Here is a 536,719-nt window from a genome sequence, read left to right as displayed (position 1 = left end):
TTCGGAGGATGGTGAAGTATGAGAGAAGATGATCATGATTCCATGAAAAAAAAAAACCAAAATGCCAATATCAACGCCACGCCAGAAATTCAGAAATAGGCCAGTCAGTGCAACATGACAATCATAAGTAACGTTATCCATCAGTCGTATATAGGTCTCCGCGGAGGCAGATAAGTTCCATCCTCAGCAACGCTGGTCGGTATGAAACGCTTCGCCGCAGGGTTTCGGGAAGGACTTGTCCAACGCGATGATCGGGAGTAATAGCCCGCACTACTAAAGGAACGGGGTCGTTCAGATCCACTGCCTCCACTATTAGGTCTACTCGCTCCCGCACTGCCGCCTCCGCCGCAATAACTGCCCCGGCGCCCATCCTCGGGCTCAAGATTGAAACGGTGACGGGGTACTGCGCGGGGCGGAGGTGGGGGTTGCGTATATTGCGGTGGGTCTGGTGCTGGAGCGGGCACAGGACCGTCGAAGGAAAATTCGCGGAATTTTATGTCGGGTGTTGCGGGTGTTCGAGAGTGAGAACGATCTTCTCGGCGGCGACTTCTTGCAGCTGCTTCGGAATGCGACATTGTCGGCCTTTGCGGGCGAGACTCGTAGCTTCGCCGTGGTGCTGTTGTGGGTGAGAGTTCCCGTGCTGGTTTACGCATGTAGGCGTCGTGGGAGTGGCGACGGGCTCGGGAGTTAGAAGGGGGCGACAGGTTGTGATTGTGAGATCGGTGCTTGGGCTTAGGAGTTTCGGGGTCTTCCACGTGCGTTTGGGGGTCATGGTCTATTATATCCGGGAAGACTGGCCCGTCTGCCATCCCTGGACTTAGTGGATGGCCATACCAACTTTCGCGATCTCGACCTCTTGAGCGAGGCGGACGAGTTGTTCGTGGCGATGGCGATCGGACGCGAGGAGTTGACATCCCTGATCTTCCACCGTTGGGCCGTTCTGGCCTTCGCGAGCTGGATGGAGGGTGCTCTCCGCTCGAGCGTCGGTGGTGGTGATGACGTCGTCGGCTTGGTCGATCTGAGTCGTATTGTCCACCATGGCGATGCGATGCCGCACGACGGGGTGGGTGTGTGAAATAGTCTTCATCATCGGGCAAAGACTCCTTACCGCTGAAGTGATAGTGGTATGCGCCGAAGTTGGGAGGAGATGCGCGATGGGCCTGTCTCTTCACAAAGTCGTATTCGAGTTTGCGAACACACCCCTTCATGCCACTGAAGCATTTCAGGGTCGGGTTCCGATGGGAATGCATCTCGCGGGATGTCCTTTGGGAAGATATCACCTTTCGCATCGACAATATTCCACTGGCTGACCGCGTTCTGTAGATAGCGTGCATGCTCATCCGGGTCCATTAAAAGCTGTATTGTCTGCCATCGTACAAAACCGAGTGGGAGGAGCGAAGGTACCGAAGGCGACTCATATGGGTTATTGGAGGGCTGGAGGCTGTGGAAACATCCGACGGATTGGTATATAAACGAAAGGGCTTGTGATTTGGTGTCTAGAAACAGCGAGTCGTAGTTCCCGCCAACCTTACGATAGAAAGAGGCGAGCCGTTCGGGAGTAAGATCGATGGTACCGCTGGAGTCAAAGGAAGGCTGATGAAGAGGAAGGAATTAGTACGGGGCGCATGCAAATCGAACGGGTGAACCGTGGGCCCCCGGAGAGCTTCCAAAGTTCTCGAACATGGGGCTGGGTTTCAAAGAGTGGGCGTACCATCAGTTGGGCAATCCCCAAACATAACTGTTCCAACAGCGGCGCAGGGCTCTTGTCAGGATTGATTAGGGTCCCCCCAGGAGTTCGCCGCTGGAGACATGGCAAGATGGGGACTGGCGCAGTTGGAAGAACATGTAGAGGAACTTGAAGATTCCAGGGCATCGCCGGGCGCAGAAGCAGAATAAAGGCACAGGGCAGTGCGCTCATCCCCAGGCAGCGAGGAGCGGTCAGGCACGCACATGGACCCACTGCGGGGGATTGGAGAGGCTCGAGGGGGCGTCACGATAAACAAACGCGAATTAGATGACTCCTAGCGTGAGTCACAATAGGTAGGGGGTGCGAATGGCGTAGGCAGCTGGGCAGGCAGTGCGAGGTGTCAGTGATGAGGTCTCAGGGTGAAATTGAATGGAAGAAGGACGAGGAACTCAGCTGAAGACGAAGTCAGCCGTTCCTGCCATGTGCCAAGTCACGGGATATCAGGCCATCAGTATAAATAGTACTAGTACTAATAGTACTGGTAACAGTACTAGTATTTAGTATTGGTAAACCCGATAGAGTAGACTACCTAGGTAGATATGATTATATATAGACTTATCCTATACCAGGTATCCTGCACTGGTACAATGTTGTACATGCGCAGGTCTACATATCAGGCACAGTCGGGCTGAGAATAGATGCCCAACGAAGCATGTCAGAGCTGGCTGTGCAAATAAAATGCTAGGAATACCTACACCTGCATGAAAGAAGACAGTCTAATTGAAACATTTGCATTAGTATATATTAAACTTGCATGGTTGGCAGCAACATTCAGGCAGCAAGATCGGAATTTTCGCGCATGCATCTTGTTTCCAGGGGCATCTCCACTGGTTGAACAGCTGTTGAAATTCTAGAACCTCGATCCATCCAATCTAAAGTCAAACTTGACTCTGTCTAGGCTCGTTCCAATTCTGATAATACCTAACCCAGCATGAACTGCACAAAAATCCTACGCCGTCCAAAGCGAGAAATTCGGCCACGAATACACCGCATCCGCAACATTAACAGGTAGCCCCGAAGGATCCAAAGGCCCAAAATCAACATCCGGCTGAGCCAAAAAGTCCTCCATACTTTGATCCAAAAATATCATGTCGTCTGTGAGACTCCCCGGCACCGTACCATCATGCAAAATTGGATTGTCAGACACAGAGGGATCACTGGGTCGCTGCGCCGGGTCAGGTAAAAATGAAAGCGGACCAGAATTACCTTGTCTGGGAAGGTGAGCACTTGAGGATATGTGCCGGGCTGTGGGCCCCTGAGTCTCATCCAGACACCCTCGCACGCTTTCTAGATTGTCATAGAACTCTGTCGCAGCAAGGTTTCCGTGGTCGCGCATCATGCGCAGAATCTCATAAGCAGTTTCGAACAAGGCGAAGTCGCCATCATTATCTGAGTTGATTTGGCTCGATATGACCATAATCAGTGCGCAAGAGAAAAGGTAGTGTGCGTAGAAGTAGCCGTAGATTGGAAGGGAGCCGTTTGCCCACTCCTCCACGATCAGCGAGTGTGTATGTCTTGCAGCGTGAATGCATGCGTCACCCAGTGTCTTGAGGGCTTGTTCTTTGGGGTTTGCAGATTCATTTGAATCTTGTACTGGGTCTTTTCTCGATTGGATCAGCGTGAAAAGCAAAATAGGCCGAGTCGCCAACATGATGCACTGCACACATTAGAACCCCCAAATATTTCGTTATTGAACAACGATGAGTCTTACCTGATTAAATTGAAGATGCAACGATACTACATTCTTCGCGGCATGGCTGCTTCGGTTGAGTCGAAGATGAGGAGGAAGGTTTTGCGACCATTCTTTCAATGAGATGAGCAGCTTTTGCTCTCGCTGCAAAAATGAGTCTGGCTGCTTCTTTCGGCCATAGACCTTCTCGATGACCTGGCCTGTGATACGAGCCAGTTGGATACTGGCGAGTAGAAATTTAGTATCAGAGAATTGCTCCTCGTGTGGATCACAGGCCATTTCGGACGGCATTTCGACATGGATGTCATCGTCGGCGATTTGAATCGGCCAGCCTGTTTTTGATCCATACATTCGATCAAAGACATAGATTGCCCACCAAAGACGAATTCGGTGTTGGCGCTCGACAGGATCTGGGCAGTTGCATTCGGGAATATCATGATTCAATCCTAAAGTCAAACCAAGACGCATTGCATTACCGACGAGGATGAATGCCGAGTGGCGTCGGTTGAGGAAGTAGGAGTATAAAGACTGGGGGTCAGCCATCGCGTTGAATCACGATAAAGATGTGCTTACCAAAATGAGTAAAGACTCGATGACGGTCATACTTGGCCTTTCGGGGAGTATGGGAATCAGAGTCATCGCATTGACATAATATGACACACCTGGAATTCTGCAGTCTAGCTTGGAACTTGAACGTGCGGAATAGACTTCACCCAAGGCGAATAGCGCAAAAAATTTTGTCTTCAGTATCGGATCATCGAAACTTCCTTTCCGATAGACATCTTCCAACTCCTGAATTGTCGACTTCCTCAGAAATAGGTGATACACACGACTGACCTGATTGACGACTATTTGAATTAACAAGCGTGCATTTGGTAGACTCGGCCATTCCAATGTTGGATCTCGAATTCTGTACAGCGTTGCTTCGGGGGTATATTGTGTTCTGTGCATATGAGACGCCTTGCTCTTGGTGAGGACTTGACGCAAGCGAGTTGCAAAGGCAGTGCAAGCTGCTTCTCCGATATGAACTGGTGGAGCAGACGGGTCATAAGGCTGAAACCACCCTCGTTCACCGATCATAGGGTTCTGTACGGCTGCGTCACCATCCGAAACATGGCCATCTGCCAGAAGTTAGCCTCGGATTTAGTAGAACACTCGCGGAGGGATATTCTACCTTCATGATAATGAGGAGACTGACTTAGATTTGCCGGTGACTGTGAAAGTTGCTCACGCAGACGCTCATTCTCGGCGGCTAATTGTTCAAGATAACTGCAAAAGCTTAGTATCAATAGAGTAGGTGGAGCAGCATCAAATCACACCCACCTCTCGTGGACCTTAATCTGACGATCCCGATTAACATAGGTGCATTCGGCAGCGCATCCAGCATTCCGGCACTTGGTGCACGGTTGTTCGCCGGAACATTTGATCTTGTGCATATGACATCTTCGGCAACTGGGCAAGTCAGCGGGGGCGTGACCGCAGCGAAAGCAGGACTTACGCGATGGACTTTTTCTTCTTTCCCTTGACGACCAAATGATTCGGTCTCTTGGACGAGGGGGTAGGCATTTATGCCGAGCTCGATTGTACCAGATCAATATGCGTAAGTAGGTGTGTAGTGGTATGCGTTCGGTGAAATTCTTCTGCTCGGTGGCTGTTTCGGCGGTCGGTAAGATTAACCTTTGCCGAGTGGCGATTCCGAAAGTTCCGGATTGGCACAACCCCACAAGAATTAGATGGTCGCAGAGTATAATTAATATATTCGTTACTATATATTTGAACTAGAGGTTGCGTCTGCTTTGATTAGAAGGTTGAATTGTACACAGAAATTTTGTATCGGGTTGTTTACCGCCAAATGCGATTGTTTTCGTCGTTGCTCTTTATAACGAGTATGGTGTTGCTCTTCTATCCTTATTTCTAGCTTGTTCATTTTATTCGATGCTTAGAGTCTGTTAATCAACTTCAGGTTGAAGACACCCTGTCTATGCGGTCGGTCGTACCGCCCGGCAACACTAGCCTAGTATAGGATTCAAGTTTTAAAATTATCGTTGGATCACCTGGCAGGCTTACACTTCTATTATACATATCAAAGATGATCACCATTGTGCAGTTTGACCAATCCATTGCCCAGGTTTATACATAAGACTCAACACGCGGTGATGCAGCAGAGATGATCGACCCCACGCTACCCACCTCTAGAACTTGCTTCTTTCTATGCTACAACACCTCTCATGCTACAACACCTCTCAAATATGCTCCACACATAGTTGACGCCCCATAGGACTTAGGGAGTCATAAACTGCAAGGGAATATGCACCAAATATTAATATTAAGTAGAGCTGCATAACGTAGAATGTGACTATTCACAACTAGCAAAATACCCTGCGGCGATTCGAGTCTTGTGACGAAAATTGGTTCTAACTATTGACTTATGTTCTTGGAAACACTCATTATCATTGACGATAACGAGCCTCTCTGGAAATACGCCGAAATCTAAGCAAATGACCCTCTGACATCTATGATTTGAGGACCTCGCGGCAAATAACTCTGATTCAATACCAACTCGGTAGATCGGTCAATTCAACTACTAACTACCAGAAGCATCTGCATACATGAAAATTTCCAAGCTTCAAAGTTCCAAGGTTTACATCTCTTACTAATACGTCATTAATATTTTCAAGCCACTATGCGCATGTGCTGTGACTGTGAAGAGCTACTCGTACAGTAGTACAGACCCACACTGTTTCGACCACTACCTCGACATCACCACCCGCAATCCAGGAGGCAACCATCAATATACCCTGTTCTAGATATGCATTACAGCCCCGGAGATATTAATCGAGTCTTGAACGGGGAGGGGCTATAATGGATATCAATCTTTTTAATTGAGGATCTCTGTCTCCTTGCCGCACATGATTTCACACTGCCTAAAGGATGCTGTGTCACGTTGAAGAGAGCCACAAATCATACCGACTCTCTGGGTTCAAGTGGTATTTCCTGGTCACCAGTAATTGCAAGAGGCATATAATTCGTTCTCCAAACTACTATCGCCATTCTTATCCTAGCGAGCTCAAGAAACACCCTATGCCATCGTATACTTCGCAGTAAAGCCTCAGCTCCAACTTCTTCTCGATGCCTTTGTCAGTCGTCACAACCAAGCTCACGCCTGCGGATAATTCCAATTATATCTGAGATACCTTTCATAATAAGGAGATTACTACACAGAGAACTCGAAATGCCTACTAATGTAAAGGCTATCCAGTAACCCGGTTGACCACATCGGTATCATGATAGACAAATTTCATAGCGCCCAAGACTGCGCTCATGTTTGCAATTTTCGCGAAGAGTGTACCGGCAGGATGTGGTGCCAGGATAGCAGTCAATATTGGCTCAGTTCATCTGACATCGATACCGCCCCTCTTAGCCCTAATGCAAAAATCCCAAATATGCGATTCAATACTGCTCTTTCCGACTGTTTAAAAAGTCACGCGCAGTATCGGGCTGACCTTTCCTCGGGATCTGGTAGAACAAGCCTCCCAGGAGACAATGAAGGTGGCGGCGGTGGTCCTCTACCAGACCCACGATGTGAGAAATCCAATCTCCACCTCATCTCAAGCTCTCGCTAAACCCAATTTAAATGAGGCCCTAATCATCAGAAACAGCTCGGACTAACTAACAGGTAATTGGCACGACAAAATATGATGTTTACTGCCTATCCAATAGGTTCAGCGCCTATTAACGTATTTCACCACAAAGCTAACACCCCCACCAGGCTGCCAGCCCCAAAACACGTAGTAAGATAAAATACAACTTTACAACTCAATAACTATTTCTATTTAGAAGGTCATTTAAAGGTATAGTATTCTATATAGTATGATTAATCACTAGTAGTTTTTAACTGGAGTATAGAAATATTTTCCTCATGTAGATAGGTATATTAATCTCTGAGTTGTATAAATTACCAGGTATTTTTTATAATCCTATCTAGGTACCTAGGTACCAAATAATTATCCGAAACAATTTTTTTCCAGTTACGTTATTTTTTCACTCTAATAAAGACATATTTTATGAGTTATGATAGAAAATAAAGTGCCTTTGTTGAGATATTTGATGTTGTAATTCTCATATTAACTGCATTTTATGAGGGTGGCAGCTCGGTGAAACACGTTACTCTGCGGTTAGAGTCAGATCATCCCAAATTGTAGTAGATTGGGAAGCAGCCTAGAATGCTCAGACCAGGGTCAGTGATTAGATTATAGTTCTGATCGCAGCCTCCCTGATTAGATGGGGATAGCTAAGTACTTAGTAAGCAAAAGCGGCGAATGGTGAGTAGAATAGAAGGAGAATGCTAAGCGTTGCCAGAAGTTATCTGATATGTATACGTCGTGAGCGGATGAGCCCAATATCTTTGTGTTAACTATATACCCGATTGTTTCTTTACTTTATCCAAAGCCAATAGTACTAGCTAAAAGGGGTCTTTGATATTTATGGTTCATCGAGAAGCACCGGGAAGGAGAAGAAACTAGGTTCTTTGTTGATTCCACGCACCATTGGCTCGAAATGTAGCCCTTGACGCCAACGATCCATGAAACCCGTAAATTAAACTTCTGCCACAGATCCGAAAACCATAAAGTTCGAAGAATCATTGGCCATGTTTCGATTTTATACACGGGGTAGGAAATTTTAGATCTTTTCTCGCGATCTCAGCCAATACATCCTCTGCATATCGAAAGAGATCCGCTTGATGGCACTGCACTACATCCAGCCACCAGATGTGCCGCATGTCGATAGTCGATCAACACGATATGCATTCCAAAGGGTTCATTCATGACCCTTCATTGGCTCGGTTCCACCGACCACTTCGACAATCGGCAGGCAATGAGCCCCTTCATTCCGGACTGACATACCTCATTAACGGGCGGTATTCCTCCAAGGAATAGGAGTCTCTCATTGGACCATATGGAAACCATGACAACTATCGACGTTCAAATGGCAAAAACTACCACTTATCGTAGTGTTTATGGAAGAATACTCACATATCCAAGCCGGGCCAGACGGGCCAGATATGAGCTGCCTTGTCCGCCCAGCCCCCAGACAAAGGTAGCATGACTGGCACTGGATTCCTCGGCCTGCATCTGATCGCACAGTCCTTCTCTCCATCAGTTAAGTGTGCCTAATCCCCTCTATCCCTCTATCTAATCTTCGGCACTCCCCGCTCACACTCCATTTCTACGGTCGCAATCCTCCTCACTATACGCTTTGTCCATCCGTTCAAGATCATTGACACAACATTCACACGATTCTGAAAGCTTCAAACAATTATCAGAGGTCTTTGTCAACAAGTACACTCCCCGAACCGCCGTCAAGTTTCAGCAAGGGGTGTCAACAACCCGCCTTACAGGGCAACAACCGAAGCACATACAATTACTTCATCTTCCCAACAATCTAAAATGGCACTCGTTCGAGACCCATTCTTTTGGAAGCGATTTTCCACAGCTGTCCACCGAGACGACCAAGCCAAAACACAAAGTCAACTGGATCTCGAACAAGCCATCAAGAAGTAAGTTCCTCCCACTCAGACTGATTTTTATTCGAACACCGTGACTAATAAGTTACACAGACAACCTGACTCCTGGCTTGAGCGCGAACGTCGCAAACGTAAACGCTCGCTTATCTGCGGATTCATCATCTTCTTCTGCATTATCCTGGCGGTGACTGGCGGTGTGGTTGTGTGGTGGCTAGCCAGACACAACTGGCTGCAATCGCCAGAGCCCTAGACCAGCGAGACTCGGAGCAAAAAAAAGAGAAGAACAAGAACACTATTGCATCATTACTTTCTGGGAATTTTTGTTTTCAAATTATGCATTTCTAGCGATTGCTGGCGTTGATTTTTCCAGGGAGGAATTGGAGATATACCCGCCGCAACTCCAGCGGCACTAAGATGGACTGGGGACTACTGGGGTTTATAGAGCACTAAGATAGTACCAAATGAAAATAAATATTACTAGTATACCACTTTACTTATCAAACCAGTGCATATTCATGATAATCAGCTATCAGTGGGTCCAATAGCTACCCCTAGTACAGTAGTACCCAGGTATAAAGTGAGTCCCGATTAGGTAGGTGGACGCATGCAAGCTCACCTCTGATATGTAATAGTGCTCATAGTATGGAAGTGATACTAGTAAATCATACTAGTATCAAAATAAACCAGTTAGGTTTAATTCTAGTCTCCTGCTACCTAAGTGATAGCGGCTACTCTGGGGTATCAGCGGACTAAAGCCCGCTGCGGCCAGCCTCGGGGCGGACAATCGGAAGGGACAGGCTTATCGCTCAACTCTCCCCGCCTTCCCCGCACATTCGTTGCTTCACCCCTTTGCTTTCCTTTCTTTGCTTTTCTTTTCTTTTTAACTCTCTCTTCTCCCCATACGTGGATCACATCTGTTGTATCCTACTGCAAAACCCATCATGCTGCCTCCATTTGACTATTTCACCTACCGGCGTATACGGTATGTCCTTTTTCGACCTAAAGCTCCCCCCCAACTTCCCCACACTCGCTCCATCAGCTCTAACTCCACAACAGCAATCAAAAACAAGCGGAACGCGCCGCCCGTTTCACCTCATTACCATACCCTTACCACCTTTCCATCACCGAGGCCGACAAGGAAATCATCGACCAACCAATCGAGGACTTGGTGCGTGATGTGCAAGCCGACACCACCTCCCCGCTGAACGTCCTGCGCACATACGGCAAAGTTGCGGTGAGAGCACAAAGGCGCACAAACTGCATCACGGAGCTACTCCTCCCCGAGGCAGAGTCATGGCTCAAGTCCGATATCAACCTGAGGGGACCTTTGGCGGGAATCCCCGTCTCTCTTAAGGATTCGATCCAGGTCAAGGGCTTCGACACCAGCGTTGGCTACGCGTCATTCGCCAATAACCCAGCCCAACAAGATGGTCCCATGGCGAGACTCCTCAAGGATGCCGGTGAGTGCCTTGAAAAAAGTTACTCGGAATACCAGCATCGCGTCCATACTGATCAGATCACAGGAGCCGTGCCCTATGCGAAGACCGCATTGCCTATTACGTTGCTCTCCTTTGAGTCTGCCAATGGCCTCTGGGGCACCTGCTTGAACCCTCATGTCCCAGGCTATTCCCCCGGTGGCTCGACCGGCGGAGAAGGTGCCCTTCTGGCACTGGGTGGTCGCATCGGTATTGGCTCTGATGTTGCTGGATCAGTCCGTGTCCCAGCCGCATGGAGTGGAATCTACTCGCTGCGCTGCAGTACTGGTCGCTGGCCCAAGGCTGGTGTCAGCACCAGCATGCCTGGGCAAGAGGGTATCCCCAGTGTCTTCAGCCCAATGGCTCGCACCCTGAACGACCTGACCTACTTCACCCGCGCGATCATTAACATGCAGCCTTGGAAGTATGATCACTCAGTGCACCCCATTTCATGGCGTGGAGATCTCGAAACCGAAGCCCAGAGCAAGCCTCTCCGCATTGGTCTGATGAGCAATGATGGTATGTCACAAAACTTATTCCAATTCGCCACTTCCTCGACATAGACTAACTCACTATCCAGGCGTGGTCCCCCCAACTCCCGCCATCGAACGAGCCATCGCAACAACCGTCGCCGCCCTAACCGAAGCCGGCCACACCGTCTCAGAAATCACACCTCCATCCAACGCAGACCCATTCACCGGCTTAAACCTAGCCTCCCAACTCCTCAACTCCGACGGCTGCCACCACTTTGAATCCAACCTCCACACCTTCGAGCCCTCAGACCCAGGCGCAAACCAACTCCGCCGCGTGGCCCACCTCCCCCAACCCATCCGCTACCTCTACTACCTCTACGTCCGCTACATAAAACGCGACAAAGTAACCGCAACCCTAATCCGCAACTTCGGCCCCAAAACCGCCGCACAGCTATGGCCACTAACCGCCGCCCGCGAGTCCTTCCGCGCAACCTGGCACCAATGGTGGGACGCAGAAACCCAGCAATACGATTTCATCCTCTGCCCAGTCAACGCCACACCCGCACTACCGCACAAAGCTATGCACGACGCCGTCTCCTCGTGTGGCTACACGTTTTTGTGGAACCTGCTTGATTACTCCGCCGGCGTGATACCGGTCGGCCATGTGGATGCTGTGCGTGATGCGCTTGTCGCGCCTTACAAGACTGTTCTTAAGCGGCTTGGTGCGGATAATGGTATTGCCCGTGGCGCGTGGAAGCATTATGATTCTGGAAAGATGGCGGGGTTGCCTACGGCTGTGCAGGTTGTTGGTCGAAGGTGGCAGGAGGAGCAGGTTCTGGGGTATATGGCTGCGGTGGAGAAGGCGTTGGAGGTTTATATTGATCCGGTGACTGGGGGGAGTGCGAAGTATTCTTTGTTGGAGATTGATTAGGTGAGCGATATGGTATACCATCAGCACTGAGAGTGTAGTATTTTGCAATACCTGGTTAGTTCCAGGTTAACAGCCCTGGAGTCACACGCGTGTTAGCAGTATAATCAATGAAACATTCCAAGAATTGCTTCACTGATTTCTGGTCTTAATTGCCAATATTAAATCCTAGCTTCCATACAAAACTGTGAATACTAATAGCACGGTACAATTGAAAAACACCGCTATCCTCAAACCCGTCTACGTGCAAGTAGTATTAGTAACCTTAACGTCCCCAAACTCCTCCGGCAGGCCGTACCCGCGACTACTAGTACGACCTCGTATTACAGAGGGGTAACCCGATCAACAACCAATCAGTGACAGAATGAAATGAACCCATCGTGCCTCCCGCAGGGCTAAGACGCAAATCTTAATCCAGCGCATCGAAAGGCAAACAAGAGAAGTCCGCGTCTGTGCTACCCACCATCACCACCGGAATTGCAGATCCCTACATGCACCTTGAACCCGTGACACGCCCTGTCTTGAAGGTTAAGTGGAAGATCAGTACATCCTAGAAGCAAATGTCGACAGATATTGTCAGTGAAAGGGTGGAAAGGAAACTCGGAGCTCCTGGGACGCGATTCAGCCAAGCGTGGGTAGAGAAGTAACGTGACCTTTGACCCACCTTCGGCCAATAATTATTCCGCGATTCTACCCATGGTGGAGCAAAGTCACGTTACTTTTCTACTCACGCTTGGCTGTCTGCCCCTGGTGGGATATACAAACCTCGGCTAAAATAGCGGGGGGAGCTGGATTGGACCGGAACGAAGCTCGACTTCTCCGCATCACATCGCGTCTCCACTAGTGATCTAGCCAAGGATGTGTGGGATCTGCGGTGCCAGCTGTCATTCATTTTCTGTGCGTAGGCTGGCCTGGAAGCTGGGCGTAAGCCATGGCTTGTTTTGCAGGGGAATCGATCGGATCGAGATGATGCGGATAGTTCTTTGGCCACAGAGTACCGTAGCTCTCCTCCGTAGAGCAGTGGTCGCCCTTGTCTTTAGTCTTTAATCTCATCCCGTATGCCGCCCCTCCTCTCCACTCCCCGTCAGAGCGTCCCGTGGAATGATCAATATGGTACAATGTACACATTGTGCGAGGAGACTGTGAGGCGTGTACAGGGCTGCAGATCTGGATATTTGCTCCCGATTGGAACATCCCGGTCAATAGACAATAAGACAATGCGAAGGAATCGCGGAGTTGACAGGGGCACGGTCTAATGCGGCGCTAAATAGGGAGCTCCACCAGGGAGACAGGATCCAATGGCGTGCTCATGCGAAAAGGTTCAGATCAATTCCAGTGAAGTGATTGGAATCAAACCTGCAGAAGTTGATGGAAATGGAGAATGGTGAACGGAGAAGAGTTCCTCTGAAGGGAAAGTGCGAGGTGAAGATGGAAGTCACGGGGTCAACGTAGGACCAAAGTCAACTTGCACTTTCACTTCCACTTCCCTCTTCTTCGACTTCATTCCAAGGTTGAACTAACCCTTGTCCTTATCTTCGTCCTTGTCCACTTTACCGCGGTCGCTCTCTTGTGTCTTCGACCCATTCTCTGCGAATATACCCCTCTATTCTCCACATATCTTACAAACTCCCCTGTGACCAGCAACTTGCGACCTGCGATTTGTGCCTTAGACTAGCAGGATGCAGATCCTGGACTACTGCATTTCCTGCCGTTGGTGATGGTTAGGCTTCAAGTTTAAGGGAGAATGGCATCCAAGAAAAACCAACGAGGTGGCATTCGCAAGTCGGACGGGATTCATTTTGTCAATGCCCGACCTTCGTCCGAGACTGAACGAAAAAAAGCCCAACACCTTGTGCGAGCACATGTGGGACGATGGATCTCCGACCAGAGCAGAGATAAAGATCGTGCGACGGAGGCAGCTTCGAAGTCACTGTCGTCAAGTTCCTCCTCGGCTTCAGCATCAGCATCAGCATCGACATCGGCCTCATTTTCAACCGGCATATCAATTGGCGCGTCAATAGGAGGGTCAGCTCCTCCCAATAATCCCCAGAGTGCACATGCACAAGCTGCCACCCGGCCCCCATTGCCGAACGATGACCGCGCACCAACCTCATTTATTGTCGTCTCGCGTCCCTCACCCCAGCCGACCCGCTTTGCCCCCGCCCCGCGCCGCGGTATCTCTCCCAGAGGCTTGAATCAGCGACCGACGCGTGTATGGCAGAGATCACCATTTCCCCCATCCCACGCCAGCGATAGCAGTGATAGTAGTGATGATGCGGCTTCGCCAACGGAACCAATAGCCTTTATTCCATGGCACGAGGTGACCCGCGTTGAACCCCAGATTTCCGGCCTCTTCGACCCCTTTGGCACATATCCGACGCAATTCCCGCCGGACGTCGTAAACCCATGCGAGACATACCGTTAGTATTCTTGAACTCCTGATGATTCTGACCGAAATGGATCTATTCACTAATACCTCCCCCAGTTACAACGGTATTATGGCCCGGGCTCATCCCTAGGTCGAGACACGTGAAAAAGGCTGGCGATGCTTGGTTTCCTCTTTCATTGTCTGACCCTGCCCTCTTTACGGCGTTTATATACGGATCGCTCTGTCACCAGCGAGTCCAATGGCTTAATCAGGCCACTCCGAGCTCCAGCTTCGGCCCTAGGCAAGAGCGTCTTTTACAGCAGTGCGAACTGGAAGCAATCGAGTTGATCAACGCGGCCATGAAAGACCCCTTTCGCCGAGTTAGCGACGCGGTCATCTTGAGCGTGATATGTATGGCTCACCACCAGGCGATGGACGACACTTTCAGACGAAAGCTGCCCACTCCCTTCAAAGCCCCGTTTCAACGCCTGCAATGGCTCAACGTCTATGGCTGCTTGCCTCCTAACATGATCCATATCCAAGGACTGGTTCAACTGATCATCATGCGTGGTGGACTGCAGAGTATAAAAACGGCCGGGCTGGCGGCTACTATATCTTTGTTTGTTAGCCCGAAATTTCGAACTTCCTATCCCGTGCGAAAGCTAACCAGCCCAAGTTCTGACATATTCACCGCGAGCGTACTCTGCACCAAGCCAGGCTTTGAGTTCTGGCCCGTAGATGAGTCCCGCTGCGGGATAGAACTCCAACCTCTCCTTGGATTTGATCAATCCGACATCAACCGTGGCTTCGGTCGACTCGGCAGCATTGGAATAACTCCACAAATGGCGGAGGCATTCCAAGCCGCTCGCATGTACATCAACATTGTTCGAGCTAGTCTCGAAACAAGCCACGATCCCTCACTACTAGCAGACCAAAGAAACCTAACACAATATACCATCCTATCTCTTCCACCCGCGTCGACAATATCTCACCATTTCATTCATCCTGTACATGCGATCACGTACGAGGCTTGCCGGCTAGCTAGTTGGATTTTCGCCGTCGGCGTTATTTTCCCTGTCCCGGCTCAGAGCACGCCCCTCGCCAGGCTAGCCCAGCAATTACAGGGTGTTCTCCGCGACCCGGATGCTTCTGGTTTATGGACATCACCGCAAACACGAATTCCTTTATTGTGGATCCTCGTGTTAGGCGGGATTGCCGCCACACAAATGCCAGAACGTCCATTCTTTGCTTCAGCCCTGGGACAGACCTTATGGAGGAGCAGGATCTCCTCCTGGCTAGGTGTCAAGCGTGTTCTTGAGATCATGCTTTGGTACGATATGGCTTGTGATGAATCGGCGGAGGGTCTTTTTTACGATGCAATTCACCTTGCGAACAGCGTGACCGAGGCGAGAAGTTGAATGCGATTCTCGAATGTGTACCTCTGCTCGACAGATTTCAAGCACATTCTGCACATATTCTCGGACTTTCCATGCTCCTACTTGGACATCGGCAATTTACTTGAAACCATTTACTGCCTTGTCTACTGCGTTACCGGATTTGTAGGCACAGCACACATATACTGATTCTAATGCCAGGACTGCATTTTTCTTCCCAGATGAGATATCTCGATTGCGTGATCAGTCAAGCTGCTGGCAAAGTGTAATCTCGGTCTCTGGAGAATCTATATTAATACCATACATCAAGACTAACCACTTTCCTTTGGTTTTAGCGATTTAAATAAAGAAACTGAATACTTAAAAAGACCCAAATAAACAAGTTTGCAACTTCAAGTTCCAAGATTCAATCTAGAAAAAGTCCAAGGCAATGCTACAAGACCCTGCTCAGGATCCTCCGCTGATATTAAATTGCCGATCTTGATTGCGATACGTTGAGTAGATCTGGGGATGGACAATGGTTTGGAATATAATTTCTGGTGGGCCCTTTAATTGGGTTTACTGCCCAGGTGTTTGTTGTCGGTTTAAACTGGCTTGAGGTGTTTGAGGGCTGGCTTGGTCTTCATTCCCAGGTGAGATGGACATACCCTCTGTTTCGACTCCTGACTAGTCAATTGTCTATTATTCCATGGCCCGGCTTTCGAATTTTGAATCTGCCCACCTGTCCTGTTGAAGCGAGTATTACCGCGTATTTCTTGTTCCATCACTTTACCTTCACTTTGCCAGCATCAAGATGGCGATTGATCGTCCCTGAGAATACCTCTTTGATTCTCTTCTCTAGAAGATCTACCGGTCTAGATTCAGACGAGCAACAGGCACAACACTATACGGTGGTAAGCGCAAATCCTATCCTTCTGACTGGTGTTCAACAACAAACGCACATGCACCCTCCCACATCATTACGTCCTTTGAAAGTTTATCGAGAGCCCTTGCTCTGACTCATCGCTCGATTGGTAGCTGATTTTCAGGATTCAGACGTCAATAGACTCATATCTTTCCGTTCCAACAGCCTCGGGGCTGAGTGGTGACAAATGAGGCTCAACAGATTAGCGTCGGACTAGTCGATGAGCTAGAGAAGGAAGACACATCCGACATTAGCGCCATTGCACCCTGCAAGGCGATATGCAAAGAATGGGGGCTGGAATGGAGTCCTCGATCCTTGGCAACAAAGAGATGGTGAATCCTGAGTGGCATGGCCAATCGAGTCTGGGCGCGGGTGTCATCCCCCCTAGGCCGACAAGAGTCCATGCTGGGGCCCAGATCTCGTCCCTAGCTTGTTTCGCTTTAGATTATTGCAGCTTTTGGTCGGGCCCCAGGATCATCGCTTCGGGCGCCATCCCGTGATTTTGGCATCCTGCAGATCAGCGGGTTCGGCTCACCTCGTGGTTGGTCGACGATTTCTCCCTTGAGAGGCCATGCAGCTAAGGCGAGACATGCCGGCTCGAACTGGACTCATTTGCTGCAGGCGGTATGTGATGAAGCTATTTCGTTCCTCGGGTAGCCGATATCATCTGCAAAGGCTGGCTCGACTGGTCGAACTAACCATGGTGTTGCTCGCAAGATTGCTCTGGTGATGGAGTTCTCGGGCAGCTCCGCTGCGGACGGCGCTGTCCGACATTCATGCATATGCATATGCATACAGACTTGTTTCAAACCGGCGTTGCCTAAATGTGTGATGACACCGGCGTATGTTTCAATTCCAACAACGCTTTCGACAGGGAGTAATATGTCATGCGTTTACAGCTCCATGAGGTATCATGTGTTTTGCCATGCTAATATCTCCTTGAAGAACCTTGGAATGTGATAAAGTTCCAGCTAATATATTATTTTGTTTTTCAGCTACGCGGCCCGGAACGTTCGTGGAGTTTTAAAGCTACCTACCCACGCGACAGTACATCCTCGTACTCTGTAGACATTCAAGCTACACTCGCCCCACCATACATGCATGAACTAGTCTAAGTAGATCCGTGACTCTGGATGATCTACAAGCCTTCAGCCTTGACCAGTTGGGTGGGAGCTGCTTCCCCGGTTTTACCGTATCTACCCTGGAAGGACCTTGGGCACTCCACACTCCAGCACGTCCGATTCGTTGGTTCAAGTTTCGATAGACATATTCGTTTTCTCGATGCAGTGTGAATGCCCCCTAGTCCTGGCATTCTTCTGCAAGAGGAATCGATCTGATGTGTTCTTGCAGCTTTGATTTCAACATGATTCTGAAGTAGTGGAGCTTTCTTCTGCCGATTCTCACGGCGATTATTTAAAGCTCGCTCTTTGGAAAGATTTCCGCTCCGTTCACTCTCTATTTTAGCTCTACTGCAAACCAACGGCTCTGATAATTCAAGATATTTCTCGCACACAAAATTCGTGCCACTGCTTGCATAATGGCGGCTCCCTTGCACAACGGTCGCTCCAACGGCCCAGCCCTGTCGCCAAATGATGAAACCCGGGGCCCAGGGTACCCAGAGGTTTCCTGGACTAACACAGCCTACTATCCCACTCCGGCGACATCGGTCGGACAACACTGGCTACACCATGCGCCAAATAGCAATTCAAACACGGGTATATCTCCTATCTCAGCATCTCCTTGCTCCAACCCAGCAGTCACACCACCTTCCTCTTTCCATCATCCCAATTGTATCCCCTGGCCGATCGGCAGTCCAAATGGTTACATTCTACCAGATGCGCACAACGCAGCCTGTCATCCCAGTACTCCCAAGAGTACCCCAATGGCGAGGATCTCATCCTTCAACTCCTCGCCAGAAGAACCTCTCGACATAGCGAGCTACGAAAATACATGTGCACATAGCACAGGGGTTCAACCCCGCCAAGCGGCGAGCATCGAGTATGTGTTTACGGTTATATCTCATTACTAACATGTGCTTTGCTCCAAAACTCTCTGACATTACTCAGTGTCAACCACTATGGTCGATACAAGTGCCGATGGGAGGGGTGCATGTATACCAGCACATTTTCCCGACAAACGTGTCTCTGGCGACACATCAAGTCCACTCACGTCGCTCCAGAGGAGTTCAAATGTCCTGTTCGTGAATGCAAGGAATCCTTTGGTCGCAAAGATAAACTTCAATCTCACATGCGACTTTATCATGCTACCCACAACAGGGCGGATTCATGCTCTTGCCATTCTTAATTCGGTGTTGGGATTTTCCTCTCTGTTCACTTCTTTAACTTTGTTTTTTTTTTTCTATCCATTGATTGGTTTGGCTCGTTCGGGAATTATTTTAGACACATCCCTACTCTTTTCTTTGGTCTTCAGTCTTTCGTTAGGGGTTTTCTTTAGCTTGGGCTCTCGGGGACTATGCCATGCGTTAACTAGTTTATGCAGGTTATTAACTGCGCAAGGATTCATGTTACGTTTTGATGTCGTTTATATACTGCCATGACTAGTATGATGTAGTAGTACTCAGGCAGAAACATGGTGAAACTGCAGCTTTGGAATACCGTGATCTTGCCACTTCGAGTTCGAGTCGGGATTCGTAAAAACGATAAGCACATACATATGACCTCCTGTAATGAGTCACTAACTATTTTAGGTTATAGTATTCCCTGCAGCAATCTTGAATTAACTCCACACGATGTGGGTCTTCTCCTGCCAAACAAAATTAAAAATTCTCGCCAGATTCTCCAGGCGTCCAAAGCGTGGCGCTCAGTTGTCCACGGGTCTCGGGAAGCCGAAAGTCGCCACTGCGTTCGCCTTCGAGATTTCTTTCCGGAAGCACCCCATCGTTCTGCTCACCGAACTCTTTGATGAAGTATTAGGCAATTCTTGATGAGCGGTTTTATTGTTAATTAACTTTCAAAGGAATGATCAAGACATTTTGGAGGCAGATGGCGTGCAGAAAAACGCACGCTTATTTACGTAACTCGATCTAGCCCGGTGGGTCCGAAAAAGATTTCGGCATCTGCGATTTGATTCCATGGCATCGCTATTCTCGCTTAGGCCATAACAGTGCTTGGCAATATTCCCCTGTTTGCACACAGATCATGCAGCAAGAATGGAGAAATCGATCTTCTTTATTTAGATGGAGTTCTCGAGTATAGAGTGGGTTAGACATGAACTGGGTTGTGTGTAGCTAAAATGAACTATGGGGGACCATAAACTCGGATCTGAGCCGATAATTTAAGATTTTGCTCGCGTGGTTTTAGGCTGTCAAAGAAGGAAGGTCCCGCTGTTGCAGCTGCTAATTTTTGAGCACGCAATCGCCCCTCGCGATTTTTTGCCGTGGCTGTCCCCGAATATCATTTGCATGGCTCACCCCCGGCCGTCCCCATTTAATATTTTCTCGCGGAAATCTCTCTCTTTCCTTTCTTTATATCTGATCGTCACTAAAAGTGTTGAATCTTCGCCATCAAAATGGGTTCAACTACTGCCGATGAAGAAGTGAGGGATGTCGCTGCCCAGTCTGTTGACACACAGGTCTCGCAGCAGAGTCGCTGGCGATCGGTGTACCGATCCATTCCCTTCCAGATCGCCATAGCCAGTGCTGTTTCCTTTACAGCCCCTGGAATGTGGGATGCCTTGAACAACCTGGGAGCCGGTGGAGCTGCAGAGCCATATGCAGTTTCCGGAGCAAACGCTCTGGTCTATGGTCTTTTCGCAGTCGTTTGTGTGTTGGCTGGAGCTATTAACAATCGCATTGGTCTTCGCTATGGCTTGGCCATTGGAGCGATCGGTTATCCAATCTACGGCGGTGGTTTATACGCCAACAGTTACACATCAACCACTTGGCTGATGTTCTTCGGGGCTACTCTGTGTGGTATCTCTGCTGGTTTCTTCTGGGCTGCGGAGGCAGCTATCATTATCGGATATCCTAGCCCGAAGGACCGTGCTTTCTATCTTGGTATGTCAACCGAGACTCGGAACATTCAAAATATCACCCAGTGCTCTTGCTAACATTTATTTCTAGCTATCTGGCAGACAGCAAAGGCAGCCGGTCCCATCGTCGGCGGTGCTATCAGTCTCGGCCTCAACGCCAAGAACTCCGAAAAAGGCACCGTCAGCACCGGTACTTACATCGTTTTCATCGTCATCATGTGCCTTGGTCTCCCTTTTTCGCTCTTCCTGAGCCCCGCCGATAAGGTTCAGCGCAAGGACCGCACTCTGGTTGTTGTTCACAAGAAGGACAGCTGGGCTGCCGAGTTCAAGGCCGCCCTTTCACTCTTTAAGACCCGACGCGTCCTTCTGCTCCTACCCGCCTTCTTCATCAGTTATTTCTATAACGGCTTCATGAGCACTTGGGTGACCAGCTACTTCACCGTTCGTGCGCGTGCTTTCAACTCCTTCTTCACCAACTTTGCTGGTGTCGCGTCGTCTTTCATGATCGCCGCCCTACTTGACCGCCAATCTATTTTCATCAAGACTCGCGCTCGCATCGCTTTCATCTCTATCGTCGTCATTCTTAGCGGAACTTGGATCTGGGCATCAATTCTCCAGAGCCAGTTCTACGATATGCCCGAAGCCCCTACCTTTGACTGGTTCAAGGGTGGATTCGGCAAGACCTATACCCTGGTCTTCTTCTGGCAGTTTGGAGGACAAGCTTTCCAACAATTCCTCTACTGGCTGGTTGGACAGTACAGCACCGATATTTCGTCACTCTCATACCACACCGGTATTCTTCGCGGCATGGAGGCTCTTGGCCAGACCGTTGCCTGGGCCATGCAGTCCGAGGGCAATGCCAACCACTTCGTCAGCATTGGCCTGAACTTTGGAATCACTCTTCTGTGCATCTTCCCCACTTGGCTTGTCCTATCCGATCTGGAGCACAGTCATGAGGTGGAAGTCACTGCTGAAGACCTGCAAGATGACACCACCAAGCCAGTCTAACTGTGATTCTGGCATGACACCATCAACTTTGTGTCATTGTATAAAAAGGGAATTTAACATTCCTCTACGATTTTCCGATTGTACTTATAGAGCGTCTATACATTTCAACATATACCCCAGTCGATAATTTTAATCAATATTTCTTCGCGATTTGCGAAGAATCACATGTTCGATTCAAAATTTCCATGATACCAACTATAAAAACAAGAGAGGGGAAGGCGATTCCCGACTAACTTGAAGCTTCTCTGGGTCTCTTCTCATTGTCATTGGATATGTAAAGACATAAAACGCTCCTAATCGTCTCGATCGCCTCATCATAATGGCTATCTGTGCGAAAGTTATATCCTGCCCATAACTAGCGCCTCGTGCTATGGGTGGGCTGCAAGACACGGCTATGGTCAAACGATTCATTGATTGACCGGTCGCATCTTCCATGAAAGGTATATCTGCAACTTGAATGGTGCCAAGAATACGCCGTAAGAAATAACTATTACCCGCCGAATTGATTAACTGTGGACAGGGGAGGGGCAGCCCATACAACTTGAAGTCCTCTATCGCTATTTCGTCCGGTAAGAACTTGAGGCTGAATGAATATGTGATAAGCGCTTTTCAGCAACAAGCCAAGAGCTTCAGCATGATTTGCAAGATTACGCGATACACAGGGTGTTGAATTTCGGAGTTATGCCTGAAAGCCACGTCCACCCGTCGGTCGCCACGCCGACCCCCGCGCGAAGTAGACCGAGACCCATTTTTCGGCAATCTGATATGACGGTCAACACGACCAACGCGGGATATTTGAATACACATGCCTTGTCTGGAACTAAGCACCTGGCAGACATTCAATTTCCTTGATTTTGGCAACATGGTCTCCAGTGAGTCCCGTATCATTATCATTGGCGGCGGTGCTTGGGGTCTCTCGACAGCACTTTATCTAACGGAAGCTGGCTATTCCGATGTGACAATATTGGACCGTGCTGAAGCTATACTTTCACCCTACTCAGCGGCATATGATTTGAACAAAATTGTTCGCGCAGAATATGAGGGTGGCTTTTATTCAAAGCTTGCATTGGTATGTCATCATTTCATAAATGGAATTTGAAATTGAGACTGACGACTCTCGTCGAGGTAGGAGGCAATTGAAGGCTGGAAGACCCCACTGTTTGGGCCATACCATCATCAAACCGGCCATGTGATAGTGACAACTGGCAGGGCACCCGAAAAAGCCGTCACTTATCTCGAGAGAGCGTTGGCCTCTATCGAAAAGGACCCGGCACTTGCCCAACGAATTTAACGGCTAGACGGCGCAAGCGAATTTAAAGATTACATCTGGCAGGACATAGGCCTCCTTTCTGAATTCAGAGGCTATTTTAATCGCCTTGCCAGATATGCCATCGTCAGATACTATGAAGGGAATTTGGGATCATATCTCGGCGCGAGGAGTAAAGTCTATACTGGGTGAACGCGCAGAGAAGGTAGTCAAGTTGAAATATTCAAACGGCAAGGCCACAGGTGTCACTACAGCTGTTGGACGAACCCATAATGCTGCTTTGATTATATCCGCGCTTGATGCTGCCGGTGCAGCAGTACTTCCACAGATCGGTACGTCTTCTGCTGCTCGTTCTTGGCCTGTGGCCCATATAAAGCCCACGGAAGACGAATGCAATCTCTTGCGAGGTATTCCGACGACAAATATCCGTGACCTGGGCTTTCTCTTCGAACCATATCCGAAGACAAAGCTCTTCAAGCCTTGTCCGCTTGGAATAGGGTAAACAAATACAAAAGAAGATGGAATGTCGTTGCCACCATCTGAAAGGTTTCACACTTTCCAGGATTTCATTCCGAAAGACGATGAGCAGAAGCTCAGGCAGTTATTACGGGAGACTTCTCCGTGGATGGCTGATCGGCCTTTCGTTGATAAAAAAAAGCTGTGTTGGTTCTCAGACAGCCCGGACTCCAATTGCTGCCTTGATTTCGTGCCCGATACAAAGAACTCGGCCATTTTCCTGAGCGGAGATTCGTGACATGGTTTCAAAACGAAAGTGGGTTACTGATCTCATTGCAAAAGGCAAACAGAACGAAGGTCGTTGGAAGTGGCGCAGCCCAAGTAAAAATGTATCGCAATGGGGCGACTCCGTGAGTTGGAGAGTCGGTCAGGAAGCCGAGTTGAGGGAGCTCGTTGGCCTAAATGCTAGGCTAGCCCCCGCTAATTTATAGTGGTTTTTGGTAGATTTTAGGTGTGAGCAATGAACACAGGTACCTTGTGACCTTGATTAGAGTTATATCCAAATTCTCAAAAGCCTCATGATGCTAGATTAATCACCAACTATCTTGATTTCAATTTCGTGGCATCACAGCTCCTGGTACTTGTGAAACCCTAGAATGCTGCAACCTAGATTACTGCTTACGTGTGAAGAGTCTCATGCTAAGGGTTGTGAACGTTATCAATAGAGTATAGTATCCTGTTGTGTGTTTCATAATTGACTAATAGGCGGACTTTGACAATTGACGGGGTTTGGAGATCTGAATATTTAACTCTATTACTCGAAACTTAGTATACCCAGCCTCCATCGACATTGTGTACAGCCCCAGTCACAAAGCTTGACTCATCGCTCAGTAGAAAAGCGATGACTTTAGCGACCTCATCCGGCGATCCAACTCTTTTCTGTGCATTCTCCATTATACCCGACTCCGATCGTTTTGGGTCGCCGTGGGCAGACATTGGAGTGAGTACAGTTCCTTAAATATTCTATTAGTATTTTGAAGTGAATTATGGATGAAAAGTAGAGCTATTTTGCTCGCAAATGAACTGCAAATGACGTGAACTCACCTGGGGCAACGCAGTTGATTCGAACATTCCTGTCTTCCTTTGCAGCCGACTTTGATAGGGCGATCACAGCTGCTTTGCTAGCGCAGTATGCGGAGGAATTGGGCATGGATATCTGTCCGAAAGTACTAGCTGCCGAGACCTATATTTCACATTATCTGTGTCAGCTTGATTCACTTCTTATCTCAGCCGAAGAGTGACTCACAATGCTGCCCTTCTTCATAACCTTAAGTTGGGCATGGAGACAATTGAAGACACCAGAAACATTCACTGATAGAACAAATTCAAACCTCTTCTTTGTAAGCTCGGTGACTGACGCGGAGGGTCCCAAGACTCCGGCCATATTCACGGCTCCGTCAAGTCTTCCATATCGATACATGGTCTTTTCTATCCATGCATCAACTAACCCTTCATCACGGACATCAACGCGGGTAAGGATGTGCTTCTCATGTCCGCCTGGAAGTGACTTAATTGCTACCTTCAGTGCTTCCTCGTTCAAATCGGCGAGGGATATTATAGCGCCCCGTGATGCCAGTAGCTGAGCAGTAGCTAGTCCCATGCCACTTGCTGCGCCCGTGATTGCAATCTATTCAGAACATCAGAATGAGACGGACTTAATGCGAACAGAGATGGTGGTATCCCAGGGGCTTGAAGTAACTTACCACCTGACCTTGGTGAGAAGCCATGGCTACGCTTTTAGTAGACGCGAAGTTAGAGCTGAAGGCAAGTTGAACTGAAGTTCTTTCACGGCCCTTCCCTCCGGTCGCGCTGTATGAGATTGAGAGACTGTGCTCAAGGAGAGATTAAATACCCCGCAGCTTTCGAGAACCAACATACTCCGAGACTTATCAGCGACGGGCCGATCACCGAAGATACACATAGATCCTGTCGGACTCCGAGCCGACATAGGGAAATGTGGAGAAGTGAATCTGTTATACAATGGCACTTTATTCGATCTGCTTCTATGTCTGCTGGAAGATTATCAATCGCTCAGGCCTCAATGGACCGAAAGATGTGGATCTTGTTTGGGAGCGTTTACAAGTCGATGCTCACGAGGCCACCGTTGTTGATGAGGAAACAACATTCCGGGGCGAAATTGAGCAGCTTTTCTACATAAAACGCAAATCACCCTCTCCTACTTGAGATATGTATTGAGATCATGATGCAGTACGCATCGCAATCAAATTTGGAAGTATATCCTAGTTGGTAACGAGGATCCTATATATTATTTACCACAACTTTTGATAAGTATTTCGAAGCATCATCGGCATGATGGTACGTCAGAGAGGAACCCAGCTTATCTATGTCACAATAGATACTCTTTATGGATAATTAAATTGACCTTGGTGCTGGAGCGACCTCCTGCCTCTGTGTTACCTAAATACCAAAGGAATGTCTCTAAGGACAACCGGGTTCGTTCTGATAGTAGAATTGGCTTATCAAAGAGGTGCTTTCTTGCCCAGTGGATCAAACCGTAAAACAAAAATCATCCTGCTCAAGCTGCTCCGCAAGGACAAGTATATCGTCGGGACCAGTTTCGAATGGATCCAGGATGTCATCAGAGCTGTTCCAATTTATTCTGAACAGATTTTGCTCCTGCTCATCCGGTAAATCGAAGGTTCTATTCGCACAGAATATTCGTCGCATACTTCCACCTTCACATACGCTTGTCAGCTCGGCATTTGGTTGAACTGGCATGCTTGAACCATGTGCTCGATAAGGTTCTAGGAGCGCTTCCAAATGTTCAAGCTCGGCTCTTCGTAACTTTGCCACAATATTCCCTTTCTGAATCATCTCCTGAAATATAGACGAAGCTGCAGCTTGCCATCCGGGATCTGGGACATATGACGGCAGGATAGCATCGAGGATAGAAAGGAGCACAGCCGAAGAAAAGGCATATTCTAGCGTGAATGGGAGAAACGTTTCTGAAACTCAAATGAGGAGGATTTTCTTGGTTGAAAAGGGGAATCTGTTGGACTAACCAAGCGTCTCTCGTTCTGAGAGATTTATCAAAATGAGCAGGGTAGTGGTCGCAGATTGTGATGATTTTTCAAGCAGCTTCGCGATGGGTCCGGATAATATACGTGGATCGAATCTGCAAGGTGGTAAACTCCGAATGAGAAGCCAAATCACCAATGGCCGCGTCGCAAGAACAATGCACTGGGATGCCTATCGTCAGCATTATGTCCCATGGGGTGGTGTTTGAGACGGAGAGCCACATTCGAGATACCCACATGATGATGCGATAGAGTGATATTGTAGAACATTTGAGGAAGTTCTCCTTTACTAGCTTTGAAACCAGATGTGATCTCCTCCATTTCGCGAGAAACCTCCGCCAGTTTATGCAAAACAGATGTGATGCTAGAAATGAAGTCAGATCCAAGAGTATCGTCAAAGCTGTAGATAGCTGCAAAGAAGAAGTTGAATCAGTCATAGAGTCACATTCAAGTTCAAGCCGGGGTGCTTGAACCTCCAGCCTTGGAAAACCTGGGCAGGTACTCCCTGGGACACAACCTTGGAAGAGCGAACATACTGCTATAAATGACGGAGTTGATCTGCGAAAGGCGACTCCTTAATGCTAGTGCCTTTGTCGATATCGAATCAGATTGGATATCTGGAAGAGATGTAGTGATACTGTTCAGTGGTATAGTGGGGGGACAACCTAGTCCAGCAGAGAGGGACTGGTCTAGAACATAGATTGTCCACCAAACGTTGCTAGCATGTGTCGCGATGCCAGCTTCCGTGATATCCTCCGGAAATCGGCGGTGGAGACCATCGTGGAAAGAGAGACGGAGAGCTTGGCCAATCTGTAGTCGCGGATGTCAGAAAGATGATTGTAGTGACAAACAACTCTAGGGTATACTGACATATTGATAAGCTGGGGATCGCATGTCAATCGATTGGAAATACAACGCAATCAAGGCCAAAACCTCCATCGCAAGCAAAGCGGGGCGCTCATCCTGTAGAAATGCCACGTCTGGGAGTAAAGATAAGGCTCGGACAGCAAGTTCAGAGCCTGGTGGTGCGACGGTTGTGGTATTCATATAGGATGTGAATGCTTTCCCAAACGCGAGCAGCATTAAATATTCAACAAACCAGAGCCGCTCCATCTGTGCGGTCTTCAAGGGGTTTTTGTGAAATTCATCGAATATTCGCAAAAAGTTTGGCTGATCGACAACACTGAAAATCTCGCCCAGGCGGAATTTGACTGTATTATACAAAAACAATGCCTGGTCAATTGGTGGAAGCTTGAGCAGGTCACTTGAATCAACCTCTGCCTTTGAGTGCCAGTGAAGACGGAACGCTGCACCGTCTAAATTGAGAGGTGCGCGAGGGGCGGTCGAATATAACCCAGCATCTTCCAACAGGGTGAAGACGCGTCGACAGAATGACCACGTCGAAGTATGACCAAGAAATACTGCAAGATTCCATATGTGAGTATGCGGAAGATGCCGATTCCAATGAAGGAAAACATACAAAGACGGCGATCATCAGACCCGCTTACATATGCCACATCCTTGGACACAAGGGGATTGAAGGCCTGCGGAAGATTGCATGATTCATGCTGATTCGTATCGGTCGGACCAGTAGCCAGGCTCACTGATGTAGAGCTAGCGTTATTCACTACTGGCGATGTCAGACATGGGTACAGTTTCCTAATTTCTTCCGAAGTAAGCTCATACCGTGATCATTCCGGCGGGGAATTTCAGGCGAGGTGAAGCAGTTTGGTGGGTCTATCTCGATGGTTCTCGCCGATCTCGCCGGTCTGTCCAGAGATCTCGGCGTTATCACCGATGGATCGGTATCGGAGACCGAGACCGACCCCCGCCAGGCCGGTCGCTCGGTCTGGATAGTTGAATTTTTTGTTCCGGTCGGCATTGCCTTCAGCTGAGCAATTTCCCGCTGTAAATCTTGGAGGTATCGCTCTGGAACGGAGACGTGGGCCTCGTCGGAAGCAAATGCGCATTTATCTCGGCGACGAGTGCATCGTTCGCAAGGCCGCGTTCCGGAGCATCGTACCTTCGATGCCCGACATTGCCTGCAGCTAATGGATGTTAATACATGTCACTTTTGTCAAACCCTCGGCTCTCACATAAACACTTACGCGCGAATGCGGCGAGAGTGGCGCGACTGTGCTGTAGCTTCATTTTTTTCAACTGGATCCATTGCTCAGAAAGTTGAAAGTAGTAAGCAGTCTGTGGTAAATCTAAGCTCCAGGGGCGGATGGTTATCAGGAAATCCTATTGAACCAAATAGTTATAATGTCCTGTGACACACTATTGGCCAATTTTTTTAGTTTTGCTCCACGACGCCCACCCATTTAGCAAAGTTAGCTCCGCTTCTTTCGGTCATCTGCGGGGTAGGAGATAAAGTGAATAATCTCTCCATCAATAATATTTAGTAACTATTAGTAAGGGAATACTGATCCCAAAGGACACATGCACTGAAATCCGACTTCTCCGATTCTTTCGTCCATTGGCTAGCCTAGATCAGCATAGATAGGAAGAAGAAGTCGCTTACAGGAAGCATAAAACCCATAAACATTTTGTCGACCATTTTGACCTGCTTGATAATACCACAGAAGCACCCCCTTGTTCCACTAAGATTGTTTTCATCCTATTCTCAAGCAAATCATGGCTACATCCCATGAAGAATGAGATGTCTTACTCATCGGGGGCCCGAAAGTCGAGCGATGTAACGCCAGGAGGGCGTCACGAGCTCTGGGAGAAGATATATGCGACTCGGGAATGGCCAAATAGCTAGTGCCTTCAGCGACACCTACTAGTATACGGATCGAACAGCAAACCAATTACACTCTCAATTTATGACCGACAAAATTAGAGGCCGCGTTAACGACTCGATGTTGCTGAGAGTTTGGTTCCAAAAGATCACGGGTTTGGTCTTCGGCGTGTTCCTTTGGAGAGTGGATATTTCGAGGCCTACAACCAGGCCAATGTCCACTTAATTGACCTCAAGAAAACTATCATCCACCAGATTACCCGGAACAGTATTCGGCTCCGAGATGGTACAGAGCACGAGCTAGACATATTAGTTTATGCTACCGGGTTCAACGCTATCACCGGGGCTTTTGGGAATATTGATTGGACTGGGAATAACGGCGTCCCTCTCATGGGTAACAGTGATCCGAAGAAGGGGGATGGAGAGGAAGCGGTTTGGGTTGACTATCGGCCACGAACGAACCTTGGCCTAATAGTTCCTAAGTCTCCCAACATGTTCATGATCTTGGGTCCCCACCAGCCACTGGGTAATGCACAACGCAGTACTGAACATGTATTTCAGGTTATTGTGGAATTTTCGACGACTGGTGGAAGCAAATGGCTATACATAAGTCGAGCCAAAAGAAGAAGCAGTCAATGCCTGGACTGAGCATATAGCCGACTGCAGCGAGGGTGCGTTATTGAACGAGGTTGATGGCTGGATGACCGGAGTAAACAAAAACGTCGCAGGGAAAACAGTGAGGAATGTCGCGCGGTATGCTGGGAGTGGGATTGATTTCAGGAGGAGATGCGAAGAGAGTAGAGCGGCAGGCTGGGACGGGTTGGATTTTGCTTGAGGGGAGTCCATGCCGAAGCTTTAATTGACTTAATCAAATACTTTTCATGATCATCGTCGGACTTGAAAATAATTGAAACTAGTTTCTTTGCCAATGCACACTTGGGCACCAGCAGGTTTAACCCAATGTGTACTAGTGGACTGGAGTGTGTACCAATATCATAAAATTCTATTCAAGCTCTGGGTTGACAATATGAATCTCTGAATGTACCTACTAGGCAGTGCTGGAAATTTGAAAAATTCCCCAACCTAAGGTTGACAGCACACCTGGGCAATGAATGTGGACCTTCGAGTCTGACCAGCTTGATAGTGTCTCAGCCCGGAGGCATTTACGGTAGAATTCAAGAACTTCCCAAGAGAACCACTAAAACTTCAGGTTTCGCGCAATCATCTCCGGTCGGAATGTTAGGGAAATAAAAAATGAAGATCTGAAGGCGGGCCGGCCACGGACCGGGGCAAGGAAGGCCGACTCGGGTACATGCACCCGACCAACAAAATCCGTTTGTCATTGCATGTAATGCATGCAAGATGAACACATAGTAGAGAGAAGAAACAGATATTGCCTCACAAAGAGATTTTGCAGGAGGCTTCCATAAATTTTATCGTTTCGAAAGTGAAGAACACCGATCGTTTGGGTCGCATATCAAGTGTCGTGATGCCGGCCGTGAGAACACGGCCCGTGTCGCAATAGAATCGGACCCACCATTAAACAAAAAGCAGGAGACCATCTCCCCAATTCCATTGTCGCAGTTTAATTTTCATTCCATTTCAGAAATTCTCTCATACGGCCTATTCGCTTGATTTGATGTCATATTCTGATCACCTATTGAATTATGACCACGATGGGCAATCGACTGCGACACCTTCGGAAAAGACGCAATGATACCATAGCGATCGACTTATGCGAGGACGCATTCAACACAACTCACTCTCGAACGACCGGGGAGGAGATTTGCGGCTGGGTTTGGATCCGAACGGGATCGAGACTTAGTCCAGGGATGCTTGAAATTGTATTCCGAGGTAAGGCGGCACTTCTCCAAAGATAATGTCTGATGCTAAATAAGTAAACAAGGTCGCTCCCGCGTTGAGAACAATGCGATTTTGCAACCAGTGCGCACATATCGACAAAGAAATTTTCTTGAGATGAAGCAGCCCATTGAGAAGGATGATTTCACGCCATACGACGCTCTGAAGAACGGGTTCCTCTATAGGTTCCCATTTACATTCATAGTACCTGGAAAGCTTCCGATCCATGCATGCTGCCATGATGGGAAGTTTTGGAATGCTCTAAATTCGCATTTGGTTCTCCCACCGTCCATTGAAAGATCGAGTGATAACAAAAACATGTCACGGTTCGATGATATGTGCCCTGAAAATATCAACATTGCCTATGCCGTGGAGGCGACGGTTGCAAGTGAACGGGCAGGAGACTTTCGATCGAAAGAACCGTGGAACTTCGCTTCGAAAAAGATCACCATAATTCCATTATCCAAAAGAATAGACTACTTGGATTCTTTCGACGACCTCATATCGTCTCTGCCGCCTTCGAAATTTTTCGCTGCACAGAAGAAACAAACCACGGAGCTCCATCTTGAATACGTAGCAGCGACATCAGCCACTATTTTTCTACCTCTTCAACATAATACCAAAGATTACACGACCATCATACCTGTCAAGGTAACATTTGAATCGAATCACGGTGGAGTACCGCCCAAATTGAGTCGAATCTCTCGGAAGCTGGTTGCCCATACCACGGCGAAAGCCGTACCATTCCGAGCCTCTGACTCTGGGCCTGTTCGTCAAAGCAAACATGGTGTCTATACGTGCGATGTGTCATTTTCGGATTTAGATGTTTCTTCCGTTCAATGGGAAACGTGCCCATCCGCCATTGATGAATCCGACTCTCTCACGGGCCCAGCATGCAATTCGGGTGACCTAATGCACGGAAGGGAAATATTTTCATTTGAAGCGATGCTTCAAGTACCAGTATCACTTTCACTGGGTACTAAGCTAGCGCCAAGTTTCGATTCATGTCTCATATCGAGATCGTATACACTGGAAATCAGTCTTTCATATCGCGCTGCAGGCAAAATGGGGCGGTCCTACGCCGATTTGAAAATTCCATTGAGATTAGTAGCGCAAAATTAGAGACGGACGCTTTTTCACCTGGGCAGTCTGCATTCTTTTTCTCTGGGAGGAATTCTCTACTTGGAGATTCTGTATTATATATCCGTAACAAGCGAATAGTGGAGTTTATTAAATGTGCTTTTGCTTTCTAAATGAAACCTGAAGGATTAACCCATCTACCAGTGGGCAATAGGCTGTTCTTGCAAGGTTTTTGGGGCCTCGGGGGCTTGGATTCAACTTACGGGAGAAGGAAACAAAAGAAGAAATCTCAAATCCTTGTCCATTAAAGCCTCTTGCCCCCTTTTTGGCTCCCGTGAAATATCAGGCACGAATTAAGTTTGAAACTTTGCCAATCCAACAACCTTGGAAGATCACCATACTTCAAAGTATTCATCGTCCCATAAATCCGACTTCTCACTAATACTACATAATGCGAGAGTAACAGCGAAAAGCGATTCTCGAAGTTCAAATTTCTACTTGAATGTATTCTCCGAGACAGCCCATGGACCAGGAGGTACCTCCTTTGTCCACTCCCCTCGAGGAGGACGCCATAAAAGTAGAATTCCAGGCGGCTTACATTCATGAACTAATCTAGACCACTCATCACTCGGATTCGGCTTGTCAAAATCAACATGCAAACCCATAACTCTTCTATATCCATATTCCTCGTACAGCCACCGTCCGATAGGACTACCCCTCGATGAAACTCTCGTATCCCAGCGGGTCGATCCTCTCATGACCCCACTCCATAAGAAGTCGGCCAACCCCGCGCCGCCTATAGTTCGGATGCACGCCCATGGCATTGACACCCGCATGCGGGCGCTGAAGCCATGACTGCCTTGGAAAAAAGGCCTGGGAGAGCATGCACTCGGCGTACTCGGCACGCTCCGTTCCTTCGGGATACCAGGTGCACTTGATAGGTTGGGGTCCATTCGGAAACGGATTTTCGCGGAAAATAAGCCATTCGCAGCCGCCCGCTACTTCGCCTGTACTGTTATCGATGACATAGATTAAGTGCGAGAATGGATTCTTCTCGCTTGCATTCCAGCGAATCTCGGTGTCCAGTGCTTTGTCTCGAGCGCGATCTTCGGGGGTGTGACCACTGATTGGGTGGACAGCAGTGAAAATGGGACTGGGCAAGAAGCATGCGGTTAGATTGAGGGTCAACAGAAAGACACTCGTACTAATGGGCGGGGCAGTGACTGCGCTCACTTGTACGGGTTGAAGTTGGCCGCCCACAGCACATCGACAAGCCGGGCGTACTCCTCTTTTGTCGGAATGATTTTCGCTTCAAATTGCGGTTGGCTCATATCGGAGAATTTTCCAATATGTCGAACAAAAAGAAGAGTGTTGAGAAATCGGGGATTGATAAGAATCTTAAGGGTCGATTTATAACTGGGAAATGCATAGAATGGGGCCAAAACTACCTCGCACTCTTTACTCGTTTGCGGCTGAACTCAAATTCAAAAACAGGATGATTTCGAGTTCCTAGGTTCTTAAATAAAAACATAGTAAAAAATACAAAGTAAAACTCAATTTCAACTCAGATTTAAGCAACAGAAAGTCATCCTCAACCGTCCATGCGACTTCTTCCAAACGTCCATCTAATTCAACAAAACAATTTCGACAATCCGGGCATGTCTGACTAGAGCTTCGTCTTTCTGCCGACGTCCAATAAGCTGGACATGGCATGGAGCTCCTTCGATTCGCTCGGGATTATCTGTATGGATTAGCAACTAGACTAAAATTATTAGCGATCGCTCTGGACTCACAAGGTGGATAATAATTGGCATCACGAATGAATTTCGCATCGGCAGCAGCGTCAGCCTTGCCAAACGGTATAACACAGGCAGGATACTGGCAAGATTTGTTAGCCACACATTGTATTCGGAGCAATTTAATGCTGAGTTTGGCCTCATACATCTACCAAGTTGGCAAGAACTGTATACATTGGTACTCCATATGTGTCGTGAGGGACAGCCGTGGTCTGGAAGCCAGGTGCAATTATCAAGTCAAGTTTGTTATCAAGGTATACACCTCGAATTTGGCTTGATATTTTAGCTTTTTTCGCATTGAAGTCGAAGAAATCACGCAATGTCGTTTCAGTCCCCTTTCCTTCCAAATCGTAGGTGAAACGAAGAGATGGGATGGCAGGTTCACCACTAGCGCTGAGACGCTTCAACACAGTCTGGTCGGGGTCAACCCTGAAGAAATTGAAAGCCAAATCTGAAGCCTCAGCGATAAAGGGGACTTGCCCAGAAAGATCGACAACTTGATGTCCTGCAGCTTTCAACTTTTCGATAGCAGTCGCCAAGGTGCGTTGCATGCTGGGATGCAAGGGCTGTTGTGGGTCTTCGGGCAGAATTCCAATCGTCAAAGAATCTCCTGTCCCTTTCGCGGGTTCAATCCAAGGATACGCAAGTGCGGAGTCATCCATATCTTCCATAGAAGCGTCAAATACAACTCGCAGGAGCATCTCAGCGTCTCTGACTGAGTGGCACAAAGGACCCGCAACGGCCGCGATGCCAGTCATTCCAGGCCGACCAGCACTTTTCCCGGTCGGGGGTACACGACCCACGCTGGGCTTAAATCCGACGGTGCCACAGCAGAGTGCAGGAATCCGAATAGATCCCGCGATATCGGTTCCAATCCCCAAGAGGGACCCTCGCATGGCGACGAGCGCGCCTTCACCGCCACTGCTCCCTCCTGCGGTTAGGCTTGCGCGGTAGGGGTTAAGTACGCGGCCAAACACATTGTTGTGCGAATCTGCCGTCATCATAGTCTGTGGGATATTGGTCTTGACATATAGTATAGCCCCTGCTGCGAGAAGTACATCGACCAAAGGCGAGTTCTGGCTGGCAGGCGGGTCGTCCAAAAACGAAACTATCCCCAAGCTGGAATGAACTCCTTTGAAGTTCAATGATTCCTTAATACTAATGGGTACCCCATGTAGGGGCCCAGATGGCTTCCCAGTTGCTTTGATATGCTCATCGAGTTCTTTCGCACGAGCAAGGGCTTGGGGAAACATTGTTTCTGTAAGGCAAGAGGTAAGCTGTTGAGCAATAGCGGCGCGCTTGCAAAATGCAGTCGCAACCTCGAGAGCACTCAGCTCTTGTGCGGCAAGTTTGTCTCGTAGAGTTGTTGCATCTTGAATTTCGGTGATCAAAATTTGCGACGGGGTGAGAACACCACATTTTGCAGGTATATCTAAAACGTTGGCATCGCCCTCATCGTCTTGCGTCAAAAACTCAGCCGGCAATCGCCATTCGACGGGGATCTTCGCGGCCGCTTCAGCTCGCTTAGCGGCGGCTTTCTCTTGCCAGGTAGATATAGTCATTTCGTTCAAATAGAGTAAAGTGGGGTGGAGTATAGTAAGAGTGGCAATAATAGAAATGGGATACACAGAAGGGCAAGCAAGCTCCCTCGATTTATAGTCGGGCATACTTGGTAGGTGTATGCGGGGGTGGACCCTCTAGAGTTCAATCTCCAATCAGCACTATTTGCGCGCAGCAAGCCACCTGGAGATAACTGGAGTCAACCGGTAAACCATTCGGCACTCCGCACGGCGCTGAGGCGGATAGTTCCGCTGCTGACAATGCATAAGAGCTTCGACTACCAATGATAGGAATTATAATTTCTTTCATTATCTTGTGTGAACAGTCCCCAAGAGCAAGAAAAATCCGACATGACTTCCCCCTCAAAGACCGAGGTTCAGGCCGCTATTGGCGAATACATCAAGCAGCTGGCAGAGCCACTGCGTGAGTTGAATCGGAAGGTCGGTACTAGACTATCCTCCGATTACTGCCTATTGTGTCTTTTTCTGACGACATGTGGCAGATTCACGAGAACCCAGAATTGGCATATGAAGAGCATCACTCCCACGACGTGATCTGCAAATTCCTTGAAGCCCAGAATATACCCGTGAAGCGACATGTCTACGGACTCAGAACTGCCTTTGAGGCTATTGTTGGCGAGTCGAGTGGTCGCTGTGTAAACTTCAATGCTGAATACGATGCCCTTCCTGGCATTGGGCATGCATGTGGCCATAATCTCATTGCCACCGCCAGTGTCGCCGGATTCATGGCCCTCGCATTTGCGATTCAAAAGTTTGGTCTTCCTGGACAGGCCCAGCTCCTCGGAACGCCAGCTGAAGAGGATGGTGGGGGTAAAGTTGATCTCATTCGCGCAGGTGCCTTCAAGAATGTGGACGTATCCTTGATGATGTGAGTCCGTCACATTCTCATTCGCGTTTTGTTCGTCACTAATCGCTGTACTAGGCACCCGATGGCCGAAGATGAGTTCTCCAAAGGAATTCTAGGAATCGGCGGTCGATCAACCATCGCTTGTTTTGACATTACCGCGGCGTATCACGGAGTCAGCGCCCACGCGGCTGCGAGCCCCTGGGAGGGTGTGAATGCACTCGACGCCCTAGTTTCAGCTTACAACAACATCTCCATGCTTCGCCAGCAGATCGGACCAGATGAAAGAATTCACGGTGCCATCATGCAGGCGCCGACAGTGACCAATGCAATCCCTGAGTTAACGCGAACCAAGTACACCATTCGGAGTCGCACGCAGAAGGGAGCGCGTGCTCTGGGTGAACGCGTTCGCAAGTGTCTCGACGCCGGCGCGTTGGCCACTGGCTGCAAAGTTGAATTGGAGGAAAACTCAGATGTATGCAGATTTGGTTGTCATTCCGCCCTTGTGTGAGGGTTACCAAGACGCGATTGGAGATTTGGGCGTCCACGTCGTCTCTTGTGATGATACTCTCATGCCAGGATCGACCGACCAGGGAAATGTTTCCCAGGTTGTTCCAGCTCTCCATGCTTTGGTTGGTATTCCTGTCACGGACGGAGCGCATAATCACACTCGACAATTCACTGCTGCTGCAGCTACGGATGAGGCACATGAGCGCTCGGTCACTTCAGGGAAGGCTATGGCGATGACAGGTTGGCGGCTTCTCGTTGATGATCAGTATTATAGCAAGGTTCGCCAATCGTTTGACGAGATTATGGGGTAAACTCGAATCAGTCCGAATTCAATGATAGTACATAGTAAAGTCCACGGGAGTATTTCAGCTCTCTGGCGGTTTTTCAATGCATCGACTCTATACTAAATAGACAGTATATGGCTATGTACATCTGAAAGTCTTAAACCTTAAGGCTCAATCACCAGGGCACTCAAAATTTGCCATTGCAGTCTTCGCACGGTAACCATGAAATATTTCTCCGAAAACAAATCGAAATTGATGAATCGCGTGTATTCTGAGCTATTCACTCAGCATCCTGTGTAATCGGGTACTTTGTTCGCCAATAGTATTTTTTCATTTCTTTAATCATAAAAAATCTCTCCCAGTAAATTGGATATTGCAAGAAGTCGTCGCTGCCCTCGATTCGTCGTTTTGTGTCAGCCCATGACCCTTCACCCCTCTGCCACTTATACCTTTGTGAAATACGCCCCTGTTCGGATTCAGGGGTTCGTGATGGTGCGTAGAAGTGTGGACAGCGGGCATCTTCCCAGAGACTGTCGTCGATGTTCTGAGAGGGAATTAGACTTAGAAAGTCTTCGTGCTGGTAGCCGCGAGCTGAGGCGACATCCAAAAAGATCTTTACAAGCTCACAGCGATGCTTCTTAAAAGCCAGCTCAAGAGGGTTCTGCCTAAACCCAGTCTTAAGGAATGGATTTGCACCTGCGATTAACAGCTGCTTAGCAATGTCGATTTTATTTCGTGATATCGCTTTGAGAAGTGCCGTTTCTCCTCGCGAGGTGACCGCATCGATTTCAACATCTCGTTCCAGAAGTAGACGTATTGTGGATTGAGCCCGGATACTATGTTTCGGGAAAGGGGTGTCCGATCCAACTACTCGGACAATCAGGGGTTCGGTAGACTCTCTTGATCCATCCGGGCCAGTAGTTGTAGTAATTGTAGTGGTGTTCACTGAGAGTCCTCTATCCAGAAGATCTTGAATGATCAAAGTTTGGAGACCATTTGCAGCACGGAACAAAGCCGAACGAGCTATGTCATCGTTTTCAATATCAACGCTTAATGAAACGATCTCTTTGAACACTTCAACAGGGCCATATTCAGCGGCAAATTCAAGCAAACTACCGCGCCGGCGTTTCAGGTAGAAGGAGGGCGATAAGTTGAAGTGGCGCATTATTTGAGTCATAAACTTATAATTCCCATCTTTCATTGCCGTCTGCAACGTGGCGTTTAGGGAGTCTCCTTCAACGAAAAGTTTCAGAATCCCTCTTTCCACTAGGATTGAAGATATCAATTGATTTCGGAGGAGGAATTTCTCAGCATGTAGTCTGTTTACCACCAATGAAAGAACGTCCTCTCCACCGTGGTCGAGTATCATTGCTAGAGTTGATTTCCGGTTGCTGTCGACAGCAGATGATACGGCCATCACATAAACCTCGTTCATATACCTGGGAAACTCTTCCGCCACCTTGTCAAGTAGCAGCTTCAGAATATCTGAATTTCCGCGCTTTGCAGCTTCCTGGATTGGACTCGGAGACATCTGTACGGACAGAGAGTCAATTTTGAGTAAACGTCGAGTGAGATCCTCGTCTCCAATCCCAGCGGCGAAGATGAGGATATAACCTCGGTCACGACTGTCACTCGAGGCCAATCTTGCTTCGAAATCACTCTGGGTCATGATCAATTGCGCGATATCCTCTGCTCCACAGACGACTAAATGCGCTAAAGCTCTTGTTTCGTTTGCTATCACTTTGTTTAAAGCTGCCAGCTCCTTTGCTTCCTTTGATACCTTTGGTCTTGGTTCACCCCAATACGACGAAAGCGATGGAGGTCTTCTCAATGATTCCGGTATGGGCCGACCCGAAGAAAAGCATGCGCCATGTTTCGGTTCGACCAAGCGCGCACCGTGATTCAACAGACACCGTACCACCGCCTCCGAGCTCCTTTTGGTATGTGCCGTCGCAGCATAGTAGAGAGGTGTGTTTGCGACTTGATAAGACCCCCTTGAAAATTTTTCGGGATTGGGGTCGGCTCCAGCCTCAAGCAAAAACTCCGTCATATCTAAATGAGCGCCCTTTGCTGCCATCATGAGTGGTGTCAGTCGTCTCTCACTGAAAGAATTGACGTCGAGACCTCCATCGATCATGCATTTCATTGAGGCGACACTTCCACGGGTAGCGGTATGCTCAATGTATTCCTTTAACAAGCTTTTCTTCACTTCATCGGGCACACCGCCATGAAAAAAGGGCTTCAGAACGTCAAGATCCCCCTTGTTTATCGCAATGTTCAAATCGCCAGGTCGCACGATATCAGGCCCACATACATCGCGAAAGACCTGTAAGACATCCGCGAATCCTCCCGATGCAGCCACTTCCACTGGCCATCGACGATCCGATTTTTCGCGGAGAAATCGGCCATATTCAAGATATTTCTTCAAGTCTACCCCGTTAGCCACGAGTCTGCGTAAGCTGTCTGCATTCCCATTTGCGACCAAACGATCCAAGCCATGCGGGGAACAAAGTCTGGCGTATTGAGGGTAAAGAAAAGGAGACGTGGCGATTTTGCATAGGTGACGCGATGTCTGCGCGAGTGAATTCACCTCGGATGCATATTCAAGGTGTTCAATGACCAGTTGCACGATTTCAAGAGGTAGTGAGGAAAGGTGATCCATCTTCACGTTACTCGAGAAAACGATCGATTGAGGCATCATCCCAAGGGTCTGCGTTATGAAATTGATCAGCTGTTGCGGGGTTCAGCCTCGCAAGGCTTTGTGGACGCGCGTTCACAACCAGTGCGTAGCCCCACTATTGACACTCTCGAATGGCGATATGCAGGGAGGGATGGGTTTTGCCTGGCAAATCATTGAAATTCTGTTGAAGTTTAATAATGGAGAACCCATTTTCCTCGAAGTAAAATTATTCTTGTTATGAGGCTCAATATACTCCGCAGCCAGTAATATTCAATGTCTCCATCAACCCCAGCTGGGAAGATACTCATATATTGTCATAAGAGCTTGGTAAACATTCAGAATTTACTGGCATAAGTCCCTTCTAAATTAATAGCAACAAGATAAATCAATAATTAAGCTTTCCCGTGATTCAAGTGTATTTCGTCGTCCACTTGAATGATGTCATCTCCGCTATATCTAAACGTCAGAGCTATTAATTGCCTGGGAACGAAGACAACGCAACTCCCCGGAAAGACTACAACTACTCAGGGGCCAAAACACGCATCTTGAAGTGTGTCTAGACTATATAATCTCAAATCTGAAGAGAAAATGTAAGTGATAAAGTCTGCTATATCTCATGGTCACAGATCAAGTCTCTATAGAATTTTGTTCAAGATCTTCTAACAACGAGCTAAGGACCCTGAATCGCGTTACTGCACCCGTCGTCAGTATTTTTGGAGTTATAGGAGGCACTGTTATCATATTTCGATACCTTTCCCCTAACAAAGACGGCTCTTTTGTATCCGACGAGGACCGCCAGAGAGTGCGGGGCGGGAGTAATGGACAATCGCCATTTGGAACGGTCGCTGGCAGGCCCCCACGAAGCACTGGTGGCTCAACAAACTGAGATCGGATTTCTTATTGATCAAACATTTGAAGAAATCATACCAACAGTCCTCTGTTTACTCTATGGGAGTCCATATCAACCTGGCTTGCGGTATGCGGAAGTACACTTCAATCCACGCCTCCGATATAAAAATGAAAATAATTAGATGGAAGTAAATACTGGTTATATTATTGACATTTAATTGATTTAGAGTCAGTCATAAAGGTAGAAAGTGGTGTGTGTTTGCAAGGACCGCTCCTCGCGTACGTCAACATTCTCGCTTCGCTACTAACTAGCGAATTACCTAGTAAGTAGGCACCACCAGGCATCAACACAACCTTGGCAACTTCCCTTCTACATCACCCTGCATCAACGCCAGCCAAGCAAATTGAGAGGGACGTCAGACCTCATTTCAATCTCAGCGACCCTTTCTTAACACCTCAACTACGGACCGTACCGTCGCATCACCTGCAGGGCACCTCTGTTCTTACCATGCCGGCTAGTGAGTTTCGCGCTCATCGCCAAGAAGCTTCCCAACCCGGTCGATACGCTCATCTGAGGGACGTGAAATCTGGAGATTTGGATTATTCCATTTCTTTCATACTGAAGCTACCCGAAGTCCACCAGTCCGAAATTGAATTTCTACTTGTGGTTAGCGGTGGGTCGGGTGAATGCCTGCAATCAATAAAATGCTGTGATTAACACCGACCAGATGCCCACGATTACCCCGACAATCACACTTTCCTCGTCAGTGCATCCAGTCAAGAGATCACGGATGAAGTCGCAACTATCATCGAAATATGTCAGGAGCCACAACGCTTCTCGGGCATCAGTATCGACGACTCTTTGATGGCCATCGATGGCCTATCGTTTGCCGCCTCTAAATCCCCAAGTCATGCAGAAACCTGTTCAGCATCTGGTGGAGAAATTCCTGGATTCGAAATTTCAAATGAATCCGATGACAGCGTTGATTTCGACGATGGGTACGAATGGGAACCTTATCCACAAGCCACATCGCTTCTTCGCGAGATGCGCAATCATGATCTACACACCGCCAGTACACGTGGGTTTCGAGTCGGATACCTTGAGGATACAAAGGGCGAAATGATAGTTTCAGTCTCCTGTCAAATCTCCAAGCTGGACATATCCAACGATGCGCTGCAAGCCTGGGGCGTTGAACGCTCGGAGAATCTCGTCCTATTCATCCGGTATCCCAGATCATACCAAACCCTGCAACAAATCTTCCAGACTCGTGAGATTTCTCTCTCTGGGATTGAGATGCGGGTGGGTCTCTGTGAGCACCATTTCACCTCCCCGCAAATTGCTAGAGATCTTTTCAAGGGGGGGGCAGATACCTCGAAGTGGAAATGACCTTCTCTCTTCCGACCCAGACAGGCAACCAGGACTCAGAGATTTGTTTATCTCATACTCTCTGCATCACGTTCTAAACAAGCGATTTATCTCCATTGCTAAGCTTCGAAGCGACTTCAACCTCTCATGGACAGGTGCGGAGCTTTTCTCTTACGAAATGCAAGGCAAGACAATCGATGATGCCGGGCTGGAAGAAAAGCATTGGGCTCAAGATGAATGGTCGACCCCTGTTCCTTATCTCATGGAGTGCGATCACTTTGCGGATGCCGGAGGAAAGGTGGAAGATTTGTCATTACCACTTCTTGCCATGCAATACACCCTCCGGCACTTTGTCAGATGCCCGGAATTTTGTCTAGTCTGCCACTGCAAGACTGGTGATGGGTTTGAATCACTGAAACCCTATGTCTGTTCCCGCCCACTGTGTCTTTTTCAGTATCTGGAGCTAGGGTTGGGTGCTAGCATTGAATGTGAGGTAAGGTCAAAGCCGATGGTAGTCGACCTCTTAGTATCTCTCGCATATGCGAGTGCAGCATCTGGTCAGCTTGACACATTTCCAGACGGACTGCGTCTGAAGGTCCCGCTCAAGAACAGGTATGCTTTTGATCAAACTGGGAAGATGCAAATTATCGACTTCACAAGCCGTGCACTTCTAGATCCAGTGAATATGGTTCTTTCCGGGTCGAATTTGGAAAATCTTCATTCAGAAGATTGGATCATGATATGCGACGCAGAGCCTGCCAATCCCACGGTAACTTGGCATTGTCAGGTTACGCGAGTTCCTCTCAAAAACGAGGTTGTTCTATCCTACCCGGTTAAGATTACCAATGAAGTGACTTCCCTATCTCCTACAACGACGCAGGGCTCGGTGCTTCCCCCCTCCAATACTACAAAACACCACATCAAATTCTCTCGTTACCATCACGACTTTGAAGAATTGTCGCACCAAGACAAACGAAGTTCAATCAAGCTGCTGCTTGATACTTTGCCAAGCATTGATATAATTGCAGATCTCCTCAGTGAATCCAGTACCCGAGGTCTTCGCTCATGCTTAAAGGGTAGAGTTAGCCCAGCAGCCTTCGACTTGCTCCGTTGGATCATCGCCTCAAACCGATCATACATTGTGCATGAAACCGAGAAATCGGCCCATATCCACGAGCAGATGAGTAAGCATCTCAGATTTCGGTTTATACAGGGTGCTCCTGATAGGGAACATCGCTTCCTGAAAGCTGTACAGACCCACGCAGACAACATTGAGCCTTCAACAATTTCCGCATGGCATGGAAGCCCACTTCACAACTGGCACGGCATCCTGAGAGAGGGCCTTCACTTTCGCAAGATTACACATGGTCGTTCCAGTGGGAATGGGGTTTACCTTTCGCCAAATTTCTCGGAATCATTGTCCTTCTCTCAAAGAGGTGCGGGAGGTAAGAATTGGCCGCAAAGCGTGCTGGATATCCAGTACGTTATCTCTCTCAACGAAATCATCAACTGTCCAGACAACTTTGTCTGTAGAGCGCCACACTACGTTGTGCAATTCATAGACTGGATTCAACCAAGATATCTTCTTGTTAAGATTCCTACTTCACACCCAAAATCACCCCGAAAGGGAAAGCGGCCAACCTCGAACCCACGGACCGGTATGACTGACTTGACGAAGACGGATAATAAAAATAACGAACAAATTCCAACTAAAGCCAAAATAGAAACCGCTGGAGAGGTTCTTCGGGAGATTTCCAGTAACCCTGCTGTTGCTTTATTGCCGTATTCTCTACTTCTCTCCGAAAGTAGATGCTAAACAGGCAGAGGAGGACATTGTGACAGACAGAGTGTCAAAGAAAGCGCGAAAGTACTCCGCTGGCCAGTTGGATTCGATCTGGAACTCACTGGATGCTGAAGATGGAGGCCCACTCCTTCTGTAGAGAATTAATCTTCGAAGATACTACTAGGAGATCCATCTATTGTTACAACGATGTGTCTTCACATAGAATTGAATTGAATTCCATCCCCCCCATTTGAACAAAATCACGCTTCACTAAAACGTGTAGTACCTGAAAATAACAATATCCAAATTCAAAAACGCCCTGGTCACTGGCAGATTTGGATTCAGGCCTGCTGTCCATAGTCTGGGGCTCCGTATAGTATGCAACATCCACCACCAATCGGAGATCGAATAGACCAGCCCTGCGACCATGATGTTGGGGCTATCGCGTCAAATGTTCCCTAGAGCATCCTCTATTTGTACCCAGGCCCTCGGCAGCAAAGTCCCCATAAGCCAATAATTCCCAGCAAAATCCTGACCAAGCATATTGAAGATATTGAAACCAACATACCCCGGCCCGATCGCCTCATTGTAGTAGTTGACCATCGTTCCTGGAGGGTTTGGCCGTTTCTCGCTAACATCGCCTCTTCTTACGACGGCTGGCGAAAAGTCGACAACTTTCATTAATTTTGCCTTGAGCAGGTTGTTGAAAATGATCGGGACCATATTTGATTCTCCAAATAGGAGTTTTGGCTCCCTCCCCGCATCTTTTTCGTGGAATATCTCACGGAGTAGACTCAACCCTTGATTCTCTGTTGCTTGTTCAGTGAGATGTTGTCGATGCTGCAGGGCAATGGAGCCGACAGTTTCGGAGCCTGCTTTCCCAGATAAAAATGTGTATGTGCCCAAGACCATATTCTGAATGAAGACGCCAGTTGGTTGGGCAAGGAGAGGAATTCGATATCGGGCATTCATCAAATTTAAAATAGTCACCGGTCGATTGTTAGGTTCGGATGCCGTGAATGCTTTCGCCACCCAAGCTGTGAGTACGTCGCTATCGCTAACAAATGGGGGTTTTTCCTGGTCAAAGGTCATCTCGGCGACCTCCCTATAGGCCTGCTCCTTCAATCTGGAGAAGGCATCTTTTGGCAAGAATATGACGCGTCGTTCTCGATTCGAATTCCATAATTTATCCCACACGAACCGAAGCATGAATATCATGAGGCTTGAGCCCTGTAGACGCTTTCCTTCCACCTTCAACTCTTCCAGGGAGTCGTCTGCGCCGGTGATCATCGGGTGTCGACAAATATCTTCTCGCGCTCCAAGAACGTCAGGAACTTCGTTCTCGCGACCAGCCAATACTGAAGACCATCCAGCCAGCAAGGCATGTCCACCCATTGCGTCCATCAGAAGGTGGGGCCATGTAAGCGCAACTGTTGTCGCGTCTGCGAAGTTCGTCACATGTAGCGACATAATAGGCTCATTTTGACGTATCATATTGTCGAATGTTGGGAAATTTGGCCGAGCAATGAATGGTCGTGTGTCTGTGGTGATTTTCTGTACAGAGGGACCTTCGGTCTCTTTGGGGAATTGCCTGCCGATCGGGTGATCTTCCAACCTGATATCGTGGGAATTATGCGTGAAGAAGACTGTTTTGTGTTCCAGTCCTTCAGATCTCGGGACATGAATCTCCAGTTTCCCATTATCCTGCTCGATGTCAGTTATTTAGGCCCCATCCATTACTAGAAAGGACTCTCTCAGATCGCCCTCATACCTTGAATCGTAAACGCCCACCTAGTTTCTTCCAGTCGCCCCTCCGAAGCAGCGTCGACAAAGCCTCATTCAATTTTTCAGCATCGAGAACATCATTAAACCGCATCATCCAATTGACGAAACAATGATTGACCTTGCTGTCGTCCAAGGAATGTAAGGGGTATACATCATGGGGAATTTCGTCGCCGCACGCCTCATCCATCATAACAGAAGGAAAAAATGTTCACAGTAACATCACGACTTCTCGATGTTGGGGCCAGGGGCAGTTTTGAAGCAAGCCGCCAAGGGCGAAGATCGAAGTCAGAAGAGCCATTATTGAGCCAGTTCCTGATTTCAGAGCAATGGCGGGTCTCACAGCAGGGGACCCTTGATGATCGCCCACGTCGGAAGGGGGAAGAGATCGCCGGACTAAGGAGTTTCGACAAGTCAGTCTGTGAGCCAGGGGATATTGGACCGCGGCTCGTCATTGTTCAAAAAGTTTATGAATGGCGTACCCACTCTTTTCTTTCTTTTTTGCTTCGAGACGTGGAGTCGCCATCGTCATTTTCGTCTTTGATCCCGCTAAGAAGCGATCCTCATCTCTACCTTCTGCATGTTCTAGTCTGTGATTTCTTTTTGCGAGGTCTCGAGCAGCGCCGACCGATGGAAACGGTAGTTTTTAACATGAGACAATGGGCTTTTTTAGTCACGTTTCGTATCTCGTCTCATGGACCAAGTTTCGGGTGTTGCGATCGACTCAATTTTCAGATACCTCACAGAAGCTTTTATCTATGCTTCCCAAATAATGCGCACCTCGACACCCTCAGGGATTTAATTGATTTCCCCGCAGCAAGATTTAAGCTACTACTTATCATTCCAAGGTTATTGATTTTAGCGGGGCCACATTGGGGGCTGACCGGCTTAACTAGCCCACCCAAGGGTTGCATGCTGCGGGGAATCCCTAAACATCGCATCTTCAAACCGTCCTTAGGCAACAGCAAAAACTTACAAAAAACCGAGAACCGGGATTCAAAATGGAGAATCGCCGACCACTGAACGTAGCAGTCATCGGCGTCGGCCAGATGGGCATCAGCCACGCTCTAGCCTACCACCACAATCCAGGCTTCGAGATCATCGCTCTTGTCAACCGAAGTCCCATCAAACACCTCCCGGAAGAGCTAAAGATTTACAAAATTTTCGACGATATACAAGAGGCCCTCTGCCTCACGCCAGATGTAGTATCGATTAACACACACATGGCGACACATGCCAAATACGCCGTGACCGCGATGGAAGCCGGCGCCCACGTCTTCGTGGAGAAACCGTTAGCTGCGACGGTCGCAGAAGCAGAGAATGTCGTGAACGTCGCACGCCGCACAAATCGAAAGTTAGTGATCGGGTATATCCTTCGACACCATCCCAGCTGGGTGGAATTCATTCGACAAGCCAGACAGCTCGGTCCGCCCTTCGTAATGCGAATGAATCTGAACCAGCGATCAACAGGCGAAGCATGGAATATCCATAAACGACTCCTTCAAGACGCGAAGAATCCTGTCGTTGATTGCGGTGTCCATTATTTGGACGTCATGCTTCAAATTACCGATAGCAAGCCGGTTCAGGTTCGTGGTATGGGTCTTGCTCTCAGCGATGAAATCCCGGCTGGCGATCAGGTTAATTATGGGCATTTGCAGGTTCTTTTCGCGGATGGTTCGGTCGGCTGGTATGAAGCGGGCTGGGGTCCGATGATTTCTGAGACTGCGTATTTTGTCAAAGATGTGATCGGTCCAAGGGGGTCCGTCTCGATCGTCATGGATGAGGGGAAGTGGCAGCTGCCGGTGGCTCGGCTGATGTAGATAGCCACACGAAGACTTCGAAGATACGCGTTAGTACCGTAGTCGATGGCATTCCACGGGATGGTATCATTTCGACAGAGGATGAGCCGGGTCATAATGAGCTTTGCGCCCGCGAACAGCAATTTTTGCTTGATGCGATTCTCGAAGATCGCGATTTGTCTCGGCATATGGACGACGCGGTTCAATCACTTGGTGTTGTACTTGCTGCAGATGCTTCGATGCGTTGTAATCGTGCAGTTGATCTTTCTTGATCTTATGGTCGCTTCCATAGCAATCAGAATTATTATCTGACACTCAGCTTTGCTAAACTAGATCCAAGCCTACGGTTCTGTTGCTATTTCTAAGGCTCGCAACTTAACTGAGTCGATTGGATACCAGTAGTATCTGACCCTTGATGATTATTATGGATTTGAATGACTAGTGGTAGACTATGCGAGCTGATGGGATCCTATTTCATTGATTGACGCTGAGATGTATCAATAGTTAACATTCTTCAAGTTCGAATCGCAGAGTGATAGTATCCATAACCCCAGGCCACGAAACAATCCGTGAAATCCGCCGAGTGCCCCTAGAAAACGCACCCAAAACAAGATACCCTACAACCTTTCCAATCCGCGTTCCAAGTATCGCCTGGTACTCCGTGGTCGCGTACTCCCAGATCTGCCGGTCAACATCGGGCCAGGAAAGCCCTCGCCTTTCCGCGTAGAGAAGATTCTTGATCAGATGACTAGTATCTTTATTAACCACAATGTTAAAAAAGACATGACGAAGCGTGTCGATTGAAAACTCATTTTCATAAGCAGCTTTGATAAGTTCTGAAATCCAGGGACGTGAGGCTCCGAGAACTCGCTCCATGTGTGTGATAAAAATGGCACCCTTAGCGATTATTCCATCAAAATGATGACTAGGATGATCGTGACCCTTCGTCTGGAATTTCATCCTGATTCCAATCGAGTGTCGATTTGGCTCGCCAATGGCTGGTGCGGTATATGGTACGATTCCGAGAGTGATTGCCTCGTGCAGACATCCTGTCGGGAAGGATGTAACGAGCTGCCGAATTGACCAGCGCTGCTGTAAAAGATCCGTGAAATTGAGAGATATTCGAGTGACAAAGCAACCTTGCGCACTTGAATCCTCAATCCATCGATGAATATGGGCTCCTGCTTCCATATATTCTTCCCATTTGGTATGCTCCGGGCTTTGGCGAGACCTGCCAGCGGATCTCTCGGGACTCGGAGGATTTGGAGGAGTGAATTCGTTCGGCATACTATTATCCATGAATAGTCAGTAGTTACTATCACTTCAGAATTTAAGGACTCGTGTATCTCCTCATTTATCAGAGGACTTGTCGAAATTGAATTTTAAAACCGTGGAAAGAATCGATCTCGATGTTCGACACACTCCGGCTCAAACTTTATGTCTGAGGTTATGCCGATGGTTGGGAGAGATGAGAGCTCTGGAAAGTGGTATCTCTTATATTGAAGGACTTTCACTTGAATATGGCAAGTGATAGACGTCAACAAAGAAGATGAACAATGAAAAATCATTTCTGCACAGATCGCCAGACAAGTGAATAAAGCCATTGTTTACCTACCTTGGGGTCAAAGACGCACACATGAGCAACTTGAATCAGTGATCAACTTTTCGTTATCCATGGCCGGCCTCTATTTCTATATTACTACTTCTTTCAGGTACTCTTAAATTATAATTCCCCGAAATTTGAAGTGACTTTATTGCAACGCTAATCTCCAGAAGCCCTGGAGGGTTGTAACAAATCGATAACTTGGATTAAATACGAGACTATGAATTTACTGGTAAGACGTTATGGTTCTACTATATACCTATATAGTACTAGGTAGGTACCTAGCACTAAAGCCAAGCTTCTTGAACTTGAAACTTTTCAAGATCCTCACCTAAAAATGACAAGAATCTCTGCATCCTTTCCGAATATACGTTTCACGAGTTGGATCTCCTCCATGCCGAATGATCTCCCACTCCCCAATACCATACTCAGCGCCAACTTCCTTTACACCTCTGCCACCACCCCCGATAATCATGTTTGCCGGGCGGTACTCCGTGTTCGATTGCAAGCGATGAACTGCCGATGCGTGAATATGAGCGTGGAGGGGAATATCTCTGGCCTGGCCACGATGTAGTGGCCAGGAAACCATTTTCCACGAACCATCAGGCTGCATATCTGACCGACGGATGGGAAGATATTCCATCAACCGCCACGCCAGAACGGAGAGAGGCGATACGCCCTCCCCAAACCCGATACGATCGTGCAGTAGGCCTTCCGTGCTTGACTGTCGAAGCGCTTCGCGGAAGTGAGTGCTTGCCGAAGGGTCTTCTTCCCAGTGCTCTAAGCATTTGTATTTGTACAGCTTTTCCTGGTCAAATTCAATGCCCGCGCGCTGGGCCTCCTGGACCATCCAAACAAGTGGAGCGTGGCTGAGCTGGAACTCCTCGTCTGTCTCGCGTTGAAATCCACCGCCAATGTCTGCATGTCCACCCGGGAACCAAAGTTCTTGCAAGTCCTGACTTCCATCGTCGGGTTTCTGCTTTGACCCTCGGATTGCGGAGCGCTTTTCATTAACATCGCCATCATCGCTATCGGAATCATCCACAGATTGGGGGACACCGGGTACAACTAGCGGCTCGGTTTTGACAGGATCCAGCCGCTCTTTGTATGTGGTACTTCGGCTACCTGCCGCATTGCTTTTCTTCGCGCCTGAATCCAGCAATACCGGCTGAAACTTGACTCTGCGTTCATCAATGCTAACCGCATGTCTGATCACGCGAGCGGTCGGCATCGTGTCATTGTTGATTTCGAAATCAGCAATGCTATTGACGGTATCAAAGAGACCTAGGAATTTCACCCTAGTGACTGGGCGACACAGCGTCTCTCGGCAGTTATTCAAAAAGTCTGTCGCCTGTTTCCTTTTCTCGGTTCCCTCGTATCGCGTTAATTTCCATTGGGAAAAGGCTTCCCATATGAATGGGACCATCTCCTCGTTATCCGGGCCCAGTAGCCCAGCGTAGTCGAGCATCTCTGCGAGAAATCGAGCGGTATAGGCTCCACGAGAGAAGCCGAAAATAAAAATATTTCCATCTCCCCGGTAGTGTCGCATTAAAAACCTGTAGCCACCCAGGACGTGCTGGTCAAATGACTCTCCCAAGGCCTGGCTGATTGTCTTGCTCTTTCCTAGATGGCTGCTTTTCTTCAGCGTCTTTGCTGCTAAGGAACCCGGTGTGATTTCAGTTCCGATGCCAGCTGAGTCTTGTTAGCCCGGGAAATTATACTTGTGGTGGGGTGTGAGGCTCGGATCGAGATCATACGTTGATAATAAACCACTGTTCAAGTATTTGATTAGTCTCATTCGCACGTGTAAAGGAAGACAATCCATCAAACTGACATTGTTCATCTGTTCTCTGTAACATGCGACAGATCTTCAAAATATTGGTCTCCGTGCCATCAGCACGAAAGGTATTCCCCGTCCCATCAAAACAAAGGACGATTTGAACCGGCTTGGACTGCGACATTTTTATTCACTGAACCTGCAAGACTAGAAGTTGAACTTGGAGATTTGCGACCGACGGGCGCGGCATGAGCGATCATTTTATTAGAATGCACCGACCGTCAAGGTTCGTGTCCAGCTTTGCCTATCATGACAGTTTCGGGTTAGCTCTGCTTACAATGAGGACCAAGTTCCCGGCTGGCTACCTTTCACCAAGACTCTATTCAACCTATTGCCGGCCATGATTTGGAACCAATACCTCATTGTGGGGCCACTCAATCGACGTGTGATGTCCTACTGACAGTAGTTGGTGGAGCGAAGGGCGATCATGGCTGTTGCGATTTCTTCACCCCCTTGGCACTAACTCCTTCCCGCCCCACGGTTCACGCCCAGTTTTCACCTGCAGACGATATCCGCCACCATCTCAATAGTCACCCAGCGAATATTGGTTTCTAGGTTAGAACATATCGCCAGGGGCCAAATATTATGGTTTCTGGGGTCTAGGATGTAGTTTCTTGTGACCAGTCTGCCCAGATGTCAACCTGAATGGTCCGACAGCAATTATTTCCAAGGTTCTCCCCGAGGGATTTCTAGTTGAGGATTTAAAGTTCCAGTTACAAGTTAGTACCTACCTAAGGTAATTGTTAGGAGCCCTGCTTAAGATATAGGTATAAATTAGCTCACATCTCATGCAACAATAACGACACTTTATCTCGCTGCTTCTCACCGCCAGTGCATATCACACTTTATCACACTTTCAATCTACTTGAAAGATCCCTATCACTCAATAATTATGTAGCATGTACGTATAGGAATTCAATGTGATATCGCAGCTCTGGAGTGAATCGACCACCAACCTTGCTAAATCAGTAACAGACGCGATTTCCTGCTCACCGGTATCCCTAGAAGCTACTAGGAGAGTACCGATCTGGCAATGACTCGCTCCCTTCGCCGCTTTTTTGACCGCTTGAACTATTCATCTTTTCCCACTCCGTAGTAATATTTATAATTTGATCCTAGGTCGCGGCAAGGGTAGCGACGAAAATTGATTGTGCGCGAGGTCTAGATTTATGTTGGGGTATGACTCGGATCAATGTCCGAACTCCGGGGGCGCGAAAGCAAGAATAGGTATTAGAGATTCGAGGTCGACATCTTTGGAAGGATGCGATGCACAATGCAAATTGAAAAAAGGTGACTCCATGGCGTCTACTACCTACCTAGGTACTATCGCGTACTATCAGCACTATAAGCTACGAACTTACAACCTTGCCCAGGCCCAGGTACCTACTACCTAGGTAATAAGACACCTGCCTAGGTAGGTGAGCAGTTGAATTCCTTCACGAATATATATACCACTTCTCACCTATTAACCAGTACTAGTAGTCGGTACATTTTACCCTTTGGAAACGCCCCCCGGCCACTAGACCAATTGGGGAGACTCGAACAACAAATCTTGGAAAAATGAAAAAGCAATTTAAACCGTGTTGATCCCATATTGTAAATTCACTATAGCTTGGGCCCGAGTCATAATCTGAGCCTTTTTGGTGAGCGTCTGATGATTTTAAAATGCCACGTGACATTTCCTCTGACTCGGGCACTGACCCACCCGAAGGCGATGGGATTATGATTGCCTGGAGCAATGTGTGGTGGAGTCTCGGAGTTGATTCGAGACTCCGAGCCCATCGGAAACATCCCATTAGACATCCATGTGTTGTCAACAATTCATCCCGGCATAGCCGCGCTAGATGCTGTGTAATCTACGGAGGAGGCGAGAGCATGACGGCCACGCGTGTATTTCGTCTATTCATGGTCTTCTCGATAATTTTTTTGGCCTTATAGATCCTGGATTAATACTATAGCCGGGACCCCCTTGGAGCGCTGGGGGAAAACAAACCACGGAGGACTCCGGGGTGAACCCCAGATTTCAACTGTATGCTTAATTAAATGACATCAATGTTACTATCCTTTGCAACCTCGCTTCGATTTCCATAGGGAAACACCCCCTTTGTATATGTGCATCGGAGTCAGACTTCCTTCCGCTCCATGTGTTATTCTGCAACACCCCTCAAGCACTAAGTGGGCCAAAAGTTGCCACCCTTGGCATGAGTCAAAACAACTCCAGTTCTCAGGGGACTTTAATTATGATGACGTTGCTTAGCCGGGGATTACTTAGGGAACAATTTTCTCCCCAGAGCCTATCTTTCAACACTAAAGAGTTTGAAAACTCTAGAATTTAAAAAGATAAAAATCAAACTTTGAAAAGAGGCGATGCGGCTCCAAGGAAGGAAGGTGGCTGATTTGACTGCTGACTAACGAGTGGCAAGCGCGATCTGAAAGCGCATAACCTTCCGATTACGGCACAAGTGGGTCCTACTAGTCCTAATTCGGTCAGCATCGCCTATATCGGAGGCAATTTTTTGGCAGAAGCTCCATTTTCGAAGGTTCTTCTTATGACCAAAAATTTCCTAGCTTTCTTTTTCTTTAATAGCATTGATCAGCGCTGTTTTTGACAACTTTATTTTTCTTATATTCCTCTTCGCGTCTTCATTTGTTGGCCTTCATACTCGCCCAAAATGAGGTCTCATAGCGGCAGCGATGCCAAGAAGGACTTTTCCGCAGACACCGATGGCGTCTTGCCCGACACTATGAACGACCGAGAGGCGCAAATACACGAGCACGGCATTCAGAAGTTTAGCCGCTTAGGGTGGAAGCGTCTGACAGTTGTCCTTATTACTGAAGCCATCGCGCTAGGCACGCTGTCTATTCCTTCAACATTCGCCACTTTGGGAATGGTAGCTGGTGTCATCTGCTGTATCGGCATCGGTCTCATCGCGATCTACACGAGCTATGTCGTTGGCCAGGTTAAGGTCAAATACCCTCACATCACCAACTATGCCGACGCGGGACAGGTGCTCTTCGCTAAACTTGGCTGTGGTCGATTTGGATACGAGCTCATTACTATCATGCTAAGCTTGCAGTTGCTTTTCCTAATCGGATCGCATTGTCTTACCGGCTCGATTGCACTCATTACTATTATTGACACCAATATTTGCTCCATCGTTTTCGCTGTTGTGTCAGCCGTCATTCTTCTCCTCTTGGCTATTCCGCCTAGCTTTACAGAGATGGCTATTCTGGGCTATGTTGATTTCGCCTCGATCATCATCGCAGTCGGTGTCACCATTATCGGCACCGGAGTTCAAGCTACCAACAGCACAGGATTGGCCAACGTGAATTGGTCAGCGTGGCCGAAAGAAGGCATCACTTTTGCAGAGACCTTTATCTCGGTCACAAATATCATTTTCGCCTACACCATCACCATCTGCCAGATCTCTTTTATGGATGAGATGCACACACCAACAGACTTCACAAAATCTGTTTGCACACTGGGCGCTATTGAGATGGTTGTTTACACCATGACAGGTGCTCTGATCTACGCCTTCGTTGGCCAGGACGTCCAGAGTCCTGCTCTTCTCTCCGCTGGACCTACCCTCAGCCGGGTTGTCTTCGGCATCGCCCTCCCCGTCATCTTTATCAGTGGCTCCATCAATGCTGTGGTCTTTGGCCGCATGATTCATGGGCGCATTTTCAAAAACTCCTATATTCGCTTCATCAACACATCCATGGGCTGGATTACCTGGCTTGCTATGCTTGTGGCTGCGATTATCATCTCTTTTATCATCGCCGAGGTCATTCCATTCTTCGATGACTTGCTATCCTTGATGTGTTCGCTTTTCCTGTCAGGCTTTACATTTTACTTCCCGGCCATGATGTGGTTCCTCCTTATTCGAAAGGGAAGCATGTTCACGCCGAAGAATCTTGCACTAGGTGCCCTGAATGTCTTCGTCTTCTTGATTGGCCTCGTGACTCTGGGCGCGGGTATCTACTCCTGCGTCATCGATATTGTATGTTTGCTTTCCCCAATCGCTTCTCCGTCGAAAGTAAAAGACAAGCAACTAACTAATATTTACAGAGAAACAAATATCGCGATGGCACAGTTGGAGGTGTTTTCAGTTGCTCGTCCTGATAACTTCCTGGTCAGGAGTTTTGCTCTTTGGTTCAATTTTGAAATCTTTGTATAGATAATTAGACGTTTCAAATGTAAATATAGATTTTGCCATCCTATTGTGGGTCTCATTTATGGATAATACTCATCGATATGTATCAAAAACCGGTCCTGAATGATCATTGGCAGGTGAGTCTTTGAGAGATGACTGTTAAGGTAAACTTGGAATTGGCATGAATTAAGGTCTACTAGAAGACAGGATTATCTTAGTGCGCAAAGACCTTGGAATGCCAGAGATCGCGCTCTGCCTTTTGGACATAACCATCGAAGTTGATTTCAACTCTATTCATGGCGAGCCACCCCAATAGCTTTTCGATTACCTCAAATTCCAACCTTTCGTTTTTGATACCCCAAGGACAAGTCTACTCTACTGAAAACCAATTCTTTTTAGGTATTGTTGAATCTTAAAACAAACCCTGCTTACCTTTTCAAGGTGGGGTATCAGCCGGAAGCTTGAAAGGTAGTTTAAAAGTTAGAGACTGAAATTTGGGAATGTGAAATGGATTAAAACAAAGTATCAGCCAAATTCGGAATTAGAAAGATAGATCAATGAAAGCGCATATCATTAGATAACATACAAACCTCAGTAGCATTACAATAGTGAGTATTAACACAACTACATCGCTCATTTTAAACCGTGCCATGCCTTGCGTGTCTAGATAGCTTTGGTCCCTCTCGCTAATCCTACTACGCTATTTCCTTACATACCGATACTAGTATAACTACATATGGATGTCGAGATAAATCTTTTTATTAGACATCCAGCAGATGCTTAGGTATGAGTCAAGAATTGAATTACAAACTGATTTGGCGAGAACCACCTTCAAAAGTAACAAAAAGCATTGTATAATAACTGCCCAGGTGCATCATGTCTAGGTACAAGTTGACTCTCTGGAGCTATAACTCACTCCGGGACCCTCCTTCCTCTCGGCGGCGGATATGACTGACCCATCCCAAATGCGGAATTCAATCCGATTGTTTGATGCATGGCCTCAAGTGGCGTTTTTCTAGCAGTTGGACCGAATTGATGAGGATCTCCGTCATACGGTGACCCTCTTTTCTCAACTGGAAGACTCTTTGTCAGGTTCATGGAAATTCTTGAAGTCGAAAAAGTAATGTCAGGCTTCTCGACTGGCGTCGTGGAGGTAAAGAGGAGCCAACGTAGAAAAGGTCCGTCTAATCGATCTGTCGCAGTTGTTGTTGGATGATGGCCTGGCCGCAAGTTGCAGATTAATCTAGTCCATTTCGTCATTCGCCTTCCCTTTCTATCCAAGACCGTGGCCTCGATCTCAAAATAGCTGTTTGTTGCAAGGCCATTTGCAGTGTGCACCACGCCATCTCCAAGGTTTGGAATAGGCAGAGGGTTTCCGATGTAATTAGGGCCAATCAAAACGTCCAGATCACCTTCGTAGATGCTCATATATGACGCCCCTGTATCATATACAAAAAGCATTTCAGCCCACCAGTCGTAACCAGGTAGCCTAAGAGCAACGTTGTACTATATTGCAATTCTTTAGTGATAAGATACGAGTTTGGTTCTCATATAACATAATGATTGGATGGAACAAACATTGTATACATATGAATCGCGTAGTCCCACCGTCAATGTCGGACACTGTACCATCGGAGCTGGTCCTAGAAGCTACAACCATTCAGAATCGCAAATTTTCGACAGGAGGGTTTGATTCTCTTACTAACCCCTTCTACCCAGAAACCTTTATCGCCTCCATTTGGAGCATTGATAGCCTCAAATTCATCCCAGTTGAAAGGGCGTGGCTGACACAATTGCTTTCCTTTTGCCCAGTATGTAACGAGACCTGTCACCCAGGGAAGGCTCTTTGTTCTATATGCCTCTAATATTGATTTGATATTTGCCATTTGATTATTCTTGTCGCCATCGGTCTTTCTTGCTTGGAATATATATTCCAAAGCGTCAAGTCGCTTATAGACATTTGAATCCAATCCGGCGCGCTCTTTTCTTGCAACTCCACTAGTGCCATGTTAATCAAGAGCTTATCTCTTTCAGGTCCTCGAGACCGAATACCAGAAATTGCAGAATATGGAAGCATTAACCCACTTTGCATAGTCCCTTCTTCCTTTGTATTCGGTCAATCTTGCTTCAAACAGATGAGGCATGATGCCATCTTCGATTCTCTCTTCGCATCTTACTATCTGGGCCTCGATGTCACTGAACAAGTTAGATAAATGCGTGAGGAAACTGGGGGTGCCAGCCATAATAACTTACTTTGGATCAAGATCTGGCTCACGTGCATTCCAATCATGGGGCAAGTCTTCAACCTTTGTTAATGGGGTATTTCCCTCCCTTCTCCATCTTTTCTGACGAGGCAGAGCTTTGAAATTTGACTTGGAGCTCGGCGTAGAACCCACGAATGACTTTTTAAGGTCCAGGTCCTCTACCATAAGTCTTTTTCTAATAGTCTTTACCCATGGGGAGCCTCTTACCGATGAATCATTTCTGACAACTACCTTCCTCTCCTTCCGAGGGGAATATGGACCCTTTGGTTCTCGACCCTTCCTCTTCCCTTTAAGTCTGCTCATAAATGATCTTGAGACCTGTTGAGGAGATCACGAAGATAAACTTGCGTCATCTAAGTCATCTGATAATATTTCAGCACTCATCCCGTTGATATCTCGATAAGTCACCGGAATATGTGGAGCAGCTCTTGATCTGGTGAGACTGGATTATTATCACTTATTGATTCATCCGACCGATAGATAGATTTTGTAAATGAATACCGGCCCCTCGAAGAACTCGAGCTATCAAATACCTTCTCACAAAATGCATGGACCCGGGCTTTGAATAGTACTATCTCAGCACAAAGAGCTTTGACACAAATCAGTACCGACTTAGTACAAGTATGGTTTAGTCTAAACTGGCAGGGAGAAAATGATCATGTGCGTAACCTTTGGACCAACCTGGATCTTCCTTTGAGCCTCGATTTTCTTTGTGAGCACATAGTCCGCCTTTCCCATTTCCTTTCCACGAAAAAAGTCCGAAGGCTGAGTCTTTGGGGAATTTCTGCTTGCCTCTTTATTTTGAGACTGTGATAGTTTGGAAATCCCTGATTAACTTCCCATTGCGACCTCGATCTCCCACATGTCAAGCCCTCGGGAACTTCTTTGTAGCAAATATCTAGGCATGCATCCTTGCAATAATCACAGGACTCCACCTGTCTTTGTCCTAGTCCTATAAAACATGTCCAGGTGGGGCCGGCTATCCGCATATGGATCCAGCTGCAGGGTACTCAGGTGTAGAATTCAAGCTCATTTTGTGGCATGGCAGTCAAGACAGTGACCTTTTTAACAATGCTTTGTTCTGATGTATTTGAAGTCCCTATTTATAAATTTCCAAACCGCCCAGGTTATTTGTCAATATCCAAAGGAGTAAATTAGCAGCCGGTGAAGCTAGCAGAATCAAAGAAATGTCTTCCGCTGACGTGCATCATATGATTATAACCACATAGTACCATCCAAAAATAATTGTTCCAACGTACATGGATCGGGTTATCTACTCCGTAGAGCCAGACAAAATAATGTTCCCACCGCAAATTAGATACGTTAAAAACTTGAAGATGACAGATGCCCAAAATCCCCACAATCGTTGTCCGTCGGCAAGCTCCCGCAACAAAGACCCCGCTTACCGACGCTACCCCCGGTCCCATCGAACCACCAGATAATGTCTTAGCACTGTCTTGAATCATGAGAACCCCAAAACTTGGATAAAATGAACGAGTTCGCCCATCACCCATTCGCAAGCGATCATTGGCTGAAGTAAGATTACTAATATTTGGACAGGAGGTGATGCACGTGATGAGATCAAACATACTCAGTGCAGAGTTTTAAGTCTCAAATTTCAGTCAATGTGGAGGTTTACTGGAATTTTTCTAGAACTTTTCCCATGCACGAAGAATTTTGATCCCCAAATATCTCGGTATTTTCAAGTTGCCATGCGTGGTTTTGCCAGAGATATCATGATTCTTTTTGAACCATTTGCCACCCTTCAAAAACAGCCTGGGCTTTACCAGTAATATTACCAACAATACTACCCATGGAATAATGATCAGTATTAATTCATTAAACGATAATTAATAGTATCGTTGTTACATTACTTGTATTCATGAGCGATACTTGACTCTATGTAGTGCAATCAGAAAATTCGTCCTAGGGCAGCTGGTGAGAATAGAATTGCTCGCTGAGCGATGACCGGTGCCCAGAAGCTATGCAGCTAAAGAAGCAAAATTCCCTACCAATATAGGAATGTGAGAATGTAAAACAATTGAACCATTTCTTTCTAGTCCGCACACCGTGCAAATACGTCAGTCATGCCCAAATGAATCTCAATGCAGAGGAGATTGTCGGCGGAATACCTGATGCAAAACGCGGCCTGCCTCACTTTAAAATATGCAGCCTGAAGGCCCAGTTTTGTCGGGGTGTACCGGGCACAGTAAACCGCGCATTGATCGTCATTCAACGAATTTGAGGTGGACCTTCCGAGGATCTACCGACCAGACGATCCTCGGTCAACCAAACTAGGAAACAAGACCACCGGAACAAACTTATTCTTACCTCCAACTGTTCCGCCGAAATGAAGCCTAGAAACCCCCAAAAACAACCGGAACATCCATAGAGTCCTACATTTCCAAGCCTGATACAGGAATAATTGAAAAAACCTCATCTCTAACAAAACCGACGCGCTCCGAGTCGCCATTCGGCATGCCGGTGGTTTGGCGGTGGGGCCGAGTCCCCCAGGCATGCCGAGAAGGTCGGCGAAAGCGGCATCGGGATGTCATCGGTCTTTCTTCGCAGTTATTAAGACCTTGCCGAATAATCGATTCGCGGTGGTTGTCCGAAAGTGGCCAGTTTTCAACAGGTGGCGTCCTTGTAATGAACTACAATTCGCCCAACGTTATCGTGGTCCACACGTCTCATGCGACAAAGGCAGAGCGCATGGTTCATCGTATCGGTGTGCTTCCGAATCGGGAAAAACAGCATCAATGACGACGTTCGAGACCACAGATTTTGACCCGGTGCTCCTGGAGAATCGGTAGTCAGAGCTACTGAATGCAAGAAAAAGAATCGTTCCCTCAGGGAAGTCGTAGAAAGGAGCAGTGTGTGAGCTGAGAAAGTAGAGAGCTGGGGTGCGGACGGATCAAAGTTTGAAAGCTACTGTCCGTGGCACTCCTCGGTCTACCTCCATCGGAAGAAAAAGTCAATTTGGTCAAATGAGATGGTTTGGAACACGTTGGAGCACTATGGAGTAGTAGGACCAAACTAACCCCCACGCCCCATGCTGTATCCCGGTCCCCATACTTGTAAACCCGGAGGCTTGCGGATGACGCCAGGCACTGCCCCTGGCCGGTGCGAACTTATATGTCTTCCTCTTCCTCATACCCGGATCCTTTCTTCAGAATATTTTCTCCCTTTCTTCCATGTACGTACTTGTGTTGCTCTAAGGGTCGGCACACTATACCACATTCATCATGAAGACAAAGCAACAACAACAGCCAACCTCGTCGTCTCATAAAGAGAACGTCCCCAACGGCGAGACGACAGTCGCCCACGAAGAGACATATCAAAAGAACTGGATCATCGGAGGAAAATACCGGGAACAATTATACGAAGAGCACTCACAAGAGTTTGATGGTAAACTGGTACAGGAGGTCGACTTCGACCTTCCGCTCACAGCCACCAAACCATCTCAACATAATGGCGGAAACTTCATTGTTTTGGAATTCGCGGAGGGGGATAAGGAGAATCCGTTCAATTGGAACTCTAAGTACAAGGCATTCATCAGCATCCTGCTGTGTGCCATGACACTCTTCATCGGTCTCGCCACTACTGCGTACAGCGCCGGAATTTCACGCATGACAGAGGAGTTTGGCGTGTCAACAGAAATCGGCCAGTTGGGTCTTTTCTGCTTCAACTTCACCTGTGCCCTGGCACCTCTCTTCCTGGCACCCTTCTGTGAGTTGGCCGGTCGACGCGTCGTCTACGTCGGAGCATACGTCTGCTTTGCTCTGATGTTCATTGGTCTCTCGCTCGGAAAGAACATTGCCACAATCCTTGTCTGTCGTTGTCTGCTCGGTCTTTTTGGCTGTGTCGGAACCATCCTGGTCGGCGGAACATTCGGCGATATGTATACACCCGCCCATCGCGCCATCCCAATGGCTTCCTTCTCTTTCATCGCTATCTTCGGAACTGTCGCCGCGCCCATCTACACTGGCTTCATCGATCAGGCTTTGGGCTGGCGCTGGGTTGAAGGTATCCAAGGCCTAGCCAACATTCCCCTTGGAATCTTAATCGTCATCTTCCTTAAGGAGACTCGCGGCGGTGTGACCCTCGCTAAGCGCGCCAAAATGCTCCGTCAGAACACCGGCGACGAGCGCTTCGTCACACACAACGATCTCGAGGCCCCTGGTGTCAAAGAAATGCTGCACAACTCCTCCGTTAAGGCGATTCGAATGCTCTTCACCGAGCCCGTTGTCTTCGCTTTCGGCCTGTGGATCAGCTTCGCTTGGTTCCTGGCTTTCCTCTTCCTGTCCGTGATCCCGATCACCTACCAAGAAAAGCGCGGCTGGGGCGAGGGTACGTCCGGCCTGCCATACATCGCCCTGTGTTTCGGCGCAACCCTGGCATTCGGTCTGAACTTCCTGCAGATCCGAAAATACGAGAGTATCGTGGCCGACAAGAGCCGCAAGACCCAGCCCGAGGACCGTTTGTATGGTGTCTTATTCGGCGCTGTCTGGCTTCCCGTTGGCCTGTTTATCTACAGCTTCACTCAGTATAAGCAGCTGCACTGGTTCGGCCCGATTGTCGGACTGGCATTGATCGGTGTTGGCATCTTCTTCATCTTCGAGTCCTGCTATAGTTATACATCGGACTGCTACGGCGAGAACTCCTCATCCGCAATCGCCGGTCAGGGATTCATGCGTAACACACTCGGTGCTGTGTCGCCGCTGTTCGCATCGCAGTTCTTTCACAATCTCGGTAGCCAGTGGGCGGGTCTGTTGTTGGCGCTGGTTGCCACGCTTCTAACCTTGATCCCCTTTGTCCTGTACAAGTACGGACCTGCTCTGCGGGCACGCTCCAAGCTGGCCAGCACAATTGTGAATAGCAGCACGGATTGAAAAAATGAGAGATAGTAATTGCACGTGAGCAATTGATATGATGCACGGGAGATGAGCGCAGGAAGCGCTGCATGAAATGTATATAAGCATACGAATCAGCATATGATAGACAAGCATTGGAACAAAAGAAAATCAAGACGAGGTTGACCCTCGGCGTTGACGCCTTCCCAAATTACACAAGTGCACGTGATTCCTGTAGTCCTCCATCGTGCCTGCCAAAAATAAAAATAAAAAGGGAAATTGGCAACTCCCCGCGTTCCTTCCGTAAATGGAATGTGCCTGGCCCAATTCGTATTCATCTTGAGGGCGGTCAGCACGTCACGTGATATCTACCAGCTCTGGTTAGCCCAGACAAGGCGGTGTACATGTTCTGCCGTATCAAAGATCTTCATCCGCAAAATCCGAAAATTTCACTCCACACCTCACCTTCACCCACCCACACTTTTTACGTCTACCCTACAGGCAGTGATCCTACGCGTGAGCCATTTCTCATAAGATCTGGTTTCTTGATACTATTCTCCTCCACCGAAATCAAAATGGCCGAAGACTCCTCCGCCGGTAAGTTGTTCACTACCACTCATCTCGGTGCTTCCACTAACTTTTTTCACAGCCTGGCCCATCGCCGACGAGACTCTGTCTCAGTCTCTTCTGGACCTTGTCCAGCAGGCTGGTCACATCCGCCAGCTCAAGAAGGGCGCTAACGAGACCACCAAGACCCTCAACCGGTAAAAATATCCACCTGACAAGAAATACATTATCTCGAGGCTAATTTTTCGTCATTAGTGGTACTTCCGACCTCGTCATCCTGGCCGCCGACACCACCCCTCTGCCCATCATTCTGCACCTGCCCCTCCTCTGCGAGGACAAGAACGTTCCCTACGTCTACGTTCCCTCCAAGATGGCTCTCGGCCGTGCCACTGGTGTCTCCCGCCCCGTCATCGCTTGCTCCATCACCACCAACGAGGCTAGTGACCTGAACGCTCAGATCCGCACCATCCGCAACCAGGTCGAGCGTCTGATGATCTAAGGTATCCCTGGGAAATGGATGCTGGATACAGGTTGGAGAGAGAATTTTATTAAGATGAGCAGAGGTGTGAGTCGCAACTTCAGCGAACCTTTTGTCTGATGCACGGGGGTTCGTTGATGATTGTACCGTCTCACCCCTCTTGCTCTTGCTGTCGAGTCTTTAGCTAGAATTTGCAGCTAGATATCATTCAGATCTCTTGAGAAAATTTGTTGTTTCGGTTGTAGATGTTAATATTTGCCGAGATCGTCACGTATTGGTGGACTAATTGCTAGGCTTCGGCTGGTAGGTCGCTTGTAGATCTTGGGCTCGGTTGTGGCTACCTAATAGCGTGATGCTGTATATATTGAGATGACGTTCCAAGGTTGTCTGTGCTTAAAATCTGCCGAGGATGACCCTTTTCCGGGTACTACTAGTATGGCTTCTTCAACTTGGGGTCGGCGATGTGCCCAGGTGGGCAGACCTTTAAGAATTCGAAGGAACTTGAAGTTAGGAGGATACTAGTACTAGTAGCAGTACATTTTAAACCGGATGACTTGAGTGCTGCTAAACTAGCTACATCTTGAATTAGCGTCTCAGTTATGCGTATACGCCTCAAAGATGCCTTATTATACATTAATTAGATGAACAATTTGAACCCAAATAAACTGCCCTGGCCCCTAACTGATTAAACCCACTTCTTCCAATTCGTCAGCTATCGCCCCTTTTTCCATTCTCCTGTCTCTGTTCCTTTTGAAATTTTATAACCACGTGGATCCATCTGGCAAATAGGAAAACTCATCCGAACCCTAACTAGACTCTTTCAACTTTCTCCGGCTAAAGACAACCCTTAGCGCCGAGCCCGGTGCGTCAGAACTAGCTCTAATCTGCCGATCAATCAATACCAAACGGCTCTCAGCCCCCCTGTCACCCTGACAATTTCACCTCTCCAACAAAGAGCCCCCTGGAAATGTGGGGCAATGCCAATATCTGTTACAGTTGTTCTACATCTAGCTGTTTCGTTTCCCAGTGGAGCTCCACGCGGACGGAACACCCACCCTCGAACAAGGCGGCACAGTTCGTCGACCCCAATATGTACCACTTACAATGAAGCCTCAGTGGGGCCCGGGATGGTCTGACTGGGGTGAACGGGGAGGATGTCGGCTTTGGCCAAGGCCCTGTTTGACATTTAAGCACTTGTCTTAAGCAGCCATGTCTCGCGTCTCGTGTTGATATACAGCGTCGCCCGTCCTTTGTCTGCTCTGTTCTACAGCCATCCCTTCTTTTTTTTTTACTTTCATTGTTGTATTTTGTTTCATTTCCAATTCCACCCTCTTTTCACAACTTTAATTCGACATCTGCGATGTTCATCTCTTCTCTTCTCGCAATCGGCCTGGCGCCATTGCTCGCATCCGCTGCTCCCTCTTGGTCCGTCGGTCCAACAACCTCCTACGCCACCAAAGCTAGTACCAAAACCTGCAACGTCCTCGACTACGACGGCGTTGCTGATGGAAAGACTGATATTGGCCCAGCCATCACCTCTGCCTGGGCTGCCTGTAAAGAGGGCGGCGTGGTGTACGTCCCATCCGGTGAATATGCGCTCGAATCATGGGTGACTCTGACCGGTGGAAAGAGCACCGCTATTCGTATGGATGGTACTATCTACCGCACCGGCTCGGATGGAGGCAACATGATCTTCATCGAGCATACCTCCGACTTCGAGCTCTTCAGTTCCAACTCCAAGGGCGCGGTGCAGGGATATGGTTATGAGTTCCACAAGGAGGGATCTCTGAGTGGTCCTCGTATTCTGCGCCTGTATGAGGTTACAGACTTTTCGGTTCACGATTTGATTCTGGTTGATGCGCCCGCTTTCCATTTCTCGATGGATACTTGTACTGGTGGTGAGGTTTACAATATGGCTATTCGTGGTGGTAACTCTGGTGGTCTGGATGGTATTGATGTGTGGTCGAATGATATCTGGATTCACGATGTAGGTGCACTGTTTCTCTAGATATGGGCTTTGTGTCAGGTCTGGGTGGAATTCATCGAACAGTTGCTTATGATTATTAGGTCGAGGTCACCAACAAGGACGAGTGTGTTACTGTCAAGGTATGTATTACCAACACCAACCTCTTGGTCTTTCATCACTAACACAATGCAGAGTCCTTCCAAGAGCATCCTGGTTGAGAATATCTACTGCAACTGGAGCGGTGGCTGCGCCATGGGCTCTCTCTCCACCGATGTTGCTATCAGCGATATCACCTACCGCAACATCTACACCTGGTCCTCCAACCAGATGTACATGATAAAGAGCAACGGCGGCAGCGGCTCTGTTTCCGACGTCATCCTTGAGAACTTCATCGGTATGGGCCACTCTCCCCCTTCTCTACCCAGTCCCGATGTTTCCCCATTAAAGACCCCCAACTAACATCCCCAGGCCACGGCAACGCCTACTCCCTAGACATCGACCAAGCCTGGAGCAGCATGTCAACCGTCTCCGGCTCCGGCGTCCAACTCGACAACATCACAATCAGCAACTGGAAAGGCACCGAAGCGAACGGCGCCCAGCGCGGCCCGATTAAAGTGAACTGCGCACCCGGCGCGCCCTGCACCGACGTGACTATCGAGGACTTTGCCATGTGGACCGAAGAGGGCGATTACCAGACCTACGTCTGCAACAGTGCCTACGGCTCTGGCGCATGTCTGAAGGAGGAAAGCGGCGATGTCACTTCGTACTCGACTACTGTGACAGTCAAGACCGCCCCGACTGGTTACTCTGCTGCTACCATGGCTAGTGACCTGGCTACTGCTTTTGGCACGGATTCGGAGATCCCTATTCCTACTATTCCTACTTCTTTCTATCCTGGTGCGACGCCGTTTAGTGCTTTGGCTGCTAAGGCTAGCTCTACTTAGATGGTTCCGGTGGTGAGGGAATGCTCATGATTCCTGGAAAGTTGCAGTCGATCTCGAGCGAGTGATTTGATTATCTAGGTAGTACCTAGCTAGAATCCTAGTATTGGAATCAAGCTCCATCCGTCAACTCGAATGATTCCTTCGCATAGGAAGTATACTAGTAGCACCTAGGTAAACGTGGAATATTTACTAGTACATAATTGCATTAGAGAGAGACAGTGCATCTTCAACTAATACTAGTAACTAGTTACAAGTATACCTAGGTAGTAGTAGAGATAGTAGTTCGGGCTGCCCTTTTGTCAACAGCACCACATTCCAAGCTTCCTTCCTCCACGCCAACCTCAACCTGTCACTTCCACTAAGATCTCTCGACTTCAAAGACCCTGAAAATCACGAACAAACACGAAGACGAAAACATACCCGTCGATCACGCCATGCCACGATCCAATCGAACACGAGGAGAATCAAGATCCCCACCCCGATAGAGTTTGCGGGGACAATCCAAACAGCTCTGATTCGCGCTTGTTGATGCAGATTCCAGAGGTCTCGCGCAAGGGTCGCAACGTTGCATTCAGCTGTCAGCTGTCCCCTTTCTGTGCCAGGATAGCTTAAAACTGACACCGAAGCAAGAACTTGGTACTTTATAAGAGCAAAAGACTCTCCTCTCAGTGAGAAAAAGCAATGTGTTGAGTCCGATCGGACTACCCCGATCACCATCGCCATGGCCAAGAAGACAACACATCCAAGTCACAATAATGACCAAGCAAACCCCAAATCGCCCTCTCCACAACCTCCTCCGATCGCAGATCTCTCCGAAGATGACCCCGACTCGACATACCGCGCCAAAGCAAACGTGCTCAACCGTGCGATCCAAGAAATAGGCATGGGCCGATACCAATGGCAGCTCTTCGTGGTAATCGGATTCGGCTGGGCAAGCGATAATCTCTGGCCCATAATAACATCTCTAATCCTCACGCCCCTCTCCTACGAATTCGCCGTCACAAAACCGCCACTCCTCACCCTCGCCCAAAACATCGGCCTCCTCCTCGGCGCCGTATTCTGGGGCTTCGGCTGCGACATATTTGGGCGGCGCTGGGCTTTCAATCTCACCATCGGCATTACCGCAGTATTCGGGCTCGTCGCGGCTGGATCGCCGAATTTCGGCGCGGCTTGTACATTCGCTGCGTTGTGGTCGCTTGGGGTTGGGGGCAATTTACCGGTTGATTCGGCGATTTTCTTGGAATTTTTGCCCGGGTCGCATCAGTTTTTGTTGACTGTTTTGTCGGTTGATTGGGCCTTTGCGCAGCTTTTGGCGAATTTGGTTGCTTGGCCTTTGATTGGGAAAATGACTTGTGCGGAGGTGGAGGGGTGCACCAAGAGTGAGAATATGGGGTGGAGATATTTCCTCATTGCGATGGGGGGGTTTGGCTATGATTATGTTTGTGTCGCGCTTCGCTTTCTTTACTATATACGAGTCGCCGAAGTACTTGATGGGTAAGGGGAAGAATGATCAAGCGGTGCATGTCGTGCATGAGGTCGCGCGCCGTAATGGCAAGACCTCGTCATTATCACAGGCTGAATTGGATGGTCTAGACGAAGGTGAAGCGCAGAGTCACAGCGCGACAAGAGTTGTTCGACAGAGGCTGGAAAAGCTGAAGTTCAATCATATTCGCGCGCTCTTTGACACACCCAAACGTGCGCTCTCAACCACTTTGATTGTGCTTGTCTGGGCCTTTATTGGTCTCGGATTCCCTCTGTACAATGCCTTCCTCCCATTTATCCAACAATCTCGTGGGGCAGAATTCGGCGACGGCTCCGTTTACATCACATACCGGAACTCCCTGATTGTTTCAACGATGGGTATCCCTGGCTGTCTGCTAGGAGGGCTTCTCGTGGAACTCCCCAATTTCGGAAGAAAGGGCGCACTGTCAGTTTCAACGGGTCTCACAGGCGCTTTTCTTCTCGCGTCAACAACAGCAAAAACATCGAACGCTTTGCTGGGGTGGAACTGCGCATTCACCTTCATGAGCAGTCTCATGTATGCTGTGCTGTACGCGTATACTCCAGAGATATTCCTGACAAAAGATCGCGGCACAGGAAATGCCCTGACAGCATCTGCGAATCGTATTTTCGGCATTATGGCTCCTATCATTGCCATGTTTGCTAACCTTGAGACCGCTGCTCCGGTCTATGTCAGTGGTGCGTTGTTCATAGCGGCCGGTATTCTGGTCGTGTTCATGCCTTACGAGTCACAAGGGAAAGCGAGTCTTTAACTCGGTACATAAAACAGTACTATCGAACTTGGAAGACTGTGTAAAAATTCCCGCGACAGTTACATGCATGTTAATTGTGAAGCGTGCATCTCATATACTAGTACTAGTAGACATCCTAAGTAAATAGGAACGCCGGCATACATACCATTGATTACTACTCCAAGGTAGAACCTGGAAGTACAAGAAAAAGCGCATTGACAATCCATGCTCCGCACTGCCCCCAAATTAATATAAAACACTTTGAACAACCCTGGCTGATCCACATATTTCTCCACGACAAGATACGCAGCAAATGATGTCATTCCGCAAAACAGGCACGAGGGCGCTCCGCAAGTCATACAACCACCTCCAAGACCAGGCATATCATCATTAATCTAACAGAGTTCAGTTTCAACAATCAACAACCACTAACCCACTGCTGGTAGATATTCACGATGCCAAAGCCGTGGCGCGATGAGGAATTTCAACCAATAACTCTTCGGAGAGACCAAGGCCGTCGTGACTCCATCCCTGATAATGAGATCAGGATGTGGATACCCTGTATGTCACTACGTCAGGAAAGAGATTACTGGCCCGTTGGTCTTGGTGTCAAACTGACAGGCCTAACGTGGGGATGTGATTTGTCGGCCGCGTGGCAGGGGTGTTGTATTTTCCATGACAGTGACAAATGTGGCTTGTGGGACGCATTATATCATATTTCGTAAGTGTAATCGGGGCAGTATTTAAACTATTCAAACCGCCATATGAGATATAATTATACTTACAATCAAGCAAAGATTTACACATCCCTTGCACAGGCTTAACGTTCTCCCTACATCAATCATCTCAACTCGTATCAAAATGTCCCAAGACAACAGTACGTCCTCGCCATCCTGATCCATACCACAACCCCTCATTTTGAAACAACTACTAATATCCGCAATCAGATGGCGGCCTCCTGGGCGGACTCACAGACACCCTCGGCAAAACAGTCGGCGGCGTAACAAACACAGTCGGAGGTGCAGTCGGTGGACTAGGCAACACGGTCGGCGGCGTCACAGAAGGGCTCGGACAAACGGTTTCTGGCGCGACGGAGGGACTGGGAAATACCACCAAGGGCGTTGGACAGGGTGTTCAGAGTGGTGTGTCAAGTGTTGGGGGCAAGGAGCAGACTGCCGAGAACCCGCTTGGTTTGAACCGATGATTATCTCGGCCTTCGGGGATGGCTGTATGATGGAGGGGTTATCCGGACCGGTATGGTTGGTTTAATGTTCGATTATGTGTTACTAGTTACTGGTTGAATTCAACTCGAATTTTTAAGGTTGTTAAGATCTCTACAATATTCTTTCATTGGAAATAGAGATTCAGCTTTTAGAGAATTAGTGCTGGTATTGAGATGTGATATCGGTACTTTGAACCGATACAAGGGTTCAAATACCTAGGTAAGATCACTATTTGAGGACAAGGATTCTCGATAACAGATCCATTCGTAGTATCAGCAGGACTGTGTTCTAGACGTTGCTTTTCCCGATTCCGTCTCTGTCTTGGAGTGTGGGGAGACTGGAGATCGGTCACGGTGTAGATCTTCTTTCTGATTTGGATTTTAAGTTCGTAAGATACTATGATATTAGTAGTAGCTCGTCCTCACTCAGTTAGTACCAAGCATTGTACTAGTATTTTTCTACGTGTCAAAAGGTCGCAAACTTGGAACAATAAGAATACTATTAGTTTGTCCAATTGTGGTCTCACTGGAGAGACATCTGTTGAGGGGGTGGTGAATTTTATCTAATAACATGAGCCAACATCTGTTTTGCAATTTTCAACAACTTAATGTCTCCCAATATATCTGACCTTTCAAACATGCTCCAGTGAATATCGAATTGACGGCGGCAAGTGGATAAGGCTGGGAATGTGGGGATGAACCCTGAAGCGGATGCGAATTATGTGCCGACATTCCCGAATCTCGGCCGACACCGATCGACGAGTCATACCTCGAGAGACTTCAAGGCTTCAATTTCCAACCCGATCTTGAAGTTTCTTTGTTTTTCAACTGCGTATTTACAAGCCAATTGAAATCAACTGGATTCCAACGACGCAAACCCCCTCTCCCTACAATTGAACTATGTCAGCGACACCTCCTCGCGCAAGCACGCACTCGCCACCTGATCAAAACACCTCATCTACAAACCCACCACAGACACGTACCTCAAAATACGAGCATGGGTGGAGGAGAGTAGTTCGGAATTTCACCCCGTCGTCAGTTTCACCCTTTCCTTCCCACCTTCGCATCCACCCACTAATCTCCGAAGATGGTTCTCCGTAACAATGGGCACAGGAATAGTCTCCATCCTCCTCCACAACCTCCCCTACAACGGGCCATGGCTCTACTGGATCTCAATAACAATCTTCGCCCTAAACGTCCTCCTCTTTGCACTGGGGACTATAATCAGTTTTCTCCGGTACAGTCTATACCCCGAGATATTCACCGTAATGATCACGCACCCAGTACAGTCAATGTTCATGGGGACATTTCCCATGGGCCTCGCGACGATAATTAACATGATCGTTTTCGTCTGTGTCCCCATCTGGGGAGAATGGGTACGATATTTCGCATGGGGACTGTGGATTTTCGACGCGGGTATTTCGGTCTTGACGGCTCTTTCGTTGCCGTTTATTCTGTATGATTTCCCCTTTCCGTTATACCGCGTCCTGAATCAGCAGAATGTTGTGAATTAATACCTCCTTGGTGATGAATAGAATGGCCAACGGAAGCGAAACACATCTTTCTTCCATGACGGCCGTTTGGCTTTTGCCAATCGTTAGCTGTATTGTTGCGGCTTCGTCGGGAGCGGTTGTTGCTGAGATCCTGCCCAATGAACAGTATGCTCTGTGGACGCTAATAGCAAGCTACGTGCTTTGGGGCATGGGTCTCCCACTTGCACTCATGGTAATGGTGATTTATCTAATGCGACTAACTCTCCACAAACTACCGCCGAAAGCGGTGATCGTGAGCGTCTTTCTTCCCTTGGGTCCGCTGGGACAGGGGGGGTATGGGTAAGTTTCAAAAAGTTATACTTCAAGTTCAAGGTCCATTCGTGATTACCAGTATCAGTTGAGAATCTTGCTAAATGGTTAACCTTGGTTAGTGCAATGAAATTAGGCCAATGTGCCCAGAAGATCTTCCCGCAGACGAAGACGTTAGAACAATCGTCTGGGTCAACGTTTTATACACTGGGATTTCTGGTAGCGCTGATTCTATGGGCTTTTGGCCTTGTTTGGCTGTTTTTTGCGTCTGCTTCGATTGTTCGATTGAAGAGCTTTCCGTTTAATATCGGGTGGTGGGGATTCACGTTTCCGTTGGGGGTGTTTGCGGCGAGTACGGTGCAGATGGGGAATGAACTTCCTTCGAAGATTTTCCATATTCTGGGGACGGTTAGTAGTTGAGAATTGACTGCTTTTTTGTGGAGAAATATATGTTAATTGATGGTTATTTTTGCAGATTTTGTCTGTGCTGGTGGTGATACTGTGGATGGTGGTTAGTTTGGGGACTCTGCGGGGAGTAGTGTCCGGAAAGCTCTTTCATGCGCCGTGTTTGGGGGATCTAAGAGTGGAGCAAAAGGGAAAGGGAAAAGAAGTGTGATAAAGTATACTAGTAGTCTCTTGTATGTATACACTGTGGTATACACTGTGGTATACACTGTGGTATACACTGTAGCGTACTTGCTAGTGCGGGTATACACTCACGTGATGTGGAGAAAATAAATTATTTTTTCTTCCCCCTCGAATTGTCGTTAGATCAGATCCAGCCCGTCATCCACTTTTGGTGTCCTTGTCCCTCTCCCATACAGCCTGCAAGGCTTGTTTGGTCTGCCTCCCTTTTTCTCTCTCTTTTTCCCCTGATCCCCTGCTGGACCTTGTCCTCCTACCCCCTCTCTGTGTGCGCCCGCTGCTCATTTCTCAACTTGAGCGCTGACGGCCACTCCGGGCAAAAGTAGCCCCTAATCCGTTTTGGGATTCCCGATTGGGCTGGATGCCTTGATACCTTGTTGCCTTGTTGCCTTATTGCCTTACTGCCTTACTGCCTCGTTGCCTCGTCTCTCACCTCCGGCCGGAACAACAAAACACGCGGCGCGCCCAGATCGCCCCAGTCCAGCCCAGCTGTATCTTTGGCTCTGCGGTGATTGTCGTTGCGCTCTGCGTCGAGTCTTGCTCGTGTGGTCCATTCTTGCTGTCGAAGGCGCTTGATCGTCCAGACTTCCCCCCCCCACTCCCCGTCGCATGGATCTCGCGTGACTCGACGAAAAAGCAACCGACCTGATTTCGCCGCTGACGGCAACCTTCAAAGAAAACACCCTCGAAGATGATGGGATACGGGGGCCAGCCCTTCCATCCCCAGCAGTCACAGCAACAGCAACAGCAGCAACAACAGCAATCCCAGCAAACTCATCCTTCAGCACAACCTCAGCATCCCCTCGGCTCCCAGCGCCAACACACCCCATCGCTAGGCGCAACCCCGAACCTGCCACAACATGGATCTCCATACTCGGGCAACAAACCTCTCTTCCGACCTCCTCCCCAACAAAATTATACCACCGCTCAATCTCCCGATATGCGCAAGATGGCCCCGACCGCAGGCCCACTCGCGGGGTATCCCCCAACGACTAGCTTTGCGCAATTCCCCGGACACTTTGCCCCGCAGGGCTCCCCGGACCTCATGGGTAGGAACCAAGATCCAATGGCCTTGCACAACATGCAGAACATGCAACGCGGATATACTCTCGCCCATCTGCGACAACCCCCGGGCATGAGCCCTTCCGGGGCCATTTCGCATGGACAAGGTATGGGCGTATCATCTCCGCAGCAGTCTATGAACCGCCTGCCTCACTCGGGGGTTCAACAGCGAGAAAATCACTCTTCTGCTAGTCCTTCAATGGCCAGTCCTTCTATGTTTGCCATCAACCAACAGCGACAGTCGCATTCCCAACCACAGTCGCCCCAACAAACACAACAACAAATACAGCAAAGGCAACAGCAGCAATACCAGCAGCAGAAGCAGCTCCAGCAACAGCAACAACAGATGTTGGAGCAGCAGCGCCATGAGCAACAGCAGCGCATTGAGCAACAACGGCTGGAACAGCAACGAATTGAGCAGCAGCGCTTAGAACAACAACGAGCGGAGCAGCAGCGGATAGAACAGCAGCGGGCTGAACGACGTGCCGAACAACAGCGACAGGAGCAACAAAAGCGCATTGAGAAGCAGAGACTCGAACAACAACAGCTAGAACAAGCGATACAGTTGGAACGAAAAAAGCAGGAGCAACAACAGCTGGAGAAAGAGCGTCAAGAGAAAGAGCGCGCGGCAGAACAACAGAGATTGGAACAGCAACGACTGGAGCGGCAACGTTTGGAACAACAGCGAGTCGAGCAACAAAAGGCAGAGCAGCAGAAGCAGCAACTGGAGCAACAAAGGTTACAAAAGCTTCAGCAGCAGCAACAAGCCCAACAATCCTACCAGCACCAAAACTCCTTCCAATCGCATCCGCAAACCCAATTCAATCAATACCAACCACCACAGTCAAGATATCAGTTCCAACCACAAGCTCAAGCTCAAGCTCAAGTCCAATATCCCCAATCTCCGCAGCAGTCCCGGCAATCTCAATTCACCCCCGCTCAATTCCAGCACTACCAGCCGCCATCTCAACCGGCTCAACCAGTCAGACCGTCCCAGCCACAGGTCGATCAATCAAACGGCTCCTTCATGCCTCCACCACGCCAGCCAGGCCAAGGAAATTCCATCTCTCAGCCTGAGTCACAGGTCAAATCTGAGCCGCAAAGCCCCGCTCCGAAGAAAAAGTCGAAACCTCGTCAATCTACGGTCAGCAAGTCCCAAGCCGCACATCAGCATTCGTTTCAGGCGACGCCTTCGATCCCAGCAACCGCTCCTGCTCCTGCTCCTGTCTCTTCCTCCATGACCGCTGCTATTCCCACGGCCCCTGCAATCCCCGCTTTACAACAGAATGGCCATGTCCAAGTACCTCCGGTCGCTGGCACAAACGGGGAGATACCGAAGACCCCGACACGTCGCAAGCGAGGTCGGCCCCGGAAAGAAGAAGTTGCCGCAAGACATGCCGCTGCGGTTGCCCACGCTTTAGCTACTGGCCAGCCTCTCCCAGCAACACATCCAGGACAGGCCTCATTCGGACCCAATATGGCGCCTGCAGCACTGATACCTGGGACCAGCACCCCGCAACGAACCATAATCGGCCCAGATGGAACCCCATTGCCCCTCAAACGGAAGCGTGGACGACCACGCAAGGCCGACCAAATTGCCTGGGCTCAGGCAACTGGACAACCTTTGCCGCCGCCAAAACCAAAGAAACCATATGTTCCTAAGCCCGGAACAGGCCGACCTCGTGGACGACCTCGTAAGGCCGATGTTGCTGCTGCTGCTGCTGCTGCCGCCGCCGCCGCCGGCGGTGGCACAGCAAATAGCGATCAGAAACAAGGAGAGAACCCGACCCAACCGGTGCACACTTCGGATGCAAACGCAGCCCAGAACCTAGTCGCCCAGGAGGACGCTCACAAACATCCTGGTGTGACGCCGCCTTACCCTCAGCAGGGCCAACACCATATGACCATGCCGGGCCAACCCCAGCTGCAAGGCCAGCAGCCATTGCAACAGCAACAGCACCAATCAATGTCCTCACAGAGCCAATCCCACTCGCATTCTGGTCTATCGGCACATTCGGGTCTGCCCTTCATTTCACCTCAGGCCCAAGGCATGTCTCTTCCGCACCATGCGCAGCAGCAACTGCCACAGCAGCCCAGCCAGCAACACATGGGACAAGGACAGCACATGCAGCAGCAGAACCAGCACCACCCATCAAGCCAACAGGTCCTCCCACAGCCTGGCCAACCGCTAATGCCGCACCTTCAAATGCACCAGCAGGCACCCATCAATGCTTCGCGGCCAACACCCCCTCACCAATTCATGCAAATGCCGCCTATGCACAGTCTGCAGCACCCGTCTATACAAGGCCACCAAAATGCTCAAGCCTCGGTTCAAGCACAGCCACAGGGCCGATCTCCCAATCAGCAACAACCGCACTCCCAATCGCAGTCCCCGGCCCCGCCTAGACCTGCCCCGCAGTACCAGCATCAACATACTTTCCAGGTACAGCTGCAGCCACAACCAACATAACCCCTCCCCGAAATCCCACTGTCAATATACCTCACTTCGGCGTTTACGTTCCAGCCCTACTTTACAAATAACCTCACCCCACCCCATATTTTGCATTGATTGATTTGATTGATGTCTACGACACATTCCATTCCATTCCCATATTCCCCCAGTTCAAGTGTTATCATTTTATTGGTTTTCTTTTGGCTTTTCCGCTCTATTCTGCTACTCGCTCTCGCATACGTTCTATCCTACATCGCATGTCTCATGTCCTGTCCTGTCCTGTCCTGTTCGGTTCACGTTCACGTTCACTCGACTCCGACTCCACCTCGATCAAACACGATCGAGAAATATTTCCGGCGGCGTTTTGCGTGTCTTTTCTCTTTCATGATATTCGCATGGGCATCGTCCGGATATGGCTTGTTCTGAATTTTTTTTCCCGCATTTTGTTTCCCCTTATTCATGTTCTGTCTTGCTGGTCTTGTCTTGTTGTCTTGTGTTATCTTGTTCTGCTTAGCCGGTGGTCTTCTTGTTTTATATATCTAATGCTGTAGTACATATTCCTAATTTATGGGCGAATACCTGCATTGTCTATCTCTTTCAATCGCTCCAATGGCATATTTCAAGGTTTCCACCACACTAGGTCCGCCATTTCAGCTTCAGCCCTGGTTCAAGTTGCCAACCTGAAGAATTTATCCCATCAATCCAATCCTGCTCGTCCATACACTAACTAGTACTAATGGAAGTACACTAACGCACGGCGGCTACGCTAATTCCAGGACCCTCGATCGTACTACCACAGTCTATCAACCCAGAATGGAGAAGTAGCGCACGGATGAATATTCAACTGTATCAATTTTCATACACCTTGTATATTTGTCGAGGGCTACAAAAAACCCGAATCAAATATCGTTCCATAACGAATTATCCCTCTAGAAACCGACATTCGAACACTGGTGGGGTCTCCTTCTATCTAGTACTCGGCCAGGAAATACACAATTCCCTCATCACTTAATGTGAGGCATTAAAACCCAAGATACTAATAATGACAAAGTGGACATTCTTGCGGAGTAATGGACACAATATCTCCTTTCAGATACGATTTCCATTGTCGAGAGGCCTTAGCACGGATTTTGTGGGGGGGGATGATTATCGTTAGCCGTTTTCGGACAGGTAGACCGGGTAAAGAAACCCGCCATGAGACTAAACAAAGATTGTCATTGAAAGATTATGCGCGATGGTACTCAGCAGTCATCCCGACCGTATTTAATATTTAGGGAACAATTCGTCATTGAGTTCTTTTTTGACTACGCGATGTGTTGTCCGGGGTTTTGGCTGGTTGACGGCAAGGTTGGGCGGGGCCGGGGGGGGGGGGTGAATCCTTACTCTGATACTCTCTTTAGGTGACCGAATTACGAGCTCAGGATTACGGTTTATTACTATTTGAACTCTATACTGAGGTTGATAAAATTTCTGTTTCATTTTCTTGGCTTTAACGTTGGAGATAGCGGGCGTGGAGTGTGGGGTAAAGTCAGGTATTACAAGAGATATCTTGTTGCTCCTTTCCCGACATTTCTGTCAACCACCAATCCCAAATTTGTCTGTTTCATACTTGATTATTGAATCCAAGTGACTTTCCCAGCATTCTTTAATTCATATCTGAGTATTAGTCCTTATTTCTAGTACATCCAACAGGTCTCTTATATTTCCCATATTATTCTCATGACTATTGCCTTCACTGGGAAGTCACCCGGCTATCTCACAATTTACTGAGAATTAAACATCAAAAATTACCCACAGCAACAGTATCCGCAAGCGACAATAAAGCTAACGGATCGATTCACCCAAGTGCGACCTCACAAGAAAACCCTTTATCGATAAAGGAGTCCGCCTAGCAACACCACTCCGGAAATGGATATACGTCCGGAAATGGACATCAACCTGGCATCTCAGTCACAGCCAGCTTCAATCCAGCCCGAATCACAAACCACAAAGCCAAGCGACTCACATCAAAAAGAGTCGGAATTATCTCACCCATGTGACGATGCCGCTAAGGCAGAAACAGGTTCTATAATGACTGACAACCTCGGCGACCAAGAGGTCCTGAGCAATCAGGACACCATCAATTACCGGACATGTAGCTGGCAAAAGGTAGGACGCCGAGATAAAGAATATCTCATTTTCAAACATTTGCTCAATCAATCAATCTTCGCAGACGGCCGCCTTGCTATTTTCAGAATACATCTGCATAGCCATTATGTCGTTTCCCTGGTCATATTCGGTTCTTGGGCTTATACCTGGGCTGCTGTTGACGCTGGCTATCGCGATGATAGTGCTTTATACATCGTTGACAATATGGTTCGTCTTGCTATTCCAGATGTTGATCATAGAACGAAGAGGAATTAAGCAATATGCAGGAGATTTTGCCTGCGACACCCGGAAGTTCGCGACGTTTGCGATATCAGCAAAATCTTGTTCTTCGACTCCGATATCGTCTGGTATATCGCCGCCGCGATGTTCTTGCTGAACAATACTTTCATTCAAGTACACATTTCCCATCCCAGACATGCCCTCTGAATGCCCGAAGAGACTAACAAATTTTCCAGGCACTCCATTGTCTAGTCGGAGCCGAGTATCTAAACACAGTCACAGGCCATCCATTCTGCACAGTTGCCTTGGCCCTCATCACAGCGATTGTATCATTCTTCTGCTCTCTCCCCCGAACATTCGGCACACTATCAAAAATTGGAACACTATCAGCAATAGCCACATTCATCTCCATCCTCCTGGCGATAATATTCGCCGGAATCCAAGACCACCCCTACGGCTGGACCGAAGCATCCGGCGACCCCGTCATCCGCAACTTCCCAGCACCAGGCACGACATTCGTGCAAGGAATGAGCGCCTTCCTAAACATAAGCTTCACATTCATCGGCCAAATCACCATCCCCAGCTTCATCGCCGAAATGAAGGAGCCAGAAGACTTCTGGAAATCCGTCGCAGCCGTCACAATCGCGGAAATAATTCTCTTCACCGTCGTCGGCGCTCTGATCTACGTCTTCGTCGGCAATCAATACATGACATCGCCAGCCTTCGCCTCATTAGGAAACGACATCTACATGAAAATATCCTTCTCGTTCATGGTCCCCACGCTCATATTTCTGGGCGTGCTGTACGCATCTGTCTCGGCTAGATTCATCTTCTTTCGAATGTTTGACGGAACGCGTCATAAAGCTAATCACACATTTATCGGCTGGGCTAGTTGGGCAGCTATCCTCCTATTTCTCTGGACAGTGGCGTGGATTATTTCAGAAGTTATTCCGTTCTTCACGAATCTGCTATCGATTATGAGCGCGATCTTCGGCTCATATTTTGGATTTATTCTTTGGGGGTTTGCTTGGATTCGGATGCGGAGGGCTGATCAGAGTTATCTTTTGAAGAGGCAGAGTTTTCGGCATTGGGTTGAGTTGGTTTTTAACGTGGGTATTATTTGCATTGGGCTTTTGTTTTTGGGCCCTGGCACTTATGTGAGTTTTTTTTCCCCTTTTCCATTTGCTTTTATATTTTTGGTCCGGGGGGCTGATTGGCTTCGTGCTTTCTAGGCATCGGTGCAATCTGTTGTTGATAGTTATAGATCTGGTGGATTTGGTCAGGCTTTCTCTTGTGCTAGTAATGCATTGCACTGATGCCGCTGCCTTGGTGGTAGTCTAGATCTCGTTCGCTCTATGGATCGGAGATTTTCCAGCTTTTTCCAACCTTGGGAAGTTCAAGTTCTAGGGTTTTTCTTTCCAACCGAGGTTCCTGTCCCTGTTTCTGAAATAAATACTAGTTATATCTCCCGAGGTCTGTACTAGTATGCACCGTTTATTTTTTTTTATCCATGGATGTCCTACAACTTGAAGCAGTAGTCGACTTTTAGAATTCCCTTCTGAGGTTCAAAACTCGAGTACGATGGCCCGAGTCCGGATGTCCCAGATCGAAACGGATATTTGCTTTATGTACGTTCTTCCACGCATGGCCCCCACATGAAATTCCGGGCGGCGATCCATCCATTTGAAATGATGCTTGCCTAGAATAACGAGCTAGAGCAGGTTGGTGGCGGTGGCTGTGTGGGAGTCCTAGCCATCGTCTCAATTAGTTCAGACTCTGCGATTTCGATAAAATAGGGGTGTGTACTCCTTATGTTCACAATATTCTGGGAGCTTATTTTATTAACCAGCTTCTTGCTAAACGAAGCACAATGTCGCTAATCACACTCCCCAACGAATTGATACAGCAAATCGTCGCTGAACTGGACTCACAAAAGTATTTTAATAACATCGTCCGCACATGCCGATTCTTCCACGAGTCTTTTAACGACCTATTGTACGAACATGAAATACGCCGTGATGGCGGCCATGCAGTGATGCTCTACGCCGCGCAGATGGGACAGACTCGTACCATACACGAGCTTTTACGGATCTCCGCCAACAGCACTCAAGGTCTGCGACTCAGTCCAAATCCGCCGCTTCCCAAGAGTTGGAGTCCACTCCTTTGGTCGGCCATCCGCGGGGACGAGGACATGGCCAAGCTGCTTCTGAGTATGGAAGACATCGATGTCGACATCAGATATCCAAAAAAGCGGACCCCGCTCTCAATTGCTGCCGAACTAGGATTTGTTGGTGTTGTCCGGTTGCTTTTGGCCGCGGGGGCCGATCCAAACACCAAAGACGACCTCATGCGAACACCACTACACTGGGCAGGGTCCCCTCAACTTGCGGGTGAGAGTTGTGCTTCGCATCAACAAAATTGGTTCAGGAAAGATGCACAAAATCCTAAACGCAATCTCCACTGTCCGTTAGCCGTTTATTTCGAGCAAGATATCATCGGCTCCGAACTTTGGAATAAAGAAGAAGGAAAGAGAATGGAGCACAGCGCGTTTCCCGATGACACACACTGGAAACCTTTAATCCAACCCAATTTAACATCCGCATTGTGGTCGGCAGGTTCAAGTTATAAGGAAATATTGAATCTCCATCTCCAATATGGCGCCCAACTCGGATTAACGGACGATGAAGGTCGAACGCCGTTATTGTGGGCAGCAGCTTGTGGATACCGGCCTTTAGTAGAGCTCCTTCTCGACAGCAGTATCGCTCTTCAGTCCTTGGAACCAGTTAAGAAACTTTCGAAGACTGTCCAGGAAGGAATAAATTGCAAAAAGGTAACCAAGAGCCCGGTAAATCGAAATACCTTTCCTGAAACTGAAACTGATGATGACTCTCAGTCGGCCCTATCTTATGCCGCACAGAATGGCCACCTCGACACTGTACAGTTCCTTGTTGAAAGATCTACACAACGGGACTCGCTCTGCAATGACCCAGACTGGGCTCCCCTGGTGTCGGCAGCAAGGGAAGGCCATGTGGATATAGTGAAATTCTTGCTATCGGTGCATAGCCAAAGATGGCCCGAGCAGTCCCTTGGTTCTGCAGCTATGATAGAGGCTGCGCGCAGGGGGAAGACGGAAATAATACCGTTGCTGATCGAAGCCGGGGCAAAGTTCAAAGGGTCTGGAAACCCTGATTTGATGAACCCGCTCCATTTTGCGGCAATGAACATGCACGTCGATACCGTTAGATTTCTCCTTGATATACCGAATGTCGATGTGAATACCCCCGATAAGCATGGCTGGACTGCACTCGACTGGACTGCAAGAGGCCAAATCGGGGTTCGGAAATACATGAAGGACGACACAATCAAAAACATGCTACTTGATCGCGGAGCTTCCCCGTCATCACTGACGAGGGAAATGCTTGATAGGCCACCACACTATTTCCTCTGGAGAGGTAGTTCAGGCTGTACTTTTGGACCATGTTACGGTTCTTCCTATAACCCAGTTTCTTTCAGATGTGATTGGGACTCTCTTGCTCAAGGCAAAAAGATGCGAGACTTACCGTATAGCGATGAAATTGCCGATCCCCATTGGACACCTCCTATGTCAGAAGAAATGAGAAAGGCATTTGAAGGATGGAGTTATAACAGACCTCTAGATCTGGCGACTTTTGGTGCACCAGTTGAGTAAGCCTCCAGGGCTTCAACTTGGGGGTGATCATACACACTTTGTAAATACCATCCTTACTGTAGTAGCTTCATGTCTAGCTACTACCGCAGTGATAACAATCTTGACCATCAATTGTTCTTTTCTACCACGCAAAATACCTTGCCCCTGTCTAAGTACCTGTGTAGTTAAGGGGACACGGACTTGAAAGACAGGTGATGGAAGTGCCTGGCCTAAAGTGCAATTAGGTAGAATCGGGCTAGAAACACCATCGGACGGAAAATAAAAATTCGTTAATCGCGTGGATAGTCATAATTTTATAATTCAGCCTTAAGTACATCCTGCTCACAGCAGCTAGGTAGTATCAGGACCCGCTCCATAATTCATAGACCAAAATTAGAATCCTCCACTGGCAGAGCTTCCTATCAGCCCGACCACCCAGTGGGCATTAATCAAAATAGCCCTCGACAGCCCCGCCCTCAAAATCCACCAATTCATCCAACCTCGACATTCTCTCATCCATATAACTACCGCCATCAGCGAGTATATCTGCACTAGGCCAATCCGACAAATCGAGGCCCAAGCCCGGTGCAATTTTCTGCACCAAACCATCGCATAGCTTAAACGCGCGAGAGGCCGCAGGGTCCATTGCAGCCATCGTGTGGATCCACTCGAACGCCTTCTTCGTCGCGACGAGCACGATGTTAAGATCCGCCTCCAAGAGTGGACGAGGCGGGGTCCAAGATGGGGTAGTGTTGGAGGACTGCGATGCCGACTGTTCCGAGGTTGCGACACTGACGTTCATCGGCGGAGATGAGAAGGAGCAGTATGATAGGCCGAGGATGAGGGCGGTTGTGGATTGCATGAGGAAATGCAGGACGCTCCACCAGGGCGTTGTGCGGGCTATCCAGGAGAGCTCGGGGGTTACTGGCAGGATTGAGATGAGAGAGCATGCGGCTTGCAGGCAGTTTGTGGCCATTTCTGCCCGGAGTTTGGTGCGTGTGGATGGTCGTGAGGTTCCGGGCTTCGGGCTTGAGTTCGGTGGTGTGGATGATGATTGGGTTAGACACGGTCTGCAGAGGGTAATTCGTGCAGAGTAATAGTTCATCGCTAGGCAAACTCTTTCCCGGGTGTATGGGAGTGAATCGTCGTCCAGATTGGGATTGACTTTCCAATATCCGGTGTCTGGGAGACTGAACTGGTAGCTCGGGTTGAGTTTGGATGCCCAGCGGCTCATACTCCGGCCATAACTTTGAATTCGATGTTCCGTCTGGCTTGTACCTTCGCGGATTCCCTCGATGCTGTATACCTTGTTAAGAACAGCCTGTGAGATGAGAGTCAGATCGACAAGGTGGTGGAAGAACAATGACGGCGATGGATCGCGGGACGCAATCCAGGTAGTCGGCGTGTTGCGCTGTATCTGTGTTTCCAAGATTATGGGTCTGAGGTGCTCCTCGCGGCGCTTGATATTCTGCATGAGGAGTTGGATTTCAGAGTCATCAAAAGATTCTTCCTCGGCTGGTATCGGAAGCGGCACAGAACAAAGACCGTCCCCGACACACGAGGCTCGGCCATTCATCGAGGTGAGCAGGTGTTCCAGCGAATAAATAGACCACCATAATCTACAACGAGCCTCCTTGGCTCCATCGTGAATGCGACCGTCTGTATTGCGGAGATTGATGCCAAGTGACAGCGCAGAGTGTAGCGCCATGTTGGAAAACTTGGATGCCCTGATTTCTTTTGGTTAGAGAATCTCAACATCAGTTGTGTGACGTATTGCGATCGCATACCGGTTGATTTGTCCAAGGCAAAGAAGATACAACGCCACGAGAAGCTCAAGCTGAATTTGCTGTAAGTCCGGATGGTCAAACAGAATATTCTCGTCGAAAACCAATCTCCGAGCCCGTGCTAGGTAAACTGAAGCATCGTCCAGGCGATCAGCGTGGGGTTCAGCGAGCTGAGAATAGTGGCATCCAATAGCGAAAATCATATTGAGAATACCGAGCCATTTTCGAGGTGGAATGGTTCGGGCGTCGTAGAATTTCCGGTATTGGGCAACAAAGGTCGTTCTCCGAATCGCTGGGAACATCGGGTGAACAAAAGTCAGGTAAGTATTGAAGTATTCGTCGGCGGCAGCACGGGACGGTACGGTAAAGGGATCAGAATCGTCAAGTGGGGGGAGGGTAAGGTCGTCCAGATGATAGTTCATAATGTGAAGGGAAACATCGCGAGTCGGCTTTCGGTGGGAGAAAGATTGATTGTCACTCGAATAGAACGGCGTAATCGGAGAAAGCGACGAAGTAGCCTCACGTTCAACACTATGTTCCAAACGTTGCATCCACGAGACCTCGGAATTCTTGCCAAAGAAGCCAGCAGCTCGGGTACTTTCATCACGATTCAAATCCTCGTCCACTTCATCAATATCCTCGAGAGATCCGAGTGAAGAATCCGAGTCTTCGCCATCTTTGCAGGCGTCGACCTTGTTGGTGCCTTTGGACTGTATGGAAGACGAATTCGTCAATCCCTGAAACCGTCGAAATATGGCTGGTTATGTCGGTATGATGTGTTGTCGATGCTTACCTTCAGCGATTTCCGAATTTTGCGCGCTGTGTGCGGTTCCACTTCCGCCTCCAAGCTACGCAGTAGTTGCTCATAATGCTCCACGCGATGTCCGAGAAGCTGCAGTTCCTTCTGCTCCCTCACGCGCTTGACATCTTCGTAGGAACATTGATTGTTGTGGTAGTTGCATTGCCCGCATGTTGGCTTTACGCCGTCACACTTGATTTTTCGTTGTCGGCACGCTTCACAGGCTCGAGCTGAACGTCGCCGTCCACGGTTAACATTCGGACCGGTGATGCGGGGTATAGCGACTTTGTTGCCACGCATATTGTTATGCTCTATAGGACTCCGATCGGGAAGGGTAGGTAGGTATGGCTGTAGCATGTTTAGTTCCATGGGCCGCGTGGGCGCTATCGACAATCCATCAATAGGCATTGAAGATCTAGGACTGATGACCAAAGGAGGCGCCCAGTTCTGATGATTCGTGTTATTGTCGACAGGGATGTCGTACCCCTGGCTACTCCGACGAGACATGGCAGGGGTGGTGGTGTATAGTTAAGAATGACATGCGTTCAAGTTGATTAGGGCGATCAAGTAGACGGATGAGTGTACGGGATTCGACAGCCGACCGATAGATGTAAGAGCGAGGATGAAATGAGGTATGAGTTCATTAATAAGACAAGTCAAACCGGTCCACTCACCCCCACTCCGCCATTCCCTCGGCCAGGGACAATACTTAATCTGATTTGGCGAAGCCGGTGGCCGACACTTCTCGCGGGGAAGCAGGCATAGCTCCCGACTGTGTGGAGTGGGTTAAAACCAGGCATTGTGAGAGGCCAGTGCGCGAGAGAGAGAGCAAACATGAGGGCGCAAATTGCAAGGCGGACAAATTGAACAAAGAATGACCATCCAATGCAGATTTTGCTGGTTAATTGTCCACCACTTCCTGGTTGAAGACGAGATTTTCGGAAATATGACTGGAGCAGAGCGGTAATATCCGGTTTTGTGTAGATGCAGCGGATGATCAAATGATATCATAACCGAAATGTCCAACAAATCAAGGGTCTGGTCGTACCAAGGTTAATGTAGCTGGGTCTAACTACTCCGCACGGGAGATGGGACACGCACGCCACCCGCGATCGACATGTACTAGTTGCTATCAGCATGGCGCTGTATGCTGTCGTGCAGGTAAAAGGCTGTCTTTTCCCAGGCTGAGGCTCTCATATCGATCCAACATGTCGGAAAGACCTAAGCCGGGATAATCCTGGAGGCTCTGGCCGTCACCAATGCCATGGTACTTTTCATCACGGTTAAGTTTCTCCAGCCCCTCTGCGTAATCATCAAATCGGGAGTGGCCCCGGTTGGTTGGCTCCTCGTCAAAAAGATCCTTCAATTCATCGGGCACGGAGCTAGCCTCGCGAATACGATCGCCTTGCGCCTTAGCGCGTACTGATTGTCGGAAGATATGGAAGAGATTGCGACCCAAGGCGGAGCGACTAGCCACAATCGAAAATGCGCTAGCAAGGGATAGGAAGTCCTGGTCGAGAACATCGAAAGATTGGTTCTCCATCATCGTGAAAAGCGCCAGAGTGATCGCGTAGAGAGCGAACGGGTGGGCTCGACTCAATCCGTACTGGCGACGATGGAGACGAGTCAGTGCTGCGATCCCATGGGCGGCCGTCTGTGTTATGTGCCACGGGCTGTATTTGGGCTCTGCCAGTGGTGAGTATCCTGGACTTTCGGGTGTTTTTGATACATCAGAAGAGCGGGCGGCGTCGGGAGTCGGGCAGCTGAATAGATTGATAGCGAGAGTATGGAAACGCATACTAGAACGTGTCAAATAAGCTAAACACAGAGAATGCGTTTCGGATAGGCCGGAAAATAGGACCATACTCACAGTAACAATATCAGATGGGGTGGCATCCCATCTTCAAATTCATTTGGCAACGACTCCTTCCACCGCATCAACCGCTCATACAAATCCTCGCGACTCAATTGTTGAGATCTTTCTCCGCCAAACATACTCCTCGAAATGTCGCGCGCAATAGACGACAAATTACACGCCTCGTCGAAGTATAAACTGATCTCAGACGGTCGCGACTGGCGATGGGTCGGATACGGTCTCCAAGTAAGCTGATCTTGGCCAACATCTCGGCCAACTCGGGGCATATTGACATGCTCAATGAGACAAGGGCGAAGAAAGCCCGTATGAACCATCCTGAAACTCGTTAGCCTCCCAATTCGGACCGAGTGTGCCTTTTTCACCCACGTGTCAATATTGAACAGCCCCCACGCCGTCCGCCGACATGAAGCATCCATGTCTCTGGACAACTGCTCGCTAGTAATGTGCGAGCCAGAAACACCCACCAGTCCGAGAGACTCGCCCATACTAATAGCCTCGTGAAGCATGATGTATCCTAAATCATCGTCGCGGGACATCGCATACCGCTCATACATCAGAAGCGTACCCTGCAGCGTAGCCAGACTAGGTCTGGAGGGGGCATCTGCTTTGAGTCGTTCTGCTTCAGCGAGAAAGTCACATCCCTTCGAGGAAATATCGCCAGGAACGACATATGCTTCAGAGAATTCGGAGAAATACTGATAGCATCGCACCGAATCAGCATCAGCTTCAGCATCATCCAAGCATTGGTATGTGAACAACTCCCAAAGCAAAACATCCGACAAAAAGCCAGAACAAAATCACAAAATAAAAAGTGACGGAAAAAAAAGAAACAAACTCACACAGGCATTACTCAAAAGTGCATTCACCATAAATGCACTACAAAACTCCCCCCTCCCTCGACGCCCCCGGAGCACCCATATGCTTCAAAAACACATCCTGATCCACAAACGCATGCACAGGATAATCCCAAGTAAAGTAAAGCGAGACAAGATGCGAAACAAGATCATCATCATCCGTGACCCCGGTCCACGGTTTCGCAGGGACTTTGATCGGCGCCTCATCGCAGAGATAATGCAAATCCATAACCTTACTGCGAAACGAAGGCTCAGTCCCCTCAACATTAAAGACATCCTTCACATCTTCCAATTTGGAAATCGTAGACTGAATCTTCTCTCTATCCGGCCTGATCGCGTCACTGGCTGCTAGACTAGCGCTAGATCCCGAGCCCGAAGCACGGGATGCCGATATCGACGTCTCTGTTGATTCCGAAATCGAACCCGTTTTCATCCCGGAGAGTAAATCAGAACCATCTCCTCCCCGGAGTCCCTCAATCGTCATCCTCCCACTCAACCCAGAAAGCGTCTCACTAATAAACTCCCTAACATCCTCCGGCCCCGCACATTCTCGAATAAGCTCCAAAAGCCTCTGCCCAGCCCCCGAATCCGCCTCCCTCACCAGCGTAAACAGATCATTCAGTAAATCGCGATGATACGACAACTCATCAGCAGTGCGCTTGGCCGCGACGCGGCGGCGCTGATCAAGCGATTCGTCGAAGATACACGCTCGGTGGAAAGTGAGACAATTCGAGCACGGCGGCGTGCCGGAGCATTTCCTTTTGGACTTTTTGCACGCGAGACAGGCTGTTGAGACACGCTTTTTCCATGGAATGTTGCCGTTGCCGTTTTCTACGGCGGAGATTGATGATGGGCTGGTGCTGGGTGCGGCGGTTGAGCTCGATGCTTGGGTTGATGTGGGATTTTTGAATGGGGGACTGCTTAGGTTTGAGGTTGGCGAGGGACCTGTTGTGATGTGGCGTTGGTCGGTGGTCATGTCGATTGAGTGAGAATATCTAGATATGCACTGGCAGCAGGTGAATACCGAAAATGCAGTGTTGTGTTGTGGTACTAGTGTGATGGTCTCAAGTTTCGAGTCGTCGTTTGAAAGATCGTCGGGTGGCTGTAGTATACGCCGCAGTACGCTTTATTGTAACGCCAATCTCCAGTCGCCATGTCGAATTCTTGCCTTTGCTGCGGAAATGACGACGGGGGCGAGGAGAAGAGAGGCGATTGAAAGGGAATTATAACCCAGTGAGGCGAAGGGGGACTAGAATGGGATGCGGCCTGAGTTGGCTTCTCGGATTCAAAAGACACATGGCGAAGGAGATCTACCTTGCGCGGAAGAAAGCCGTAACAGAAACAAAGGGGGGAAATTGGTGAAACCTGTAGAGACAATTCAAACCTTGCCAGGATGTCCAAGATCAAGTTATTTCAGAATGGTCAGGTCAGAAAAGAAGAGTTTACTATAGCCGCCTAGACTGCATCGATAACCGACGGTCTTATTCCGTCCACATAAACAGCAGAATCAAGGAGCCGGCTGTTAAATCCTTGTCTACTTCCAGCCAAACAGGGCAAAGTACTTTGGGGAAGCTGGAGATGTTAACCTGGCCAATGTCAAAATGACGTTTACAAGCGCCGTCAGGGATTACGACCCGCCAATCAATCTGAATGACGGAAAAGAGAGCAGCAACAACAAGATGGAGTATGCAAAACAGCGACAGCGATGTAGTACAATCTTGGAATGGCCCCATAAAGACGGTACCCGCTAATTACTAGCTCCTACGAAACTTGAATAGCGATTGTAGTAACTGCCAAGGCATTCGTATACTTCTACCTACTAGGAACACTACATCGATAAGACTGCTTAGCCGTGTCTGTCGATACGCAGGGACTACAACTAATCAATGAAATAATAATGAGGAGGTAGATGCAACTGCCGTACTTAAGAAAAGACGAGGCTGCAAAGGGCAGCCCGAAAACAAGACGCTGGATTATTGTAATGTAGTACAAGGCACATCTTTAGCATACTCCATGATTCCATCGAATGCACCTCCCAAAACCAAATTAAAAGTCGAATCGACGACAGCAAGAAAACTGAGACCGAGACCGAGACCAGACCGGGACTCGATTATTAAATCTAGTGCTCCAGAATACGGAGGGAGCCCTGCACAACGCAGTTCTCGAGAACGGATCCAGGGGGGGATATCGATAGTGCTGCCCTCGGTGGCGACGATGATAACTGTGCCCTTGAGAGTGACGTTGCGACCCAGGTTGACGGCACCAGTGATGGTCAAGTGATCCAGCTCGACGATGCGGGGAATGCTGCCGATGCGCTTCTGGAAGTCGGAGACCTTCTTGAAGTCAGAGCCCAGCTTAATGACGGGGACACCACCGAAACGGTTGGGGTCCATGACGAGCTGGCCGTGCTCAAGGCGGTACAGATCGGACTTGACGACCATCAGGTCAGAGCAGGTCTTGACGGGCAAGAAGCGGCGACGGGGCACGTTGACACCGTGGGCGTTCTTGAAGTGGCGGATGGCGGCACCGACGGCGGTCTCCAGCTGGTAGATGGCCTGGTCGGCCTCACCCTTCTTATCGGCGGGAATGGACTTCTCGTTGGCGATGATCTCCATCTCCAGCTCGTTCTCCTCGACAACACGCTTGATGGCCTGGACGTTCATCCAGATGTTGTTGGTGTTGAAGTACTTGAACTTCTTAATGGACTTGAACTCGTTGACGTGCTCCTTGGGGACCTGGGCGATCTCGAGCAGGCGGACCTTGCCGTCCTGGTCAATGATGGTACCACCCTTGACATCGGCCTTGGTCTTGTCGGTCAACTCCATGATGTACTCGGCCTTGGAGTCAACCATGTGCTGCAGGATGCGGAGATCGACGACGGCGCCGAGGTTGTCAGCGTTGGACAGGAAGATGTATTCGATGCCGCGCTCAATCAGCTTGTCGAGGGTGCCGGAGTTGTACAGGGACTCGTAGACATCACCGTGTCCGGGAGGGTACCAGTCTTGGAGGGGAGCGTCGAAGCTCTTGGGGGCGGGGAGGAGGGAGTCCTTGATGATACGGGGGTAGCGGGACTGGTTGAAGGTGATGATGTCGACGTTGTGACCCTCGTACTTCTTAATGATGGACTGGGTGTCCTGGTCGGTGTTGAAGGAGTTCATGAGGACGAAGGGGACGTTGACGTTGAAGGTGCGGTTGAGGTGCTCAATCTGGCGGACAGACAGGTCGAGGAAGGACATGCCCTCACGGACCTCGATGACGGACTTGGGGCCAACGCAACCCATGGAGGTACCGAGACCACCGTTCAGCTTGACGACAGCCAGCTTGTTCAAGAACTCAACAGAGGCCTCAGCACCGAGCTCATCGTAGCCGACGACCTGCGAGGGCTGGGGAGGAGCGATGCGGTCCCAGTTGACGGCGTTACCCTTGGCCTTGTCGTTGAGGAAACGGCGGAAGAGGGCGAAGAAGTTGTCCATCTCGGTCTCGAAACGCTTCTTGTCGGCGGGCTCAGTGACGGAGTCAGAGAGGGCGTTCAGGGCATTGCGCATCTGCGAGGCAGCCACGCTGGTGGAGGCATTCTCGAAAGCCTGGGGCGAGGAAGGTATCATTAGCATTATGAGGTACACAGAGGAGCGAAAAGCGTGGCGAGACTATGGAGGGGAGAAGTGTGAAGCAAGCCGATCGAGGAAAGAAGAGAAGAACAGAAGGTGGCGAGGAGGTCAAGGCAGGAGTAAACACTCAGTCAAGTAAACAGAGAGCGAAGACATTGCGATCCACGGAATGGATAGACATGCGATGGTCCTGGCAAGAACGATCCAGCAACTGCGTGCCTCTGCGAAGCCGAGTACAATTGCCACTCCAACACTCTTCTTCTTCTGTCGTCGACTCGGCACTCAGGGAGGCATGAGGAGGGCACTTACCATGTGGGACTGGGACTTGCCATGATGCTTGCCGGAGAAAGAGCCGGACGAAGCATCGGTCGCAGGGGCGCGAAGGTGGGTAGGCAGAGCCTTAGCAGCCATTGTGGAAGATTGTGGGGGGGGTTTTTTGGGTGGCTGCGACTGTTGGGGATATCAGTTAGCAAAGATCCAGAAAACCCAGAGAAATGGACAGCGGGCGGATAGCGGACAACAATAAGATAAGAGATGGTGGGGCGGAGGAAAGAAGAGAAGGGATTAAATAGAATTGGGAATTGGTAAGAAGAGGGGAGGAGATTTCAAGTCAAGAACAGAAAACGTCCAAGCCAACACAGAGGAGGGGTTAGTCGCCACGCATGTCGATCATTATGTCGACAGCTTGCAGGGAGGAGAGGGAGAGCAGTACCGACAACAGTGGCCAGATAAGACGAATTGGGGAATACAAAGTACAGAGTACCGGGTATGATGGACGGAGGAATACCAAAGAAATCAAGGAATACTCACAAATCAATGGATAGAAGAAGATGAATCTCAGGGAGAGAAGGGGAGGAGGAGAGGAGAAGCTTGGAAGCAGAGCAAAGTAGAAGAGGTGGGGGAGTAACGTGATATTTATTGACTACTCCTCCCCTTCTCCCTTTACCTTCATACTCTCTCACTTCACTCCCTCACATCTATACTTATGCCTGAGCTATTTATGGCTCTATTGCCATTGCCATTGCCATTGCCATTGCCACTGTCTCGGTCGTCTTTGCTATTGCCAATAGCTTCATAGCTTCACTACTCCACAGCTTCACCACATAAACATCAACATCAACATCACCAAGATGCTTCACCACCCTCCAACGGCTGAACAATCTCCCGACCCTTTCCATACTAATTCCAGAAGGATATCCAAATTCTCGGATTCCAGATTCAGCAGACTTTGGATTCCAGAATCCAGACCAGAGCCCCTTTTCCCTGTTCTTCTCTGCTCCACCCCGCCCGGGCCCACGCGTCCTGGCCGATCGTGAGCCCTCGTGCTGAAAGCAGCAGATGCCTCTCTGTTGAGGTGTCCACCCTGGAATGTACCACCTACAAAATCCCTTGTACCTTGTACCGCCAGGATTGCGATGCCAATTGTTATCATGATTGCAATTGCCATTGCAATTGCCACTGCCACTCACACTGCCACTCACACTGACACTGATATCTCAATGCAAAACCATGTCCCACTCAAGACAATCTAATCCCAATGGCTCTTGTTGTCTCTCTTTTGTCTCGGTGCTAGCTCTGCAACTGGCTCTCCCTGTCCCTGTCTCTCCCCCCGGAGTACATCCCTCCTGGGTCTTCCAAGGCCAGCCCGGCCCAAGTGGAGCAGCCGCAAATTAGCCTCCACCGAACCCAACCGGCCGCCAGAATTAGCGCCTACGTAATGCCAAATATCTGTCCAGGGGTGGGTGGGCCTTGACAGGGCTGCAAAAGCCACTGCGGAAGCTGTCTGGGATATATTTTCCATTGCTTTATGAGAAGCGCAGGGCGCAGGGTACACTGCACTGCGCCGTACAGGGTGCACGGTGTGCTCGGACGACGGGTACATTTCTGACAGGTAGCTGTACACCCCCTGGCTATCTTCGCCTCAAGTACGGAGCCTGGGCGTGCAGACTGTTTCTGCGCCACCGACCGTTGAGACTGGCTGCCATCCCAATCGCAATCGGTTATCGTAGACTACGCCGGTGAAGCCCAACAATGCTTGGCTACATTCCACAACGTACCCAAGCCACCTCGGATCATGTTCCTCTACGGAGTACATACAGAGTACTACTATCTTACCTCGTATTAGGCAGAGTATAGTCAATGCACGCCGTACTTGCTTATTGCGCAATCGCAGCCACCACACGGCTCTGCTTCGCGCAAACTCTGCAATTCTTCTATTGCGCGGACCATCCTCAACCAACACACCTGGGCATATTTCGCTTGCTCTGCAACCATCCGCTTGTAAATACAGCTTATCCAACTGAACTGCATCTTACCCCTCCCCCAACTGCAGCTCTTGAAACTTCCAGCAACATACTCACCAGCAGTGCGATATCCATTGACAACAAACCCGCCTCTACTCATAGATTCCACCAGTCTCCCCTAGATCAGTCAAAATACTACATATAATCTAGTCAACCCTATTCAACTCGCTTGACGATACCCATGACGGAGTCCCGAATAGCTTATCCTCACATCTATTCCGTAGTACTAGTAGCAACCCCCACTCTCCTCGTCGCATCCCGAACGTAATCCCACAAAGACCCGATATCTCGAGAAACCCCGCGCAAGTTCGAGCAGAAAATTTAGCCCATACCTTGGTACATTGTAAATTAGCAAATAATAACTCAAACACTTACTCCATCCCACCCCCATCTCAATCAAATACCGACCCGATGCCCCCAATCCAAAACCCACACGCCGCCACAGCCGACGGGGCCTAGCGCGCGCAAATCAAGCTTCGTCGCCGATCATCGAGGCAGTGCAGGTAACAGAGTTTCGGGAAGCCCCTGCTCAGATCAACTCAGACCCAGTCCGATGCATCTTTGCAGGCATGTGGGAAATTGGGGAAGACCAATGGAGTTGGGGTTGGCACCTGTGTCTGCGGACTAATTAACTATGGAGTATGGAGTATGGAGTACGGAGTCCAACACGATGAAGTCTAGGCCTGTCCTGTCCTGGCGGACCCTGAACTGAAAGGGGGAAGTCAAGTCAGCAGGACTGAGATATCAAAGTTTCAGACCCAGATTCGGATATTGGTTTCGATTCAATCCAATCCAATACCCCTGATTAAGGAGCACTTTGTCAATCGGATACACATGCATTAATTAATTCGCTAGTTTGGCTTGTTCGCATCTAAATAAAGATCCACTCTTTCTCACCCCTCTCCCTTCCCCTTAAACGTCTCCGTAAGGACTGGAGGGGGTATCCACATCCGCATTCGTGTCTGCGTCCACGTCCACGTCCACCAAAAGGAGCTCGACATGCCATTATTAATATCGCTTATTCGCGACATATACCTAGGTATTTTCAATTTAAACTAAACTACGTACTTACCCTCATTGTCATTAAATTCTGGCCATTTTACCGTGTCCTTGATGGATTACTCGACAGGCTAGAATGTCTGCCCCGTCACGTCCCGAGTCCAGGTGGTACCTTAAAAGTTCGTAACCTCAAAAAAAATACAATTTAGTACTAGTTCCTATACTGCATGAACAATTGTATAATTCGTGATCGAAATGGCTAGCTGTTTTGAACTTGAACTCGGGACTGTTCAAACCAAGTTGAAGAAAACTTTATTTTAAGTTACTACTAGTAGTACCTCCACCGAGCCATTAAGTTGCTGTAATAGTACCTAGGTAGTAGGCCCCGATATATATTACCTGCCCAGGTTGGAGATAGCTAGTAGTAATTACTAGTAGACACGTTTTTTAGCCACCCCTTCAAATTGAGGGGGCTGAAAAACCTTCCAAGATTGGAAGTATTGTCAATCCTGTCGAACTGAATAACCGTACTTAGTAGTAGAATATACTTCCGTTTGTAAATAAATCCAAATGCTGCCAAACATGGATTTTTCTGCCCTTTTTCTTAGAACTCTTTGAGAATTCGACAACCAGTGGCTGAATACTGCCACGTTCAGTCTTGAAAAAAAAAAAAATAGTCTCGATCCATGGTTACCTAGGTATCTTGAAACCAAAAAAAGACACAAAGCGTTTTTGTTTTTTCGGTCGCCTCTGGAATATTCTTGCCTCTGGAGCTGAATTCATTTATACGGTCTGCTTTGAAAAAGCCGCCACCCTTTCGCCCTTTGATTATTTCTGGCACTCGATTCGTCAAGTACACACACTAGTGTATATGACAACCGAATCTGAAGTACTCATAGCTTTGTACCTTTCAAAGCTCAAACACTGTGCATGATATCATCAGCTGATAATAAATTCGTATTGGTGACGTATGAGTTAGTATCCGCAGCACTGGATCTTTCATACAAGCCGGGCCAATCGGATACCATCCACCAGGTCATTCTGCATAGATACATTCCCCAGCAAACGATACCAGCTCTCATCAAATCACCCTCAAGATTCAAGACGCAAAACTTACTGGAGGCACAGGATGGAGGATACTCGCAGAGAGACTGAAAATGGTCGTGGCATGAAGAAGCTATGGAACAAGCTACACTCAGCAGCCATGGGGCTCATGCCTCAGCAAAACTTAGCACGCAAAATGCAAATTCCCGAACAGATATGCGATAAGATACTAAGCTTTACGCTCAATTTATGGTTGAGATTCCTAATCAACGGCTAATCTTTCTCGCACATATTGTCCGTCATAGTTGGAATGGACGCATTGAGAATTCAAAACGTGAAGACAATGTGTTGCATTACGCAATTCCCACGAGAAACCTTCGAAAGGACCTAGCCGCACTACGTTCTATCAACAAGCCCTGGTTTCTGCCGCAGCGCATCACCTTGGCTATTCCGCCACATCGATGCAAGATGCGGTTCCTTTGAGATCACTGCGAATATATAACGGCTTAAAGCCCTATCAGAAAGCCCATATGCTATACATGTCCACCAAACTGATTTCGGCATGGATGACTTATCATCAGGGTCCGCCGGTAAGCTGTATATCGACGACCTTACTGTGAACAATTCATCCGTTCTAGCAAAGTTCACTAACCTTCGATCCCTTGACTTCAACGATCCACCACACTGGTTCCAGCAGGATCTGCGCGAAGCGTACATGGAAATGATAGTTGCCATACTGCATTACGTCCCGCTTTCGAATCTCGAAGAGCTTGAACTTCGAGTCGGTGATGCAACGGACCTTGAGCCCTTTGCGCCTGGAAGTTGTCTGTATGAAGAAATTGCAGGTGTGATACAGCGTCTTCGGCATCTCAGGTTGACGATCGATACGAGGAAGAAGGATGCAGAATCCCGTGTAACGCTGCTTGGGGCAGTTGAGTTCTACCATCGCAATTCGTTCCATGTATGCAAGATACTCGAAAGTGCAAGGGATCTCAGAACTCTCCGAATCATGGTGAGAAGTACGAAGGTCTTGGATATCAACAATGTCAAGTCTGCAAAACCTCTCCGCCTGCGCTCCCTTTCACTGGAGGGTGTTTCTGTTACAGTAAAGAATCTGTGGATGCTCGTGGATAGAGTAATCGGGTCCATCGTGCATATTTATCTTCATAATGTGCAATTGAACGATGGAACCTGGGACTGTGTGATATGGCCAATGTGATTCGTGACACGGCGCTCCGGCCCGAGGCTTCTTGATTTGGATATTCAGTCTTGCGGATACTCAGCCAGGGGAATGAGCAACAAGTTCCACACGATCGCTGAGCTTGGTTGCTTTGAGAATGAGCTCCATATTGTGACGAAGCATGATCGCGATTTGGTAGCACTTGGTCAGTTGCAGCGGGCAATCAACGAAAGTAGTATTTCTGCTAAATTATAACTTTTATCTATTGAGGAGTATCAATTTCTTGATATGGAACTTAACCCCTCGGAGAACGAAGGTCTGACGATTACAACTACCTATAGAGGAGGCATTCCTTTCAACTCAGTGAACAGACCATGAAATTGAATTTAATAGACGCATTGTCTTCTCGGTAAATAGAGTAGGGTAATTTGAAAACATCAACATAAAAATAGTAACACGAGAACTTGAATATCACGAGCTCCTACATATACTGCATCTCCCATCCCAACTCGGCAATCTCAATCAACTGTTCCCTGTCAATGACCACGTCCTTTTCTTGCGGAGTCTGGGGATCTCGTAGAAACAAATGACGGAAAAGAATGATCAGGGGACCTCCAATCAGTTTGAATTCATCTGTCTCGTCTTTTGAAACCTCGATATGTTGGGATTGAATCGGTCTCCCGGTGGCAGGGTCCAACATCCATCTATCAATACTGATAATTGCTCTCTTGCGATTCAGTTTGACTGCAAAAGCGACCTTGGCATTCCCCTGATTGGGATCGAGCCAAAGATTGATATCTCGGCGTAATTTGCCTTGGGTCTCAGAGACCCCAATTTCAACGACCACCGAGGGTCGTTTTTTGGGACAGCCTGGAGGAGGCCTCCTCGGACCCCAGCCCACATCTGCCTGTTTTTTTCTCCCATTTACATCAATATCCACGGCGTCATAAGAGAAAATTGCATTTCTGAGCCCCATAGATACAATAGCCTCGTGCACCGCGTCGTGGATGGCGACACCGATCTGGCCGTGTTCTGGGGTGATCATCTTAACGATGAGAAATTGTGTTTCGGGGTTGAATGATAGTCGTATTGAAAACCCAAGGATCGGATCGTGGTCCAGGAAATCCCGTTGGAAAGTAACCTCGTCCATCGAAAAGATGAGAAATTCTGTGACCTCAGGGGTGATCGGATCAGCGCTGGAGGTTTCGTCGCATGCTGTATTGAGTTTGTTGTGTTCACGACATTCTAGAATCGAGTTGAGTAGGCGCTTTCGTTCAACCGTTATGATCTGAGAGAAGCGATCTAGTCCTTCGTAGACGTACCGTCTTACAGATGGAGGTAGACCTTCTAAGTCGTGATCGGGCTCATTTTGATTTAGATTGGACATTTTGCTTGACTTCTTGATGGCTACCTGCCACACATAACACAATTTCTTTTTGACGCCGAGACCACTGGTGCCTACAAAGGACTTGAGGCAGCGCTCCAGCGACCTCACAATGACAGCTTGGAGGCCTAAGGGATCAGGCTCCTATGGCTGCCGAATCATGCCGTGCCCACTGTAGGTCATTTCTTCCATCGTCATTGTTATTCATCTATTGATCTGTCATTCCGTCATTCATCCCTCCTGGCCTTCAATGAAAATTCCTTGAGTGCCGCTTATCTGTCACTCACGCTTGCTAGTGTTAGTAGGTAACCTACTATTCAAAGTCCCGATGATCATGACCGAATCCACTAGGTTCGGCGGCGACCTGAAGGACCGGACGAGCCGGAATCCAGGTCCGTGGCTTATGATGATGGGTATATGAGGTAGGTTCTGACTCTGTGACTAAACCGTTGTAGGAAATCGGTTGCAGTTCAGGAATCAAAGACATTTGAATCGGTTCAGCTTCAGGTTGGCATGTGGAGTACGGTTGCAGGTAGATATTTGACGAAAGATCAAGGACTGAAGGATCCCCCGCCATTGGATTCGACAATTGCAGGTTTTGAAATGAAAAATAGGCCGGATGGCTAAGGTCTACCATCTGCAGAATCTGGGTGAGGTGACGACTCATGATAGTCTCAAGTTCTTCTTGATGTGGTGGTAATGGGGTCAACGGGGTTCCATCAGGGATAGAGGTCGAAGGAAAAAGGCCGGGTGAGTTTTGTAGACTGTGGCCATGGCTTTCTATATCGTCTGGCGATATTCGGACAGGGAAGCATAGTGGTTGGAGACGGTCAAGCTGTGGAGCAGACCGGTAAGCTATTTATAGTTCGTAATTCAGTAAGGGAAATTACATACCAGTTCTTTACACGAGGACCAATAAGATTGGAGGTGTTGCAGCACAAGGAGGCTGGACAAGGCTCGTTTTCTTAACAGATCCAACGCATATGGGCTAGCATAGGCAATATTTCCGGTGGATCCCTGAAACAGCTTCAAAGAAGCCAGCTGAATCGACGCTGTTAGAAAAGCACAGTATGCAATGAAAGGTGGATTTGCCGAGGCGTTCGACGGAGCTAGAGACATAAAGCTAGTGGCGACATCTGCAAAGTAATTTAAGTGAGACATAGAGACCCGAGCACATAGATTAACGTAGTCGGAGGGTGCTGAAGTATTTTTTCGTAGGAACATAAACATGGCGAGATGTAGCAGGGCGCGACATTGGTGGTATACCGCGTGAAGCGAAAGCAATAGTTCTGGGGCCTCTCCCGATTCACAAAGACTGCTCCCATAGAAGTTTCGTAGCGTAGCGGGGAAAGATGAATAACAGCAAATGATTTTACTATCCAGCGCGAAAAGAGCTGCCCACCTCCCTGTCAGAGCCGCATCGGGTGCGAGATTGTAGATGAATCTGAGATTCCGAATGAACGATCTAGCCTCACGCCTAATGAAGTTGTTGAGTATGGTTCGAAAGCTTCAAATAGCACTCAGAAATGACATACCAGAGACCCAATGCTTTGAATAGCGCTTCCTGCCCAGGAGTTGGCTGTGTTTCCAATGATACAGGCATGAGGCTGTTATAGGGCTGGGTAATATCCGATATATCGATATCCTGATTCGAGTGGGCAAAACTATCATCAAGCACGAAGCATCGACATATTGCGTCTGCCCAGAAACAAGACCATCGCAGATCACGAGATTGTGTTTTTGGCAGATGTAAGCTTTGCAATTGCAAGTCTCGTGCTGCCTGTATAACTAAATCTATATGCGCTTAAGCTTGAGCCTAGTATAAAAATCACCCGAAGACGGGATAAACTTACTCGCACCTGCCTGTGATCTTTCTCTCTGGCCAATGCCAAACCAATATGTAGTGAGATTGGAGAGTGTTCGAACAGTGTCGACAGAGGGCATATGTAATTGGAGGGACGCAATGTGACCAGCATTATTAGCCCAGTCCTGGCCATGATGAGGAGCGATTTGGGAGACATCTGCCGAGTCATCGAGTCGACGCCACTTGCTGGGCGCTTGCGTGCGGCCCAGGAACAAAGAAGCCAAGGCGAACATGCCCTGCAACACACCGGTACATAATTCGCCATTTAAAAAGAGGCGTTTAGTGCGCCCTTGTTGTGAAAGAATACTGGAAGGAATAAACTGTGCGAAGTAGACGTCTAACAGGGTGAGCCCATTTGTTTGCGAGGCTAGTTGAGTGTCTGTCGCGAGTGCCATTGTAAGATTTGATTGGCTCCTAACGGGCCCGGTTTGATATTCACTCGTGAGTGGAATTTCATTGTCGCCTTTGGGCGAGGCCGCGACACGGGCTTCACGTTTTTTTCTTTGAGGGTAAGCACACTCGACTCCTAGATGGCGACATCGATCACAAGTTGGCAATTCGCGGGAGCATTTACGCTGGATTTGTTACTGAGTGACTCATTCAATGCAAGATATATGGGAATTACCTTGAACTTTCGACACCGCCGACAAGAAAGACTTCCGGTATCCATATTTCGTCGCGAGAATGGAATTTGAAAGTGGCATGAAAGACTGCGGGCAATTCAGGGAATGTAACTACAGCTGCGCTAGCCTTGTTTGGAAAAGGCGGAATAAGCATGCTGATCTCCCGGTTTATTTTTAAAGAAAACCCCTCATAAAAAGAAGAACAAAATATTATTTCAATCGGAAAATGGAAATATAATCAACTACTAACTTGAATGCAAAGAATTTGTTGGAAGCCTTGGAGTGGGAGATAAGACTCCCCATGTTCATACCCTGCTCGGCGAATCCCAATTATTTCGCAACCACATCGTGAAACCAATCCAGCAGTCGTTGATTCATAATTGCAGCGGCTCCAACGTGGCAATGATGACCTGCTCCATCCGCAGCGGTCAGGGTATCAAGTGTCGCATTTTCTCCGATATTTTCTTTCACTAAGCCCGGCTGCCCCTGAAAAAAATGATCATCGGCGGCATCACCAACATAAACCGGACATTTAATTTGGCCCTCGAGCCCCTGCAGTGTCATTTTCTTGATCCCATCAAGCAACCCACTCACATCATTGACATTGAAAGACCACAATCCTTGATCAATGATCCAACGTAGTGTGGTAGGAGTATCAGTCTTAGAGCGGAACTCATTGATCTGAGTATTCAAGCTCAGTACATCTCCGGCGTCAAATGATGCTATCCACTCGGTCGGCAAGAGGTTTTCTGCGAAGGATTTATAAATGTCCCAAAGCCCGTCCACGGCGATGACAGCTGCCAGGCGGTGCTCAAATGCCGCAGCTCGAACAGAAAGGTATCCACCGAGAGAGTATCCCAAGAGGCCGATACGCGCTGTGTCAACTTCAGGTTGCTGGAACAGGTAGTCAACAACGGGGGTGACAGCTTTCTCCCAATCATGGATGAACCCTGCATTCTGCCCTCGGCGCACCGTTGGCTGTCCAGGTCCCTCATAGACAATGACATTATAACCTCTCTCTAGCGCAGCGAAACCAGAAACATGAAGCATCTCCTCTTGTGCCCCGTCATATCCATTTCCAAGAATCAGAGTCGGTCGCGGCTTAGGAAAGCTGTCATCGGCGCGGAAGAAAATGCCATGGACGTTGAAACCGCTGGCTGGGAGGATAACTCGCTCTCCTGGAAAGGGTAAGAGTTCGATCGCCTTGTCGAATGCGAGTGTCTGCTGGGCCCAGAGACTGTTTATTCGGGGGTCGCTTGGATTGCCGTGAATGAAGAAGTCTGCTGCGCGGAAATAGGATGAAGCTCGAAAATAAGCATCTCGTGCCGAAACAGGATGAGCTTTAGCGTTGATTCCATCGGCCTGGGCTAGGACGCGTGTAGCGAGCTTGTCAAAGGCGTCGTGGAAGCTTTCGAGGTTTCCTGGCTCGATATGCTCAGCTGCTTCCAGGACTTCGCCAACATCTGCACCGCGGTAGCGGGAAAGAGCTAGGGTGCGAAGTATCTCGAAACCAAATGCACCATCTGTGCTCAGGGGAAGCATGATGATGAAGAAATGTACTTTGGTTTGTATGCAGCAATATTGTGTATATGCCCAAGTGTGTATACCGATGCCCTCCGTCCGAGTCGGTAGTGGAACGTTCCAAGCCCTAGAGGTTCAAGTTGTTGTGAGTAGTAAGACCTGGATCGAGCCTGAGAGTTCCAAGTTTGCAAGATGCGGGGAAAGGACCGGGATATATAGTACGTTTTCCCGCTGCATGAGGTCAGGCAAATTACGTATGCAGCTCTGTTACGAAGTCGCTTTTTTGAGGCCGATGTGACCGAAGCTGCACGTCGAAAGTCCGCACCTCAAAATTGCGGTCAATCGCATCGTGAATCAATGATTTTGGGCCCCGTGTGACCAAAATTAGAGTTATTACTTCTTTCATCGGCTTTGGCTAATAGAGCTCTTCTCTCAGAAGCGGAGTATAATGCGGACTAATTGGAAGGTCTTAAATTGTCTCTGCGCAGCTATCCGATCTATGGGATATTCTGAGTTTTCGTCATCATTATAATTCACTCGACTTCAATTCACTGTATTTATCAAGGTAGTTCAATTATTCAAGTTCGAGTTTTTAGTTGTATCCTGACATAGATACTAGTACTAACGTGTACTAGCGAGCCACCAGCACTAAACATCATAGCTAAAGCATAAAGTCAACTTCAGAACAACAATTTTATTCTATTTCAATTTTTGCGTAGAGTTCATTGTCAATCAACGGAATAGGATAAATTTACAAGGCTGTCTGGAATGTCTCACAGAGCTTCAAATCGTTCAAATTTACTACTAGTAGTAAATGGTAGGTAGTACTAGGTTACGTGTTTCGCTACCGAGTTGGCCGCCCCAAACCCTGAAACACATAAGTAAATATGATAAAATACACCTTCGTAAGTCAACAACAACTTCTTTTTAAGAGTTCATTTGAATTTCTAGTATTTAAACTGGCATTCTTAACGAAATCCAAGATTTTTAGATTATAAGTGATGATAAAATATACTATTAGTAGTTCAAGTTGTTCAAGTTGAGATATTTGAAGTTGTAATTTGTTACATTGACTACGTTTCATGAGCAGCCAGCTCGGTAGTGAAACACGTTACCTACCTAGGTATGTAGTTAATTACTAGGTGGTACCTACTAGTTAGTACTCATACTAGTAGGCAGTATTGCAAACCTTGGAACTTGAAAGACCGCAGCGGATTTTCAAGTTACTAGTACGTAAGGCTCCACAATTTGAAATATATCCATCAAACCTACTACTCACCTGGCAGGCTGGTAGTTAGTAGTACCTAGGTAGTAGAGGCAGCAACTTGAAAATTCAAAAATTTGAAGTTCAAACTCTCCACAGACTTAGGAATAACTTGCTGTCTAAGGATTAGGTATAAGAAACATGAATAGTACTAGCTCATAGTAAGAACTTTTTTTTGGAAGGTTTTTGTTGACTGTCCACGGATGCAACCGCGAGTTTGGAACAATTTCGATCACCGCGAGAATTAAAAAGAACCTACCAAATCTATATGTCTAAAGTACATTGAAATGCTTTTTTACAAAACAGCCCACTTGAATCCGCCTTTCACAACACGAGTGAAGACGACTAGCACAGCACCGCCACACATTGTGGCTCCTGCAAAAATCTCCAGATATCCATAATTACCATTGTCGACAGAAACTAGCGCTCCGGCAATTGGACTTCCCGTAAGCACAGCAATTGACACGAAAAAGTATAGCGCTCCTGTACGAATGCCGATCTCCTCGATAGGAGACAACTGGGCAATAAGCGCTGGTGTTAAGGAGACATAAGCGCCAGAAAAGAAACCGAAGAATGCGGCATATAGGATAATTGCGACGTTCGAGCGGCCGGGGAGCCACAGTGCGAAGGTTAGGATACCCGAAACTAGGGTTGCCACAGACATGACATTGAAGCGACCCACCCGGTCGGCGATCAGACCGGGAATGATACGACCGAAAACACTAAAGTAATTAGCATATGATTTTTGCCTCGAAAGGTTTCGTTACATGACTCACCTGGTTGCATTGAGAATTGCGACAAGATAATTTGCCAATGCCGGGGACATGCCGAGCGTCTGTGCTTGAGCAGTAATAAAGTTGAATGGTAGGAATAGTCCAAACGAAAAAAGCGATAACGAGATGACCAGAAGTAGAAACGGGATCTCGGTGAAAGGCTTGATATACTGTCGAATATGAATAGGCTTTGGTTCGTGAGCCAGCCGCGATTTCACAGTAAGATTGACTATGACAAGACCACCGAGAATGAGGAAGGCGACCGCGCGCATAGTCCAGCCGAAGCCAACTTGGTCGATGAGACGGTCGACCATCACAGGGAAAACAACACCACCAATGGAGGCACCAGAGGCAGCAATTCCAAAAGCTGTTGCGCGTTTCGCCCGAAACCAACTGGCAAGTGAGCCCAGACAGGCATAGTAGATGGCGCTAGCACCTATAGCACTGCAAACAGCTTGCGACAGGAATATCTGATAATACTCCTTGGAGATAGAGGTCATCATCAGGCCGAACACATGGGCAAACCCGCCGACAACCAGTAGCCATCGAGGTCCGTAGTGATCGAACACCTTGCCCAAGACAATGCCGCCACCATACATCATGAAGATCTGAGTGGATGCGATCCAAGCGATTGTGGATGCAGAGTAAGCGCTCAGTAGTTCTTTCTCGTAATAATTCTGAAACACACCAAGAGAGTTCGTCCAGCCGAAGGCTATGAAGAGGGCCCACCAGCTGCCAAAGGTGACCAACCAAGCATCACGGCCTCCATCGGGAGGTTCATTGGTGACAGCCTTTGTTGCCGATGGTGGTGATGTGTGATCGACCTTCTCAATATCCTGAGCTGGACGAGCTTCAGACAAAGTCGACTCGCTGGTCGAATTTGTTTGAGGCGCTGGCATCGCACGTAAGAAATCGTTGAGATTGATCTATGGGCGAAAGAAAATCAACAAGAAACAGGTTGATCAAGGGGGGGTGTAGGAGTTGGCAACAACAAACGCAATTATACGAGAAGCTAACTCGTGAGATGATAGACATGGCGTTTCCACAGGCTTTTTAAGGAGATGCCGAGCTCGGTAGCTTGTAATGGCGAGGACCGAGTGCAAAGCTTGGTGGAATATGCAGGTGCGGACTTTCGCTTCGTACTTTGGCGCTGCAAATACCCGCTCGACGCTGATTGGTGCATATAGAGTAGCAACATGCCAAGTGTGCGCACTACGGAGTATACGGAGTCGACAAGGATGTGATAAAACTCTGCGTTGTGCATTCTATTCCCAGCTCACTCCAGCTCGCTGGAATCAATTCTGAGGTAAGATTCAGAAGAGTAATATGTCTAGAACGAATAATGCTTTCTCTCAAGGTGTCGTGCACGGTGGGAGCGATCTTGCCAAGCACCTGTGGATCGCCGCTTGGCCGCCACAGCCAAGACGCCTGACGAATGTTAGGCATCCTACCGCTTTCTCCACCGTTTGACCCATATCAACCACTTTCTTCAAACTTTCGCCCGAGCTTCGGCAATCCTTCACATAAGGCGTGCTTGTATGATGTCCCGAACAGTTCTTACCGGGAGGCAATGAGAAGAAATGTACGAAAGCGCAAACGGAAAGACAAAAGGGACACGCTGGAAACAATAAAGTTGACAAGAGGCCCACTTAGTAAATAGAGTCCTACAGATCGTAAATTAGAAAAGTTCTACGTGGTGCAAGTGCAACCACGGAATTCAAATCCGGAGCCTCCCTCCACCACGGGCCGGCGGGAATCGGAAAAGCCCGAAGCCCCGTCTTTAGGCAGTCTACATACGAGAGGATTGACTCTACCCACTGAGTTGACAGCAAGAGCCAAATAACAACCAATTAGCCGAGGTATAGTATTTTCTGCACATTATTGCAGCATTATAAGTGGAGACTGTCAGATCTTGGCACTGAAACCTTCAGCCTCGCCAAAGTACGACACGAGAATATACTTACCTGATGCGTCTTCGGTTTTCTGTGATCGGGGCATGAACCTCAATGAGGAATCCAGTGGCCAAAACCTGCAGGGATTTCAACCGCTCGTGGCGCAAACTTACTTCCGTTACTGACATATTGACGCCACGGAGTACTCGGTGATTCAATGCATGCCCATTTTCCTTCTTAAAGGATCATGATGCCATCTTCAACAAGACCACGTGTTGTGTTGCGACAATTATCAGGGTTACCTATTCTTCATCTAAATTAAACTACGCCATGCTACTTTTGCATCCCTTGCACCAAAGATCTTCGAGGTGCCAGATGATCCTCTACCAAATAAAGAGTCCCACTCATATGAATCATAGTTATGGGTCAAACCCGTATAGTAGTAGGCTGTGGGATAAATCGGGAATGAAGACTCGACAACTAAGCAAATGCTTCATCGTAAGCTTGGACCTTGTTAGAGTGGATTTTGCCATTGCGCGATGTACCGTTAACACGGGGTTAGTCTACGAGTCTTGGGATTGAAGTTGGATTGTGGCTTGACTAAAAGTCGCCATTCGTCGGGAATAGTACAATGCTGACAGGCCCCACTACCTGGCCCCTTCATAGTTCCATCCATTTCGTATTCAGGATTTCACTGCAACAATCCTCCAAGTATCTACGGCCGCCTAAGGCCGACGGAGCTCTAGAATGAATATTCATGGTGGGGGGACTCTGATGCAGATGAGATTTTAGTTCAATTTATAGATAGAGAGCGATATAATCACGCAAGATGGAGGAATCCCGGGGCTATATAAGAACGGCAGGACGTCAGTAATTTTGAAAAGATATAGAGGAATTCACCAAAAATATAGACCGGACTTTATAAAATCATGGCTCCTATTATTGCCACCTACTCTAGTCCATCATCTGGCACAGAGTCGGATGACCTAGAGACTTCATCTAGGTATAGCTCGACTGTCATCTCGGAAGTCAGTGATGACGACCTTCGGCCCGGGATTCGGACGAATCATTCCGCCATCACGGGTATGGCGTGTCGGGTTGCCGGTGCTACCAATGCGCGGGAGCTCTGGGACGTGCTAGAAAAGCGAAAAGATCTCCAGCGTAAGATGCCAGAGGATCGTTACAATGTAGACGCATTTTTTCACCCGCAAGGAACAAACAAAGGAACGGTGAGTTACCCATTCCTGTCTGAAAGGCCCCAGTCTGGTACTGATGAACATATCAACCGGCAGACAAATGCACGATATGGTTATTTCTTGGACCAAGGACTCGACAAATTTGATGCTCAGTTCTTCAATATTTCTGGAAAGGAAGCACAGGCGATGGACCCGCAGCAGAGGTTGCTATTAGAAGTCGTATACGAAGCTGTCGAAGATGGTAAGTTGAGAAAAACATGCCTTGTGCGTAAGAAAGGTGAACTGACAGGGCATAGCTGGGATCACTCTTGACGAACTCAGTGGCTCTCGGACCGGTGTTTTTGTCGGTTCATTCACAAATGATTATTCGGTCCAGGCCCAGAGAAACCTCGAGAACTATCCCAAATATAGTATCACGGGTCTGACGAACTCTATTCTCGCCAATCGCATTTCATTCTTTTTCAATCTTCATGGACCTAGCTACCAGCTAGACACGGCCTGCTCATCATCCTTGACATGTCTTCATCTGGCCAACCAGAGTCTGCAAAGTGGAGAGAGTGATGTTGCTATTGTATGCGGGTCTGCAATTCATTTCGACCCGTACATGTATATCACGATGACCGATTTTGGAATGTTGTCAACTGATGGCCGCTGTCGTGCATTCGACGTTGATGGCTCTGGTTATGTTCGTGGCGAAGGTGTCTGTGTCGTTGTTCTCAAGCGCGTCCGGGATGCGGAGACTGGAGGCGATACAATCAAGGCAATTATTCGCGGAAGCGGTATCAACCATGACGGACTCAAGGAGGGGTTGACCATGCCCAACCCTAAGTCGCAGGCCGCCTTGATCCGGGAGACATACAAGGCTGCCGGTCTGTCCACCGCCGACACTCAGTACTTCGAAGCACACGGAACCGGTACTGCAGCTGGTGACCCTCGCGAGTCAAACGCTATTGGGTCCGTGTTTGGCCCAGAACGTTCCAAGCCCTTGTATATCGGCTCTCTCAAGACCAACCTGGGTCATTTGGAGGGAGCATCTGGAATTGCCAGCATAATCAAGACATCATTGATGCTGCAAAAGGCAAAGATTGCACCAAACTTGTTGTTCAAGAACCCCAACCCGCAGATTGATTTTGAGCGCGGGAAGCTCAAGGTTGTGACTGAGATGATTGACTGGCCTGCAACCAATGGCCCTCGACGGGCCAGTATTAACTCCTTCGGGTTTGGTGGCAGTAATGCTCATATCATTCTTGACGCTTATGAGCCATTGAGGCAACCGGGCATCATCTCCACTGTTCCCGATGAAGAATTGAAGAACCGCCCATTCCTGCTTCCATTGTCCTCACACTCGGAGAATGCTGGCCGCCGCCATATCGTCAACGTGATTTCCTATGTGGAGGAGCGGCCAGAGACTGCAGTGGCTGATCTGGCGTATAGCCACAGTGTTCGCCGGACCTTGCATCCCTACCGCTCCTTTGCTATCGGACAGACCCTGTCAGGTCTGGTGAGCGACCTTGCTTCTCCCAAGCCAGTGGCCGCGTGGACGCGTAAAGCTTCTTCGCCTCCACGTGTTGGCTTTGTCTTCACCGGACAGGGAGCGCAGTGGTATGCCATGGGTCGACAGCTGATCAATCAGTGCCCGCTCTTCCGCCAAACACTGGAGAAATGTGATCGAGTGTTGCAGCGTCTCCCGGATGCTCCTCGTTGGTCCTGTGTTGATGAGCTTCTCAAGCCAGCCGAGGAGTCCCGTATCATGGAGAGCCAGTTTTCTCAGCCCCTGTGTACCGCACTCCAGCTCGCACTTGTTGATCTGCTCCGTTCTTGGGGAATCAAAGCAGCGGCTGTCATTGGCCACTCTTCCGGAGAAGTCGGCGCTTCCTATGCAGCTGGTATCCTCTCATTCCAGAATGCCATCACATGCGCATTTTACCGCGGCCTTTACATGTCAAAGGGAGTCGGGTCCGCTGCAGGAGCAATGATGGCAGTGACAATGACGGAATCGGAGGCTAAGACTGCATTGGAGCCTTACGCTGGTCGTATCGCATTGGCAGCCATCAACAGCTCGTCCAGTCTCACTCTTTCTGGAGATGAGAGTGCTATTCTCGAACTGAAAGCCACTCTTGACAAAGAGAACATTTTTGCCAGGAGACTGCAAGTTGAACAAGCTTTTCACTCCCATCACATGTTCCCTCTAGCACCAGGCTTCCGACAGGCTCTATCTGCGTTGCCCACCTTCCAGCCTCGCGTAGGCAAGGTCCCAATGTTCTCCAGCGTCACAGGTAGACCATCAGGAGCGCGCACTATGGACGGTGAGTATTGGGCTGCCAACATGACCGGAGTCGTGCGGTTTTCCGATGCGCTAGCAGGTGTGTTGATCGGCGAAGACGAAGAGCCCGCTCTTGACGTGCTGGTCGAGATTGGTCCCCATCCTGCGCTGAGAGGACCATCTAAGCAGGTCATGAAGGGACTGGGGATTGATCTCCCATATATCGGCTCGCTGGACCGCAAGGTGGACGCGTATGAGAGCCTGCTTGCCACAGCCGGGCAGCTGTTTGCCCTGGGCTATGACGTTGATCTTGCCGCAGTGAATGCCGGACATGTTGTGGATCCCTTCGGAAAGCCACAGCAATACCAGATTGGAAAAGCTTTGGATGATTTGCCTAGTTATGCATGGGATCACCAGAGTTACTGGTCCGAGACCAGAGTTGCCCAGGAGTATCGTCAGCGAAAGACTCGTCACGGGGTTTTGGGAGCCCTAGTTCCTGGCACACCTGCGACCCATCGCCGTTGGCAGAGATACCTCCGACCGAGCGAGCTGCCATGGCTCACAGAGCACGCAATTGATGGCAAGATTATCTTTCCCGGTGCAGGATACTTGTCCATGGCCCTTGAGGCTATCACCTCTGATCTGGAGTCCAACGCGGTGGAGGAGATCATCATTCGGGATGTCACTATCAAGGCGGCGCTGTCTATTACCGAGTCGGAGGCCGGAACAGAGACAATGCTTGACCTTGTTGATCTCAGTGGAGAACAGCAGACCCAGTCCACCCACTCTTGGAGCCGATTCACAATCTACTCATTCGAAGATGGCAAGACCACGGAGCATTGCACAGGACTAGTCTCCGCAATTGTCCGAGATCCCGCGCTTGGTCCGAAGACCGAGAGTGAAGGCTGGCAATCCGAATCTTCCTTTGCTGATCTTCAGGCACATACCACACGCTCGCAACTTCCCTCAAAGTTCTACGACCGACTTTATAATGTGGGCCTGCAGTATGGGGACAACTTCCGTCTCATGCGTGGTCCGATCGAGAGCGGTCCCGGTTTTGCCATTGCGCCAATGGTATACCGTCCTAAGAATGTGACGACGATACCGGATGACGACTGTATTTTGCATCCCAGTTTCTTCGACTGCACCCTCCATACGCTCTTTGCGGCGCTTGAGACTCATCTCCAGAGACCCTTGGACGATTCCTATATCCCAACTTCCATTCACACGGTCCGTGTGTCGGGTGCTCTTGTTCGTCGAAAGCACAACACGGAAGACCAGGAGTTTTGGGTCCGGGCAGATAATGAACGTCTCAGTCCCCGTGTCAGCAGAAGTGACATATTCATTCACGACAGAGACTCCAACAATCAGCTGGTCACGCTGAAGGGGTTGGAAGTTACTGGATTGGGAATTGGAGACAAAAGCCTGGATGAGGACAGGAATTTGTTTTTTCGAATTCATTGGCAAGAGGCGTTCAGTCTTCAAGGTCTTGTCGACAATAAGTCGTCTTTCTCTGATATCGGTGATCTGCTTGAGGTTTACGCTCATCAATTTCCGGCGGCAAAGCTTCTCCACGTCACCCCGGGCTTGTTGCAGACTCAAAAGGTGCTCGCCAAAATTGCAACTCCTGAGAATCGCCAGATCCAAAGCATTTCACTTCTTGCTGCGGATGAGGTACTGCCTGCACTGAACGAGCAGCTAGATGATCTTTTCCCAGGTTTGCGACAGGATGTGGACTTCACCAACGGACAATTCGATTTTGCGGTCCTGGAAGAGCGCAGAAAAGACGATACGCTATCTCTCGTGAAAGACGGTGGTTTCCTGGTGACCTTGACAGATCTCGCAGAAAAGGGGTTGCAAAAGCTTTTCTCTGCTGGTCAATGGACAGTGTGGCAGAAGGTTGCAGCGGAACGAGAACAGCCCATCAAGGAAAATCTGCATCTGATTATTTCCTCTAAGCCATCCACAGAGACACTGGCTATTGCCGCTGCCATCAAAGCTCGGAGCCCCGGCACTCAGACAACTACCTTGGAAGCAATCCCCAAGGAAGCTACCCGCATCATCTCACTCGTCAATCTGGATGAAGATGTATTGTACGATGCTTCTTCCGAGCGCCCGGCCCAGTTTGACGCCGTTCGAGCTCTGTTTGTATCGGAATCTCTCAAGATCGTCTGGCTTTTGAGCGGTGCCACCCAAGAGCCCGTCCGCCCTGCACAGGCCTTGTTTACGGGTCTTGCTCGTGCGGCGCGCAGTGAGAACGAAGACCTGCATCTCGTTACGCTGGATGTGTCGGATTCTTCTGACGCGAAGGCAATTGGCGATTTTGCGGTGCATGTTCTAGATCCTTCTGTGGGAGAAGATGAGCTGCGCGTCAGCAACAACAGGCTGTTCATCCCTCGTGTGCTCACTGACGACCAGCTCAACCGCAAGCTGCCGAATGGACCTGGTCGCCAGCCTACTCAACAAGCGTTTACCCAAGATAAAGTGCTAGCTCTGGACATTCTCCGCACCCCAGGACAAGCAGACTCTATCGTGTATACGGATGGCCATGGTTCAATCACCGATGAAGTCGATGACCAGGAGGTTGAACTTCGAGTGTCTGCATCAGCCATCAGCGATCGGGATGAAGCAATTGTCGCTGGAACTCTGCATGACAGCCATTTGGGAGAAACTGCTGTTGGTTTCGTTACTCGTATCGGTGCTCAGGTGGATGGTTCCAAGATCCGTGTTGGTGATCGCATTTTTCGTGTACTCGCCTCAAGGGGGCGCCCACCGGTCGCTTCTCCGTTTGCCAGAGAAACTCGCGTTTGCCATCCCGGGTGAGATCAGTGACACCGATGCTGTTGCCCTTGGGCACAACCTCCTCATTGCGCACTACGCGTTGCTCGATATCGCTCACCTGAGAGCAGACGAGCAATGTCTTGTCCTCGGTGGTGCTTCTGGCCTTGCCCAAGTCGCGGTGCAATTGGTAGAGGCGGTGGGTGCACGCGCGTTGACTGCTGTCCCCACTTCTAAGGCGTCAAAGATCAATGTCATTCTTCGTACGGATGCTTCTACTCCTTTCACTCACGAATTCTGGGACGTGTTAGCTATTGGTGGCCGCATAATCGACCTTGCTGCCACCTCCGCCCCTTGGAATGCTGGCGCTCTGCTTCCTGGATTCTCTTATACTGCAGTCGATCTGGCAGCGGCCAGTCGCCAAGATGATACCCTAGGTCCTCGATTGGTCGAGAGTGTCTTTGAACTGTTCCAGAAGCAGACATTTTCTACACCCAGTCCAGTGACGACGTTTGGATATGGAGAGGTCAGCCAAGCTCTCCGACACTCACGTTCAAATGCCGGCGATGGCCAGGTAGTGCTCTTCGAACGCCCGGGCGAGCAAGTAGCAGTTGCACCGCCCACCTACAGTAACAGCCAAGCCCTATTCCAATCCAACAAGACTTACCTGATCGTGGGTGGACTCGGTGGTATTGGTCGTGCCCTGTCTCAGTGGATGTTCCGCCGTGGAGCTCGCCAATTTGCCTTCCTTTCTCGCTCGGGTGCTCGCAAGGCCGAGGCCAAAGAGACGGTAAACTGGCTCGAGCATCGCAAAGCAACTGTTAATGTTTACTCCGGGGATGTCACCTCCGAGAAGGATGTTCGTGACTGTGTTCACCTCATCGGAGATAGTCTCCGCGGTGTTATTCAGGCTGCCATGGTTCTAGAGAGCGGCCCTCTTTCCGAGATGACAGCTGGACAATGGGCGTCAGTTATTCGACCCAAGGTTTATGGCGCTGAGAACCTTCACCACGCGACAAAGGAGCTCCCGCTTGACTTCTTTATCTGCTTCTCGTCCATCTCCGCCATCATCGGGTTCATGGCAGAAGCCAACTACTCCGCGTCAAATGCTTATCTCGATGCTTTTGTCCGGTGGCGCCTTGCACAAGGCTTGCCAGGCTTTGCAATGAATGTCGGAGTAGTTGCCGATGCTGGTGCCATCGCGGAGGATGCGCATCTGCGGGCTATCATTGATCGCATTGGCATGGATGTCCTCACGGAGGAGGAACTTTTCTTTCAAATTGAAGAAGCAATCAATGGCCAGCTGCCATTCTCTCAGGGGCCCCTGAATGGATGGACTGGAGATCGCCATCAACTTCTCAGCGGTATCAACACTCGTCGGACCGATCTCTTCTGGTCCAAGAAACCGCTATTCCGCAACCTGTATGCTGGACGCAGCCAGAAGTCGACAGTCTCTGGCAACTCGGAGGAACAACAGTTGTCTGAGCTACTGCAACAGGCCGGGGGGTCTGATAAAATGTTCCCTGTACTGCTAGATGCCTTTTCTGATCGCATCGCTAGCTCCCTGGCCGTTCCCCGCTCAATTGTTCAGGCTGGCGTGCCACTGGCTGCATACGGAATGGACTCTCTCGTGGCCGTTGAGTTCCGCAAGTGGTTCTCGAAAGAGGTCGGGGTCAACCTTGCTCTGTTTGATATCCTGGGTTCCAAGTCGACTGGTGATCTTGTGGCCAAAGTATGCGATCTAATCGAGGCGAATGATTCTCTGAAGGGATCCGGTGCCAACGACACCCAAGCTGCCTCGTCTGAAAACACCCAAGCCTCGACCGTGGCTAAAACTTCGCATGTGATCCCCATAGCCGATCCACGCCCGGATCAGATCCCCATGTCGACCTTCCAGCGCCGTCTCTGGTTCATGCACAACCTAACCGCAGACAGTGCCTCGCTGAATGTTTCAGTCTCATTGATCATTGATGGGTCACCAAAACTGTCGATCTTGGAAAGGGTTTGGCAAGAACTTGGCCGTCGCAATGAAAGTTTGCGAACAGCTTTCTTCGAAGGTGATGATTTCGCAGAGCAAGAGATTGTTGAGGATGGCCTGATTCCAATTGAACAAGCCGATGTCAGCAACACATCAGACCCAGCGGAGTCTCTTCGCTCTTTTGCAGCTGCTCTTCGCCAGAAGCCTCTTGACATTGAGATTGGACAGCTCATCCGTTCCGCCTTGGTCAAGTTTGAAGAATCCCGGTATGCTTGGGTTCTTAGCATCCACCATATGGCCATTGATGGCGGTAGCAAGGCCTCCCTGATGGGTAAGTATATTTCGCTTTCCCTCTTTCCTCCTTCGCTCATTCACAGGAATCTAATTGCATTACAGAACAAATCAGCACCTTGTACAACGCCATTGCCAGTGGTGCCAACCTCAACACAGTGACCCAACCCAAGGTGTCGTATGTTGATTTTACTCTATGGCACGATGAGAGGCTGCAATTACCTCAGATTCAAGACGAACTGAAGTGGTGGCGCAAAACACTTGCGGGTGCTCCTGCCGCTAGCAAACTGTTGCCGTTTGCTCAGAACGATCGACCTGCTAGCTCCAGTCGAGAGCGTGCGATTGTGCGAGAAGAGCTCAGTAAGCAGCTCTTCAAGCGCATGAAGCGCATCTGCAGCCGTCTCGAGGTCACTTCATTCCACTTTGTGACGGCAGCACTACGGGCCTTCCTGCAACGATACACTGGTGACAATGACCTGACGCTATTGGTGGTGACTGGTGAAAGACCTCATCCTGAGCTCGATCCTGTCCTTGGATTCTTCGTCAATATGGTCCCACTTCGTTCCGAGATGTCAGGTGACGAGACCTTCGATGAGCTAGTCACGCAAATCAAGACGCAGGCGGTTGACGCGCTGGGCCGATCGCAAGCTCCATTTGATGCCATTGTCGAGGCTATGAACATTGGATGGAGCCCCAGTCATTTCCCCCTTGGTCAAATCGCTGTCAACTACCAAATCTACGCCAAAGCACCGACCTATCCTACAGTCGACTTCGATATTCCCGAAGTCCGCGTTGAGGATATGCCCACAGCATTTGAGCTGCAGCTCGAGATCACAGAAGATGAGCAGGGTGGATTGAAACTTCGCCTCGAGTTTGACTCCTTCCTGTACAAACAGCCGGACATGGAGCGAATGTTCCAAAATTTCAATACCTTCCTCACGAGCGTGGTTCAGGATTATCGTCAGCCCATTGAGGAGATCGAGATGGTTGGAAATCTGGAGCTGACTCGACTCCGTGCACTCTTCTGGACTGAAGAAATCAGTGCTGGTGTGGATGATGGCCGGTCTCTCTGGGGATCTTTCGCGGAAAGTGCCCGGGCTCACCCTGGCTCAACTGCAATCACCACCTCTGGTGGAGAATCAATCACATATAAAGACCTCCTCACTTTGGCCGAGAAGCTTGCAGCCACTCTTCACAACTCAGGCATTACCCCAGGTGATCGGGTCGGCATCATGTCTTGTGCTTCCATCCATACCATAGCAGCTATGCTCGCCGTGTCACGTCTGAGCGGTACGTATGTGGCCTTGGACCCCGATTTCGCTGAGTCAAGACTTGTCCACATGATCCAGGACTCGTCTAGCGTGATTGTTCTCGTTGATCAGCCTTATGAGTCCTTGGTGGGTGGAATCAAAGAACAGACGACAGCGCGTTTTATTTCCCTTCAGTCATCTGATCTGGCCGACGAGAATCTGCCCCCGACGGAGCAAAATCCAGACCCCTATGCTGCATATGTGACTTATACATCGGTAAGTGGTCTTTGTTGTTGATGCTCCAAGTCAAATATGATTACTGACACTTTCTAGGGCAGTACCGGAGCGCCTAAGGGCGTCGTGATCACCCACGAGAACACAAGAGTGATGCTCGACAACTATACGAGATCTCATCGCCTCGTCAACCAAGATGTTGTTCTCAGTGCGACATCCATTTGCTTCGATATCTCCGTCACTCAAATATGGGCACCCCTGACTACAGGAGCAACTCTCGCGTTGGCGCTTCACGCAGTCCGAAAAGACCCCGGCGAACTAACCCAGTTCATGCGCAACGCTGGTGTAACAATGGGTTCATTCACGCCAACTCAATTTGCACTCCTGATCGAGCATGGTGATTCTTATCTTCGACAATGCACTGCGCTCCGAGCGGTCAATTTGGCAGGAGAAGCCCTTCCAGCCCGTCTAGCCAAGGCGACCTATGACCTGGGTTTGTCAACCACAGTTTATAACGAGTATGGACCTTCCGAGGCGACCTCGCAGGTGACTTCTTATCCCGTTCCTCGATCGCTGAAGACAGAATCATCCGTACCAATTGGCCGTGCATTGCCAGACTCAACCTTTTATATTGTCAACTCGCGCCTGCGCCCGGTTCCTGTCGGGGTTCGCGGTGAACTCTGCATTGGCGGTGGGCAATTGAGTCCTGGGTATCTTGGTCACCCGAATAAGACGCAGCAAGCGTTTGTGAAAAATCCCTTTTTGCAAGGTCAGTTCCGAGCCCGCAGATGGACTCAGTTGTACCGAACTGGCGATCAAGCACGCTATCTTGAGGATGGCACGGTCGACTATCTTGGAAGAATTGCAGGTGACAAGCAAATCAAATTACGAGGATACCGGATTGACCTCGGCGAGATCGAAAATCAACTGAACAATCACTTCAGCAAGGAAGACAGGGTCTTCCTTGCCCGAGCTGCCGTCTTGGCACGCGAAGTTGAGTCACCAAACGGCCTGACCGATGATCGCCAGCTAGTCGCATTCTTGATTCCCAGAGTGTCTGGACAAGAGCAACAACTTTATCAGGAGTCCATCAATTCTGCTCATAAATCCATAGCCCAGTCACTGAACAGCTACATGCTGCCAAGCTCCTATCAAATTTTGGATACTTTCCCAAGTCTGATCAGTGGGAAGGTCGATCGGGCTGCGCTGGGTCGTATTAATGTCAAGGCGCTGTTTCCTGGCGCCACAAACGCGAAACCCGAAGTTACCAGTGCCAACCTTGTTTCTAGCCAGACTCTGGATACAATCATCGCGGTCTTCCGATCAGTTCTGAAATTGGGATCCGACCGGGAAATCAAGAGTACAGACACTTTCTTCGAGCTCGGAGGCCAAAGTGTCCTCGCTCTGCGGCTCCAGGGCATTTTGAAGCGCAAGCTGAAACAAGAGATTACACTTCTGCAATTATTCGAAAACCCCAGTCCTGCGCAGCTTTCGGTATTGCTCGACTCCAGGGCAGACCCGACGCAAACTAATGTTACGAAATCAACCGGAGATCTCAATGCCATTGATTGGGACCGTGAAATTCACCTACCAGACGATTACCAACATCGTCCTGCATCTCGGGCAGTTGCAAATGTGAATCAGAAACCCAGTGGTATCTTGGTTCTAGGTGCCGACTCTTTCATTGGCATTTTCCTGGTGAAGGCATTGCTTACAGCAAATCCCGACGCTACGATCTATGTACTCGGTATTGGACGCTCCTTGGACTCGGGAGGAATTTTGCAACTGTTCCAGGAGAACCAGCTCCTAGACACCACCGTGACGCCAGAGTGGCTATCGAGTCACGTTCACCCTGTTCCTGGGCTCATGGTTCAACCAGACTTTGGCTTAGAGCAAGGCGCGTTCCGCACGCTTGCTGGACAGGTCCAACAGATCTTCCATACCGGTGGCCATGTATCCCTACTGCAGACATACTCCGATCTCCGCCAATGCAACGTTGAAAGTGTGTCTTCTATGATCCGACTTGCCGCTTTGGGTTCCAGCACCTCCCTTCACTACATCTCGACCTGGAGTGCAATTCACATGCAGAGCTGGAAGACTTCGACACACAAGACAGGAATTGTTTCAAACGATGAGGTCAGTCTGGGCTCGTTCACGCCGCCTACTTCCAACGCTTCGGGCTATTTCAAGACTCGCTGGGTAGGTGAACAACTTCTTGAGACCGCATCTCAGCGCGGGTTCCCGACCACAATCTACCGTTGCTCTGGTCACACCGCGCCTGTGAATTCGTCCATCCCCACTCCTCGGGAGAACTTCACGCTCAACCTCTTTCTCGGCATGATCCGGGCAGGTGTTGTGCCAGACATTGCCTCTGCCGGTCCTGGACTCGATGCAACGGTCAATCTGCTGCCAATTGATAATCAGATGGACACCATTGCTCAACTAGCCACTTACCAAGCCACCAGTCAAGAGATCCAGCGCTTCCACATCAACAACCCTGTCCCATTATCATGGGCGCAGCTCCCATCGGTGATGTCTCAAGTCCGCGAGGATGGTCAAGCAGGAACCCTCGTCGACATTGACACTTGGACTGAGCGTATGCTTGAGCATGCAATCACGGAACAGGAACGCTTAGAATGGTCAACTTTCAAGGAGTATTTGAGTCTTGGCCATGTGATGTTCGCGCTCGATGAAACCAACACTCGCGCCGCACTCGAAAGTCAGGGCGCCAGCAGATTGGAGTGCCCCCCCTGTTGACGCAAAGTACCTGCAGCATCTGAAACTCAAGCAAGCTCAATTTAGCTAGTTCTGATGTGGTCTTCAGGCGTCTCTGGCAAGCTTGAGCTCCCGCCCCCATTCTGTTTTAATATATATGAACTAGAATTAGAATAGAACTGTTTGCTAGAAATACACTGCGATTTTTGATATTACAAAATTGGAATTTACCAGTAGCCCTCGGCAATATCGAACACTTGATTAATATACTGACTCGTACTTGAGAAGAGAATAATTGATCTTACAGATTGATCCTGACTACTACGCAAAGATTGGAATTGAAAGAAGTTCTTCAAATTGTTGAGATATTTTGTTTGAATTCCATACCTAACTATCATGCCCAGCTACTACCCATGGATGGTCCTTGCCTCGGCCGCCTCGCCCCCTTCGTTTGCGACCCACCGTCACCCCTCAGCCCCATGCCTTTCAGTTAATCCAACCCTGGAGTTGATTAGAACTTTGGAATGGTGCCATAAAGTATAGCTACTATCAGACGTACTCCCCCGCCGCTCCATCTGATATCCTGCTCTCGCCGCGCGAAGACGGTTCCGGCCTCCAGGAAGCTTTCACTCGATTGCTCCAATACGAGCGGTTCAAGAGCTCTCCAGTTATTTTCGTGTGCGCACTTGAGTCGAGCGAAAAATGACTCACGCTACCAGTTATTGTGGCTTTGGGGTGGGAGCTTGATGGGAGAATTCCATATTTCTCTAGCCGAAGAAAAGCGAAGGTTCGTTGCTGCTCGATCAACCGACCCATTCGCGCCAAGTAACAAGTTATTCAAATCCCAAACCTAAACTCAAACCTGAATCTCCCAGAGCAAATGCGCCGTTATACGGGGGAGCAGGAGCACTGTGAGATTCGCCCCGTCCAGTTCGACCCTTCAATCAACATCTCTACTTGCAGCCCAGGGGCTTGGTACTCTGTCAACATGCTCAGCATCTCCCAACCCAGCAAGATCATATGTGTGAGGCTTCCAAGGAGATAGGGCGTGTGAGACGCAAAAAAAGTTGTATTTTCTGGGGAATCCGTATCAACACACCCATCGAGCAAACTCTGACTAATTCCGAGCCCCGTGGATTTGATGGTGGGTTGGCTTCCATGTGAAAATCCGCTTCAATCCTACAGCCAAGACTTCTGCAAGATGCGATCCCCGACGGCAGATATTCGGTCTCCGAGCTGGGGTGCTGCCACATTTCCAGCGTTGCAGGCACGTTCTCGCTAGTTGCTTGGCTGCAGGTCTTATTCGCCGGTTCGAGTATGCCGTCGCGAGTGCTCCTCTTGGGGCCTTCATCATTCACCACTTAGATCTCAGTGGCTCTATTATTATTTTCCTCACTCGACAATCCCTTCCTTTTGATCGACATGCCCGAGCCTATTACAGGTCTCAGCTTGTCAACTCATACCCGCTTTCAAGAGCTCTACCTGCCGCTGGATCAGATGAACCTGTCACTTCTCCCTATTATGCAGGAACATTCTATAGCCAAGCGAACTGTAGCATCGCTTAGCTATCTTGGTTAATATCGGGCTTGGGCTCTCCCGAACTGCGAAGGGGGATATAAGCTACGGCATGCCCAGCCAAAGCTCTTTGTCCGAGTCCAGTGGGTTTTCGGCTTGAGCGTCGCCAGTTTCTATTTAGGAGATCTCTTCACCCGATCAACTCGGTCAAGCGGAGACGTGCCACTTCTCTAGCAAGAATGAAGTTGTCTGTTTTGCTGGTCGCTCTCGCGCCAGTAGCGACTATAGCTGCCCCGCAGAAGTCTGCCGATGACTGGATCACCACCATATGGGATGACTTCAAGAATGCGGTAGACTGCTTCAGCTGTCAGGTAGAGTGACCAATGATACGACTCGACAACTATTCTGCTGAACTAACGATGATCTGCTCATATAGGCTCTCCTCGGTGGTCTCAAGCTTGTCTCCGGCCTTGGGGAATCCTTCATGGAGGATGTTATTACCGGTGTCTGCTCCGTCAGTGGTGTAAGTTTTATCTTCTGTTTATCTACTGGATCAGTAAATTGATACAAGATAGGCCGAAGACAGCGATGTGTGCGCTGGCGTCATTGCGAATGAAGGCCCCTCTGTATATTACTCGTTGAAGAACCTTAAACTGGGCTCCCATACGGCCAAAACATTCTGCGCCACCTTGGTCGGTCTATGCGAGTTTCCCAAAGTCCGTCCGTACGATATCTCCTTTCCTTCGCCAAAGCCACCAACCACCCGGCCCCCACCAAGTGGTAAAGCTCCGATAAAGGTTGTGCACTTTAGTGATACTCACGTCGACCTCTCCTACGAAGAGGGATCCAACTATGAGTGCTCAAAACCAATCTGCTGCCGTGCATATACCGAGAAGGACGCCCCGGGAAACACCACTTCGCCATGCGGACCCTGGGGAAACTCCAAGTGTGACCCACCGCATCGCCTACAAGAGAGCATGATGGGCGCCATTGCAGGTATTGATCCAGCCTTCTCGATATACACTGGAGATGTAGTGGCCCACGACGTCTGGCTCGTCAATAAAACGGAAGTACTGCAAGACTTGAACGCGACCTACGGCTCCATGGAGAACAATCTAGGGCTGGTATATGCCGCTCTGGGTAACCATGACGCTGCCCCTCTGAACCTATTCCCATCCGACAAGGTTCCAAGCCAGTATAATCCGCAATGGGCCTACGATGCTCTCGCAGAAGATTGGCTCACCTTAACTGGCATTCCTTCCGTTGAAAAGGCCAGGGAATATGGCTCTTACTCTGCCGTGCACCCCGGAAGCAAACTGCGAATTATCTCCTACAACAGCATCTTCTACTACAAGTACAATTTCTTCTCTTATACCGAGCCAATGGAGTTCGACCCAAACAACCAGCTGGACTGGCTGATTGCACAACTGCAAGAAGCCGAAGACGCGAAGCAGCGCGTTTGGCTTATCTCGCACATTCCAACTGGCAACTCGGACCATTTCCGCGACCACTCTCATTACTTCGACCAGATTATTCAACGGTACGATGCGACTATTGCCGCGCTCTTCTTTGGTCACACCCACACAGATGAGTTTCAGATCTCGTACTCGAATTACAAGAATCGAAATTGGGACACGGCGACCGCAATGGGCTACGTCGCGCCTTCAATGACACCTACCTCTGGCCCTCCTTCATTCCGGGTCTACGAGATCGACCCTGTTACCTTCGGCGTTATGGATTTTACGCAGTATATTGCCAACATCACTGATCCCTCCCTCCAGACGGAACCCGAGTGGAAGCCCTACTACTCTGCCAAGGCAGACTACGGATCAAAGCTCTCCCCAGCCGTCAAAGACCCCCAAGTCGAGCTCACGCCGGGGTTTTGGCATAATGTCACCGTGGCTATGGAGAAGGATACTACCGTTTTCCAAGACTTTTGGAGTAGACGGACTCGCGGGTTTAATGTGCCGGATTGTACTGGTGATTGCATCAGTAACGAGATTTGTGCCCTTCGCGGTGCCGATGCTCAGTACTCGTGTTATAAACAAGCCCCTGGCTTCAGCTTTGAGAAACGAGATGGGTCGGGTGTGTCGTATCTTTCGGAGGATAGTTTCCAACAGCCGGAGTGTAACCATGCGGGGATGGCGCCTCTTTTCGCGAAGATTTCGCATCGGGCAAAGCTTGCGAGGGAGAGAGGGGAGTAAAGCTTGTGTTATTGGGGTGTCAATCTAATGGTCGCTCTTCCATACTCAGGAGAGAGTTATGTTTTGTTTGATTCAAGTTTCGACCGCCTAATCTAGTTCAGATTACCTCAAGCATCAACATTGGATCGCAGTCCATGGGTCAGAATAAATCATATAACCTTGCAAGTAAAAAAATCGATCAAGTCCGCTGAGGGTCAAGCACCCAGATAGCTATACTTACTGACCACCGTGGGGCACTGTCTTCAAAGGCATGGATTTGATCATCTAACAAATCACACTATCTACCTCTACGTGGATCAGATGGTCCATGAACCGAAATGAGACTCTGGTCTATTTTGATTCACTTCGATCCTGGCCCTACCGTGGCATTTCAACGACTCCTCCCTGAAGGAACCCTAGAAGAATTGACTGGTGAGATCGGGTCTAATATTTGGCCATGGAGGAAGTGGATTTTCGATCCAAAAGTTCACTCGAGGGTAGTCCTGCCGAGAACCTTGAAACCCGAATTTACTCGACTAGAAATAGAGAGAAATTTTCTTGTGAACTCAGTCAAGAAAGAATTTCTTGTTTCATTCTTCGAAGGCGGTTTTAAATCCACAACCTTGGAAGCCGTCGATTTATGACCTCTTGTCTATCTTGCTCATTCTAGCCTATCCCTTTTTATCCTAGTGTCAGACGATCCCAGCTCAAGGAAAATCTCACTCTCTTTTTCAAAATAACACAGCCATGTTTCTTTATCCAGACTTGGCTCAGATACCCGAGGTATCCATTCAACATCATTCTTCAAAGGATACTCGCACGTAATTGAAATTTGGAAGCTCTCTGCTGCCATGACGATAATCTCCTTTCTTTGTTCGAATAATTTATAAAAAGACTCAACATCCTGCCCCAAATCCAATTTCTAATCGCGAAGTCTCACTCATCTCCAAGAATCCACTATCTGGAATTTCCCAAGCTAGGGCCTTTGGCCGCTACTTTCTCTCTTAGCCGCCGATATAGTCAACGCTGGCCTGGAAGTATATTTCAATATATAAATCACGTCTTTCTCTATACTTCACTCGCTAAATGGCGCTAGAGACAATGCGGCTGCACAGCAATAGCGTGGCTACCATGTCCTACACGTATTATTAATTCGGAATTTTAAGATAGAATAGGCCCGAAAGCAAGGGCATTCTGAAATATGTGAAACTAGAATCGATATTACGCAGCCTAATTATGAAAAAAAAAAACATTTTCTCTTCGAACCCGAACATTGAGCGGGACACGCTCGAATATTACCCGAAACGGCCAAGCGTAAACTCAACCCACAAAAGCCCCATCTCAGAGAAGCCGTTCGGCATCCCTACTCCGTACTTGTGCCTGCAATTAGTTCTTACGAGTAAATTTTATTTGCAGATGCCAGAGGGAGCAGAGCTAGATTTCCATGAAGCTCGGGTACTTTGTTAGATCACCCGTGAACGCAAAAGATGCAAGAATAATTTTTCTTATGGCATCCTTGGCCACGGGTAACAATGATTGTTGATGCAGTTATGAGGTCAATGAACCAGAATTGCAACTTATATTTCCGGTCTCGCTGTGGCCCAATCAAGCAATAAAATAGCGAAACCACCTAGGCATGGCCTTAAATCAATTATATCGGATCAACAATCTTATAGCTTCGTTCGCAACCACTACTCCGCTTTGCTGCCTAGCCTTGGTGTCCAGAACCGGTAGCTATTGAGCGTTGCAAGCTCGGTCTGAAGACTCGATCGGCCTTGCAGAAGCTCCTGTCTCCTTCACAAGAAACTATAAATTCCCAGCGTCATAGCCATCTTGAACCATCAATCCCAGTAAGACATTTTCTTCCTAAACTATCTACGTTTATCATCTATCACTCCCACGCCCATCATGCGTCTCCTTTGTCTAACTTACGCCCTATTTGCCGCTTGCATATTGGAAGTAGAAGCTTCAAATTGCTCTCCGTTTCCTTCCTCGGTGATCGAATTCTCTTCCGGGTTCAAACAGCCAGATCCACCCTTGATCAAAGCGGAATATGGGACAAGCTTTATCCAACACAAATGGTAAGTCGCAAGAAGTGATATTCGCTCTATCTTGCTAATGGAACCCCAGGAATCAGAATATGTCGCACATTACGACTGGCTTCATCGAAAATTCTCCATCGCAGCTTATTGTCCGTGTTGATGAAGCTTTCAATGGCACCTTGGCATCGTCCGTCTTTAACTACGCCAATTCTACGAAAGAAGGTCTCGTGGACAACACGCTTACCAGTTACGATAAGCTCGGAAAGTCAACCGTGTGGAGGGAATTCGTGAACTCGAATTTTCCTCTATTTCCTGAAAGTCTTCTCATCGAAAATGACGCTGTTTTTGGCGGGCTGGTTGATCGGCAACTCAATGATGGACCCGTGGCAACGGTGAGTAATTCAAAACCCGGAATTCGTTTATTAAAAACCAATATATATATGAAGCTGATATTTTACGCCATTAGTGGAACATTATGTACCAGGGGGCAATCCCTGTCACAGTCTATGTGAACAGCTGCAACATCATGGTTGGGTACGACTATTTTTCTCCAGGACTCCGTACTAGGGTCATTACAGAATACTTCAACATTCAGGTCTAGCCCCGGAGGTATCCCGGGGAACTTGAATGTTCCTTAAATCTGATCGCACCATTGGGTCAAATCTTGTGTGGTAGTAGTAAAGTTCTTTGCTGAAAGCTTGAAGTGATCCGAACCACCACCTCCGGGCGTTGTCAGGAATTTACTTCATGCCATAAAATCAAATAGAAGACTCTGAGTACAACTTCAAACACTCTCAATAAATGCTTGATAAAAATGAAAGGTCGATTCGAACTTGAAATTGAACTCGAAGCTCCAAGGTTTTGACAGAAAACTTCCACTATTTTCACCTATTTCCAAGGTTCTTATTCCCCTCAAATTAAATACCCTTAATGCATAATATTTCTGCATTTACATCAAGCCATGTTTTCTTTAAGCTCCACAGTATACTCACCAGGTGGATCCACAATTCCAAGTGGCTGTGCTGGCCAATGTTGGAGCCCGGCCAAGGAATAGTGTCACATGATTAGAAACCGTCCCAACCCTGAGATTTGTCTTCATCCTTTTGCATATTTCTAGAAATCCAATGATGACAGAACCTCCGTACGTGGCGCCGACCAAAGCGAAGAATCGTGCCATCGGGCCTCTCGACAAACGTAGAAGCACAAGGCGCTGTCGGTCGTGTGCTAAGCTTCGGGTAAAGGTTCAAACATTTCTCATTCCGCTTAAAGAACCAGCTTGCTTATTCATGAGTAGTGCGAGGGGGGGCCGTCATGTCAAAGATGCATTAGGACACAAACTTCCTGCGAGCCGCAAAAAGTCCAGCAGGCGTCGATTCGATTTATCCATGCCCCTACGCACGGTTTACTTTCTGCGCCTCCTATGCAAGTACGAAGACGTGATGACGACATATACATGGACCATTTCGCATATTTCCTTCAGCAATGTGATTTTGGCAAAGAATTTTCTGCCAGTACAGATGACATGATGGCAATGATCAGTCGCTATTCACTACTTTCGAATATCGCAGTCGCAATCGGCGCTTTGGATTCCAGTAGAAAGGGGTCTATCAAATCATTCAGTGGGACCGAATCGCCTCGACATATTGCATTTAAAAGGTGTGGCATGTCATTAAAAAGTCTTGATGCGGAAATTTCAACGACGAACTCAGTCTTCAGAGAAGATTTATTTTGGAGTACATTTCTCCATGGACTTTTCGAAGTATGTGAATAGTAGTACTAGTAGTATTCATTCATGCTCACTATATCGACCACCTATGCTAAGAATTTCCATAGCTGATCGCTGAAAATTCCGGTGATTCATTCGCAACACATATGACCTATGGCCTATCGAGAATGATTCTTCTAATACAACCAAAGGATCTGCTTTCAACGCCCACAAAGGCCCTGGTTAATGTTTTCTGGCTTCTTGAAGCCAACAGATTAATCATTTACGGAGATAATACCCTGGTTTCTCCGGGAGAATACCTATCACGGGATGAATCGCCAACTGCGATGAAATATATGATTATACTAATGGTACAAGCTGCCACATTTGCTCGAAGGTGAGCCAACTCTAACCAGATTTTAGACACCACTAACATCTCCAGGCTCTTCACAAAACTCGAGGACACCCCCGAATATTTTAGATGCCTTGACCCTGGCTTGGACTGTCTCGCACAAGAAGGAGTCGACATAAGAGAAGCTATACTCAACTGCGAAGTGATCAACAGCTCAGAGGAAACACCGACAGACCCTTATACACGCTTGGCAGTCATCATCCGTGGCGCGTTGCTTCTATACCATTGTCGGAATTTCACTTTCTATTCGTGCTGGGAAATGCGCAGGATTCCTCAAATTGATCAATGCGAGATTGATGAGCAGGTGGCCATGATTCTGTCGCAGGCACAAATACTTTTGACGAAAACACAAATCCCCGGCGTTTTGTTGTTGTTCCCATTGCGGATGGCCGGAACACACGTTATATCCAGTACCCTGCAGGGGAAAATACTAGATATCCTTTATCAAATCCGTCGCAAAGGATTTGTTATCTCAGATAGAATCCAGGGCGATTTGCAAGAGTTTTGGCATCATGAATGGTCCACAGTGCAGTCAGGTTTAAGGGAAACTTGAATCTAGTGTGGACCTCGGGATGTGGATTCTCGCACTGGCAGCCCTGGAGACTTCGGAGAGATACCTACTAGGTACCAAAACCGCCCGGGCGTTAACTACTTAGGTACCTAGTATCTACTACTAGTACTACTGTTTCAAGGTCCACGGTTTCAATTTGAAGTTGTAGCTTTAAATTTCACCCTGCCCAGGTGATACCGTGACCTGGGTATATTCATGGACGTTCTCTCGGGCGCTAATCAGTAGTAGACTCTACCTACCAACTACTAGCTAAGCTTTAAACACTTGAATCATTGAGAATTTTCGAGTCCGAGATCCGGGCGATTTTGTCTTTTCGGCTTTTATTCCACCCTTTTAATGAAAGTTAAGGCTACCCGTATGCGATAAGAGAATGCATCTTAACATCCACAACGTACTACTAGTAGTAGATTCTATCTAACTCCAATCTTGGAAGGTTTATCTGCCTAGCCCCCCGGAGCTGCCTAGCAAATTTCACGAATATTAGTAAATTCGGGGTATCCACCAACCCTCATACAGTTAGTATGCATTCAGATGTGGGGGCCAGATCGTAGCCGATTCTTTAGGCCCATTTCTCAACCAATTTATAACGATGACTCCATCCCCGGGCCGCAACTCACAAAAAAGTACCTGAAATCATAATGGCGAAATCACCGCTCTCCAGTTTTCCCAATGAACTCCTTCATCTTGTCATAAAGCATATTGATTTTCCTTCGCGTTCCGCACTCGCACGGACATGCCGTTCGCTGCACACCATAACAACCCCATACCTCTACGGCTCCGCATATCTCCAAAAAGGCCAGGTCGACGAGTTTGTGCGCACGATTTCCGAGAATGAGCGATATGCGAACTTCGTCCATGATGTCAAAGTGGTGACTAATAATACGCATGGACCGACGCTGCGAGGAACACAAACCAGCATTTCCCCATGTCGTATTGTTCCGTGTCTCGATAGACTCCCAAACCTCCAGAGCCTCGCATTGACCGGGGGCTACTGGATGTGGGACACTGATGATAATGGCTCCAAACCAAATGGAGAAAAATGGGACACTCTTGAAAAGGCTCTGTGGAATTATCTCCAAAGGGCATCATTGGAAGAACCCATCGGTAGCAGGGTGTCCCTGAACCTGCGGTCACGTACGTCTGCCTGATACTATTGAAAGGAATCTACGGAAATCCCCAAACAAAGAAAGCTAATAACGATTGGCCCAAATATAGTCACAATGGATCGGATAGAAATGAATGGCCAGGGAGCGGCTCTTAATTACTCCTATGCTTTCGTCATCCCGCAACTCCATCATCTGACGTTACGAGGTTTCCAGCTATTTCATGAGGATATCGAAGTCGATGCTGAATTCGAAAGGACAACAGAGCTCAAGTCTCTGCGAATCGAAAGATCCTTTGTCAGCTTCGGCGCTTTGGCATCGGCGTTGCGTGCTCCGCGCGCATTGCAGTATCTTGGTATCTCGCATGCGGAGGATTACCAATACCACGAGATGCATTTGGTAGATGCCAATAATAAAACCATGCAAGAATTTATGGACACACTGCTGCTGCATCGCGAGTCGTTGGAGGGGATCAAACTTGTACATGAAGAAATTTTTCGAAATCGGAATGGTGTTAACAACCGTCCCCCCCAAGGTCAACGATGTGTGGTTCTTGCCCTATGCTAAGCAGTTGCCAAAGCTGGAGCGCTGGGAAGGATGCGATGCCAGTTCAATGCGTTTATTCCTTGGACTGTGACCTTTATTCGGAAGAGGAGGGGGCAGCGCCCGAAGAGGTTGCTATAGGTTCATGAATATAGAAATCAATTCTATGCGTTCAAGAGTTGATTAAAGTTCGAAGAAGGATGGGCACCTACCACTCTAGGTAGGTATAGAAAATATTAAACCTGGAGATTGGATGTAGTATGTCTACTAGAGGCTCCTCGGTAACTTCACTTAAATCGCGCCCAATGGAATAACCAAAAGAATAACGAAAGGAAAGACGACCACCGCCTTAGTCCACTCGCACGAACTGCCGCAGTACTGTTTCAAGCTATCCACATAGTACCGATCAGGATCATGCCAGTGCTTTACTAAAGGCCAGAATAGGGTCAATTGTACCTTTGGTCATTGAAATTCTAACAAGTATTTTCATCGCCGAATGTGGGGATTGAAGTGAAGGAAACCTGACCATTCCTGCCACCAATGGCCAGTAGATTTCCCTTCAATGCCAACCACGGGTCCCGGGACTTGGACAGAATCTGAGATAATCTGGTAGTTGTAAAAGTTAAGCCTTCTACTATAAGTCATGTCTACTAGTAAGTGATATAGTACCTATGTCACAAATCAAAACAAAAGACACAAGAGGTATAAAGTCTACGAGATATGCCCAAAAGCAATGCAATAAAAAGGAAATCCATTAACAACGCTAACCGGAAGACAGAAAACAAAGCAACTCAAAGCCTTTACACAAGAGAAAAGCAAATGAAAAATAAGGATATCACAATACTCGTCCAACCCATCCAACCCATCCAACCCATCCAACCCATCCAACCAGCCAATTCAATCCAAGGAAATTACCCAAGTGTCATGTATGAAGGTAATTTCCCCGCCAAACCCATCTCCAACCACCACACATATCATCAAATCACATCTTCTCACCTCACTGCCCACCAGTACTAGGCTGACGTTTACTCAAAAAGCTCCTCCGGGGCAACTTCCTCGAATCGGGACTCTCAGACCCATCCTCCAACCCAGCCCCAGTAGTCGAATGACTAGTCGTAGGCCTCAAACTCGCCGCGCCAGCCTCAGCAGAGACAAAATTCGACCGAAGCGTAACAGTCCCCTCACCAACTGGGAATGCCTTCTCAACATTCTCCTCAGAGCCCTGATTAGCCACGAAATAAGGCGCGTCGCCAAGGACAGTGTCCGAGCCGAAAGTCGCGTGGTCCACGACCCGAATTTGGTACTGCGTGTCGGCGGTTGTGTGGGTGATTTTGAAGGTCTCCTGGTACTGGATGATACCGGAGGACGTCTTCACGGCCTTGGTCTTGAATTCCTTGCTGCCTTTGCCGATTTGCGCTTTGATAATTACGCGGACGTGGGCGTTGCCCGGGAAGCCTGTTGCGTTGGCGACTGTGATGTTTGCAGTGCCTGTGTCGGCGCCAGCACCACTGGCGCCGATGATGCTGAGACGGTCGCCGAAGGCGGATGCTGTGCTGCGGTTGCGGCTGTGTTCTTTTTGGGGCGTTGAGGGGGTCGGCGAGTGGGTGCCGTTGGCTTGATTGTCTGTGAGGGCGGCGGCGGGGCTGAGGCCGCGCTCGGTGGGGGTTTCGTCTTCGTCGATGTTGCTGTTTATGATTGAGGCGTCGTCGTCACCTTTGTCTTTGTGGCTGATTCGGGACATGAGGCCGTGTTTCAGGAAAGATGCACCACGGACAACGTTGCCGCCGACGAAGCCTACGCCCTTGACGGGGGCGCCGACGATCTTGCCGGGACAGCGAAGGTACCGGAGAAGGTGGAGGAGCCTTGGCGGGAGCGCACGACGTAGCTTGGCTTGAAGAGAAGGTTAAGGTGGATGGCGCCGGATTTGCCGTTCAGGGGAAGGTGCACGTCAGCTGGCTCGAAGGGGGTCAGGCTTTCGAGATCAATGGGTGCAGCACCGAGGAAATCAGCCTTGTCACCAAAGTCCCAGTCGTACACGTCCACGTGGAAGTCGGCGCCGATGCGGCTCTTGATTGGGGTCTCGAAGTATTCGTTCCAGGCGGGGTGGAGGGTCTTCTTCTGGACCTTGGTCTTGTAAACAACCTCGCCGTCATCGCCAATACGGAACTTGCAGTACGGATCACTGAAGCCGTTGCGGTCGGCTGAGGGAAGGTCCGCGGCATCCATAACCTTGACGCGAAGGGTTCCCATGTTGTTGATACTCTCCTTGGGGTCAAGCTTCATCTGAACAGGGATATACCGGGCGCTAACAGTGATCTTGCTGGACTCGCCATTTGTAGCGGGAAGAACAAGCTCGGTGGGGTTGTACTGGTGGAAATTAGCATGAGGATCGGCAGATGGCGATACAAGTGTTGTTGAATGGAGAAACTTACCAGGATGCGCTGAAGGGTGGGAAGAGTATCACCGGTCAACTTAGCAACAGTGTGCTCCTCGCTTGAATCCTTCGGGTCGTCCTTGTTGACTAGGCGCAGGGTAATCTTCGAGAACTCGAGCTCACGAACGAAAGCCTCGCCGATGTCCGAGGAAGTGAGGGTATTGGAGTGGATCTTAGGAGAGACATAGGCAGGGAACATATAGTCATCCATAACAACTTCCAGCTGCACATTGGAATGCGCAAGCTTGCCCTCGTGGAACTTGAAGACAATAAAACCGGACTCGTAGGTGGCAAGATCTTCCGCGGCAATATAAGTCTTGGGGATGGTCTTGATCGAACGGACGGACGCGGTCTCCGATGTAGTTGTGGCGGGTCGAGAGTTGTTTGTCTCAATACTGGGACGGCCGTTGGCAGTCGCTTCACCATTGGTTGCGGCACCGTTGGTTGCAGCCCCGTTGGACTTGGAAGCCTTGGAGTCCACGCTTGCAGACTTCGAGTGCATGCTTTTGCGGATCGGCGTACCGGGGGTATCGAGGTTAGCAACGTCCTCACCCTCTGCGGCTTCCTCCTCAACCTCATCTTCGGGGTTGACGACGGGCACGGCAGGGAAGAAAGAGACAGTGTAGTTGATGTGGCCCTTCACAGCACCCTTGCCAATACGCAGGCCGCTGTTGATGAGCTGCTTCTCGTCGTCAATCTCATACTCGCCCGCAGTCTCAGTCTCGCGAACAAAGTCGGAGGCCTTGAGCTCTGCCCAGCCAAGACTGCGGTCCTTGTTGATGGTCTCCTCGTCCATGACCTCAATCGAGAGCTTCTCGCGAGGACTGCGGATGGGAACGTACACAACCTCGTCCCAGTTGGGGTTCAGGTTGTTGCGGAAGGTCACAGTGCGACCACGGGTGATACCCGAAAGCAAAATACGAGCGTAGGGATCCGACTTGCCCATGGCCTCCAGATTGCGAAGATCGGTGGCATTCTTGAAGTGGAAACGCATAACACCAATGGGATCGACGTATCCAGCACCTCCCGCAACGGCGCCGAGGGCAACGGGCTTCCACTGCAGTTGCAGCTTGACACGTCCGCCATTAGCACCGTGCAGGTGGAACCAATCCTTGCCCTGCTCCATCATCTTGATCATGTCGTTCATCTTGATCTGGTAGCGGCCAATGATAGGGTCTGCCATGAGATCGCGGTCATCCTTGATGATAAGACCCAGGCGAGCGGTCTTGCGATCAGTAACGAGGAACTCCTTCGCAGCGTCCTGGAAGATAGGGTTGTTGGTTCGCTTCAGCTTCTTGGTGATGTGAATTTCCTTTCCGTTCAGAAGCAGCACACCGTAGGGGTTCAGCTTGCCGACTAGACTCTTGCTACCATCAAGATCCTTGGCCTGCTCAACGGTAAACTGAGCAATACCAGTGTTCACCTCTGGGGGAGGCTCCGTCTCTCCGGACTCGAGCTTGCGACCCTCCAAAACGGGGAAAAATCGGATATCAGCCTGAACAGCACCCCGGTGGCGACCGCTGGCCGTAACCTCCAGGTAGATACCTTCGTGCATGGGCTCTTGCTCAAGCTTATCCAATCCAAAGGAGGCAGTACCAAGTTCCTTGTCCTTGCGAAACTCGTTCCAATCGTAGGGAGTAATGGTGAGGGCATCAGTGAAAGAAGTGATAATGACGTAGATAGTCTCGTTCCAGCGCGGACTGTCGGTATCGCGGACGGTCTTGGTGCGACCCAATTCCTTGCGGTTGTTCAACGAGACGACGGCATATGGGTCGGGGGTACCGGAGAAGGCGTCGGGGTTCTTCAGTTGCTGAGCACCGTGCAGCGTAACCGCAACAACACCAATGGCCTGGTCGACGGGGTTTCCTGCCAGCATCTTGGCGATTTCGATGGGGAAAACGTTGGGGTCGTACATCATGGGCTGGAGGTTGTTGTGGATTTGCTCCTTAATGAAGTTTTCGAGGCCAGGAATGAAGTTGATATCGAATCCAAGGTGGTCACCACCGAGGGGCTTGCAAACATAGTCGAGTTCGGGCTTGCTCAAGAAGCAGACATCAACACGTTGGATGTGGGGGAAGGGAATCTGCAGCTTGACCTTGACGCGCATCAAACCGGAGCAAGCCATGTCCTCAACAATAACGTCCAGACCTTTGCTGACAAGACCCTTTCCGAGACGGACTTCGAGGACAATCTTAGGGTTGATCTTGTCCTTCAATTGGCGAGCAGTCAAATCCATCACATCGTTGGGAGTGAAGCTGAACTTCCAGTCCATAATGACGGTATCAGGCTCAGTCTTGGGGTAAGTCTTGACGTGCTCCAAACGCGGGGGCTTCGTACCCAAAACAAATGTCTTCAGGCGCAAGCTGTCGAGGAAAGCGGGGGTCGAGGTGCTCAGAACCTGATCAACCGAGTTGATGATGGTATCGCAGAGAACAGGAGCATAGATGGGCCAGAATTTCACCAGGAAGCTGTTGATCCACTCGAGACTCTCATTATCGGTCTCGAGACGAGCCTTAGACATCTCGCGACTGATATCGTCGCGGAAATTGCGGCGCACTCGACGAATCGAGGTACGGTAGTAGGTGCTGCAAGCAGCCATCACCATCAGCACCCAGCCAATACCGCCGCCCAAGGCCGCGATCAACCAGGAGCTCAGACAGGCGAAGACGATGATTCCGGCATTGTGATACCAATCGCCGAAGAACTTTTCGGGGAGTCGGCCCTCAAGAAAAGTCTGGTGGTCGAGTAGTGTGCCCTCGGCCTCTTCCTCCTCTGTTCGCTCCTGGTGGAACTTGGGTTCCCAGCCGGTGCGATCGCGCGCCCAACGCATGTCCTCGTCGGCGCCGGGTTTGCCGTCGGTGGCATTGGCGTCTTCGGCGATCAGTGCGGTCGCGGATTTTGGGGGTGGAAGGTCATAATCTGCTTTCCCGACATCCTAGGAGAGGTGAGTAAGCCGAACGTGGGGGAGTGGCCTAGTGCAGGATGATGGTGTGGGTAACTCACTCTGTCTGTAATTACTGAGATTCCCTTGGGCTTTTTATCGTGATGGAATCCGGGTGGTACTCGCTGTGTGTGTGTTAGCGTGTGCGCGCACGCGATAGGAGCAACTGGGGGCGAGCTGGAAGGGAGCTTGCGAAGCTCCCCAGGTTGAACGTACAGCTTCGGCGGCGGCAGCCTTGTCTTCTGGAGAGGCGTCCGGGTCGAATTGATATGCAGCGGAGCCAGCTTTGCGCGACTCTTCGACTAGCGTCTGCTCGACAGTGTCGGGGTTGACCTTGGACTCGGGGTCTTGTTGCAGCTCGGTTGCGGCCTGGATAACCCCCTCCTCCCTCAGCTCGGTCTTCTCCGCCTCCAGAGACGCCATGGCGCCGGTCGGATCAAATTTGTTAGTACAGGCGAGAGGGCGAGATGGTGATGAGGTCGTAGCCTGGAGAGAATGTGGTGGTTAGGGGACTATGTAGGCTTCGAGGTTCCCATGGGCTGATGGTGGGACGAAAGGCAATCGGACCAATCCGATGGAAGAATGCGATACCAAATCCGGGGATTGGAATGTGAGGGTAGAGAGAGGCAGAGAAATAGAGATTGGCGCTTACAATGGCGGGCTCGGGAGAAGCCCTAGGGTGGATGACGGGGAAAGTGGTCGTGAAATGGCGAGAGGAGAAGAGAGAAGGTTGGTAGTGCCTGGGGGAAGAAAGAGGGGGGGAAGCCAATTGGAAATCCCCAGCCGCTTGCGTCAAGTTGTACTGAGTTGGGGTGGCTGTATTACTGATACGAGAATAGTACTACAGCGTATCAGCCGAGTACCTATTAATTGAGTAGTACTAGTATAGATAGAATAAATTAATTTAATCAGAAAACTAGTATTACCTGCCCTGTACGGAGTAAGCGAACTTGAATGTAATTGGTAATTAATGCGATCGACTGGGGCGATCGGAGATGAAGATCAGTGACGTATGAGCTGTAAGCAGGTACATACACAGTATACACACAATACTATATACACTGCCTAAGTGTACACGAGAGTGTACTACCTAGGTATGCTATCTAGGTACCTCTAGAGTTCACAAATATAGAATACACCCCTATCCAACAATATACTCCTAATACTCCTTTCAATACCCAGATCTGAGCTCCGAACTATTGGCGCACCGCCACAAGTCATTGCGTCGACCACACTTATCCTTCCCTTTTGAGCAGACCCACCAGTGCCAGCAGCCAATGAGATGATGCCCGAGGATATGTCCCCCACTCACTGTGGGTCTCTGTGGCTGGGGACAGCCCTACCTTTCCCTGGGCATAGGCAACCAAATATCCCCTTTCCCCTTTCCCTTATCCAGGAGTATCTTATGTATACGAAGTACGGGGTATAGAGAGCACTTTCTACCTACATCCTCCTTGCATATACTACCAGCTGTCCCAAATACCCTACTAGTAACTGTACTCCGTACACGTGGCAGATCCCATCCCAGCTGTCCAACCCACACCAACTCGATAGCTGCCCGCAAGGTTTTCTAGCGCCAAGTCCGATCCCCATAACCACTTGCAGAGAACCGGGGCAAGCGCCCGATATCCACCAATCTCTACGTCCAACCATGCAGCCCACGCAATCCGATCCGACTCGGAGTCAATTCCAATCGATACATCACTTTGCCTGAGGGGGGCTGGGTCTAGGAACGTGCCAGTGTCTGTACATATACGGAGTATCACTTTTATTTTCCTTCTTCAGCTGAGTACTGTGCCTAGAATACGCACTGAGAGTACTCTCTTCCAAGGTAGTACATAGCCCTACCCAACCCTACTTATCCTGCTCTGCTCTACCCTACCCTACCCTACCCTATGTAGCAGTCCCTGAATCCACCACAGCGGCCTTGGTGGAGTTCGATCAGCCAAGTTCACCGAGGTTAACATGTGTGCTGCCCGTGTGGGTATGTAGATGTGGCACAGCTGAAATCTCTGCTGGACTCGGACTGGTGTTTACAGCTCCGTATTCCGAGTTCGCACTGCCTAATCGGCGCCGAGTCTGTGTGTTTTTTTTTTCCTTTTTTCTTCTCGTGATGCCCGTATCTGGTTTTGACTTTCGCTCGTCTCCACTGTGATCTGTGGTTCGTGTTCCGAGATCTGCATCGGTAGTATGGAATAAATACTAACTAGTACTAGTACGAGCTGGCAATGGAAAATACTGAAACTAGTAGTTACTGTGTTATCTGAGACATTCGTGCTGCCATGTGTCTGTGTCTGTGTCTGTGTCTGTGCCTGTGCCTGTAGCCGAGTCTTTATCTGTGGCTGATGCATCGGTCGTCTTGTCTCGGATAGTAGCCTGAGAGTCTAGACAACACCTGACCACCAGGCACGGTCACTACGTTAAGCTTATTTCATCGACTCTGCGGGGAATACTACAACTGCTCCGAAGCCACTACAACTGCATATATGCTAGTAGTAATAGCATACACCAGCTCCCTCAACATAAATATCAATCATCAATCAATACATGAAGCTAGGCTATAGGTAATAGATGAACTAATAGTAGTAAAGCAAGGTGAACAAAGAATGATATCTGCAAACAGCTCGTCACATCTTGAATTCGTCGCGAGAAAGGCTTCCCCTTTACCGCCCCATGCGGATGACACCCGCCGCCATGAGCTTCTGCACGCTGATTCGCACCTGCGGGTTCTTCATGTGCTCCTGCAGAGCAGCCGGGTCGCTCTTTGCCTGCTGCAGAATGCTCTGCATGACGGGGTCCTGGAGGATGGACATGATCTGGCATCAAGTTAGTATAAATCCGAGTACGGAATGAGAGTGGATGGGATCATACCTCAGGATCATTCTGGATACGCTCGGAAGTCTGCTCCTCGGTCTCACCAGCGCGAGCACTGAACTGCGCATCCAGACACTTCTGCTGCTGCTGCTCGATTTCGCGAGCATGGCTACCATCATCCTTCTCCGCGGCCTCGGTGAAAGTATCCAGGGCACGGTTAAATTCCTTCATCGCGACTAGAGCCTGGCCCTTGCGCATATAAGCACGGAAGAACTTGGGGTCGCGCTTGATAGCCTCGTCGCAGTCGGTCACAGCCTGGGGGAAGGCCATCAGCTTGACCAGTGCCGCGGCACGGTTTGAGTATCCGCGGGGATCGGCGGGGGCGCGCTTGGTCATCTCGGTGAAAGCGTCGACAGCACCGGGCCAGTCGGCCTCCTGGAACTTCTTCTGGCCGAGCTCGCGGGCCTCTTCAGCCTTGGCGGGGTCAATGTATGAGTCCTTCTCGTACTTATCGCGGGCCTTCTCAGCGGCGCGCAACTTGGTCAGAGCTTCGGGGGTGCGGAACTCCATCAGAGACTTGTTGTAGGACTCGATGGCCTGGGTGAGGTCACCGAGCTTCTCGTAGGCGGAACCAATGCGGGTGAAGGACCTGCGGAGGTTAGCTTCTGGCTATATATTCCAACATGGGCAACACTTACTTGGCGACAACCTTGAAGTCAGCGCGTAGGTCACGGGCCTCCTCGACAGCCTTCTTGCACACATCAATGGTGCCTTGGTAGTCACCCTTCTCGAACTTAGCGGCACCGATGTTGTTCAGGTAAGTGATGTCCTTGTTCAGCTCCCAAGCCTTCTCGTAGTGCTCAATGGCCTTGTCGTGCTCCTTCTTCTTATAGAACTCGTTACCGATCTTCTTCTCAGCATCACCAGCCTCCTGGGCCTTGCGCTTGGCGATAGTCTCCTCATCCTCGGGGGTAGGTTCGGGGGTAGGCTCCTTGGCGGGAGGAGCGGGCTGAGACTGGGGTGCAGGAGGCGCGTCGGAAGGACCACCCTCGCCACCGAAGTTCATGTCGATACCGAGCAGAACGCTCATAACCTGCAGGAAGCGGGGGTCACGCATCTCCTCACCAATGGCGTTAGGGTTGGTCTTGAGGCGCTCCAGCTTGGCCATGAACTCGCTATCAGCCAGCAGGGCAGAGGTCTTGGGGTTGCTGGCCAGCTTCTGGATCATCTGGGGGTCGTTAAACATGCCGCCCAGACCACCGAGAGGGTCTCCCTGGACACCATCGGCGGTGGCCTCGGCCTGAATAGCACGTTTGACTGCATCGAGACCGGACTTGGCCTGGGTGTTACCGGGCTCCAGGTTCAGAGCCTCCTCGTATGAGTCGTGAGCGGCCACTGTGAAAGTCAGCCATAGTCACACACAGCAAGTAAGCTGCTATAATAACAACATCCAGTCAAACTTACAGAGGTCTCCAAGACCACGGTAGGCGGCACCCTTGCGAAGGTGGCCCTTTGACCAATCACCCTTAATGCCAATCGCCTTCTCGGCATCGTCGAGAGCTTTTTGGTATTCGCTCTGAGCGTTGTAAACGGCGGAACGGTTGGAGTAAAGGATGTGGTTCTCGGGCTCGATCTCAATGGCCTGGGTGAACTTCTCACTGTCGATTCATAGCAGACTCGTTAGCGCCCCAGATTTTCACTATACGCGGGGTAGTGTGAAGCATGTCTTGGAGACTTACATGGCCGTGGGGTAGTCCTTGGCCGAGAAGGCCTTGTTGCCTTCGGATTTCAATGCGTCAGCCATAGTGGGAATAAAAGTGAAGCTATGCAGATGATTGAGGGTGGCCACTTGAGTTAAAGGCTGGGCGTGGTATAGCTCGGAGCTTCAACCATGAAGGTTCTCGAAATTTCTGTGATGCCTTGGTGCCTGAATGGACCTGCTGACTTCTCACCAATTCTGCACGCTTTTTCCGCTGTACTTTCACCGCCTGCTGTCTAGGCCTGCTGACTAACCAGACACCTGACCTCCCAGGCATTGACAGCTCCTCACACTAAACTCTTCTAGGAATGGGGCTCCCCGCCTGAAAAAAAGAACCACAGAGATTCATTTCAACTTTGACTCAATCATCACACAGAGAGGAAGAGTGCCGCCATGCTCCTCTGACTCAGTCCAGATCTCGCAACCTTGCGATTAGATCATGAACCACCCCCTCCAATGATCCTGTCCCCTCCTTCTCCCTAGAGCTGTTACCGATCCCCCTCCAACAATGGCCGCCGCCGCGGAGTCCCGTATCGCGAAGCTCGCCTCGAAGCTCTACGACGCCTGTGCAGACACCTTTGACCCGGATACCTTATTCTACCAACCCGATCTCCTTGACTTAGAAGTCGTCCCTAAGGGTGATGTTGCGCTACTCCTCCAGTGCACCCAGTCTCTGGTCGATCAGAAACTGTTCCGGCTCCACCAGAGCCAGAACCGCATCGGATGGAAAGTAATTGCCCGTGAAGATGCTGAAAAGTAAGTACCGCTACCTGAGCTACTGCCTTTGGTGGAAAGTATACATCTCTACAGAGGAACATAGTGCTAACCTATTCTTTTTTTCCTTTGTGCAGACTCTCAAGCCTGAACCCCGACGAGGCCTTGGTTTATAATGTCGTCCACTCGACTGGACGTTCCGGCGTCTGGGTGCGCAATATCCAAAACCGTACCAACCTGCATAAATCAATCCTCGACCGCTGCCTGAAATCGCTCGAAGGCAAAAACTACATCAAAAGCATTCACAATGTCAAAGCCCCCAACCGGAAGATGTACATGCTGTCCGGCCTGGCACCAAATGAGGACGTTACTGGAGGCGCCTGGTTCACAGATGGTGTCCTCGACACTAATTTTATCAACACTGTGGCAGGCTTCATCGAGTACACTGTTAGCCGAAAGAGCTGGTACGAAGTAGCCGCCGATCGTGATCGCGGCCGCAGCGCCAAGCGAGTCAAAACCGCCACCGGAAAAGCAGAAGTGAACGGCGAACCCACAAAGCGCACCTTCATCCCCTACCCCATGAACTACAAGGGCTACCCATCCGTGGAAGACATCACTCGAGCCGTGAACGAGAGCGGTATCACTCCTGTCCAACTCCACGGCGAGAGTATCATCCAATTACTTCAGATGCTCTGCTACGACAAAAAGCTCGTCTCTCTCGGCGAGGGCCGCTCCTACAAATCCGTTAAAAACCCCGACATCATCAAGGCCCTTCAAGCCCGAAAGCCCCCCCGGCGAAGGTGGCGACCCTGCACCTCTCGATATTCTCGGCAAGAATGGCATGACTGAATCGCCCTGCGGACCCTGCCCGAACTTCAAGCTGTGCTCCCCCGGCGCCGCCATCAGCCCCGAAACCTGTGAATATTTCGACCCTTGGAAGGAGAAGGTTCTCGGGTTCTGAGAAGTTGAGATGATGTGATACCCGCTCGTCACACCTCAATCACACCCGGTCTGTCACATGTTACACCAACCAGTCAGCAGCACCTCAGCATTATTACGAAGGATTTGCTATCTCGGTTGTCTGTGCTGGGCATCAAGTGTCCTCATTACATCGCAGGTGCCGGGGCAGTTGATAGTGACAGACCTAAAAAGGAATGCGGAACACGTCATCCACATTCCCCTCACTATGGTCTGGCAAAGGTGCCAGCCAACTTGCATACAGACGGAGGAAAACAAAAAAGGAAACTGTGCATAGCGTTGGCGTTGCTTTTTGATTTTTGGCATAGCTGTCTTCCTGGTGGCTCGAGTGGATGCGCCTAGCCAGTTCGTGTTCGCTTAGCATAGAAAGACAAGATAAGGGAAGGGAAGGGATTTGAAGGGAATGAAGAGGAGCTGAACGGAACGACATCACGGCCTTCACCTATACTACCCCGTGCTTGCCCGTGGTGAAAGGTAGGTTTTCTGGCGAAGGCCATATGATAGACGAATTCAATGACTTCATTTCCGTTTCTATGGGTGTTTTTTTTTTTAAATTCGGGTAGCCGTCGGCCAATCTCGTACCACTTGTATTTATTCTTTGAATGTATTTGCAAATATCGATGACCGTTAATACTAGTAGAGATCAATCACTAGTACTAGTAGAAAGCAATTGGAGTGATTGATGTCCTCCAGCAATCGAAATGCGTCCTATGTTTTGACATTTCAAGTTTGAATAATATGCAGGGACTTGAAACCCCCAGGGCCCGCTTGGGAGCTACACTGATCCCCATGTCTACCTAGGTACGCGACATTCCCGAAACAAAGTGGAAGCGAAACTTGAAAGTATAGGTATCGTTTCCACATTATTTACTGGCAGATTCGATGATCCGCCTATTTCCCAAAGGGGATTGCAGCTCGTTAGTCCGTTTCTTAGAGTTTCTAATTGGGTGGCCTGGATCCACTCAGCCTCTCCTTTGGGACTCCGACGGTTTGGATAGCCATCTTTACTTCGTCGACATAGACATAAAATCACAAAAGATACCTCATTCTGTCAATTTTCATCAAAACATACAAACACACCTCCGAGTCCACCCAGACAAACGACCGCACAACCTTTTTCACGACAACCATGTGGCGGATAACGCTCTTTTTCAGAAATATCTACCTCCGAATCACCGTGAACCTCCTCCGAAGCGTGTTCAAACTAACACGCGCAACACCAGTTGCAAGCAATGCCCATTCCACTCTAAACATCCCAAGTCGAGATGCAGGCAGAACCATCACAGCAAACCTATACACAAAAGACAACAAATCCCCATCAACTCCACAACCAACCCTAATAAACTTCCACGGCAGTGGAATGATCTTCCCAGCATTCAGCTCCGACGATGCCTTCTGCAACCACATTTCGCAAGAATCAAACCACGCCGTAATAGACGTGAAATACCGCCTCTCCCCCGAAAACCCATTCCCCGCCGCCATAAACGACGCAGAAGACACCATCCGCTGGGTCCTTAGCCAACCAGAAATCTACGATCCAGCTCGACTAAGTATTTCCGGCTTCAGCGCCGGGGGAAATCTCGTCATCGTCGCCGCAGCCGTCCTCATGCCCAAGCACACTTTCCACTCTGTCTTGACCTTTTATCCCGGCGTGGATCTGGCCTCTGACCCCGCTGGAAAGATCGCGCCTGACCCGACAGGAAAATTGATTCCGCCGTGGATAGCGCGGTTTTTTCATCGCTGTTATATTCCTGTTGGGGTCGATGCGCGAGATCCTCGCATTTCGCCACTTTTCGCGGATCTTTCGGGGTTCGAGGCGAGGCTTTTGGTTGTTACTGCTGCGAGGGATAATATGGCGCCCGAGGCTGAAGAGTTTGTCTCTAGTGTTAGGAAACAGACTGGTCGTGTTGATGATGTTGTGTTGCATAGGATGGAGTACTGTGGGCATGGATGGGATAAAGATCCGAATGTTGGAGCTGTGCAGGAAGAAGCTAAGTGGAGGGCGTACTCGATGGCGATCGATATGCTCAAGGCTTAAGAAATCTGCCTCGGGATATTGCAAGGTTTCTTACAGAATTTGAACGAAGGGGAGATATCTGGGCAGTTAGTGAATATATAGTAGAATAGTAGTTAAGAGGGTCAAGGCCAATGATTTCTCTCTTGAGTCTCTCATGCTATATTGTGCTACTAGTCAAGATGAGTGTAACTAGGTACCTATATGTAGCATACTATTTCCTACGCAATGTGGAGCTTTCCTATTCTGGGTGCCGCCGCTTAAATGAGGGCGCTCAGAATCAGACTCACTGAGCAGCTCAGAGCAGATTATGTAGTGTATTACTAAGGCTTTGAGTATCTCTGACCTAGGGAGTTGATCAGTGATTGCTCACTGATTACTCTGTGATTACTCAGAGACTGATCAGAGACCATCTACACCAGCATCCAGTCTATGCTCTGCCCATTCCAAATTTGGTGTTAAGCCCTACAACAGTGTTTAATAAAATATTTTTTTGATGGTTTACTAAATATGAGCTTCTTGAAGTGTTTTTCCCATTCCCGGTCCGGAACAGATTAAAAAAAAAACGATATGACGAAAAAAATTAAGAACAAAAACAAAAAGTTGTGTCCAAGTTTGTTATGTAGCGCTACAAGGTATGTTATTTGTTCTATCTACTGCTATCTCCACATCCGATTTAAAGGTTATGTATAGATTGAAGCTCTAAAACTCTCCACTATCTATTGCTATTATCATATTATTTACTTTCATTCAATCTGTTTGGTTTATATTTTATTCTTGTCTTCGCAGTACTAAATTTATTTTCTTGTTATATCTATAGGATATAAACTTTCTTCTGCTCCATAAAATAGTTCTGCCAAAGGGAGAGCTAGTACACTAGCGACGGCGATAATACAGCTATTCTGATAAATAACCCGTGCTGAAGTCTGCTAAAAGCTCCATAATAATGATCTTAATCGCCTAGATCTCCTTACAGAGATCCTAGCGCAGTGTATCCAGCTCCTAATACTAATAATACAGGGGCAAATGGACAGGCTTGTTGGTTAATCTTCTCACTGTTTCGAGGATATCCTTAACCTTTTCGGGCTTAAGCAGCTTCAGATTACTACTAAGCTCGAATAGCAGCTCTGTAGCATTCTGATTAAGGTTCTGAACATTTTAGCAGACAGTATGTTCGAGCAGGCCTGTGAAAACAAGAGAGCCATGCTGGCGCTTTTGGATCAAAAACGAAGGGAGCTCCCAATTGAAGATATCTTGACCAAGCTTTCGGAAGGTGCAAATGCAACGTCTGATGACCCATTATTCGGAAAGACGTTTCAAGCCCTCCTTGAGCGGCAACTCGTGAATGTTGACGAGCATGTAGTCGAGCTCTTTACCGGAAGCTTCCGTTGCTCGGAAGCACTGCTTTCCTGGAAGCCCGATGCTACGATTACAGAAAATGCTCCCCGGAAGGCTGCGAGGGAGCCAGGATTGATGCGTCTAATGATGGCTTCGCATAGAGATTCTTTACCTGTCACGGACAACGTTCTACTAGCCGCCACACAGGGACGTTGGTCTTTTAAAACTATGGAAGTTATCTTACAGGCCACTTTTCTAGCGTTGGATAAGAGAATCCTGATCTGGCTCCTGAAACAACAGTCAGAGTCCTTTGTTAGAAACTTTTGGGAGAAAACTTGGAAAACTGTTGGCCCAGAATACAACCCATTCCACTTTTTGATGATAACTGCCTTCCTTCAGAAGACAGGGTCAGAGTTCACGATCGACATGCTAGAGGATTGGCCCTTTGAGCTTCCAAGTGGACGGGACTTCAGCCTTGGGTATTTTGTCGGAGAGTTGTGTACAAATGATGATTATCCTGACATGCTTGTTACTCAACGAGCCGCCGAGATTGTCTTGGAAAGATGCGACAAAGAGGACGTTGAAGTATTCTTGAACCACGCAGAACTCTCAATCACGGACAACTTGATTCAGGCGGCGGAGAAGAATGTGTCTGAAGATAAGGAGGAGCTGATGAAATTTCTGGAGCAGAAGAGAGGCTAAACCAAGAGGTGGTACATATTGTCTCCTATGACACCATCTACTCATGGTGTATTCGCCCATTCTATTTGTTGTAACACTCACCAACCAATAGAAAATCTTTGAATCCTGTTCTTCTTTTCACTTTGCTATTTGTGTGGCAGCAAGAACAACACTAGCTGAAATATTTTCAACGCTCTCATTATAACCCTATTAAAAGTCTTCGCTGGGTTGTTTTATACTATTCTAGTATGTTAATTTCTTTTGAGATGGGGGTCGTTTGATGTGATTCGAATAAAACTCTCACCGAATAAGCTCTACTCTAAGGCTGAATTCGAAGATAATGAATACCATGCCATATCACATAGACCTCTGTTGCTGATGTCAATAGAGGTCTATGTGCTTTGATCTACTCAGTGAGTAAAAGCAGCGCTCACTGGGCACTAAAACAGAAAGGGAAAGCCAAGATCTTGCATGGGAAATCCTGTACGTATGTACTATTCCACAAGTTGTGATAGACCTAGCGGCTGTGGATTATTTACATAGAAGAGGCACATGTACAATCGCACTGAGTAGAGAACTGCTTTCTCTCCGCATTCCTCAACGATGCCGTTGTAAACTTTCCACCCACCGACCCAAAATACCAATCCGCAACTTGATATCCTTCTCCGAAGACGGTGCACCCAAATTATCATCGAATCCCAACGAACGATTAATAACATCCGGTTCAACCACCACATCCTCCCCAATATTCCGCCGCCGTTTCCAGTTCCGCTCAGTATTAGTCACAAACCCATCACGCCACGATTTCCCATAGAACGCCTTCCCCTCTTCCTTCGTGCGCACCCGACATATATCATAGGTGCTCGCCTTCGTCAACTCGGCATCTCGTTCCCGCGGCATCTGACCCGCAATAACACGAACGTTCACGCCGAATGCACGAAATTTGGCGCCCCACATTCCATCTTCGGCGGGGGTTACAAAGATGGTTATGCGGCCTGGGGAAGTGGGCCAGGCGAGGAGGTATGCAAGGGCTTCTGCGTCCACGCCACTGGGGATAGGGCCGATGACGAAGTGGTCGCCTCGTCGGATGGCTTGGTCGATTGTCGGGGCATAGTGGAGGGGAAAGTAATCTTCTTGCGGATCTGTGCTGATGGGGCCGGAGATGAAGGCTATCTCGGGATTGGAGGTGGGAGAGTCCATATAGAGTGAATGAGATAGTAGGCACGTGCTAGTTGGGCATAAAGATGAACTGTTCCATTGTTGCGAAGCTCAAGTTGGCGTTGGCCCGCTTGTAGCGGGGTCTGATGGGGCTGTTTGAGCCTCATCTTGGCTGCCTAAGTGGGGGTACGCACCTCGACTGTACTACCGTGGCTGATCCAAAACGTGCTAGCCTCGAAGGAAATAAATGTAGATATTACTACCTGGGCACAGTATGACTTGTCTGTATAATGCTCAATAATCCGTAGTGGTTGATCATATCATGACGCTTCTATATTCTACAGGATTTCTGAGATTCAAGTTCAAGTTGATCCATGGATGTCTCAACTCATTGAATGTGGGCAGTTCATTGAAGTACAAGACGAACTGGTGAGCTTCCCATCTGGATATAGGCTTCTTCGGTATCAATAGTATAGTATGGCCGTTTACTTGTAGAGTCACGGTGAAAAATATTGAATAGCTGGTTTCTAGGGGTCCAATTAGTTGGCGGTCGCCACAGCAAGAACTAAAGCGATAAGTCTCACAATCAGGCCCGAATTCACCGAAAGTAACTTCAAGGTTCTAGAGGAGGTAGAAGGTTCCGTGGGTTACCGTATACCACACCTTTAATGTGATCCTCAAGGAAAGGAGTTGGATCTTGCCCATTCCCTTCATGTAAGAACGCAATTCGCTTCGCCAGGTGAGAATCCTCGGGCTTATGTCGAAATATCCTCCAGGAACCACTTCTTCGAGACATCCGAAGCAGATACACAGGTAGAACAATCACCTGAGTATGGGCTTTGTCATAGTCGTACTTGCTATTGTTGAAATCGAGAGCAAAGTAGGAACGTCGAGGCCAGATTTCTACCGCAAGAAGCTGCAAGTTGGCTATGTCGTTCCAAAAAGAGACAAATTCGCTGATAGTCTTACGTGTTGAAGCTAGATAATCGTCGCTATCTAACTTCTTGGTAGGCAAATCGCCATGGATCCGGATCGACTGATGCTCTTCTAGGGCATCAAGCACAGTTTTATTCACTCTATCCATTGAGAAGTTCTTCCGAAATGCCCGTATTTGAATTAGCGCACCGAGACACGGCCCGATACTGGTTGCAAATTTTCAGATACCAATAACTAGGCTCAGCGTTCGGATCCGAGTACCTATGGAATGCAAGGGGTAAGACTTTAAGAGTCACCAGAGGCATAGGCAACACCGTGTACTGCCTATGCTGCTTATGGTGACTTTTAGTGCATACCTGAAGATCTTATACGGTATGCCTCTTCTCGATTCTCTAGCCCCATAATTTTGTTTGAAGGAGAGGAGAGGGAATGTAGGGTCGAGATAACTAGGAAGTTCTTTCTTTCACAAGTTCGAAGAATCAAGATCCAAAGTAGTTTCAAAAGGAAAGAGGGTGATTTCAGTTCAGTATAGAACATAGTACCAGTGCATTAATTTACATCAACTTCTTCACGCGCCGCAGGAAAAGTAGAAGAGTGAAAAAAGAAAGCAATCATTACCCAACGCCGTGGGGATATCAACCGAACCAGGTAACCGGAGAATAGGAAAAAAAAGGGGGGGAGTGCATCAAGCACGACAGCTATCAACTACCCTCGGCCGCAAATTGAGATTCTACTTGCCGAGGGTCCTGCGGCACTCATCACAATACCAAGTACCCACGGGCTCTCTCGTGAGCCCGACACATTTCCAGTGGAACCATTCATACGGACAGTTATCGTTGTCACAAGCAACCATATCGCCGTGACTGACAGTCCGACAAGTGCAGTACACCTTGGTATCCTCATTACCCTCGTCCTCATCGTCATCATCATCAAGATCGTCCTCGGCACTGTCATCATTCTTATCCGACTCAGACATGTCCGCACTACTGAGCATGGAGTCGTCATCGTCATCCGCACCTTCACCAGGGGATTTCTTCGACGCTTTAATCCGCCCACTCGCGCTGGATGAGCGCTTATTCGACTTCGTTCCGGCGGAAGACTTTATTTTCTTGACTTGTTGGTGCGGGGCGATCTTCTTCGTGAGCGCTTTCTTGATTCCGCTGCTCACGCCGCGAGGCTGGACACTCCCCGCTCGACTTCCCGCGGGTGTTCCGGCCTTGGGCGTGCCAGGGCCTAGAGATGATTGACGCAGATTTGAGGATGCGGCCGGGAGTGTACCGAATGGCGGGTTCAGACGGCGACGCTTGCTGTCTATTGCGCCAGCGGAGGATTCGCGCTGCCGTTGTTGGAGATGCATACCCGCTGCGGCGGGTGTAGCTGGCGCCGAACTCCGGCCGCTACCTTGTGCAGCTGCCAGGGCGGCAGCGGTCGAAATACGGGGCGTTGCTTGATTTAGACGATGCGCGGCCGCGAGAATTGGGTTTGAATTGCCCGAGGTCGGATTAAGGGGGGGTCGAGTACGCGGGTGTTTCTGAGGGCGTGGAATCCGGGAAAAACACCTTTGGAGGCTCGCGGTAGTCGACCTTTTTATCGAACATTGAGGGCAAGGGCGGGTCATTTGAGAGGAGGCCTTCGTTTACTAGATCGCGGATGCGCACGTCGAGGCGTTTGATCTGCCGGTCTAGGAGGACGCATGCTTTCTCGCTGAGTTGGATCTTTTCGTCCTGTAGTTGCGAGCATTTGTCTAGACTCTGTAGAACCGATTTGCTGTATTGGTCTTCCTTTGGGTTCGGGGCTAGACTGCCGTTCAACTTGATGAATTTCTGGATACTGCCGTCGCGCGAGTTGATGGTAGCTCGACAATCCTGCATGACTTTGTCTTTCGCCTGAATCTCCTCCATCAGATGATTGATCTCCAGTGGCAAGTTGGCGACATCGTGGACGAACTGCTCAAGAACAGTCGCGCAGTCTTCGGCGCCGTGGGCCATCTCTGGGCGTTTGGGTTGTTGCTTCGGTGCTTTCGATACCCTTGTTGGCCTCGGTGGCCTCGGTGGCTTCGGCGGCTGCGATGGACGGGGTTCTTTCTGGGTCTTGCGGGATCGGAAGTGGTCAAGTTTGCGGCCACGGGGACGCGATCTCGAGGATGATGCGCTTTCGGACGGCTGATATTCCTCAGAATTGCCCCGCTCGTGACGGACTGTTAATCGAAGGGATGTCGTCGGACTTTTGACGGCGGCTATCGTTGGACTGTCAGGTGACTCCATCTTGATCACGTTATCATTGATGCCTGAGAATTCAGGCATGAAGGGATTCATGGTGCGAGTAGAAAAAAGAGAGAAGAGTAAATTAGAGAAAGTCCTAATCAGAGGGTGGAAGTAATAGGATAGGGAAGATGAGAGGTGAGGGAGAAGGAGAGGGAGATGAAGAATTGTGGTAAAAGAGGAATGGGCATTCACAGGCAGCTGTGCCTGTGCCAGTGCCCTAGTTATAGATCTCTAGTAGTACTCGTAGTAGTGCACTTTTGCTGAATAAGATCAGACTGATCCCAAACTCTATCAACTATTTTTACCCTTATTCCAAACATCATAATTTCAATAAAGGCTGGGGTACATACTGAAATGGATTTTCAGTATACTAGTAGAGTGAAGGACCACATAGATAGTATGCCATATAACTTGAGGTAGTACCACCTCTTTCAACATTGGGCTTTCATTATCATGCCACAAAACAATTGTCACTAGTAACACATATTTCCTCTTTCAAGTTCTTGCTTAGAACACTTTCAAACTTTATCTGCCTTTTACATTATGTTATCTATTACAAGTATTCCAACAAGATGACTCTCCGCACTACAGAGCAGCCGCTACTGCCAGCCACTGCCCTCTCTATCTGAAGGAAATCAAAGAATTGAATATCCCCAAGCTGTTCAAACATGTCAGATTAAAGAAAACCATAGGTACACAGCAATGTGAGTGACAATGGCACTTTGTTGCTAACTGGTATACTTCAATGCAAACAGGACAAACAGACCGTTTTCTTCCCCGCGTTGCGCGAAAGGAAAACCCGCCCTCGCCCGCTTTGCTTCTTTACTTCTCTACTTACATTCCCCCGTTACTCCCTCCTTTTCTTTTCTCTCTTCCTCTCTACTGATAGTCCAATCTCTCCCTCCGATATCCCTCTCTAACCTACATCCCTGCCTATCCGGAACCCCAACCAGCAGAATGGGCCAGGAAGCTACCCCTCCATTGCCGGAGGGCATCACTTCCCTCTTGGATACCGATCTCTACAAGCTGACCATGCAATGCGCTATCCTGAAGTACTTCCCTAAAGTTGGTAAGGCTAGCTGATCCGGAATAGAAAGATAAGGTCTTCTAACACGCGGTAGATGTGACCTACAGCTTCACGAATCGGACCCCGCACATGAAATTGCGCCGCGGGGCTTACAAATGGCTTCTGCAGCAGATGGACAGTACGCGTCACCCTGAGATAACCACAATACCACCATTCACAATTCAAATCTAACACCTTCCAGAGCTCGCCAACATTCGCGTCACCGCCGAAGAGCGCGCATTCCTCAAGCGCAAATGCCCCTACCTCAATGACGCATACATCACCTTCCTCGAGACCTTCCACCTCAAGCCCGCCGAGCAGATCGAGATAAAATTCACCCCTACAGAAGATACCGGCAGCGACGAAGATGAGGGAAATATTGAGTACGTCATCAAAGGACTCTGGCTCGACACGATCCTCTACGAGATTCCTTTGTTGGCTTTGACCAGCCAAGCCTACTTCATGTTCACCGACAAAGAGTGGGATTACGATCAACAAGAGGAAAAGGCATACCGCAAGGGATGCACTTTGCTAGAGAACGGATGTGTGTTTTCAGAATTCGGCTCGCGCCGCCGCCGAGACTATCACACTCACGATCTCGTCATGCGAGGACTCAGCCGGGCCGCTGCCGAGGGAAAGAAGCAGGGCTGGAAGGGTGTTTTCAGCGGCACCAGCAATGTGCACTTTGCTATGAAGTATGACACTAACGCTGTTGGAACGGTGGCCCACGAATGGTACATGACTATCGCGGCCATCACGGATGATTACAAGAATGCCAATGAACTGGCTCTGCAATACTGGCTTGGCTGCTTTGGCGAGGGGGTAAGTCTTTGCACTCCAATTGCCTTATTTATACCGACCCATTATTTACAATCAACCGCAGGTCCTTGGAATCGCTCTCACCGATACATTCGGAACACCCGCTTTCCTAGACGCTTTCCGCAAGCCCATCTCAACGCCAAAGTCCGACCCTGCTCCCAAGGACAACGGCGAGGTCAAGACATTTGCCCAAGTTTACACTGGTGTCCGCCAAGACTCTGGAGACCCTACCTTCTTCGTCAAGACGGTGCGCGAATTTTACGACCGCGAGGGTATCACCGACAAGAAGGTTGTGGTCTTCTCCGACTCGCTGGATATCGAGCACTGTCTAGAATACAAGACTATTGCCGAGGAGGCTGGTTTCACACCCACCTTTGGCGTGGGAACTTTCTTCACAAGTAAGTGCAGCGTGGAGTATAACCCGAATGGCATTTGCTAACTCAGGCCTAGATGATTACCTCAACACAACAACGCAAGAAAAGTCCAAGCCCCTAAACATCGTCATCAAAATCGCCACTGCAAATGGCCGGCCAGCCGTCAAGCTAAGCGACAATCTGGGCAAGAATACCGGCGACCATGAGAAGGTTCTAGAAGTCAAGAAGACTCTGGGCTATGTCGAGCAGGATTGGAAGGACGGAGATGAGAGGAATCGCTGGACGCAAAAGTAGATTTCTTACTGCTGTGGGCTGTGGCTTTGTTTGCTTTCTGCTATTTGCTTTTAAGACCGTGTATCTGATAGAGGCGGTACAGTGTTATGATATCCACTAATAGAGATAGAAAATATCGAGCTTATATCAGTGAAAGATTGATATTCGAACGTGGTGGCGAAACTTTTGTTTACTTTCCATTGGTATAACTAGTAGCTATCCTGATTAGGGTAGCTAGGGGCTTCTGATGAGATATCCAGAACTACCGCCCGTGCTGACCTCCATCTCGCAACCAATGGTAATCCCTAATACCGTGCACGGAGATGTATCTTGACAGCACATATGCTTGTGTGTACATCCCAAAGCCGCTCTGTTGACTATCAAATCTTTGGACATGACCCAGTAAAGAAATGAATTGGGCGAGAACTTGATGTGAACTTGAAATGTATACCTATGTATTTCTGCTACTATTCGTACAAGAACGCTCAAAACATCTCATCGCCAGTCTGAAACCCTAAATCCCGATCCAGATCCCCCCGTGATACCAGAGACATGACTAGCGGAATGATGCCGACTCCCATGATCATCCTTCATAGCGAAAGGGAAAAGATCATGCTCTTCCTGGCTTTCGGCCTGCGGATTCGGCACGCTTTGTGTCCTATTCGTATTCGAACTGGCATCGCCGAAAAGATCTTTCTCGAGATCGGGTATCGTCGACGAGCCTCTGAATAGCGCTTGTGTCCAGTCCATGCCTTCCAGGTCGCTATTTGAGGGGGAGATGTTGATTTCTTGACTCGGTTGGTCGGAGAAATTTGGGAAGGTGGAGAAGTCGATGTTTAGGAAGTTGAAGGGGTTATCGGTGGATGGGGTGGGATTTGTTTCTGTTACGGCGAAGTGGTCGTCGAAGTCATTGGGGAAAGGACGGCGTTGGTGTTGAGTATTGGCATTTGGGTCGGTGGTATTGGAGTTGAGATTTAGGTTAGGGAATTCGTTCAGGGGCGTCACTGCGCTGGGCTTTCTTTGATGTTGTTGGATATTGGGTCGAGGTGTGGAGGATGAAGACTGTGTTCGTTGACGAGGCTGTGCTTTGTTCATCGTCTCTGTCATTCTGTTCTGTTCGTATCGTTGACTCATTGGGGATGCGATAGATTCGGCCATGCTCGGTCTCCTTGGTGGATTCATGTTAGTGGGCGAGGGCGATGGGTCGAAGTTATTTTGCATGATCTGGAAGAATGTGTTGGAGTTGGCGCTTCCAGAACGCAGCTTTATAGCTGCTTCAAGATTTGCAAATTCGCTTTCGGCGGCTGGGTAGATATCTTTCAGACAATGCAGAACTTTGATACAGCGGTGGAAGTTGGAAATACTGCTCTCGCGTACAGCGGGGTTATCCGACATCGAATTTGATAAATGGGCAACTGCCGCAGGGAGAATGACCGTAACGCCAGATTGAGGCAGGAATCGCGTCAGCTTTAGTTGGTTGAGGCCCTGAATGATATGCGTGATGCCAGCAGCGGCGTCATGCATTTTCTTGCGAGCAGCGTCGCGCCACTCCACTCCGGTTTTTGATGGATCTTTCGAATTTGCTGCCCACGGCCGATGAAGGGAACTCGTTGTAGCGTGGAAGAGCATACGTAGCATAGCACCGTGTAGAAGTAGGACATCTTCACCGTCGCGGAAATTGCTTTTTGATGCCGGTATGAATTGAGCATCTTTCGGCAACGAACTTAGCCATGAATCAAGTTTCTGACAGCATCGCGTGAATTCTGACTCGGAGGCTTGTCTCAGGGACGATGGTAACAGTTGTGCGATCCGTTGCGCCAAACTGGCGCTGTGATGGGGCATATTGTGCGAATAACACTCTCCCGATACACTGGCAAAGCTTCACCTTCTCAATGAACATCGTTGCTAGTCGTTTTTGATGCGAGACGTCTTCGAGTTGACGACAGCGAAATTGCGCCACCGCCGATGGGCAAAAGGGCTCGAAGTCGAAATCCTCCATCCGAAGCATTGGGACATTGCAAGTTCCTTCATTAACTTGTAGCGGTCGTCGCATCCCCATGGCTATGAGCCGATCTCGGGAATATAGACACCACCAAATTCGCGTGCGCAGTCGTCGGGTCTTTGGGTCGATATCTCTCGCCGATGAAGGGTCTGTATTTAATCCGATTGATTGTGCTTGTATATTGCAAACTCCAATCCAATCCCAGATATCGCGCTGTAGACTATTCCAGGGGTCAGACCAGTATGTCATCAACAAGACTGTCTGCAGAATGACAATGCGATCCTCTTCGCAATCGAGGGAGTATAGTAACTATCAAATACCACGTTAATGAAAAACTCGCCACAGTCCGCAGAGGTATCATACTCGTAATCGGGTAAAGAATGCATTGCGAGCATCCTTCCTGGTAGAATAACCTGCATCTTGCAAATGTTGAAGGTCGACAAATGCCGTCCCAACAAACATGACAGCCTGGAAGAGCAGCACGCTAACGTTGCCATTAGGATCATTCTCAGCGACGCATCGCAAAAACTCCTGTAGATTCAGAACTGGCATAAAGCTATGCACCCATTGGATATACGACCTGAGCAACTCATTCCGCAATCCACTCTCCGGAATCGACAAGGCCCCACGAAAGCGTAGGAACTCGACATCCTCTGGCGCAATACAATTTGGTAAAGGTTTCAAGAATCTAGGCTCGTCATCCAACATAGCTGTCAACGGGTCAAAGTCCGGATCAATCAAGTCCTGCACGGCAGAGACCATATTATCCAGTGGCAAGGAGTTTTGCACGGCCGGATTCCCGAGCCGACTCCAACCACTGTGCTGCTTTGCTTCGGAGAGCCATGGGGCCTGGGGATCGTAGCCTTGAAGATGATGCCGCTTCCCGGGCTCGAAGCGAGCGTCCGCACTCTGCAGCTTGCGCTTCAGGGCCAGCGCATTGCTATTGGGGGACAGAGACATGGCTTTCACGTTCAAGCGGGGCTCTGCATGCCTGCTCGGTCTCGGTTGAAAGAAACACTACGGAGTGAAGCGTACGGATGTCTCGGTACGGCGGCTAATGAAATTCAACTGCCGGAGTCTTCGATGCGATCGACATGGATAATGGCGAGGCCACAAACGGCAAAGTGGCCAAAGGCGGTGTTCGGAACTGGGGAGATGTGGGGTTTTGTGGGGGGCGTACGTGGATCCTGAGGCAACCTGACATCCTAAGTAACTAACTAGCTATTTACTGGGGCAATTCGTGGGTGGTAATTCAGATCGCGGCAATTTTTGGCATTTACACACTACTAATGTATCGAAGAGAGTATTTTAATCCGGTCTAGGGGAAGGTACCAACAAGGAGTGAGCTTATGTGCACCTATAGTTAGATCAATTACTGCGTTGAAGCATTGTTGCCTCAGGCCTCAGGCATCATTACGGAAGCCATGAAAAGGGTTATTGAGAATTATTAGAGCTGACTCGGTGGAGAGTGTCTCTTAGGGCACTAGCCGCAGAACAAAGCGACAACGGAGAGTACGAATGCCTTCGAAGAATGCTAGTGATGGCCTATGGGCCTGACTGGGCCTTAACCACGCGGCCTCCACAACGTCGCTGTGTTTGTGTACACTAAATGTTTACAGATCAGCAATTTGCTTCTAAGGTTAAGACTTTATTAGTGGAGCTTCGTCGCATGTGAGTATTTATCTAGAACAAGTTATGTCGAGAAAATCTGTTGAGACTAGATTCCTCAAACTTTGCATTCAATATCAAATTGCAGCCCACCTTCTTTGTCTATATACAAATTATCTCTCTGATCCTCCCTCCATAGTAGCATTTGAACTCCGTAATCCAAATTAACACCTCAGAATCCCCCACCAGTAAAAGTCTCGCCCTCTCGCTATTATTTCGAATTTTCTTTCCCTTTCCGAGTCCGAACCAGCCATCACAAAAGCTCATACCTTGTATGTAGCGGTTACCAAGCCATTTTTGCCAAAATTCCATCTGGCCAACGACGAACAGCAGCCTTTCGCGCTTCATCTAGACACAATAGCCCAATTCCAAGCGCAGCTGGGAGGAAATAGTACTCGGCAGGAATACCCGAAGTAGACAGAACGACCTGCAAACTAGGAACATACAGCCAAATAACCGAAATTCCCAGGGCAAATGCAATAGCAGGGAATAGGTACAGATTTTGGGTCTGTTTATTGAATGCCGGAGGGTGTTGGAATATTGAAAGATGACGCGTTCGTACCGCCATTAGGTTGAACCATTGCCTGGGGTTGTTAGTTGTCGGGAAAGAGGAGAATCAAGGGGACTCGGAGGCACTTACATGACCACAAGATTGATGAAGTAGATTGAGCTTGCTTCATTTACCTTGGCTGTATAATAGTCTTCTGTCACATTTTCGGGTATGGCTCCGAACTTGAACCAAAGGTCAGAGAAATGGATTCCACTCCGTTCCAGGTACCAGAATGCCATGGTGAACGATAAAGCTGTCTCAACCATGCCGATAAAAGCGTAGGCATGGAACATTAATTTCCAGTCCACAAGTCGTGTTTTCTTCGGATGTCTCGGGGGTCGGAATAGCACATCTGCTTCCGGGGTCTCATATGCCAAAGCAACAGCGGCAGCACAGTCAGTAAAACAACTTGAAAATATGTTAGTCTGACGTGATTAATAGAGTTCTTTCATTGCCAGAACATACCAAATGATGATCATGAGGAAAGAGGAAAGAATCTGAGGAATTCCGAAAACAAGATTGCAGAAGACAGGCCAGAACTCAGACCATGAACCAGCCGGTAGCAGATAAGCAACTGTCTTTTTCAGGTTATCAAAAACCACGCGACCATAGCGCACAGCTTCAACGATCGCAGCGAATGAATCAAGCAACACCATATCGGCAGCCTCGATGGCAATGTCTGAGCCGCTGGCGAGACTGATGCCAATATCAGCTGCTTTAAGGGCAGGAGCGTCGTTGACACCGTCTCCTGTCATTGCGACAATCTCTTCTCTTGACTGAAGCTCGCGCACAATCCGCAGTTTCTGATTGGGAGTGGTACGAGAGAAGACGATCTCAGGATACTTGCACAGTTGGTCCCATTGATGATCGTTGAGAGTCATCAACTCCGGCCCACTGATCGACAAAGCAGACTGGGATATGAGCGTCTCTTTCTCATACGAGACTGCAGATTTAGAAAGATAGGATGCATCGTGGACGGAATCGGCGGTGACAATGTTGCATTTCCGGGCAATAGCAAGGGCCGTGAGTCCGAAATCACCAGTAACCTGTATAAAGTATTTAGTGAGATCCATGGTTTATAGCTTCGCGTCATTGAACAAACCATAAAAGCTCGAATCTGTGCCTGTCGGAGCACCTGAAAGACCTCTGGGATCTCAGATCGTGGTGGATCGATCAAGCCAACCATTCCGACCAAGGTAAGACCTGTTCTAGCTTCACTCAGCATTTGAGCCTCAAATTCCGCGTCGCCAGGGTTTGCTAGTATCGTGTCTTTTTCGAGAACCTTGCGAGCCAGCATGATGACTCTCTTGCCTTGGGAAGACCATTCATCCTTCAAGTGCTTGATGGCGGCAAGATCAGCATCTGTCAAGGACTTGACTTCACCATCTGGGCAAAGTACTTTTGAGCATCGCTCAATCAAGATATCTGGAGCTCCCTTGATGGTAAAAAGCCTACACGTAATTAGCATATATCCAGACCTCGACTGATCGGAATACATACACGTCATTGGAATCAAATTTCTCGGCCTCGGCAGGCGAAAGAGTGATAGCCGGGGCCCCTGGAGTGGCAGCTTTGATCACTTTGATCATGAATTTATTCTTGCTGTCAAATCCAAGAGTAAAAATTGTTTGCCAGGATTTGCGAAGCTCAGCAACGGATCCAAGACTCTCGGAATATCTCAGAATGGCTTGATCTGTGGCATCGCCGAAAATGCGCCTCTCGCTCAGTGGAGCATTCGCCGACTCGGTATCAAATTCACCTGCATTGCAAAGACCGGTTAAGGCTTGAATTTGTCGGAGTACGGTATCATTCAGCTTAGCCGCCGTGTGTTCGCCTGTAGAGTCAAGAACGGATTTTGTTACGTGTACGGCATAATCAGTAACAGCCATGCGATTCTACCAAAACGTCAGTATCAAGGTAAATTCCTGCTTCCAGTCCATAGATAATGCTTACCCTGGTCAATGTACCTGTCTTGTCGGTGCAAATGACGGTAACCGAGCCCAAGGTCTCAACAGTCTTGAGTGACTTGCAAAGAACCTTGTTCTTCTTCATGATGTTTGCAGTGATAGTCAAACTTGCTGTGACGGCGATGGGAAGACCTTCGGGGATATAAGCGATAGCCACACTCACGCAATCCACTATCAGCGTCGGCACATTGATATAATCGGGATGGACTTTATGAAGCCAGCCGCCCCTGGGAATGTGTTAGCCATGGTATAACAGCAGGTTAATGAGCATAACAAACATACCAGACGGCAGCCAGAACGATAATCCAAGTAACCATGATAACAAAGATTAGAGCCACAAAGCGAAGAACTTCCTTTTCAATTGTTGTAAGGCCGGTCTTTGGTTCACCTGCCAACTTTGCGATTCGACCGAAAATCGTGGAGTCGCCAATGGCAACCACAATACCAAGTCCATTACCAGCGGCACAGTGAGTTCCTTGAAGCCCAATGCATCTCGTCTCAAGATAATTGTCAGATGTGCTTTCGGTACTGCCCTTAATCGGGTTTGACTCTCCGGTGATCACGGATCTATTGATACTCAAATCATGCGATACTTCGATAAACCGAATGTCCGCCGGGATCTTGTTACCAGCCTTGATGGTCAGCACATCTCCTGGGACAAGATCAACAGCAGATATCTCCACACGCGAGCCACCACGGAGAACAATGCATGACTCGGGAAGCATTGCAGTAATCGAGGCCATCACTCGTGAGGAAGAGAAGTCCTGCCACGCGTTGAAAGCGGCTTGAATGACAAACACCGCAATGAGAACAATACCAAGAGCCAGATTGGCAACTGAAGGGGGCTGTCCTAGCGGCTTCCACGAAATGAAGACCAAAATTCCACCGACCAGAAGAATCGAGCCAAATCCCTTGAAGAAGTAGCCCAGGATTTTCCAGAGCCAAGGATTTGGAAGCGGCGAGATTTTGTTTGCGCCATATTTTTCAGTACGTTCCTTTACAGAGGCGTTGGAGATTCCAAGCGATGCATCTACATCGAGACGCTTTTGGATTTCTTCCGTGGATAAGGTGTGCCATTCAATGTTGCGCCACTCTGTCACCTCGCGCGTGAGCCAACCATAATTCACAAGGATCAAGTAGTACAAAGGGACTTACCTTCGACCATCTTATCACTATCCGCCTGTCGTTTGTTTCGTTTTTTTCTCTCCCCTTCATCCTCGATCTCGAACGAACTGAAGCCAATTTATTAGCCAAGTCTCAGGATATGCATCAGGCAGTGGTGGGCGTCAAATACAGGCTCCGATATTCAATAGGAATTGCAGTTTTCGGATCAATTGTCCTGGAGCTTGAGTGTCGACGAAGCCTCTTTTCCTTGTCTTTGTCATACTCAGTGTCTTTTCTCTCCACTGAAATTCCATCCACTGCCTCTTCGTCCCCAACTTTCCAGCGCAGGGCAGTTCCCGGATTGGCCATGATAGAGATAAGAGGCACTCTGTCACAAAACGGGAGGTAGAACGAAGCTATTAAGAAATACAAAGTACAAGGGTGCGCATAACCCTTTTATAACTCCGCGAGTCTTTTCTTTTCTTCGTTAATCGCGCATCGTCCATATTCACTTCGCTGAAAAGAGCATGTAATTTCTTTGGGGACTATGTAGTAAACTAGTTGAGTGATTTGAGTGGCCAATGATGAGACAGAACTTCAACGCTAACGCCTTTTAGTCCGATTCAGCTTCGGAATTCATTGGTCCCACACAGAAGTGTCAGTGAGTGAGCCGCGAGGGACTTCACCAATCTCAAATGAGAATCTCAAATTCTCTGGCCCCCATGTGGCTTATTTCCCCAATGGGGTTCGGCCATGTTTTCTCACCACGCCATGTGTTTGACAGATACTAGATTGATGAATCGAATTCTGGCTGAAGCCAAGCCCCTCTCTTCCTAAGATAAAAAGCGATAAACAAGGATTTCTCATATCTGATAACTTAATCTCCTAATACTAGGTATTTGGCTATAGAACCTTGGAATGGGGGGCATGCGAAACTATACAAAAACGAGGTTCTATCGGCGCTGCAATCTACTAGTATTTAGCCTTTTTGCCAAAGAACCCCTGCCCCAGGGTGAGAGATATTTTATAGAACCAATGACCAACGGGTAAATCCGCTTATATACCACCGATTGGGAAATAGACATGAAAAGCCCCCAATTTTGAACGGCCCGAGCTCAACAGTGACCCCATCACAGCTTGTCATCAATAAACAGTAGCTCTTAGCTAGCAGTAGGTAATGGATGAATACGTCTGATGAGACATTTTTATTACCGCATTAAAGTGCCAAGAAAACTAACTAAGCCATTTTTCAAATGCCGACATTATCAGGACATCCGGGAAATATCGTCTGATATGGTCCAATTTTTTTTTCCTGGGTATTGAGCTTTAGTATTTGTTGTCTTTCTGTGAGCTTGAGACGCAGCACGCTAGATTCTGATACCGGCATTTTCCAGTGGAGCTATAACTCTAACTATAGTACATAAGTTTACTACCTTGTACTAGTCTCGTTTCATCTTATTTGCAGCAAGCATATCCCTAGTCGCGCCAAAATCCTATCACTCTTATTATTACAATCACCATCCGAGATTGAAGACTCTGTCATGTGGACTGTGGGGGATTGTTATTATCTTTTGGAGTATGAATCAATGGATGGAGATATTCAACGGAAAATAACCAACCTGCAGAGTCCGTTTGTTGAATGAGTCATCCTATTGTATTCGGTTACAATCATACTTGATACTCGCATTTCCCCGCAATATCATTTCTATTTACTCTTGAAATTTATAGCCCGTTTTCAAGTCTTCAATTATCTCGTCAGTGGAAATGTCTCACGATAGCGCTCAGCCAGACAAAATATCCGGAGGCTGTTTATGTCAATCCATCAAGTACGAGATTGTGTTTGACAAGAACACACCATGGCCACCGCCAGTAAGTCCTCAGTCAAGGCCTTGAAAGCCCGATCATAGCAAGCTCGAGATCTAACCACCTGGATTGTAACAGTCGGCAACATGTCAATGCACCATGTGCCGTAAATGGACAGCCAGCCTCCTAACCCAATTCATGGTTATTGCGCCTGAACAGATCGTCCCGCCATTATCATCATTTGCCGCATATAAAGAATGCTCGTCCTCGCCCCGGCGATTCCGAGGCTTTTGCGGTAACTGTGGGAGTCCATTGATATGGCGGTCTGAGGATAAAACAGATACTTTGGATCTTTATCTCGGGACTATAGACGAGCGATGGTTGGTTGGGCAGAGGGTGGAAGGATCGGAGAAGAAGACCAAACATGGAGTCACGGTTGAAAGGGTGGGATCCCTTGGGAAGGAGTTGTGCACTCCGTCTGAGTTCCAGTTCTATTGTGAGAACGCCATTCCTGGCGTCACGGATTTGGTTCCGGGTGGTCGGAAGTTCCTGGTAGAGAACACGGACGGGGTGGAAGAACTTGATAGTTGAGGAAATCAGTCATGTCATGGGATGCATCGAGCAGGGCGAGCTGCAGGCTCTAGGGCCCCATTGACTACCTGGGCGATGCCAAACATCTATGTATGACTTTCCATCGCGTTTCAAGATACGCCCCTACTAGTACCAACCATCACATGAAAGAAACAATAGTTAATCGAGATTGGTATTCATGACAAAATCAACAGGCCACGCATGTAGTTCTCGGTAACATACGCCCCGTCCAACAGACTATTATACAGAAAGATCCAGAAGAACATCGACTGAGAGATGTCTATGCACGATTCCCCGACCGACGCCAATATGCTTCATGGTATCCAGAAAAAACGGTTGGAATTGATCGACAATTCATCCGATGGGTTCGAAGGATAATGTTTTACATACTGCAGTGATAAATTAGTACGATTTCGTTCTGGCGGCTGGTCGACGATAGACACATCGGAGGAACGCGGCGCGGCGTGGCGCAACTTACGGAGGGAGGAGGAGCTCGCCGAGGCTGCTGTGGAGGAAAGCGACACCGGCCTAGATGAGGAAAATCGGTCAGTTTGGGATGGTCTCAAGCGGAGGTCGAGGTCGAGGTCGAGGTCGAGATGGAGGGAAGTTCTGCACGTACAGTGAAGACCATCAGGCTGCGGACAATAGTGGTGTTCTCGGGGTTGGTGGCCTCGTCATAGACGGTGCTGAACAGGCTCTTGTTGGAACCAGCATTCTTGGAGAGGGCGACACGGTTGGGGGCCATTGCTGCGGTGGGAGTATAAGAGATGGAGATGGAGGTGGAGTAGGAGTTGATGGAGTTGTAAGTGATGATGCTGAGTGACTTCGGAGATCGAGAAATCTGCGGACTGCGGACTGCGCAGTTGGTTCCTCTCACCGCCCGCATTCTTTTGCGCGACTCGCGACCAACTTGCACTGCTCGTCTTGATATATTCCCTCTTCTTGATCAAGGGCTTTTCTTTGGCGGAATTGCGCTCTTATTCGCTTTTTCCATCCCACTCTGGTCATTTTGATCGATCGTGGTCCCCCTTCAGAAAACTGCGCCTGCTGCCATCTCCTTCCAACACCACGCCGCAGCCATGACGAGCGTCGATGAGCTATTCAGGGTAAGTGGTATACAACTTATTTGCGTCGAATCGCTGTGATGCCGCTAACATCTTCAAACAGTCTGCCTCCGGGAGCTCCAAGCGCAAGTTTGAACCCGTCCAAGACCCTAGTACGCTTCTCCTCCCACTCGCCCACTTCCCGTCAATTATGTGCTAACGACATACCCAAGATGAGCTCTACAAGGCAGCAAAGACCGATCCCAATGGCGATGTGAAAGGAAAAGGAAAGGAACCTATGGTGGAAGACGATATGGAGGACGATGAAGAGGCCGGCCCCGAGCTACCTCCAGATTTCGAAGATGACATACCAGACGATGAAGAAGGCCGGTTCTTCGGTGGAGGCATGGAACAAAAGACAGCGCAGGCAATGCAATACATCGACCAACAAGAAGAAGATGAAGCTGCGCCCGAGAAATTCGATACGGCATGGGTGCGCCGATTTGCGCTGAACTTTGAGAAGAAGATCTCCAAGAACGCCGAGCTACGAGCCAAGTTTGAAAATGATCCTCAAAAGTACGTTTAATTTGTGTCGAAGAATGACAGGAAAAGAAGTTTACTGATCAACCGTATCGCAGATTCATGGCCTCCGAGGCCGACCTCGATGCCGAGATTAAGGGACTGTCGATTTTGTCTGAACATTCAGAGCTTTACGAGGAATTCGCCAAGATGGGCTGTGTCGGATCCTTGGTTTCCCTCCTTGCGCACGAAAATGCAGATATCGCGATTGATGTTGTCCAAATCATCAGCGAACTTACAGATGAGGACGTGGAGGCTCAACAGGAGCAATGGGATGCCCTAGTCAATGCGATGGTAAGTGCTGTGATATGCATTACGACATGCGCTACGAAATTACAAGCTAACGATATGACAGATGGATGCCGATCTTATCGAGCTGTTGACCTCAAATCTCTCTCGACTAGATGAGAAAGTTGACACCGACCGAGCAGGTGTTTACTACATTCTCGGTACGTTTCTCTATCAAGCCAAGTCAGTGCCCGCTAACTTTTGTAAGGTGTCATGGAGAACTTAGCTTCTCAAACCGCCCTCGCGGAGAAAATCGGACAAGACGCCTCCATTCTCCCATGGATCTTATCCCGCATCCAACAGAAGGAATCCCCCGTTACCCAAAACAAACAATACTCTGCAGAAATCCTGGCGATTCTCCTGCAGTCATCCCCAAAAAACAGAGAACGGTTCATCGGTCTTGATGGCATCGACCTCATCCTCCAACTTCTCAGCCAGTACCGCAAACGCGACCCAGAGAAGGATTCAGATGAGGAAGAATACGTGGAGAATCTCTTTGATTGCCTGATCTGCCTTGTGGACGAGGACTCAGGAAAGGACAAGTTCATCGAAGCCGAAGGTATTGAGTTAGCACAGATCATGCTGAAAGAAGGCAAATTCAGCAAGCCGCGTGCTCTACGGGTCCTCGACCACGCATTCGGCGGAATCAGCGGCGGGCCTGCTTGTGAGCGCCTCATTGAAGCCGCTGGTCTCCGAACGGTATTCGGCATGTTTATGAAGAAGCAAGAAGGACAAAATATCGAACATCTTCTCGGTATATTTGCCTCGCTGCTCCGGCTTTTACCCGGTGGGTCGGCACCGCGTATTCGCACACTGGCCAAGTTCATGGAGAAGGAGTACGAGAAGATTGGGAAACTAGTCAAGTTGCGTCGGGAGTACGCTGCCCGCGTCTCGCCGGTTGAACAAGCTATTGAGAAGGAACGGAAGGGGTATTCGAAGGAGGATCAAGAATATATGGCGGGCGAGTGGCTCTCACGTCGACTCGACGCCGGACTCTTCTCGTTGCAGGTAAGCGCAGTGGTTTTTATTTGCTTGTAACGCATGCTCCTAGTACTAATCATAATGGATTTTAGACCATCGATGTCATTTTGGCTTGGCTGATTGCTGAGGATGACGGCGCTAAGAAGAAGGTTCTTGCGCTGCTAGCAGACCGGGACGAAGATTTATCTTTGGTTCGTGGTACTTTGCAAGGTATGTATCTAAATGGAGGAGAGTAAGAGAATTTTGCTTCGGTGCTGACTCTTTTGAAATGTAGAACAACTCGAGGGACTTGACGAGGAGGAGCCTAGTCAGAAGGATTTGAAAGATATGCTGAGCACTCTGCTGCAGTTTGTTTGAGGTTAATTATTGAGATGTAATATAATTGATGACTATTGGAACCCAAATGAATAAATCAGTTAACAACAGAAGATTTGCAGTACTGGGTTTAGAGACACCTACTAGTAAGTACTTGACATGAACCTAATACTACCTACCTAGGTAGGTAGATATATATATCCGGATAGGGATTAGTATTCGGAAATTTTGGAATCCCAAAACTCGCTCAGGCGTGCCTCCAGGGCTGTGTTTGGACCGGCAGGCACCACGTTCAGTCTATTTCCGCTTGAATTTTGATACTAATAAATAACTTGAACTTGAATATTCCTGGATGACCTTGAAATTTGAAGTAAAGTTACTAATTGAATCGCCGTTGCTAGACAGGCTGTTTTGCTCAAAACCTTGAAGAGATGGATACTGTGATAATAACAGGTACTGGTAGTAGACATAAATTCAACCTTGGAAGCAAACATCTTCCAATGGAAAGTGAAATAGAGACTGAACATTTCCATCATTCATCTACCAATTGGTGCCTACAATGTCATACTGCGGCATATCACGTGATATCAACATTTGGTGACACGTGACCCAGACTAGCGGAGCCCGGCTCGAATCTCGAATTGCTTGGAGATCAACTAAAGTCTTCACTGCCATCGGTGATCTCTGCATCCCACCAACCCCCTCACCGTCGCACTCCTTTCGATTGCCTGTGACGACCCTCGTGTCTTGTTTCTAGTCATCGACGGGACTGCGCGTTGGGTGAATTCTCACGGGCTAGATTGCCTTCCTCGGCCGACGCGCCTCCCTGCGCTTTTGAGGCTTCCTTGCCTTTCACTTTCGTCACCCCGATCTCCCCATTCTTATCTCCCCCTCCTTGGTGATCGCACCAGGGGGTTCTCACCACACCGCCACCATGGCCGACTACGACGAAGCTTACGAGGATGAGTTCTACGACGACGCGGATGAGGGAATCACCTCCGAGGACTGCTGGTCCGTCATCTCTTCCTTCTTCGACACCAAGGGTCTCGTGTCCCAGCAGCTCGACTCTTTCGATGAATTCATCTCTTCGACGATGCAGGAACTAGTGGAGGAACAAGGACAGGTGGTTCTCGATCAAACCCTTCCCCGGCCGAAGACGAAGTCGACCCGGTTGTCGTCCGCCGTTATGAGCTCAAGTTCGGAACCATCATGCTTTCGCGACCATCAGTGACAGAAGGTGACGGCGCGACGACAATTATGTTGCCGCAGGAGGCCCGTCTCCGAAACCTGACCTACGCCAGCCCGCTGTACCTGAACGTCTCGAAGAAAATCATGGAAGGCCGAGAGCGCATGGTCGGTGATGGCGATGAGGATGAGGGCGAGGCCGACGAGGATCGGAAGAACCGTGGAACATATCTGCAATGGGAGACCAAGGAGCTTCCTGAGCAACAAAGGAAAGAGGATACAGTCTTCATCGGAAAGATGCCCATCATGCTGAAGTCCAAGTACTGTATCTTGAAGGACCTGAACGAGCAGTCCCTCTACGCCTGGAACGAGTGCCCTTACGATTCCGGTGGTTATTTCATCATCAACGGAAGTGAAAAGGTACTGATCGCGCAGGAGCGCAGTGCTGGAAATATCGTACAAGTCTTCAAGAAAGCGCCCCCGAGCCCGACACCCTACGTCGCCGAAATTCGAAGTGCTGTTGAGAAGGGATCTCGACTCCTCTCCCAGCTTGCGCTTAAGCTGTTCGCTAAGGGTGACAGCGCAAAGGGTGGATTCGGCCCAACTATTCGCTCTACTCTTCCCTACGTCAAGTCCGATATCCCCATTGTTGTCGTTTTCCGAGCCCTGGGTGTTGTCTCTGACGAAGATATTCTCAACCACATTTGCTACGATCGCAATGATACCCCGATGCTGGAGATGCTCAAGCCGTGTATTGAGGAGGGTTTCGTCATTCAAGACCGAGAGGTTGCTCTGGATTTCATCGCCAAGCGTGGCTCATCTCAGTCTAACCTGAACCACGAGCGCCGTGTGCGATATGCTCGGGAGATTATGCAGAAGGAGCTGCTGCCTCACATCTCGCAGAGCGAGGGTAGTGAAACCCGCAAGGCTTTCTTCCTGGGTTATATGGTTCACCGTCTTCTCCAATGTGCTCTCGGTCGCCGCGACGTTGACGACCGTGATCACTTCGGAAAGAAGCGTCTTGATCTGGGTGGTCCCCTTCTCGCCAACCTTTTCCGTGTCCTTTTCACTCGAGTCACTCGCGATTTGCAGCGTTATGTCCAGCGCTGCGTTGAGACCAACCGTGAGATCTACTTGAACATTGGTCTCAAGGCTGCTACCTTGACAGGTGGTCTGAAGTACGCCCTTGCCACTGGTAACTGGGGTGAACAAAAGAAGGCAGCTAGCGCCAAGGCCGGTGTGTCCCAGGTGCTGAGTCGTTACACATTCGCTTCTTCGCTTTCGCATTTGCGCCGTACCAACACGCCTATTGGTCGTGATGGTAAGATTGCCAAACCGCGTCAGCTTCACAACACCCACTGGGGCTTGGTGTGTCCCGCAGAAACACCCGAGGGACAGGCTTGTGGTCTTGTCAAGAATTTGGCACTCATGTGTTACATCACTGTTGGTACTCCTAGTGAGCCCATCATTGATTTCATGATTCAGCGAAATATGGAAGTTTTAGAAGAGTTCGAGCCCCAAGTGACACCGAATGCCACAAAGGTCTTCGTCAACGGTGTCTGGGTTGGTATCCACCGTGACCCATCGCACCTGGTCAACACCATGCAATCTCTTCGTCGACGAAACATGATTTCTCACGAAGTCAGTTTGATTCGGGATATCCGTGAGCGAGAGTTCAAGATCTTCACTGATACTGGTCGTGTCTGCCGTCCATTGTTTGTGGTTGACAATGATCCAAAGAGCGAGAATGCTGGATCCTTGATTCTCAACAAGGAGCACATTCATAAGCTGGAACAGGACAAGGACCTGCCCCCTGATATGGACGTGGAAGAGCGCCGGGAGCGCTACTTCGGATGGGAGGGTCTGGTCCGCTCCGGTGCGGTTGAATATGTGGACGCGGAGGAAGAAGAGACGATTATGATTGTGATGACGCCAGAAGATTTGGAGATTTCAAAGCAGCTCCAGGCCGGTTATGCACTGCCCGAGGACGAGACCAGCGACCCGAACAAGCGAGTCCGTTCCATTCTGAGCCAGCGGGCGCACACCTGGACTCACTGCGAGATTCACCCCAGTATGATTCTTGGTGTCTGTGCCAGTATCATTCCTTTCCCCGATCACAACCAGTCTCCCCGTAATACCTACCAGTCTGCCATGGGTAAGCAGGCCATGGGTGTTTTCTTGACCAACTTTTCCCAGCGTATGGAGACCATGGCGAATATTCTCTATTACCCGCAAAAACCTTTAGCCACCACTCGGTCAATGGAGTTCCTGCGTTTCCGCGAGCTGCCTGCCGGACAGAACGCCATTGTCGCCATTGCCACCTACTCTGGCTACAACCAAGAAGATTCCGTCATTATGAACCAGAGCAGTATCGATCGTGGTCTATTCCGCAGTCTGTTCTACCGCACATACACCGACTCCGAGAAGATGGTTGGCTTGACGGTTGTCGAGCGATTCGAGAAGCCAATGCGCTCCGATACAATTGGAATGCGCAAGGGTACTTACGACAAGCTGGATGATGATGGAATTATCGCTCCTGGTGTTCGTGTTTCCGGAGAAGATATTATCATCGGAAAGACCGCTCCTCTGGCCGCCGACGCAGAGGAACTTGGCCAGCGTACCAAGGCTCACACCAAGATCGATGTGTCCACACCGCTGCGAAGTACCGAGAATGGTATTGTCGACCAGGTGTTGATCTCCACTGGCAACGACGATCTCAAATTCGTCAAGGTCCGTATGCGTACTACCAAGATTCCCCAAATTGGTGACAAGTTCGCCTCTCGTCACGGTCAAAAGGGTACTATTGGTATCACCTACCGACAGGAGGATATGCCCTTTACCCGCGAGGGTGTTGTGCCTGATCTGATTATCAATCCCCACGCCATTCCCTCTCGTATGACTATTGCTCACTTGATCGAGTGTCAATTGAGTAAGGTGTCAGCCCTGCGTGGTTTCGAAGGTGATGCTACCCCGTTCACTGATGTCACTGTCGACTCGGTCTCCCGTCTGCTTCGTGAGCACGGTTACCAATCTCGCGGTTTCGAGGTGATGTTCAACGGCCACACTGGTCGGAAGCTGGTTGCGCAGGTCTTCCTGGGTCCCACCTACTATCAACGTCTGCGCCACATGGTCGACGACAAGATTCACGCCCGTGCCCGTGGTCCTACCCAGATCCTCACCCGCCAGCCCGTTGAAGGTCGTGCCCGTGATGGTGGTCTGCGTTTCGGAGAGATGGAACGTGATTGTATGATTGCGCACGGCGCTAGTGCATTCTTGAAGGAGCGTCTCTTCGACGTGTCGGATCCTTTCCGTGTCCACATTTGCGACGACTGCGGTCTGATGACCCCCATTGCGTAAGTCCCTCATTCCCCTTTTCAACACATCATAGCATTCCCCGAGATACAGACAGATCACTAATACGCAAACAAACAGGAAACTGAAGAAGGGTCTATTCGAGTGCCGTCTCTGCAACAACAAGCATCGCATCTCGCAGGTACACATCCCCTATGCCGCCAAGCTTCTGTTCCAAGAGCTGGCCTCGATGAACATTGCCGCTCGGATGTTTACCGACCGGTCGGGTGTCTCGGTGCGATAATCCTGTTGTGGACTTGACTCTATCTCCTTTCCCTCTCTCTCTCCTTTTATTGTATTTTAATGATTTCGAAAAATGCGTCCGCTGGGTTGTTGCGGCGTCTGGAGGTTGGCACATCGCATCTTCTTTCATCTGGTCATACATAGTCAATGGATCATATTGCTTTTTTTTGTATAGTCGCATAGCTTGTAGCTATGAAAATAATACACCTCAACTGCTTTGCCGACACTCTATCCGTGCATCTTGAAACAACCATCCCATCACCCTCACCGTCATCTTGAGTCGTCTTTTCCCCCCGCACTCTTTGTATAATGTAACATTCATCGAAGGTATGTAAGAGGGTCCTGCTAGCCTCTTGTTTGGCCAATTTCCCGAATTTAGAGTGATTGACATGCCAGTGGTTGGTTGAAACCCATGTACAACACGATTTCCCATTGGTTGGGTGGGGCCGGCAGATTAAAGCTTAGTCAGTCTTATCCATTGCCGAAGTATAGAAGCTATGGATGAAACCCCCAACCACCCACCCGCCCAGTGCCTTTTTAATATATCTCAATATACGCATTTCGCCTCACCTTCCACCGGCCTGCACCCTCCGCTGTCCCTCACCCTCCGCTGTCCCTCACCCTCCACTGTCCCTCACCCTCCACTGTCACCCTCCCTCCCTCCTCAGTCACCATCATTCACTTTCCCTCACCCTTCGTCGTCCCCTTTCCAACTTTACCCACCATTCGGTTGCCATACAATAACCTGGCTACTTTGACCACAGCATGAAATTCCTGACATTATCGCGGCCTTGACCAAAGCATGGAATAATATCATCAATAACTCGGGGTTGTGCAGTGGTAGCAGATTTCAAAGCAGCTCCAGGCCGGTTTGTAATTTTACCTTATTTTGGCCCATTTCTTTTTCTATTTCCAGTTAATTCCTAACGTTTTGAATGAAATTCGTCGATTTTGACATAATAAACGTTTCTTGGTTCCGAGGATGCTTGTGAGGAGCTCAGTCACAATAACGTAGGTTAGGCATCGTAGTATAGTAGCATACAACAAAACCATGAAGTTATCACATTGAGAAGAAAAAGAAGAAGTGAAAAGGGATGACAAAGGCAGTATAACATTATTGGTTATCACCCCTTCACTGCTGCCGCTCCTTCTATTCATGCATCCTAAGCTCCGAGTTATCCCACAGGTCTTATAGAAATCAGCATTCGGGCCGCTCCTTTTACTATTTGTAGTCACTGTATGATTGTTGGCGGTTTCCTTCCAGTCGCTCTAATGGAGCCTGAGCCTGGGTACCATCAAGAATATCATTGAAAGGATCATCAAGATGATTCGGCTCGGATGTGCTTTTAACTTCATCCGCTTTATATCACAGATTTTGGTTGCTAGTCGCACGAGGTATTACGTCCCACTCCGCCATTCTCTAGTGTTTCTACTGCTCCAAGTCATGACATTCCTACATCCGCATCAATTCGCTTTCTACTTGTTCTCTTCTTTTTGGTGGGCGCAATAGAAAAATCTCAATGTTAACGAGACCTAATTGACATTTCAAGCTTGTTGTGCTGCTGCTCACACAGTACCTTAGTACTAGCACCTGAACGCCAATTTTAGTGAGGGCCGAGTCAGAGCTATGTCTTCATGCCCAAGTGCAGAGATTGACGGTACTATTCAGAATGTTAATATTTCGAGACCTCGGATTCCAAGGTTGTGAATCACGGCGGTGTTAACCGGGTACTATAAGGGTTTGCGTCAATGCGAGAAACCGCAATGAATAGAAACCGCACACGTACCAGTGCACATGAGGATGTCTCCTTCAATCGGCATTTAAAAAGGTGACGAATTCAATAAATGGCTCAAATATCATTTTTGGATGAAAAAAAAAGGACGGCCGTCAGCAGTGACGGTCGGCCGCTCAAGTTCTACACTTTTCTGCGTTTATTAGTCCATGGTATAACTTTTGAGAAAAACAGGCGCAATTTCGATACAATCGAGATTGCGGTGGGCTAAGTTCCTCGATAATACCTTTGACGTGTCTTCAGCTAAGCCAGCTGAAAAGCCCCGTAGCGCGGCAGTAGGGCTGCTATCAGTTACAAGTACCAAATATCCGCCCGCATATTGATATGTCGTGTACAGTGAGCCTCAACAATATTTGATTATCAAGGTGCTTATTCAACGGGGCAAGCTGTCTTAATTGGCGGCATCCTACAATCTAGGACGTCTTAAGTATTTGCCATATTTATGCCTCGGATTGCGCCCTCTCACAGAGCTCAAAAAACATGTCCATATCGCCTCCATCAGCATCACCCAATTCCTCGCCGCCCTTGTACAGAACCGTCTGTGGCAACTTCCTGGCATCTCGTTCAATATGGCATTGGTCAATGTCAGCAAAGAAAGCTGCCACCCCAGCGGCACCGTTCAATAAATGTTCTAACTCTGGACCGGGGCCACCATTTTCATCGAAGAAATAAATTATCGTAGGCTCAGAGCGGTTGATGACGTCTTGAAACTCAGCAAAACTAAGAGAATATATTAATATTCATCAGACAGCAAGGAATGATGGAATTCATACTTTTCGACCGGAAGTGCAGCCATTTTGAGTGTTTAAGCTTTCTGGTAGATTTTTCTTTCAGATAGGATGCAATAAATATGCAATCTTCTCCCTGAGTGAAACAGACATTTATAGGCAAAATCAGATACAATCGTCAGCGGATTTATTCATTCGCTTCGGTGCTGTAGAGGAGCTGAAGGTTCAGCTCCTGACGTCAGTATGGATACTTGTGGGTCTAAATAAGTTCTTATGATTTGGTAATCTCATATCTTCGCTATTTCCGGCTCTGAAATGTCGGTGAAATTTGGAACAACTACATCTTCAGCCGTGCCGCCCAGACAAACCCCGCAGCGAAGTTCTTACATACCATCTAGAACTGTGGAGCCGATCGGGAAGTTTAATATCCGCATCTCGATTAGTCGTCCAAACATCTAAGGAAACAGACGTCATTGAATCCCAAGGTAGTGGAGTTGTATACAGATCAAATATCAGACTGTGAACAACACTTGGGGTCGCTGCTGTGACAAAGAAGAAATCTAGAAAGGTCAATATGAGACGTGCTTTTCAAGTTTGCGAATACAAAACTTTTGAAAAGATCCGTCAAAATATTGGCTGGGAAGTGATTTGATGCAATAATTGCAAATCTCAGCAAAATTTGATCTTGAAGCACGCAGATTCTCACACGTTCTTCAGCCTTGACCTAACTTGCGCGACATCATGATATTGACACGGACATACAAAATGTGTTGAATGGTTGCCAATCCAACGAATCTCTCGTACATGCAGTCAGCCGTAAACAGGTGGATTGATACCAGTCAGCCTTCCAAGGTTGACACCTAACTCCAAGGCAACAAACGTCGATCTATAAACATCCAGAATACAGTATACCAAAGCGGACCAGCAATCAGATAATTGAGCTAAAATACTATATCTCGATAATCTGAGTAAGCAGATACAATCATAGTATAAAAAACTTGTACCTGTAGACGCAAAATGCTTAACATCTTTGTCTAGCTAGAGAGAGGGTATCAAGACAAAAAGGTCTAAAGAAGTTTGACTATAGAGAGATAAGTATAGAAACCTGGGCATCAAGCATCTGGAAGGAGCGGGGAATAACCTTGGAAATATCTACGGGAAGAACTTGAAGGCACCATGGCTTCATGTCGAGTTCCAAGGTTTCGACCTGAATGTTCGGCGATATACTGCAATCTCCTCGCCCTGGGACACGCATCAAGGATGGTTTCCTTCATAGGTTTCTGCAAATGGGGAACTTCCGTTCTATAAATTTCAATCTCTCCTTTATATTAGAATACCTTCAAGTTGGTGTTACTTCAAGTCTGTCTTAGATGTTAGAGTGAAGCAGTCGACTCTTGGCTTATTGTTGAAAGCCTTGGAGAGAAGCTAACGGCTCGAGCCGTTTCGCACACCCCTACTATCTAGGAACTCGGTCAATTTTCTTGCCTGCTGTATATGCTGCCAGTGAAGTAGGCTTTTCAGAGTACACTGGCTTCTTCCACCTTCGACCTACCCTTACATGGCTTAGTGGTCAGGCATTACAATGCTACTGGTATGAGATGCGACCGAGGATTCAAAGCAGAAGCGCCAAACGAGCAGGACGGCTGCAACGACGATTTGAAGTCAGAATAATAATAATTGACACGAGGGACGCGACCAAAGTTACTAATACATAAGATAATTCTAAACGATTACTCTGTATGATCTAGGTCTAGCCTGCATCTCTGTCCAAGTGAAGGGACCATCCACAGCTTTAGATATCGACTGGATGTTTTTGCTGACAATGAGCATAGTTACGCTATGATCCTTTTGCAAATGCTCACCTCTCAAGTATTTCGCACTTGGGGGGACCTGCCCCGCGGCACAGCATTGTCAAAAGTCTTGTACTCCGTACACCGTTGGGGGATCCCGTCTTGCCGTGCCAATAAATTGCTGACATTTTTGCAGGGATTTGACTCGGTATGCGTGGGGCTTGGACTGGGCGTGCTGGTGGCTTCTGTTGCAGGATGAAGTGCTGCTGCGCTGCACGACGTAATCAGAAGGGTTTTACATCAGCGAGCCTCCGCTGAGTAGCTGTGATGAGGTATTGATTAGATCTGGTTGTTTCCATTCGATTGTGTATCATCTTCATGAATTATTCACTCCACAATATCCTTTTTGTTGTTGGAAGGAATGATAATTCAGAGGCTGGGCGGTCGGATCGTGCGGGGACAGCCCACTTTCCTCTTCGATTGACCTGCCTAGTCGAGTCCAATCGAGTCGGCGAAATTCTCCGAATTACGAGGAAATGGACTGTGCGCATAAGAGTCCAGATGACACGGAATAGATGTCATTTGCGACCGGATCGGCATGCTGTACTCGATACTTGCATCTATTCTCGTCCCGTCGCCGGAAAGAATTCAATCAATATGAAGGCATTTCCCCATTGATTTCAATTAATTCATTACAAACAGGACCTTGGATGCTTCCACATGGACTGATCCGCACTCCAACCACGGTTTTGACTGCCAATAACCTTGTAACATGCGGCTGGGGTGCCCTGTACCAGGTACATGGCCAGATCTTATGCAGGCCGTCCCGAGAACAAGACAAGTTGACAGCAGCTAAAAGCCCAGGATGATGAACAATGGGGACGGTGAGATCTGATTCGATCAGCCCCTCATTCTAGGTCTCACCGCGAGCGTCAACTGGGCATAATCGATTGGATGTGACGGGGAATCAACCCTGCAGCCAGCCCATCACTGCGCAACACAGTCAACCACCAATGAATAACGAGAATTACCCGCCCACATCGACGGGGCCAACATTCTGCAGCGCTGATCGATTCGATTCCCTTAAAACTGGCCATAACCGCCCAGGCGGATTTCTTCTTTTCTTTCTTCAGCGAGCGTTTGTTTGTTAGAGCTGCCCATCTTTTTTCGAGTGAACCCCGGCACTGGTTGTCAGGTTCTTTTCTTTCTACTATTCTACTATTCTAATTACTGCCCCCCCAATTTTTCTCAGCCACATTTTCAACCAACCAAAATCATACTCACTACTCTACACACAGTTCGAGCTGCGCTCTCTGTGTCTTTACCCCATTATTCAGCCTCGCCGGTTTTTTACACTCGAAATTCTTTTCAACTTTTAACAGTCTGCGCCTCATCGTTGCCGGTCAACGTTACGCCTTGCTGTGCCAGCTCTATCAACAAATCAATTTTAATCTAATCTCGCTCGGATATAATTATTATATTCTCATTGTCGTGGACTGGTTCCCTTCAAAGAGCATCAACAACAACTCAACTCTGGTAGTTTTGTTGTTTTATCTCTATCTACGACAACTTTATACTTCATCTTACAACTTTGCATCATTTGATCTTCACGTCTTCATAATGGCCGCCGTTCAACTCAAGTTTTCTCTGCGCACCTCGTCCAATGTCAGGACCGTCCACCTAGTCGGATCTTGGGACAACTACTCTCGTCAATTGCCTCTGTCCGGTGAGGACAAGCCCGGTGCATGGGTTGGCAAGTTCCGCTTCCAGTCCTCCATGCTGCAACTCGGTAGCCGCTACTGGTACTATTATATCATGGATGGCCACCACGTCTCGCACGATCCAGCCGTCGAGTACACCGTCGAGCCCACCACCGGCCGCAAGCTCAACATCCTCGATGTCCCCGGTGGCAAGTCAAGCCGTCGCAGTGAGGCCCCCAAGGCTCACCGTGCCTCCGCCAACGTCGCCACTGGCCGCGCTCTCTCGCCCTCCAGAATCCAGCACCCCAAGCCTTCCAAGCCCTACGCTTCCCGTCAACTTCGCGAGGCCGAGTATGCTCCCACCGTCGACGATCTCACCCGTCGCTTCGCAGGCTCCCGCATGTCCGATGAGTACTCGTACTCCAACAGCCCACCCAGCTCTGCCGGTTCCTCCCTGTCATCCCGCTCTTCGGGCTCGACCTCGCCATCCTCTCTGTCCTCCATGAGCGATCCCCCCCGTGCAGTGTCGCTGTGAGCGTTACGGCATCACTCGCAAGGGCGACCGCGTCAAGCTAGACTGTGGTGGTAGCCGCTGTGGCTACATCTCCGAGTCCTCCGAGGCCAGCTGCTCCGAATCCGAGGACAGCGATGAGGAGTACCGCCGTGCCCGCCGTGGTGTCCGTCGCCAGGGCATCGTCGTCCGCCGCTAGGTGCCTACAGTCGATCATTGCCCTTGCCTTGTCTAGTCTGGGTCAATGAGCTTCTGCTTTGCGAATAATCCACTTGGATCTTGGCCGCAGGAACCCCGGTCATCGTTCTTTGCTTTGCTTGATGATTTCTACGAAAGATACCGAAAACCAACACAAAACGACCCCAAAAAAAGGAAAGAAATATAACCCTTCGCCGCGGGTGAACAGGCTTCACTCCGCGAGTGAGTGGGGAATATGATACAGTTAATGTAACCGTTGCGGAGGGAGAGCAGAGGATAAAAGACATCGATGAACCCTATCCGATGCGCCAGACAACATGCCGCTGATTCCTTTCGTTCTTTGCGAGGATCGGACCCGGCACTACTGTTATTGACAAGCTTATCTTGCGACCTTGCATTCGCAAGCCATAAGGACAAGTCCGCTCTATGTCCTGCATTTAGCCACTTGAAAATGAAAATTTGGCTGGGATAAAGCCCCGCGGATGTATTTCCGAAGAGCATCTGGATGTCATGAGTTATTCGTTGCTCAGGCTTTGCGTCTAGTTCAGATGTTATGAATAATGAGAAATGACTCGGATCTCTTTGTTTCCTGTTGAAGTTCTTTTTGCATATGTAGTGTAAGGAATGATATCCAGTTCTGGACTTTAGGATATCAATGGTAAATTTCTGTCACGGCCCGCATTCAAATTACCACTTGGGAGAACAATACCTTTCAATCTCTTCCCCCTCCGTCTTTTGTTGCCAAAGCTTTGTGTTTGGCGATGACGAGGGGTTAGGTATAAAAACTAGTGACGCGATTTACTGCGCCTGAGTAAATTAGAACCTTCGCTAAAAGTCAGCATGCAGGGCATGCCGGAGCAACCAACTTGAAAGCCTTAATATCGTCATTTCACCAGCCTTGCGTCGGGACGTTGCTCTTCAATTTGTGCCTGGCCTCTGATCATGCCCAAACCTGGAAATTCTTGATCCCAACAATTCGCATTTAAGGACTCGCACTTAGGGACTCGCGCTCCGAGGATCTCGCGCCCCGAGGCTCATCCGGTCGCTAACTTCTCGCCTCTCCGTAAACGTACTAGCATCCATGTTTTTCATTGGTGGGGAAAGACAGCTTGGGCCCTCTAAATATGTCAACTTGCACTAGCTTGCATCTAAACTACTTGTAAGTACTCCGTGATTTCAACTGATATCCTTAAAGCTTGACGCTTTGGCCCCTAATTAACCTTGGAAGTTGGGGAAACGCGCCGATGGCAGTTCCTCGGCCGGAGATATGGGGTCCCCGAATTACTATTTTAGGCAATTTGCTATCAGGCCACAACACATCCTGAGATTTCCCTCTGATAATTTCAAATGCAGTGTCATAGATTTATAAATGTTGATTCTACTCTAGGAACTCTCGGTACTACACAGCACATAGCCTCTCAGTCAAATATACACCTTTCAAGCTTCTACCAAAGCCAGTATTCCTTTCTATTCGTCTCTGATTTAAGTACAGACACGAACACACGTGCCTCGGTTTGCTTCGGTCTCTCTCTCTCAGAAACTTCCTTCGCAAGCTCCCATAATTCCCGCATCATGTCCCTTGGTATCTCCATCGGTGATATTGTTCTCTGTGCAAAAATTGCTCACAAGCTCTTCTCATGTGTCACGACGGGACGCAAAGAGGCATCAAAGGACCTCAAAGAACTACCCGATGTTTTATTTAGCCTTTGTTATACTCTTCACATATTGAGAAAGGAGTATGAGACTGTAATAACAAGAGTAGAGAAGAATGAATACTTGGGTTACATGATTCAGTCTTGTCAAGCGACGCTTCAAGAGCTCGACACTGCCACGGCCTACTACCGAGAGATCATCGATGTTGGAAGGACAACCAAATGTTTCAGATCGCAAGCTAAGATTCAATGGAAACGAGTCCTGTGGAGCTTTCGTGGAGATACATTTACCAAATACCGACAAAAGCTTCAATTGCACACCGACTCGCTTAACTTGCTTCTGAGCACCTTTATATGGTGAGTGCAGTCAATTTAGCGGATCCTCATTTTGATCTTTGTATCTAACAGATAATTATCCTCTATCTTTGTGTTCAGGTCTGCTGCCAGTCGCATTGAAACAAGTGAGCGAGCAAACGAGCAGAGGCTACATCACCTTCTGCACCAAGCTTCTCAGTTCTCCGAAGATTTTCGACAGTCGATGCAGATTTTACATGCCAACATCAATTTCACAGAATGCCGTAGCATTCTTGGTTCGCGCGTTTCAATATGCTTATCTGGCTAAGGGCGGAGAACCTTTAGGACTGGCAAGAACCGCGATATTGCCAAGTATGGTTCCGTCGACATTATCTTGCATACTACATAATTACTCAAATATTCCTGTTGAATTCACTGTATGTCATTTCAACGTTCTATCTAGTATACTAGCTGCGGGTTTCTCAACGGCGAACGGAGCGTTCCAACTCTCATGCCTCAGGCATTAAGACTGTCTGATTTCCTCATCCGGGTACTTTCGCTCTCTTCTCTCCACCCAGTCCACCTCCAAGCCTGGCTGCTCCCCCTGGTCTGGCTATGCCTATGCCACAGCGAAACGGCGGCGGCAACCCAATGCACAACCAGGGTCAAGGCCAAGGTCACCCCCACGCCATTATTGGTAACAATAGCTTCAATCACAACTCCGGCCTGGGAATATGGGCCAACGGAAGCAACTCAATGATGATGTGTTCGCCGCCTAGTGGTACTACCAACAACAACGTGGGACTGGATATGAACGGCTTCAATACCTTCTACCCCGATCACATGATGGGCCGTTGAGGCTCAAGCATTATATGTGGGATAATGTCCGGCATGTTTCATGAGCGAACTATGGGGTGTTTGGCATATCGGGGGGCTTCTTTCTTTTCGCAAATTAGATCAGCATTCGGAGGCTGTATACCTCTCAGGAGTATTGATTCGGACTCTGCTTTTTTGTATTTTTTTTTTAACTTTCTCGCTTTCCCCCATTCATTGATCTTTTTGCGGTCATATATCGCTATGGTTCATGAGGTTGATCAAAAAACTCCAAACGCATGATGATTCGTTGCATATGCTTCGGAGTATATTCATTTATGTTGATACCTGAGGGTTCAGGCTGCAGTGTGCTGAGTCATCTCTTGCCCACTATAGATAGTTCTGGATAGTCTCACATCGTTTCCTCCCATCACACCACAGGGTGTCCCTATCTCTCTCTTTCATCCCGGTGATGGGGGGAAGGAACCATCTCTCGATTTCATGATGCTAGGTGGGGCCAAATATTCAAGACAGACTCCTTCCAGTTCGTTTCGGATGACAGACCACATCCTTCTCTGGATGACATTCATCCTCTTTGAATAGTGGTCCTTGCATTCTGGATGGCCTCACATTTTTTTCTCGCATCGCACCACACCTCGAGGCTTCCCTATTTCTCTCTCTCATCCTGGTGGCGCAAACCGTCCATCGCTCTATTTCATCCGGGTGAGGGCCAACCACAGGTCTTGAAAACAGACTCGTCTCGAGTGTTTCGAACAACATATCACATCCTCGCCTAGATGATTCCATCCTCTTCGAATGGTGTTGCCTTCATTGGTCATACTGATGAACGGTTCGATCCTCTCGACTAGAGTACAAAAGAGGTTGCCAGAAGACCTCAGGGCTCTACAGGATGCGCTGTTCAATTCCGGCATACTTTGAAGGCTCTCTCAGAGACTGCGAACGCTTCATGTTAGAGACGTGTGTGGCTCCAGCTCAGCAATAAAAACATGCTCATCTTGAAAATTCATCCAATTTCGCCAAAGGACACTGCAAGACCACCCCTTCGTGATTTTAGGGTCAGGAACCGACAAGCCAGCGATACGAATACGCAAACAATGCTCCGAACGGACTAAGCCGCCGTTCCGTCCTCAAGAAGGTGGAATGAGCTTCGTCCCAGATCAGGATTCAGTGGAAACAAACCACGTGTTGAGGCAATAACGATAGTACAGAGCCAAACTGTGCGAGTTCTAGCGACGTCTGGTACAGGTGGTGGCTTAGGTGACATCTGGCTTTTGTGGATTTCAACGGGATGTTCTTATCTTGTGGTTAATTGCAAGAGAGACGCCAGCACCGGAGGCCCAAGTCCCCTTCGATTAGCGGGTGAATGGACCACATGTGCATAGCAGGAGACCCAAAATTCATCACTCGTGGGATTCCTGGGGATAGATGGAACTTGAGTCCTTAGTTTATGCATTTCGTTCTATATCCAACGAAACCAAAATGAATAACAATCCATGAATGAAAAATGGCCTTCTCCAGCCCCTATATTCTAGTTTCACTGCTCTATAACAACAAGACAACCTCTACTTAGGCCCCTTCCCAATAATCCCCTCCAGAAAATCAAATCCCTCCCTCTGCAACCACCAAGTCTGAGACCCAACCTTCATCATAGCTGCAAAGGTATGTTCCTCCCCAGGGACCTCGGTCATTCCGCACTCCACCCCAGCCCCTTTCAACGTATCCAAGAAATCCCTACTAAGATCAATGGGAACCATCGTATCCGCCTGCCCATGCACGATATAAGTAGGCGGAAACCCCGCCGACACATTCCGCGCCGGATCAACAAGATCAAAGCCAGGATCCGTACTCTGACTCTGGGGATAAATAACACTCGGCACTGTTCCGCCCGCGATCTGCGTAAAAGCGAACGCGTCCCGGGCCTTCGAGAAATCAGGGCCCTTCGACGCACCAGATTCAGTCTGGCCTTCCAGTGAGACGGAAGAGTCCGTCGGAATGGGAATTTCATCATAGATCCTGTTCAGAAACTCCGCGGAAAGATTCTGGGGCAGTTTGGCAGCGACGTGCGGGATTGGTTTTGACCAGAGTGGGTTTGAGAAGTTCACCGCGCCGTATAGGGACAGGATTGCCTTGACGGGGACGGGCACGCCGAAACCCTGCATTTATTAGCTTTCTTCACTGGTAGATGTCGGGCTTTGGGTGTGGGCATACCAAGCTAAGAGCTAAATGGCCACCGGACGACGTTCCGAACGCAGCGACATTATCCAAATCAGCCTGGTAGGGGCCGTGATCCTTTAAGAATGTATCGAGATGGCCGTTGTGAATCCAGGCTAGTAGATCGCGGATATCCCGCATCGGGCCGTCTAGCAAGTTCACGCCGGGGCAAAGCCGGTGGTTCGGGACGAGAACAATCCAGCCTCGGTTCAGACAGTCGTTTACCTGGGGGATGGAGACCATGCGGGAATGACCGAGCATGAAAGCGCCGCCATGGATGTCGATGACTGTTATGAATTGGTCAACTGTTCTTCATGACGATTGGATAGGGTTGATCGGCACCCACCGACGGGATATTTTCGCGGTGATGACGCGTTCGATTGAGGCAGGTAGATGTCTGTTGAGATCTTGCTGCCGTCGGCCTCTTTGTAGAGTGTTGTGAGGGGATTTTCGGTCGTCATGATGTTGCTTTTAGGTGTTTGTATTGGATTTCAGCGACAGGGGGCGTGGGGGGGAAGTTTTATAGCAGTCGATTGCCCCGGACTGGAGAACTCGGGAATTCCGAGCGGGGCTGTCGGATGTGATGGGGACGAGTGGCAGGAAAAGCCGGAGAATCCCCATAATTGCATTTCGAACAATCTTAGAGTGCAAATGGGGTTGGCGAGAAGTACTGAGATGAAGTAGAATCTGAGTGTTTTTGAATGTCATACCAATGGATCAAGTAATCGATCAGGTGCGAAGGGGCTGTCAGCACATCATGAACAATTTAATGCTGACTCGCACTGTCAATCCAAATTCCTATTTAAATATGCAAAATAGCGAATCGGAAAACAGATCGAAGCACTCCGATTCCACTTATCCTATTGGCAGTGCATGGATCAAATGAATGTCAGCAGTTGAGTGGCTGAGACAGCGCATCTAACGGCGCCCCCGGCTCTCTGACGCCTAACCCAAGCAGAAGTCGCTCGATACCAAGCATTTCACCAAACGCCACAGTCCGATTTTATTAAATATATGCCGGATCGCAAAGTGTCAAGCTCATGATTCAAGTCAATAGGACGCCCGATGCTGAGTCTTTAACAAGGGGAAGCTGATATCGACGACATCAGAATCCATATTCATCCCGAAGCATTCGTCTACACTCTACATCTACTATGCCAGGACCCAATCAAAGAGTGGATATTGTTCAATAGTACCTGATAACGACAGAAGATACTCGCTCGCCCATGCAGGATGCAGTGCTACAGAACCAGCGCAGCAGAGAGAAAAGAACGCAGGAAATAAACATAGGAAAGAAAAAGCTCAAAGCAAAAATGAACAGAAGCCGAACAGTTCCAACCATCTCATGCAGCCTACTACCCGAGTAGAACAAACACCGCTAGTCCAGGGAACTGCAAGGAAAGAAAAAAATGAAAAAAAATAGCAGTGCAATGTACTGTACAAGCCGTCCACGAATCCAAATCCACAAACACGACAAGGATCGAATTGAACCGAAAGCTTTTCCTCATTCATCTTACACCGAATTCACCAGTCGTGAGGCAAATTGTATTTCGCCCGGAAATACAATCTGATTCGTCACATACCTAGGTAGTAGGGTTGTTTCAAACTGGGAAGGCGACCGGCGCCCATCCCATCCCATCCCGATTCCCCCACCCCACCTGCAGGGCTCAGTCATTCATCTCACCCGCCCGGGGCAATGATTGTTTTTTGTTGTAGTTGTGATAGAGCAGAACCAAACATCCCAGCTATCCTCGTAACGTGAATAATAGATATCGTCGCATCATCGTCATCCATACATATTCTCATGAGCCCCCAACCGAATTGACTCGGGCCAAACCGGACTCGATCTCCCCCAAGAAGACCTCAGCCCCAGAAGAAGATCATCGCATCGCAGCGTAGCGTGACAGATAGAATCATAAACATAGTAATAGCAGTGGTTCACCAGTCAGTCTAACCAGTAGACTGAAACCACCCAGCTACCCCAGGCAAGAATAAGAACTACCTGCCCGATCCCTTCGAACTGGAGTATCCAGAATCAGGCCAGCGGCCCGCCGTCGGTGAAGTAGGGGAGGAGTGGGCGGAGTGTCGTGCACAGGCGTAACCGACCAGTACGGTCTTTTCTTGAATGGAGTGGCCGCGTTGGCCGTAGGCGGAGCATGGGTCGATGGAGTGTTGGAAGTAGACGCATTTGCAGACGGAGTAGCGCTCGACGACTTTGTAGCACATTTTGACGGGTAGATTGAGTTTGAGGGAGAGTAGGTGGAATGATAATGAGGGTTGACGGATCAACTTCAAGTTGAAAAGTGAGAATGTCCGAGAAAGGTAGTAGAAGTACGGTGTCGAAGCGAATGCAGCGAGTGCCAGCCCGAGGTGAAAATGGAAGTGGAAGTTAAAGTCAGAAAGGAACAAAGAGAATCGTCAACGATTGCGGAGAAAAGAATCGAAGCAAGCAAATCAAAGCAAGAGAACCTTCAAATATAAAAAAGGTCGAAAGAAAGACAAGTCTGCATGAATCAAATTGAAAAAGAAGCCACAATCCCAGCCTGTTATATACACCTGAAACCTTACTAGCCGACACTGGCGGAACCAAACGACCCAGACTCCATCACTCCCATCTCTGACTCCTCGCAGATCATCCTTGGCTAAACCAAACAGTGGAACCGCGCATCGCCCTGGCCCGTGAAGCAGAGCAAGTACAAGTGCAAGACCCGCATGCAAGGCCATCCAACGGCCAGCCCTATGGGACTTGACTGGACTCAGGCAGAAAAGTGGGCAGGGCCACCGGAAAAGACCGACGCACGCGCCAATCGGTGGATACGAACAGCTGAAGATGTCGGAGAGCTTAGCTTGGTATTGCTCGCGTAGCCAGTTAGGATGGGGGAATCTTGCCCTGATGGAGTACAGCGTGGGCCTAGCGTACCCCGGTTGGCGATCCACTTGGTCAGTTCGGATGGCTATTAATAAGGGGGGGGGGGACGATTTACGGAAGGCACGGAGTAGAATATAGTGTTTTCCAAATGGGGATATGGAGATATTCTAATGATGGACTTTCGATTGAAAGAAATGGTGTGACCAGTGAGTGAGTGCTTCAGAGAGGTGCGATTTGGTTATACTCGCGAGGAACAAACTCCCCTTCAATGTAATTTGATAGAAAATAATAAGTAAAAACCAAATTAAAGTAAAATTAAACGAAGGAAAATAAAACAAAAGAAAACAACTATAGTAGTTCATGCCAAATTACAATGTATAACCAGAATAGTCCATCCTATAATACGAACACGATGCGTCATATCGGACCAAGACTTCACAATGGGAAAACACCAGCCCATGACAGCCCCACCACCAGCTCTCTCCCTCGCCACACCTCTCGTAATCAACAGAAACAGAATACCAACCCAAAGCAAAGAGCAGAATAGAACCACTCTGAAATTGGAAAGAGTGAAGAGAGAATGGAAGGGGGCTTGGCAAAGAACCGGTGAACACACCCTAGACATCACCGCGGTCAGACAGTCACGACACCCATTTCACGGAGGGGAGTCGGTGAGCCTGCGCGAGGCTGAAAGCACAGTGGATCACACTTCCATCTTTCACTTTCTCCTGTGGCTCTGCTTTGCATGCTCTGCCTTGCCTTGCCCTGCTTTGCGTTTAGAGTGGAGACACGCTAGACACTAGCCTGTTCCCTGAGTGGTCAGATGTATTCCAGTATGATGGGATACGCTGACTTGGTCTGGTTTAGTGAGTTTCTGCCTGGGAAGACGGGCACAAGGTGGAGACTGCGCCTCATTCTGTCATCTCGACTTGGGCGAGTTACACTTGTTACTTTAGTTTAGTCGCGGCCGCGGCTGCAGGCGCAGATGGAGCCAGCTTGGTGGTACACCGTCGGATTGTGACGGATTGCTATACATTAGAGGTTGGTTTGCGGGGCAAGAGTCGGTGACTGCAGAGAGAAGAGACACAGGCTCGGAGTATGCAGTACATCACTGCGTACTCCGTACAAATGATACATTGCATAATGTATGCATTCGGCGATCTATAGACTCCACCCTATTACCCATACAATATTAGAATACTAATAATACTAATAATAATACACATTCATCTTAGATGTGGCTAGAGACCCCAAAAAAAACCAGGATAATACACCCTACAAGCCCTAACAAGTTAGTCCAACTCAAGCTTCACCATAGTAGTTCCATAATCAAATCAGCCAACTTGACTTCCTCATCTTCCAGCAACGGCGACTCCGTACGATCAACCCTCCAAAAAGTAACCCAAGCAAAGAAAAAGAAAACAAATCACCAATAGACTACCCGGCTTTCCCCTCCCCTTCTCCTCACAATACTCCGTACTCCATAAACTGCACATACATACGGAGTAGTCACAGTGGATCAAGATCAAAAACCAGGCACCCACATTCAGCTGCTGACGGCCCTGACCAAAAGGATTATTACCTTTATTTAAAGTATCCCAAACCGGACCCCGACCCTTACCATATCACTGGGACCATCTCGTGGTCAATACTCACCGGCTTCGTAGGGCTGAGACATGTCTGCAACTTGAACTTGTTCGGTTCAGCTGGGGGTGACGGGGACTACTGCGGGTTGTGCATGTTGTTTCATGTTGTCTCTGGAGCCGTTGGTTCTTTCCGATAACAACGGTTCTTGTTTTCTTGTAGCCTGGGTTATACTGTTGATGACCTCACTGTCCAGGTGGCAGTTTATCCGTAGATGGAGGCGCGTTTGCCGGGGGTTTAAGTTGTCTAGTCGAGTTGAGCCGAGCTCGGTTTAAGATTCGAATAGTACTCAGGTACTATTGCTTTCCAACAGATAGATCGGCGAGGTATAGGTTATGGTACTTACTACTAGTTAATAGCTAGGCACTAACAGTTCAGTTTACTCCAAGTGTGATGGTACGATAAGATTATTATTCACTCCAACCAACAGGCCACACAAACAAACAATGCATGGAACCGCTAAGCAGATAAAAACAAAACGCCCCGTTTTCCTTGCATATTTTTCTCAACAGACTGAACTAATACACACACTCGATCTAAACACGACCCAAAGCCCCAAAACTCAAGCCGCGCGCAAGACCAACCCTCAACAATGCAAGCACATCCCGTCCACTCGTATCCCCAGCCAACCCAACCCTCCAATCCCACCCGCGCTCGGTCTCAGAACCAGGCGGCGAGACCAGCACGCCCGAGGACGTAGCGGTAGAAGTAGAAGGGAGAAGATCCGAGGATCCGAGGAGGGAGAATGTCGAGGCTGAGAGGGAGGAGACGGATTTCTTGAGAATGGCGCGTGGGGAGGGGTGACCGTTGCTAGAGGCAGCGGCCGAGAGGAGAGTTGAGCGGAAACATTCTTCGCACTGTGCGAAGACGCGCGGGGTGATTGTTTCGAGATCTTCGATTGCGGAGAGGATTGTGAATTGTTCTTGGACGGTTAGGGTGGGTGATTGTTCTGGGTGATGTTAGTACATACTATACTGCATAGCGATGGGTGGGTCGGGGGTTGTCAGAAAACTCACGGTTAACAAAAACCAGCGCCTCGCCCAACAGTGCAAGCAGCCCATCAACCTGTACAGCAGAATCCCGACTCGGGTCGTACAATCCGCCGTAAATGTTATCAGCGGCACTGCTGATGACGGCAGTCAAGGCCTTGGCCGCCGCACGGCGTCTGGCGAGGGGTTTGAAGCGGGGGCGCTGGCCATCGGCGAGGGAGCAGGCTTCGTCGCGGATCTCGTAGAAGCGGCGCAGTGTGGCGTAACCGCTGATGTAAAATTGGAGAATGCGGGCGGCTTCTTCGTCGACCGAGGCAATGGACGACAGGCACGCCTTGGGGTCTTTGATCATGGAGCGCAGCTCCTGGTCTAGATCAGCTGTGGCTGGGTAGGCGCGCGATTGGACGAGAGAGTATGAGATCAGCAGGTCGACGACGGATTTGACCTTTCGTCTGTTTTGAGCGCGGGCGTAGCAGACGAGTGCCAGGCCGAATTTGTCGGTTTTCTCCGTTGTCATGTCACCGAATCGCTAGAAGTAACAATGTTAGTCTTATCTCACGCTGTGCTTATGCTGATGCTTCGGCGATGGGTGCTAAGTGAACATACCTCCGAGACCTTGCGGCCTTGATCTTCTAATCCTAGATCAGAGCACAGTACCACCAACTTGTCCAACTGGGAGGTATTCTCTAACGGCAACTTGTCGACAATCTCCGAGACGGCCTTTTTCATCGCACTCGCGTCTTGTACTCGGCTCAGCACTTCCAGTGCCATCTCCCAGCCCTCGCGGGTACCGCTCTCATTCTCGATAGAGCCGCGGTCAAACAGGCTGAAAGCATAGCTCTTGAGAATGTCATCTCTGTTGAGTCCACGCGACGGGGGACCATTCTGTCCGTATGAGAGCACCATTAGGTCATTATCACTGAGACCAGGCATGTTCTTAGAGCCAACTTCTAACCAGCCTCCGAGACTAGCAACTTCGGTGACAGCCGCGGCAACGCACTGCGACCAGGACTGCAACAGCTCAATAACACCGTTGACATTTCCCTCAAAGACAGAAGCCAGGCCGACTTCCAGGCCGTTCATCGTGTTGACGCGGAATCCGGCATCGTCTGACGGCTCACTGGTAGCGCTGCCGAAGGCCAAGTCTAGACGCGCAAGGTAGGCATCTCGCATATTGCGATCAACGGCTCGTAACTGCGACCGAGAGCCGCGCGAGCGCGAAAAGTCCATGCTGTTGGCGCTGGCGCCACAATCGATTCCTCCGGCAACGTCATCCTCGCCATCCCACCAAACAGTGAGACCGATTGTAGCCTCCACCCAGTCTTGTGAGTAATTCTTGATGGTAGTGGTATCGCCGAGAATGATCCTGTACAGAGATTTTAGGCTCTGGTAGATAGTCCACGGCACACGGCTCTCTGCCATACGCGCTGACTGCGCGAAGCTGACAGGGTTCTGCCCGAAGTTCGCCATGCCAAAGTTGACGGCCTGGAATCCGTTACTCTGCGGCACGGCCGCTTCTTCTCGCTCCTCGCCTTCGGCGAATTCCTCCAAATCTTCCACGGCCGACAGAACGCGCTTGCGGTAGTGAGTCCAGTCCGAGCCGGTGATGTCCCAGTCGTCGTCTGAGAATCCGGGGCAGGAGTCGAGAATTTGAAGAGCCTTGTTCACACAGCGTTGGATGTTCTGGAGTTGGACACCACGATAACCGGGCTGAGGCAGACCATCTTCCAGTGCCGATCGCGCATAGTTGAAATCGGCGGATCGCAGGATTTGAGCTGCTTCAGCAAATCGTCCACGAAGAATAGCCGCATTGATGATATCCCAGAAATTGGAGGATGCAGCCGGATTGGGCTCGACGTAGCGCAGGGCTTGGAGGTCCTTGTTTTGGGAAGCGTGGTTACCATTGAGCCAGTCGAGGAGGATCTGAGGAACTGGCGTAGCAACGCTGGCACGCTGAAGCGCCTTGACCATGCTGTTACCGCCATGAGCAGACGGATTGGATGCAGAGGCAATCGGCATTGAAGCGCGGGAAGGATGGTGGATCTGAAGAAGAAGAGAAGCGAGAAAGCTGGCCTTGACCAGAGTTGGTGCTTGCTCACCGGGGCCAATGCTAGACCCGACGCCGTAGGGACGCTTAATACCGCTACGGTCGGCGCATGTATCCCAGGTGTTTATCAATCGGTTCGCGACGTAGGCCAGAGTCTGGTCCAAGTCAATGTGTCGGTACTCGGCCTCGCGGAGCTCATCGTACAACCGGCCCAGCGAGTCCTCTGTGTTGATGATCATATCGGCGGGTTCGTCGACCGCGGCGCTGCGAGATCGAGTGGAAAGATTGTGCAGGATGGATGGCATGGCCGAGGCCTTCTTCGGGGACAGCTTTCCTTTGCGTAGAGGCGACCGGGTCGCCCATCGTTCGTCGAGCTTGGGGCGCTTTGCATCGGTGGGATTTGTGTAGATGGGTTTGCGCGGTTCGTTCAAGTTGAGGCCGGTTGATTGCGGTGGCAGTGGGTTGCCGTAGTTGGAGTCGAGGAAGCTGAGACGGGCTGATGGCTGTTGAATGCTCAAATCCATATCACCTTCCGCATCCTCCTCGTCATATTCCTCGTATTCCTCTTCGACCTGCTCTTCCTCGGGTTCCATTTCCTCTTCGAAGTCTCTGGTGTACTCTTCGTTGTACTCGCTCATCTGCGATGACGCGAAGCCATTCGACATGCCAAAGTTGTTTGCCTGGGCAAGGCCGCCGGGCCGACCGAATCCGCCTCCATTCGTCGCAGCGCTGAAACGAGTCTGCTTTGTTCCAAATGACGGGGCCTTTGTTTTGGGCATGCCAAAGTCGGAGCCGAAGGACGAGCCGAAAATGCTGTCACCCTTCTTGAAACCGCCGGATTTCGTGAAGAGCGAGTTTGTAGAGGTCGCGAAATCATGCTGCTTGGAATGCGACTCGAGTTGGGAAGTGTTGAAGATGGTAGAGGTCGGATTGCCTTGGGGGGTGAACGAGGCGTCTGATGGCGGTAGGCCGGCCGGGGTTGTCGAGACGTGGCTGAAGAAGCTCTGAGTCTTGGTCTTATCCGGGGTGGACGGCGGACTCGAGTCGTAAGGGACTTCGAAGGACATTGCGCAGGAAACAAAGGATTAACGGAGGGAGCAACTTTTGGGCCACAACGCTGCAGGAGCAGCAATGCAATGCGTGGGGAATCAGGTGATGGGAGAAATGTCGGAAAGAATGGCGCGTGGTGACACTGTGAGGGCAAAGAGTGAAAGAGGTGTGAAAGAGGGGAGTGGGAGAGAATTGCAGGTCACGCAAGGCCCATGACTGGAGCTTCAAGTGTACCCAAACGGGATGTTTGCCATAATTTCGACGCGCCGGGTCACGTGCGATCACATGATCAATTACCTAGGTATCTACTAAACTGTTGCTCTCAATCAACTACATGCTATTTACGATTATATGTAGTAGCTCAATATTTGTTGGTAAAAGTGGAATATTATCATTATTATTGTTTTTTGCGGTTCTTTGGTTCTATCGTCAACACAACCAGGTAACAATGGATAATACTACCTAGGTAGTATCGGGTATTAGTTGTACTCCGGTCGGGGACTCGGTTCTACATATAGCATGCAATTGACTAGTACTTCTGCAGTGGTATAGGAGTATATTTTCAGATGTCCACCTGGTCTACTTTCGCTCACAGACCTAATCCAAAATTAGTCTTAGTGTGTCAAAGCCTAAATACACCAAGTTCAACCCCAGATCTTCAAAAGCTCCGCCACTGAAGAATCCATACTCTACCCTCCGCTCGATCAGCCCGGCGGCGCATGAGTGCCGATTTGGCTTAGCGCGAAGGGGCCAAATGGAGTTGCGCTGGCTGCCAAGCTCAGCAGATTGGCATCGACACTACTCTTTTTAGACTCGACAGGGTTGACAGTCGTGCGATGCGATCATATTTCGTGGGGGCGGTTCGCTGATTGGTTCAACTTTCCAAAAGGTTCAAGAACTCCCTGGCTCAGCCCTGCTGTTGAATATTCTTAGCATAGGAGAAGGGCTGTGAGATTCGAACATATAAATGCAATCATCCCTCTGTTCAACTTTGAAGGTCACCAACTTAATCAAACATCATCTTTAAGCACCTGCAGTGTATCATCTCATCCTCTAGGGCTATCCATCTCGTCAACCTCAACTCACCGTGACCCGCACATCATGTATTACTCTCAAAACACCCTGCCCCTCCCAGCCCGATACAACATCACCAGCACCTTCTGGAAACACCACTACGAGATCACCGGCTCTCACAACCTCTACGTGGACAACTCCCAAATGACCCCCGGCAAACCCGACCTCACCTTCCACTCCGGCAACAAAGGCGGACCCATCATCGCCCTATCTAAATACAAGCACTTCTCCTCGGACATCGAGATCGGACTCAGCGAGGGGCCCACCAACTCCATGAGCTGGGACACCCTCCACCGCGACGGCTGGCGCTCGTCAAAATATAAATTCACCGCCGAGGTGAACGGGAGACGCGAGACTTTTACCTGGCACTCGACGCACAAGATGTCACTCACCCGGGGCGGAAGCCTGGAACTAGTGCATGATCGGACAGGGGCCGTTGAAGCTGTCTTCGCTAGCCATTGTGGGTTAAAGGGATCCGACCACGTGTTGACCATTAATGCTTGCCATGACCATCGGTTCCAATTGCTGGTTTTAATGACATGTATCACCCTGGCGGAGAAAACCCGGAGACGGAATGAGGCGGCAGCCGCTGGAGCGGCTAGCAGTGCCAGTGCCAGTGCGAGTGCGGCGGCAGCAGCTTAAAACCCAATATGGAGTAGCTGGCACTCTAAGGGGCAGCCACATGGCGAATAGAGTTAGTCTTGTCTGTTTAGCGTTTGTCTCAGGGCGGGTTTGGGTTCAGGTTTTTGGTACAGGTTCAGGTTCAGGTTCAGGTTCAGATTCAGGCTGCAGCGTTCGGGGAGTTCCAAAGATCGGGATCAGATCGGGATATGGTTCTACTTTTGATTCAAGTTATGGTTATTTTATGTTTCGGTACCATCGGGATGGCTTGGCATGTCTCGGATTCCTCGGGTCCCGCGGGCCGCACATCTTAATGTTAAGTTTAAGTATTAGTGACATAAATACTTTGGTAATGGTATGAATACTTAAAAGGCTGCCTAATTTATTGTGTGAACTATACGTAACCCTCTTCCTCTCTCTTCCCTCCTCCCTCCACAGTGGTCAGTAGTTACGAATTCCCTCTCTCACCCTCTTGCGTGATAACAGTGGGAGATGAGTGTCCCGATCTCCCCCACTTCGGCCCAATCAGTGCAGTTGAAGAGTAAACCCTGCGCTAGTTTCCACCCGCACTTATTGTTACACTCGATTGAGGCAGTGCATGGCCCCCGGGGCCAGGCACTGCGCACTGCACACTGCACACTACACACTGCCTCAGGCACCTCGGCCCAAAACTACATTATGGCCATGTACACCGTACTCCGCCCCATAATAAGAATATAAGCGAAAGACATGTTTCAAACCGATAAGCCTTTTTCTTGTTTGATCGACAGGGTTCACCACGTTTAGTCAGCCCGTATTTGAGCTCTCTCACCGTGTACTTTCGCCCTTTTTTTCCCACTGAATCCTGTTGCCTGGCCCAGTCGGGAATTCCCTCTTTTTTTGCGTTCCAATCTCTTTTTGTTTTACTTCTTTTTTTTTATTTTTCTGTTTTATTTTTTCTTGGTTCTGTAACTCTGGGGTTCACTTTTTTTGACTTGGCTTGGCTTCGTACTGCAGCCTTGTCCTGTCACGCTTTTTCCACATTGCCTAGCCTTGTGTCTCGTCCCCGTTGTATACTATTCTTATTCTTATTCTTTATTTCCCCGTGCTCTGTGCCCAGTGCCCAGACTTGATCTTATAGTTTATTTTCCTTCCCCCCCCTCTTCATCTCATCTCCAGATATGGCTCCCTGACAATGGCCCTAAGAAGACCGCACCGCAAATCTCGCCATGGCTGTCTGGAGTGTAAGCGGCGACGGGTGAAGGTATGTTGAATGCGCCCATTTCATTAAGTTCAACACTAACCAGAGACAGTGCGATGAGGAGAGACCAGTCTGCTCCAACTGCGCCAAACGCCATGCCGAATGCGAATACGGCTCATCTAGCTCGCTCCTGTGGGCCAACGACGAGCGGCCGAGAGGCCCATCCGATCAAGACCGGGATCGAGACCGTGATCGAGATCGTGACCGTGATCGTGACTTGATGCTAGGTACTTTCAGCAACAGCGGTATGGGCTCAGTCTCCGTATCAACAGGAAGCCCCGCCACAACCGCCGACACACTGGGTCTACTAAACCGCATATCCGACCCAACATCAACAGCCCCAGTACTCAACCTGCCCGACCTCGAACTAATGATGCAATGGTGTAACACGACCTTTCAAACGCTCTCTCGCAGCGAGCGAACAGACCCAGTCTGGCGCACCAATGTCCCCGAAGAAGCCCTCTCCCACCCATTCCTCATGCACGGCCTCCTCGCCGTCTCAGCGCTACACCTGGCGCGAACATCCAAAGACCCCCCCCTCACGCTCAGCATACCTAACCCGCGCCGTCGCGCACCAAAACCAAGCCCTCGCCCTCTTCCGCGAGATCCTGGGCGACATCAACGAAAGCAACGCAAAAGCAATGTTCGCCTTCGCAAGCATGGTCGTCGTCTACACATTCGGCTTTCCCGCACCTCCAGACGTCCAAGACCCCTGGACCTCAATCGACGATCTGTACCAAGTTCTCGTCCTGACGCGCGGTATTCAACAAGTCATCCGCTCTCCAGCCGAATATCTAAGCACGAGCACCTTCGCCCCAATCCTGCAAGTAGAGCCCGTATCCGCCCCGCTGCCCGCCGACGCAGCAGCAACAATCAACCAGCTCCACGAAGCGAACGAAGTCTGCGGCTCAAGAAACGAGTCACATGAAACGGAAATCTACACCGCGACCATCGACAACGTTGCCGAAATGTTGGGCTGGGTGTATGGCGGTATGACTGCCAGTGTTATCGCGGGCCGCTGGGCGATTCGACTACCGGCGCGGTTTATGGAATTGCTTCGCGAGCGCGAGCCGATGGCGTTGGTCATGTTGGCGCATTATGGCGTGCTTTTGCAGGCGATGAGGCATCGGTGGTGCTTTGGAGAGTGGTGTCTTCGTGTTGCGAAGGCTGTTTGGGCTATTCTTGATGAGGAGTGGAGGCCTTTGATTGATTGGGCGATGCGGGCTATACTTGGTGCGAATTATATTGAGCAGATGGTTGTCTGAGGGGTGAGGAATGCGACAGATTCGACAAGCGGGGGTGCTGGGCAAAAGCGAAGCGAAATGAGGCAAAAGCGAAACGAAGAAGAAAAGGAAATCCAAGCTGATCCTCTCCCGAGCATGGATGCGCCATCCCGATATTCACTGCGACTCAGACTGGATCGACACACTAGTGATATTAGTGCACAACAAAAGAAAACATGAACGCTGATATTCGTCGGATCACGCTAAAGTCACGGCTCCCGCTCCTACAAGCTCCCAGCTATGTATACAATGGCCATGGCCATGCGCAAGCACAAGCACAAGCACAAGCACAAGCACAAGCACAAGCACAAGCACAAGCCAGACCGGTTCAACCACCACACCACACTGCATCACACCAGCGGCTCAGCCCCATCAATGCCAAACCCCCTCCCCATCCTCATCTTCTCCCTCTTCAACAACCTCCCAACCTCACACGGATGCACCACAACCAAAATGACCAAAACAACCCACACCAATAACCCATCAAATGCATAAATAAACACCTCATTACTCATGACAAACCCATCCGTCCCCTGCACATACTCCACCACCCTCACAACAGACCTCACAAGAATTAACACGCTGGACGTGTGCAGCGCAAACATATGTTTTCTCCACGGAAGATGATCAACACTGGCACTCGACGTGGTTGAAACATACCCCTCACCACCACCACCGACAGCCGTCACAAGCCTCCTCTGAAAAACAACCGCACTAAGCAAAAAGAACCCAAAGAAAATAATCTGCACAAACAAGCCCCCAATAATAACGTTTTTCCCCATACTCGCCGAGTCCGCCGACCCGCCATTCGCAGCCGTCACCATGAGACCGGCACCTAGTTATCCAGCACCGTGATTAGCGACACACACACACACACACACGAAGGAGTTGGCTGAAGCTGGCCAGGGAGAAGCTTACCAGAAGCCTGCATCAAAAAACTCAACACATCCCCCCCCAACAAAAATCTTCGTCAACCACCGCACCCTAATAAGCGAGAATTTCTCACCGCGCACGAGTACAATCACCCGGCCCAGTTCCATATAAATACTCGCTGCGAAGAGCGCCGGCGCGATGAGCAGGAGTGTGCTTTGGATTATGTACGGGCCTATTGTCCAGTTCGGCGATTGATTTGCGGACATTGCGCGGCCGATATAGCCGACTGTTTCGACTGGATCATGATATGTTAGCGGGATCCCATTAAGAGCAAGGTGGATGGACGAAAGGGGGAGGGGGTACAGTATCCGCCTATCATTATCGGGATGAAGAACCAAGTTCTTGTGCCGAAGAGGCGCCATGTGTGGACTAGAGTTGTTGCGCCGAAGAGGATTATGAAGATTATTGCCGCGCCCATTGACGGGTTGTAGGCGTATGCTTTCCATCCTGCTGGGGCCATTTTGGTTTGGGTGTTGGCTACTAGCCTGGGTGGTGGTGTTGGTGGACGGTTCGGTTCGCTGGAGTTCGATTTCTCGTGCGGATCAGTATGTAGTTCTTTACTTATATACCCCTCAAAACATTATTTATTCAACTTTCTTTCGAACGGGATATGGATACGGACACGAGAACGACATTTGAAACCCTTGCTCTCCACTTTATCCCATAGACTAATGTTAATAATTCTATCAATATTGTCTAATAGTGGAGTGATTTCGTATACTTCGTACCAATGCCCTAGAAGGGGTTAGCGCGGATTGCTTTCGGTAGTGTAGATGGACTTCAGCTCTCTTTCGTTTGTATGGCCCGGAAGGGCTTAGGGCGGTTTTTTTTCGATTTTAGAAGAAGTTTTTCTGTCTGCCTAGAATTTGGTTTGAATTGAGTTTTTTGGATCTCGTGTTGGTGGAGATTGGGGCTGGCTGGGTAGGCTAGGTGGGCTGGGTTCCTGCGTTGAACGGCGAGACGAGGGTTTGGGATTTTGGGTTTCATTTTCATTCTTATTTTGGGTTTGCTTTCTTTGGTTGGGGGGGTTAGGTTAGGCTCGGTACTCTGCTGTGATACGTCGATACGCTGCAGGCTGTTGTTGCGTGGGGGCTTCCTACTCGCACTACCTTAGGTCAGCCTAGGAGATGGCGGAGTATGATCCCGCCAGGTCCAGGTCCAGGTACATGTGGAAGTAGCGACAGCTGTATGTGACCTGAGATTAAAAATGAGGAGAATTCCGTGAGGAAACGAGTTCAAACCAATCTAGTGATATCTATAACTCTTGGGAGACCTGGTTGGTTACTAAGCAACCGCACTTCAAATTTTGGTTCATTTTTCTGGATGATGCACAAATCTTGGTGCAAAAATCATTCTACGACATACGAGACATTGCTGGAATCTACAATCTCGATGATCTTTACCCTTACCCCGCCCCAAAAAGCCTAGCAGATCACGACCTTAATTGACCGGAGAACATCTCCGGCACATCCCACCACTCCACATTCAACCCCCACTTACCCGGCAGGAGAACTTCTCCGGTCTCCTACTGCTGCCACTTGTCGAATCCCCCAGGGCGATTTCTCCAGCCAACGCGAGATGACAGCACGAAACACTAACAGATCAACCCACCCACCCTCGGATGAGTCCCATGAATCTGAAAAACCGGACACTAACACCCCAAAGCTCGTGAAAAACGCCAGCAGCGCCTGCTCCGCATGCCGGCGGCGCAAGTCGAGGGTACGTTTTTGCGCCCAGATTAGCCCAATCTCACATCCTGACTCGAGCAGTGTGTCGGAGGCGTACCATGCGAGCCATGCCGTAAAGCGGAAACAGAGTGCGAACTCGACTTCGACACAGACGGCCGACGGCGAGTCGTCTTCAAGCGCAAGATTCACTCCCTGGAGCAGGACCGCAATTTGCTCCTGCAACTGATGGAAACTATCCGCAGCGACGATAACCGGACAGCGCCCGGAGTCCTGAATTTGATTCGAAGCAATGCGTCTGTCGGCGAGATTCGACAATTCTTGGACTTAGATCCCAGCTCGAGCACTGCTGATGAAATGCCCGCCAAGGTGCGGAGAAAGTCGTCGAAATATATGGATATCAAGAGTTTGTCTGATATTCCTCTTTACGAAGTTCCCGCGCACCCGTGGACTGAGGTTACGTCGGATGCCAGCTTTGTGTCGCATCTTATCTCGCTTTACTTTACGTGGCAGCATCCTGGGTTGAATTGGATTGATCGGGATCTTTTTCTGAGAGATATGCGGTCGAAGAAATTGGGCTCGAAATTTTGCTCGCCGCTTTTGGTAAATAGTATACTGGCTGTCGCATGTGTGAGTTTTTGGATCTCCTTTTGAAATCACTTCCCGATGAAGAGAGGGTAGCTGATTAACTTTGAACAAAGTTCTATTCCTGGTATCCGGAAGGGTTCGCCAATCCAGATGAGCAGAGCTCTCGGGGCGAGCACTTTTTCAAAGAGGCGACACGTCTTTTGGCAGAAGAACAAGGCAGATTGACTCTTACTACCCTTCAGGCAAGGGGAGACATTTATACCAGGTACGTATTCTCTACTATGATCTATAGACCGAGGCGAGCGAAGGAAAGGTGACATGAAAAACCAGCGTTTGTGTCATGGGCAAAGATAGACTTGGTTGGCAGTATCTGGTGGAAATAGCAGACTGCGCCCGCCAATTTATCAACAAGCGAGAAATATTCCTCAAAGAAGCAAACGACGAAGTTGAAGAAGTGTCAAGAAGCATCGATACCACGCTCCATGGGCTATTCAGCTTGAATCCGTGAGAAAGGCCACCGCCAATTCTCTCCTCTACCAAAACTAATGCTTGGCGTCTTTGAAGATTCGCGACCCTTAGTTTCCAGAAACCAACAATTATAAAACGACCGCAGCTCAAATATTCCCCGCAGGATCATCGTCCATCGGATGATTGGACGCCGTATCCCCGACAAGCCGACCCGCAGCCAGCCCACACGAACTGCGTCAAGAACGGACTCTTCGATTTAAGCAACATACTCTGGGAGGTGTCTGAGTATCTCTTTGGAGATGAAAAGCCTGCTACTCCCGACACGACAAAGATTGACGCATTCTACGAGCGTTTGCAGAATTGGGCGAAATGTCTCCCTAGTTGCATTGACAAGGAAAGCAACGCAACACCCGGCGTTATGGATATCCAGTAATTTCAGCCCCTTTGAGGAATAACCTAAACGAATACCCTACTAATGCGACCCGATAGCATGAGATACCATAACGCAATATTGATAATGTACGGATTTATTCTACCCGCCCTCGACGAAACACAATCAACAGAAAAAGCCAGAATCAACGCAATCTGCACATCATCAGCCCGTGAAATCGGCGACGGGCTCAACAAATTCCGCTCCCTCTGGCCGGTAGAGTACATGCCGATGAATCTGATGCAGTACGCCACGATGGCCCTATTCGCGCTCCTCGGCAGTCTCGAACACGAGGAGGAAAGAAAATCATTTACGGATATCTTGATCAGTCTGAGAGCTCTCGCACGTCGCTGGCAATTAGCCAAGGGCATGCTTCGACTCATCCAACTGACAGCAATGAAACAAGAAGCCAAACTTCCCGCCGAGGCCCAGATTCTTCTCCGCGATTTCGAAGAAGAGCTTTGGTCCGCGAGCGATCGTCAACGGTTTAGCAGCCTTTATCCGAATTTCGCCGTCTCTACGGAGTTCAAGGAAGGGATGGGCGCGGCGGCCGATGATGCGGAATTAGACCGGCTCCTTGATGAATGGGATAATCTGACTCTATCCAAGAAAGTACCGACTATCAAGGAAGAAGAGGGGAAGAGTGATGAACAAAGTAAATAGACTTAAGAAGAGCCCGTGGGATCAACTTGCAATATACGATACAAGTTTTTCCACAGAGCGGCGAGATATAACAGCACTTAGCTAAGTACACGAACCAGCACGATTGCTTAGACATACATTACCCCCGTCATTACTACTGCCATAGCCCTTGCAGGAAGCTCTTGATCTACCCTGATCATGGGTCATCCCATTACAATATACCAAGGTAGTCGAGAAAAACCACTCGCTAATCTCATACGTAGACCAGCTAACGCAACAGTGCGACCCACCCTGCCGCGCGCAAACACTGCGAGGCGACCGATTCGTCCTGAGATGAAACGGACACGTCTTCCCGCACTCGCAGGAGAAATATGAGACGCAGTCTGGCCAGAACACCGTATGCCGATAACTCAGTCAGAAGACAGGGAGAGCGGCGGGGGCGCTTTGATTGCCGGAAACGGTGGCTAGCAAGGACTGCGCGTCCTCGACCATGTCAGGATCTTGGTCGTCGAATTTCTTCGCGTATGCAGCCTCGGTTAGGAGTTTTGCTTTGTCTTCGTTTGTGACGCCGGTGCTTGGATCTTGGGATTTGAGCCAGGAGGCTCACATAGATGACTCTTGTTCAAGATTATTGTAAACAGCATGCAGGCCTAGCTCTAATTGAACGGTTGTCGCTACAGCCTGTCACAAGATTTAGGGGTTTATAAAAAGTTCTTTCCAGATAACTAATTACAAGGGGGGGTCGCTGTAACATCGCCCTGTCTTTACTCTGCTCAGAGTTGATAACAAGATTGTTTATTGCTCCGTACACGTATTGTAGAAAGATGCCAGGTTTCGATGTAAATCAGAAGAGCCTGATCATTGCGGATTCGAGTTCTCCGGTTTAGCTCGTTCGTTCGGGGTGAAGCGGAGGTGGTCAGGGGTGAAATGCCCTGAAACGAAGGAACGGAGTGGAAGGGGTTACAAACTGTAGGTCAGTGTGCGAGGCTGACTTGAAGGCAGAGTCACGCTGCGAGAGACCCTATTTCGCGCCAAGCCTCTCTCTTATTGGTCTGGTATTTGTAAATGCACGTGATGTAGTACCACGTGATCGGGGTTTCCCCTTTCTTGGTCGTTTTAGGGCGTACAGCGTGCGAGAGCGCGCGTCGCCAGTTTCTCACAGAGACCCGAGACATGCGGGGGTATAGGGGAATGCACGGACCTACGTTCATGGTGGAGAAAGTGTTGATGATATCCAGAAACCCTTTCAATTTTGAATGTATGCACACTAGTGCTACCTTTGCTATTTGCACAAGGCCGCTCCTAATTTGTATTGAGAGCTGGTAAATTCAAACGCTAGTTCTGGTTATGGTCGGCCTCCTGGGCGGTCAGCCGAAATTAAATACCCTTGGCAGGCCTACTGAGTCGCCCCTATAATGAAGATGGCAGTGCCGGAGACAGCCCCGTGCCTACAACGTCCGATGTTGCAAAAACAGCCCCGCGATCCAATCCATCGATTGCATCACCTCAGTTGAGCACAACGATGCTCTCAAAATACCTCATCGCAGGGCTGTCGTTTATTTTCATCTATTACCTTTGGCCTTCGACTGCGCCTTACGAACTGGGTCCAATGACGTTATCGGATCCGTCAATAGGCATTTCTCTCACGGCTTCATATGGGTATGGATGCTACCCTACCTTGTAAATGGAATCACACTCACAAATTCCTCAGGGTTATATCCCTTCGTCACGCCGATGGTTCTTTCGAAGACCTCGGTCGCGTCGATGGTGACTCTAGCTACATCGAAATGATAAAGCGACTCTCATCACGCGCGGCACAGCATGCTTGGTACATTCTCAAAACAAAGAATCTTCCTATAAAATACACCTTCCACCATATTAACCTTAACCTTTGGCAAAACAGCCCCCCTTACTCTTCAATGGAAGATATGTGGGAAGACACACCCCGACAAGCATGGCGATCTTTACGCAAAAAGATAGGCCTGGCACCATCTCCAGACGTGGCAACCATAAGCAACCTAGTCAAAAATCTCCTCTCTTTGACTAAATCCCCCCACAGCTCCATACGTCGTCATAAGCTATCCTGGAATCGCAGCCCTCTACAAGGAAGATATCAACGACGTGGCCGAGTATCTAGGTCTTCCGAAACTCACGGGCTTTTACAATTTCCATCCGTCGGAAATTTACGCTTCTTTTGCGGGACACGGGCTTGGATTATGTGAGCACTTCGAGGCCAAGGATAGGTGCCAGGATGAAGGAAGTCAACTACCGATGCGCGAAACTTTCTTGGTTGAATATACCGATCAAGCTATTTTACTGCAAACGGAGTATTTACAGACGGCGTTGGATGTGGATTATGGATCTACGGACCCTCATTCAATAGCTTCTTTTGAATTGGGTGCTCATTCAAGCGTTGATAATCATGCGTCGCGGGTGGCGGAATTTGTTTATCGGTTTTTAAGCTCCTGGTATGGAAATGTTCCTATTGGAGTTCCTGATGAGCTTTTGATTATCATGACGGGTATCATGGATGATGGTATAGAAGAGGCTATTCGAGATGCGGCGGGGAGAGTGGTGCCGAATGCTCAAATGCTTGCGTCTAAAACTGAGTTCGTTGCAGCTAGGGGGGTCTGCGGAGCTTGCGCGGAGAGTGAATGTTATGGCATCTTCTTGATCTGCCTTGAAAAGTTGGGGTGGTTACGCTCGTTGGGAATGAAAGAGAGAGAGAAAGAGAGATAGAAAGAGACATTCTGGCAATATAACCGTCATTATCTCTCTTTTCAAACGTCTTTACTTCTTGTAAATTGAGTAGGAGAAGCCTTCAGAGAAGCTTGCGACTAATTCTATGTTGATTTATCAACCAGGATATTCCTGATATAAAGATTACATAGATATAATCATCTATGGGAACGTAGCTCCTTGCCATTTTCAAGCTTGAGCCTGCAAAGGTCAGCCAAAAATCTTGAAAACGGAAATGTGGCTGATAGTACATGCAACCTGATAAGCTCTAGTAGATATTTGGCAATTTTTGACTATCATGCTCTAGAGAGATGGTATCTTTCGAATCGTGGATCAAATTAGAACTAAAAAAGTAAGCATAGATTCGAACTTCGTTGCTAGCTAATGAAACATATAATCAGTGCTAAAGGATTTATCTAATCGATAAAACGATACCAATATAACGTTTTTTCTATTAAGATATGAAGGTCTTGGGAGTTAATGTATCTTATCTCAGGGGTGTCTAGGTTAAAGTGAAGATTTAAAAGATTGAACATGGAAGAAACGTCAACTCATATTCAGACTTGTTTATTGATTTTGTTATGTGAAATCTAATCAAGCGAAAATATTTGTGAGCTTTTCTTTTTGTTTGGGGATCACATATAGAAAGATTAACAGGTGATTGAAAATAAGAATAAGATGATCTGTAATTAGGTTATGCATACCTCAGCCTCCAAATCTTGTTCAAATCATGCCGACCCATGGTATACATCAAGTATAGCCTGTGTGTACGCCGCCATCCCAAGGACTGTGGGATGGAAAATCCTGGCTGCAAAATCCGGGAGTACATCTCCACTACTGTCACTAAGAACCCCCAAGCTGTCATTGCCAGCAACATTATTTGACATCGAGCTTAAATCGAGAGTAATACCATCAGCTGCCATGGAATTCTGAAGCTCACAGTTGAAATAATCTCCATTATCCCCCTCATCATCCAAAATAGCAGTGCAATTGGTTGTGCCTGAGCCCGTAGCAGAGATAGACAAGGTTCCCCCAGTCGTATACTCAAATGGGTAGAACCAGATATCCGAATTGCGATAGCTGGGCTCACTGACACCTTCTTCGCAAAATCGGTGTCCGTCAAAGTAAGGATCCACGTCGACGTAGTGAATCGACCCTGCACCTTGTGTGCTTGTTGCAGCAACAACAGATTTGATTATTCCGTTTAACTTTTTGGTCAGATCGTTCATGCGTCGGCGGCGTTCTTTTATCAACGGTAAGACAGAATTGTTGATGCAGCCGAATTTGAAGCTGACTTGATCACATGCGTCTGTATCCTCATTCCAGAAAGCCGGATAGCTGGTCACGTAAAGGTGAGCATTGGGTGCCGCAGCTATGATGGCATCATAGGATATTTTGAGGCCTGTGGCAATTTTATCTCCAGTCAAACGTTGGTTCATTTCATCAATCGCGGCTGAGCAGTCATCAGAGCAGTCATTGTGAAAGAAACTTGGCGTGCAGCCTGAGCAACCCGACACATCATAGAAGCGATAGACACACTACACCGTCAGCATTTTCTTTTCACGACGCTTGTGAGGCGGTGGTGAAACAATTTAGACTTACTCTGTCCAAAACTGTGACGAACGCGGCATCATTCCCCCCAATGCTCAATGTTATCATGTTGAAGTCGAGATTCAAATCTTTGAGCTGGTTGGCTTGAGCGCGCTTTGGTTTTACCTCGCCACTAGAACTCGAGCTAGCACCTCGATCTTCCCAGATATGCATGGTCTTTGATCCCGAGCATGCGAGAAATTCAAAGTCAATCGGTTTGGGGCCGGTTATCTCGCCGGAGCGTGAGAGCTGAGGGCCAAATGCCTCGGTGTATCGACGACACGGCGACTCGTCGTACTCATCTCCAGCACTCGGACCCGAAGCAAACGAGTCACCAAGTGCAGCTATCACAGATACGTCAAAATTGACAGAGGTAGTACAGGTGCCGCTGGGGCAATATCCGCGCGTGCAAGCAAAATTACATAGATCCGAGTCTGGCCCAACGAGGGATTTGCCGGTGCCGGTGCTCGTCTGGGCCGGAGGTTGGATGAGAGGGCCCTCGGAGCTGCATGAGCAGGTGTTCCGTGGACAGAAGCCAAAGTTGCACGCATAGCTGCACAGACCCAGGAAATTTCCGTTAGTGGTGTTGCCTCCGGTGCATGTGGGCGGATCAAAGGGCGAGCTGGTCGGTATATAGGCCGCTTGAACTTCCAGGGAGCAGTATTTGGAGGGACAGAAGCCCGCCGCGCAGGCAAAGCCGCACAGCCCCGCGTAATTAGCGTCGCCGTTAGCCGGGTATCCTACGGCGCTGGTCTGGTTGGCCTCTTTGAGAATGATGCCCATGTTGGTGCATACGCAGGCGCCGATGGGGCAGTATCCCCACGCGCAGGTAAACTCGCACAGATCAGTGAAGGCGTCAACGCTGTAGCCAGCCACGCAGGTCTGCACACTCAGATCGAATGTCGAGTATACGGGTACTGGCAACGTGCCGCCTGAGCCAGAGACCACGAACGCGTTCCAGTTGGTCAGACCGCCGACACAGTTGTCTGGGGACACATTCTGGACAGTGAAGACGGAAAAGATATCGACATCATTGCGGGTGATAAAAACCTCAGCTCTCTCTAGGTGCGATAGCGCAATGCTGCCGTGATAGAGGCCGGGGCCGCCTGTTGACTGGGGCCCGGGGGGTAGGAAGTCCCACTCGGCTTTGTGGTAGTATCCGTCGACCATGACCCCGACATCTGCGTACTTGGACAGCAGCGCGGTGAAGAAGAGCCGGTCCTGCGAGACATTCTCAGGTGCGAACTCGAGCTGCAGCTGTGAGGCTGTGTTGCCGGTAGTGTTGCCATTATTACAATCATCGGCTAGCGAGGTACGGTACCACACCACCAGCTTCTCATCCGTGACTAGAGCCCGCTCGTTCTTGTAGGTATCGATCATGAAGGGCAACAGGTCACGCCATCCGTCATGCGGCATGTTTTCAACATAGTTGAATGGTGCCTGTCCCACGGTGAAGGCGTCAAAGGAGCTGTTATCGAGTGGCCCGATATAGTGCGACTCCCCAAAGTCGTTCCACGAGATGATCTCGACAAACTCAGGCTGTATATACCACACCTGCTGCCAGCGCTGATACCAAGAGTCATCACCGCGCCACAGCCAGTTCTTGTCGTAGCCGGGCATGTTGGTGTAGAACCAGGGCGACACCGGCATCATGTAGGGCTTCCCGCTGGCGTTGAGAGTTTGCATGTACGAAGCGTCCACAAACGTAGTGATGTTCTTATCTCCCCAGGGCCACCCCGCCCAGCCTATTTTCGTTAGCGATTGAATTTTCAACGAGGAGAATACCGGTGGCAGGGAGATTTACTGAAGAGACCATCGACAACACCATCGGCCGCTGCAGCCGCGGGGATCGCACCAAGCGACGACCAATCCGGAATGAAGAAGCAGCCCGTCTGGGATTTAATCTCGACCCAGTCGTCCGCATTACCAGGCCCTTCAAAGGTCGAGACAAAAGGCTCACCGTTGTACTGGAAGTAAGCACCGGATCTACCGTACTGGGTGATGAGACTGATTACATCTGCCTTGGCCCACGACCCGTTCCCGGCATAGTCAAAGGAGAAGAAGAGCTGGAAGTTAAGACTAGCTGCTGCCTCAAAGGCCAGAGCAAGAGATGCATCGTTGGCATACCAGCCGTTGGCGATGTTCAGGGCAAATGCGTCAAGGTGGGCATCGACGGCCAATTGAATGTTGTTCTTCCAGTCGGACAGTTCCCACGTCGGAGTGTTTCCCACCTGAGAGAATCATCAGCTTTGAAAGAATCGATGACCAATGGAGAAAAGTACCATAAAATGAGCAAAGACAGCCTTGGCCTGCACATGGCAGGCGTGCTGTAGCAACAGCACACCTGTGGCCAGGAAAGAAATGCGCATAGTGCTGGCTGAGGGTTCTGGCTCTCTTCATTTTGACGTCTTCTCTCAATGTACTAAATACTTTTTTTTAAGTGCCATCAACCGGAAGCGAAAAGAACAGCGTAATTTCCCATGAGACCGAAATCGCCCCCATGGTGTAGATGGAGCGAGGAGCCCTGTGTGCTAGTAGTACTATATCTCGGCTCCAGGCGGGGCAGTATCCAACCTAGCGATGGGTTGATTGGGTCACGGTCTCAGAGATTTCGGTGGTTCTCGACTAAATCAAGAGGAGAGGATTTAATGTCACATGGTGGCGGATTTTGTTGTCCACTAAGTCCATTCTGGCCATTCCGTGCCGGAAGGAATGAAGTCGCTTTGTTAGCGTGGAAGTAGTAAATATCTAGGAAATTAGTTAGTGCGGTAAAAGCCGTCTGGTGGCTGAACCCTTGACCTTGACCCCTTTCCTTGGGATATAATTTCCTGGCAACATTTCCTCGTGTCTGCATGACCTCTTCATTGAATTTCATCTGATTCCTCAAACATCCGCATCCACCACTTCATCCATGAACTGTGAAAGATGAAAGAGAAGAACTGGGCTCGTGGGTTCTCCCAAAGTAGTAGCCAAGACCCGACACCAGCGCAGTAGTCGTGGTCTAGTTTTACCTTAGGGCAGTAATTTATTAAAGTAGTAAGTCTTAAACCTAAACTTAATTTAACTATGGCTTATTAGGTAATTCTGGCTTTACTCGCTAGAAACAAATTAAGTCTATTGTTAAAAAGTCTTTATTCTCTGTGAATATACAATAGCTCAAGACAAGATTGTTAGCAATTTTCTCATCTTGTGAGAATTCATCACATAAGTAATTTTAAACAGACGGTCAAGGATGTCCATGATATTCTGAAATCATACTACAAGATCACACGAAAAAGATTTGTTGACAATGTATGTATGCAAGCGACGGACTTTTATCTAGCCACTGGACCCGAGACCCCGATAAATACCTTCTCGCCGTCTTGGGTCTAATTCCTTTCTCCTGATCAATTAGAAAATATAGCCGAGGAGGACCTATCTATTCAGAGGAGTCATCACAGATTGTAGAAGGAGACTCAAGACCTCGAGGCTAGACGGAGAATTCTCCTCTGAATACAACGCACATTATGAAATACATTGGATCGCTATTTAAAAAAAATCCTTCGCGCCGCTCATTGAAACAAGGAAGATACAGTCTCAACCGTATAAATTACTTCAGCCTTTTGCAACTTCTCTGATTCAATGAAAGCATTTGCACCGAAGATTCCATCTTGGGCGTGTAGCTGCTCCCGATATACATAAGCCTGTAGTCAAGACACACAAACTAACGCGTACAATGAAATACAGGATTTACCTTAGGACCTAATCCATAACGTCTCAGCCTTGAATCCATAGCCAGAAGGATCTGATCCCACATCACCTGCTCTAAAGCTTGATGCCTAAGGCTGCAGACATCCCACCACGGCTTCCTAGCCATGGAGACCTGCCAGTTGAGCGGGAGCCACCATGGACGTAAATCACCGGATAGCCATCGAAACTAGCTTTACAACAAGTAACAAAGATCCAATATAGACATTTGGCCACGTGGGCTTAAAATCTTCATGTTTTGCGTAGTCCCCTCATCAACCTAGTATAGGTTGGAGTGAGTACCTTTGTCGGATATGGTAGAAAAATGTTACGATGGCGAATGAGACAGAAGCCTTCTCGGAGAAAGAAAATGTATACTATGGTCCTTAATCATGAAAAGAGAATGTATATTTCCAGCAGACCGTCCCTGGCAGATCTACTCATTCATTGCTCGCACTCCGTGAATAAGTCTGCGTGTCTGGTGTGCGCACCGGTTTCAGAGTGAAGCCTCGCCCATATCGTTCCTTGAATTCGGCAGTCATTTCGCCTTCCATCACATTGCCTGGGTTTGGAGGGGTACCATCATTTGAAATAGATACTTCACCCTTCAGGTGACTAGTATGAATAGTAGTGAGGTCTCGTGATAATTGTTGGATTGAATCGTCGCTCATGTAGCCTCCCACTTGTCTGCTCCTCCAACCCAAGCCCCGGTTCTTCCCGTGGAGAATCTTTCCATTTGTGGACACCATAAACTGCAGGGCGTCGCCAGTGCCGTGGTTTTCGATGATGCTGACGTTATCCTTTAAATGATTATCGGCCCGTGAGCAGATATCCAAGCATTGCCGAGCTGTTTCCCACTCATCGCGCAGCCTCGATAGATCTTGAGCATCTTCATCAGAGAAGATCGTAGTCTTTGATTTGGCGAGCAGCCTATCCATGACATCTCGCATATGTTTTTCTAATTTAACAGTCGTCGCAGTTAAGCTAATTTTGCACTCTTGTAGACCTTCATTTGTGACCGATTCGGGTGAGGCTTCAGCTAAACCTGATCCCCGAGATGAACCCGTCTCGTCGGACATCAGCTGAATCTGATCAATATGCCTCGACAACTGGGCGCAGATCTGAAGGCACTTCTCTGTACTCAGACGCTCTTCTCTCAGCGAGCGCATCTCTGCTGCATCTGCTCCAGGCTGAGTCGTGTCCTTCTCAACCAGTTCTTCGAGTTTCCTATCGATGCCTTCGAGTCGAGCTCCTAGATCCTCTTTCGCATCTTGGATGAGACTCTCATACTCCTCGATATTCTCAACAGCAGCCGCTGATAGACGCCTTGCTAATTATGAGCCAAAAGTCCGAAATGGGTCCAACAAAACAGAACAAGGCGCTGTCACAGCTAGAAGTAACTTACAAATTTGCATCGGTTAAGGCAATATTGAGCGTGGCTTTATATCCCGCCAGCAAGTCGCGGAAATCGTCAATATTATTACCCATGAACGTCAGCCTAGCCCAGTCACGGAAGCTTGTTCTGCTACTGTTTGACCGTGATGCGCATTGAAGGACTTCCTGCCGAAACTCGTTGCAAATATTACCACATCGCAATAGCGGCAGGTCCAAAGTTGAGAGATCGACACCAGAGTTCGACTTAACCAGGTCAACGAGACCTGTCAGCACATCACTAAGGCCCCCCCAGCTCGTCGAGAAGATCGCGCACACGCTTTGGATGTGAACGGAAGCTGTCCACTGTCTCATAAAGCGAAACACTGTTTCGAAATGCAAACGTCGCTAAAGCAAGGATTCCAGAGGCCAGTCCGATTGGTTCAGCCATGTTTTTGTTCGTGTAGAGTAGAAGAAAAAAAGGTGAACGAAGTGTTTCTCAGAGCAGAGGAGGGGTATCAATATTATAGAATAGAACACCAAGTGGCGTTAAGTTGTAAGCGCCGGGTTCATCTTACAATGGTTCTGTGATGGTGAAGATTCTAAGGCGGTGGGGTCAGGTCAGGTGGGGCGGCTTGCTCAAACAGGGTGGCGGGCGGGGTAGTAGTTACAAAGCGCGTATTTCTTAGAAGAACAGGGCTTTCGTTTTGAGGCCAGCCTCATCAAAGTGATGACAGTTTCTCATTTAACTAAAAGTTCTGGAGACGCTCGCCGATGAATCGCCGGTGAGCTACTGTTTTGCCCATATCCATTAAAGTATTCAGTGCTAGGCTGCGCACCCAGATTATCGAACTGTGGACTACCTGCCCACCTTTAATGCGCCCCTCGACTGGCCACGAGTTCTAGTAGGCAGTAGTAAGGCTATACGCCTCCCCGTCTGAAACATGGTTGGGCGCGCACGACTATGAAGTCACACCACTGGCGTATCTAAAAAAAAGATTATTATATCCAATTATGCGCTATCTGAGTCTTGTTTTTAGAATCTTTATCTTGTTTTCAACATCATGAGCTTCCTGGGTTGACGCCTGTCCAAGCAGCGAATGAATACGTTCTCTAACCGTCTTCTAACGGCCCCTGGCAAAATGTTAGATGAGCAGCGCAACATCGAAGACTCGTGGTGTTGGAAAATGCCGTCCTCGATAGAAAATAGTAATCAAGATGTTCAACATAGTTTTAGTCAGTTTCGCAAGGTTCGAGAAAGCCTCTCTTTGCATGCTCATGAGATAAGTGCATCTTTGGAGACTGGGACTTCTTGGCTCGTAATATAAAGAATCTGTCAAATTTCACAAGAATAATATTAATAATCTGAGGATAGAAAGGTTTTGCGTTACTTAATATTTCGAGACAAAAACATTGTTCCTGGGACAAAACTTTTGGCCGAGAATTCTAGGGACATAAACGTGAAATTATTAACGTAAAATATTCCTGGGTTATATGTTTCGGTACCAAACAACGTTAGAATTCTATAATATTCAGGAGCGAAACAATTATACCTATCAGAATTTTCTCCCTACTGGATATTCCGTTAGTAGAATTTTCGCTAGCGGTGGGGCGTTCGTCGGCGTCTCGCTTGATCGTCAGCGTTTCGCCGAGGCGAACGGCGCAAAACAAAGGTACATTTCACAGGATGCTAGGGTTGTCGTAAAACGTGGATGCCCCACGATACACATTGTCTTCCAAACTTCTATGTCCTAGGATGTGCCACGGTGCTGGCACTAGCGAAAATACCCACGATGTACACGATCCTCGGAGTCCTGTTTCCTGAGATAAGCCGCGGCCCTCGAATTTAGCTGAGATTTCTCGATGGAGACGGTCCTTCGAACTCCCATTTCTAGGATGTGCCTCAGTTTCGTATGAGCTATCAGCTACAATCCCTACGATCTAGACCGTGGTTTGAATAGCTCCTTTCTCAGTGAGGAAGACGGCCTTTTTTAACCAATTATGTCTAGCTATTACCCCGCACGATCCATTACGCACCCGCACTCGCTGTCCTGACTTGCTGGGGAGACCGAGCCACTCCAAAGTGGAGAAAGGAGTAACATCGAACCAATCATTTATCAATTTTATAGAAGCCGCTCCTGATCGTTGTTACCTCCATGAAACTGGAGAGCGAAAACTCCCAATTTGCCCCAGCCCCATAGATTACCTCTATACCTCTTTTTAGTACCTTACGAATTTATGAATAGGAGTTAAATGGTTTGATTACCTGGCTGAAGCTGTCCTAAATCACTCTCAATCTCAATCTGCAACTATAGAAATGAAACCAGTCTCGCTTGGGACAGGAAGTCCTCTAGACCTAAGCTTGCTAGCCCTTATAGCTCTTCTCTTCGAAGACAGGCTTCCCCAATTCTCATACAGATTCAAGTCCGAGCATGAAATCCTCGCTATGTGGCCCTGATCAGGAGTCTCTTGTAGTAATTCGGTGTCAGGCGTACCCCCCGGTAACAAAGAAGCGCGCGGCCAGCCGTCAGCATTAGCAGGCACTTGGGGAATAGTCCACTGTTCGCTATTTCCCTCAGCAGGGGTCTCTTCTGGAACTGGCTCAGGCTCTTCGATGAGAGACTCGGTCTCTTCTGGGGCAGGCTCAGGGAAACAATCAGGCTCTTCTGGAACAGGCTCAGGCTCTTCGATGAAAGACTCGGTCTCTTCTGAGACAGGCTCTTCTGGAACAGGCTCAGGCTCTTCTGGAACAGGCTCAGGCTCTTCTGGAACAGGCTCAGGCTCTTCTGGAACAGGCTCAGGCTCTTCTGGAACAGGCTCAGGCTCTTCTGGAACAGGCTCAGGCTCTTCTGGAACAGGCTCAGGCTCTTCTGGAATAGGCTCAGGCTCTTCTGGAACAGGCTCAGGGACAGGCTCAGGGACAGGCTCAGGGAAACACTCCGGCTCTTCTGGAACGGGCTCAGGCTCTTCGCTGAGACGCTCAGTGTCTTCTGGGGCAGGCTCAGTCCCTTCGGAGGCAGGCCCTTGAAGAGGAGATTCATTTGAGATCATATTGGGTGTCTTCACTAATAATGTACGAAAAATTGGTTCAGCCTAATCAGCACATCGTTAATTTTTGGAAGTGACTTACCGCGCTGATCTTTCATAGAAAATATACGCATAGATAGTATCTCGATAATCAATTTCATCACCGCATTATCAAACTGATGGTCTTGGCCGATGATATCGTAAAATTCGCGTAACCCAAGCCCTGGATCATTAGGCTTTAATTGTCGCTGCAGGTTTTCTTGAATGTAACTTGGAAGCCAAGTTTCACCAGCAGGGAGGCTTGAAAAAACATCCCTCATGACCCGCAGTATCTCAATAATAGAAAGCTCGTTATCAAAGTGCTGCATCTTTTGCTGAGCAAGGACTTCAAGATCAGTGAGACCCCAAGTCCTTGACGCGTGGTAGACTAAAACGCTCCTCTTGTACTCTCTAGCGAGATCTGACGGGCATCCACTAAGAGGCGAGCTGACCGTCTCGTAGCCACCTGTATATAAGAAGTGTACCACGGTATGCCCAACATCTTCGTCAACATGAGACAAGATAAAAGTCGATAATCCGAGTCTTGCAGGGGCAAGCTTTGGGTAGTTCCGAAGGAAATGAGCGGGAATGCCATAGCGCTTGCTTCCTATGATGAGGGTAACAATAGGGTACTCGTAGGGCCAGTAAATAAGTCAGAAAATGCTGGTTGCTACTCATTCAAAGAACTCACGATGACGAAGGCCGATGATAGTCAATTTTGGGAGAGATCTCTGGGGTGAGGGGTTGCGGAATCACATTGGACTTGCGCTGTTTCGTTTTCTTCTTTGCCATCTTTTGGTCTACTGTAACTTTGCTGGCTATCAAGTTATCCCTGGAGATGTCACAAGAAGTCTATGAAAGATAAAAGGGAGAGAAGGCCCGACTACATATAATATAGCCGGGAATGGGGAGAAGCAGGGTAATTAATGCAAGTATGAGTTGTCCTGCAAAGCGGCCAGAACACGTCATCTATGCAGTGAATGGTAATCTAGTGTCAGTCATTGAAATTCAATAAGTCTACAGCAGTAGATGGACTACTACAAGTAACTACTTTATCTTCAGTCTTTGGTGACCATCATGGAGATAGCTTATCCAACAAGCTTATGTGTGGTGCTGATGATCGCCCGGGCCGTGAACGGAACCGGGCCGACGCGATACTATTCCACGTTCTCTGACAGGGAAAGAAGAGCTGCGAAATGAGGAACGAGCGGGGTAAATGAGCTGTATGTATCTAGTCGAATATAGAGCAGGGGAGCTTTATTCGACCAATTAGCCTCAATGATAAGCCTCCATTAGGATTATTTCTCGGTCATGCCTCCCAACCACTGTGCGCTCTGTAGCGCATGATTGGAACCCACAAAAAGGATAAGAGAGGATAAAAGCGCTTGGACGTTGAGTGGCTTGAAATTTCCTGATTAATATGAGCGAAACACATCTAAAATCCATAGGAGAGCGAAGGAGAGCTTCGAAACTTAATTATTGGCTGATAACAATTTCGAGAAAACCTCTTTCAGCATATTCAGACGATGAGTGCAATTCATATTGCCCGTGCTGAGCAGCCATACGAATTAGAGGCTCAAAGGGCATAATTTATTTGATGGCCATAAAAGAAACTCGCCACGAAATGTTACACTGTGTCTCGATGCCGCCGCAGAAAATATCCCAATGAAGGCACACGTTTGCTTTACCACTAGGTTCAGACACCTGTATCTGGTTCAGTACCCCTGTGACTTGGAATAATGAAGCCAAAGTCTCCCGGTAGGTCCAGGAATGCCATGGGCTATACTGAGCTCCTCTGAGAAACGAGCTGCGCCAGCAAATATGCCTAAAAAGTCTCCTTTGCAAATGGGAACTCTGATAAAATTACCTAAGGGAGTAATTATTAAGATCTAATTTATGATTAACTTAGGGACTGTAGGAAAATTTATAAACCTATAATTTAGTATAAAATACTAGGTACTCACTATCTAAAAAGAATAACTTATATTACTAGTAGGACCTAATAACAAATTACTTAATAGAATTACCCAAAAGCCATCAAGCGAGCAGTATTATCCCCGTTCCGATCTCGTTTCTGCCTCGCCTTTTCCACCAATACGGAAAGTGTCAGAACGGCCATAACCTTAAAGTCCTCCCCCAAGTCATCCTTGATCTCAAGTACACCCCCTTTTCCACTTCCCGGTAATGCACCCGCATATGTAGCATGCACTTCATAAGGATCAGGGCTACACAACTCTAAATTGAGAGCATCTGCATTTCGTGTATCCCGATCTAGATCCAGCGATCTTCTCCAGAGGAAGAATATTTCCCCAACATCTTCCTTACGGTCACTCGCTTCCAGTGTTCGAGGAATGGACCATTGATAATATCCATGTTGAGAGACGAGATCAAGAGCGGATTTTTCACCCGCGCTCAACTTGAAGTGGATTTTCGAAGATCGGAATTTGTTGAATCGACAGGTTCCGAGTTGTTGGCCGTTTTTATTGCCTTTGTACATCGTTATATCCGTATGGTCGCCCAGCATTCCTCCGACATGTATGAAATAAAGTGGGTTATTTTCGTGATGTTTTGCGGATATTCGCATGTTTACTCTTAGCGGCGCTAAGCGGGAGAATATTAAGGTCTGCGATCGTGATCTTGATGACTTTTGAGAATGCGGAATTATGGTTGATGCATCGCTTTCTAGTGTGCAATTCAATTTGGTTGAGGCACTTGCTAGAGACCATTGGTCACTTTGTGAAGAGCCGACATCGCCGGACATGGTTGAATGTATTTGAACGAAGGGCGAAATATGCTGGGAGTATTCTCTTCGGAGCCCCGCGATAGTTGAAGTCGTGCAAGTGGGTTGAGCAGGCACCAAAGTCGTAAATGTGAGAAAATAGTGGATGGGCGATATAGATGATGGGCGATGCGAACTATGACTTATTTTAATGCATTTCGCCGCGTATTTCTGGGTGGGTCGCCTAATTTCCGGCCATGTGCTGCACTGCCACAGCATGGCTGAGCAATGAAATCCCCGGCCTTGGCATTCGATGACGATGTATGAAGGTTTCTCATCGGCTAGCAATACGAGCTCGGTCTGTTGAGAGAGAAGAAAAAACAAGGTATTTTTGCTATGTTACATCCGATTATATTGTACTTAGATAGTGTCTACAATTCTTGCCAATTTTCGCATGAATCGAATAATTTCACGTGAGGTTGGGGGCCAATCGCTTCGTGCGGAATTTGAGCCTCCTGATTTCTCAAATGATTATTCAGATCCATCCAGCTTGCAAGATCAGCGAATTAGTGATATCTCACTAGTAGAAAAAAATCGAAAATTGATTCGTTTGTGCTGATATCAGACTGGGACTCTTCGTCACCCTCGGCAGCCTCTCTGATCGGCGGCTCCTAAATATTGCCCCGCCATCCTCATCCTTCTACCAGTTTCGCTCCAAAACTTGATTGGGATATTGAAACTTACTAGGTTTGACTTATTAACTAGTAAGTAACACCACAGCCCTGGAGTTGGTATATATTCCAAGGGCCAAGGTTGTAAGAAAATCGTGCGCCCTATCTGCCAGTGGATAGTAGGACTGCCAGTGAGATCCATTTCAAGGTACATTCCAACACTGGGAATTATTTATCACTATATAATTATGTACAAGAGTCATTCAGACTAATATCTATGGATTGCTGTTGATGTAGAGTGAGTGGTTTGTGGGGAAATGACATACCGCGGATAACCACGCGAACGCGCCTGTCGACGCGTCTTTGAACTTTGCGATTCGCGCCAACTTCCTCAATTCTACGAGTCACCAAGGATTTCAAATCTATTTTTTCCCTCTAAAGAGCGGATATACACATCGAAATAGCACCTAAAAGAAAATCGGACGGCGCCGTGGGAACCCGTGCTGCCAAAGGCCCACCAATGCCACTGGAGACCAACCCGACGAGGCACCACTCTGGCGACACCCACGCTGATCAGTTGTCTCTGCGTCCGTGCATTCATGAGTGACCCCTAGCAAGACTCCTTCGAATCCTCACCGTGTGTCAGCAACTGTTAAAACAAATCCCAGAACACGTTCTAGCCCAGCGCTGCGAAGACAATGATGACGAGGTGTGTCCGGTGACTCCTGCAAACTTGGCTTCTGAATGTTTACGGGGTTTAAAGGAACAGGAGGACCCATGTGATGGTGGCCGGGCCTGCTCCTGCATGAAACCGCTGGCTGAACACCCAGAAGCAAAATGGTCCCTTAGCCGAGCTGCCGTGAGAAGATTCAACATGATGCGCGAACAACTTCAATATCGAGATGCGGGATCGTTTGGAATCCAGATTTTCGGCGAGTATTCCATCTGGGGTACGATCAAAGTGATAGACAATCAGATTCTGGACTTCCAGGAGGCGAATGACTGGAAGGAACAATGGGCAGTCTGCGAAGCCCTTGCCATTTTACTCGGTGCCGAAGAACTTAGCGATATGGAATGGTATGTGACTCATATCTTGCCTAATTTGGGATATTCACTAAACGATTTGATACTAGATCCAAGGATCCCACTGGTTTCCTGACACCGATCGAGCAAGTTTTCCTCACGATGTTTGCCAAGCTTGAGAGCCTCGATCTCCTGAAAGCGAACCCGGAGGTGAAAATCTCGCTGCGATCATTTCCTTGACTATCGAAAATACAGAGGGACTGGCCAACTATGGCCTAGATTTCGAAGAACTTGACGAGGCCGTTCTAGCCTATGCGCTAAAACACAATATCCTTCTGCTAGACGTTCTCGGATCGCAACAACACATCAAGCGGCTCTCCGAGAAGACCCGTACATTTAGTCTCCGTGAAAATGACGCGAACGACAGCGACCCCTGAAGATTGGAGATGGCTCTGAAGAGGTACAGGCCAGCGGGAGAGGAGAAGAAGATGAGCGGGGATAAGTATGTTGTGACTGGTTGGACGGTGGCCAAGCGCAAGAAATACTCCGAAAACGGCAGAGATCCTTGTCTGAAGAAGATGATGGATAATATCAAGAAGGGAATGATTATGGCACGGGCCGAACTTTTTGAGTGCTTAAACCCAACTGAAAACCTGTGAATTGAGGATACGGGAGGAAATGAGCCCACACATTTGTATTCCACGCGGATGCAGGTTTCTGATCGGTAATTTTCATGTCTATGTTTTCGGGAGACCTAATTCACTTGAAGAGCCTAATGGAGACGGGGATGGATATTGTTCGCGAAAATGAGCCACCCTTTATGTACTTAATATGTTTAACAGATAATATGACGGCGATTATTATTATGATTATCGAAATTCAGGATCATTTAAAATTGTTTCCGCGGCCATTAGCATGCTGATTGTACCATAGTAGCACTTGGGCATCATGATGGGATATTCTTAACCCGGAACGAGGGATCAGCAACATGCGAATCAGAATCCACGCCGAATTTCCACCAACTTTAACTAGAACATAACATTATCTTAATACGGAAAGCTCCACTAATAACATCCAACTGCTCTACCCGTAGATGGTCCGTGTACTAGTACATGTGCTTATCCTGCTGCCTTTCTAGCGCTGATCACTAGTGCTTATGACCCCTCCATCAGCCCCCCCTCGCCGAATTTGCAGTAATCAGAGCTGACATATAAAACACTTGATCGGCACACCTGAACATGAACATACTAAGTCTTCCTTCTCTTAAAGACGAAGCAACTTGTACCCATCCACCTCCCAATCCAACCCAACCGCAACGATGACCTACACAATCTACGAAGGCTTCGTCCTCCAAACAAAGCGCTCCCTAACCACCCTCTCCGACATTCTCCGCAAAGCCCAGGAACAACCCAATGCTTCGGAACTGCCATCCTCTCGCCTTTACGAGGACATGAAATCTCTCAGCTACCAAGTCTTCGCCGCAACCACACACACACTCATGGTCCTGGCGAAATTGAACAACACCCCCTTCCCCGACGTGGACGCAAGCAAAGATGTCCTCTACACATATGAAGAAATGCACACTCGTATCGATGAGGCTCTCAGAGCCATCGACGCTACGGACAAGAACTACATCGTTGAGCACTGCGAGGATGTCACGCCTGCTCCGCTCGGCCCCAATCTGCAGCCTTTTTCGGGTGTCGCGTACGCTGGAATTTTCCAGGCGAATATATTCTTCCATGTCACTACTGCGTATGGTATCCTGCGAAAAGAAGGCGTGCCACTCGGAAAGAGGGACTATCTTACGCCATTTGTTATGATTCAGGAATAGAGTTTTTGAACGGGGATGAACTCAGGCTACAACGGATTTTTCACTTGGTAGCGTCGAATGAAATCAAAAATACTTGAAATGTCATGTTTGCTCAATATATCACCCCTGAGGGTAGGAAGAAATAAGCTTCATCGTTCCGTAAGAAAGTAAGGTTGTAGAAGTCACGGTGCTAATCAGATCAATCTTGGCTTATTCACGGGAAGTCTGACAATACCTAGGCTTAGGCTTTTGTCAAAAAGACTCCACATTGACCTATCCCGTTTAGCTTCGGTCAACCTTCTTTTATTTTACTTGCTTATTGGCTTGTACTTAAAGAATTATCGTGATAGAAAAGCCTTGAACAGCAGCATAAAATGGAAGAAAACTCGTTTAAAGCTAACCGCAAAATCCCCTCTTTTTTCAAATACTTTCAAGTTCCTCCTTTGGATAAACCCGATAATGACAACTAGTGTTATTCCAAGGTTGTTCTTGAAATATTAAAATCTTCGGCGACAGAATCCTTTCTGAGAAATAGTTTCCTGCTTTCCACTTCTCTTCACAATCTTCCATTGGTGCAATTTGTTGCCCCATATATGCCAAGAACTTGCAATAAATTAATCCGTCCTTTTTACCATAAACCTGCAGAGTCCAAGGCGCCAACTGAATTTAAAGTTCAAGCCTCTTCATCCTATCCGGCCATCTGCGGGGATGAAGAGTGTAACCTGAGGACCATTTCTCCAATCCACCAATTAAGCAAAGTGAACGCAGACTTTTAGCTTAGATCCCCACGAGGAGTGATTTATTCAGGGACTCCTTTGCTGAGTGGCTGAAATATTGGGGTAATCCCCACGGGGATGAATTATTCCGCACTCAGGCGGAGTATCGTGGCATGATAAAGTCGAAATATAAGAAGCAGCCGATAGCCATAGATCTGGCAAAGAAAACTTGAACCAGATTCGTACTTTCTTCAATCCCGGGACCTGAAATTCATCAGTGACACCCGCGAAAATGAAGGGTCAAATTTTTTTTTCTTGCTCTGGCAAGTTATGTACGCAGCATCAGTGCTGTCGGCGTTTCTGGTGCCGCAGAAGGATTCGCAAAGGGCGTCACTGGTGGTGGGAGTGCAACGCCTGTCTATCCGAGTACTACCGCTGAACTTGTCTCTTATCTTGGAGACAGCTCGGCGCGAGTGATTGTGCTGTCGAAAACGTATGTTGGGTAGCAAACATGCCTTGTTCAATACTGATTCTATGCCTTCCAGATTCGACTTCACGAGTACCGAAGGTACAACGACCGCGACTGGATGTGCGCCATGGGGGACTGGCTCTTCGTGTCAGTTGGCCATCAACCAGAACAGTTGGTGTGACAATTACCAGGCGAGTGCTGCCAAGGTCTCTGTCTCATAGTACGTGGTTCTCTCTGGAGCTATTTCCCAGCCTAACGGTTTCAGTTATAACGCCGGAGTCCTTGGCATTACGGTGAACTCAGACAAGACTTTGATTGGATCTGGTTCTAGCGGTGTGATCAAGGGTAAGGGACTGCGGATTGTCAGCGGCGCAAGCAATATCATCATCCAGTAAGTGGGAATTCCGCAATTATATGTTCTGGAAATATGCTAACTGCATTTCAATCTGACAGAAATATTGCCATTACCGATATCAATGAAAAGTATGTTTGGGGAGGTGACGCACTCACCATCAACAATGCTGATATGGTCTGGATTGATCATGTTACGGTAAGTCTGGACCCAAAAAAAGCTACATGATCACTGGTACTAAAATAGATAGACTGCACGAATTGGCCGCCAACATCTTGTTCTGGGCACCGACGCATCGAAGCGCGTCACAATCTCGAACAACTATTTCAACGGCGTTGCAAGCTACTCAGCCACATGCAACAGTTACGCGTACTGGGGCATCTACTTCGCCGGATCGAGTGATCTGATTACCCTGAAGGGCAACTATATATACCACTTCAGCGGTCGCAGTCCCAAAGTCCAAGGAAATACGCTTCTCCACGCAGTAAGTCTCTTCATTTCCCCACCTCGCCATAGGCATCAAGCGCTAACCACCACTCCAGGTCAACAATTACTGGTATGATTCCACCGGACATGCCTTCGAGATTGGATCTGGCGGCTACGTTCTCGCAGAGGGCAATGTCTTCCAAAATATCGCCACTATTGTCGAGGGAACCGTCGAGGGACAGCTGTTCACCTCACCGGATGCCACCACAAACAAGGTCTGCTCGACTTATTTGGGACACGTATGCCAGGTGAATGGATTTGGAAGCTCAGGAACTTTCAGTCAGTCGGATACGAGTTTCCTGGTTAACTTCAGTGGGAAAAATATTGCGTCGGCGGATACGTATAGCGTGGCGCAGAGCAGTGTTCCTTCGAACGCGGGACAGGGAAAGCTGTAGTTCTTTGAACCAGTGACGATATTACCATGCAGAGATAGTTGATGTCATTTCGTCACTTCGCGATGGCAAAGATAGCTAGCTCTATGCACTGGGATCTTTATTTGAATCAAATTGAGAAAATCTGGAGATCGTACTAGTATCACTATTCGTGCGCTTGAAATTATTCATGGATCTCCAGGCCATCAATTCCTTGAAAGGTCATCAATCGATACCCCCAGAGTGCTAGAACTAGCAAGAGCAAGAAAAAAGTTGGATTCGAAAGAACTAAGAATATTGACACAGGTTTTTATCTGGGTGAAAAAAACCCTCAAACTGAACAGGATATTGTTTGAGAACGTAAAAAGCCTGACGAGTACCGGGATTTTCCCCCAGTGGATGTTTGACACATGCTCGTCAAACGGCAAAGTTTGCCAAATCAAACATCCATCGAGGGGTCATCCTCGGTCTCCTCAGGATCGGTCTTGATGGCAGTTTCTGCCTCTTCTGCTCCCTCGGTCTTGACGACCAGAGCCTCTTCGCCCTCTTCCTTCGCAACGAGGGGATTTATTTCTACCTCGGGAGGATTCTCAACTCCCTGGCCGTTCTTGGGCTTCTTGGTGTGAGGGGTGCGAGGGGTGCGAGGACCGGTGGCCCGCTTGCGCTTGACGGAAGGCGATGCGGAATCTGGGGCAGAGACAGGGGAAGAAGCTTGGCCGGCGCTGGGGGTAGAACGGCCCTCCGCCCTAGCAGTGGCTCTGAGCCTCTGCATCCTTCCCCTCACGGCGCCTACAACGGTGTCTGTAGAAATGGTTAGATTTGCTTTTCCGTATGCTTCGAGTAGAATGTTGCGCACCAGGACCCATGTATTTGGCTAGCGCATCGTAGTCAAGCTTGAGACTCGCGTCCTGCAACTGGGCTAAAACGCCACAAAAGAGCTGGAAAAGTCAGTAACTAGATATATATTGAGCTGGGTGAGTATTTCTACCTTTGCGTCTGCCTCGGCATTCCAGACTCTGCCTGGAGGCATGATTGATAGAGATGGTCAGGAAACGCTTTATCTGCTGAGAGGTGATGTTTTGAGTGATGAAAAGGAATATGGATGATGAGGTGGGATTGTTGTGGGAAGCAAACTGGGAAGAGGCGTGGGGAGAAGGTGGGAGGTTTTATGATCAACGCGCACCTTCCTTATAATTTTGCTGAAAGACTCGCCGAGAAGCCGAATTTGTTTGCCTTTCTTTCGGTTAGCAAAATCTGATATCAAGAGTAGCTTGAATGAATTGGCATTATTAGACTCACAATGATCTACTCGAATGTGATATTGTGGTGATGAGGTATATTTCAAGGCTTTACTGACGTCCTTGCGACAAAATATTTCAATTAAGCGCGGGCAGAGCTAGAAATAATCGCATATCGGGTGCTAGCCACTCTTATTCAATCCCAAACTGCTTTGCTGCTGCATATTCGCTCGCCGATTGCTTCGCCGGCTAGTGGAACAGATAGTGTATATATGGCTCGTGTTTCGAGACTGTTTTCTCTCGGCGTTTGCTTCTAGACTAGACGAATTATTTGTGCCTGAATTTGATTATACCTCGACAGAATTTCGGAACTTCCGAGATGTAAAGGGATGGGCATTTCATGAATTTGGGATGCGGCTACAGCCACTCTGCTAAGACCACTCCTCCATATTTAGTCAAAAAGAGCTGAAATATCGGTGGCTGCAAAATGACTGGGGTCAAGTTGATCGATACATATCAGTTAGCCACGTGGAGAACCATCTGAGGGAGCCTTGAAGATCTTATTATCGTTGGTCGGTCGGCTATAATGTACATTTCGGGGACTTTTGGAGCCATCTATTTCAACAGTAGCGTAGAAACTCAGTTCTGAAGGCTGAAAATTTTCGAAATTGAAGTTCGGAGTTGGCATTCATTATACTAAGTCGTATATTCTGGAATAATGGGCAATGTATTTGGGCCAAGCCTTTGGTATCCACCCGAACTTCCGATTTGAGGATAGAGTTGAGGCGATCAGTCATGGCTGGATTAGAAACTGGAACCTATAGCTAATATTATGATATGAGATAAGCCGCACGTCAAGAGATTCTTGATTTACAGAGCTTAGCCACTATTCTCATGGCTCTTGGCGCAAAATACTAGCCAACCAACCACGCAGCACTTTCACCTGGACAAATTCCGCATTCCGCGCGATTTGCGTGTGACGTACTAACAAGGCACCCACAAATTGTTTGCCAGGAACATAGCCCCAACTGTAGATATCTCCGTCGAGACATAATTTCTATAAGTATCGCTGGCCCGGACGTGAAAATTGGAAGATTCATTCTTAAATTTATATAGCCCCAACCAAGAAGAATTCGAAGCCCGATCGATTTCCAAGTTTCGCATTTTCGAATATTGCGAACACCGACAGCATGTTTCTTCAGTTACTGTTGTCAAGTGGTTTATTTATGAGCGAACTCGCGATCGGCACTTCATTCAATTCCACACAAGCGCCAACTGGCTTCCCTCCTGTAGGTGCTCTACATTGTGATGTTTCCCACGTTACTAATAATGATTAGTGCGATGCGCTCATCCAAGCCGGGCTGGGAAAGAGTATTCTCCTTCCTACAGAGCCCAGCTACGCCGATCGGGTTGACAGTTATTGGTCCCTGAACAGCCGCCAACATCCATTCTGCATCGTGCAGCCGCGTAATGCGAAAGAAGTCGCAACATCGATGACGGCTCTTCTTGGTGCAGACAAAGCGGGTGACTGGCATATCGCTATTCGCTCAGGCGGACACAGCTCTGGAGGAGCAAACAACATCGACAACGGTGTGACCATCGATCTCATGCATCTCGACCAAGCTACATACGACAAGGAGACAAACCTCGCGAGTGTCGGCCCTGGAGCCAAGTGGATGGATGTCTACGCTAAACTTGCCAAGCATGATGTCCTAGTCACTGGAGGTCGTGATGGCGACGTTGGAGTCGGAGGGTTCCTGCTGGGCGGCGGATCCACGTTTTTCATGGGCACTGAAGGCTTTGGCTGCGATGCCGTCAAAAATTACGAGATTGTTCTCACCAATGGCACTATTGTCAACGCCAATGACAAAGAAAATTCTGACCTTTGGCTGGCTCTCAAGGGAGGTGGCAGTAATTTCGGCATTGTGACTCGTTACGATATGGAGGCTTTACCGAACACAAAACTCTCCTATAAGCTCCGATCCATCAATATAACTCATGCCCTTCAAATTGCAAGTGACTTTGTTGACTTCACCGACAACTATGAAAAGTTCACCAGTGACGCTTTGGTTCTTTATCTCACGCACAATGCAACGATTATCAAAGAGAGCATGGTGGGAACCATTCAAGTCAACACTCAGGGCAAGATTAATAGCACGGGTTTTGCGAAACTGGACAAAATCCCCGATATAAAACCGGCACCATATGAACACGTTACTCTTGCGGAAGCCGCAGCGGGATCTCAAGTTGCAGGTGGTGTTTGGTACGTATCAATAAATTTTCCAGTTAATCCAAACAGCGTACTGACTTCATGTTCGATTCAGGATGTGTGAAGCTACACTCACATTTTCCAATACCAAAGGCCTTATGAAGAAAGCCATAAGTATGCACGAGCAATACGTGAAGGAATTGAAGAAAGCAATCGGGGAAGAGAATTTTACAACCATGTTTTTCTTCCAGCCTATGCCCACTATGTTCGGATATATCTCAAAAAAGAGAGGTGGGAACATGATAGGGTTCGATCTCGAAGAGAAAAACTCCGTTCTTTGGACCGCCGGTGTGGAAATCAAGACAAACCAACAAGACCGCATTTACGCCCAAAGCCTAATGAACAACATGGCCGCCGATCTCAAAAGTTATTCGAAATCGGTTGGTGGGGCCACTGATTTAGTCTATCTGAACTATGCCGATACAACTCAAGATCCCCTTGGAAGCTACGGCGCTAACAATGTGAATTATCTAAAGAGGGTGGCTGAGCGCTATGACCCCGAAGAACTATTCCAGACTCGGTTCCCACTGGGTTTCAAGATCTCCAGTGTGGACTCTTGATTCACGAGGGGGAGTTGTTGCGCTGAAGATGCTTATATCTAGCCAATTATCTCTTGTTTCTTCTTTCATTTTTCACTCGTCTCATGCAGGGTATCATAATCTATTTTGCGTTCGAATTTCAATTTATACCAAGAGAAACAAGTTCAACGAGCTTTGCAGATTGAAAACAAGTTTAGGCCGCGATTAAGAGTCGAACATGATAAAAGCTTAAAAATTCCTAGCTAGGACTAGGTCAGGTAGTCCCCGGGCGTAGTTTAATTATTCTGGCCCGCTCACGCTACTAGAATAATGCGATTCCTCTGCTGTGAAGTTGAAGCCACTGCGGGACCTGGATTCAAACGCGCAAAACTTCCCGTAGACAAAGATTCGTCGTCTTTAGCTGGTTGTGGTACCTGGAATGTTACGTAGTGGATTAATGAAGCTTTGGCGCAGAATGTGGCTTCGGCCATTCGGGTTCGGGGCTTTCGATGTCCGAGCGGTTTAAGACCGACCCTTTTTCGGATATAAGTGCATGCTAGTAGTAGTATTCAATGGCTCTTTGTAATGGATGACGCGGCGGGCAACTATATGGACAAATTTATTTTGTCGTATTACATCAAAGGTCACGGTGAAAACTTTAATTTTGAGTAACAATATACAGCGAAAATTCAATAAAGGCTCGATGCGCCGAGCTCCAGACTTTTGTCAATCACCCGACAGAAAAGTACGCTATGTTACCTTTAATTGCCCTCGAAGAGCATTACGCCTCATCGGCAGTACGAGCCTCACAAAAGGTGGATCGCTATGCTAGCTTTCCACCCCAGATCGTGGCCAAGTTGATCTCGATGGGCGACGAGCGGATTAGAGATATGGACAATGGCAATGTGTCGCTGCAAATTATTTCACATGGCCCGGGTATAAGACCCCCGACGATCTGTACAGCAGCGAACGATGAATTATTCTCCGCCATATCCAAGAATCCGAATCGAATGGCAGGATTCGCGATGCTGCCGATGGACGACCCAAATGCAGCCGCCTTAGAACTTGAAAGATGTGTTCGTGACCTCGGCTTTGTCGGTACGTTAATCGATAACCACGTCAACGGACAAATGTACGACGATGAACGTTTCTGGAAGGTGTTCGAGAAAGCACAGGAGCTAGACGTTCCTCTTTACATTCACCCTTCATTTGCAGCCGACAATGAACGATACAAAGGAAACTACGACGACTCGATAGCTATGGCATTAGGCGCATTTGGATGGGGATGGCATTCGGAGACAGCACTAAACATCTTGAAGATGTTCGCTAGCGGAATTTTCGACCGCTTTCCCAAGATAAAAATCATCATCGGACACATGGGTGAGATGCTTCCTTTTCAATTTGAAAGAGTGATCACGATCTCAGATAAGTGGGGCAAAAAGAGAAACTTCAGGGAAGTTTGGAAGAACAACATCTGGATCACGACGAGTGGCATGTTTGCACTTCCTCCGCTATTGTGCCTACTCCAGACGACCTCGATTGAACATGTCATGTACAGTGTGGACTATCCCTTCTCTGCAAATGAGACCGGGCTTGCATTTATTGAGGAGATTCGCAGGAGCGGTCAAATCACGGAGGGTGACTTGCAGAAGATTGCTTTCCGCAACGCCGAAGATTTACTCGGAGTCAAGACTAGCCGTGTCTAGGCCAACTTCTTCTGTTATACTCAAGTCGATACCACTGACTGGAAATCGCCCATGAATATTAGTCCCGTGGCGCCGGTGCCAAGTTAGTTCGGGCCGAGCGAATGGAGAATCTATGAGTGGGGCCACATAGAGCCAGGGGGTTGACCATACGAGCGCGGAAGCCTGAGAACCGACGGGGGTGTCAAAGCCGGTGGTCACATAAGCCAGTAGGAATGATAGTATCTTGTTGAAGCATAATGAATTATGTTTTCTTCTACACTTGAAGTTGTTCACTTATGCAAGCTAGATTGTTCTCGATTCCAATCGACGTGAGATTTCCAGTGTGGTAGTGTCTATTTCGGGACAACCGAATGACCCGGGTCGAAACCCTCCATATCCGTAGTTCCGTAGAGTTCCGTAGAGCTTTCGGGAAATAAATATGGAATAATGAGCAGTACGGGAACGTACTTTATTTTAAGACTGGTGGGCCACGTGCATAAGACAGGGAGCACCCATGGTTAGCTCGTTGGAAGTCGGCTTTAAGGTAATCGCCGGGTATCAATAAACTTCATGCAAACTGCCCAGGTGATCCAGGGTCATTTTTGAATCTAAATTTCGAGCCGGCAACCGATTAGGTGGGGAGGTAGTCGTGTGCATGGGCGCATTTGGCTTGACAGTTCCTTTCATGCTATTTCCCGCAAATTTCAATTCCGTTCCAATGCACATGATGTTTTCGAAAATGCCATTCTGAATGTGAGTACAACAATTGATGGAGTGCGCTAGAAGAAGAGATTGAAAGAATGTCACACTTGAAAATTGCCCGGTCAACACAAGAAAACAGGAAATCGGAAGTTTTCCGTGGAAGCTTAAAATTCTTGTGTTTGATTTCAGACAGGGTTCATGATTGACAATTTTGCTTTGCATAAACAAAATTATGAGCGTGTAAAACAAATGAAGCCCCAAAGTCTTATGGAGAAGAAGAAACAAATGTAATATTCATTCAAAGTCCGCCTTCCTCATAGCGTGTTGTACTGTAAACGAGTGTAGCAATCCCACTCTGACCTGGAGTGTCTTCTGTACCCTCCTTCAAAATCCCTGATTTAACAGACACAGGTCGAGACTTCGGTCGCAGCTCATACCAATTCACGCACTCCAAGGCAAAGGCGCAACATTTCATATACCAAGATTTGCTTTGGAGACTCAACTCGATGCAATGGGGAGCTAGGGGAATCATTTCGCTCGTAACCTTTGGACTAGCTGAGAAAGCGGCTTTGTACTCTTCCAAGATCTTAGGCGAATAATTCCAAAGACCATCAAATTCGGACAGTCCATGCATCACTGGAACAGCCACGCGATCTGAGTATTTCCGCCAGTAGCCTAGCCACGTTTGATTGATGTCGTGCAGTTCACCCGGCGGGACAGGGTGATTGAGGCGATCGGTATGGCGGCACATTTCGCGATCGGTAAGATTCTGCATGGGAATTTGAAGCATGATGGCATCCTTGGGAGTTGCTTCGAACGAAATCAAGCCCGTTGTCTCATCCAAAACATGAAGCATACCTCCTCGTGGCCCCTCGGCTAATTCGGCGCCTATTCCTGAAGTGATAAGACCCGCCAGTGGATAGCCTTCAGTTCCCGTATATGATCCCGCTACAATAGTACTGATCATCGCTCCGATAGAGTGAGACAAGAGTACAATGGCCGTTGTTCCCGTCCGCTCGCTGAACAGCCTCCATAGAGCCGGTAAAACTGTAGAGTTCAGATACTTCCCTTGGAATTGGCCATATGTTGTGTCTTGGTCGGTGTCATCCATTGGCGCCGGAGTACTCGATCCATAGCCAGGCCTTGTCAAAGCGATAGTGGGTATTCCTGCCCATGCCGAGGTGCTGGTTATGGAGTAATCTTCGTCCACATCGAAGTATTCGGCATCGTAACTTCCCCCAGGGACACAGACGATAAGCGGCGGATTGGCAGGGGTTTTATTGGCGGCGGGGAAGTTGAATCGGCCGGAGATAATCCCTCCGTCGGGTAGTGGGATCTCAAACTTTTCCATGTTCATGAAGTGTCTGTTTATGATTGTCTTGGTCAAATTATGAACGACGGCGAGGTTGTAGGCGAAGTGCTGAGAACTGCCGAGAAGGGAGTGGCAGGTGTTCAACTTACTGCAACATCCATTGACTTGGTAAATCCAAAGTGCAAGTACTCGTGAGTGGAGATGTTTGGTTCTAGGTAAACCAGACAAAATTCGCCAGATGACTGGTTTGGCATAAGTGGGATATTTCCGCCTGGCGCCTCTTAATGCCGAGGGCCTAGATATCCGAGTGAAAGAGGAAATTGTGACGCTGATCATAGGGTTTGCGGGTCCAGTCGCGGTATGGACATATTCCTTCTCTTTAGATTTCAGTAAACATCGGGACAAACCCGTGGGGCGTGGGACCTATAATTAGCGGGGCTTTGATTCACCTTCTGACAAAAACTCAGAACTTTGAAAATAGTGATACATGCGAAAATTTAGAGTCACCCTGGAGCGAGCAAAGCAGCAAGGGAGAAAGACGGAATCTGGTGCTTGAGGCATGAGTAGCATCCTCAACACTTCTGTTTGATCTCAGTTCTAACTCCAGTTATTGGGGTTCCATTATTGTTGTACTATATTTCTTACTAATTTAGATATATTCCTGATTCTTTACGTAGTAACCTTTGAATCTAACTCAGCATGCTGTTTTCTTTACCGCTCTGCCGATCTTGTCTGACAGCGGCGTTGAAAGGGTGATGTAATGACTATCCATACATATCGAGAAATTTTGAGGAAGCCCAGACCTTGTATTTTTCTCTTCTCCTACAGTAAACTATTTATTTGGCAGCCATCTATAACTTCCTCTCTCTTCTTTCCATAGCACTGGATTCGTTGCTTCCACACTCCTACGAGTACACACAGTACACTATTAAAGACAACTACCAAGCGCTCTTGACCTTGAATTTCGAGACACAACATCTTCCGAGTTGTCATTACCGCACAAAAGCCTCATTATGGCCTTCGAGAACTATCGCGACGGTGTCTATGCAGTTTTGGTCCAAATCTTTTTCTTCATCTGGAACCTAATTATCCCCACTTTCCTCATCCTATTTCTCGCCTATATTGTGATAGGCGGGCTTGGTTTGTGCATTTACAAACTTTACACAGGTCGTTGGCCTGATGAACTTGAAGAAAGAGCAAGTTCATCGTTGGACTCGCCGTGCTAAGCTCTCATCATGGGTCTCAAAGTAGTTAGCCAGAGAGTAGATGATCTTGTTGAACAGCTTATGGGGTCCGTGGCCTCATCGAGAGATTTTACCTTCCCTGACCTGTATTAGTCTTTTACCTCTTTGCTGTTTTCAAGATTTGTGTCATGTATATTGATTCCCAAATTCCCATGGACCAGGAGAGACCTTTCGACTACTGGATCAAGGCGATCTCTACCTCCAGTAGCTTTGCACCTGGGCAACAATCAAAACTAGTGAATAATTTGCTCAAATCCTTCAAACACTTCCATCCGTATGCTTCTTCGAGTTCTTTCATTTCATTCTCTTCTCATGCATTTTCCCCCTTTTTTCGAATGAAAATTTATCTAATCCTATGCCCTTCCTTGTGATCGAGATAATTACTACATGCGAACAGGCATTCCAGGTGGATTATATAACATCAATTCACTTAAAGGCCTACCGTAGATGGCGGACGAAAGACGATAAAATATGTACATTAGGAAGACACAGAGGGAGGTCGATTTTCGTATGCCTGAGGCATATACTTCAACATTACATTCTAGGAAATCAACTACTTAGGTGTAACTCGGGGTTTCTGGGATCTTGTTCTCCACAGCTTATCGCGTGAAAAATGGCTCTCATTATTATAGAGTACTGGGACTATCCAGGAATTGGAAACCCAATTGTGAACCAGTCTATTTTTGTCGAAATTCCAATTTTGGGTTGATATCTAATACTAGTCGCGGCGGACCTTATTTGGTAGCCGCACCGAATGAAAGATGATGCAATTTATACCCGTACATACTGAATCGCGTCTATTTTTTCATCTGGCACTTGACTCCCAGCAGCATTCGAACACAACTCCCGAGAACTATCCTTCACCCAATCATTTCAACTATCGTTCCTTCCATCCTGGGCTTATCGCTGCTACACTGATTACAATATTGTTTGTCAGCCTTATTTTCTTGCGCAGATTTCTTTGATTATCCTTTGGACGGTCTTGCGAAGATCACATCCTCGCCTTTGGACCTTCCACGACGAAATTTTGGCATTATTAAGGACCGCGACGTTTTGCCGCGGCTTTCCCTGATTATTTTTGGTGGCGTTTGTGCACCAGTTTGGGCTATATCTATTGTTCACCTGGCAGAAGTGCAAAAAAGGACACCGCAAAAACAAATAAGAAAGATTGGCCTTCAAGCTGGGCTCGCTGTGCTAAACGACCATCATGAACCTCACAAAATACTTCTCCGGTGTTCACAATCTTGTTGAAATATTAGGGGAACTATTTGAGGTACATTTCTCTCTTTTTCTGGTGTTGGCTGGGGTTTTCTGTCTTTGTGTGGTAGTCGCTGTTTGCCTACTTTATACGTTTGTATTTTTTCGATCTATCTATTTACATGGATTTAGAAATACCGTGGAGTATCCATGGACTTGAGGATATCTCACTGGACACAGAGAGCAGCGCCAGCAATCACAACCATTCTATTCAGCTACCAGCGTATGGTAATCAGAAAAAGTTGGTCAAAATTCGAGATCCCCCATCTCGACACTATGGAGAACCCCGAAACATACGCTGAGAAACTTATCAGACTCACGCCCACGATGGACGGCGCGTGGATGGCAACAATTTTCCTTATCTGGAATTTTGATCTCTCCGAGCTTTTTTATAATTGCTGTGATTTGTAAGTCTGTTTACGAGTGAGTGTATGAATGCATCCATGCCAGAGAAAGCCGTCAGCTCCTCCCACTCCACGAGGAGAAGAACTTGGAGCGACCAACCGATTAGCTACATATGAGATGAAGCACATTTAATTTGGAATCTTCTTCGTACCTAGCTATTTGTCTGACAAGCACACAAAAAACCCTTGCTAAACTCTCAACTCTCACCCGCAGCCCGGCTCTCTAATTTCTTCCTCTCTTCTCCTCAACCCTCTCCTTCTCCTTCTTCAATCTCCTCTGCCTCCAACCAATCCCATACCTCGTCATAACCCAAAGCGTCGGCGACGCCGCAATTGAAATAAACGCCAACACCGTAAAAGCCCACCCCCACCCCATAGCTTCGCGCATAGGATTGATAGCCGCACTCGCCGCCGCACCAAGCTCACACCGCATAAGATTATTCGCCGCCGTAGCCGCCGCCGAACTCTCAGGCCAAAGATCCACCATGAGCGCATTCAGAATCTGCGACGTAGCATTCAAAGCCCAACCCGAAAGAAACAGCAAAATAACCGGCGCCGCAACGTGGACCCGTCTACCGATGACCCACCCGAATGCAATCATGAGGGTATTACTCGCGTAGTAGACCGGGATGGCGAGTTCGAGGCGCACCTTTTCGATATTGAAGTTGCTTATGTCTTGGTGTCTGTTTCTTTGGACGGGCAGGCCGGCGCGAACCGCGTGACGGCGATAATTCCAGTCTACGAATCGGCCTGTTGTGAAAGCTGAGAGGATACCTCCCGCGCCGATGGGGATGTACATGAGGGCTGTTTGGATATTGTTGTAGTGGTAGACTTCGTGGAAGGTGGTGGTTGCGCCTGTCATTACGGCGTAGAAGCCTGCGTACATGAGGCCTGTTGTTAGGAGAATAGCGCCGGTCTCGAGATCCGTTGCAACGCGGAGGGTCGGCAAGGGTGACGGAAATCGAAAGGCGTAGTTTTTTCTCGTGTCGGCGATTTCTTGTGTTGAGGGTTGGATACCGTGGCGTTTTCTGTTGCGGTGTCGGATGGAGTCTGTTATGGACATGCTTCGGGCTGGTGGGGGTATTGATCCGTCGCCGACGACTTTCCGGCATGTTTCGGGGAGGAAGAGGAGTAGGAAGGTGGCAAATACGGCGGAGAATATGAGTAGGAACCAGAATATCCAGTGCCAGTTTAGATATTGGCTTATTAGGCCGCCGATGACGGGGAGAGAGGGAGGGTCCTAGCATTGAGCCGACGGATGCGAATGCGATGTAGGAGCCTCGTTCGGCGGATGTGATGGTGTCTCCCACGAGGCCGTTTGCTAGAGCGACAGTTCCACTGCTTCCGGCTGATTGTAGACAGCGAAGGACCATTAGGGCTGGGTAGCTATTTTGTAGAGCAAGGCCGAGGTTGGCGCCGATGTAAATAGTGAAGCAAATGATATACGCGGGACGTCGACCAGCACTATCCGAGAAGCCAGCGATCAGCATGGGCGCGAAGCCTTGTAGAATCTGCGAGATGAAATTTTATTAGAGCTGGAGCTGGAAGAATGCACGGGCTAGAACTCACCAGATATGTTGTGACTGTCAAATTGATCTTTGAGATGGAAACACCCAGCTCGTGTGAGATCGTCTCTAGGGCGGGAAAGTAAATACTCGATGATAGCGGCGAGAAGAATGCAGCGAGTGATCCAGTGGCCACGATAGCTCTCTTCTGACCGACCGTGAAGACTGAGAAGTCGCGTTGCTCGGTGGTGGGATTTGGATCCGGAGAAAGCTGTGCTTCTTTGCAGTCTTCGGCCGTGACTGCAGGTTGGGACGGGGTGGTCTCGCTGGACATTTTGACGATGGCAGCGAGTCCCATACGCTTGAGTAGGGATAGAGAGGGAAAATCCAGTGCGATGAGGAGAACAGGAAATTAGCTAATCCTTTTATCAAGGTTGAGAGTCAAATACTGCAATAGTCTGCGGTGGATGACTATGCCATCCCGGTACCGGAATGAACTATGACAACTCCGTGCATGCAATTTTGCGGGATTGAAGAAGGCACAAGAGATTAAAACAAGGTACAGTGTGATCAAACTCCATGGAATAATTCACCAAAGCCGTTAATGCCTGACTTGCGCAATTTTTCCGCAGTTCTCATGACAGATATGAAACTGGGAGTATTCCTACATGGTAACCTGCTCCATCCCGGTTCCGGCAACATAACCGCAAAACAATCATCAAGCAAGCATATCATACATCATCTAGGAAAAAGTGTCAAATTCAGAAAATTAAAAATAGCAAAAGAATGCAGAAAATACCCCCTGACCATCACGATAGAAACATTCGCCTCGCACACGTGTTTCAACCCCGAACCACGCGTCTGACATGTAGCACATTCCACTGCAAGGGTCGACCTCCATCCCCTTTGGAAATGACTGCCATCGCCGCTTGATAGTGGTCCACACCGCCTTCCAGACCGACTTGCCCAATATCAAAACGCATCAAATGCTTCCCCGCAGGACCACAAAAACCAAGCCACACCCGAGAGGCCGAACTCTGGCCCCACCCTCCAAGAATGCGACCTCCATGTGGTGCAGCATCCTCCTCTCTGAACCATATACTAACCGAAGACTCCAGGAAATGAGCATACACGGTTGAATACTCCAAGTCCCAGTGGGACTGCAAAACGAAGACCCGAGTCAACCCCTTGATTTCGAGCATGGAGTGAAAGATAGCCGAGCGAGCTTCTCCCCCATGCAAAATATGAGATAGACATCCCGATACTGGTAGATTATATCGGTCGGCCGACTTTTTTCGTCGTCAATGCTCACCGGAAGAAACCCTTGTTGGTTGATTGTCCACGCTCATTAACCGAACCCCTTGATGACCTGCGCCATCATGAACCTGGAAGATTCAACTCGGAGCATCGGACACTGCCGGAGATCACATCCTCCCCACTCCGAGATGTCCTTTCATCCCCAATGCCGGCAGACCGGCTCATGGCCTCGCCACGTCGCACCTCAGCCAGCCTGAATATGTTTGATCCGTGCCTAGGCCCTCTGTCCAAGCAACCACGAGCATACAGACACATCTAGGCATACAGAGAGACAAGTCCCTCAAGCAACTCATTCCAATCCGTCCCAGTCTCATGCCAGGCGAAGAATTGGCCAAGTCGGCGCATCCCCAGAACCGACCCTGGCCGTATCAGGACTCATACATTCGATCGGACGAGCATCAGATCCAGCGCGAAGCTCATGCTTATGTGCGAGTGAACATTCAAATCTTTTGTCGTCGACCTTTCAGTCCTGTGCATGCGGGTGACTCCCACGGTCGTCTGCTTGATCGCCTTCGACCAGCGTGCCGCGCGGAGCAGTAGCGGTACAAATGCTTATCCATGCTTCTAGTCCTGTCATGGTGTTGCAGAACGACACGAAGGACTCTGATACCTATCTGGGGTTCAGATTGATATCTGTGGGGTCTATGGTCGATCATGGGGCTGCACCTGAGACCGTACCGTCAACACTGTCATGCGCTAGCTCCACGGCTTGCGACCGGTCGCATGCAAGATCCTTCCATCCGTTTTTGCCTATTGGATCATGGGATTGACAGGTGAAGGATATCGCTCAGAGACGCAGGGGTTGCTGATGCTGGCGACTCGGGGTGCAGAAGAACGACGAGGGATGGGCCGGGCAAGTCCTCATGCTTTGGATCTTTGTTCCGATGTACAATGAGATGACAATGATAATAGGAGAAAACATATTTAATTCACGGGTCTACCTAAAAGCTAGAGCTAGTGTCTACTATGTACATTGTTCAAACCTCAACACCCACCACCCTCCGTAATGACCAACCACCTGTTTGGTTCATGCAAGAAGTCAGCTCAAGTCAACCATCATGGAAAGGAGATGACTTACCGGGGCATCCTCACCCCAAAGCCACCACATGCGGCCTCGATCACGTCAAGTCTCCCTGTTTGTTTTGTGCGGGCAGTTAGACCAAGTCATGATGAAGGAAAGGGGGTTACGTACCGGGGTGGCCACCACCCCGAGCCACTACAACTGACGATCCGCGCCAGTTTCCGCCATCTCCCACCAGCCCCCGGGGCTCGATTCGTTCGGTCGGCGTCGGCGTCGGTACCTAAAAAAAGAAAAAGGGACCGGACCTAGAAGAGAGATGGTGCGGGGGGCAACATGGTCAGCATGGAACAAGACAAGATGAGGGATGGGAAGGGGAAGAGGAAAACGCCCATTTTCATGGCAACGTCAGCCCGGCGGTTGCCAGGCGCGCGGACCGACGAAGCCCTTCGTGCACTACCTGTGAGGGTCAGTCAGTATGGAAGATGATGATGGTGAGGATGGAAGAACTTACCCGGTCGCTTCATCGGACGCAGGCTGCCCAGGCCCGCTCCGGCCACATCCTTCCATAACTTTCCAACGGACCGTAAATTCACAAGCCTTCTAAAAAGGCCGCCTCTATGAGGCACGTCAGCAGAACGGATCCGGAGACCCGAAGGCCTCCGGGAGAACCCCAGTGGATGGATCGGAACGCCCAAAAGAGCAAAACAAAAGGAGTGGACAGCCAACTATCTGACATCAACAACCACAGCTCACCACCAATGATGAAGATAGCCAACAAACGCAACACCCACCGCAGAAATCACCCCAGCGGCAACAACAGGCAAAGCAGAAACGCAAGACATGACCCAATCCCAAGTTCCATCTCCCTCCTCTTGCCGGCCAGAGGACATAATCGTCTTAACCGCGACCCCATGATCCTCCTCTTGCCGGCCAGAGGACACAATCGTCTTAACCGCAGAAACATCCGTCATGAGATCAAACTGGAACTGCTCCTCAACAGACCACTCAGCAGACCAGTCATCAGACTCCGAGGTGCTCCGACACCATGGTGACTCCTTCCAAGAGGACGCTTGATGAATCCAGTTGGGGTAAGTGTCAACGGTCACCTCTCCGAAAGCAACACGACGAGCGTGAGGAACAGAGGAGGCTCCCGGAACCTTCAGAATGCCACGAGGAGGGGGAACAGAACGGGAAGCATGAAGAACAGGCCACACAGGAGGAAGGACAGGAGCGAAAGAGAAAGCATAGGGATAAGCCCAAGAAAGATCACAAGGTGAAAGGGGAGGGGAGGGAGGAGGAGAGAAAGGGGGGGGGGCAACTTGCCTCGACTACCAACTGGGCACCGACCTTGGGTAGATCAATGGTACCAGTCAGCAGCATGCGAGCTGCCAAAGGAGAAACGATAGCCACCGAAGAGGACATCTCGAACTCCAAGAACAGAAAAAAGCAAAAGCAAAAGTAAAACAGTGACCAGAGATCAAGAGACAACGTCAGCTAAAAGCCAAGACTAGCAGCAAGATCAGGGGTTTGTTGAGGAGAAGAAAAAAAGGGACGAAGAGGGGAGCGGGAGATGTTTATGTATTCGTTTGGGGGTTGTCGTCGTTCCTTCCTTTGCAAAAGATCATAACAAACCAAAACAACACCCAAAGGTGGAAGGAAGGCGGCCAAAATGCCATGATCGTGACTCAACATCACAGGAAAGCGCAGTTGGGAAGGAAGGAACACCATCCAGGACAATAACAAGTCGTTGTCACCGTGGAGATTATATATGGGGGAGTTGATGGCGGGGGTTGGTATGGGAATGGCGAGCGTGTATACGGGGGATATTAGGTGTTAGAAATGAGTTCAATGTAAATAGATTTCAATAGATGTAATGTCATTTGTGTTCCTTGATCCATATAAACTAGGAACATCAATATCAAAAGTCTCCCAGCGCGGGCGTGGACGGGCGAGGTCTGCGTGTTGACGCCGCATCATGAGATCGGTTCCCCAGCGCAGTAGACCAAGAAGATTAATACCCTTGAAGGAATGAATAGGAAATCATGCATGTCACCTTCTCTATCAATTCCAAGTAGCGGGAGCCCATGGCGATGTCGAACGAGAGAGAGCGCGTGCGTCGAGAGCCGTTGAGCAACCAGCCATGGCGAGTCATTTACCAGCTCAGGCGACCAGAAAGAACAATATCAAAGACAGACTGAAGATTTATTACTAGATGGCTTTTTCCCCATCAGTTCAAAAGTGCAAGGACTCGTTTTGGGAGTCGCACGCCGCCCATGCTGCCGCACGCGTCCCGTTGTTTACATCACGATTCTAGAACGTGATTGGCTTCAAACCCGTTAAATACATCTCCAAGTTCCTAGTTTACACGAAATTAGACTCACAAGTGACCATCAGACACACCGGGCCTCATTTGGTGGTCAAACAAGGAACTCGTGATGCCATTACGGGCCTCGCGTAACGTTCTATATGGCAGCAATCCCGTGGTAAACAGCTCACTGAATCATAAAACAGCTTCCATTTTGCCCTCAGTACTTCCTCTAGGATTGATTTACGTCCACTCTACACTTAGACTGTTTTGTCGGGGCCACAGTAATCGAATCGCGCATTCGCTTGTGACGGGACCACTCCACTCCCATTGGCAGTCTTAGTTTGTCGTCAAAATAAGCTTTCGATCGGATCGGAATTAGAACACCATCATCTCTTCGAACTCCAGTATAAATTGACTTGCATACTAAGGATTTACGCAGTTGTCGGATCATGCGACCGAGCTCAAAACAAAAATATCGCGAAGCAAACTCGAATGTAAGCATTCAGTATAAACCCGTAACCCAAAAGAAAACTCATGGTACAATTTATCAACTTGAAGGCTTCCGGGATGAAGTGAGAAAGCCCGCGCATAATCCACCGCGGGATTGCAAAATAAACATACTAGCACTGCATCCCGCGGTCGTCACCTAGATTATGAACTTTCACAGCCAGATAAGCTAGGTATATTGCGGGGGAAAAGGTTGCCCCCCCAGTGCCCCGAGTCCGACGTTTGCCGGGTATTCCATCGCCTGCCCGGCTGGTGGGAATTCAGGTAGAGTCATAGGATCATCGCCCATAGTGACATTTTCTTCAGGTTCGGCAAGTATACCTGGATCAAACATAGCGGTAACGGGTTTGTTTGCTGGTAGAAGGGCTTTTGGCGCGTCGGGCAACTTAATTGGCCGCCTATTTCTCTGTGGCTTCTTAGCATATGTAGTACCATGATGGAGATTCTCAACAATATAAAGTCGGATCATGTCGGTATTGGTTGAAACGGTGTTGAACAAGACTCTCATGGCAGGTCCGTTCAGTCGAGGCGCACCAACGCCCTGGATATTACCATCCCGGATAAGAGCTTCGATGGGGAAGAATTCTTGGTTGTAGCCGAGACCTACCATATCGTCCTCGGGGCAGGCAGCCTCGAGGTTGAAATAAAGCGTGATAACATAGTGAAGGGCATTTGTACCATCTGCAAGGCGCGTATCGGCAACTCCTAGAACAGGAGTGATCTGTCGTAATCCTAATGGCGTGTTAGGATCAACCTGCGCCATTGGGTTGCCCAAGAGATTCGCATTGTAGATAGTGAACACATCGTCCTTATACAGCGTCATATAATCGGCACCAGTATCATCCGAGAATTCAAAGGTCCAAGGGTGGGTGTCGGGGCCCGCAATCTTGAGTCTCATGTTCATCTATACGGGGCTCGAAATTAGTATGCAATATTTGAAATCATTTTTAGCCATGGGATCGATCATACCTTGACCTGAAAAGGTCCCTCTGCTGCAGTGGGCTCGTAACATAAAGCAGATCCATTTGCACGTATACCAGTGCCTTGATTGTTATCGACCTTCGGATACAGTCTGTAATGGTTCCCAGCTAGGGCATTAAGGTTGTCCGGGCCAGGTGGCAAGGGTCCAGCCAAGCGGCTCTAAAGCAAAAATAAGTATTCGAAAGGAATTCATTGGAATATCTGGATGAAAACTTACACCTTCTACCCAAAAGCCCTCTTTGAATTTTGGGTCTTGGGTAATAATCGCGACAGCCTGCATGTCATGCACTCTGGGCTGACAGATCGGCTTGCCATCGATCCAATAAGTCACAAGTCCGAGGTTCCAGTCAAGCTCCTTCTTTTTATAGGCCTTCGTGATAGCTTTGACTGTTGGTAGGTAGTTAAACTCATCGCCATTTCCTTCTAGCCATTTCTTTATTTCGTTCAATTGCTTGATACGCTTTGCTGCGTTAAAGGATACACCTTCGGGCTCGGAAGCGTGGAGCTTACTGGACAAAGCAATGTCATCAGCATGGGGCTTTCAACAAGTGTTCAGGCTAGTTACTCTTCCTTTGCCTTCCTCTCAAGAAGACTTTTCAGGTCTTTCTCGAATATATGCGGCATTACATTCTCCGCAATTCGCTCTCGGCAACGTTTAATCAGGGCATCGGTATCGCTGAGTCGGCAGTTAGAAAATGGCAAAAATAAAAAGCCTCATTGCTGAGATACTGAGAACACCTACCTCGGATCAATTCCATAGTCTATCGGAGACCATCCCTTGGGAACCTTCGTGATATCATGGATAGGCTTCTTCGGGACCTTCCATTTTCCCTTGGGAAAGATTTCTGGCTCATCGAATCGGAGAGTGCCCACGTATGACACCTTGAAGTCCTCCAAAACTTGGTGTACACTAGTAAGTGGTTTAGGGGGAAAACGTCCGCCGTCATCGTCCGATTCATCGGAAGTTGCAGAGATTTCGGGTGAACCCACGCGTTTGAACATTCTGCCAATGGAGGATCCAGAAGTCGCAGCACTAGTACTAGAAGATGCAGGAGCAACTCTTTTGACCGACCCACGAGGCACACCTTCAACTACTCTTTTCTTTTCTGAGGGACATTTTCTTCAGCCGAGCTCGGATCTTCGGTATAGCTAGGGCTAGGCTTATTTCGCGTGCTTCGACGAGGCATGTTGATGCACCGAAACTTCTGAGAATTGAGACGCGTTGTAAAAGGACTCCCTCCGGCAAATTGTGATCGAACTTTTCTTCTTATTTATGCCTTCGGGTAACAAAGGGAAATTCTCATCGTCTTCTCATTCGGTCTGAACTCATCTTTGTCGACGTCTGCTGCCAAGGTCCGATCAATTCAAAGGGCACCTCCCCATCAAAGCGACAGACACAAAATCTCATTTCCAGCACATGTTTCATTCAAGTGAATTATAATATACATTAGTTTCTACTGGAACGGGTGTGGGAGAATCGCACTACCGAGCCACGATGGACGCACCGACTTCAACGCAACCCAGCTGTCCAAACTCTGCGCACCCACCCAAACAGAAGAAATCCCCTGCCCATGAAGCGTCCGAATGCCATCGGTATCCCAAATTTAAACCAGGACAATGGTTTGAACAGGGCCGTGCGCGGGACAACTATGGGAGTCTCGTCCCCTTCGCCCATCGACGTGGAATCATCACGCCCAGACCCCGTGAACGAAGCAACAGCCTCGAATATTATCCTCGCCGTCAAAGCAGGTTGACTCAAAAACGGCGAATGACTGGTCTGCAACTCGCGATGCTCCACACTAGCCCCCATCTCCCTCGCCATACCAACCGTCATACGCTGAGCCAGCACCGGCAAGCCACGATCCTCCACGGTCCCAATATACCAAGACGGCACATCCTGCCACCCAGCATAAGTATACTCGCCGCCTTCAAACAACGCCTTCAGACTCTGCGTAACAAGTTGAGAAACCCGGTACTCGGCCTCATCGTCCGGTAAATCGTGATAGAATAATTCCCGCGGGGACGTGACGAGTTCAGCATAGCCGGTCTCATTGTTCACGCGCCATGCAGGCGGTGGATGGCCGAAGAACGGGTCCATGAAAGATAATCCGGTCAAAGTAAAGCCAGAAGCTATGAGGACCAATCCAATCACGTATCCCGACTCGCTGACACCGTCACTGGTTGGTGATTTTTTTGACTTTGCGAATCCTTTGATAACGCTGTTGCTGACCATCCCGCCGTATGAATGCGCAATGACAACCACATTACGGCCGTTGCTTGTCTCGGCTGAAACGACGGTTCGAGCTGCGTCGAGATCATCTTTGAAGGTCGCTTTTGGATTTCCGGATGTTGAGGGTAGTGATACTGTCACGCATCTCAGTCTTGGTTCTAGGAGCTCAATAAGCTTGTCGTAGCATGTGGGTCTGTGCCATGAACCGGGTATAAGGACGAGGGTTGGTTGATTCGGCATGTTGGTGTTTTTCTTTCTGCTGGTCCCCAGCTCTCCAGACTTTCGTGCTTTCGTTCGGACAATTGAGAGATTCGATATAACCGGGAGAGAGATTTCTGGAGGGAAAGGTTGGAGCAAGGAAATTCCATCTTAGAGAGTGGGTCTGTGCTGCGGATCCGACAGTTGCGGAGCCGATGCAGATCAGGTGATAACGACCTGGTCTTGTAAGACAAATACGGTATTCGGGTATCTATTCGTAATATATAGGCATCACCCGTATCATTTATTCTTGAACCACGTAGTATTCTAAATTACATCGGGACGAGAGACGAGAAGTGAATATGTAACGAGAATGGAAAGGAAAGGGAGAAATTGAAAGTTGAGTTTTAATGCCATTGACATACGAACGCCAGATAAATAATTCTTGGCCCCGGCTATAGGCATTCTGAAGTTGCTCGGGCAATATGATATCCACTCTTCAGATCTGTGTAGGGAACGCCAGAAACTTCCTAAAGGCTGCGGTTGGAGAGCAACGGCTCGGCGTTGCGTCTATCTCGCACTTTCTCCGGGAACCAACGCCAAACTTGCCATGACCAACACTTCTCCCCATTATTGACCCCGGCTCGATTACAGTCGTTTCCCTCAATTCAATTCAATCACTGCTCTCCACGTCACCCATCACTATGGCCGCTACTAGCGCCTTGATGGCCACTGCCATTTCCAACCTTTGTCTTACGATTGCAGCAAGTTTTGCTGCGCAGGTGAACACTGACGGGGCCATGGCTTTTGGTAAGAAGATCCTGGAGACTATCATCCCCGGCTATTTCTTCATGACTTGCGTGATCTTGGCCATCTCAAGCTGGATTGCCAGTATGACGACATCCAAAATCACTATCATCATGTCTTTCTTCGTCAATCTTATCATCATAGCTATCCTAGTCATCTTAACTACCGTGAGCTTGGCTACACTGTTAGCCATTATGATGGCGGTCATTGACGCCCTTTTCATGTCCAAAGATTTAGCCAAACCAGCTCCTTTATCAGTCATTATGAACACCTTAATTATTCTTTTCATTACCGTCACAATGGAGGCCCTGAACACATCCCTCTTTACTTCTCTTCTGGCCGATGTTTCTGTCGTGGCCATTCAAGTTACCTTAGCTACTCTAGTGTTCGCTGTTATTTTCGGCACCATGAAAGCCATTTCTGGAATCGTCACTATGTCCAGATACGAATCTACTCTCCTAGTCATTGCAGCCAGCTTGAATATCCTGGGGATTACTATTGTCTCCGCCCGCGTTCCTATCCCAGCCCGTGGTCTGATAAAGACCATCGCTCTGTCCCTGACAATCACTATCAGAATATCCCGTACTGCAAGCGGAGGAACGGATACAAAGAGGTCACTACGCCTACTAAAGTGACTTGGGTTGCTCTGAGTACCACCACAAGGTCCCCTCTTTACCTGACAATCGGGCCTTTCTTGCGCAGGATGTTTTTTGCGAGCCTAAAGATTCTCCGTCATTTTTTTTTTGACGGGATTGATGATTACGACCTCCAAGGGCTTTCACAGAATCGGTATGACGGAGGCGTTTGATCCATGTGCACCATCTTCATTTTGATCGCATGCTGTATAGACCGCAAGGCGAGATCTTCGATTCGTAGGTGATCACCATGTCTACATAGCTTCCTTTCTTAGCTGTTCACCACTACCTAGGTACATGTCAATCTGATTCATTGGAGTAATCCCTTCACGGATATCCCCCAGTACGCACATCTCCCAATATATATACAGCTGTCGGTTAGGACCTCGGATGAAACATAATCCGCGAGCCCAATTGCAGACTTTTCTAAATCCTACCTAGGTAGTCGTCCAATGTCTGACATTAGAACCGAACCTCGACGCCCGAGGGACTTATCTTTTGATCCACATACTTACGGAGTACAGCCTGGTTCAAATAATTTATCACCCCGATCTTTTGCCCCATAACGTGGCATCAAGGTCCGAGTCGTTTCTCTATGTCTATGGCCAGGATTGTGCATAAGATGGCCCCGAGAGTTCAGTGGGCCCTAGTTACATGCGTCTTCTTTGATTTAGCATCGCAAAAACGAATTAAAAATCACTTTTCAACCTTAAAACTTGCCCTGCTCACTCTATACAATTCAGATACTGGGACTGTATGAATTTTATTTACGCGAACTTGCTGCTATGATTTAATTTCTCTGTCGTCAAATGACAAAGAACAGTTAACTATTCAGTGGCGAAGTACTTGTGTATCCACTGGAAAGGCATCGGACCCTTTCAAAATTTAAACATAAAAACATAAATTCATTAATTATAGTTAAATATTCGGGTAGGCTGCAGCTACCGCATTGATAAAAATATCCCGCTGATCCGTATCAATATCTGAGTCACTAAAGAAATCTTGCACATGGCGATTATCCTTCAGGAAGGGCGCCAGGTCAATAGGGCCACGACGCTCATGGTCGCTCAAGGATCTGGATGAAAGAGAACTATTGCTATCACCCAGAAGACCCGAAAGCGCACTTGTCAGATTCTTCCCATGAAGCAGATTCTTGAGCGTATTCTTTATCGTGTCGCCAAGGGGGATCTCCGTCGACAAGGTAAGGGTCTTCAGGACTTCAGCATAATAATCGACAGGGGTTCCTTTCCATTCGACAGATCTGGTAATTGAGTCGATGGCCAAGGATCCGTTCTTCAGGGCGCTAGCTTGCGCTTTGAGAACGTCGCCGAGATTTTTGAAGATTGTTCGGATATCGAGGACGCCCTTCATTGGGAATACATTGTCGCCCGGCTTGAGGACAACGTCATCGATTGTCACGTTTCCGATCGTAACATTGGCGGTCTTGACGTCTAATACAAGTGTGCCGACCTCTAGGCTGATAACGGTCGGGTTTGGAAGGGTTACGTTGCCGATGAGGTTTGTGCCGTCGTCTTCGGCCGGGAGTAGGAGGGTCGCGTCGGAGATTGCAAATCCATCAAATTGATTCAAGCCTATCGATTTTAATTAGCACTGGCTGCAATAAAAATCCGGCAAAAGGCAACGCGATTATTGGATCGCGAAAAGCAGGGGTAAGGAGCAATGCGCAAGGGGGTTCGGCAGAAAAAGCAAAACATATAGTTCATACCTGGTGTAACAACATTCTTATCGAGGTGAACGTGCGACTTGAGAACTCCCAAGTAGGCGTGTGTCCAGCCATCGAGAGCGAGGGAGACAGACTCTTGGAAGACGACTTGTCGAACGAATTCCTTCCAGGACTTTTGGTTCAAGATCGGAGTGTGAACATTGTCGATACCCAGACTGTGGTTGCCCTTGATAGTCTGCCCGGCGATATCGATGTCGGCATACGCCTCGTCAACGCCGTAATCTCGTTGAAAGAGGCTTAAAGTAAGAGGTTCGATGCGAGCAGCGAGCGCAATTTTCAAATCCACCTTTGTTTCCAAGGTCAACATGGTCGAGTTTGGCTGTGGGTCATTCACGACCGCATTGACGAGGACAATATCGGATTTGCTGACGACCAATTGCGCGATCGCAGGAATCGCAACAAGGAAGCTAGAAAGGGGTTAGAGCTGCATTTCGCGATATTTGTAGGTCCAGACAACTCACAAGACAGGAAGGAGAATCGCGAGAAAAATAACATTGCCGATACAATAAATCAACCAAAATCGTTTCCAGTGTCGGCGTATCTTCTCCGTTCGCGTCGGCGTCCTGTGTAATGAGAGTCCTCCAGCTGACTCGACCTTCTCAAGCCCCTGAGAGCTGTCGTCGCCATGGGTCAGCAATGGCCCCCGGTTTGCGCCCAGGATGTGTTTTCCTTCGGTGGGAGACATTTTGGCAGGAAATTAGCGGAACAAAGTCTCCAAGTCAATCTGGCGACGGGAAGGTGTACATAAATGCGCTTGTGGAAGCGAGGTACTGCTCCCCTGCAGCAACTATTACATATTGCATCATTGGCTGGACGAATATAGAGCCCCGTGGGGAAGGATACGATCTGCAATCAACATGCGGGGAAAGTGGAGCACCACTGCGGATTCGTCGTATCGCATTGATCCTCCATCGGTCGCAATACCTCTGCGAGCAACCAGAAAGCTGGATTTTGGGCACCGCCTGCACGACCGGACGGCCAAAGCCACGCAATCCCTGTAGCGCCTCGGTATCTCCCTTGTTCCTTGCCATCTTGTGATCCTCAAGCCATCCTGTTGGCTGACCCCTAAGCCTCGTCCACGGATCTCCTCTTTCATAAGCATTTTGCTTGAGGAGTTCGCATATGAGGACCTCGGTCGTTTTGATTCCTTTGCTATCTAAAGATTCTCCGAGTCACCTTGTCTACTCGCGACGGGTCCTCGATTTAATATATCAGACTTTGCTGGTGCTCAAGGACTTCCTCTGAGATCGACACCAACATACTCCGTACTGGCCCCGGCTTTCGCTAGCAGAAGATAAGCGAAGATCACAACTTCTTTAGTTGCTCTCACCAACAGTTGCTCGGCTAGAGCAAGCAGTTTGATCGTGGAAATTAGTGTGACGAGAGCGCTGAGTGGCGTGCGACTTGTCAACAAGCCACCATGCACGAGTTCGGAGCCAGGAACCAAGACAGGGACCGATCAGCCTAATCAATGCACACTCGCATGGCAGTCACCAAGTCTGTCCTTATCTCTCATAGCTCTGCTTTGGAAGCTCCGAGCTGTTTAGCTCGTGATCTGAGCCTTGGGGTGAGACTTTTTCGTTTCCAAGACTCGCTCAACCCGAGCGGGGAAATTAACCTTGCCCCCTCCTTGAAATGTCTCGCCACGCTTTGTACCCACATCTTCCAAGCTCGTTCCGTCTTCAGGACCCGATTTTCCAATTATTTCCTTTTTTGTCATTCGATGATGTGGTGAACCTCAAATAAAGGATACAGCCGACTTGCTAGCCCGAGGTCTAATTTCAACCCTGATTCGCGCTCCCTACGGGCCCCGCCGTTTTGGGTCCAGTATCTGTAGGATGGCACTAATCTTCTTGGAAATTTGGCGTTGATACACAGAACTTCACTTGGCTTGGCTGGGTTCAAAAATGTCGGACATTGACTAGATTATCTTCCGTCTACATTCGGGCTCTCTTTCAGCCATCTATATGGACTGCGGGGGTTGGTTTCTTCGTATTCAAGTATCTGAGCTGCTATTAGATGTTCTGGTGTTCATTTCAAGGCACTGACCATCTCAAAGTGGTGTCTTCGATACCTAAACCATTCTCTTGGGCGAAAGTCCAAATTTTCGTTCAATCAGGGGCAACGGAAAGAGTCTGGTAAAAATTAAGGGTCTTAAAACAGGGTTCCGCAATCAGTAAGAAACGACTCAAAATCCCATTCAAGGTAGTCAATAAAATCATTTTCATGTCTCCGTTTGCAAAAAGCGATCCGTGTGTCTATGCATAACAAACCATTTATTGGGATCGCCGCCGAAAACGGAGTCATAGCACCCACCACCAATGGTAAGCAACCATTTCGTCTTTCCCCTATCACAATATTTATCGACGCTAAGTCGCGTTATGTCTGTATAGAGGAAATGGAGACCAAGAATTATGTTTCTCTAGAAAACCTTTCCCAGTCTGAGGCTCACTCACTCATTATTTTCTAATACGCGCGAGACGATACACAATCAGTATTTCCTGAGAAGAGGTAGTGATATGCAGTTGAGTACATTATAGAGGTTCCTTTTGCTTGTTGATCGAAAATCTAGATTTTCCTTTAGGTCAATCGAACTTGATATTTAGAAGACAATTGTACAAGATAAATAAAGCGCCAGTATTGTGTATTTTCCTTGGCAAATGCATTAGTCCCTCCGGAATCTCTAGTACAAGATATAGAAATGCATTAGTGGCTGTCTGCCTATCTCTAGTACTAGGCCGCACAGAAAGTGATTGCGAATGGAAAAGAATCAAAGTTTGAAAGTACTAGAATCGAATCGTAATCAAAATAACTCCTTGTCATATATAGACGTACCAGCCTTTAGCACCTCTAAGATCCCTTCAAACCCTTCTACGTGAATCGATTGATATGTGGAGTAAGAAGTAAAATTGTGCGGAGATAAAGACAGCCAGAGTGTAATTCAGTACTACTAGTAATACTACAAACAGAAAAGGTCATATGTACCCACAACCGATGGGGAAAGCAGTCCTAAGCATTATGGTAGTCAGCAGAAGGTTCGACCTACCGATTTCTTTTTTATTTCTTCCCCATCGTCTTTTTTTTCCTCCCTCGCTTCCTCCCCTCGCCTATCTCAAAATCGCCATCACGACAAGCGGAACATTCGTCTCCGAGGAGGTAGTACAGGCTGTGAAGCATACATTCAAGAAAATGACCTACTTGGACGCATCGAGCTGAAGCAGTCGTTCTGCAAATGGGGCTTATATATTATTAGTCTCTCATCCAATATTATAGGGTCTTGATACTATTCAACATACCAGTATTGACCGAGGTCCAATTTTGAAATTTCGGACATTTTGGCTTCGGGGTGCTAAATAGCTGAAGATGTATTCAGTTTGATATCGAAGTGGCGTAAGAGTAAAGTCGTATGACACTAAATAGCTGTTGAGTTAGGTACTAGATGAGTCTTAAATAATAGTATTTTGCTGCTATGATTAGACGCCACACGTTGCAGCTTTTGTTTTGAAATTAACGAAGACAAAGATTCGATGTCTTCCTTTGTAATTGATACCTTTTTTCATTGTCTGATATTGGATTTATTTGCCTTACACACGAAGGGACTTTCTTCTATCTACTCCAGTCTTCGAATTATGATTTTGCCGGAATGGAACTTCCGAGATAATGGAGTGGGACTGTGCATTGTTTCTTCGTGAAGTCCTTGTAAAACCTGGCAAGTGTCAGAGTGATGGTCGACTTTCCAGTTCCAGCCATCCTATTCAGCAAATATAGCTTCTTGGGGTTGTCACCGTCAATCCATCCTTGTATTTCTTCCAGCACCTGGACACGCGTGCCTGGCAAACAACTCGCCACATTTTCTTTGTTCGCAGCATCAAATTTGGCATCATAGGCCACTTTCGGGGAAACGATATTTCGGGGTCTCTCTGAAAATTTTCTGATGATCAGTACCTGTACGCAATACCTTTGGTCGAGCAGAAGAGACTCACGGTTTATGTTGATCGTGCCTGTATTCACCCCCGCTTGGAATGCGATCCCGTCACTACTGGCATGCGCGTCGCCGAAACGATTATCGATATTTGATGGAATTTCCATTATTGAGCCTGTCGTGTCAATATTCCATCGTATGTCGTTTGGCAAAGAGTGAACCATAACCGTTCACCTGTGAAGAGAAATTTGGAGGGTCTCCTTGGGTGTGGGGTATTTTTGGCCCCAGCACAGTTTGGCGCTGCGGCTGAGACGTGCAGGTGTTTGCCCGTGCGCGTAATTATCCTGCAGGCGATCTGTCTCACCTGGGCATCGTTCTCTATTGGCAGATCTTTAGAAAGTAAAAGTTTCGAATACTCTGGCGGCATCGAGCAGGTATAGGACATCAAATGGACTGGTGGGTGCAGCTTTTCGATTTTGCTATTCTTTGATCGACTTCGAGTCCGACCCGGCTGTATAAGAGGCAGTAGATGCCGAGTTTATAATCTATCAAGGTCCCCGGGCATCAAGGTACGCACTCGCCCACCCGAGCATTGGTAGGGTATTTACAATTTAGCTTCCTTCCCCCCATTCTGCAGCACGTACCGATATCTCGCCTTGCCATCATGCATATCAACCAGGGCAGCGTTAACATCCCGCATATCCCTCTTCTGAATCCAAGGCAAAACCCTCTTCTCTGCCGCCAAGCTCAACATCTGTCGAATATCCTCAGGCGATCCAATATTCGAGCCAGTGACCTTGACCCCCTTCTGAATGAGCGAGAAAGCCGCGAGAGCCGGCAACGGCTCCTCGGGCGCGCCAACCTGCACAAAGACGCCATCCCTCTTCAATAAACGCAGATACAACCCAAGGGGCATATCCGGTCCCGAAACAGTCGAAATAATCACATCCAGGGTCCGAGAATATTTCTTTGCCCACCCCTTCTCCTCGCTGGTCGCGATGAACGCGTCCGCACCAAGACCCTGCACCGCATCAGCCTTCTTACTCGAAGACCGCGAGATAGCAACGACCTGATCCGCGCCAAGTGCCTTCGCAAACATAATACCGATATGTCCCAATCCTCCGATACCAACGATGCCAACCTTCTTGCCTGGCCCAACACCGTATTTCTTCAGCGGTGCGAAAACCGTCACGCCGCCGCATAGTAAAGGCGCAGCCTCGGCCGATGGCAAAGCATCCGGGATCTTGAACACGAAATGCGCAGGGCCGCGCCATTTCTCCGCGAATCCGCCGTACGATTTGCTCTTATCGCTGTATCGCCCATTATACGTGCCCGTCATCCGAGTACAATAGCTCTCCTCTCCATCGGCGCAAGCCTCGCAATCCGCTTTGAGACAAGATCCGCTCTGAGCACCGACGCCGACGCGGTCGCCGATGCGGATTTCGCGGGACGCAGTTGATGATGCGAGTGTCGGTACACCGGATCCAATTCGCTCGACTATGCCGATGATTTCGTGGCCCACGACGCAGGGGTAGTCGGTTGGGGCCCAGCCCGAGCGGAGGGTGTGTACGTCTGTGCCGCAGATACCGCAGTGTGTGACGCTGATTTCGACGTCTGTTTCTGTGAATGGCTTTGGCGTGAATTTTCCGAATTCGAGGGGGTTTGTGGCGTCATGGGCGACCCAGCCGTTGAAAGTTTTGGCGGGCTCGGACATTGTGTCGTGGGGTTGTGGGGCGAATTCAGCAGCCCGGTCTTGGATTGAGTTCGTAAATTGCCTCTGTGAGAATTTTGAGATTCTTTGACTTTTTGTTCAAGGGAAAATTGCGGTTTGGGGTTCGTTTTCAAGGAGGAAGATTGGCGCGCGCATGCGATGCGGAGAAGACAAAAGAGCCGAGGTTGCGCCAGCCGAGCTTAAAAATAAAAGTGGGGACTTGGGGAACTTCAAAGTCTATGTCGAAGTATACCACGGAGCTTATCCACGGCCTTGGAAGGTAAAGAGTCTTGGTTTTTGTTCAGTCCCAGGGGCTTGAATAGCTACATCATGGATGCCTAAGTGACTATGCTATAGTACTGACTGGAATTGTCTTGATGGGGAGTGTGATAATTTCCTTTGACGCCCAGAATAGAATTCAGAGATCCTATGTTTCATTACGAGTTTCCTTGGCCATCTTTCTTTCTTTTACTCCTAGTTAGGGCGATACCAATAAAAATTAGATATGCGTACTGTCTTCTTTGAAGTATCAGAGTTGTTGAAAAGAAAAAGAAAAGAAAAGACATCCCACGAGCCTATTTCCTCCACTGCAGACTTGATCCATCCCCTGCTGCGACCAGAGCATCTGTAGGGGTCCTGTTAGTGCCTGCATCATTTGTGTTCATATAGAACGAAGCAAATTCATTGAGCATACCACCATAGGCTCATTCCTTTTGCCGACGCCAGTATTTCACACCGTGGTACCGTGGCAAACGCTACTTGTTGTTTGGCGCCACGATTCTGGCTCGGAAATTGTTGACCGCAGTGCTCATACTAAAACTTGTACTTGCCCCACTGCCTATTGATTAGGATGTTTCTCCCCGGGGTACGTTCGTCTGTCTGCCCGGTAGAAATTTCTTCCTTCTGCTTGTCTGCCTTTGTGCGAGCATCTCCTGCCAGTGCGAAGTGTTGGTGAACATTCATGGAGATGGAGCCCGTGGCTGAATAGTTGGTCACACTGCTAATAGTCACAGTTTGCTTGTTAATCGGCACGCGTTGACTAGCTTTCTCCTTGTTGTGTGAAGCCATGGCTAGCAGGCTTATCAGGTTAGCACTTGAGATCAAAGGAAGAAAATGCCTTTGGCTTAAATCTCACCAACAAATCAGTTTCGTATTTCAATCTTCAAAGATCGAAGCAAGCGATTCGCGTTCTTGGTAGGATGAGTGAGTAGAGAGGCAATGTCAGAGGAAGGTCGAACAGGAAAATTAGGAGGGGAGGTATAGCAAAGAAGAAGAAAGAGAATGACGTGAGACAGATGTGAGATGATAAGATACGAGCCTTAAAAAGAAGCACTAGGCAGCAGTGCCCCTGCAGTTTTGGCATTTCCAATATAGATCTGAACCTGTGAGGTATACCAAGTCATCCACACGCATACATGAGTGTGTCTATCTGTTTCAGATGATCGTGATCGTCGAAACCCTTTGCCCATCTCGACAGAGGAGACGGTGCAGCCCGCCACTGAAAGGCAATCCACACTACCTGATACCTCCAATGAGGAGGAGGTACTTGCAGCACGCTTGTCATCCGATCCAGTCTCCCGCCTCGATCTCACAAGATTGGTCTACCGTATGGAAAGTCCCATGGACGCCAAAATAGGCAGTGAGTTTGGTAGGCAGATCCGGCTCCAAACTTCGATCCCTGATCAGCCACAGGCTCAGCAGCAGCGCCTGTATACTGTAGGACAACATGTGTCTGGTTCATATTCCCACACGGATACAGGCTATCGTTGATTCAGATGCAACGGCTTCAGATGCGACATCAACAGGAACGGTTTCGACTAGAACAGCTCAATGAATCTGATCAATCGGGCCCAGAGAGCGGATAGTCCATCGCCAACCCGCTCAAGCCCACCATTCGGTCCCCTCTGTGCAGCCCAATCTGCGTACATCGAACACAACTGGCTCACAGCAGCATTTACCTGGAATACCACAGCCTCACAATAGCGGATTTCAGTCGCAAGGCCCGGAGGAAATGATTCCTACAGCGCAGCTTCCCACATCTATCCAAACATACATCGACGCTGAGGTCGCCGTGCCAGCTGAACGTGGGACTCAGCACACTTCGTCTTGCGTCCTTTGCGAAAATTGCAACCTCCGTCGATCGAGGATATCCTGGTAATGCAGGGCATGGACAACCGGCCGAAGATAACGGTCCTGACTCACTGAGTCATCCAATCGGTAGTAGCGACGGGCGTGTGTATACAAAGGGCAGGGCCGTAATCGGCACGAGCTGATGACTCGTGCCTACTAGGCATTCCTCATTGAAGAGCAATAGTCGAAATGCTCTATCCCCAGCACGGCACGGTTTGACAAAATAAGCCCAGAGCTCTCGGCCAAGGCGATTTACTCGCTGGCTTACCGATCGGGTGATGATGGTATCCAAACGGTCCCTGTGGCTATAACTGAGTATCGGCTGCGAACTATGGTTGTTTTGGAGCCTGCTCCTCTGTACTTAGATCCCACTCGTCGGACGGAGAGTTCCAATCCATATTCGTATGGCTCGCTTTTGGGTTTCCCAGAAACTGACATCTGGGGCCTGATTTGAGATTTCCGCTATCCACATCATCTCCGCGCCCTCTCCGCCCCTATTCCGCCCCATGGAATTGACGCATTCATGACCAGGGCGGGGGTAAAATTATTCAGATATCAATTTTTTATACCCCATGGGCCGGTCTCTACTCTCCACTCTGTATTTTCACTCTCTATCCTTGGTACTCTCTCTAATCGCCAGTGCTTATACGCCTGATCAATAATACATCAGAGTTCATCGCTTCCGTTCCACAATATTTGTATTCGTTCATGATAGTAGTGGTGACATAAACAGTACTAATCATGGCTCCGAGGCTGTACTACTTGATTTTAGAAATTTAATTCTTCGGTCAGTATTTAAATATACTAGTAGTAGTAGAGGGGTGGTGGTGGGTGGCGAGGATTCCGCCGTCCAAAACTCAGATTTGAATAATTTGCTAGGGCGCAGCAGTCGTTGCCTCTGACATCGACGGCTGAACTTTTTCAAGTTACTCAAGTACAAGACAGTCCGAACTGGCCTCAATGCCAGGTGAGAAAGACTCGAGATCTATCTAGAAGAGGCATTCTCCGCCCTGTGGAAATGAACAGCCGAGCACCTTCCTGAGAACCCCAACAATTTTCAAGTTTGCCAAAACGATACGCTGCTGATTGTCATTTCTGATCTCAAAGACGTGGAGTTTCCCCGTCAGCCTCCATCCTAGGAACGAGTCGTTCATTCTGAAAATACGGACTCTTCATCGAGTAGGTTCATACCTTGTTCATGAGAGACATTAATCAGCCTCTATCGCCGATGGTCTTGGAATTTCAATGGTCACTCCAACCAATATTGTGCAAGGCTGCCGCTGGTTAAGATCCACTTCTAACATCCCATTTCTACCTTTCAGTCTGTTTAAATACCATCAACATTTTCTTCGCCACCATCTCTGCGAAACCAGCCGTCCGACCTACCCCAGATATGACATGTCATCCCGAGTTGTATGATCCAGCGAACATCCTTCCTGACACGCGAGTCGCATTTCAATCAAGCCGATAGGCCGTGCAATATACGTCAACTCTACCTCCATATCTTACTAGGCACTACGAAAGCCGTGCCGCTATTCATACCAGCGGGCGCAGTGGGAATTCAAACTATACGGCTTCAGGATCGAGAGATCCCGGGCCAAGGTGACTATCACAAGTGAAATGGTTTGTCCTTTCCTCTTCTGAAAGGTTCTGACACAAAGTTGATTTCCAGCTTCGGGAGGGCCATGACCGGGTTACTGAAAATGTGGTGGTTTCTCTCCGGGGGCGCAGTGTCCTTCTCGAAGAGCGCAAGAGCCGATATCGCGGCGATGCACCTTTTCCGACAGAGTCCGATGCCTCCCGCTCCACAACAAGACAAATTCGCGAACTGCCTTTTTGTCGGCCTCCCTGAGAGTTACGATATTTTCGGTCAAACAGAGGTTTGCTACTCCCGCCTAGGCAATTGATCTCCAATACTGAGTCACAACCTATGACGAATCTGACAGACGTGTCCAATATACTTCGTCCCGGGTCTCACCCTTTCCTCTCTTTTTCACTTCCTCTCTCTCACGGAAGACTTCAAGTAATTCTGGAACGCGGAATGGATATATGAAGTTACTCAAAATGTCAATGTGTTTCCCCATTTTATTCCATGGCTTGACGGTGCAAAGACAGGGCCTTTTTTTTTCTATCTCATCATTTTTCCTTCTTCCATTTCCTCTCCCTCCCTTAAATGTTGATCTCAGACGTGTGTTTTGCTTTTCCGTTTCTCCTGTCTATTTTTTTTCATGTTCTTATCCTATAATCGTCTCTGTGTGCTTTTTTTGGGTGGCTCCCCCCTCACTCAGCCGTGAACACAACGCGCGAAAGGGAGAGATGGAAATGGAAATGGAATGGCAAATACTTCGCTTTTTATATTATTCGCAATCTTCGGTATATGACATGGCCCATTAAAATTGAATCAGTGCTACTGTTAGTGAATGTTTGAACTTGAAAAATCAAGCCTGGAACAAAGAAATAAAAATACTGCTATATATGACTGTCACTGAGTCAATAATTTTCGACTACATTGGCAACTTGAACTGGAATTTGAAGCTGCCCAGGCGATTTACACTACTCGGAGTTCTTGCACACATTTAGCTTTCTGCAACGCTGAGCAAACACAACTTACTTATCGTTTTGCCTATGTGAACGATAATTCTGCCTAGGAGAGCTTGTTAACAAATTCCATTGTTTACCGGTGGCCGGATACAATCGGGATGGCCGGTTATATTCGGAGGCCGGTTCTATTCCGGCCTCATGGCGCTAACAAACTCAAAATTTGGGATCTCCGCCAATCAGTGCGGGGGATCTGGATCATCTAGCTTGGCATTGGAGCAGGTATATGGTCTGCATCAGGGGCGCAGTGAGCAAAATCACACCACCAGCGAGCTTCTGAGGCGCTTATATCCAATTGAAGCGACATTATAGGTAACTTAGTACCCAATAAGATCAGTGATGATCAATCTAAAGGTTTAAATATACCGAGATGCCACTCATTACTCTATCTCAGCCACTACTATAATAGGCTTAGTGCATTCCCGTGACCGTTCTCTACCCTCCCTGACAGGGCTGATGTATAGACATTCTGAATACCTTCAAGGAAGGGGGGAACATCATAAAATGACCGGGGAGTATATTTTGAACTTCTATAAGCGTGACTGAAAATGCCCGTGTCATATGAATCCACTTGCAAGTTTTATGTAACCGGATCCACGCCATTGCTGCGCCGTTCGACATGAGGCCGGAATTGATACCGGCCTCTGAGGTTATAAGAATCCGCTGCGCACCCGCCCAAGGTTGCTCCTTTTCTCTTCTCTAAGCATCTCCCAGAAGCCTGGCTTTTTCCCACTTCTTTTTCTCTACTTTTATTTTCCCCGAATCTATAGTCGGACTTGGTCTTTGGCTTTACTTCTTAGCCTTTACCTTAAACCTCCCCCCCATACTCCACCCGACCAAGACATAAGACATACCCCCTACCCATCCCATCCAAACACAATACCTATCTTCTTCTTCTTCTTCTTCTTCTTCTTCTTCTTCTTCTTCTTCTTCTTCTTCTTCTTCTTCTTCTTCTTCTTCTTCTTCTTCTTCTTCTTCTTCTTCTTCTTCTTCTTCTTCTTCTTCTTCTTCTTCAACCACTTGAAACTTCTTGTTCATCGACATCATGACTAGAACCCAAGTGTCCTTCCCGTCCCCTTCTACCCTCAAGAAGTTCCCTCATGTTCATGAGGACCCTTCTACCCTCGCCCACTCCCTCGATCCCTTCACCATCACCACGTCCACTGGCTTCCTCCCCTATGCTACAGCCCCCTCCACACTGCCTGATGCCTTCGAGGCTCTTGCTTCGCTGGTGGAACGCTCCCCTGTCGTCATGCTCGATGGAAAGCCAGGCTTATTGGCGACCTATGAGCTGGGTCCCGCCGTTGAGTCCGAGTTGACCGACCTCACTGATGAAGTCGAGAAGCTTCGCCTCGCCGATGGCTCTTATGACAAGTTCACTATTGCTGCTGTCTTCCGTGACTACACCTTCGTCGCCTCTTCCTACCTCCTCGAGCCATGCTGGGAGAACTGGAACAAGTTGCCGGACCAGAGCTATGGTCTTGGTCGGGATATCCTACCAAAGTCTGTTGCCCGTCCTATGTATCGCTGTGCCCAGATGTAAGTTACATTCTATCTACTCCAAGTTCCCTTTCATATTATTCCATCTTTCCTGGAAGTCCAACATCATCGGCGCTACAGGCACTTTCAGGACACACAACTAACATAAATACAGCCTTGACCTTCCTCCTTTCATGTCTTATGCAGCTTCATATGCTCTGTTCAACTACACAATGGCTGACCCTGCAAAGGGTCTTGACGACTACTCCAACCTCCGCCTGATCCGCGCCTTCGAGAAGGGTCTGGATCCCAAGAGCTCCGAAGCTGGATTCATCCTGACCCACGTCGACATGGTCAAGTACACCGGATCACTTATCAATGGCGTGCTTCGGGTCGTCGACAACCTGGAGCAAAAAGCTCCTCGTCAGGATGTCAACGATGGTTTCCGGCTGATCCTGAATACGATGGAGAAGATCGAGGCTGCTATGGAGAGTAAGTTCATCAACCACCAGTTTCTGGAATGCCCTCATCTAACGTGATGAATTAGCTATGTGGGGAAACTCCAAGCCAGCCGACTACCTCTCCTTCCGGGTGTTCATATTCGGCATCACTAATCAATCCATGTTCCCGAACGGCGTGATCTACGACGGCGTCGAAGATAACAAGCCCCTTAACTTCCGTGGCGAGAGCGGAGCAAATGATAGTATCGTGCGTTTCCCATGAAGTCTCCACACACCCCAAGGACAAATATCCGTTAACAAACATTTTCACCATATAGATCCCCCTTCTCGACCATCTCTGCGAAATCCCCATGCCCGAAACTCCCCTCACAAAGATCCTCCACGAATTCCGCGCCTACAGACCCCTTCCCCACCGCGAATTCCTAACCTACATCCGCGAAAAGTCCGTCGAAATCGGTGTCCGGGATTATTGCGTGCAGGACTCGGAGACGGCCGTCCTGTTCCTCAAGGTGCTTAACCACGTCCGTTCATTCCGCTGGCGTCATTGGCTATTCGCGCGTGAGTATATTATTCGCCGCACGCCGCATCCTACTGCTACCGGTGGTAGTCCGATTGTTACTGTGAGTTTCCTTCCCGCGGTTAGAAAATAAAAAACGAATCCTGACAATTCTTCCAGTGGCTGCCAAACCAGCTTTCCGCCGTTATGGATCTAATGGTTACGATCTATGACACTTATCTCTCGCCCAAGGAGGGTGTTGTTGCTATCCAGGGGAGTGAGGATCTGATTGCGTCGCACCGGAAGCAGGTTGAGCCTATGATGGAGCTTGTTCGGGATCAGAGGGATAAGTTGGCCAAGGAGGTTGAGCGGTGGTGCCAGGAACGTGGGGTTTAGAATGATTGTAATGGCTGATTCGGATTGAGATTAAGATGCTTTTTTTTTTCGCTGCGCTTTTACCTTTTTTTCGTTTCTACCTTGCACACGCATCATGACTCATGACCAACTATATAGATGCAGCTGGAGGTTTATGTGTTTGTGGCTTGATAAAATTCCAGTTTTTTAGTTCAATGATATTATTATGGATGGTTGATTAGCTTGTGCACATATTTTAATTCTTGGATAACTAAGGGGTACCGAAAATGAGGGGGGTGCGCGTTGAATTTGAGCTGCTGATGAAGCGGTGATTTTTTTTCTCGCTGAAAAGTGAGGCTAGATTTGCCCGTGTGGTTCTCCAGCGGGTGATTAGAGACATTGCGCAACGTTGTTATCGCCGTTTGCACGGCCCTTTCCCCGATTGTGAGATATTTTAGTGCGGCATCCAGTCAAGAAGGATCCGCTGTGTATGACGAGTTTGAACAAGTGTCCCAAAATGGGAAAAGAATCCCCGAAAGATTTTCGAATTGGCGGTGTAACGCTGTGAATGGGTTGTGGCGTGGGGGACGGGGTTCGCGCACAGATAGTCGGAGAAACGCTATCTCGAGAGGAGAGGGGTAGGCAGTTGTTATATGTCGCTGCAAAGGTTCGAGCGACGAATAGCTAGATACGAAGCGCTTAACTAATGACTTCTAGCCCACGTTCACGACCATAGGCGATCGCATCAGAGGAGACACTCTCGCAGCCACGGACAAAAAGGCGGTCCAAGCTTGGTAGCTCGGAAGACTCGTTTGATCTCGCATCCGCGAGATCGCGGATAGTGCAGCCCGTAATCCGGGTCTTCGAAAGATTTAAAACCTTGAGCTTCGGAAACTGTACACAGACACGCTTCATGAAAGCGTCGTCAAAGCCTTGCATTTGTACAAGGCTCAGCTCAGTCAAATTGAAAATTTCCGGGTTATGTTCGCTTGCATATCGCAGCACCTCCATGAAACATCCATCCGACAAATTAAAGCATTCATCGATATGCAAGACTCGGAGAGGTGCTTGGGTGCCACAGATCATGAAGGTCGCTGTGTTCACATTTACCCAGCCGGCGTCTTTCAGCATGAGGGTACTGAGCTTCTCAAGCCTTTGGGTGTCGAAGAAATCGGCAGTTGATCTTGATGAGCCCCCTTTGAGGCTGAGGTATTGAATTGTAGTTGGCAAAATTGAGCAGAAGTTGCTGCCAATCGTCAAGCCGTTTAATTCGAGGCGTCGGAGTGGTGGGAATTGAACCGGGGGTGGCGGTATTTCATTTTCCTCCTCCTGTAACGGAGGAAAAAATAACCAAGGCCTATATACTGGAGGCTCCCAATCCAAGCGTAGCTCTTGTAGGCTTGGATAGTTCGGAATATCAGTGAGACTCTTCGCTAGGTCGTCAGTATTCAGGATCGGCGATGAGTCCCCGGGGAGGATGTTAGGGCTTACATGATCGAGATTCGGGATGACAAGGGCGGTTGGAGGGGCAGTTGATACTGCTTGCTGGGTGGCCAGAGTGATGCTTCTGAGGTTGGGCAGGCTTCGCGGCCAGTTGCCCTCGCCAATAGTGAGAAGAGAATGCTTCACGCTCCACAATTCAATGCGTTCGAGTTTCGGGAATTGGGTCAAAAGCTTTTCTAGACAGCTATGCGGCACGGAAATCTCTGCCGATAAGATGATGTTTTTCAAAGACTTGCAGCCCTTGAATTTTTGGAAGATGTCCTTAAAGTCGTGGTTGACCCAGAGCTCGAGATGCTCCAGACGCGGACATCTGCTGAGGAACTCGATACTTTTTGGCGTCGACGGCAAAGCGAGGTTCTTGAATGTGGCATGGGTGAGCAATCCCCGGGAGCGACGGATGTACGCTCTCACAGCGGTCCATGGCACTTTTTGGCGAGCACCGGTCAGATCTATCTTCATCCAGAGCTCTCGCATGTTGCCGAAAAATCGCTCCCAACTTTTACAGACCCGAAGAATACCCCTTGATAGCCATTAGATGAATTTGAGGGTAGAGCGAAGGATGCGGTATCCACTTACACAATGTCCTTAAATGAGAAGTACTCGATGACCAGTGCTGCCATCTCCAGGGGAAGCATTGTGAAGGGATCTTTCCTATTCAATTTCATTCGGTCTTCGAGCTTTTTATGCAGTTGTTCCATAATCTATGGCCAGATCAGCAAGTGGAATTGACCCCGCATCGTGTGATTAAACGCACATCGCGACGAGGGTGTGCACTTGAAAGCACTTTGAGACCATACGCATAAATCTCCAATGCCTTCTCCGGTTTAGCCTCAAGTAGGAGAACTTTGGCGCATCGCAAATAACCCTAGTAAAATATATGTGAGACATGGCGTCATGTTGAATCGGCAAGCTTGGTGGTCAATTTACTCGTTCATCCTCTTTGGCCTGTTTAATCATATGTTTTGCATCTCGGCGTGCCTGGTCATACTGCTCCAGCTTACAGTATGTTGCGGCTCGGTTATCCAAAATACCCACGGTGTCGGCATCCTTTTGCTTCAAGGCCTAGAGAAAATGATCAACAACCTGCCATTTTGGGTTAGAATGGAAAATGGGGGTACCTCTGTAAACGCCGAGATGGCCGCCTTGAAGTCCCCTTTTTGATAGAGCTTCTGGCCCTGCGCATGCAAGGCCGATGGGGACCGCATAATGCCCAATCACATGCAGACCGTCAAGCAATGTAAACTCGATGGTCTTCAAGTCTTCAACAAGATGGATGGAGGCCAAACTTGGATTGAATGACATTCTGCTGGAAGCCCCCCCCGGAATGGCACGTGACTAGCTTAGTCATGTGGTTCCTGCAGTGTTTACTTTCTTCCGCTTTGAGATCGCCCAAGCTCCACTTCAAGCAAATCGACAATCGCCATGGAGGCGCATAACTTGCAGGCTGCGTCGACTTATGTCAACAATATTCTACTGGCCAGGGGCCTTCTGAAGAGCGGGAGTCCTATCGATTTCGCGGAGCCCGACAATGAGGAGGGGGGCACCGCGGCCACTATGGCGCGGATCATCAACCTGGTCAATGACCTGGTCCTCAGGAGAGATGTTCGTCGCTGATGTTATTCTTATGGTGTCGCAACCGTTCTAACTGTCTTTCAGCGCGAGGCCGACCACCGTGAGAGCCTTGCGACAACTATCCGGGCGTTGCGCGTAACCGAAACTGAGCAGACGACCGAAATTGTACGTTGATCACGAGACAGTACGGGGGCACCTAAGAACTAATCGGAATCTTCGCACAGGGCAAACTGAAAACTAAATCGTCAGAACTATCACGATCCCTTGCTCTCGCCGAAGCCCAACAGCGCACGCTGAACTCGAACATGACCAACGCGGAGACCACCATCCGCGGGCTCAAGGAACAGTCGCAGCGCATGAAGGCCACTGTCCAACAAGTCCGCGCGCAATGCGCCAATGACGTGCGCAAACGTGATCTCGAAATGCAAAAGCTCAAATCTCATCTTGCCGAACGACAGCGGGGTAAACGGGAGGGGTTGAGCGTCACTACAATCAACATCAACCCCCCAAGCGGATCGATCTCGACTGGGTGCCTCTCGACTGGGTGCCAGTGGTGGCGAGAGAGTCCACGACCCACAATACAACCTGAAAGAAGAAACGACGGAGTTCTTGACCGAGCTCTGCCAGAACCTGAGTGATGAGAACGATACCCTGATCGAGCTAGCGCGAAACACGGTTGACACGCTCAAGGAGCTTCAAGGCCTGCCGGAAACCGAAGATGGAAAAGAAGAAGAGGCTTTGGGCGTGTCCACTGGTGTTGGACACGGCAAGTCCACAAGCGCCGTCACTTCTCTTCCGACTTCCTGCGAGGAGCTTTCTCTCCGCATGCATACCGTTCTTGACCACCTGCAGACCCTACTTACCAATCCTTCCTTCGTGCCACTGGAAGAGGTTGAGCTTAGAGACGAGGAAATAATCAGACTTCGTGAGGGATGGGAGAAGATGGAGACCCGATGGAAACAAGCTGTCACAATGATGGATGGATGGCAGCGACGCCTGGCGGATGGTGGTGGCTCTGTTCAAGTAGAAGAGTTGACCCGAGGCATGAATCTCGATCTGAGCTTCACCTCAACAGAGGATGTTAGCATGCAGAGTAGAGACGGTGCACACACTATTTCGCCAATTATTGAAGACCAGGAGGATGTGCCGATGAGCGAAGCTGAAGACTCGACCGTTGCCGAGGCCCCCAACCCTCCGAAAACACGATCCAAGATCCGCAAAGTGCCTGAAAGGTCGGAACGCGCGCTTAAGGAACGTAGCGATAACGCAACTTTGGCTGCCAAGCCAAAACGCCACCGAAAGGTGTCGTTTACCCCGGGCCTAGCAGGGTCTCCAGCCATTCCCAGTCCGGATGTCGCGGAGGAGAACCTTCAGATCAAGACCCTCAAATCCGAAGCTGTTACTCGACGGTCATCTCGCCGCAAGTCCGATCCGAAAACCACTCGTCAAGTAAGTTGAACCGCAATGAATGTCATGGCTTAGTATTAACATTGAAGAAGCAGACAACTGGCGCTGAGCCTCGAATGAGTGTTCGCCAGAAGCTCGCTGCAGCGGAGGATGAAGCTCGCACTGCTGAGCAAGCGCGCAAAGAGGGCGAGACACGAAAGCGCAGTCGCCCAGAGAAGACAGCTACACGTTCTAGCAACCGCCGACGAAGCACTCTCACTATTGACGAGTTGGAGGATTTGATGGGCGTACCCTCCCGGTAGAGGGCCAAAATTCATACTACCCTAATTTGCACTGTACATAATACTATCTGATGAGCGAGCATGTTAATACGGGATGGCGTTTCTGTTTGGGAGGAGTATTTGACGATCAATTTTCGGTTCAGTTAAAGTTTTCTTTTCTTTTGAAAGGGCTTACCGTCAGATAAAGATGATGGTATCTAGGTACTTGAATGGTCCTGGCACTGAGTCACTAGTGACCTTAAAAGTGAATAGTAATTCCCATCTATCCAACGGGCCTGCACCTTCCACTTCTTCCGTCGAACTCCATTCACCTTACACTTGTCAATCTACTTGAACCAACACTTGCCAAGTCGTCAAGTTCCCTTCTACCTACATCCATAAACCATCTAATTCCTTTTTCTAAACCAGATGGGCAGCGCGATAAGCGGTCCTAACAGACCCCCTGGCCCACAAGATGGCTCTCCTCATACGATCAACCAGAGCTACACCGCAGACCACTGTGCCACGAACAGCCAGACAGTTACCATGAACATCACTATCATTGCGACTATGCTAGGCCAGAAAGAGCAGGAAGAGCCCCCCTTATAAGGAGGAAGCCACCGAACAGGCCCAAGCCGAGACCCATGCTCAACCCACCCAGGCATCGACGGAGGTTGACTCACCCCGACATGAAGGCAGTCAAGTAAGATTCAATATTCCAGCCGCGCCTGAATAATGAAGTCACTAATCCATCAAGGAGGGCCAGCTCATTCAGCCTTGGCGAATCCAGTCTCGGGAGGAAATAGTCAAATGCCGTAAAGATGCGGCCAAGGCCAGGTGCCGGAAAGAAAAGACCAGGCCCCATGAGAAAGAGGGCAAGCTCCGCGAGGAAGCCATCAGGCTGCGTGAGGAATACCGTAGCGGCATGTAATGCCCAAGAAGAAGGATTGAGCAACAGCAACCAGGAAATATGTGAATCTCCACGGATTTGACGAGAAGGGGCAAGCACTTGAGTATTTCCATGAAAGCGTGAAATGCCATGTCTGGAAGCGTGTTGGTAATAGCTGTCCTTGGAATTGAGTACAAAAGGCGTGGCAAACTACCACACGGGAGATGCATTAGATAACCACAGAATCAACGTACAAAATTTTGAATAGAGATCTAATACCCGACGCTGATATAACTTACGGTGGATGAGACTGCTTACCATGTAACGGGCTGTAAAACTATTGAAATTTTAGAAAAAAGGTCAATGCATTCCGAAGTCAAATTCGGCATTCCAGTCCAGAGGAACCGATAGCGCCAGCTCAGGACTTCCATGATCCCATATTCCTGTAGTGAGGAGAGGCCCGAAGTTACTATTGTCCAACTGCCATGCAGAATAGTGCATTGCCAAGTCTCCTCCCTCATCTGCAAATGTCGGAACATGGTGATAAGTCGGGCCTTGCGGCGCATTCCTCGCCTTCTGCACCGTATAGTCGACATATTCCCCCTTTACTGGAATCATCAATCGTTCAAATTCCTCAAGGCATCGTGACGCAGCCGGCCATCTCTCAGAAATTGTCGTAAAAAGTCTGGAGAAGCAGAAAATGAAGTTCTCTACTTCGTTCAAGCTATAAGTGACGGAGATAACTTCCTTGCATCGTTGCAGTGTCTTCAAAAACAAAATACCGGCAGAGAATGTATGGTAACAAGGGTGAAAAACGAATTTGCTGTTGCCAAAACTGAGATTCGATTGTTTCCAGTAACCATCGGCGACTCCTATACATGCTAGAAACGCTTTCATGAGGTTTTCGCCGCTGGGTTCTCTCACTCTCGGACTTGGGCGGAATAATGTGACGAGAATTACGTCTCGGGCAATATCGGCGTATAAGCACATCTCTTCCCATTGTGATGTTTTGGTTGTATCGGTGTTAAGAGATGCGGTCCAGAGTATTTCCTGCTTCCAATTATCGATCCGTTGCTTTATCCCATCCATCCACTCATCAAGTGTGAGATAAGGGGGTGGTAGCGCCCCGTTGTGAAATTGAACCAAGAGAACTTCGGCCTCAATTTGACGAAATTGCCAGATTCGCCGGGACGCGAACTTTGTTGGGTAGCCGCTCATGTCAATACCGTATCGTGATATGAAACTATCTTCAACCTCAACGGGGAACGGTACATTGATCGCCAGGCCGAGGAAGCTGGATGGTCTGAGAAGTGCCGCGGATGTTGCTATCTCCATTTCGTATGCGCACCAGAATACCCTTCGCCGTATATCTTTTGCGAGAGGATCCAGTCTCCGAGTTGTGAGAGTCTCGTGATGCAAACCAAGATCAATGCATGCTTGTGTTGTGAATCCCGACAGGAGCCAAACATTGGCGGCGGTGGGATCTAAATTCGTATATTGAAGCAGCAGCAGCAAAGCTTGTAGTCCGTGTATATCATTGGTGCAAACAGCCTGTATGTGCTGCATTGCTTCCTTCACGAGACCAGTCGCTATCGAGTTTGCCCAGACCTGCTGAGTCCTTGCTGCAGTCGTAAGTGATATCGCCATGATAAGACCGATGACGAATGTTGCGCGTGGATTCTCTGGGGCATTTGTCTCCAAAATTCGAAGGGGGTCATGGAAAACAGCATGAAAGTAAGCCTCTAGGTCGATCGAATAGAATAACGGACACTGCGCGACCACTCTGGTCACATAGTTCTGAAACAAGAACTCTGCGACAGCCGCAGGTATCGTGGATAGGCCGCTCGTTGGCTGACTCGTGGACAACAGGTTTGTCTGTCCATGTACGTCGTTGGATTCGGCAGCACCAAGAAAAGTTGTAGATGGCAACTTAGTTCCTGCTACCGTACACCGTATAAGGGGAACTGCCGAAGCGAGGCCGAGGAATGGAGGTGTTATATCATCCATGACTTGCTCAGCGAGGATTTGGCCTGGATCATCCTCCTTCTCTGGGCCGGCAGGAGATGCTTGCTGCTTTTGAAGTTCGCTCTCTAAGAATTGAACAATGGAGCGAGGCACTGTCCGCTCTTTGGACTCTCCAGACGCGAGGCAAGAAGCTCCAACCTCGAGACATTTGGAACAGCTCGGAAAGCGTGCGTCACACTATTGTTTGCTTAGGTCTGTAGTCTGAACAATCACATCATGGGCACCCAGACAGCTCACCATTATTTTTCGTGCCCGGCATCGCGCACAGGCTATCGCTCTTCTGCGTACTCTTGATGGAGCCATATACATGGAACAGATGCACGCTAACTGAGCAGCATGCAGTGAAAGAGAGTTGCTTCCGATGGTGCGGAGATGAGCGCATTGCCCCACACGATTTATCTCCAAGTACTCGACCTGAGAATGGCCATTGCTCTGCCCAATTCGGCTCCCCCGCTCTATCAAACCAATCAAACATTCCAAATTCTCAACAGAAAAAATAGATAAGCGGCCCGGAAAACACCAGCCAACGCAAGGAGATACCTGGGACCCCAATCAATTGGGCGCCGAAACCGGGATCCACCCCCGCTTTTTGGGGTCAACCTCGGGGATATCCCGACGACATGCATCATTCCATGCGAGAACGCAGGGCTAGCTGACAGTTCGATACATATCAATGCAATGGACTAAATCGATGGAGCCTGAACTATCAACTTCTCCTGACATTAATGAGCTGCTTAGTTCCTTGCCGGCCTGTCGTCGGTGCAGGTCGAATAAGCGCAGATGTGATACCCAGCTACCCTCTTGTCGCAACTGCTCCAAGGCGGGCGCAGATTGCATTTTCTTCGATCATATCACGGAGAGGAATATTTCAAGATCGTGAGTATTGCTATTCGCCTTGAATATCTACTATGTATGCTGGCGCTTACACTTTCTCGTTCAGGTATGTACTCAGCCTCATTCAACGCCTACAAAATAGGCAAAATAAAGGCAACACACAGAACGACGACAGTTCTCTAGCTTCATCTATCGACTCGCTGTCTTCCGATTCTGAGATAAAATTACAAACTAGCCACTACATCGGTCCTCTATCTTGCCTGAGCGCTGCTTTGTCAATCGCCAAAAATACCGAGACCGAAGCAGCACAAGCCCCTACTCCACCCTGCTTATATTTTCAAAGAGACTTGGATTTGGATTTGGCACCCAATCAAGAGAGCCTTAATTATCTCATTTCAAAATACGTCTCGGATATCCAAAATATTTATCCAATTTTGGATGAGACATTGCCTTGCCTTTCGCCGGGTGGTCGGTCGAACACAATGAAGCAGATTTGACTCCAAGAGAACTTTTCATGTTGGAATTGATTTATTCAATTGCGAGCCATCAGGTAATCGCGCAATCTTCAAACTATGAGAAAATATACTATTATCAAAAACTCGCCGATTCATGCCATCGGAAAGCACTCTTTATCTTCGACAAAGCCGCGACAGACATCAGCATAGGCACCCTGGAAACAGTCACCCTCGCCGCGTTACATAGTCTACTTTCCCCACAAACGGGGAATATTGGACAGCTAATCGGATTAGCCGCTCGATTGGCTATTGACTTGGGAGCTGTTGATAGGCCGCACATTAACTCGAATGAGGAGAACAAGATCGAGCAGATTTACAAGTCGGTTTACTGCCTCGAGAACCAGTACGCTACAGCCTTGGATCGCCCAGGCCTTCTGCCCCCACCTGTGATAGATCCTGAGTCCCGGATATCTCAAGATATTCTCTGTCTTATATATCAAATCCAGTCTCGCTTCCGGTCACACAGGGGCAATGTCGATTCCACACCACTTCTACAAGAGCTTGACGGGTATTTCTCCACTATCGAGCAAATGTCGATCCGATCAAGGGGTAGCATTCTTGCAACCGTCTACGAGACACGGCTATTGATTCAGCCGGACGATGAGGAGAGTGCGGTCTGCCTTCTTGACATATATTCTCAAAGATTCTACATCCGAACCGCGTTGAGCCCTTCATGGGCATATCGGGCAGGTTTGGTTGTTATCTCCCGGGCGGCTCACCTGCACCCGGACGCAATTCAAAACTGTGGGGGTGGTCTACGTAAAAGATATCAGGCCTACGGAAATTGTTTATTGTTCTTGGAGCAGTGCTCGCGCAGATGGCCCAGCGCCAATGCATTGAGGATGTCGCTTCAAGAAGTATTTTCTAGAGCCTCAGGGGTGCAGTAGAAGGAAACATGGTTTTGATCACTTTCTGCTGTTTTTCCACTCCCCTTCCCCAGATCCATCATAGCTAGTATGCAAATTGTCTCGGAATTCCGATCCATAGTATTCCATTTGAAGTTAATTGTGGCCACAAGCCAGTCCACCATCCACCACAACATCCGTTCCCGTAGTATAAGCGGCCGCATCGCTCAGTAAATAACCCACGATTCCTTTCAAGTCGCCGCGCGTACCCACTCGTCCAAGTGGCGGTTTAGAATTGAAAACATTCCAAAGGTCTGAGTCTTTCCGACATGCCTCCATGATCATCTCCGTTGCAATGAAACCGGGCGAAACGGAGTTGACTCTTATTCCATATTCTGCCAGCTCGACAGCCAAGGCGCGAGTTAAAGATTGAATTGCACCTTTTGAGGCTGTGTAGATTGACATGTTTCGAGATGGAATGGCGACATTTGCCGCGTTTGAGGCAATCATCACAATACTGCCTCCGACATTCCGCTCTTTCATGGCCTTAGAGGCGAGCTGGGCGCAGAAAAAGGTTCCCATGACCTGAAAGAGATTACTATGCAATTCTGATCATTTTTCGGCTGACTTACCTACATTGACATTCAAGACTTTCGAGCTCTCATTCCATTCGTGGTCGTGGAATGGCTTGTCCAGAACCACCCCAGCTGCAGTGATACTATAGTGGAGATTTTTAGCCGAAAATGATTGTTGCTTGCAAGTCTGCTTCATACCAGTTGTCAATCTGTCCAAAGTCGGCTAAAATGTCACCAAAAACATTGGTCAGCTGATCTAGCTGAGTCACATCGGTCCTATATAATACTAGGTCAGAAGACATTCCAGCAGAAGTCCTTCCCCAGGAGTGATACCTGTAATACTTTACCCGGATACCCATTTGCTCCCAAATTTTCAAGTCTTCACTAGGCTCCTGGAGTGTGTCCAGTATGGCGACATCACTACCCAATTCAGCCGCTCCTCTGGCTAAAGCTAGACCAATTCCACGAGCAGCCCCTTTGTACATTAGCCAACAATCGAGTCATTGCGTCTGTTCAGCATACCTGTCACTACTGTCAGTTTCCCCTTCAACCCCATCAAATCGAGTATGCTTTTCGATTTAAAATCCGCATCTACACTTTCAAGTGCACTGGAATTGCCTGCCATTTTTTTCGAAATGCGATAATCTTTCTGATGGACACTGTTGGGGTCGTTTAGATTCTTTAATCAAATTTCGGTCTCCGGGTGTACTTTAAGTATGTCATCACTCTCTTACTCGATAAATGTAAACGGCCGAGACATGGCCCGGAACGAGTAATTCTCATCCTATCGACGTCCCAATCAATCTATGCGGGGCCACCAAGCGTTATCGGAAATCCCGCGGGAGTGGAGCCGTAGACAAGGAAAACTGCGCCTATCTCCGAAGCACATAAATTCGATGTAAGGTTTCCTGATTTCGGTCACGCAGGTCACTATTTCACAAAACTTCTCATATCGGCTTATAAATACAGGTAGAAAAATCACACAGCGGTCCTGGGATCATTTGCATGCGGCCAATCCCCTCTAAGCACCATGATCATGAGCTCAATATTTCATTCCCAATCATTTCACATTAGAGTGTGATTTATAGCTGAAATTCTGCCAGTGGTCACTGTACAGTACAAAAATCGAGTTGATTTATATTCTGCTAGTACTTCGGCATAGGAACTGCTATTGATCAGCAAAATCAATCACACAGGCGTGGCCGAACAACTGGTGTGTGAATGGTTTTCTAACAAGACACTTTTTGGACAGTTTCCTGAAGTGCCTTTGGGTTGGTGCCTCGCACGTTGGTCACCAGTTCACGGTCCTTAAAGAAGTAGAAGGTGGGAATGTTAGTGAGACCAAGCTGTTGTGCAAGTTCAGGCACATGGTCTGTGTCAAAGCGGGCGAAAACCACAGGCTTTTCTGCGTAGACCTCAGCGTGCTTGTTGAAGACAGGCGATATGGCTTTGCAGGGGCCATACCACTGAGCGGTAGCTTTTAGAGCGACGCCTGAACCGGTCTTGACGAGCTCGTTGAACTGCTCTTTGGATTTTATTTCGGTAACACCCATTGTGAACGGCGTTTGGGAGTGTGGAAAAAAATTAATTTAGATGATGCTTTATCTCCATGATCTTCGTGAAATTTGAGGGATGAGTTCTCGCCGGTGAATCTGAGCCTAGGAACCAATGCGAAATCGCCTGGGTAAGTCGCGGATTCAGCTTTATATTTCTTTCATTCTCTCTCTTCTACAGGGCTTTCTTCCGTAATATACCGCTCGCCCCTCTTCTACTACTAGTAGGTACAGACCCAAATATCTGGACAGGCACCGTAACGTAGGTCGTTACCTGTTAAGGGGTATGCAGTCTGATCATTTGGTCGATCCAATGCCTCTTTTTGGAATCTCATTGTACAACAATCTCGCCGTATCTTGTGAGTACTGGTCCCGTCCGCCGCCCATCGGTAGATTTGTCCGATCTCCCCCAAGTTTAGACCAAGAAACTATCGTCAATAGTAGTGTTTGTTGCAGATGTGGTTACTCGATAAGGTTATTTAGAGAATTTGTGCTGTTTATGTGGTGTACCCCTACTTTGAGATTATTAAATGGCATAAATTTCTTATAAGCACCACTCCATCCTGATTGAGTGTATAGTGGCGAGGCCTCGAAAGTTCTTTGGGTGCGGCTGAACTTGCGATCGCCGGGTTCTTCGGCCTTTCACAATGCTACAAAACAGTTCTAGGTGGGTTTGATTATGTAATAATATCGGTACCATGACGAAAACTCATTGATGAAAATAACGAAAACAGATCTGCCAAAGTCATTAACCGATGAGCCAAACCAGCCAAGCTTGTCGAAAGTGGAGACGTAGACAAAGAAGACTGCCTGCCCCAATCTCCGAAGCACGTAAATTTCGATGATACGCCAAACTCCCTTACTTCGAATAAAGTTCATTAACTTCAGTCACGCAGGTCGCCATATTGCAATCCTAGTCATCGTATAATACGTGCTTATGGAACAAAGGTGGAACTATCCATATCACACAACAGACCTAAAATTTTTCCCATACGGCCAACCCCCTTTGAGCATCCTGGCTATGAGCAGTAATACTTCATATCGATTTACTTAACATTTTTCAAGTGCAAGCGCATTGTCGGACTAGTCCTCTCACCAGTTGGCCTTCCTTCTCTAACCACTGCCACCCCCTCCGTAAAGTCAATAACAATATTGAAAAGTGTTGCGAAATCACTAGCTCCCTCTTGCGCCCGACTTATAGAGCATGGAAAGTCATACTCATCTTCAAAGAGACTGCTAAAGCTCTCTCTGGACAACTCCTTTTTTTCAAGGATTCTTTGTCCCATGGTCTCCAATCTCGTATAGGAGTCTTCTAGCCACTTAGGCGCGTAAACATTCTCATGGCAAAGTAGCATGTGGTTCGAATGAACTAAGAAGCCATGCTTATTAACTGGTACATTGAGAAAAGTTGTTGACGTAAATTCAAGTCCGATTGCAGATTTCGTATCAGCAACAACCATATACGCTGAGCTGGCCATACCAATTGCCTCCAGCTTTGCGACTGCTAATTCGGCAGTCTTGCTTTCGAGTGCCATTCGTAATCCAAGATGGACTGGAATCCGAGTTTTGTCGACGCCATTTGCACGTATCGCATTGAAGCAAACACCCACCCCCTCTGAATTGAGACCAATCTTACCAATAATTCCAGCTTCTGTGACCATTTTGATGGTAGGCAAGCTCTCTTGGAAGATGGTAAGTTGGATCAAATTAGGGAGTTGGTCCTCCACCCACTGTGAGAGCTATTAGAAAACTGGCTTCGTTTCCTTCGCTTTGTATTTCACTTACATCCCAGTTTTGACCCATATAAGCCACATTCCCCTGCTTCCAGTATGCACTTGTACAGCCATCACTAAAACGTCCGAACACAATTTCGGTGCGTACGTTCAAGGCGATAATATCAAGAATATCCTTCTCCGCTCCGTCTGCAATACCTAATCAGGGGTTGATTTATTGACTCTAACAACCCTTTTTTTGCATCTGACTAACCTTTCAGCTCTTCGTAGTAACGTGGCCAATTTGTGAGAATTAAGACCTGGAAATCCCTGGCCATTTCTTGGACCTGAGGCCATTGAAATCCACTTTTGCTCCAGAATAAAGAAGCATATAGCTCAATACTCCGTTTTATTTCTTCCTTCGAGTCTTGGCCATGAGTATAGCCAATCTAATCGGGTAAGCTACATATGATCATCCAGAAGTTTCATTTTAAACGAACCTCGTAAGACGTCCCTGAGCACACAATTTGTTTCATTCTGATCATAGGTTTCCTGACTTCTTTTGGCAAATTTGGATAGTCGTGCATGCGTGGGCTTTGTGGGTTGTCTGATCCAACTCCAACTTGTTGAATTTATATTCAAAATTTGCACTCTATCCCGTATAAAACTTTGGCTTTCATTGGATGCAGTCACCATGGGGCGACATGGTAAGGGTCTAGCGCAGGGCGGAGCTGACGGCGGGCTTGAGCGACGGACTTGCGCGACGGACTTGCGCGCATATCGCTCTAGGACGGCCCGAGCATCTCTGATTCGTCTAGATACCCCGCTCCTTCCCTTTGAAGTGATGGATAGAGTCATTTTGTACTATGGGATATTTTGCCTTCACTTGGTAGCATAGTGATCGATCTCGATTGCCTTGATTCGGTACGCAAAATGCAAACCCAAATCATTATTTAATCTAAGCAATGTCCCAATTTCGGTCATCTGTTCCTCGAACTGCAACAAAAGCGCAGAGTCACACATTCAAGTGATTCAAACAGGTCAATATCACATCGCAATGGTCAAAAGAGTTCTAGTTGTCTACGGTGTTGATGTCGATGCGGTCAGTGGCTGGTACGTGATGAACAGGGCATTATGGTAACATCTTATGAGAAAGGATGAGCACTCACTATATCATGTAGGATAAATACTTGCTCAGGAGAGCTTGCTGGTCCTACAGATGTTTCTCGGGGTGTTTTCGGGGCTACTGTTGGGATCGACCGCATTCTGAAGCTGTTCGACAAGTATGGAATCAAAGGAACATGGTTCGTTCCGGGCCACTCTGTCGAATCTTTCACGAGTCAGTTGAAGAAAGTTCGTGATACTGGACATGAAATGTGAGTCACGAGATTTTACCAATTCGATTACCATGGTCATATAATCTAACAATTCTGTAGTGGTCTGCATGGCTATTCTCATGAATTCGTTGCCACCATGAATGAGCAGCAACAGCGTGATATCATGACTAAGTCTATCGATGTCCTCACAGACTTCCTCGGAAAGCGACCGCGAGGGTGGACCGCTCCTGCATGGAACACATCTAGACAATCCATCCGAGTGCTGGAAGATTTTGGTATCGTGAGTCAAGATCAAGCACATTGAAATCAAGGTTTCATAGAAATGCCAATCATTAATGATCACCCCAGGAGTACGACCACTCTTTTATGCACCATGATTGCCAGCCATACTATGTCCCAAACGGTGAAGAAGAATGGCAAGAAACCAACTCCAAGAAGGAAGCGTCAACCTGGATGCAGCCTATGACCAAGATCATGCCGAGCAAAGTCGTCGAAATTCCAGCAAATTGGCATCTTGATGACTGGCCTCCATTCGTTGTCAGCAAGGCAGCTAACTCTCATGGCTATGTTGATCCAGATGTCATTGAGAAGCTGTGGAAGAAACAGTTTGACTACTTCTACCGGGAATATGATACTTTCGTTTTCCCGATGACAATTCATCCGCAGGTGAGCGGAAAGCCCCAGGTGATTCTTATGCATGAGAATATTATCGACCATATCAATTCACATGAGGGTGTGGAATGGGTTACGATGGAATACATTGTCGATGAGTTTAAAGCCGGCAAGATTCCAGGGGCAACTGTTGAGGGGGGTGCCTAAGAGCAAAGCCCGGGATCCATTTTTTATCCTCACTTTTAAACCACCAGGCCTTAATTAGCATAGTTAAAATTCATAAGCCATACTTTACAATTTCACAGGCTTGTACTCTAATTCAACCCAGTCGGGCAAACAAAATATTATGGACACTCTAACTAGTATTTAGCTGAAAAGTGTAGAACATTGTGTTTAATTCATTTGACTCTTATTTGGCTGACTCAAATTCTGTATAGATAGCTTCTCCCCACGACATCCTCTAAGCCAGTGGGTGGAGCAATTCGTATACTCAGGATAGCTTCGAGGGCTGTGATATCCTTGATAACCCTATGACAGAAATATTGGCAGAAACACTGGGCCGATTGCCGCTATGGAGCGCCATACTTATCTCCCCGCATGGCTTGGCAACGGAGATGAGCGCAGCCAGCAAAATCCACCAGAAAGGCGCACGGGCGACGGAGATGAGCGCAGATTGTTCAATACGCCTCCTCCACGGCTCAAGATATCCTATCGAGATCATATCAAAAGGAGCCGGCTTCTATGATACAGAAAAAAGATTAACTTTCAGCAAGAATTAGGCGTGGAATTATCTGGGCGCTCAATAGCTACTGTCCAACTTCGACTCATCAGTTCAAGTTAACACTATATAACTATCTCAACCGCACACTTCCATGAATTCTTACTACTGCCATTCCAAGGTTCATGCCAAAAGCTTGAAGTTCGAAGGTGACTTCAAGTTGTCCAAAACTCCTGAAAAATGGTCCGATATTACGAACGGAGCATTAAGCTCCCCCTTTTACCTGAACTAAGACTCAATTCACCATATTGGCAAAAGTATGCATACCCACCACGCCAAACATGCCCCTTTTATCTCCGAAACATCGAACCCCAAAGGTGCAGATTTAACTAATCAGTAACGCATTAGTGTTCTCATCGGTATTCTCGTTGGCCTCACAGCCGGCCTCTACGTCTCCCTGAATCTCCTCGGGGCAGGGGGCGGCAAGCCAAATTCCGCCTCGACTGTCCAAGTAGTCAATGCGACACTTTGCACCGTGTGGTTCTTTTCCGCTTCTTTCGGCGGAACAATTCTCAATACCATCGGTCCCGCCATCACGGCTTGTATCGGGGTGATTGGTTATATCATCTACGTCGGTAGCTTGATGTACTTCGACAACACAGGCAAGAGTGGGTTTCCAATCTTCGCTGGGGTGGCTATTGGTATATCCGCTGGTCTTATCTTCGTTACGATGGGATCTATCGCCATGTCGTACTCTGAGGAGCAGGACCGAGGAGCGTATATCACTATGTCTGTGAATCTTCAGGCTGTTGGGTCGGTAATTGGTGGTATTATTCCATTGATCATCAACAAAAACTCGGTATTGCCCGCTCCAATGATTCGTCTCGGATTGCGCAGTGTATCTGACCTTGGTTTTTTTTACAGAGTGAAACCACCGGCGTCCCCTCGGCTGTCTACATTGTCTTCATGATTATGATGGGTGTTGGGGCGTGCGCTGCCTTCCTCCTGATGCCACCATCTCGCGTGATCAGAGATGATGGAACCCAGGTTTCTCTGATCAAGCCGCGGGGATTCAGGGAAGAGCTTAAGGCAAATTTGGAGATATTTCGTGACTGGAAGCTTCTTCTTATGGTGAGCATTATAGCATCTCCTTTTCCACCTCATGCTAATTGCTTAAAAGGTCCCTGCTTTCCTCCCGGCCGAAACATTCTTGGTCTATGGTGGCTCGGTCAACGCTTACCGCAACAACCTGCGCACAAGATGTTTACTATCTTTCCTAGCAGTCGTTATCCAAATACCCTGTGGAATCCTTCTCCAGTATGTTTTGGACAACAAAAAGTGGAATCGACGAAATAGAGCTTTTCTAGGACTCGGCATGGTTGGCATCCCTCTCATCGGCGCGTGGATTTGGGAAATCATCCGCGTCAGAAATTACGACCGGCATAACCCCCCCTGCCCAAGGCTTGGACTGGACTGAGCCGGATTTCTGGCCAATTCTGGTTCTGTTTGTTCTGAATTGGGTTACTGGGTCTTTGTGGCAATACATAGTGCTCTATTTCTTGGGCGCTCTCACGAACTCTCCTAAGAAATCTGCCAATTATGCTGTGAGTTTTACTAACTTTTTCTCTTCCAAGATTCTCAACCAAAGAACTACTGACAATTATATAGGGCGTTTTCCGTGGATTTCTTGGTGCTGGCGAAGCGATTTGTTTCGGCGTAGATTCCCTCAAAGTCCCATTCATGAAGGAAGCCGCTGTTATTTTCGCGTTCTATACCAGTGGTGTCCTCATATTTACTTATATTGCCGCATTCCATATCAAGGACACGGAATATTTCAACGGCGAGGATGACGTCGTGATTCCCAAGCATGTCCTCTCTGAGCATGCGGACGACGGCAAACCAGGGAGACAATCCATGGAAGTCGATGAGACAACACCGACTGAGAAGGAAGCAGCATCGTATTAGCACCCGGGCATTCTATTCGATCTAGAAACCATACTTCCGAAGTCTGTTGCACAAGGGTGTATCGAAGTTGCGTCAATGAGGCTAGAGTGTAGTTCCTGCGCGAAATAACGAGAGCGGGGGATGTATAGGTGAAGGTGTATCGTAAATAGATAAGTAAAAGAGATGAGTTCGTGGTAAAATATAATACAGGATAATCGTACACGGCACCAATTTTGTATGACATATGTATGTGATGTGTTCAGAATTCCAACTCCTGAACTAACAGTTAGCCAGTACTTCCACGCGAGAATCAACACCTCAACCCAGACATACCAGATATGCATTCCAAAAGATCCAGTTGCTAAATGACAAAACGAGCATATAGCATATTCAACAACCCAAAGAGCCACCCTTTATGTGCCTGTATTCGTAGTCGGATTGGTCCCTGCACTCGAATCATCGGTCGTGCTGTGTACCGTCTGAAGTTTGAGATACTCCTTCTCGAGAGCCTTCTGCAATTCAAACTCGGCCTGACGTTCCTGGCGAACGCGCTGCTTCTCCATATCTCGCTCGACACCGCGGTGCATAGCCTAAGAGCGAAAAATGATCAATTAGCCCAGGACATTCTATGAAAGACACCTCCTCTCTCGCAATGGCGCAAAGAAACGTCCATTATCCGTCAACTGTAACAACATACCGCACGGTCGTTTTCCTGGGCCCAGTGCACAAAGTAGACAATACCAGCCGTGCCCAGACCGGTAGCAGCGAGGGTCAGCTTCGAAGCACGAGACATTGCGATCAACGACTTGGTCACGTCCGGGGTATATCTCAAGAGCAGATCAGATGAGATCAGGCCAGGCCGGACCACCCAAAAATGGGCGAGACCGCGGAGAGGGGCGGTATGTGTCGGCAGAACCAACCCCCACCGCCCCCGGAGACAATCATGCGTGGCCGATCGAGCTGGAGCTCCAAATCGAAAGCTCCGGACTCTTCTCCTCGTTACTAAATTCCCCCTGTCGCCCTCTCCCCCTCTCTATCACGATATTAGGGGCTTTGATTCAATATGGTGAGATTATGCGGGCTTTGGTGACCTGGCGAGGTCGTTTCATTTGGTGGCGGTGCTAACGATCAACGTGTGAACAGTCGGCTCAGAACTCCGCGGGCATTCAGACCCTCCTCGATGTATGTGGCGGGCACTGTTGATGGGGATTTGCGGTGGGAATATCGTGCTAATCGCTATTTTCAGGCTGAGAGAGAAGCTCAGAAGATTGTGCAGCAAGGTATGTACCCCGTTCCTGACCCGTCGCCGCCCCCCTCATCTTTCTTCCATGTCTATCCATATCATAGCAGCTTTACTAACGCTCTATCCTACCAGCCCGAGAATGTACGATACTACGAACTACCCACATCCCCTACTCCTATCCCACCTATACGTCGATATGCGATTGAGACCTCATCTAACATGACCCCATGACAGACCGCACCAAGCGGATAAGAGACGCCAAGTCCGAGGCCCAGAAGGAGATCGAGGAGTACCGCAACCAGAAGGAAAATGAGTACAAGAAGTTTGAGGCCGAGGTGAGACTCTCCATTGTCGCTACAATTGCCGCCCCGGCAGCCGCTACATCCATGCTAACTATCGACGCCAGCACTCGAGCGGATTCAAGACAGCCGAGGCCGAAGCCAACAAGGAAGCCGAGGAGAAGTTGAAGGGTATCGAGGCTTCTGGCAAGAAGCAGGGTGACAAGGTGGTGGCGGATCTGATTAAGGCTACGACCGACGTGAAGCCCCAGGTTCCCGAGAAGATTGCCAAGGCATAAGCGGTCATTTCGTTGTTTTGCTTGTTATTTACCTCCTTTTTTTTCTTCGGTTGTCGCTAGAAAGATGCGCTTTCGTGGCTGTTCATCGATATCCATTGTTCGGGAAATATGACCTCTTTTATCTTGTATGTCTATATGGGTATTAATAGTTAGTGGTGGCATCTTCCGTATGTGTTGGTCAATGATTGGCAGCACAATGTGCTTGAGAATAAGAAATTGTATCGATTAGGAATACAAATATCATTGCGCGGTATTCAATTGTTCCATAGATATAGCACAATTCAAGTGGTTGATGCGATATCTAGACCTGTCATGATCCAACCAAATGTTCTACCCCGGACAGCCCGCCGGCTCCGCCCATCAAATGTTTCCGTTGCGTCATCGCGTGGAAGCTACAACGCGCCACAACAAGGCCAAACGATGGGAATACCAATGAATCCCAGAATAGCTGCATCAAAAATCGCCAGCTCTCGCCATATAATCCCCAGCTACGCGACGCACCGGGCCATCCACACATCTGCGCGCAGACTGAAGCCCATCCTCGAACCCCGGCTAGAGGACCACGGACGAGTCATTCACGACGAGTACTCGTTGATTCGGGACAAATACGGTAGATATTCAGCTTTTTTTTCTGATCCAGTTATCACCAAGTAAATATTGAATACCTAGCTAATCTCATCAGACGTGCCCAAGCACCCCATTGTCCTTGCGCATGGCCTCCTAGGCTTCGACGAGTTGCGCCTCGCTGGTCCCTACCTCCCAGGCGTCCAATACTGGCGAGGGATCCGGGAGGCATTAACAGCAAGAGGTGTAGAGGTCATCACTGCTACAGTACCTCCGTCTGCATCGATAGAGCAGCGTGCTGAGGAATTAGCGCGGGATATTGAGGCTGGGGCGAAGGGGAAGGATGTGAATATAATTGCGTATGTAAAGACTTTGATGTGGATTTGATTTCTAGCTGCTAACCCATGGTTTGTGGTTATAGTCATAGCATGGTGAGACATCCCCTTGATCGGAGAAGCATGATATTCTTGAGCTCTACTAATTCGGCTTTAGGGGTACGTTCTATATCATCTCCTTCACAAAGCAGTATATTGCTCGCGGTCTTATTTAGATCTAACAAATATTTCTCCCCAGCGGCCTTGATTCTCGATACATGATTAGCCGGCTCAAACCCCGAAATTTCAAAGTCTCATCATTAACCACCATCGCATCTCCACATCGAGGTTTGAATACTCCGCCGTAGCCTGGCCGCAGCACATCTCACTGATTCTCGCACAACAGGATCATCCGTGGCAGACTACGTCTTCAACACAATAGGAGGTAAGTAATGCAAGCACACATAGGCATATCACGTCGACTCAGCCACTAAATTCCACCATCAGCCGACCGCCTCCCACAAATCTACTACACCCTAAACCGACTAAACGTCGAAACAGGGGCCTTCGAACAACTCACGCAAAAATACATGTCCGAAACCTTCAACCCCAATACCCCCGACATAGACGATGTACGATACTTCTCCTACGGGGCCGCCGTCGAGCCGAGCATCTGGTCCGTATTCCGGCTCTCGCATAAGATCCTCGCTGCGACGGAGGGCCCTAATGATGGACTTGTCAGCGTGGCTAGTAGTCGCTGGGGCGGGGAGGATGGGTACAAGGGGACGTTGGTGGGCGTTAGTCATTTGGATTTGATTAATTGGACGAATCGGGTTAAGTGGTTGGCGGGTGAGGTCTTGGGGAATCCGAGGAAGTTTAATGCTATTGCTTTTTATTTGGATATTGCCGGTGAGTGCTTGGATACTATGAGCCACATTTGTGGAGTGCTAACTTGTTTCCTTTGGGATAGATATGTTGGCTAAGGAGGGGCTGTGAGGGTTAAGGATGGACAGTGCAGTCATCTCATTTGACAATATCTGGTGTACCAATGGGGGACTCCGGAGTCGTTCTTGAAACCAGTTTATACCACAGTGGCGCTAACTCCAAAGCCAACGCAAACTTGCATGTAGAATACTAGTGAACTACACTCAATCGGGGTGTACACCTTCCACTGGTAAAATTGACTGGTGAATGTGAATGATTGAAAGTTTGGTATATTCCAAGTTTGAATGTGTTTCACACGTTGATTCCTTTGGATTATATGTGCTTTAGTATAACTTTTGTTTTCCCCTTTTGATTCAAGTTCTTTATGATTTTTATATAATTCCGGAAATTTTCGCGGAGTACTAGATGTCTTTACCCCCGCTCAACTGCTCCTAGCCCAGTTTGAAATGTCAACTTCTTCCTCCTTGGTTTTCCTCGCCCCACCTCCCATTCCCAATAGTTCATTATCATCAAACTTCACCATCACTAGCCCTTCTCTTTCCCACTGAGGCATCCGAATATTCTATTAGTGTCACCAACCAAGCAATGCAGCAATGAGTTCTACTTGGATCGCAGACATACCTATCCCGAATATCACAAATGTTGATAAAATCGAGCCATCCATCACGAAGGTGGAGCACTTGTCTTCATACAACTGGATCGAATCGTCCACTCCAACCATTGCTGTCCCCGGCTGCCCGCCTCTCTGGTCTCCCCCCAAAATTGCGCAGAAAGTGGCCAAGGACTCTGGACTGATCTACATTGCCCAAAACGCCTATCGGCATCCCGAAAGTCCCCTCGAGCCACTTTTCCGTTCCCTGTACATCGAAAAGCCTTCATACAACATACGCCAAGTTGACCTGATAACCGATCGAAACAATATCCGCAAGCTCCTGTCGTTCATCAATCCAGATCTCGCTACACATGGCGTGGAACCTTTCACGATTGAAATCGAGGTCACAGGCAACACCATGATCTTCTCTCGTGCAGAAACTAAAACCCATGAATTCATCAAGCCAAACGAGTTCAAAGGCTTCGGCCACGAGTTTGAGAAAGCTTTCACGAAGCCCCAGGGATCTGGCACGACTGGCCATCATCGGGTTATATCGTATCGCTTTGGCGGTTTGAATTTCATAGTTCGCTACGAGACCGACGCTTACGTGAAAGAGGTCTCAAACCCCCAAGCTCATGATGCGGATACGGTAAATGAAGATTTGGTAGACATCATGGGGGATTTGTCTTTGTCACAACGCAATATCCAACTGCCTCTTTCCACCGAGTCTAGACTAGTAGTTCGGGAAAATGGAGAAAGGGTGCCGATCAGTTCAACTCTCGAGATCAAGACACGCGTGTTCCATAAGCCTTTGGACCTTGAAGGAATTATTCCTCAACTTTGGATATCACAAACACCTAATCTCGTCCGTGCCTATCACAAAGGTGGTGTGTTTGCACCACCGAAAGTCGAGGATGTGACTCGTGAGATAGCTCAATGGGAACGAAGCCATGTTGATGACCTTCGTAAATTGGTTGTATTGATCAAGGAAATCTTCAAAGTGGCGAGAGTGAACGATGGGAATGTCGTCATAAGATATGACGGTCAGGGTGACAGTCTCGCAATTTATAGGAGAGAAGGGAGCAAGATGTTACCTGACGATCTTTATTTGAAATTCGCAAATGAATCGGGGTCGACCAAAGAGACTGAATCAGATCCTCGCAGAACAAGAATCAAGATTGGAGATACTTTCTACAAGGTTGACATCTCGGCAATACCATATTTCTCAGCCTTTGTTCGGTTTCAACGTCATTCACAACCGGAGAATACGGATCTAATACATGGCGATATTGCTCTGTTTGATGTTGCTCTCAAGGGCTTGGAATCAGGGTACCGGACGTGTTTCCGCTCTTTGCAAGGTGATATCTCTCAGTATCATATTCTCTGTGACACATATGATTTCCTCGGGATCGACGTACTTGCCGGGCAGTCAATCGATGATATTTTCTCCAACTTGAAGGCCTGTAAGACTGATTACGAGCTTGATTATAAGCGTTACCGAGCTATCAAGGGCGACAAATCTCGAGCACGGGATGCGGCATTCCGACTTTTATTCTTGATCATAAGGGGTGAGTTCGGCGACGAAGTTAAAGACGCCGCCAAGGTTTACAACTCCGTTCTCTTCGTTCTCTCACACTCAGGCACCTTCAAACGTGGCACGAGGACTGCAGTGCGATCGGCTCATGAGGAGCGCTTTTCCATAACCGACAAGCAACAAAAGCAATTAGATCGTTGGCGAGAGAGGGGTGCTGACAATGCTTCAGGCGACGATCTCACGACAGAGGATGAATCGGAAGATTATTATTTTTCTGACGACTCCTAGGTTAACAGAGCCGCCGGAGATGATTTCTATGGAGATTGGTATGCCTGAGGCTATTTGGGATGCTTTTGTTTGTTTGCTTGAATAGCTCCTTCTTGCTCATTGTCTGTTTCTATCTACACATATCCGACGATCCATCAACTTCGGATATTTCTCCTCTCCCCATCCTCATCAAACTTTTGCTTGGTTTACCGCTTATCATCACAGATTGAACAAATCAAATTTCCTAGATAGATGAATTAATTTATGAAATCTCACTACACGCTGATTCCCATAGCCATTGCCAAAGCTTCAATTCTGGAACATACCATCCGCTCTAGGAACGGGAGCCACCTTGGATTCGCGGGTATAGATAGCCACATCCGCCCACCTCTCTTCGTCTCCAAATTCATGCAACTTATACCCTGCCATCATCTCTCGAACGCGGGCCGTGTCGGGGTCAGTTCTAACAAACATGTCAGTTCCGAAACTCAGAAGGAAAGAGCCGTTCATATAGCGACCCCCATCAAACTCACGAGTCTGTGTCCTCATCAGGGACTCGGTTCCATATCACAACAGCGGGTCTTGCGGTGTCTGCGATAATCTCCTTCACAGGTACATTTGGAGCCACCGAAAGCACGACCGATCGCTCGTCAATCTCAAGCCAGCCGCGAGGATCATCAATCATTTCGAACCCGATATCTGTGAGAACTTCTCTGTCAACAGATGTGTTCATCGGGTCCTGAATGTAACAAGAGATATCATCTTTCTTCTCCCGTTCCTTCAACCACTTTCTCACGCTAACCAGCACCGCAGTTTGGTTTGTGGCCTGTTCGTTATTTGGCAAGGCTAAGCTACCGCAGGCTAGACCCACGATCTTGTTGATTTCGTGGCCACTGACCTCCGAAGACAAGATTGATTTGAAATGAGCACAAGTTTCGCTTTCTTCCCAGGCCTGAAACTTCTCTTGGAAGTCTTTGGTTACCGTTTCGCGGTCTTTTATATTCTCCAAGTCATCGGGGATAGTCTCCCTGGTCTTACTGTTGGGGTCAAGTCGGCATATCCGGTACGTCAAAGACAGGGGCTCGTAAGCCGTGTCTTCAACGCCATACCAGTCCAATGACTGTTTTAGCATAGATCGTGATCTGTACCCTACCCCAGCCTCAGAGCTGAGTGGTGTTAGCTACCGATCTAATTGTCTACCAACTGAAAATACCAATCATGAACAGAAATCTTACTAGACACATTCCTTCCTATTCTCCGGGCAATCCTCGCCGAATATGAGCTCAATGGATTTTCCGATTTTCACTTTCCATTCGATGCTAGCACCAGTCAAGTCCTCCGTAACGATTTTATCTCCGGGTGTGGTTTTAGTCTTCAGTTGGTCTGAGAGTGCACGGATAGCCCGTTTGGTAAAGAAGGGGACGCCAGACTCATAAAGTGCATCGATTTTAGCAATTACCTGCTCCTTGCTTTCTTTTTCCCGCGGATCGGCCAAAGTACCCTGAATACCTGCCCAGGTTGTGCAGGACTGGCCCGAGGTCGAGCTCACGATAGACTCATAGCCTTCATCCGTGTCGTCACCCATGCTGATGGAGGCAGATCTTGGTAGGAACCGGGATTCCATTAACTTGACCAAATACAAAGCGGGGGAATCAGTGATTTTAAGCCTCGACAAATGACCCATGCGGTTCTGGCTGGCCCCCAAGCTTATGCCAGCACATCACACTCTCCCATGCATACAGGATACATAGCGTCTACCCAGCCAATAGCATCAAGCCAACGATCTGATTGTTCTTCTCATTGGCGGCATGGGTAAACACTTTTGCCTTCTGGGCCAGTCATGCATGTGGTACCTTCCGTATCAGTGAATGTTGATGGCCTCTTTCTTTCTCAATTTCCCAATTCCTATTCACTTACACATAGCAATGCCCTCGCGAATCACCTCAGACATATGCTGGACTTCCCCGTCAAGACTTCTCTTTGAGTCATCTCTACCTGCAACTATTCAAGCGTCGATTCTGCCGCTCTTTCTCAACTTCGGGTACTGTACATACCTCGAAATTCGATTATTGCGAATATCAACAGGCCGAATTCTCATCTCTCTGCTGTTCGACTACTCAACAAAAAAGTGCTGATGCTCGTTTTGGAATATCGATACAGGGTTCGCAGCTTCGAATTTCGAGGAAGCTCATGCTTCAGAATCACCTAGGCCAAAGTGCATCACTGCGCATAGATCTGAGCGAAAGGGAGAAGAACCAGATCCTCGCCGCAAATCACGAGCTGTTTATGCAAGCTGGACAAATAAAAGAACTGTGAAATTTCAAGTTACTCGGAACGCCACAAGTCTGCAATGGCTCCAAAATGCCAACTTCTACAGCACCATCATCAAGGAAGCCGTCTTCAATTTCAAAATAAAGCATTCCAACTGGGGGGGGCAATCATTGACGCGTTCAACCAAACGCGAGGTGGCCAGAAGAAGCTCAGAAAATGCAAATCATACAAGTCATCATTGCCTCACTCTATTGCAGTTGCTAATATCTGCAAATTAGATCTTCATTCTCAGGCTCCCAGATTTAGAGAAATAAATCTCAAATGCCGGGGACCGGGACTGGTCTTTGACAATCTCCACTGGCAGGTGTGCAGCGAACAGATACCTCCAGGGCTGCTCAGAAATTATGACAGTCCTGCCCGAAACAGATGTCCTATATCGGGATATATACCATGACCGAATTTTGCCAGATCATGAACGAAAGTCAATAAGCAATTGCAGGGCTCTCGAAATATACCTGCATTTACTGTCGCCCTTCACGGACCACCTGGCACTGGGAAGACATCCTAGGCCGCAAATCATCCTTCCACCTGTACAAGAAGAGTTGAAGGAAATGAAGAGATGCTACCTCGTCTATTCTGTCGCCACAACCAATCAGTAGGTGGAAAAGCTCGTTGTGGAGGTCAATGATGTGCTGACATTTCATGAAATTGTAGGTCATCGTCTTACCCATCTTTATAAACACCTCAATCGCTATCTCTTCAAACTAGCAGAGCTTACCAGCTCCATCAGGTCCAGAATTCCACTACTCTCAGATATTCCCTCCCGACACTCCGGTGGTCGGGATCCTTTCTACACCCCGCCACCCCCAGACGGACGGCCAAACCGAGATAGGGCGACAGTCGGTCTTTTTTATTCAGGTACAGGTTTTCTTTTCTTCTCGGTAGCATGCCATGTTCTTTAATGTAGCCTGGCAAGGTTACAGAAACCAACGAAGCAGTCAGCAGCCTTTGTGCTACAATTGCCTGTAGGCAGAATTATAGACTTCTGCCCCTGGTGAAATCATGAGCACTGCTATGCGTGGCAGATGAGTCTACGGGGATGACGTGAATTCATTCAATCCTTCAAGCTGGCCTGTTTGATGTGCATAATCAAACTTGTCAACGAGACAACCAGTCTCGCGGAGATACATTAACTGGTCCAACTCTTCATGTCTCGATCTGAATACAAAGACTTCAGTCGTGATGGTATGACCAAATTCAGCTTCGTACGAGCAGCGGCAACCTGCACCTCGGACTGCGAGCGAAAAGGGCAAGGCGTTCAGAGTTTGTATTCCGGCACGCATGAATGTACGACCAGACCCTCTTTTCGAGCAGCAATAGGAGCCCACTATGGGCAGACTACTTGGGTGTGCGGCACCCAACTGCCAATCCGGGAGACAGTCAAAAATCCAAATCATGGCAGGGCTGGCTACGAGCGATCACTCCGCCAATTGATCTCGGAGGCCATTTCCAGGCAGATTCAGATGCCATGGAACCACAATGCGCTATCTGACGAAGGCAAACTGCGGTTGATATAATTTATCAGAAATCCAATACCTAGGTACTTAGAGTATAATCTCCGGGCCTATGATTTAGAGTTTTTCAAAAGCAATGGCCAAGAGGAGCAACAATCGGGATGTCGAATTCCTTCCGAGTCTACTTTCACAGGACTGTTTCCGCGGGACTATACGGCTGTATACATCTTGGAAATATGGGTCACGTGATCAGATAGACTCAGTTGGGGCCCAATCTATCAAGGAGTGATTTTTTTCGATTTTTCTGATCATCTTCCAGGGTCTTCAATATTCGTGTGCCTACTGGGAAGAGAGGGCTCAACCCCAGTCTAGTTCTCTAGCTGTTTGCGAGCACAAGCGTTCATGGTTACGTCTTGCTCTTTTGATGCTTTATTTAATGGGAGATAACACAGCCGATTTGAATTTAAAGTACATCACTTCTCCTCGCCCTAGCATATATAAACTATGCCATGGATAATGTTCAAATTTCTCCTGGGTCGTGGCTCATGAATTGAATGCCATAATTGTCAGTGTTGATATCCTTGGGTATTAATCAGATACCTCAATAACTGAGATCCCATGCACTGCCTCTATGAAATGAGCCATCTTATTAGTGGTGTAGGGTGTGTTCTACTAGCTAGCTTCGGACTCGGATGTTGTCTACTCGGAGATTCGGGATGGCCTCGGATATACGGAGTACGGTAAACTCGGATCGTCGGGCACAGACCAAACTGATCGGCAATCAACGGATACCTTAGACTTTGAATATATTTCTATTTTATTTCTGTTTCTACCTGGTTGAAATGCTAGGGAACTTTGTTCTAGTCATATGGAATACATCAAGAGCTGAAAGTGTTTCACAAAGGCTATAATTAAACCATGGCAGGGTTCGATTGCATGACTGCCTATTGATGATACTTCCAAGTCACTTAATGTGTTGGCGGGGAATTCTGGTGCCTAGAGCTGCCAATCTTTCAGTCCCTGTACCCTAGGGTATTCTAGGGTATTCTGTAAAACTCTTGAATTGATTAATTCGGATAATTCTGATAATTTTCTTCTTCATAGTCCACTATGCTATGACCCACTGTTCAAGTCTTTTATTTTCAGCCTTATGAGATAGCTGTTTGGCATGTAGTTAACTATACAGCAACTAGTCAACTAATTAGTGTGAGGTCACTGTACTTCATGTTCCAGGGTTACTTCTGTGTTGGCGCAGGTGGCTGAGCGAGGCGCAGTCAGTCATTCCTAGCATTAACATGAGCATTAGTATTAACATTAACATTGAATTAAGAATTAAGAAATATTTATCCTTAACCAGGGTCTCACGCCTATATTTACAAATCAGTTGATTTGCGCCCCAAACGTCATTCCCGGATCTGCATTTAATCCCCTCCATTTCTATTTCCATCTTCGTTTCCACCTTCACCTTCTCCCCTCCCCCCCAAGGCCTTTTCTCTCCACCACCAATTGGTACTGGTCGCGTCCATTATACTCCATTGTACTTGTAACTTGTTCGCCCATCCACACAACAGCCCAACTTCAACCCCAGAGTCCCGCACCCCGGGCGCCCGCCGTCATGGCCGCCACGGCGACGATCTTGCTAGAAAGCCAACACAAGCACTATACCAACCTCGACTTTCTCTCCGGCAAAGTCATCCTCCACCTGCCGACCGAAGCTGCCATTGGAGGCATTCAAGTCAAGCTGGAAGGAGAGAGTCGAACGCGACTCTCGGGACCCCGGAATCCACACAATGCGAACTCGGATAAGAAGCGGACGGAGCTGGAACATCACAAGGTAAGCTTGTCCCAGGCTGGATACAGCTCGCAGCGACCCGATAAAGGCAATGTCTAACCTATCGCAGATCTTGTACAAAGTTGCGACCGTTTTTCCCACCGCGGCAGTTATGCAAGCCGGCCAACCCGCCACTTCCTACACTTTCGCCCCGGGCTCTTATGAATATCCCTTTCAATTCAAGGTACAACTACTAGATATTTACAATGAAGAGCAGAGCCCGCTAACATCTACCAGTTCCCTTTCAATAATGCCTGCAACACCCACAATAGCATGCTCACCAATCTCAACTTCACCGGGTACAAAGTCGAAATGGCCCGCGACACCAACCGCCATGTGAAAAAGACCCTTCCGCCAAGCTTAAGTGGGTTTGCTGGGATGGCCGATATCAAGTATTTCGTCAAGGTCACCGTCATCCGCCCACAATTCTACAAAGAGAATATTCGAGCTGTAGGTTCCACCGATGCCGATCCCAGTGGATCGTCCCCGGAGCTGCCTCAAGGTGATCAAAGCTGAACTGAACTGACCCTGATAGATTGTACCATTGAACTTCCTACCGATTGAACCGCCGAGAACCGGAAACCCCAACGAAGAGACCTATGCCCGGCGAAAACACCAATTCTCAAAGCCCCCAAATACTAACAGGAAGAAAAGTATTTTCTCACGAAGTTCCAGCTCTCTCAAGGATGGCATGACCGAGCCTCCAAAGGTGACGCTGGATGCCCGTCTCCCAAACCCTTCAATTTTAACATGCAATGAGCCGGTGCCGCTTCGCCTGATACTGAAGAAGTTAACCGACTCACCCGATCGCATCTATCTTCAAATGTTGCAAATCGAATTGATCTCGTTCACCAAGATTGTCGCCCATGATCTGACCCGCGAAGAGATCGGCTCCTGGGTTATTGTGAGTCGCAGTAACATGAACATCGCATTGGGGGGTGAAACCGATGCGCCCGGAACCGACTGGAACATCGACCCAATACTATGGAACAAATTCCCCTTGCCAAACTCGGTAGCTCCGTCATTCGAGACTTGCAACATTGAGAGAAGATATGAGCTGGAAGTTCGCATTGGATTAATGCACGGCACACCCGGAGACATGAAGGTACGCAACATACCCCCTTCCTCTCTCCCCGCATCCTTTGTGACTAATATTCTACAGCCTCAACTCATTGTCCTCCCCCTACGGATGCCCGTGAAGGTCTACTCTGGAATCGCACCACCCCAAGCCCTCCTGGACGCAATGGCAGCCGTCAAACTCCAGCCATCCCCCACCAAAACCACCCCACAACCCCCCTGGCCAGCCTCCAGCGAACAACCCAGACCCGCAATGCCCCCCAGACCAGAAGGCGAACCCATTCCCGCAGACGCGGGAGCCGTCTACGACGACGCACCCCCAAGCTATGAGGATGCGATAGCAGATAATCTAGCACCGGTAGATGGACCACGTCGCGAGTATCACCCACCAGACGCCTCCACCTCCTCCCGAAGCTCCGTGGAACCAGGAACTGATGCCAAATCGCCAGTCCAGGCTGGCAGGGAACGCGACCGCACAGCCATGGCAGGCCCATCGGCTGAGGGATTCGTGGCACGCGATAGTCGCGAGGGCCGGTCCTCGTCCGAATCATTCGATATGCTCCCGACGACCCCGCCCGAGTCGAATTCCGGATCCCCTCCCATCTCCCCGGTGCGCCGATCACAGAGTACGGTCAAAGTCACGCGTCACCCCGTGGAAGAAGAGAGTCCCCCCCGTATACCAGCCTGTTGCGGAGGGTCAGCCGACAATTGGTGGTGTGGCACAGAGACAGACTTCTCAGAGTCATGCGCGCCCGATGAATCTCGGTGTGCCTAGTCGAAAACCCGTGCCGCGAAGTTCGGGAGGACAGCGTTGATGGTAGCTGTGCCAGGTTGGCCTGGTCTGGCCCCAGATGCATACCTATGTACTTGCCTACCTATACCCACTTACCCACTTACCCGCCTACACATATGACTACAGTATATTGGTTAACAATGGTGGCCAAAATGACAGATCGCATCCCATCTTCCGTGATTGCATATTTGATACCCTACGGTTAGAACCAAGTGGGCTATTATTGATTATCTTTTTTCTTTTCTTTTTCTTTTTCAGTCTTGGCCAAGTCCTTGCATTCTGTTGAAGGGTCACCGCTTTTTCAATCGGACATGAATATCATAGAACATTTAATGGAGGTTATTTCTACCGAAGAGTGGTTCAAAGGGAGTAAAAGGACGGACTAGTACGAAGTAAAAACTAGTAATTTGAGGCAGCTGGCTCAAAGTTCTTTAGGTTAGGCCGTCAGGCACGGATGACGTTGTAGATGGCCTAATTAAGTAAACAATCCCAGTGATCAATGGTGTTATTCATAAGATACCATTGAACAAAGTGCATCCATGGACTTCTCTATTTCTGCACTAGATCCAGCTCAACCTAATTCAACCCAGTACCCAGTATAACCCATCATAACCATACGTATCATATCGCATTCAACTCGTGCAGTTCTACTCCGCCGATCCCACCCAAAGCGGTTAGCTCGCCCCAAGCTCCCAGTTCCTGCTCGGCTTTGCTTCTCTCGGCCCAATCTTCCTCGAACATCTCCATTCAACACCTGGCTGTCGCGTGTCCTGGTCAAAAATACCCAAACCAGAACGCGAACCAAACTCCAACAGACAAACCCTTGCAATCTCCAATCGAATCAACACCCCGGGCAAACCCCAGGCAAAAAGAACAAAGAAACCCAAAAACCAGGCGCTGAAAAAAAAAGCACTTATCGAACCTTACACGACCAACACCCCCTCTTTTCTCACGACCAAAAACACAAAACAAAACAAACCGCGAGCCCCAGACTCGAAGCTACACCTTGACTACAATTTTCTCCTGTCTCAATCACGATCCCGACCCGACCCAATGCTCTGATTCACCCGCAAGACGTCAAACGTCACCTCAGTCCAGCTCACGATTCCCGCGCAAGGCAACCGACAATGCGCCTCCACCTCGTAATATCCCGCCACGGGCTCCCCATCACGCGCATCCTCTGGACAACGACAACAACCCCCGGCTCACCACCAGGCTATGGCGCGCAACAACGCAGCGGCGCAGCTCCAACAATCGCGTCGACCCGAACTCCGCATCTCGCGCTAGCCAATGGAGCCAGCAGCGCTGCCGGCGGATACACAGTCGCACAATTGCTGGAAGACGTGAACGATGTTGTCCCGCTGGAGACGGAGCCGAGTATGTTCGACCTTGACCCTGAGTTCAGCGGGACGTGGGGGTTGGAAGATTACGTCGTCGAAGTTGACGGGTCGGAGTGTCTTCATTTTATGGAGATTGGGGGCCTGCTGAGGGATGGCGATGAGGTTGTGTAAGTGAAATCAAGTGCAGTCTTTCCCACATCTTACGCTTAGTTACTAACGGATCGCAGAATTCGGTCTCTGGAACTTGTAGATCTACGCGCGAGAAGATTATGCGGGCGTCATCAGATTACGCCTGAGGGGAGACATCTGATTGATGGCGTTCCTTTTGGATCGCCGTTCTCGAAGAGGAGTTTTGCCACCAGGCCGACTATTACTATTCCTCCGCGGAAGAAGAGACGGACTGTTTTTTCGGGGTGGGAGCAGGTTCCTGGATATGCGAATGGGCACGAACAAGAACCGGGCGCTGACGAGGAAGGTGATGGCGAGTGGCTGCCGCCGAATGCGGGATTCGGGAAAGAATTGTCTATCTTGCCGGCTGATCAGGAAGTCTCAGAGATGGGGACTGTCATTCGGCACCCGATTGACCACGACGACGACCACTCTGCAGATGAAGACAGCGACGCCGATATCTCCGAACCCGAAGAAGCCGAGCTGGAGAGTGAACTCAAAGCTTTGAAAGCAGACTTTGAAGAACCTGCGTCGCAGTTCATTGATATTCGAAATCATGGCCAGCTCGCTAATCCTGCTATCCCCGGTACTGGCCCCGCGCTGCGCTCCAGCTTGGTCGATAAGAGGCCTTCTTCCGCGGATAGTCTGCGTCGGGGATCGGTGGCGGGCGCTTCTTCTCTTTCTAGCAAACGCTCACGTGTGGATGAGTTTTCTCCGCGCAATTCCAAGGCCGTTAGATTCAGCCAGGGCGGCGAGGCGCCTATCAACCCCCCCCACAAATCGATAATAGTGTAGCTGAATCAACCGAGTCTGAGGCTCAGTCTACCCCTTGCTCTTCGAAGAAGTCCAGCGTCACGTCGGATTCTGACTCTGATTCCGACTCTGATTCCGACTCTGACTCCTCGGACGAGGAAATGGCAGACGCCTCATCCGACTCCTCAGATTCAAGCTCCGACTCCAGCTCTGATTCCAGCTCCGATGACTCTTCCGACTCCGAGGGCGAGGAAGACACAGTCTCCCAGAGGAAGTCTCACGTCATGGCCCCTCCCGGCGAAGGATCCATCCGCACCAAGAAGAGCAACCAGCGCTTCAAAATGCGCCGTCGTCTATCCAAACTCAAAGAAATAGGCATTCTCCCCGCCGAGGCTGACTTTGCCGCCATGCGGTCGTGGGCAGATGCCAACGGCGGCTGGCACTGCGATGAGTCTAGCATGATCTCCACCACAACGAAGGAAGAGCCCGCCCAGCCCAAGCTTTCCAAGGCGGAGAAAAAGGAGCAGGAACAGGCTGAATTCGAAGCCAGACGTCAAAAGCTTCTTCGTGACCTTTCATCCGGCGGTGTCGCTGTAGACGAGACGTCCGAGAAGGAGAATGTGCCCCCGGCTACTACGACCGAAGAAAGCCTCGAAGACGCAAACGATAAGCCTGAAGAACAATCCTCTCGCCGACGAACTCTCGACATCGGCAGCTCGCGCCGACTTCTCTTTGGATCTCTGGGAGTACGCACGCCCAAAAGCAAAGAGGACGAAGAAACCACTCGCAGAAAGCTAGCCGCACAGGCAAGCGCCGTCAGCTCTCGACGGAAATCATCACAGCCTGCGCGTCCCAAACCGGAAGAGACTGCAGTCGGGGAGGACGATGAGGAAGTGGATTGGGAATCCAAGCTTGATATCAGTGCCACCGAGTGCATTTACACCGACATCAAGCTGACCGCGCCTCCATTCCCATTCAAAAATCGCTGGGATAAGGAAGCGGACTCGATTCTGCGTGAGCGAATGGGCTGGGGAAAGAAGCGCAAGCGCAAGCAGCGAATCCAGGTTTACAATGAATATTATGGGGATGAGGAGTATGATGAGGAAGGGTATGCCTATGAGAATGGCTACGACAACTACGATGAGAGTAACATGGAACTCGACTACGAGGAGCCTGCTCATGATGCTGATGCCGATGCCGAGGATGAGAACGAGCATGAAAATGAGCAAACTGCCACCGCTACCGACGACCTCCCCCTCTTCCCAGCCGACCCCTCCTGCATCGCGGACCTTCTCGAAGAGGAAGCCAAGCCTGGATCAATCATCGCCTTCCGACAACTGGATATGTCCAAAGCGACAAACTGGCAGCCCCGAATGTCCGAGTACCGAGTCGCAGAAGTCCACGACGTTCTCGACGGCGGTATTCTCAAGCTCCGGCTGGCCTTGCGTGACCGTCGACCAACAGTCGACGCCGCCGGCGACGACGACGATGAACCTCGCCTGTATGATGGATTCGAGATGCCCGGGATGGACGACGAAGAGGACGACGGATACCGCGACCTCGCCTTTGCAGAACTCAGCGAACCCAAGCTCTTGCATCCAGCACAGCTAGAGAACGAGAACGAGGCGGAAAAGGGGAAGGACATTGTTCGTGAAGGTAGCATGTCAGTCAATTAACTCGCTTGCTGTTTCATTCGCTCACGAATCAAAGTGTCTCTGTAGTCCAAGATTCAATGCCAGGCCCATACGCCCATCAAGCGGTAGTGTCCGCTCCCCCAGTCGATATGGACCTGGACCTGGACCTGGACCTGGGTCTAGATGATCCGATTCCTACCACCGTCGTAACGAGCGTTACGCGGAATTCGCCAAATACTCCCGGTAGAACCTCCGACGTGCCGTCCATCCAGGCAACCGGTGGAGTACGACTACCAAAGACAGCGGAAGATGATAATCACAGCGAGCACAGTGACTCTGCCCCCGTACCATCCCCTTCATTCTCGGGCTTCCACTCCCATTCCCACTCCGCGCGATCGTCGCCCGGCGCGGGGATCCGCATCCGCCTAAATGAAGCCGATGAGGAAAGTCATCTAGAGGGCCACACCCTCATCGACGAGCAGCAATCGATGCTGGGCCATACCCTGATCGGTGAGCCGTCGACGCTAGGCGATAGCAACCCGGATGGCTCGGCATTATCATTCGCGTCGGCGTCCATCAATCAATCCCACATTCCGCCCAGCCGCCAGATAATCAACGATTCCCTCCTCACTCCATCACGCCAGTTTGGAGGAGACTCGAGTCAGAACTCACTTCTCGCTAGCCTGCACGCTCCTGAGTCTGCGAATGATGACATCGACAACGACAACGAACCCAGCGCAGACTCGGGCGTAGCACTAGGCGAAGTCCAAATCGAAACAAGACCAACACTTGCAACCGACGGCGTAGACGACGACCTCCTCCCAGACTTCAATTTCGACCTATCCCCAGATGAAGACCGCGTCCTAAACGACGAATCAAGCCTCCACCTCTCCCCGGGTCCCTCATCATCACCTACACACTCGCAAAGCTCACGCTCCCCCTCCGTCTCCTCCCGCAAACTCCCCACAAGCGCACAGCAAGAACCAGAATCAAACTCAAGCCCAGACTCAGACCCCGCGATCGCGAAACACTCGCGTTCACCGTCTCCGTTACTGAAATCGTTAACGCCGCCGGCTGCGTCTGCGTCTGCATCAACGAGATCCCGAAAGCGATCTTCTCGCACTTCGCAGAAAAATTCTCAGGCCCCTGCTCCAGCGCAAATTCAGCAGATTTCCGACTACATCGGTCTAACGCAGAATTCCTCCCCGCTACCGCCACGGGATACATCGACGCCTCGGGCCGAAGCGACAACGGGCGCGAACAGCAACAGAAACAGCATCGACAGCAGCCCTCCTCGTCCGCGCCGCACGCGCGCATCGTCCAAGGCACAACTCCTCCAGTCAATGTCGCAATCCCCGAGCAAGATTCCAAAGCGCAAGAAGAATGCCAAGGAGAAGCGTGTTGAGAAGCGTCCTTCGCCGAAGAAACCCGAGTGGAGATTTTGATGCATCAATACACCAGACTACTACCTAACTTACCTATCACTCGCTTTGGGTAGGGGGTACATACTTAACCTACTTCGGAATGGCATCCACCACCCAAGACGAGCATTGGGTTGGATGGACCACTATGTTCGAATTTATTCGATCGAAAGCTGTACTGTACTTTACGTACTATTTAGTACCTTGCTGACTCGGCTTTACCTACCCCATGCTGTGCGCGGGGCTTTGTATCTATCTACCACGTTCTTTTCGCTGTAATCACTATGATGGATCTGGACATTCTTTTATACCCAATACTATGCAGAATTCAAGTTAAATGAGATGAGATGAGATTCATTCGGAATATCTTATGCGGGATTCCCCCGGGCTGTCGCAGTATGCACACTAGGATGTAGTTACAGTCAACCAAGCAGCAAACAGGAAATGTTGACAATGTCCCCTTCCTGATTGGCTGGACGTGATGTCACGATCAACACTAAACGATCGAACTATCTCCCCATCACCGCATCCAGCACTCGACCAGGTTCAAGTTAGAATTCAATTCTGCTGAGAAACAAAGCCTAAAATTCTAAAACTTGATTAATTTCTTCCTTCTCTCTGTGTCTCCCGCACCTCTTTGAAGCCCATCCCATCCACCCCATCCCGTAATACCAATGCTAATGCCCCTCCCCCGCCTGCGTCACAATCCATCGCCAATCAGCGGCACCTCTGGCGTCAGTCTGCGTTACTTTTATTCGTGGCAGAGCCAGGGCCGGGATCAGGGTCATAGGCAGAGCCAACTTCACTGGCAGACTCGGACGGGTCTTTCTCTTCACCTTCCTCTTTCTCTTTCTTCCTCGTCATTTCATCCCTCTCGGGGTATATCATCAACACCCATCCATTGCCTATCCAAAGCCAACACTAAAGCCATACCTAAAACCACACCTCTTCCCCCGCAGACAAAAGAAAAAGCCCAAAATTCCCCACCGCTCCATTCTCTCAGAACAAAGCACCCCCTCTCAAGCCCAATTCCAAGTCTAAACCAATTCCCAAAACGAATCCCCTTCCCCCTCAAAGAAACCAAAACTAAACCCACACGCACCGAACACCGACACCTCTCTACCTCCAAAATGCCACACTTCAAACTAAAAGACCTCCCCACCCTCAAAAACATTCCCCAAAAACTCGAAGTCGACGTCGAAGGGGTAGACGACGGCAAAGTCCTCCTCGTTAAAACCGGCAACACGGTTCACGCGCTTAGCCCGCGATGCACGCATTATGGGGCGCCGTTGAAGGGCGGTGTCATTGAGGGTGAGAGGCTTACTTGTCCGTGGCATGGGGGTATGTTTCGTTTCCTTTCCCTTCAAGTTTTCTCGCTGCTAGCCTTCTGGGCAGAGATGCGCAAAAAGCAAAACAGGCCTAACTTTCTCCCAGCCTGCTTCAACATTACTACCGGTGATGTCGAAGACGCACCGGCCCTAAACGCGCTGAATAAATACGAGATCATCGAGAAAGATGATGGCGTTTATATCGAGGCTGAAGAATCGGATATTAAATCCGGCCATCGGGATCCCGCCTTGAAATGCAGTGTTTCTTCTGACTCGGATGAGAGGGTCCTTATTGTTGGAGGGTACGTCGACTCCCTGAATCCGATATAAAAATCCATCTAACCCAACCCCAAAACAGAGGAAGCGGCACAATAGGCCTAATCCAATCCCTCCTAACAAAAAAATACCGCGGCAAAATAACAATCCTAACCAAAGAGCCCGCAAACCTCATAATCGACAGACCCAAGCTCTCCAAAGCCCTAATCCCGGACCCGGACAAGATCGCCCTCCGCCCAAAACAATGGTATAAAGACGCCGGCGTCGAGATTCTATCTGAAGAAGTCACATCCGTCGACTTCGACGCAAAAACCGTTACAACCTCCTCCTCAAAACACACCTATACCAAACTCGTCCTCGCAACAGGCGGTATTCCCAAAACACTCCCCCTGCCTGGATTTGACTCGGTGAAAAACATCTTCACCCTTCGCACCGTCGCAGACGTAAAATCAATCCTAGACGCACTGACCACGCTCAAAACCGACAACAAGGCCCCCAAAAAGGTAGTCATCATAGGCTCATCATTCATAGGAATGGAAATCGGCAACGCACTGGCCCAAGACACCGCCAACGCCGTAACGATAATCGGCATGGAATCAGCACCAATGGAACGAGTCATGGGCGCAGAAGTAGGCCGGATCTTCCAGCGTAATCTTGAAAAGGCCGGTATAAGATTCATTCTCAACGCCTCTGTCGAGAAAGCTTCCACTCCATCCGCATCGACATCCACCTCCGTCCATCTCGGCGATGGATCCGTCATCCCGGCCGATATCGTCATTCTAGGCGTCGGCGTGCGTCCCGCCACGGACTTTTTAAAGGGTAATGAGAGAATCTCGCTTGAGGGGGACGGGTCTGTGAGGACGGATGAGCATTTTGCCGTTCCCGGACTGGACGGTGTCTTTGCTATTGGGGATATAGCGAGATTTCCGTACCACGGTCCTGGCGGTGATGGATCGCTAACGCGCATTGAGCATTGGAATGTCGCGCAGAATGCGGGGCGGAGTGTTGCGAGGTCGATTTTGCATGCTGGTGGTGGTGGTGGGGGGGTTGGAGACCAACTTGAAGCCGAGTATACCGATTTTCTGGTCTGCGGTGGGGGGGTCAGATGCGGTATGCGGGGAATACGGTTAATGGGTATGATGATGTGTTTGTCAAGGAGGAAGAGGGGAAGTTTGTTGCGTATTATTTTAGGGGGGGAGATTGTTGTTGCGGTTGCTACTATGGGGGTTGATCCGGTTATGGTTAAGGTTGCGGCGCTTATGAGGGTTGGCAGGATGGCTGGGAAGAAGGAGGTTGTTTCTGGGATTGATGTTTTGGGGTTGGAGTAGGATGGATTGGATTGGATTGGATTGGATTTGTGTCTACCAGTGATCTTGGTTTCGGTTTATTGTTGCCGTTTGGGTTTTTTATATCTACTTAGGTGTGCTTGGGCCAAATTGATGTCTACTTGGGTTCAATTTACTCAACCTGATAACTTGAAGAGTATAGCAACGTAGTGTATACACGTAGACTTTGGCATGACTGTACATAGTAATCCTTTTAGCCGGAACGCCCTCCGCGAATGTAAATAACATGGGAAATATCACAGATGCAAGTAAGACCTCTTCTTCACTCCTTGCTCTTCTTCTTGCTGTGCTTCGACTTATCCCGCTTGGACTTGTCCTTATCCTCGCTCTTCTCCTTCTTCTCCTTCTTTTCTTTCTTTTCTTTCTTCTCCTTCTTAGGCTTCTCCTCCTCCTCATCCAGATGAACATCAACCGTAGAAACAACCGCCTCCGCAGCAGGCTCGATCGAGATCGGAACAACCCGGTTCGACCTCTTACCCGCAGACAAGAAAGCCGGAGGAAGCGACTGACCCTCCTGCTCAGCAAGCAAAAGCTTTTCCTCATCCTCAGCCTCCAACATCGTCCCCTCAACGCTCAAAAAGCCACGATCCCGATCCGACCCCGGAATAACATCCACGTCCACAACGCGGAACTTCACATTCCCACGCACACGGTGGCCAGACACAGACTGGAAATGACCCGTCGCCTCGTCCTCCTCCTCGCCATCCTCGAGGTCAAGCTCGTCCACCGCAAGTGCAGTCGGCTGGAATAGTTCCTTCTCGACGTCAAAGTTCGCAGGCACGCCCTCGGGCCCGGACTCGTCGTCCGTCGTGCCGGTCGTAGTATCATTATTCTCGTCCTCGCCGGGCTGGACCCAGCGCCACGAAGGCGGTAGTCGCTTGCGCTCGATACCGACGGAGAAAAGGTTGAATATGACGGCGCCGAGGAAGCCCTCGGATTGCACGTTCACACTGCCTTCGAGAATTTGGCCGCGCTGCGGGCGGAAAACGAGGAATGTGGCCGTCAGGTAGACATACAGCACGCCGTACTCGTCCGCAGTGCGGGCCAGCGTCAGCGGCTGCGGATTCGGGTCGGAGGATGGGCGCGGTGTGGATGAGGGTTTGGTGCTGGAGATCGAGGAGTTGGAGTAGGCCATGATGATTCCCTTCAAGGGTGGGTAGTATGTCAATAGCAGTGGGGAGAGGTGCTCGGCAAGCAGCGAGGCCAAGGCGTGAGTGGGCGAGATAGAGATGGGCGATAGTGGGAGATACATCGTAGCGGTGACCAGGGAGAATGGCGAGCCTGGTGATTCGGCCGTGGCGGATGTAGTGCTGGCGTCAATCTTGCCGGACTTTTCTTTCTTGTTCTTCTTTTCGCTGAGCTCGGCCTGCTTGCGCTTCTTTGAGGGCGAGACGTCCTTGTTCTTGTGCTTGCGTTTGCGCTCCACGTCAGTGGTCGCCACGGGAGAACTGTCCAGATCCATTGCGTCGACTGCCATTATTGCGGCAGTTGAGCTGTCGTGTGTGGGAGCGGGATCTGCTGTTGGGGGATATTCTTCTTCTCCAAAAATGAAGTCGGCGCAAAATTAGAAATTATTTTCTACTTCGGTGGGCAGAATGTTCACCGCTTTGGATGGCTGGATGTGGGTCTGGACACTCCATCATTGCGGCTACCTTACTAGTACTTACTGCTGTTGCATCAAAGAGTCCCTTTTACTTCCCCCGTGCGATGCTGTGAGAGCATCTTACACTCTTCAGCGTCTCATGTTGAACTTTTAAGTCGATTGACTTACGGAGACCATGTCGCTTCTCCCGCTCATCGGATGGGCAGTGCTACCCGGCGTAAGTTGACATGGAGTTATTGTGTGGAGAGGAGAGCTAACACTGGGAATACACAGTACGCCACATCATTCCTCCAAAACGTCTACTATGGCCTCACAATTCGCGCCGGGGATCCCAAACCAATGCCCCAAACGCCCCGCTTCGAAACTCACCGCCGTCGCATCTTCATCCTCGTCATCGTCAGCTACCTCCTCTACACCCTCTATGAAACCTTCCACCAAGTACAAGTTGCAGGCAACTACTACACCCTATTGGACGTAACACCTTTCGACAGCGACAAGACAATCCAGTCCAAGTTCCGCCGCCTCGCCGCGCGCTACCACCCCGATAAAATCGGCCACCAAGATGGAGCCGACATCCTCTTCATGCTCCTCCGCCAGGCGGAAGAAACCCTCCTCGACCCAGTGCAGCGCTTCGCCTACGATCGCTTCGGCCCCGACGCCCTAAAATGGGGCGGCCAGTTGAAGACCACGCAGGAGTTCTTCATGATCTCGCTCACCCGCCTGGTGTTGCCGCAGTACGTGTTGTCACTGGGCGCAATGTTGGTCCTGAACTGGCTCTGGTGGGGAGGATTTGGACGCTACGTAAGTCCCTACACCAACTCGGCGGGCTCTTCCTATTCCCGCATTTTCCAGCCCCATACTAATAACCCGCAGTGGCGCTTCTTTTCCCTCGCCGCCATGGTCGTCCTCGAATTAGCCTTGATCACGCGGCCCCGCGCCGTCTTCATGCCCGCAGCTTATCTCCCTCCAGCACTGAGCGCCTGGCTACCGGCGCAATCATTCCACCTCCTCCCATTCCAAATCCTGACGATCGCGCGCCGCGTCTCAATCACGATCCACATCTTCATTTCGCAAATCGCTCCAAAGGCCCAGGCCCAGGCCCAGGTCCCGAACGGCGTCTCCCCGCAGACGATGCAGCAGGTGGTGAAGCTGGTGCAGACGGCGCAGCAGACGGATCTGGAAGCTACGCGGTCGCTTCAGCTGGCTCAGGCGCCGTTCCGCGGCGATCGCGAGACTGTTTCTGGGTTGCGGCGCGGGATGCAGGAGGCTCTTGTTTTGGCCGGGGTGCGGTCGAGTCCCGGGGTGCAGCAGGCTGTTGGGGAGGTTATTCAGCGGCGACAGGCTAAGATTAATGCTGGGGATGGTGGTGGGGACGGGGATGGGGATGGGTCTTCGTAGGAAGGGTGGTGCCAGTGGTCATGTGGAAATATCTTATTTGGTCATAGAGTATTGCATAGATAGCGAGTAAATAAGTGGAGATGTTCCAGTATACTACTTTCGCGTTTTCTTCTTGGTAGCTAGGCATCGAGATATCCGGGTTTAAAATTTATTTTTATTTTATTTCCATGAAATGTGAGCTGTAAGTGCTGTCTCAGATGGTGATGACGAGTCCAATTGGAGTTCGGTACGCTAGAGGGGAAAATTTCTCGAAAGAGCCCTGGAGGTGTTACTACTAGGACTCCTTAGTATATACTAGGCACTCGAGATGCTGAATAGTGCTAGTATGTAAAGTGAATGTAAATTTGAAAATGAATACGGTATGGATTAAATATAGAAATTGCGGTGAGTGAAAGAAAGTGAAGTCTTTGTTGTACTGGGTATGTGGATATCATTACTGTACGGAGTACAGAGCACACAGATGGAAAATGTAAAATGTAAAATGAAAAAAAAAAAGCAGGCCAGTGCGAGGGCGAGGGTAGTTCGGGAGATGGCGGAGTGCTGACAGTATTATGTGTATACCTAGGTATGTAGTGTACTAGGTTGACTACAGACTATGGCTATAGCCCTGGAGACTATAGATATAGATATAGAGTGAATACAATAGATGATAGTATTCTGATCTACAGTATATATACTCCAATCTACCTAGATGCTCTGCTCTATTCTACTGCTCCTCTGCTCTGCTCTACTGTACACGGCAGATATAGATCTGTATTGTTGTAACAGTACAGTCACACCCCCTGCAGGTATGGTGGACAACCACCCTAAGTGAGTGTAATTACAAAACACCCGCGATCCTCTCGAAACGAACCACGCAACGCAAGAGCAAAGAAACCTTTTTCTATCGCAGAATTAGACGAGATGGCATCCACACGGCCTTGTGCCAGTCCACTTCGCCCCTTTCCCCCCCTTCCATCCCTTTCCCTTTCCCCTCCATCCCACTCATCTCATCCCTCCTCTCACCATCCTCTCATTCCCAACCCCATCACCCTCGACTTTCGCCTCAACCCTGAATCGCGACTTCAGACTTGCCTACCACTGACCTGAAATACCATCTCTGAACGCCCCGGGCGGTGGAACACCACGTCACGATCACCGTCATTCTCACCACATTCACCCTCATCCCAATCCCTTCTCTTCCATCCAACCTCCCCCACTCGCCATACCACCATCTTCATCATGCCCGCCAGCACTCCAAACGGTCGCTCCAACCGGGCCGCCGCCAAACCTGCCAACTCTCTCGTCCTCACACTGAAACTCTCCCCCGATTTACTACAACGCTTCCTAGACCCGGCCGACCGGAAGCCTGCCACGCCCACCCCCACTGACGACAAGATCAACGAACACTCTTCCCCAGCTTCATCCTCCGAAGTCCCTGTACCGCGTCCTTCATCCGCCGACAATGCGTCCGAAGCCGACGCGACCTCAACGCCAGCCACCGGCGCTACTCCTGGCGACACACCACGTCGGAAGGGCGTTCCGGGTCCCAAGCCCGGCAACAAACGCGCAAATGGCCAAACAGAGCCCGCGAAAGCAAGAGGTCGACCCGGTCCCAAGAAGAAGCCCAGACTGTAAGTAACAGACCTGCGCAGAACCTCAATCCCCAACCACCTCCACCACTTGAACGAACCCAACTAACGCTTAAAACAGAGACGAAGGCGAATTGGGCAAAGTGGCCGCCGCGCACCGACTAGGACCCAAAGCCAACACCGGCGCCATCAATGCCGGTCTCCGCGCCTTAGACCGCACCGGAGCTCCCTGTCGTAAGTGGGAAAAGCAACCACTCCGCCTGCGAAGCTTCACGGGTATCCTGTGGCAGCTCCCATCATGGAAAACGCATGCCCTGGCGAAATCGGAAAATGTCGATGGCACAGTCACTGTCGCCTTGGAGAGTGGTGACAGCGACACAAAGCCAACCCTGACGGCACCCGGTACCGACACAATGAACGGCAGCAGTGCTGTCCCGAGTGAGAAGAGTAACTCGGGTGACGGCGATATCACTCCGGCTCCCTCGAATCTGGTCGAGCCTTCATCACCGGCGATCGCGATGGCTGCTTGAAGCGGTCGTTGTGTACATTACATCTAGGGGATTCTCTGGCTCTCTTCTCTTTTTTTTTTTCTCTAACGCATCTACGCATTAACTGCGCGTTGTGTTTGCGCCCTATGTCTGGCCTTTCCATTTCCCTTCCCCTTTCTCTTTCTCTTTCTACTTCTTTCTTCGGGCTATTCGTGTCTGTGTTTTTTTACGGATCTAAGGTTTAATTGGCGTCTTAAGGGAAGTTTTGGTTCAAATTTCGTTTATCCTCGGTCGATGATCCCGGCCTGTCATGCTTGGATGGATTGTTCTCATTCTGGGAGTCTACTTTTTACTGTATCATATTTTATCATGTTTGAGACTCGGTGTTTGATGGGAAAGGTGAAGGATTACCCTTTTATTATTAGTATTTCTTATTGTCTTTCTCCAAAATTTGATTGTCAACAATATCCATGGATTATACCATGCATCGCGTGTCGGAGTAGTCGGAGTAGATCAGTAGTAACTACCTTTGTACCTCGTAGGTATATCTATTTACTTAGGCTAGGTAGGTATGTGTCCGCCCTGCCTTTGTCAAAGAAACCCTGGAACACTTTCTCTCTAAATTCGAATATAAATCTGATCCAACATTTATCTCCCATCCATCTCCTGCCCAATTACCCTCGAAACAACCTTGGAATACACAACAGTTTACAAAACGCCTAGATCGGAGAGGGGTCCTCGTGACTGTCGCAATCGCAAACCTCCGTTTTCTTCTTAGCCGGGCCTTTCCCCGCAGTCTTGGACTACATCTTCACTATCCTCTTGTTTTTTGGATTCCCATAGAAAAGGAACTCGTTTCCGACCGGTCCCACTCTCTTACACAATACGACTTTCCTAAAGGTTGCTCTCGTCCGCGTTCAAGCGTTATCCGGCGCTGCTTCCGGTCACCAGATGACCCGCTTGTCACGCAACGTCAGCAGAGACCCCTCAGTCCACGAAACAGGCGCGAATGTTAAACTGTACTGGAGGATCCTGAGCGTCATTTGAATAACCGGGGGGAAGGGTGTGACTGCGAACAGCACGAGATCCTAATGACCGATATTCCTGGTGGAGCTCGTGGAGCTCCAACATACGGCACCTCCTACTCCACCTCCGGCCCACCACGCCGCTCTTCCTACGCCTCCGTCCTGTCGGGCACCGCTATCTCTCCTCCAATCTCAGGCTCCTTAACCAACCTCATCCACGATCCCAACTTATCCTCTTACCCATCCGTCACATCCTCTCACCACGACGGCCGTCCCTATCGGCCACTATCCGGCCTGGATGCCGACATGCACATGAACTCCGCTTGGAGGAACATGACGTCCTCAGACGCTCTGCCCACCTTCTCCCGCAAATATGCCAGCCTGCGACCAGCAGACTTCCCACACTCCTTCTCCCTCCCTCCTGATGCCTCCCCTCCCTTCTTCACCCCCTCCTACCTCCGTGACTCCCGCTACATCTCCCGCCTCGACGCCGCCCACCGAGCAAAGCTCCTAGCTCAACAGCGTGAGGCCTCAGCTATCACAACCTCCACCTCGAACAACAACCCGCAACAACCCCTCTCCGCATCTTCCAGCAATGTCCACCTCCCTCGGATGGCGCCCTCGCACCGCGGGATGACATATGATATCATCGAGAAGGAACCCCCCCCCACATCAGCAACCGATACCCCGATGCCCCTACCAACGCAGTGGGGCGTCGACGACCGCCACGACATCCTCGAGATCTCCAGCGACGGGCTTGAAGTCCGCTACACAGCCGGACCCCAGCACAAGACAAACGAGCACGAAGCCGCCGCCCTACGAGCCGACAACCCCATGCCCCCGCAATGCGGCATCTACTACTTCGAGATCAAGATCGAGTCGAAGCCGAAGGAAGGGTATGTCCGAACGATGCTGCCACTGCCAGCAGACAATAGTAATCATAACACTAGCGGCAGCGGCAGCGGCAGCAATAACAATAACACCTCCTCCTCCTCTGCCTCTGGAGCAGGCGCAAGTGGAATCCGTACTGATCTCGGCTCTTGTTGCAGGATGGTAGCGATCGGCCTCTCAAGTCCCAAGGCCTCGATCGAGCGTCTGCCCGGCTGGGAAACCGAGTCCTGGGCCTACCACGGCGATGACGGGAAGTCCTTCTTCGGCGAATCGCAGGGCCAGGGCCGGAGTTATGGGCCGACCTATGGCGTCGGTGACACCGTCGGCTGCGGCGTGAATTTCTCCACGCGCTCGGCCTTTTTCACCAAGAATGGCGTCTTTTTGGGCACCGCGTTCTCTGGGTTACCGGAGATTCAACTATATCCTTCTGTTGGGATGAAACGGCAGCCGCCTGTCTGTTTGAAGACGAATTTTGGACAGGAGCCGTTTGTTTTTGATATTGATGGGATGGTTAAGGTGAGTTTATCTGATTTTAGTTGAGACTAGCCTTGAAGGCTGGAATGTTTCTATCCATATCCATGCGGACAGCTAACCCGTTCCCAGCATGAGCGAGCATCAATCCAGGCTGAAATCAACCTCACAAGCACGGATACCCTCCAACCGCCCCTCGACGAATCATCGCTTTTGCAGGAGCTGGTGGCTCAGTTCTTGGCTCATGATGGCTATGTCGAGACGGCACATGCATTTGCGCAAGAAGTCGCCACGGAAACGGCGGCTTTGCAAAGCGGACACGGTGCGCCGCTGAAGAAATACGAGGTGGAGGAAGATCATCATGCGGTTCATCGGAATAGTAAGTTAAAAATTCGAGGGGAAATCCTCCATTCGTTTCACTCCTTGCCAACCCAAATCCAAATGCAAATACTAACAACATCCCAGAGATCCGCGCTGCAATCTTGGACGGCGACATTGACAAAGCCCTAAAGCATACAAACGCTTACTACGCCGACGTCCTTAAAGAGCACCCGCAAATCCACTTCAAACTCCGCTGCCGCAAATTTATAGAAATGATGCGCAAATCACAAGAACTGCTCCTGCTCCAAGCGTCCAGCCCCACATCTGCATCTGCATCCAAGCGGCGCCGCTCAGCCTCACCGGGCTTAGACGAGCACGCCGTCTTCGACCAGGAGATGGAACTTGACGATGGAGGCTGGGACGGAGACGGCGACGGCGACGGGATGGAGACGGAAGAAAGCCCTAAGATGAACGAACGATTTAATGAGCTTCTTACCGAAGCTGTGGAGTACGGGCAGCAGTTACGACTTGATTATCATCAGTCTGGCGACGATGGGCTTGATCTGAAGATGCTTGATGAGGTATTTTCTTTGGTATGTTATCCTGATCCGAAGGGGTCGCCGCATGGTCATTACCTTGATCCTGAGGGGAGGGTTGCTGTTGCTGAAGAGTTGAATTCGGCTATTCTTGGTATGTTTACCCTTTTCTTTCTACTCGACGTGACCGAATTTATATTTCGCGCCATGCTATTTCCCGGGGGTAGCCTTTCTTCTCTCTTTACCCAGCTAATACATTTCAAACCAGTCTCGCTAGGCAAAAACTCCGAAGCAGCTCTTGAAAGGCTTTATCAGCAGACCGAGGTGCTAGTCAATGAAATCAGCGAGGGCGGCGCTGGGGCGTTCATCAATGTTCGGAATGATCTTTTGCTATGAGTTTAGCCGGTCCGGTCCAGTCAAGCCAACCCTCAGCTTGAACTTGTACGGACTGAACCGATTCCATTTATTCCTCCCCTTGAGCTTCAAGTTCCTTAAGCTCGAATTTAAGCTTCGAAAGGCGCTCGGTGTTTTTCTCCATCTGTTCTTCCTTTTTTTCCCCCCTCTCTTTCTCCCTCCCTTACCATTCCCTGCCCCTTATCTCTTCTGTGATCCTTTTCGAACCGAATTGAATTCACTTAAGAAATTTCCCGAGACTTGGGTTTATAGTATCTTTTATTCTACTCTCTGCTTCTCTCTGCTTTGTCGTGCCATACCAAACCTGAGAGAAGATGATTTATTCGGATTTCATCCCGCTCTATCGCGTAATTTTTCGTAAGGCGTGTCGAGACCTTAGTCAAGGGACCTTGCCCATCTACATGTATTGCGGCTTCTGCGGGCTGGCCTGGGTATCCCATGCACCCTGCTGGTGAAGGAATATCCGCTATGGATGAGATAGATACCTCCCTCTTCCACAGACGCCACTCGCCTCCGCATTCACCCGAACGCGGACCCCATTCGAGAATGTTTTGGTGTTTTCCGTTGTGGGCTGGAATCTAGAGCAGGCTGGCTCAGTTCTGATGATGATTTGGCCAAGGTAAGTAGAAGAGAAGGGAAGTGACTCGGGGGTATTTGATTCCGGTGTGTGGCTTGTTTACCCTAATGATGTGATGTGCTTCTCGACTTGGAGCTGGCTGGTCGATCTTTGATTTATTTTCTTCAAGAGGTGGATGAATTCGGTTAGGTGGTTAGTCTATGCTGAATGGCATGACCTTTATCTTGTGAAGCTTAACAGTGCAATAGACCTCCAATCATGGAAGTACTTCGCACATCTTTAATTCAAGTTTTACATGGGGTTTCTACAATATATGCGGTAAATGTCAATCTGATGAAAGTGCAGGCACCCCTTATTGATTTATAGATACCGGAAAGATTCTGCCTGCGATAGACTATCTGAAACCTCTTTGGAAAGTGAAGTGGTGACTAATCTGGGAAAAAAAAAGATGGAGCACAAAAAGAAATGCCTCAGCTGTGATTTGAACACAGGAATCTTCGCATTACAAGTGCGACGCCTTAACCACTGGGCCACAGAGGCAAATTATTCTTCTTTTAGTAATGTGCTGCGAAGGTGAGATCGAATATGCCGGGTGTATCCATTTTTTGAGCACAAGGATACTGGACATTCATGAAGCTTAATGTTACAATTTTGTCTACTCTGTAAAATATATACTCCCTACTTACTTCGATCCATCCCCAGTGGTGTCGTAGTTGTATATTACTCCTAGTTGGGGTAGACTCGATCATCGGGGTTTTGCGATACTCCTAGTAAGTCTAATAACCCCCAGGCATTAATTTCCACAGATGAAACTGATGCATCTTCACCCCAGTATCCATGTCGCACAACAGTCCCGGTTTGGTAGCTAAGATAGCCCCTTTCCCATTTCACATTCACCCCACTAGATCTCTCACATATGTACAGAGTATCCCTATTGCGTATACTCCGTACTCCGTACATAGCGATGCAAGGGTCCACCATCTGGCATCTACTCCAGGGCTCATTCCAAGTCTAGTGGCAAGAATATCAATCACCCTTGAGGCTGGCGAAATACCTGGGAATAAAGTATTTTGTGATATCACGTAATTTGATACATCACTCTTTTCTACTCTTTAGAAATCCATACTCTTCCATCCAACTTCATCTTTTGCCCAGCTGTTCCTCGCTGTACATCTCCAACTTTACCTTACTAAGCAAGGTACAGCCAATCAGATCAGCTCTTCTCCGCTGTGCAACCCCAAAGACGCCATCCACCTGCAACTGCATCGCTCCGCACCCGCCTCCTCGCCGTCTTCTTTCCTGTTCCTATTCCTGTTCCTATTCCTATTCCTTTTGCTGAGCTCGGCCCTACTCAACCGGCGCTGATTTCACCAATCCCGTTGAATGATCCGCCCCCCCGTCAACCTGAGGGGGCCAGCTCCAGCTCCACATTCTCATGAGGGATTCCTCTCCGCATTCCGCCATGTCCTCCGCCAACGACAACCCAACTGGCACCAACAGTGTTGGCACTGGTAGTTGTGGCCCAACTGCCCAGCCTGAGATAGTCCCCGGCATTCCAACTTACTCAAATGCCCCGGCGAATCTGCGTTGTTGCTGTGGGCGCCAAGACTGCGCCCTGTTAGAGCATAATTCTCTTGCTCTGGAAGGTTTGGAGAAGGATCTCGCGACGGCAGCGCGCTTAGGACAGGTACGTTCAGCTTCTGGCAAATCTTTTCTTTCTGATTTTCATGTTCCTGGTCTGTCGGGCGCAAATGTGATGTGCGGTGGGTCGTGGGTCAATCGACGTGGCACAGCTGGGCTGGCTGGCTGAGGCTGCTGCATGCTTGATGCATCAATTTCAAATTCCAGATCGTTGCTTTTTGGGCTCGGGTGTTTTTATCAGATTCCTTCCCGCCTTTTCTTCAACGAAGGGATTCATGACGGAACGCATAACAATCCAATCTCGCGACCATTCCTCTTTCCATTCCATTTGCATTCCTCTACCAGTCCAAACCCACATCCACATCCTTCCATGGCATCTGTCCTACCGAGGTCTTCTGTCCTCACCCACTGCGTTGGCGTCCGTCATGGCCACTTCTTTTTATGATTACTCTGCAAATGCGAATGAAAATGCAGATGCAGATTCCTTGGGCTTGACGTCGCTGACTTTTTCTTTACAGGCTCTTCTCCATCGCCATGAGAGTTATATGGCCGAGGCGGAAGAGGATCGCCAGCGCTTAGTCGATAGTGTCGACGCGCTGGAGCGCGAGAAGCGCCAGGTGCAGGTCGAGAATGCGCGTATCGTCCAGGAGAACCGAAGTCTGCTCGAGCAGCTCGAGGGTCTGAACCAGAGCGTTGCCGAGTCGGACGATCGTGTCGAGTCGCTGGAGCTTACGCTGGCAAGTACGCAGGCGGAACTGCGCCGGTTGACTGTTGCCGCGTCGCGGGCGGCTGAGCTCGAGGCCCAGCTTGTCCTCATCGAGACTGAGCAGTCCAGATTACAGGAGAGTCTTCATTCAGCGCACGAGGATGAGAAATCTGCCGTGCAGCGGTGGAGGAATGCCGAGAGTGCGCTGCGTGATTTGAATGATCAGGTTGAGCGCATCGAGGCTGAGGCGAGAGAGGAGCGTGAGAGGCATGAGGAGCTTGTTCAGCGCATGGAACGGAAACGACATGTTGAGCGCGAGCTGGATAATGCTGCCAGTCGCTTGAAAGGGGCCGCTGCAGCGTCCGAAATTGGCCGCAACCCCGGTACTCCTGTTGTCTCGCGATTCGTTAAGGATATCCTGCAGGACAATGCGAATCTGCAGGTTGGCATTATGGAGCTGCGTGAGATGTTAGATAGTTCTAACCAGGAGGTCCAAAATCTCCGCGATCAAGTTCTGTTTCATCAGCCGCTGGCCGGCATAGGTGAGGAGCAATCTGATGGGGCCCGCACGCCGACTCTGTGTGAGGAGCTGGAGTCGAAGGAACGTCGTGTCTCGCAGGAGTTTCATATTCACCACCATTACCACACCCCGTCGACGAAGAAGGACAAGGGCGCGGTTAATCGTCGCTTCAAGAAGAAGCGTCCTTCCCTGGGTAGCCCGGTTCCTCTACATTCGGCGGTGGGAACGAATTCACCTCGTCGATCTATCCATCGCTCTCAATCGTCTGGTTCATCTATGAATACGATCCTTTCTCAGACTTCCGTCTCCATCCCACCACCTTCTTCTCGCCGTTGGTCCTACCAATCACCTCCCGCCGATTCGTTGGCCAGCTCGCCGCAATCTGCGTTCCGAACATCCTCCATATTCGACCGTGTTGATCGCGGTACAGATTTCTCCGAACCTACAAGCCCGGACAGCACTGTGTTTTCATCGCCTCTCATGCAGGCGCGAGCCCTCAAGGGTCTCGACATGCCATTCCGACCATTACCAGGCCTCGATTCTCCCGAACTGCCTGAGGCTTCGTCCGGTGTCTTCAATGGCGAGCATTATGAGCGAACAGGCTACTTGGATCTAGCAGAACCTGTCATCCCAGAAGAATCCGAACCATCGTCATCTGGAATTTGGTCTCGACAGGTACCTGGCGACCAGCCCACAGACAATCCATTCGGTATCCAAGTGCCTTCACCTTCACTCCGCAAATCATCGTCCCATGACAGTCTACTTTCTGTGGCCGGCATGGACATCCACACCCCTTTAACCCGCCACTCCCGAATGGGCGCCTGGCATCCAGGCATGCGCATCCCACAACGCATCGTCTCACCTAGCGTGGAGCTGGTCTCCACGCCACCCGTCCTTTCCGCCCCGATAATCACGGTCGACCGCGCCAGGGCTCCGGAAATGTCATCTCGATCTTTACTCGCCTCCATGGCCGCTAGTAACGGCGTGGCGTCGGAAACTGCGTCGGTAGTTTCGGCAGAGAGTGCCAGCACCAGTTCTACCACCCCGGTCCCGCGGAAGACCACATTAGGTCGGCGCATGGGAGGCTGGGTTCTGGGGAAGTGGGGTACAGCACCTGTCCCGGCGGAGTGTGATGAGCACGGAGCGAACGAAGCGACAGGTCCAAACGAGCCCGGGCCCGGGCCCGGGCCTGGAGCTGGACATGGGCCTGAGTCTGAAGCTATACCTCCACCTCCACCTCAACTACAACCAAGTCATCAACCAGAGACCTCCCAACCAATACCATCACCCGATAATACAACTCACTCCGTCTCCGCGACTCCAGATCCCAATCCCGACTCTCCGCCCCAATTTCGCTTCCGATTCACAGGCGTGAATCAGAAAGGCCCAATACTCGGTTTCCGACCACCGCCCCGCGCCCCAATCTCAATTCACCCACAAGGCATTGACGAAAATCTGCTTCGCGAGAGTCTTGCTGAGGATGGCTGAGTGGGCCAGGACTGGGGCTGCTTTCCTACACTCCCTCCTACTCCTTATTTATGAATCTCCTTGATCTCAATACCCAATCACACACATCTATCTCGCATTGCATTGCATTTCCCCACAACTCACACTCGCATGGACGGCTTGCATCGGTTTTCGGTTTTCGGTTCCATCATTTCATTTCTATATTAACTTTCTCATGGTTTTACCATCTACCCCTTCGGACCTTAATAGTGCTTGCTGGCGTTGCAGATATTTCGTGATACCCCGAGACATTCGTTTATTAGATACTATTGCTGGACATGTGTCTTGTCCTGTGTTGTCCTGCTGGTATAGCATCAATGAAAAACCAATATCCAACCAAGATATACTCAATATTCCGCTCTTGAGCTTCTACCTTGGTATTTTCTTAAGACTCATACATTGCAATGTTCTTCCTGATCTGTTGAAGCATCCATCAACCAGTCCTATCAGTAATTACCATGTCTAATCTGAGCAAAATGATCTTGATATTCAGATATCGTCTCCCTCCCTCCCCTCTCATCGACAAGGCACAATCCGATACGTATGAATCGGAATACTAGTCGAATGAAAGAACCCCGTCTGCTCCTCTTCAACCGCAGATTGAAACGGCAGCGTCTCAACAGAAAAAGAATTCGTTTCTGCAGCGATTAGAATCATCTCCGTACACTTATCCCAGCCAGCGGCTAGGCTGAAAATTGAACTTACCGCAAGTATCCAAGAACGTCTTGAACGTCTTCTCATTCCTCAGCATCGCAGCCATGATAAATTGCTCGATGTGGTAGTTCTCGAAGAGATCACGGACTGTCGATATGAGGGGTGGGATTATGTCTGCGTCGTAGATCTGGGATTCTTGTCAGTAGCAAATCGTAACCAGACAGGTCATATTCATCTCATCCCCTTCATTCGTGGCAGAGAGAGAGAGGGGGGGGCAAACGTACCAAATCCGCTCCGAGCGCAATATCAAAACTATCAGAGACAGAGTCCTGCTCTTGTCCCTGATGCTCTCCCTTTCCCTCTGTAGTCTTTAATTTCGTACCCCAGTCCCAGAGAGCTGGATACATTGGAATACTACTCTTATCTCCACCCCCACCGCCATCCCCATCCCCCCACCCATTCTCATTCTCTCTGGCATTAACGCGCACACAAGCACGCATATTATCAATCAAAAACGGCTCCCGATCCGTCGCAACAACAGCCTTGGCACCAAGATGTTTCGCGCAGAATAGCGAGAGAAAGCCCGTGCCGGCGCCGAGTTCAATGGTCCGTTTGCCGCGGACGAGAGACTCGCCTGCGGGCGTTGCGAGGAATGATCCTAAATGTAGTGCCGGCTCCCAGGTTCTGTTTCCCGTTGTTCCGGCTGAGAGGAGGACGCCGCGGGATTCGGAGATTGTTACTGTTCGTTCGCTGGTGCTGTTGGAGCTTGTAGCGAGTGTTGGGGCGGTGTATTTTATTTGGGAGACTTGTTGGACTGTGTCTAGGGGGCTTGGTTTGGGTGTTGTTAGGAGGTTTGCCCATGATTCCATTAATGGGTCGAGGATTTCCTGCGAGAGTTAGATATGGGATTGATTGGACGGCACGTGCGAGTCGAGTCTTATTTATCGGGTGCGATGCGCTTTTCGGGGGTAGGTGGAAGCCTGACGTACGTCTTCTTCTGGGTTAAGGATTCCATCTTCCATGCGTGTGAGGAGAAGCTTTAGGACTCGGGATCGGTAGGTTGGTGGTGGTAGTGGGGTGAGGGCTTCGTTGAACATTTGCTCGTACAAGGCTTCTTGTACGGCGGGTTGGATCAGGACATTGTTGGGAGGGATGGATAATTTCGGGACGTCGACTAGTTGGAAATACTGCTTGCGGAGGGTGTGAATGAAGTGCGACATTATGCTGTGTATGTCTTTCTGCTTCAACAGTTATCCCCGCAGAATCAGAAATATCTCCGAGGCTAGAGTTTCTATGGTTAGGGCCGGTACCTAGATTGCTTATCGATAAGGGTCATCTGATTACATAAGGTAGCCCGGTGTGACATCATGTGACTGATGTATCCGATGACTAAGACAGCCCATTAGTCACGGCCCAAAATGGCTAGCACAAGCCCTAGCCGAGCACACACAGGGCAAATTGAATTAACAGCGCCTATCCACCCACCGCGTCCCTCTCTCTCTCCAGCATCACCTTCACCACCGACAAAATGGCCGATTCTCCCGTCACACTGCGGACTCGCAAGTTCATCCGCAACCCTCTGCTGGCTCGCAAGCAGATGGTCGTGTAAGAATTCCCTTCTTTACTCCCCTTCTGCGATGGTGGGAGGAAACATGGACGATTCGAGATTCGAGATTCAAAAATTCAAGATTGGACAAGGGAGGTGCGACACAACCACACACGACATCAGAACACACGTACATATATACAACCAGGACGATTGAAGAGAAAACAAGAACATCCGACGGCATCTAGAGTCCAGAATCCAACATCCAACATCGAGAATTTGAGAATTGAAAATCGAGAATCGCACCACCGAATCCGAACACCCATCCATCCATCCATCCATCGCCTGGAAATACTTTTCACACAGAACTACGCGACTGACTTTTGTGCTTGCTTAGGGATGTCCTCCACCCCAACCGTCCCAACGTCTCCAAGGACGAGCTCCGCGAGAAGCTGGCCGACCTGTACAAGTCCAACAAGGACCAGGTCTCCGTCTTCGGTTTCCGCACCCAGTACGGTGGTGGTAAGAGCACCGGCTTCGCCCTGGTCTACGACTCCCAGGAGGCCCTGAAGAAGTTCGAGCCCGCCTACCGTCTGGTCCGCATTGGTGCCGCCACCAAGGTCGAGAAGGCTTCCCGCCAGCAGCGTACGTCTTCCATCTCCACCCTCCCACCGCCAATCTCCCCTTCCGCTCACGATTCCCCCAATGCTAACATTCCCTTTCCCCCACAGGCAAGCAACGGAAGAACCGCTCCAAGAAGTTCCGCGGTACCGCCAAGACCAAGGGCCCCAAGAAGAGCAAGGACTAAATGTCTCACACCGCATAACTTCACAATCATGGATTTTCATGGCGCGATGGATACGTTTGGTGGCCTGGTGGTTTGGGAGTCCCGCCTGTTTCGGTTTTTTCCTAAAACTGGGATAAGCGATAGGACGTGGTCGGTGTGTCAAACGGAGATGGCTCTCGGCATTTGCATTTAGCTTTCTCCCAAAAAATTTACAAGTCGTTTGCCGTCTCCGAATGGATGTGGAACTCTTTACCCCTGTTGCCGGCGCCCCAGGGATGGCTGATGCTGTGCTGCTGAGGGTCGGTGATCTGATGATCCCCTTTTCAAAAGAAGAAAGGCGTCAGTGTTGTTTTGTTCTATGTGGTCTGGATAATCGGGTTCGAATCAAAACAGCGAGGGATATGAGAACGGGCTTCGTCCCGGATGAATTACATATTTTGTTTCTGTTCATCGATTCCCTCGTTCTCGTATTGTAGGTTGTAGTCGTAGTCATTCCTTTGCTTCGCCAGTACTGGTAATCCTAGGATATTAGTGGACTACACAATCTGGCTATGTTATTACTCCGTACTATCCAGATATGCGTTGGCTAGTCTTCCAACCCTAACCTCTTTCAATGCCTCAGTCCCACCTAGAATCCGGGGTGGGCCTGGACCTCGACTCCCCAGTTACTAGCATTATGTCTAGGGTTCCCATCTCGGCGCATTCTAGAAAGAGAAAATCAAGACGGGATCAGAAGGGATCAAACTCTTATCGTGTCGTACAGCCCACCCAGGCACACCCTCAACTCAAATTGAAGTAAACTCCACCGTATACATATTTAGGTACCCAGGTAGCTACCGGCAATCCGCTGTCCGAAAAGCCAGCGAGAGACAATGATGCAGTTGACCGGTTTGTACACAGCTTCACATCTGCCGTCGAACACTGACTTGAATCAGTACTGGAACGTAGCCGGCATGGGCCGGTCTACTGGCGCTATCCATGGATATTGACTATGATGCTCGCTCGACCTATCTGACAGTCATCCAGGTCTAAAACAACTTGAAAGACAGAATAGTTTGACAACTTTACTAACGTACGTAGTACATCCAGCACTCCGATCCAACCAATTAACCCTCTAACATTTTCCTATCACGATCTCATTTCAATCGGGAAATCAAGCAGAGGCCCTGGAGGACAGGGAGTACCTAAGTACCAGTTGCGGAATATATCGACCCTGTTTGCCCTCTTACAAATTAATCCCAAGCCCAGGCGGCTCTTTGTACTCTTACTAGCCCCCCGAATGCGCTCGTGCTGGTACATATTTCAGCAGAGAAACAGAGAAAGGTTACCTAATGCAGGGTCTATGCTAATGATTCCAAATTATTCTCTGCGTGGGGTCGTGTTGTGCAGGATTACACAGCCAGCTCGTGGAAGGAGTGGTGGGGGAGCCAGCGTCCTCTTCGTCTACTCGTGCCAGATTTCGAACTGAAGGACTGGAATGAGTGTGTTATATTGGGGTTGTATTATAGTTTGTGCTGGGCTGGCTTGATCGAGATAGGCTCCAGGGCTTGTAAATTAATTTGTTCAAGGGTGGTGACTGTACACGACCTCGGTTGCAGCTGGGTTACTGGTAATTCGGAGGCAATTCGTTGGCAATTCGTTGGCCCTGGTGTGTTCATTTCCGTCTTTCGGGTCGCTGGTATCTTGCTCCCCGGATTACTAGGTAGTGTACATCTCATGGTACGTTACATGGGTACATGGGATCAAAGTATCTCTCAAGTATATAGCGCCATCAGGGACAGTTACGCTGGTACGCAGAAAGTCCACCCAGCATATCTACGCATAATCAAAAGTGATTCAGCATAAAGAACGATTGGATTAATTAGCTTGTATTAATTTATTATTAGATGGATAATGGATGACTCGAGAGCACAAATCGCTCACGAGACAAGGAGCATAAAAGGCAAGGCAAGGCAAAATGTAAGTAAGTAAATGATCCAAAAAGAAGAGAGAGGAAAATAAAAACCGCATGACAAAATCAATCTCAAATACTTCAACTTACCAAAAACAACCCCTGAGTGCAAGGAAGAAGAGATGCTAGAGAAACAATAATAATAGTAAGCCTCCACGAAACTCAGCGGATAAAAATGAGTTTTCCCCGCGGGTATGGATCTGTCTTCCTGCTGTCCAACGCAAAACAACTCTCTCACATGGCCCTTGTCTTGTTTTTTTCCTTTTCATTTTTTATTATTATTATTATTTTTTGCTCGGGATTCTCGGGCATCTCGGGAACTGCACTGATGGAAGGAGAAAGAAGAAGAATCACACAAGATTTCCTATCCCCGTCCGCACCAATAAAGCGCCAACGGAAAATCCTTGGATAATGATTATGATACCCACCAAGACAGGAAAAAGTCAATCAGAAATAGATACCCGGCCCAGTTACTTGGTTTCTCTGAATTGTCAGCGGTCTAGCTAGCACATACCGAATCTAGGAAGAGAGAATTGCCGATTCGGGTCATTGGTCGAAGGTGAAAAGTTGTATTTTGTATGGCGGGGAAACACGAGGCACGAGAGCACGCCGCACTGCAGGTACGGTGAGTGACAGTGACCACAAGATCAAGCTTAATTTTCTTTTCTTTCTTTGCAAGGTTTCTTGTCCGGCATATCCTTGGATTGAAGTCGGTATTGCAGCGACACATGGTTCTGGCCGAGCGTATGTACCCGAAAACAGGCTCGATATAATGCGATAAGAGGGCTGTCCAAAATGGTATGAGTTGGTTCGAATTGATCAAGGACAGACTTGAGATAAGACCACATATACAAAGCTAGAAGTAGAAAGCAAAGACAGAGAGAGGGAAATAAAATTATGTTGTAGATAGACAACCACCACGGAAATCACAGGCTCGCAGGACGGGGGGTATTAAGTGGGATCAAAAATTGGGCTGTCGTTGCAGTAAGAAGTAGAAAGTGTAAGACATGAAAGGGGTGGAAATAGAGTGAAAATAAAGCAAACAACATAGCAAAAATACAAAGGCCAAACCAAAACAGGAGGACAAAAAAGACAGAAACACAAGAGGAAAAGGAGACAAAAAAATAAAACAAAAAATAGAACACGAGCCGACCCAACCAAACGCAACAAAACCAAACCAAACGATAAATACAAGATCAGGGACAAAATAAGCCGCCATATGCAAGAGACAGGTCCAACAATAAAGAAAGGGTCGGTCATAACAAGTGACAGAAACAGGTACCAAAACTGCAGTGTACCAGTCTCTCGTCCAACAGCCGGGCTCTCGACCGGTCAAAGCAAGTCCTTCCCCATCGACTCCAAGTATAATTCGAAGAAGAGCCTAGATTGAGGGGAAAGGAGGAGCCTTGATTTACTCCGTTTCGGCCGGTTCTGTGCATCCGAGACACGTGCACAAGCTCAAGCTAGCAAGTATCTCACGAACAAGCATCTTCCCTGTCTAACACATCAACCACGGAAATTGGAATCCGAGCAGAGAAGAATTGCCACGGAGAAAAACAAGAACCCTCTAGTAAGCACCTTGATTGCCTAGCGGCGAGACAGGAGTTCGGTGCATGTTCCCAACTACACCACGGTGGTTGTACTCTTGTATATTATCCGGGAGCATACCGCAGGGGAACATGTTGTTTGGGGGGTCGGCGTATTGGACTCTTGTATAGGGCAGCCCGCTGATGAGAGTTGCAGAACATCCCGATTCATCGGGTCGGGCTTTGCTGCTCTTCTCGGTACTGCTGTAGCTGTAGATATCTGGCGAGCACTCGTTTGACAAGACGAGGAGACGTTGGCTTGAGGTGCTCTCATCCCGGGAAAAGCTACGTGCTAGGCGTGTATCACTTGGCAGGGTGCGGTAGTCTTGGGATGGAGTGTCGAGACTTGTTTCCATCGAGAGTCCAGCATATGAGGTATTGCTGCTGCTAGTTGTGGAGGATGCTGGAGCTGCAGATGACAGAGATGGAGAAGAGACCTCGGTTGTAGAGGAGGAGAGCGGTAGATAGGAGAAGACGAGCTCGGGGACAGCGTTCTTGCTGTTATCGCTGTTGCATTTTGTAGATTGGGTTGGACTGCTGGGGAAAGATGCGTTGCTGGGAACGTGATGGATTCTTTGGTTTGGGTCTGTACATCTTTGGTTCCAGAAGGATCCTTTGTAGTCGGACGGAACGGAGAGCCCGGGCATGCCTTCTGGAAAAGCTTTTATGGAGGACGTATTGCCTGAGACTTGCTGGGGCCGAATAGTAGGTGTGGGCAGTGTTCGGTCTGACCCCGGACCTTCTGAGACGGAAACCATATTCATGGCAGCAGCAGCCGTTTGAGGAATTTCATGGGAAAGAATGCCTTGGCTTGGAAGCATGTAGCTATAAGGAGACTGTGCCATTGAGCCGTTTGTTTCAGTGTCAGAATAGATACCCCCATTAGCGGATCTGTTGACGTTAAACATAGGTTCCCAGATTTTAGGGCTCCATGATGATGCTTCGTAGTCCACCATCCCTGAGGGACCGTTGGGAAGAATGTATGCTGGGGACTGATTATAGCTGCTACCTTGCTCAGTCTCATAATGCATGGAATCGAGACCTACTGGCCGCGGAAATCCTTGCACGTCGGTACCTAGGTCGAAATCCGAGGTCCGCTGGAACCCGGACATACGAGTCTGCGGCGAGCCCATAGAAAGGAGCGTCGACTTGCCAGGTAAATGAGGCGAATACACCCTCATTCTGGGAGAAGCCGCTACTCCTCCTGCATTTGGGTATGGCCATCCTGTTCCCTTGGGAAGAACGGCACTGGAGTTCACCTAGAATTTATCCAAGTTAGCTTTGCTTTCTGGCAGACACTATAACTCTTCTCTTACGAAGAAGGAATAGAGGAGAAAAACCTACTCGTAAGAACTGACAGTCTGTATTTCCAGCACTTCGGCAGTTGGAGCAGCCCTGGCCATCACCAGAATCCCCGCTGCACTTGATTTTTCGTCGTCGGCATCGACCACACTAAACGGTATCAGAAGAATGAGCTTCGATCAAAGCGAGAAAGGGAAATAAAGACATACTGCGACTGGAACTCGGCGCCTTTGAGGGTTACGCTTGCTATCCATGTCTCCTGCTGGACTGATATAGTTGGATCGATCAGCCACTTCGTGCTGGTTCATACTTCGTATTCGGGACATGGAGAGAGTAGAGTCGTGCCGAGCCGTTTCGAACCCAGTCTTCTCGGAGTAGAAGAAGTCCATTTGTCGTTTCTGAAGATATCAATGAAAGCTCGGTAACAGAATCAAACGATAGCTTGCTCAAATATGCACCTACTGAAACGTAAAGCTCCGAGATTCTTATGTGCGAGATCCGTAGAGCGAAAAGGAAGAATAGCAAGATATTAGAGGAAAGTCGGCATGTTAACAAGAAACATAAGTAAAAGGAAGATCGTTTTTTTTTGTCTGGGAGATGTAGGGCTAGATTTTTAAGCCCAGGTTTTGGTAACAATCGGCGGTCGGTGTGATTGCCTGGTCCTTTTTTGGTTTCTATATGAGATGTGGATTTTGGGGGGGGGGGGACAGAAAGTGGCTAAACACACCCCCGGGTCATTTGGATTTTGGATTTTTTTTTCTTTTCGTATTATTACCTATTTTGAATTTCAGTTCCTTTTTTTTCCCTTTCTTGTGCTTTGGATCATTTCTTGACCCCCCCTTCATCTACGGCTGCAATTACCTAGATTATGTCCTGGGAGCGCCATGAGGCCTAGACCTGGGCGTACACTGTCAGTACAAACCCCGGAAGTACTATAATGAACGCGATGGCGATTTTCCCAGTTGGGGCTCTTTTTTCTTCTTGTGTGTTTCAATCAATATTATTATTTTAATTATTTCTGTTCTAACACTCGTTGTACCCAGGGGAAATGATATGCACAGTTCCGTGGTGCATCGAAATCCAGATTCCTCCAGTCTCTCTCTTCTCTCTCTATCTCTCTCTCTCTGCCAGGGTGAAAGACCAGCAAGACCGCCCCCGGCGTTTTAACAGGCTTTGTTTCACAAAGTAACGTCACACGGAACATGACCTGATGGCCATGACGAGAACAAGTCCAGGCGGGGAGATTAGAGCCTGTTCCGCCCAGATGTTTCAGCCAATTGGGGATGAACTCCTTTTTTTTCGCCTTTCATCATGGTTTGGTCGTTGTTCATTTTAGGCGCTTGTGGAGGTCCCTGACTTTGTTTGGAGGGTCCCTGCGAACATGTGGAGCGACGTCCTAGTTGACTCAATCGGCTGGTAACTAGGCACGGCAGACCGCCGCCTACGTTTGCAAAGATGATCCTGGTGTCGATCCGGAAATGCTTCCGGGTGGAATGATCGATGGTGAGAGAATGTTTGCTGTCCCCCAGTTGGCTTGGTCTAAAAGCTGATTGGCGTGGGTGCTGCGCCCGGTCTGACCGGGGTTTGATGCACCTAACAACATATGGTTAGTTCGAGAGATAGTGCTGCAAATAGTGTTGAAAGTAGCGTTGAATTTGAGGCCCCTGGTCGTCAAAGTCAAAGCATTTCCATAGATGAATCAAACCCAGGGCGCTAAAACACTCCGAGCTCGGCTCGGGACGTTGAGTTCAGGCAATAGCCACCTTCCCCAGTTGAGATGGCTGGAAAAGAAAGGACCGGGGGGGGGTCTTTGGGGTTTCTACCACAAGACCACGCCAGACCGACCCAGAAAGGCCTTCTTGTGTCTTTCTGTTTCTCTGGTTCTCTGTGTCTTGTTTCTTTCTTTGAGCTCTGTACTGTCTCAGACCACGAACACGACAAATGCCTGAATGATATGTGAGCTTATAGGAGTGGATAGGGAGATCAATGCGAGGAAGGAAATGGAATGGAAAAGAAAAAGAAAAGAAAGAGTTGACACCTGTCAATTTGATCGACGGGCACAAACAAGCGCATATCTCAATCTTGGCAAGCCCCGCAACGGCGTCTCTCGAACCTTGGAATGAGTTGTGTCGGCAAGGATCGGTGGTCGAGAGGTTGATCGACGACATGGGAGGGAATCTTAGCGCTTCCGGGGCGCAGCTAGATCAAAATGGAAATCCGGGAAAAAAGCAAAAAGGGGCGAACCATAAATTGAGACAGAAGGATAGGTCTCAAAGAGCCTGGAAGCTGATGGGGACAGAACACACAACAAAACAAAACAAAACATCAACGGATGGATTCTGAGGTTCATGTCTGAGTCTCAAAGAAGTAGGTAGAATGCGGAATGTCCCGTGATATACAGATCCAATTCTTGCTACACATGGATGAGAGTAGGCGGGGGCGTTTACTGGAGATATGTGTAGATGGATCTGAAACTGGATCCGGATTTGGATCTAGATCTCTGAGGCCCTGCATTCTAACCCCATGTTGGGAAGTAAAGATTCCACTCCCTCAAACGGAGTCCCCACGAGACGAAGGTTTAGACGGAGTACTCCGTACTCTGTACCCAAACCATCTTTGAAAGAACCAAATCTCTAACGTTCATGGGATTGGGTCGAGTTTCAACCACGCAGTCTCTAGGTCTGACGATGCACGACATGGGGCATAAATAGAAAAGGGTAAAAAAAAATAAAATTCACATAAAAAAGGACGTAATGAAAACAAAGAAAGATGAAATTGGGGGAGGGGGGGGGCAGGCCAGCTGACTGTTCACGAATCGCCAGGAACGCTCATTGGAATTGAGGCCAGCCCTTCATCTTGCACAACGAAGGGGTTTCCTGCCCTCAATCCTCCTGCTCCTCTTGTGAACCCCCCCTGCACTTCCTGCCTCTCTTGGTCTCAATCCATAGGCCAGAGTTAGACTCTTGACCAGGATCAAGGCGATCGGAGGCTTGGGGGCTGAGGTAGCGTGGTTTTAAGAAGTTGATAACCTCGATAGGCGATCTCCTTCAGGATGCCATGTGTATGTAGAACCATTCCCCGGTGACAGCTGTCGCCATGACGGCGCCGCTAGAGCCCGCTGCAGGAGACCGCCCGTTTCTCCCCGCCCGTTTTTTTTTCTTCTTTTTTTTGGATTGGGGGTTTCTGCGGTGAAACCAGTCACCGGGAAAGAAGATGTGGATGCCAATACGCTGAGGCCCAGTAGTACTGTATACCCATATTGGCCGAGGATGGACGGGAGGGGGAGTGTCATCGTGATCTCAGTCCCCGTCTGAGGCATAATAAACACGGGGAGATTCGAGCGGCACAAACTCCGGCAAAACATGGATGGACCATGATTTTCCTTGCGCTTTCTTCCTTTTCTTTTCTTTTTCCGGAAGAGAGAGAAGTAGGGAGAGAGAGAGGGAAATTCTGGATCGACCCTTCTAGCCAGGACTGCCGATGCAGCCACAGAGCCGGTGTATTAGGACAAACACGATAAAGCTCCTTAATATGATCTGCATCTTAATCGGAGGAGTAAATTCGGACTGTCCAACAGGGACCAGCCGGAAGATATGCCGCTCGATTGACAAGGTAATGTCGCACATGCACCCGGGCCCATCATCCGGAGAGAGCTTCACGGCATTATGTTGATCAAAATCCCCCCCGAATACCCAGCACGATGGGGGTCCAAAAAGCAAAGAAACTAAAGATTTGATTGGACTGAGGAGGAGGAGAAACTAGAAGGGAGAAGGAAAGGAAAATGGAAAGGGAAGATCAAAACAAGCTTGGCTGGGGGTTTTCCCCCGCGGTGACTGCGGCCCGAGCTCCGGTTTGATCTGCGCTGCGCGACTTGCCTCTGCAACTTCCTCCCTCTCCGCTTCATCTGCTTCTGCTTCTGCTTCTGATACTCGCACCACACCTCCTCTCAACCAATCGGGCTTATCCCATGAGTGCTCTCCTGGAAACCTCCTTGGGCGATATCGTCATTGACCTACTAGTTGACGAGTCGCCCAAGGCCTGTGAAAAGTGAGTGCCCAAGCTTTCCTGCAGAACCAGCCTTAGCTTGCGACTCCCCCTTGTCACTTGTGCTGCTGTGCTTTGATCTGAATTCAAATGCTAAGACTGTGATTCCCTTTTTGATAGCTTCCTTAAGCTTTGCAAGCTCAAATATTACAACTTCTCTCCAATCCATACCGTTCAGAAAGGCTTCACCCTCCAAACCGGCGATCCACTCGGCCCTGGCGCCCCCGAAAGCGATGGCGGTTCTTCCATTTGGGGTGTGCTGGACGGCCCGTCGAAGAGAACCTTTCCAATCGACCTGCCGCCGAAGCTCAAGCACACCGAACGCGGTACGGTGAGCATGGCAACGGCTGCAGCCAAGAACGACCCTGACCAGAGACTGGCGGCTAGCCAGTTCCTCATCACTCTGGGCGATAATCAGGACCATCTGGATGGGAAAGCGGCTATTTTTGGAAAGGTCGTCGAGGGTTTCGACGTGCTGGAGAAGATTAACGAGTCATTTGTGGATGAGCGTCAACGTCCATTGAAGGATATTCGAATTCGCCATACCGTCGTGCTTGATGACCCCTACGCGGATCCCATTGGGTTGGTTGAGCCACCAGAGAGTCCGGTTCCATCCAAGGCCCAACTGGCTACGGTGCGCATTGCGGATGATGAGGAGCTCGACGATAATATGGACGAGGAGGCTATGGAGAATTTGCGCCGCGAGCGCGAAGCTCGCGCGCAGGCATTGACTTTGGAGATGGTAGGTGATCTGCCATTTGCCGATGTCAAACCGCCGGAGAATATTCTCTTCGTCTGCAAACTGAATCCTGTCACACAAGGTATGTCATGTTGTATCTTTATAGCGGGAATGGTGCGGCTAATCGAAACTCTAGATGAGGATCTCAACCTGATCTTTAGTCGCTTTGGTACAATCCTATCATGCGAAGTGATTCGCGATAAGCGCACCGGCGACAGTCTGCAATATGCATTTATCGAGTTCGATAACCAAAAGGACTGTGAGCAGGCCTACTTCAAGATGCAGGGTGTTCTTATCGACGACCACCGCATACATGTCGATTTCTCCCAAAGTGTCTCCAAGCTGTCAGAGAGTTGGCGCAACGCTACTGTCACCAAGCGCCGCCACCGCGGTGGCTTCGGTGGTGTTGATGACCTTGAACAGAAACGCCAGTACCGTGAAACGGACGATGCCCCTTCATTTGAGGATGACGAGTCGTACAACATGCTTTTCGACAAATCCCGCAAAAATAAAGACCAGGCTTCCAAGCAGGCATTCAAACCTACTGAGCCCCCTCGTCGTAACGACCGTGACCGCAGCCCTCGACGAGAACGAGACCGCAGCCGCGATCGATACCGTCGGCGATCAAACAGCCGCAGTCCACGCCGAGACTCGCGACGTGATCGGGATCGTCGAGATGACCGACGCCGAGATGATCGGTACGACCGACGACGATGAGCATAGTAAATGCAGAACAAAATATATACCATGTCCATGTACATTAGTCTAATGATCCTAATTCCCCATCTAAATCACAAAAATGTTCCTGAGATGACTATGTCAACCAAGAATATCTCCATTTCCGAGTCAGCTCCACCAGCCCATGATGTCCTCCCTGTGCTGCACACGCCTGGATCGATTCTATATTCATGAGTCTTGCAGTTTTGTCCTTCTCTCCATCTTTCAGTAGCAACCGGACAACTCGTTCATGGCCAGCAGAAGCAGCAACCTGCACTGGCTTCCAACCGCGATCATCTACAGCATCCGCCCGTGCATGACGATCCAACAATAACCTGACCGTGTCCTCTGCACCACGTCGACAAGCATGATGCAAGGGTGTCTGTTTCTGTTGAGTCTGGTCATGCACATCTGCTCCATTCGACAAGCACAGTTCCACGGCGCCAGAACTCCCCGACAACGCGGCATAATGGATCGCAGACCACTGCCCCGGATCCGATCTCGCATGAACACTCGCTCCAGAAGCCAGAAGCATTCTCGCGACCTTCAACGAACCAAAAAGAAGAGCTTGTTGAAGCGGCGAGCGACCTCCTTGATTCCTCGCCTCCAACGCCAGATTCTCGAGCACCGGCTCTCCATCTTCCTCTTGGCCACCAGAAAGTCCCAATATCCCAGAAACAGCCTCAACATCATCCACTCGAATCGCCTTGACCAACTCTTCCGCTCGAACAGCAGCATCAGAAGTATAAAGACCAGAATCAGAATCAGAATCAACACGAATACTCTCCAGATTCAACCCACTCAACCCCCAAAGCATCTGCTCCGCTTCATAAATCCCACTCAACTGCGCCTCCTGCAACGGCGTCCACCCTTTCAAATTCATACACTCCAATTGTCTATCTCTCCCTTCCACCTTCCTCAAAAGAACCTCCAAAATCCCCGCATTCCCTTCCCTCGCTGCAATATGCAACGGCAAATCCCCCTCCTCATCCGCAACATCCAAACTCGCACCAGCAGAAAGCAACGCCTCAACCGTATCAACATACGCCCCCTGACAAGCAAGATGAAGCGGCGTCCATCCCTTCCTCGTCCGAAAATTCACACCACCAGCCGCATCTGCCAATTTCCGCATTCCCTCAAAATCACCGCCAGCCCGACTTCCACTACCAAAGCCAGAATTCCTCTCATGGTACTCAATCAAGAATGAAACAACCTCCGTCCTCCCCGCAGAAGCAGCCCCATGAAGCGGCGTCCACGCATCCGAAGTCGTATAACTAACCCTCGCCCCATGTCCAAGCAAACACTCAACAACATCAACATGACCTCGCCCCGCAGCCCGATGCAAAGCCGTCAATCCACGCGCAGAAGCCCGACGCAAAGAACTCCCCCTCTCAACAAGCAACCTAACAATCTCCAAACTCCCATCATCAGCAGCCTTATGCAGCGCCGTCCACCCGTCCGCGCAGTGCATATCTGGATCAGCGCCCGCATCAAGGAGAAGAGTCGCCAGCGCGAGATTCTTGTTGCTTACGCAGGTGTACAGCGGTGTGATAGTCGGCGTTCTGGGATCAGGCTTCGTGCCGAATTTCAGGAGCAATGAAGCACAGTCTAGATGATTGTGTTTGCAGGCTTTGTAGAGGGCCGTGCTTGTGGACGAGTCTTGCGATCTGTCGACTCCCGGTTTGGGCATTTGCGAGAGCAGAGTTGTTAGGATGGTCGTTAAGCCGAACATAGCTGCTATTTGCAGGCCGGTTATCCGTGGGCTTTTCGGGTATAGCACGGCCAATCTCTCGCGGTTTGAGAGGAGGTTTAAGGCTGCTTTTTCGTATGTGGATGCAGGCAGGCATTTAGCGTGGTGGCCCCAGTTATTGCGAACAAAGGGCGTGAGAATTAATCTAGGTGCTCGCTTTCTGCTCTTGGGGCTGTTTTCGCAGCCACTTGTGTCTCTGATGTTTTCGCTCTCTGATGCGAAACGCAGATACGTCAGGCTGGTCTGGGTAATGAGCTGATTCGCTCTCCTCGCCCATTCCGGCTCGCATGTATACAGATAGTGGTGCAGAGTATTATGTACCAATCGCACATCAGATTCCGAACTATCGAGATCGTCTACTGCCAAAAGACCGCAGCAGCTTCTGATGATTAGCCGAAGGGATGGGATATTTTCTGGATCCCATTGTTTGTCGTCCGGTTGTGTTGCCAGTGCGTGTTGGAGCTCAAGGCTTTTCAGGGGGCGGTGGGAAGCTGACACCCACATGAGCGAGTCGAAAGCGAGTTTTTGCCGTGCTTGGGATTGGTGCTGGATGCATTCGAAGGTCTTTTTGTAGGCGTCGCTTAGACCGCCGCTGAGTGATTTTAGGGCTTTGCGGACGCCGGACCGGGTTACTTGGCCGCGGATGTTTTGGAGGTGGAGTACCGCGAGGAGGAACCTTGACAATGTTAAATGTAAATATTCACTTTGTAGATTTGATCAGATCACATCAGATCAGGATAGCCACTTACATCCCCTTTGCCTGCTCCACCACCGTTTGACTAATATCTCTCTCCAAAGATTTATCAAGGATATCGAGCAAGGAATCATCCGTATGGAGAGCGTGAGCAACATAACTGCTAATATCAGCCTCATTTGCATGAATTGTTTCGACAGTATGCTCGCTCTTCAGCGGCGGACTTGGCGGCGCTCGACTCGTTACTAAAATATTAGCGCCAGATGCAGCCAGTTCGTCCAATGTGATGATGAACTGGGGCAGATGTGTTGTGTCCGAGATACTGAATTCATCCATAGCATCAATAAGGATGAAACAGTCTTCAAATAATGCCGTGGCAGAGAAGAGAATCTCCTTCAGCTCTGAGGGAAATGGTTTTCTTCCTTCGTGTCGCGATTTCTCATATGTATCGCGCAGCATTGGCGGGATGATCTTCTTGCGTTCGAGTAGTAGGCGAAGGAGCGACCCGAGGGCAGCACCAAGTGGATTTGTATCTTGAACCCTGTAGTCGCAGTAGTAGTATGCAATGGCGCTCTCATCTCCGACATGTGACTCTTTCAAAACATCCACGACGAAAGATCTAGTGGGAATTAGCACGCCTTCGCGCTGGGGTTGTACGTGTACATACAGTAAAGTCGACTTCCCACATCCCGGATCACCAACCAGCCAGAGAATTTTCTGTAAAGACTCTTTATCAAGCCAGTTCTGGAAGCTCGACGTATCCGCCAGCCACTTCCCCGTTCCTGGCGTTCTTCTTGAGCGTACTTCGGAGTGTCGTCCACGTCCTTGCTCGGGTGACAACCACTCGAGGATCTCCATATCATAGGTATCAGTAAGCTGTCTCTTGATACTACCCACATCCCGCTGGATAGAAGAGAGCTGATCAGAGGCATCTTGCAACGACTGAATACCCTCAAGCATAGACGACATGTTCTCCGCCGTGGTGCGGTATGTCTCCGAATTAGCCGCGAGAGCATCAATACCCTTCGTAATCTCATGAAGCTTCTGCGAAGCCTCGACCTGTAATTTCAAAAGATCCTCGACATCTCTCGGTGTATTAGAAAGGACCGTCCTGCCGATATTTAGAACACAATCTATATCCAATCCAAGAAAGCCCTAAGCGGGGACACCAGAAAGAACTTGAACTTACAGCCCCTCAACCGTCAAAGAAAACTGAAACAAAGCCGTATACCTCCCCAACCTGAGAATAATATCATCAACCTTCTTCTTCTTAAACGGCCATTTCAACTTCTGCGTCCACTCAACCGGAACAGCAAGCAAAGACCCCAATTTCTGCAACGACGCATCGCAAGACGTCACCGTCCGACCGAGAACCGAGTCCGTAGTCCGAAAATGATTCCTCTGCGACACAGCGTCCGCTTTGAGAAAGTCGTCCAGACACACACAGACTTCTATCAGGGCGTCGACTTCGTCGGCGTACCAGCTTACGTCTTGCTCGGCCTTTCTGGCAGTCGCGATGTAGTCGTGGATGGCGGGGCCGATTTGAATTCCTAGGCCGACGAGGCCTGCGATGCCGCTGGATATGGAGAGGGGGTCCATTTTATGTTACCATATGATACTAGTATACCTAGTAATCATTCTCACGGGCAATGGTCTTAGCCATGGTCCAGGTCGTTTTTTTAGGTAGACAATGTGTGGTGGGATTATTGTGCCCCGCCCGATCACCCCGATCACCCCGCGCTACTGGCGCTAACGATTGTGACTAGTTTTGCATTGAGTGGTCTATATACTTACCAGGGGATAGTACGATCATAAAGATTAGTAGTAGTACCTAGGTATACCTAGGTATATATTGCCAGTACTAGTGCCAGTGGATGGAAATAGCCAAGAGCTGAGAATATTGTAAAGTCGTCGACTACATTGGAATGAGCATTTGGAGGGTGGCTAGTACAACAGCCCTGGGGGCACATTTGAAAACTTAAAGAGAATAGAATTTATGAAGCAAATAATGCCATTTGCCAACTTGTTCTCTGGTTAATTGGGGTTTCCTGTTGTCATAGCGACTGGTTTGGTTGTAGTGGGGGTAACTAGTACTGCGTGTATATCAGCATCAGCATAGCATGAATATCAGCATCAATATCTATACCTATACCTATACCTATACCTAGTCTAGGTATATCTACCTACAAATACACTATACTTAAATTGACATACAATAGGCCAAATAATTCCAACAGAGACCATGAAAAGACCAGCAAATGCAAATATTGACAGCCTCGCCTCAGCGGGTCCCACCTCATCGGCGAGTGGACAGGTCTCAGGCCCGATTGATTGCTAGTGCCTCCATCCATGGGTTTCATTCGTCTCACGCTAAAAATAAGTCCAACTAGTTGAGAGGGTACCTGGGTACATGTGTGTACGGAGTACTGTAGGTGAGATGAGACTTACGGTGTAGCCACTTTGGGTGCTTCAGCTTCACCCCGTGTCAATTTATTTACTTTTGCCACTTCCCCCCTCCTTCTTTCTTTCTTCCTTTCTTTCTATCTTCCCTTCTCTCCCTTCTTTCCCTTCCTCCCAATTTAATTCCTTCCTCTTCCTCTCTACCCTCCACCTTTCACAATGGCTGCTGCAATCAAAGAAACCGTCTCCAATCTAATTGGAAAATTTTCTGGTGCTGAGGAAGCTCCCCGCGAACCCTCCGCCGAAGAGCTCCAGCAACTACAGAAGAAGTACTCCGATGCCGGTCAAGGCCAAGTCTTTGCCTTCATTGATGAGCTGTCCACCGTTGAGAAGTCCCGTCTTTTCCACCAGCTGTCCACCTTCGACCCTACCCGCATTAATGAGCTGGCCGACAAGGCCCTCAACCCCCCCAAGACCGAGCAGACCGAAGTGACGCTCGAGCCTTTGCCCGAGTCCGCGACCGCCTCCATTCTCGACTCTGACCCCGCCGACCTGAAGAAGTGGTACGATGCTGGTCTCAAGGAGGTGGCGGATAACAAGGTGGCCGTGGTGTTGATGGCTGGTGGCCAGGGAACCCGTCTTGGTAGCTCCGCCCCCAAGGGCTGCTTCGACATCGGTCTACTGAGCCAAAAGTCTCTCTTCCAGCTCCAGGCTGAGCGTATCGCCAAGCTGCAGGAGCTGGCCTCAAAGGCTAACGGTGTCGCCTCCGCCACCATCCCCTGGTATGTTATGACCAGCGGGCCTACCCGCGGTCCTACCGAGGAGTTCTTTGAGAAGAGCAACTACTTCGGTCTCGATAAGAAGAACGTCTTCATCTTTGAGCAGGGTGTTCTTCCCTGTATCTCGAACGATGGCAAGATTATCCTGGAGAACAAGGGCAAGGTGAGTTACTACAATCGCAATCCCCCACCCCCTCTCATGCCCTTGAAACATTGGCTAACATAATAAACACCAGGCCGCCGTGGCTCCCGATGGAAACGGTGGTATCTACCAGGCTCTCATCACCTCCGGTGCCCGCGAGGACATGCGTAAGCGCGGCATCAAGCACATCCACGCCTACTGCGTCGACAACTGCCTCGTCAAGGTCGCCGACCCCGTCTTCATCGGATTCTCCGCCGCCCACGACGTCGACATCGCCACCAAGGTCGTCCGCAAGCGCGACGCCACCGAGTCCGTCGGCCTGATCCTGCAGAAGAACGGCAAGCCCGATGTCGTCGAGTACTCCGAAATCGACAAGGAGACCGCCGAAGCCAAGGACCCCAAGAACCCCGACCTGCTCAAGTACCGCGCCGCCAACATCGTCAACCACTACTACTCCTTCCGCTTCTTCGAGTCCATCGAGAACTGGGCGCACCAACTCCCGCACCACGTCGCTCGCAAGAAGATCCCCTTCGTGAACACCGAGACCGGCGAGGCCGAGAAGCCCGAGAAGCCCAACGGTATCAAGCTGGAGCAGTTTGTCTTCGACGTCTTCCCCATGACTCCCCTGAACAAGTTTGCCAGCATTGAGGTGCGCCGCGAGGATGAGTTCTCGCCGCTCAAGAACGCCCGCGGTACCGGCCAGGATGATCCCGATACCAGCCGCGACGACATCATGAAGCAGGGTCAACGGTGGCTCGAGGCTGCTGGCGGTATCGTCATTACCGATGCCGAGGCGTCTGGAGTGGAAGTTTCTCCGCTGATCAGCTATGTATGTGATATTACCATTTCCCCCTTTTGCCTTTCCAACAAAGACTAATCCGATCCCAATTTTGCAGGGAGGTGAGAACCTTGAATTCCTGGCTGGTCGCGAGGTCAAGGCCCCGGCCATCCTGGAGAAGGAGTAGATTCGGCCTGGTGTCGATCTCCTCTATCCTCACACACCCACAGTTGAATTTTTGAAGCACTCCATATTCTTTTATTTGAAGTTAAAAACATGTACGCGCCCTGTGCAGGCACATCTCGGGCTTAATGCAGCTTGAGAACGAAGAAATGAAATACATTGATAAGATGAATTACATCGTCAAGGTTGGCCCCAGGTTAGGGTGTCGCAGATCGGAGAATGAAGCGGCGTTGCATTAATCATATTTGCAGCGGGAATGCAGGGAGTCAATTCCAGCCCAATTCCAGTCCTCCTTCATTTCGTGTCAATGTAGTCTGAATGAACTCACATTAACTGAATTGCATTAGTATGACCTGAATGTCGAATGGTAATATTCAATAATGTAAATATAGTAAATAATGTTTATAAAGCTAAGGTGGGTGAATCAGCAAGGCCTTACGCAATGCGGAAAAGTCCGGCAGGCCAGTTTTGTCGAGTTTGCAACTTTTCCTTCCACAAAACCCACTCAACTGTGTTCGAGGTGAGTTGCTTTGAGCTTTGGAGCTTTTGATTATTGAATTCTTTCTTCTTCGATTTCTTCTGCATTGTGCGGTGTACCCCCACTTTGTGTGTTTCTTTTTTTTCTCTTTCGTTTTCCCCTCCCCGCTGTCAAGAACGTGGTGCTTCTTTTTTTGGTCATCTCGTTTTTCGGTTTGCTGACCAAAGTTCTTTTTTCCCCCCGCTTAGCTCTGTTAAGGTATCGAAGTGTTTTTTTTTCGGAAGGGTATGTGAGAACTGTCGACTTCCTTTTGTTCTATTTATGCCCTTGCTGTCGTGAGCTTGTTGGGTTGCTGCACCCCGCGGATCGACGTTTCTCCCCTCCATCCCGCACTGCACGAGGGCAAACCCCAATATCTCCGACTCGACGAGCGCAACACTGCCTCAGCTGGATTATTACTCGGAACTGGGACGTATCGATTCGCTGCATCATGCGCATACCATAATATTACACCATGCGAGGGGAGCGCAGGCACAACAAGTTCGCGGCGACATGCGGTGCAACTGGGTGTTTTACCTCGGTATTAACCGTTTGCATAGAATATAAAAGATGATGCTGTCTCGTCGCGCGTGCTACAAGTGTGGCAACATTGGCCACTACGCTGGTGAGTTTACAACCCGGCATTAGACCATATCATGATGTTTCGGCCGATCCTGAACCATGTCGCTAACTGACGTAGAGGTCTGCTCCTCCTCCGAGCGTCTCTGCTATAACTGTGAGTCCCCTCCATCTTTTCCTGGCCTTGTCTGGAATTCCCTACTAATCCGCTTCTCATAGGTAAGCAGCCCGGTATGTTCGTCGTCTATAACCATCCCTCCGCCAGCTCTTATTGATCTCAAAACAGGACACGAGTCCAGCGCTTGCCCTCTTCCTCGCACTACCGAGAGTAAGAAATATCCACATAGCCATACTTCCCTCCCTGCTCAGCCATGCTGACCTCTTCCAGCCAAGCAATGCTATAACTGCCAGGGTCTCGGCCACGTCCAGGCCGACTGCCCAACCCTCCGCCTGAACGGCGGTGCCAACGGCCGCTGCTACAACTGCAGCCAGCCCGGCCACCTTGCCCGCAACTGCTCCAACCCCGCCGCTCCCGGCGCTGGCGCTGGTCCTGGAGCTGGAGCTGGAGCTGGCGGTCCTCCCCGTCCTCCCCGCGGCAACTTCCAGCCCGGCTTCCGCGGTAACTTTGGCGGATACCCTCGCGCCGCTACCTGCTACAAGTGCGGCGGACCCAACCACTTCGCCCGTGACTGCCAGGCTCAGGCCATGAAGTGCTACGCCTGCGGCAAGCTGGGCCACATCTCGCGTGACTGCACCGCCCCCAACGGCGGCCCTCTCAGCTCCGCCGGTAAGGTCTGCTACAAGTGCGCTCAGGCTGGCCACATTTCTCGCGACTGCCCGACCAACGCTGAGGCCGGTGCTGCTGGTGTCGCCGTCCCCGCTGTCGATGCCGTCGCCCCGGTTATCCCGGCTGATGCCCCTGTTGCGCCCGCTGCTGCCGTTGCAGCTGCCGTTCCCGCCGCTGTCGAGTCTAATGCCGATGCCGCCCCCGTTGCGCCTGCGGCTCCTACCACCGCTGTCGCATAAAGAGCGAGAGCGAGAGCCGACCAGACCAGACCAGACCAGATCGGTCCTTTCTTCAACTTCACGGAGTCTCTGCGCCCATTTTTTTCTCCTTTGCATATATTGACCACTTCCTCCCCCGGGTGATTTTCGACAACTAAAAAAAATCCTACCACATCAGCCTATCTTTCTCCGAGCCTTTTTCTTGATTGTTTTTTTCCCCTTTCAGAAGGCCGACATCGTACCAGTCCCTTCTCTTTCTTTCTTTCATTTTGTTTTCCTTATATTTTATCATGTATACGACGATCAAACGGAAAAAAGTTGTCCCACTTTTTTGATTTTTGATTCACGACCCCCGAACCAACCCTACCTACCCTAACCCCCCTCTTCCTGACTTGACTTGATATCGCAAAAAAAATCTCAAGGTCAAGTCTCATGATTGGCGTCTTTTGTCCTATTTGTTTTCCCTATGGATGAATCTTTCTCTATATGATGAAGTTCGATTCGATTCTACTCTTGATTGCGGTTCGGTTTTCCTAGGGCCGAGGAGAGAGGAGAGGAGAGAAAAGGAAGAGAGGAAAGAGAGAGATGTGAGACAAGTGGTGTGAAGCAGGTGTGATGATGGATATGGATATGGATGTGTGGTGTGCATTGCAGAGAGAATATTGGCGAAGTTTATTGGAATGGCCTTTGGTGGAAGAGAAGATCCTCGGTGCTGAGAACATGAAAACGCAAATCTTTCTTCTATGTTTTACTTGTAGCTGTAGTGCTTGTCTTGCAAGAGGTGTATGGATGGGTGACTTGAAGGTTGAGGGAAAGGAGCCGGGTCTCGCCCTTTGGTATCTAGTACTACTAGTAGGAAGGTAGGCTACCTTCCCACCTCGACTCTCGTCGTCTCGCACCTCCAACCACCACCGCACCCACCACGTCCAATTGAACCAAACCATCACAATGACAGGTTCCATCTCTGACGACGAATTCAATGAAGAAGTACGCCCCCCCCCTCCCCCCGCCTCATCCCATCCACACCATCTCTAACCCAGCCCAGAACTTTATCGTCGACATCGACAGCATCCAAGCCCACGGGATCGGCGCCGCAGACATCACAAAACTAAAAGCAAATGGATTCTACACCGTTGCCGTAAGCCTTGGCTTGAATCTCGTGCAAGACAAAGACTACTCTATACACCACTAACACCGGCCCTCCAACACCCCCAGTCCGTCCACGGCGCCACGCGCAAAACCCTTCTGAAAATCAAAGGATTCAGCGAAATCAAAGTCGAAAAGGTCAAAGAAGCAATTCAGAAATGTCTGGTACATCAGGGTCTACCCGCTCTTCCAGATTAAGAGAGAAGCAAAAACAGCACCCTTCTAACATCAATCCCACCCAGCCATCCGCATCAGGATTCATTACCGCCATGGAACTCTTCCACCAACGCAAAAAGGTCGTCCGCATTTCAACCGGCAGCAAGCAATTCGACTCCATCCTCGGCGGGTAAGCCATTTATTCCCCCATCCATCCCACACACCTCCATCCAAAAAGTACTCCCCCGGGCCCATCCATCCATCCATCTAACCGACTTCCCAGCGGCTTCCAAAGCATGTCAATAAGCGAAGTCTTCGGCGAATTCCGCTGCGGAAAGACTCAACTCTCACACACAATGTCCGTAATGGCCCAACTACCCCGCAGCCTCGGCGGCGCCGGCGGAAAAGTAGCATACATCGACACCGAAGGAACATTCCGCCCCGAACGAATTGCGCAAATAGCGGAACGATTCGGCGTGGACGCTGAAACGGCGCAGGAAAATATTGCGTATGCGCGGGCCCTGAATAGCGAGCATCAGCTTGAGTTGCTGAATACGCTTAGTTGTGAGTTTGCGGGCGGGGAGTTTCGGTTGCTGGTTATTGATTCCATTATGAATTGTTTTCGGGTGGATTATTGTGGGCGGGGGGAGCTTGCTGAGAGACAGCAGAAGCTAAATCAGTTTCTTATGAAATTGGCGCATATGGCTGAGGGTGAGTGGGTGCGAGTCGAGTTGAGATGTTTTCTTTTTTTGGTGTTTTTGGGGGGTCTTGGCTGATTTGATGCAGAGTTCAATGTGTGCGTTCTTATGGTGAGTTCTTTTGCCCTTGGGCTTTCTTACTGGGAATGGGGAGATGGATTCTGATGTGGACTAGACGAATCAAGTCCAGAGTGATCCTGGTGCTAGTGCGCTGTTTGCTGGAGCTGATGGCCGCAAGCCTGTTGGAGGACATGTTCTTGCGCATGCGTCGACTACCCGTGTTCTTCTCCGCAAGGGTCGTGGTGAAGAGCGAGTGGCCAAGATTCAAGACTCACCTGGTTAGTGACCACCCTGTCGAAGATATGCAGTGAATCATGCTGATTGCTCTAGACTGCCCTGAGCGGGAGGCAACTTATGTCATTACGAATGGAGGTATCAACGATCCCGACAAGGTGTGATACTACCGATGCAAAATGACCATGATTTGAACGGAGTATTACGACAGACGACAATTATGTATCACTATGAGCTACGGCCTACGACATCCTATAACCTATTATAATTACCCCAACTCAATCAATGAACCAATTATCTTTCCATCCCATCCATTTTCATCAACACACTACGTTTATATAGATCTCACCGCCTAACGTTCTCCTCACCGCCCAAAAAACCCAGCAGAATCCAACGCTAGCGCAAAACCTTCAAAAAAGTTCAGCAACCCGCATTCCAACAACCCAATCCCACCCCAAAAATGAAGAAAGACTCCGTAGAGGTGGCAGGGTACACCACCCTGGCCCTCGAGCTTCCGAGCACAGAAGCCTACCCCAACCCAGCAACCCACTACCTTTACATCCGACCACACGACCCCCGAATCCCAGACCCAGACTCCACCCGCTCCCTCTTCCTCGTCAACACACCCATCGACACAACCGAAGCGCACATCCGCGCCCTCTTCGCCACATCCCTCTCATCCGGCCGCGTCGAAAAAGTCCAATTCGAAAACATCCCCACGAGCAAAAAGCGTGCCGCCGCCGCCGCAGCCGCAGCAACAGAAACAGGCATCAACTCCTCCCGAGGAAACAGCAAGAAACGCAAACGCGCCCGCACCCTCGCAACATCCTCAGACCTCCAAGAAACCCTGGACGACATCACCCTCCCACCAACCTGGACCCGCCAACTGCAAAAATCCGGCTCGCACGCCATCGTCATTTTCGCCGACAAACCCTCAATGGAAGCAAGCCTTAAAGCAGCCCTCAAAGCGTCGAAAAAGCGCACGCCCATTCCCTGGGCCGTCGGTGTTCCCGCCGGCCGTGTCGCGGACCTCGGGATCGCGCGGTACATCGCGCACGAGAAGATGCGGTATCCGGATCGGGCGGCGCTGTTGCGGTCCGTGAATGACTTTATGACTGTTTTCGAGCAGGTGGGTGAGGCGCGGCGTCGCGAGGAGGCGAGGAGACTTTCTGAGCCGGATGAGGATGGCTTCGTTACTGTTTCGCATGGGCCCAAGCTTAATAGCTTGGCGAGGGAGGAGGAGCTTAAGGCTCTTGTTGAGCGGGAGAAGAAGAAGAATGAGGGTCTTGAGGACTTTTATCGGTTCCAGTCGCGGGAGAAGAGGAAGGAGAAGCAGAATCAGTTACTTAGGGCCTTTGATGAGGATAAGCGGAAATTGCGCGATATTAAGGAGCGCAGGGGCAAGATTAGGGTGAGTCTTTCTTTCTTCCTTTTTTGGGCTGGTGGTTTTGATAGCGGTGCTAACTTTTATAATAGCCGGAGTGATTTGGCATCTATGGGGCGTTTTCTGGAGTTCGAGTTTACGTTGTGGGTTGTTTTTGTTCTGGTATATGGTGAGTTTGATATCACTCCTCCTTCTCCCTCTTTTTTGCCCTTTCCCTTTCCTTCTTCGCTTTGTGATGAGTACGCTGGGGCCAGTGTAGCAAGACGCGCTAGCCGCTGTCTGCCATGTCAACAAAAACCAGCATTATCAAATCTTCTCGACCTCTGATATGCAGCATTCCTGAATTATCTTCACGATCTTGTTCGTTGGTCGGACCTGTGCTAATTGTCTATTGAATAGTTACGAATGTTCGAATATCAAATCAAGACATGAATATAGATTCCATTTACAATTGCTTTATGCTGAGCGTAGATCGTAAACTACTAGTACTTTCGCCTGAACCACCGGGCATAAAGTGAAGATGGAATAGTTGAAAGCGAGTAATATACACCGCTGACAAGTATTCGTCCTTTCTTTTAAAAGTAAAGAATCAGAACTAACATGAAGTAATCCTTCCGCTTCGTAACTTGAATCTACAGGTAGGCCTTTGAGGATATTCCTGAAGCCCGTGTAGACAAAGTAGGGCATGTTACGTAGCTTCGCTGCCTGAAACAAGAATTTCATTTGACCTTGTTGAATATCCGACAGTCAATTTGACCCTTCCTCGCTGATTGGCTGGTTTTTGCCAGGATCCGAAGCGTTCGGGAGGAATTTTAGGTACTAGCTGAAGATGGTAAATACAACTAAAGGCGCGCTTCCTGGCGGGATTTCAGTTGGCCGGAATTACGTGAACTACTTGATTATCTGGCCAGAAACTAACATAAAGATGATGTAGCTCAGAAGCTTGAGCTAGTCCTGTACATGCTTGATGCGTCATGTGCGTTACTGTACTGTACCTGCATAGACTATACAAGGAGAAAAAAATACCTCCGAGTCGCTGATCTGATCAGCTGACTCGGAGATCGCTTCATTGGTTTAATTCTTAATAAAGATCATATGATCTCCACGCGAAGGTTTTGATGTTTTGATGTTGACGTCACGACTTTGTTACTACTGTAGTATACTACTAAATAGCTGTTAAATGCATTCAGATAATCAGATTTATTTCAACTTTGCCCACCCTAAGCTGTACGGATCTTCAAATAAATCCAAGAAGAATTCCAATCTCTCTCCAAAAGCTACCCTATCGTGAAACATAATCCGAGGCGCCGCGCGTGGATCTCCAAAATACTAAATCACGATGGCTAATCCTCGAATCGAGCACTATACAACAGACGTCCACGCCCACTGGGAAGGCAATCATGCGCAAGACTGGGCCGAGGTCGATCTGCGTGGATACGAGACCGCCACGGACAAGATGTTCCGGGAGTTGTGTGAGAATCCCGACGCCGCTCGTGTCGAAGTTGGCCGTAGATCGAAACTGATTAACAATCACGGCCATAACTATCAGTTCAACGGGAAGTTCACCAGTAATCAGATTCAGCCAGAGCACAGTCATCATGAATATAACCATTTTGGGAAATTGATGAAGTGGGAGGGGGATCGTTGGTATAAATATGACTTTGAAGTGGAAGTGACTGACCATTAAGGCATTAGGGCTCGAGTCACTCAAGCTATGTGTGAAACAGAAGCTGTCGGTGTTTGAGGGGCTGTAATCTCTGGCTGTTTCTGCTATGCTCTAATCGCGGGGGATTCTCGAGGTCGCCCAAATCACCTGGGCAAGAATATTTTGACAGAAAATATGCACACGGGTTATGGCAATGATTCGTCTTTATCTTTCTGTTTTGAAAAATACAATCTTCACGTAGAGCTTCATCCGTAAGGCGATTCTAATTTTGTGCCATCGGATTCTTGTAGTCAAATTTGAGAGTGGATATATGCATTTTTGAAATCCCTAACAACGCTGGGTTATTTGTCGGCAAATATAGTTGTGCTTTTAGGATTGATTTTATATGAAAGAGTAATTTTATATGGGTATCATTTCGGACAAAATATCTACCCCTTTATCTTGCAATGGATGGTTAAGTGGTGATATAAGCACGTCTGGATCTAGAGAGTGGCCTGGTACAACGACATGAATAGATCTCATCAATGCGGCGCACAGACCAAGGCTTGGCATGACATCCCACATCAAGCTCCAAGCTTCGTACCTCCTCATGAACAAATTCGTCGCACAACCCCTTTCTTCTAACTGAGACCGGGTGCACAGGAAATACCTTATTCCTTCCGCACAGCTTGTCGTCTGCCGTGGGCGCTGACTCCACCGTTCCCGCTCAGCACTACCCCGCAGTAAGCTTCAAGCTATCAAAGACATCCTACAGTACATCCGATATCAGATCGCCGGAACACAGGACATAAGTTCAGAATCCGCTAAATCCCAGCCCATCACGACCAAAATCTCAAATCAAATCAAAATGTCCACCCAAGACCGCGAATGTGACTCCGACTCGGACCTAAACGAGGAATTCGAAGACGTCCCTGGCATCCAACACCCAACCAACTCCAACTCAAACGGAACATCATCGCCCTTCTTTTCAAATTCAAATCAAAGCCCAGCCCAACCTACAAAGACCAAGTCATGGACCCCAACCCTCACCCTCCCACCCCAAAACCCCACCCCAATCCCAGGCTCAGAAGAAGAAACCCAACTCCGCGGCCGCGTAAGCACAGCCATCGAACGCATAACATACCGACAAATGAAATCCGAAATGGGCATGGACGCACCAGACACCCACACCTCCCACCGTCGCTACGAAAATTTCGCCGACTTCGCCGCCGACGTAAACGCATTGATCGACCTGCTTTGGGCCTCTGCATCACGTACGTATTTTCAATTCTCCCCCTTCATTAATATTCCAGAATAAGCTATACTTACCCAGCAAAACAAAGCATCAATCCAAACAGAAAGTCTAATCACACTGGCGGGAATCACCGAAACAGCCCTGCCAACACACCCCTTCGACGGTCCCGCCGCACTAACCCTCTTGCATAAATTTGACGAGGTCTTCGTTGCGCTTTGCACGGGTGTTCATCCGCTGACGGGGGAGCCGCTTCGTGAGGCATTGGCGGGCCGGGTTCTGGTGACGCAGACGCAGAAGGTGCGGATTCGGAGTTTGGCGGAGACGACGAGGTTTAAGGTTTTTTCTGTGCTGCCGGTGGATGGTGAGGAGGAGGGTGGGGAGGAGGAAGAGGCTGGTGAACAGCCGTGGGTTTTGGAGGCGACTAGGGTTTATGATCGGACGTTGATGTTGCTTGCGGATGATGAGTAGGGGGGGGTGATTTATACTAGTACTACTAGTTGTACTTCACTTCTCAACCTTGGAAGGTAATTATTGGATATGTACTATTGTCCATGGAATCTTGCATTTGAAGCTTTGTTGGTAATTGATTTTGGAAACGTGCCAGTGCCCAGGTGGTTTCTAATACCACCTGGGTATGTAATACCTAGTAGTAATATTAGCCCTGGAGTAGTAGTTTTGGAAAATACTTACTACTAGTAGATATATATACACCTGCCAGTGCCCAAGCAGGCATTCACTATTTAATAACTACTAGGTACCTAGGTATCTTTTAGGTACACTACCTAGTACTACTAGTAGTAGTATCCAAGAGACTCGGACCAGAGCAAGCCCTGGAGCCCTGGAGATTCCAACGCGAAGATTGTTACTAGTAGTAACTTGAAGTACTACCTACCCATTAGTTAGGTGATTAGTACTACTAGTAGTAGTATCTAGGTGTACTTCCAAGATTAGTGTAGCTCTGACGCTAATGACCACCCCTCTAATCAAGATCTAGACTCTGAGTCCCATCACAGTAAAAGTCCCACTCTTTCAAAAATGCGCGAACAAAAGAACCTTCTCGAAGACACTAGTTCCAGACGTGCCCAAAAAAAGAAAATACAGTGGGGAAGCTGAATTCAGGCACGAAAAAAACCCAGCAGCCCGAGGGCTGGGGTTACGTACAGTACCTTAGGTACTTTAGGTACTTTAGGTACAGTATGTACGTACATACTGTACCAGGCCATCGGGAATGGAATCAAAGTCCAACCTTGGAAGCTCAGCTAAGCCAAGCCAAGCCAAGTCCAGCTCTACTGGAGCTAGCTCCCCATGCCGAAAAAAAACAAAAGCGAAAAAAGCAAAACTTCAAGTTGACACAGACATGTTTCGGCGTAATGGTGTGGTTGTTTGGAAAGGGGAATACGAGGAGCACAGGCGGTATTGAACGAAGCGAGTCCGGGGCTTCTCTTTGGATGAAGCGTCGCGAACTAGTGTGGATGCGAGCCCTGAAAGTGGAGTTTCTTTTTCACTTTCGACTCAGCCTCGGGCCTGAGCCACGGTGTTCTCTGTGAGTGTACCTAAGGATGTACAGGATATGTATTTTTTAAAAAGATATTTTTGCCAGAACCAATATTTCGTTTCTTCCAAGGTTTCTTTTTATTCCCGGTCTTTGTTGATATTCGGATCCATACATACCTCCTGTAATTATTGTAATTATACAGTAGCTAGGGCTTACCCTACCAATCCGAATGCCCGAGGTTCGTTCCATGGTTCGCAGAGTAAAACACATTATTAAGCTGTAATCGTGTCAGTTCAATTCAATTCAGTTTCAATTTACCTGGACCTTGCCGAACTATACACTACTCCACGCAAACCTAGTAGCACTATAAGGAGGGCAGGGGTAGTTAGTTAGTACCTATTTAGTAATGTACATGAGGTAGGGGTGGTTACTAGTACAGTTAGATACAGTAACTATACAGTATACAGTATCGCCTTGCAGAACATAGGGTCTGTATTATCCCCCTCCCCTGCCCTCCCCTCCCCCATACTGCAGGGGTCGCAGCGAATCCACTAGGTTAAATCGACAGGGAGAGTGCAGAAGTACATAGCTAGCTCTGGTCGGAGGAAAAGGTCGAGAAAAAGAATCGATCATGCGAAGAATTAGCCGATGCGATGCAAGGATCCGATCGAGCGGGTAGGGAACTGGTAGGTGATTGGTACTGGTAACTGGTGACTGGTAACTAACACCAGGATACAGGGTACTCCGTGCCTGGAAATGAATTGAATGGTAAGGATATGAGTTCATATTTCAAACCAAGGAGGCGAGACGATCGAAGCAGAAGAGAAGCAGAAGCAGTGGGATCAGCGTCCTCCTTGCTCATACCTGTGCACGGCTATGGCTGTCCTGTTCATGACCAGCGGACTCCAAACCGGTTTCTCTACTACTCTACACTCTGTACGGAGTATTTAAGCTGACGGTATTGTATGGACCCCGCCACTCCACCCACGGATCTGGGTCTGCTGCGGGTGACGTATCGAGTCAGCAAGGATGGATCGGATACCTTGCATGTTGTTTGTTCATTATCTTCTCTTTGACTCTTTTACAGTACTCTTCTGACAATATTAGACTTTGCATGGATCAATGGCAATGGCAATGCTAGTACAGAGTACAGAGTATAGAGCATCCTGGCGACATCATTATAGCAGGACTGTACTGAAACACATCGCTTATGTTACTCTCCCATGGTTCTGTGGCGTTGTGGAGCTCTTGAGCTCGCCCCTCTTTCAGTCTTTCAGCTTGAAAGGGAAAGGAAGAAGAGGAAGAGCTGATGAGGGTGTCAGTGGGTACATAGCGTTTCTAGATGTATAGGTACTCTATTGATCAGCTGGACCTGGTTAATAAGGCTATATGCGGAGATACGTACAGTACAGTGAATACTGTGAGTACTGTGAATACCCAGTGAAGCTAGGGCCTGCGACAAACTCACATTCCTTGCAGAAGGAGCTATGAGTGTACAGTAGTAGAAGTAATAGGTTTATGGAGCGGAGCAGCCTGACCAGACTAAGTATACAGTCCCTCTAGCTACTGTGGTCCCTGGAGTCCGCTGAGCACATCACGGCCAAGTGCAATACAGTAATACATATACAATACCAGTGATTACCACGATACATACATACCAGGCAAATTCGCGCAAAAGCCCACTTCCCCTCCTCTGCGACTTTCTCTTCACAAGAGATTTCCATTCTTCACTTCCCCTCCAACTTTTTCCTCTTTCCTATTGTTCCCTTCGGTTTGCTTGTTTCTGTCTTGCGCCGTTCTCGGGAGTTGTGCTTTATTCAGGTCTCACTCGTCCTTTGCTTTGAGCTTTCTCGCACAGGTTATTCCAAATTCCCCTTGGTAAGTCCTCTTGTCCTCATCAGCCTCTTTCATCATCGCCCTTCCCAATGCCCTATATGCATCTCCCACTCCCTCCCCACCATTTCCCATTCCATCCCGCCCAGAGCCATCCAAGCAAAGCAACTTGCGCATCCATCTTCTCCTCTTCGATCTTCGATCCTCCATTCTTCTTCGGTCGTGGGGGTCTCCTGGTCGCTGTGTTCTCGCCTTTTCGCCCGCGCGCCGCTCCAGCCGGGACTTTCCTTTTGCGTGGCCGGGATGTCGCGCCGCTCACCTCCGGCTCTCCATCGGTCATTCTCCCCCAACCATCGTTACCTGCTCGTCGCCAGCATTGAAAATATGGTCGCATCGGGTCGCGTCAGCTAGGAGTGGTCTCGTTGGGAGCGAAGAGTGGATACAATGGGGGCGAAGACGGTCGCAATCACCGAACCGTGTGTGAGGAGCGCTGGACGGAAACGGCCGGCGCAACCGCAACCTCCCACTCCACAACAACAGTTGCACTGCACATCAACGTCGCGCTCGCTGCCTGGCGCATTCGCTTATGTCGGCGGGCGCTGCCTTCGGCGATTCCATCTTCTCCCTCTCCTCCCTCTGAGCTCCCACCAGATCGTTGCACACCCGGGTCACCTACCACCAAGGATCCATTCTGGCTGAGATCTTCGTCGATTTGAATCACAATCATCTCATCGCTAGCTTTGATTCCTTCGTTTCCCTCACTTCGATCACTTCCAGCTTTCACATCTTCGCTCGTCGGGTGTCTGCATCTCTCTCACAGCCCGCCTGATTGCGCTCCGCACGTGTGCAGACCCGCACCGCACCGCATCATTTCACTTCACCTCGCATCGCTTGCTCTGGGCTTCAATTCTCTCAACTCAGCCATTCTAACATCTCTTTCATCAGGAATCCTAACGCCCATCTCTTCGTTTCCGGGTTCATCACGAATTGCTCGTTCACGTCTCTCCCTTAACGACTCTACGAACTTCCAGTCGCAGGCCGTTCTATATTCTTACGTCGACTCTCGGACAAGTTTGAGCTTTACAAAATGTCTTTCCAAAACTTCGATTCCTTCCCCAACCAGGCCGATGGTGCCGCTCCCGGCCCCGGTGCTCCCGATGCCGACACTGCCATGGCCGGTCAGCCCGATATGGCCGCTGCCTCCTTCCAGGGTCCCGCTCCTGGTGAGCCCAACGCCGCCGGTGCTCAGCAGGGCGCCGATGGCAAGACCACTCTCTGGTATGTCGAAACTGTTTCCCGGATTCCTGCGGACCAAGCGCTGACCAATATAGGATGGGTGAGCTTGAGCCATGGATTGATGAGAACTTCATCCGCAACCTCTGGTTCCAGATGGGTGAGCAGGTCAACGTCAAGATGATCCGTGACAAGTTCTCTGGGTAAGAACTGTTTCCTCCCGTCTCCTGCCAAAAGGATACTAATGGTGGTAGTAGGAGCAATGCTGGATACTGCTTCGTGGACTTCTCCTCCCCTGCTGCCGCCGCCAAGGCTCTCTCTCTGAACGGCACCCCCATGCCCAACACCAACCGCGTCTTCAAGCTGAACTGGGCTACCGGCGGCGGTCTCGCTGACCGCAGGTGAGTAACATTCTTTTCTTAATAACCGCAACATTTTTACTGATCCATCTACAGCCGTGACGACCGTGGTCCCGAGTACTCCATCTTCGTTGGTGACCTCGGCCCCGAGGTCAACGAGTACGTTCTCGTCTCTCTCTTCCAGAGCCGCTTCCCCTCGTGCAAGTCCGCCAAGATCATGACCGACCCCATCAGCGGCATGTCCCGCGGCTACGGATTCGTCCGCTTCTCCGATGAGAACGACCAGCAGCGCGCCCTCACCGAGATGCAGGGTGTCTACTGTGGCAACCGCCCCATGCGTATCTCCACCGCTACCCCCAAGAACAAGGGCCCCGGTGTTGGTGCCAACATGGGTATGGGTCCCGGCCCCGCCGGAATGTACCCTCCCATGGGCGGTCCCCCCCATGCCCTTCTACGGTGCTCCCCAGCCTATGAACCAGTTCACCGACCCCAACAACACCACTGTCTTCGTTGGCGGTCTGTCTGGCTACGTCACTGAGGATGAGCTCCGCTCTTTCTTCCAGGGATTCGGCGAGATCACCTACGTCAAGATCCCCCCCTGGAAAGGGCTGCGGTTTTGTCCAGTTCGTTCAGCGCCACGCTGCTGAGATGGCCATCAACCAGATGCAGGGATACCCCATCGGTAACTCTCGCGTGCGTCTGAGCTGGGGTCGCTCTCAGAACAACTCCGGCCCTGCCGGTAGCCCCTACCGCCCCGCTCCCCCGCCGCCCCCCATGTACCCCTCCATGGGCATGCCCCCGGCTCACCAGTATGGCGGGTTTGCCCCGATGAAGGTTAGCAGTCACCCCGGCAGCCCGGCCCCAGAACACTCTTGAGTTACAGGCTCGGTCGGCTGACTCTTCACGTTCTCTCCAGTAAGCGTTCCTTTGATTGAAAAGCACCAGCAGGAGTTGTTTGCGTCATTCCAATGATGGGTTCCCGTGTTATCATAACAAATTTGCTATTTTTCCCTGGTTCCTACCGATACTTTCATCAATGCGCTCTTATAGCTCTTGATGAGCATCTTTCTCCTTCCTGTTGCCACGCATTTCCTTGAGCGCTTTTATCTTAGCAAGATTTGAGCTCGTTTTCTTCTTCCTTTCGATCCCCAATCCCCCCCACATTCTTATTCCACTTTTCTTATCTGATGCTGCTGCTATTGCTTCGTTTTCTCTCTCTTTATCTTCTGTACACCCACCACTTTTCGTACGGATCTCTTCTCTTTTTTCTCCCCTTTATCCAATCTGCCTTTTCTCTATCAATCTGCCTCTTTTCGATGAACTGATGGGAATCCTTCGAACTTTTCACGGTTAAATGTGCTTCTGTTTTATCTTTATCCAACCCCGCCCTGGGGGTCATGTTCGCGTGTAACGAAAGTGCGTATTTGTTTATGCGGTTCTCTTTACTATACTCCTTGGGCAGGCATTCTGCAAAAGTTCCAATTCTCATTTTACTTTCTTTCCTATCTCTCATCCAGTCTTTTCACGTTTCATATGTCCTCTTCTTTAACACCCAATCTACATCTCTTACTACCCTTCATTTCCCCTCCACAATCCATCAAGCAGTCAAATTGAATTATGTTCGCCTCGAAGATGCGTTCTGCTTTCCTTCTCGTCCCCTGGAACACCCCGCCAGTTTTGGAATGGCTCTAACTTTCAGTCTTTTTTTTGGTTCCTATTTTTGGTCTCTTTGTTTGATGTCTGCCTCGTTGGGCGTTTGAAGAGCTGCTTGGAACCGGCATGCATACGCATCCTGCATTTGCCACATCTTTGCGCCCCGTATTAATCTTGGAACTGACTGCTAGGCCCTGGACTCTTCCTCGTCTTTTCCTTCTTCCTGTTCTTTTGTAGCTTTGGATTCTGATTCCCCATCTCGCGTTCATTGTTCGCACTCACTCTGCCCGGTGTCCTGACGAGGGTTTGTTTCGCTTGGCGCATACCTTTTGGGAGGTCCTACTCTTTGACTTTTGCCTTTTCTTGCATTGGACTTGACTAGATTGTGGATGTGTGTACTCAACTTGGTTGGCATTCTTTTGGTCTGTACGCTTCTTGAGGTGTCCTATCTTGTAACAATCTTTTTTCTTTTTTTAGCCAGTTGGTCATTCTTTCCCCTATCTGTTTGGTCGTCGGTCTATGGCTATAGTTTGGGGTGTAAGATTGTAATGCAGATGACTTGATTGTCTTGTATAGTCTATGTCTATCATATAGTAGTATATTATGCCTGCATTGTGGTAGTTAGAGTGTAGCAGAAGATGCACCTTCCTCTAATGCTGCACCTTCTCCGTCTATCAGATCGCGGAATCAACAACCTTCCACTCCCGTCAACTCTCCCCTTCGACCTTTGCCTCTCCACGCAATTCTTAGCTCTCCTCTCCATACTCTTTACTCTCAGGCCTTGGAGGTCTTGATTTACGAAAGCTCGAGACCCCTTACTTCTCTGCCCCAAAATCTCAACTTGAAGCCCGCCGTATTGCTTACGGCTTTTCCAGAATGCGCTACGAGAACTGGGATGTGCTACTCTTCTCCGCCGAATCCAAGGCTCCGATTCAGGAATTCAAAACCCAGTGCTTTGTCACAAAGGACCTCGATTCGCCTTATCTCAAATATCACTCGACGTTCGGTGCAGCAAATACCTACTTCTATCCTCACCTTGGCAATGTCGGCCAGCTACCAATTCTTACAACTTTCATCCCCAGCGTACCCAAGGACACCGGGTTTCGAGTATCGATTCATAATTGGGAGAAGCCTCGGCCGAGCCGTCTGATTGAAAGTGTCATGCAACCGGATGATATGTTGCTCTACGAGGCTAGGGTGTACGTTGACGGAGATTGTGTCGGGTGAGTACCTGTCTCTTCATGGGACCTCGGTCCTGTATATCGTGGCAGATCTTTGTTGACCATCTTCCGCGGAATCCAGAGGCGGTATATTCTCGCAACGGGCGGATTGGCCTTACCTTATAAGTGAGTGATGATCGATATTGATTTGACGACGGTGCTAATCTTTCGAGTCTAGATCTTAGTTCTCGTGCGTCGGCGTTCAGGCGAATGCAATACCCTCCCCTCGTTCATTCATTCCTCTTCTAACAAAGGCAAACAGAAATGGATCGAGACGGCAATCAAGACGTCCTGCGCTTCCCTCCATTCCATCCAGACATCCTGGAACAACGGCACTGGGATGCTGGTGATTCGTACGGCAGAATTAAGATCGTTCTCGCAGAGGGTTTTTCCCGTCCCCATCGCTCGCCGCCGTTCGAAAGAGTCAAAGACGTCGTTGTCCTTGCGTTCCAGCATGCTCCACTGAGTAAGTCGTCGGATCTCAAACACTCACTTCTATCCCATGACCTGACTGACGGTGGCCTTGCAGATATCCTCGAGTATTCAAACATCGCCTGGCCAAACCCCAGCATGTGGCATCGTCCGCGCGCATCATTCAAATACGGCTCAATCTCGATCGACAAAGACGCAGAGGGCCACGGCCATAACACCCCTACCAAGGAATCTCGTGTTCCTTTGCAGCCTATCCACGGCCAGGTTGTTCCCAGAGCTGTGCCCCCGCCGACATTCTATACCAACTGGACTACGAGCAGTATCTTTGACGCTCCAATCTCCCACTGGCCTGCATATAATCCAAACGATCCTCGGTGGGATATCGGTCAGGAGAACGATATTTTTACCACTGAGCCTGATCCTGCCTGGCGGTATCGTGCCGCCCGTTCATCCCGTGAAGATTTACCAGCGGATCCCACCTGGCAACACCGGGGTGCCCGTGCCTCCCGCGACGATATCCCGATGCTCGACTACAGCTCTTCGAATAGCCGTGCTATATCCAGTGTTACCGGGATGAGTTTCGAACACAGCAAACAACCAAGCATGGCAACTCTCATGGACGAAGAAGAATTCAGTGTCCTGCAGGAATCGGTGACGCTCAGCAGCCCGAGTACCATTGTGAAGAGCCGAAAGGAGAAGATTAGCTCAATTGGAAAGGGAATCAGCAAATGTGATGAGAATGAAAATGGCAAAGGGACTGAGAATGTGGTCGAAACCGCGATTGAGAAGGTGGACAACAAGGTGACTCCCAAGAAGGTCTAATGATACCTTAATGTGTATACTTCAGTGTATTCTATAGCTTTTAGTCCCCGGTCCCAGGCAGTTCCAAAAGCCGAAATGATATCTCTTATCTCCGAGTCCAGGCTGCCTCGTTCCCGATCCTATGCGCGATGTTCTCCGGCCCCGTCAATGCCGAACTATTCACTTGCGTATAGCCTCCTGCAATTGATATCCAATATCAAAGGTCAACCCAACCCTAATTGGAGAATAGATATTCAATAAACAATGTAAGATATTCCCGAAGGCATCTATATCCAGTGACTCGCCCAGGTGCCTAATATCATTGTACTGTATCCCGCGTCTCCGAGCCCGACGGTGCCATTCACTCGCGCCTTCCTAATCCCCGCGTACCTGCCAATTATTCGTGATGGTTTGTTTACCTCGCCTATTTCAGTCGTGCTTTCGCCTTCTTCCTTCTTCTTCTTCTTCTTCACAATCGCATATCACAGTTCACCTTTCAAACAGACTTTCTTGCTTTCTTTCTGACAGTCTGACACCACTTTCATCACAGAGTGCGGATATCAGCTTTGAAATCGTGATTCTCTGCGGATTTCCAGACCCGCTGGCTGGAGGTCGATTGAACTCGATCCCACCTCTTCAATTCGAGGCCTAGTACAGCCCCCATTAACTAGCTACTACAACTTTCAGGTGGCTGATCAAAGTCAGTTCCTTTCCGCCCTACAGGTCAGCGTTCTCGCAAGAACTCCAAAACTAACTTCAAATCTCTGTTCCAGCGAAACCGAATACCCAGGGATATTACCCAAAATCTGTAGGGTCTTTCCATTCTTCCGTCATCATACGTTTCATGTCCGCGGGAACTACTTGTTACCTACGCGGATCTATCTATACAACCTCATCTTCAGAAGTTGCTCAATTCACACGATAATCTCGTCCGAGACAGGTCTTTTGAAGCAAAATTCCGTGAGGATACGATCCAAACAAAAGCTCGGTCTATTGTCAGCCTTTACCGGACTGGATTTCATCAACTTGCAGTTTTTCAGTCCAAGCTCGAATACCAGAAATATTCGCGGCTTCTTTCTGCGATTTTGCAACTGCCTACTGAATTTCAACTCACTCCAACTGTCAATCCTGCCCCGATTTTTGTCCAAATTCCACGATTAAAGGTCAACAACTCGGCCCAAGACTGCCTCAGCATATTTCTCCGGAGAGAGCCATTCATGCTCACCTGCTTCTCGATCGCCTGCTTCGACCTTCACGTCCGCTTCTGTCAACCTTCTCGAATTTTTTGTCGCTAGTGCGGCGTTCTCTGCTCTCAATCAATCTAGACCACGTTCTTCGGGTACAGCCCAACAGCTACTTCGAATCGGCACCCTCATCTATCAATCCTCTTCTTGGGTTTGAGCCTATTGTTCGGTGGTGGAGAACACTCTCTCAGTCAATCTGCGCCGCTTCTCATAATATTTGCCTTTGAACAGGCCAGTGTTCGAAACACAAGCATCAAATTGAATCGAATACAAATTGAAGGCCATCCGGAAGGTTGAATACATTTCCTACCATCTACATTAACTATTTGCGAGTTCTTACACCCGCAGCTTCTATTTCCGATCTTGACCTTCAAGTCTCTGAGGTCTAAACCGGATCCAAAAACCGCAACTTCCACACCCGCAGATTCTATCAGCTTTCTTGACCTCCAACACCCGTACATTCATTCTCTATTGTTGTACTCCAAGTTCTGGCGTTTTGCACCTACTCATTCAATCTCAATACGTGCAGATTTATCTGGATTCGTCTTTCAGGCTACTAGACTGCCAGTCAGGCAGACTCCGATTAACGTTGCCTGTGAGTGTTCCCTTTTATTCCTCTCATACCTTTACTGATGCTCGCGCAGCCCAAAACCTCCCATGATTCTCAAAAAAAGCAGTCCGCAAAAAGACATCGCAGGCCTCAATCTTTCATTCAGAATGTCGCACGATAAGAGCAAGCACATCAAGGCTACCTCTGAGGAGTCTCATGGTATCGCCGCAGGGACTTCCAGGAACACGGTCCGCGAGCACTGGGTCAGATCAGGGCTTGTAAGTTGACCGGTCCCTCTACACTCCCCATCGTCTCTCTCTTTGCTTCAACCTCATTCTGACCATCTTCCAGTCTTCCGATTCCATTGTGTCGGAGCCGAACAGCGGCACTACTTCCGAACAGCATATAACAAGCGATATCTCTACTACACTTGAGCCAATACAGATGACTCCAATACATTTGCCGACCAGATTGCTCGCGATGCACTACGATGGACATTCAGTTTTTGACACTGATCCCACGGCCTTGCGTCCCTTGAGCCCGAACAGAAATCCCCAGACAGGCTCAGTGGCACACTCCGATCAGGCCAACGGAAACTCGAGAAGTCTTTGGTCAGTGGGGCTCCTAAACCAACTCCCGTCGTTGGGAAATACTCATTCGGCTATGAATCCTGTGGACTCGAGCAGCGTTCACAATACAATAACATCCCAGCACGAGTCTCGGGAGCCCTACAGTTTGCGTAACCTGTGGCCAGGTGGTCAACAGGACTACTCGCTTGTCCCTTTCTCTCGCCCGGAACGAATTTTACAGATGCGAACTCAGGCCCTTTCAATTCATTCTCCTCCAGCAGTTGATTTCTCTCACTCTGTATCTTCAGTACTGGATTTAATTCCAAGCTCTGGTTTTGGCGGTGGCTTTAATAGTGGTACGATTGTCCCTCTTGCTAAGACCGAGAGCAGCCTGGAGCCGGGCGAGGTCAGAAGCGTCTCCACGCCTGTTATTCACCATCATCAACCTTTTGTCTTCGGAGATATCGAACCTGTGAGTTATATCTAGGCAGTGCCGTCCCCATGAGTTATTAATGTTATTGTCTTGGTTGCCTGTCGCTAACTACGTTTTGAACTAAATAGACTACTCTTGGCTCCATCGACCCGAGATTCCATTCCAAAAGCCAGCTAATCTTCGCCTTGGGGGTCATCGACATGCTGGCTAAGCTGCGTCCGAGATTCGAGTTCAAGTTCGGCAATAAGGAAGAGTCAAAGATAGGTGCAAGGCTCACACTGTACGGTCATACGATCCTGGTCGAACCGATCTACGCTACGGTTGATAGGGCCAGGGTTGAGGGTTGTCGTCTTGCTCTCGAAAAGCTCAAGAAGTACAACCCAAACTGGCTGTTTCCACCCCTTCCTTCGGATGGTCCCGTTGAGCCGGGGTGGAGCTGGAGGTCATTGTTGGCTGGTGAGAAAAGAGAACCCCCCCCCCCCTACCATTCCATTTCATACTTTTTTTGCTTGGAAAAAATGAATCTAGTTTGAAGCTGACTTTTTCTTTTTTTCTTTTTTCATCTCAAGGATATTGCCAAGAGAGAGGCTTGGGAACTCCTGATTACCATTTACATACCCCTGGGTTTCACCAGTGGCACTGTGAGGTAGTTGTCGACAAGAAGCGCTTCCCCACCACCAGAGAGTACCGCTCGGAGGAGGAAGCGCAAAGCAGGGCTGCCCATATTGCTCTCCGAGATTTGATCCTGTCTGAGATTACCGATGAAAATCAATACATCCTGTCGGCCGAATCTCAGTTCTTGCCCGAGGTCAAACCCAAAGACATCTTTGGGCAGCTTCGGGGTCGGCGGTTGTCGGCCGGTCACTCCTCTTCTGATGATCGAGGACGGTACTCGAATCCGAGCTCACCTATCCGGGGGGAATCACGGCGTTCAAAGGGAAAGAGATTTCCGAAAAAGGGTCGAAACCATGATCGACCTCCACCGGCGAAGAGGATCAAGCCGACCCCGTCGTCGTCGAGCACTATGGCAATCTATCGCCCTATCCCAGCGAAGGGCGAAGACCGGAGTTACTTGGCATTTAGCGAGTTTCAATTCACGGCAAACGATCCTACAGTCAAGGGTACAAGGTCCAATCGTGTCCCGGTCGAGAATTGTCGTTTGAGCGACATCAAAGTCGAAGAGAAAGTAACCGATCGACTCGAAACCCTAAAAGCTCTCCAGGAAAAATTGAAGCAACTTCCTGGAAATGCTTCTTTTTATGACCTGATGGCCGGTATGTTACAAACACCCAATTGCTTAACAGCCTTCCCCTGCCCTGTCCTCTTCCCTCCCCCTCTTCTTCTCTTCTTTTTCTGGCCGATTCCGTGACTGACATTTCAATCTCAAAACACAGCAATTTGCGAAATCCTCGGCGTCCATTGCCCTGAAATCCGCTACGAGCTCGTGGGAAGAAATCACAACGACACCGCACAAGGTCGCGCTGCAAGCCACTCAAGGAGAGAAACATTACCATTCAGCATATCCGCTGTCTTCGACGACAGCGATCCTTTTCCTAAGCCGTGCGAGTCCCATCTTCTTGTTAAATGTCAACCAGATGGGTGCCAACCAGGCGGAATCCCTAGGCTTCAAAAAGGTCATCTTGTACCTTCTGAACATGATGCGCCAGGACGCAAATTTGGAACGCAAGGATCCTGAGTATATCGAGGATCTGAGAGTTCTACAAGACCTCGAGCATGAGGTTGAGCTTCAGATTGAGCGCTCGATCTGAGAATGGTTGAGGATGTGCCCGTGCCTGTCATTCATTATGGTGCGAGTGATACTCAAGTTGTTGGATCCATGCAAGATTTCAATTTATTTGAAATTTTGCTTTCAAGTTGCTCACGGGCAACTTGATCCGTGTTTTCTTATGCCTGTTGCCGCTTTTCTTGTCCATGATCAGGGCGATCGTGCAATGTCAGCCCCAATCTCCCTGATGGACCTCTTGAACCGACGACCGTTGTGAATAATCTGGGGATTTGGATTTGTCTTGATGGTGTTTGTCAAGGCTGTTTTGATGTTGTGATCCTTGTCTGTTCTTTTTGTCTTTACATGTCGGGTAGGATGAGACCAGGACGAATCGGCTTCTCATCCACTCGTGGCTAGTATCCCCTCATCGAGGGGAAGATCATGGTCCGCAAATCTCTCATTCGTCAAACATTCCCACTTTGAGCTTGGGAGTCACTCTGCACCTGACAGTGGCTCTCCATTTGAATTTGACGAACTCGAAGAATCTGAAAGTTTATCCTCAAAATGGAGGGTGATACCCGAGCAGCATACCATGGTGGAAAGGAGGAGTTTGAGCATTCCATCGCGAAACATCTGCTTCAAATGGAGTGCAGTGTTTCGTGTTCAACTCCTCTCAGTACCAAATCAAATCGGGTCTATGCACTTTGATTTGATTTGTAGCTGCGGGGGACCCCTTTGTTAATATCCATCCCTATTGTTATTATTGTATCTTTTGTTATCCCCATTATTATCCCCCGTCTTCACGGATGGGTCTAATTCTGGGGATTGGATAATGGAGTTGGGATTCGGTCGACTATTAAGCAGCGGATGCCATCGGCTGTGGGGATCTGGAGTCGGCTGAAGTCAGCTCGACGGTCGATAGGTTCCAATTTGATACCACCTCTTTCTTACAGCTTCTTCGTATGTCCTGATTATTACTTTGTGTAGATTTCTCGCTTGCATGTCTTTGCTGGTCTGCTCGGTATACGCCGTCTAGTCGGTGAAAATTGACATAGACTGGTCGAGGTGGCTGGCAGTCGATAAATTTACTCTGATAAGTTAGATTTTCCAAGCGTTACCGTAGATGATGGATTTTGGTCTTGATTATTGGGCTTCGCACAGGCGAGAATCGACTTCGTCCGCATCTTTACTACTTACAACAAGCAACATTGTGAAGCCATCAAACACTCCAACTTCCCGTTAAACATTCATCAAATCAAGCTAGATTGCATATGGTGTGGGTTTATAGTACAGCTGATATTCATAAGATTTAAGTTTGGGTTTGGATCTGATCTACCTCTACCCAACGGAATAGAATCGGTAGAGTCCAATGATGAGATGATGTGTATAAAGATAATTCAACGCCCGCTTAACCATCATTACAAGAATTATTTTTGCTGGGCTGGGCTGGGCTCACTTGCCAAGCTCGCCGAGCATGAGGTTGCGATCGGAGGAGCAAGAGACGACTGCAAAAAAAAATCATTAGTTTTGTTTCCCATAGGATGAAAAGGGTCGTTTTCGCGCAAGACCAGCTACACGCATATACTCACCAATAGGCTCGTCGTTCGGCGAGAATCGCACATCGTTGACCGTCCCCTTGTGACCAGGAAGCTTGTAAAGAAGTTTCCCCGTCTTCGCGTCCCAAACAACAACACTCCGATCCCCACTCCCAGCAGCAATCTTCTCGCCCTTCGGATCCCAGCTCGCGCGAATAAGATTCTTCTCCAGCCCCACCGGCGCCCCATCAAACGTAAGAAGCTGCCGATTCGCCGGCGCAAAGGGCCGAATATCCCACGTCCGCACCGTCGAGTCGTGCGAGTTGGACAGCAGACTCTGCCCATCGGGCGAAATCTGTAAAGAGGTGATGGTATCATTGTGGCCGGTCATGGAGTACACGACGGCCTTCTTGCGCAGATCCCAGACGTGAATGGTGTTATCGATGCCGCCGCTGTAAATCTCGTTGCCGGCTTCGGACAGCGCGACGCTTGTGATCGGAAGCTCTGTCTCTAGATACTCCAGCGCGTCTTTTTGGCGCGGGTCCCAGATGCCGATGCAACCGTCGTCGCTGCCGCTGATGAGTAGTTCTTGGCCGCGCTTGCTGATGTCTAGGGAGTTGATTATCTCTTCGTGGCCGATGTGTCTGCGGACGCGCTGGCCTGTTTCGACGTCCCAGCTTCCGAGGGTTTTGTCGGCGGAGGCGGAGAAGAGGGCTCGGGAGTCGCGTGCCCATTGAAGGTCTAGGACTGCGCCGCGGTGGCCGGTTAGTTGGCCGTAGTTTTCACATTGGCCGTATGTGTTCCAGAGTACTGTTTCCGGGTTAGTGGGGGTCTGTTCGAGCTTTTTCTTCGCTTTCTTTCTTCTGCGGAGCTGGTGGACGTACAGATTGACCGGTCCATTGAGCCGGATGCGATGTGTTGGGCGCTGGGGTCGAATCGGACGGCGAAGACTTCTCCGGAATGCCCTGTCAGTTCCATGATGGGCGCATCTAGTCCGCTGGTGCGCGGGACCTGTGTGAGGGTATTGTTAGCCACGTTCAAGTTCTTCTTCCCCGGTCAAGCCACAATTTGATCCCAGAGTTGAGAAGGGGAAGGACGAGGGAGAAGGCGTACCGATTGCACAAGAGCTCCGCTCTGAGACGAGCCCTTGACCACCGCAGTGCCGGGATTGAGCTCTGCATCGGGCTTATTCCTCTTGACGACGAGCTGGTTGGCCGAGCCAAAAGCCGCCTGCGCGGGACGTTTTTCTCCAGACATGATCGCGGCAGTGCTTGGCTATGAATACCAAGGGCAAGGGCAAGAAAATGGGCCAAGGCGTGTCGTAATTGAAGCTGGTGGTCGTGGACGTCGATGTGCGGCGCGGAGGAACGAAAGATTCACCTTGAAAGGACCCGCTGGGAGCTGCGGGAAGAACGATGTTCCAAGGCGGTCAATCTGATTTGTGTACGGGGGCTCTTCCAGCTACTCCCTCCTCCCCGCAATCACCTTGCATCTTCAGTCGTCGCATTCGTGTGTTTGAGTTTTCGTTTTCTCACTCGAATTCGCTACAGCTGTGTCCCTGACGCGCAATCATGTCGGCTACAAAGGCCTCTAGAATAGGGGAGGAGTGAGTTGATCTTGACGGTTCTGTCGGAGTTTCCGCTAACTTGGTTGTTACAGAATATGGAAGTCAGTATTGCATTTGCGTTTATATCTACATATCCCACAATGATGGCGCGTCAAGCGCTATGTCCATCATAATCTCCTCTGCCTACTTTGCGCTGCGCCGCGCTGTTCCACTCCACTACTGCCTATATACTTCGCGAACACTCGGGCTAACAAACAAATTACGCCAGGACGAGAATCGATAAAGTCAACGCGGAGCTGGTCACATTAACCTACGGTACTATCGTTGCGCAACTATGCCAGGACTATGATAGCGACTATCAAGAAGTGAACAAACAATTGGAGAAGATGGGCTACAATATCGGGATGCGGTTGATTGAGGACTTCCTGGCCAAGTCGGGAGTGGGTCGATGCGCCAATTTCCGTGAGACGGCTGATATGATTGCGAAGGTGGGTACTTTCAACGTGATTTCAATGCCACAGCGGAATTCCCTGCGAGGGTTACGGAGTGCTGGATTAGACGAAGAATGGTAAAAGAGTGCTGAAATGGCTGACCCAAACCAAATAGGTCGGCTTCAAGATCTTCTTGAACGTAGCGCCAACAGTCACCAATTGGACAAGCGACAATAACCAGTTCTCCCTAATTTTCGACGAGAACCCGCTGGCGGACTTTGTCGAGTTACCGGATGACGGGCGCGCACAAGACGAATTGTGGTTCTCGAATATCCTTTGCGGTGTGCTGCGTGGGTCGCTAGAGATGGTATGTGTTATATTACAAACTTTGTCTTCCGCTTTGCCCTTTTTTCCCTCTCCCAGCCTCCCCTGTCTTCAGCTCGGACCCATGCACCTTAACCTTTACGTCGGGACCGATCGCTGCTGCTCGCTCTGACCGCGCTGACGTTGATCCCGGGATCCAGGTTCAAATGCAGATCGAGGCGCACTTTGTGAGCGATGTGCTCCGCGGCGACGACACGACGGAGATGCGAGTGTCGCTGATACGATACATTGAGGACGAGATGCCGCCGGAGGAGGATTGAGGGGATGGATTGCATGTATTATGGCGTTGGTTGGGACAATATTAGTTTCTTTATTTTCTACACTGTTCAGAACTAGAAAGAGGCAACGATGGAAGGGGAGGAAAACTCTTCTTCTTACTTTACACATACTGCGTACTTCCTACTCAACTGTATTCTTGGAATATAGTTCGATCCGGTTCGATCGTCCTTATGGTAAGGTTTCTGATGTATCGCACTCCCCGCCACGCGATTTATCGTGTGCAGGGGTAAGTGTTTCACCGTTAGTTCAGAAGAAGAGAAAGGGAAAGGGAAGAGAAAAAAATGATAATCTCCCCGGTAAAGGTAATTGTATACCTAGGTATAAGGTCTCTATTTGTTGGACTATGTGTGGCCGTAATAGCTAGGTAGGGAAGCAATGATCAGATCTGAAGTGGTGTAACGATACCGCTTTGATACTGGGCCCCTCTTCTATCTTTCCCCTTTCACCTCCCCTCATCCTTCTTCACGGGATTTTCTACAGATCGAATTTGGTTCTGCATTTTGATATCTGGGTCTGGATAGTGGCCGTGAGTGATTGGCCGATCGCCATTCCCGATCTGAGGATCTCATCTATCATATCTATACAGACCTTCCTAAGGTTGCCCTACCTCCTACCCTACTACCTACATTATCGCCTCTTTCTTCTTCCTCTCTTCTTCTTCTTCTACTACACTCATCACTACTCACCACTAGCACTACCACTATCCCTACCACTATCACTACCACTACCTATACACCACTGCTATATCACTATACTCACGCAGTGAGTATAGATATCCGATATACTGGTAGGCGTACTGCAAAATACGCAGACTGCGCTCTCCGGAAGAAGATAATCCGATTCCGAACAAGCGATCAGGCCGAACCCGCTCTTTCCCTTCTCACTTTGGTCCCCTTGAGATCCACTTCCCTTTCGACTTCAACTTCCAACTTTACCCCCCCCCAATCTTTGGTCTTCTGTATGTAAACCTTTCCCTGTTCTACTACTTGGTGTGTGACTTCACTATCGCCTTTGCACCTCTTCTCTTTCTTTCCGCCTCCCCCATCCCCACCCTACCCCCCCCCCACCCCTCCTCTACCAGCCACCTCCAGCCTGTGCGCTTTTTCCCGCCTCCTTGGTACTGCCGTTATCATCGATCGCGCCTTTCTTCCCTTCTCTTGGCCCTTTGGAGCCTCTCACCCAGTGATATCTTGATCGCTTATACTTTTTCTTCACAGTTGTATTCGTCCCAGTTTGTCGATTGCGCCCAATAATTATCCATTCGAGACTCTCTTATCACATCATCGCGTGGCGTGTCTCCATCCGGAAAGGACCTCCCCGAGTCGCCGCACTTCTTCATCGCATTCCACCATCAGTGATATAAATCAACCATCTCTGACTAGCGCCCCCGAATAACCGCACGCGTATCATCGTCACGGACTCTCGGTCGGCTCTGATACCATCCAAACCAGACTCGAAGCGCTCACCGCTTCGGTCTTCGTCTTGTCTCCCTCCATCCTTTCCCCCCTCCCCCGTTCCCACGCGTTGCACGTCCCACCCCCGCGCCTAGGCTTTATCGCCTGAGTCGGTGGACGCGCGCCTGGAACTAATTATCCCTCTCGATTTGAATTCGCATCCGACAGTAAATAGGCAAGGGCGGCCGCAGTCCCCCCCGATCGCCACCATGAACCAGATGAATGCCGGTGGGATGAATCCCGGGGTCGGAGGCCCCGTCGGTGGTATCCCCATGATGAGCAACGGCTCCACTGCCCCTCGTAACGATCAAAACATGAACAACAACTCCGATGGGAGTCTCAACAACTTGAACACATATATCTACGATTACTTTTTGAAACGCGGTTACCACGACTGTGCACGCGCTCTTCTCCGCGAAGAATCAATGAAGGTCAACACGGCGGAGCCCGGTACCAAGACGAGTCCCGGAAGTCGCCAGAACGATATGAACGGTATCGACGGCGACATGATGACCGACGGCAAGGATGGCGAGAAGATCAAAATTCCCGATGATCTGCCCCGTGCTATGCTTCCCAACGAAAGTACACAAACAGCCTTCCTGCTGGACTGGTGGGGTCTCTTCTGGGAGTTCTTCCAGGCTCAGCGCAAGAGAGGAAATAACCACAACGTCCAGACATATCTCTCACACAATCAGGTTCGTCCTAATACAATTGCTTGGGAAGCCCGTCTCGCCCTGGTAATCGAACTGACTTGCTCAATAGACGCTTATGCGTGTCCGTGAGCAGCAACAGAATCAACTTATGCGGCAACAGCCGATGATGCCTGGCCAGATGCCGCTTAACATGCGTCGCAATGGCATGCACCCGGTACCTGCCAACCTTCAAAAGACGGTGTTGCAAAATACCACTGGCCTGTACGTCCAGTACAAAGATGCTGTTCACCCCCTCCCATTTCAAGGGAACGTGAAGTGATACTGACACATCGATTCTATACACAGCTCGCAGCAGCAATTGGCCCAGCAGTTCCACAAGAACCAGCAGTTGCAGATCATGCAGCAGATGCAACGTGACCAGCCCGACATGGACATGAACGGCAATCGGCCGCAGTCCCCAGCATCTGCGGACAACGCTCCATCCCCATCGAAACGCCCGCGCCTCGAAGGAGGCCCCGTCAACGGACAACAGCTCGCACCTAACGGACGTGGTCAGGGACAAGGGATGCAAGGACAGCCTAACCCCCAGGCTCAGGCTATGATGATGCAAAACGGAATGAACAGGGGCATGAACCCGGCGCAATTCCAGCAGTTCCAGCAAGGACAGGCTGCGCAACAAAAATCTATGCAGGTATATGCTCAAAACTTGGCCCTTCATCACTCTCGCTCAGCATTGTCTCCTCAGGGTCTTCCGAACGGTGGTATGATGAATCCCGGCGTCATGCCGAATCAAACGGATCTTGTGACGATGCCGGATGGCAATGGAGGAATGTTCACGGTGGGTCCCGATTACTATCAAAACGGTCAAATGCCGCCTCGAGCCAATATGCAACAACAAAACGGCCAGCAAGGCGGTCACGGCAACCATGCTCTCCAGGATTATCAAATGCAACTCATGCTGCTTGAACAGCAGAATAAGCGGCGTTTGCAAATGGCTCGTGCCGAGCAGGACAGCATGGCCCGTGATGGTCAACCAATGCCCGGTCAGGGACAGCTGCCACCGGGCACTTCCCCACAGGGCAGTCGCACAGGTGCCTCGCCAAACCCCAGTGAACAAATGAAGCGGGGTACACCTAAGATGCCCCAGAGTGGTCTTCCTGGTTCCCCTAGCGCCGGCGATATGGGCCAGAACCGTGGATCTCCGGGATCTATGAATCTAAACGGCGGCCCAATGCCACCCGAGATGGCTGCTCAGTTCTTCCAAGGCAACCCCAACATGCGTCCCCCAAGCTCTAACCCACAATTCACTGGTCCCCAGATGGGTCAGCCCATTCCTGCCGGTGTCGGCCGCATGCCCAGTGGGCAGTGGCAGCAGCCCGGTCAGCCAATGCCGCCGCAGCACTCACCGGCATCTCAGCCCCAAGCAGGCACTCCCCAAGAACGGAATGCGATGCCGCCTCCTCAGGCCCCCCCCTACTGGTCCTGCAGGTCGCACCCATCCCCAATCTCCCCAGACGGGGGCAAACGCTCCCCCCACCCCTCAGCAGGGCAATAAGCCAGCTCCCGGCAAAGGCAAGAAAGAAGGCGCCAAGGAGAACACCCGCAAGCGACCCAAGAAGGGCGCTGCTGCCGCTGCCAATGCCGCCAATGCTCAAGCTACCGAAGCTGGAGAGACGGCACAGACTCCTACTCCATCCACCCCTGTCACTCCACAACATCCTAATTCCTTCAACAAGGCCGGTGTCAACGGAGGTGCCAACGCGCAATCCCAGCCCACCTCGGCCCCAGCTCCCCCAACTATGGTCCAGCCTACCATGGATCCCAACCCGCAACCTTACAATGATCTCTCAATGCCTGATGTAAGCCTCGTGAGAACCCCGAAATCCTCGTGTTTGTTTTGGAACCCCCCCTAACAATTCCCGCTCTTCTAGAATGCCTTCAATCTTGACTTTGGCCCTCTGGATACCCCTGATCTCCTGGAGAGCTTCGACTTCGACACCTTCCTCAACACCGATGCTGGTGATGGGACTGGCTTTGGCTTCGATCCAAATATGCCTCTGATGGACACCGTCGATGCCGCGGGTCCAGACCTGGGATGATTAAAAAGTCTTGACGGTTCTCTTCAGGTGTTTAACCCTCTCCGATATACCCTTGTTTTTGTATATTTGATCGATTTAGTGCGTTGCGGTCTTGTCTTGTTTTTGCCTCTCCTTTTTCTTTTCCCTTTTGCCACCGGATACGATACTCTCACCCCTGGCCTGGTCATTCTTCTTTTTCCCACAACCATTTTCTTACACTTGGACTATTCGTGTGCGCATGCTGTGAGATTGGCGTTGGTGTCTTTGTCTTCCTAGTTATGTGGTTGCATCTTCCTCTTCCCCCTCCCTCCTTTTCCATTGATCTACTCTGTTCAAGGATCGTTGTTGCTTATGCGATGCGATCCTGGGATCTGACCGGAGACGGATACTTTGATTCTGTATTCGAGATTAGTTGCACTGTGACCTACGAGCTTCGATTCGCTTCTCTTCTTTCTTTCTATTACTACTACTTATTACTCGACTCGTGTGATTAACTTAATTCCCCCCGCCCATTGCCATTTGCTTCTTTCGATATGGACCTGAGTTTATCTTGGTTTCCAGTCCAGTGTTGATGCTCGATCCAGTATACTAGCGGTGAAAATTGCTGCTCTTTCTCTTCACCATTCTTTTTTTTCCTTTCTCTTTTTGATACGCTTCCAGTTTGTTTGGAACTGTATATCCTTCTTTTGGCTTCTTTTCTTTTCTTCTTCTTAAACACCCAACCTTTCTCCCCCTCTTTGTGACACTTTTCTTTTCTATCCCTACTTTTGTCTTGCAAGGCTGAACATTTGAAATGCTGGGCATTTGTGCAACTAATTCGGGCCTGGAATCTATTTCTTTTTTCTCTTCCTCCTATCTTCTCTTCTACTTCTCATTTCCTCTCTTTTCTCTTTTCCTTGACGAACTTCATAAATGGCCTCGAAGTACCGTAGCGAGGGGAACAAAACAAACTACTTTTCGCCCGGATGGAGGATTCCAAGTTGAGGTTATACAGGCCTGGCCGGGACGACGGGAATATGACGAACGTCAAACGACAACTATCCCGTGATGAGGGTTGCGAACGAAACGAGATGAGCATGAGCTGTTGGCATACTTGAATGTTTTCTGGTTTTTTTTTTTTGGATTGAGTTTCCAATCGAATGCGTTGCACTTGATGACTACAGTAGCCCTAGAAGTGTGTCGGTTGAAGACATGCAAGCCCATCGACCGAGGCGCCTGTCTCTATGAGCTCCGCAATCTGGAATGACCTTGGAGTACCGATGGGACTCCGCAGACCCACTTGGGGAAATAGCTTCCTTGTATTACTATTTGGTTATGGAAATGTTTATCTCCGGAGCCGATAAAGTTAAGTTCACCACTCCCGATACTACTTTCGGTATCGATTGGCTTAGCTTCGCTTCAAGTTTTTATCCGCGCACCGCAGTTGAATCCATGTTTAGACTTGAAGACGGTTTATATGTTTTCAGCAGGCCATTCATAAACTCTTTGTTTCCGAGTACGGAATAAGGTATGTGCACGCCGTGGTTGGTGATTGGACTGAGTAACCAAGCGGAAGAAAGCAAATCGCTACACTGTACAAGGGGGTGGTCTGCCCAGGTGGTCAGGTTGATTTGACAGGTGCCCGAATCTAAATCCGAAGCTGACATTTCCAAAAATGAAACTGGATTCATGCTCTTGGCAATTTAGAAAAGGAGTGATCTCAACTCAACCTAACCCAGCCCAGTCCAGCCCTACGAAAAAAAAAAAAGAACACACACAACTACCATCTCGCGGCGCGGCAAACACAGTTAGATTCAAACTACAGTTCTGGCAGACTGGCACCGAGTAGCTATCAAGGTAGTGCATTCGGGGGTCTAATGCCAGCTTTCGACCAATGTTGCATCCCAGCATGTTGTGCAACACCGTCGATAATCCGCGTGGGTTGCCAAGATACCCGTAGTTAGAGACAATTATCCCTCAGTGAGCATATTACTAGTATCTCACCATCGCTAGATCAGATCCCGCTTACCTTACTTACCCTGAAACTTGAACGGGCCAGGGTGCCAGGTGGAAAACAAGGGCTTGCTAACTTTTTGGCGGACTCATCTGCCTCTTGGCTGTTGTTACACCACGCCGTGATGTGCATTTCTAGCCCTTTTTGCCTCCTTGGGGGGATTATTTTCTCTCCGGTGGGGTCATGAAGCAGGGCAGGGCAGGGCAGGGCAGGGCAGTGCTGTGCTGTGCTGTGCTGCGTCTACTAATTCCAGTAATAAAAAACGATCCATCCATCTGCTTCTGAAATTTTATCTAATCGGAGGTGGAACTCCCCATCATCACCCAATGCTATTCAAATCAAACTGGGTCCTGATGATTCTACTATATTACCCTTCCACTCACGATGACCGATCTCACTGAAGACCTAGGAACAACGCTTTGGGCCGTGAATACCGTCTTCGCCGTCGTAGCAACAGCCACGGTCTTCGGCCGATTCGCCGCTCGAAAAGTTCGCCGAATGTCCTTCGGCGCAGACGACTGGATTATATGTATTGCCCTGCTTCTAAATTGGGCAATGTACGCCCTCGCTGCGAGAGGTGCGTATACCCGTCTATTTCCATTCAAGTTCCCACTTGCATCAATGCCACTGTTTGCTCGCGTCGCTTCAAGGTTCAAGTTTATCTCGGAATCATTTCTCCCCCTCAACTACTACCAGTACTACTAGTAAACTAATCCCCCACTCCTCCACCAGCGCAAATCCACGGAATGGGAAAACACATCTCAACCCTAACCCCATCCCAAATAAAAACCTTCACGAAAAACCTCTACTTCATGCAAATAGCCTACATCCCCGCCCCACCCGCCATAAAACTCTCCCTCCTCTGCCTATACCGCCGAATCTTCAAATACACCCAATCCCGCTTCCTGTGGCTGATCTACGCCATGATGGCGATTATAACGACCTGGTGCACGGCCAACCTGTTCCTGGTGATATTCTTCTGCGTGCCGATTTCCGCGCTCTGGACGGGGAAAGGGAAGTGTCTTGATTTGGATCCGTATAGTTATGCTGTTATTAATATTGTTACGACGCTGGTTGTTTGGGCTATGCCCATTCCGAAGGTTTGGAGGTTGAATCTTCCGCGGGGTCAGAAGGTGGCTGTTTCGTTGGTTTTTATGTTGGGGCTCTTGTATGTTTGATTATGTTATGTTTGTGTGGGGAACTTGAATGACTCGGAATGACTCTACTGACGGATGGGTATGATATAGTGATTGTTCGACGGCTATTGGGCGCATTATTATTATGCCAGATGAAGGTGAGCCGGATAAGACTTGGTATTATGCCAAACCTTGCATGATGCACATTATTGAGGTTTCGACGGGGATTGTGTGTACTTGTCTTCCTGTGATGAGGGTTTCTATTAAGGAGGCTTTGGGGGGGGAGGTGTTGCGTTTGTTTTGGTGGGAGGACGGGTAAGAAGGGAACGCTGGATGATAACGATAGATATCAAGGAGAACAGGATCGGCATTCGACGGCGAAGAAGAAAATACGCGGAGAGGCGAGTGGGGATGTGGATGCGGATGCAGATGTGGATTTGTGGAGGCTTGGTCCGGTGGATGGTTGTCGGACTGAGATCACGCGGTGTCCGAGTTTGGGAGAAAGGAATCGATGGTCTGGGGATGAGAGGAGGTCGAGGCAGATTCTTGTTACGAAGGAGATTGATGTTGAGTTGAAGGCGGTTGAGCGGGCTGTGAGGAGGGATTTGGCTGGTTCTGGAGATTGATAGGATTGGGGCAGTTTGTGAGAATTACGAAGTATTGCATATCTGTTATTGAGGTGTAAGAGTCTTGGGGGATACTTGATCTTTCCCAAGGGTTGAAGGTGATCAGATATCACTTTCCTCGTGACAAGAGTACGTCATGTTGATTTTGATACTCGTCCCTTCCGTTTTTAGTAGATACCCTTTCCTCTCCTCTCCTCTCCTCTCCTCCCTCCTCTTCCGTCTTCCCACTTCCCACTTCTCGCCTTCTCTTCTCATTCTTCATCGCCTCCCATCAAATTACACTCGATCTCCATAATACCAAACATGCGTTTATCAAACTCCGACACGGATATCGAAGCGTGCTTCACTTGCAGCATACTTTTGGCCGAACTTGAACGTATCGGAGTCTCGATAAAGACGAACCACGAGACCGTCTGGGCATCGATCACCTCGCTTCAAACCCATATCGACGCCCTTATTCAGCAGAAGCCAGCGCAGTCCGATGTGTTTCAGGTACAAGGCAGCAAATCCAAAGCATCCCCCGAACTTGTCGCTCAAGATCTACCTCGACAAGCAAAGCCCCCGAGGCCATCGCTTCCGCATCCCGAGAGATTCACTGGCAACAAAAGTCTCGGTGCATGGGACGCTGCCATAAGAGGCAAACTTGCAGTCGATGGTCAAGCCATCGGCAGTGCCAAAGCCCAGTTCTACTATGTCTATCTCCATCTTGATAACTACTACCAGACACTTGTCCTCCCTCAGGTCACACTCGCCTTAGCCTCTGGCGTTTACGATTACAAGGTCATTCTCAGTCATCTTGTCTCTGTGATACGCCCACCCGAGGATCAAGAAAAGAACTATTTCCGCAATCTCGGGATAGACTCGGAGTCAATTTAAACGTTCAGTTGACTGGCAAAGGCCATGGCAGCCGATAGCGGTCAAGGGGGTCGAAATTATGAGATACTAGACCGGCACTGCTGTCTCCTATGTCTCTGTTTGAGCTCCCTCTCTATGATTCTAGTAGTATGCTCTAATTACACTAATTCTGCTACTTGAACAAGATCGCTTAAATTCTTGTAGCGGTATGGTTGTAATGTTCCTAAGCTTGTATACTACTAGTTCATTACCCTTGCCTACACGTACCCACTAGGTACTAACCAGTAGTTAGTTACAGTAGCTACCCAGGTATTGCCTAATTGCTTCATCGTGTATCAAAAGTAGTACTTAGTAGCCATCACCCGTAAGGCTCATGCAAAAGGTAAGACCAAGATTCTGCCCGTCAAGAATACTTTCTTCCCCCCTGGCCGCTATCTAATGTCATACTCATTGGGCTGGGTGTCAAAATGTATTATCTTGATTTCGATACTAATTGTGTTGATTCGTATGTGCCTCAGGTCACGATCCACTGAGCCTCGTCTGTCGCAGGCAGGCAGCCTTCACCTTGAGCACGTTTCAGGCCCAACATCTGTCGGGTGTGACACTCCTGTTTTGGCTCCGGAATGATCTTCACGCCTTTTGCGCAGCATGCGATTTCTGGCTTGAATCTCATTCGGAAAATTTTATGCGGACACTAGGCTATTTCTCATTTATTTCCAGCCGAGTGATGATTTACCTTATTGGCATCGGACAAGATTGGAAATTATGAAGGTCCGGTCATCCGCCTGCGTTTGGGATCCTTCGAATCTGAAAAATGGCAGATTCGGGAATCTGTGTCTCCGGTATTTTCTGAATGCAAAAGGAGGAAGGAATCCAGGTAGTTCGAAGAAGCCCCCCAGTGAATGCTGATGGGCGCCCTTGAGGGAGGAGTTCAGGGTCGGTACTTGACTTCGTCGAATTCCCATGAGGAAACTCCACGACTCCAAAAGCCAGTCCAATTTGGCCAAAGAAATTATGCGAAAATCGGATTGAGACCGGTCAGATTCGGCGCTGCGATGTAAGGGTACGCAGTTATGTGACCTGGAAATGGCGAAGGTAGTAGAAACGTAGATTCTTGTCGATGGGTTGTGCCATTGAAATATGAGTCTGCTCATACTCCGTGGCTTCTGGATGTGCGATGTACTTATGGGTAGTAAGCCGCTTTTGTTTCTTTTGCGCTGGCTCTCCGGTATGAGCTACGTTGATAGTAGTATGTGAGCCAGTCAATGAAGATGTCCTGGACATGATGCCCACCAAGAACGTGGACAACGCCTTGCAGCAACCTGACATGCGTTTGTCTGGGTCGCAAGTGGCTGAGCATTTGTATTTTGATTGTCGTATATGGGCTTGCCCAACATAAGGTCTCCAATGAGAGTCCAGAAGCTCAAGGCACGCACAATGTCTCCTTTTTATGCTGTGGTCTTCGGTATACCAAGTGATAACCTCTGATGTGTGGTCAAGGTACATTCGAGGTTGTAGCTTCGCCGAGTCAACTCAAGATAGATTTCCCTGAGGTCGAAACGAAATCGGTGGGGCGGGAGGCTATTGTTTGAGCCAGCGCCAAGTATCCTGAGTCGTCCGGCCTGAAGTTGGAGATTAGCCTGAGCTTCATGTAGGTCTTTCGTAGACCCGGAGTCAACTTACTTTCGATCAAGCATCAAAGTGGCCACCTCAATTCGGGTCGAGTGAGACCACCGGGGTAACTTCCCGACGGAAGACTCAAGTAATGGGGTTGAAACTCCCTCCAGCCTGGAGAGGGAGATTAGTCTCTAGAAGTCTTGCGTAGAGACGTATTTCACTCACCTCAAATCAGGCACGAACGAGGGACTCAATACCCAGGGGCTCAAACCACCATTGTGAAATCCATCCGATTAACCCAAAATCTTGGAGTGATGCAGAAGAATCTTCTCCGATCACTTTAGACTTCGAAAATTTTGAGATCGAAGCTGAGTAAAGGTTTAAACTAGCTGGCTTGTATTTGAAGCAGATTGAATTGTACTCACTGCTCTTGGTGATGCTGATCTGCTCTTAAAGCAATCTGATTGGTGATCCAAGACATTCAAGTCCAGTAACAGTAAGGCTGGTCAAGTTTTGAGAATGTTCAGGTAGGATGAAAATGAACATGCGATTAAATACCAGACAGCGTTCAAAAGTGGATCGACGAAAGTAACAAGCTTGGGGGGAGAGGGGGAAGAGGAAGCAGGAAATAAATATGAGTGAATGGTGCATGTGTTGATGCCAACCTATCAAGGCAACAAGGCAACAATGGTACCCAACCACATACAGGTTTATTGGTATCGCGAATACAAAACAAGCAGATATGATCTTGACTGGAATAAGAAATAATGTCACATTCATATTATGGCTTTTATCTTTCCCATCTTCCACCTGGTCCATGAAGCCACCAAAAGGGTGCAAAAGCAGGCACAGTTTACAAAAGATCGTTTTGTGGCGGCGAAAATAGTCACATCCTTGGTAAAGGATGCTTTGTAGTAATTTAAATAGAGCAAGCAATGGAGCGAACAATGGAGGAATCAATGGAGGAAGTAATTGCTCTAGAGGTACAGTATTTCCGGAAACCGGTGTCACCCCCGGCACTCTTTCATTGTTCCCCAGACCCTAAATGCCAAAATACACTAGATCTTATTAATCAATGAACAAAAATAGTAATTTTCCGGTTTTCACAAATACATTTAAGTTACATACTATCCGGTTTTGTATGTACGTCAGATATTGGTATTGCTGGAACCTTCCGAGCAGTCACCTTAGGCGGCATACTGAGATGCCTTACACCTAAGGCTGACACACTCCCATAAATAGGCTTCTCAGTAGTATCTACTACTTGAGGGGATAGCTTACACTGTTTTCGATAATGATGACATCTACCGACCTCGTCAGCCCAATCTACGATACCCGACTCCCTCGTATGCCTGTACACCTGGCCGTGAATGGCCGCCATCTGTTATATGCTCGTCACTCTCTCCTTTGTCTTGTTACTTTATTATGCTTTACACGTTTCTTGATAATTAGACTGTAATATATATTGTAATACGTAAACTTCTAAGAAATAAAGCATGGGGAATGGCTGCATTACTGAACAGCTACTGGCATTTCCTGGACATTAGGCTGTACAGAAGATTCTTAGCTACAAATGACAAACAGAATAGTTTATAGCCGGAATCCCCCTATACAGATGTACTTTCCCTACAGCCTATGCCGTAAAAAGGGACATACTGAGCGCACGGACTAAGTTAAAACAGCTTTAAAAGTACCAAGACCCTAAGAAAGTAGCTAGCAGCCCGAACAAGATCGCAGAGAATATTACTACCGGTTTTAACAAAGTGTTTGGAACCAGAGCTTTCATTTCCCGTGATAGTAAAGATGAGGAGTCTTTCGATAGCTTCATCTCAGATTGGTTACTGTTTCCCCCGAGAGTCTCATGAGAATGTTGATTGAGGAAGCAAATCAGTTGCTGTGGTACTGGTCCAGTGAGTTGAGACTCCTTATCAGGCAGGCCAGGCACCTCAAAGACTTCGTGCTTCTGATCTGGATTTAGTCTGTGATGAAAAGGGTGCTTGGGTACACAGGAAGAACAGATATCCATATTCGCGCAGATTCTGCATACAGAACGAGGCCCAGTGATAGGCCTATCACAGAAATTGCAGATAGCCTTGTACATATCAGTGACAGAAGAGTTATTTCGAGAAAGACGAATCTGAAAGAGATAGCGTGCGTTGGTCGTGTTATTGAGAAATAGGAAATACCGAGCTAACTGTTGCAAAATTAACCATGTATGGTTCGGGCTGAGCTCAGGAAGATTATCGGAGAGGTGGAAGATAGATTGTGGAACAATTGATTCTTGATTTTCATGCGGTGTCAATAAGAGCTGAGGACAATATTCACGTATTTTGCGCATCAAAGTCTCTTGCCCGATGGCCCAGTCCATAGCATGTTTGCCATAGCCGTCTGGAAGAGAAGGGTCGGCACCAAGATAAAGAAGTTTTATAGCGAAGTGGATATGGCCAAAGTAAATAGCTAGGTGGAGAGGGGTTTGCAGGAACTTATTGCGCTTGTTGATAGCTGAAGCAAGTTGCGGGAATTGAGAGAGAGCATGGGCGATATTTCTTGAAGCTGCAATGTGAAGAGGAGTTTGATCGAGCTCATCTGTAAGGGCAATATCTGCACCCGCATGAAGAAGAATTTCAATAGCATCAGCGTGGCCCGAATAGATAGCCGCCAGGAGAGGTGATCCGTATTCACCACCCTGGGCATTGACATCTGCCTGAGCGTCGAGCAGCATTCTGACTGTCTCAGCACTTCCTCTCCATGCAGCAGCTTGTAGGGCGTTGCCATATTCACCACCCTGGGCATTGATATCTGCCTGAGCATCAAGCAGTATCTTGACTGTCTTGGCACTTCCGTTCCATGCAGCAGCCTGTAGGGCGTTGCCATATTCACCACCCTGGGCATTGACATTTGCCTGAGCATCAAGCAGTATTTTGACCGTCTCAGCACTTCCATCATATGCTGCTGCAGCGGCCTGTAGGGCATTTCCATATTCACCACCCTGGGCATTGACATCCGCCTGAGCGTCGAGCAGTATCTTGACTGTCTCAGCACTTCCTCTCCACGCAGCAGCGGCCTGTAGAGCATTGCCGTATTTACCACCCTGGGCATTGACATCTGCCTGAGAATCGAGCAGTATCTTGACTTTCTCAGCACTTCCATTATATGATGCAGCAGCGGCCTGTAGAGCATTGCTGTATTGACCACCCTGGGCATTGACATCTGCCTGAGAATCGAGCAGTATCTTGACTGTCTCAGCACTTCCTCTCCATGCAGCAGCCTGTAGGGCGTTGCCGTATTCACCACCCTGGGCATTGACATCTGCCTGAGCGTCGAGCAGTATCTTAACTGTCTCAGCATTTCCGTTCCATGCAGCAGCCTGTAGGGCATTGCCGTATTGACCACCCTGGGCATTGACATCTGCCTGAGCGTTGAGCAGTATCTTGACTTTCTCAGCACTTCCATTATATGATGCAGCAGCGGCCTGTAGAGCATTGCCGTATTGACCACCCTGGGCATTGACATCTGCCTGAGAGTCGAGCAGTATCTTGACTATCTCAGCACTTCCTCTCCATGCAGCAGCGGCCTGTAGAGCATTGCCGTATTTACCACCCTGGGCATTGACATCTGCCTGAGCGTCGAGCAGTATCTTGACTGTCTCAGTATTTCCTCTCAATGTAGCAGCCTGTAGGGCGTTGCCGTATTGACCACCCTGGGCATTGACATCTGCCTGAGCGTCGAGCAGTATCTTGACTGTCTCAGCACTTCCATAAAATGTAGCAGCCTGTAGGGCATTGCCATATTCACCACCCTGTGCATTGATATCTGCCTGAGCGTCGAGCAGTATTTTGACTGTCTCAGCACTTCCTCTTGATGCAGCGGCCTGTAGGGCATTGCCGTAATAGCTACCCTGGGCATTGACATCTGCCTGAGCATCAAGCAGTATCTTGACTGTCTCAGCACTTCCTCTCCATGCAGCAGCCTGTAGGGCGTTGCCGTATTCACCACCCTGGGCATTGACATCTGCCTGAGCGTCGAGTAGTATCTTGACTGTCTCAGCACTTCCTCTCCATGCAGCAGCCTGTAGGGCGTTGCCGTATTCACCACCCTGGGCATTGACATCTGCCTGAGCGTCGAGTAGTATCTTGACTGTCTCAGCACTTTCTCTTGATGCAGCGGCCTGTAGGGCATTGCCGTATTGACCACCCTGGGCATTGACATCTGCCTGAGCGTCGAGCAGTATCTTGACTTTCTCAGCACTTCCATTATATGATGCAGCAGCGGCCTGTAGAGCATTGCCGTATTTACCACCCTGGGCATTGACATCTGCCTGAGCGTCGAGCAGTATCTTGACTGTCTCAGTATTTCCTCTCCATGTAGCAGCCTGTAGGGCGTTGCCATATTCACCACCCTGGGCATTGACATCTGCCTGAGCGTCGAGCAGTATCTTGACTGTCTCAGCACTTCCTCTCCATGCAGCAGCCTGTAGGGCGTTGCCGTATTCACCACCCTGGGCATTGACTTCTGCCTGAGCATCAAGCAGTATTTTGACTGTCTCAGCATTTCCGTTCCATGCAGCAGCCTGTAGGGCATTGCCGTATCGGCCACCCTGGGCATTGACATTCGCTCCAACCCCGAGCAACATCTCTATAATTGTATTATGACCTTCCAATGAAGCCTTTTGTAGAGCGCCCCCACCTTCTGTCTCAATCTCCACACCCTCATCTAAAAGCCATCCCACAAACCCCAAATGTCCACATCTGGCTGCCTCCATTAAAGGAGTCGCTCCAATGTTGTTTTTCGCTTCTCGGTTTGCTCCTCTTTCCTGCAGTATTTTGCCGGCTATCGTGTGCCCTGCTTGAGCAGCGAAGTGTAACGCTGTATTTCCAACTTCGTCTTTCCTCTCTATGTCCTCCTCATCCGACAATACAGATATTATCATATCGACTAGATTGGCAGCGGCAGCCATATGTAAAATGTTTGTGCCTCTGGGTGGACATGCTTTGTGATAAGCATCAAGGTGTTGATAGAATTCAACCCAGTAACTGATCATTCGGTGTAAAATGTCTATTTCATTGTGCAGCAAGGCACCTCGAGCGTCGGCGGCTTTTTCTGCATGAACAAAGAGATTGATAGTCGTATAGTTCAAAAATGGGTGATCACAGATAAGCTTCTCTTTTGATACCTGAAATTTACTCATTTGTTTGTTTGAACAGATCATGGCAAGATATACTAGACACGATCGGTAGAGAGTTGCCTGAGACTGAGAAAGAATCTTGTTTTGATCCTCAGACCCTATGCTCGCGCTGATGCCATAGTATAAAAGGACCAGTCCTTTTGCCCGCAAGAAATCATTGACCGACTGGTGAACCACCTGTACAGTCTCCTCGTCATTCCCACTTGAGACTACTTCTGCCATTCCACCAGAAAGAGCCTTGACTCTCTGCTTCATGCGTTTATTGCTTTCGACAAAGCCGTGGAGCTTCTCCCATTTGATTCCAGATGGCGTTATTGGAGCAGTCTTCGCTGCTAAGGCGTATCGAATTTCCGTTAGAGTCAGGGGTCGCTCGGCCAGGCACACCCATTGAAAGAATAGGAATGACTGGTCTCGATTGCTAGCCGCGATCACGTTGCTCAGAATATATACGTAGACGTTTTCTAGATCGGCTGGGACATCGCTCAACCAATCACGGATGTCGCTGATTGACTCCCCTTCGCTGAATTTTCGCTTGACAAGAGGTATCATAAGATGCGCCCATTGGAACACACCCTTGGCATGCTGGGTTAATTCCTCCGCCAGTACCTCTTTTATCTCTTGACTAGAGATATCTCCCAGCTCCGTCTCAAGAAGCATATCTTTGATATATGTAGCAATATCATCTTGATTGTGGTCTTCAACATGTATCGCTACTGTCTGGGCACTTTCCACAATAGGATAATGTCGACATGAGATGCAGACTTGAAGGGTTAGCTTCTTTTTGTCAGCACGGTCAACAAGACGGTGGAAATATGCTGCAAGCTTTTGGGCGGACTCAGCCCCTGCCTCATCTAGAGCATCCACAAAGATAATCACATGCTGATCGTTGGCTGATGCTAGGATAGCAGTTGCCAATAACTCTTCAAGTATTATTTGCGGCCATTCCCATTTGCGTTCTCCCCCAAACTGCCTACATCGTTGCTCATAGATCTCGCGCACCCGAGGGCGTATAGTCGAGTCACGGTCAAAAATCTGGTTCAATAACGATCTGAACATTCCTAGCGGTGTACGTTGCATCTCCGTACCCCGGGCGGTAAAGAAAAAATCGAGTCGAGTAATACCATGAATGCCGTCCTGTGATTCTTTGAGTCTATCATGCAAGAATACCATCAAGGTAGATTTACCCGCACCCGGTTTGCCTTTAATCCAGAGTAGACCACAGGGCTGATTCTTCCAGGACCGATACTCGTCCAACTCTAAAATCCATTGGCAGGTATTCATGTGACATAGCTCGATATTGTCCCTCCGAGCTAGCATCTGTGGGAATGCTAGTGACCTGAGCAGCTCTGTATTTGTGGTAAGTCAGATTGTCTTTAACTGGTACAGGGCGGAGCGAACCTTTGTCTGTCCTCTGTACTAGATCTTCCGGCTGGTCTGGGCCAAAAAGTGTTAGTCACCTTATTACGGCTTTCCAAGGACTCTGACACACCGGATGAAATGTTGATTGTCCCGATTGTCCCATAGTTATTTCCAAGTTGGAGACCCTTGTTCGCACTACCAAAAGATGTCAGGCTCATGCTGAATATTCAGTGCCTTGAATGGGGCTGCTCTCAACCGAGCGAAAGTTCCACCTCCTGAAAGTCAAGGTTGTCTTTTGCCCCGCTCTCAGGTGACCGCCGGGCGCTAAACCTTGCTGGGAGCCATGGTTCGTTGCACCGCTCAGTGTGGGGATTGGGGAAGTGAACGTGAGGACTTAAGCTGCAACTTCTCGCCTTACAGGTAATAAACAATTTCCCCGATAGTCCGGTAATTTACGTTACGTTCCAAAAACAAATGAGGCTGATATAGCTTGTCCGAAAGTAACACAGTGTATCTTGGCATTTAGGGTCTGGGGAACAATGAGTGTGGGGGGTGACACCGATTTCCGGAAATACTGTAAAACTGCTTACACTCAAGTTGGAGGCCAGTATAAGTAATACTAGTAGTGTCACTTCTTGCACTTACTCCACTGATAAAACAAAATCCTCTCGCCCACATAAGCAGTCGCGATATATCTGGTACATAATTTAATAATTAATTCAACAGGTGATCCAAGTTTTCAATGATAGAATGTAACTATAACTCTTTTAGCTTCCTATTGGTCAAAAAGTGCTCCTGTGATACACTGGAGCTGGGGGTGAAGGTAGGAGGCCCCGGAATCCATCGACGCCTGCCAGTCTAAAGCCAAGTCACAAATACTACTAGTAGTACCACTGCCACACAGTGAAGACTCTGTATCAAGGCACCAGAAAGACACCGCAGATCAGACTCCAACGTCTGGGAGCAGGGCAATGACAGCCTCAGCAAGACCCAAGAGCAATGGTGTATCTTCCAATGCCAGAAGATGGAGTTGGCCTCGCAGCCTCTAAGTACACCAACATGTGCTTTGTTTCGTTCCTAGAACAAAAAGGGAAAAAGCTCAAAGAGCTTCTACCTACCAAGACAGCCCTGAATCATGGTCCCCAGAATAGAGATAGGACAGAGTTTGCTCGCCTGCGACTCTTTCCAGCGCTCCAAATGAGCGCTGGACGTGTTGTCATCTGTGCCTGACTCTACATCCCGCAGAGTGGCTCGACCAACGGTCAGTATTATATTTATTTCTCCCATGCTGTGTTGATAACTAAACAACACCCTAGAATTATGCCCGCCAACACCAACAACAATCGCCGCTGACACAGTGACGATATCTCAACCTTGTCTCTGGTCTGGAAGAGCCAATCTGGAATATCGAAAAAGCTGATAGCCTGATAAACGATGGAAAGTATTGGCTTCGGGCACTCTCTCTACCGAATATGCACCTTGTTATCCATTTCAAAGCACGAGCTGATAAATATGCTATTCCATGGAATTTTAGAGTGCTCGCAGGTGGGGATAAGCATCGGAAACAACCAGTTGCCAGCCTGTTGAATGTATATACTGTCATGCGCACGAGTAGGCCGATCGAACTCATCGTCGACGACGACGACGGTCTGCGCCAAATGAGGTCAGCATCTTCACGCAGAACCAAACCAGCCCTACACCTGACTGAAGATGAGGCGACTTTTATTCGACGGAATAAGGAGTATGAAGTCATCCGGAGTGAGATCCCAGAGGCTGTCATATCATACGCCCCGAGTATGCACCGTCTATTCGTCGTCGCGTCGGAGCTATAAGCACTACACAATGTGAGGGAAGTGGTGGCTGCAAACAGCGAGGCTATTCGGAAACAGACGCTAGTCAAGGACCTATCGGACGCACTCGGCCAACGATGGAAAGCGAAGAAGAAGCATTAAGCGGAGACAGTCTCGAGGGACTTTCTGAGACCCAAACGGCCCTGAATATGACGATGATTAGAAAAGTAGAACGCTAGGCTATGTGAAGGTATTTAGATATTCAGGACATCGTATTAACAAGTACTAAAAGGACTAACTGTGTATTGCGCTACAGAATTATGTCTCTGATAACGAAGCTGCAAAAAGGACGCCACCTGCAGAATCTGTCAGCATCATATTCGACCCCCCCGACCCCCTCCCCTCACCGATAACCATGTCCTCAAGTTCCTGGCTAAGAGCTCAGAGCGCGATGAGGCTGTCATCGAATTTTTAGCATCCCTCGATGACACCCAAAATGTTATCAAAATAGAGCCATCGAGGAAGCCCTAAATATCAAGTGTTCTATGATACCTTTGATCACTGGAGGACGAATGAGTGAGACGGGAGAACGCGGTCCGTCGTGAGGGGTTGATCGCAGAATTTGAGGCACCGGGTTTAAATCTATCAACTTTTGATCGGGGTTGCTTTGGGAAAAAATCTGCTCGAATGGATGGTACCAACCCGACGAGGAGTGTCGCCGTGCTAAACTCACGTTATTCCAAGATATGCAATGTGAGCTTGTTGCCTTCCGAGAATGGTAATTTTCGTTCTTTGGCTTGTTCACCAATTGTGGAACATGCAAGAGTGAGCATGCTTTCTCTGATCATCCCCCGATTATGTCTCACAAAAGACAGGGTTCAACCTACATTCTATCGACAATTTGCCGCCATTGAGCTAGCAGAGCCATCAGAGGTTATAATTATAAATACAGCAGACCGTACGCACGCCGAGGAGTATGCAGGCTTGGTGGAACGCGAGCGGACCGACAGACCCTGGCCATCTGGATCCGACAACGTTCAAATGGTGGACTACAATAAGGCGAAGCAGAATCCGGCCAAGCGACATATCTGACAACGCTCAATATCTTTCGACATTTTTTTCACAAGATATGGCTCCTTCCCCTCTTTACTGCCAATTGACAAGGCCAAGCGGCACTTGACAACCCTGGAGGACTTGAACAAAATTTGACTTCACAATTTTCTCGCCGGCCCACCTGGAAAGGTGGATTAGTGGAGGGATCCCACGATTCGGAATTCTTCGATAGGCCACGGTGAAGATGCAACGCTTCGTCGAAAATAATTCGAATGCAGGGACATGTATCAACCATCGGATGGCGAGGATGAGGCAGATTAACTCGACTTATGGCTTCATCGGCCAGTTCGAGACGTGGTGCGCCAGTTATTATGACTCTAGGGCCTTGGTTACTTATCAACACAGCACGAGGGTTAAAGATAGCCATGCGGCGGGGTGTAATTTCAAGCATAGCTTGCAAGTTTTCCAGTAGTCGGTCTGAAGGCATGGAAGTAGTCTGATTCGTGGAAGGCCACGGCGGTCTTCCATGGCATCGAAGGGTTTATGGTGAAGGGCCTTTTCAATAGGCAGAAGCTTTGAGAGATTCATGTCACGGCTCTCTAGAAATTAGAGGAAGCAAGCATAAGCATACTTGCAGGTCAAGGCAAATCCGACTCCATCCTCTGGTGCTGGAGGATTTGTGAGAACGGCCTCTACTACTTCAGGTGGAAGGTATGGCTTCATGTTGAGATACTAGACAAAGAGACAGGTGAGAAAGGGAGATATTGGGGTATGGGAAAAGAAGAGAGAGAGGTTGAATGGTGGTCTCCAGAAAGGTGGATCGTCTTGAAGATGTTTGGATGTTTTGTATCGTAGTGAATGTTGGCAGCCACCGTCGCCTGGGGCCTGAGCCCTAAGGCCTCAGAAATCTTGTTATTATATATTTGATTGATTACCGGTTGGGTTACTTATTAGATATTCTATTGAATACATCTCGGTCTCCTCCACTGGCAGTATAATTTTATTATTACCTAGTGGTGGAAGTGTCTCGAAAAGTAATATTTATACTAGTAGATATGAGGCTCGGAGCAAAGCCGATCTTGAGCAATAAGACACAACCATGGTGTATTTGACCAGAGAGTCTCTCCCGGGATTTTGACAATATCCACAAACCTGCAGGTTGGAATCTATAAAGAGTACAGTCCATTTGGCGGATGGGGACACTCTGTATTCAAGTCTCTTGCCTAGCCCTCGCTTGAATCTTATTTTTTTTTTTTATACAGACTCTCAATACAATACCGTCGTTTATTGACTGAGCTGATAAACTTAGTATTTACAACACATCACATTGATCCTAAATATCACGTTGCGTGCTCTGACATACTTTTTTGTGATCGCCCAAAATCTATGTAAATCACTAATATGACTGCTTAAATCTACTTCCAAGGTTCTGCAGGGTCATGTTTGAGTTAATAGTTTATTTAAATAATCCAATAAATGAATTTCTACGGAAATATGCAACCTGCCCCGAGTATAAAAACTGCCTGCCACATGGGATGGTGGAGTCGCCACTACAGACACCTAAGTGATACTCTTCTACATAAAGTGAAATAATTCTAGAAAATGGAAAGAGAAATAAATGTGTCTCGTAATCGTACAGGCATATTTAAACCCTCCTGGAGATACCCAGGGTGTTCTCTCGTACTTGAAGAACATCACGGGTGGCCAATGCTTATCTGGCCGTATCGACCGAATTGACCCGCATAAATCCACGGGGACACTTTTCCCTCCGCCATCCCCGTCCGCCACGCCTTACAACGCCCACAATCGGCGCTCGAGTTCTGTAACCTAACAGACCTCACTGGCCCGTCCATGCCCCTCGGTGGCCACCCTTTTCGGTGATGCGCTCGCGATGTTGGAGCTTACAGATGTTCAACCCCCGTCGCACGTGGATGATGGTGGTCTGGGCCTTCCTGCTGTCGCTATGGCTCACGTCGGCGCAGGGTATGCGAGACTACCAAATTAAAGAGCTTAGGTGAGTTGGATTGCTGATTCTTCTGCTGCTACGGCCGTGCCCTTGCTAATTATCCCGTGAATCGCGCAGACAAGAAACAGAACATATGTTCTACCATGGTTTCGAGAACTACCTTGATCACGCCTTTCCCGAAGACGAATTGCGCCCGTTGACCTGCGGCCCCTTGACCCGTGACGAAAAGAACAATGAACACAACGATGTCCTTGGAAATTACTCCTTGACGCTCATCGACAGCTTATCGACGTTGGCAATCCTGTCGTCAAGTCCGGAGAGTGGCGATCGCGCCCTGTCGCATTTCCAGGGCGGTGTGAAGGAGTTTGTGAGGCTCTATGGTGATGGATCGGAGGGCCCTGCTGGCCAGGGTGAGAGAGCTAGAGGTTTTGATATCGACAGTAAAGTGCAGGTATTTGAGAGTGTGATTCGAGGGCTCGGTATGATCCTATTTCGACCGTTGTTTGAAAGCTTAGCTGACACTCTCCAGGCGGACTCTTAAGTTCACATCTATTCGCTGTCGGTGAACTACCCATCACAGGATATAATCCGCCAGAACAGGACATCGAATATGCCAGCGCCTGGGACAAAAGCGGATTCTCCAAGCAAGACCATGGTATTCTGTGGGAGGATGGATTCGTCTACGACGGGCAGTTACTTCGATTGGCGGTTGATCTAGCGCATCGTCTGCTCCCTGCTTTTTATACAGAAACCGGCCTCCCTTACCCTCGAGTGAATCTGCGACACGGCATTCCGTTCTACGAGAACTCTCCTCTGAATGCCAACTCCAAGAAAAAGGAGAAGGACAAAAAGCGGAAGTACACGTACATGAACTCTGCTGAAATCACGGAGACATGTAGTGCCGGCGCTGGCAGTCTCACCTTGGAATTCACGGTTCTGAGTAGATTGACTGGCGATGGCCGGTATGAGGAATTGGCCAAAAGAGCATTCTGGGCAGTTTGGGCTCGTCGAAGTGAGATTGGACTCGTCGGATTTGGGATCGATGCAGAATCGGGGAAATGGGTTGGACCCTATTCGGGAGTAAGTTGATATATTGAAGGCTTTTTAACGTTCACAGATCAAGGCTGACTTATCATGACAGATTGGTGCTGGGATTGATAGCTTCTTTGAATATGCAGTCAAATCACACGTTCTCCTTTCCGAGGGAGAGCGCCCACCTTTTGACAATTCCAGCCCTTGGAGTCTGCTGGATGATCATTACCTCCCTTTGACAGAATACCAACACTCTGCAGACGCCTTTCTTCAGGTTTGGGAAGATTCCCATACCTCGATCAATCGTCATTTGTACCGTGGGGAGGGGTACCAGCACCCTCATCTAGTCGTTGGAGATGTCTCCACCGGCGCGACGCGGGCCTTTTGGATCGACAGCTTGAGTGCATACTATCCTGGTCTGCTTGCCTTGGACGGCAAGGTAGACGAAGCAATTCAAATCCATCTCCTCACCACTGCTGTCTGGACGCGCTTCTCGGCTCTTCCCGAGCGGTGGAATGTGGCCACAGGTGACATTGACGGTGGTCTCGCCTGGTATGGAGGTCGACCTGAATTCATTGAATCGACCTACTACATCTACCGGTCTACACAAGACCCCTGGTACCTGCATGTTGGAGAAATGGTTCTTCGCGACATTAAGAGGCGCTGTTGGACCCAATGCGGATGGGCAGGTCTCCGAAATGTCCAAACTGGCGAGATGATCGATCGCATGGAGAGCTTCTTCTTGGGTGAAACGGCCAAGTACATGTTTCTCCTTTTCACCCCTGATCACCCATTAAACAAGATCGATGCGCCATGGGTTTTCAACACTGAAGGCCACCCCTTAATCATTCCGAAGAAAACATCTACCCCGAGGCAGTCCTCCCGCCAGACGCAACAATGGTCTTCTGAAAATCCCCCTCAGGATACCTGTCAAGCAATCACCTCGCCTATCTTCGGTGGTGTGTCTTTTACAGCCTCTCGGCCAGACATATTCCATGCTGCGAGTCTGGCACGCCTGCACCTTCGACCTCATCGTGGAGCATCCGAGGGTCCTATCCTAGGGAAATCGTCCGAGCACCAGAGTGTGTCTGTTTCCGATTTATCGTCACCAACAAACTATACCTTCTACCCTTGGACGCTCCCCCCGCAACTCGTTCCATTCGACGCAGTCAGTGCACCAATGGCCGTCCGTCCCACATTGGACATCTCATTCCCATCCCTTCCCGGTGGAGTCAACTTGGGCCCTGGGGCGCTGGAACGGGTGCGAGACGGTATCCTAGTCAAAACAATCGGAGGACTCCGCTTGAGCATGGTGCAGGACGTCTCTCTTGGCCACGGGAACGAAGATGGATACCGGGTGCAAGTGATCAACAATGTGCCATTAGGAAAGGATGAGAAGGTATACATCTCTCGCCAGGTCACCTTTGATGTCGTTGATCCCTATGATCCAAACTTCACCCGGGTCCGCGACACAGCCATGCTAGACCTCGTCATTGACGTTCTGCCAGACACCTCTCGCCAGCGCAATGCTTCAACTACTCCAGGAGATGAACCACCTGCAGCAGAGCATTCATCAAGCGAAGAAGCTTCCGAGCTCAACCTCGGCCGTCACAAGCCCGCCCCCGCCGTCATCGACGACGAAAGCCCAGTCGACTCCCCCGAGTCCACAATGAGAAGCATGCTCTCCAACTTCGTCAACTCAGTCTCGGCCCTCCTCCGCGATGACTCCTCCCCCGAAGAAGACGACCCATCCACACCCCTCCGCCTCATTCTCCCCGCCACCCTCCCCACCGGCATCGGCGCCGCACCCCTCCCAGACGTCGAAGACGCAATCACAACCTCCCTCTTCAGCAAACCCTCCAAAGACCACCTGACCTGGTCAACAATCTACTTCGCCAACGAACTCTGCGACGACCGCATCCTCCGCTCCATCGCCCAAACCCACGAAGTCCTTGTCCTCAAACGCGGCGGCTGCACCTTCTCGCAAAAACTGCGCAACATAGCCGCATTCCGGCCCGCACGCACAGCACTAAAACTAGTCATCGTCGTCTCCTCAGACGAATCCGACTTCGAATCCGGTTCGCCCAGCTCTCCGCAAGAAAATATCGAAAGGGGCTCTGCGCCGCTGGCAGCCCTGCGCGCCGAGTCTTCTCTCATCAGACCCCATCTGGACGAGAGCCAGGTTTCAGCCAGCGGCATTCCGCGCAATCACCTCGTCAGCTTGGTCATGGTTGGCGGCGGCGATGAGACGTATGCGCTTTTGCAGTCTTCGACGGGTATTGGGATTAAGAGGAGGTATACCATGCGCTCGCAGGGTGTTCCTATCACAAATCTGCACATAATTTGATTTTTTTTTGGTTCTCTTTCTTTGCTTGGCTGTTTATTCTGATACATGTATACCCTGAGATCTTATAAATGGACTGGACTGAACTTGACTGCTTCCTTTTTTTTGGAATCTGTTTCTCTATCCCATTTCCCGTATATTGGTTATTCGAGTCAGTGCCCAGGTGTGGTGTGTACATACTTCTCAATTCATTGCGAGTTATCTATAAATACCTACCTAGGTAGGTATACTACATCATACTCTTAGTCAAGAGAGTCGGAGCAAATCTACAAGTACCCTATACAACTCTACTCTCCTCTAGATTACACTGTAAGACATTCCCCGCTCCAGGGAAGCATCGAAGAAATTCATTGAATCATAGAATCTTTTTTTTCTATAAGATCACACCACACCGGACAAATCTACTCCAGAGCAATGCACTCGATCTCAACAGGAACACCCTTGGGCAACTGCTTAACAGCAACACAGCTGCGAGCAGGCTTGTGAGTAAAGAACTTCTCATAGGTAGCGTTCATTTCAGCGAAGTTGGCCATATCGGTAAGGAAGACCTGCGAAGATTAGCAATTGTGTAGCGGAGCGGAGCAGTAGAGCAGGGGCAGGCAGAGGCAGGGTAGACACATACATTGACCTTGACGATCTTGCCAACGCTGGATCCGGCGGCGGTCACAATGGCCTGGATGTTGTTGCAGCAGGCTTGGGTCAGAGTGCCGATGTTGCCCTCGACGAGGTTGCCCGAGGCGTCGGCGGGGATTTGGCCGGAGACGTAGATTGTGCCGTTGGCGCGGATGGCCTGGGACTGTTGTGGGAGGGTTAGCTTGTGCGGTGCAGACATTGGGTGTGCTTTGGGGCGGAAGGAAGCTAGCTCCTTGCTTGGGCTTTGGAGGGTTTGCGGGAAGGTGGGGAGGGGTGTTTGGTTCAATTCTTTGGGGGACGTACGTAAGGGCCGGCAGCTGGAGAGTCAATTGTTAGCTTGGGTTCTTCTGGGTTGGTTGGCTGGCTGGCTGGCTGGCACAGTTCCAGCTGGAGATGTGACTCACGAGGGCAGGCATCCTGGGCAGTGACGGCGGTGAAGTTGGCAGACATGATGGGGGATATTCTTGAGAATGGGATGAATTGAGGACGGGAGGATAGATGAAGAGTTGATTTGAAAGGGAGACGAGAGAAGAGACGAGAACGATGCATGTTGGTGGAAGGCGGAGAATAAGAAGGCGGGGCGGTTAGTGGGGGGGGATTCTGCTTTCCCAGCTGTTTCTAATGGTTTCCCTCGGGGAATGAGGGAATGCGGGAAAAGGATGCTTGTTTGGGGTAAGTTTTACGTTTACATTGGTTTGCTTATTGATTTGCTTGGTGAAATTGATTGGTATTATTGATGGTTCGCTAGAATACTAGTACAATAAGTAGGTCGTGGTATCGTGATCGGATCGCTAAGGGAAGCAAACAATGAAAGAAATGTAGAGTCAGGCAGAGACCAATAAATTAGGAAGTGGGTTTGTTGAAGTTGGCCAGGTTGCCCAGCTGCTGCATTAGGCTGGCTGTTTGTTCAGCAGAGTATCCGAAGAAAACAGGGCCGTTGAAGGTGATATGTGCTGGTGGTGGGGGATGCTTGGCCTCTGACTGTGACTGCGAGGTGGATTCCTCTGGCTGCTGCTGCTGCTGCTGCTGCTGCTGCTGCACGCCAACCGTACCCATATCCACGGGCTTCTCAAGTGACTTGCCCCAGTTGGCCCAGGGTGATCCGAGTGATTCGGGTTTGACAACAGGCTCTTCAGGCTTTGGTTTGGGAGCGTCATGGCCGAAGGGACAACGGCCAGCGGGCTTTAACGGAGCATCGCCGGGTGAGGTATCAAGAGGACCCACGGGGGCTGGTGGTGACATAGGGCCAGACGCTGATCCGGAGAAGGGTACTGGGGCAGGTAACTGTTCGGCGAGTGGGACATGAATTCCCCAAGGCCTGCTCGGGGATTCACCCACTCGGACCTCTCGGAGGGGCCGGTCAAAGCGACTCTCGCGGCTGTTATCATCATCCTGATTCTCCCCGCCATCCTCCTCATTGTGTCCGTGTCCGTTCTCCTGGCCGTTGCCATTGCCATTCTCGTTCGTGTTCGTGTTCGGTGTTTCGGGGGCAACTGGGTCCACGTTTTCGGCCCATTTCTCAACTCGTTCGGTGGATGCGGAGTGGGAGGCCTGGTCATCGATACCGTTGCCGTTGGCCTGTTGCGGGAGGAAAGCTTGGTGTTTGGCAGAGAGACCGCTGATCATGTTGATTAATCCACCATACTTGGCGTCGAGCTGGCGCATGTTCTGGGGGTCTCGCTGATATCGCTTGACGCAGATGGCATGGCTGCGGGGGATCTCGTGTTTGTGACGTTCCACATATTCAGCGATCTCCTCTGGCGAATGCTTGTCCAGGTACCGGATCGGACAACGAGACACGGGGCATCGACTCCCCGAGGTACGAGCCGAGGGGGTTGTACTAGAGCGTCGTTCCTCTAAGTCGGCCTTGATGGGGTCCAAGTCCGGATTACCACAGGTATCGATGCGGATCTTAGGCCCCTCACTATTCGCAGATCCTCCGTTCTGCATCGAGGCTGGGTGGGGTGATCGTGGAGGTTTGGAGAAAGGACAGTGCAGGTTACCCTGAGTCCCGTTGGTGGTGAAGTCTTTTTCCAAAGACACCGGAGGATCTTCGGAGCCTCTGGCGAGGATGCACGAGTTGGTGGTGGAGTTGGGAGGGGAGGAGCCTTGGCCATCCTGAGAGCGGAGCAAGGCTTTATATCCCTTCACCCCGTCCACGATGGCCCGGAAGGCAGTTTCGTCTACATTTTGGTGTGAAACGAGCGTCTTGATTACATCCATTGATTTGAGCGACTGTTCTTCGACTGAGGACTTGTGCTGCACAAGGCCTAGACACAATTCTTTCTGTTGATCCAGTAACCTTTGCTGCACTTCCATCGCATGCGGCCTATCCTGTGGGGCCAGCTGTCGCGTCACGGCTGTATACTGCGTTTTCAAGTTAGCCAGGGTCATAAAATGAGAGAAACATTTCAGAAAATAGGCATATGAAAGCAAGTCTCAATCAGATAATACATGATAATCGGTCATCGCCACATGGGTGGCTCCTGATCTAGAGCTAATTTCTCGTCATGTGAGACTGGGGGAGGGTGGTGGGAAAAGGGGGTAATGAATGAAACAAAGAACAGAGGATTATTTACCTGTTTGAAAACATCTTCAGAGTGTTGTTTGAGGTCATTGTGTCTGTTGGTAAGTCGGTAGAGGGTTAGTAGGAGAGCATCGAAGGCTTTGCCCACGGCTTGCAGCTGGACCTGATGCGGATCAGACGGGTGGTCCTCGATCGGGGCAGGCATGGTGTCGTGAGATCCAATAATATTATTACAAAGAAAAAAGCATCATTGAGCTTGAGAGCAGAAGCAGGGGAAAGCCACGCTTGGAGATGAAAGAGGAAGAAGCTGCAGGCGGCAGATTTATACCGAGGGCGCAGCTCCGGAAAAACGTTAAGCGAGGTGGTCCGTGCAGTCACGTGGATACCAGGCATCATGTGGTGAGTGCCTAGGTAAGTAGTTTGAGTACTTGGGGAATTAATATTAAAGAGAGTGGAAGTCAACTTGAATTTGAAGCTCACCTATTTTGCTCCAAGGAGAAATCCAGTATAACCTTGGAAACCTGGGATAAATGCTGTTGACTAGTACTACTAGTAGGTAGTAGGTAGTTAGCTTGATTTATGCCGAGATATATACTCCAGGCTAATATTAGTATCTTGGACAACAATACTACCTGCTAGGTACCTAGGTAGGGAGGAGGTGTATGATCTTCTAGCAGCATGAGGTAGGTACAAACTACTAGTAGTGATACTTATGTCAATCTTCAGTAACCTGAAAAATACTCGCAAAATTTCAAGGTTATGCCATACCAGCTATGTGTATGTTGTCCAAATTTGACACTCTAGGCCCTGATATGGGATCTCCTCATTATCTTGCCTTATGTAGCCATAGCTAGCTCGCTCCTTCAACAAGCCCTGCCGGGCTAGCTCAATCGGTAGAGCGTGAGACTCTTAATCTCAAGGTTGGGGGTTCGACCCCCCCCGTTCGGCTATTCCTACAAACATGTACCTGAGATATCTTTTTGCTTCTTTTCTAAAATCAGCAATTTTCTAGTCTACTAGATGTAGAACTTGTTCAATATTTTTTGCACTTTTCCTAGGCGCTGGTATATGTATGTCTATATGTATATCCAGTACCTAGGTAGTCCCTCCCCCGTGCCCGCGATTACCCTTATTTACTTACCACCTGTATTGCCACTTGTACTCCCTCCCCCATCGGACTAATGTACCACTGCAGTCGGAACCGATTCATCTGGACCCGTGCAACGTCCGATCGCCTCGCAGCAGAACTAACGCACGCAGTCGAGTTTCAGAATCACCAGCCTATCCCCTCACACCTGATTGGACTGGTGTCAAGCCTGTCCTCACCATGGGTCTGTGGCCTGATGGTCTTAGAACGCCCATCCCCGCCATAGGGGGGATTACTCGGACAGGCCGGCTCTAGAGGTTCTAGATCAATACTGTGTAGGTACTCTGTTACCCGTAGGCTTAAACTAAGGTAAGCCATGTGAGTCACCCACAAAGTAAGAATGTATGTATGCATCCCGTACTCCGTACAGCCAAATAGGCCAAACCTACCGGCAGCCCCGTATGGTGTGATAGGCACGAAAGGTGAGCAGATCGGGGACTGTGATTGGCTGGGGAGCGGAACTGCCCTGGCCCGCTGCAGGAAGAGCAGCATTAGTCCTGGTCGATCTGTTACGCTGGCCGCCCACTTATGGATAGGCGGGATTCTAGAAACCGGGTCGAATGCATGGCGTGACGGGAGGATACAGGAAGTTTATGATACGATAGACCGCTGTTTGTATTAAGGTATGTATAGTATAGTGTATAGTTAGTATACGATAGTAGAGTAAGGTATGGTTATCATGTATGAAATAATAGAATAGATAATATACCACAGTGTATTATATCATAAGAGAATATAATATATATGATATACTGTAGTAGCATAATATAACAGAATATAATATAATATATCATATTTGATACAAACTGAGGCATACTAGCATACATAGTACTAGAAATAATCTAGATTCCCAGAGAGGGGCAGAGGGGCAGAGGGGCACCACCAGAGGGGCTTATCACCGTAATTTTACCGCTGATTTTTTCCCTCCTCCATTATCTCAACATCCTTTTTTTTTACCCTTTTTTACCCCTCCTTTCCCCCTCTTCTCTTCTCCTCTTCTCCCTCTCTTCATCATGTCCCAATCCTCCGCCCCCGATGCCTCCGCCCAAGTCACCGGACACACCACCGCCCATGCCTCCAGCGCCGCCGAACTCGCCAGTCTTAAAGTAAGCCTGCGCGGTGCTCTGCGTCAGTTCCCGGACTTCCCTTCCCCCGGCATTCTCTTCGAGGATATCCTGCCTATCTTCGCCGACCCGACCCTGCACGAGGCTCTCATCCGTTCCCTCGAGCTGCACATCCTCGAGCACGCCGGCGGCGTCAAGCCCGATGTCATCGTCGGCCTGGAGGCCCGCGGTTTCTTGATGGGTCCCAGCCTGGCCCTGCGCCTTGGTGCTGCCTTTGTCCCCGTTCGCAAGCAGGGCAAGCTCCCCGGCCCCTGTGAAACTCAGGGCTACGAGAAGGAGTACGGTACCGACTTCTTCCAGATGCAGGCTGGCTCTATCAAGCCCGGTCAGAAGGTCATTGTCGTCGACGACATCATTGCTACCGGTATGTATATAAGTATATGTGCAATCACATGCATTATGCGGGCGCGGGCGCGGGCGCATTACTCCTAGCGCAATCGCAATCGCATATCCCCGGGGAAAAGAAAAACCATACTAATGACTCCCATAGGCGGCTCTGCTAAAGCTGGTGGCGAATTGATCCAGAAGATGGGCGGCGAAATCCTCGGCTTCATTTTCCTCCTCGAGCTTGAATTCCTCCACGGCCGCGACAAGCTCCCCGCCCCTGTCCACACCCTTCTGACCGGCCAGGCCTAAGCCAGTGCACTGCTATCGACTTCCACATCGACTCGGCTCGACTCGACTCTGCTCGACTCTAGAAGCGACCGTACCATCCCGCCCGCATTTAAACAAAAGTTTTCACCAAATTCACTTTGCTTCCCGCGATCTACCGAGATCGCCATAATGTCCCGACCCAGCCGAAATCCGGCGGTGTGTTCGCGCCAGCTCAGCCTTGATTCAATTCAGTTCGGTTCGGTTTCTGGTGGGCTGGCGTAGCCTAACCCGCCCGCTCCCGAACGGCCCATCCCACGTTCATCCGACATGTCACCACATTGGCGTGCTTTCTATTTTTATCCTTATAGTCTTCGTTTGTTCTGGTTTGCTTGATTGGCTTGGCTTGGTTTGGCTACGCTTTGCGGTTTCCCATCGGTGGTGTGTAGAGCCGGGCTCGCATGCCTGATCAACATCTATCAACATCACATCAACGATCAAATCTAATCAATCCATACTCTATAGACAGATACCTTTCGCTTCTTGTTTTCCGCAATAGCAATCATTGCCATCTACCAAGTTTCCTCGTCTTCGCAGTAGGGTATTATATCAAGTTGAAGGAAAGGTCGAGTATCCCTGTTACTGTTACCACAATCAAAAGCAGCTATGTACCTAGGTATACTAGGAATGCACCATATAACACCGCACCATCTGCACCAATTGCCATATTACAGCTTCACTCGATGGGAATAAACCTCCTCACAACCCCTTCAATCCACCCCTCATCAACCCCCAACTCCACACACTCCTTAATAGCCCGATTCATCCTTCCAATATACTCCACCCTCGGCGGTCCCAGCACAACCCGATTCTCATCAACATAAACCAAAACATCCACCTCCTCAGCATCCTCAGCATCAAGATCAACATCCCCATCCCCTCGAGCCCCCTCACCATCCCCAACCAACCACCTAACAACCCTCGCCCTACAATACCACTTATTATAATCCCCCAACCCCTGCTCCCTCGGCCTCACATCCACACCCACCTCCCCCCCCTCCCGCACTCCCAGCATGGACATCAACACCCTCATACCCATCCAAAAGCCCCTCATCACGCGCATCCATCCGATAAAGAACGCCCCAAACCCCATCCACCCCACCCCACCCGGGTGACGAAACAGGAACCTCGTCCGCGGCGTCGCTTTTCTGTTTCCCGACGCGCTGGCCCGGTGGTGGGAGGACGTTTGCGTAGCCTGCTTGGCAGATTAGCCAGCGCCAGTGCGGGAGGAAGGCTATTGCTAGCGGGATTGAGGAGGATGGATTATTGCGGCAGCGTGTGGACATTTGGGTTGGGGAGAGGTTTGAGCCGTAGGCGAAGTAGAGGTGCTTTTTTGGTGCTGGGGTTGGGCCTGGGCCTGGTGGGGGGGGTTTGGGTCGAGGGTGTGATGGGGTCGGTTTGGAGGTGCATTTTTGTTTTTTTTTTTTGTTTTGGGTTGTTGATTTTCAAGGGGGTTGTATAGAGTTTGGAGGTGGAGGTGCTTGTTGGTGTAGCTTCAGGTTGGAAGGGAGGTCTGGTTGAACTGAGGTGTGATGTGATGAGGTGAGGTGAGTGATTGCGTGCGATGGCTTGGGTATTTGGGCTTTTATACAATCCCAAGGTGGAGAATTGAGTCAGCTCTGCGGGGGTTTGGCAGTGGGGGTGTATGTTTATTTCTATTTTCTTTTTTTTATACTTGGTTTCTGCTTCTGCTGTTACTTTCTACTTTGACCGCGAAACACTGTAGATTATATCCGTCCAAAGTATCATGGATATGATTATACTGACATACTCATTCCTATAGAGACAATTACGAGCAAAGGCGTGGTATCCTAAGAACCCCCCCCCCTCGCTGAAGAGAAACACTCGAACCATATAAGAGCACCAAAAATAATGATAAATAAGAATAAACCTCAGCTCAGCTCTGCCCAGCACTCCAGATCAGCGCCTCGGAATCGTCCCACTCATCCGACTCCCCACTCCGGCCATCAAGCTCTGCTTGACAATAGCATCCGCCGCAGCCAACGCCGCCAATCTCTCTCGCTGACGACTCCGATCCCGCAAATACCCCGCAGCCTCAGGCCGCATGCGGAGAATACGCAAGATCATATCGTCATTCGGATCAGCCTGTGCCTCGCGGCGCTTCTCCTCCTTGACCTTTTTCATGGTGCCTAGATTACGCGACAGCATGATACTCTTTGCGCGGCGGGCGGCCGGGATACCCAAGCTGCCGTGCCCGGTGCCCGTGGCGCCGAGGTGAGCAGGTGCAGAGGCGCGGTTGCGATTCGCTTGTTGGCGGCTTGCAGTTGCCGAGGCCATTCGCTCCGATGTGCGGACCAGGTTCTCTGTTGGCTCGAAGTAGAAGAAGTTGAGACTTTGGATCTCGTGGTATTTGGGGGATTTGAGGATGTCGATCGGCACGCCGCCTGCTTCGCCGGATTCGTCGTCGATGGCGTGGAAGAAGTTTAATAGTAGCAGGAGCCAGCGTGAGACGATGTCAACTTCTTGCATTGTTAGGGGCTTTTGGTGGGATGGTTTGTCGGATAGTGGTGGGACGAGGAGGCTTTCGATCGTGGCTAGGACTTCTTTCCAGAGGCGGGCCATTACCATTTTCATGGCTTCGCCGGTAAGTGTCTTGTTCATTATAGCGAAGTTGTCGTTGAAGTAGTTGAACAGAGGGTCAAGGGCATTTTCCACGTCTGCTGGTGTTGGTCCGGTTGGGGCCTGTTGTGCCCGGTTCCGGTTCAAGAAATTCGAGACAGTTGACATGGTGATGCCTCGAGATAACAGAGACTTCAAAGTACGGCGTGACAGACAGTGACTGATGTAGGCAGAAAGCTAGCAGAAAAAAAAAAGGAAAGGTTAGTCGATATAATACGTTTCCCGTGGAGAGTCGTCGCATACCTTTTCAGTAATCCGGCGCGTCATGTCCCTTTCCGTGCGCTTCAATGTACGGAAAGCTTTGCCGAAATAGAACTGAATGTCGTCGCGCTCACCTTCCATACTAACACGCAGCAACAGACGGCCCTGGGTGTCAAGATCAAGCCAGTATTCCCTTGGCAAGAAGTCGCTGAAGTGGACTGGGTCAAGCTTGATCGATGTTCGACCAACATAGTCGTGGTCACCAACCGCGTCCCAATCCCAGATTGTGGCAATGATATTTAAAGGACCTTGCGTTGTGATGTCCACTGCATCTTCCCACCGGGGGTTGAGGTTGTTATAGATGATGCGAGTCTTTGCGATTCGTTTTTGATATTCATCCGCCAAGACCACGTATGGGTCACTTCCACCGTTCATGTCGCATGCTTTCAGGTCTTCGGCCTCTACTACCTTGATTGTGAAAACGTAGGTCGTAGACTTGCGCACCTTCTTCAGCTGCGGAGGGGTGTTCTTTGCGATGACATCCGCACATCCGTCGACATTGATTTCACGCTCAAGCCTATCCAATTGGGTGAGCGCATACTCGATGTTGTTCAATTTGACCAGTGACTATAATTATCGATTAGCAGTCAGACACAAAATGGAAAGTATAGAGGTAGGTGCATAGTATCCATACCTCGGAGGAGAATTGGAATGGCTCGATTTTGTCTTTGTTAGTCCATGTGTCCTTGGCGAACTGCATGAGCTTCTCCTGAGTGGTCTGATTCAAAGCTGCCTCCTGTTCCGGAGTAAGACGATCCAGCTCCCGGGCAAACATTTGCTCCAAAGATTCGCAATACTTTGCCACGCCCTTGCCAATCGAGTTGGAGAGGGCAGTCATGAACTTTGCATATTGAAGATCGTCATCCCATTCCATATTCACCAAGTTCTCCACGGTTTCGTTGAATGACCGGAATATATCGATTACCGAGACACTGTGTCGATTATCGTCGGATGGCAAATTGGCCGGGTCCTCCTCACCAATACCAAAGGCATCCTTTTTGATCGCCTGATTAACCCATTCCATGACACTCTGATCCGTTAAACGAAGCCACCTCCAAACAAATTCTTCCAACAAAGTTTCAACGTGGAAAGGAAATTCAGTTCTGCACAGCCAGCGTTAGCAAAGGGTATATGGAAAATTGCACGTTCGCTGGTACATACCCCTCGATAGTATTATGGAATAATCGGCGAACCTTCGCAAGCTGCTTGTACAAATCCATGCCTTCATCAATGTCAATTTCTTCTCCTCTGGATTTGGAGCGTTCAAGGATTCGGATGATCATTTCATGCGCATCCTCGGCAAAGAGATGTAGTACATTGGTGCAGAGCGTTGTGTATGGGTTGACACTGTTCCAGTTAGATCAGAATAATATAGACAAGAGAACAATGTGTATTCATCACTTACCCCATGATCTCAGGATTATTCCTGTACCGCTTCTGGATCTTGGTCGCAAGCTTTGTGAGCGCGTCTCCCAACTCAATGACATTGTCGAACCCCCAAGTGTCTCCGTCGACAGGCACCAGCTGCCTAAGGAAACTTTGATATTTCTCCGTCGCTTTTTGAGCGAGACCATCTTGCACATACGAGGAGAACCGATCGAGATCCTCCGGGTCTTCTGTATAGCTTGGATCTTCCTGGATGTGGTTCTCAAGAATGTACATCACAGGCCCAAGGGGACGTGGTTTAGCCTCAAAGCAGTCCATCATCACGTCGTAGAGTTCGCGTAGCATGGCTTCATGAAGCTTGGAGAGCGACACCTGCATCGCTTGGAGATCGTGAACGGTCCATTTTTGTCGGTCAAAGACAGAGGAAACTGCCATGCTGCTGCGCTTCGATCGAGGCTCGCTGACCGGCGACTCTTTCACAAAGGTGAAGGCCGAGTCCAGTGTGGTGAGATCGATTTCATTGTCGACGAACTTGGATTGAATGACCTCGAGGAATAAAACGATGCGGGAGAAATTAGGAATCCGCCAGCGGAGACATATTTCATTAAGCAGCTCTGTAGAATGCTTTGACAGCAATTTCATCGACGGTGTATCAGCCGAGGCCTGGCTAGCCTCCAATTCTCGATCCCGCAAGTCATGACTCAGTGTTTGGGAGAGAATGTGCCGGTATACCTCTCGGGGATCGGATGGGATAAATGTATACGTATCTGATTCGTCAGAATCGCTCGCTCCACCTAACGAGAGCGCGGATAAGTCGACGGGTTGGTCGAAGGCATGGGACATCCGAGCCGAGCGACCAGAGAACGTCTTCGATAAGTCATCTTCAGAAGCTGGATTGATTCCAGGAAGTCCTCCGGGTGTACTCCTTGCTAGATCGGGGTTAGATTGAACAATGGCGAGCATCATCTGAGAAAGATCGGGCCCTTCGCTTTTCTTCCATGCTTCGAAAGCTTCGTCCGTCTCAAAGTCGTCTCTCGATAAAGTTTTGTGAGTTTGAAGGTTGAGATGTGTTTGATAGGTCTTCAGGTCTTGCAATGCTGCCTTTTCGTTCCACACCGACTTATGCTTATCGATTTCGGACTGAGCTTGGCTTGGTGTCATACCGAAGATCTTGGCTACATGCTGCACCAGCGGCATGTCCTTGACATCGTAACTCAGCTGGGCCACGACCTCCGTTGTGGCTGGGCCATTACCTTCCATTAGATCCTGATCCTGCAGTAGAAGTTTGTTTTCCAGCACCGACAATCGATTCGCCAGCTCCGGGCGGTCCTTGGCCCAGTCGTGGCCGTGGCCCTTGAGAGTGAGCGCTAGAAGGCGCACGAAGAGAGCAACGTGTCGGTCTACCATGAGCTTCCAGCTATCATCATCGTGTTCCTTCCCCTTGCTCAGTTCCTTGATGGCGTTGGAATAGAAGATGAGAACGAGATCTTCGGCGCGACGATCTTTTTCCATGCGCTTTCGGAATGAGTCTTCCTTCAGCGCATTGAGAAAGGCTGCGAAGGTGCGCACCACCAGAGGGTCTTGGTATTCCTTCCTCTTCTCCTTGCCCATCAAGACCCCCGTCAACCGCTTTTCGAGCTCGCCGACAAATCCATGGGGAATCTTTGTGCTTTTCGAATCCTTGATTAAGGAGAAATCACTCATCAAATCGTGGATTGAGGTGGACGAGCGCTTCGGGCGTGTCGGGGCGACTGGGGCATTTTGGATGCGACGTGAACGAGGGCTGAGGAGATAGGCCAGGTAGGCTACACGGAGAGCGTGGCTGCTAGCGACGTTGGCGCTGAGAGGACGGCGGCGCGAGACCGAGGAGTTGCGCGAATGGCGACCCTCATTTTGGATGCTGTTGATCCGTCGGTTGACTCCTCGGGACTGAGTTGATGCTGTCGACATGGAGTGAAGCGGTGGCGGGATCGTGGAGGGTACGGAGGGGAGAGCAAGTGGAATGCGGGACCATGGATGAAGGACGCAGACCACCCGCTAGCTGTTTGTAATGTTGACGGAGGGCAGAGGGCCCTTGACAGGGAGAGAGTTTTGTAATAAATTTGGGGCGAATGTCTCAGGTGAAACGTTGCGACAGAACTGGTGGAGGTGGATTGTTTACTTTGGGGGAGAGGAAAGGAGAGGAAGAGGGGGGGGTCTGATGAAACACCACAAAGGCTGCCGAACTACGATAGGCGCCCGACCTAGAAACCCTGACGAGATGTAGGGGAATTACGACAACCACTCGTTGGGCGCGGATTCTTAGGGACAAAATTCGTAAGCCTTTTTGTTTTTCGTTCAAGGATCTTAGGATCGTGCGGCCGGGCGCAACGGGGGATACGCAGGCGCAATGCAAGGGTGGTCTACTACTGGTATATCCAGTATACTCCCCCCATGACGAATGGATATTGAATAAGTGTCCACCGCTGCTTCTGTTTGTTCGATCGTAGAGCAGATTCATATTGCTTAGCCTGCGAAAGAACTCAAGGTTACTATTCAAAAGCCATGTTCGATACATGTATACACTCTGCTCTTTGGAGAGCACCCCGCGCTATCCCAGAGATTGATCTACAAATATCTCTTCCCTGATTGGATAGACGAAACGAAACGGAAACAGTTCCAGGATTTCAGACGCATTGCTGCTCTCCCTAGCTGGCTGTGGAGCCTCAAGTGGCTTGTGGCTTCACGGATATGTGCCTACCCCACGTCATCACGAGCTGTCACAAGCCGAGGTTGGAAGATGTTGCTGTTGAACAAAAGGAATTGTTATATTTCTTTTATTGGGCTGGTTCAAGACACGCCAAAGAAACCGAGACCAATCGGCCTAGCTCCATTGATCACCAGAGCCCTCAAGTGACGCCGAACATAGGAAGAAAGTCGTATTGGTATTTACACACAGAGAGAGAGAGAACGAACAAAATAAAGCAGATTTGAATCACCACTTGTCCTCACCAGCCTTGCGAGCCTATGAAACGGAGAATTAGCAGGTCCATTTCAATGGCTAAAATATATTCTGCACAGAAGGCAGAAAGAGGGGAGGGTCGTGTTGCTTACCGGCACGGCATTGGGACCACCCAGCTCCTTCTCTAGACCACCCTCGTAGGTCTTGGGGACAGAGGGCTTGTCGGGGTGGTAGAGGCTAACAACTCCGACGAGAGACAGGAAAGCCGCAACGAAAGCACCGAGGTGTAGGAAACCCTTGCCGGCGGAAACGTGGGTGTATTGCTCGGGACTGAAAACACCAAGGATCTCATTGTCCTCGTGGACGGGTTCGCCGAAGTTACGCTTCTCTTGCGCATCCCACCAGCCACCGTGGGGATCTCTGAACTGACGCTTCACGCGGGGAGGGTTGGGGTAGTTGTTGTTCTGGGGGGTTCAGTTAGAATGTGGATATGGATATGGACAGGACATGGCGAGCATGGCGGGGCCGACTGGCGGCAATTCGGAGTTCGTACCTGGTGAGGGTCTTCGATCTCAGCGGTAGCACGAAGAGCAGGCATCTGAGAGAAAGCGGCGCGGGGGGCAATGGCATGACGAGCAGCAACCTGGGGGAGGCGTCGGGCCAGGATCCGTTGAGAAAGCATCTGTATAGGCAATTGAGAGTTAGAAATTGGGGACAGAAAAAAGGTAAAAAATCCGTGGATAGCAGAGAAGAGAAATCACTCACGGTGTCGCCTTAAAGAGTGGAGAGAAAGGCGGATGAAAGGGTCGAGGTGGAGTGGATCTGAACGAGGCAAGTTGAAGTTGAAGTTGAAGTTGGAGGTTTGCGGCCAAACCCGGCAGTAAGTTCGTTTTAAGGCAACAAGGCCAGCAATACGCGGCGCGCTGACAAGGCAAGGCTCGGATGATGGAAAAAACCACTCCCTCACGCATTCCCCCCCGTCTTGGTCGTTTTTTCATCCCCATCCACGCCACAGAGCCGATAAGCATGCCAAACTTCGTGCGGCACCTCGAATCGATTCTACCTACCTTCTGATGCTAAAATCGCCTACTCCGACTGCGTCATTGTTGGGAGAACTGGGGTCAACTGTGCAAAAGGCCCCTGTCGTCCGCGACTTCAAGTCATGCAAAACGGCAGTTCCAATGGCCCATCACCCCAAGATGAACGCGTAACACCGGTTCCAGAAACGCCTGGTCCCGAAGACTACGTCCTTGAAAATACTCCCGCTTCTGGTCCCTACGAATCGATCCCTTCCGAGCCGAAAGACGATGAAATTGTCCATCAACTCGAAGGTCCCCCTTCCAAGAAGCGAAGGCTGACAGACACTACCCCGTCGCGTCGCTCAACACCACGGCCACCGTCGCCGCCATGGAAGAAGGTCGGGGTCGAGGGACCTACATCGTTTCAGCTGGAGGGCAAGCGAAGGTCGTCTCGTACAAACGCCGTTCCCATGGAGTTTCAACCCCAATCCGATAAACGACATACTCGCGCCGCGCAAAACGATTATAGCAAGAAGAATACTCGGGATATCGCGAAACCGGCCACGTCATCCCCACTGGCCGTGACCCAGTCGCGTGCCGCGGTCAATGGGAAGCTTGGTGGCAAGGCAACTACCAATGGGTCACCCCGGACGGCACCATCAAGGGGAACTTCTACTAAGCAACAGTCTAACTCACAATCGCCAGCATCAAAACCAAATCACTCGCGCGTCAGATCTCGAAGCTCCGGTACCCAGCACCGTCCTCGACCCGGCGCAAACGGCGCAAGTCCCCACCAACTTCGTGATCGCACCTCCATTTCAGACATCCCCCCAACCGACGGCGACGATTTAGACGATATAAATGGAAACACGGAGGAGATGGATCCTGGATCCCAAAAAGTTCCGCGACTTCGGATTAAAGTCAAGAAGCCGATTCTACCCGTTCGACACCCTGGCCACATCGCGACCAAAAAATATACTTCGTTCCGGGAATGGGTAGAGCAAGAGGATGCCCCGAGTCTGTTATCAGAACAGGAGGCTTTGGAGGAAGCCCAGAGACGCCAGGAAGTGCAGGCTGCGGCCGAGCCTGGCGGTCCATTGAGCTCGGAGGTCTGCTCAGCCTACATCACCGACCAACAGGAGGAACCTCCCCCACAATACTCCCACCAGGATCATCTGGTTTCCCATGCATTATACTTCCAAAAACTGCTGGACAAGGAACACAAACGCCACCGACAAATGGCGAAGTTATTTGCGCAGTGGTGCGCCGACGCCTACAGGAAACGCCATAAGAACCCCGAGGACATTCTTCGTGAACAGCAAGATGAGCTACGAGTCAAGCGCAAACAATTGGGCAAGGATTTGCAAAAAATGTTTGATCTGGCCCGCGCCGAGATTGATCAAGTTCGGCTGGCTCGTTGGGAAGAGGAGCGAAAAGTACAAGATCAACAAGCTCTTGACCGTGCTATTAAGAAATCAACGATGCTTTTCGAGAAGCGCCGCTCAGAGATTCTCGGAGAAGTTCCCAGTGATGCTCCAACCAGTGAAGGCGAAGAGGACGGCACGGACTCTTCATCCGAATCTGGGGCAGATAATGAGAGCAATATGTCCTCTTCCGAGTCAGACCTTGATGACGACGCCAATATTGACGATGATGCGACTCTTACTGCAGAAGAACTCCGATTGAAATATGCCAACCTTCCTGCTGAAGATAATGGAGATCAAATGTCTGTGTTATCTGGCTTCACGCCGTCGGTGATGAACGAAAGCGAAGCTGTTCCTGGTGACACAGATTCACACGCAACTCCTGCCGATTCCAAGCTGGATGACCTTGATTCAGTAATGATGGATGATAGCGATAACTCGACTGATATGGACGATGACATGGGCGATAGCGATGACGATGATGACGAGGAAGAGGAGAGCGAAGAGGAATCTGGCGGCGAGAGTGATGGTGGGCCTGGTCTGTTTGGATTCTTCTCGTCCAATGATCTCCCCATTGCCAGAGATAGAGAAGAAGAAGAGAACGAGGAGCAAGAAGAATTGGACGTTGCGACAAATCCAGACGAAGATATTGAATTCAAATTAGTATCCGACGGGGAAGCCGAAGAGAATGAAACAGAAGACCCCGAGGAAGTTTCCCTCAAGCCCGACGGTCTACAAGAAAGGACTCCGTCTGAAGGCACTCCAGCTGAAGTTATTGAAGCATTTGTGGTGGACCCCATGGATACCGAAGATGTCTCGACGGCTGATACCCCCATGAACGACCAACCTCTAGCGCCGGAGCTACTTGACCCCACGGAGCCCGAATCCAAACCCTCTATCGACGAAGATGAGGAAGTTGATGAAGTCATCGAACGACCTGAATTAACCGGAGACTCTATTCATGATGCTCGGCCTAATGGAGAGCTATCTAGCGAGCCTTCTCCTGGGACGTTTGCCACAAAGCCATCCGAACCCGAATCCGTCTCATCATACGAACACGCCGTGGAGAAGTCATTACAACCTAGTCACTCCCCACCGCCCGGCTTAAAAACACCGATTCCACATCTCCTTCGTGGTACACTGCGTGAATACCAACATTATGGACTGGATTGGCTTGCTGGGCTCTACAACAGCCACATCAACGGAATCCTCGCTGATGAGATGGGCCTTGGAAAAACCATTCAAACGATTGCTCTACTCGCCCATCTTGCTGTCAATCATGGCATTTGGGGTCCTCATCTTGTGGTGGTGCCTACTAGTGTCATGCTCAACTGGGAGATGGAATTCAAGAAATGGTGTCCGGGTTTCAAAATTATGACCTACTACGGCAACCAGGAAGAACGGAAACAGAAGCGCAAAGGCTGGACCGATGACAATGCCTGGAACGTTTTAATCACATCATATCAGCTCGTCTTGCAAGATCAGCAACCTCTTAAGCGGAGAAGCTGGCACTACATGATTCTTGATGAAGCTCATAACATTAAAAACTTCCGATCACAGAGATGGCAGGCCCTCCTTACCTTCAGAACCCGGGCCAGACTTCTCTTGACCGGTACCCCATTGCAGAACAACCTCACAGAGCTGTGGTCTCTTCTGTTCTTCCTCATGCCCTCCGATGGCAAAGGCGCTGGCGTCGAAGGTTTCGCTGATCTGAAAGACTTCTCGGAATGGTTCCGTCGACCAGTTGAACAAATTCTTGAACACGGAAGGGAAACTATGGACGACGAGGCCAAGCAAGTGGTCACAAAACTCCATACCGTTCTTCGCCCGTATATCCTCCGACGACTCAAGGCCGACGTTGAGAAGCAGATGCCTGGCAAATACGAGCATGTGGTCTACTGTCGACTTTCTAAGCGCCAGCGATTCCTCTACGATGGTTTCATGTCTATGGCACAGACAAAGGAGACGTTGGCTTCCGGCAACTTCTTGTCCATCATCCACTGTCTCATGCAGCTGCGCAAGGTCTGCAATCATCCCGATCTTTTCGAGACAAGACCCATCTCAACATCATTTGCGATGCCCCGGTCTGTGGCTACTGATTACACGATGAAGGAGTCCCTTGTTCGACGAAGGTTGCTTTTCGATCACCCTCTGACGAAAGTTGACCTGGACTTCCTAAATCTTGCACCTATATCTCGGGAGGATATTTCGCGCCGTTTGGCTGACGACAGCATTCGACTGATGGCCATTGGGCCGTTCAAGACCCTCCGCGAGCGCCAATACCAGCGTACCAATTGGAAGATGGGCTTCGATGGGTCGCGCATGGAAACAGTCCTGGAATCATTGGAGAATGCTTGTCGCAAGAGGAGAATGGCCGAGCTGGAGCGTTCTCTCTACTTTGAATCAAAGCGTCATGGTCGTCGACCTATATATGGTAGCAGCTTGATTGAGTTCCTCAGGGCTGGCACCAATAAGGAGCATGCGCTCTCCAATGCTCCGCTGCGAAAAAGTAACATGGCAGAATGGTTGTCAAGCCGGTCATCTGTTCTCGCATCCATGATTCTCACCCTGGAAGAACGAGCTCTAGATATGGATGGTTACGTCCAAAGGTTTGCCTGCGTTACCCCTGCCGCGGTCGCTTCCGGCACGACAGAAGCTGCCCTGACCCCTGTGGAAACGCGACTCTTGACCAATACCGACAAAGAGCAACCTTACGACCCTTTCCACGAATCGCGAATGCGACTATCCATTGCGTTCCCAGATAGGCGGTTGTTGCAGTACGATTGTGGCAAACTCCAGCGTCTTGATAAGCTGTTGCGCGACCTCAAAGCTGGCGGTCATCGAGCCCTGATCTTCACGCAGATGACCAAGATGCTCGATATCTTGGAGCAGTTCCTTAACATCCATGGTCACCGCTACCTACGACTCGACGGTACTACAAAGGTTGAATCGCGACAGATGCTGACCGAGCGGTTCAACAGTGACCCTCGCATCTTGGCTTTCATCCTATCCAGTCGATCAGGTGGTCTGGGTATCAACCTCACGGGTGCTGACACGGTCATCTTCTACGATCTCGACTGGAACCCCGCCATGGACAAACAGTGTCAAGACCGTTGCCATCGTATCGGCCAGACCCGCGACGTGCACATCTACCGCTTCGTGTCCGAATACACGATCGAGTCCAACATCCTCCGCAAATCCAACCAGAAACGAATGCTGGACGATGTCATTATCCAAGAGGGCGAATTCACCACCGACTACTTCACCAAGCTACGAGAACAGAATAAGATCACCGACGAGACCGACGAGCGCGACGGACAGGACGAGGCTAGTGCCGCCATGGACCGCGTCCTGGGCAATCGTGTGACAACCGCACCCCGAAATCTCGAGCAGGCCGAGGACAAGGAAGATATCGATGCAGCCAAGAACGCGCAGAAGGAGCTCGAGCATGCGGACGACGGTGACTTTGAAGAAGCGCAGAGTGCCTCGCATGGGACCCCTGCTCAGGCTGGTACTCCCATGCCTGCAGCAGAGGACGGGACCCAAGTCCCGGGCGCCACCTCGGTGCCTGATAAGCAGGCAGAGTCACTACCTGGTGACATCGATGATTATCTGCTTCGTTTCATGGAATGGAACATGCGTGACGAACCCCTTGTACTACCACCGGACAAGAGTAAGAAAAAGTCCAAGAAGGGCAAGGAGCACCACCTGAAACGACGTCGCTGAGAGCGAGAGCCCCGTCGTGCGAAGGAAAGAGAGAGTTTCCTCACCCCATTTTGAGATCTATTGTTTTGTTTCTTGACTTTCTGTCAGAAATGGCCGGGGGGGTTTTTCCCCTGATTAGTTTGAGTCTTCAACGCCCTACGCTTCTTCCCCTTGACGTTTCACAAATGCACATTGTCTATTTTCGGAGCTGAATACCTAATCAAGTTCCCTCCTTTCCTTTCCCTCCTCCCTCCTCCCTTTCTTCTAATTATAATATATCATTTTGTGTGAACTTTGTATGTTCTCTGGTGTCTGTTTTATCACTATTCTTCTCTCTTCTCTCTTGTCTTTTTTTAGCAACTCCATTTCTTCTCTTGCTCTCCTTCCTGCACAGTCCTCTTTTTCTCCTGACTTGAGGCATGAAGCTGTGGACCACCACTCACGCGACTTCTCTCGAAGGATTCCGGTGGCGTGGGTGGAGATGAACACTACTAGTCTCGAAGAAAGTGGAGAGAAAACGAAAAGACGTGCATCTTGAGGATTTTGACTGTGTATATGTACCAAACTGGGTGGGGATAGCGCCGTCTTTGTTTTGATCACCTTTTCCTCATTTGGAGTAAGGTTTTTTGTTGCGTCTGGAGCCGAGGGAGATTGGGGGAGGTGGCTGGACCTGTTCATTCTCCGATTTGTATTCTCGTGCTCAATCTACGAAGATCCAAGATCCATCAATATCCACTCTGTAATCTGAAGGGAGAACTCTCCTCTCCTCCTTACTACGTGCTCGCCTTTCTTCTCCCACATAGACTTATCAAAGTATCGGTAGCCCTGGGGGAAGAAGAAGCACCGACTGGGGAGATTTCCAGGGCACATCTTCCAAGAAGCGTGGATGCTTCAAATTTTGAGCAACAATCAAACAAGGAAATGCGAGCCACAAAGTTCTAATTAAACTCTTTTGTCAAGATATCGTTTATAATACTAGTCCAGTGGTAGACGGTTGATCGAAGACCCAAGGTGCCATTCTCAAACTACTCTACGCTCCATGGTTATTCAGTACTTGTTTAGGGATTGCGTGAGATTCATCTGCGAGTCAGGGAAGAGCCTTTCTCGGTATAAACAGCGTGATAAGATACCTTGTACCGCTCCTTGTACCTAGGTAGTGATCTACTGACAGAGGGATGATAATGAAGATATCAGTATGTGTGGGATGAGAGACAGTTGACGCTCAAAGCAATAAATACTAGTACACCGGTGTGCCCAGGTGGACCGACTGAGACTGTAGAAAATAAGACCCTTGGTCTCGGAATCTATCAAAAAGCATGGGACGAATGAGAGCCTCGCATAGTGTCATGGTCAGAAGCAATCAACTTCCTAGGCTTGATTCGTCGGCTAGGGGTACTAATATCTTCCACCCTTGCAATTCGCATAGTGGACAGTAAATTGATTGCCGCATTCGAATGAGCATATACCTCGCCGTGGAACATACCAGTGCAGTCTTTACCGGTATTCCTGTCCAATATGCTGCTACCTCCTGGATGCTTATTCATGAAACTCCTGATATCGTGTGCAATGCCATCGATAAGAATTAGGGAGCGTCCGTCGTTGACATATTCGGAGTATTTTTCAAGGCTGATAATAGGAAGTTCGTGCATCGGAATACCCCAAGATAGTTTTTTCCGTTCATTTTCCAATTGTTGCATTACCTGCTGAAAATTGCCCTTCTTAATCTCATTGCTTGGGAATCGTTCAAGGTCGAATGCAAGGTTGACAGTGGCACAGAGCCAGATCAGCCATTTTGTCGGATCCCAATGCATCCATCGATATCCGTTCCGATAATCTGTTGGAAACTCGTGGTGAAAGTTATGATATCCTTCGCCCCAGGTAATAAGAGCAACTATCAGGTTATTTCGTGATGAATGGCGATCTGAATAAGGCTTGTCACCAATCCAGTGTGCCAGGGAGTTGACACAAAAGGTAGCTTGTTGAATAGCAAAGGCTCGGAGACAGCTGGCATAGATAAACCCCCCCAGCAAAGTCACCGAAAAGAAAGCCGCATATCGCCGTGGGCATTATGTATACCGTAAAAAATAGCAAGGTCAGGTAATGTTGACGCTGCCACGTTACTAGGGCATCACCCGTCAGATCTTGAATGTCGACACGCCCGATTGTCTCGGGCTGCCTTCTAAATATGACCCAACCGTAGTGAGCGTAAAAGAAACCTTTGCTTATGGAGTAAGGATCACGGTTCGTGTCAACATAACGGTGATGCGCTCGATGATCACGGCACCAAGTTCTTATAGATCCTTGTCCAGCACTAGCACCCCCGATCGCTAAAGCAACCTGTAGAATTGGGTGCGCAGAATAGGCGCGATGCGCCCATAGCCGATGATAACCTGCACTGATGTCAGACCTGTTTATCCTCATACATTTTCCATGATCTCACCCGCGGTTATGCTCAGTCCAGATATTGACATATACACAATGGTGAAGATAGTCGTTTGAGTTTTTAATGGGACCCATATAGCCCCTATTATGAGGGCCAAAACGGGTTGGATGCCCGTAAAGCCGAGTCGCCACCAATCGATTGGGGGGCATGAATGCCATAGTTTCGCCAGCGTCCCTTTCTTTTCGTGGCCTTCATGACCACGGTCGGAATGCGCAATCATCTTGAACCGTCGACTACTGATCTGATATCGTTCGTGATTTCAAAGAATGAGACTTGGAAAGGAAGACGTATTCTTTCTTGTGGAGAGGTAGCCTTGGCCTGGATTGAGAATAAAGAATGCAAAATTGAGAAAAATGATTGGGAGGGCTCCGTACAAAGGTTTCTAAAGAAATGTCCCCGGGTGACCACACGAGGCTACATACCTAGGTACTACTAGTAAATGACCACCTGGGCATACTATATGACAGAGCACTCTGTTTGACCCAACTTGAAGAAAAAGCAAACTCGCCTAATTTGAAAAACAAACCAATCATATACCTAGGACCTAGGTATCATGACATATCATGCAAGGCAGCGGTCATAAATCCGACTCGAATGTTATGCGTGGCTGTCAATGTGGCTTACCTGCCCAAATAGTACCACTAGTACTCTGTAGCATATGCAAGGGCGACGTCCGTATTTAGATTCCAATAAGGGGCCTTTGACACCGCGGATACAAGGTCATTAGGAAGTGGGGCACATTGAAAAACAACAATTCCATAGGTTGAAACCATTCGAATGGTATTTTCTCCTTTAATCATGAGAAGTTCCCTTTTCCATGTCCCGTTTGCTTTTGAATTGTGAATTGATGCAGACCTATCGAAATGGAGGCCATAACCGCCCAAGAAATCTCCGAGTTCGATACGAAGAATGCCTTGGTCAGAGAAACAAAGGCAGAAAATGGAAGTGTGCACTCTCTTTCGAAGCAGGAGCTTCTGGTTTTACTTGGGCTCGCAAGTCTAAGTTTGATGGCAGCGCTGGATGGGACGTCTGTTGCGGTCGCTTTGCCGGTATCACGTCCGAAATCAATAAGACCTCAAACCGGAGCGCTTGACTAATCAATAGTTATCCAGATAATTGCCCAAGACCTGAATGGCTCTACAATTGAAGCATTTTGGACAGGAACTTCATTCACGCTATGTTCGGCAGGTTCGTCACGATAGGTGTTGACTGGAAAATCAGTATCACTAACGCTGGTCTAGTCTTCCAGCCAGTGTTTTCTTCATGCTCGGACTTATTTGGTCGAAAACAATTAATCCTAGTTGCGACTTTGTGGTTTTTGATAGGAGCCATTGTCGCTGGTGTTGCGAAGAACTTCACTCATATGCTTATCGGCCGTTCTCTGCAGGGAATTGGGGGAGGTGGTATCATCACCCTCACTGCGATAGTCATTGCCGATATTGTGCCTCTCTGTTATCGAGCAAAGTATTTCGGAATGCTTGGTGGTATCTGGAGCTTGGGTACTGTAATTGGTCCGGTAATTGGGGGATGCTTTGCTCAAAATGTTACATGGGTATGATATATTCCCTCGCGTCCCCTTTTTCGCGCCAGTGATTATACCAGTACTACCTGGGTACTTCTGTGTACTAATATGTTTTATTTAGCGTTGGATCTTTTATATCAATTTTCCTTTCATAGGTATTGGGGCAGCATTGGTCGCGTGGTCGTCTTCTTTCGAGACAAGCAAGTCATCCTTCTCAGAACAAATACGAAAAATCGACTTTTTGGGTATGCTTCTGTTCATCCCAAGCACCGCATCATTTTTAATTCCGCTCTCTTGGGGAGGAATCCTATATCGCTGGGATTCATGGCATACAATAGCCCCATTGGTCACAGGAGCTGTTGGATTGTGTCTTTTTGCGGTATATGAGTATCAATTCGCCAAGCAACCGATGGTTCCCCCGGCAATATTTCACAACCGAACCTCCTTGATCTCATTTGGCGGATACATGGTGGTCGGACTGTTGATCTGGTGTTTTCTATATTTCCTTCCCCTCTATTACGAGGCCGTGAAGGGGTTTGAACCCATTATGTCCGGGGTCGCCCTTTTCCCCGAAACATTCACACTAGCTCCAAGTGCGATTGTCATCGGGTTTATTATCAGCAAGACTGGTCAATATTACTGGGCTATCTGCATTGGATGGGGTCTATCCACCCTTGGAGCAGGTTTGATGTACTTACTCAGTGCGGATACTTCGACGGCTGAATGGGTATGTATAAACCTGGTTCCCGGCATCGGAATTGGAATGGTTCTTCCTTCTGTTGCATTAGCAGTCCAGGCATCAGCAACAGCGGAGAATCTGGCAATTGCGGTGGCGATGTCAACTTTCTTCCGTGGGTTTGGCCAGTCTATTGGCGTCGCAATTGGGGGTGTTATTTTCCAGAATCGGATGAAAAGCAATCTCTTGACATATCCTGCCTTACGGGCGGTTGCGGACAAGTACAGCGGGGAAGCGGCGAGCGCAGTACAACTTATCAGACTGATGGAGAACGGCCCGATGAAGAATGATTTGAGGGAGGCCTATGCTAACAGCTTGAAAGTTGTGTGGGCATTTTGCTGTGTCATCTCTGGCGTCATATTTGTGATTAGCTTTTGGACGAAGTCTTATTCATTGGGTCTGGTGTTTGAAGAACAGGACCTCAAAGAAGAAGAGGCCTAAGTTTACTTCCTAGGTAATGGATGATTTCTCATGATAATTGACCGAGTACGTAGTTAGTAGGTAGTAGTAGTAGTACTTGGTAAGCGACTTGACCGTCAAAAAGGTACCGTGTCCAGAAATTTTAAACTCAAATGAAGTACAGTATCACTAGAATGTTATTTGATGATGCATGGTCTTCACTGAGAGATTTGAGTAGTGCATTTTACATTCCGATAGGTGATATAACCTCGGGTGCCATATGCAAGTCGGGAAACCGTTTTACCGGCCTCGGCACATAAACCGTGACGTCGGACACCCGGGCCCACAAGACTTCCGATAAAAGGACGCAATTGGGACAGAATTTCACAGAATTTATAAAGACATGGATTCGCATCATCTCCAAGCTTTTAGGCTTCCCCGCAATCGATCCCCAGGGCCATCACATGCATGTCTGTGACATCCACAATTGGTGGACCCTCAGATCTACAAATGTACCACTCAGATCTACTCCAGGCTAAAACTAAATAATACAGATTGACTCGTTCTACACTACAGTACTCAGAATCCCCACACACATGCAAACATGTCTATCTCAAAATGGATTGGCGTTGCTAAATCAGACAAAAAGGACCTATGCTGGTCTAAGGAGAAAACGTTTTAATACAGATTACAGGTGTAGTCGGCAGTCCAGAGCTCTACAGCAGCAGCTCCAGCGGGTTCTCCACCACCTTCTTCAGCTCCTTGATCCACTCACCACCGACGGCACCGTCCACAACCTTGTGGTCGAAGCTACCGGTGACAATGATCTGGTCGTCCCACTCAGTGACGGTGCCCTCCTCGGTCTCAACGGGGACAGCAACCTTGCGGATGGTGCCGACGGCCAGGATACCGGCCTGAGGGGGGGTTGATGACAGCAGTGAAGCGCTCCACGGCGGCGTTCATGCCCATGTTGCTGATGGTGAACGTACCACCCTGGTACTCCTCGGGCTTGAGCTTGTTGTCACGAGCACGCTTGCCGAGGTCACGAACCTGGTTGGAGATACCGGAGAGACCGAGACCCTGGACGTTCCGGACGACGGGGGTGATCAGGCCGGTAGGGGTGGAGACAGCGACACTGATGTCGGCGGTCTTGTGCTGGCGGATGACAGTCTGGCCGTCGACCTCAATCCAGCTGGAGTTGACCTGGGGCACCTTCAGAAGGGCGGCGGCGCAGGCCTTGACCAGGAAGTCGTTGACGGAGAGCTTGTACTTGCCCTCAGCGGAGGCGTTCAGGGCCTGGCGGAGCTTGAGGAGCTTGCTGACCGAGAGGGTGGTGGAGACGAAGTAGTGGGGGTTCTCGGCCATGGACTGCTTGAGGCGGTTGGCGATAACCTTGCGCATGGAGGAGGCGGGGACGTCCTCGTAGGTGGCAGCAGCAGGGGCAGCGGAGCCCTGGTACTTCTCGACATCCTCCTTGGTGATCTGACCACCACGACCGGTACCCTTCAGAGCCTTGACGGGGACACCCTTCTCGAGGGCAAGGGCCTTGGCGGCAGGGCTGATGGAAGCCTCACGGTCCAAGCTAGGCTGGAGCTTGTCACCCGAAGTCTCGGGCTCGATGGCGGCGGGCTCCGCGGCCGGGGCCGGGGTAGGCTCAGCGCTCTTGGGCTCTTCCTTCTTCTCGGCGGCAGGGGCAGCCTTGTCACCACCGGCATCAGCCAGGGTGAACTCTGCGAAAGCGGCGACATCAGTGCCCTCCTCGACGAGGACAGCAATGGGCTATAAGTTAGAAAAAAAAAGACATTAGCATAAGGACAGGGTTGCGGAGATTCGCAAGTCCGCGGGGAAGCTCGGGAAAATTCTTACCGAGCCGACGGCGATATCCTTCTCACCGGAGTCCTTCAGGACCTTGGCAAGGACACCCTCGTCTTGGAACTCAAAGTCCATCTGTGCCTTATCGGTCTCAATCTCGACGAGGACATCACCGGGCTGGAGGCCGTCACCGGCCTTCTTCTGCCAAACGCCGATGTTTCCCGCGGTCATGGTTGGGGACAGCGCGGGCATGCTGATGATGGTGTGCGAAGGGAAGGCTGTAGATGTCAATTCGAGTTAGATAGTATGTCCTCATTGGCGTGGTTGTCTGGAAAGGAGTTCGGGGGTTGAAATTCGGTTTGTTGGGGGGTGCATACTCTTGGAAGCATAGTAGCGGGAAAGCGCGGAGATGCTGGGCAATTGGTTCCTGCGCGGAGGTCAATGGTAAGCAATGGATTAATTAAGTTGTAGAGAGGGAGTTGGGGCGCATACTGGATGACTTCCTGGAACTTGTAGGAAACCTGAGGGCGGCGCATTGAGGCAGCACCGCGAGCCATCATGGCCGGGGTGCGCATCCGAACGGCGGCAGCAACCATTTTGAGCGATTGCCGGTGAAATAAGAATTAAGAAATGGGGATATAAAGAGCTCTCGATGCGACAACGCAGAGAGAGAGACCGGCAAGGAAGACGTGGAGGGGCCGGAGATGGGAGGAGTTGGGGAGAGAGATGGCTTGTATTGGTGAACTTTTCTGTTGAGCTGCCAGATTTCCTTAGGTAAGGCGGTTTTTGCTCCGATTTCCTCCCTTTGGTGGACTCCCGTTGGATCCTTTTGGGAACCTTAAGGGGGCCCGGTGAGCGGCCCCGTCCGGGTCACCTGATGGTCACCTGGAGTCACCTGATGAGTTACCTGACGAAGTCAGGTGACGAGACAGTGACTAGTCAGCATGATTACGTGATCAGTCTCTCGTGAGCATATATCATGTGACGGCTGACTCATCAGGACACGATCGCATACATCGGCGATGCTTCGGGATGCCCCAAGTAATTCCACGTTGTACTCCGTACGCTACTTCCACCTCTCCCCCCTCCCCCACAACCCCTCCAGCCTTTCCCTTGCCTTCGCATGTTCTGAGCCAATTCACCCCGCCCGCGACCATGGCGGACGTCGACCCCGGCTCCGAGCCGAACCCTCAACTTACTCTTCCTCACACCTCCGATTCCCCCGATGAGAAGACTCCAGTGGAGAGCAGCACCGAGGCTCAAACTTCCCCAGGAGTAACGGACGACAACCCGGCTTCACCGGATGAGACCGAGTCATCCAACCCCATCGAGGAGTCCGATAAACCTCAAGAATCCCTCCATAACTCCCAAGACCAACCTGAGGTGGAAAACAAACAAAAGAATGGTGATGACGACCATCCAGGCACCAACATTGTGGAGGAGCAGGTTCAGCTCGACCAACAAGAAGAAGACAGCAACGAACAGGACAAACCAGAGGTGCCCCCCCAAGGATACCGAAAATGCCCCCCGATGCCAACGACTTCCCCGAGCGCCAGATGGAGCCAATGCCTGAAATTCAAGAGCCGATCCCCGAAGACAACGCGCCTCCCGTGGATTCCCGCGTGCGATCCGATTCCCGCTCGACCACCCATACCTTCATGACCTCCAGAGGTGGCACGGTCAGCTCGGCCGTGTTCATTATCACAGCCCTGGATGCCATTGGTGCCTCGCGGGAGGCTCGGAAGAGCAAGGAGCTCGAGGATGCCGTGCAGGTGGCCCTGGCCAATGTCAAGCAAGAAGGCCACCAACCAATTGACCCAGAACTAATCTTCCGTCCATTGCACATGGCTAGCAAGACCCTCAGTGTCCCCTTGCAGGTCACCGCACTTGACTGTATCGGCAAACTCATCACCTACTCCTATTTCGCCTTCCCTTCCGCGGAGTCCGAAAACGAGTCCACCCCAGAACAACCTCCTCTGATTGAGCGTGCCATCGATGCGATCTGCGATTGCTTCGAGAACGAGGCCACCCCAAATGAGATCCAACAACAGATCATCAAATCACTCCTGGCGGCGGTGCTAAACGACAAGATCGTGGTTCACGGAGCTGGTCTCCTCAAAGCTGTCCGCCAGATATACAACATTTTCATCTACTCAAAATCCACTCAGAACCAGCAGATCGCTCAGGGATCACTAACTCAGATGGTCAGTACCGTTTTCGACCGAGTTCGCATTCGCCTTGACCTGAAGGAACTTCGGACCCGCGAGGTTGAGAAGACTGCCTCCAACAGCCTTGACGCGCCGGCTAGCGACCAGGGCCAATTGTCCGAAACCGCATCTGTCTCTGTCTCCGTAGCAGACCAGTCAGTCTCAGATCAACCTGTCACCAAGGAACCCGGCGAGAAGCTCACCCTGCAGAGCTTCGAGTCGCCCAAGGAAGTTACCTCGGTCAATGATAATGCGCCGACAATGGTCACACGGGCTAAGCGTTCCAACACTCGGTCGTTGTCTGGAATCCCTGAAGAGAGGGACGATGATAGCTCTGCTGAGGACGAGGTGGATGAGATCTACGTCAAGGACGCCTTCTTGGTCTTCCGCGCACTTTGCAAGCTGAGCCACAAGGTTCTGAGCCACGATCAGCAACAGGACATCAAGTCACAAAATATGCGATCCAAGCTTCTCTCCTTGCACCTCGTCCACTATCTCATCAACAACCACACTAACACCTTCACCTCTCCCCTCGCAGCCATCAAGAACAGCTCGACTAGCCCAGACGCTATGACTCTCCTCCAGGCAATCCGTCCCCATCTCTGCCTGAGTCTGAGTCGCAACGGTGCCAGCTCGGTACCCCATGTATTCAAGGTCTGCTGTGAGATTTTCTGGTTGATGATCAAGCACATGCGAGTCATGATGAAGAAGGAGCTAGAAGTGTTTTTGAAGGAGATCTACTTGGCCATTTTGGAGAGGAAGGCCGCTCCATCATTCCAAAAGCAATATTTCATGGAGGTCTTGGAACGACTTGGAAGCGATGCCCGAGCCCTGGTCGAGATCTATCTAAACTACGATTGTGATCGAACTGCTCTCGAGAACATCTTCCAGAACCTTGTCGAGCAGTTATCCCGGTACTGTAGTGTGCCGGTTGTCACCTCTGCTCCACAACAGCAGGCCTTCCAGGATCACCACGTCAAGATGTCGAGCGTTGGAGTAGAATGGCACCAGCGGGGAACTCTGCCTCCATCTCTCACGTCCGCCAACATCATGCCGAGCCCCCAGCCCCCTATTCCCACAATCCCATCCGATTATGTTCTAAAGCACCAAGCCCTGGAAAGTCTTGTGGAGATGCTACGCTCCTTGGACAACTGGGCCGCCCAGCGCCCGGACGAACAAAGCCCGCAACCCATCGTGCCCTCCAAGTCTATGGACAACTCGCGGGAATCTCTGGATACCAACGTCCTCTTTTCCCCGCGTCCAGATGCCGCTGAATCAGGAACCGGAAGGTCTACCCCATTGCCCGAGGATGATCCTAATCAGATCGAAAAGGTGAAGCAGCGCAAGATTGCCATGATGAACGCCATTCAGCAATTCAACTTCAAGGCCAAGCGTGGAATCAAACTGATGCTATCCGAGGGTTTCATTCGCTCGGATTCGCCGGAGGATATTGCTACTTTCCTCCTACGCAATGACCGCCTCGATAAGGCCGTGCTGGGAGAGTACCTTGGTGAAGGTGATGCCGAGAATATCGCCATCATGCATGCGTTTGTTGACCAAATGGAATTCACTAAGCGCCGCTTCGTCGAGTCTTTGCGGGGATTTCTGCAACACTTCCGCCTTCCTGGCGAAGCCCAAAAGATTGATCGTTTCATGTTGAAGTTTGCTGAGCGTTATACCACCCAAAACCCCAATGCATTCGCCAATGCCGACACCGCCTATGTGCTATCGTACTCCGTGATTATGCTGAACACGGATCAACATAGTTCCAAGATGAAGGGCCCTCGGATGACCAAGGAGGACTTCATCAAGAACAACCGGGGCATCAATGACAACCAGGATCTGCCATCGGAATACCTTATTGGAATCTATGATGAGATTGCCAACAACGAGATTGTCCTTGACACAGAACGAGAACATGCGGCCAATATCGGTATTCAAACCACCGCCCCTGCTGGTCTAGCGACCCGTGCAGGCCAGGTGTTTGCCACTGTAGGACGAGACATCCAGGGCGAGAAATATGCACAGGCTTCCGAGGAAATGGCCAACAAGACAGAGCAGCTGTATCGCTCTCTCATCCGGGCTCAGCGCAAAACCGCTGTCAAAGATGCACTCTCCCGTTTCATTCCGGCCACATCAGAACGCCACGTTGGCTCAATGTTTAATGTTACCTGGATGTCCTTTTTGTCCGGTCTTTCGGCCCCGATGCAAGATACCCAAAACATTGAAGTAATTCGTCTATGCATGGAGGGTCTGAAGCTGGCTATCAGAATCAGCTGTGCTTTTGATTTGGAAACCCCTCGAGTGGCGTTCGTCACGGCTCTCGCTAAATTCACCAACCTGGGAAACGTTCGCGAGATGATGGCCAAGAATGTCGAGGCCTTGAAAGCACTCCTTGATGTCGCCTACACCGAGGGCAACCACCTCCGCAGCTCATGGCGAGAAATTCTCACATGTGTCAGCCAGCTGGATCGTTTACAATTGCTAAGCGATGGTGTTGACGAGGGCTCACTACCTGATGTATCACGGGCACCGACCTCTGATTCTGCCTCTCGCAAGTCCATGCAGAGCACACGCCGACCTCGTCCGCGCTCTGTCGGTGGTCCTACAGCGTTCCGCATGGAAATTGCCCAGGAGAGCCGATCGGCAGATATGGTTCGCGGTGTAGACCGTATCTTCACTAATACCGCAAATCTATCCCATGAGGCAATTATCGACTTTGTTCGTGCCCTGAGCGAGGTTAGCTGGCAAGAGATCCAGTCATCTGGACACACCGACTCGCCCCGGACATACAGTTTGCAGAAGTTGGTTGAGATCAGCTACTACAACATGACTCGTGTTAGGATCGAATGGTCCAAGATCTGGGAGGTGCTAGGTCAACATTTCAACCAAGTTGGCTGTCATTCCAACACGACTGTTGTATTCTTCGCTTTGGACTCACTTCGACAATTGTCGATGCGTTTTATGGAGATTGGCGAGTTGCCCGGTTTCAAATTCCAGAAGGACTTCTTGAAGCCGTTTGAGCATGTCATGGCAAACAGCACTACTGCTGCTGTCAAGGATATGATTTTGCGGTGCTTGATCCAGATGATTCAGGCCCGCGGTGACAACATCCGCTCAGGATGGAAGACAATGTTTGGTGTTTTCACCGTGGCAGCCCGAGAACCATACGGTTTGTCCTTCCTTACCCTCTTTTCCTTTCATTTTGCCATGAAGCAATTGCTAACAACCGCTTAGAGGGAATTGTCAACATGGCCTTCGACCATGTCACCCAAATTTATAATACTCGCTTCGGCATTGTGATCACCCAGGGTGCCTTCCCCGACCTAATTGTGTGCTTGACCGAATTTTCCAAGAACTCGAAGTTCCAAAAGAAGTCGCTGCAAGCCATTGAAACGCTCAAGTCGACAGTCAGCAAGATGCTTCGAACCCCAGAGTGTCCGCTCTCCCACCGTGGCGATGATGCCCGGAATTTCCAGGAGGAGGGTACCAACCTTGCCAAGCAACTCACTCGCCAGTCAAAGGAGGAGCAATTTTGGTATCCTATCCTTATTGCATTCCAGGATGTGCTGATGACTGGTGACGATCTCGAGGTCCGTTCCCGGGCCTTGACCTACCTCTTTGATACGCTGATCCGCCACGGCGGAGATTTCCCACGCGACTTCTGGGATGTTCTCTGGCGTCAGCTTCTCTGCCCCATTTTTGTGGTCCTGCAATCCAAGTCAGAAATGTCCAAGGTTCCCAATCATGAGGATCTGTCAGTCTGGCTGTCTACCACCATGATTCAGGCCCTGCGGAACATGATCACCCTTTTCACGCACTACTTCGATTCATTGGAGTACATGCTGAGTAGATTCCTTGAGTTGTTGACCCTGTGCATCTGCCAAGAGAACGACACGATTGCCCGTATCGGCAGCAACTGTCTGCAACAGCTGATTTTGCAGAACGTGGCCAAGTTCCGCGAGGAACACTGGTCTCAAATCGTTGGGGCGTTTGTCGAGCTTTTCAGCAAGACCACGGCGTATGAGTTGTTCACTGCCGCAGCTTCCATGTCGAAGATCACCGAAACATCTAGCATCAATGGAGACGTTACCAACCAAGCATCCGATGCCTCGGCCGCTTCAGAAGACCTGCCTGATGTCATGCAGCCCAATGGATCGCAGAGCACGGCATCTCTCCATGAAACCGGCGATCCTCCAGTCCAAAGTGAAGCCCGCGCAGAACTTGAAGACTACCGTCCCCCTACCGACTCGTCGCAACAACCCGCCGCAGTAACGGCAGCCCGTCGGCGCTTTTTCAACAGGATTATCACCAACTGTGTTTTGCAACTACTGATGATCGAAACGGTGCACGAGCTGTTCTCCAACGATACGGTCTACGCACAGATCCCGAGTCCGGAGCTACTGCGACTGATGGGCCTGCTGAAGAAGAGTTACCAATTTGCCAAGAAGTTCAACGAGGATAAGGACCTACGCATGCAACTCTGGCGTCAAGGGTTCATGAAGCAGCCACCGAATCTGTTGAAGCAGGAGAGCGGTAGTGCCGCAACCTACGTGCATATTCTCTTCCGGATGTATCATGATGAGCGAGCAGAGCGCCAAAGCAGCCGTGCGGAGACCGAAGCTGCACTAATCCCGTGAGTTTCCCCATTATACTAACCCACCGTCACGTTCTTCTCTTTTGGCGATCAGATTCTAATGTTTTTGACAGGCTCTGCGCCGATATCATCCGCAGCTTCGTCCGCCTGGACGAAGAGACCCAAAACCGCAACATCATCGCCTGGCGACCAGTCGTCGTTGACGTGATTGACGGATACAACAGTTTCCCGCAAGATGGATTTGACAAGTACATTGAAACCTTCTACCCAATCACGGTGGAGCTCCTGAGTCGGGATCTGAGCCCGGAGATTCGCGTTTCCCTCCAAGGGTTGTTACGGCGGATCGGCGAGGTCCGACTCGGGGTTGCGCCGCCGAACCCGCTCGATGCGCCGATCAGTCCGCGGAGTTCCGTGTCACAAAAGATGCGTCGGGAATCTCAATAGACTTAGCCAATAATTGACTGGCTAAGCATTGACCACTGTGTCTTATGTGTCTTTTCTACCTCCTTTTCGTTTCTTCTTTGTTTTTGTTCCTGCTTGTTTCTTTATGCGATATACTACCTTTCGCCCGGCATTGTGATTTACGGGTGATTCTGGCGTTTGAGTCTACCTGAACTCTCCATTGATTAGCATCTGTTTGGCTCAATAGAGATGCATAGTTGTATTGATAAGATCAGTCTTCGACGAGCTCTTCAAGTATTTGTCCTAATTGCCCTTATTGCCCTAGTTGTAGTAATAGAAATGGTCCTAGTAGGTAACTATGCTCCTCGTTCATTCGGGTATCGCTATCCAATCTATGCAATTCTATACTATACTATTTTCATCTAGTCATTAATTTTCATCGCCTCCAACCGGACCTGTTCAAAAGACGGCACATCCCCTTCAGCATAATGCGTCAACAAACCTGCCATGTCCTTCTCAGTCATCTTCACCAAATCATCCAGCTCCCACTCCTCACAGACCGCCGACATCCACTTCATCCTCTTAGCCCCCTCCTTCGCTTCGGGGGCAACTTGTCTCAACATCTTCCTCAACGATCCCACATTCTCAATGGCAGCCCCCATGTTCTCCGGCAGTGCATCCGCAATCTTCCTCCTCACGATCGCCGCCAACCGCGGCCCATTCCCATTCGTACTAACCATGACCTGCAACGGCCCATCCCGATGCATACTGCCGAAATAAAAGTCACATTCGGGGGGCACGTCGGCAATGTTCGCGGGAATTCGGCGCTCCTTGCACAGTTTCCAGACTTGGGTCGAGGCTTCGGGGTCGTCAATTGCGCAGAGGACCATATCTGCGCCGTCGAGGTCGGAGGGTTCAAAGGTGCGGTCGATGTGGGTGACTTGGTTTTCGGCGATGCGGTAGGATACTTCGGGGTTTAGGCCGCTGGTTGGACTGACGACTGTTACTTTTGCATCGGCGTTTAGAGCGTGGAGGATTCGGCCTGCTGCGACCTGTGATATGTGTTAATGAGTATGTTTATATAGGGTAGAGCGAGGTAGGTAGCTCACCTCGCCGCCGCCAACGACTAATACATGCTTGGACTTGACTTGCCAAGCGACGATCATCGAGCCGCCGCCTTGGACGGGGGGGAAAGACATGGTGGGGGTATAGAAGTGTGGGGTGAGGTAGGTGAAGTAGGTGAAGTAGTTGAAGAGGAGAAGAAGTAGAAGTAGAGGTCACGGGGAAGTCAATTGAATTGAAGAGGAAGGTGCGACTGATGACTACAGTTACTCAGTTACTCGCTCTCACAAGGAAGGAACGTGGGGCTACGGCGGGGCGCACCTGCCGCGTCGGCACTTTGGCTCCTTCCGTTTTTCTTTTCTTTTTCTCCTCCGCCTTTCTTCTTCTTCTTCTTCTTCTTCTTCTTCTTCTTCTTCTCTCACCTCTTCTTTCTTTTCTCCCCTCCCTCTCCCTCCTCCACCTCCAACCATCTTTCGAGATGCGCGGCGTGCAAATTTTCTCTGGCACGTCGCATCCAGGCCTTACAGATACCATCTGTGAGCGCCTGGGTACTTCCCCCGCCAAAGCCGATCTGGGTAAATTTGCCAATGGCGAGACCAGCGTCAATATCGGCACCTCCGTCCGGAACCAAGATGTTTATATCGTTCAGAGTGGCAGTGGCAAGATCAATGACAGCGTCATGGAGCTTCTCATCATGATCTCCGCTTGCAAGGGTGGTTCCGCCAAGTCTATCACTGCGGTCATGCCGTATGCTCTGTCTTCCATCATGTCTCGTCTCCTTGTATGATGCTGACCCCATGATGAGATACTTCCCTTACTCCCGTCAATCCAAGAAGAAGAGCCACCGCGGTGCCATCACCGCGCGCATGCTGGCCAACTTACTCTCCATCGCCGGCGTCGACCATGTCATCACCATGGACCTGCACGTACGTCTACGTCCCCGTTCCTCGTTACCTGCTTTACCTGCTTTTCCCCGATTGGATGAAGTGATGTGATGGGGTCAATTGAGTGAATTGTTGGATTTCTGAACTCATCGTTGACCGGTGTTTTTCTTTTCTGCCTCCAGGCTTCCCAGATGCAAGGTTTCTTCGGGAAACCCGTGGATAACCTCTTTGCGGAACCCTTTATCGCCCGCTGGATCCGCATGAACGTGGCCGGCTGGCGCGATGCCGTCGTCGTCAGCAAGAACGCCGGTGGCACCAAGCGCGTCACCTCCTTGGCCGACACCCTGAAGCTGAATTTTGGTATTGTGACCACCGACCGCAGGCGGACCAAGGTTCCCATCAACACCATGTCGGATAGCACCGTCTTCTTTGATGCAGTGGAGGATGAGCGGCTCCCCCGGGATCAGCAACCGTTTGACCTGCAGATGCACAGTGCACAGGCCACCCGGCCGATTGCCGAAGAGACTGACGTCTTCACCTCTCCCTCCCCACTGCTGCGCCCAGAGACACCCTCAGCGGCTCGGAGACCATCCGAGCTAGAAGCTGCGCACGATTACACCGATGTGCGAGTGCGCGATGTCATCACCGGTCGCCTGGTACAGGGCCAGCTGGTCGACGATGACTACCGCCCTGGGTCGGAGTCTCTGTCCGGGGGGACCACCCCTGGCGCTACTCCCAGTGGCAATCAGGATACCGAAGTCGTTCCTGATTCCATGATCAGCTCCATGATCTCCAACAGTTCCTCCTCGGTCCACCCCGATCACGCCCTTGGTGGTTCCTTTGATGCCGCTGAGTCGGACGATGAGGCCAGTGTTCCCGGAGCTGACCACGAGCGAACCATCACCCTGGTTGGTGAGGTTCGGGACCGCCCAGTCTTCATTGTTGATGACATGATCGACAAGAGCGGTTCGTGGATCGCTGCTGCAGAAACAGTCGTGAAGCGCGGTGGTGCCAGCAAGGTGTACTGCATTGCTACCCACGGCCTATTCACAGCGGAATCAATCGACCAGATGGAGGCGTGTCCCTCCATCGACCATATCGTCGTTACAAATACCTTCCCAATCTCGCCGGCTATGGTCCGCCGGTCGAAGAAGTTGATTGTTATTGATGTGTCGACCCTCCTTGCGGAGAGTATCCGACGACACCACTATGGTGAAAGGTGAGTACCTGGTTGTACCTGTGGCTGTGGACCATCCTGACTTGTTTCCAGTGTCTCGGCTCTCTTCCACCTTAACGACTGATGAGATGTGTTGATGATAGCTGTGACGAATATCCCATGGACGGCGTTGGCAGACTCCGATATCTGCATTTTCTACATGATATGATACCTATGAAGACGTTGAATCGTTCTTTCTACCTTGTAGCATTTTTCCACCTTTTCAATTTTCCTTTTCTCATACTTCCCTCTTCCCTTTCCTTTCCCTCCCCTCACCAACGATGCAGTCCACTCTGGGTTCTGCAGGAGTATCTCGTGACCCACGAGGTATTCTTAACGGAGCGTTGGAAGAAGAAAATACCGAGTCGGCCCGTCTTCTAGTTCTTGAGATCTACCTTGGTATTTCCTGAGAGCTGGCGGGCGACCGACTCGACGAGTTACGAAGGCACCGGTTTCTGTGGGTTCGTCCCATGCCTTTGGCCGTGGAATCGGTGCAAGAGATAAGAGAAAATCTCGAACTCGAACATTCCGTCTACCAGCACCAGTCTCAGTCTTAGTCCTGGCTGCAATGAATGGTTGGAAAGACTTGACCCGACCCGAACTGGACTGAACTGAACTGAACTTGGTCGGGCCCTCGTAGTGATTGCTAGCAAACTAGTCGATTTATAAATTCAGTAACAATTCCTTCCACCGCATTTTCTTCGCTCCCGTCAATTGACCTCCGTATCTCCCGTGTGATCCTGGTATCCAGATTCCCTCAACCCGATGATCATGATCAACAGACCAAAACAAGCACAAGTCCATCCGCATGACCCAATGCGGTACAACGGTGAGCTCATGTTTGACATCACGCACGTCAAACGGCTGCGGTCCGCCGTCCCGTAAACCGAGGCAAGCGAAGCTTACCTGGTCACTTCTTGCGGTCTGACATCAGTGGATTCTATTCTGCAGAGTAAAGCCGCGCAGACAGCTGAAGACAGCTGGCCACAACGCCAGCTGAGGCAAGGTGGATATCATCGGCAGTACAGTTTGGTTTGCCTCTTCCTCAGCCATCTCAGCACACGCGATCAATCCCGATATACAATGGCGGTCTGTTTCACACGGATATGAAAAGCACAACGGCGCAAATGTATTGGGTCTTCGCTGAGCGGCTCGAATGGGTGGCTGGACCGGTTTCAAATACGCTGGGGTCTAAGTATACCGGTTGTCGGGAGATTCTCGTAGGTACCCGGGAATCAAAAAGAAAACAGTGATTTTTTTTGGGATTTATTTTTGCAGTCTTGTTTTACTGACTTCTTATCTCGGAATGCATTGTGTGACATCCTTTGTGCGACGTCGGAGCGGGAGTCGCAGTTCCAACCCTGCTTACCTAGGTAAGCATACCGCTACCTTACTTCGACGACTTCGGTGCGACGGGTCTACATACCACTAGTTTGTGTTTGTGTCCCTACATATACAATCTATTGTAGGTTGAAGTTAACTGTCACCTGCAATGGGTTAAGAACTCCCGACGTCGGCATGTGTGGATCCTCAGCCATGCACATATGTATGTATCCTGTTACACCGAACGCGAAAACGGCCATTGCATCGTCATTGAAAATGGCAGCAAGTAGGTGGCCTCGTTCTGCCAAGTCGTAAAGCCTCGATCTCGATCTCGACCTCGACCTCGACCTGCTACCAACTACGGTAAGGTAAGTTTGCTCGGCTAGGCCAGTCACAAGCCAGAAACGGGCCGTGGATGTGACGGAGGGAAGCAAGTGGGGAGGGGAGGTGGAGTCTGGAGAAGAAACAATTCAAATTCGCTTGGCCAATCGGATGTTGATGGGGATGGTACAGTACTTAGTGTACCTAGGTGGTGGTGCTACTAAGTGTGGTACTTGATTCAAATAATATTCCTACGTATATCCCCAACTTGTTCTAGTCTACTATTTAACTCTCTGGCCAGACCTGAAAAGGTACCTTACCTAGGTATTAAGTACCTAGGTATACATGTAACATTTACTCTGTAACGCCTCGCCAAGTCGGCACTTCCGATCGACAGGGATGTAGATGTCTCTAAAAAAGAACTTGAAAAATAAGTACCGTACCTCGCACCAAGACATTCATCCGAGTAAGCAAAGCCAAACCATGTGGAGCAGTTGATCTATCTCGAGCCAAAGTACCACCATTGTCCAAAGTACGTACTGTAGTACCTTTCGCAAAAGCCCCTAGTTTCTAGTTTTCGCACTAAGGAACTCTGTCTGAAGAGAATCGGGTCCCAACCCGGTCTGCTGGGATGCATATGCCCGCGATCGATCGACGCTTATCTGGGATATTCCTAGGAGGAACACCAGATTTGCGTGTCTATAGGTACCTATAGGTACTAACTAATATGTGCTTCCGTGACTCGTGACTCCGTAGCCCTAACTGGAGTTAGAACCCGCGGAACCACCCCCGGTCAATAAAATGGTTCTCCCCGTAATTGTTTGTTTTTAGTTTGTTTCCTAGCATGTCCCTAATTGTGTAGCTCATCATTTCTATTCTCGACCTGTCGACTGTCCCCCACCACAGATCCACTTAACACTCCTGTCGAACCTGTCTGCTGGGCCGTGTCTGCCCCGTCTTTCGTTCTTTTGCAACACGAGTCTACCAGGCGATCGCACAAAATGTAAATTCAATTTCAAATTTACTTCCCCTACCGTACCTACCTAGGTACCCTTAGGAAATCGATGTCACCCAATTGCAACCCCCCGATGTCTGCGATCGCGATCTTCCTGCGCAAACCATCCGGGATCGCCTTCGCCTAAATAGCCATGCGAGATGCGTAGATCGTACAATGGACAGCTCCCCTTCTTGACCCTTGTCTTTATTCTACCTACAATTCTTGTAAAAAAAAATCAATTTTATTTTCTCACGCATCCATCGCATCACTTCGCAGCATCTCCTTTCTCCTTTCTTTCCTTTTTCCATTACCCTCCCCTCCCCTGCCCTGCACTCTGCATTCTGCACTCCCTGAACAATCGGGTAGGTGCGTCATCGGCATTTTGCAGCGATTTTCGATTTTGTTGGGAGGTATCTGGCTCGGTCGGTCTAGTTCTGGCTTCGATTCAATCGATATATAGCGTCCATGTCAATGTGGATGAGTATATAATGTCTGGCGGACTTCCACCTTCAACTTCATCCCTCCTTCCCTCCAATTACAATTGCCATCAACATCAGCATCGCAACCACCTGCACATTCTCACGAGCCTCCTTCCGTGACACTCTTGTTTCATACTATCCCCTTCGCTTCCCATCATAGCCCTTGGAATTCTTCTCCGGATTTGATCTGCGCCGTCCACTCCCTCGGGCCGTGATCGTTCTCCTAGTTTGGTAAGTGACAGTCTCTCGGGACTTTCGAACCAGCGCACTGGGCTAACATCACATCAGCAGTTCCACGCTATACTTCAGCTGAAGCAACACTAGATTTGAACCATACTTCATCATGGCAAACCAGTGTTCCGGCCACGTCTTCGCCATTGTGCAAGCCACCAATGGCAACATCTTGACCTGGCGCTGCTCCGACTGCAACTCGGGCCCCTTCGTTGCTATCTGGCGGTGCAAGATCTGTGGCCATTGTCGCTGTAACGCCTGCCACAATGCGAAAGCCTAGTCTACGAGCAGCAAAGCACCAGGTAGCTGTAAGTTTACCCTTTCTTTCCCTTCGCAATCTCCCATTTTCCTTCCCTTGAAGGTTCTTGTTCTCTCCACTTCCTTGGTGACTAACTAACATCAATAGACGCACTGGCCTCCACTTCAGCAAGGGTATCATGTACGGAGTACCACTCTAGGGCCATGCACCTTACCCTCGCAGCGCAGCCCTGTGCAGCCCTGCGCAGCTACGCCATCTTATCTCATCCATCCACTTCACCCATCCACCTCATCCATGGGCCCCATCCCATCATTCATTTCATTCCCTCGCGTTTGCGTCTAGCGCCATGATTTGAAATTCTGCGTTCACGTTCGTTTCGCATCGGAGTCGGTCAGAGTTAAAAAAAAAGTGTTTGTGTTTGCATCAGACGGAGTTACCACCATCAGGGATTTATTGTGTTCTGTTTTTTGTTTCTTCTGTCGGGTTTTAGATCGAATCATAGGAGACTGTATTTGACTGGATTGGGCTGGGTTTCGCTGGGTTTCGCTACGGCGTTGGACAAAATTGGTTCCTCATTCGATTTGGTTTTCGATACAGATAAAAGTTCAGATCAATATTAATAATCCTTGAATTTCTTCTCAGCTCTCCACGCACCCAGAGTAATCCAGTAAACCAATAAACAAATCTATTCACACCCCCACACCACCACCCCACACCACCAAGAATGCGACGACTAGACCTGGAACCAATAAAACAACCCAATCCAACAGCCACTCCAATGCCGCAAAGAACGTAAATACAAATATAAATCTGCAGCATCGAGCAGGGAACACCTTGTATGACAGAACACAAGGCCATTGTTCCCTCCCCATTCCATTCAATGATTGGATTGGATTGGACTGAAATGGACTGCGCCGCATCGCCGCACTGCACAGCACTGTCCTCTTACTTACTTTCTTAGACAGGGGAATCCTCGCTCGCCAAGACAACGCAAGCGCCAATCCAATAGGCGAGGTAGGATTCATTTCCCGGCGGCAACTGCAATACGAAAAGAATGATACATCGAGCTGGTAGGGGGGAACTCCGGGAAAGGGACTCGGACCGTAGAGTATTTGTGATTAGTACAGAGTAGCGAGGCCAATAATAGCTGGAATCAATCTCGTCTATCCTATCCCTATTACATTGCAGTGGTACTACGACCTTTTTTTCCTTTTACCTATCACTGCCCATACGCACAGGCATTTCCAATCCCACGGTAATAAGGATTTCCAGGGGCTTGGATCCGCTAACTCTATTCCGGCTCCACCACGCAAGGACCAGCGGTGAGTGGAGTGGAGATGCTCCTGGATTGGAGTACGCAGTATGGTACTTTGTACTTCCTGGGAACTCCTAGCGACGGTAGCGCGAAGTTAGTCGCGTATAGCAGGAGAAAAAGAAAATAATAATCCAAAATCATTGAGGCTGAGCGAGGGATCGTCGCAGTCGGATATCCCCGATATGCACTGCAGTGTAGGTAGTCTATTGTAGTGCGCCATGCTGTAGGTTCGTCCACATGATGCGAGATCTACTCCAGACACAAAGGAACACGATCAGATCGGGAGCATGGAAAAAGAAAAGAAAAAGAAAAGAAAAAGAAGAAAAAAAGCTAGGTACAAATTCGGAAGCCGGTTAACTATCGTGGCCTCAAGGGACATACGGAAAAGTTTCCCCCCAACAACCACACTGGGGACTAGACTAGACCAGACCAGACCCTGCCTGATATGACTGAACTAAGCTAAACCTCCCAGCCAATATTTACCGATGATCGAGTCAGATCGAGTCAATTCAATTCGATCGTGCCGATCGCATGGATCTCGGGATTGTTCGCTTCGCTATGTGTAGATGCTCTGCCGAACTTGTTAGCACCATCCAGTATACCCACCACCCCACTCCACAAGCGAAGGAGGGTGGGGGGGGTTCGTCATGCCGAGGGGAATATTTGCAATTGCAAATGTCATCGGTGTCGCAGTGACAATGACAATAGCTTGCACAAACTCACCTCCGTAATCTGATTAACAGCCAGTCCAGGCTCCGCCATCTCAGCGTCACGCAGGAAATCCAATGGCAACCAAACCAAATGACCCTTAATTCGATCCAACTTCTGCCTCACCTCGGCAGCCGGCATATACGGATCGAACAGATGGCCCTGTCTCGCCCCACGCGGGACAAAAGCATCGTATTCATCGAAAGTCTTGATATGGTCATCGGGGTCAGCGCGGAACAACATCCGATACGTCTCAGTGTTAACGCTAGCCTGCTCAGTCCAGAGGTTCCAGACCCCATCGCTGAGCGGATCCATCACGAACGCATCCTCGGCACCCGTTTCATCCTCGTTAAGGCAGACGTCTGGACTGCGGGCGTTGGGCGCCTGGCTGGCATCGTAGTCTTGCGCGGAGAGGAGTCCTAGATGTTCGCGCCAGAGGTGTCGGCGGAGGGTCGCGGCGTGTCTGGCTGCCTTGTATGGCTTTCCGTCCATTTGGCTATCGATGAAGTCTTGGTCTTCCATGACGATGGCTAGTTCGCTGTCGTGGGAGCCAAGTTGAGACTATTTGGTCAATGTTAGCAAAGCAGCAGCAGCATCCAGCTGAGAAGAACATACCCGATCATTTATATTGGCACTGCCACAGATAACAATCCGGTCATCAACAATGCACACCTTACCGTGCACATACAGCTCCTCCTGAACAAAATTGTCCTTCTCAGCTTCAGGGTCACCCTCCCAAAACTCCTCGGACATCTTGCCACCATTCAGCATGGTGCAGTGAGCCACAGAGTCGCGACTAGCATCGCCTTCATTCGCCTTGGCTTGTTCAACCTGCTGCTCGAAAGCTTCGAGCTTCCGCATCTTCTCCTCCTTAGCCTTGGCATTATCATCGTAGCTCTTCTCATTTTTGTCACCATCTTTACCAACAGATGGATGCACACTCTCGCTCATGATCGACTCAGCAATACCGCGCTGGATATCTTGGTAAGTGACATCAGCCTTCTTCTCCAGCTCGATCAGGGCAGGTGTCTTGTTGATGCGATCATAAGCGCGCAAGGCAAAGACAAAAATGTGCTGAGTAGGATCAATACCAGCCTTCTTAATCTGTCCCATAATGGAAGTCTCCCCGCGACAGATAGACTTATACTGATAATCCATAATAGCCCTCGTCCCCGTCGCCGCATTATCCCGCAAATCCCCCGCAAAGCCCGGGATAGCAGGAATAACAATAACAACGCGGAACTTGCGGCCCTCCTTACCAGCCCGCACACAAGCCTCAACAATCGCAGCCCCAATCTGATTGTAAATAGGATGCTGCTGATCACCTGTCGCCGTGATAAAGAACTGATTCTCAATGTAAACCAAATGCTGCGCATTGCGAATCGTCTCACAGTAAGCATTCTGAATACTATGCTCGTTCAAAATCCCACTGCTCCAATCATCACTACTTCTAACAATCTGCGCCCGCACCGTCCCCACCGCACCACGCGGCTTCGTCGAGAGCGGCGTTAGCGGATGCTGGATATATTCACCGCAGGGGTACTTGGGACGTTGAACGGCGATGATATCCTCATCCGCACCGGTACGACCTTCCATAAGCATCCAATCGACATCATTACTGCGCTTGTACTTATCGCGCTTGATAAAGTTCCACCGCAGAACGAAGTGCTCGGCGATATCGTAGACACAGTCTCCGATCAGACCCATGGCGACGTCGTGCCACGGCATGCGACCGTAATCAGCCTTGCTGAGCTCGTTGCTCTGCCAGTCTTCCACGCTTTGGAAGTCCATGATGCGGTTGTTATTGAATTCTTGGCCAGGGAAGATGTCGTCGCGTAGACCGGCGGGGTGAACGTCAGCGAGTGGGTGCTGGTTTGAATCCCAGCGGCCGAAGCAGAGGTCGATTCCGCCGATGAAGGCGACGGAGTAGTCGATGACGATGAATTTCTCGTGGTGGGCCTGAGTGAGTTAGCAGTAGTTCGTAGACGTGCCAGTGTAGGCCAGAACAATTCGTGAGGGGTAGTACCCAGTAGAGAGTCATATCAGCGGCATTCTCGAAAACATTATGATCCGGGTGTCGCAGGACGTGAATATTGCCGTGGCCGGGGGTACCCTCGGGACAGAGATTGCGCAAGGCATGTTTCGTGTGTGCAGAGTTACAGGTGAGAGCCTGATTAACCTCCTTGTAAACGATGACATAGATCTGCACGCCGGCCTCGGCACGACGCTTGAGGACATGATCGAGGCGCCAGTCCTGGTGTTGTACGGGTGGGCGGCGGAGGAACAGTTCTGGGGAGAGCCACCAGTCGGCGATGTAGATGGTCTCGGTGGCCTTTTCCAGGGCCTCGGAGACGGCCCAAAGGTAGTCGAGACCGTCAACGTACCATTTGATGCGGTTTCCGTCGTGGATGGGGGCGAAGGAGCCGAAGCGGTGGGATTCGGCGATGGCGGAGCGTTTGCGGTCGGTCGCCTGTTCGTGTTCTTCGTCGTGGCGGTGATTGGGGTTTATGATGTTGAAGAATTTGCCGACTTTGTGTTTGAGGTGGGTGGCTTGGGCTTTGGTGTCATGGAGGGAGTGGTCTGATGTGGTGTTAGTGGGGGGGGATTCATGACAGTGGATGAGGGGCAGTGGGTCAGAATGCACCTTTGAAAGACTCTTCGAGGTGCTCGAATTGGTTCTCGAGCTTTTCCTTGAACTTCTGCATGTCGGAGAAATCAAGTTGGAGGGTGGAGGGGAATGGAGGGGAGGGGATGTGGGGAAGGAAGTTGTCGGAGGAGTGGTGACCATACCTAGGTAGACTAATAGTGCGAACGACCATATCCAAGTATATTTAGTACCAGGCTAGCATTGGCGCCCTGACATCACAGCCTTATGGTCTTGGCAAAGTTTCAGATTGTACCTGGATACTAGTATTAACTACTAGTGAGAGTACCAACGGTAGGATAGGGAAATTAAAGGGAATTGATGGTTGGGTCCACTCAGTGCCGTGGGAGCAGTGTTGATCATTACATACACTGAAGGAAAAAGAACTTGAATACTAGAATAATACTAGAAATCATAGAAATACCTAGGTATGTAATTTCTGGATCAACATCTCCACTCAATTGACACTAATAAATGCCAGTGGGCCGGGATAGCACTGATCGATCGGCAGACCCAGGTCGGATCTAGTAGGAAGTAGGTAAAAGTCACCTTAGGCGGCATACGGAGATGCCTTACACCTAAGGCTGACCCACTCCCTCCGGCGTAGCGTGTGGGTCAGCCTTAGGTGTAAGGCATCTCCGTATGCCGCCTAAGGTGACTTTTATATATAAACACTAAGTAGATAGTCTATATATCTAGTTCAAGTTGATTTCAAGAAGTTCAAGTTCTTCAGGGCCGGGCTGAACCTTGAAGTAATATTATTATATAAATAGACTAGATTGAATAATATAATTAAAATACGAGTAAGGGTACCGGGATAAATACTATCACTGTGGAAAGACAAGTTGAACAAGCCTGTTTTGTTCGTGCGGGGATGACGTAGGAGGCTGTAGTAGAGATGTATCATAATATAGGATAGCAGAAGTAAGTAGTGAATAACTGCAATATATTTGTTATTTATACTACCTATGTACTATAATTCAACTTGAAATTTATCTAGTACCTAGTACTAGTACCTAATACTGCTAGTATAGCTCACACGATACGGTCGTGATGTTATTCAGTCACGTGACTCAAGTACACACTCACACTCATACTCACAGCATAGTCGCAATTATTACTAGAGTTGTCGGTGTCAGTGACAGTGTCAGTGACAGTGACAGTTGAACAAATTAAGTACCAATTAAGAACTGTAAGTTTCAAACAGAGTTCTCCCTGGAATACTCGAGTACATACTAGTATAGTAGTACTCGACTACTCTGTATGGCTGTATACTCCGTGGTATGTGTGTGTGTGTTGTGAATGCTGACTAATTCACGTGACCACAACAACGTTGGCAGGTCGACGGGACCGTCTCTGTTTACCTCCTCCTCTCAAGTTCTCTTCACGCGGTTGTCAGTACTGGCGGTTTTGCCTCTCAGGTCTTGGTTACTCGTCTGCCAGTCTGCTTGGTCAAATAATCTCACCACTGCTCTTAACTTAATCACACCTGTCTCCCATCCACCCACGAATGCTCATCGTCGTCGCCCACTTCCTCACCGTGACCAGGTCTTGCACCGGTTCATCTCCCTGGTGACGGGCCTCCTCCACTTTGTCCAACCTAATCCAACCACGGACACTCGCTCTGTATAATGCCTCCCGATTTAGGTGAGTCGATCCCTTACTCTGTTCCTGTCCTAGGCCTACCCATTTCACCTCGTCCGATCTCATCTCATCTCATGTCTCTCCCCTCCAGTCCGCGCTCCGTCGCAAGGTAGCGTCGTCTCCCAGACCACTCAACACATGGGTCCGCTCAGTCGCCCTGGCACGGCCGATCACCTTCGCGGTCGTTCCGAGACCCTCTCCCGCGCTGGTCGTCGCCCTCGCTCTCGTGGTTCCACCGCCAGCATCCATTCGAGTACCACCCAGCAAACACAGGACCAACTCGATGCCTTTCCCCAATTCATGCCTTCCCAGGTCGCTGGCGCCCAGCACGTCTTTGCCAACAACCCCGAAGATATGATCATGCGCTTTGGTCATCAACTGGTCCACCAACAACAAAATGGCGCGTCCTTGGAGCATGCCCACCGCGATCATTCAGTGGCTTCGCAGGCGGAGGAATATGCAGGTCACGCTATGCACAGTCATAATCTCTCTCATCACGCCCTCCCACAACACATGGGCCACAATGGCATGTCCACCGTCCCTGTACCGCAATATCAACCCATCTATGACAGCGGTATTGAGAACCACCTCCCCGATACAACATTGGAAGAGCAGGAGGCCTCGGAGGCTGGTGGAAAGAAGAAACGCGGCTCCAGCTCCACACTGGCCAACGATAATGAGCTGCGGAAGCTGCTCCGTCAATACGAAGGATATTCATTGAAGCAGATGGCCGCCGAGGTCATGAAGCATGAAGGTGCCGGAGGCAAAGCAGAGAAGGTGAAGCAGGTATTCGCCATGATCTGGCTGCGCGAAAATTGCCGCAAGAGTAATGGCTCTGTGCGCCGGGACCGTGTCTATTGTTGCTATGCGGAGAACTGTGGCACCGAGCGAGTCTCCGTCCTGAACCCCGCCTCCTTTGGAAAATTGGTTCGAATCATCTTCCCCAATGTGCAGACGCGTCGATTGGGTGTCCGTGGCGAGTCCAAGTATCACTATGTCGATCTCTCGGTCATTGAGGAGAAACAAGTCAAGCATGTACCCCAGCAGGTTGCCACCAACTCACACCTCCCCGCGGGGATGCCGGACCGCCCAAACAGCGCAATGCGTTCGCGGCGATTTGACGAACCCTCCCCAGCCCCATCAGCGCATTCCAATGGACGCTTCGGAGTAAGCATTCCACCGCCCACCGCAGACACCGCCGTCTTCCCTTCTCCGACCACCTCGTTCCCGCCGCGATTCTCCAACAGTACCCCGACCAATGGCTGCGGATGTGAGGGCCAACATAATGTTGGTGCCGATGCCGCCATCACCACGGAGAATGTCGCTCAGCAAGCCGGGAAAATGATCCACCAAATGCTCCAATTCCCCAACGAAGAAAGCCCCTCGATGGATAATGACTCTCTTATCCTCCCCGACATTCGTCCCTACCTCCCCCACAACACCGATCTCAAGGTTGCCGACGCGTTGGCAGCTCTCTATCGATCGCACTGCATTTCCGTCATTGACAGCTTTCGATTTTGCAAAGAGCGTAATCTTTTGAAATATTTCTCCGCCTTCCACGGGACTCTGACCGTTCCTGTACAAAAATTGTTGACTCACCCTAATATGGCTCCCTGGATCAAGGAGTGCGATTGGCTGATGTATCAAAAAATGATTGCTTTTGTCGCTCCTCTCACCACTCAGGTGGTTCCCAAGGTTGTCATGGATGCCTTTGGATCCATCTCAAAACGCCTCTGCGGTCACATTACCGAGACCTTCAAGGCTCAACCGACCCATGTGTCGGTGGCCCGTCTCATTCCCGCCCACATCTTCTGCAACCTCCTCAAACACATGCTGGATGTCAACCAAGCCGCTAATGCTGCTGCTGCCTGGCTGTGCCACCCGGATAATCGTAACCAGATGTGGTATGACTTCAAAACATTAGTTCACCCGACCGAGATGATCACCAGGGCCGACATTCCAAGCTGCGCGTCGAGGGCAGCGGAGCAGATCCTGAAGCATGATGTGCGGGCCCTGCTCACACCCGTCACAGATAGCAACCAGTCTGCGGGCCTGCCCTTCTTCCAACAACCCGACCAACCTGCTGATATTGAGGCTCACCTCTTCCCCGTGGACACAGCTACCGGCGAGGACTATAACTTCCCAGATAACTGGGTCTCCTTTATCCTCAATCTCCCCGCGGCCTTTGCCAACCACCGAGCAGGATGCATCATTCAAAAGGTCGACGCTCTGTGGGACAGCATTCTGCATCGTCTGACTCTCGGCGGCGCCGCTAGCTTCAGCGCGTGGTGGATGACCAAGGTGTTCTTCCACGAGATGATGGTGTGGCAAGCAGAGAAAGGGGGATTCATGACCAGCACCCCAAACTCCCTCCAGAACGCGGTTTTTGGGGAACCCGCGGGGATGGGGGGCATGAAGCAGAACTCCAGTCAGACTTCTTTTGATCCCAAAAATCACCCGCGGCAATCCATGAGCCACGAGGGCTCGGCGGACACGCCCAACACTGAAGCGGATGCTAAGCACATCCCCGAGAAAGAGCTGGTTCTCCCAAACAACGATGACAGCGCGATTGATCTGGAAGATGATCCCATGATGATCGCGGTGGGCAAATACAACGACATGATGGCATCTGATCCCGCCGATGCGGAGGGTGATGTAGTCGTCATCTAGCATTGTGACTAGTGACTTGTGACATTGTTCTTAATGCTTGGGCCGGAGTTGGATATCCATTGGGTGAATATTTGCCGTTTCTCTTTTCCTTTCTCATTTCCTTTGTTTTTTTCTTTTGTGCAGTGAGGTGAATGGCGTTAGGATGATTGTATTGAGAATTGTTCTGCACGATGCGACGAGACACGAGCATGGGAGGTCTCTGAGGATGCAATTATGCAGTCCTTCCCTGATCATTACAGCATTTAATCGGCGCGAACCTTGGATCGGTTCTTGCTTTCTCTCTAGCTCTTATGACTAGAGCGGTGTATATACGCTATGAATGGAGTGCAAGACACCCGATAGCTTTCTATTTCTTCCAACTTTGCTTCATTGGAGCTAGACACAGTAGAAAACTTAAGTACATGTATACGCCTCCATCCCAATCCCAATCCCATGGCTACCTCCTATCTAAACAGCAATCTCCTTCCACTTTCCAAAAGTAAACTGCGAATTACACATATTGGTCAACTCCCAACTCTCCGCCCCCAAAACTCCCTCAGCATCAGCATCCTCCTCATCCCCAGCAGCCCCAGCCACAAAAAGCGCCGCCATAAAATGATCATCCGTAGCATGCGCATCCCGAAAACGCGGATGCTTCATCAACCTCGTCATCGCCCTCCGCAACTGCACCCCACTCGTCTTAGTAATAACATCCTCAACCGCCTGACGAAACTCCAAAGCCCAATCCTCCGGCGGCGTCTCCATGGCAAAGTTATCCCTAAACTTAAGCATAGGCGCCCACCGATTCCGGTAAAGATTATGCACCGCACCCCCAGTCCCGATGATGAGGAAATTCTCCTTTCGCAGCGGCCGCAACGTCGCGCCCATTTTCATGTGGAAGTGCGGATCGTAGCGTGCGTTTGCGGAAATGAGCGTCGTTGGCGGACACCCGCTGGGAAACATTCGGATGAGGATTAGGTAGACGTCGTGGATCCACTCGAAGGTGGAGTTTCCGGAGACGTTGAAGCCTTCGTTTTTCAGAAGGGTGATGCAGCGGTTTGTTGTGGGGAGGTCGGGGTTTAGGGTGTAGTTGATGTATTTTTTGGGGTTGACGTAGGCTACGGGGCTTTTTCCAGGGTTCGGGTTTGTGGAGAGTTGGATCGAGTCGTTTAGTGCGTCCCAGTGTGCGCCCTGGTGAGTTGTGAGTACTAGTACTTTGCTGGTAGGGGGGGAGGGAAGAAGGGATGTATGTGTGTACCATGATAATCACGCCCTGGATTTTGCGGGCTAGGGCTTCGTCGCCGCATTTGTTCCAGTAATCTGCGCTTTCGGATTCTTCGCCCAGCATCATTGTTGAGCCGTGGGAGAAGAAGTGGACGGGGGTTAGGGATGCTGGGATTGGTGTTAGTGTTGGTGTTGATGAGTTAGGGTTTTGGGATAGGAAGAGAGGAAGTACCCATGTTGGAGGCGGTATAGTGGTGCAAAGGAGCCTCTGAGATAGGACGAAGTAGAGGAGTTTGAATTCAATAGAGGAATATCGCTACTCCGCTACTTGGCTGAAATAAAATAGGAGACCAACCAAGCAGTATGAAGGTACGGAGTACTCTGTAGTATTATAGCGATGGCAAAGTAGGTGGACCTCCACTCGGATGTCATCCCCCACATCCCGAGGAGAAGGAAATATAGGGGAATCCGGATGGGGGTGGATGTCTTGTTATTTGGTAGGGGGAAGATATTCCTTGCTTGATAATATATACTACAATCGATACTGATGATGCCTATTCCTTCCTATACTTTCTATAATTCTCATCCTTCAGCATTGTAGAAATAAAGAATGATGAGTCAGCGGCAGATCAAGTGTGGGGAAGGACCCACCCATCATCCATGGAACCAATCACTGGCCAACCGCACTTCCCTGGATGAGTTCCCTTTCCCCGGATTCTTCCTTCCTCCCCTCTTCATCTCCTCCACCATCCCCCATGCATCACCTACACAATGGATGCTAGTGAGATGGATGCTAGTACAATGGATGCTAGTGCATCACCCACAAAGTCGAAGGACGGCGGCTACTTCCAATGCGGATTCTGCAGGCGCCATTATAATCGTCCTGACCACCTCATCCGCCACGTCCGTTCTCACACTCGCGAGAAACCCTACGTCTGTGAGGTCTGCGACAAGGGCTTCGCCCGTCCGTAAGATATCCCTCTCCGTTTTCATCCCTTCTCTTCAGCTCGTGACTCACCTGACGAACTCAGTGACCTCCTGAAACGCCACGCCACAGGCCACGCCTCGGACCGGGATCGCAAGAGGAAACGTAATTGGTCCTCGCCAATTTCAAAACAGAGCCGTGTCTCTCAGGCTTGCAAGACCTGTGCTTCTTCGAAACTGAAATGCGACGAGGAGAAGCCTTGCCGCCGCTGCCGTGAACGCAATCTGCAGTGTGACTGGCACGATGCTGCGCAAGATTCTTCCCCAGAGCCTAACTCGGCCCCCTCGGTCGCCTTCGAGCCGATGCCCAGTCCCATGGATGAATTATCAACAATGGCAGCGACAGTTACCGCCACAACCGCGACTCTCCCATTACTCTCTCCAGAAATGCCCGCGTCCGAATTGGTCGAATATACCGGCCAGTCCCCCCAGTTTCAGCATCCGGCCATCTCACCTACCGACCAAGAGAGCGGAGTTTTCAGTGTTGATGGCACTTTCTTCCCTAACTTCATACCAGACTCTTTGGTCTCCTCGCTAAACCGCTATAACGATCCCTTTGAACCATCCAGCCTAATTCCCGAGTTCACCCACTATGGCGCCTTGGAATACCCGCCCTTCGACTTTAATCTAACTGATGGTGACTTTGGCCTCATCGACATGTATAACTCTGGCAATATATTCCCGAGTATCTACGACGAAAAAGACCAGCAAGACTCCTTTGACGCGGACAGCGGGATCGGCATTGGCGCCGAAGCCTACAATCGCTCTTCTCTCTCCGCATGGAAGCCCGCCCAGGAGGACAAGGCTGGTGTCGATCACGAGAGCTTATCGATTCCGCAGAATATCAACAGTCCCGAGGCTATTGCCACACCAGATCAACAGATTCTGTGTGATCGGCTTTCCTCCAGTAGCCGCGATCTCATCTTTGGCCTTGTTTTGGAGATCAGCCGAGAGGTCAACTTGACCCGCATTATGAAGTCATTTCCCAGCACCGAACTGCTGGATGGCCTGATTCAACAGTGCTTCGAGCGCCAAGCAAGAAATGTCGTCTCCTTCGTCCATGCCCCAACGTTTCGGCCGAACAGTGAGCATGCAAGTATTCTCGCGGCAATGGCTTCTTCTGCGGCGGTTCATTCGCCGATTCCAACTATCCGGAAGCTGGGATACGCCCTCACCGAGATAGTTCGACTATACATGCCTACCAAAGTAAGTCTCGCCCCGATTTCTCTTGTTAGGACCACTCTGACCAATTAGTACGAAAATGACAACAGTACGACGCGCGATCTGCGGGCTTCGCAAACATACGCCCTGACTATCGACACTGGCATCTGGAGTGGAAATCGGCGGAAGACGGAGATTGCCGAGAGTTTCTCGCAGCCTCTAATTACCATGCTCCGTCGATCTCTACGTTTCCGGCGTTCAGTCTACACTAGTATCGTACCTCTGCCCGAGGACGAAGGGGAAATCCTTGAGAAAAAGTGGCACGCATGGATTGAACAGGAGTCTTTCAAAAGGTATGGAGTTGCCATCTGTCTATTCGAGGATTAATCTCATGCTGACATGACCGGACAGACTCGTCTACCATGTCTTCGTCCACGACGCGCAATCTGCGGCGACGCTGAACGTCAACCCGCTCATTACATACACCGACTTGGACCTCCCGCTACCAGCAGCTCGTAAAATATGGGAGGCAAAGTCGGCTATGGAATGGAAGGAGCTCCTCTGCAATGTCACCTCCGAGCGCATGCCGTCGCTCATCGACCTTCTGCGCGACATGTCGCAACTGTCAATATTCCAAGATCGTGTCGACACACAATTGTCCGCTCTCGTCCTTCTTCACGGTCTCTCCGCTTTGGTTAATGAATATCACCGACTCAGGTTCATCTCGGGCGGCGACTCTAAACATTGGCATGCTCTCGTTACCAACTCGCGACAACAAGAACTGGAACAGGCACTTCAACATTTCCGCTTGGTGTGTTCAGAGCTTCGTGTAAAGTGCCGACCGGAGATAATCCTGGTCTGCGAAGTGGTCTCGATGCTCCTGCACATGTCCTTGGAAGAACTACAGCTCTTTGCCGGCAAAGAGGACAAGCAAGAAGCACGGCGTGTCTACCAATCCGCTCTGGAATGGATAACCAGCCCTGACTCGCGTCGTGCCATTTGGCACGCCGGCCAAACTCTCCGTGCGGCGCGCCAGATGGCCCCAGGCTCTATAACCGGGTTTCTTGCTATCGGTGTTTACTACGCAAGTCTGGCGTTTTGGTCGTATGGGGTTGTTTCCAAAGCCAGAAACTCCCGGTCAATTGAGAGCCCCCGTCTCTCCCAGGGACCCACCGTATTCCTTGATGCGGACGAAGTGCCTGATGTGTCAAAATTTGTCACTTTGGGATGTGGCTTCCCGGCCTTGCAGAGTGCAGGTGGACCCCTATACCTTGTAGACCCCGGGACAACGATGCAACTAGTACAATCGGTGCTCCGGCCATGTGTGCCTGAGCGAGCGCCACCTCTAGTCCAGAGCCTTGCACAGCTGATAGGAGATCTAGGGGCTGCTGTGTATACTAAATGATTTAATTATGATACGTAATGAATGATACCCAATATATGAAATTATGATCTGATCAATTTCCTGGCCTCGCTGCTCCTAGCTTCTAGATCCTCTAAATAGTAGCCGTCTACCCCATAGAACCCACACACACGGACTTAAGCATTGAACCAGCTGACCAGTCTGCGAATGGTCATTTCTAAGCCTTTGCGCCGAGCCCCTTTCCCCCCCTCGGCTGGCACCTTTTTGCTGATCTCCACATTCCGAGCTGCTCATGCGGGCCACGATTGCGGGGCATCGGAATCGGCGCCGAGCCCGAAGTAAACATGAAGCCAGACAAGGTCAATCATTCGTAGTTCAAATTTCATATATAGTAAATGCGTATTCTCTATTAAAACAAGACATCCCAACAAACGTCCTCATCACATCCAAAGCCACCATGGTCATCAAGCTGAAACAACCCAACACCTCCAGCGCAGGTCCAGCGCCGACAATCGACACCCCCGCAATCGTGCGGGGTGTGATCGACGATATTCGTGCCAATGGTGATGCAGCTGTGAGGAAGTATTCTGAGAAGTTTGACAAATGGAGTCCAGCCAGCTTCAAGCTTTCCCCCGAAGAGATCAAGGAGATCATCGCCAGCGTCCCGACACAGATCATCGATGATATAAAACAGGTGCAGGATAACGTCCGCACCTTTGCGCGAGCCCAAAAGGATTCCATCAGAGAATTTGAACTGGAGATTCGTCCGGGCGTACACCTAGGACAGAAGAATGTTCCCATCAACTCCGTTGGCGCGTGAGTACATTCTACAGATTATAGCAACCAAGCAAGTCCCTAACCACCACTAACGCATTTTCTTTCACAGCTACATCCCCGGCGGCCGATACCCTCTCCTCGCCTCCGCACACATGACAATCCTAACAGCCAAAGTAGCCGGCTGTCCCCATGTAACAGCCTGCACACCCCCCATCGCCGGCAAAATCCCCGCCAACACCGTCGCAGCCATGCACTTCGCCGGCGCAGACGACATCTACATCCTAGGTGGCGTCCAAGCCGTCGCCGCAATGGCCATCGGCACACCAACAATGAAGAAAGTCAACTTCATCGCCGGACCAGGTAACGCCTTCGTCGCCGAAGCAAAGCGCCAACTCTTCGGTGAAGAAATCGGCATCGACCTCCCCGCCGGACCAACTGAGATCCTCATTGTAGCAGACGAGCACGCAGACCCCTTCATCGTCGCAACAGACCTCCTCTCCCAAGCCGAGCACGGCCCAGACTCACCAGCAGTCCTAATCACCAATTCATCTGCCGTGGGCGAAAAGACCATCGCAGAAGTCGACCGACTCCTCAAGATCCTACCCACTGCCGATATCGCCAGTGTTTCGTGGGCCCGATTGGGCGAGGTAAATGTCGTGTCCGATCTGGACGAGGCGTATAAACTCGCGGACGAATACGCATACGAACACGTTCAGATTCTGACGCAGAATCCCCGCGAGGCACTGGTCAAGATGTCGAATTATGGCGCTCTCTTCCTTGGCCAGAATACTTGCGTTTCGTATGGTGATAAGTGCATCGGCACAAATCATGTTCTTCCTACTCGTGGTGCGGCGAGATATACCGGTGGATGTAAGTACCCCCTCGAGTCATCCTGTCCGAGTCCTGGCCCGCATAATAATACTAATACTTGCTTCTACGCAGTGTGGGTCGGAAAGTTCCTGCGCACAGTGACATACCAAGAAGTCACCGATGACAAGGAAAGCGGCGAACTCGGCCGTTTGTGTGGCCGTTCAGCGCGCGCGGAGAATTTCGAGGGACATGCGAGATCGGGGGATGCTCGGGCTAATAAGTTTCTTGGAGATCAGTTTGAGTGGATTTGAGATCACATTTGGTTTGAATTGAATAGATTTTTCCTGTGCAGATGTGTCAGTGGCTTGGAGTTAATACTAATAGAAAAGGGAATCGATGAGACTTCCAAGGTCGAATTGGAGAGTCTTTCGACGTTGTAACAGAATATGGTAGATTAATCCATAGGTGACTTGAGATTATCCTTGTGAAAAAGACTTTAGTGAGAGGGTCTCTCGGAGCTTGGAGCGAAGATAACTCTTCGAGTTTGGAATGTGGCTCCTTGCTTTGTAGGTTACACGAGTCAAATCGCACTATTGAGTCGGTATGCACGCTTCGACGCTAAATTCTACCACTCCGCACCAATTAGATTAGAGCTTCCAGCTTGTGTGGATACCTTCGAGCACAAGCATGGCTGAGCTGAAAGCTGGAGAAGATCCGCATGCGCAGTGTCGACGCGACAATAAGAGCAAGGGCCAATCTTTCGGTGAGCATTGTATAGGATCATCATGCACTTATTTAGCTATAGGTAGTTCATATTTAGAGTGAATATAGATGATGATTTCCGAGTCGAATTCAGACTTGAAAATCCATGATGTCAATCCGGATGAGAAAGTCATTCAATGTAGGGGTAATATTTGTGGTCCTGACACAAAAGTCAACGCAGCAATTATACAGTAGTCGACTATGTATGCAGACTGACGTACACGACTAAAGGCAAGGTTAACATACCCAAAGTCCAAGGATGTGGGATCTGCACAAAGTGGACCATGGAGACAATATTATGCATGAATGAATTGAATCGGCATGGTCACGTTCTCCAGCAATGGCTCTTGTCGGATCTTTTAAGAAGCCGGCATACTCCCCAGTCTTGTGAATCCGCCCAGTTCACCGAACGTCAATTTGCCCTGACTTTTCAGTACCCTTCGCTAACTTTTCGATATCACTCACACAACTCAGAATGGTGTCATACGCTTTTCTCGCACTTGCCATTGCTTCCTGCTTGGCGCCTGCTCTGGCAGCGGAGAAGGTATTCTTATGCAAATAAAATTGCCGTCGTGCAATCTTGAAGAAGTGACTGACTCGCTTCAATCAAGGCCACCGTTTATTCCCAAGAGCCTTGCACAGGAGAATCAGCCCAAATCGAGCCTAACAACCAGTGCACTCTTGTACCTGACACATTGTATGCGCAACCAAAATCTACACCAGAGCCTGGTTTACCTAATGGAACTTGGATATTAACCGCAAACTTTCAATCAACAGAAAAGGCAAAGTGACCGCTGTCAAGGTCCCCGAGGATGTAGTTTGCAACTTTTATAAGTGAGTTCGAATCAATCCAAGCAAAAATAAACAGGAGAATCCGTACTGATCCTGACAAAGGGACGAATTGTGCGACGAGCCAATCTTGTACTCGGTTGAGGACCCTGGTATTTGCAAATTTACAGAATGGGATACCGACGACCAGAAAGTCAGCAACGAATCAAAGAGTATTAAGTGCTATGATAGCACTATCGAGGAGGCGTGAGATTTAAACCGATACTCCTGAAAGGCATGGCTTTGATCAATACCTTGTATCAAGGATGTTATACGTGCTTGCTAGAATGATTTGGCGATCAGCCCGAGCCAAAGAAAAACCTTGATTCAAGATTCAATTTGATTTGTGCATTTGTAAAATTTTCATAGAGATGCCCATCAATATAAGCCAAAGCTAAATAGGTTTTCAATCTGCCATTCCGATCCGTTATTGCACTACTTTCGGTGATTTGACGCAATTCAAAGCTCGAATGTAAGCACGTCCATCAAATTACGATCCAATAACCCAGTCAACATCATCTTTTTTCACTTGATCACTGACAGATGGTTTCCTCTCCCCTGGTACATTTTCCTGGTGGTGTTTCCAGCCCCAAGGATAGTGCTTTTTCGTAGTAGGCTGGACCGTATCAGCTAGCCAAGTCTATTAGCATGCGTCCGACGCTATGGCAATCCGGGAAAAAAAAAGAGAAGAAAATGGGCAGATACTAGTTGCAGTTCCAGCAAAAGCTTCGTTGACATGGGATTCCGACTGAACAGACCCAGTACGCTGCTTGTTTGGTTCTTCAGGAGACTTCGCTGCGTCCGGAGAGATTTGTGCACCCGTGGAGTCGGACGAGCCTTGACGCTGGCGATTGTGAAACGCGTCTGATGCTCGGCGAAAAAAGTCGGACATTGTGATATACTCAATTATTTTGAGGGGCAATCTTAGCAGAAGATTTCTTTGCGGGGGAGGTAGATTTAATGGTGACGAAATCATATTATATGGTTCAACCACATGACATCATTTGACCTAATTGGTCTTGTACTCGTGACCATCGAACAGGTTAGATAGTACGATCACCAGTAGGATATTTGATGGGATAGATGGAAGTGCCTGAGACGAACAAGAATTCCCGACCTGTAAAACATCGACTTGAGGTGAAGCTCATCGAAGGCCATCCATCACGAGGACCGTGCGGGAGGATGGTGATAAGCCAGATCCTCTCCTTAAGTCGATTGACCAAAACTGCCAGATGACTATGATTTGTTCATCCTTGATCCACCTCACTGCATCAAAGGGTTCTTATCGGGTGCGATTCGGGATGATCTTTTTTGATTTTTGATTTTTTTTTTTGAACTTGAGGGAATTCACACTCCACGCCACACCTAGTATAGATATCTGTTTGATGTGCATTTCCCTAGAAAAAAATAACCTGTTGATTATTGGATCCAGCCGACCCACCTTTTTGTACTTAAGATACCCCCAAGTCTTCCGCTCCAGTTCTACAAGCTCTGCGACCGGCATCCAGCCGTAGCCATATCTATTAGAAGTATACTCCGTAGCAAATATTCAATCGCCACCAGATGCATAAGCAAGAAAAATAATCGGAACAGATGGGAGATAAGCTCTCCGCTCATCGACAGTCCATTGTCATGTATCTTTCGGAGAATGTTATCCGTAAAAATGGAAAACTCTTCGATGCGACGCCTGGATCCACTTTTTCTACCATTTAGCCGGGGACATTTGGAGCATTCATATGTATGTGTTTGCCCCCGCGATTTCTCTCTTTTGATCTGGATTTTCCCCCAGCACAGCGTTACCGCCAGGAGTTGCTTTCATAATGACACCGACACCCGTGGGCGATGGTGCGAAAAGTACCACCCACACCATTTATGAAATGGGATCGACAGCCACCTCCACAATGTCACTGTCAACGACAGCAGATAGCACCAGAAGAAATTCCGATGAGCTGAATGATCTTCCTGATTCACAAGATGTCACCGACCTGCACAAAGTTCCCACGACCCGGACTCGCCGGGGTTCGCATATGGGAGAAGCACTTGAGAACTTAGCCAGCACACTAAGTCACCATCACGACGGCCACCTAGATCTGGATGTCGTGCCTTCACGACGAAGCGAGCGCAGCACTCATCGCTCCTTCAGACATGCGTCACCAAGGAGAATGCCCGATCTTGCAGAGGAGGCTGGCTCACCTAGTGAGGCTAAATACCAAGGGATCCCACCAGAGATTGGTAGCTTCACAGCCGAAGTCATTTTCGTCTTTGTGTGCTCTGCTGGCCTGATGCTATTCTCTTTTCTACTCGGCGATATCACGGTAAATCAAGAAGAATTCAAGCGCTCTCTAGGTATCAGCAATAGCGAGCTTCCCTGGCTACTGGGAGCATATACTACGCCGCTCTCCCTCTCAGTCGTGATATCAGGCTCACTGAGTGATTTGGCTCCACCAAGAATGATTATGGTCTGCGCATTTGCGTGGCTTCTTGTCTGGAATGTTGTTGGCGTGTTCGCCACAGAGAAGGCGATTCTCTTCTATATCGTCAGGGCGATGCAGGGACTCGCTATTGGAGTTTTAGTCTCCGGCTCAATGAGTATCCTCGGTCGAGTCTACAAACCAGGACGTCGCAAGAACCAGGTTTTCTCCGCCATGTCAGCCACTGCACCTTTTGGATTTTGGCTCGGCGGTATCCAGGGCGGAGCGTTGAAGTCTTACTTATATTGGATTTTTGGCTCAAACGCTATCATTTCTGGATTCTGCCTGGTCGCAGCATACACCACAATCCCTCCACTTCGCCCTGTGGCTGATATTGCCGGTACCGATGCACCGACAATTCGAGACTTTGACTTCATCGGGGCTGGCTTTGCAGTGACCGGTTGTATATGCCTTCTATTTGGACTGACACAAGGATCCGTTGTACAATGGAGCCCATACACGTACGCCCTTGTCGTGGTCGGGATTCTGTTGTTGATTGCTTTCTTTTTCGTGGAACGTTGGGTTTCAAGACCGCTTATCCCCAATAGCCTATGGAAAACCAAGGGCTTTACTCCGCTCATGATCGCATACTTTCTCGGTTATGGCGCTTTCTCCGGAGCCTGGCAATTCTACGCCGTCCAATTCTGGCTACGCATCCAGAACCACGCACCTCTTACGGTTGCGCTATACCTCCTTCCAAACGCAATAGTCGGAGTCCTAGCAACGTGGCTAGTCAGCAAAACCCTCCACATTGTTCCCGGCCACTACATCTATCTCACGGCGATGTTCGCGTTTGCCCTAGGGCCGGTATTCTTCCTACCGCAAACATCAGGAACAACCTACTGGGCACTCTCGTTCCCGGGAATCGCGTTGGTGACCTTTGGGCCGGATCTTTCGTTCGCGGCTGCTTCGATCTATATCACAAGCAACGTACCACGCTCATACCAAGGGAGTGCCGGCAGTCTTCTTGTCACGATGCAGAATCTGAGTTCAGCCGTCATGACCGCGGTCGCTGATGCGGTTGGCACGGGAGTGGATCGAGGACCATCTGGCGATATTGGACTGGAGGGATTGAGAGCGATTTGGTGGTTTGCTCTCGCTTGTGAGATTGTTGCTGGTTGTATTACGTTGTTTTGGGTGCGAATTCCGAAGGAGGAGGAGAAAGAGCATATTACCTGATTTCAAGTTTTAGCCGTTTATAATCAAGATTACAATATTCCATTGCTGATTGAAAGACTATGCTGTTCAAACGGAACACTTCCGAGAATTTGCGCTTACTTTCTCAATACTGGAGAAATGGAAGGTTACTAATTAGTACATAGCCGGCCAGAAGTATGCGATTACCGGGATTATTACGACAGCTTAAACTGGATGCCAAGTGCGAGAGTCTCATTCACGATTAAGGAAGGGAAATCTAGCCAGGATATTCTAAGTTTAACGCGACCAGCCCAATGAATGATTTGCACTAAGGACTTGGCGATATGTCCTATTCGCACTCTTCAGCCAGATATGTAGCTTCTCCGATGGGTGGGGCTTGTCTACCAAATGAAAGGGCAAGTCGCAACGGCCCCCGGGGCTGAAAAGTGGATTCCGTCAAATTTTGTAGGGGAGCTAGCATGATGATCGAATCGAAATAGTCAAACCTGAGTCCTACTGCAAGACCACGTCTAGTTAAAGGCATAAGCTATTGATGAGCCACTGAGGTAGGAGAGATGTATCCGTACATAACTAGGTATGCACAACTCCAAGATCGTCACAAAGAGTACCACGGATTTCAATAGTCCGGCCCTGCTGCAGATACTAGTTCTATTTGGGTTTGGCCAGGGAAAAATATCTATGAGTTATTTTTGACAGGGAACTTCTCCGAGAGAAGCAAGACGTATGTCATAGCAATTTACTCAACACCTAGGCGATAACCAAGCCTTTTCGCCGCCATCTGGCCAGATTGACACTGACGGGACAGGCAAGGCAATTTGCAGCTTCGGTGCCAATACGGTACAGGTTCAGGCAATGTCTAGATCACCGTCTTCATGCGGTTATACGGGATTAGCCCACACCTAGACTCTACTTAATACCACCAACATCCACTTCTACCATTACGTTTCCTCACCGTAACATTTAATTGGGGTTTCAGTGCCTCTAGCCTCATTGATTTGATTTGTGTGTGTTGTCTTTCAACAACTTCCAAAGGCTACGGGAGCTAGTTAAACTTTCTTTTGTGGGGTAGGGGCGGTATGTAGATTACCGGATGAGAGAAGACTGACAGGGACAGATTAAGGAAGGGGTTTAAAACCATCTTAATCTTCGAAGCATGTCTGTACGGCATAGCGAAATTTTATCTTGTCTCATCTACTGCAGGACACAATATAGGGCTCAAGTCATCTTTGAAAAGAAATATGGTATTCCTCATGAGATGTCTCATCTCCCTTGGTCTCCTCACGACTGGTTTTGTTTCCGCAGCCCCAGTATCTGATAGCAACAAACAAACCACTACTACTTGCGCCCCGGTCCATTTATTTGTCGCCCGTGGAACGAGCGAAAGCCCTGGTGATGGATCTATTGGATCCCTAGCCGACCTTGTCCTTCATGCAAATCCGGGGGCTACTCAGGAAGCTATTGATTATCCGGCCTTACCTTTTCCAGTCTACATCACAGATGTTGGGATAGGGATCAAGGCTGTCACGGATCAGTTCGCGCGCTATACGAGCTCATGCCCCGATTCAACCCTTGTTCTAATTGGATACTCGCAAGGGGCTCAGATTATGCTCGATGCCTTGTGCGGCTCAGGAAGCATCTTAAAGGGGGGTATTGGAATCCCTACGATCAGCGAGGCGCAGGGCAAAAATAGTAAGTGGGAGGCAGTGTCGCGATTATTCTACAAGATGCAGTCGCTCCACTAAGAGAACTTCTGTCTAATTCAATACACCCAAATTCTAGTTGCGGCAGTCGTCGGATACGGCGATCCCGGCCATACTGCAGGGGAGTCTTGGAACCAGGGAACTGCAAACACGAATGGGGTGAGTTCAGTTCCAAAAGTCCAAGGTTTTATCCAGAGCGGACCTATTACTGACCGTGGGCTGTAGATATTCTCTCGACCGACAGATGCATGTAACGCATGGGCCAGCAGGATACACTCGTACTGCAATGCGGGGGATCCATACTGTGCCGGCGGCAATAACAAAACAGTCCATCTGCAGTACACTCAAGAATTCGACAACGTGGCTTCTCGCTGGATTGATGGGCAGATAGAGTCGGCAAGAGCCCAATAAGACGGATTGTGAGTTGGTCCACGACTTTTGAATTTCCGGTGATCTGCGAATAAACATACTTATTATGAGTCTCCAATGTATACCTTTAAATCCCTTTTGAAATATAGACATGCTAAAATAGAAGCCCTCAAGGAATTACGTGTTTGTCTCATCGATATTGGAAAAGTAGAATGTCACAGACTAGCTAGTAGATGGTGTTTGGTTTGCCTTTCCTAGCTTTTACTTAAGCAAAAATGTCAAATATACCAGATGCCAACCTACGGCTGAAAAGAACCTTAGAAATTCATCCATGCCACTGACGAGTCACATAAGATAAATCAGTAAAGAAAGATAGCAAAAAGTGAAAAAGTGAAACTGAATTTTCAAGTGGCGTTAATTTCAGGAGCTTAAAAGCTTCTTAGTATACTACGCTCAAAACATTATTGAAACCCGGAGTTGAATTGGTAGTAGCGAGGAATTTTAGTGCGCGCACTATAATATCTCTTTTTCTGCGCGTTTCGCTGGCCCAATATTTCTTAGATTCGGCATTGTTTAATCGCCAATTTTATGCCAATTACAGGGCTATGTCTAAAAATTTCAAAGCTTCACTGGATCCACCATGCTGGATCCGTAATTGGTTCAGTAGTAAAGTGATGATCAAGGATCTGAGGCTTGTTTCCGTGCCGTGTTCGATAACTCCGAGTTCGCGGAAGCGGATATTTCGGGAGCTTCCTGCTCATATTCGGCCCGAACGTTTTCGGTATTAGTATGCATAATTTTGACCGTGCACCTCTCAACCAGGAACATCCTTTCCGCGTGGGGCTATTAAATACTACGTAGAGCAACGTGTTTGCCAGAGCGACAGAGACCAGATATTGCCGATCTATTGAAGCAGAGTCAAAATCATGAAGTTGAAACCAAGTCACAATCTCTAGTTGCATACAATTATTAAGTCATGCGTAGAATAGGGCAATTAAGCAGGCACTGGGGCGGTAAGCATCCTGCTTCCAGCTATCAGCTTATGCGCTTTTAAACGTGACATGCAAACTGGTGTACTTTCTACCGTCACCTACTACATTAGCAAATTCGTGAATTATTAACGTTGGAACATGGACCGCTAATTGTGATCCGCCAGTTCGCATAAGAGGTGTCCACAGTTTTATAAGCCAAGTAGCAAGTATCTGCTGTCGTCGTCTTTGTTAAATTGGCTTGAGAGCCTATACTTCATTTTTCTTTTCGTGAGACAACCCACTCTTTCTTGAGCTTCGTATGACAAGATTCTTCATTAAGAAATGAAAAATCCCAAAAAGAATCCATGTACTAATTATGTTTGATGTTCACGCATTTCAAGCCAAAAACTTGAACAATTGCTCTGCGTTTGTCTGGCAAATTTTGCGCAGATCTGACGGGGCAACCACATCGCCCAAAGCGCGGATGAAGCCCGGAGCTCGCTGCGCATCAATGTAAGGATAGTCGTTGGCAAAAAGGATGCGGTCAATCCCCCAGGTTTGGATGGCAATCTGCGTTGGAGGCAGGGAGAAGAGACCTGAAATTGCCAGCCAGACTTGACGTCGCATTGTTTCTGCGACGCTTCGTTTTAAACCGAAGATCTCTGCATCAAACATGGCATCGAAACGTTGAATCATCATAGGTAGCATTTCACCCTGGTGGCCGACAACGATTTTGAGGTTAGGATGACGCTCTAAAGTTCCTGATATGGCGAGTCTGAGAACATGAATAGCGACTTCATTGTGCCAACCCCATCCCATACCAGCGAGAGTGGCAGAAAGTTTCGGTTTGCCCGGGAACGAATAGTATGCATCAATGACTGCAGGGGGTGCGATTCCCGGGTGCAGGTACAGCGGTACATCCAATTCTTCGAATTCCGTGAGGAGGCCGTCAAATTCCGGATCATCGAGGAATTTACCAGTGCAGCCAACTGAACCAGCCATCATCGCACCAACGAACCCTAGTTCCTTCACACAACGACGTAGCTCTTGAATGGCCTTTTCTGGCGCATGAAAAGGCAATTCTCCGAGAGCTTTGAATTTATCGGGATGCATATCAACAGCCTTTTTGAGCTCGTTGTTAATGTCTCGCGCCAAGGCTGCCCCGGGCTCGGGCTCCATCTGCATGCAATTGACAGGCCCAGCCAAGCTGAGGATTTGCATCGCAATTCCACCCTCTTGCATATCCTGAATCCGCTGGCCACCAATGTCGGTAGAGCGGCCGCGGGCATATGCCATAGCTTCATGACTGACAAGCTGACCGAAAACCTCTTTAGCATGAACAGCAAGGCCTTCATGAGGAATTCGCGCGGTCAGATCCGGGAAAATAACATGCTCTTCGACGCCAATGACTTTTAGATCCCGAAGCTCCGGGCGAAGGTAGCCAGTGCCAGGGCCTAGTGTATTGATAGGGCCGACTTTGGCATTGGAGGACGAGGCCATAATGGTCGGTTAATAGCTGTCACTTTATTACAGTAAAATCAAAGACCGGTCGGCTTGCACCTTGCTTGAAGTGGTGACAATAAATAGCTATATTTTAGGTTTGTGGAGACGAATCCCGAAATGCCATCATACATCTCTCGGATCATTCGGATATAGTCCTCCCCTCGGAATGCCGGAGCGAACGCTTTCGGTCGGCCCGAATTTTCAAACACAAGTTCTGGCACATAAGCCACTCTGATACCCATTACGTTAGAATTGCCAGAAGAAGCCTAAAGCAACCAGGCTTGTAGCAAATTATCCGCAATAAAATCGAGAACTTTACCTATGAATAGAAATTATCAACACTAACTAGGCCAAATCCTGGCGCACAGAGAAAGAACATAAGAGTTCCTGAGATCCAAGAAGCACAGTCTGTTTATTCCGCTTCTTGCCAATCTCTAAGCTAAGCTTTCCATGTGGACATGAGAGGGTTTAGAAGATCCATCAGTTTGTTGATTATTTTCCTTTTCTTCTGGAAGTAAAGAGACATGTCCATCTTTGCCATCAAAAACAAGGATCATCTCTTCAAGCGTGAAACGTCTTGTCTCGGGATACGTATAGTATATAGTGACAATTGCGAAAACCAGAACGCATATGAAGACTATATAGTACTTCCATGCGATTGCTGCAAGGGCGATTGGATTGACGAATAAATTGAAGAGGAGTGCCGAGTATATGGTCATCGAGCCTAGGGCGACTCCACGAGCGCGGAGCGCAAATGGCCAGATCTCGGTCAGATAAGCAGTAGTAATTGGCGTGAATGCAATGCTGTAGCCGCCGAAGAAGATGAATAGGAAAGGGACCACCTATGAGCATGAGAGTAAGCACATTGATGTCATCTCAATGGGATAGAGAATTTACATACAGCAATTCCCGTTGGTTTGGAGCCATTTTGAGCGAAGCTTCCTGACAACGCAGTAATGGTGATATAAGAAGCAAGCATAATAGCGCAAGATGTGAGGAAAAGCTTCCTCCGGCCGACTGAATCAATGATCAAGGCGGCAGATACTGCCAGGATCAAATTCCACACATTCAAGAACCCATTTAGCAGTGTCTGTTGGGTCACTGAAGTGATCCCTATGGTTTCAAGAATGAGGAAAAGATAATAGGATACAACACCACTATGCGGAAATTCATGATTAGCAAGGAGGTTAAGGCCACAGAACAACTGGCAAATGACTCACTTCCCAACCCATTGTCCAAAAATACCCAAGGACACGGTAATAAAGAGACGGTGACGATTTCCCTTGGTTTTAAGCATATCGATATAACTCGAAGAATTTTTGGCTTCTCTTTCCAGAGAAAGAGACTGTTCAATTTCGGCCATTTCAAAGGCAATTAAGGGGGAATTGAGGTCTCCCCCGGCGTGGAACCTAGCAAGGACGCTTCGAGCCTCCTCCGCCCGGTCCTTCGAAACCAACCAACGGGGAGACTCAGGGGATAGAATTGTTCCCGCCACTCCCAAAATGGGAGTGGCTATTTGCAAAAGAGATGGTATGCGCCATGCCCAAGAGTTACTCATATTTCGAACGCCATAGGTCACCCAAGCAGCAAGAATGCTTCCAAGGTCTGCGAAATGTCAGTCTTGTCAATTGAAATTACAGTTGGGATGCACGGGCGTACAGTATTGGCACTGGAAAAGTGCAGTAACCCTTGCGCGATGAGAAGGGTAAGCGATCTCCGTGATCAAGACCACGGCAATACCAAACCATGCCGAGGAAACTCCGATGAAGAATCGACCAAGGATAAACATAGCTTGGTTATAAGCAGCAGTCTGAAGGGCGGTCCCGAGTGCACAGAAGAAGAGTCCAATGAAAAGACAACATCTTCGACCAAAGTGGTCTGCGATCCAAGCTTGACAAGGGAGAGTAATGAAAGCACCTAGGGTCATTGCTGCATTGATGAACCCGAGCCAAGCCCCGGTAGGGTACTTCATGAATGTTTGCCATTGTGTGAGGCTTTGCAGGCCGTTCATCATGGAGCCATCATATCCAACCGTCCCCGAGTACATAAGTAGGGAGAGAATGATGAGATTCAGCTCTCTCAGGTGAGGGATGGTATACCATGGCTCTTTCTCCAGGGGTATTTCCTGTTAAAAGCCAATTAATAAGAATGATCTCATGTGAGTACGAGGAAATATGCCCAAGACCAGAAGAGACCGATCCAGAAAGCGCACCTGAACGATGGTATCATCTTCAAATGATTTGATAGGCATGTCCTTAATCTGGTATTAAGTCTGAGTCGTCTTATGGAGGGAGCGCTGGACCATGAGTTGCGAAGGTATTGATGCAAATCACAAGGGAAAGTACCTTACTCTTATACTTCTGTCAGCAAGCTTTTCTCCTTCGTCACTAGGTTTGGGCGATGATTCCGGGAATGGAACAGGGATAGTAGGATTCTTCTGGCGTTTTTCTCGCGTTTAAGTGGTCCACTCAATCCAGCCTTTCTCACCGATAGGAGACCTAGCTCGCAGCTCACCCATCAATTTCGCAATACGGTATTGTAACGTCTACCCCGCATAAAAGCCGATCTGGTTGGGCTAATAGAAGAAACGGAAGATGAGCTAGTGTATCTCCACAATTGAAAGCAGATTTCTCCGATTTGAGTTCTTTCAGACAAACTGCGAGAGCCTCCCATAGGCTGATGTACATACGGTCAAAATACCGCAGGCGGGGGCCGGAAAGATTCGCAATTACCTGAGCCTAGTCACAGCCAGATGGCAACGAGCTCGAGCACCGAGGTGAAGAGTATGGGACGAGTGTCGTAAGAGCAGTTACTTTGGTATATCTGGGGTGCGTCTGATAGCGGGGCTTTGTCGGCAATGCTGACACTGGGGTAATTCGTCCGTGGACCGGTTCGGTCTTATCGATTTCCCCGGACAAAAAGAGCCTAGAGCCGACGACTTGTCTAGTAAAACACGCGACTCATCGACCCGGATATAATGCCCCCTAAATGTCCGCGCTTTCGCTCATTCAAGCAAAACTCCGCGACTTCGCCCGGCTGCTTCCTTTGTGAGTGAATCTAGAGGTTACAGCGACCCACCATAAACTTTGCAGGAGTTCATAGGAGGAGCCCAAGATTTTGGTTGAAGGAGTCAAATTCAGGAAGGTCGGGCCTGTAACCATGCAAAGGCAATGACCTCGGCAAGGCAAAACAGCGCAATGTGTGGGAGGGAAAATTATGCGCGGCAGCCTTGCTCAAAATACAGGAACAAGAGTCTGAATGGGCACAAATGCCATTATAATTCACCTGTACTGATGTTACCGATCATGCTTCTTGGGAAACGATAATTTCGCCAAGAAATATGGACAGACTTAACTTTTATTTGTCCGGTAGAACTTCGGGAAGCAAGTTAAATTACGCATTAGCGCGACGGCAGACTGGACTCGGAAGGTCTTTAACCCCGAGTCCCGAGCAAGTGATCATTGCCCGGAACCCACCTTGGATTACTTTATAAGGACCCGATGCAATAACCAAAAGCAGAAATATGACATACCAACTAACCATATCTGTGCATTCAGAATAAAATATACACATTACCCAACGCACGATTTATCGGACTTCTCAAGCACGACACGAAGAACACGGATACTACCCTTCAGCAAAATGGAGCTCCAAGATTCGCAAGGCACACCATTCATCTATCGTGATAGATCGAAAACGATCGACGAAAGAGTCTCAGACCTTATCAGCCGCATGACACTGCCTGAAAAGGCCGGTCAGCTCTTTCACAACATGCTTGTTCCTGGACCAGAGGGTTCACTTGCGACAGCGAATTCCACTTTTGGCATTGAAGATACGAGACATCTCATTGGCACAAAATTTATGACCCATTTCAACCTTCTCGGCCCGGTCAGCGACCCGTCTATGGTTGCCACATGGCAAAATGCCGTGCAAGACTTTGCTCTTTCACAAACACGGCTGGGAATCCCGATTACGTTCTCTACAGATCCTCGGAATCATTTTACCGAGAATATAGGGACGTCCTTTCAGGCTGGTCACATGAGCATGTGGCCGGAAACTCTAGGATTTGCTGCCCTACGCGATCCAAAGCTTGTGGAGCGATTTGCTGATATCGCGAGACAAGAATATCTTGCCCTAGGCCTGCGGACATCTCTGCATCCACAAGTGGATTTGGCAACGGAGTATCGCTGGGCCCGAATCAATGCTACTTTCGGCGAAGATGCGGATTTGTCAGGGGAGCTTGTTCAGGCATATATCAAAGGGTTTCAAAAGGGCAAAGAATTAGGGACCCAGAGTGTCTCGACTATGACCAAGCATTTCCCTGGAGGGGGTCCACAGATGAATGGAGAGGACCCGCATTTTATCTATGGCCGTGAGCAGTGCTATCCCGGAAATAACGAAGAGTATCATCTGGAGCCGTTCAAGAAAGCAATAGAAGCGGGTACCCGTCAAATGATGCCGTATTATGGCATGCCGGTTGGTACCGAGTGGGAGGAAGTCGGGTTTGCCTTCAACAAGTCTGTTATCAGTGGACTATTACGAGAGAAGCTTGGCTTTGAAGGTATTATTTGCACGGATTGGGGCCTTATCACCGACACTGCTATCCTGGGCCAAGATATGCCAGCCCGCGCCTGGGGCTGTGAAGGGCTGTCAGAGCTGGACAGAACCAGAAAAATCATCGAGGCCGGATGTGATCAATTCGGAGGAGAATCGCGTCCAGAACTGGTCATTCAACTCGTGGAGGATGGGATGATACCAGAAAGCCGCATTGACATATCTGTTGCACGCATTATGCGGGAGAAATTCGCCCTTGGGCTTTTTGACAACCCATTTGTTGACGTCAAAGCAGCTGCGGACATCGTAGGTCAGACTCAGTGGAAAGCCGAGGGTGAAATGGCTCAGAGGCGGGCCCATACGCTTCTAAAAAATGATGGTAACATTCTTCCCCTACACGAAGAAGATTACCGTTCCAAGACGTTCTACGTGGAGGGCGTCAGCGAGGCTGCTGCTCGGGCTAGAGGCCTCAGATTGGGCTCACTCGAACAAGCAGACATTGCCATTGTTCGACTTCGTTGTGCTTATGAACCTCGTCCAGGTGGCTTTGAGGCTCACTTCCATGCTGGGTCATTGGAATATTGTACCGGAGAACAAGCTCGACAGGCAAACATATTTTCTAAGGTCCCCATCAGCATTGTGGACATTTATCTCGATCGTCCCGCTGTGCTATCAGAGGTTGCTAGCCAAGTCACAGCTTTGTCAGTGAGCTTTGGGAGCAACGAAAATACATACCTTGATGTCATATTTGGAACTAACGGGGCAGCCCCAGAGGGCAAGCTTCCATTTGACCTCCCCAGATCCATGAAAGCGGTGCAAGAAAGCAGGGAAGATGTCCCATTTGACACTGAGCGTCCTCTTTACAAATTTGGATGGGGCTTGAGCTACGAAGACACATATGAAACCCAATAGAAACGTGATTAATAAAATGTGCTTCACCGGATCAAAGAACAAGTATTTTATTACAAATTGCGCTAGTTGTCTGAACCTGAATTCGCTGAAAGGGGGCGGTTTCTATCTGGTATCAGGGCCCATGGTGAAATACCTGACAACTGGACACGCAGCCAGTCATAATCTTCAGCATGTTGACCCCATCTCAGTTCGTTTCCTTCTAACTGCCTCGTACGAGCCCTGGAGTAGACAGGCTGAATTGAAGATACCTATATATCTAAGAACCTCAAAATAGAAGAAATAATACAAATAAGCCGACTTTTTCAAGGGATTCTACCAATAAATAAGCATTGTTGAGATGTTGAGTTGTAATTTATTGTCTTAAGTACGGTGTTTAGTACTAGCAGACCCGCTTGAGTGGTATGCTCACCAGTAAAAGACATTATTATGGCCGATTAAAAGCGCAGCTAATCATTTAATACTGGTGGTCAAACTTTCTGCCGGTGAATCCTGAAGAATGTATGAGCACCAGCGCTGGAGGGAACGGCCCAGGATGTCGGAGGTTCGGCGTTTCTCAATCCGATCACACGGAGTTTCGGAACAAAAATGGCCGACACGAATCGTCAACATTTCACTGGCTCCATATGGTTGTATTGCTACTTAGCTCTGATCCGTTGTGAACTGAAATTCTAACAAGTGGACCGGCATTTATCCTGTTGCGCATTCTAAAGTTGCCGAAAATTTCATTAGTCCAGATTTGGTGCACGGCACCATTCTCGTCCGTGGACGTCTCTTCGTCCGTGGACGAAAGTGTTCCCCACCTCGCAGCTTAAGTTGCCCGGGGTACTGAAACTTGATATCATGAATAGCTATAAGAGGTAAACCTATACAGGGTCAACTAGAGGCTCATAATTTAGGCAACGACCATATTTCGCAATGACCACCACTCAGAAAATCAAGTCTCGGTTCCCCGACCTCAATTTTGTCAAGCCTTTGCCGGTTGAGGCACACCCGAGGTACAAGCCCTTCAATGTTCAATTCGACCCCAAACGTGTCGTCCTGCCAAAGGGCCATGCAAAAGAGGAGGGACGAAAGCAAATGCTTGTCGATTCCGTTGTTGACCGTGACACACCGATCCCTTTACGAGATGGGCTTCACGTGTACGCCGACATCTACCGGCCAGTCTCTTCCGATGAAACCAATGTTCCCGTGGTGATCTGCTGGAGCCCCTACGGGAAGTCAAGCATTAGCCTTGATGGTATTTGGCATCGGTCTGGAGTCCCCAGAGACTGGACGTCCGGATATGAGACATTTGAAGGCTTGGATCCTGCAGATTGGTGCAGACGCGGCTATGCGATCGTGAATGTCGACGCCCGTGGTGCTCAGTTTTCGGAAGGAACATTCTTCTTCTGGGGCGATCAAGAGGCCGAGGATATTTATGACACCATAGAGTACTTGTCAAAGCAGTCGTGGTGCAACGGCTCCGTCTGCATGGGCGGCAATTCGTACTTGGCAAAAGCCCAAGTCAGCTTCGCCTCGAGACTGTCTCATCCCGCCTTGAAAGCACTGGCTCCTTGGGAAGGCTTCACCGATATTTATCGTCAGCTGCTTCGTCGTGGTGGATTTGCGATGCACAATACCTTCATGTCAAAATATCAATGGGGAGTTGCCGGGAACCATGAAGTTGAAGACATGACCCAAATGGTGAAAACTCATCCACTGTTCGACGAATACTGGGCCGGAAAGTCTGACAAAGTTGAGAAGATCAACGTGCCGATGTATTTGCTGGGATCTTTTGCCAATCCCTTCCACGTCTATGGGTCCTTCGACACCTATCGCCGCGCAGGTTCAACAAAGAAATGGATGCGCGTTCATGCTAACTTCGAATGGTATGAGATGTACGAACGCAACTCAAATGATGATTTGCAACGTTTCTTTGACCGTTACTGCAAGGGAATCATGAATGGCTGGGAACATGACACGCCTTTCTTGCGTTTGTCTCTTCACGGATGTGGATCTGTTCCGAATATTGTGGAAAGACCAGAGACCGAGTTCCCGCTTCGTCGACAACAGTTGAAAACGTATTATCTCGACGCTTCCACCAAATCACTAGAAACATCCCCCCGGGACCGGGAATCTTCTGTTTACCATGATGGGCACGGCCTGGAAGCTTCTACCTCCGTGAGTTATCCGCAATTGTCCAAAGATTTGCTTTCGATTAGATCAGCAGACTAACAATAACAACCAGGATTTTGTTCTGAAATTCAATGAGTATACTGAAGTCGCCGGCTATGCTAAGGTCCGTCTCTGGATGTCCTGCGAACAAAGGGATGATATGGATGTTGTCGTTCAACTCCGGAAGATTGATAATTCTGGCAATCTTCTTGAGGGAGTTAACTTTCCTTGCCCCGTGCCAGATAGTGAGGTGCCGGCTGCTGAAACCTCCAAGCTCTTTGGCCCTCAAGGATTCCTTCGAGCCTCCTCGTCCGTCTCGCACGACCAGATACGATCCAGCTCAGATGGACAGGAGGTCTTTTATCGACACGATCGAGAGGAAAAGATTCCACCCGGAACGATCGTTCCACTGGATATCACGTTGTGGCCCATGGGCATGGTTTTCGCCGCTGGGGAAGGAATCCTGCTTCGAATCGGAGGTCATTTTCTGAGTGCGCCTTCGGTTCTAGTGATGAAGCCTCAGGAGCCCGAGGATGAAAATGTTGGTCAACATTACGTACACACGGGAGGAAAACACGATTCGTGTGTTATAATTCCTGTGATTGCAGGAAGCAGGTCGTAAGCCAAGTTGCTTTCCGTACTGCTAGTAGTATTATGCTTCTGAAACTTCAAATTGAGAGGAAAGGCTTCGGGTTTGCGCCAGATGGCACTGCCAGGTGGCATACTTAGTACCAACACAACCGGTCACCTTTCATTAAGTTATAAATTAGCATCCGCCAGTATTTATTTGATTTAACCCTATATTGCAGAAATCCAGGGCCTGAACCAAGAAATACGAAAATAAACCAAAACAAATTAAGAAACCCGAGTTCATTATGTAAAGGTTGCCTAGTAGTGGTAGTTTGGTGAGAGATCTCTCCATACCAGTGAGCTGTCCTTAGAAACAGGCTCGCACAGATGCATCCAATAAAGTAACAAAATAGACGCTTAGTTCGTCTCATATGTCTCAGCATAGAATTCGCAATTATTGTCGTAACACACCACGGCTGAATATTAACGCTTTTGATCGCCCAACCGATCTTAAAAGCTTCAATCAATGATCTGATCGTATTGTAAATTTCTAATACTAGCTAGTACACCAGTTCTCCATACTGACAGATATGGTTCAGGGCGGGAACGTGAATAGTAGGCGGGGCATATTTTCGTCCACGGACAGAAACATGACCGTGCCGAGGCCGTGGCAAGCAAATTTCGGACCGGCGGACACCGAGCCCACTCATCATAAGTGATTCTAAGGTTGATGAAATTCAGACCGTGCCCGTTCTGCCTTAATATAAAAGGAGAAATATTTAGCAGTACAATTATTTTGCAGATACCTCCCCTTCTCATACACATAGGAATTCTAGTGTTCAACCGTGTTGTTTCAATTACCTTTAAACCAACAAGATGCCGATACCCTCTACGCCCTTCGCTATTGATATCCTCAAAGGACCCTCAAGCAAGCGTGATACTAAGGATCTCGAAGCGGGATTCGCTCGCAGGTCGATGATGCTGGTTAGACGTCTGCTAGGCGAGGATCGCCTCATCGAGCTCCTTGCTGAGGAAACAGTGGACAGCAGCAAATGGTGGAAAGAGATTTCTGCCAACTCGAATGGGCAGTGGAGGGCAGCTAGAATCTGCCTCTCTGCACAAGGGCTCCTTTCAAAGGAGTTCATCCAATGGTTCATTCCCGCAGAAGGCGGCATGCTTCCCGAGCCGGAGAAGCTTGCTGCCCACCCCGAGCACTGGGTCGTCCGCCCCTCAACCGGGTCAAAGTCAATGACCGTATTGGAAACCTTGGGCGAGAAGCCAACTCTCTTCACACTTGCTTTCGACGTGTCCCCTCCCGATTTTGTTGAAGACGAGCCAACCTTTCCGACCAAGATGACTGGTAGGGGCTATCTTGAAGATGGCACCCAGATCATGGAGCTGTACCACCAGTTCAGAGACCACGCGGATGGTCAGGGCTTCGACGTTGACTTGGCAATCTATTTTCCAGTGGCAGCCGGAGAGGATGTTGTCGAGTGCCACCGTCAACATTTACTTGTTGAGTTCAGCAATTGGTCCAAGCAAGCCTTTGAGGCAAAATCAGTATAAACAAGTTCATCTTTCTATGCGTTGGTATTGAAAGAAGCCCAGTTTGCTCTTTTCAAGCTTGGATATTCGGATTTTCAACATTTGTACATCATCAACCCTCGTTCACAGGCTTGTACGGTGTGTTCAATTCCTGCAAATATTTGAACATTACATTAGTTGAAGAATATGATTACAATAACCCACGAAACATGTCTTCGGTAGAACGCGTAATTCTATCCCATTGCTCATTCTCGTCATGGAGACAGGGCTGCATTGACGTATCGGTGACCATGTTCAGATCGGGGATTGGCATTTCTGCGTTGCAAAAACCGAGCGCTGACAAAATTTGCGACGGCCAGTAGGTACCCTCTTGAAAAGAATGCTCGTTGCGTCTGACCTGAACTTTCCCGAGGAGTGGAGCATGAAAGGCTATTTTGCGTCGGTTGAGGTCATTTTCAGTTCCCTGGAGCAGATCATTGAGCGAACGAAGTGTGGTGAAACCATTATAAGCAAACCCGTAGCCATGAGGGCCGTCGGATTTTTTATGTAGTAGTTTAATGACTTGTTCCACCTCATTCCTGATCTTTATCCTGTCGACACCCATGTCGACACCCACATCCATGGGGCAAACGGATGAGGTGTGAGATATGAGAAGAAGGGTAATTGCCGCAGAGAACGCCTGCAGGTCCAACATCTCGGATAGAAAGAGGCCCGGAGGAAGTCTCCGATTTAAAATTTGATATCGCTGCAATATTGACATACATGCGTCAACGCAGGCCAAGCGATTTAAGAGATTCTCGCCGCCTTGGCACTGCCGCAAAGTCAATGGCAGATGAATCCTCATGGCGATATAATAATGCAAGAACTGCACTATGTGGTCAGGATGAAAGTTGTTTGTATCATACATCCCTCCTGACCACCAGGCCGCTGGGGTTTGAGAGCCGAGTGTGTTGAGTTCTCTGGATAGCTCCATAGCAAGTGTGCAGGCTTCCGTCCTCGGTCCATTGAATATGTTGAAATGATCCAGATCTTGAACCTTGTTCGCGATATTCGTCAGCCGACAGAGATACACATCATTTTGCACGACACCGTTAATCGATACAGAATCGGTCGTTCCTTGTCTATGAGAACTGGTGATTGGGGAGAGATTCAACATCATTCCCAGAAGTTTGTCCGCGGCACATATCAGATCCCATAGTCGAACTTTGCTAATTTGCTGCTCATCAACAACCTCAGTAGTCATCTGAAGTTGAGAAACCTGAACCACATTGTGAAGTCCCATCAGCTCTGCGATCGCAATCGTTTGTCGCAATTTTACCCATGCTTTATGGATGTTTCCTCGGCCGATTTCACTAATACAATTGTCAGATCCAAATTTTGGAAAAGTACAACAAGAGAAAGAGCGCTCACAGCCTGATACACAGCATGAAAACGGAAAGTCCATGGACTGAGCTCGTCAAGGCATCATGAATCAGGATCTTATTTTCCACTGTCGCAGATACAGCCTTGGTGAGCGATTTTTGGCGTTCTCGTTTATCAAGCCAAGATTCCATGGTTTGATTCTTTGGTGGTAGCTGCTCGACCATTAGAGCAACGGTAAGTAACCAGGACGCAAGCCTTATGGTGTCCACATCTGGACAGTGCATCTCCTCGTAACAGGCAATCATATCCTCTCCAAATTTCACGTCGGATGGCAATGGGAAAAAGGAATGAAGCAAAGTAAGCCATTCCGAAGCTGAACTGGTGTAGACGGATATATCATCTTTCGAAGGAATCAATTTCTGCAGCGATTTTCTTGCAATACTTGACAGATGGGAAGTGTTTGTCGCCTCGTAGCCCTCTGTGGCCTGGCTTGTCGAGGAGCTGTCTTCGCTGAGCCAATCGTTTTGAAAGAGTAGACGTAAATGAAAGGGTTGTTCTGCAATAGACTGTTCCGAAACAGAGCGATTCTCATCCGACGTATATCCTGTGAAGGTTTGATCAACAACCACTTCTTCGTCCTGTGTTGTCTGAAAATTGAGCTTCTGTTGCATCTGACGAATGGTCTCAGTCAAATTGAGAACTCTGGTTTCCAGTTGTGCGATTCGATTTTTTGAAGACAAGTTGAATCCTTTCCTTCCAGTTGAGCCAGAGGTATGTGTTTGTGCAATGCATTCCGAGCCTCGTTCCTCACACCTACGGCACGTTTGGGCATTTTCAAAGCTTTGAATGCAACGGATCTTTCGACGCCTGCCTACTTCTGTTGAGCAAACGACGAGATTTTGGTTATCATGAGTTGTCACCACTTACATTCCGTGCAGCTTTTAGTACCTTTCCTTATTCTTTGCTCTTGCCCTGTCGGCATATTTCTTGTCGTCTTTAAAAATCCTTCTGGTGCCTCTCAGACAAAAATGCGAGTTCAGACTTAGAGAAAAGCGGGGATAAAAAGAAGTGCCGGGAAGAGTGGGAGGGCCCCGAGCATCGGGCTTCTCTATGTCCGACCCTCCGAGGGGGGTCCGCAAACAGGACAAACAGATAAAAAGCGGGACTTAGTCGTTTACACATAAGTTATATAGATTTATTGAGGTTTTCTGTGTATTTATCTGTGATCTTTTGAAGAATTTAGCTCTAGTTCTCTAGTGGCCACTTGGGGATTATTGGCTTCAATTATATCACTAGTTAACGTGTTTTACCAGCGAGTCAGCCAGCACCAAAAATGTGATGCCATAGTGCTGCTTACTAAATCTCAAACAAAGTATATCCACAGCTTCGGAGTAACAAATTCTTTCTATTTCAATTTATGATCCGTTTTTATAATTGATACCAAGATCCAAGTAATACTAGTTGTGATGATCGAGCGGCATGCGGTTGCATGCGAGGACCATTGTTGATGCTATTCCTGATTGGGTCTAGCGCGCAGGCCACAGGCCTATGCTGAGGCGCCATCTAGTTATCTCTCTCTTCTTCACACTTGATATTGCGAATCGAATGCACCAATTACCTTAATAGAAGGACTCTATCACAGTCTTTTTCTTGCGTAATTCAAGTTCCAGTGATGTTTTCCAAACACCTGCCCAGGTGGGCAACGACTCCAAGTTGAAATAAAAACAACTTGAATTACAGCATCCTAGGATAGGCGGGGCCATTTTTACCTACAGTAGGTACTGAATTTTACGACCATTTGCCAGTAAAATTCCATCTTGTACCTAGGTAGTAGGTACTAGTAGACTGGGTGAAGATGTTGAACTTGAACTTCAGGGCTTTCTAGTCGTGCCTAGTACCTAGTACCTAGGTAGAGCCCTGGAGCGAATCGCGTAAATGATTGAGTACTAGTAGCATTACAGTAAAACCTTGAAATCAAATACCTAGTACTAGTAGGTAGCCAGAAAGCAAAAGTATGGGGAGCAAGGGTATCTACTAAGAGTAACAGGTAAGTTATTCCAAGATTCAATTTTGACCTGGATATCTGGCGAGCCCCGCGCTCCGTGCGAACTCGCGGACATATCGCTGAGCTTCATCGCGAAGCTTTGTTAATCATTTTCATTGAGACGGAACACGAGAATTTAGACTATCGTTGTTGGGAGTCATTGGACTTACCATGATATCTCGGCGTTTGTCAACTCCCTTCCCGCGTTAACTCAACCTTAGTGAATTCGTTTTTTGAGGAGCGAACATAGAAGGAAGTTGTTTCATGTGATAACCCTTGAGAACTGGTTATGTATGTGGGAATCCAGATTCAGCCCCCAGATTCATTATCCACTGGGATCGTGGAAATCACCAAATACTTGCGTGCAAAGTACCTTTTTACACAGAAGAGGGTGAAACGGCGAGGTTCCCGCGTTTGCCGAAAATTTCGGTCGGAGATTGATTGAAAAGATTATCTGATTGATAACTTTGTCTTGGCACGGCCCGTCATATCCAATCATGCCACCAGTCACCCAATAAAAGTGGCTCATAGTGCGTCTTTAGACCAGACCCACCATGCACGAGGGGCCTTGGAATCGAGCAATCACACCTCTTCATCCTGGTGAGCTGAGTCGGGCCTCTGCGGGCGAAAGCCCATGGTGGAGCTTGGCCTACTCGCTAGAGATGGACCCTGTCAAATCACCATACAGGGTCGAAAAACCCCTGCCGCAGTCCGCGCGTGTTAGTGTTTCCGATCCGACTTCGGTGCTCGGGCGTTGTGTCCTTGATAGGTAAAAGATCACATTGACCTTCTTGGCCCTTATTATCTAGCGCACTTCGCCACGGAGTTGCTCCATCATGTTAACCTTTCTCATTCTCGGCCGTCATGGGTGTCCGTCCTTTGATTCGAAGGGCTCGCACGGTCTTTCAACATATCGCGTCCGGAGACAGCGATTCTATCGATGATGAGACTATTGAGCAACGCATAGTCCGAGAAAATCGACGGGAAGCGAAGGGTTCCTGGGATGGCAGCGTCGATCCCACAAGAAGCTCCAGCGGCTCGGGGTCATGGAATGAGCAGCCAGCGGAAACTGTCCAGCATGGTGTTCAGGATGTCGAGGCCGTTACTATGACTTGGTCGAAAACTACATTGACCTTCATTTTTATCAAGTGAGCCTTTTCCAAAAACTGCTTATCCAGCAGTTTCTGTCCCAATTTCCTAAATATGGGCACTAATCCTATGAGCTCGGTAGTATTTGGTTTCTTTACTTCGTTAACGCCTTCCAAGCCACAATTTCCGTCAGCTTGAATCCTTACGTGACAAGTTCATTTAAGGCCCATTCACTTACAGCGGTGCCTACTGCTATTGGCGATGCCTTTGCAGCTTCAACCTACCTTCCCATGGCAAAAATGATGGACGTTTGGGGCCGCGCAGAAGGGTTTCTCTTGACGATTATTTGCTTAACCATCGGATTGGTTCTTATGGCAGTATGCGACTCTTTTGAGATCTACTGCGCTGCCAATTTAAGTCTCCCACAGCCTGATAAGAAGCCCATAGCTTACACCTGTGACTCTAGGCGTTCTATTATGTCGGTTTCTATGGCTCTGAGTATGCCATCGACGTTATTACGGCAGATGCATCGAGTTTGAGAAATCGGGCCTTTGCATACGCTTTTACCTCTTCCCCATATATTATCACGGCATTCGCAGGGCCAAAAGTCGCGGACATTTTCTACTACAATATTTCCTGGCGCTGGGGATTTGGCGCTTGGGCAATAATCACACCCCTCTTTGCCGCACCCCTATACATAATGCTGAAATACAATCTGCATCAGGCTCAGAAGGAAGGCTATCGAGTCAAACGACCCAGCGGTCGCACCTTTATCGAGAGTATCTGGCATTGGACTGTTCAGTTTGACTGTGAGCACACCTCATTCGACCAACCTGTTGCAACTACTGTTATATCAAGTTTGTATCAAGATTATCAATTACTGACTCTGAGATTTAGTGTTCGGAATTATAGTATTTACAGCTGGTCTCATTCTGTTCGAGCTTCCCTTCGATATCGCAGACTACGCACCCGAGGGCTGGGCTTCGGGTTATATCATTGCTATGCTCGTCGTCGGTTTCTCAATGCTCTTCTTTTTTGCAACCTGGGAGAGGTGGATTGCACCTGTACCACTTCTTGAATGGCGATTGCTCACTGATCGTACGATTGTTGGAGCGGTGCTCTTGGATGCCACCTACCAATTGTCAAATTACTGCTGGAGCTACTACCTCACATCTTGGTTACAGGTCAACAATGACCTGACGATATCTACTGCCAATATGGTGAACAACATCTTCGATGTGATTTCTGGTATTCTTCTATTGTTCCTTGGCTGGGCTATCCGTGCAACCGGTCGGTTTAAGTGGTGTCTTTATATCGCGATCCCTCTCTACATACTTGGGCAAGGTCTGCTTATCCACTTCCGGCACCCGAACATGAGTGTTGGTTACCAAGTGATGTGTCAAATATTGCTTGCTATCGGTGGATCGATTTTCATCCTAGTGGAACAACTAGCTATCCTAGCTGCAGTTGGCCACCAGCATGTTGCAACTGCTCTGGCTTTGTTAAACGTCGTCGGTACGATAGGTGATTCCACCGGGCTCACCATCAGTACAGTTATATGGCAAAACACATTCATGAAAGCCCTTGTACGATATCTTCCAGAGTCGGCAATGCCGAGCCTGAACAATATTTATGAGGATCTCGTGACACAGACCAGCTACGCAGTCGGAACTCCCACAAGGCTTGCTATTCAAAAAGCATACGCCTACTCTGAGCTCAGATTGCTTGCTGTTGGATGCGGCATCATGGTTCTCGCAATTCCTTGGACAATTCTCATCAAAGACATTGATCTAAAGAGGAAGGTCCAGGTTAGGGGAACGGTCTTCTAGTGGACGAAATTACATAGAACAAAATTTCACAAATTCGATGATGTTTTCATTCGGCTTATCCAGTCCCACCTTCTTCGCCGTACATCATCTCTCAACCCGTTAGATTGAACCGTGCGCGGATGACGTATTAGTGCCCTACGGAGCTCTTTTGGGTTGCAACTAACGAGGAAAAGTGGAGGCCTAATCTCCTTCCCATAAGAGTTGGCCCTGGCGTCTAGATTTCCGTTTAGTCTCGTGAACCATTCAATGCCACATGGGAGTGGGGTCAAAAGCCGAGATCGGATACCGCTCCAAGCGCATAACATGCACCACCATAAAGTACTTTCTCCTAAAGGGGGGGCCTTTTGCACGGGCTTGCAGTTGGAAGCTGGTCTTACGCGGAAGACCCCACCACCGAAAGAAAGGTTCCTTGGGTTTCTTCCTACTTTCGACACATTACTGCGTTTAAAAGCCCACCGCAGGTATTCAACCAGACCTTTTGTTGTTTTCCTTTTCTATTTCCTTTTCCTTTTTCTTTACTTTTTGTAGCAACCTTTATTCTGGGCTATTATAGCTCAGACACCCCCCAGTGGTCCGTGTCGTACGATGAAAAGCACAGACCGGCCGATCGAATGAAGCCAAAAAAGGTGGACAGCCGGTACCCAACGGTTGCAATATTGCAGGGCACTATATACAGCATGGATTCGCTGGATAAGAAATTGGGAAATTTATCCCTCTCTTATCATTCTGAAGTTTCCAAACCGATCGTCTTCGATGACAATGGGGGTGTTGAAGTTGTTAAGGCCGGAACTCTAGCGGCTTTAGTGGATCATCTCACACGCCATGACAAGCTCGACGCCTCGTTTAATCGCACATTCCTCACAACATACAAATATTTCATATCAACAAATGAGCTTATCCGCCTTCTCATTGATCGATTCGATGGTATGTCACCAGATTTGAATCCGACTCAAACTCCCGAGTGGTCAAATCAGATAAAGCTATTGGTGCGACTACGAGTGATAAACATTTTCAAGCAATGGCTCGAGAGTTTCTGGGGGGGATTCAAGTCGCTGCGATGTGACGACAAATCAGGATTTGCTTGAGATTAAGGCGTTTGTGTATCGAATCAATGATGCTTCCGAAGCAGCCGCGGCCCGTCAGCTTCTTTCAATCGTCCAATGTCGCCTCGAGGGCGTTGTCAACATCAAAACAATCCAACATTCTTTATCAAGTGCACCAAAGCCTATACTCCCAAAGAATTTGAACAAATTACAGTTCCTCAAAATTGATTTCAAGGAGATAGCACGGCAGTTGACTATTATGGAATCATCGATGTTCGCTAAGATACAGCGAAGCGAATTGCTCAACAAGTCATGGCAAAAGAAAGATACCTCCGGAGGGCCAGGGCCAGCTCCACACATTAGGGCTTCGATCCGATATTCAAATCAAGTGTCAAATTGGGTAGTTGCCCTCATAATTGCGGAATCGGAACTGAAAAAACGAACCCAAGTTATTGGGCACCTCATCAATGTGGCAAGCGTGAGTCTGCACGCACAATACTGCTCTCAAAATATACGTGCTAAGTTTAATTAATACAGGCTTGCCATGATCTTCAAAACTATTCGACCGTTATCAGTATTCTATCAGGCCTGGAAAGCGCCCCAATATACCGGCTTGGCCGTACGTGGGCAATGGTCACCGAACGCAGCTGCAACACATTGTCACCCCTGCAGGCCATGATATCTAGCACACAGAACTATCATGCCTACCGCGAGACTATTAGAGCCGCAGTACCGCCCTGTATACCGTTCCTCGGTCTGTGCCACTTTGCCACTATCTTTTTTATCGGTTCTACTAATACTATTTCAGGCCTTTTCCTCAAGGACTTAACCTTCATTGAAGACGGAAATCCAGGATTGACCTCTGACGGACTTATTAATGTCCAAAAATACACAATGCTAGCATCAACTATTCAGGATGTTCAGCGCTTCAAAGAGGCACCATACTGTTTACAACCGGTCCCTGAATTGCAAGAATACCTTGCAACCAAATTACAATCAGCTCTTGAGTTGCACGAACTGTGGCCAAGAAGCTGCGAGTTAGAGCCAAGGGGCCGGGGAGATGAAAGCAGACTTCGAGATCGATATACCGCGACAGGAGGCAATACGACTTCCATGGTTGTTGCCTGCATGGTCATGGACCAGTGATTGATTCTCTTACCAATTTTTTGATACCCTATATCTTTATCCGATTTCATTTGATACAACTAGGTTTTTTTTTCCGAAATTAATCCTTGGTTGTACACTTCTTAATGCATAATCATCTGCGCGAGATACTTTATCTAGTATTTTATGTCTCGAATTCCCCACCTTCTTGACTTGTGGACTTAAGAATGATATCGGGCTCCGAGATATTTGCACTTCGCGACTTGTAGCACCTAGGGAATTACTTATTTAAGTGAGCCCGAATGATAACACATCCCTGCCACCATCTTTTGAGCTTCTCTGAAACATTCGAAAACTCTAAGATCGTGTAGTATCCTTGTTGCCATATTAAAACCTAGGTGAATTTTTGCCCGAGATCGAGTATTTCAACCAAATCCATCAAGGAGTTGATCATTTTCGCGGGAGGAGCATTGCTATCCCCTCGAGGAATCAAATAACTCTCCCACCCGGCATCTCGTGCCGCTCTATAATCTTTCTCATATTCATCGCCCACGTGTATACAAACCCAGTCATCTTCCCTATCCATTTTCGAACCGGGTGGTTGGTTCGGTATATGATTTCTAGGTAATAAACGAGCTTGCCTTTTCGCAACATCGAAGATCAGTCGGTTTGGCTTCCCTTCGCCAGCTTCATAACTGGTAATTACAAGGTCAAGGTCGACATCTGGCAGATCAGAAGAAAGCGACTTGCCGGGTCCAGGTCCATCTCGCTGCTCGAACCCCGGAAGCTCCATACTCGAGAGATCTTGATCTGCGCGTAAATCTCCTATCCGCAGTCCCAGTGCCTTGAGCACAGAAGGAACGCGATCATCCGAATTAGACACTACGCCTAGCAGAATACGGTCAAATCGACGTGTCGGAGAGCTCCTCAGCTCACGCATGCGCGTGAAAAAGGGAATAACATCTTCGTAGAGCGCGTATCCTTGGTCACTGGCGAACCTATCAAGCAACACGTCCACCATCCCCGACGGAAACTCAAGTGGCTGGCTACTATCCGATGCCAAAACACGCGTGAAACTCTCTCGTATGACTTCCCCCCACCATTGTTTTGGCCCGCCATATCTCCCACGGAGTACATCAGCTCGTCCATAATTTGGCCAGAGTTTCGTATGAGCTTGATATACGTCCTTGAAGGCTTCCTTGATCTTTTGGGAGGTGACGATATTCCGAGAAAGGCCAAATTCGTGGGCGACGGTCGCGTATTGTTCTGGGACGGGGGGGTTTGGGTAGAAAAGGGTGCCGAACGCGTCAAATGTTAGAAGCAGGGTTCGAGAATGCGTGGATGATGAAAGCGTACGAGCGCCTGTTGTGAGGGGCGCCATTGTGCGCTTGAGAACGAGAACTTGGAGAGTGGAAGAAGCATGGATGTCTGTCCGCACATCAAGTCATTTGGAGGCCTGATGCCTAAGGCTATAATTATGCCCAATCGGGTTAGATCACTAATATATAGGACCTCTTGGAAATGATTGTTTACAAGTTACAATTTTACCCATTGGGACTAATCAATGATAGTAGTCTAATTTGAATAGTTGTGGAAGGCTTGAAATATCTCTTTGATCATGAATTTAACCGTTCGGAAGCATCGTAGTACGATGTTTCTCTCATCCCAAAACTTGGTTCTCCTCGCATCGACATTCCGCGGAGAGTATCTATTTATCCTTTCGTTGTTTCATTTCTCTGAATGGAACTGGAACATACTCATCATTTACAGGTCTCTCCAATTCTTTGAGACTTGCTACTGCCTGTAATTCTTCCAGCTCCGCGAATCCAACTCTCACCAACGTAGATATCAGAGTTCTCCAGTGCGTTGAAACTTTTGAAGAATCTTCCGACCTAGTACGAAAACTTGTTAAGACGGCTTTTAAATAATGGAATGTCCCCAAGAACTTTGGAAGTTCCTACTCACTCTCTTAAAAAACGGGATTGACGTGTGACCCATTCATTGAGACGTGCAATATACGCCGTCGCAAGAATGAATATCACAGATGCTCCAGGGACCCGGCTTTCATGAATGCTTATAGCCGCAGCCAGTGGAATTGAGATAGCGTAGATCGTGCTAGAACGATAGGATTGGATATATGGCGTGTAGCAGAAGAAGAAAATCGCAAGACGAGCATAGATAAAACTATCTAGTGCAGATATTGAGACTCTATGTAGGCTGGGTATATGAAGGAGGTAAGACGCCAGGGATACTACGGGGCGTAGAATAGCCCCGGCCTGGTAAGGAGGTCGTGTGGTCCGTGGATCTCCTCGACGGAGCGTCTTCACAAGTTCGAGACTTGTCCAGCTCCAAATAAAGCAGGACAATATATCTAGAGTGCTGGGTAAGATATTGGAATGGCCGTGAGACTTCTCACGGAGCCGATATCGGCATACTTCTGTTATGCCTGTAAAGATGTGCACATAGAGGTAGATTCTTTTCTTATGAAATTTCTGTTGATAGATTGGGACCTGGTGTCGAGTGTGGTAGAGAATGATGGAAATATATCCAAAAAGGATAAAAATCAAATGGAAATAGTCATGTGTGCTGGAAAACTTCAAGTTGAAGTCCAAAATATTCTGACGATACTTTTCGTCCAGAATTTGATGGTCGAGCGATTTCAGTGGTTTTCCGAAGGGGAAATCAGTCCAATAGTAGAGGTATTCCATAATAAGCTTGTATTTAGGTATGCTTGAGGATCTGGACAATCGAAAAGGATTTGCAGGGCCCTTTTATATTTCTTCTCACAACAGAACATCCACACATGTCACCACCATGATGAGGCGTGAAATCGGTGGTGAGAGACTGATCAACGTAGATGAAACCAATACAATAATTCTTTCTCAATCTACAAATGCGCATAGCTTAATTCCGATGAGATCTTCACCTACTCTACAAATGCGCATAGCTTAATTCCGATCAGATCTTCACCTACGTGTAACACGTTAGCATGTGAGCTGTCCGAAATTAGTGACCTGCACCTATACCTAGACTCGTTTCGTTATTAGGAGCAGGGTATCTTCCTGCCGTGTAACCTATTACCGATCGCTGCTCGTAGGTACCAAAACTTCCTCCTCAGTAGCTAAGCTCAGTCACTTGCTACTCGGGGGGGGATTTGGGGTTTGTATTTCTAGGCTTTTTATAGATCCGAAAAGCATAAAGCACACATTTTCCGAAGCTGCTGGGACTGGATGCTTCAGGTATCCAGGTCATCGTGCTGCCCTCCCATCTCTTCTTACAGGCTTCCATTTTTTTTATCGTCTCGTCTCCCTCATCTAATGACCGCGTTGTTGTTTCTTTCTCCTCGTTCGTGCCCTCTAGGGTAAGGACTCCCCTCTGGCTACCAATTGACTGAATACCGTACTCCGAGGCACCTTTTACTCAGGCAGTGGGAAAGTGGATAGAAACCTGGCGAGAGCGATATTGGGAGACAATGATGTCTAGCTTTGGGTGAGAACATATGAAAACAAACTAGGCCTGTGCTCTATTTATACAGTTACCCGGGAGCCACCCTCTGGGGCTCCTTCTTCAACTCCATTCTTCTCCATATCTCCACTCTAATACTATTACTATGTTCTATCCATCCCTTTGAGTAATAGTAATGGCCTATCCAGATAATATCACCCAATGGATGCCACGGTCGTTACTTTGATGTCCCGTCCTCGTTCAAAGCTGACGAATAATCAGCCACAGTTGGGTATCAAAGTGCGCCCATCTTATCGAATTCTGCAGCTCGGGCTTCGTTGGTAGCAGGAATGGCAGCGATGACATGCTTCCACTTCTCGACCCATTCTCCCGGAATCGCCAAAACACCACCTTCCTCTGGATAGGCGATATGATCACCGAATGCATGATCCTTACATTTAGTTGGCTCTTGACTGCTTGTAGCCACCGCTCCATTGGTTCCCAAAGAGCGGCGCTCGGGCCCAGAACAAGCTGCAAGCGACGGGCAGCCGATAACTTTCGACCAAGAAGCACCTCCGGCTCCAACTTCACCAGATACACACGCACCCTTTCCTGCTTCATCTGCTTGGGCTGAACCCTCAATTGTTGTGCAATATTTCCCAGGTGCACCGCTAGGATTATCCGAAATCAAATTCTGATAATTAACCAGGGTCTTTGTCTTTCCTCCAATTTAAACAGCATTCTTCTGTATAATACCAGATTTGCAACATTTATCCTCAGCCCAATCATAGCATGTGACAACGGTCTTACTTGAGGCCGAGCAATCACTACCTTCTTAAAGGTGGACATACGGACCAGCATTACATCCAGAAGCAGTACCAGTTTGTCGTCCCAAGTCTAGGGCATAAGCGTACTGCCCACCCCGCTTTCTGGAGACACCTGGTTTCTTATAAATTGAGCTTGTCTGCTTATCCATCGGCAATGGAAGTCGAGTATCACACTCAACCCATACAAATATGGTTGATCCATCGGATGATCCGTTATCATTAAGTTGGAGCTGCTGTGCACAGTAATTGCCGATGTTTTTCGCCTCGCCAAAGCAAGTGGTTGGAGTTTTTCTTTTGGATGACATGGTCCCGCTTTAGATCATCATTAGCATTTTTGATATAGTTAATCGAAATCAGATATTTAACGTACCATTTTTCCTTTATTATGGGCACCCAAGTGAAATAGCCGCATTGGCCATCCTTCAAAGTCTTTGTGTGTGCCAGAGCACGAGCAGTCGCTTCGGCGTCAGAGTAGCCAGGCCCCCAAATGACCGTTCCCTTTTCCCTCCCTCTTCCCTCCAGGGCTGTCATCTACGGGTCTGAATCGATATGGATAAGGTCCAAATTATGGTCCCCGTCGCCACCTAAGCAACTGGGCACTCGAATGGAAATCAATACTAACTGCAACTCGCAGATCCCGCCCGGAGGATTATCGAGACTACCTCTGTACAATTAGTATCATTTGAACTATTTCCAGGCAATGGGTCCAAATCCTATGTCGCAGGTCTCGAACCTTGCAAGCCCATATCCAACAAGGCTGATACATACTAAATGGAGTCCACGGGTGGCTTTTGGGACTAACAAGGATTGAAATCAATGGCCCCTTGCAGCAGGATTTGTACAAGTAGTAGTAGCACAGTCACGCCCCACCTCGTGAGACGCTATATTGGGGCCACGACGGGCCGCAGTCACCATGTGTCTCTGCAATTCTATCACTTCCCCTCCACAACGATCATCTCGGTAACAGCTTTGACTATGTACAAATTATTTGCCCTGATATATCTCCTCTTTTCTGTGCATGGGACTGCCACATCTCAGGAACAGAAGCGGCCCCACAAGCTCCTTCGCAGAGACGTATGCGACGGAATTGACGATACACCGGTCCTTTACCACCGATATCTCAGTGATATTTGTCGGCCGAAGTATGAGCCGAGCTCGGAGGGTGTATGTGATCATATAGATTACCAGACAAATTCCTGCCTGGCGTTTTGTCAGCTTTCAACTCGATTCATCTATGGGAGAGAGTTTCCTTTGGGCGTTTGGTGTGATGGGCCACCTTGTGAAATTGCTGAATTCACGAAAACGTTGACTTGGTCTATTGATATGAATCCAAATTTTGAAAAGGGTCTGAATGATGGGATCAGTGGAGGCTGGCAGTCTAAGTTGACATCCGATGTTGGACCTCGAAAGATGGCTCTCGAAAAGCCTTTGAAGGATGGACAGTGTGGGTATTGGAGTTGGGTTTCCATTGAGAGGACAGTTTGGTAAGTTATCTTACTATTCATCTTCGTTTATAGTTGTGGGATGAGGATTGGTAGAAGAAGACCAAGCTAACTTGAAATTATATTCTCCTAGTGGAACAATGTCCTTCCAGCAACCCGAAGCGGATCATTGCAGTGGAAATATGCATAATCTAGATGATTATTGCGTAGATGATCTACGGCTCAATCCAGATGGTACTGTCGATGGTACGACAATCTTCGTCTACACGGACTGTGCGACTCGACTTCCACTGCCTATGAATCAACAGACGAGCCGGGTATATAGGATTCCAGGTGTCGCTCTAGATAGCGAGGAAATTTCCATACTATCCCAAGGCCTAGGATCAGATCGTGAGCCGAGTATGATCCCAATAAACTTGGGACAACAGGTGCTATGAAGGGCCATGCAAAAATATTACTGGGCTTCATCCGATGCTCTTCATTCGTTCATTCGTTCATTCGCTCGCGGTATTCACTTCGTCTTTTCCAATATCCTTAGATATAGCGGAAAATGGGCTTCTCTCCCCGCTTTGACCGCCATTTATTCGTGGATATCATCAACTCGGGGCACCCACGTACAATCCAAGCCCATTTCTTGAGAAAGGCTTCGGTAAGCTCCCAATTATTGATATCCCACGGTTCACCCCAGACGATCAGACCTGAGTTCTCTGCGGAACCTATATTCCAGAATCCCATTATATCAGTGCAAAGTTTTTCATCATCCCATTCATCGCCCGCTTGGATCATGTTGTCGCGCATTCTAGGTAGAGGGAAGAAGTCTAGCCAGGGGTGGTGTGGTATGGCTTTTTGAACTCGCGTCGGTCGCAAGCTAACCGGCATATTGTCTTCCAATAATTTATTCCTCGGTGCCTCCGTATTGAAGTGAGAGATCGAGTCATCGTCCATATTGTCCAAGCAGCCCCCAGCCATGCGAAGGTTATTCCCAAATGCGCGAAAAACATTGACTTTGGTGAGGGTTAAGAGGTGATCCGAGGTCGGTGAGCCGGTTATATAGCTTTCATATGCCGTACTGGTGAATCTATTCATCAAGGCGCGTAGAAAATCGTTTTTGAAGCGCCGATCGCCATTCTCCAGGGCGCTACTCTCTTTCGAGCGGACAAGTGCGGTCGCGGAGGATGGGGGCGCGGAGGCGACTACACTTTTTCGGGTGGATGTCTTTATTCGCCTCGGATCGTTGTCGTCTTCCTATACCGCGAGCAGATTGTTAGCTACATATTCTTGAAATGCGCGCTCTCGATCAGATTACACGTACGGCGGGCACGCTGATTAATTCGATTTTGTCGTCTGCGGCGTTCTGCCGGGTCGGTTAGACCTGACCAGTCGTCTTCAGCCTTGTCATCATCGATTGGACTTTGTTTAGTTAATTGTGGGGAACTAGCCATTGTCACGATCAGCACTACTAAAGCGTCAGCAAGGTGAGATGGAGAAGTAGAAGTTGAAGCGACCGTCTGGATTTTGGCGGACAGGTGACGCAGAGAGACGCACCGCTGCCAATCAGAGCCATGTCGAAGCGGGTCTATCGGTATTCAGGGATCTCGGGGTTAATCACGGGGTTAATCTCGGGATAATCTCGGGGAGATCCCGAGACAAACGGAGAGATACTGCCAGGGCTCAGTGTGCAACCGTGTATCTGGGACTTATAGTTCCTTTATAGTACCTACTTCAATTTCTAGTTACCAGTAGATATCTAGGTACTTATTTCTGAGATTCGTGATTTACTAAATGATAAATGGAGAGTACGCTTAGAGGGAAGAAGGAGGAATAATTCATAGAGCAAACCCGTACTGAGCGACCGTCACCCAGCCGAGACTGGCCCAAAGTGAAAGCAATTTCGATGTGGCCGAGAATAGCTGAAGAACGGAAATGTCTGTTATTGATACAGCGTCGCACAAAATATTTTCATAAGTTACGACGATGAGAGTTGTTTTGAATACTACTTCAAATTCAGAATTCCTTATTAGATATTGATACACATACCCCCATGGGGGGGTTTCCTTTGAACGCTGTTAGAAAAGACCATCGACCTTTGTGTTTTCAATGGCTTGGATAAAAGAAAGGGGATACTCGGGCTACCACACTAGAACTTTGCCTCTTGGCCTCGCAGGTTTTCTTGTCTTCCGCTTATTCTTCTCCGAGCATCACCAAACGTCTTCGCTTCGCTTCTTCCAGCAGATACAGCTGCAGTTGATATTCTCCATCGCCTGCACTGGCAGTTCCACGCTCGAGATGCGAGAAATCATTCATATTTTGATTGCCGAGCGCGTCGAGCCTTTGAATTTCCGTTTCGGTGTATCCCATCTGGCGGAGCTTTGCGCAGTTATATCGCTGTTGATTTTCAAGAAGAGTGAGCATGTTGTAAATGGCGGCTTCATCCCAGCCCAGCTCGCAGAGCTTGTCTTGAATGGTCTTTTGAGGGGGGCTCAGGTTGGAAAGGTATTCAGTGATAACCTCGGCGGGTGTCACTTTCGATTTCGTGCTAGCAGTAGCTTCGGTAGCATTCTCGAGCTCTTCCTCAGACACGAATCTGAGGGTTTTCCCAGTATCGTCAAGTATCCAGATACCCTCGGGGGTGGAACTGATTCATGCTGTTCAGTATTCATGACGGAAGATTGTATTATGAGGGTATGAGCAAGGATGAAGATAGGCGAAAAGTGAATGGTGAATGGTAATGATGAGGCGAGGACTTGTATACGGGATGACTCAGCACGCTAATGTCACTCAAAATATTTGCATTGTCAAGTCGATGGAAGTGCTGAGATCAAGCCCTGGGCTTTCTTACAACTTATACGTCTTGGTCTAAGGGAGTACCCCCTCCATGTTCTGTTACACAGGACGGGCTCAAAACTGAAGCATGATACGTCAGAATGTGCACATATAAGGTTTGAGGCCCCACAAATTTTGGAGGCTTTTCCCATGTGAAGTAGTTGCAGCACTACTACTACTATTTAGCTATTCCTTTACTCCGTGCTGCTGTGGGTATGCTTGAATTGAAGATAAGGCGTACCCTCACGCGCTGCGGGTATGCCGTACTCTATTTATTAGTCCTTTCTTTTTGACCATTATTCAAATGTATTATCTACCTTGTGAATAATTAAAAGTTATGCCTTCCAAGGTTATCTATGATTTATATCAAGAAAATATTTGGAGCAGTAAGTCCTACTAGATTTCAAGTTGTGCTTCTTCGTTGTAGAATAGCTCCGAAGAACAAACAGTGCATGAAATTCCAACCTAGCTACAAATACCATTTCTATCTCTATCAGAATAGTTACAGTAGTTTCCAGTCCGCGTGCACTGTGGTGTGTTTGTTAAAGCAATTTTTCAATCGCAGGGGCGGTTCACTTACTCGGTGGTTTTGCGCACATTTTCCCCAGTACATCCGTCCGTTAAGACAGAAGTTACATCTTTGGGTATGGCCTGCCGAACAGTACTACGTAATATGATTAGCAATGTCGATTTCAGGCTCCAGGTCAGAAAATATCAGAAAGAGAAGATGGAATTACGCCTTCATAGATAGTTTCTATTCCATTTGGTGGGTCTGCGGCTTGCCTGTCCTGCAGATCATGAATGCCGTGTTTCTCCATGGACAACTCCTGGGATAGAGCGGCGTCCAGAACACGGCGACATTGTAGAAGATCTAATGGGCTTATCAGAACTCTCTAATTTTCCCAAATTTTAGAAAAATGCCAACTCTGAGAATCACCAGGCTCAGCCTGAGGAAGGCCTGTGACGAGTACAGCACAGATCGAAATAACATTCACTATAGCGTGTGGAATCTGCATTTTACTAGAGAATATCGAAAGAAACTTTGATTTCCAAGGTTTGAAATTTCCACTGGAGGTTGCCTGGGTGACTGGATGATTTGAATCGGAGCTGCTCAGAATCCTCTGCGCTGAACAATGGAACCGGGCATTGTTTTATACACTAATCTCGAAAGCTGCTTCGCCTAGTCCGTCCATGACCAATTTTCTTCTATCACTTGGTGAGATTATGCTAGTACTATGGTTGAAGTGTGTTACAGTTATCGGGATGCCAGGTTATTTTGAATTTTGACTGTGTAATATCCACCGTGGCCGTGACACATTTCTCAATGCTACAGTAACATTGGAGGACAAGCCTACTTAGGTAGGTAGTAGCAAGATAATAGCCCCTGAGATCATACTACTTCCTGCTACACTATATAGTATACATTGTGATAATTTATGCGAAGTACCCAGGTAGATAATACAACATGGATTTCTAGTAAGAACTTGAAGTCCAGCTTAAACGCAGGCCCCGGGGCCGTAGTCAATAAGAAATAAAATCTAGAACTTGGAAATTGCTGGCTGCTAACCATCTAGTAACCGGCACTGATAATATAGATTGAAAAGCTGTAGAAGACTCGGACCGCATCTATGAGACTTGCGCATATTCAAAATCCGCAGGGCTCAAGACTCGATGGCGTTCACCAAATGCATATAGCCCAAACATCATCCCGGTGAAACAGGCTCCAATGGGAGGTGCTTTTGTCGCTGCTTTGTTGGAGATAGTCCCGACCCACCTGATATCTGCAAGATTCTGCTGACGATATCCAAAACGATACTCACTACCACACTGGATAGTTAATATCACATCCGAGGTCAAGTCTATCTCCTCTTCCACAATGTTGTCCTCTGATGGCTGAAATCGGATAATTCGCTTCCCCCCTTGTGCGCGAATTCCCAGACAGGTGTACGTGAAATAATTCCACCATAGGACAGTGCCTGCTTCTGTATGCTCTGAGGTTGGGTTGAATGATAACTTTGTCTCCCACGTGCAGACGAGATGGGTCTGCTTGCGTAAGAATAGTGTTGGACAAGCCGGAACAGCAAGATCATATGGCCCACCGTAAAGCCGCAGATGATTAGGTCGCTCGGTCAGTGAGAAATCGGATGTGAACGGAGTGTCTAGATACAGATAATCAGCAAATAGCCTTCTGAATGATAAGCCAACTCACTCTTCCTGTACCATCCCAGTTGCATGCTCGGGCTAGAGAAGTCATCTCTCCACTGTACGGGTACGATATGCTGGTAAAGACCCGGACCGGTTGATTGAAGGGTAATCTTGTTTCCTCCATTTATCACTGGCCAGTCGTTCTCCCATGAGACCGGAACTAGGAATGATTCTCGGCCTATCATATCTGGTAAATAAATGATCGTCACGGTTGTAGGAATGGACATACCGAGCACAGAATCTTCCCATCCACCCTCTTTTCTCACAGGTCGAACACCAAGGAGTACCGCCCACCAATTTCCATCTCTGTCTTCGACTAGATCTGCATGTCCTGTGTTTTGTACTTCGTCTTCCAACCCATTGCGCCAAAGGGGATTATTGGGCCCCAACACCCAAGGGCCCAAGGGTCCACTTTCGCTGCGACTAACCCATTCACAATGTCCGCTCTCGGTGCCACCCTCAGCGGTGAAAAGATACCAGTATTGGCCCCTTCTAAAAATATGAGAGCCTTCTGCAACCCCGGAAGAAGACTCGCGAATCAATTTTGGCTCGGACGTCGAGTGCCCGGTTTCAAGATCAACGGTGCATATGTGAATGGCGAAATCCTTCAGTTTAGCCCCAGGTGTGGGCTTAAGCTTGCGATAGGTGGATGAAAGGTACACAGTTTCATCGTCGTCCCAAAAAAGCTATGTCATTTCATTTTTTTTTTAGTAATGTCGATCCCGTCGTGAGCTCGGGAATACTCACGTCTTGATCGAATCCAACCTGGTCAAAATAAACAGGATCCGACCAGGTACTATCATCCCATATATTGTTTGTTTTGACATAAAATCCTTGGGGCCAGACCCGATCGTCGTGCTGGGGGCGATAACGGTGGAAGCTAGCCGTGACGATGTAGAATACGCCGCTGTGATAGCGAATTGTTGTAGCCCATACACCACCTCCAGGTTCCGGGGTGTGAATTTGAAGTTGGCTCGGTCTTGTTAACGCGTGTCCAATCAGTTTCCATTTTATCAGATCCCGGCTATGATAAATTGGGGCCCCAGGAAAGTATTCAAAGGTTGATGTCACCAAAAAATAGTCTTGATCAACTCGAACAATAGAGGGATCGGGATTGAACCCCGGAATTATGGGGTTGGTGAAACTCATTGTAATTTTACTGAGCTATGCTGATTGAACGGGTCTCAATTGATTTAAATGCGGAGGTATTGGATCTCTTTGAAGCTCATTGGTGGATAAATAATACATCTGGTAAAAGACACGAGGAGGTGGAACTCATGGCTTTACCATATATTAAGCCCAATTTCCAAACTTTTGACGTGGAAAGCAAATTTCAGGGCTCTGCTTCGATTTAGGCTATTTATACCAGGGTATTCGAAGTCAAACATATGTATGCCGTGTTTTGAAGGCCCCTAATTACCCTAGCTGAGAGCCAATCCCGGTCCGTCAAAAAAGATGGTCAAAGTCCAGGCTTGTCCATTGACTTGTGGCAGGCTCTTGCATTAAGTCCGATATTCCCCATGGAATATTCCACTCCCCATCGCCGAATCTCGATTTGCGCTCTCTTTACCCAAAAAGAGTAGGTGAGCGCATCGGAGAGTTTCCGCAAGCGGCAAAGCGGGCGATGCTCCACCGCCAAGCAAACCCCTCAGAACGATGCGGTGGCAAGAAAAGGACCTCCCAGCCAGTGAAATCAATGCCCAAATCAGCAGTGAAAGAGCCTTGTTAGCTAGCAAGCTTAGCTGGTATAAAGTCGAGATTCGGTCGTGGTCGCACGTTTCATCTCAACTCCTTGCAGTTTCGAATTCGGATTCGCATCAGTCCCCTTGCAGATACTAACATTGCGGTTTTTCTCCGATGCTATTTGCGGGGTAACTACACGTTCAAGCTCACTTCAGTTGAATCATGGCCTCCACTTGTGTAGTGCAGGAGCAGTCGCGCGATGCCAACACAATCACTCTCCAGACTTTGCCTCCGAGTGAGCGCTCAAGAACAGATTCGTCCGAAACATCCCATGAGGGATTTGCGGCGCTGGAGAAGTGGAATGAGCCTCGGATCAATGCATATCGCTCGTTTGCGACTTTCTTCAGCTTCCTGGTAATGGGCGCGAATGATGCGGCATACGGTGTAAGTGAGACAATCCGGGAGAATACCTTGAAGTTTGAAACAACCTATCCCAGAGGGATTTTCGCTTATGTGTTTGCTAATCTGGTTTTCGCAGGCTTTGATCCCATATGTAATACCAAGACCTGAGATTTTTACCTTGAAAATTTGAAGTCCCATGCTAATGAGCCTAGCTTGAATCATATTACAACCTCTCCTACACAGTTGTGTCTCTCGTCTTTCTGTCTCCGCTGGTCGGATATGTTCTTGCAGCATTCCTTAACAATCGAATTCACACCTCGCTTGGACAGCGCGGCCCCGCTTTGATCGGACCAGGGTGCCATCTACTCGCCTATATCGTCAACTGCGTCCATCCTCCCTACCCAGTCCTTGTGATCTCCTTCATCTTCGCCGGCTTCGGCAACGGCCTCGAGGACGCAGCATGGAACGCGTGGATCGGGAACATGGCTCATTCAAATGAGTTACTTGGACTGTTGCATGGTATATATGGATTAGGAGCTGTGCTGAGTCCGCTGATTGCGACATCGATGATCGCGCGGGCAAATATGCCCTGGTATTACTTTTATTTCGTCATGGTAAGCTGTTTTCGCAATGAATCTCTGGACTTTCGCTCATGGTATCTGTCTTCCCTAGGTCGGTTGCGCGGCCATTGAACTCATCGTTTGTGGCACCTGCTTTTGGAAAGCAACAGGCGCAGTCTTCCGACAAGCGAGGGCCGACACCGGTGGCGATAGTAAAAAGGGTGGACTCAGGACAGCACTCTTTACACGCCCCTCTGCACGAGTCACTTGGCTGTGCGCGGCGTTCTTGCTCGGATACGTGGGTGTGGAAGTTGCGCTGGGTGGATGGATTGTGACCTTCATGATTCGCGTGCGAAACGGGGGCGCTTTCGCCAGTGGAATGACAGCGACTGGGTTCTGGTTAGGTATCACAGTCGGACGGATTCTACTGGGCTTTGTGACGCCGCGAGTAGGAGAGAAGTTGGCGATTTCAGTGGGTTTCTCTTCCATATCCTCGTTTCTCAATTGTTTAGACGAGCATGGAGCAGTCCACGCTAACGATATGCGATCATAGGCATATATCCTGCTATCCATCGCCTTTGGACTCGTCCTCTGGCTTGTGCCACAATTTTATGCATCGGCAGTCGCAGTCTCGCTTCAGGGTTTCTTCCTAGGCCCCCTTTTTCCCGGTGTCGTGGTGATGATCGCCAAACTGTTACCTCGACACTTGCATGTCAGTTCGATAGGATTTGCAGCGGCATTTGGAGGGTCCGGGGCTGCGATTCTGCCATTTGCTGTAGGTGCACTGGCGCAGGCAAAGGGTGTTCAAGTGTTACAGCCATTCATCATAGCTCTATCCGGAGCTATCTTCCTCATGTGGTTGGGACTACCGCGGGTATCGAAAGAGCAGCGGGATGATTGAGTCGGAATAATGCGGCGAGAATGCGAGGCCCCTTAAAACATCATGTGTTTTTTGATCACGGGCACTGAACGGGTGAAATGAATGAAATTATGACATTTTGGGTGCACCGAATTGACCATTTGACACGTTCACAATTTTTTTTGTGTGTGTTTTCACAAGCAGAACAGTGCTGACATGTGAACATGTGATAGTCGGGACCCGATTAGCTTATCTGATCCGAGAGTACTTGAGTATTCCGAGCCGCTGTGCTCCGAAGGGCTCCTTCGAATGTTTTCCAAGGTCGCTTGTATTGAGCGAACTTCGTGGAGCTCTTCAAATTAGCGGAATTGATAGAAAATGTCATCATGAAGATTATATTTCCATCTCCAGCATTATTTTGCCCAACTAAGGATTTCCCGGCCATTCGGCTTGCCCCGAAGAGAGAGTTCAGGTGTTCGGCACATATTTTAGACAGCCGCATTCACTAGTAGACTACTGCAGACTATCTTAGTGGCAGGGATGTAAATATTGGGGCTGTAGAGTGTGTTTGTAGGGCCATTCGACCGGTAAGCATGTATGGAGTACAACCGGGGCTGAACCGAGGTCAAATGGCTGACCCGTCGACTTGGTGTAAGGGTTCGGCTTTCGCCGGAGAATCAGCCGACCAGGGGGACTAGGCGACTAGCCAAGTGACTATCGATGACTCTAAATTTGTCTGTCTTAACAAAGTCGGCGGGAGCCACGCTAAACCTAGTTAAGATGGGGGCCCCGATTTCGGGGTTGGGTGACCCCGGGACTGCCCCAGCCGACACCCCGCAAGCTGGGGATGTGGATGTGGATAGGGGGAGACACTGATGGGGGTGAGAATATGGAGTATTCTATACTTGATATAGAACAGAATATAGCATGCTATTCGCTCTCTAGTATTAATATCAAGTATATTCTACTTAAGTACAGTCTTCTCTACTTTAATTCTCTCTGCGCGCTCGGCCTTATTCGGCGCTTGACCCGATTGGGACAGCCTCGGCACTTTCCTTTTTGGGAATTCCTCGGCCTAGAAACGTCACCCGCCTTCCCCAACTTCACTCACTTCATATCTTGAACCTCTTCTCCCTTCTTCTCCTTCTTCTCTATCTTTCACTTCTCCCTTTCCCCTCCCTCCACATCTTCACAATGCCTTCTCCTCCTCCTGATTGGGTCAAGGCCCTTACCCCCGCGGGCCCGCAGGGTTCCGAATTGCTCGCTCAAGAGCGTGCCCAATCCAACATCAATGTCGATAAGCTCTCCGAATTACTGCACACAAAGGAGTTCCTACAGCGTCAAGACCAGCTGGTGAAGCTCCTCCAGCCTGAGAAGGTCTTCGACAAGTCCCAGAACCACTCCCTCGGTCGCGTTGAGCGTCTTCAGCGATCGCTGGCCAAGGCCAAGCGCCTGCAACAGCTGGCTGAGAAGCACCAATGGTCCATGGAGGAGCTCCATGCCGCCAATGAGCTGATTGGTGAACCTACTCCATATGGTCTGCATGCCAGCATGTTCCTGGTAAGATCCATCCTCTATGTTCCATGAACCGATGAACCGATGCTAACTGGCCATTTTCAATTCTAGGTGACCCTCCGTGAACAAGGTAGCCCGGAACAACACAAGCTCTTCCTTGAGCGCGCCGCCAAATACGAGATCATCGGCTGCTACGCACAAACCGAGCTGGGCCACGGCTCCAACGTCCGTGGTCTCGAGACCACCGCCACCTGGAACCCCGACAAGAAGACTTTCACCATCCACTCCCCTACCCTCACTGCTTCCAAGTGGTGGATTGGCTCCCTCGGTCGTACTGCCAATCATGCTGTCGTTATGGCCCAGCTATTCATTGGAGGAAAGAACTACGGTCCCCATCCTTTCGTGGTGCAAGTTCGTGACCTGGAGACACACCAGCCTCTGGAGAACGTCTACGTTGGTGACATTGGTCCCAAGTTTGGCTACAAGTAAGTAGTCCACACTCTGCAAAACCACGCATCAAGCAATGACTAACCATTTCCCAGCACCATGGACAACGGGTTCCTTCTCTTCAACAACGTCGAGATCCCCCACGTCAACATGCTTGCCCGTTTCTCCCGTATCGACAAGGAGACCAACAAATATATCCGCCCCGCCCTCCCTACCCTCGTCTACGGCACCCTCACTTGGGTGCGCTCCAACATTGTTCTGCAGTCCGGTGGCGTCCTGGCTCGCGGTGTGACCATCGCTACTCGTTACGCCGCTGTGCGCAGACAATTCCAGGATCGCGATGCCGACGTCAACGCCGGAGAGAACCAGGTTCTCAACTACAAGATGGTGCAGGTCCGTCTTCTGCCGCTCCTGGCATCCATGTACGCTCTTCACTTCACCGGCCGCGGTATGATGCGTTTGTACGAGGAGAACCAGCAGCGCATGAAGGCTGCCGCTTCCCCTGGTCAAGATTCGCGTGGTGCTGGTCCCGAGGAGCTTCGCGCAGGAGCTGATCTCCTCGCCGACCTGCACGCTACTTCCTGCGGTCTGAAGGCACTTGCCAGTACCACTGCTGGTGAGGGTCTTGAGGTCTGTCGCCGTGCTTGTGGTGGCCACGGTTACAGCAGCTACAGCGGTATCGGCTCATACTACGCTGACTACCTTCCTACTCTGACTTGGGAGGGTGACAACTACATGCTCACCCAGCAGGTCGCTCGTTACCTGCTCAAGTCTGCACGTGCCGTTCTTTCCGGCAAGTCTGCTGATAATGACACTTCACGTATCCTCCGCAACTACCTTGACCGCCGCGAGAAGGGTGCCTCTTTCGATATCCTCGAGAACGATGCTGATATTGTGGATGCCTTCGCTTGGCGCACTGCCCACCTCACCTTTGAGGCCCTGAAGCACCGCGATGCTGAGAAGCGCTCGTGGAACAGCCTGCTGGTCGACTTCTGGCGTCTGTCCACTGCTCACTCCCAGTACATGATTGTGAGGAACTTCTACGAAGCTGTCTCCTCGCCCAACCTGTCGCAGTCCCTTGACTCCGATTCCAAGACCATCATGCACTCTCTCTTCCGCCTCTACGCCCTCCACACTCTCGAGCGCGAAGCCGCCGAGTTCTTCTCCTCTGGTGCTGTGACTGTGCGCCAGATCACCCTCACCCGCACCGTTGCCGTCATGAAGTTGCTCGACGAGATACGCCCCCACGCTATTCGTCTTGTCGACGCTTGGGCTATTCCCGACTGGCAACTCGACAGCAGTCTGGGCCGATCGGACGGCAAGGTTTACGAGGACCTGTTCCACCGTGCCAGCCAACAGAACCCCGTTAACGACCTGACTTTCGACCCCTATCCTTGGAATGAGAATGTTCTCAAGAACCAGCCTGGCAAGAGCAAGCTTTGATCGCCGCCCCTCTCCTTTCACGTTTTCGATTCCCGATGCTGTATTTTTGCCCTAAATTTCTTGTACATGTTTGAATGGGTAGACTAGAGATGACATAGATCTCATAGAATGATATTTGATACCATATCACTTTCAATTTGAATACGCAGACGGAGGATAGTCCAGACCCTGAACAGACATACTCGCACAATTCAGGTGCACAGGCCTAGAGCAAGAGCCCTGAAAGGGTTTTCCTTCCAAGGTTTTTGTTCCCAGATGCTTTTCCTCACCTCCAGGGCATCCGATGCCGTGTATGGATTACAATTTTCTGCGAAACCCTTGCCCCTATAGACCGATTGTTTCTTTTCCAATGGGGAGATGAAAATCAATGGCTACATGCATGGTTTGAGTCTTATTGATCCTAGAGAAGCTATACCTCTCACGACGAAGGATCTTCTGCCCTCTGCGACATTAGATGGAGAAAGAGGCGGTTAAAGGCAGATCACGGCTAGATCGTCCAACGTAAACCTTGTACTGTCCATCCTGCAAAGCCCATTCCTGGGCATTCACGTCCCAACTACTCAGATCCCTCCGCGTGAGCGAGAAAGTGACAGACTCGCTTTGCCCACTGGCGATAGAGACCTTCTCAAATCCACGAAGTTGGCGAACAGGACCGCCAGGAATTCCAAGATACAACTGAGTAACCTCATCACCGTCCATACTACCGGCATTCTGCACCTCGGCAGTGACTGTCATCAACACGTCCCACAAATGCGGGTTTCCGCCCTCGACAATATTTGCAGATGGAGGATACTTCGAACTGGATTTACCCGAGCTCTTAGTCTGCAGACCAGAGTACTTGAAGCTCGTATAAGACAATCCATATCCAAACTCAAAGCGTGGAGGAATTCCCTTCTTATCAAAAGCCCGATAATCAATAAACTGACCCTCAGTAAAGTCCGACTGAGGGAAAAGCCAATAATCACCGTCCGGCTGTGTCGGGAGAGAAGATCACCATAGTCCGACGCCTTCTTAGCCACAGTATAAGGAAGACGACCGGAGGGATTAGCGCGACCATAAAGAATATCCACCAGAGCACGACCCGTATCCTGGCCTGGAAGATGGGCAAAGATAACAGCAGTGACATTCGAATTCTCGATCCAATTATCGACGACGCGAATTCCAGCGTTGTGAATGACGACTACCGTGTTGGCGCATTTACTCGCGATGTTTGTGATGAGCGTATCGCTGTATTCATCGCTCAATCCGGGGCGATCAAAGCCCTCGGTCGCATAATCATTGACGAGAACAACACAGACGTCAGAACTCGCATCCACATCGGGATTCTGATCGTAGAAGTTATACATGACGGACGAGTCGTCTTCATAAGCCTGACGTTGGATGGCATCGATTGGAGCGTCGATGTATGCTGCAGAGCCGGCACCAGATCCCCCGGCAACGTAAAGTGTGCTATTTTGGTAAAGTGGGCTGTCTTGTTGTTGGGCGAGCGACACTTCGAGGAAATCCGAGGTGGCAGCGTCGTATCCAAATACCGAAACCATATTGGGGGATTTAAGGGGGAGGGCGCTGTCAGTGTTCTTGACAAGAACATGTCCCTCGATTGCCCCTTGGAGAAGGATGGGCTTGGAGTCTGGGGATTTTCCGATCACCTGCTTGTGCGGTGCGGTAATATCTGATGGCATTCCGATTCCCGGGTTCTTGATTCCTTCAACTTGATCGAGTTGGTACCAAGTCGCAATAATACTGGAAGTATGGCTAGTTAGTCTATTTCCAGATTCGATTCTGCGAATATCTAAGCCCTGGCTTACCGAGTGGCCATATCATCCAATCTGGATGCTTCCATAGAACCATTCTTGATTGCGATAGTGAGGTTATCCCCCCCACGTCTGTGATGAGGGCATGACCATGTCCAAACCGGCATTCGCTCCAGCAATACCAGCATGCTGAGCACCCCAATCGGTAACAACATAGCCTGTATTGCTATTAGTCGCGATGAACAGAGTGAAAATTAGGCTTCGGAACTCACCCTGAAAGCCCAACTCAGTCTTCAGAAGCCCATTAAGCGTCTTGCTATTCTGACAACCGTACGAGTTGTTAATGCGCTGATAGGAACACATGATAGATGCACTTCCAGCTAGCACGGCATCCTGGAATGGCCAGAGGTAGAGCTCATGCATAGTCTTATCGTCAATATTCGACGAGACCGCCTCGGTATACTCTCCTTGTTCATTTGTCTCTGGATTCCGATTGGTCTCTTGCTCGTTCCCGATATAATGCTGGTTGTAGTCTGGTCAGAACACTTCGAGCCTACCACACCACACAGCGGTACCCAAGTTATTACTTACCTTAGTCGAAGCCCCGACACCCGCGGACTGTATACCCTGGATGGTATCAAAGACCAAGCTACCAGAAAGATACGGGTCATCGGAAAAGCCTTCCCAGTTACGACCACCCTCAGCAACCCGACCCAGTGGACCAACCACAGGGCCCAGTAGTAAATTGACACCCTTTCGACGAAACTCAGCGCCCATGTGTGCGCCACGTTTCTTTGCAAGATCTTTGTTCCAACTAGTCAAATAAATGAGCGAGATGAGTAAACAGTGCAAGAAGTAATCATTCGTACCTGGCTCCCACGTGAAGCCCACTTGGCCAGCTGTTGACGAAGTCGGTTCCCCTCTAGAGATCTATCGTCAGTGAAATGAACTAGATCGAACTGAATGCAAAAAAGACTCACTAGTCCATTCCCAGCATCAGAGACGCAGAAACCAGGGAAACCGAGGCGTTCAATCGGTGCAATATTCCCAGAACATCCATTTTCGACAGATACTCCGGCAGTCAAGTTCACCTTCTCTTCAGCAGATAATTTGCCAACAAACTCCTTGGCCTTTTGGTAGGCGGATTCCCAATTACCAGACCCTGTTCCTTCGGCTGGATACATAACTGTTAGTAGAATGAATCAACCTGGGAATGGGGACGCGACATACGAGAAGGATAAACAGGTGGCGATTGTCCGTAGAAGTGAGTGTCGCTCGTTATGTTCTCTGCATGGACCGAGAAGCTCAAGAAGAGGAGCGATAGACCTAGGCAGTAGGTCTTGAGCCCCATGTTTGCGTCTGTGTATAATTACCAGCTAGCACTAGCTTGAGTGTGGTCGAGGTTGGGGCTGGCTCATCAACAGCGAGCGATCTGTCAATTTATAGACAACCTCCGCTCGGAGAATTCAGATGGGAATTCCGAGACGGAAATGTCACGCTTTAAGTAAAGTTTAGACTTTCCTAGCTCATCCTCGGGAAGCACTAGACCGATGCAATATCATTTCAGATATTATCAGAAGAGTCGGTTGCGGACAACCGAGGGGCGGGGGAAGGGGAGAAAAGGTGAGGTACAGCCGCGATGTATCTTCAGATCAAGCCGTATCCAAAGTACCAAAATTGCGGGGAAGTTCTTCAGAATCGAAGAAAGATAGCAAAGAGAAAGCAAAAAAGGCAGTTCAAAATTGCGCGGGAGGAGCAGACGCGATCCAGAACGGCGCGTTCAACACGTCCACATTCCAGAGCCAGATCATATCTGCAAGGGGAAGCTCTGTAAGCGATGTGATGCAATTCGACCCTCGTGGTTCAATTCTCGCGATGTGTGACATAGTAGAGTACCACTGAGGAGTCGTAATTTGAAAGAATCCGGTAGTTAAAAGGGTCGATCTGTGAAGCACGGATGTTTCTGGGGTGGTATCAAGATTTGTTGTTTGCTTTGCCCTGTTGTACTAACTATAAAACGGGGCTGTTTCCCCCGCTTCCCCGCAACATGTGGGGCCATCCATGGATACTCTCCTTAACTATTTCTACCGCACCGATCGCAATCGCATAGACCTGCTATAAATTAAGTAAGATGAGGCAGTAGAAATATTGCAGTATGCAGTAATCAATACTCCTGGGCGGTAGATGTGGAATAAAAGTTTTCTTGAATTCCGCCCGTGGACCTTGAACCTTGGAAGGTTCGATCAGCCCCGGGCGGAGTAGGCTAGATAACTACTCCTGGTAGAGCAAGCGGCACATACTAGTACTGTTTTTTCAAGCTCCTATAGCCAAATGCCAGTGGTGAATTCAAGTTATTGGATCAATGGGGTGGTAATTTCAACAAACGGCTGCTTACTATGATGCAGCTGATCAGTTCGGGACCGCTTCCAAGCTTCTTTGATACTAGTACCTAGGTATGCAGGTCTATTCAAGCTCAATGTTGATGGGCGAGTCCGATGAGGAATATCCGGTGGAGGACGGTGCCTGGGTGGTAACGAATTCGAACTAAAAGAATAACCTTCGAAGTAATACTAGTTTTGGTTTATCGTCTCAGGTGTTGACTTTATTCAGTCCCGATTCCGACAAAGTTCAAGAAAGTCGAAAAACAAGAATAAGTTAAATCGCCACTCCTGCGATGTTGAGGATTTAATCTAGTCTTTATCGCATGCAAGAATGTCTAGTCCCCTCGGATGTACAGTGCGGTGAATGGTGAGTGCATAACGCGAGAGGTGGTCGTATCCGTGGATTGTAACATCATAAGAGCAAGCGAATTTTGCGACGAACATGGGAGAATATAGTAGGTGGAACTATATTGGGATTTACAGTCCACGGGCCGCTGAAAATTATCTAGTGATCCGGTGCAATTGAAGGAGAGGAAAGGCAATTGCAATTTATGAACGAAGGGGAAGATCAATAAGTATTTTTAGCTGGTAGGAGATTTTCCCCCAACATGGAGCTTTGAAATTTCCTAGAAACGCTTTCCGGCCAGATTTAACCCAGTTTTAAAAGAACATTCAACGTTATCGAAAATTGCGAGCGAGCGCTCGGGTACTAGCAGCCTCATTGAAAATGGAAATAACCCGGTGGTCTCAATGCAACACCCAAGAATTAGCCGTCATTTAGCCCCAATAGACGTCCTATCTTGATATTTAAGCAGTTCAAAAATTGTGTCAGAAATCAAGGCATTGGTTATGCATTAGTAGATTTTTGAGAGCCACAACCATATTTGTGGCGTAGTGCTCTGACCTCTCAAAGACGCCACCATCGTCCGGTAAGATCACCACCCGGGCCGCTCGGCAGGATGCCGTGCGTAAAAGCTGATTTCCTTGGTGGCGCCGCCATGTGGCCTATGGTAGGCGAGCCGATTCGTGAACAATAGCTTACCTTCATGGGTGGTTATGATTCTCTTAGGCTGGTCAATATTCGGGTGCAAACAAAAAACGATATGGCTGTAACTATAAGCCTTTGGTCATCAGGGCAGATATTCATCGACCTGTTAATTTACGCGTACTCTGTAGTACAAAATGATGTATTACAGTCTTTCTGGGGGGGTTTGAATCACGGACGAGTCGAACCGGCTGCGTAGCCTTCACGTATAATCTGTGAATTACCTAGGTAGGTACATTGTGTGATTGATTCTCCATGTACAGGGGTCGGAAGCTACTGCTTATCGAGATTTAATTGACCATATTTAGCAGCACAGCTCGGATAATTCCCATCGCTGGCGTCGCGTGTTTGATTTCACCATGCTGTCATATTATTCGCGCCCACCTCACTTCTTGAGACATGACACAACCATTGATCCGGAAATCGTATGAAAGATAGCTCTACTCCGTAAGAAACTTTAAATTGAGAGAAATTTCAACCTGGCCATTCACTGCCAAGATCAATAGACTGCCTCTCATTTGCTTCCGGCGGGATGCATAGTGTCTCGGGATCGGTGGCCGATTGACCAACGCATAACCATACGGAGTACTCTGTAGTGAGTGAGCGAATCCAAATTCTGCCGTTAATTTATCAACATCCGAACAAATTTCTGGCACGAATCACCCCGGTAGAATAACAGGCTATTGTCGGTGGCCATGACGTCGGCATGCCGATCGGTGGTCCCTGAACAAACAGGCAATCTTTCCATCTTCGATACTATGTTGAACCCAACACGACGCGACATGGCACAATTACGTGTATAGTGTTCTAGATGTCGTCTATAGGCAAATTATTCCTGTTTTCCTCCACAGCGACCAGAGCTCAACCTCTTGGTAGAGAGAGACTTTTGGAAGAATCTCGGCAAAGATGAACTGAAACCTTACCTGTCTCAAACCGACTCGGCGGCTAAATGCATCTCGCCTTCGGTTAAAAGAGTGGCTGCAACCGAAGCCGAAAGACCCCGCAATTCCTCCGACTGGCTGGGGAAGTCTGGAAGACAGGGGTGCTCCGCCAATGACGCCGCCCGCTTCCCCAACTTCTGCCCCAGAATCCTCCTCCAGGCCATTCCTCCACGTTCCCACATTTCCCCCGGTCGATCCCTTCCACGACGGGTCATGCCCCGGCTCAGAAGTGGTGCGATCTCATTCCGCCACAACCGTTTGTTGGCGTAGTTAGAGCTCCTTCTCAAGCCCTTCCCGAACTGTGCATTGACCGGTGGAACCGATAATGTTGACTTATAAAGCTACCTTGGGCTGCAGAGAGGTTTGAAAGATCAACTTCTTTCGAGGCCCGCTGCCAAGATGTATCGAATTACGAATATCTACGGTATTTCTCATCGATTTCTCAATCACTTAATCCAAAAATTAATGCTAACCTGTGACTAGTCCTCGCCGCGTTCGGCACCATCGGCGGAGCACTCTTCGGCTTCGATGTGAGGTACGCGAATCATTCAATTGACTCAAGGGTTGGACATCACTGACTCGGTACAGCTCGATGAGTGCCTGGATTGGCATTGACACATATACCGAATTCTTTGGGAACCCGGATTCCAATCTTCAAGGAGGAGTATATTAGCCTTCAACTCTCAAGATATTCCAGCGTACCAAGCTAACCTCAATATTTCTAGATCACTGCTTCTATGTCAGCCGGTTCATTCGCAGGCTCCATTGCAGCCGGCTGGTTATCCGACTACCTTGGCCGTCGCGGCGCGCTCATGGTCGCCTCTCTCGTCTGGATTGTTGGGTCTATGGTACAATGCAGTGCACAAAACGTCACACATCTTGTCGCTGGTCGTGTTGTTAGTGGTCTCGCAGTGGGAGTCACTTCCTCACAAACTTGTGTTTACCTATCCGAATTGGCCCCGGCAAAAATTCGTGGTCGCATTGTCGGTATTCAGCAATGGGCTATTGAATGGGGTATCTTGATCATGTACCTCATTGCCTACGGTTGCTCGATAGGTGTGGCAGGTCCAGCTGCCTTCCGAATTTGCTGGGGTATTCAGGCTGTCCCCGGTCTGATTCTCTTTATCGCACTATTCTTCTTCCCTGAATCACCTCGCTGGTTGGCCAGCAAGGAGCGCTGGGAGGAAGCCCTTGAGAACCTTGCTCTGATTCATGGCAATGGCGATCGCAATGACCCCGTGGTACAGGTTGAGTTCGCAGAAGTTCAAGAGGCCGCTAGAATTGCGCATCAAGCAAAGGACATCTCGTTCCTTGCTCTATTTGGGCCGCGTATCTGGAAGCGGACCATGTGTGGAATGAGTGTGCAAATGTGGCAGCAGCTGCTTGGAGGCAATGTTGCAATGTACTATGTGGTATACATCTTTGAGATGGCCGGAATGGTAAGTCACCTCTTTCTTTTTAGCAAAGAATCTCAACTAACATTAGTAGACTGGAAACACTACTCTCTGGTCTTCGGCTATTCAATATGTCATCTTCCTGGTTACTACCGGCATCATGCTCCCATACATCGATCGAATTGGTCGACGACCTTTGCTCCTAACTGGCGCGGTGACCTGCATGGTTATTCACTTCGTGATTGCTGGTGTTATGGCTAGCAGGGGCCACTCGGTCACCAATGTCAATGGAAATTACAACCTGACATGGTCCATCAAAGGCAGCTCTGGAATGACTGTTATTGCATTTTCCTATATCTTCACCGGTATATACGGCTTTACTTGGGTATGGACTACATTCAAATCTTCCAAATTCTCCGTCATAGTAACCAGAGACAATAGGCACCGGTCGGATGGATCTATGCATCCGAAGTTTTTCCACTCAAGTACCGTGCTAAGGGCGTTGGTTTATCTGCCTCGGCAAATTGGATCTTCAACTTTGCACTGGCTTACTTTGTCGCACCAGCATTCCACAATATCCAGTGGAAAACATACATCATTTTTGGAGTATTTTGCTGTGTTATGACTTTCCATGTCTTCTTCATGTATCCCGAAACAGCTGGTCGCTCACTGGAGGAAATTGATGCAATCTTTGACTCCAATGTTATGCCGTGGCGCACCAATCAGATCGGGAACAGATTCGGAGAAGAAGTCGAAAAGCACAAGCAAGCCAACGAAAAGGCTGGCAGGGATTCCATGAGTGCCACCCATGAAGAGGTGGTCTGAACTACTTCACTTTTCAGCTATTCATCAGTATTTAGAGTCTTTTATAGACAGAACGATGAGAATGAACATTCCTTAGAATAGACATGATTGATCCTGGAGACTATTTTGACCGTAACCTTGATGTTTCATGATTGCAACCTTTTCAAGTATCAACACTTGGCCTCAACTATTTCCAAACTCTACAATTGACGAATCATTCCTGTGAATCAAAGATGCAAGACAGCACCCGCGGTGGGCTTTCTCATCAGTGGAGTCTACCGTTCGTAGACAAGAGCTTATTGCTTGGTGTTGTTGCTTAATCGGGATGAACGAGTAGCTATAGTTGAGTGAAGCATGATCTCCTCAATATTCAAATTTTACAAGGCAAGATTATGGATCATCAAGGGGATCAAATTAATTATAGAACGTCGGTCAGATATGGGTATTGAAGACTGATCTCGAAAGTAATAAGGTACAAAATAAAACAAGGGCATTTCTTCGCGCCCAGCACATAGTAAGTCGTGATGATCATCACGGAATGCCAAATATCCCCTCGTATATCGCAAGAAAATTCCCCACGATTCTCTGACCCCGCATTATGTATGGGCGTCATGACCTTTTGTAAGGTTTATTTCTCCTCGCTAGTTGCTGTATTGTCGTCGCTATCTTTCTCGGCATGTTCGCGGTGAGTCCGGGCAATATTCTTGTTGTTCGGGTTGGAAAGAACACTTGCACGACGAACTGCATCATCCTCGACATCATCCAGAGTACGAAGAAGTTCACCGTTGGGGCCGTACATGTGAGGTTCGGTACGGGCAATATGAACGACGTCGAAAACGTTTGTAGTCTTGTGGAAGATACGATCCATCTCCTCCAGGGAGCGCATGGTAGTCTCTGGGAAGAAGAAGTACACAACAGGCACAATTGCGGCGTTACTGGAGACGTTAGCGGGGGCTTTTTGTGTTATAGTAATATAGAAGGACTTACATAACAGCGAAGATGACATAGGTCTTGTAGCCGATAGTGCTGAAAGCAACTGGTGTGATCATGACGACCATGAAATTCCAGATCCAGTTGGATGAAGTTGAAAGAGCATTGGCCGGTGCACGGATCTTGAGAGGAACAATCTCCGCGGGTACAGCCAGGTCATTCCCAGCCAACCAATAGCGAAGAAAGTGTTGAAAACAAACAAAAACACCGTCTGGGCGATACCGGCAGCGACACCTGTAGAATTACCCTTGTTGGAAGACGAGATTGAATCGCTGATGGCCAGGACAGCCATAGAAACTGACATGCCAACAGCACCGAAGAGCATAAGCGAGCGACGACCGAATTTCTCAATAGTGAACACAGCGACCCAGGAGGCGGCAAAGTACTCAGTTCCGTTGCAGGCAGCAATAAGACGTGAGTTAATTCCACTGAGACCAATTTGCTCCTCGATAATAGTAGGGATATAATAGGTGATCAAGTTGATACCGGAGATCTGCTGGAACATCTGGTTGACGTAGGCAAGCATGGTACGGTGGAAGTGACGATCAGGGCCCATGGTAAACATATCGCGGAATGATCCCTTGGCCATCTCGAGGACAGTAGCTTTAATAGCGATAAACTCGGTGTCAATGAAGACTTCATCGGTATCATCACCCATCAAGCACGCTAAAACCTCACGGGCCTCGTCCTCGCGACCCTTCAAAATAAGCCAACGGGGAGACTCGGGGAGGAACATGACGAAAGCCAAGATGATGGCAGCGAAGAAGATCTGGAAAGCGAGCGGGAAACGCCAAGCGACCTCATTGGGATCGGCGAATAGTAGACCGAAATCGATCCAATAACTAATGGTGATACCACAGGTGATCATAGCACCCTCAATCATGACCAGTTGACCTCGTCGGTGGGACTTGCAGCATTCGGATTGCCAGGTGGGGACTGTAGATGTGTTGATACCGTTTCCAAAACCAGTGACCAGACGACCAACGACGAGCTGGGCGAGCTCGTAAGATGTACATTGCAGGATCGCGCCGATGCACATAATGAATGAACCGAGGAAGATAGCCTTGCGGCGACCCAGCATGTTACCAACCCAGATTGTGGGAATAGATCCGGCGAAACATCCCAAGTTGTACGCAGCGACGGTGATGCCCTGGCGAGTTGACTGATTGGATTTAGCCGCAGCTGACCAGCCATCGGTGTGAGCTGCCGTAGTATCAATCGTGGGGAAGTATTTTCTGAAAGAGTCGAGAGTAAGAAGGCCACCAGTCACGCCTTGATCGTAACCGAAAAGCAAGAAATCCATACCAGCCAGGACACCGATAGCGACCTGAAGCTGGGTGCCATTGAGGCCGAGAAATCGTTTGGTCGGCATGTTGACGTAGCAGTCGCTCGGTTGTTCACCTCGGAGGTGCAATGGCCTTTTGCTTTATTTTTTATTCAAAAGCTCTTCCCTTGTCGAGCCAATCCAGTCGGTAATAAAGGGAAAGGAACAGAAAAGAGATTTCCTAATAGAATCAGACAACAGCCAACATCTAAGAGAAAAAAAGACAAAAAATGATCATCGAGACCGGGGCCTGGTCAGTTTTAAAAGCCCGCTGTGCATCCCCATCCATCTAGCCATTCGGGGACCGTGAGTGCGCCCCAGAACTCGGGTTCCTTTGTTTGTCTGGTCAGGAGTTCCTTTTCTTGTCAGCGGCAGGACATGATTCGAAAAAGACGCCCTGAACAGGGTCCACTTCCATCACCGATTCTCCATATTCATCGGCAGTGTGGGCCATGGTTGGCTCATACCCCAAGGTCAACTCCAGGTCTGCACAGACACTTTGCGGACGAATGTGCCAACGGCCCCCAGTATCCTGATTCATCTCTCGTGTGGTCTTCCAGGCCACGCGAAGGACCGAGTCACCAATAGGAGATAGCTATGCCGGGCAGCGGGCGATGGTTTCCGGGTTCTCCAGGTACGGTTAGCACAGTTCAAGGCTTTCCTGCCGCGTCTCCAGATAAAGCAACGCCCCCGCCGATCATTGTGGCCTCTCAGCTTTGAGCATCATGAGGCGGAGTGGAGCTTCTCCTGTTGGTTGCCTCCGCGACACCTCCGAGGGACCGACAAGGAATAGCCAAAAAATAAAATTCGATCCGCGATCTGTGGGCCTCGGGGGGAAATTGTCACCCCAGAATCAGCACACGAGTCGTTTTGATGTAGAAAGTACTGCTGTTATGGAATATAGATTACTGTGATCACATTTCTCTTGCTGAGGCTACTATTAACTGCCACTACAGACATAGCTTATGCAAGAAAAAAAAGATGGTCTACGTAAAACGAAAATAGGGGGCCCAGCCGAGATGTCACTGTTTGTACACAGTAGGGCCTGCGTAACTCAGATCGCCCTCCACGAATCAAATAATTCCCGAGATTAGATGCACTAAATGCCTTTAATCTCCAGAGCTCCAGAGTAATACCACTGCTAGTCAACGGGTTCAGTTCCGTTACGCCCACCGGATGAAGTCGTGAAGTCGTGAACCCGAGACGATCCAAACGCAAAATGGCGCCTTGGCGCCTAGAACGCCTCCATGAGCTTCGCATCTCTTAAGTGGTCTTGTCTACAAAACAAGCTCTCGATAAGCCATGCCCAGAGAAGGCTTCTCTTGACCTCTTGCCTTGGCCCAGTTCAACTTACCCCTGTCCAGATATGATAGTATGTGTGGTTTGAACCTTGAGAATCCGTATACACAACCAGGGGAACGGATAGCTACCGAGGATCCCGTCGGCTCCTAAACCTGCTTCCATCCGCCTGGTGGGCGGTGGCGTTCAGCCCCCTCATCGTACCATTCGCGGGTCAGGGCGCATCACATCAAGCATGGACAGGCTAGACTTCGGCCAAGAAACCCCATACATTGCAACTGCCACCCCATCGTCAAAGAGAAACAAATGTGTAGGCAAGGACTGCCTCCTGGAGCAACATAGCCTGTGTTCTCCTCAAAATAAACCGCGCTAGCATTTGCTCACAAGCCGAATGTATCCGCCGACGTCCCTGAGTGGCTAGTACTGCGTCACTTTAACCTGTGTCGCTCTCCCCGCTACGGTTACGACCGAATCCTGGGGGATAAACAAAGCGACTTACTCAAGAAGGCAGTTCCGGGCATGTCGCATGGCACACAAGTCCCTCCACTTCTGCTATCCCGCGTCGCGCCCGACCTCAGCTAGTTTCACCTGCTGTTTACCCGCATGGTAGCTTAATGCACGCCATGCGTTGACTGATCTCTAACATGCTCTCCATCTCTATTTCCCCTTTTAAATGCGATATTCTAGAATAGACCTTCCCCACGTCGCCTGATCTTTCGACCAAAGTCTGCGGCAACTCACGAGGCGCCTCCCGCCAGCCACTGAGGTCACTTAGCATAATCCAAAAATCGCGACCTCCGTGCGAAGGTTTGCTGGTCAAGCCATGGCGTGTGGATCATTGACAACCGGCCCCCCAGGCCGCTTTGGTCTGTGCGGTGTCGCAAGGGCCAAGTCTGCGTGTTACCTGCGCAGAAATATCCCCCATCGGAGACCTCATTTCGGTCTCGCAGGAATCAAAACTATATTCTTGATTCAATTTCCAAGTTAGTAATGATGAAAAACCATCATCGGCCTCCATATGTATAGTATTAAAAACCCCTGTCTTTGTAAATCCACCGTCCAAGGTCCACAGTAAACCACTGTTAAAATAGCTGTGAACAATACTAGTACTATATAGATCGATGTTTTCAAAAGATGATTTCGGGTATACATCATGATACAGCCTTATGCGCACTCCATATAGAGTAGATTACATATGGCGTGTTATTTTAGACGTCGCAGGACCACACGTTGGTCCATGTGTTTTCTGTTTCCTCGGAAGTCGGATGTGATGTGGGCTGCCCCCCTGCGTCGACGGTGAGGTCGTAGGGTGCCCGGCTACGGCGCACCGTACATATTTTGCTTAGAACACGCATTTCTAACCCAGATCAAGATATTATTGGTTTGCAGGTGGCCTAATCTCACGGCTCTTCTCTTCTGGAAGATGAGGCTCGGTAATTCCCAGATCGACGGGGCGTTGTGCGCCCGCATCATGTCCCCTTCTGGAGCCAGCCACTTGAAGGTGCATAATCCTTTCCCTGATGCCTGGATGAGATAGTACTCATCAGATGCAGTGTCAGGATTCAGTGTTACTAAGTATACTGTATGATATGGGGCCAGCCCCCATAGGTTCGGGGCTATGTGGAGTTGAGCATGGCCTTCTGCAAGGGCGTGCGGGCGCAAAACGCTCCACTTCGCACTGCCGAGGAGTTCACCGCTTGAAGCATCGTGTTTCTAGAACACCGATCGCACAGCTCACCAAAATTAATTGGGCTTCCTGAGATTCGACTTGGCATTATATAAACCGGGCGTTCGATGGGAGGCACAACGGCCTGAGCAGACCGATAGGACTTAGGTGCCATCCGTCGATGATTTCATGGAAGTCTACAAGCACTTATAAATTTGAAAATTGCCAAGTCAGGCCCATTCGAAAGGATTTAATGATAGTGGATAATAATTCCCATAGGTACTCATACTACCTAGGTCCCTTGAGAATGCTCATCGAATTTTTATATCTAGTTATTCTATTGAAAGCCTCATCCCGACACATAAGTGCCCCTTACGAGCTACGAGAAATCAGGGAACTGTTCCAAAGATTGCCCCAAGTGGGTCGGTCAAGATCAGAAGATGTCGGCCAGCCCGGGGATGCACATCCGACAACCTTGACCCAGGATTCTCAAGCAACATTCCAAGGCAACACGCTCATCCATGTCGTCGGGACCCCTTTTGAATCGCTCCGTCTGAGCGCTCGAATTTAAACTCTATAGCCTCACCCCTTTCCTTTCCTTCCTCTTCCAGTAGAGCTGGCAAACGTAGCACAAAGTCCAACGGCTTAAGGTACCGCGAGCCGTTACCGGGATAACAGTCCTGATAATTGTAAGACCCGATTCGATCAGATAAAATTTCGTGTAGGGCGACACATTTCGTAGTCAAGTAGTGACAAGCTTTACAGGGATACCGACAGAGCTCATGGGGGCCTTAAATATCGTGAGACTATCAGAAAGCCTTTGAATTCTCTACGGAAAGATTGATCGGTTTCCATCTGCGACGGTGTGCGTGAATGTTTTTCGTTCCTAGACCAGGTTGATTTAAATGAAATACTAGGCAATCGAGGCTAGGTGACAAAATTTAGTCACTGCTATGTTGCATGGTATAGGGTAACACAACCAATGGTCGAGCTCGCCTCATATCGAGACAGCGGAGATGCCATTCGATTATTTCAACCTCTAGGAACCGAGCTTCACGGGAGATGATAAGGGGCAAGATCTCAAGTCTGTTCGATTCTCAATTCCCCCTCGCGCCTCATAGCCCTTGATGAGTTCTGATTTCTAAAAAAAATCAGGATAATAGAGCTCGTTAATACTTGAAAGTCCAAAAAGCCATAGAATTTTAAAATCTTTGTAGGTGCGTTGTGTGCTATATGCCAGGATACTGGTACTGATGCAAGTAGTATTATTCAACGTCGTCATATGACATGACGTGGGTTCTATCCACGGAGTAATTTGTTTCTAAATAAATCTCCGTAAAGACATAAATTAAATTTAAGCGAGCACATAAACCAGTGAATAAGCGAACCGGCACCGGGTGGAATGAAGGGATGACTCGCGACAACGCGGACATGTTCAACTGATAAGAGCTCAAAACCCTCACTCTCCTACCAGAGGAAATGACCACAGGTTTAAATGAAAATGAATCTTGAATCGGGAATGAACCAAATCAATACTAGTATGAACAGAATAGCAAAAGCAACAGGTCATGCTATAGTGGGCTTCCTAGTCCATAAAAACTCCGCATGCCAAACATTCAACAAAGGAATGCTTAGGAGCTTTAACACGTACGAAGTTGATCACACAAGGCATCCCTTGTTAAGATATGGTTGCAGTTAATTTTAAGGTTGCATTATCGCTACATGGAAACGGACATCCACGTCCATGGTCAAGCTTAGCATTCTACTCTCCGCAACATACTCTTCGAGAATTGCCTCCGGATGTGCCGATTATCTTGACAAAAAGGGGTTTCAGTCTAATCGGAGACTAGGAAATCTTGCACCTGGTTAATGGCAGCCAGTTCGGAAATGAAAGGTTGCCAAGATGGCTTTATGGAGTCTCGAGATGATATTCCGTTGAAAGAGTCCGGAAGCGATGGTGTTCTTGATGAGCAGAAGGTGGAATACCCATCGCCGACCAAGCTAGCGCCTATAATTCTAGGTTTATGCTTTCAATCATTTTGCATTGCTCTGGTAAGCTTGCCACCAGGTTACACCAATTATGGAACTTGAAGCTGATAAATGTCGGAAATAGGACAATACAATCCTGTCAACCGCGATCCCCAAAATCACAGAAGAATTCAATTCTCTCGAAGACCTTGCCTGGTATGCGAGCGCATATCTGTTGACGACTTGTGCAGTAACCCTCCCTTTCGGCAAAATATACACCTACTATTCAACGAAATGGACATACATCATCGCTCTTGGGTTATTTGAGTTGGGATCTTTGATATGCGCAGTGACACCGACGTCGAAAGGCCTGATCCTTGGAAGAGCTATTGCGGGAGTTGGGTCAGGTGGACTTTCTCCGGGCGCTCTCCTTGTCCTCGCAAATAGCTTGCCTTTGCATCGCCGTGCTCTATATTTTGGAATAATTGGTAGCACCAGCGGTATCGCGACCGTGACTGGTCCATTGTGAGAAAATCATCAAAGCAAAAACTCCTCAGACTTTTGACTAACATCTGGACAGGCTTGGCGGACTGCTAACTGACCATGTCAGCTGGCGATGGTGCTTCTATATCAATCTCCCTCTTGGAATACTCACCGGATTATTTATAATATTGTTCTTCAAAGACTCAAATAACACCCAAAGAAAGCGCGAGCCTGGGAAAATAAACCAAGTCAAAAGAATGGACCCTTGGGGAATTCTCGTTTTCATACCAGCTATCATATCGATATTGCTCGCCATGCAATGGGGAGGGACGAAGTACGAATGGAAGGACCCGCGGATCATCATTCTGTTTGTGATATTTGGGGTTTTTGGCTCCGTATGGTGTCTGATTCAATTTTGGAAGCAAGAAGAGGCCACGGTTCCTCTCCGTTTGCTGAAGAATCGCAATGTTCTTGGCGCCGTCATCCATGCGATGTTTCTGGAGGCTCGTTCTTTGTATTTGGATACTATGTGAGTTAAAGTGTCGAATACTGTTATGTGACCAAAAATCTAACCGATTCAGCTCCCCATTTGGTTTCAAGCAATTGAAGGAGAATCAGCATCAGAATCCGGAATCAATAACCTCCCCATGGTGGTATCGATGATAGTATGTTCAGCGATTGGAGGATTGCTGGTCAATCTTCTCGGGTATTATACACCTCTCATGTTTCTCGGAAGCGCACTCCTCACAATCGGGTCGGGACTATGTACGACATTCCAAGTTCAGACATCACACGAAAAAATGGATTGGCTACCAGATTATTATAGGGATCGGAGCTGGGGTAGGATTTCAACAATGCATTAATGCTTTGCAGACGGTCCTGCCATTGCATGACATACCGATTGGAATCGCAATCATTACTTTCTCGCAAAGCCTGAGTGGTGCACTCTTCATCTCAATCGCCCAAAATGTCTTTCAAAACCGACTAATGGCAAGCTCCTCGAAAATGCCCCCATGGTTAACCCTATTTCTGTCATCCGATCCGGAGCCGCAAATTTGTCACATCGGCTTCCCAAGGAGGCTCTTCCCTCGGTTCTTTTCGCATACAATATCGCTGTGACGCAGACATTTTACGTTTGTGTAGCAACAGCAGCTCTTTCATTCTTTGGGGCGTTATTGGTGGAATGGAAATCCATGAAGCGTCAGAAAATCAACTCGGAGTCTGAACAATGAGGCAATCATTCAATATTGCAGTCTCGAAACTCCAGTTATCGATGCTGAGACTTGACCAACATCTTCACCCACATGTATCGGCTATTTTTATTGTGAATAATTATCAGCTTCATAATTAAAATCAATCAACTTCAAATAACGCATTATTTTGACAAATGACGTTCTAGTATATCATTAAGAGCACTACTGGGATCATATCCCCTGGTTTGCAACATATGATCAGATAGTATAGCAAGTTATTACATCATGCAACAAGACTCAGGGCTTGAATTGCCGTCAGAAACTTGAACATTAGCTGTAAGCTTCCGAGGGCTGTCCGGAGAGCCGAGATTACTAGTCCCCTCTGCTCCCGCCATATTTTGATAACTGCCAAATTGTCTCCTCAGCCACATGGCACGCTCCTTCCAGTTGATTTCCTTGAAATCAGATTGGTAATCGGCCAAAATGGAGTCAATGCGATCCAGCTGATAGGCGTCTTCTGCTGCAGCCCAAGCAACGACGAGACACAATGCGATATAAGCGGCACCAAGTGGTCGATAGCAAGAGGCAAGCTCGGCTTCAAGAACGATCTCATCGCAGAAGAAAGCCGCTTCGGCAGATAACATGAGGTTGTCCGGATGGAATACACGGAGGAGCGTATTCAACATAAGACCCAAGGTGATCAAGGTAGCGTATCCGGCTTGGTACCGCGAGCGTTGCATCACTACAAGGGAAGACATAACTGTATATCCCGAGACAGGCCAATTATCAAGGTATTCGCGCATTCTTTGGGAGTCATTTCGAATCCGCAAGTAGGCCGCCGCAATTTCAGGTAGGTCTCCCGGAGAAAGATTTCTGATCCATTCCGGAAATTTAGCGATCGTGGGAAGTTTCGTCGAAGACCTAGGTATTTCACTCCGTTGAGAAGATACCGGCGTGTTGTCGTTAAGGTCGGAAACTAATTGAAAGAACTTCGGCTCCATCTTGATTCGTGGATTGACAATAGCTTCGATTATCTGTATCGGTTAGCCATAGTACCGGTTTGGCCACCTCAACGTGGTAAAATAATAAATATGATAATTGAAACGCCAGTCCTTTTACATACCACTGGTACGGTCAATGTGATTATGATGTCTCGCTCAAAATTGCTTTTTATTTGAGTGAAATCTGCCATTCTCAATAGATGAGCAATGGCTTCCCCATGGCTGGCCAGTTGATCGTCATATTTCCCAAGCCAGCTCTGTAAACTAAATTAGCATTGACTGTGCCTCAAGATAGATGGGAAATTTTAGAATTTCAATATACCTGGCAAATAGTGATGAGATAAACCGCACACAGGGTATTAACCGATCGAGCTTCAATGTCATCATCCAGAGTATCTCTCAGGGAGCGGAGAGATCGTCCATAGTGCATAAGCACTTCTGGCGGGAAATCTCTACTGTGAAAGTATGGATAGGCAGTGACCAATGCTTTGACAGCGGCATCAAGGGCGGCACTGCTCCCCAGACGTCTCGGAATATCCTTCAAGAAGTAGCCGTAATACTCCAGTGCGTATCGAATATCGGTTATTTTGAGTGTTCCAATGAGAGATGAAGCTAGCTCGCTATCGGGAATATGCATCGTGATTTGGAAACTGGCTGCGGCTCTAACTGAAGGTACAACGACCCGACGCTTCCCGACAGCCGTTTGGCCAGTGGTTGATTTGGAATCGGCATGCTTGAACTTAAATCGCTGTTTGCCACTGCCGACACAAATTATCTGCAGCCGACGGCATCGAGAGCAAGGCTGAAGCTCATCGCACTGGTCTGTGCATCAGCTTGGGCTTCCAATAGTAAAGCCATTGACTAGGTCTTATGTCACCTTCTTCTTGATTTTGCGACAGGCGTCGCATCCCTTACTAGATGGGACACCGGGCATTTTTTTTCTTGAAATCTGGGGTGTCCGGGCGCAACGTTTTACGCGAAAGGGAAGAAATGAAAGAGAGAAAAAAATGGATACGATATTGATCAGCAGTGGCGGCTTTGCAGTGACTATAATCCTTCAAGACGCGTCCACGGCACCCTTGGATAATTTTAAAGGGAATAAGTATGACAATGACGCAATATTAATAGACATTATAAGGCAGATTTGACAGCGTAGAAGCCAAGCCTAGCTGTAGAAACATAGCTGGCTGACAGGTGAAGTTGAGAGAGCTGAAGCTTGGCGGTAGAAACGGCCCCAAAATGTCTTCCAATCATAAACCGCCAATGGAGGCATCGTAGCGACAACCAATGAGCACTTCCCGCGTTTCAAGGCATCTCCCCACCCGGCGCGACATGTATCTCCTTTGGGAAGATCCAAGCCTCAGCTTTCAGGCTTCCAAAATAGAGCCAAGCCTGGCGCAGCCATACATGTGACAAACCGGCCCCAAAATGGGGTATCCTCAGATCAGATAGAAAGCTGTGCGGTAGAACTCAAAAGCAATAAGCTTACCAGTCGCAACCCTCATTTTTTATTCACTCATTCAGTAAATCCTTGGATGAACCCTTTTTTCTTAATTTCTCTTCCGACATGACAACTTTCGTTTCTTTTATAATTCGACCGGCTAAGTGGGATTCAAGTAGGACTTTGGTCCACCCGGCAGGATATCCCATCGAAGCACCACCGATATTTTCAATCACAACATCTAAAGAACGGAAACCTAATGTTGTTGCTTTTTCAGGCTGGGGAGCCGGCCCTTTTGACATTATTGGCGATGGAAATTTTCCAAAATCATTCCATTCTACATGCCACTTAACGCTCCGCGGACAGCCTCTAGAGATGCGCCTGAGCCAATCAGGATCTGGGGAATGCAAATTCGAGCACCCAACGATGGGTCAGATGAAATGGAAGCCAGACATGTTTTCGTCAAGTAAGATGGAACTTCGTGACGGTTCAGGCAGGCGAGTTGCAACGTTCGGCAAGGGAAAGTCGGGCGAAAAGACGCTGGAAATTATTCAAGGCGACCCATACTTCATGGAATTAGTACTCATCTCCGGAATTACGGCGATAAACCTCAACAAAGGGATGACCGAAGTGGTCGGAGAATTATTGGGCGGTGTTCTAGGAGCATAACTGATGCCCTAGACTTGACTAGACAGACGCTTGCGTTCAGCTTTAGCATGGAGGGAGCCTGGGAGAGTGTGATATCACTTTTGATTTTTTGCCCGCAAATCCATTATTTGGCTTACCTATAGCTCATTTTGTCTTACTATTGAGATCTAAAAAATTGTACTAGTATTAGTGATCTTATCTGGATACCAGTAATATATCTGCAATTATTCGGTACTTTGGAGTAGAAACAATACACGGGTAACTTAGGGGCGTGTCCATAAGCTTGAGCATCATTACAGAACAAATTAAGACATGTCTTGATTGGATCCAATTTACGATTTATCTCTTCCATCAATTCCCTCTGAGTTCTATCCTATGGTAATCAAGTCGTCATCAATCGTAAGTGTGCGTTGAATGCCCATTCCGGGCCTCCAAATCACAGATCCTGCTTCTCGCTTTTTCGTTGGAGAGCACTGAATATACCATTCTTGCCTGGTGCTCGGTGTTTGAAATCCTCCTCGATCTCATTGAAAGATCGACCCTTGGTTTCAATCATAAATATGGCAGCGACAGCTGCGCCAATGACGGAACATCCTCCAAACATGAAGTAGGCACCACAGTTGCTTTTGGATAATAGGACAGGAGTGACCAAAGCAACCAAGAAGTTGAATATCCAGTTGCTTGAATGAGCTAGTGTTGTAGCGGAGGCACGGGTTCGCTGAGGCTGTATCTCAGCACTGTAGACCTTGACCGAAACTGCCCAAGTCAAGGAATATATGACTGCGAAAATGTAGATGCAAACGATAACAACCCAGCGTCCTGCACCAAAGGTAGCATGAACAGCATTCCCAGCGTACAGACCGCCAATAAGAAACATAACGAGAGCAAGCCCAAAGCCACCATAGATGATACTGTGTCGCCTTCCCCATTTGTCACAGTAGATCAAACCAGGGATAGTGACGGCGAAGATGACCAGTGCCGAGACACCAGACGCGAGAAAACTAGCTTCGGAGGATTCAAGGCCAGCCTGCTGGAAGAGAAGAGGGGCGTACTGAACGTAAAGTTAGCATGGGATGAAATAGTAGGCAGAGAAAGCCTTCGAGTTTCAACCTACATATAAGACACCATCAATGCCGCTGAGCTGCTGAACGCCCATTAGGAAGACTGCAAGGGCAGTGCGACCCCGGACATCTTTCTGAAAAACTCGAATAATTGATGAGTTTCCTTGTTGTCTGTTTGATCGTTTTCAGCCGGAACTTCTTCCACTGCAACTTGAAGTTCAACTTTCTCACGCTCCGCATGAGAAACACCAAGCATATTCCACACCGCATCTGCCTCTTCCTGGTGACCATGAAGAGTTAGCCATCGAGGAGATGGCGGGAGAAACATAAGGGAACAAGCCGATAGAATCATAGATAGAGATGCAAGGATGATCCACGGGGTTCTCCACGAGAGCGATGATGCGATATTTGATGTTCCGTAACAAGTGAAGTATCCCGTAACAAGGCCCAAAGTAATAAGCAGCTGGGGACCTGTCGTCAAAGGCCCTCTAGTGCTAGTAGGCGAAATCTCACAGATGTAAACAACCAAGTTACCAAGGAAAAGTCCTTCTCCCAGTCCCTCAATCACACGGCCACCTATGAACATGCCCAACGACGTGGCCGCAGCTTCGATGGCTGCTCCGACGCCAAAAATGAAAACGCCAATACTGATGCCTTTGGGGCGACCAAGTTTATCGGCAAGATACCCGGCGAAAAATGAAGACAGAGCCGCAGGAATTAGAATGGACGAGACGATAAGACCATGAATTGTCGCATTTTGACTACCTCCAAACTGAGATTTGAAATCTTTCATATCGGTTACTGGGCCGATCACACCAGTATCCATGCCGAAAAGGAGTCCATTGGCTGAGCAAAGCATGCACGCCAGGATATATGGAGGCGGCATTCGCAAGTAAGGGATAAACCCCATTATTAGGGCTGTGAAAGGTGCCAAGCCTTTCCGTAAAAAGATTTTTTGAAGTCGTGTTTCTGCGAAACAAGTCGTGAAAAAGTGCCGATGAAACGGTCAGATAATCAGTTCAGATGGGAGGTCTGACGATGAACGTCTCGAAATGAAATAGAAAGAGAGAAGAAAACGGTGAATGTGGTGGGCTTGAACGAATTTTTCATCGCCTAATCATTTTCCCCTCCATCCCACACCCACGGGCTGATAGATGTTGTCCACTGCTCCACTCAACCCGCAGCAAAGTGGATGCCATAAAGATAACGAAACAGGAAGGATTTACCGCAGGTGAGATTCTGGACTGGTTCGAAGGCGATAATTCTCGATGGCGCCACTCACATCAATAAGCACTATTATATCGTGAGCGGTACCAATCTCGTTTGAGTAGCAGATAAAATTCCGAGGCGAGATCAAGGTGTAGTAATGCCAAGATGATAAGGGTAAATTCACCGGTCGCAGTGCCTAGGTATGCCAACGTTTAAAGTACATACATGCTGCATGTACACCCAAGGAAAGATGGGCATTGTTGCTTTACCTTGGCCCAACCAGAATTTTGGTTGGTATTTTCTCTGGTTTACTTAGACGGCTATGTGCGGGCAGCTTGCGACTAAAGATTTCGATACAATACTCCGATCCGGATTTTCTTTGGAAAAGAAAAAAAAACCTCCATCGATATGAAGACGCTCACTGACTCACCCCCTAGGGCGTTTTTTTAAGAGTGTGGGGTTTCGAGAACCATCACTGATGGTAATTGTGCTCTTCAGTGACTTGATACTATTGAAGAATGTTGGAAGTCATCACTTTGAAATTCTTCATATCTAAACTTGACAGGCTGTTGAGGGCTGGTGCCTAGGTACCGGCTCCTCAGGCGTCCAGGCCGCCCCTGCCTTAGATAGCTTCGTCTCTCTCTCCGCTTCATATCATCACCAGTTTCGTACATCTGCTTTGTCCTCCTAGTAGTGTGCTGTTGATACAGAGTAGCTAAAACTATCTTCATTTATGTAATCACTCGTTCTTAGAGGACCGCAATCCCGGGAACCCGTTTGTCTTCCATCAACTAGCATCTGGATAGTTCCAATATGATCACATAGAACCATTCCGTGGCGCGATTTATGATAGTCCATCGTAAGAAGGTCGTTCATCCACTGCCCAGGTGGTTCAGGTATTCACAGAGCCACTCGGGGCGCGGCTTATATGATGAGAATGTGTTCCAAATTTCTTTTGAAGTTCTTTGGTTAGAAAAATTATGACGGTCTAACTAATGTTTGGTTGTGAAATTATCTGGCGGGAAGGTAAGATCCAGGTCTGCAGACTCAAAGTCCATCACGAGCGTATCAATCAGCATGCCTCGATCTTAAAATGTTTTGAAATCGGAGCACCCCATTTCCTGTTTGATGCGGCTATTCCCCGACTGGCAAATAGCGAAAAAAAAAAAAAGCTCTGCAAGGCCGCAAAGAAGGACCAGTGAAAGCCCAGCCGCCCACCGCAGCCAAGTTGGCTACGAACAGTGCGTCCGTCATTTACGGGGCCCCAGAGTTGCACGTTTGCATAGAGGGTCGATATGTGGGTTTCAAGAAATGGCCCAGGCTGCCAAGTCAGGAAAAGGTCCACCTCATCCTTGACGGAAATACAAACAATGTAGTCTAGCGTTTTGCAACTATAGACAGCGCGAGTCTCCGCCGAAATTTGATGCTTGGTCAGAAGAAGCAGAGGCAGGCACTTTGAAAAGCTGGCCGTGTCATTCTGAGTGTAAAGTCCGGCCCCACCGTGAACGCATGCCGAATCATGAAATGGCTTTCCACTTAGTTCAAGAGTATTCGAAGGCGGGTTATTGGGAGCATAGAGCACGTGTTCCCGAGGTCGATGGTGAGGTCTCGAAGCTCGAGCGGGATATTCAGAAACCGAGACATGGATCTTTCCAATAATTTAGATGGATGAATGAATTAAAGATCAAAATAATACTAAGTGTTGAAAGGTAAGTGAGGATAGGAAGTCCGCGACTGACTCAGGCTCTCCATATATAGATTTGGCTCCATGCATTTGTTTGGCCCCATCGCTTTCAACTTGAGGTCAAGACTGCCAGTCACCTGGGCATTCATTACCAGTAGGTATTCATTCAAGTTATCTGCCCACGCGGTAGTACGAAAGGCAATTTTGTGACAATGATTTGGCTTTGTGACCATTGAAAGAATTCTTAGGATCAACTGACAGAAGCTAGGAAATAGATAGTGACTGTTCATGCGAATGATGAGATGGCTAGGAGCGAAGAGGGCGCAGTTGAGGAAGGCAATATTGGTGCCTGAGGCATAAATGGCCAACACTAAGCTTCGTTGGCAAATGTGTTGTAATGCAGGTGGTCCTTTCGGTGTTCTGCCTATACGAATAGATTGATGGTCCATGTGACCGCGACTAATCTATTGAGAGATACGGAGTAGAAAGTGGCCTGAGGTCTGTTGAGGACTGGTGCCTAGGCACCCATCCTCAGGCATTCCAGGGCGCGTGCCTGCCTTCTGATGGCTTCTCTCTCTCCCATCCATATCATCATCTCCTCCTCGTCTACTCCGTAGTTCCTGCTAGTATTGTGCCTCCGACAAGGTCAAATAATGTGCCCTTTGCATACCATTTGTTGCGGAGAACGTACCCACAGGGCGCGAAGTAAAGAAATATCACAATTGGTCAATATGCGGTATGAGGCACCACGTGCTGTCAGCCATGATTTAGTTGGGCTCATAGTTTTGCTGCGAAAGTACCATATGGGGGCCATTACCAGCAAATACCGAGAAGCTGACAGGGAATCATCCCTCCTTCCGCCCCGCCCCCTTTAACCAAAACATCGCCAAAGCGGCGTTCTCTGCCGGCTGAGATCATCACGAACTTGAAAGCAACATAGCTCTTCGAAAATTCTCACTGGACGATATACTATGCCGAGATTCTCACAAACCATTATCTGCATTAATCCGCGCCAATGCGGTTGTTACGTAGTAGTAACACCGTCTGTACATGTGCACAGAGGACGGAGCATTGGATAATAGAATGGGATTTTATGTAGTGGGGCATAGCTAACGGGAAATTGCATTAAACGTATTACTGGCGCCGCAATGGGCGTCATAGCTGGGCCCAGGATAAAGGGGAGCACGGACTATCAGCCCTTCCCCAGGCGACCTGGTCCCTTACCTGGACTCCAGCAATTCTGACAGTTTACCCTGAATAACAAAACTCCTAGATGTAACCGGCTTTCTTCGCTTCTCAGACTTTTGCACACATATTTGGGTAGTTTCAGGATGCTAGGCATCGGGTGTTCAGTCTTTGAAAGTCAATACCCACTATCATTTTTGAAATGCCCCGTTTCTGCAAGTTTCCCAGCCTCAAGCATAACATAGCGCCAATCAGTGGAATATGAAATTGGCCCCCATCTGGCAAATTAGGGGCCCCGGAAGGTAACACTCCAGGGCTTCGCCGGTGAGTCTCCAAATACTTTCACTCTCCTCGCTCAACGTGTCTGACTGGGATTTCGCAGTGCATCATCACGGCAGAATGCAGCCATCTCATTCTCTTTTAATGATTTTTGAGCTACTGTCGCTCGCCTCAGTGGGTGCGGGCTATGGCTGCTTCTCGCCCAACGGCACCCAGTCTCCCGATAATGGAAGGAAATGTGTTTCTTTGGATAACACGGCGAGCATGTGCTGTGGTCAGACTGACCTTTGCCTCCCCAATGGCCTCTGCGAAGTTCAAGTCGATCAGAGTGAGAGCATCTACTACCGCGATACGTGCTCTACGCCATCATGGCCTGAATCGGGTTGTTTGAAAGTTTGTGATGTGAGTAGTATACTAATATTCTTCTGAACGCCCTTGATATTGAACAATCTAACAAGCAAATTTATTTCCAGAGCGAGAGCATCGTCGACATCCATGGGAACTCTCAAATAACCCCTTGCGGTGGCTCGAAAAACGCCGAAAAATGGTGCTGCGGTAATTCAACAAGTTGCTGCGGTACAGCAGACGAAGTGATTGTCCCCACAATCAACATCTACGCCGCCACGTCTACATCCACCTCCACCATTGCTTCTACCTCTACAGCCAACACAACGACCCAATCGACCTCATACTCTACCTCAACCACAGCTTCAACCTCGAATTCGACCTTAACCTCGACACCGAAGTCATCGTCGGAGCCGGATTCTCCGGGCCTTTCAATTGGCGCGAAAGCAGGCGTGGGCGTTGGAGTTTCAGCGGGCGCTATTGCATTAATCGGACTACTGGCATTTTTCCTTCGACGACGGGGAAAAAATAAGGATAATATCCCATCTGGAAACACATCCTCATCGGTATTGATGGTGTCACAAAATCCACGAGAGCTCGAGGCCCCCAACTCCTTTCATGAGAAGCCGGCTACCGACTCGGACATGCACGAATTACCCGACAACTCCGGGTCGCAATATATGACATATGGAGGGTGAAGAATCATTCTTCCCATCATTGTAACGATGTGAGATTTTCTCGTTTGATACTCAGGTTATATTGTCATTCAAAGCCCATCGGTCATTTTTATTCTCACGTTAAAAGCTCTGGTAAAGCCATGTCTCCTTCCATTTCATCATTTTCATACCACTCATTATTTATTCGCTGGGGCCACCTCCCAAGTGTGTTCTGATATGATTTTCTTTTTCCAAATGACCGTTCGTCTGGAGGCGCATCATTGACATTGTCAAGATTCCAGGGCCAGGAGAAATGCGCGCCAAAAAGTATCGGCTCTACCCAGTTCAAAGGCCGAAGTGACCACTGACATACGTTCCTCGCCACGTCCCATCTCCCCTCATTTTGTTACATGAGAAGGCTTCGCCATGGGTTTCTATGGATGGTTTTGAAATTTCCCAAAGTACTCTCGAACCCCTAATCATGGATCACATGATAGGAATGGCCGATGGGTGACGATGGATCTACTCTCATACGACTCCGAAAATATCTGACGAGGATAGGTCTTAAGTTTTGAGCAAAGACTCCCGATGATGGAATGGAATTGCCGGGGTGGGAAGATATCGTATCCCAAAGCGCCGAGTCAAAGCTGCTATTCAACTAGACCTGAGCATGTATTTTTTTACCATGACCTACTACGATGTGTTCAGGTTCGCATTTTATGTACATGTATCTACAACTGCCCAGTATTATCGACTTAGATTTGCTAAATTTCAGCTTAGGAGTTCTAAACTGTACCTTTAGTATGACTCAATCTGCTACTGGTACAGTCCCGGGCCGGTTCTTGCGAAAATTAAACCAATGAAAGTCCCCATTTAACCTCGGCTTTCAATTCTAGACAACAGCGATCCCCCGACATGGAGTCTCGAATTCTAGATAAGATTCGTCTGACCCATTGGTTCTGCATCGTATTGATATTTCGGATCAAATCGGGGGGATTAAGGTTCCTAGAAACGCGCAATTATCGCACCGGGTTGTTTTGCTGAGGCGATTACGGGAACTACAGTGCACATCATAGAACAGCCATTCTCAACGATACTATGACACATCTTCGAGGAACATTCTACATTGTGCGTTGTAGGAGGCAGAACCGTTTGAAGTATAAGAATCACTATTTCCGATCGCATTGTTTACATCTCTCGATTAAATAACACAAGTCTTCCGAAGTCCTGATCAGTTTCATTTTTTTTATTCAATTCAAGTGGCACACTCGTGGGTCTTTACCATAAATTGAACACCAAAATTACTACAATATTCAAATATGAGTCAAATAATGCGACCGCTTGGTCTCTCAATAAGAGCTCAACCAAATTCTTTATCCAGATGCAAAGGCCTGGTCATACCGACGTCCCTGAGCCTGGCAATTCGGCAACATTCTACTTCGACACATCTCGCTCAGAAGTCCTCATGGACGCATCCAAGGTTAGTCTACACTACTTGCGTGATCACTTGCTTCTCTAACTCATTTACTTTGGGCAGCTACACAAAAAAGCAAATCGTCGATGTTCAAACTGCCCATCGCAAGGCATCCAACTGGCAAGATAGAGTTGCCCTGAGTACAGTCAAGGTCCTTCGCTGGGGCATGGACTTTGTCACAGGTTACGGATCATATTCACCGATCAGCATGTCTGTCCCGAAGACTCGCACAATGACCGAACAAAAGTGGCTCACAAGATTTATCTTCCTGGAGAGCGTGGCGGGTGTTCCTGGCATGGTAGCAGGCATGCTCCGTCATCTCAAGTCTATTCGGATGATGAGGCGGGATCACGGATGGAAGAGAGACTCCCCTTCTCAAGAAAAATTCTGTTCTAACACACTGCAGGATCGAAACACTCCTCGAGGAGGCCTATAACGAGAGAATGCACCTTCTCACGTTCCTCAAATTAGCCGAACCTACTTGGACTATGCGCTGTATGGTCCTTGGTGCCCAATGGGTATTCTTCAGTGGTTTTTCCCTCGCGTACTCGATTTCACCGCAGATCTGTCACCGATTCGTGGGATATCTCGAGGAGGAAGCCGTCATAACTTACTCGAAGGCAATCAAGGATTTCGATGATGGACATCTTCCTCTGTGGGAGAAACTTGAAGCACCAGAGATGGCAATCAAGTATTGGCAAATGCCGGAGAATAATCGCTGCATGCGGTCGCTTTTGCTCTATGTTCGAGCCGATGAGGCCAATCATCGTGATGTCAACCATACACTTGGGAACTTGAACCAAACCGACCCAAATCCCTTCGCAGCGAAACCCAAGATTGATATTGGACTGCCCACTCTCCAGCAAAATGGACAAGTGAAGAATTGAGTGATAGAGACATAATTATAGAAGGTTGTGACTGCTTTGTGTTAGACTAATTAGAACGCTCAAAAGATATATTGGATTTCCTTTGCCACCTGCTTCAGGTTTTTAGGTTTCGAAATTATGGGTGAGCTGATCGATGATGGTATTGAAATCGTGAATGCAGGATATTTTGAGTGTGCTCAAGCTGCGGAGGGCTCATCGCTTGGACACTAATATCGAACATGAACACAATCCAGGCTCTTTGGCCTCCGGGACAACTGTTTGTGTATGTGAAAAACAAGGGTGAATGATTATCTGGTCTATTACCTGGGTTGTATTGAAGATTCATTTCTGATAATATTGTTCCAAGCTTGAAGCAGTCCAGAATAATATACATAAATATGGTCAACAAAGGCCAATATATGAGTAAATCATGTGACTAAATTAATTTGAATTCACTGAAAACAGCTCACAATCAATTATTCCTAGTGAGGTGCTTCTTCTCAAGCGACGACAGGCAACATTACCCTCGGGAAAACCAGCAACGAGATGGCGAACAAAGGGGACGTGGTGGGTTATGCCCTATGAGAAGCAGTGTTAGACATCACATAGCATGGCAGATGAAAAAACAAAAAAGAATCCATATCGGAAATTTCCGGACATACTTTCCTGATACCCGTCCTCTTTATTCTCTTGTAATTCAGCTCATCCAACCAATGGAAGTGTCTCGGAATCTCTCGGAGGTCAACAAAGGAGATAGAATCCATGGGTGTGGAGTTTGTGGTTTTTGGACCTCAAAGACTTGAAAATCAAGATCGGAAATTGAAGCTGTGGGTGTGAGAACTCGCAAATTCTCAATGTAAATGGTAGAAATTGAACATAGCCTTCTGGACAGCCTTCAATTTGTATTCGATTCGATTTGATGTTTGTGTTCCGAACACTGGGCTGCTCAAAGGCAAACATTATGGAAAGCGGAGCAGATTGTCTGAGAGAGTGTTCTTTACCACCGAACAATAGTCTCAAACTTAAGAACTTGTTCAGGTAGACATTCAGGACACCGTTGAAGCGCAGACTGGAGGTGATGGAGCTGACAACCTGAGCAATGAGGCAGTTCAGGTGGTCGAAGCTGGGGCGGGGGATATCCAGATTGTGACAGCAGATATCACACGGCCTCATTGTCGACCAGAAAGTACAGTCGAAGTTGTCAATGGTGCTATGGGTGGAGAGAACAGCGTTGTAAGGCTCGACGACAGCAGGAGAAATACGGGCGAGGGGTGGATGCAGAACTCGAGCTTAGACTTCTTGTTGATATTTGGATGGGATGCAGGGAATATCTTTCAAGGTAGCGCTCCTTGTAGTCGGTAGCTTGATGTAAATATCCTTGGAAAGTTCTATTTCAACACCTGCCGTCCTAAGATGCAATACTGTTGTGAGGCTATTTTGATACTGGAATGCCTCAGGCAGCCACCAATGCCTTCCTCCGTTGTTGCCTCTCACTCTGTACACCTCTCTTCACATCCTATCGCCACTTTCAAGGTGAACTTTGCTCATGCGAAAGCACAGAACGCCAGAAAAGATAATATTCGCAAACTCGGTCCGAAGATTCCTTCGCGCAGCCCGAGTTCCAAACATCGAACCCAGCGGCACTGCTAGTCCTACATCCACCTCTCTCGATTCGGTTCCACCAGCACTCCCCAATAACTCGGATTCTCCCTCTAATTCACCAAATATCGTGATTTCAACTCTCCAAGACTGAGCTTTGATGGTTCCTAACTCTGGGGTTACTAGTTGACATTCCTGCCTCCCGTCAAAATGTCTCCACGCCGAGAACCCAAAAGCTCGACCCCAATACCCAAGAGCAATAGCCACCGTCCAGAAACCAGCACCCCAACGAGAAAGACCCCTCCTCCCAAACCCGCAAAGAGGAAATGCCCAGCAAAACAGACATATCGAAGCAAGAAACGCACTTTGGCAGCCAGTGTCGATCCACTACAACTCGCAATCAACCGCTCCATACATGTCGTGTTTGTACAAGAAACAGTCTCCGCCCTCAAGCGAGTGCTAGCCGAATTACAACAATTGCAAGGCGTGTACGGCCAATTTATCGATGCAGCGCAGTATCTCGAGGACAATTTTAGTGCACGGTGTGGTGAGGTGGATGCCGAGAATGCCTTTTCCGACGAACTTGAGATACTGGCGCGTAGGGCGAAGAAAACATCGGGCGACGTGCTTCGGTTGCTTGGAAGACAAGAGATTGCGATGGAGGTGGAGAGATGCATGCTTAGTATCGCTGAGAAGGAGCTTGAAAGTGGTCTTTAGGGGTGGAGGGTTTCGATCGAATGTATCGGGGTTGCTGAGATTAAGTTCATCTATGGGAGATCTTCAGCGGGGTAAAAATAAGGTTAAATATCGGACTAAATGAATTGAATTCGCCGAGCCCATTGTTGCCTCACTATTACTAGCACGGAGGACTACTAGTAGAGGTACTGGGTACTTGAAGTTCTCAAACTTTGTAAGTACTCTAGTATCATGATACTAACCTTGGGAAATAAAATACGATCTACTAGTACGTGAACAAAGATCATTGAGTAACGTTGTATAAATATAAGTAATGACGTTAAATATAACGATATCATTAGGCGCATTAGTTCATATCGAATTTCCAATCATCGGGATGCACATGATGGTCATTTAAAACAAAAAAGAAACGTCTAACATCACTACAGCGAGTTCAACAGACCCTCAATCAGAGGAAGGAATGATGAAACATCAGCAATGATGTCAGTGGTATTCTTGACGAACGACTTGCTCAGAAGATCCGCGCCGTTACCCAGGAGAGTCTCAATCTTCTTGATGCTCTCGGGCTTCAGCAGGCTCTGGATCTCTGGCATCGAGTCCTCAAGGTTACCCAGGAGACCCTTCAGGCTCTTGACCATCTCGGGGGTGAGCAGCTCTCCAGCCTCGGTGATGAGGTCGCTAGTGTCAGCGACGAACGTCGGGGTCAGGAGGGTGGTGCCGTTGCCCAGGAGGTAGGTCAAGTTGTTGAGGGTAGTCTCGTTCAGGAAGTCCTTCTTGATAGTGGGGACGACGGGAACAAGACCGTTAAGCAGCTCGTGGAGACCACCCAGAACGTACGGCGAGAGCAAGTCGTCGGCGCCGTCGATCAGGTGGCGGGTCTCGTTCACGAAGGTGGCGTCGAGGAGGTCGTTGGCGTTCATCAGCAGGCTGCTGATGGCCGAGATGGTAGATGGCTTGAGCAGCTTCTTCAGCTCGGGCAGCAGAGGAGTAACCTCGCCGAGGATCTCCTTGAGACCGGAGACCAGGTCGGGGGTCAGAAGCTCGTCGGCGTTTCCAACCAGAGACTTGGTCTCGTTGACGAAGCTGGCAGTCAGCAGGTCGTTGCCGTTGTTCAGCAGAGTGGACAGCTCGTTGAAGGTCTCCTTGGTCAGGAAGCCCTTCAGGGTTGGAACCAGCGGCACAACAGCGTCGAGCAGGGTGGTAAGAGCATCGGTAGTCTTCTTGGTCAGGAGACCAGAAGCACCAGCAATGAGGCTCTTGGTTTCCTTGACGAAGTCGTCGGTGAGCAGGCTGTTTCCGTGAGACAGCAGCGACTGGAGCTCGTCCAGAGTCTGCTGGGTGAGCAGCTTCTTCAGCGTAGGTAGCAGAGGAGTGACCTGGTTCAAGAGGTCCTTGAGAGCCTTGCTGGTAGCCGGGGTAAGAAGATCCGAAGCAGCATCGATGAGAGAGTTGGTCTTCTTGATAAAAGCGGTGGTAAGCAGCTGGTTGGCGTTGCCCAGAAGGTTCGAAATCTCGTTCAGGGTCTGAGTGGTCAGGAGCTTCTTCAGCTGGGGCAGCAGAGGAGTGACCTGGTTCAGGAGCTCCTTGAGAGCATTGCTGGTGGCGGGAGTAAGAAGATCCGAAGCAGCATCGATAAGAGAGTTGGTCTTCTTGATGAAAGAATCGGTAAGCAGCTTGTTTCCGCTGGACAGGAGATTTTGGATCTCGTTCAGGGTCTCGGTAGTCAAGAGCTTCTTGATCTCGGGCAGCAGCGGGGTGACCTGGTTCAGGAGATCCTTGAGGGCCTTGCTGGTAGCCGGGGTGAGAAGATCCGAAGCGGCATCGATAAGCGAGTTGGTCTTGTTGATGAAAGACTTGGTGAGCAACTTGCCACTGTTGGTCAACAGAGTGTTGATCTTGCTGAAAGTGGCGGGGGTCAAGAAGCTCTTGAGCTGAGGCAGAATGTCGACAACACCACTGAGGAGAGTCTCCAGGGCATTGACAGTCTTGTCAGTGAGAAGCTTGGAGGCCTTGCTGAGAAGACCCTCAATGTTGTTGACATTCTCCTTGCTGAGCAGGCTGTCGGCATTGACAACCAGGTCGTTAACCTTGTCAATGTTGTTGAGCAGCTTCTGGAGGTTGTTGAGGTTGTTATCAGACAGCAGGTTGTCGGCCTTGCTAAGAATGCTGGACAGAGTCGCGGTGTTCTTGTCGTTCAGCAGCTTGCCGGCGTTTCCGATTAGCGTACCCAGTGCCTGGGTGTTGTCATTGGACAGAAGAACCCGAATGTTGGTGTCAACAGGGGGAGCCAATGAGGTGGAGAGATACTTGAAGGTATCCTCGATCTCACTCAACAGGTTAGGGTTGAGCAGACCCGTAATGCCCTTCAGAAGGCTCTCGAGATCATCACCGAGCGAGGTGAGACCAGAGAGAGCGCCACCGCTTCCAGTGAGACCACTGAGAAGAGACTCGAGGCCATTGGTGGAGCTGGAGGTGCTGCTGGATGTGTCAGACTTGGTAGAGGAACCAGTGGAAGCAGTCTCCTGGGCCGAAGCGGTGTTGGTGGCCTTCGCAGCAGCAGCCGTCGCGGTATCAGCCTTGGCTGTCGCTGTGTTGCCCAGAAGAGTGTCGACGATGTTGGCAGCCGTGTTTGCGTTGGCCGTATTGGCGTTGGCCGTATTGGCGTTAGCCGTGTTGGCATCGGCCGTGTTAGCTTTCGCCGTATCAGCCGAGGCGGCAGCATCATTCTCCTCTGAGTTGTCGGTGTTTTGTGTCGCAGCCTGAGTAGTAGCAGCGGCTTGCGGGGCGTTCACCACGGCAGTCTTAGCAGCATCATTGCTGTTGGCGCTATTCGCATTGTTCGTGTTAGCAGTATCGGCAGCAACAGCTACGGAGGTTTCCGCAGCGCCACTGGAAGCTGCAGGCGAGGCTCCAGTAACATTGGAGATGGCGAGCAGCGCCGTCGCAATGACGGGAATGAAACGCATATTGACGATTGGGCGGGCTTGTCGTAAACTTGTCGTGAATTCCGCTCAACAGGGCCTTCGTCTCGGGTCGGCAGGGGATTAAAAAGGAGCCGCGCGAGATGGAGGAAGAGCCTGGAGACAAGAAAAGGGGGGGGATATAGTTCGGGTCGAGCCAGGTCTTTATTTTTTTTTGGACATCCCCGATGATCGACCTCGAGGGGTCTCATTTTAGGAAACAATCTTCCACGGGTCATCGCACTAGACTTTGGCGGCCTCGGTGGATGAGATGGAGACGGAGAACTGGGGCAAGTGGAGCATCACCGAGGCAGAGAAAGTAGACCGGCTTCCATACTACCATGTGATGGGGTAAATGTCGCTCCGATCACATCGCTAGTGCTGCTTGATGCCGACTCCATGCCTGACATCACGGCTGGCCGGTGCCGTCTGTCGTGCTTGAGACCGTGCCCATCGCAGACCTGTGCTTTTTCTCGCCTCCTCTACTCCGTAGGAAGGGAGAGGGGCTTGAAGGCGCATGGAGACCCTTGATTATGGGACCCGAGGCTTGTCTGCAGGGTCAGGGCCGTCAACTATGGCGAACGCCCACTGCAAGAACCGTTCACATGCTCTTGGTTCGGTCAAGAATTGATTAAATTTGCAATCCAAGCCGGCTGCCCATGGGGTTCCGAGCGCGATGTGGGCATTCACCTAACCCTAAACGAGCTCAAATCGCCAACAAAGGCGGGGATTGACTCCACCAAAAGTTAAGCAGAACCTGGTCAAGCAAAATGAACAGAGTGAACAAAATGAGGGGGTTCGGTCAAAGCGCCCAAATAGGAAAGGTGACCTACCCCGGACCACCCACGAAATGTGGGGAATTATTGATAATTCTACACGATGATTGGTAAATGAATACGCCCATTATACGGGCTAATGTAACTTGCGATGATCATTTCCCCAGGAACACAGAATGACTGAATTCCAGAGGAACGAGCTGACTGAGAGCTTGTAAGCCCAGGAACAGTCCCTGATGCAATATGCAAATGGCTCGGGAAATTGAGCCTCGCTCTTCTCCTCTTCCACATGATTTTTTAATTTATTTTCGAAAATCCCCGGAGCCCATAATCGATCCCCATAATCGATTCCCCATAACGGGATCCCATAACGGATCCCAATTGATCGGCGACAGCTTAGACTCCGCCTCCGCGAGTGGCGCTGCAAACCCGAGCCGTTTGAAGACATTTTTCCTTCCTTTGCAATGATTGAGTCAGTCATTGTTTCCCGTTGGTCACGATGATTCTCATTGGCTCTGGATATTCCCCGGTCGTGCAGGACTCATAAGACATGTCCATCCTTATTTCCCTTCTCTCTGCCAATCGACTAAATGGCGTCATGGCGGAAATTCAAGCCACCCCGAGTCCCCATTTCACTGTCGCTCGCGATGTCTTACCTTACTTCCCACGAGGCTAAACTGTAAACTGTAAACGAGGAAAAATCAACCGCCGCTGACATATTTACATAGGCGAGGTGCGGAAGGATCTCGTCAAGTGACGCCAGCAGGATTTTCAGTGCACGAGCCATCGCTCCATTGTGCATCTCCTTTTTCCTTCTCCCATGCTCTAGCTCTAGTTGCTTCATTTTCATCCAGGCCAATCTTCTCGTCGATCGTTGAAACGACCTTAAATTGAAGAATTGCCCCATCATCGCCCTGCTCATCTCGCTATGGGCATAGCATATACTTTCAATGGGATCGAGTACTCGGTACGCTCGTGATTCTTGGCCTTTGCCTTGCAACATTCGTCATATCCCACATCGCAAAGTCCCTCATAGTCCATCCGTAACCGAAGGTAGCACTACGAAGGTAGCACTAAGATCTAAACGATCGCGTTTTTGCCCCCAAGATCCTTCTTGGCCTGTGTGCCCAGACCGCAGCTCTCCGCCAAATGAGATCGGATGCCCGACATGAGCTATCACTATCGCCCGACACTGACCAGTCCCAAATGAGCTGCATGACGGCCGATTTCTTCCAATCTTGCATCCACAAAGGCGGTCTCCACATGCCTAGGTGGGCCATTAGTAGGCTCAATAAAAACAAGAAAAGGGGAAGACGTCCAGACCCATTGCTTGTCTAATCTAACAAGATAAGACTCAGGCACGAAGCTCGGAGTACGGCGTCCATGTCGCGACACAATACTCGTACTACTCATAGCGGCTCTACAAAAGTCTCGGCCAAAGCCCCAAAAATCCTTCAACTCGAACCAGTTCGTCTCATATTGTCGCACCCTGTTTTTCAGCCACTGCCAATGCTTTTTTGTTCCGGAGCTTCTCCGTACTCCGTTGGCAGATTTCCAATGCCCAGCTGGGCAGGGTGGGGGCGTAAATGAGGCGCGATAATTTTCCACCTCAAATCTGCGTCTTTCCTTGCGGGAGACAATTATTTAGAAAAAAAAGTAGTACAGTACTACATAGTACGGAGTAGACAACAGCAAATAATGCATGGAAAACGCGCGATTCTCAGACCTTGTGAAACGCGAAGAAAAACAAAACATACTGTACTCATCACGCTGCAGGGGACAGCCCAGGTGGTCCCGATTGTGCTGCAGGAACAGGAATAGGAACCACATCGCGTCGGCCTTGCGCCAGGAACAGCGCCATTCTTCAATTATCGACAGATTCATAGACTGCTCCGTAAGGTATCCCCAACAGATTGTCCGTAGAATAGGCGTCGATCACTTGAAATTTCTTCCTTGCGCGTTGCTATAGGAAGTTCCCAGTTCTTGGTGGGTCGGAATGTGGGGCCGAAGTGAATCATGAGGGTCGAACGGAGGCTTGGTGAGCTTGGGTGTATGATAGTATAAGGAGTAGGAAGTATGCTTTTATTCATTTGGTATGGGATAGTGTGGCATGGAGTAGTGGTAAATTAACATGATGCTCATCAGGACGGAAAGGGTGAGCCTGGGACTCCGCGGCGGAGCTAAAATTTCCGGATTAGGAAGAATATGGAGGTACTTTTTGACAAGTATACATCACCATATATATATTGAAAGAGTTTGACATCAACTTCAAAAATTTAGAACTTAAACACTCACCTGGGCATAGGAGATCTTTGGATAACGATAATCACTATAATTGAACGAAAGTTGATCAATCTTTAGTTAATTTTTCCAGCTTGAAGAGGGCTTAGATTACCAAATAATAAATACACCCACAAGAAATGAATTTACCCCGATCAGTCGTCAGCGAGTGGACATGGAATTATTTTCATAAAGGGCAGACCAATTAAATAGTGCAATTATAGTAGAAGCTTACTGATGAATTCTGCGATCGGTGTTGCGTCGTCAGTATAACAGCCATTCAAGTGTATTTTCGCTGCTTTCCAGGGTTTCGCGGATCAGGTGATACCAAGGTCACACGCCAACTGGGAACTACAACTACAACTACAAACAAAACTATCTCAAATGAGGTGTAGAGATGGTATTGGAGAGAAAGAAATGGAAATTAAAAGCTAACCCTAATCTCAATTCCGCCACGACAGAGCTGAACAGCATTAGATGGCCACAGTACCTACCGAAAGAACAGCGAGAAAATCGTCAAGATGCTAACTGGAGTAAACGGCAAGCAAACACTGCAGTAGATGCAACAAGATAGAAAGAATCGCCGACGAAACGAATTATTGCACCGAATGCATTCCTCTTTCTCGGTGAATTGGGGTCCGACGATTCTCATTGATAAACCGCTTGATAATGAATCGTCGCACAACCTTTCTCTGCGGGTAATTAGATGGCTTGAACACAGAATTCTCCTCAGGAATTGGATCCAGACTCGATGCACGATGAGAGCCAGCAGGACTTCGAATCCCATCAATGACAGGCTTGTTTGTGTTTGTATCGCGCTCCGTAGCGTTCTTGTCGCCGCGAGCATCATTGATCTTGTCACCCGGACGAGATTGCCCAGGTTCGTTTCCATTTCCGTTTCCATTTCCATCCTCGAGTTCCATATGCCACAAACCTTGCTCAAAAGCAATCCGTCGAGAAATCTTATGGACGCGGGTAGTCGTAGTTTGAAGAGGCTTGTTCGCCAGCTTGCCAGGCCCAGCAAGGTTTGCAGGCGGGTTCTCTCCATTGGTAGCTTTCGCAACATCTTGCTTCTCCTCTCCGCTCGGCGGTTTCTTCGTATCCTTCTGCTCTCTAATAATTTTATTCGCAGATGATTGATACGGATGGAGTACGGGAAACTCAGCCGTCGACTTCCACAGCTGGAAATCCGTCTCAGAGAATATCATAACGAACGAGACCCGCGGATCCGGGACGTAGACAATGTGGCGGAGCATTGGGGGTGGAGATATGGGCAAACGGCCAGCCTGGATGTCCTCTCGAAGGACGACGACGATGTGATCTGCGGCCGGAAGATGGGTGGGAATGAAACTGCGGGATGGTGCTGGGTTGAATGATGAGGTTAGTTACCACCGTGACGGCGGCATACTTTGATGGTACAGTGCCATGGGGGTCATTCGCGATGGACGTACCGGTGGGTGTTGGCGAGTCGGTTGATTCCAAGTCCTTGGATCTATTTGTGACGAATGGCTGCGAGTAGCTAGTAACGCCCCCGGAGCTTCGGTCATCACCACGGTGGACATTGTGAGGTTTTCCAGAGCCGTGAGTGGAGGAGGGACCATCCGCGCTATCACGAGTAAATGGAGTAGGTTCGAGATCTGTCACGCCGGGGGTTAGTTAGCGCAAGAGTGAGATATGAAACGAGACGAGAGAAAAGGAGTGCCTGGCTACTTGCTTGGCATGACTAGTTCCAGAGGAGGAATGGTCTCATCGCGAGAGGCGGACAGGCGCGAAGACTCTTTCGGCCTGGGTGTTAGCAGATATTCGGAAATCAGCCGAGGCCACCTGCCTAGACCCAGTAGTTGCAGGGCAGCGATGGTTCTCTCGAATGCATCCATGATTGTGAAGCGAGAGGGAGTGAAGTGACGAGTTGAGTGGGAAGAAGGTGAAGTTTTTCTGGTCTGGAAGGTGCAACATATCACTACTAGTAGTAGAACTCGTTTTTTCCCTTTCATTCACCGATAATCTCAGTCTAAACTGCTCTCGTAGTATTTCTATTTCTACTTCTTCTCCTAGACAGCCATAAGAAAGAGGGAGAATGTGCTACCATTAAGAAGATGGGACCTCTATGCATACTCAGAAAAAAAAATCAAATAGAAACACAAAAGCAAGAGAAAGAAAGAATGTACTCTGTATAGCGTAGAGAAAAGGCACAGGAGCCAATCTCCAATATGAACAGATTAGTATTCCTATTCCCGCGCAATCATGAGAGAGGCATCTTCGGATTGGAAGAAGGCTTGGGTACTAGTATTCCGAGACTCAATCCCGTCCTCAATTCCCCCAGTTACCATGACACGGGGTGTAGGGAGAAGAAGAAGAAGAGGGAGAGAAGGAGAGGGCGGAGACGAAGAAGTATTGAGGGACGAGGTGGCTGCCTACTGGAATGACATTCACTACTGGAACAACACAGAAAACACAGAAAAAAGATATCATTTGATTCACCAAGTCCATGGAAACCCTGTATCCATCCAATCCAATCCGACAAACTCCATCATAAATCATCAAGTTCTAACCCGAAACATCGCCATATCATATCATAGCCCCTAAAGAACACTCAACTCCCTCCTCCCAGCACTCCTCATACTCCCCCAAGCCCCTGACTCCAATCCGAAGAAGACGAATCTCCCCTCGCTCTGGAACCACTCATACTCGTGGTACTAGTACTAGCACCAATACTAATCCCCGCCGTCGTAAGAGACTCATTATCATCTAGCATCGGCGTCCCAGCACCAACCCCAACCATAACAGGGCGAATCTTCGCCCCGACAAAACCCCTCCGATCTCGACCCGTCCGTCCTCGACCAAGCCAGTTATGCTTGAGAGTTTTCCCGAGGATTTCAATCTTCTCCTGCGCCGCGTCGTCAGTCTGGACGCTGGCCAACACACTCACGCACTGAAGCATCCGACCAACAGTCTCCGTAATGACATGGGAAGAATCAGCCGAGTTAGCGCGATGCATAACCGGAGGCCTCGTCGAAGGCGGGGAAATAGCCGAAAAAGCAGCCGCGTCCGGGTTCGAAGACGTATTCGACGCAGCGCGACTGCGAGAATCACTACTCGACGGACGGGGCAAATTCGCCGCGGCCAACGCACTCACCGAGTCGGAAGAGTAACTATCCGCGACAGTGCTGAGCAGAGTCGAAGATTGGGAATTGAAGCTTCCGAATCCTGCGTCCAGTGAAGCCGCTGTCCCAGGCCGGCCGCCGTGTCCTGTACCAGTTGTCTTGGCCGTTACGCTGAGCGTTGGGAATCCCGCATTGATGCTGTCGAGACTGAGGCGGGAGAATGTAGCCTTGAGAGCATCGTAGCGGTTCAGAATGATGCGATCGCGGAACGCGATGAGGACGAGATTGCGAACATCAAGACTCCCGCCTGCGGGCATGTCGCCCCAGAATTCGCGCGCCTCGCGACCGGTCATTATTGAGCCAACGCCCTTGAATTCATGGTCCAAGGGGAGGAAAGCAGCTTGAATGAATGGGAGGATGGTGCCGAAGAATAGGAGCCAGATTTGTACGAGGTGCGGGACGACCTTTTCATCGGGGATGCCGATGAGGGAGCTAGCATTGAGATTGGCAAAGCCGGTTTCGAGAAGGTCTTGGAGGTCGGCGATGATGGTTGTGGGTGTGCGTTTGTGCACGCAGCGCTGGAGATGCACGATGACCAGCTTGTTGAGGTCTTCAATGGCGATGCGGACATCCTCGCCGTCAAATATGACCATGAGTTTTGCTTTGAGGAACTCCCATGCGTCTTCGGGGACATATTGTTCAGGCCAAAGCCTTGCAGTGTCTCGCGCAGCATGGCTTCCCCGAGAGGTCCGGTGGTGCTGTTAAGGGAAGAAGGACCCGCGGCGGGACCTGTGGCACTATTGGAACTGGCCAGCCATTCCAATTGTTCGCTTTCGAGTATCGCCTCTTTCTCCTTCTTTTTTGCTCGGCCACCGTGCAACAGGTCTAAGCCGCTGACTGACTTGCCAAAGGTAGCCCCAGGCGCTGGCGAGGCCGGGTTGGTAAACGAGTAAAGCGATTGTGGAGCATTGGGGTCGGTCGGTCGAGAATTACTCGAGGCAGAAGAAAGAGGCAGGTTAAAGTGATCGTCACCACGGTCCTTCAATTTGAGCTTCTGCCGCGACAAGAAATGGTGCTTATGCTTGTCCTTGTCCTTTTCCTTATCCTTATCCTTCTCTGGCGGGGCGGGTGGGCGATCCGCAGGAACAACCGTGCTGACCGATGCATTGGAGAGATTGTACATGGATGAGTTATTGGAAGGGAGATCGGCCATACTCGTGTTGGAGGAGCTGACCATGCGCGACAAACTGGGTAGCTTGCTCGGCGAAGGAAGACCGCGATCCTTGAAGACATCTTTATCTCTGCTAATGCCGATATGTTTTGGTTTGGAAAAGAGCTTCTTTTTCTTTTGTTTCTCGGGTTGAGGTTTGGGGGGCTGGGAGCCTGCGCGAGGGAAGACGACGTTGGCGGCGGTTGTTGCGACGTTGCCTGCTGTCGGCGGTGGAAGCGACGGTGTTGGCTGGTTGATTCGTAGTGGAAGAGGGACCAATGGCGGAGAGGCACTAACGCTCCGGCGCGAGCCACTATCTTCCATGGGGGAGACTGGATGTTGCGGGCGTCTTGACTGTTGTTGTGAGACTTGTAACTGCTGCTGCTGTAACATTTGTTGATGCATGGCTGCCTGGGCGGCGATCCGAGACGCCGAGACCTGCGGCGGCATCTGCTCGGAGGAGGCAGTGGGGAGGGAAGGTTCAAAGAAGCCCTGGGAGTGATGTCTTGAGCGATGTCGCTGCAGTTCAATAGACGGGCCCCGACCCGACGGGCGACGTGAGGAGTCCGGCATTGGGCGTGCGGTGTGTTGGTGTTGAGGCGATGAAGTGGCTGAGTTCGATCGTGGGTTTGGGGAGAAGTAGCCGGCTCCCGGTGGACGATCTATGGGAGTGATGGGAGTGGCGGAAAGTCTGGTCACATTGGAAGAGGCATCACTGCCGGAGGAGCCGGGACGTCGCAATTCGTCGTCGGAGTCGTCATCATCATCGGAGGGAGGGCGGTGATGAGGGTGTTGCTGTTGCGGAGGACGATTCATAGTGGGCCATGCAGGGTGAGGGTAGAGTAGGAGTAGTACTCTGTCAACTTCAGCAGGTAGATGCAATGTAGAGTAAGAGTAGAAGTGTAATTGTACTCTGTGTAGGTGTAGATGTAGATGTGTAGAGTAGAATGAGTGATGTGGTTGGGTGTTGAGGAAAACAAGCTGCCTGCTTCGGGTTTAGTCAGGTCGATCTGCCTTCCCCGCCAACTTTTCCCTTCAATTCTTCACTTTACACTCTCTACACTCCATAACACCCACTACTCCACTCCTCAATGTCATCTCAAGCAAACCTCCACGCAGTCTACACTGCCCCAGACACCGACCCCAAAACTTTCTCCCACGAATTCCCCTCCACCGATGGTTCCCTCGCCAGCAAAACCGCCCACCTAACAGCTCTACAATCACTAGTCCCCAAAATTCAGGACGAAATCAATGTCTACCTGACAGCCCGCATGGAAGAAGACAAGAAGGCTCAAGGCACTGTCTCCGAGAAGGAAGCCAAGGAGGAGGACTACTACGGAGAAGAACTAGTGGAAGAGGATGCTTGAATTGGCCAATGCTATAACTACTGGGTATCAAAAAGAGGAGACGAAACCAAACCAAACCAACCAAATCGCAAAAATCAAGCCACCTACCCCCAACACTGGAAACTCGATTCGCACAGCCAAGGTGCACGACGGAGTTGCTGGGAGAGAAGGGTTGGTTAGCACTGAACTGCACCACACTGCACCACACCACACAACAGAGAAGGGGAAGGAAACATACTCAGGAAAAACATTAATCACACTCCCACCCAACCGCTTATGACAAACCCCACAAATGCGTTCCTCCGTGACCGTGACATGTCGAGCGCGTGTCCCACCGCTGATAACCCCATCGCCAAGAGCAAGCTGGGCCTGGATCTGAAGATCCCGCGCCTTCCGAAGCTGAGTCACAATGCGAGCTTCATTGAAGACCGAATTGGCCGCGCGCATGCGGCCCTTGAAGTAGAATTCTAGTTCGCGCACTTCCAGCTCGGCTGGGATCAGACCTAGTGCGGCGTCGGCCGGGAGTCTGGAACCGTGTTTGGCGAGGATGGCGAGGGCGGGCCCATTCTGGATTTTCTGGTTGTGGGGTGGTGTGAGATAGAGGGATAAGAGGGTGAGGTAGATGGTGTCTTCTTGGTCTTGTTCTTCTGAGAGGTGGACGTGGTTGCAGTATCTAGAAAAAAATAAGGTTAGTTGGCGAGAAATGGCCGAATAGTTAGGAGATTCATCAAATACTCACTCTTCTGCCTTTTCGTGATCTTCCAGCTTGAACACGTAGATCTCCAGTACCTGGCGATGCTGCCCCATCTTGCTGAATAGAATAGCTCGGGCCTCGTAGAAATTGGGGTCGTCGCGGTCAAGTCGGTCCAGGGTCTTTGCGGGAGAATACTGCTCGCTGTCTTTGAGCATGGCCAGGAACTTGGAACTATACTCCGTGGCTGTGTCTGTGTCCGCATCGCTGTCCTTGTGCGCAGTAATCTGATCCAGGTACAAGACCACCAGGCGCTGATGCAGGTCCGGTGTCAGGTCATTCCATTCCTGAATGACATGCTCGAGATACCGAATGGCAAGCTTCGCATCAATACCCTCGAGGAACGAGAGTACACGCGGGCGAGACAGCGTCTCAGCATTCTCAGTTTCAGCGAGGAAAATTTCCATCCCCAGTTCGGGCTGGGTGCGAACAGGCCAATCTGCAAACTCAAGGATCAGGTCTATTTGATCTGGGGGTAGATTCTGAAGATATCCAACAGTACGCATCGGACCGCTGAGCAGACCCGATTCTTCCTGCCCAAATCGATGAAGCAACTCCAGAGCTTGTCGATGCAGCTTCTTCCCGTAGAGAAAGTCAATGAGGTCGTTGTATCGACCCGTTTCTTCCAATCGCTCCATCACGACCTCTGGGTCGCAGAAATTGGCAATTCGGAAGAGAGATCCTGCAAGCGATGGTGTAGCGTACATATGAGCGCGGAAAAGCGTGGTGTCGACCAGTCGAGCCTTGTCACGGATGGTATCCAGAAACTCATCTTCCGAGGGAAAGTCGAGTAATTTCAGAACAGAAGCGCTGGCTTCATCCGTACTAGCTGTAGGGACAGGGAGCTTGAGGGTTCCATCGGGTCCGAGGAAACGCTGGAAACGTCGTCGAACATCTGCCAAATATCCTTGCAGCTCTCGAACAGCCATCTTAAGCTCCTTGTCCTTGTCCTTCTCTTTATCCTTGTCTTCACCCCGAACGCTGCTCGTATCGCTGCCTTCTTCGGTCCTGCGAAGTAGAGACAGCACCGAGGTTGCATACATGGACTGTCCAACTGGAGGCTCAGACGAACCATCCGAACCGCTGGGTTTTGTATCCGACTCATTGGCATTGACGTTGGCGGCAGCTTCTTCGGGATCCTGAACCGGAACTGCCGAGAGCTCACCAGCAATGAGCTTCGGATAGAGGCGAATAACAGTCTCGGGCGGAGCAGAAACTTCAGTAAACAGATCCAAAGAATGACGGAACTTGTGCAAAGCAAAGAGACTCTGAGCCTTCTCCAACTGCGCCGAGCGAAGTCGGCTAGCCTTATCCTTGACCAGAGCATCCTCAAGCATACCAAGGAGACTGATAGCCTCATCAAGATAACCCTTTTCAACCAGCGCATCAATCTGCGTATCATAACTCAAAGCCTCCATGCGCCAAATAGTGCGATCACTCGCAACAAGAAATCCCTTCCCCGCATGCGCAAGACTAATATTCGGCTGCGGAATATGCAAAATACCGCAGCCGGCAACGGAATAGACTGCAGCAACGAAAGAGTCTCGGGATTCCGCACCTCCAGCACCCCCTTGGAAGAATCATGCAAAGCTAGCAAAAACGGATAAGAATACCCGACTTCCACCGGCGCATGCGACCAAGTAATCTGCCTCCTCCCAAGCGAGTGGCCCTGCAAATCGATAAAATGCGTATTGATATCCTTCGCCAGGAGAATCTGGCCCTCCCTCAACCTCGTCGCCAACGGCCTCGGCACCATCCCACCCATCCCAATGTAACTCATACTCGCCGCACCAACGCCGGTAAACCTCCCAGCAGCAGAAGAAGACTCCTCCATACTCCCCGGACCCCCAGATAACTCCTCCACAACAGCGGAAACAACATCAACCATAACAAAACCGGACGAAAGACCGACAACAATCTTCGTCGCAGACACCCACTCCAACGTCTTAACAGCAGCAGGAAGACTCAACTCACTAACGGGGCCCTCATCTTCAAGCTCCATATCTCTCCAAACCCACATAAGAATCCTCCTTTTAACAGCAACGACCAATCTCGACACAATGGCCGGAACATTCGTATCAGGATCATTCACAACATTCGACGTAATGGCAAAAACAGAAGCACCCTTCGCCTGGGCCAACGTTTGCAAGAGCCCATAATCCTGCGAATCGTGCAGACTGACGACACCCCCGCTCAGACTGACCAGGACCTTCGCTTCTTTCACCAGGGCGAGTTGTTCGATCTTGTAGCGGGCGAATTTGTCCAGTTCGCGCAGGAGTTCGGTCTTGCTGCCACCACCACCACCATCGCCGCCATCGTCATTGTCATTGTTGTGGTCATTGTCATTCCTGTCGTGAGCTTCCTCGCTCAGGGTATCGGTGACGCGATAGATGCGGAGAGTGCCGTTGTTTAGGCCGGCGAGGATTCTGTCTCCGTAGGCGAGGACGGAGTCTATTCGGGAGCGATCGCGGGGTTTGAGGTCCACCAGGGCTCGCGCGGTGAAGGCGGATAACATCGCGCCGCGCGTAGAGCTGTTAGAGCTGTTGCAGCTTGACTGGTTGGGGAGTTGGAGATGGAGCTATTGCGGTGGTTGGAGTGACGTCTTGTTAGTCAGCGTGCCTGAGGCAGAAACAGTCTACTCCAGCAGAAATACCTACATTTGCATTTACATCTACATTTAGATCTATTACAAACACACAATTGCTGCAAATGTACATTCAAGCCTCGCAGCTCCAGCTCACAGCTCAAAATTACAATATTTTGGTATCGATGAATCACCAAGAATCAACAATCAATCCAATCCAATCCACAAACACCAACGCCAACGAATGCAACCAACCCATCAAGCACCCTTCTCATTCTCAGCCGGAAACTCCTGATGCTTCGCCGAAGTCCCTTTGCCCCTCCAAGTCGAAACAGCCGGAATATCCGCCTTGAAGCGCTTCTCCTCGGTGCCATAAGCACGAGGCGTCAACTTGATCAGCGTATGCAAGGGCACCTCCATCCATGGACTCTTCTCCTGAGGAACATTCAAGAAATAAGAATAGATGCACCGAAGCACAGCCTGGTGCGTAACGATAATGACGTTCTCACTGCGCTCCAGTTCCATGATAATAGGCTCAAGACGGATAACCACATCCCGATACGACTCGCCGCCACGGTAGCGGTAGTTGTATTTATCGTCGTCGCGGGCCTTGAAGTCTTCCGGGTACTTGTCGGCGATCTCCTCGTAGGTCAGACCGTCGCAGACACCTGAGTCGAGTTCGTCCAGGGCTTTCCATTCTAGCTTTTCGAACCCTGTTTCTGCTTTTAGGTGGCGGGCGGTTTGGATGGTGCGTTTTAGCGTCGAGGTCCAGATTACGATCTTTGTGTTGGGGGGTACGCCGGATTTGCGGAGGAGGGAGGGTAAGGCGCGGGCGTAGGCTTCGCCTCGCTCGGAGATGTTGGAGTCGCCGCCGATTTTGCCGGTGAGGTTGTATTCGGACTCGCCGTGCTGGGTTGCGTCGTTTGTTAGCTTTTGATGTGCTGACGGACTCGGAAAGGGCGCTGGTGGAGATTAGGTCAACTCACTCGTGATAGCCAGATAGATCGAGGCTTGATGTGAAGGTTTTGGATATAGTAGACAAGACGACTGGACAAGTAATCCTTGATCTGGTTGATGATCACCGTAGAGCCAACATTGATCAGCTTAACATAAGTATACTGCTTCTCATGGTCATCAATAGTCTCATAAACCTTCTCATAATTACGAATACGCTTGCGGAAGTCCAGCGCCGCCAGCTCAGGGTCCTGCCCCTTGTAATCAGGAGAATCGGTCTTGACTTCGAGGATATTGTTCATGATGAGATCTTCGTCGTCACAGATGGATTCTACGAAAAGGGTTTCGATATCGGCATCGCGACACCTTTCGTAGATCCACTTGCGGCGGTCCTTGGTTGAGTTGGTTGCGTCGAGGATAGCGACAACGCCCTTTTGCGTGTCGTCGTGGAACCAGTTGATCATGTCGGCGACGGCCATTTCGGCGGCGGCGCGACGCATGCGCTCGCCTTCTTCATTGTGTGGGTCGAAGAAGGTGGCCTGGGGCTGCGGGGTGTTACTGCGACGATAGGTACCGACGTTGAAGACCTTTGCGGGGATTCCGACCCAGGCGAGGTATCGCATGGCTAGGAGGAATATGTATCAGCGGTGGTTCATAGTGGTATATCACAGGCATATGGGCTGATTGGCGGTTCCGATGTGAACATACCTTTGCCGGCGATCAGACTCTTGTTGGCGGCAAGCCGACCATCACAACGCATATTCTGGATTCATCGGACTGGATAGATTGTAAGTTAAAAGCCGATGAGCCGCTGGGAGACGTTTTGTGATATGTAGTGGTGGAGAGCATGGTTGGTGCAGGTGGGAATATAACTGGGATCGGGTGATGTTGATGGGACTGGTGGACTGCAGCGGAGTTCAACTGAAGGATCACACCTGCAGTCAGACGGAACAAAAGATCTCAAACTAACGTCGGATCGACGGAAGCGATTGCAGCTAAGAATTTGGCTCATTGACCTAGCCATTCACGCTCGTCTCCCCGCGGGGAACGGACCGAGGTGAGAGGGGCGCAACCCGCGATACCCCTCATTGAGGGGCAGAATAGGAAAATAGACAGGGGGGAGATGATAGAAAGGAATCCCATAAAGGGGAAGAGAACTTACACTTGCGACAAACACCTTGTGCTGCTCCTGGCTCCGAATAACACTTCCTGTCGACATGGCGAAAATGGGTGAAAGTGGAAGAGTCGGGAAGAATAGGAAGACAACTTGAAGACAAGCCCAAGTACAGCCGGGGAGGGAGGGCAGCAAATCAGCAATCAGCAATTAGCCAAGCCGTCAATGGAAATTGAAAATAGGAAATAGAACAAAGACAAAGACAAAGAGAGAACGAATGGGGGGAGATTAAGAAGATGAGAAGTTGATGAAGTTGAGGGAGAATGCGGTGAAGCGGATCCACTAACGTCATCACTTGACTTCTTCTACTACTTGATACTTTTGATACTTCATACTCTGTCGATACTCTGTCGATACTCTTGATACTCTGCCGATCTATACATCTATTCAGTCTATACATCTTTATCATACACATTACTTCGCCACCTGCTCTCCTCGGGCCCGTTGCACTCGCAATGGCCCTCCCCACGGTCCATCCACCCCATTAAGGCTGTCCATTGCCCGTTGGGCTTCTTCCACACTCGCCAACTCCACAAAGAGATAGTTGTGCTCACCGGGCTCGAATCGCTTGGCCGGGTGTGGTGCAAACAGCTTACTCACTTCTTGCCTATACACATCCACTGTTAGTACACTTGTCTCTGACCCTGTCTCCCCCACTAATACTTACACTTCATATCCCTGGAAGAACCCTGTCACTTTGCTCTGCAACTCCTCCTGATCCGCCACTCGTGGCAGTCCACCCACATAAACCCTTCGGCTGGAATCACCTTGCGTCTTAGGAGTGCTGAGGCTGGAGCTGGAGCTGCCAGCGGTGGCGCTTTGGTCCGGACGGCGCCAACGGTCCATGCTGGGAGATGCTACCCCAGATGTTCCCATCATTCCCATACCACTTGAAGTCGAAGGCGAAGGTGACCCCGGGTTTGCCGAAGATCGTTGCACACCAGGCTTAATTCTCACCATGCGTCCCAGCAACTCCTTCCCATCCAACTCAGCCATCGCGCGGGCTGCCTCTTCTTTAGTTCCCACGTCGACGAAGCAGTACGACGGGTTCCGGCCAGTGAAAGGGTCAACGGCGATATCGACACGCTCACTGCAGATCAATCATCATCAGCGACATTCAAACCAATCCAAAAAGGAGGGTGGTGATCTTCGTCTTCCCCAATGCTCGCCAGCAAACACAAACATACATGGAAAACTCGGCCGCCGTGAACAACGCCTCCACATCCTCCGCCTTCGCCGTATATGGCATATTTCCGACGTATAAGCGGCGACCGTCAGTGATCGCCTGTGGGGTCTGTCCTCGTTGACCGAATGAAGGGCGAGAAGTGCTGGCGCGAGGGGAGGGGGACGCGGGGGCACCACCTTCGCCCTTCATACGCCAGTTGGGCGACTCAAAGGCACGACCATTCGTGCGGACATTCTGGAAAGGCGAGCTAGGCGCTGTGAACCGTGAAATATTGTAAGCATTGATCCTGTCATGTGTGCAGCACGATTGTTTTGACGGAGGTACGCACATTGCTCGCTCGGGTTGGTGATCTCGGTCTCGGCCATCTGCTATGGTTAGTTCGTGGACAAGATATACACACCACGACCTCGACTCACTGGAAATATTCTTGGAGAATAATCTTCGGTTCACTTTTTTTTCTTTCCCGAAAATACCAAATGAGAATCGACTCACCCCGCCACGCCAACGCGAGTCTCCCTCGCCCATCTTTTTTTTTGTGCAAACAATGCAAACTGGATCCACCACCGCATATTTAATTCTCTTGCTCCGCCGCAAATTTTCTCTTTTCTTCATCCCTTCAACACAATTCCCTCTGGAATTTGCCAATGGCAATATTTTGAGCGGAAGTTCCGGGTCTTGGATTTATTCCAACCAGGCCTGCGTCAATCGCCGTCTTAGCCAAAGTCGCATCCCAACACTGGCACAATGCAAACTTGATGCAGTTTCGCAATGTCGCCTCAAAACATCCATTGCAGCTGGGCCTTGACAAGACAAGCGTCTCTAATTGTCCCAGCTGCTCCTACTAACTCGGTATGTCGCAATCCTTCGTCATCTTTCCACTTTTCTTCTTCTCTGCCCACCACGCCGCCCCCGCCCGCTCTTATGATGAGAAAACCATTTCACACAGACCTGTTCTGAACTTCTTTGTTGATAAAACTTGTCCAACTGCTATCTGACTGAGCTCCTTTACTCCTTTTCTGTCATCCCATGCCAAGTGATAGCATCGCGCTAACATTTACAAGATTCACAGGTCCTTTGTCAGCATCGCTGCATACTAGATACGCATAATGATAATGATAATGATAATGAATATTTCCTTCAAACCATTCTTCCCATCTGTAATATCCGAAACATACCTTGCCAAGTCACTGGAGCTATCGGTGGTAGTGGACCAGGACCGGAAGTTGCCTTAAGACCTACAAACGATACTGCCTGGCAATACGAGAAATCTCCATCTGCTGGATTCATCTTACGAGGAGACGAATGCTTTTCTGCGATCTACGTTGGTCCGTCTCTTGATTAGTCCATTCATTGCCAGGGTCGCTCTGAATCCGGGCTGCGGGTTCTCTTGATGAGATCTCCGAGAGTAGAACTGGCTATCCTGATCCTATTCGTCATGACCGAGTCCAGCTATGCCATCAAGCATCCCGGTGAAATCTTCCGGTTTTCGAAGGAGCCCATTGATGACCTGGGGGTTTGCAGTGTCTTGTATTTTGTCACCGTAGGCTTTCGGAAGTGCTGGAGAGCCGGAATAGAATGAATGCCTTTTCGACTCTTGGATAGTGCAATGGAAACTGGGCCAATTATGATGCACGTTACCATCGCTTGTAATACTAATAGATCTCATTTCAATCGGAGCATTCCATTTGATCAAGAAGGAGTAAAGATGCGAGAGGAGGTGAAAGGGGAGATTAGACGCCGTGCTTCACTGGCAGTGTGTGGCATTTTGCTCATTCATCTAATGTCCGTGGAGATATACCAATCCCCTCTTTCTGGGGACGTGGCGTTTGGAAAGTTCACCATTCCATAAAAGAGGGCTATGGTCAGGGTTTAATCCTTGGCGATGCAGAATTCGCGTGTGCCATTGTCGGAAACACTTGAGATCTAAAAGGGGAAATTTACGCTGCATACAGGGCAAGTCGGTATTAGGAGTTGAGAATAAGGACGCAGGATGGATTCGGTACATGTACTAGAAAACTATCCTCTCGAACCAATCGATAAAAGAGTCATAAACCAGAGCTCCCAACGAGAGAAAGAGAATAAAGTAAGAACATATAAATTTCGAACAGCTCATCCCATCAGTTCCTTGAAAGTTGGTAGTGCTTGTCAACTCGTTCTGACTCAGTGGCCACATAAACAGGTCCTTCCACAGACAAATACAATTGTCGCCGGAACAGACAAGCTCGTCCACCTCGATAATATTCACCGATCGCTAGCCGCTATCAATATTCTCGAGAACTCGCTCACAACCCCGAGGCCTGCAACCTGGAACTCTCGACCACAGCCTACTTTTCAACTCAAAGTGCGGGGATACTCCAATCCTTTAGAATCACTTCTTGCTGTGTTTTGCTGTGTCGGCATTTCGATCCTCTTCTTCAAAGTCATCAGTACAGGACACTGCAATGGGAACCAACGTGCTTACCTTACAAAATTCTTTCGAGAATGACCTGATACCTTTCCTTGAGTTTCTCCAGGGTCCAGTCTCTGAAAGCCTTGTCAGTCATCGTACCCCTTTCCTTCCTATAAATCTCTCTCATATGGAATTGATGAACTTGTCAATGACTTAATCATAGCGCGCGTCATACGGCTGGTCTAAGGGTAAAGCTTAACCACTTGGTCACCAGCTCTGTGACGTCACGATCTATTATCTCTTTGAGTTCTTCAATTGTTCGTGGCTGACTGGCCGTGGTGTCTGTTGTTGGGTCTGGGGGGCTTGACAGAGAGGTCACATATTGCGGTTCATGACCGGTCGAGGGAGACGTTCCTGGATTTTTCCCTGTGTTGGGTGCCGGGTCTTCTTCCTGATCAGCCGATGGCTCGGGTGCCTCATTTGGAGGTGTATTCTCTTCCCTTTTGTTCGCCCTACCACGTGGAGGATCCGAGGGGTCCTTCAAATAACACTTGGTCATTGCGGAGATACGGGATCGAGGATGGATGTGATTGTGATTGTTGTGATGTCCATCTCGAAATTAGACTCCCCACAAGATTGGATGTTGGGCTCAGGTGGAAAGTTCAAAGGGGAAGAGAAGATGGGCGGGCTATTGAGTGGATGTGTGCAGCAATGATTTTAGTCAAAACCCCCGAGTATGCTTCTTTATCACTGTTGTAGCCCGTGGGACTGTTGCGTGTGCAGCGTGCTATCGGCGCCTCGGAATGAGGCAGGCCGGAAGTTTCAAAGAACTGGATGAATTGAGGCGAGCTTTGAGGCAGGGTGATTTTTGGCACCTGGACGGAGATCCGAAGTTGGTAAACACTGCTCGCACCACTCTGGCAGAGCTGGTGTCGGGGAGAGCTTGGGACGAGATCCGAGATTTGGGTGCGAGGAAATAGATGAGAAGAGATGCGTTGGAGGAAAAAAGAAAAGAGAAGAAAATAATGTGGATGAAGAGAGGAGGAGAAGAAGTTGAGGGAAGGCACGACCATTTACTGCACCGTCACTAGTGTTACCTAAGGTTTAGTATACAGACTTAACGTGAGAACGTGTTTCACCACCGAACCGCCACCACCACCGAGCCGCCACCCCACCTACATTATAACGATATATATTGAATATTACACAACCACCATATAAAAATATATTGCAAAAACTAAGCACTATTCACAACCGGGCACCTATTCCGCTTGTGCTTGGCTCTTGCAATTAGTACAGCGCTGTACAGGCCTCCTGAATCGTCGTCTCTGTAGCTGCCGGAATACGCCGTGGCACCCGGGGGTATTGCCATTTGGTGCTCATGCTCAATTTGTAGACGCATTGACTTTTCGGCAGTCATTCCACCTTCGTATACCAATTGCTTATTAGGTAAGGCCTTTTTTTGCTGCTTTTGTCCATTCTCTGCCATTACACGCTCATATGTAGTCGTCAGCATTACAAGCTGATTAATAAGTATGCACCTTTGGTAGTCTGCTCCGAATTGCTGTATATATATCGCTATTGGGTGAAACATCTCGATATTCTAGTAATCGCTTGATTGATGCTGCCTGGCGTTGGAATTGATAGCTTTTGATGGTGTATGAGGTATAAATTTAATGACACTTAGCACTACCACGTGATGGTGGTAGTGCAGGTGATGGGATGAACCTCAAGTTTTGAAAGTACTACCTCAGGCGCATATGAATGATACCTGATGCCATAAAACTGCTAGCAATTGTAGAGGTTGTGTATGTCGCCTGCACGTGTTGTAGGGTACAGATGAAGGAAATCGAGCTTTTTAATATCTGTAGAGCCTATGCGGGCAAGATCTTGCACAGCCTGACCATAGAAGTGCTTCAATATACCGAAAACAAATCACATCGCAAGAGGTTGTAACATATGCCGATGAAAGCGTATGGCATGCAGATTGGGACAATATTGTTTTCCATGCACAAAGCATCAAATTGAAGGGTAAGAATGACTCCCATGGCCATCCATGACTAGGAGAGACCAGGGACCACTGTTGATGCTTCTTAACGTATGGGATGAAAGAATTTTCGAGCCATGAAATACCAATTTGATCAGCAGTCCATTCACTTGTCATTATTACTTTGAATGAACTGTTGGTACAAACTGTATGATAAATAATAGAAGCCTATTACTATTGTTTGTGAGAGAACTATCGAAAACTGTATTGAATTGAGGAATCATTTCCGTTGTCAATGACGACTTTTCTTTTTCCCTGCTATTTCTGATGAAGTGATCGTTTGAAATTAGTGATCTCGATTGCGAGCTTGAGTTTCATTGAAAGTTATATGTCGTTGTCAGGATG

General features: G+C 49.1%; 206 protein-coding genes across 206 annotated transcripts; 113 read left to right on the top strand and 93 right to left on the bottom strand.

Moving 5' to 3' along the window:
* Nucleotides 1-140: 140 nt before the first annotated feature.
* N7533_003564 (uncharacterized protein) lies at nt 141-1,250 on the bottom strand (the record flags this gene model as incomplete). The annotated part of the gene is made up of 1 exon (XM_057100214.1): nt 141-1,250. The coding sequence occupies one exon, from the start codon at nt 1,248-1,250 to the stop codon at nt 141-143; it is 1,110 nt and encodes a 369-aa protein (XP_056962902.1).
* Nucleotides 1,251-2,696: 1,446 nt separating this feature from the next.
* On the bottom strand, nt 2,697-5,003 carry N7533_003563 (uncharacterized protein; the record flags this gene model as incomplete). The annotated part of the gene is made up of 6 exons (XM_057100213.1): nt 2,697-3,404; nt 3,459-3,965; nt 4,011-4,558; nt 4,636-4,706; nt 4,761-4,889; nt 4,936-5,003. The coding sequence occupies 6 exons, from the start codon at nt 5,001-5,003 to the stop codon at nt 2,697-2,699; spliced, it is 2,031 nt and encodes a 676-aa protein (XP_056962901.1).
* Nucleotides 5,004-8,884: 3,881 nt separating this feature from the next.
* N7533_003562 (uncharacterized protein) lies at nt 8,885-9,211 on the top strand (the record flags this gene model as incomplete). Its single annotated transcript, XM_057100212.1, has 2 exons — nt 8,885-8,994; nt 9,055-9,211. The coding sequence occupies 2 exons, from the start codon at nt 8,885-8,887 to the stop codon at nt 9,209-9,211; spliced, it is 267 nt and encodes an 88-aa protein (XP_056962900.1).
* Nucleotides 9,212-9,902: 691 nt separating this feature from the next.
* Nucleotides 9,903-11,840, top strand: N7533_003561 (putative acetamidase; the record flags this gene model as incomplete). Its single annotated transcript, XM_057100211.1, has 4 exons — nt 9,903-9,943; nt 10,018-10,421; nt 10,485-10,955; nt 11,017-11,840. The coding sequence occupies 4 exons, from the start codon at nt 9,903-9,905 to the stop codon at nt 11,838-11,840; spliced, it is 1,740 nt and encodes a 579-aa protein (XP_056962899.1).
* Nucleotides 11,841-13,581: 1,741 nt separating this feature from the next.
* On the top strand, nt 13,582-15,623 carry N7533_003560 (uncharacterized protein; the record flags this gene model as incomplete). Its single annotated transcript, XM_057100210.1, has 2 exons — nt 13,582-14,257; nt 14,323-15,623. The coding sequence occupies 2 exons, from the start codon at nt 13,582-13,584 to the stop codon at nt 15,621-15,623; spliced, it is 1,977 nt and encodes a 658-aa protein (XP_056962898.1).
* Nucleotides 15,624-18,040: 2,417 nt separating this feature from the next.
* On the top strand, nt 18,041-18,532 carry N7533_003559 (uncharacterized protein; the record flags this gene model as incomplete). Its single annotated transcript, XM_057100209.1, has 1 exon — nt 18,041-18,532. One exon carries the CDS (start codon nt 18,041-18,043, stop codon nt 18,530-18,532), a length of 492 nt encoding a protein of 163 aa, XP_056962897.1.
* Nucleotides 18,533-20,031: 1,499 nt separating this feature from the next.
* Nucleotides 20,032-21,501, top strand: N7533_003558 (uncharacterized protein; the record flags this gene model as incomplete). The annotated part of the gene is made up of 2 exons (XM_057100208.1): nt 20,032-20,518; nt 20,585-21,501. The coding sequence occupies 2 exons, from the start codon at nt 20,032-20,034 to the stop codon at nt 21,499-21,501; spliced, it is 1,404 nt and encodes a 467-aa protein (XP_056962896.1).
* An 862-nt stretch (nt 21,502-22,363) lies between these two features.
* Nucleotides 22,364-22,792, top strand: N7533_003557 (FAD-dependent oxidoreductase; the record flags this gene model as incomplete). The annotated part of the gene is made up of 2 exons (XM_057100207.1): nt 22,364-22,570; nt 22,631-22,792. 2 exons carry the CDS (start codon nt 22,364-22,366, stop codon nt 22,790-22,792), a joined length of 369 nt encoding a protein of 122 aa, XP_056962895.1.
* A 94-nt stretch (nt 22,793-22,886) lies between these two features.
* Nucleotides 22,887-23,522, top strand: N7533_003556 (FAD dependent oxidoreductase; the record flags this gene model as incomplete). Its single annotated transcript, XM_057100206.1, has 2 exons — nt 22,887-23,266; nt 23,315-23,522. 2 exons carry the CDS (start codon nt 22,887-22,889, stop codon nt 23,520-23,522), a joined length of 588 nt encoding a protein of 195 aa, XP_056962894.1.
* A 527-nt stretch (nt 23,523-24,049) lies between these two features.
* Nucleotides 24,050-25,011, bottom strand: N7533_003555 (SDR family NAD(P)-dependent oxidoreductase; the record flags this gene model as incomplete). Its single annotated transcript, XM_057100205.1, has 4 exons — nt 24,050-24,237; nt 24,329-24,467; nt 24,531-24,911; nt 24,988-25,011. The coding sequence occupies 4 exons, from the start codon at nt 25,009-25,011 to the stop codon at nt 24,050-24,052; spliced, it is 732 nt and encodes a 243-aa protein (XP_056962893.1).
* Nucleotides 25,012-25,264: 253 nt separating this feature from the next.
* On the top strand, nt 25,265-25,468 carry N7533_003554 (amino acid permease-domain-containing protein; the record flags this gene model as incomplete). Its single annotated transcript, XM_057100204.1, has 1 exon — nt 25,265-25,468. The coding sequence occupies one exon, from the start codon at nt 25,265-25,267 to the stop codon at nt 25,466-25,468; it is 204 nt and encodes a 67-aa protein (XP_056962892.1).
* A 324-nt stretch (nt 25,469-25,792) lies between these two features.
* On the bottom strand, nt 25,793-28,492 carry N7533_003553 (uncharacterized protein; the record flags this gene model as incomplete). The annotated part of the gene is made up of 7 exons (XM_057100203.1): nt 25,793-26,250; nt 26,308-26,485; nt 26,560-26,732; nt 26,796-27,132; nt 27,193-27,743; nt 28,009-28,364; nt 28,431-28,492. 7 exons carry the CDS (start codon nt 28,490-28,492, stop codon nt 25,793-25,795), a joined length of 2,115 nt encoding a protein of 704 aa, XP_056962891.1.
* Nucleotides 28,493-29,150: 658 nt separating this feature from the next.
* On the top strand, nt 29,151-29,900 carry N7533_003552 (uncharacterized protein; the record flags this gene model as incomplete). The annotated part of the gene is given in 3 exon segments (XM_057100202.1): nt 29,151-29,188; nt 29,200-29,651; nt 29,677-29,900. The coding sequence occupies 3 exon segments, from the start codon at nt 29,151-29,153 to the stop codon at nt 29,898-29,900; spliced, it is 714 nt and encodes a 237-aa protein (XP_056962890.1).
* Nucleotides 29,901-30,732: 832 nt separating this feature from the next.
* Nucleotides 30,733-31,838, top strand: N7533_003551 (uncharacterized protein; the record flags this gene model as incomplete). The annotated part of the gene is made up of 3 exons (XM_057100201.1): nt 30,733-30,919; nt 30,972-31,693; nt 31,749-31,838. 3 exons carry the CDS (start codon nt 30,733-30,735, stop codon nt 31,836-31,838), a joined length of 999 nt encoding a protein of 332 aa, XP_056962889.1.
* An 878-nt stretch (nt 31,839-32,716) lies between these two features.
* N7533_003550 (putative GNAT family acetyltransferase) lies at nt 32,717-33,336 on the bottom strand (the record flags this gene model as incomplete). The annotated part of the gene is made up of 2 exons (XM_057100200.1): nt 32,717-33,158; nt 33,239-33,336. The coding sequence occupies 2 exons, from the start codon at nt 33,334-33,336 to the stop codon at nt 32,717-32,719; spliced, it is 540 nt and encodes a 179-aa protein (XP_056962888.1).
* A 294-nt stretch (nt 33,337-33,630) lies between these two features.
* On the bottom strand, nt 33,631-35,363 carry N7533_003549 (uncharacterized protein; the record flags this gene model as incomplete). The annotated part of the gene is made up of 3 exons (XM_057100199.1): nt 33,631-33,746; nt 33,799-33,883; nt 33,948-35,363. 3 exons carry the CDS (start codon nt 35,361-35,363, stop codon nt 33,631-33,633), a joined length of 1,617 nt encoding a protein of 538 aa, XP_056962887.1.
* Nucleotides 35,364-35,711: 348 nt separating this feature from the next.
* N7533_003548 (M20 family metallopeptidase) lies at nt 35,712-37,046 on the top strand (the record flags this gene model as incomplete). The annotated part of the gene is made up of 4 exons (XM_057100198.1): nt 35,712-35,801; nt 35,864-36,249; nt 36,304-36,700; nt 36,738-37,046. 4 exons carry the CDS (start codon nt 35,712-35,714, stop codon nt 37,044-37,046), a joined length of 1,182 nt encoding a protein of 393 aa, XP_056962886.1.
* Nucleotides 37,047-37,299: 253 nt separating this feature from the next.
* N7533_003547 (ankyrin repeat-containing domain protein) lies at nt 37,300-39,681 on the bottom strand (the record flags this gene model as incomplete). The annotated part of the gene is made up of 1 exon (XM_057100197.1): nt 37,300-39,681. The coding sequence occupies one exon, from the start codon at nt 39,679-39,681 to the stop codon at nt 37,300-37,302; it is 2,382 nt and encodes a 793-aa protein (XP_056962885.1).
* Nucleotides 39,682-41,056: 1,375 nt separating this feature from the next.
* Nucleotides 41,057-43,854, top strand: N7533_003546 (putative ubiquitin conjugating enzyme; the record flags this gene model as incomplete). The annotated part of the gene is made up of 4 exons (XM_057100196.1): nt 41,057-41,222; nt 41,277-41,848; nt 41,916-43,572; nt 43,739-43,854. 4 exons carry the CDS (start codon nt 41,057-41,059, stop codon nt 43,852-43,854), a joined length of 2,511 nt encoding a protein of 836 aa, XP_056962884.1.
* A 290-nt stretch (nt 43,855-44,144) lies between these two features.
* On the bottom strand, nt 44,145-45,672 carry N7533_003545 (uncharacterized protein; the record flags this gene model as incomplete). The annotated part of the gene is made up of 2 exons (XM_057100195.1): nt 44,145-45,401; nt 45,469-45,672. 2 exons carry the CDS (start codon nt 45,670-45,672, stop codon nt 44,145-44,147), a joined length of 1,461 nt encoding a protein of 486 aa, XP_056962883.1.
* Nucleotides 45,673-46,480: 808 nt separating this feature from the next.
* N7533_003544 (Gfo/Idh/MocA family protein) lies at nt 46,481-47,299 on the top strand (the record flags this gene model as incomplete). Its single annotated transcript, XM_057100194.1, has 1 exon — nt 46,481-47,299. The coding sequence occupies one exon, from the start codon at nt 46,481-46,483 to the stop codon at nt 47,297-47,299; it is 819 nt and encodes a 272-aa protein (XP_056962882.1).
* Nucleotides 47,300-47,782: 483 nt separating this feature from the next.
* Nucleotides 47,783-48,577, bottom strand: N7533_003543 (uncharacterized protein; the record flags this gene model as incomplete). The annotated part of the gene is made up of 1 exon (XM_057100193.1): nt 47,783-48,577. The coding sequence occupies one exon, from the start codon at nt 48,575-48,577 to the stop codon at nt 47,783-47,785; it is 795 nt and encodes a 264-aa protein (XP_056962881.1).
* Nucleotides 48,578-49,212: 635 nt separating this feature from the next.
* Nucleotides 49,213-50,842, bottom strand: N7533_003542 (T6SS phospholipase effector Tle1-like catalytic domain-containing protein; the record flags this gene model as incomplete). The annotated part of the gene is made up of 2 exons (XM_057100192.1): nt 49,213-50,573; nt 50,686-50,842. 2 exons carry the CDS (start codon nt 50,840-50,842, stop codon nt 49,213-49,215), a joined length of 1,518 nt encoding a protein of 505 aa, XP_056962880.1.
* A 2,548-nt stretch (nt 50,843-53,390) lies between these two features.
* Nucleotides 53,391-54,841, top strand: N7533_003541 (uncharacterized protein; the record flags this gene model as incomplete). Its single annotated transcript, XM_057100191.1, has 2 exons — nt 53,391-54,719; nt 54,788-54,841. The coding sequence occupies 2 exons, from the start codon at nt 53,391-53,393 to the stop codon at nt 54,839-54,841; spliced, it is 1,383 nt and encodes a 460-aa protein (XP_056962879.1).
* Nucleotides 54,842-60,381: 5,540 nt separating this feature from the next.
* Nucleotides 60,382-62,028, top strand: N7533_003540 (uncharacterized protein; the record flags this gene model as incomplete). Its single annotated transcript, XM_057100190.1, has 1 exon — nt 60,382-62,028. One exon carries the CDS (start codon nt 60,382-60,384, stop codon nt 62,026-62,028), a length of 1,647 nt encoding a protein of 548 aa, XP_056962878.1.
* Nucleotides 62,029-62,564: 536 nt separating this feature from the next.
* N7533_003539 (uncharacterized protein) lies at nt 62,565-63,055 on the top strand (the record flags this gene model as incomplete). The annotated part of the gene is made up of 3 exons (XM_057100189.1): nt 62,565-62,586; nt 62,639-62,753; nt 62,812-63,055. 3 exons carry the CDS (start codon nt 62,565-62,567, stop codon nt 63,053-63,055), a joined length of 381 nt encoding a protein of 126 aa, XP_056962877.1.
* Nucleotides 63,056-64,394: 1,339 nt separating this feature from the next.
* On the top strand, nt 64,395-65,944 carry rhgB (putative extracellular rhamnogalacturonase; the record flags this gene model as incomplete). Its single annotated transcript, XM_057100188.1, has 4 exons — nt 64,395-65,021; nt 65,102-65,140; nt 65,193-65,394; nt 65,469-65,944. 4 exons carry the CDS (start codon nt 64,395-64,397, stop codon nt 65,942-65,944), a joined length of 1,344 nt encoding a protein of 447 aa, XP_056962876.1.
* A 721-nt stretch (nt 65,945-66,665) lies between these two features.
* On the top strand, nt 66,666-68,217 carry N7533_003537 (putative sugar transporter; the record flags this gene model as incomplete). Its single annotated transcript, XM_057100187.1, has 2 exons — nt 66,666-67,382; nt 67,420-68,217. The coding sequence occupies 2 exons, from the start codon at nt 66,666-66,668 to the stop codon at nt 68,215-68,217; spliced, it is 1,515 nt and encodes a 504-aa protein (XP_056962875.1).
* An 840-nt stretch (nt 68,218-69,057) lies between these two features.
* On the top strand, nt 69,058-69,400 carry N7533_003536 (uncharacterized protein; the record flags this gene model as incomplete). Its single annotated transcript, XM_057100186.1, has 2 exons — nt 69,058-69,073; nt 69,144-69,400. The coding sequence occupies 2 exons, from the start codon at nt 69,058-69,060 to the stop codon at nt 69,398-69,400; spliced, it is 273 nt and encodes a 90-aa protein (XP_056962874.1).
* A 1,121-nt stretch (nt 69,401-70,521) lies between these two features.
* N7533_003535 (TDT family transporter) lies at nt 70,522-71,836 on the top strand (the record flags this gene model as incomplete). The annotated part of the gene is made up of 4 exons (XM_057100185.1): nt 70,522-70,874; nt 70,954-71,250; nt 71,343-71,628; nt 71,696-71,836. 4 exons carry the CDS (start codon nt 70,522-70,524, stop codon nt 71,834-71,836), a joined length of 1,077 nt encoding a protein of 358 aa, XP_056962873.1.
* Nucleotides 71,837-72,556: 720 nt separating this feature from the next.
* Nucleotides 72,557-75,397, top strand: N7533_003534 (uncharacterized protein; the record flags this gene model as incomplete). The annotated part of the gene is made up of 1 exon (XM_057100184.1): nt 72,557-75,397. The coding sequence occupies one exon, from the start codon at nt 72,557-72,559 to the stop codon at nt 75,395-75,397; it is 2,841 nt and encodes a 946-aa protein (XP_056962872.1).
* Nucleotides 75,398-77,287: 1,890 nt separating this feature from the next.
* On the top strand, nt 77,288-79,062 carry N7533_003533 (neutral amino acid permease; the record flags this gene model as incomplete). The annotated part of the gene is made up of 4 exons (XM_057100183.1): nt 77,288-77,734; nt 77,767-77,874; nt 77,983-78,903; nt 78,979-79,062. 4 exons carry the CDS (start codon nt 77,288-77,290, stop codon nt 79,060-79,062), a joined length of 1,560 nt encoding a protein of 519 aa, XP_056962871.1.
* Nucleotides 79,063-79,616: 554 nt separating this feature from the next.
* Nucleotides 79,617-81,434, top strand: N7533_003532 (ankyrin repeat domain-containing protein; the record flags this gene model as incomplete). Its single annotated transcript, XM_057100182.1, has 1 exon — nt 79,617-81,434. One exon carries the CDS (start codon nt 79,617-79,619, stop codon nt 81,432-81,434), a length of 1,818 nt encoding a protein of 605 aa, XP_056962870.1.
* Nucleotides 81,435-81,858: 424 nt separating this feature from the next.
* On the bottom strand, nt 81,859-84,503 carry N7533_003531 (uncharacterized protein; the record flags this gene model as incomplete). Its single annotated transcript, XM_057100181.1, has 3 exons — nt 81,859-83,140; nt 83,201-83,900; nt 83,942-84,503. The coding sequence occupies 3 exons, from the start codon at nt 84,501-84,503 to the stop codon at nt 81,859-81,861; spliced, it is 2,544 nt and encodes an 847-aa protein (XP_056962869.1).
* Nucleotides 84,504-85,128: 625 nt separating this feature from the next.
* N7533_003530 (Zn(II)2Cys6 transcription factor) lies at nt 85,129-87,702 on the bottom strand (the record flags this gene model as incomplete). Its single annotated transcript, XM_057100180.1, has 4 exons — nt 85,129-85,795; nt 85,867-86,187; nt 86,239-86,567; nt 86,806-87,702. The coding sequence occupies 4 exons, from the start codon at nt 87,700-87,702 to the stop codon at nt 85,129-85,131; spliced, it is 2,214 nt and encodes a 737-aa protein (XP_056962868.1).
* Nucleotides 87,703-88,699: 997 nt separating this feature from the next.
* Nucleotides 88,700-90,745, bottom strand: ugp1 (UTP glucose-1-phosphate uridylyltransferase; the record flags this gene model as incomplete). The annotated part of the gene is made up of 2 exons (XM_057100179.1): nt 88,700-90,310; nt 90,644-90,745. 2 exons carry the CDS (start codon nt 90,743-90,745, stop codon nt 88,700-88,702), a joined length of 1,713 nt encoding a protein of 570 aa, XP_056962867.1.
* A 4,497-nt stretch (nt 90,746-95,242) lies between these two features.
* On the top strand, nt 95,243-95,899 carry N7533_003528 (uncharacterized protein; the record flags this gene model as incomplete). Its single annotated transcript, XM_057100178.1, has 1 exon — nt 95,243-95,899. The coding sequence occupies one exon, from the start codon at nt 95,243-95,245 to the stop codon at nt 95,897-95,899; it is 657 nt and encodes a 218-aa protein (XP_056962866.1).
* Nucleotides 95,900-96,341: 442 nt separating this feature from the next.
* N7533_003527 (uncharacterized protein) lies at nt 96,342-97,247 on the bottom strand (the record flags this gene model as incomplete). The annotated part of the gene is made up of 1 exon (XM_057100177.1): nt 96,342-97,247. One exon carries the CDS (start codon nt 97,245-97,247, stop codon nt 96,342-96,344), a length of 906 nt encoding a protein of 301 aa, XP_056962865.1.
* A 777-nt stretch (nt 97,248-98,024) lies between these two features.
* N7533_003526 (fungal specific transcription factor domain-containing protein) lies at nt 98,025-98,847 on the bottom strand (the record flags this gene model as incomplete). Its single annotated transcript, XM_057100176.1, has 3 exons — nt 98,025-98,099; nt 98,139-98,721; nt 98,780-98,847. The coding sequence occupies 3 exons, from the start codon at nt 98,845-98,847 to the stop codon at nt 98,025-98,027; spliced, it is 726 nt and encodes a 241-aa protein (XP_056962864.1).
* Nucleotides 98,848-99,038: 191 nt separating this feature from the next.
* On the bottom strand, nt 99,039-99,503 carry N7533_003525 (uncharacterized protein; the record flags this gene model as incomplete). The annotated part of the gene is made up of 1 exon (XM_057100175.1): nt 99,039-99,503. One exon carries the CDS (start codon nt 99,501-99,503, stop codon nt 99,039-99,041), a length of 465 nt encoding a protein of 154 aa, XP_056962863.1.
* A 558-nt stretch (nt 99,504-100,061) lies between these two features.
* N7533_003524 (alpha/beta hydrolase) lies at nt 100,062-101,273 on the bottom strand (the record flags this gene model as incomplete). Its single annotated transcript, XM_057100174.1, has 1 exon — nt 100,062-101,273. One exon carries the CDS (start codon nt 101,271-101,273, stop codon nt 100,062-100,064), a length of 1,212 nt encoding a protein of 403 aa, XP_056962862.1.
* Nucleotides 101,274-102,811: 1,538 nt separating this feature from the next.
* On the bottom strand, nt 102,812-104,188 carry N7533_003523 (MCT family MFS transporter; the record flags this gene model as incomplete). Its single annotated transcript, XM_057100173.1, has 2 exons — nt 102,812-103,238; nt 103,293-104,188. 2 exons carry the CDS (start codon nt 104,186-104,188, stop codon nt 102,812-102,814), a joined length of 1,323 nt encoding a protein of 440 aa, XP_056962861.1.
* Nucleotides 104,189-104,978: 790 nt separating this feature from the next.
* On the bottom strand, nt 104,979-105,369 carry N7533_003522 (uncharacterized protein; the record flags this gene model as incomplete). Its single annotated transcript, XM_057100172.1, has 2 exons — nt 104,979-105,078; nt 105,254-105,369. The coding sequence occupies 2 exons, from the start codon at nt 105,367-105,369 to the stop codon at nt 104,979-104,981; spliced, it is 216 nt and encodes a 71-aa protein (XP_056962860.1).
* Nucleotides 105,370-106,110: 741 nt separating this feature from the next.
* On the top strand, nt 106,111-117,928 carry N7533_003521 (uncharacterized protein; the record flags this gene model as incomplete). The annotated part of the gene is made up of 5 exons (XM_057100171.1): nt 106,111-106,618; nt 106,674-111,371; nt 111,436-113,727; nt 113,793-115,213; nt 115,271-117,928. The coding sequence occupies 5 exons, from the start codon at nt 106,111-106,113 to the stop codon at nt 117,926-117,928; spliced, it is 11,577 nt and encodes a 3,858-aa protein (XP_056962859.1).
* Nucleotides 117,929-119,640: 1,712 nt separating this feature from the next.
* Nucleotides 119,641-121,605, top strand: N7533_003520 (sphingomyelin phosphodiesterase; the record flags this gene model as incomplete). The annotated part of the gene is made up of 3 exons (XM_057100170.1): nt 119,641-119,772; nt 119,838-119,924; nt 119,977-121,605. The coding sequence occupies 3 exons, from the start codon at nt 119,641-119,643 to the stop codon at nt 121,603-121,605; spliced, it is 1,848 nt and encodes a 615-aa protein (XP_056962858.1).
* A 1,887-nt stretch (nt 121,606-123,492) lies between these two features.
* Nucleotides 123,493-124,227, top strand: N7533_003519 (uncharacterized protein; the record flags this gene model as incomplete). Its single annotated transcript, XM_057100169.1, has 3 exons — nt 123,493-123,665; nt 123,715-124,018; nt 124,093-124,227. The coding sequence occupies 3 exons, from the start codon at nt 123,493-123,495 to the stop codon at nt 124,225-124,227; spliced, it is 612 nt and encodes a 203-aa protein (XP_056962857.1).
* A 1,472-nt stretch (nt 124,228-125,699) lies between these two features.
* On the top strand, nt 125,700-126,296 carry N7533_003518 (uncharacterized protein; the record flags this gene model as incomplete). Its single annotated transcript, XM_057100168.1, has 2 exons — nt 125,700-125,728; nt 125,774-126,296. 2 exons carry the CDS (start codon nt 125,700-125,702, stop codon nt 126,294-126,296), a joined length of 552 nt encoding a protein of 183 aa, XP_056962856.1.
* Nucleotides 126,297-126,952: 656 nt separating this feature from the next.
* Nucleotides 126,953-128,054, top strand: N7533_003517 (uncharacterized protein; the record flags this gene model as incomplete). Its single annotated transcript, XM_057100167.1, has 3 exons — nt 126,953-127,448; nt 127,530-127,897; nt 127,953-128,054. 3 exons carry the CDS (start codon nt 126,953-126,955, stop codon nt 128,052-128,054), a joined length of 966 nt encoding a protein of 321 aa, XP_056962855.1.
* Nucleotides 128,055-128,957: 903 nt separating this feature from the next.
* On the bottom strand, nt 128,958-133,758 carry N7533_003516 (uncharacterized protein; the record flags this gene model as incomplete). The annotated part of the gene is made up of 5 exons (XM_057100166.1): nt 128,958-129,782; nt 129,839-130,327; nt 130,393-133,329; nt 133,398-133,460; nt 133,552-133,758. The coding sequence occupies 5 exons, from the start codon at nt 133,756-133,758 to the stop codon at nt 128,958-128,960; spliced, it is 4,521 nt and encodes a 1,506-aa protein (XP_056962854.1).
* A 2,240-nt stretch (nt 133,759-135,998) lies between these two features.
* Nucleotides 135,999-137,953, bottom strand: sti1 (Hsp90 cochaperone STI1; the record flags this gene model as incomplete). The annotated part of the gene is made up of 5 exons (XM_057100165.1): nt 135,999-136,151; nt 136,207-136,798; nt 136,848-137,544; nt 137,614-137,807; nt 137,889-137,953. 5 exons carry the CDS (start codon nt 137,951-137,953, stop codon nt 135,999-136,001), a joined length of 1,701 nt encoding a protein of 566 aa, XP_056962853.1.
* Nucleotides 137,954-138,416: 463 nt separating this feature from the next.
* N7533_003514 (RPC34 RNA polymerase subunit family protein) lies at nt 138,417-139,583 on the top strand (the record flags this gene model as incomplete). Its single annotated transcript, XM_057100164.1, has 3 exons — nt 138,417-138,664; nt 138,760-139,366; nt 139,401-139,583. The coding sequence occupies 3 exons, from the start codon at nt 138,417-138,419 to the stop codon at nt 139,581-139,583; spliced, it is 1,038 nt and encodes a 345-aa protein (XP_056962852.1).
* Nucleotides 139,584-140,729: 1,146 nt separating this feature from the next.
* Nucleotides 140,730-141,638, top strand: N7533_003513 (uncharacterized protein; the record flags this gene model as incomplete). Its single annotated transcript, XM_057100163.1, has 1 exon — nt 140,730-141,638. The coding sequence occupies one exon, from the start codon at nt 140,730-140,732 to the stop codon at nt 141,636-141,638; it is 909 nt and encodes a 302-aa protein (XP_056962851.1).
* Nucleotides 141,639-142,784: 1,146 nt separating this feature from the next.
* On the top strand, nt 142,785-143,654 carry N7533_003512 (uncharacterized protein; the record flags this gene model as incomplete). The annotated part of the gene is made up of 1 exon (XM_057100162.1): nt 142,785-143,654. One exon carries the CDS (start codon nt 142,785-142,787, stop codon nt 143,652-143,654), a length of 870 nt encoding a protein of 289 aa, XP_056962850.1.
* Nucleotides 143,655-144,230: 576 nt separating this feature from the next.
* On the bottom strand, nt 144,231-144,833 carry N7533_003511 (uncharacterized protein; the record flags this gene model as incomplete). Its single annotated transcript, XM_057100161.1, has 1 exon — nt 144,231-144,833. The coding sequence occupies one exon, from the start codon at nt 144,831-144,833 to the stop codon at nt 144,231-144,233; it is 603 nt and encodes a 200-aa protein (XP_056962849.1).
* Nucleotides 144,834-145,404: 571 nt separating this feature from the next.
* N7533_003510 (uncharacterized protein) lies at nt 145,405-145,875 on the bottom strand (the record flags this gene model as incomplete). Its single annotated transcript, XM_057100160.1, has 1 exon — nt 145,405-145,875. The coding sequence occupies one exon, from the start codon at nt 145,873-145,875 to the stop codon at nt 145,405-145,407; it is 471 nt and encodes a 156-aa protein (XP_056962848.1).
* Nucleotides 145,876-146,457: 582 nt separating this feature from the next.
* N7533_003509 (putative PHD finger domain protein) lies at nt 146,458-148,042 on the bottom strand (the record flags this gene model as incomplete). Its single annotated transcript, XM_057100159.1, has 2 exons — nt 146,458-147,258; nt 147,287-148,042. The coding sequence occupies 2 exons, from the start codon at nt 148,040-148,042 to the stop codon at nt 146,458-146,460; spliced, it is 1,557 nt and encodes a 518-aa protein (XP_056962847.1).
* Nucleotides 148,043-148,948: 906 nt separating this feature from the next.
* Nucleotides 148,949-150,544, top strand: N7533_003508 (nicotinate phosphoribosyltransferase; the record flags this gene model as incomplete). Its single annotated transcript, XM_057100158.1, has 5 exons — nt 148,949-149,060; nt 149,113-149,196; nt 149,260-149,879; nt 149,941-150,274; nt 150,327-150,544. 5 exons carry the CDS (start codon nt 148,949-148,951, stop codon nt 150,542-150,544), a joined length of 1,368 nt encoding a protein of 455 aa, XP_056962846.1.
* A 474-nt stretch (nt 150,545-151,018) lies between these two features.
* N7533_003507 (transcription factor domain-containing protein) lies at nt 151,019-153,485 on the bottom strand (the record flags this gene model as incomplete). The annotated part of the gene is made up of 3 exons (XM_057100157.1): nt 151,019-152,246; nt 152,272-152,834; nt 152,889-153,485. The coding sequence occupies 3 exons, from the start codon at nt 153,483-153,485 to the stop codon at nt 151,019-151,021; spliced, it is 2,388 nt and encodes a 795-aa protein (XP_056962845.1).
* Nucleotides 153,486-154,476: 991 nt separating this feature from the next.
* Nucleotides 154,477-158,183, bottom strand: N7533_003506 (cation-translocating P-type ATPase; the record flags this gene model as incomplete). The annotated part of the gene is made up of 9 exons (XM_057100156.1): nt 154,477-154,777; nt 154,834-155,151; nt 155,209-155,789; nt 155,846-156,194; nt 156,244-156,638; nt 156,697-156,937; nt 156,993-157,803; nt 157,866-157,942; nt 158,005-158,183. 9 exons carry the CDS (start codon nt 158,181-158,183, stop codon nt 154,477-154,479), a joined length of 3,252 nt encoding a protein of 1,083 aa, XP_056962844.1.
* A 1,395-nt stretch (nt 158,184-159,578) lies between these two features.
* Nucleotides 159,579-160,208, top strand: N7533_003505 (GFA family protein; the record flags this gene model as incomplete). Its single annotated transcript, XM_057100155.1, has 2 exons — nt 159,579-159,683; nt 159,756-160,208. 2 exons carry the CDS (start codon nt 159,579-159,581, stop codon nt 160,206-160,208), a joined length of 558 nt encoding a protein of 185 aa, XP_056962843.1.
* Nucleotides 160,209-160,590: 382 nt separating this feature from the next.
* On the bottom strand, nt 160,591-160,953 carry N7533_003504 (uncharacterized protein; the record flags this gene model as incomplete). Its single annotated transcript, XM_057100154.1, has 3 exons — nt 160,591-160,597; nt 160,687-160,736; nt 160,828-160,953. 3 exons carry the CDS (start codon nt 160,951-160,953, stop codon nt 160,591-160,593), a joined length of 183 nt encoding a protein of 60 aa, XP_056962842.1.
* Nucleotides 160,954-161,287: 334 nt separating this feature from the next.
* N7533_003503 (beta-catenin-like protein 1) lies at nt 161,288-163,456 on the top strand (the record flags this gene model as incomplete). The annotated part of the gene is made up of 8 exons (XM_057100153.1): nt 161,288-161,314; nt 161,376-161,424; nt 161,485-161,827; nt 161,890-162,124; nt 162,186-162,279; nt 162,327-163,126; nt 163,192-163,309; nt 163,374-163,456. The coding sequence occupies 8 exons, from the start codon at nt 161,288-161,290 to the stop codon at nt 163,454-163,456; spliced, it is 1,749 nt and encodes a 582-aa protein (XP_056962841.1).
* Nucleotides 163,457-164,348: 892 nt separating this feature from the next.
* Nucleotides 164,349-168,194, top strand: N7533_003502 (DNA-directed RNA polymerase II subunit RPB2; the record flags this gene model as incomplete). Its single annotated transcript, XM_057100152.1, has 3 exons — nt 164,349-164,457; nt 164,514-167,952; nt 168,032-168,194. 3 exons carry the CDS (start codon nt 164,349-164,351, stop codon nt 168,192-168,194), a joined length of 3,711 nt encoding a protein of 1,236 aa, XP_056962840.1.
* A 2,232-nt stretch (nt 168,195-170,426) lies between these two features.
* On the bottom strand, nt 170,427-170,782 carry N7533_003501 (uncharacterized protein; the record flags this gene model as incomplete). The annotated part of the gene is made up of 2 exons (XM_057100151.1): nt 170,427-170,706; nt 170,760-170,782. 2 exons carry the CDS (start codon nt 170,780-170,782, stop codon nt 170,427-170,429), a joined length of 303 nt encoding a protein of 100 aa, XP_056962839.1.
* A 3,342-nt stretch (nt 170,783-174,124) lies between these two features.
* esdC (GTP-binding protein EsdC) lies at nt 174,125-174,914 on the top strand (the record flags this gene model as incomplete). The annotated part of the gene is made up of 2 exons (XM_057100150.1): nt 174,125-174,650; nt 174,712-174,914. The coding sequence occupies 2 exons, from the start codon at nt 174,125-174,127 to the stop codon at nt 174,912-174,914; spliced, it is 729 nt and encodes a 242-aa protein (XP_056962838.1).
* A 1,571-nt stretch (nt 174,915-176,485) lies between these two features.
* On the top strand, nt 176,486-177,187 carry N7533_003499 (uncharacterized protein; the record flags this gene model as incomplete). The annotated part of the gene is made up of 2 exons (XM_057100149.1): nt 176,486-176,922; nt 177,001-177,187. The coding sequence occupies 2 exons, from the start codon at nt 176,486-176,488 to the stop codon at nt 177,185-177,187; spliced, it is 624 nt and encodes a 207-aa protein (XP_056962837.1).
* A 287-nt stretch (nt 177,188-177,474) lies between these two features.
* N7533_003498 (uncharacterized protein) lies at nt 177,475-177,717 on the top strand (the record flags this gene model as incomplete). The annotated part of the gene is made up of 1 exon (XM_057100148.1): nt 177,475-177,717. One exon carries the CDS (start codon nt 177,475-177,477, stop codon nt 177,715-177,717), a length of 243 nt encoding a protein of 80 aa, XP_056962836.1.
* A 1,538-nt stretch (nt 177,718-179,255) lies between these two features.
* N7533_003497 (uncharacterized protein) lies at nt 179,256-180,365 on the bottom strand (the record flags this gene model as incomplete). The annotated part of the gene is made up of 3 exons (XM_057100147.1): nt 179,256-179,846; nt 179,902-180,191; nt 180,251-180,365. The coding sequence occupies 3 exons, from the start codon at nt 180,363-180,365 to the stop codon at nt 179,256-179,258; spliced, it is 996 nt and encodes a 331-aa protein (XP_056962835.1).
* Nucleotides 180,366-181,902: 1,537 nt separating this feature from the next.
* Nucleotides 181,903-182,130, bottom strand: N7533_003496 (uncharacterized protein; the record flags this gene model as incomplete). Its single annotated transcript, XM_057100146.1, has 1 exon — nt 181,903-182,130. One exon carries the CDS (start codon nt 182,128-182,130, stop codon nt 181,903-181,905), a length of 228 nt encoding a protein of 75 aa, XP_056962834.1.
* Nucleotides 182,131-184,953: 2,823 nt separating this feature from the next.
* On the bottom strand, nt 184,954-188,520 carry N7533_003495 (putative nuclear pore complex subunit Nup85; the record flags this gene model as incomplete). Its single annotated transcript, XM_057100145.1, has 3 exons — nt 184,954-185,366; nt 185,434-185,935; nt 186,013-188,520. 3 exons carry the CDS (start codon nt 188,518-188,520, stop codon nt 184,954-184,956), a joined length of 3,423 nt encoding a protein of 1,140 aa, XP_056962833.1.
* Nucleotides 188,521-189,604: 1,084 nt separating this feature from the next.
* On the top strand, nt 189,605-190,219 carry N7533_003494 (uncharacterized protein; the record flags this gene model as incomplete). The annotated part of the gene is made up of 1 exon (XM_057100144.1): nt 189,605-190,219. The coding sequence occupies one exon, from the start codon at nt 189,605-189,607 to the stop codon at nt 190,217-190,219; it is 615 nt and encodes a 204-aa protein (XP_056962832.1).
* Nucleotides 190,220-191,406: 1,187 nt separating this feature from the next.
* N7533_003493 (Zn(II)2Cys6 transcription factor domain-containing protein) lies at nt 191,407-192,703 on the top strand (the record flags this gene model as incomplete). The annotated part of the gene is made up of 3 exons (XM_057100143.1): nt 191,407-191,421; nt 191,491-191,883; nt 191,942-192,703. The coding sequence occupies 3 exons, from the start codon at nt 191,407-191,409 to the stop codon at nt 192,701-192,703; spliced, it is 1,170 nt and encodes a 389-aa protein (XP_056962831.1).
* A 368-nt stretch (nt 192,704-193,071) lies between these two features.
* N7533_003492 (RTA1 domain-containing protein) lies at nt 193,072-194,016 on the bottom strand (the record flags this gene model as incomplete). The annotated part of the gene is made up of 4 exons (XM_057100142.1): nt 193,072-193,303; nt 193,382-193,556; nt 193,601-193,646; nt 193,705-194,016. 4 exons carry the CDS (start codon nt 194,014-194,016, stop codon nt 193,072-193,074), a joined length of 765 nt encoding a protein of 254 aa, XP_056962830.1.
* A 1,335-nt stretch (nt 194,017-195,351) lies between these two features.
* N7533_003491 (fungal specific transcription factor domain-containing protein) lies at nt 195,352-197,488 on the top strand (the record flags this gene model as incomplete). The annotated part of the gene is made up of 6 exons (XM_057100141.1): nt 195,352-195,373; nt 195,470-195,639; nt 196,041-196,192; nt 196,258-196,431; nt 196,492-196,824; nt 196,885-197,488. 6 exons carry the CDS (start codon nt 195,352-195,354, stop codon nt 197,486-197,488), a joined length of 1,455 nt encoding a protein of 484 aa, XP_056962829.1.
* Nucleotides 197,489-199,421: 1,933 nt separating this feature from the next.
* Nucleotides 199,422-200,206, top strand: N7533_003490 (uncharacterized protein; the record flags this gene model as incomplete). The annotated part of the gene is made up of 2 exons (XM_057100140.1): nt 199,422-199,488; nt 199,527-200,206. The coding sequence occupies 2 exons, from the start codon at nt 199,422-199,424 to the stop codon at nt 200,204-200,206; spliced, it is 747 nt and encodes a 248-aa protein (XP_056962828.1).
* Nucleotides 200,207-200,934: 728 nt separating this feature from the next.
* On the bottom strand, nt 200,935-204,165 carry N7533_003489 (mutanase; the record flags this gene model as incomplete). The annotated part of the gene is made up of 5 exons (XM_057100139.1): nt 200,935-201,659; nt 201,717-201,744; nt 201,809-203,541; nt 203,601-204,027; nt 204,079-204,165. The coding sequence occupies 5 exons, from the start codon at nt 204,163-204,165 to the stop codon at nt 200,935-200,937; spliced, it is 3,000 nt and encodes a 999-aa protein (XP_056962827.1).
* A 1,797-nt stretch (nt 204,166-205,962) lies between these two features.
* On the bottom strand, nt 205,963-207,344 carry N7533_003488 (uncharacterized protein; the record flags this gene model as incomplete). Its single annotated transcript, XM_057100138.1, has 3 exons — nt 205,963-206,848; nt 206,928-207,180; nt 207,233-207,344. 3 exons carry the CDS (start codon nt 207,342-207,344, stop codon nt 205,963-205,965), a joined length of 1,251 nt encoding a protein of 416 aa, XP_056962826.1.
* A 1,847-nt stretch (nt 207,345-209,191) lies between these two features.
* Nucleotides 209,192-210,751, bottom strand: N7533_003487 (uncharacterized protein; the record flags this gene model as incomplete). The annotated part of the gene is made up of 4 exons (XM_057100137.1): nt 209,192-209,521; nt 209,624-209,763; nt 210,024-210,562; nt 210,651-210,751. 4 exons carry the CDS (start codon nt 210,749-210,751, stop codon nt 209,192-209,194), a joined length of 1,110 nt encoding a protein of 369 aa, XP_056962825.1.
* Nucleotides 210,752-211,982: 1,231 nt separating this feature from the next.
* Nucleotides 211,983-212,720, bottom strand: N7533_003486 (uncharacterized protein; the record flags this gene model as incomplete). The annotated part of the gene is made up of 1 exon (XM_057100136.1): nt 211,983-212,720. The coding sequence occupies one exon, from the start codon at nt 212,718-212,720 to the stop codon at nt 211,983-211,985; it is 738 nt and encodes a 245-aa protein (XP_056962824.1).
* Nucleotides 212,721-213,869: 1,149 nt separating this feature from the next.
* Nucleotides 213,870-214,809, top strand: N7533_003485 (uncharacterized protein; the record flags this gene model as incomplete). The annotated part of the gene is made up of 4 exons (XM_057100135.1): nt 213,870-213,936; nt 214,018-214,058; nt 214,113-214,426; nt 214,572-214,809. The coding sequence occupies 4 exons, from the start codon at nt 213,870-213,872 to the stop codon at nt 214,807-214,809; spliced, it is 660 nt and encodes a 219-aa protein (XP_056962823.1).
* A 9-nt stretch (nt 214,810-214,818) lies between these two features.
* Nucleotides 214,819-215,031, top strand: N7533_003484 (uncharacterized protein; the record flags this gene model as incomplete). Its single annotated transcript, XM_057100134.1, has 1 exon — nt 214,819-215,031. One exon carries the CDS (start codon nt 214,819-214,821, stop codon nt 215,029-215,031), a length of 213 nt encoding a protein of 70 aa, XP_056962822.1.
* Nucleotides 215,032-215,690: 659 nt separating this feature from the next.
* On the top strand, nt 215,691-216,203 carry N7533_003483 (DUF1993 domain-containing protein; the record flags this gene model as incomplete). The annotated part of the gene is made up of 1 exon (XM_057100133.1): nt 215,691-216,203. One exon carries the CDS (start codon nt 215,691-215,693, stop codon nt 216,201-216,203), a length of 513 nt encoding a protein of 170 aa, XP_056962821.1.
* Nucleotides 216,204-217,190: 987 nt separating this feature from the next.
* N7533_003482 (polysaccharide lyase family 1 protein) lies at nt 217,191-218,600 on the top strand (the record flags this gene model as incomplete). The annotated part of the gene is made up of 7 exons (XM_057100132.1): nt 217,191-217,197; nt 217,271-217,391; nt 217,444-217,587; nt 217,633-217,758; nt 217,821-217,917; nt 217,970-218,203; nt 218,262-218,600. The coding sequence occupies 7 exons, from the start codon at nt 217,191-217,193 to the stop codon at nt 218,598-218,600; spliced, it is 1,068 nt and encodes a 355-aa protein (XP_056962820.1).
* A 415-nt stretch (nt 218,601-219,015) lies between these two features.
* Nucleotides 219,016-219,606, bottom strand: N7533_003481 (uncharacterized protein; the record flags this gene model as incomplete). The annotated part of the gene is made up of 3 exons (XM_057100131.1): nt 219,016-219,377; nt 219,433-219,514; nt 219,565-219,606. 3 exons carry the CDS (start codon nt 219,604-219,606, stop codon nt 219,016-219,018), a joined length of 486 nt encoding a protein of 161 aa, XP_056962819.1.
* A 1,398-nt stretch (nt 219,607-221,004) lies between these two features.
* Nucleotides 221,005-222,643, top strand: N7533_003480 (FAD-binding oxidoreductase; the record flags this gene model as incomplete). The annotated part of the gene is made up of 3 exons (XM_057100130.1): nt 221,005-221,103; nt 221,152-222,077; nt 222,139-222,643. 3 exons carry the CDS (start codon nt 221,005-221,007, stop codon nt 222,641-222,643), a joined length of 1,530 nt encoding a protein of 509 aa, XP_056962818.1.
* A 710-nt stretch (nt 222,644-223,353) lies between these two features.
* N7533_003479 (amidohydrolase family protein) lies at nt 223,354-224,307 on the top strand (the record flags this gene model as incomplete). Its single annotated transcript, XM_057100129.1, has 1 exon — nt 223,354-224,307. One exon carries the CDS (start codon nt 223,354-223,356, stop codon nt 224,305-224,307), a length of 954 nt encoding a protein of 317 aa, XP_056962817.1.
* Nucleotides 224,308-225,286: 979 nt separating this feature from the next.
* On the bottom strand, nt 225,287-226,339 carry N7533_003478 (uncharacterized protein; the record flags this gene model as incomplete). Its single annotated transcript, XM_057100128.1, has 1 exon — nt 225,287-226,339. The coding sequence occupies one exon, from the start codon at nt 226,337-226,339 to the stop codon at nt 225,287-225,289; it is 1,053 nt and encodes a 350-aa protein (XP_056962816.1).
* Nucleotides 226,340-229,428: 3,089 nt separating this feature from the next.
* Nucleotides 229,429-231,044, bottom strand: N7533_003477 (MFS transporter; the record flags this gene model as incomplete). Its single annotated transcript, XM_057100127.1, is given in 3 exon segments — nt 229,429-230,445; nt 230,462-230,716; nt 230,775-231,044. 3 exon segments carry the CDS (start codon nt 231,042-231,044, stop codon nt 229,429-229,431), a joined length of 1,542 nt encoding a protein of 513 aa, XP_056962815.1.
* Nucleotides 231,045-231,552: 508 nt separating this feature from the next.
* Nucleotides 231,553-231,912, bottom strand: N7533_003476 (uncharacterized protein; the record flags this gene model as incomplete). The annotated part of the gene is made up of 1 exon (XM_057100126.1): nt 231,553-231,912. One exon carries the CDS (start codon nt 231,910-231,912, stop codon nt 231,553-231,555), a length of 360 nt encoding a protein of 119 aa, XP_056962814.1.
* A 260-nt stretch (nt 231,913-232,172) lies between these two features.
* On the top strand, nt 232,173-232,567 carry N7533_003475 (uncharacterized protein; the record flags this gene model as incomplete). The annotated part of the gene is made up of 2 exons (XM_057100125.1): nt 232,173-232,228; nt 232,336-232,567. 2 exons carry the CDS (start codon nt 232,173-232,175, stop codon nt 232,565-232,567), a joined length of 288 nt encoding a protein of 95 aa, XP_056962813.1.
* Nucleotides 232,568-233,011: 444 nt separating this feature from the next.
* Nucleotides 233,012-233,572, bottom strand: N7533_003474 (uncharacterized protein; the record flags this gene model as incomplete). The annotated part of the gene is made up of 5 exons (XM_057100124.1): nt 233,012-233,045; nt 233,106-233,160; nt 233,220-233,328; nt 233,435-233,505; nt 233,560-233,572. 5 exons carry the CDS (start codon nt 233,570-233,572, stop codon nt 233,012-233,014), a joined length of 282 nt encoding a protein of 93 aa, XP_056962812.1.
* A 521-nt stretch (nt 233,573-234,093) lies between these two features.
* On the top strand, nt 234,094-234,510 carry N7533_003473 (uncharacterized protein; the record flags this gene model as incomplete). The annotated part of the gene is made up of 1 exon (XM_057100123.1): nt 234,094-234,510. The coding sequence occupies one exon, from the start codon at nt 234,094-234,096 to the stop codon at nt 234,508-234,510; it is 417 nt and encodes a 138-aa protein (XP_056962811.1).
* A 1,522-nt stretch (nt 234,511-236,032) lies between these two features.
* Nucleotides 236,033-237,846, bottom strand: N7533_003472 (uncharacterized protein; the record flags this gene model as incomplete). The annotated part of the gene is made up of 5 exons (XM_057100122.1): nt 236,033-236,767; nt 236,833-237,003; nt 237,062-237,353; nt 237,410-237,520; nt 237,587-237,846. The coding sequence occupies 5 exons, from the start codon at nt 237,844-237,846 to the stop codon at nt 236,033-236,035; spliced, it is 1,569 nt and encodes a 522-aa protein (XP_056962810.1).
* Nucleotides 237,847-238,354: 508 nt separating this feature from the next.
* Nucleotides 238,355-239,314, bottom strand: N7533_003471 (alpha/beta hydrolase; the record flags this gene model as incomplete). Its single annotated transcript, XM_057100121.1, has 1 exon — nt 238,355-239,314. One exon carries the CDS (start codon nt 239,312-239,314, stop codon nt 238,355-238,357), a length of 960 nt encoding a protein of 319 aa, XP_056962809.1.
* A 662-nt stretch (nt 239,315-239,976) lies between these two features.
* N7533_003470 (uncharacterized protein) lies at nt 239,977-240,714 on the top strand (the record flags this gene model as incomplete). Its single annotated transcript, XM_057100120.1, has 1 exon — nt 239,977-240,714. The coding sequence occupies one exon, from the start codon at nt 239,977-239,979 to the stop codon at nt 240,712-240,714; it is 738 nt and encodes a 245-aa protein (XP_056962808.1).
* Nucleotides 240,715-241,632: 918 nt separating this feature from the next.
* Nucleotides 241,633-243,143, bottom strand: N7533_003469 (DUF3712 domain-containing protein; the record flags this gene model as incomplete). Its single annotated transcript, XM_057100119.1, has 3 exons — nt 241,633-242,306; nt 242,441-242,865; nt 242,920-243,143. The coding sequence occupies 3 exons, from the start codon at nt 243,141-243,143 to the stop codon at nt 241,633-241,635; spliced, it is 1,323 nt and encodes a 440-aa protein (XP_056962807.1).
* A 2,942-nt stretch (nt 243,144-246,085) lies between these two features.
* Nucleotides 246,086-246,547, bottom strand: N7533_003468 (uncharacterized protein; the record flags this gene model as incomplete). Its single annotated transcript, XM_057100118.1, has 2 exons — nt 246,086-246,378; nt 246,442-246,547. The coding sequence occupies 2 exons, from the start codon at nt 246,545-246,547 to the stop codon at nt 246,086-246,088; spliced, it is 399 nt and encodes a 132-aa protein (XP_056962806.1).
* Nucleotides 246,548-246,984: 437 nt separating this feature from the next.
* Nucleotides 246,985-248,094, bottom strand: N7533_003467 (NAD(P)-dependent alcohol dehydrogenase; the record flags this gene model as incomplete). Its single annotated transcript, XM_057100117.1, has 1 exon — nt 246,985-248,094. The coding sequence occupies one exon, from the start codon at nt 248,092-248,094 to the stop codon at nt 246,985-246,987; it is 1,110 nt and encodes a 369-aa protein (XP_056962805.1).
* An 810-nt stretch (nt 248,095-248,904) lies between these two features.
* On the bottom strand, nt 248,905-249,159 carry N7533_003466 (uncharacterized protein; the record flags this gene model as incomplete). The annotated part of the gene is made up of 1 exon (XM_057100116.1): nt 248,905-249,159. The coding sequence occupies one exon, from the start codon at nt 249,157-249,159 to the stop codon at nt 248,905-248,907; it is 255 nt and encodes an 84-aa protein (XP_056962804.1).
* Nucleotides 249,160-253,864: 4,705 nt separating this feature from the next.
* On the top strand, nt 253,865-255,651 carry N7533_003465 (indoleamine 2,3-dioxygenase family protein; the record flags this gene model as incomplete). The annotated part of the gene is made up of 5 exons (XM_057100115.1): nt 253,865-254,358; nt 254,474-254,790; nt 254,846-255,006; nt 255,077-255,379; nt 255,436-255,651. The coding sequence occupies 5 exons, from the start codon at nt 253,865-253,867 to the stop codon at nt 255,649-255,651; spliced, it is 1,491 nt and encodes a 496-aa protein (XP_056962803.1).
* A 657-nt stretch (nt 255,652-256,308) lies between these two features.
* On the bottom strand, nt 256,309-258,317 carry N7533_003464 (Leucine Rich Repeat domain protein; the record flags this gene model as incomplete). Its single annotated transcript, XM_057100114.1, has 5 exons — nt 256,309-257,632; nt 257,689-257,813; nt 257,867-257,977; nt 258,040-258,174; nt 258,231-258,317. The coding sequence occupies 5 exons, from the start codon at nt 258,315-258,317 to the stop codon at nt 256,309-256,311; spliced, it is 1,782 nt and encodes a 593-aa protein (XP_056962802.1).
* Nucleotides 258,318-258,534: 217 nt separating this feature from the next.
* N7533_003463 (uncharacterized protein) lies at nt 258,535-260,393 on the top strand (the record flags this gene model as incomplete). The annotated part of the gene is made up of 5 exons (XM_057100113.1): nt 258,535-258,714; nt 258,769-258,849; nt 258,909-259,159; nt 259,236-260,133; nt 260,187-260,393. 5 exons carry the CDS (start codon nt 258,535-258,537, stop codon nt 260,391-260,393), a joined length of 1,617 nt encoding a protein of 538 aa, XP_056962801.1.
* Nucleotides 260,394-260,780: 387 nt separating this feature from the next.
* N7533_003462 (uncharacterized protein) lies at nt 260,781-260,960 on the top strand (the record flags this gene model as incomplete). The annotated part of the gene is made up of 1 exon (XM_057100112.1): nt 260,781-260,960. One exon carries the CDS (start codon nt 260,781-260,783, stop codon nt 260,958-260,960), a length of 180 nt encoding a protein of 59 aa, XP_056962800.1.
* Nucleotides 260,961-261,600: 640 nt separating this feature from the next.
* N7533_003461 (Zn(II)2Cys6 transcription factor) lies at nt 261,601-263,505 on the bottom strand (the record flags this gene model as incomplete). Its single annotated transcript, XM_057100111.1, has 2 exons — nt 261,601-263,442; nt 263,503-263,505. The coding sequence occupies 2 exons, from the start codon at nt 263,503-263,505 to the stop codon at nt 261,601-261,603; spliced, it is 1,845 nt and encodes a 614-aa protein (XP_056962799.1).
* Nucleotides 263,506-264,613: 1,108 nt separating this feature from the next.
* Nucleotides 264,614-265,501, top strand: N7533_003460 (fungal specific transcription factor domain-containing protein; the record flags this gene model as incomplete). Its single annotated transcript, XM_057100110.1, has 1 exon — nt 264,614-265,501. The coding sequence occupies one exon, from the start codon at nt 264,614-264,616 to the stop codon at nt 265,499-265,501; it is 888 nt and encodes a 295-aa protein (XP_056962798.1).
* A 114-nt stretch (nt 265,502-265,615) lies between these two features.
* On the bottom strand, nt 265,616-266,336 carry N7533_003459 (SDR family NAD(P)-dependent oxidoreductase; the record flags this gene model as incomplete). The annotated part of the gene is made up of 3 exons (XM_057100109.1): nt 265,616-266,044; nt 266,096-266,177; nt 266,233-266,336. The coding sequence occupies 3 exons, from the start codon at nt 266,334-266,336 to the stop codon at nt 265,616-265,618; spliced, it is 615 nt and encodes a 204-aa protein (XP_056962797.1).
* A 927-nt stretch (nt 266,337-267,263) lies between these two features.
* On the bottom strand, nt 267,264-267,587 carry N7533_003458 (thioredoxin domain-containing protein; the record flags this gene model as incomplete). The annotated part of the gene is made up of 1 exon (XM_057100108.1): nt 267,264-267,587. The coding sequence occupies one exon, from the start codon at nt 267,585-267,587 to the stop codon at nt 267,264-267,266; it is 324 nt and encodes a 107-aa protein (XP_056962796.1).
* Nucleotides 267,588-268,633: 1,046 nt separating this feature from the next.
* Nucleotides 268,634-269,835, bottom strand: N7533_003457 (uncharacterized protein; the record flags this gene model as incomplete). Its single annotated transcript, XM_057100107.1, has 4 exons — nt 268,634-269,317; nt 269,373-269,518; nt 269,574-269,748; nt 269,800-269,835. 4 exons carry the CDS (start codon nt 269,833-269,835, stop codon nt 268,634-268,636), a joined length of 1,041 nt encoding a protein of 346 aa, XP_056962795.1.
* Nucleotides 269,836-270,356: 521 nt separating this feature from the next.
* On the top strand, nt 270,357-271,455 carry N7533_003456 (polysaccharide deacetylase family protein; the record flags this gene model as incomplete). The annotated part of the gene is made up of 4 exons (XM_057100106.1): nt 270,357-270,412; nt 270,481-270,675; nt 270,736-270,916; nt 270,985-271,455. The coding sequence occupies 4 exons, from the start codon at nt 270,357-270,359 to the stop codon at nt 271,453-271,455; spliced, it is 903 nt and encodes a 300-aa protein (XP_056962794.1).
* A 751-nt stretch (nt 271,456-272,206) lies between these two features.
* Nucleotides 272,207-273,931, top strand: N7533_003455 (uncharacterized protein; the record flags this gene model as incomplete). Its single annotated transcript, XM_057100105.1, has 5 exons — nt 272,207-272,283; nt 272,375-272,825; nt 272,891-273,097; nt 273,147-273,389; nt 273,635-273,931. 5 exons carry the CDS (start codon nt 272,207-272,209, stop codon nt 273,929-273,931), a joined length of 1,275 nt encoding a protein of 424 aa, XP_056962793.1.
* A 392-nt stretch (nt 273,932-274,323) lies between these two features.
* On the bottom strand, nt 274,324-274,703 carry N7533_003454 (protein PET117; the record flags this gene model as incomplete). The annotated part of the gene is made up of 2 exons (XM_057100104.1): nt 274,324-274,500; nt 274,608-274,703. 2 exons carry the CDS (start codon nt 274,701-274,703, stop codon nt 274,324-274,326), a joined length of 273 nt encoding a protein of 90 aa, XP_056962792.1.
* Nucleotides 274,704-274,784: 81 nt separating this feature from the next.
* N7533_003453 (uncharacterized protein) lies at nt 274,785-275,730 on the top strand (the record flags this gene model as incomplete). The annotated part of the gene is made up of 6 exons (XM_057100103.1): nt 274,785-274,809; nt 274,959-274,996; nt 275,054-275,092; nt 275,157-275,190; nt 275,388-275,488; nt 275,560-275,730. The coding sequence occupies 6 exons, from the start codon at nt 274,785-274,787 to the stop codon at nt 275,728-275,730; spliced, it is 408 nt and encodes a 135-aa protein (XP_056962791.1).
* Nucleotides 275,731-276,150: 420 nt separating this feature from the next.
* On the top strand, nt 276,151-277,604 carry N7533_003452 (triglyceride lipase; the record flags this gene model as incomplete). The annotated part of the gene is made up of 7 exons (XM_057100102.1): nt 276,151-276,340; nt 276,413-276,653; nt 276,716-276,725; nt 276,787-276,788; nt 276,977-277,053; nt 277,116-277,517; nt 277,579-277,604. The coding sequence occupies 7 exons, from the start codon at nt 276,151-276,153 to the stop codon at nt 277,602-277,604; spliced, it is 948 nt and encodes a 315-aa protein (XP_056962790.1).
* Nucleotides 277,605-278,146: 542 nt separating this feature from the next.
* On the top strand, nt 278,147-279,967 carry N7533_003451 (uncharacterized protein; the record flags this gene model as incomplete). Its single annotated transcript, XM_057100101.1, has 1 exon — nt 278,147-279,967. One exon carries the CDS (start codon nt 278,147-278,149, stop codon nt 279,965-279,967), a length of 1,821 nt encoding a protein of 606 aa, XP_056962789.1.
* A 288-nt stretch (nt 279,968-280,255) lies between these two features.
* N7533_003450 (SRR1 family protein) lies at nt 280,256-281,531 on the bottom strand (the record flags this gene model as incomplete). Its single annotated transcript, XM_057100100.1, has 3 exons — nt 280,256-280,409; nt 280,480-281,112; nt 281,182-281,531. The coding sequence occupies 3 exons, from the start codon at nt 281,529-281,531 to the stop codon at nt 280,256-280,258; spliced, it is 1,137 nt and encodes a 378-aa protein (XP_056962788.1).
* A 3,815-nt stretch (nt 281,532-285,346) lies between these two features.
* N7533_003449 (arrestin (or S-antigen), N-terminal domain protein) lies at nt 285,347-287,414 on the top strand (the record flags this gene model as incomplete). Its single annotated transcript, XM_057100099.1, has 5 exons — nt 285,347-285,565; nt 285,633-285,746; nt 285,800-286,012; nt 286,098-286,667; nt 286,725-287,414. The coding sequence occupies 5 exons, from the start codon at nt 285,347-285,349 to the stop codon at nt 287,412-287,414; spliced, it is 1,806 nt and encodes a 601-aa protein (XP_056962787.1).
* A 1,145-nt stretch (nt 287,415-288,559) lies between these two features.
* N7533_003448 (uncharacterized protein) lies at nt 288,560-289,735 on the top strand (the record flags this gene model as incomplete). The annotated part of the gene is made up of 2 exons (XM_057100098.1): nt 288,560-288,939; nt 289,000-289,735. 2 exons carry the CDS (start codon nt 288,560-288,562, stop codon nt 289,733-289,735), a joined length of 1,116 nt encoding a protein of 371 aa, XP_056962786.1.
* Nucleotides 289,736-289,854: 119 nt separating this feature from the next.
* Nucleotides 289,855-291,369, top strand: N7533_003447 (uncharacterized protein; the record flags this gene model as incomplete). Its single annotated transcript, XM_057100097.1, has 1 exon — nt 289,855-291,369. One exon carries the CDS (start codon nt 289,855-289,857, stop codon nt 291,367-291,369), a length of 1,515 nt encoding a protein of 504 aa, XP_056962785.1.
* A 107-nt stretch (nt 291,370-291,476) lies between these two features.
* Nucleotides 291,477-292,772, top strand: N7533_003446 (uncharacterized protein; the record flags this gene model as incomplete). Its single annotated transcript, XM_057100096.1, has 1 exon — nt 291,477-292,772. The coding sequence occupies one exon, from the start codon at nt 291,477-291,479 to the stop codon at nt 292,770-292,772; it is 1,296 nt and encodes a 431-aa protein (XP_056962784.1).
* Nucleotides 292,773-293,878: 1,106 nt separating this feature from the next.
* nfr1 (putative AIF-like mitochondrial oxidoreductase (Nfrl)) lies at nt 293,879-295,680 on the top strand (the record flags this gene model as incomplete). The annotated part of the gene is made up of 3 exons (XM_057100095.1): nt 293,879-294,089; nt 294,183-294,378; nt 294,441-295,680. The coding sequence occupies 3 exons, from the start codon at nt 293,879-293,881 to the stop codon at nt 295,678-295,680; spliced, it is 1,647 nt and encodes a 548-aa protein (XP_056962783.1).
* Nucleotides 295,681-295,960: 280 nt separating this feature from the next.
* On the bottom strand, nt 295,961-297,175 carry N7533_003444 (DNA-directed RNA polymerase I subunit RPA43; the record flags this gene model as incomplete). The annotated part of the gene is made up of 1 exon (XM_057100094.1): nt 295,961-297,175. The coding sequence occupies one exon, from the start codon at nt 297,173-297,175 to the stop codon at nt 295,961-295,963; it is 1,215 nt and encodes a 404-aa protein (XP_056962782.1).
* Nucleotides 297,176-297,476: 301 nt separating this feature from the next.
* Nucleotides 297,477-298,699, top strand: N7533_003443 (J domain-containing protein; the record flags this gene model as incomplete). The annotated part of the gene is made up of 3 exons (XM_057100093.1): nt 297,477-297,518; nt 297,575-298,102; nt 298,175-298,699. 3 exons carry the CDS (start codon nt 297,477-297,479, stop codon nt 298,697-298,699), a joined length of 1,095 nt encoding a protein of 364 aa, XP_056962781.1.
* Nucleotides 298,700-299,920: 1,221 nt separating this feature from the next.
* N7533_003442 (uncharacterized protein) lies at nt 299,921-300,800 on the top strand (the record flags this gene model as incomplete). The annotated part of the gene is made up of 2 exons (XM_057100092.1): nt 299,921-300,312; nt 300,392-300,800. The coding sequence occupies 2 exons, from the start codon at nt 299,921-299,923 to the stop codon at nt 300,798-300,800; spliced, it is 801 nt and encodes a 266-aa protein (XP_056962780.1).
* A 1,049-nt stretch (nt 300,801-301,849) lies between these two features.
* Nucleotides 301,850-304,398, top strand: N7533_003441 (uncharacterized protein; the record flags this gene model as incomplete). The annotated part of the gene is made up of 5 exons (XM_057100091.1): nt 301,850-302,679; nt 302,734-303,190; nt 303,278-303,524; nt 303,611-304,156; nt 304,271-304,398. 5 exons carry the CDS (start codon nt 301,850-301,852, stop codon nt 304,396-304,398), a joined length of 2,208 nt encoding a protein of 735 aa, XP_056962779.1.
* A 2,057-nt stretch (nt 304,399-306,455) lies between these two features.
* Nucleotides 306,456-309,348, top strand: N7533_003440 (uncharacterized protein; the record flags this gene model as incomplete). The annotated part of the gene is made up of 2 exons (XM_057100090.1): nt 306,456-306,680; nt 307,153-309,348. 2 exons carry the CDS (start codon nt 306,456-306,458, stop codon nt 309,346-309,348), a joined length of 2,421 nt encoding a protein of 806 aa, XP_056962778.1.
* Nucleotides 309,349-309,882: 534 nt separating this feature from the next.
* Nucleotides 309,883-311,240, bottom strand: N7533_003439 (protein-lysine N-methyltransferase; the record flags this gene model as incomplete). Its single annotated transcript, XM_057100089.1, has 4 exons — nt 309,883-310,004; nt 310,072-310,207; nt 310,305-310,907; nt 311,010-311,240. The coding sequence occupies 4 exons, from the start codon at nt 311,238-311,240 to the stop codon at nt 309,883-309,885; spliced, it is 1,092 nt and encodes a 363-aa protein (XP_056962777.1).
* Nucleotides 311,241-311,548: 308 nt separating this feature from the next.
* On the top strand, nt 311,549-312,374 carry N7533_003438 (40S ribosomal protein eS24; the record flags this gene model as incomplete). The annotated part of the gene is made up of 3 exons (XM_057100088.1): nt 311,549-311,625; nt 311,964-312,211; nt 312,298-312,374. 3 exons carry the CDS (start codon nt 311,549-311,551, stop codon nt 312,372-312,374), a joined length of 402 nt encoding a protein of 133 aa, XP_056962776.1.
* Nucleotides 312,375-315,871: 3,497 nt separating this feature from the next.
* Nucleotides 315,872-317,518, bottom strand: N7533_003437 (uncharacterized protein; the record flags this gene model as incomplete). Its single annotated transcript, XM_057100087.1, has 3 exons — nt 315,872-317,149; nt 317,235-317,342; nt 317,402-317,518. 3 exons carry the CDS (start codon nt 317,516-317,518, stop codon nt 315,872-315,874), a joined length of 1,503 nt encoding a protein of 500 aa, XP_056962775.1.
* Nucleotides 317,519-321,159: 3,641 nt separating this feature from the next.
* Nucleotides 321,160-322,692, top strand: N7533_003436 (PPIL4 family peptidylprolyl isomerase; the record flags this gene model as incomplete). Its single annotated transcript, XM_057100086.1, has 3 exons — nt 321,160-321,239; nt 321,357-322,057; nt 322,112-322,692. The coding sequence occupies 3 exons, from the start codon at nt 321,160-321,162 to the stop codon at nt 322,690-322,692; spliced, it is 1,362 nt and encodes a 453-aa protein (XP_056962774.1).
* A 97-nt stretch (nt 322,693-322,789) lies between these two features.
* On the bottom strand, nt 322,790-326,735 carry N7533_003435 (ankyrin repeat domain-containing protein; the record flags this gene model as incomplete). The annotated part of the gene is made up of 4 exons (XM_057100085.1): nt 322,790-325,118; nt 325,192-325,755; nt 325,804-326,223; nt 326,326-326,735. 4 exons carry the CDS (start codon nt 326,733-326,735, stop codon nt 322,790-322,792), a joined length of 3,723 nt encoding a protein of 1,240 aa, XP_056962773.1.
* Nucleotides 326,736-327,755: 1,020 nt separating this feature from the next.
* N7533_003434 (UDP-N-acetylglucosamine diphosphorylase) lies at nt 327,756-329,422 on the top strand (the record flags this gene model as incomplete). Its single annotated transcript, XM_057100084.1, has 3 exons — nt 327,756-328,478; nt 328,552-329,286; nt 329,354-329,422. The coding sequence occupies 3 exons, from the start codon at nt 327,756-327,758 to the stop codon at nt 329,420-329,422; spliced, it is 1,527 nt and encodes a 508-aa protein (XP_056962772.1).
* A 1,083-nt stretch (nt 329,423-330,505) lies between these two features.
* On the top strand, nt 330,506-331,540 carry gisB (putative zinc knuckle nucleic acid binding protein; the record flags this gene model as incomplete). The annotated part of the gene is made up of 5 exons (XM_057100083.1): nt 330,506-330,560; nt 330,636-330,671; nt 330,734-330,745; nt 330,801-330,842; nt 330,903-331,540. 5 exons carry the CDS (start codon nt 330,506-330,508, stop codon nt 331,538-331,540), a joined length of 783 nt encoding a protein of 260 aa, XP_056962771.1.
* Nucleotides 331,541-332,467: 927 nt separating this feature from the next.
* Nucleotides 332,468-333,977, top strand: N7533_003432 (recombinase DMC1; the record flags this gene model as incomplete). Its single annotated transcript, XM_057100082.1, has 8 exons — nt 332,468-332,506; nt 332,565-332,657; nt 332,735-332,830; nt 332,908-333,011; nt 333,105-333,532; nt 333,608-333,630; nt 333,695-333,857; nt 333,910-333,977. 8 exons carry the CDS (start codon nt 332,468-332,470, stop codon nt 333,975-333,977), a joined length of 1,014 nt encoding a protein of 337 aa, XP_056962770.1.
* A 296-nt stretch (nt 333,978-334,273) lies between these two features.
* N7533_003431 (putative ribosomal small subunit assembly protein) lies at nt 334,274-335,298 on the top strand (the record flags this gene model as incomplete). The annotated part of the gene is made up of 2 exons (XM_057100081.1): nt 334,274-335,224; nt 335,290-335,298. The coding sequence occupies 2 exons, from the start codon at nt 334,274-334,276 to the stop codon at nt 335,296-335,298; spliced, it is 960 nt and encodes a 319-aa protein (XP_056962769.1).
* A 1,238-nt stretch (nt 335,299-336,536) lies between these two features.
* N7533_003430 (uncharacterized protein) lies at nt 336,537-336,884 on the top strand (the record flags this gene model as incomplete). Its single annotated transcript, XM_057100080.1, has 1 exon — nt 336,537-336,884. The coding sequence occupies one exon, from the start codon at nt 336,537-336,539 to the stop codon at nt 336,882-336,884; it is 348 nt and encodes a 115-aa protein (XP_056962768.1).
* Nucleotides 336,885-337,710: 826 nt separating this feature from the next.
* On the top strand, nt 337,711-338,565 carry N7533_003429 (uncharacterized protein; the record flags this gene model as incomplete). Its single annotated transcript, XM_057100079.1, has 2 exons — nt 337,711-338,116; nt 338,186-338,565. 2 exons carry the CDS (start codon nt 337,711-337,713, stop codon nt 338,563-338,565), a joined length of 786 nt encoding a protein of 261 aa, XP_056962767.1.
* Nucleotides 338,566-341,891: 3,326 nt separating this feature from the next.
* On the bottom strand, nt 341,892-342,152 carry N7533_003428 (uncharacterized protein; the record flags this gene model as incomplete). Its single annotated transcript, XM_057100078.1, has 1 exon — nt 341,892-342,152. The coding sequence occupies one exon, from the start codon at nt 342,150-342,152 to the stop codon at nt 341,892-341,894; it is 261 nt and encodes an 86-aa protein (XP_056962766.1).
* A 360-nt stretch (nt 342,153-342,512) lies between these two features.
* N7533_003427 (RNA-binding protein) lies at nt 342,513-343,893 on the top strand (the record flags this gene model as incomplete). Its single annotated transcript, XM_057100077.1, has 6 exons — nt 342,513-342,703; nt 342,757-342,861; nt 342,916-343,059; nt 343,114-343,393; nt 343,485-343,601; nt 343,642-343,893. 6 exons carry the CDS (start codon nt 342,513-342,515, stop codon nt 343,891-343,893), a joined length of 1,089 nt encoding a protein of 362 aa, XP_056962765.1.
* Nucleotides 343,894-345,546: 1,653 nt separating this feature from the next.
* N7533_003426 (uncharacterized protein) lies at nt 345,547-347,144 on the top strand (the record flags this gene model as incomplete). Its single annotated transcript, XM_057100076.1, has 5 exons — nt 345,547-345,893; nt 345,973-346,016; nt 346,069-346,080; nt 346,153-346,356; nt 346,420-347,144. 5 exons carry the CDS (start codon nt 345,547-345,549, stop codon nt 347,142-347,144), a joined length of 1,332 nt encoding a protein of 443 aa, XP_056962764.1.
* A 1,940-nt stretch (nt 347,145-349,084) lies between these two features.
* N7533_003425 (uncharacterized protein) lies at nt 349,085-351,688 on the top strand (the record flags this gene model as incomplete). Its single annotated transcript, XM_057100075.1, has 5 exons — nt 349,085-349,195; nt 349,269-349,958; nt 350,048-350,375; nt 350,489-351,105; nt 351,314-351,688. 5 exons carry the CDS (start codon nt 349,085-349,087, stop codon nt 351,686-351,688), a joined length of 2,121 nt encoding a protein of 706 aa, XP_056962763.1.
* A 1,409-nt stretch (nt 351,689-353,097) lies between these two features.
* Nucleotides 353,098-354,437, bottom strand: N7533_003424 (WD40 repeat domain-containing protein; the record flags this gene model as incomplete). Its single annotated transcript, XM_057100074.1, has 4 exons — nt 353,098-353,150; nt 353,235-353,990; nt 354,065-354,191; nt 354,294-354,437. 4 exons carry the CDS (start codon nt 354,435-354,437, stop codon nt 353,098-353,100), a joined length of 1,080 nt encoding a protein of 359 aa, XP_056962762.1.
* A 314-nt stretch (nt 354,438-354,751) lies between these two features.
* Nucleotides 354,752-355,822, top strand: N7533_003423 (TRAPP complex core subunit BET3; the record flags this gene model as incomplete). The annotated part of the gene is made up of 5 exons (XM_057100073.1): nt 354,752-354,786; nt 354,840-354,848; nt 355,016-355,235; nt 355,354-355,528; nt 355,602-355,822. The coding sequence occupies 5 exons, from the start codon at nt 354,752-354,754 to the stop codon at nt 355,820-355,822; spliced, it is 660 nt and encodes a 219-aa protein (XP_056962761.1).
* A 1,682-nt stretch (nt 355,823-357,504) lies between these two features.
* Nucleotides 357,505-360,047, top strand: somA (putative cAMP-dependent protein kinase pathway protein (Som1); the record flags this gene model as incomplete). Its single annotated transcript, XM_057100072.1, has 5 exons — nt 357,505-357,990; nt 358,058-358,209; nt 358,294-359,327; nt 359,437-359,807; nt 359,880-360,047. The coding sequence occupies 5 exons, from the start codon at nt 357,505-357,507 to the stop codon at nt 360,045-360,047; spliced, it is 2,211 nt and encodes a 736-aa protein (XP_056962760.1).
* A 2,356-nt stretch (nt 360,048-362,403) lies between these two features.
* Nucleotides 362,404-363,474, top strand: N7533_003421 (uncharacterized protein; the record flags this gene model as incomplete). Its single annotated transcript, XM_057100071.1, has 3 exons — nt 362,404-362,596; nt 362,752-363,187; nt 363,267-363,474. 3 exons carry the CDS (start codon nt 362,404-362,406, stop codon nt 363,472-363,474), a joined length of 837 nt encoding a protein of 278 aa, XP_056962759.1.
* A 610-nt stretch (nt 363,475-364,084) lies between these two features.
* On the top strand, nt 364,085-364,589 carry N7533_003420 (uncharacterized protein; the record flags this gene model as incomplete). Its single annotated transcript, XM_057100070.1, has 2 exons — nt 364,085-364,451; nt 364,573-364,589. The coding sequence occupies 2 exons, from the start codon at nt 364,085-364,087 to the stop codon at nt 364,587-364,589; spliced, it is 384 nt and encodes a 127-aa protein (XP_056962758.1).
* Nucleotides 364,590-368,227: 3,638 nt separating this feature from the next.
* N7533_003419 (uncharacterized protein) lies at nt 368,228-373,015 on the bottom strand (the record flags this gene model as incomplete). Its single annotated transcript, XM_057100069.1, has 4 exons — nt 368,228-368,322; nt 368,579-372,784; nt 372,837-372,872; nt 372,928-373,015. The coding sequence occupies 4 exons, from the start codon at nt 373,013-373,015 to the stop codon at nt 368,228-368,230; spliced, it is 4,425 nt and encodes a 1,474-aa protein (XP_056962757.1).
* A 1,254-nt stretch (nt 373,016-374,269) lies between these two features.
* N7533_003418 (uncharacterized protein) lies at nt 374,270-374,749 on the top strand (the record flags this gene model as incomplete). Its single annotated transcript, XM_057100068.1, has 2 exons — nt 374,270-374,591; nt 374,652-374,749. 2 exons carry the CDS (start codon nt 374,270-374,272, stop codon nt 374,747-374,749), a joined length of 420 nt encoding a protein of 139 aa, XP_056962756.1.
* A 584-nt stretch (nt 374,750-375,333) lies between these two features.
* On the top strand, nt 375,334-375,679 carry N7533_003417 (uncharacterized protein; the record flags this gene model as incomplete). The annotated part of the gene is made up of 2 exons (XM_057100067.1): nt 375,334-375,365; nt 375,463-375,679. The coding sequence occupies 2 exons, from the start codon at nt 375,334-375,336 to the stop codon at nt 375,677-375,679; spliced, it is 249 nt and encodes an 82-aa protein (XP_056962755.1).
* Nucleotides 375,680-377,303: 1,624 nt separating this feature from the next.
* On the top strand, nt 377,304-380,985 carry N7533_003416 (glycoside hydrolase family 47 protein; the record flags this gene model as incomplete). The annotated part of the gene is given in 5 exon segments (XM_057100066.1): nt 377,304-377,462; nt 377,475-377,623; nt 377,724-378,085; nt 378,136-378,686; nt 378,748-380,985. Coding segments are annotated over 5 exon segments (3,459 nt in total), but the record flags the coding sequence as incomplete, so codon positions are not given.
* Nucleotides 380,986-381,383: 398 nt separating this feature from the next.
* N7533_003415 (Endoribonuclease L-PSP/chorismate mutase-like protein) lies at nt 381,384-382,065 on the bottom strand (the record flags this gene model as incomplete). Its single annotated transcript, XM_057100065.1, has 3 exons — nt 381,384-381,530; nt 381,605-381,778; nt 381,919-382,065. 3 exons carry the CDS (start codon nt 382,063-382,065, stop codon nt 381,384-381,386), a joined length of 468 nt encoding a protein of 155 aa, XP_056962753.1.
* Nucleotides 382,066-382,458: 393 nt separating this feature from the next.
* N7533_003414 (uncharacterized protein) lies at nt 382,459-384,347 on the bottom strand (the record flags this gene model as incomplete). Its single annotated transcript, XM_057100064.1, has 2 exons — nt 382,459-383,982; nt 384,195-384,347. The coding sequence occupies 2 exons, from the start codon at nt 384,345-384,347 to the stop codon at nt 382,459-382,461; spliced, it is 1,677 nt and encodes a 558-aa protein (XP_056962752.1).
* A 1,955-nt stretch (nt 384,348-386,302) lies between these two features.
* On the top strand, nt 386,303-387,049 carry N7533_003413 (adenine phosphoribosyltransferase APT1; the record flags this gene model as incomplete). Its single annotated transcript, XM_057100063.1, has 2 exons — nt 386,303-386,777; nt 386,904-387,049. 2 exons carry the CDS (start codon nt 386,303-386,305, stop codon nt 387,047-387,049), a joined length of 621 nt encoding a protein of 206 aa, XP_056962751.1.
* A 691-nt stretch (nt 387,050-387,740) lies between these two features.
* On the bottom strand, nt 387,741-388,350 carry N7533_003412 (uncharacterized protein; the record flags this gene model as incomplete). The annotated part of the gene is made up of 2 exons (XM_057100062.1): nt 387,741-387,990; nt 388,049-388,350. The coding sequence occupies 2 exons, from the start codon at nt 388,348-388,350 to the stop codon at nt 387,741-387,743; spliced, it is 552 nt and encodes a 183-aa protein (XP_056962750.1).
* A 634-nt stretch (nt 388,351-388,984) lies between these two features.
* On the bottom strand, nt 388,985-393,301 carry N7533_003411 (C2 domain protein; the record flags this gene model as incomplete). The annotated part of the gene is made up of 5 exons (XM_057100061.1): nt 388,985-389,881; nt 389,948-390,532; nt 390,600-391,068; nt 391,127-391,312; nt 391,371-393,301. The coding sequence occupies 5 exons, from the start codon at nt 393,299-393,301 to the stop codon at nt 388,985-388,987; spliced, it is 4,068 nt and encodes a 1,355-aa protein (XP_056962749.1).
* A 1,024-nt stretch (nt 393,302-394,325) lies between these two features.
* N7533_003410 (uncharacterized protein) lies at nt 394,326-394,974 on the bottom strand (the record flags this gene model as incomplete). Its single annotated transcript, XM_057100060.1, has 3 exons — nt 394,326-394,355; nt 394,445-394,756; nt 394,846-394,974. 3 exons carry the CDS (start codon nt 394,972-394,974, stop codon nt 394,326-394,328), a joined length of 471 nt encoding a protein of 156 aa, XP_056962748.1.
* A 480-nt stretch (nt 394,975-395,454) lies between these two features.
* Nucleotides 395,455-400,461, top strand: swr1 (putative SNF2 family helicase/ATPase (Swr1); the record flags this gene model as incomplete). Its single annotated transcript, XM_057100059.1, has 1 exon — nt 395,455-400,461. The coding sequence occupies one exon, from the start codon at nt 395,455-395,457 to the stop codon at nt 400,459-400,461; it is 5,007 nt and encodes a 1,668-aa protein (XP_056962747.1).
* A 1,286-nt stretch (nt 400,462-401,747) lies between these two features.
* Nucleotides 401,748-403,103, bottom strand: N7533_003408 (acyl-CoA desaturase; the record flags this gene model as incomplete). The annotated part of the gene is made up of 3 exons (XM_057100058.1): nt 401,748-402,433; nt 402,477-402,830; nt 402,881-403,103. 3 exons carry the CDS (start codon nt 403,101-403,103, stop codon nt 401,748-401,750), a joined length of 1,263 nt encoding a protein of 420 aa, XP_056962746.1.
* Nucleotides 403,104-403,746: 643 nt separating this feature from the next.
* On the top strand, nt 403,747-405,582 carry N7533_003407 (uncharacterized protein; the record flags this gene model as incomplete). Its single annotated transcript, XM_057100057.1, has 4 exons — nt 403,747-403,932; nt 403,996-404,071; nt 404,125-404,435; nt 404,527-405,582. 4 exons carry the CDS (start codon nt 403,747-403,749, stop codon nt 405,580-405,582), a joined length of 1,629 nt encoding a protein of 542 aa, XP_056962745.1.
* A 674-nt stretch (nt 405,583-406,256) lies between these two features.
* On the bottom strand, nt 406,257-407,948 carry N7533_003406 (putative pyruvate dehydrogenase complex, dihydrolipoamide acetyltransferase component; the record flags this gene model as incomplete). The annotated part of the gene is given in 5 exon segments (XM_057100056.1): nt 406,257-406,454; nt 406,474-407,319; nt 407,407-407,630; nt 407,730-407,779; nt 407,845-407,948. The coding sequence occupies 5 exon segments, from the start codon at nt 407,946-407,948 to the stop codon at nt 406,257-406,259; spliced, it is 1,422 nt and encodes a 473-aa protein (XP_056962744.1).
* Nucleotides 407,949-408,507: 559 nt separating this feature from the next.
* N7533_003405 (Arf family guanine nucleotide exchange factor SEC7) lies at nt 408,508-414,600 on the top strand (the record flags this gene model as incomplete). The annotated part of the gene is made up of 4 exons (XM_057100055.1): nt 408,508-408,798; nt 408,828-412,731; nt 412,797-414,195; nt 414,270-414,600. The coding sequence occupies 4 exons, from the start codon at nt 408,508-408,510 to the stop codon at nt 414,598-414,600; spliced, it is 5,925 nt and encodes a 1,974-aa protein (XP_056962743.1).
* A 380-nt stretch (nt 414,601-414,980) lies between these two features.
* Nucleotides 414,981-415,757, bottom strand: N7533_003404 (bifunctional precorrin-2 dehydrogenase/sirohydrochlorin ferrochelatase MET8; the record flags this gene model as incomplete). The annotated part of the gene is made up of 2 exons (XM_057100054.1): nt 414,981-415,610; nt 415,668-415,757. 2 exons carry the CDS (start codon nt 415,755-415,757, stop codon nt 414,981-414,983), a joined length of 720 nt encoding a protein of 239 aa, XP_056962742.1.
* A 341-nt stretch (nt 415,758-416,098) lies between these two features.
* On the top strand, nt 416,099-417,805 carry N7533_003403 (ribose phosphate diphosphokinase subunit PRS1; the record flags this gene model as incomplete). Its single annotated transcript, XM_057100053.1, has 4 exons — nt 416,099-416,367; nt 416,426-416,546; nt 416,687-417,723; nt 417,775-417,805. The coding sequence occupies 4 exons, from the start codon at nt 416,099-416,101 to the stop codon at nt 417,803-417,805; spliced, it is 1,458 nt and encodes a 485-aa protein (XP_056962741.1).
* A 5,396-nt stretch (nt 417,806-423,201) lies between these two features.
* pldA (uncharacterized protein) lies at nt 423,202-426,058 on the bottom strand (the record flags this gene model as incomplete). The annotated part of the gene is made up of 5 exons (XM_057100052.1): nt 423,202-423,216; nt 423,369-423,914; nt 423,969-425,312; nt 425,380-425,933; nt 425,998-426,058. 5 exons carry the CDS (start codon nt 426,056-426,058, stop codon nt 423,202-423,204), a joined length of 2,520 nt encoding a protein of 839 aa, XP_056962740.1.
* Nucleotides 426,059-427,628: 1,570 nt separating this feature from the next.
* N7533_003401 (RFX family transcription factor) lies at nt 427,629-430,311 on the top strand (the record flags this gene model as incomplete). Its single annotated transcript, XM_057100051.1, has 2 exons — nt 427,629-427,644; nt 427,733-430,311. 2 exons carry the CDS (start codon nt 427,629-427,631, stop codon nt 430,309-430,311), a joined length of 2,595 nt encoding a protein of 864 aa, XP_056962739.1.
* Nucleotides 430,312-430,758: 447 nt separating this feature from the next.
* On the bottom strand, nt 430,759-431,750 carry N7533_003400 (DODA-type extradiol aromatic ring-opening family dioxygenase; the record flags this gene model as incomplete). Its single annotated transcript, XM_057100050.1, has 3 exons — nt 430,759-431,481; nt 431,549-431,682; nt 431,747-431,750. 3 exons carry the CDS (start codon nt 431,748-431,750, stop codon nt 430,759-430,761), a joined length of 861 nt encoding a protein of 286 aa, XP_056962738.1.
* A 535-nt stretch (nt 431,751-432,285) lies between these two features.
* N7533_003399 (uncharacterized protein) lies at nt 432,286-435,064 on the top strand (the record flags this gene model as incomplete). Its single annotated transcript, XM_057100049.1, has 4 exons — nt 432,286-432,482; nt 432,546-433,704; nt 433,753-434,012; nt 434,071-435,064. 4 exons carry the CDS (start codon nt 432,286-432,288, stop codon nt 435,062-435,064), a joined length of 2,610 nt encoding a protein of 869 aa, XP_056962737.1.
* Nucleotides 435,065-435,479: 415 nt separating this feature from the next.
* N7533_003398 (histidinol dehydrogenase family protein) lies at nt 435,480-436,920 on the top strand (the record flags this gene model as incomplete). Its single annotated transcript, XM_057100048.1, has 3 exons — nt 435,480-435,838; nt 435,909-436,669; nt 436,742-436,920. 3 exons carry the CDS (start codon nt 435,480-435,482, stop codon nt 436,918-436,920), a joined length of 1,299 nt encoding a protein of 432 aa, XP_056962736.1.
* Nucleotides 436,921-438,689: 1,769 nt separating this feature from the next.
* On the bottom strand, nt 438,690-439,091 carry N7533_003397 (uncharacterized protein; the record flags this gene model as incomplete). The annotated part of the gene is made up of 2 exons (XM_057100047.1): nt 438,690-438,829; nt 438,905-439,091. 2 exons carry the CDS (start codon nt 439,089-439,091, stop codon nt 438,690-438,692), a joined length of 327 nt encoding a protein of 108 aa, XP_056962735.1.
* A 928-nt stretch (nt 439,092-440,019) lies between these two features.
* N7533_003396 (uncharacterized protein) lies at nt 440,020-441,849 on the top strand (the record flags this gene model as incomplete). The annotated part of the gene is made up of 1 exon (XM_057100046.1): nt 440,020-441,849. The coding sequence occupies one exon, from the start codon at nt 440,020-440,022 to the stop codon at nt 441,847-441,849; it is 1,830 nt and encodes a 609-aa protein (XP_056962734.1).
* A 1,217-nt stretch (nt 441,850-443,066) lies between these two features.
* On the top strand, nt 443,067-443,939 carry N7533_003395 (cutinase; the record flags this gene model as incomplete). The annotated part of the gene is made up of 3 exons (XM_057100045.1): nt 443,067-443,517; nt 443,608-443,687; nt 443,754-443,939. The coding sequence occupies 3 exons, from the start codon at nt 443,067-443,069 to the stop codon at nt 443,937-443,939; spliced, it is 717 nt and encodes a 238-aa protein (XP_056962733.1).
* Nucleotides 443,940-445,264: 1,325 nt separating this feature from the next.
* Nucleotides 445,265-446,368, bottom strand: N7533_003394 (amidohydrolase family protein; the record flags this gene model as incomplete). The annotated part of the gene is made up of 1 exon (XM_057100044.1): nt 445,265-446,368. One exon carries the CDS (start codon nt 446,366-446,368, stop codon nt 445,265-445,267), a length of 1,104 nt encoding a protein of 367 aa, XP_056962732.1.
* A 437-nt stretch (nt 446,369-446,805) lies between these two features.
* N7533_003393 (uncharacterized protein) lies at nt 446,806-448,622 on the bottom strand (the record flags this gene model as incomplete). Its single annotated transcript, XM_057100043.1, has 5 exons — nt 446,806-447,213; nt 447,273-447,528; nt 447,592-447,976; nt 448,031-448,496; nt 448,584-448,622. The coding sequence occupies 5 exons, from the start codon at nt 448,620-448,622 to the stop codon at nt 446,806-446,808; spliced, it is 1,554 nt and encodes a 517-aa protein (XP_056962731.1).
* A 1,391-nt stretch (nt 448,623-450,013) lies between these two features.
* On the top strand, nt 450,014-451,837 carry N7533_003392 (glycoside hydrolase family 3 protein; the record flags this gene model as incomplete). The annotated part of the gene is made up of 1 exon (XM_057100042.1): nt 450,014-451,837. The coding sequence occupies one exon, from the start codon at nt 450,014-450,016 to the stop codon at nt 451,835-451,837; it is 1,824 nt and encodes a 607-aa protein (XP_056962730.1).
* A 915-nt stretch (nt 451,838-452,752) lies between these two features.
* On the top strand, nt 452,753-454,613 carry N7533_003391 (uncharacterized protein; the record flags this gene model as incomplete). The annotated part of the gene is made up of 2 exons (XM_057100041.1): nt 452,753-453,997; nt 454,065-454,613. 2 exons carry the CDS (start codon nt 452,753-452,755, stop codon nt 454,611-454,613), a joined length of 1,794 nt encoding a protein of 597 aa, XP_056962729.1.
* An 824-nt stretch (nt 454,614-455,437) lies between these two features.
* On the top strand, nt 455,438-456,127 carry N7533_003390 (uncharacterized protein; the record flags this gene model as incomplete). The annotated part of the gene is made up of 1 exon (XM_057100040.1): nt 455,438-456,127. One exon carries the CDS (start codon nt 455,438-455,440, stop codon nt 456,125-456,127), a length of 690 nt encoding a protein of 229 aa, XP_056962728.1.
* Nucleotides 456,128-456,296: 169 nt separating this feature from the next.
* N7533_003389 (fungal specific transcription factor domain-containing protein) lies at nt 456,297-458,139 on the bottom strand (the record flags this gene model as incomplete). The annotated part of the gene is made up of 2 exons (XM_057100039.1): nt 456,297-457,458; nt 457,517-458,139. The coding sequence occupies 2 exons, from the start codon at nt 458,137-458,139 to the stop codon at nt 456,297-456,299; spliced, it is 1,785 nt and encodes a 594-aa protein (XP_056962727.1).
* Nucleotides 458,140-460,376: 2,237 nt separating this feature from the next.
* N7533_003388 (Major facilitator superfamily domain general substrate transporter) lies at nt 460,377-462,430 on the top strand (the record flags this gene model as incomplete). Its single annotated transcript, XM_057100038.1, has 4 exons — nt 460,377-460,660; nt 460,744-460,978; nt 461,068-461,410; nt 461,499-462,430. The coding sequence occupies 4 exons, from the start codon at nt 460,377-460,379 to the stop codon at nt 462,428-462,430; spliced, it is 1,794 nt and encodes a 597-aa protein (XP_056962726.1).
* Nucleotides 462,431-463,107: 677 nt separating this feature from the next.
* On the top strand, nt 463,108-464,619 carry N7533_003387 (Ras-GEF domain-containing protein; the record flags this gene model as incomplete). Its single annotated transcript, XM_057100037.1, has 4 exons — nt 463,108-463,416; nt 463,505-463,951; nt 464,011-464,227; nt 464,282-464,619. The coding sequence occupies 4 exons, from the start codon at nt 463,108-463,110 to the stop codon at nt 464,617-464,619; spliced, it is 1,311 nt and encodes a 436-aa protein (XP_056962725.1).
* A 352-nt stretch (nt 464,620-464,971) lies between these two features.
* On the bottom strand, nt 464,972-465,958 carry N7533_003386 (uncharacterized protein; the record flags this gene model as incomplete). Its single annotated transcript, XM_057100036.1, has 1 exon — nt 464,972-465,958. The coding sequence occupies one exon, from the start codon at nt 465,956-465,958 to the stop codon at nt 464,972-464,974; it is 987 nt and encodes a 328-aa protein (XP_056962724.1).
* Nucleotides 465,959-466,285: 327 nt separating this feature from the next.
* N7533_003385 (uncharacterized protein) lies at nt 466,286-467,285 on the bottom strand (the record flags this gene model as incomplete). Its single annotated transcript, XM_057100035.1, has 2 exons — nt 466,286-466,469; nt 466,543-467,285. The coding sequence occupies 2 exons, from the start codon at nt 467,283-467,285 to the stop codon at nt 466,286-466,288; spliced, it is 927 nt and encodes a 308-aa protein (XP_056962723.1).
* Nucleotides 467,286-468,316: 1,031 nt separating this feature from the next.
* N7533_003384 (uncharacterized protein) lies at nt 468,317-469,379 on the bottom strand (the record flags this gene model as incomplete). Its single annotated transcript, XM_057100034.1, has 3 exons — nt 468,317-468,692; nt 468,873-469,160; nt 469,219-469,379. The coding sequence occupies 3 exons, from the start codon at nt 469,377-469,379 to the stop codon at nt 468,317-468,319; spliced, it is 825 nt and encodes a 274-aa protein (XP_056962722.1).
* A 792-nt stretch (nt 469,380-470,171) lies between these two features.
* Nucleotides 470,172-470,727, top strand: N7533_003383 (uncharacterized protein; the record flags this gene model as incomplete). The annotated part of the gene is made up of 2 exons (XM_057100033.1): nt 470,172-470,332; nt 470,424-470,727. 2 exons carry the CDS (start codon nt 470,172-470,174, stop codon nt 470,725-470,727), a joined length of 465 nt encoding a protein of 154 aa, XP_056962721.1.
* A 97-nt stretch (nt 470,728-470,824) lies between these two features.
* On the bottom strand, nt 470,825-471,732 carry N7533_003382 (DUF3425 domain-containing protein; the record flags this gene model as incomplete). Its single annotated transcript, XM_057100032.1, has 2 exons — nt 470,825-471,483; nt 471,603-471,732. The coding sequence occupies 2 exons, from the start codon at nt 471,730-471,732 to the stop codon at nt 470,825-470,827; spliced, it is 789 nt and encodes a 262-aa protein (XP_056962720.1).
* Nucleotides 471,733-472,471: 739 nt separating this feature from the next.
* On the bottom strand, nt 472,472-472,934 carry N7533_003381 (uncharacterized protein; the record flags this gene model as incomplete). The annotated part of the gene is made up of 2 exons (XM_057100031.1): nt 472,472-472,874; nt 472,912-472,934. 2 exons carry the CDS (start codon nt 472,932-472,934, stop codon nt 472,472-472,474), a joined length of 426 nt encoding a protein of 141 aa, XP_056962719.1.
* A 1,805-nt stretch (nt 472,935-474,739) lies between these two features.
* On the bottom strand, nt 474,740-476,467 carry N7533_003380 (glycoside hydrolase family 43 protein; the record flags this gene model as incomplete). Its single annotated transcript, XM_057100030.1, has 4 exons — nt 474,740-475,272; nt 475,323-475,496; nt 475,548-476,004; nt 476,066-476,467. 4 exons carry the CDS (start codon nt 476,465-476,467, stop codon nt 474,740-474,742), a joined length of 1,566 nt encoding a protein of 521 aa, XP_056962718.1.
* A 756-nt stretch (nt 476,468-477,223) lies between these two features.
* Nucleotides 477,224-478,864, top strand: N7533_003379 (uncharacterized protein; the record flags this gene model as incomplete). Its single annotated transcript, XM_057100029.1, has 4 exons — nt 477,224-477,445; nt 477,616-478,017; nt 478,076-478,435; nt 478,517-478,864. The coding sequence occupies 4 exons, from the start codon at nt 477,224-477,226 to the stop codon at nt 478,862-478,864; spliced, it is 1,332 nt and encodes a 443-aa protein (XP_056962717.1).
* A 1,152-nt stretch (nt 478,865-480,016) lies between these two features.
* N7533_003378 (uncharacterized protein) lies at nt 480,017-482,227 on the top strand (the record flags this gene model as incomplete). The annotated part of the gene is made up of 3 exons (XM_057100028.1): nt 480,017-480,382; nt 480,449-480,822; nt 480,880-482,227. The coding sequence occupies 3 exons, from the start codon at nt 480,017-480,019 to the stop codon at nt 482,225-482,227; spliced, it is 2,088 nt and encodes a 695-aa protein (XP_056962716.1).
* Nucleotides 482,228-482,677: 450 nt separating this feature from the next.
* N7533_003377 (beta-glucosidase) lies at nt 482,678-485,338 on the bottom strand (the record flags this gene model as incomplete). The annotated part of the gene is made up of 8 exons (XM_057100027.1): nt 482,678-483,148; nt 483,193-483,970; nt 484,036-484,207; nt 484,254-484,503; nt 484,573-484,795; nt 484,851-484,903; nt 484,962-485,155; nt 485,212-485,338. Coding segments are annotated over 8 exons (2,268 nt in total), but the record flags the coding sequence as incomplete, so codon positions are not given.
* A 3,409-nt stretch (nt 485,339-488,747) lies between these two features.
* Nucleotides 488,748-490,567, top strand: N7533_003376 (sugar porter family MFS transporter; the record flags this gene model as incomplete). Its single annotated transcript, XM_057100026.1, has 6 exons — nt 488,748-488,772; nt 488,832-488,883; nt 488,937-489,012; nt 489,074-489,787; nt 489,837-490,127; nt 490,184-490,567. 6 exons carry the CDS (start codon nt 488,748-488,750, stop codon nt 490,565-490,567), a joined length of 1,542 nt encoding a protein of 513 aa, XP_056962714.1.
* A 607-nt stretch (nt 490,568-491,174) lies between these two features.
* Nucleotides 491,175-492,908, bottom strand: N7533_003375 (uncharacterized protein; the record flags this gene model as incomplete). The annotated part of the gene is made up of 3 exons (XM_057100025.1): nt 491,175-491,481; nt 491,534-491,673; nt 491,745-492,908. 3 exons carry the CDS (start codon nt 492,906-492,908, stop codon nt 491,175-491,177), a joined length of 1,611 nt encoding a protein of 536 aa, XP_056962713.1.
* Nucleotides 492,909-497,694: 4,786 nt separating this feature from the next.
* N7533_003374 (Major facilitator superfamily domain general substrate transporter) lies at nt 497,695-499,508 on the top strand (the record flags this gene model as incomplete). The annotated part of the gene is given in 6 exon segments (XM_057100024.1): nt 497,695-497,877; nt 497,939-498,318; nt 498,374-498,783; nt 498,877-498,941; nt 498,952-499,245; nt 499,272-499,508. 6 exon segments carry the CDS (start codon nt 497,695-497,697, stop codon nt 499,506-499,508), a joined length of 1,569 nt encoding a protein of 522 aa, XP_056962712.1.
* A 239-nt stretch (nt 499,509-499,747) lies between these two features.
* N7533_003373 (Zn(II)2Cys6 transcription factor domain-containing protein) lies at nt 499,748-501,404 on the bottom strand (the record flags this gene model as incomplete). Its single annotated transcript, XM_057100023.1, has 4 exons — nt 499,748-500,503; nt 500,593-500,727; nt 500,793-501,287; nt 501,348-501,404. 4 exons carry the CDS (start codon nt 501,402-501,404, stop codon nt 499,748-499,750), a joined length of 1,443 nt encoding a protein of 480 aa, XP_056962711.1.
* Nucleotides 501,405-502,037: 633 nt separating this feature from the next.
* Nucleotides 502,038-502,580, top strand: N7533_003372 (uncharacterized protein; the record flags this gene model as incomplete). The annotated part of the gene is made up of 1 exon (XM_057100022.1): nt 502,038-502,580. The coding sequence occupies one exon, from the start codon at nt 502,038-502,040 to the stop codon at nt 502,578-502,580; it is 543 nt and encodes a 180-aa protein (XP_056962710.1).
* Nucleotides 502,581-502,995: 415 nt separating this feature from the next.
* Nucleotides 502,996-504,530, bottom strand: N7533_003371 (uncharacterized protein; the record flags this gene model as incomplete). Its single annotated transcript, XM_057100021.1, has 3 exons — nt 502,996-503,610; nt 503,674-503,754; nt 503,817-504,530. The coding sequence occupies 3 exons, from the start codon at nt 504,528-504,530 to the stop codon at nt 502,996-502,998; spliced, it is 1,410 nt and encodes a 469-aa protein (XP_056962709.1).
* Nucleotides 504,531-508,097: 3,567 nt separating this feature from the next.
* Nucleotides 508,098-509,020, top strand: N7533_003370 (uncharacterized protein; the record flags this gene model as incomplete). The annotated part of the gene is made up of 2 exons (XM_057100020.1): nt 508,098-508,379; nt 508,451-509,020. The coding sequence occupies 2 exons, from the start codon at nt 508,098-508,100 to the stop codon at nt 509,018-509,020; spliced, it is 852 nt and encodes a 283-aa protein (XP_056962708.1).
* A 1,339-nt stretch (nt 509,021-510,359) lies between these two features.
* N7533_003369 (alternative oxidase) lies at nt 510,360-511,339 on the top strand (the record flags this gene model as incomplete). The annotated part of the gene is made up of 3 exons (XM_057100019.1): nt 510,360-510,458; nt 510,529-510,776; nt 510,859-511,339. The coding sequence occupies 3 exons, from the start codon at nt 510,360-510,362 to the stop codon at nt 511,337-511,339; spliced, it is 828 nt and encodes a 275-aa protein (XP_056962707.1).
* Nucleotides 511,340-513,127: 1,788 nt separating this feature from the next.
* N7533_003368 (uncharacterized protein) lies at nt 513,128-513,634 on the top strand (the record flags this gene model as incomplete). Its single annotated transcript, XM_057100018.1, has 1 exon — nt 513,128-513,634. One exon carries the CDS (start codon nt 513,128-513,130, stop codon nt 513,632-513,634), a length of 507 nt encoding a protein of 168 aa, XP_056962706.1.
* Nucleotides 513,635-514,035: 401 nt separating this feature from the next.
* On the bottom strand, nt 514,036-516,579 carry N7533_003367 (uncharacterized protein; the record flags this gene model as incomplete). Its single annotated transcript, XM_057100017.1, has 1 exon — nt 514,036-516,579. One exon carries the CDS (start codon nt 516,577-516,579, stop codon nt 514,036-514,038), a length of 2,544 nt encoding a protein of 847 aa, XP_056962705.1.
* A 1,519-nt stretch (nt 516,580-518,098) lies between these two features.
* Nucleotides 518,099-518,390, bottom strand: N7533_003366 (uncharacterized protein; the record flags this gene model as incomplete). The annotated part of the gene is given in 2 exon segments (XM_057100016.1): nt 518,099-518,275; nt 518,295-518,390. 2 exon segments carry the CDS (start codon nt 518,388-518,390, stop codon nt 518,099-518,101), a joined length of 273 nt encoding a protein of 90 aa, XP_056962704.1.
* A 1,835-nt stretch (nt 518,391-520,225) lies between these two features.
* N7533_003365 (uncharacterized protein) lies at nt 520,226-520,885 on the bottom strand (the record flags this gene model as incomplete). Its single annotated transcript, XM_057100015.1, has 1 exon — nt 520,226-520,885. One exon carries the CDS (start codon nt 520,883-520,885, stop codon nt 520,226-520,228), a length of 660 nt encoding a protein of 219 aa, XP_056962703.1.
* A 1,361-nt stretch (nt 520,886-522,246) lies between these two features.
* Nucleotides 522,247-524,759, bottom strand: N7533_003364 (HbrB domain-containing protein; the record flags this gene model as incomplete). Its single annotated transcript, XM_057100014.1, is given in 2 exon segments — nt 522,247-523,394; nt 523,406-524,759. The coding sequence occupies 2 exon segments, from the start codon at nt 524,757-524,759 to the stop codon at nt 522,247-522,249; spliced, it is 2,502 nt and encodes an 833-aa protein (XP_056962702.1).
* A 275-nt stretch (nt 524,760-525,034) lies between these two features.
* N7533_003363 (EKC/KEOPS complex subunit Gon7) lies at nt 525,035-525,310 on the top strand (the record flags this gene model as incomplete). The annotated part of the gene is made up of 1 exon (XM_057100013.1): nt 525,035-525,310. The coding sequence occupies one exon, from the start codon at nt 525,035-525,037 to the stop codon at nt 525,308-525,310; it is 276 nt and encodes a 91-aa protein (XP_056962701.1).
* A 27-nt stretch (nt 525,311-525,337) lies between these two features.
* N7533_003362 (uncharacterized protein) lies at nt 525,338-528,705 on the bottom strand (the record flags this gene model as incomplete). The annotated part of the gene is made up of 4 exons (XM_057100012.1): nt 525,338-525,962; nt 526,029-527,524; nt 527,545-528,571; nt 528,698-528,705. The coding sequence occupies 4 exons, from the start codon at nt 528,703-528,705 to the stop codon at nt 525,338-525,340; spliced, it is 3,156 nt and encodes a 1,051-aa protein (XP_056962700.1).
* Nucleotides 528,706-528,882: 177 nt separating this feature from the next.
* On the bottom strand, nt 528,883-530,338 carry N7533_003361 (bifunctional nucleoside/nucleotide kinase/histidine phosphatase family protein; the record flags this gene model as incomplete). The annotated part of the gene is made up of 3 exons (XM_057100011.1): nt 528,883-529,533; nt 529,611-530,203; nt 530,287-530,338. 3 exons carry the CDS (start codon nt 530,336-530,338, stop codon nt 528,883-528,885), a joined length of 1,296 nt encoding a protein of 431 aa, XP_056962699.1.
* An 828-nt stretch (nt 530,339-531,166) lies between these two features.
* N7533_003360 (uncharacterized protein) lies at nt 531,167-532,303 on the bottom strand (the record flags this gene model as incomplete). Its single annotated transcript, XM_057100010.1, has 4 exons — nt 531,167-531,359; nt 531,420-531,842; nt 531,940-532,192; nt 532,267-532,303. The coding sequence occupies 4 exons, from the start codon at nt 532,301-532,303 to the stop codon at nt 531,167-531,169; spliced, it is 906 nt and encodes a 301-aa protein (XP_056962698.1).
* A 2,253-nt stretch (nt 532,304-534,556) lies between these two features.
* N7533_003359 (uncharacterized protein) lies at nt 534,557-534,886 on the bottom strand (the record flags this gene model as incomplete). Its single annotated transcript, XM_057100009.1, has 1 exon — nt 534,557-534,886. One exon carries the CDS (start codon nt 534,884-534,886, stop codon nt 534,557-534,559), a length of 330 nt encoding a protein of 109 aa, XP_056962697.1.
* Between the last annotated feature and the right edge of the window lie 1,833 nt (nt 534,887-536,719).

This window comes from Penicillium manginii, assembly GCF_028828005.1.
Source record: "Penicillium manginii strain IBT 31320 chromosome Unknown utg000003l:1.0-959480.0:1.0-959601.0, whole genome shotgun sequence".
Taxonomy (NCBI): Eukaryota; Fungi; Ascomycota; class Eurotiomycetes; order Eurotiales; family Aspergillaceae; genus Penicillium; species Penicillium manginii.
This window is presented reverse-complemented; position numbering and strand designations above follow the sequence as displayed.